The sequence below is a fragment of the Pleurodeles waltl genome, chromosome 1_1 (assembly GCF_031143425.1).
Source record: "Pleurodeles waltl isolate 20211129_DDA chromosome 1_1, aPleWal1.hap1.20221129, whole genome shotgun sequence".
Classification (NCBI taxonomy): domain Eukaryota; kingdom Metazoa; phylum Chordata; class Amphibia; order Caudata; family Salamandridae; genus Pleurodeles; species Pleurodeles waltl.
This window is the reverse complement of record NC_090436.1, coordinates 4,346,113-4,920,253: the sequence shown is the minus strand read 5'-3', so window position 1 is coordinate 4,920,253 and position 574,141 is coordinate 4,346,113. Positions and strand designations below refer to the sequence as shown.

At 51.2% G+C, this 574,141-nt stretch overlaps 3 protein-coding genes across 8 annotated transcripts; 1 reads left to right on the top strand and 2 right to left on the bottom strand.

The window, feature by feature from the left end:
• Positions 1-92,475: 92,475 nt before the first annotated feature.
• On the top strand, positions 92,476-164,489 carry HTRA2 (HtrA serine peptidase 2). Of its 2 annotated transcripts, none has more exons than XM_069203398.1 (8): positions 92,476-92,499; positions 98,085-98,289; positions 122,183-122,377; positions 123,229-123,261; positions 130,393-130,501; positions 143,039-143,105; positions 145,478-145,573; positions 161,880-164,489. In XM_069203398.1, coding segments are annotated over exons 1-8 (873 nt in total). In that variant the 5' UTR covers positions 92,476-92,497; the 3' UTR covers positions 162,046-164,489. The 2 variants fall into 2 exon arrangements, with proteins under 2 accessions (XP_069059499.1, XP_069059434.1); XM_069203333.1 differs by lacking the exon at positions 92,476-92,499 and adding an exon at positions 93,064-93,498.
• Positions 164,490-194,071: 29,582 nt separating this feature from the next.
• LOXL3 (lysyl oxidase like 3) lies at positions 194,072-524,144 on the bottom strand. Of its 5 annotated transcripts, XM_069203233.1 has the most exons (18): positions 523,784-524,144; positions 377,864-378,200; positions 368,075-368,238; positions 364,931-365,142; positions 293,809-293,865; positions 290,376-290,432; positions 286,006-286,062; positions 276,094-276,313; positions 246,174-246,351; positions 245,526-245,680; positions 234,729-234,902; positions 228,007-228,162; positions 224,946-225,108; positions 223,967-224,210; positions 214,813-214,928; positions 212,583-212,719; positions 199,950-200,061; positions 194,072-197,802 (listed from the first exon to the last, which is right to left on the bottom strand). In XM_069203233.1, exons 2-18 carry the CDS (start codon positions 378,177-378,179, stop codon positions 197,729-197,731), a joined length of 2,592 nt encoding a protein of 863 aa, XP_069059334.1. In that variant the 5' UTR covers positions 378,180-378,200; positions 523,784-524,144; the 3' UTR covers positions 194,072-197,728. The 5 variants fall into 5 exon arrangements, with proteins under 5 accessions (XP_069059334.1, XP_069059149.1, XP_069059251.1 ...); XM_069203048.1 differs by lacking the exon at positions 228,007-228,162 and having other exon boundaries at positions 246,174-246,354; XM_069203150.1 differs by lacking the exon at positions 234,729-234,902 and having other exon boundaries at positions 246,174-246,354.
• LOC138291671 (uncharacterized) lies at positions 429,820-430,761 on the bottom strand. Its single transcript, XM_069230326.1, has one exon. The coding sequence runs from the start codon at positions 430,759-430,761 to the stop codon at positions 429,820-429,822; it is 942 nt and encodes a 313-aa protein (XP_069086427.1).
• Positions 524,145-574,141: the final 49,997 nt, after the last annotated feature.

Genomic DNA, 574,141 nt, shown 5'->3' with positions numbered 1-574,141 from the left:
ACACCTTCCTCTGTGCGCTAAAGTAGGACAGCAAGGAGTAGCATAACTTGCCTCTAGAGTTTCTTGGAGGAATCCATGCTCTGCATACTGTTTACAGCGAATGCCGTCTCTATTAGACGTCCGGAAGCCAGTGTTCCCTGCGACGATGCCGCATCAGCTGCTCTTTTCCTGGACGTGGCTCATCATCAGCATAAAGCACTGATGCGGCAGCATCTCTGGCAGTGTCTTGCGCAATCATCTGAGACACAGAACCTCACCTGACAAGTGGTCAAGTGACATCCCTTAATGCTGCACCTTAGCTGAGATGGGAGTTTCTGACACACCCTGTGTGCATCAAGGTGTCTGTCTGGCACACGTTCTCATAAATGAATAAGGTAAAAACATGGCAACTCAGACTACACTGTTTCGGTTATTGTTCTTGTCTGACCTTAAAATAGAGATAGCAAGGCACTTGTCTCAGGCTGATGTTGCATCAGGTGTTCTCATCGATGTCATTGTCTGAGTGATTTGGCACTTTCCCAGGTACTTGGCAAGATAAGGACAGGCATTGTCTGTGTCAGAAGCAGACATGTCAATTATTCTGCAAAAAAAAAAAATGAGAAAATTGAGTCTCTGCCTGCCCAAGATGGAGTCAGGCCTTATGGACTTTACATTATCTCTAGCTTGTGCGTCTATACTGTGACATCATATGTGCGGAGATATGTAGAGCTATTTAACCTATCAGGAAATCCTTGCTCTTAGAACAGTAAGATAAAGAACTTTATATCTATAAATAACGTAATCAAATACATCATAAAATATATGTAACTAGCGTACATAACATATGATTACATAAAACAGCAAGAAATAATGCAGTAAGCTATGCATAAATGTTTTCCCAAGCTTTGCATGTTTCTAGCAACAAGATAAGTTTTTAATCCTCTTATGAGATCATCAACGTCATCAGGGTCACATGCAGCATGCATATGATCATGGAGAACACCAGTCAACACATGCTTGTTGTCGTTAGCCCACATATTAGATGGACCAGAAGCAGTCCCAATTCCAAAGTACTCAGTGATGGTGAGAGGAGTTCATTTGAAGGGTTAGATAACAATGACTCAAGCCAATCCTCAGGCAACTCGTCAGAGGGACTTTGGTGAAATTAATATATCATACTTAGCATCTTGCAATACTGATGCATTGCGTCTGGTGTGATTGCAACAGATACAGGAGCATTTGCATGTCGAGGAAAGCCATTGGGGGCTGCTCCAGATAGTTTATACACCTACACACAGATTTTGCTAGCATAGCGTCTATTTTAGGAAAATATAGCCTTTATTTTTTTTTTGTGTGCAAAATTCAGAATGCAAAAAAAGCCCGCGACAATGTGCTATGGTCTCCTGGCATCTCTGTTCATCTGGATACGTGAACTCCCATGTCAATGATTTCCTTGTCGGATATGGAGAAATATGACCATACCACAGTAGAGGAGTAGTAGAATGTCCAGAAATGCTGAAAGACTGGAAACAGTGAAACAATTATGGTATCAGTCCGAAAACTGCTGTAAATCAAGTTGCTAGACCAGAGCCATTGTATTTAGAAAGATGCACAATACCAGGTGTTGTCAAGGAATTAAATATCGAATGTACAATATTGCCAATGTGTGCGGTGTATCAATCAATTAATCAATCACAAGCTTTTAGAGCACACTACTCACCTATAGGGTCCCAAGGCGCTGAGGAATGACCTCAGAGATCAGTCGAAGAGCCAGGTCTTAAGGTCCTTACTGAACTGAGGCAGTGATGGCGACTCTCTGAGATGCGTGGTAAGGTGTTCCAGCCTTTTGCTCCAGGTAAGAAAGATTTTCCTCCAGCTAAGGACTTCTTTATGCGGGGTAAGTTGGCTAGTGACTGTTGGGATGAGCGGAGAGATCTGGTGGGGGGGGTTACCAGTTGATGTGGCTGTTGAGGTAGTTGGGTCTGTTGTCATGGAGGGCTCTGCAGGCGTGTAGGAGGAGTTTGAAGTTGATCCTCTTCTCAATGGTGAGCCGATGGAGGTTCTTCAGGTCTTCTCCGCAGATGATCTCCAGGACGAGTCTGACAGCGGCGTTCTGAATCTGTTGCAGCTTTTCAGGTTCTTCTTGGAGGTTCCAGCATAGAAGGCGTTCCTGTAGTCAAGTCTGCTTGTGATGATGGCATGTGTCTCGGTTTTCCAGCAGTCGGTTGGTATCCATCTGACGATCTCTCGGAGGATGTGGAAGCAGGTGGAGGCAACAGTTAACCTGCCTGGTCATGGTGAGCGTTGAGTCGAGGATGACGTCAAGGTTGCGGGTGGTGGGGTTTGCCGAGTGTTGAGGGCCACTGTAAGGAAATGGCTCCCTGTTGCAGTTACCCCCCACTTTTTGCCTGATACTGACTTGACTGAGAAGTGTGCTGGGAACCAGGCCCCAGCACCAGTGTTCTTTCCCTAACCTGTTCTTTTGTCTCCACAATTGGCACAACCCTGGCACCCAGGTAAGCCCCTTGTAACTGGTACCCCTGGTACCAAGGGCCCGGATGCCAGGGAAGGTCTCTAAGGGCTGCAGCATGTCTTATGCCACCCTAGGGACCCCTCACTCAGCACAGACACACTGCTTGCCAGCTTGTGTGTGCTGGTGGGGAGAAAATGACTAAGTCGACATGGCACTCCCCTCAGGGTGCCATGCCAACCTCACACTGCCTGTGGCATAGGTAAGTCACCCCTCTAGCAGGCCTTACAGCCCTAAGGCAGGGTGCACTATACCACAGGTGAGGGCATAGGTGCATGAGCACTATGCCTCTACAGTGTCTAAGCAAAACCTTAGACCTTGTAAGTACAGGGTAGCCGTAAGAGTATATGGTCTGGGAGTCTGTCATACACGAACTCCACAGCACCATAATGGCTACACTGAATACTGGGAAGTTTGGTATCGAACTTCTCAGAATAATAAACCCACACTGATGCCAGTGTTGGATTTATTAAAAAATGCACACAGAGGGCATCTTAGAGATGCCCCCTGTATTTTACCCAATTGTTCAGTGCAGGACTGACTGGTCTGTGCCACCCTGCTGTTGAGAGTTTCTGACCCCATGTGGTGAGGGCCTTTGTGCTCTCTGAGGACAGAAACAAAAGCCTGCTCTGGGTGGAGGTGCTTCACACCTCCCCCCTGCAGGAACTGTAACACCTAGCAGTGAGCCTCAAAGGCTCAGGCTTCGTGTTACAATGCCCCAGGGCATTCCAGCTATTGGAGATGCTTGCCCCCTGGACACAGCCCCCACTTTTGGTGGCTAGTCCAGGAGAGATAATGAGAAAAACAAGGAGGAGTCACTGGCCAGTCAGGACAGCCCCTAAGGTGTCCTGAGCTGAGGTGACTCTGACTTTTAGAAATCCTCCATCTTGCAGATGGAGGATTCCCCCAATAGGATTAGGGATGTGCCCCCCCCTCCCCTCAGGGAGGAGGCACAAAGAGGGTGTAGCCACCCTCAGGGATAGTAGCCATTGGCTACTAACCCCCCAGACCTAAACACACCCCTAAATCGAGTATTTAGGGGCTCCTAGAACCTAGCAAGATAGATTCCTGCAACCTAAGACGAAGAAGGACTGCTGAGCTGAAAAACCTGCAGAGAAGACGGAGACACCAAGGGCCATATTTATACTTTTTGACGCAAAACTGCGCTAACGCAGTTTTGCGTCAAACAAATTAGCGCCGGCTACGCCATTCTGAAGTGCCATGCGGGCGCCGTATTTAATCAATGACGTTAGCCGGCGTTAGCCGCCGGCGCTGCCTGGTGTGCGTGGAAAAAAACGACGTACACCAGGCAGCGCCGGCGTAGGGGGATATGGGGCTTGGGCGTCAAGAAATGGGGCAAGTCGGGTTGAGGCAATTTTTTTCGCCTCAACCCGATTTGCGCCATTTTTTTCGACTCCCAACCCCCATAGAAATGACTCCTGTCTTAGCAAAGACAGGAGTCATGCCCCCTTGCCCAATGGCCATGCCCAGGGGACTTATGTCCCCTGGGCATGGTCATTGGGCATAGTGGCATGTAGGGGGGCACAAATCAGGCCCCCCTATGCCACAAAAAAAAATGAAAAAATACACTTACCTTAATGTCCCTGGGATGGGTCCCTCCAGCCTTGGGTGTCCTCCTGGGGTGGGCAAGGGTGACAGGGGGTGTCCCTGGGGGCATGGGAGGGCACCTCTGGGCTCCTTCAGAGCCCACAGGTCCCTTAACGCCTGCCTTTTGCAGGCGCAAAAAAACGGCGCAAAAGCGGCCGTACGTCATTTTTTTTTTACCCGCCCACTCCCGGGCGTGAATTTTGCCCGGGAGTATAAATCCGACGCACATGCCTCGGAGACGATTTTTTTAGACGTGAACGCCTACCTTGCATCTCATTAACGCAAAGGAGGAGTCCACGCAAAAAAATGACGCAAACTCCATGGACTTTGGCGCTTCTAACGCCAAAGTATAAATATGGAGTTAGTTTTGCATCGAAATTGCGTAAAAAAAAAACGACGCAATTCCGGCGCAAACGGAGTATAAATATGCCCCCAACTGCTTTGGCCCCAGCTCTACCGGCCTGTCTCCCCACTTCAAAAGAACTGCTCCAGCGACGTGTTCCACAGGGTCCAGCGACCTCTGAAGCCTCAGAGGACTACCCTGCATCTAAAAGGACCAAGAACTCCTGAGGACAGCGGCCCTGTTCCACAAAGACTGCAACTTTGCAACAAAGAAGCAACTTTGAAAGAACACACGTTTCCTGCCGGAAGCGTGAGACTTTGCACTCTGCACCCGACACCCCCGGCTCAACTTGTGGAGAACAAATACTACAGGGAGGACTCCCCGGCCACTGCGAACCCGTGACCTGAAGGATCCGACCTCCAAGCAGGAGCGACCCCCAGGGGGCCCTCTCCCTTGCCCAGGTGGTGGCTACCCCGAGGAGCACCCCCCCCCTCCACCTCCACCTTGCCTGCCTGCACCGCTGAAGAGACCCCTGTTTGCACACTGCACCCGGCCGCCCCCGTGCCGCTGAGGGTGTACTTTTTGTGCTGACTTGGGTCCCCCCCGGTGCCCTACAAAACCCCCCTGGCCTGCCCTCCGAAGGCGCGGGTACTTACCTGCTGGCAGACTGGAACCGGGGCACCCCCTTCTCCATTGAAGCCTATGTGTTTTGGGCACCACTTTGACCTCTGCACCTGACCGGCCCTGAGCTGCTGGTGTGGTAACTTTGGGGTTGCCCTGAACCCCCAACGGTGGCCTACCTTCGACCCAACTTTGAACCCTGTAGGTGGTTTACTTACCTGCAAAACTAACAAACACTTACCTCCCCCAGGAACTGTTGAAAATTGCAATGTCTAGTTTAAAATAGCTTATTGCCATTTGTGTGAAAACTGTATATTTTGCTAATTCAAAGTTCCTAAGTGAAATACCTTTCATTTAAAGTATTGTTTGTAAATCTTGAACCTGTGGTTCTTAAAATAAACTAAGAAAATATATTTTTCTATATAAAAACCTATTGGCCTGGAGTAAGTCTTTGAGTGTGTGTTCCTCATTTATTGCCTGTGTGTGTACAACAAATGCTTAACACTACCCTCGGATAAGCCTACTGCTCGACCACACTACCACAAAATAGAGCATTAGAATTATCTCTTTTTGCCACTATCTTACCTCTAAGGGGAACCCTTGGACTCTGTGCATGCTATTTCTTACTTTGAAATAGTACATACAGAGCCAACTTCCTACAGCCGCCATTAGTTGTCCTAGGTTGACGGTGAGAGTCCCAGGATGAGGATCTTGGTTTTGTCGGAGTTCAGCTTGATGCAGCTTTCCCTCCTCCAGGTGGCTACAGCTTCCATCCCGTCTCTGAAATTCTTCCTGGCTGTTGATGGGTTCTTGGTCAGGGAGATGATTAGCTGGGTGTCATCTGGGTAGGAGACGATATTCATCCCATAGTTCCTGATGATGGAGGCAAGTGAGGTCATGATGTTGAACAATGTGGGGCTCAGCGACAATCTTTGGGGTACTCCACAGCTGGCGTTGGTGGGTTCTGACCGGTGAGGTGGAAGACTGACTTTCTGTGTTCTGCCTGTCAGGAAGGAGTTAATCCATTGAAGTTCCTTGCCTCGTAGGCCTGCTGCGTAGAGTCTTGTGCATAGTGTACGGTGAGATACTGTGTTGAAGGCAGCTGAGAGATGGAGAAGGATGAGGGCTGCTGTATGTCTTTAGTTGAGGAGGGAGCGAATGTAGTCTGTGGCTGGGAGCAGTGTGGTTTCGGTACTGTGGTTGAATATGAATCCTGATTGGGAGATGTCTAGGATGTTGTTGTCCTCAATGTTTTGGCATAGTTGAGTGTTGCTTGCTTTCTCTGCAACTTTAGCTGGGAGGGGTAGCAGTAAGATTGGGTGGTAGTTTTTTAGGTTGGTCGGGTCAGCTGTGGTTTTCTTTAGAAGTGGGCGAATCTCTGCGTGCTTCCAGTCTTCAGGGTAGGTTGCTGCTTCAAGGGAGCAGTTGATGGTCCTGCAGAGTTCTGGCCTGATGTCGGTGCAGCCCTTGTTGAAGATGTAGTGTGGGCAGTGGTCGGGCGGAGTTCCAGAGCAGATGCTGCTCATGATACAGATGGTGTCATCTGTCGTGAGGGGGGGTCCAAGTGTGCAGGAGTGTCAGGATCCTCCGGAGAATCCCTGATGACAAAACATTAATGGCCAGTGTAGTGTCAACCAAAATCAAAAGTAGGAATACAAACAAACAATCGGAAACAGAACTGGCAGTGCTGAAACTCAAGATGGCTGCAGATCAGTTTTCTCTCCAAGCACGAATGGAATGTGAAGCAGGCGCTAGCTAGGGGATGTGCACTTCACTGATGAATTTCCTCAGAGAACAGCCTTCTCCAGAGTCTCCGTCTGTGAAACTATTTAAGATACAGGCATCGTTATTTTAGCATTGTTTTAGTGTCTCTTGTAAGAAAATGTCTCCTTGGCATGGTTACCCCCTGACGTTTCGCCTTTTGCTGATGTCAGTTATGATTGAAAGTGTGCTGAGGCCTGCTAACCAGGCCCCATCACCAGTGTTCTTTCCCTAAACTGTACCTTTGCTTCCACAATTGGCACAGCCCTGGCACTCAGATAAGTCCCTTGTAAATGGTACCCCTGGTACCAAGGGCCCTGATGCCAGGGAAGGTCTCTAAGGACTGCAGCATGTCTTATGCCACCCCGGGGGCCCCTCACTCAGCAAATGCACACTGCCTCACAGCTTGTGTGTACTGGTGGGGAGAAAATGACTAAGTCGACATGGCACTCCCCTCAGACTGCCATGTCCACCTCACACTGCCTGTGGCATAGGTAAGTCACCCCTCTAGCAGGCCTTACAGCCCTACGGCAGGGTGCACTATACCACAGGCGAGGGCATATGTGCATGAGCACTATACCCCTACAGTGTCTAAGCAAAACCTTAGACATTGTAAGTGCAGGGTAGCCATAAAGAGTATATGGTCTGGGAGTTTGTGAAATACGAACTCCACAGGTCCATAATGGCTACACTGAAATCTGGGAAGTTTGGTATCAAACTTCTCAGCACAATAAATGCACACTGATGCCAGTGTGGAATGTATTGTAAAATACATGCAGAGGACATCTTAGATATGCCCCCCTGAATACCAGTCTGACTCCTAGTTCTAGGCTGACCAGTTTCTGTCAGCCTGCCACAACCAGACAAGTTGCTGGCCACATGGGTAGAGTGCATTTGTCACTCTGTGGCCAGGAACAAAGCCTGTACTGGGTGGAGGTGCTTCTCACCTCCCCCTGCAGGAACTGTAACACCTGGCGGTGAGCCTCAAAGGCTCATGCCTTTTGTTACAGCACCTCAGGGCATCCCAGCTAGTGGAGATGCCCGCCCCTCCGGCCACTGCCCCCACTTTTGGCGGCAAGGTTGGAGGAGATAATTAGGAAAACAAGGAGGAGTCACCCACCAGTCAGGACAGCCCCTAAGGTGTCCTGAGCTGAGGTGACCCCTGCCTTTAGAAATCCTCCATCTTGGTTTTGGAGGATTCCCCCAATAGGATTAAGGATGTGCCCCCTCCCCTCAGGGAGGAGGCACAACGAGGGTGTAGCCACCCTCCAGGACAGTAGCCAATGGCTACTGCCCCCCAGACCTAAACACACCCCTAAATGTAGTATTTAGGGGCACCCCATAACCCAGGAAATCAGATTCCTGCAACCTGAACCAAGAAGGACTGCTGACCCAAAAGCCCTGCAGAGACAACTGCTTTGGCCCCAGCCCTACCGGCCTGTCTCCTGACTCGAAGAAAACTGCAACAGCAACGCATCAGACAGGGACCAGTGACCTCTGAAGCCTCAGAGGACTGCCCTGAACCAAAGGACCAAGAAACTCCTGTGAGCAGCGGATCTGCTCAACAACAGAAACAACTTTTGCAACTTTTAAAGACTTCACTCTTCCCGCCGTAAGCGTGAGACTTCACCCTCTGCACCCGACGCCCCCGGCTCGAGCTCCAGAGAACCAACACCACAGGGAGGACTCCCAGGCGACTGCGACCTTGTGAGTAGCCCGAGATGACCCCACAGCGACGCATGCAGAGAGAATCCAGAGGCTCCCCCCTGACCGCGACTGCCTGTAACAAGGAACTTGACGCCTGGACCAAGCACTGCACCCGCAGCCCCCAGGCCAGAAGGAAGTGAACCTCAGTGCAGGAGTGACCCCCAGGCGACCCTCTGCCTAGCCCAGTCGGTGGGTGGCCCGAGAAGCCCCCCTGTGCCCTGCCTGCACCACTAGAGTAACCCCCGGGTCCCTCTATTGAATCCTATACAAAACTGGACGCCTGCTTTGCACACTGCACCTGGCTGCCCCTGTGCCGCTGAGGGTGTGTTTTGTGTCCCTACTTGTGTCCCCCACCCAGTGCTCTACAAAACCCCCTTGGTCTGCCCTCCGAGGACATGGGTACTTACCTGCTGGCAGACTGGAACCGGAGCACCCCTGTTCTCCATAGAAGCCTATGTGTTTTGGGCACCTCTTTGACCTCTGCACCTGCCCGGCTCTGAGCTGCTGGTGTGGTAACTTTGGGGTTGCCTTGAACCCCCAATGGTGGGCTACCCATGCCCAGGAACTGAGACTTGTAAGTGTTTTACTTACCTGGCAAACTAACCATTACTTACCTCCCCCAGGAACTGTTGATTTTTGCACTGTCTACTTTTAAAATAGCTTTTAAAACTGTGTATGCTATTGCTCTAATTCAAAGTTCCTAACTTAACTGTGTGGAGTACCTTGCATTTTATGTATTTACTTCAAATCTTGAACTTGTGGTTCTAAAAATAAATTAAGAAAATATATTTTTCTATATAAAAACTATTGGCCTGGAGTTAAGTCTTTGAGAGTGTTCCTCATTTATTGCCTGTGTGTGTACAACAAATGCTTAACACTACCCTCTGATAAGCCTACAGCTCGACCACACTACCACAAAATAGAGCATTCGAATTATATAATTTTGCCACTATAAGGTAAGAGATAGTTTATACAGAGCCAACTTCCTACATCTCTGGTTTAGAATCCCGGTGTCAGCAGCCTGGAGAAGGAAGGTAAACATTAAATTTTTTCATTCAGTCACAAAGGTCTTTCCACTGCTGTTTTTTTCAATGCCTTCCATTCTTTGTTTTTAGAAAAAATTTACCTTGAGTGGTTTAGTGATAGAGGGACTAAACCATAAATTCCCAGGAAACAAGACTTGTCTGTCTGTGTTTCTAATACACAGAACATTATTTCCTTCATGGGTTTTCGGTGAACTGGTTTGACCTTGAATGTAACAATTACTCTAGACTTAGCAGTGTGCTTTAAAGATTCAATTAATCGAAAGGTCAGCAGTTTTCAAGAAATGAGAAAAGGAAATTAAAACTACAGAATCTGTGAAGCTAAATCTTTTCCCTTGGGCCTTGTTCTTTCTGGAGGTGGCAAGTACCTCCTATAACAAAAAGAAAATTAATGAAAGCTCAATATATATTTATATATATTGAAAGGAAAAGAAAACCAGTTGATAAGTTGTGAACGATTCTGAGCAAAAAGCAAAGGAGTGGAACCAGAAGGTTGTTAATATAGACAGAAATACAATCATCAACTTTCCAGAAAGGACATCTAATTCTCATATGTAACGTCATGCACACATAGAAGAGGAGCAATATCCTTAGTCATAATGGGTATGTAAAAGTTTGTAGATTTTTGTTGTTGTTTTTTTTAAAAGTTTAATTAGAAAAATAGGTAATAAATGTGATAATGGTTGCTTTTCTTTTGCAAATCCTAAAACTCCACAAATAAAACAAATTAGCAGTATCACACGCTCTACAGATAGAAGTCTTCTTTGCTTCCCCATCCCCTTTTCTCCCTTGGAGCGCTTCTGTTGTTCAGTTTTATTTGAGAACAGGGAGTGGGCTGTGAAGGGAATTGGGAATAATCTTCACATCTGCTCCTATTCAAGCAATTGGTAAGAGCCTTCTGACAAGTAGTCGGGGTGGGGGGGGGGTTCTTTGTGGGTTCAGAGAGTCTTTGGGTCCGATGCTGTTGTAAATGTCTGATCTTCCTGTGGAAAAAGGTGACCAGTCTGTCTCAGCGTTCCTGAGATGGAGGAATGTCGGTGGTCTCGGCTTGTGCCTTGGCGAATTCTTTGACGTTGAGAAGTTCTTTAGTGTTGTGCGAGGTGGAGTTGATGCGGTCCTGCCGGGCATCCTTTCTGGTGGACCTGATCAGACTGTGGTGTAATCTTGTGGCAGTGTTGAAGGTTGCCAGGTCTTGCTGTTTCTCCACTTCTTCTCCAGCCTCCTGCATGAGCGCTTAGATTCCTGGAGTGTGAGGGTGAACCAGCTGGCCTTTTTTGGAGAAGTATTTCCCTGTGGTTGATCGGAGCAGGGCTAAGGTGTTGGTGCAGTTGGTTATCCATTTGCAGAGGTTCCAGGCTGACATGCTGGTGTCTTGTCAGGGGGGGGATAGGGGGAGAGTTGCTGAGGAAGCTGGTGAGTTGCTCCTCTGAGATCTGATTCTATCTTCTGTAGGCGGGACGCATTAAGTGAGTGTGCACTGTGGGTGTGGACATGGAAAAATGTATGCAGTGGTGGCCAGACCAGCGTAGCAGAGTCGAGTCGCTGATGGAGATGTTGCTGCTGGTGGAAAAAAAATGGGGTTGAGGGTGTGTCCTGTGGTGTGCGTTGGTGAAGTAACCAGTTGCTTGAGCCTGATTGTGTCCAGGTTCTAAGGATTAAGGTGTTGTGGTCACTCTAGTCGTTGAAATGGAATTTGAGGTTGCCAGCAGAAGATTGATGCTGGAGGCAAGTGCGTGGGGGTCTATGAGGTCAATGATGGTGTCACTGAAAGCGGGTTGTGGCCCGGATGGTCTGTAGATGAGGGTGCCACGGGTGGTGGTCTTCGGGGTGGTGTGCCATTGGAAGTGCAGGTGCTCAATGAGGGGGGGGTTGAGTTCCTGTGTGTTTGTTAGTCGAAGGGTGGACTTGTGGGCAATGGCTATGCTGCCTCCTGGTCTGGAAGGGTGGTCCTTGCATAGCAGCTTCTATTCTCTGGGGATGGTGTTTTCCGGACCTGATGTTGTGTTGGTCCAAGTCTCGGTGAAGAAGGCGATGTCCGGGCGACTGGTGTCTAGCAGGTCAGAAATTTCCACTGTGTTTTTGTGTAGGGACCAGACGTTCAGGAGGATACACTTGAGGTAACTAAGAGACTGTTCTGGCGCTGTGGGGGCTGGCGTTCGGTGTGCGCCGACAGTGAGGTGGCAGGAGAAAGGTCCATGGGTGTTCTGGGGGAGGCAGGGTGACAATTGCTCTGGCGTCCCGGGTTCACAGCGCGTAGGGTCCTGGTGTTGTGTCGATGGGTCATGCGGGATCCAAGGTCCGTGTCGCTAGGTGCGGACAGGAGCAGACGGGGTTGCCTTCAGCACGCCTTAGTGAGACTGCACAGCGGCAAACACTTAAGAAGGGGATGGGGGAATGGACAGGTGGGAGGGTGGTGCCGCAGGGGCTACAGCGGCAGGGAAAGCACAGGAGCGAGACCGTAGTAAAAGGAGAGTGAATCAGAAAAGAGAAAACAAGGAAAAAGAGGCAAAGTAAAGGGAAAAAAAAGGAGAAAAACAGACAGACCTGACGGATGCTTCAAACACCGAGCAGAGAGGCTCTGTGAGGAGACCAGCAGCAGCAGTGGCCATGCATGGGTAGCGTCAAACGCTGGCTAAAACGTCAGTTCAGTCTGTCTCTAACAGCCTCTGAATCTCCAGAGCAGTTCTGGCTGTCTGCAAGTTGAGTATAGGAAAGTACCCCCTTTCTTGGCATGGGTACCCCCCATTTTCTGCTTGATGTCAGTGTGTGTGACTGTGTATATTTGGATCCTGCTAACCCAGGACCCTAGTAGTTTTGCTCTCTCCTGTAAATTGCACCTTTTCTTCCCACAATTGGCATACTTGTCCCCCCATGTAAGTCCCTATTATATGGTACTGAGGTACCCAGGGCATTGGGGTTCCAGGGGATCCCTATGGGCTGCAGCAGTTATTCTGCGACCCCAGTAGGGAGCCCATGCAAAGGATTCTGTAGGCCTGCCATTGCGGTCTGCTTGAAACTGGTGCATACACCCGTTTTCACTACAGGTCACTGCACCAAGTCGCTGTAAATCACCCCTAAGGTAGGCCCTCCAGCCCAGAGGGCAGGGTGCAGGCACCTGTGTTTGAGTGCACCCCTGCACTAGCAGAGGTGCCCCCATAAACTCCAGACCCATTTTCCTGGACTTTGTGAGTGTGGGATGCCGTTTTACGCGCATTGGTCACTACCTATGTCCAGCTACATAATGTGAACTCCGAACCTGGGCATGTTTGGTATCAAATGTGTCGGAATCATAGCCCAATCCTGTTGCAAGTATTGGAAGTATGATTCCATGCACTCTGGGGCTCATTAGAGGTCCCCCAGCATTGCTACCACCAGTCTTACATAGTTTTCCGGGCAGCCCAGCTGCTGCCACCCCTTAGACCGGTTTCTGCCCTCCTGCTGCTTGATCTGATCAAGCCCAGGAAGGCAGAACAAAAGATTTCCTTTGGGAGAGGGAGGTAACACCCTCTCCCTTTGGAAATGGATGTGACTGGCTTGGGAGGGGTTTCCTCTCCATGCCATTGGTTTGCTTTGAAGGGCACATTTGGTGCCCTCTGTAGGAGGCTGGCCTGGTTTGTAGTGGGTACCTTGGGTACTTACACCTTATACCAGGTCCAGTTATCCCTTATTAGTGAAATGTAGTAGTGTTCTAGCAGCTTAGGCTGATAGAGGTAGCTATAGCAGAGCAGCTTAGGCTGAACTAGGAGACATGCAAAGCTCCTGCAATCCCACTTATAGTTACACAGTACTTATACACAGTAAAGACAATACTCAGTGTTACCAAAAATAAAGGTATTTATTTGAGTGACACAGTACCAAAAATATCTTAGAGACAATACTCCTTCTGGAGGTAAGTATTATACACAATATATACACTAGAAACCAAAATTAGACAAGTAAACAGTCATAGAACAAAGCAAACAATAGGAAATGCTAGAGATTGCAATGGGAGAAAATATGTCTAGGGGCAACACAAACCATATACTAAAAGTGGAATGCGAATCACTAATTCCCCCCTCCCCCCTTAGACAAGTATAGTGTGTGCAGAATCGCTGGGAGAGTAAGAATACAGTAAATGTAAGTAAATTACCCCACCCCAGAGCCCAGAAAAGCAGGAGTAAAGTACTGCAAGTTTCCTTAGGACACACTACACCTCGTAATTGGGATTTTGCAGCACCCAACCAAGTCTGCAAAGAACAACTGCTGGATTCCTGGACCTGAAGACCTGCAAAGGAAGGGGACCAAGTCCAGAAGTCGAAAGAAGTTCCAGGAAGGACAGGAGCCCCTGCCAAACCAGAAGAGGGTGCAAAAGAAGAGTTCCTGGTTAGTTGAAGACTGCAGAAATGCACCCTAGGAAGATGCCAGCAGGTTCCTGCGTAATGCAAAGGATGTCCCACAACGTGAAGATCGTTGCAGACCTGATTCCGTTTTGGAAGTCGCCAACAAGCCTTAGCTACGACAAAAGTGCACTTTGCGTCAAAATGTCGCTGGATGGACCCAGGAGAGACCCGGGGGCTTCAACTCTGTGTGAGGAGGAAGAGGGGGCTCTCAGCACTTCAGAGAGCCCTCGGGATGCCAGTCAGCACCCCCGGAGGTCCCAGGACACAGGGACAAAGGAGGTGCTAGATGCGGTTGATGCAGCTCAACAAAGGAAGGTCCCACGCTGCCGGAGAACAACTCAGCGAGTTGAGCGTCGCAGGATGGAGTGCTGGGGACCTGGCTCAGGCTGTGCACAAGGGAATTTTGCAAATAGTGCACATAGACCTCAGGAGGTGAAGAAGACACAGAACACAGGGGTACCATCGCACTCTGGGAAGGCAAGGTCTTACCTCCTCCAAATTGCGTCAGCAGTACCTCAGGACAGTCTGTGTCGATGATGGCCACCCTCTGTGTCCTTAGGAGCACGCTCGTCGCTGTGAGGAGTCGAAGGGTACCGGTTGTCATCTTGGAAGGTGCCTGCTTGGAGCAGGGGAGTGATTCCATCACCCCACTGGAGATTTCTTTGGTCCTTCTGGTGCAGGATGAAGACAGGGAGTCCCCAGAGTGTGCACACCATGGAAACTGTTGCAGTTGCTAACTTGGAGCTGAGGGTGCTGAAGAAAAGTATCTCTGGTGGATACTTAGTTGCAGTTACAGCGTTTCTTGGAGCAGGCTGCAGTTGATCTGAGGTCAGAGGATGCTGTCAGAGTCACCAGATCCTCAGGGTCTGTGCACGTTCCCAACATGTCCACCACTGAACAGCTCCAAGACTCTGATAGATACATCACAGAGACTGAGAGAGTTCAAGAAGGGAAGAGGGGATTAGGAAGGGAACAGCTGGGAAGGAGACCTGTAGTAAAAAAAAGGTTAGAACACACAATATGAAAATTATATCTCCTGAAATCAATACTAGACTATGATTCTAAGCTTAGTCACTCTGAAAACATGAACAATCTAAGAGTTAAGTTTAAAATGACTAAGTTTCAAGATGGCCAGATACCTGTAGGGGAATCAAGATGAATTAAATGAAACCTTTCTTATTCAAGTACTTTCCTTTACATGAGAATCAGAAAAACTTTCTGACTAAATTTTAAACCAGTCAAATAAATCCTGTTTTGAGAATGTATACTAGCACCATACAATATTGCATCTAGAAACTCTGGCCTTCTGTGTACTCTTAAAATGTTTCAACACAAATTGCACATATTGCAGATACATATATTTATATATGTTGGATGGCATGTGTAGCTGCAGATACACATGCTGTGCATTATCCTTCCATCTAGTGTTGGACTCGGAGTGTTACAAGTTGTTTTTGTTCAAAGAAGTCTTTTCGAGTAACAAGATCGAGGTACTCCTCCCTTTCGGCTCCATTGCGCATGGGTGTCGACTCCATCTTAGATTGTTTTCTTTCCGCCATCGGGTTCGGACGTGTTCCTCTTCGCTCCGTATTTCGGTTCGGAAAAGTTAGTTTAATATCGGAAAAGTCTACGGTATTGTTTGCGCTCGGTACCGGGTTCGTGCTAGCACATCAACACCGAAGAAAGAAGCATTCCGGCGGCCCTTCGGGGCTTCCACTCCTCGGGGGGGCCTGGTCGGCCTGACCGCGTCCCTCTTCAAACCTCATGGACCGGACCCCCTTCCGCTTCTGCCCCAACTGCCACGCAAAGTATTCTTATACAGACCAACACTTGGTCTGTAATCTGTGTTTGTCTCCCGAACACAAAGAGTATACTTGCGAGACTTGCCGGGCATTTCGATCCAAGAAAACACTGCGGGATCGAAGAGCTAGAGGGCTCCAGATGGCGTCGACACCGGCCGGACACATTGACGTCGAAGAAGAGGAGAAGTTCTCCATTCGAGATTCGGACTCGGACGAGTCCGAGAGTGAGCAGCCTAAAATGCAACAAACCGTGAGTAAACCAGCCTTGGGGAAAACTCACACCAAAATAATGAAGGCCAAGGGGACGCCACCGCCAACAGGCCATGGCTTAACCCGAAAACACGGTGACCAAACATCGGCACCGAAAAAGGCCTCGCAACAGCTGAAGACATCCGACTCAGGTCGAGATACCGGCTCCGAACAGACTCTGCACCGAGAGTTCGGCACCCCGAAACCCAAAAAGGTTTCCTCAGAGCCAAAAAAGACTGCTGAAAAGATTTTGGTGCCGAAACATGCAGCCTCGGAGCTGAAACACAGCTCCTATACAGAGGAACAAGGCCTTTCCACACAATTACAAGGCCACAGAACAAGAACTGGGCATGGGGGAGCCAGACCATACCCAGAGGAGGCTCCATATACAAAAAGAAACAGGGAAAATCAGAACTCTTCCTCCAATAAAGATGAAACAGAAGCTCGCATTCCAAGAAGCGGAAATGCAGCCAAAAGCGAAAGTGGCTAAAGAAGAAACACCACCATAGTTTTCGCCACAACAATCGCCAGCATACTCGCCACATCTGTCCCCAGTAGCAACACCCCCAATGATGCAGTCACCAACACACACAGGGATGAGCCAAGATGACCCGGATGCATGTGATTTGTATGATGCACCAGTCTCAGACAATAGTCCTGATTGCTACCCGGCTAGGCCATCACCACCTGAGGACAGTACTGCTTACATGCAGGTGGTTTCCAGGGCAGTTACATTTCATAATGTAGCATTGCATGCAGAATCCATAGAAGATGACTTCTTGTTCAACACCCTGTCATCTACGTACAGCCAATACCAAAGTTTGCCAATGCTGCCAGGCATGTTAAAACACGCCAAACAGGTGTTTCAGGACCCATTCAAAGGCAGAGCCATTACACCTATGGTGGAGAAGAAATATAAACCTCCCCTACGGACCCTGTATACATCACACAACAGTTAACTCCTGATTCAGTGGTAGTAGGAGCAGCCCGGAAAAGGGCAAACTCACAAACGTCTGGAGACGCACCACCGCCCGACAAGGAAAGTCGGAAATTTGATGCAGCAGGCAAGAGGGTGGCAGCACAAGCAGCCAATCAATGGCGAATTGCCAATTCGCAAGCGCTACTGGCAAGATACGACAGGGCACATTGGGATGAAATGCAACATCTCATTCAACACCTTCCCAAAGAGTTCCACAAACGTGCCCAACAGGTTGTCGAGGTGGGCCAAACTATCTCCAACAACCAAATAAGGTCGGCTATGGACTCAGCAGATACGGCGGCCAGGACAGTGAACACAGCAGTAACCATCCGTAGACACGCATGGTTACGAACCTCCGGATTTAAGCCAGAAATCCAGCAAGCTGTGCTGAATATGCCTTTCAATGAACAACAATTGTTTGGGCCGGAGGTGGATACTGCAATAGAAAAACTGAAGAAAGACACGGACACGGCCAAAGCCATGTGCGCGCTCTACTCCTCACAGAGCAGAGGCACTTTTAGGAAGCCGCACTTCAGAGGGGGGTTTCGGGCCCAAACCACAGAGCCTTCCACCTCACAAGTCAGACCCACATATCAGGGCCAATATCAGAGAGGAGGTTTTCGAGGACAATATAGGGGTGGACAGTTCCCTAAAACAAGAGTGAAATTCCAGAGCCCAAAAACCCCACAAAATGACTTCAATGTCACAAACCCCCACCACACAACACCAGTGGGGGGGGAGACTTGCAAATTATTACCACAACTGAGAACACATAACTACGGACGCATGGGACCTAGCCATTGTCCAACATGGCTATTGCATAGAATTCCTACATTTGCCACCAGATGTGCCTCCAAGAGCACACAACATGTCCAAACGACACTTAGATCTGTTACAACTAGAAGTCCAAGCATTGTTACAAAGAGAAGCAATAAAACTAGTACCCAACCAGCAAAAAGGAACAGGTGTTTACTCCCTGTATTTCCTAATTCCAAAAAAGGACAAAACACTGAGACCCATATTAGACCTCAGAACACTGAATCTTTACATCAAATCAGATCACTTTCACATGGTGACACTTCAAGACGTGATTCCCTTGCTCAAACAACAAGACTACATGTCAGCATTAGACCTCAAAGATGCTTACTTCCACATACCCAAACATCCGTCCCACAGGAAACACTTGAGGTTTGTAATCCAGGGCGTGCATTATCAATTCAAGGTGTTACCGTTCGGGATAACAACAGCACCAAGGGTATTCACAAAATGCCTTGCAGTAGTAGCTGCTCATATCAGGAGACAGCACATGCACGTATTCCCTTACTTAGGCGACTGGTTAATAAGCACTAGCACTCAGCAACAGTGTCTTCTACACACAAGATACGTCATAGAAACCCTTCACAAACTAGGGTTCTCTATAAACTACCAAAAATCACATCTACAACCGTGTCAAATACTTAGGAGCAACAATCAACACACAAAAGGGGATTGCCACTCCAAGTCCACAAAGGGTACAAGCCTTCCAAAATGTGATATCAAACATGTACCCAGACCAACACTATCAAGTGAGGTTTATAATGAAACTCCTAGGCATGATGTCTTCATGCATAGCCATTGTCCCAAACGCAAGACTACACATGCGGCCCTTACAACAGTGCCTAGCGACACAATGGACACAAGCACAGGGTCAACTTCAAGATCTAGTGTTGATAGACCACCAAACACACTCCTCGCTTCAATGGTGGAATCCTATAAATTTAAATCAAGGGCGGCCCTTCCAAGACCCAGTGCCTCAAGACGTGATCACAACAGATGCTTCCATGATTGGGTGGGGAGCACACCTCAAACAGCACAGTATACAGGGACAATGGGACGTTCAACAAAAGCAACTGCATATCAATCATTTAGAACTGTTAGCAGTGTTTCTAGCATTAAAAGCATTTCAACCGCTAATAGCCCACAAACACATTCTTGTCAAAACAGACAACATGACAACAATGTATTACCTAAACAAACAAGGCGGGACACACTCATCACAACTGTGTCTCTTAGCACAAAAGATTTGACATTGGGCGATTCACAATCACATTCGCCTAATAGCACAATACATACCAGGTATTCAGAACCAGTTAGCTGACAATCTCAGTCGAGATCACCAACAAACCCACGAATGGGAAATTCATCCCCAGATACTACAAACTTACTTTCGACGCTGGGGAACACCACAAATAGACCTATTCGCAACAAAAGAGAACGCAAAATGCCAAAACTTTGCGTCCAGGTATCCGCACCCTCACTCCAAGGGCAATGCGTTATGGATGAGTTGGTCAGGGATATTTGCTTATGCTTTTCCCCTTCTCCCACTCCTTCCTTATCTAATAAACAAATTGAGTCAAAACAAACTCAAACTAATACTAATAGCACCAACCTGGGCACGTCAGCCATGGTATACAACACTACTAGACCTGTCGGTAGTACCTCATATCAAACTACCAAACAGACCAAACCTGTTAACTCAACACAAACCACAGATCAGACACCCGAATCCAGCATCGCTCAATCTAGCAATCTGGCTCCTGAAGTCTTAGAATTTGGACATTTAAACCTTACACAAGAGTGTATGGAGGTCATTAAACAAGCTAGAAAACCTACTACAAGACATTGTTACGCAAACAAATGGAAAAGATTTGTTTATTACTGCCATAATAATCAAATTCAACCACTACATGCTTCCGCCAAAGACATTGTAAGTTACTTATTACAGTTACAAAAATCTAAACTCGCATTTTCTTCTATTAAAATACATCTCACAGCAATATCTGCCTACCTGCAAATTACACATTCAACATCACTATTTAGAATCCCAGTCATCAAAGCATTTATGGAGGGTTTAAAAAGAATTATACCCGAGAACACCACCAGTTCCCTCGTGGAACCTCAATATTATATTAACACAACTCATGGGTCCACCATTTGAACCCATGCACTCTTGTGAGATACAATACTTAACCTGGAAAGTAGCTTTCCTAATAGCTATCACATCTCTTAGAAGGGTAAGTGAAATACAAGCATTTACTATACAAGAACCCTTTATACAAATACATAAACATAAAGTGGTTCTCCGTACAAATCCAAAATTCTTACCAAAAGTTATATCACCGTTCCACCTAAACCAAACAGTGGAACTCCCAGTTTTTTTTTTCCACAACCAGACTCAGTAGCCGAAAGAGCCTTACATACGTTAGACATCAAAAGAGCACTAATGTATTACATTGATAGAACAAAACAATTTGTCAAGACAAAATAGTTGTTTGTAGCCTTCCCAAAACCTCATGCAGGAAATCCAATATCCAAACAAGGCATTGCCAGATGGATAGTGAAATGTATTCAGACCTGCTATATTAAAGCAAAAAGAGATCTACCTATTAGACCAAAGGCGCACTCCACTAGGAAGAAAGGCGCCACAATGGCCTTTCTAGGAAATATACCTATGACAGAAATCTGTAAGGCAGCCACATGGTCTACGCCTCACACATTCACAAAACATTACTGTGTAGATGTGTTAACAACACAACAAGCCGCAGTAGGACAGGCTGTATTACGAACGTTATTTCAGACTGCTTCCACTCCTACAGGCTGAGCCACCGCTTTTGGGGAGATAACTGCTTACTAGTCTATGCACAGCATGTGTATCTGCAGCTACACATGCCATCGAACGGAAAATGTCACTTACCCAGTGTACATCTGTTCGTGGCATGAGACACTGCAGATTCACATGCGCCCTCCCTCCTCCCCGGCAGCCTGTAGCCGTTATAAGTTGATGAAACTTGTACATTTCTAAATTTGTAAATATATACTATTCTTATACACATTATGGACATACATACTCACTCCATTTGTGAGCAAAACCAAGCAATAAAATGCACTTAAAGAGCTAAATATCAGTTATTACAAACTTTTGAGCAATAAAAAGCTCTAAAGATATCTTGAAACAAATGCAAAACTTCTGAAATGGAAGGTCGCTATCCTGCAGTCTCGTTCTAAGAGGACTGTATTGGAAAACAACTGTGCACCAACATTCGTCACAATTAAGACCGACTATGAGGAAGTTTGCAGGGGGCCTGTTGAGCCATATCTTTAGCCCGACAAGGCAATGATCATGGATCTACACTATTTAATAGGCACCCAGTAAGTTGTGGAGACCAGTGTCCCTCAAAATATACTGAAATGAAGAATAACTTTCATCTAGTTTTCATTATCATAGATTTAAAACTGGAGGATCAGCCTAGTAGGTTCATGCATATGTTGCAGTGTTGAGTGAACTTCAATGCAGAGAGAGTGCATAACTCACCTGACTGGTGGCGTGGCTAGCCAGCCGTAATGGTGGACGTGTGACTCGCTAACTCCACTCTGGCCCGTCATTACTCCTGAGCTTATCGCCCATACTGGACGCCATCTGACCTCGGCGAGGGTGACTGTGGAGCAAGGGATGATTGTGGTGCCCATTGGGGCCTGGATGCCACCCTCATTGGACTATGGGACTGTGGGACTGCGACTGCCCAGGAGTGTGTTGGAGCCACAGAGACTGGGCCTGGGCCTTCCTGCTCCTGCAGGCCCCTGGAGACCGCAGGAGTGGCCCGCCGATTGCTGTCCTTGCCTGGCTCTTGGGCGGCTTACGAACCCGACTAGGCCAGGGGGGCTGATGGTGAGCAGAGCAGCGGGAGGGGCCTTGAGCAGTCACAAGGCTGAGCGGCTAAGGTGCCCGGGAGGTGAGTGCAGGCCCTGCCCAGAGGCGGGCTTGCAGAGCTAGGCCCTGCGATGAGGGGAGTGCCTTCCTGGCTGCCACAATGGGTGGGGAACCCCTGCTGCACCACTGCACCAAGACCAGTAGTCTGCTGCTGTCACTGTGGGAGAAGGGCTCCAGGACCTAGATGCTGGCTGGAATTACTACATGAGTGGGACCTTATTGAGCGCAATAGGGGGAGAGCTGGGTGACTGCCTGCTGCATTCCCTCTACACAGTCTATCCCTGCTTATCCCTGCTCTTCCCTGACTGCCTGTCTGAATATAGCCTCTATGCCCACAACATCGGGGCTCTTGCAATGGGGAAGGGAGTGAGCCTAAGGAAGAGCAATAATCCCCAGGGTGGCATGGAGTGCGGTGCCCGGGCCACTCCCCTGGACCTAAGACTACCCAGCACAACTGCCACTTGAGGAGCAGATGGGCTCCCTGACAACACGTCAGAGCCCTGTACATAACGCACACCCCCAGTTGAGACCTGTTCCGAGGGCACCGCTGAGGAACTCGCGTTGTTTAAGTTGGGGGGGGTTAACATTGGTGGCAAGAGGTCACCCTCAAGTGAACGGACCTTCACTGGGCGCACCGGCACCGAGTGCTCCCTACAGGGGTAACCCAAACCACAAATAAACAGGCACTATATGATTGAATCCTGGGGGTGGACGGTCCCTGAGGGGTTCAGCCAGCACCCAAAGCAACCCGCAATATCATCCGCCGGGCGATAGCTAACTCTGGTGGCAAGAGGCTATCGTATTTGATGTGCCAAGAGTGCTGAAAGCTTATATGAACCGGGACACTAGCTGAGGGACCGGAGCAACCCTGAATGAGGACACTCACCGGGAAGCCTTGCAAATTACAAATGACTACCATGGGCAAGGCGAAAGCTAAAACCCAGGGACCACACCTGACGAACTCAGATCTGCAATTTGACTCCACAGACCAAGAGTCGCCCCTGAACTCCCCACCTGTGTCACTGCAAAACACATTAGACAAAATATTGGACGCCATACAGGACTCGAAGCCATACTTCAGCGTGAAATAGGCAAGGTGTCCGTTGAATTGAGTTTTCTCCGGGCAAACCACCAGAAACTGTCTGGAAGAGTACAGGTAGCTGAGAACTCACTGACCGACCTGAACCCATCACACCAAGCCATGAAAACTCATCTGGCGCAGTTAACAGACCGGGTACATAGGTTGGAATGCAAAGCAGAAGATGCAGAGGGCAACAGTAGGTGCAACAACATCCAAATCATTGGCCTCCCTGAGGGCAAGGAGGAGCAGGATATGGTGGCTTACCTGGAACTGTGGTTGAGGGAGGTTATGGCACCGGCTCTGCTCATGTCGTTCTTCACACTGGAGCGGGTGCACCGAGTACCTGCCAGAGCGCCAGCCCCTAGCCGCCTGTCTCAACCTGTGGTGGTTAAATTGCTGCACTATAAAAGACAGGGATGTGCTTCTGCAACAGGGGCTGGAAGTGGGCCTTTTCAGGGTTGGCAATGGACAGGTGACCCTGTTACAGACTTCACAGCTGAAGTACAGTTCCGGTGAGCCTTCTTCTTGGAGGTGAATCGAGCGCTCACCGACGAGGGTATCCAGTACTCCCTCATATTTCTGGCTAAACTGAAGGTGCTTGTGGATGGCTGGTCCCAGTTCTACCAGAGCCCAGACAAAGCCTGGACCTGGCTAGAAACATACAGATCTGGGGCAGACAAATTGTGCCCCACAAAGGAGAGAGCCCCTCCAAACCACTGGAAACACCGCAGCGTATGCCAAAACCTACCCAGGTGCAAACCGTAACGGATAAGATGGCAGCCTTGCTGGCAGCAGCAACAAGGACGAAAGCCAGAATTTCAGATAAGGACAATGACAGCAACTCCGAACACCAGGAACATACCTTTGACTCAGACTCCTTCCACACCGAGGGGGATGGGATCCCAGTGGTGACACCCCAAACAGCAAATGATTTCTAACCAGTGCCTCCACTACCACCAGTTTATACCAAGCTCAGCAGGTGAACCATGCCTTTAATATTGGGGCCATAGCGGAGACAGAAACATGTCCTTCCCCCCTTTTTCTTGCCTTTCTCTGTGGTTGAAGGTGAGAATGTTGAATTACTTACTTCCCCGGTTATGTATGATTTAGACAGTTTGGGCAACTGGGCGGGGAGGTGGGAGGGCATGTATGTTGCAGCTTAATTGTATAGTGCATAACATAGCTACCACACTGCATGAATATAAATTAATGACATGGAACAACCAGGGCCTATGCTCAGCGACTAAACGTCATAAAATTCTGACATATCTTAAAAGACGAGGGGTCTGCATAGCCCTGCTTCAAGAGACACACCTTACCTCAGCAGAAGCTGAAAGTCTCAGACGCAGATGTCACGGCAAGTTACACGCTACCACATACTCAGCATTTGCCAGGGGGGCCCTAATATGGGTGAGGGTTGGGGTCCACTTAGAGGCCGCCACAATGGACGTAGATACAGAGGGCCAGTTTGTCCTTGCAGTGGGACGGCTCCATGGCCAACATGTAATCTTGGGTAGTATGTATTTATGCACCCAATCAGGACCATATCTCATTCTTCAACCTCCTATCAGCTTGACCGACTCGCCTGACGGGGGCCATACCTGATAGGCAGGGGCTTTAATTGTGTTCTTGACATTGCTCTTTGACCACTCCACCCCCCACTCCCTGGGGCGGCAGCTCATAGAACAACGGCTGGGTTGACTGCCTGGACGGACCACTGGGACATGGGGGACCCTTGGTGTGCCCAACATCCAGCAGATAGAGACTACTCATATTACTCTGGACTATATCACATACATACTCGAATTGACCGGTTTTTATGCACTAAGTCACTTATCCCACACATTTCACACAATGAATAACTTGGACGTACTCTGTTGGACCATAACTCCTTACTATTGATCTGGCGCTACACAAATGTCCGACCCCCTAGACCCACATGGTGGTGCCAACCAGTAGCATTGGAAGATGCTACTTTTATGGAATCCCTTAGTACCTGACTTACGGACTACTTTGCCTCCAATGTAGATACAACATTGAGCCATGGTATAGAATGGGAAGCCTTTAAGGTGGTAGTGATGGGACACTGCCTACGGTGGACAGTGAGCATCTGATGTGACCTACAGCATGCCCTCAAGAAATTAGAGGACAAACTCCACAAGCAAGACAATGAACTAGGTAGTAGCCCTGGAGCCTGCACTCGATTATTAGAGGCACGCGAAGAGTGCAGCTTGGTTTTGGAATGTCTGAGGTGCCATGATTATAAACGTTATATGCACAGAGTGCATGAGGAAGATGGGAAATCCGGAAGGATGGTGGCTTGGTTGGTCCGCCTTGATACCAGGGGTACTCCTATCACAAGCCTATGCACAGCGGATGGGGCATTCCTTTTTTCTCCTCAAAGCATTAACACAGCATCTCTTTACTGTCCACCGGAGAAAGACCTTCCGCCGGTCCTGAGCCACCACCTAGAGGCCCTACCATTAAGGTCTCTCGCACCCGAGTAACGAGACCCACCGGGGTCACCTGTAACAGAGAAGTTAAACATGCTGTTAAAGAACTGGCAACCAGTAGGACACAGGACAAAGATGGCCTCCCCTCAGAGGTTCTACAAGAAATTTGCAGGAGTATTGACACCGAACCTAGTGGAATTATAAGCAGAAGCCTATGAGAAAGGAATACTCCCAGAGACGATGAGAGAGGCATTAGTGGTCCCACTGCCCAAATCCAACGCTAAAAACTTAACAGTAACTGACTTTAGACCCCTTTCTATGCTGAATTGCAAATTTAAGATACTAAGTAAGATATTAGCAAACCGCCTGCTACCTCATATTCAGAGGCAAATCCATGGTCACCAGAATGGCTTCATACCTACGCGGAGCATCTCCCATATTCTTTGCTGATTGTATTCGATCCTCTATGCTCAGGATGGCCCACATGATCCCACAGCCATGATTATGTCAGTTGACCCGGAGAAAGCTTTTGATGCTGTGCTACGGGACTTCTTGAGAGTGGTCATGACTCAAATGGGACTGAGCGTTAAATGGGTGAGGTGGGTTGATCTATTATATAGTCACCCCATGGCAAGGGTCAGAACTGAGGGACGATCTCCGAGATATGTGAAATATACCGGGGCCCTAGGTAGGGAAGCCCCCTGTAGTAAGCTGGGCTCTGGTTGCAGTTTTTTTTTGCCTGGTTTCAATATGTTTTGGACTGTAGTGCACTGGGATCCCGCTGACCAGGGACTCAGTGACAGTGCTCTCTTCCCTAAATTTGATTGCTTGGTAACTTTTTACACCCACAATTGACATACTGGTGCACCCATGTAAGTCCCTAGTATATGGTACTTAGGTACCCAGGGCTGCAGCATATATTCTGCCACCACAGGAGCCCATGCAAACTGTGTCTGCAGGCCTGCAATTGCAGCCTGCGAGAAATGGTGCATGCACCCTTTCACCACCTAACCTGGTCACTGCACTTCGAACACTATAAGTCACTTTCTGGTGACTCATCCCAAGGACAGGGTGCCCCTAGAGACCCCAGGCCATTTCCTGGGCTCTGTAAGTGTGGGGAAGCCATCTTAAGGTGTGTAGTGGACACTGTCAACATGAGTGGTCCAACCAACATAATAGCTTCTCTGAAACTAGGCATGTTTGGTATCAAACATGTTGGAATCATGCAACTACACTCCAACACAACTCCAGTGTTAGTTGCATGATACCATGTACTCTGAGGGTTCCTTAGAAACCCCCCACCCCCAGTTCTGCCTGTGCAGCCTTACAGGGTCCAGCTGCCAGCCCACGCTGCTGCTGACCCCAGACACTGTTCTGCCCTCCTGCTGGTGAGCCTGGCTCAGGCTGGAGAGGCAGAACAAAGGATTTCCTGCAAGGGAGAGGTGTGATTATCTCTCCCTGTGTGTTAAGTGTCTAAAGTCTGGGGTGGCCTCTGAGCACCAGACTGCTTTGAAGGGCACATTTGGTGCCCTCCTTTCATAATCTGGTTTGGAACAGTTCAGGAACCTTTGGTTCCCGCTCTAGCAAAAAACTACACAAAGGACAGGAGAGTGACCACCCCACTGTCCAGCTCCTCCCCTGGGGAGGTGCACAGAGCTCTGCCAGGTGGCCAATTGATTCTGCCATCTTGGAAACAAGATGGGCAGAGGCCCCTGGGAGCATCTGGTTGGTTAGGCCAGGTAGATGACGTCCCTGACCCCCTCTGATAGGTGGGTCACTTCAGAGAGTGCTCAACCCCTTTTTAGGGTTACTTAAGGGCTCCACCATGGGTGGGTCCTCAGATTTGTCGAGCAAGACTCTCCAAGGAACTCTCTGCAAGACATCCTCTGGAACCACTGCTGGTTTTTGCCCGGAACCGAACAGGTCTGCTTCTGGCGGGAAGGCTCCCACTGCAACATTGTTTCTCTGTATCCTGCAAGAATTCTGCAACATCAAAGGCTATGCATCCTCCAGGGTCACAAGGACTCTGCACCAGGAAGCATGAAGGAATCTCCCTTGGAGTGAAGGAGTCACTTCCCTGCAACAGCAGGCACCTCAAGGCAATGTTGACCCGCTGGTGGAGTCTGCTGTCCCATGGACATCCAACAACTCTGCAACACAGGTGGTGGGTCTGTGGCCTCCTCTGGGTCCTGCTTGTCTTCTAACCAACTTGGGAGACTGTGGGCCCCTGCTCCTGCCACAGGACTGGAACCCCCCGTGCACTGCGACTGTTGCATTTGCCAAGGCTTGTTGACTCTTCCTCATGGAGATCTTTAGGCGCCAAGGAGCCCCGGCCTCCAGCACTCTGCAACGCAAAGATCAGCCCATGTCCTGCAAATCCTGCGACTGGTACTTCTGTTTTGTTGTGCTGGTAAGGCATCCCTGTGACTTCCTGTGTCCATCGCCTGTGGGTCACTCGTGGGGGCTCCATCAACTTCTGCTCGCTTTCCTGCGTGCTGAGGGCCAGCCCTGACTCCCCCTCTTGGGTAGAGTCTCCTGGACCTTGCTGGTCCCCAAAACTTTGCAAACACTTCTTCAGCTCTAGTTTGCATTTCCCAGTGCTTGTTGGTGACCTGGCTTATCACTGACCCTCCTGCAATCCGATGACCATCGAGGGACAGCTCGTGGGTGACTCCTTGGATCTTCTGCAGTTCCTGGACCCCGCAACTGAACTTCTTGGTCCACCTACTTGCAGGAACTTCACCTTCAGGAAGGTGGGCATTGCCACACACACCACCTGGGCACCTCCAAGGGTGCTGTACTCTGTCCCTTTCCTATGCAGGTCCTCCAAGTCCGGAATCTGTCCCTGGGTTCCACTGGCCTGGTCCACGGGTCGTGACAGCAGCTGGACAATCCAAGGCTTCCACTGACTTCAGAGAGAGTCCCTTCTCCTCACTGCATCCAGGTCTCTGGTGTAGGTACTCCTGTCTTCTGGGTATCCTGGGGTAGGGGCACTCTCCATCCATCCTTTTGTCTTCTGGTTTCCTCAGGGTCCACTGGGAAGGGTCCTGAATTCCACGAACTCCAACCACTACTCTCTGTGTTAGCCTATGGGACAACTGGTGGGTAATTACCTTGCACCTGGTTGCTGGGGTCACTTACTGTACTTACCTCTGGTGTTTCTAACAGCCCCTAGCTAACCACCACACTTACCTTGGTCGCGGGCCATTATTTCACATTAAACTTTTTTAGTATATGGTTTGTCCCTCCCCTTGGTCCCTGTGTATTTTATGCTACTTCTGTTGGCTATTTTGTGTATATACTGTGTATAGATCTCTCCAAAGGGAGATATACCAATGCTAGCTTAGTATTCGTGCTCTAATAAAGTATCCTTTATTTTTGCAACACGTGTGTGGTCCTTTCTTGTGAGTGAGTTACTGTCTGACTACTGTGGTATTACAAGTGCTTTACATTCTTCCTTGATACGCTTTAGCTGCTCACCTCAGCTACCAATAAAGAACTTTTTCTATCTGGACACCTATTCAGTAACACTAAGGTGGTCATTATCACATTGGCAGTGACTGTTAAAGTGTCGATAATACCGCCAACAGGCTGGCGGTAATTACTGCCAAATTAAGACCATGGTGGTGATAACTCCCATAGACAGCCAATGTACCACACCATCCGCCAGACCGTTAACACCACTCACCACGGCGGTAGCCATCAACAGGCAGGCGGAACACAAGGTACCGCCCACCATATCATGACACAGCAAACCGCCAGGATTTCCGGGGTGGTACCAACGCCATCAAAAGCCTGGCAGAAACAGAACACAGAAGACCAAAGACTCACCAACAGAGACACAGAGAAGATCATCGCCGCCATGGAATCGGAACTTCAAGTCTTCCCCATGCTCTTCTACGCCATGCTCCACCTGGAACACCAACGACGACGACTGTGAGTACAGCCGCCTAGCACACAAGGGAGGGAGGAAGTAAAAGGAGAGTGACACACACATGCACAACACACACCATTCACACACACCATACACAGAACCAGCTGCACACGACGCATGGCATACCAATGCAAGGACTACAGGTCGGCAGTACTGATATTGTAATAGCATGCCAACACCCACCATATGTAACATATTGATAACATATATATGAACAATTGTCCAGAAAAGTCCAATGCCCAGTCCAAAGTACAAAAGGCCCACATGGCCACAGGGCACAGTCCAAGCCCCAACTTAATCCTGACAATGTACGCACCAAACTGTGCAGGGGCAACATGTTGGAAGTAGGCACCTCAGGGGGAAGGACGGTGGGGGGCACCACAGCTGTAGTCGGGAACTTGCCCACTGGTTCTGGATGGGACTCCATGCCAATTTCCCAATGCTGGGGAGTGCAAGGTCACAGTCTCTGAGGTGGGGAACCTGCCCACTGCTTCTGGGGGGGCTCCTTGTACAACAGTCCCTCGAGGATGGCCTACATGCCCTCTGCTGGAGGAGAGGGCTGCTGTGTCCCAGCTGGGGGAGGTGTCTCCTGGGCAGCCTCTGCAGGAGGTGAGGGCTGCTGTGTCTCAGCTGGAGGTGAGGGTTTCTTCCCTTTCCTGGCTGGTGGAGTGGGATCATTCCTTTTTCTGGCTGGTGAAGTGGTATCATTCCCTTTCCTGGCTGGTGGAGTGGGATCGTTCCTTTTCCTGGCTGGTGAAGTGGGATCCTTCACTTTTTTGCCTTCACAACTAGGAGGTGCATTCACTGTCCCCATGTACTGTTTAGCTGAGGTGCTGGGCTGGGTCATTGAGACCCTGCTCTTATGGGCAGGACAGGGGGTGGAGGAGTTGGGAAGAGGTCAAGTTGGGCAAGGAAAAGCTTCTTAGGGATGGTGGGGCTGGATGAGGGAGGAGGAATGGGAGTGGAGGTTGAGGGAGTGGTTGTTGGAGGTGTATGTCTGCTGGACTTGGGTGCAGGTGCATGAGCAGTGTGCTGATGTGAGGTGGATGGCTGTTGGGTGTCTGAGTGCCTGCGTTTGTGTCCTTTATGAAGGAGGGGACAGACAGGGTGGGAGAGGACACAGGGGACGCGGGGATGGATGTTGTGGAGGTGTCTGCTAGTGAGGTGTGTGTGCTGTTTAGTGTGGTGATGCTGGTGGTGGCTGTTGAAGCACTGCATGCAGGTGTGAGTGTGGATGTGACCGTGAGGGAGGTGGAGGAGGAGGAGGAGGTGGGGACAGTCGAGGCAGTGGATGTGGATGTGTGTGCAACTGTCTTTTTGTGTGAGTGCTTGTGGCCTGAAGTGTGGTGCCTGTGTTTGACTGTGCCACTCTTGTGTGATGTCTTATGTGCATGCTCGTCTGTATGTGTGCATGGGATGGGTTGGGGTTGAGGAGAATGGGACTGGGAAGTGGTAGTTGGAGGGGGTATGGTAGGAACAGGGACAATGTCTGCCATCAGAGAGGAGGCCAGAGCCTAAATCGATCTCTGTTGGGCCGCCAATCCACCGTGGATACCCTCCAGGAATGCATTGCATTGCTGCACCTGGGATGCCAGCCCCTGGATGTCATTCACAAAGTTGACTGCCCTACAGAGATAGATCTCAGGAGGTCAATAGCCTCCTCACTCAGGACATCAGGGCTGACTGGGGAAGGGCCTGAGGTGCCTGGGGTGAAGGAGATACCCACCCTCCTGGGTGAGCGGGCACGGACAACTTGGTGAGGGGCGGTGCTGGTATGGGGGTGGCGGCTGTACCTGGAGCTGGGGTAGTCACAGAGTTGTCTGCCACTACCAGGGAGCTACCATCGGAGGAGGAAATAGGAGTCAGTGTTGTTATCTCCTGTCTCTGCTGCGGTGCTCCCCTCACCCTCTGTCCCACTCGTCCCCTCGGCGTCGGTGGACTCTGCCTCCCGGGTCCTGTGCGATGCAGCTCCCTCTGTCGCCGATGCTCCTGCTCCCCTGCCGGATGATGCTATTGCACACATGGACAGGATGACAGAAGAAGACGGGGGGAGACGAAGAAAGGGAAAACTGGGTCAATTACTGCACCAACACCAAAGTTGGCTACATATTATCATCATACACAGGGATCAGGATTGAGCACTATGCACTGCACTGACAATCAATTGGCTAGGTGCCACAGCAAGATGAGGGCCAACCACCGCCAACTGCACCCCTCCTGGGACCCACTAAGCCCTGTCTGACATGGAATGCAACCGAGCTAGGTTATCTGATTCTGCTATACACCCATTACCCTTGAGCTGGATCACGCTGCAATGTCTGACCTGGCATTAAGGGGCACCCACTTACTCACACCCACCATCCGGATCCCATGCTACCTACCAATTATTTTAGTAACCCCTACTGTACTCACCCCCTTGATACCCTCAAGCACCCATCCAGCTCTGGGTAGGCCACCGCCAGTATGCGGGCCATTAGGGGGGGTCAGTTTCAGATGGGCACCCCTTCCTCATTGGGAGGCCATTCCCAGCTGGGCCTCTGCAGTCTTCCGGGCCCAGCATCTCAGGTCCTCCCACCTTTTCCTACAGTGGGTGCTCCGCCTGCTGTAGACCCCCAGGGTCTGCACTGCCTTGGCATGCCACAATCCCTTCTTTTGAAGGGCACTGACCTGCAGAGGTAATACAGAAAGGAGGACACCATTACACATACAATCCAACCTGTCACACATATGGCCCACAGATCCCGTTTCCATCTCCATTGGCACACACATCGCCCGGCGCCCACCATGTACACTACCATCAGACATACACACACACCTCCATGCAACCTTCCCACATGCATCGTGCCCAAGGTGTACTCACCTGTTGGTCTGGAGGCCCATACAGCAGTCCATACTGGGGTAGGACCCCATCCGCCAAGCGCTCCAACTCCACTAAAGTGAAGGCAGGGGCCCTGTAGGAAACTGGCTCAGTATATACTATATCAAAATGATATATAGTGTGCACAGAGTCCAGGGGTTCCCCAAGAGGCTTGACAGAGGCAATAATAGATAATACTAATGCTCTATTTGTGGTAGTGTGGTCGAGCAGTTAGGCTTATCAGAGGGTAGTGTTAAGCATTTGTTGCACACACACAAGCAATAAGTGAAAACACACACTCAGTGACTTAATTCCAGACCAATAGGTTTTTATATAGAAAAATATAATTTGTTAATTTATTTATAGAACCACAGGATTCAGTTTGCAGGTAAATACATTAAATGAAAGGTACTTTGCATAGGTAAGTTCAACACTTTGAATTAAATTGACAAAGCATACAGTTTTCTTTAAAATGGCAAAAAGCTATTATAAAAGTGGACACAGTGCAATTTTCAACAGTTCCCCAGGAAAAGAAAAGAAAGTACAGTTTTGGAGGTAAGTAACAAACTTACGGGTTCAGTCTTCAGGGCATAGGTAGCCCACCATTGGGGGTTGAGGTTAACCCCAAACACCCAGCACCAGCAACACTGAGCCGGTCAGGTGCAGAGGTCAAACAAGAGCCAAAATAACATGGGCGCCTATAGAGACAGGGGGTGCTCTGGTTCCGGTCTGCTTGCAGGTAAGTACCTGGGTTGTCGGAGGACAGACCAGGGGAGTTTGGAAGAGCACTGGAGGGGCCCCAAGTAGGCACAAAAACCACACCCTCAGCGGCAATGGGGCGGCCGGTTTAAAGTGTGCAAACAGGGCGTTGGGTTCTTAATAGAACTCAATAGAGGGACCCGGGGGTCACTTAGGCGCTGCAGGCAGGGTACAGGGCGGCTTCTCGGGTAAGCCACCAACTGGGCAAGGGAGAGGGCCGCCTACTGGTCATTGCTGCACCAGTGAGCAATTTCTCTCGGGCCTGGGGGCTGCGTGTGCAGTGCTTCTCTAGGCGATAGATATCTTTGTCCCGGGCAATCGCGGTCAGGGGTGTCCTCGGGATTCCCTCTGCAGGCGTTGTTGTGGGGGTCTAGAGAGGTTGGCCCAGGGTGGACACGTCATCGGAATTGCCTAGGGATCCTGGCTAGTTGGTTTCTCCATACACGGGCCAGGAGGGTCGGGTGCAGAGTAGTGGGGACTCACGCTTCCGGAGTGAGGTGGGAGTCCCTTTAAAGATGGATGTCTTTTCTTCTGGTTGGGCAGAGCCGCTGCCCACAGGAGTTCTTGGTCCTCGGTGATGCAGACAGTCCTCTGGAGGCTTTTCAGGGGTCGCTGGTCCTGTAGAACGCATTGCTTTTCTTCTTGCAGCTTTTTGAAGCAGGAGACAGGCCGGTAGGGCTGGGGCCAAGTCAGTTGTCGTCTCCTTTTTTTCTCTGCGGGGTTTTCAGCTCAGCAGCCCTTCTTCTTGTGAGGTTGTCAGGAATCTGACTAGCTTGGTTCAGGGAGCCCTTAAATACAAGATTTAAGGGTGCTTTAGGGGTCAGAGGGCAGTAGCCAATGGCTACTGTCCCTGAGGGTGGCTACACCCTGCTTGTGCTCACTCCCTTTGGGGAGAGGAGCACATTCCTATCCCTATTGGCCCTGATCCTCCAAAGCAAGATGGAGGATTTCTCAAGAAGGGGGTCACTTCAGCTCTGGACACCTTAGGGGTGGTCCTGGCTGGGGGGTGACTCCTCCTTGTTTTTCTCATTATCCCTCTGGACTTGCAGCCAAAAGTGGGGCTTTGTCCGGGGGCTGGACATCTCCACTAGCTGGAGTGCCCTGGGGCATTGTAACACGAAGCCTGAGCCTTTGAGGCTCACTGCTAGGTGTTACAGTTCCTGCAGGGGGAGGTGTGAAGGTCAGAAACTCGTCTCTCAGTGGCAGGCTGGCACAGACCAGACAGTCCTGTACTGAAGGGTTGGGGAAAATGCAGGGGGCATCTCTAAGATGCCCTCTGCGTGCATTTTGTAGTAAATCCAAAACTGGCATCAGTGTGGATTTATTATTCTGAGAAGTTTGATACCAAACTTCCCAGTATGCAGTGTAGCCATTATGGAACTGTGGAGTTCGTTTTGACAAACTCCCAGACCATATACTTAATATGGCCACACTGTACTTACAATGTCTAAGAATGGACTTAGACACTGTAGGGGCATATTGCTCATGCAGCTATGCCCTCACCTGTGGTATAGTGCACCCTGCCTTAGGGCTGTAAGGCCTGCTAGAGGGGTGACTTATCTATGCCACAGGCAGCATTTTGTGTGCATGACATCCTGAGGGGATGCCATGTCGACTTTGCCTTTTTCTCCCCACCAACACACACAATCTGCAATGACAGTGTGCATGTGTTAGGTGAGGGGTCCCTTAGGGTGGCACAACACATGCTGCAGCTCTTAGGGACCTTCCCTGGTCACAGCGCCCTTGGTACCACTGGTACCTTTTACAAGGGACTTATCTGTGTGCCAATTGTGGAAACAATGGTACCTTTTTAGTGAAAGAACACTGGTGCTGGGGCCTGGTTAGCAGGATCCCAGCACACTCTCAAGTCAAGTCAGCATCAATATCAAGCAAAAAGTGGAGGGGTAACTGCAACAAGGGCCATTTTCCTACAGGCCCTTTCCCCGGTCACATGGGCCATGGTAGGTTCCAGACACAGGTCACAGCAGCACACGCAGTGTAGGTTTTATCCTGTGGAGAGTCAGGAATCAAGTGAGGATTTAGATAGAAAATGGCGGTCACGTCCGCGGTGTTATACACGGTCACCACCAGCGCTGATCCCCATTGGCCGCTGTACTCCATAGGGCCCCATATTAGCCAATGAGGAATTGCACTGCGGTGCAAGACCGCCTTCCGCCAAGAGGCCCAATGTCATCGGAGTTGCCTCACTTCCACCTGTCCCTAGATACAGGACAGGCGGTCGCCATTTCATGGTGGTGGACAACATTCAGATTATCCATAACTGCGTCATTGTCGATAATTACACATATATATTGCCATTCCCACTGTCCCATCACATTAATGCTGTATGTACAATGAGGTGGTGGTTCCATTGTTGAAATTGTGACAGCCTACTCACTCTTGTGTCCCTTAGATTCCTACCACTGCGGATGACTAGGAGGAGGAGACAACCCCCGTGTACAGACCCCTTGTGGACTTGGCTACACTGGAGGACAGGCACATAATACTCACCTATAGACTGGACAGGGCCACAATCACAGAGCTGTGTGCCCAATTGGAGCCTGACCTGATATCAGCTATCCGTCATCCCACTGGGATCCCCCCTCTTGTGCAAGTTCTATCAGTGCTGCATTTCCTGGCAACTGGTTCTTTCCAAGTGACAGTGGGCTTGGCAGCAGGAATGTCACAGCCAATGTTCTCAATCGTGCTGGCAAGAGTCTTGTATGCCCTGGTAAAACACATGTGCAGCTACATTGCTTTCCCTCAGGTGGAAGATTTGGCCACTGTGAAGGCTGGATTCTACCAATATTATTGGGGCAATTGACGGTACACAAATTGCGTTTGTGTCCCCCCCCGGCCATAATGAACAGGTGTTCAGGAATCGAAAGAGTTTCCCACATCACTGCCAAGTATCCTGGGTCGGTGCATGACGCCTTTGTTCTGAGGAATAGCAGCATCCCACATTTGATGGCCCAACTGCAGAGGCACAGGTTGTGGCTAATAGGAGAGCCACAGTCCCCACCCACTGTATGTCAGTGTATGCCTTCAGGTGTTATCCCCATAGCATTGTGTAAGACTAATGTTTGTCCCTCTATACTTGCAGGTGACTCTGGCTACCCAAACCTATTGTGGATGCTGACCCCTGTGATGAATGCCAGGACAGGGGCAGAGAACCGTTATAATGATGCACATGAGAGAACCAGGAGAATAATCAAGATGAGCTTCGGCCTACTGAAGGCCAGGTTCAGATGCCTCCATCTGACAGGTGGCTCCCTCTGGTACTCCCCTGAGAAGCTTTGCCAAATAGTTGTAGCATGCTGCATGTTGCACGACCTACTCCTTAGACGACATGTGCCTTATCTGCAGGAGGAGGAGACTAGAGATGCCCCTGTGGCAGCAGTGGACCCTGAGGACAGTGAGGATGAGGAGGCAGAGGATGAGGATGTGGACAACAGAACATCAGTTATACGTTGTGAGAAAGTAGCCTCCTTCTAGCCTTGTTACCCCCACTTTTCGCCTGTTTGTGAGTGTATGTCAGGGTGTTTTCACTGTCTCACTGGGATCCTGCTAGCCAGGGCCCAGTGCTCATAGTGAAAACCCTATGTTTTCAGTATGTTTGTTATGTGTCACTGGGACCCTGCTAGTCAGGACCCCAGTGCTCATAAGTTTGTGGCCTATATGTATGTGTTCCCTGTGTGGTGCCTAACTGTCTCACTGAGGCTCTGCTAACCAGAACCTCAGTGGTTATGCTCTCTCATTTCTTTCCAAATTGTCACTAACAGGCTAGTGACCAATTTTACCAATTTACATTGGCTTACTGGAACACCCTTATAATTCCCTAGTATATGGTACTGAGGTACCCAGGGTATTGGGGTTCCAGGAGATCCCTATGGGCTGCAGCATTTCTTTTGCCACCCATAGGGAGCTCTGACAATTCTTACACAGGCCTGTCACTGCAGCCTGAGTGAAAGAACGTCCACGTTATTTCACAGCCATTTTACACTGCACTTAAGTAACTTATAAGTCACCTATATGTCTAACCTTTACCTGGTAAAGGTTAGGTGCAAAGTTACTTAGTGTGAGGGCAACCTGGCACTAGCCAAGGTGCCCCCACATTGTTCAGGGCCAATTCCCCGGACTTTGTGAGTGCGGGGACACCATTACACGCGTGCACTACATATAGGTCACTACCTATATGTAGCTTCACAATGGTAACTCCGAATATGGCCATGTAACATGTCTATGATCATGGAATTGCCCCCTCTATGCCATCCTGGCATAGTTGGCACAATCCCATGATCCCAGTGGTCTGTAGCACAGACCCTGGTACTGCCAAACTGCCTTTCCTGGGGTTTCACTGCAGCTGCTGCCAACCCCTCAGACAGGTTTCTGCCCCCCTGGGGTCAAGCCAGGCTTGTCCCAGGATGGCAGAACAAAGGACTTCCTCTGAGAGAGGGTGTTACACCCTCTCCCTTTGGAAAATGGTGTGAAGGCAGTGGAGGAGTAGCCTCCCCCAGCCTCTGGAAATGCTTTCATGGGCACATTTGGTGCCCATTTCTGCATAAGCCAGTCTACACCGGTTCAGGGGACCCCTTAGCCCTGCTCTGGTGCGAAACTGGACAAAGGAAAGGGGAGTGACCACTCCCCTGACCTGCACCTCCCCTGGGAGGTGTCCAGAGCTCCTCCAGTGTGCTCCAGACCTCTGCCATCTTGGAAACAGAGGTGCTGCTGGCACACTGGACTGCTCTGAGTGGCCAGTGCCACCAGGTGACGTCAGAGACTCCTTGTGATAGGCTCCTTCAGGTGTTGCTAGCCTATCCTCTCTCCTAGGTAGCCAAACCCTCTTTTCTGGCTATTTAGGGTCTCTGTCTCTGGGGAAACTTTAGATAACGAATGCAAGAGCTCATCCGAGTTCCTCTGCATCTCTCTCTTCACCTTCTGCCAAGGAATCGACTGCTGACCGCGCTGGAAGCCTGCCAAACTGCAACATAGTAGCTAAGACGACTACTGCAACTCTGTAACGCTGATCCTGCCGCCTTCTGGACTGTTTTCCTGGTGGTGCATGCTGTGGGGGTAGTCTGCCTCCTCTCTGCACTAGAAGCTCCGAAGAAATCTCCCGTGGGTCGACGGAATCTTCCCCCTGCAACCGCAGGCACCAAAAAGCTGCATTACCGGTCCCTTGGGTCTCCTCTCAGCACGACGAGCGAGGTCCCTCGAATCCAGCAACTCTGTCCAAGTGACTCCCACAGTCCAGTGACTCTTCAGTCCAAGTTTGGTGGAGGTAAGTCCTTGCCTCACCTCGCTAGACTGCATTGCTGGGAACCGTGACTTTTGCAGCTACTCCGGCCCCTGTGCACTTCCGCCGGAAATCCTTCGTGCACAGCCAAGCCTGGGTCCACGGCACTCTAACCTGCATTTCACGACTTTCTAAGTTGGTCTCCGGCGACGTGGGACTCCTTTGTGTAACTTCGGGTGAGCACCGTTTCACGCATCCTCGTAGTGCCTGTTTCTGGCACTTCTCCGGATGCTACCTGCTGCTGAGGGGGCTCCTTGTCTTGCTCGACGTCCCCTCTCTCTCCTGGTCCAATTTGCGACCTCCTGGTCTCTCCAGGGCCACAGCAGCGTCCAAAAACACTAACTGCACGATTTGCAGCTAGCAAGGCTTGTTGGCGTTCTTTCGGCGGGAAAACACTTCTGCACGACTCTCCACGGCGAGAGGGATCCGTCCACCAAAGGGGAAGTCTCTAGCCCTTTTCGTTCCTGCAGAAACCTCAGCTTCTTCTGTCCAGTAGAAGCTTCTTTGTATCCACAGCTGGCATTTCCTGGGCATATGCCCATCTCCGACTTGCTTGTGACTTTTGGACTTGGTCCCCTTGTTCCACAGGTACCCTAGATTGGAAATCCACAGTTGTTGCATTGTTGGTTTGTGTCTTTCCTGCATTATTCCTCTAACACGACTTCTTTGTCCTTAGGGGAACTTTAGTGCACTTTGCACTCACTTTTCAGGGTCTTGGGGAGGGTTATTTTTCTAACTCTCACTATTTTCTAATAGTCCCAGCGACCCTCTACAAGGTCACATAGGTTTGGGGTCCATTCGTGGTTCGCATTCCACTTTTGGAGTATATGGTTTGTGTTGCCCCTATCCCTATGTGTCCCCATTGCATCCTATTGTAACTATACATTGTTTGCACTGTTTTCTAAGACTATACTGCATATTTTTGCTATTGTGTATATATATCTTGTGTATATTTCCTATCCTCTCACTGAGGGTACAATCTAAGATACTTTGGCATATTGTCATAAAAATAAAGTACCTTTATTTTTAGTATAACTGTGTATTGTGTTTTCTTATGATATTGTGCAAGTGACACTTGTGGTACTGTAGTAGCTTCACACGTCTCCTAGTTCAGCCTAAGCTGCTCTGCTAAGCTACCATTATCTATCAGCCTAAGCTGCTAGACACCCTATACACTAATAAGGGATAACTGGGCCTGGTGCAAGGTGCAAGTACCCCTTGGTACTCACTACAAGCCAGTCCAGCCTCCTACATTGGTTGTGCAGCGACGGGATAAGTGCTTTGAGACTACTTACCACTCTTGTCATTGTACTTTTCATAAGAGAAAAATATACAAAACAAGTTCAGTGTATATACACATAGCCAAAATGTTTTGCATTTCCTCTTTTCACTCTTTTCTAAGTGCTGAAAAGTACTCCTAAACTTTCTAAAAGTTCTTAAAAGTTTAAAAAGTTTTTTTTCTGTCTTTCTAAAAAGTTCTGAAAGCTTTTTTTCTCTTTTTATATCACTTTAACTCTCTCTAAAAATGTCTGGCACAGGCCAAAATGTTGATCTGTCCAAACTTGCATATGACCACCTTAGCTGGAAAGGAGCAAGGAGTCTCTGTGTAGAGAGAGGTTTGAGTGTAGGGAAGAATCCTTCCTTGGAATTGTTACTTAACATGCTTAGAGAACAAGATAAGGCTAAAAGTGCCCCATCTGTTGAAAAAGTAGCTAATGGTTCCCAATCTGATCCAGGGACTCCCCCAGGAAAAGGTTCAGGAAAGAATCTTCTTAGCCTGCCCATCACAAGACAGTCTAGCATAGTTGGTAATGATGAAGAGCCACACCATACAAATAGTGTTGTCTCACATCATAGCAAGAGCATTTATTCTCACCACAGTGGAAGTGATGTTTCTGTTAGCCAAGCTGTTAGGGTGTCCTCTGTAAGGGACAGGTCTCCTTATGTTCATTCCCATCATACCTCGATATTTAGGAATGTCCCTCCCACCAACCCTGATGACAGATTGTTAGAGAGGGAACTCAATAAGTTGAGGGTGGAACAAACCAGACTGAAGCTTAAAAAGCAACAGCTGGATTTGGATAGACAGTCTCTAGAACTAGAGAAGGAAAGACAGAAGTTGGGTTTAGAAACCCATGGTGGCAGCAGCAGTATTCCCCATAGTCATCCTGCAAAAGAGCATGATTCCAGGAATCTGCATAAGATAGTTCCCCCTTATAAGGAGGGGGATGACATTACCAAGTGGTTTGCTGCACTTGAGAGGGCCTGTGTTGTACAGGATGTCCCTCAAAGGCAGTGGGCTGCTATCCTATGGCTATCATTTAGTGGAAAAGGTAGGGATAGGCTCCTTACTGTGAAAGAAAGTGATGCCAATAATTTTACAGTTCTTAAGAATGCACTCCTGGATGGTTATGGCTTAACCACTGAACAATACAGGATAAAGTTCAGAGAGACCAAAAAGGAGTCTTCACAAGACTGGGTTGATTTCATTGACCATTCAGTGAAGGCCTTGGAGGGGTGGTTACATGGCAGTAAAGTTACTGATTATGACAGCCTGTATAACTTGATCCTGAGAGAGCATATTCTTAATAATTGTGTGTCTGATTTGTTGCACCAGTACTTGGTGGACTTTGATCTGACCTCTCCCCAAGAATTGGGAAATAAGGCAGACAAATGGGTCAGAACAAGGGTGAACAGAAAAGTTCATACAGGGGGTGACAAAGAGAACACTAAGAAGAAAGATGGTGAAAAGTCTCAAGATAAGCATGGGGATAAGGGTAAAACCAAAGATCCCACTTCAAATCTTAAACACTCTTCAGGGGGTGGGGATAAAACAAATTCTTCCTCTTCTTCTCAACCTACACAATTTAAAAAGCCTTGGTGCTTTGTGTGTAAAAATAGAGGCCATAGGCCAGAGGATAAGTCCTGTCCAGGTAAACCCCCTGAGCCTACCACCACTAATACATCAAGCTCTAGTGCCCCTAGCAGTAGTGGTACTAGTGGTGGGACTGCTGGCAACAGTCAAGTTAAGGGTGTAGTTGGGTTCACTTATGGGTCCATAGTAGAAACTGGGGTAGTCAGTCCCAAGACAGTTTCTGTCACACCTAGTGGCATTGGCCTTGCCACTCTGGCTGCTTGTCCCCTTACAATGGATAAGTACAGGCAGACAGTTTCAATAAATGGTGTTGAGGCCTTGGCCTACAGGGACACAGGTGCCAGTATCACTTTGGTGACTGAAAACCTAGTGCACCCTGATCAACACATCATTGGACAACAGTATAAGATTATTGATGTCCATAACTCCACTAAGTTTCTTCCCTTAGCTATAATTCAGTTTAGTTGGGGTGGAGTTACTGGCCCTAAGCAGGTGGTGGTATCACCTAGCTTACCTGTAGACTGTCTCTTAGGTAATGACCTAGAGGCCTCAGGTTCGGCTGATGTAGAGTTTTATGCCCATGCAGCCATGCTGGGCATCCCAGAGGAATTGTTCCCTCTCATTTCTACTGAAATGAAAAAGCAAAGGAGAGAAGGCCTGAAAACTCAGGATCCCTCTCCAACAACAGGTAAAAGGGGTATCACAGTATCCCCTAACCACCCTACCATTCAGGATACCATTCCTGTGGTGGGAGAAACCTCTCCTGGGGTGGCACCTGTTCCAAGGGAATCATCAGTTGGCAAAACTGTACTCCCTGAGGTAAAAGTACCTCTCTGTGGGATAACTAACATTGGTGAGAAAAAGAGCACCATTTTAGTTAACATGGAGCATCCCTCCAACCCTCCCAGAGAAACTTTAGTGCAGAAACCCTGTACTGCCTCACAACACTTAGGACAGCATCCCTGCCCTAGTGTGGAGCTCATAGGACAGCATCCCTGCCCTGCTCCAACCCAAGAGAAACAGCATCCCTGTTCTCTCTTCCAGCCATATGGACAAAGTTTTTGCCCAGCTATAGCTTTTCTGAGACAGCATCCCTGTCTGGCATTTCCATCACTACAAATAGGTTCAGTGGACAATTCCCACTGCTCTAAACTAAAACTTACTGATAGAAACTCTGAAAATACATCTTCACATTGTTACTTAGCTAAAAAACTTCAAACAGGGTGGTTTACATCCCCATAGGGAAGTAACCATATAGTGGATGATAAAGGGAGTAACCAGTCTATTGCAGAGCTATTCTCTACTTATCACCACTTAGACAATAAAGTCTCAACTGGCCAAGGTTAGCCTTATTGTCCTTCGTTTGGGGGGGGTTGTGTGAGAAAGTAGCCTCTTTCTAGCCTTGTTACCCCCACTTTTGGCCTGTTTGTGAGTGTATGTCAGGGTGTTTTCACTGTCTCACTGGGATCCTGCTAGCCAGGGCCCAGTGCTCATAGTGAAAACCCTATGTTTTCAGTATGTTTGTTATGTGTCACTGGGACCCTGCTAGTCAGGACCCCAGTGCTCATAAGTTTGTGGCCTATATGTATGTGTTCCCTGTGTGGTGCCTAACTGTCTCACTGAGGCTCTGCTAACCAGAACCTCAGTGGTTATGCTCTCTCATTTCTTTCCAAATTGTCACTAACAGGCTAGTGACCAATTTTACCAATTTACATTGGCTTACTGGAACACCCTTATAATTCCCTAGTATATGGTACTGAGGTACCCAGTGTATTGGGGTTCCAGGAGATCCCTATGGGCTGCAGCATTTCTTTTGCCACCCATAGGGAGCTCTGACAATTCTTACACAGGCCTGCCACTGCAGCCTGAGTGAAATAACGTCCACGTTATTTCACAGCCATTTTACACTGCACTTAAGTAACTTATAAGTCACCTATATGTCTAACCTTTACCTGGTAAAGGTTAGGTGCAAAGTTACTTAGTGTGAGGGCACCCTGGCACTAGCCAAGGTGCCCCCACATTGTTCAGGGCCAATTCCCTGGACTTTGTGAGTGCGGGGACACCATTACATGCGTGCACTACATATAGGTCACTAACTATATGTAGCTTCACAATGGTAACTCCGAATATGGCCATGTAACATGTCTATGATCATGGAATTGCCCCCTCTATGCCATCCTGGCATAGTTGGCACAATCCCATGATCCCAGTGGTCTGTAGCACAGACCCTGGTACTGCCAAACTGCCTTTCCTGGGGTTTCACTGCAGCTGCTGCTGCTGCCAACCCCTCAGACAGGTTTCTGCCCCCCTGGGGTCAAGCCAGGCTTGTCCCAGGATGGCAGAACAAAGGACTTCCTCTGAGAGAGGGTGTTACACCCTCTCCCTTTGGAAAATGGTGTGAAGGCAGGGGAGGAGTAGCCTCCCCCAGCCTCTGAAAATGCTTTCATGGGCACATTTGGTGCCCATTTCTGCATAAGCCAGTCTACACCGGTTCAGGGGACCCCTTAGCCCTGCTCTGGCGCGAAACTGGACAAAGGAAAGGGGAGTTACCACTCCCCTGACCTGCACCTCCCCTGGGAGGTGTCCAGAGCTCCTCCAGTGTGCTTCAGACCTTGTCACGGTTTTCAATGGGCTTACCGTCGAAGTTGAGTGGCGTAGGGGAACGGCCCCGGTTCCGACAGGTTCTGCTCTGGCCGCGGTAGAGGCGACCCCTTCCGGTAGCCACAGTGCTGTTTGGTATGAGCAAACCACTACAGTCCGTGCCCTCCAGAAGGAGTCCCAGAGGAAAAACCCCAGTAGGGTAAAAAACCTCCACAGGAACTCCCTGAAACGAAAGGAGGACACCAGGGCGTTAGGACTGAAGATCAGGAAGACTGGAGAACAAGGCAGGTCAGGAACACACAGGATACGCAGGAAGAAATCGATCAGAGCGTGACTACCACCAAGGAGTGTTGCAACGCAATGGACAAGCAGCTGAATTCCCCTTATATACCCCTAGACAGGAAGTAGGAAACAGGAAGTAGAAATACCACCATCTTGGATTGGGGAAAAGAAAACAATAGTGAATCAGGTATGTGCGTCTAACAAAGAGAAAATAATGCATGCTGGGCAGAGAGGAAGTGATCAGCATGCTGGGATGGAAAAAGGCAAGTATAAAGTACACCATGTGCAAGGGTTCGGTTTTGTTCTGAGGATATCGGTAAGTAATGGGCAGGTAATGAACATGCAAGCAATAAGACGTAAAGCGCATAATGCGCTGTATGCGGCCAGGCCTGAAAACCCCCTCGGGGCTTCAGGCCCTGCCGCGTCTGCCTTTACGGCAGACCTTGAAATAAGGGAAGCGGCGAGTGCCGTGACCCTTAACCCAGCTCTTAGGAGCATCTACGGCTCTCGCTCGAGCTGCGGCGTCCCCCGCGACCCGAGCGTCGGCCGCGGCGTTTCCCGCGACCTGAGCGCCTGCTGCGGCGCTCCCCGCTACCCGGGCGCCGGCCGCGGTGAAACCGACGTGCCGCGCTGCGGCAACCTGAGCCCGCGGCCGCGGCGAGCGCCGCGGCATAACAGACCTCTGCCATCTTGGAAACAGAGGTGCTGCTGGCACACTGGACTGCTCTGAGTGGCCAGTGCCACCAGGTGACGTCAGAGACTCCTTGTGATAGGCTCCTTCAGGTGTTGCTAGCCTATCCTCTCTCCTAAGTAGCCAAACCCTCTTTTCTGGCTATTTAGGGTCTCTGTCTCTGGGGAAACTTTAGATAACGAATGCAAGAGCTCATCCGAGTTCCTCTGCATCTCTCTCTTCACCTTCTGCCAAGGAATCGACTGCTGACCGCGCTGGAAGCCTGCAAAACTGCAACATAGTAGCTAAGACGACTACTGCAACTCTGTAACGCTGATCCTGCCGCCTTCTCGACTGTTTTCCTGGTGGTGCATGCTGTGGGGGTAGTCTGCCTCCTCTCTGCACTAGAAGCTCCGAAGAAATCTCCCGTGGGTCGAAGGAATCTTCCCCCTGCAACCGCAGGCACCAAAAAGCTGCATTACCGGTCCCTTGGGTCTCCTCTCAGCACGACGAGCGAGGTCCCTCGAATCCAGCAACTCTGTCCAAGTGACTCCCACAGTCCAGTGACTCTTCAGTCCAAGTTTGGTGGAGGTAAGTCCTTGCCTCACCTCGCTAGACTGCATTGCTGGGAACCGCGACTTTTGCAGCTACTCCGGCCCCTGTGCACTTCCGGCGGAAATCCTTCGTGCACAGCCAAGCCTGGGTCCACGGCACTCTAACCTGCATTGCATGACTTTCTAAGTTGGTCTCCGGCGACGTGGGACTCCTTTGTGTAACTTCGGGTGAGCACCATTTCACGCATCCTCGTAGTGCCTGTTTCTGGCACTTCTCCGGGTGCTACCTGCTGCTGAGAGGGCTCCTTGTCTTGCTCGACGTCCCCTCTCTCTCCTGGTCCAATTTGCGACCTCCTGGTCCCTCCAGGGCCACAGCAGCGTCCAAAAACACTAACCGCATGATTTGCAGCTAGCAAGGTTTGTTGGCGTTCTTTCGGCGGGAAAACACTTCTGCACGACTCTCCACGGTGAGAGGGATCCGTCCACCAAAGGGGAAGTCTCTAGCCTCTTTCGTTCCTGCAGAAACCTCAGCTTCTTCTGTCCAGTAGAAGCTTCTTTGTATCCACAGCTGGCATTTCCTGGGCATATGCCCATCTCCGACTTGCTTGTGACTTTTGGACTTGGTCCCCTTGTTCCACAGGTACCCTAGATTGGAAATCCACAGTTGTTGCATTGTTGGTTTGTGTCTTTCCTGCATTATTCCTCTAACACGACTTCTTTGTCCTTAGGGGAACTTTAGTGCACTTTGCACTCACTTTTCAGGGTCTTGGGGAGGGTTATTTTTCTAACTCTCACTATTTTCTAATAGTCCCAGCGACCCTCTACAACGTCACATAGGGTTGGGGTCCATTCGTGGTTCGCATTCCACTTTTGGAGTATATGGTTTGTGTTGCCCCTATCCCTATGTTTCCCCATTGCATCCTATTGTAACTATACATTGTTTGCACTGTTTTCTAAGACTATACTGCATATTTTTGCTATTGTGTATATATATCTTGTGTATATTTCCTATCCTCTCACTGAGGGTACACTCTAAGATACTTTGGCATATTGTCATAAAAATAAAGTACCTTTATTTTTAGTATAACTGTGTATTGTGTTTTCTTATGATATTGTGCATATGACACTAAGTGGTACTGTAGTAGCTTCACACGTCTCCTAGTTCAGCCTAAGCTGCTCTGCTAAGCTACCATTATCTATCAGCCTAAGCTGCTAGACACCCTATACACTAATAAGGGATAACTGGGCCTGGTGCAAGGTGCAAGTACCCCTTGGTACTCACTACAAGCCAGTCCAGCCTCCTACAGTCAATACTTCCAATGACACACAGGTGAGACAGTGTGACTGACCATTCCTCTGACTATTGTTTAATCAGTGTGGCTGTAGCAGGATGGCATTCACTTCCTTTGTATCTCAACTGACTGTCACCTATGGCTTGTCATTGTACAGATGTTGGTGCTATGACAACAGTGTACTAGATGTGATTACTACAGACAGTCACAGGTCATTAATTGTATGCTATCACAGTCTCCATATCATTTGCACCAGATGTGACTGTTCCCCTGAATGCAGATTTTCAACACATAAAACACCATCAGTCAAGTTGTGTTCAAGGGTATTTATTGTAGTGCTATAAAATTGAGGGAAAAGTGCAATGATTGGGGTGATGGTAGAGGAAAGTCCAGGGCATGGTTCCATTCTGTTTGTAGCACAGGTCCAGTGTCCAAGGGGCCATAGGGATGGGAGGAAAGGCAGTTCAAAGTGGACAAGGTGACAGGGTGGGACACAAGTGGGATAATCAGGAGAGTCTCATTTCCTGGCGGTGGTCTTGGTCTTGGCAAGTGTCTCTGGCTTCTGTCTGAGTCGCAGGGAACATTTGTGGGGTGGTTCACCTTCTGCAGGGGAAGGAGTGCTGGTGGTCTGTGGGTCCGGTGGCAGGGCCTCCCGCCCACTAGCTGCAGCAGAGGTGGAGGGCTGGTCAATAGACTGGCTAGTGGTAGGGGCCCGCTGGTGTGCTGTCAATTCCCTCATGATGTTGGCCATGTCTGCCAGCAACCCTGCTATGGAGATCATGGTGGTGTTGAGGGTCTGCAAATCCTCCCTGATCTCCTGATGGTGTTCCTCCTGCAGCCGCTTGTTCTTCTGCATTTGGTAAGGATCTGGCCCATCGTGTCATGGATTGTTGGTAGGCTCCCAGGATCTCTTCGAGAGCCTCACTGAGAGTCGGTTCCCTGGGCCTGCCCACCCCCTGGCTCACAGCGGTCCTCCCAGTGCCCATGTTCCCTTGTGCCTGTGTCTCCTGAACGGTGTGCCCACTGCACACCCCTAGGTCCCTGATTGTCTTGGGGTGAGGTGTGGCCTGGGGTCCCTGTACAGGTGGGCACACTGCTGATTGACATGTCCTGGGGACAGAGGTGTGGGGATGCTGGGTAGGTGCTATGGTGCTGAATACTGATGGGGAGGCTCTTTGGTGGACTGGGAGTGGGCTGGGGTGGCCGACTGTCCAGTGGTCCCTGATGGGCCAGGAAGTCCATCCAGGTCCAGATGTCCAGAGTTACTGTCATTACTGGGGGCATCTTCTGTTGGGGGACTGGTTAGTCGTGGCACCTCCTCTCCGCTGGGATTGGCTGGGGCACCTATAGGGATGTAAGTGATGTATTATGCTTCATGTCTGTGACATATTGTACATCCCTGGCTTCCCCTCTATCGTTGCTGTTGCCCAGCCCCCTTTGTTTGTGTATGGTGATGTATTATGGGATTGTTAGTTCTCCATGCTGTACATGGATAAGTGCTGGGTGTTCATGTAGGGTTGGGAGGGCTGTCTATGCACTGGCATGGCATGCAAGGTTTGGCATGGGGGTTAGTCAGATGTGTCGGTGTAGTGTGTGGGATGGAGTGGAGTGATGGGAGTGAGGGTGGAGGGTGAGATGACATAAAGGTATGGGGGGTGATAAGTAGTAAATCTTGACTCACCAGTATCCAGTCCTCCGGCTACTCTGGTGAGTCCCTCAGGATGCAGTATTGCCAAGACTGACTTGCTCCTCCCATGCTGTGAGCTGTGGGGGAGGAGGTAGGGGTCCACCGCCAGTCCTCTGTATGGCGAGCTGGTGCCTTGCTGCCACGGAACGCACCTTCCCCTGTAGGTCGTTCCACTTCTTCCTGATGTTGTCCCTTGTTCTTGGGTGCTGCCCCATGGCGTTCACCCTGTCCACGATTCTCCGCCATAGCTCCATCTTCCTGGCAATGGATATTTGCTGGACCTGTGCTCCAAACAGCTGTGGCTCTACCCTGACTATTTCCTCCACCATGACCCTTAACTCCTCATCAGTGAAATGGGAGTGCCTTAGTGGGGACATGGGTGTTGTGTGGTGTGTTGGTGAGAGGGTGTTGAGTAATGTGGTGGGGTGTGGGATGTGGGGTGCATGACGGATGTATGAGTGGTTGTGGTGTGTGTGTGTAGTTATCTCTTTGATGTCGATAGCTAGATTTTGCAGTCTTTTGGTATTGGCAAAGGGTTGTGGGTAATGTGGGTGTGTGTTTTATAGTGCTGTGGGTGGATGTGGTGTGTGTATCAGTGTCAGGTGTGTGATTTTCGTTTAGGCCAATGTAGTGTTGCATTGTATTTGGGTGTCAAGTCTGAGAGCGCCGGTGTGTACCGCCAATGGTTTAGCGCCATTGAATGTCTGCTGTGGTGACTTGTGGGTCATAATGTGGTGGATGTTGTTTTGTTGGCGTAATGGTATGGGTGTTGGTACCGACACTTCAACACTGACATTTGGGCTGGAGGATTTGTGTATGTGGCAGTATTCTGTCGGATTGGTGTGTGTGTGTCATATTATGGCGAACAGATATTCGCCACAGCGGCGGTATGTTGGCGGCCGTCACCACGGCGGTATGCAGTATTTACCGCCATTGTCATAATGAGCACCTAAGTGTTCCCTGAACTCCGTATAGGGTGCCACACCATAGGTGCACACCATAAACTGAGCCAAAGATCCTTTCCTCAAAAGTGGTCAGGTGACCCTACTATTAAAGAAACACTCTGCTGATGTGAACGACTTAAACAACTTCCAACCTATCACCAACCTCCTTTTACTCGCCAAAATCATAGAAAGATGTGTAGCAGAGCAACTCACCAATCACATCAATCAGAACAACCTTCCAGACGATTTTCAATCCGGCTTCCATCAAGGATGCAGCACCGAAACAGCACTGTTATAGATAATTGGCAATGCTCTTCGAGTACTAGACTCCGGTAGCTCCTGCCTCCTAATACTCCTAGACCTCTCAGCAGCCTTTGAAACGGTAAACCATCACACACTACTTAACATTCTAAAACATAGAATGGGAATTGAAGGAGTAGTTCTTAAATGGTTTGAATCAAACCTCACAGGGAGATCTCAGTTAATTAAAATCGAAAACTGTCTCTCATCTCCAAAGGCAGTAAATCAAGGTGTCCCTCAGGGTTCTATCCCTGCTCCGACTCTATTTAATCTTTACATTGAACTGCTTGGGGCCCTATTAAAAGAAGCTCAGATCCTTGATCACCTCTATGCTGATGACACCCAACTCTACCTCAAGGTTCCTCTGCTCATGACATCCCACTTCTCACCATCACCCTCAACTCCATCCAAGAATGGATGACGTCTCATCAACTGAATCCCTCTAAAAAGGAATTCTTTCTTATCTCTTCCTCTATGGCCCACCTCCTGCTCAATCATGGATGGATAATTTAAACATGTTTAACAGTAAACCTAACATTGACAGTGGTAAATCACTAGGTGTCATCATGGACAAAAGCCTTCACCTCCAATCCCAAATCAGCACCATGGCTAAGAATGCACGCTTAGGCCTTCTCTGGGGGATTTGACGTTACATTCCTGAACAATACCTGAAACCTACTGTCCAATCCTTGGTTCTCTCCAGACTGGATTACTGCAGTTCTCTCCTTCTCCTCTTGCAGGCCTACCCATGACCCACCTTTCTCCTTTAAAATCTATCCTACATTCGGCTGCACGCTTTGTCTACAATACCAAAAAAAACAATCACATCACACCTCTGCTGCTAACAATTCGCTCGCTGGCTTCCTATAGAAGCCAGGATTATATTCAAGACTGCTCGTATCGCCCACAAATCCATTCACACAAACTCAAAATATCAGGTGGCTCTAGACCTTCACAAAATGCTGCAAATCTGCAGCTTGAACCTCCAACCTTCAAAAGGGAAAGATTCATGGCGCAGTCCTTCTCAGGCAACGCGAAGGGAATCTGGAATATGCAACCCTCAAATCTTTGCACCACTACTTCTTTTCATATCTTCAAAAAGGACCTTAAAACTCTTCTCTTCCAAAGAAATTTTTCTCATTAGCGCTCCATGTCATTGCCCCCTCATTATATAGCTTGCCCTTGTATATTGTGTGACACCTTGGAGAGCTTTAATGACCTTTAGCTATACGTTTGTAAATATGTAACTCTGAAATTTTTCCCTGTTTGTTTTATGCTTTACACTATCTAATTTTATTACAGGACCTGGAGGCTCCTATTATGCTCACTTTTCTTGCATTTATTACAATAGCAGCCAAGATAAACTACAACTCCCAGCATGCTTAATTAGTAGAACTACAAAATGCTGTCATAAAGATAAAAAAACAACCAATCATGTAAAGGTAATTCTATAAATACACTGACTGGGATCAACAAGTCCTCTTTTCTTGCCCAAGTAGGTAAGGGAATTCAAACAACGGTTCTATGATCATAACCATAGAACAGGCCAAAAGAAGAGTACACAAGTTCTTAAAGCAGTTCACAATCCAGAGAATGTGAGGGTTAAGGTACAAATCATTAAAAACAGCCATATGTTCCTTCTTGAAAAGATGTTGGAGAAAAGGGGAAAACTATGAATGAAAAATTTGCTAGCATTTGCGCCAAGAATTTTCTATTCTATTAAGGACACAGAGACGAAGATTATGCTTCTCTTTCTTTACTACTCAAAAGACAGCAGCCAATCAAAAACACGAACTACATTTCCCAAAAACCAACGCAATAAAATGTCCACCAATCAACAGACCTTTACTCATATTAGAGTCCATCAACGTCCAGGAACTTCCTCTTTCTTTGCTTCAAGAACTGGATATTAAGAAATCCTAAACACGAACTTGATGAACGCCTGAAAACATTAACAGCTGAAGATAACATTCCTCCAGCAGACCAAGCCAGCGAGCTTCCAGTGGAACTGTGTCCTACTCCCCTTTCTGCTCCAATCCTATATAGACAAGAAAGATCATAATAATAACGACAAAATGATAATATCAATCAAACTAGGAAAAAATATCTTTGGCATCAATAAGTGTATCTACATAACAGTAGGATAAATTTGGGAGGGAACATGAGGACACATCTCAACAGAAAACTGCATTTAACCAGAAAGTGATTGTTTAACCAACACAAACCTTGGGCGGGATAATCTTCGCCGCCGTGTCCTTAATAGAATTGAAAATTCTTGGCGCGAATGCTAGCAGATTTTTCATTCTATGTCAGGACCGGAGGCTCAGATTATGTGAGTTCAAAGCTGCCTGAAACACTATAGATGCAAAATCACCCACAGGTTTGTAATAAAACTGCTTGAACGTGGAATCTGAAGCCAATCTGCTGATTTCATAATGTCCAGCACGGACAGACCCAAACCTACAGCTTGTGAAGCCGTCGCGCCCCGAACCGAGTGCGCACCAAATACTTGCGTATCAATTCCTGCTTGAGCCATGACAAAACGCAACCATCTAGCAATGGTAGCCGCAGACACAGGTTTGAAAGGTTTGCAAAGAGAGATCAATAATTGGCCTGTCAGACTCTGTCTAAGGGATCTAGTACATTGTTCATATTCCTTTAGGCAAGCAAAAACACACAATTTCCTAGAAAAGGGAAAGGCAAAGTAGTCTACTGTATACAGGAAGACATTGTTTTTGTTCTTCTAGAAATGGAAAAAGAGACACCGTCCGGTGTAAAAACTCTACCTGCAAGATCCAAGGCTAGCACATCCGAAGAACGTCGACAAGCTGCCAGGCATAGCAACATGGCCAGTCTAGCCGAAAGCTGCTTTCTAGAAAGGTCAGGATTATCTGGCCATCTCTCGAACAGATGAAGAACCAGATTCACATCCCAAAGGGAAGCATACTTGGAGGAAGTAGGCTTAGAAACCCTGACTCCTTTTAATAACTTAACGACAAATGGATGCATACCTACCGAAACACCATCCACCTTAGCATGGCCAGCCGAAATAGCCGAACAAAAATTATTTACTGACCTGTAAGATAATCCATCATCGGCTTTCTGCGATAAAAAATTTACAATGTGGGCAAGCTCAGCTGCCACGGGATCCAAAGACCGTTCCAGGCACCAACTGCTCCATGCTCTCCAGGCGGAGAGATACTTCTTTCTAGTGGAAGGCGCCCAAGCCCCACTGATAAATTTCTTCTGAGCTGATTGCGAAATGCCTGGCAAGTGCCACTGTTGCCTGAAAGCCTCCAGGCCATCAGCTGCAACTGCCTGTCCAGGACTAGAGGGTGTCTCTCGCCCTGCGGCCCCAGAAGCATGTCCGGCGAGCAAGGCAAAAGAAGAGGATAGTCGCACACAAGTGCCAACAGCAGCGGGAACCATGGTTGTGCCTTCCAGGACAGAGTGATCAAAATCACCTCCGCTTTCTGGCGTTTGATTTGCGACGCCACCCTCGGAACCATGGCAAACGGAGTAAATGCATAGTTGAGGGATCTTCACCAGTCCTGAAGAAATGCATCTGTTGCCATCGCCAACGGATCCGGCCTCCAACTGAAAAACATCAGAAGCTGCTTGTTTAGGCGAGAGGCAAAAAGATCTACTCTGCTTTGACCCCACAGTTGCTGAGTCAACTGAAACAGCTGGGGCAGAAGCCTCCAGTCGCTGTAATCCGCGAGGTAGCGAGAGTGCCAATCCGCTACAACATTGATCTGACCCGGCAGATATTCTGCTTTCACTTGTAGGCGATGTTCCAGACAGTAATGCCAAAAATCTTTGCCTATCTCCGCTAGGAACGGCGAACGTGTGCCCCCCAGCTTGTTGATATATCTGACTTCCGCCACATTGTCCATCCGAAGGAGAATGGAACACGAAACTCTCTTGGGTGACAAGGTCTTTATTGCAAATGACCCCGCTAATAACTCCAGACAGTTGATATGCAACTGAAGTTCTTGCGAAGACCATCTCCCCCCCATCGAGATGTCCCCGCGTCTCGCGCCCCAGTCCCAAAGACTGGCATCTGACTCTATCACCGTCTCGGGTTGGGAGCTGAAGATGGCTCTGCCGTTCCAGGCGTCGACTTGGGACATCCACCAGCTGAGTTCCGCACTGACTTGTTCAGTCAGAGGGACCAAGTCTGAATATGTCAAACCCCATTGGAGATGGCCTATTTTGAGTCTCTGTAACGCTCTGTAGTGGAGGGGACCTAGAAAGATCGCCTGGACTGAGGATGCCAGGAGGCCCACAATCCGAGCGATCTTTCTCAGGGACAACGATGTCTTGGACAAGGCCACCTGAAGTTCTTTCTTGATGGCCCGAAGTTTGGCCTTGGGAAGGACCAAGAGAGATTTGTCAGAGTGTATCTGAAATCCTAAAAATTCTACAGTCTTGGAAGGAACCAGGACTGATTTCTTGGCGTTTATGACAAATCTGAGATCCTGAAGAAGAGCTACAGTTGTGAGCCCGTGTTGCCTCAGCAGATCCTGGGATTGAGCCATGATCAAGATATCGTCTAGATAGATGATCAAACGAATCCCTTTCTCCCTCAAAAATGCCACTACAGGTTTGAGCAACTTGGTAAAACACCAAAGCGCCGAAGAGAGCCCGAAGGGCAGGACCAAGTACTCCATCCAAGCATTCCTCCACCTGAACTGGAGGAAACGCCTGTGGGGATGCCAGATGGGGATCGTCAAATAGGCATCTTTGAGATCCAGTCGTATCAGCCAGTCTCCCGGCTGAAGGAGGTCTGGTAAGAGATGAAGACCCTCCATTTTGAAATGCCGGTAAACGACAAAAGCGTTGAAGTCTCGAAGATTTATGACTAAACGGTGATCCCCTCCCCTTTTCTGAACTAGGAAGATATTGCTGCAGAAACCCGAAGGATGAGGATCGCAAGGAGCAATGGTTTTTTTCCGGAGCAGCATTTGAATCTCGGTGTCTATGATGCTGGCGTCTTGTCGGGAAAAATGGAGAGGGGGAGGAACCCTCTCCTGCATCGGAGTCTGATAAAACTCCAGACGGAAACCTTGAACGGTTTGCAACACCCATGCATCCTGAGTCACACGAGACCAATTGTGAAGGAAAAACTGAACACAACCCCCCAACTGAATGAATGAATCGTCTAACATTCTCACCTGTGGACAAGTTTGATTGGGAGATGGATCTGGCACCGCCACGTTGACCACGCGGCCGGGTGAATCAGGAGCGTGAGGGGAAGAAAGCACCTCCTCTGCTATAATCCTGGCCCCGGAAGGAGCCACGTTGGGAGCCTTGGAAGGAGGGACGGCCTGACGAGCGGCCCCTACCTTGTCCGGCCCGGCCAAAAATACCAGAGTGAAAAACCTTTTTTAGGTTCACTTGTGCTTTATCCAGGGTTGTAAATGTAGTTACATACTTGGCAACATCTTTAACAAACTTGTCGCCAAAAAGACGATCACCTGCCAGGGGGCCTGCATCCGCCGCCGCCAGCTCCGTCAATGTCGGATCAATCCTCATGAGGAGGGACTTCCGGCGCTCAGAAGAGATAGCGCAGTTCGCATTCCCCAATAAACAGATCGCCCTCTGAGTCCACTCAGCTAGCGTATGGGGATCAATAGGCTCACCAGACTCCTTAGCCCTCAAGGCCATTTCCAAAATTTTTGCCAAGGGACCCGCGAGGTCCAAAAGTTTGTCCTGGCATGAGCGCCAGGCCCTGCCGATCCCTTTCTTGGGGTCCTTGGCGAATTTCTTAAGGAAGGTCAGCATGCTGGGGTCTATATCCGGCGTCTCCGCCACCTTATCCGGGATCTCCGGCCTGGGGCACTCAGCCCGCAATCTGTTTCGGACCTCCTTGTCAAAACCCTTTCTGAATTTGTCGTGGAGGTAATCTGCCACGGCCTGCGCTGGGGCCCAATCCGCAGAGCGAGGGTGAATAATATCCTCTGGGTTGAATTGGAAAGGGTTAGAGGGCGAGTGAGATCCTTCCTTGCCTTGAGAAGAGCTGGATTAACGAGCTCTCTTGCGCTTACGCAAGGGACTGCTGGAGTGAGAGGACTTGGAGGAGGATGAGCCAGAATCAGATGAATCTGCCGCTTCTAGAAGAGGGCCCTTGGATGTAGACAGCAAGGAACAATACACATGGTCAGCGGAAGCCTTAGCCAACGCTGACAAGGCACCATCATGCGGCCAAGAAGAGACCTGGGGAGTAATGGCTGTCTCAGGGCCTTCCCTCACCTTCTCCTCTGGCAAGGGGGCCAACCCTTGCTTTTTAACAAAGGAATCGAATTGCTGAGTGATGGGCTTGAGAGCTGCAGCTTGAGAGCTGCGAGGACAGCTTGGTTAATCCTCTGCGGTACAGACACGGCTAGTGCCCTGCTCAAAGACTGTTGCACTGAGGCATTAATTACCTCAGACAAACCTGCTCCCAACTGGGGACCGAGGGCGTCCTCAAAACCAAGCCCCAACTCCTCCTCCTCAAAGGGCAGCCACTCGGTCATGGTTACACCAGTTTGCCAACGCAACTTCACAATTTTCAGTCTGAACACTGAAGCCAGGTGGGGGGGGGAGCCAACCCCAAGTGCAAGGCTCCTTGGCACTGTTGTAAGCGGAGCAGCCGATGACAGACACGTTTGGGCTACATGCACCGTTCCACTCTCAGAATCGGGCTGCACAAGGGGAAGGCACTGATTAAGCGTGATGCGCTAACAATAATTGCAGGGGCAAAGCCTCGAAGGAAATGTACAGAGGGAAAGCGATGCGGGAGCGGAGGCTCCCGAAATGGGAGTCCGCTCCACCCGCGGTCAAGTGAAAGCTGTCGGGGGGGAAGCTCCGAAGGGAAACAACACTGGGGAAACCCAAAGCGTGAGCGGAGGGTCCCAAATTGGGGGCCCACTCCGCTTGGCACGCCGGAACTGCAAGGAAAAGGAAAAGCGCTGAAATGCTAAAAGAAAAGACACACACGCGCTCTTCACACCAGAACAGCAAAGAAAGCACTTATCTCAGTGAGGAGCAGCAAAGAAAGAGGAAGTTCCTGGACGTTGATGGACTCTAATATGAGTAAAGGACTGTTGATTGGTGGACATTTTATTGCGTTGGTTTTTGGGAAATGTAGTTCGTGTTTTTGATTGGCTGCTGACTTTTGAGTAGTAAAGAAAGAGAAGCATAATCTGAGCCTCCGGTCCTGACATAGAATTCTATGTCAGGACCGGAGGTTCAGATTATGCTTCTCTTTCTATGCTTTATTTTCACACAGCACCCAATAGGAGAAGATATTGTTAAAAGAAAAACATATCCCAGCATTCATAGTATGTACAACACAACCATAAAGAACAGCGTATATAAACCGAAGAGGCTAAAGAACTTCCTCTTTCTTTGCTGCTTCCGCAGCCAGTTAAGTGCTTTACCTCTTTACCATTTCTTCTTCTGAAAGTGTTGCTATTGGCGCTGTGTTTAGTCGCGCGGCATATTTTCTGTGGAGTGGGAGCGGGAGTGTGTCGAGTCATTCCTGACTCTGAGATATTCTCCGTTAGGTTGAGGCGGATTCGGCTGTTGTTTTTCTTGCGGCCTGACGCGCGCGTTCTCTCTCTCTCTCCTCACTTGCGCGCCCTCTTAAGACGCGCACCCGCGCTTGCTCGTTGCTCCTGGCGCCCGTTTTTGAATGAAACGCGCGATCAGAGAACGAGACGGTGCGAGTGCCTAGTTCTTCCCAGCGACGATTCCTGAAGCCTTTGCAAGGGTTGTCCAGCAATTTTGCCTATTGCTGCCTATAGTTTTTGCCTGAACGCCTCTTCCTCACTCCCTGACGCCCTGACATCACGTTGTGACCAGGGTTGGATAAATCAGATTAGGCGCTGCCTAGAGTGCTGCAGGCTGGCTCCTTCCACACTCTAAATTATTTTAAAGCAGTGTTTTTTATCCCTGCTGCTTTCAGTCTGCTGGGGTTTGCACTCCCCCTGATTGTAGCTTGTGCTACCCAGACTCCACGTGTTCCACGTGACAGAGATACTATGGCCCAGTCATATACTTATGAGGACGAGGAATATTTTGGGAGTGAGCCTCCCTTTCTTGATGATAGTTTGGTAGGCGCGCTAGACAATACCGTGCAGCTCTCGGTAAATAAGGCACTGGCGAAGGCTCTGGGGCCCCTCACCCATCATTTTGAACGCCAAAAAGGTTGGCTGACCCACATTGCGCCTTCGGATGAAGCGCTATCTGACCAGCCCTCTACCTCCAAAGGTAAGGCTAAAGCCAGGACTTGGGCCCACTCCGACATTTTCAGGAAATTGGCCTCCTCCATTCAAAAGGAGCACGGTTATAGCTCCTCTCAAGCGCAAGACGCTTATGGTTCAGATTCAGACCAGTCGTCCTCCAAATCGTCATCCGAGTCTGTTTCTGAGGAGGATCTCGGGGCCCGGCCGGGCTCGAGCAAACACAAAAAGTCAGAGACCACAAAAGCCCCGCCTCCCAAAGCCCCTCTTGTATTGACCTTCAGCCCGGAGGAGATCACCCACCCCCGCTCCTCAAGCTGGGTTCCTCCGCCCGAGGTGGCAGAATACCTCCAAAACCATATCAGGGCAGGTTTCGACAAGGATGTGAGGGCCAGGCTTCGCGCTGAGTGCCCTCGCCCAGACTTGGAGGGTAAGGTCACAGATACGCCAGATGTGGATCCTACAATGGTCACCTTCTTAAAGAAATGGGCTAAAGACCCCAAAAAGGGCTTCGACCGGGCTTGGCGCTCTTGCCAAGACAAGCTCCTTGACCTCTCTGGCCCTCTAGCAAAGATCTTGGAGATGGCTTACGTAGCCAAGGAGTCTCAGTCCCCTATTGATCCTGACATCCTGGTAGGGTGGGCTCAGCGAGCCATTTGCCATCTAGGCAATGCCAACGTGGCCTTATCGACAGAAAGGAGATGCTCTATCCTAATGAGAATCGACCCTCAGCTCACTGAACTCGCCACCTCTGAAGCGGGCCCTGTGGCCCAGGGACTCCTGTTCGGGGCCCCCTTCATTAAGGATTTGGCCAAATTTGCTGCGACCTTCAATACCATGGATAAAGCCCAACTGTCGCTCAAAAAAGTCTTCAGAGAGACTCTTTTTCGGAGAGACGGACGTCTGCGGGGTCACTCGTCTGCCCGCTCCTATTATCAAGGCCCCAGACGAGATGCCCTGTCCAGGGGCCGTGGATACTACAAAGAGCAACAAGCAAGCTCAAATCAAATCAAATCAAAAAACATTTATAAAGCGCGCTACTCACCCGTGAGGGTCTCAAGGCGCCAGGGGGAGGGGGTTACTGCTGCTTGAAGAGCCAGGGGTCTTGAGCTGCCTCCGGAATGCGAGGTGGTCCTGAGGTTGGTGGGGAGGGAATTCCATGTCTTGGCTGCCAGGTAGGAGAAGGATTTCCCACCTGCCGTGGTGCGGCGGATGCGAGGGACGGCGGCGAGTGCGAGGTTGGCGGAGCGAAGTTGACGGGTGGGCGTGTAGAAACTGAGGCGACGGTTGAGGTATTCGGGTCCCTTGTTGTGGAGGGCTTTGTGTGCGTGGGTGAGGAGCCGGAAGGTGATCCTTTTGTTGACGGGAAGCCAGTGCAGGTGTCTCAGGTGGGCGGAGATGTGGCTGTTGCGGGGTATGTCGAGGACGAGGCGGGCGGAGGCATTTTGTATTCGCTGCAGACGTTTCTGGAGTTTAACGGTGGTTCCTGCGTATAGGGTGTTTCCGTAGTCCAGGCGGCTTGTGACGAGGGCGTGGGTCACAGTCTTTCTGGTGTCGGCGGGGATCCAGCGGAAGATCTTTCGGAGCATGCGGAGGGTGAGGAAGCAGGAAGATGATACGGCGTTGACTTGTTTGGTCATGGTGAGAAGTGGGTCCAGGATGAATCCGAGGTTGCATGCGTGGTCTGAGGGGGTTGGTGCGGTGCCAAGGGCCGTGGGCCACCAAGAGTCGTCCCAGGCGGACGGGGTGTTTCCGAGGATGAGGACTTCCGTTTTGTCCGAGTTCAGTTTCAGACGGCTGAGTTTCATCCATTCTGCGACGTCTTTCATTCCATCTTGCAGGTTGGTCTTGGCGTCAGTGGGGTCCTTGGTGAGGGAAAGTATCAGCTGAGTGTCGTCGGCGTAGGAGGTGATGATGATGTTGTGTTTGCGTACGATGTCGGCGAGGGGGCTCATGTAGACATTGAAGAGAGTCGGGCTGAGCGAGGAGCCTTGTGGGACGCCGCAGATGATCTCGGTGGGGTCTGAGCGGAATGGAGGGAGGTAGACTCCTCGGGAGAGGTTGGAGAGGAAAGAGGTGATCAAGTCCAGGGCCAGTCCTTGGATACCGGTGGAGCGCATGCGGGATGTTAGGGTTCGGTGGCAGACGGTGTCGAAGGCAGCCGATAGGTCGAGGAGGATGAGGGCAACAGTTTCTCCGTTGTCCATCAGAGTTCTGATGTTGTCTGTGACTGAGATGACGGCGGTTTCTGTGCTGTGATTGGCTAGGAATCCGGACTGAGAGGGGTCGAGTAGGTTGTTGTCTTCAAGGAAGTTGGTAAGTTGCTTGTTGACGGTCTTCTCTATGACTTTGGCAGGGAAGGAGCGAAATGGGGCGGAAGTTCTTCAGGTCGCTGGGGTCCGCCGTAGGTTTCTTCAGTAGGGCGTTGACTTCTGCGTGTTTCCAGCTCTCGGGGAAGGTGGCAGAAGCAAACGAGCTGTTGATGATGGTCTGGAGATGCGGGGCGATAATGTCGTCGGCTTTGTTGAAGATGAAGTGTAGACAGGGGTTCGAGGGGGCACCGGAGTGGATGGAGTTCATGGTGGCTTTGGTCTCCTCCGTGTTGATGTGAGTCCAGGCGTTGAGGGTGATGGCTGGGGTTGTAGGTTCTGTGGTGGTTGGCTGGGTCTGTGTCCAAAGCTGTTGTGTAGGTCGGTGATCTTACGATGGAAGAAGGTGGCGAGGGAGTTGCAGAGGTCTTGTGAGGGTGTGATGGCGTTGGAGTTGGCGTTAGGATTGGAGAGCTCTTTGACAATGTTGAAGAGTTATTTTCTGTTGTGAGTGTTCTTGTCCAGTCTGTTTGTGAAGGAAGTTCTTTTGGTGGCGTGGATCAGTTGGTGGTGTTCGCGGGTGGCGTTTTTGAGGGCAGACATGTTTTCTGCGGTGTGGTCCTTGCGCCAGGCTTTCTCTAGGGTACGGCATTTTTTTTGGGATTCCTTGAGGGTGTCTGTGAACCATTGAGGTTTCCTGTTGCTGGTCTGTCTTGGGAGACGTCTGAGGGGTGCGAGGTTGTCCGCGCAGTTGGTGATCCAATGAGTGAGGCTGAGGGCTGTGTCGTTGGGGTCGGTGGAGAAGGTGGGTTGGTTGTCGCTGAGAGTGGAGAGAAGCTGTTCCGTGGGGATTTTGTTCCAATGTCTGCGTGGGATGGGTTGTGTGCAGAGGTGGAGAGTCTCGTGTCTGAAGGTGAAGTGGACACAACTGTGGTCGGTCCAGTGGATTACGGAGGAGAGGCTGAAGGATACGTGGTTGCTGGCGGAGAAGATGGGGTCAAACGTGTGTTCGGCGATGTGGGTGGGGGTGTTCACCAATTGCTTGAGACCGAGGTTGGCGAGGTTGTCGAGCAGGGCGGTGGTGTTGGGGTCGTTGTTCTGTTCCAGGTGGAAGTTGAGGTCGTCGAGGAGGATGTAGTCCAGCGAGGCAAGGGCATGCGGGGAGATGAAGTCAGCGATGGATTCGCTGAAGAGGGCGTGTGGTCCAGGAGGTCTGTAGATGAGAGTTCCTCTGAGGGTGGTCCTGGGGTCGGTGTGGATCTGGAAGTGCAAGTGTTTGGTGGCGAGGGGGGTGTCTTCGGTGGAGGTGGTGACGTTGATGGAGTCCTTGAAGACGATGGCGATTCCTCCACCGACTTGGTTGGTGCGGTCTCTCCTGGTGATCTTGTAGCCGTCGGGGATGGCTATGGCGATGTCTGGGGCAGAGGAGGCGTTCATCCAGGTCTCAGTGATGAAGGCGACGTCCGGTGCGGTGGAGTCCAGGAGGTTCCATAGTTCAATGGCGTGCTTGTGGACGGTGCGTGCGTTGATCAGGATGCATTTGAGGTGGTTGTTGGCATGAGGGCTGGCGGGCGGGGTGGAGTCGCTGTGGAAGGTGAGTTTGCAGGTGAGGCATGTGAAGGGTCCATGGGTGCATTTAGGGTTGGCTTGGAAGCAGGTTCTGGAGCGCCCCGGGTTGAGAGCGTGAAGGGAGTTGGGGACGTAGCGGTGTTGTGGGGTTTGGGAGTGCTGGGGGCCAGAGGTCGTGGCGCTGGGCGCGGTCCAGGCGCGGACGGGCGCAGATGGGCTTGCCTTTGGCGCGCCAGCGGCGCGGCCGCACAGCGGCCGCCATAAGAGGGAGGAGGGCTGGAGGAGGGGTCAGCTGGTGGCGGGAGGTGGGGCGACGAATGGGAGGGGGGGCGGGCCGAGCAGGAGGTGGCGACGGGAAAGCGGAGGGTGGGGGGGTCAGATAGAGGGGAAGGGAGAAAAGATAGGGAAGGGGGGATTACAGAGGAGGAGAGGAGTCGGGAAGAACAGAAGAGGAGGAGAGAGAAGAGTCAAGATAGAAGAGTCAAGAAGAAGAGTCAAGAAGAGGAGGAGAGAGAAGAGTCAAGAAGAAGAGTCAAGAAGAAGAGGAGAAGAGTCAAGCAGAAGAGGAGAGACCAGAGAAGCAGAGGAGGGAAGCGTCCAGAAGATGAGGAGAAGGCCACAGAGGAAGAAAAGGAACAAGCAGAGAAGGGTACAGAAGAAGAAAAGAACACGCAGGACGGGGTGCAGAGGAGAAAAGAGGAACACAGATGAAGAAAGAACACGCAGGACGGGGTGCAGAGGAGAAAAGAAGAACAGATGAAGAAAGAACACGCAGGTCAGGGTGCAGAGGAGAAAAGAGGAACACAGATGAAGAAAGAACACGCAGGACGGGGTGCAGAGGAGAAAAGAAAATCACAGATGAAGAGCAAAGCAGGAAGAGAATGCGGTGAGGAAGAGGAGAAAAGAAGAACACAGATGAAGAAAGAACACGCAGGACGGGGTGCAGAGGAGAAAAGAAGAACACAGATGAAGAGCAAGGCAGGAAGAGAACGCGGTGAGGAAGAGGAGAAAAGAAGAACACAGATGAAGAGCAAAGCAGGAAGAGAACGCGGTGAGGAAGAGGGGGAAAAGAAGAACACAGATGAAGAGCAAAGCAGGAAGAGAACGCGGTGAGGAAGAGGGGAAAAGAAGAACACAGATGAAGAGCAAAGCAGGAAGAGAACGCGGTGAGGAAGAGGGGAAAAGAAGAACACAGATGAAGAGCAAATCAGGAAGAGAACGCGGTGAGGAAGAGGAGCGGGGCACAGAGGAAGAGCAAAACATGCAGCAAGTGGGCTGCAGAAGAGGAGCAGAGAGCGGAGGAAGATGGCTACCAGAAGAAGGAGCAGAAAGCGAAGGGAAGTGGACAGCAGAGGTGCGGAGAAAGGTTGGAGGAGAGAGCGGAGGGCAGAAGACAGAAGTTCAGGGAAAGAGAGGTGAGTAGCACGGGGCTGGGCGAGGGGAGTACTTACGGTTTTTGCAGGTCTTGCTGGGAGGTGTCAGGAGCCTGGGCTGGTGGAGCTGCAGCGGCAGGGGGAGCGACCTACCCTCTATCCATCGCGTCCCTGAGGAGGTAGGGGCCGGTACCGCAAGAACTCATACAGAGCTCAGCAAGGAGATACCCAGGATCGCACCAATTCAGGTGAGAATAATCCACCCTTCCAAGGTGGTTCTTGGGGGCAGGGTTCAAACTTGTTTGACGGAGTGGAAAAAATTATCCAGGGACCCCTGGCTGTTACAGACGGTTCAAGGGTTCAGATTGGAATTTTTCCAGACCCCTTATCAACAATCCCCCCCTCCGCTTCCCCATTTTTCCCGTCCCGATATAGACATCATAGACTTGGAGGTTCAAGCGCTCGTCAAGAAGGGTGCTATTTGCCAAACTGTCCCCCATCCCAGGGGTTTCCTAAGCCCCATTTTTCTGGTAGACAAGAAAGGGGGAGGATCGTGTTTGGTCCTAAATCTCAAGGAATTCAACGCATGGCTGGTCTACCGACATTTCAAGATGGAAGGAATCCATCTCCTCAGAGATATACTGCAAGAAGCAGATTGGTTAGTGCGGCTAGACCTAAAGGACGCTTATCTAAGCGTTCCTATTTTCCCGCCTCACCGGCGTTTCCTTCAGTTTCTTTGGCAGGGCCAGTGCTTAGAGTTTCAAGTACCCCCTTTTGGGCTTTCCTCTGCTCCTTGGTTCTTCACCAAGGTAATGAGGCCTGTGGTGGAATCCCTTCGGGCAAGGGGTGTGCGTCTGATAGTTTACCTCAATGACCTTATCATTATGGCTCAGGACCCCCTTATCCTGCAGATCCACTTGTCTTGGACGATCCAGCTTCTTCATGATCTGGGTTTCATAATCAACCAACCCAAGTCTTGTCTCCGTCTGTAGGAGGCTGGGCTGGCTTGTAGTGGTTACCAAGGGGTACTTGCACCTTGCACCAGGCCCAGTTATCCCTTATTAGTGTATAGGGTGTCTAGCAGCTTAGGCTGATAGATAATGGTAGCTTAGCAGAGCAGCTTAGGCTCAACTAGGAGACGTGTGAAGCTACTACAGTACCACTTAGTGTCATATGCACAATATCATAAGAAAACACAATACACAGTTATACTAAAAATAAAGGTACTTTATTTTTATGACAATATGCCAAAGTATCTTAGAGTGTACCCTCAGTGAGAGGATAGGAAATATACACAAGATATATATACACAGTACTAAAAATATGCAGTATAGTCTTAGAAAACAGTGCAAACAATGTATAGTTACAATAGGATGCAATGGGGACACATAGGGATAGGGGCAACACAAACCATATACTCCAAAAGTGGAATGCGAACCACGAATGGACCCCAAACCTATGTGACCTTGTAGAGGGTCGCTGGGACTATTAGAAAATAGTGAGAGTTAGAAAATTAGACCTCCCCAAGACCCTGAAAAGTGAGTGCAAAGTGCACTAAAGTTCCCCAAAAGACAAAGAAGTCATGATAGAGGAATAATGCAGGAAAGACACAAACCAACAATGCAACAACTGTGAATTTCCAATCTAGGGTACCTGTGGAACAAGGGGACCAAGTCCAAAAGTCACAAGCAAGTCGGAGATGGGCATATGCCCAGGAAATGCCAGCTGTGGATGCAAGGAAGCTTCTACTGGACAGAAGAAGCTGAGGTTTCTGCAGGAACAAAAAGGGCTAGAGACTTCCCCTTTGGTGGACGGATCCCTCTCGCCGTGGAGAGTCGTGCAGAAGTGTTTTCCCGCCGAAAGAACGCCAACAAGCCTTGCTAGCTGCAAATCGTGCGGTTAGTGTTTTTGGACGCTGCTGTGGCCCAGGAGGGACCAGGAGGTCGCAAATTGGACCAGGAGAGAGAGGGGACGTCGAGCAAGACAAGGAGCCCTCTCTGAAGCAGGTAGCACCCGGAGAAGTGCCAGAAACAGGCACTACGAGGATGCGTGAAACGGTGCTCACCCGAAGTTACACAAAGGAGTTCCACTTCGCCGGAGACCAACTTAGAAAGTCGTGCAATGCAGGTTAGAGTGCCGTGGACCCAGGCTTGGCTGTGCACAAAGGATTTCCGCCGGAAGTGCACAGGGGCCGGAGTAGCTGCAAAAGTCGCGGTTCCCAGCAATGCAGTCTAGCGAGGTGAGGCAAGGACTTACCTCCACCAAACTTGGACTGAAGAGTCACTGGACTGTGGGGGTCACTTGGACAGAGTTGCTGGATTCGAGGGACCTTGCTCGTCATGCTGAGAGGAGACCCAAGGGACCGGTAATGCAGCTTTTTGGTGCCTGCGGTTGCAGGGGGAAGATTCCGTGGACCCACGGGAGATTTCTTCGGAGCTTCTGGTGCAGAGAGGAGGCAGACTACCCCCACAGCATGCACAAGCAGGAAAACAGTCGAGAAGGCGGCAGGATCAGCGTTACAGAGTTGCAGTAGTCGTCTTTGCTACTTTGTTGCAGTGTTGCAGGCTTCCAGCGCGGTCAGCAGTCGATTCCTTATCAGAAGGTGAAGAGAGAGATGCAGAGGAACTCGGATGAGCTCTTGCATTCGTTATCTAAAGTTTCCCCAGAGACAGAGACCCTAAATAGCCAGAAAAGAGGGTTTGGCTACCTAGGAGAGAGGATGGGCTACTAACACCTGAAGGAGCCTATCAGAAGGAGTCTCTGACGTCACCTGGTGGCACTGGCCACTCAGAGCAGTCCAGTGTGCCAGCAGCACCTCTGTTTCCAAGATGGCAGAGGTCTGAAGCACACTGGAGGAGCTCTGGACACCTCCCAGGGGAGGTGCAGGTCAGGGGAGTGGTCACTCCCCTTTCCTTTGTCCAGTTTCGTGCCAGAGCAGGGCTAAGGGGTCCCTGAACCGGTGTAGACTGGCTTATGCAGAATTGGGCACATCTGTGCCCAAGAAAGCATTTCCAGAGGCTGGGGGAGGCTACTCCTCCCCTGCCTTCACACCATTTTCCAAAGGGAGAGGGTGTAACACCCTCTCTCAGAGGAAGTCATTTGTTCTGCCATCCTGGGACAAGCCTGGCTTGACCCCAGGGGGGCAGAAACCTGTCTGAGGGGTTGGCAGCAGCAGCAGCTGCAGTGAAACCCCAGAAAAGGCAGTTTGGCAGTACCAGGGTCTATGCTACAGGCCACTGGGATCATGGAATTGTGCCAACAATGCCAGGATGGCATAGAGGGGGCAATATCATGATCTTAGACATGTTACATGGCCATATTCGGAGTTACCATTGTGAAGCTACATATAGGTAGTGACCTATATGTAGTGCACGCGTGTAAGGGTGTCCCCGCACTCACAAAGTTCAGGGAATTGGCCCTGAACAATGTGGGGGCACCTTGGCTAGTGCCAGGGTGTCCTCACACTAAGTAACTTTGCACCTAACCTTTACCAGGTAAAGGTTAGACATATAGGTGACTTATAAGTTACTTGAGTGCAGTGTAAAATGGCTGTGAAATAACGTGGACGTTATTTCACTCAGGCTGCAGTGGCAGGCCTGTGTAAGAATTGTCAGAGCTCCCTATTGGTGGCAAAAGAAATGCTGCAGCCCATAGGGATCTCCTGGAACCCCAATACCCTGGGTACCTCAGTACCATATACTAGGGAATTATAAGGGTGTTCCAGTAAGCCAATGTAAATTGGTAAAATTGGTCACTAGCCTGTTAGTGACAATTTGAAATAAATGAGAGAGCATAACCACTGAGGTTCTGGTTAGCAGAGCCTCAGTGAGACAGTTAGGCACCACACAGGGAACACATACATATAGGCCACAAATTTATGAGCACTGGGGTCCTGACTAGCAGGGTCCCAGTGACACATAACAAACATACTGAAAACATAGGGTTTTCACTATGAGCACTGGGCCCTGGCTAGCAGGATCCCAGTGAGATAGTTAAAACACCCTGACATACACTCACAAACAGGCCAAAAGTGGGGGTAACAAGGCTAGAAAGAGGCTACTTTCTCACACCGTCCGTCTCAACAGATCGAGTTTCTGGGCTTCAAGATAGACTCGGTGACAGCTCAGTTGATCCTCCCTCCTCTGAAGGTGCGAAATATCAAGAAGGAATTGCGCCTACTTTTGTCCAGACAGAAAGTGTCATTGAAGAGTTTAGCCCGGATGGTGGGTCTTTTATCCTCCTCGATCCAGGCTATTTTCCCGGGTCCCCTACATTACAGAGCCCTCCAACGGCTCAAGATTTCTCACCTCCAGAAGGGCTTGTCTTATACAGACTTAGTTCCTCTGAATCCAGAGGTCCGCTCGGAGATAACCTGGTGGTTAGAACACATGGAGGACTAGAATGGGCGAGCGATTTTCGGCACTTCCCCGGATGTTATTCTGGAATCGGATGCCATCAGATGGGGCTGAGGAGCCCGTTGCAGGGATGTGACCACTGGGGGCGTTGGTCGGAGGAGGAGCTCCGCCTCCACATCAACTGCCTGGAACTTTTAGCCGGATCCTTTGCAATCCGGAGTGTCTCTCCTCTGAAGGCAGATTGTTGCATTCTCTTGAGAATAGACATCTCCGCGGTCAGATATGTGAACAAACTGGGGGGCACGAGATCGCAGACCTTAGCTCGCATTGCCAGGGATTTCTGGCAATATTGCCTCCAACATCGCATCTCAGTGATTGCGGAGTACCTTCCGGGGACTCACAACACAGTGGCAGATTGGAATTCCAGATTCCTGCGGGATTCCAGTGATTGGATGCTGCTCCCAAAAGTGTTCGCCTCTCTCAACCAAAAATGGGTCCCTTTTTCGATAGATCTATTTGCCTCGAGATTGAATTGCCAGCTTCCTCTCTTCTTCAGCTGGAGACCAGATCCGGAAGCGATGGCCACCGATGCCTTTCTCCAGGACTGGTCACCCCATCAAGCTTATGCCTTTCCCCTGTTCAGCATGATTCCTCGTGTCATTTCCCAAGTCTGATGTCTGATAACGGAGATTGTGTTGATAACCCCTCTTTGGAGGGCTCAAGGCTGGTTCCCCTTAGCACTAGACCTTCTGTGCGACTTCCCTCTCCTAAACCCTCCTCTTCACAACGTTCTCTTGGACCCTCTGAGGTCCCCGCACCCCTTGATTGTTCAGGGCAAGTTACACCTGGTGGCCTGGAGAATTTCAGGCGACATTGGTTCCTGCCAGGCATTTCAGAACAAGCTTCCAGTTTCATCCTAGAAGACTGGTCCTCCAATACACACAAGCGGTATGCCTCTGCTTGGAAGCGATGGATTAATTGGTGTGAGGAACGGGATTCCGATCCCTTTAACGCTGATGTCAGTTTAGTGGTCAATTTTCTGGCTTCACTTGCAGCTGCAGGCCTGGCTTACAGATCGATCAATAATTATAGATCTGCCATTTCAGCATGTCATTTACCAGTTTTAGATAAACCTATTGGTGAGCACCTTATTGTCTGCAAATTAATGAGGGGTATTCGTCTCTCGAACCCCCCGCGTCCCAGATATTCTTCCCTTTGGGACGTCAACGTAGTTCTTACGTTCATTTCGTCTTGGCCGGACAACAGATTCCTTTCTCGCAAACAACTCTCGGCCAAATTGACCTTATTGCTATGCCTCATTTCATGCAAGAGGGTATCTGATGCACGTTCCCTTGATCTGCAGGGCAGGATTTTTTCTCCTACAGGAGTTTTCTTTTCGATCTCCAAACGTACTAAGACGGGCACCAATTCAGTGTTTTACCCTTCTTTCCCTCATAATCCCAAATTATGTGTAGTACAGTGTTTAAAGGCCTATGAATCGGCTACAGAAGAATTTCGTACAGACCCTAGAGGTCAATTGTTGATTGCACTGCAGAAGCCTTTCAAGCCAGTATCGTTGGCTACTTTAGCCAGATGGATCAGATGGCTTCTTTCTGAAGCAGGGATTAATGTCTCCATGTTTGGAGCTCACTCAGTCCGTGGAGCTATGGTTTCAAAGTCCTTTAGTTTAGGCATGAGGTTGGAGGATATTATGAGAGCGGCAGACTGGTCTTCGGAATCTACTTTTAAGACCTTCTATCATAAAACCATTGTAGACATTGCATTGATTGTGGTTGATCAGCTTTGAACTAGCATAATCTGAGCCTCCGGTCCTGACATAGAATAAAAAAAAATTCAAGCTTACGCGTTAAGAATTTTCAATTGTATTAAGGATACGGAGGCGAGGATTATCCCTCCCAGGACAATAAGACCTCTGCTTACGAGTTAAGTATTCTGTTTTCATTTAATGTCTCATTGTCTTGCCCACCCAGTGATGTTATCAGTGCATGTAAGTTGTGGACATTGGTTCTATGACATATACTATGATTAGTTCTCGTTTTATTCTCTTCACAGGTGTTGATTAGAGTTGAAACTCTTCGTTCCAGGGACTATCAGTTTGGATGTTGCATCATTCCTTATCCGGAGTGGCTGTGTTTCCCTGGATCTTTGGATTGTGTTTTTGTTCGATTCGATGTTGATACACTTTATTGTCTTTTACTGACTGAGATTTCGCAAAGAAAGAGGAAGTTCATTGGCCTCTATGGTTTATATACGCTGTTCTCTAAGTTGTGTTGTTCATACTATGAATGCTGGGATATGTTTTTCTTTTAACAATATCTTCTCCTATTGGCTGCTGTGTAAAATAAAGCATAGAAAGAGAAGCATAATCTGAGCCTCCGGTCCTGACATAGAATTGTTTTACTGTGCAGTCTCGGTGTCCGCTGGTTCTTTGAGGTCAGAATGTTGCCGCAGTCCTTCTTCTATGTCTGATCCAAGCTTCTCTTACGCGGCGGTTGACTCAGTCCTTCTTCTATGTCTGCCTGTGCTTTACTTCTTTGATGCCAGTGTTCTATCTTTAGCCGCTCCCCGTCCGAATCGGGTCGGCTCGGCTTTCTGCGCATGCGCATATCCGTGCGCAAGCGCATTCAGTATTTTGACAATTTCACTGTCTGAAAGCGCACCCCGTCGAGAGCACTTAGAAGCGCATGCGCTTTTCTTTTAGTAACTTCTCTCACGCATGCGCTTTTTATTTAGAAGGTGTTCTCAGTTACGGCGAACTGTCTCTTGACGCTCCGTGTCCAAATCACGAGGATTGCTGTGAGTTAATTACTCTCAAGGGACAGAGTCAGGCGGATTGCTGTCTTGCGCATGCGCTTTTTGTAAAAATAACGGTAATCTGTAGCAGCTCCCCTCAGAGCTCATAAGGACACGTGGATTGCAGTCGCAGATTGTTTATCGAACACAACCTTATTCGCATTGACTGATTGTGCTCTTCTGGGAGGTAAGGGTTTATGCCCATTATATCTTTAATAATATATATCATTTCGGACTTGCTTTGTTTAATTTTAATTTGTGTTGAGTTTCTGCCTGCCTTTTGTTTACCGGTTCCAAACTGCGTGTGGCACCTGGTTGGGCTGTTAAAAGCAGCTAGGGACTACGCACGCATTTTGGAACCAGTAATAAACGGCTGCCATTTCGGGTGACCACCTGGCATTGATGCAAATTCTGGACAGGACTGTAAAAATCATCCCTACAAAGGGTAAAAATTAGGGACAAATGGACAAAATTCAGGCCGCAAATTCTATAACAAACGTCAGTTTTACAGACACGCGCAAGGGAGGCTATGCCTCACTATGTTGTCAGTGATTTTATTTACTTTTTAACATAGCATTATTTATTGACTGTTCTTTTTGTGATTGTCTCATGGTATGCTACATTCAGCTGCACATTACATCCTTGTTCAGTAGTAAATTAATGCCCTTCAGTACTGCGGAAAGGCCATCACCCCTACCCAATCTGTCTTGAAGAGAAAGTAACAGTACATTTTTGAAAATATTTCTGAACATTTTAAAAGCTCTGGCTAACCATTTGTGAAACATTCAGGTAATTATTTTATGTAAGTTTAAACAGATAAAAAAAAATCCTCTGGCTTACCCCAACCACCCATGGACTTTCAACTTAAAAAAAATATAAAGAGGCATGGTAGATGGTGTGTCTGACAGTCTCACACCTAATGTCAGGATGTGAGTTAGCCACAACTTGTCTGCAGTCTCACAGCATTAGAGTGTATGCCTTGGTCTCTATATTTATCTCCTGAGTCTAATCTACACTGTGACACTGCACCACTCTGCATTACTGCACTCTCTGCCACTCTATTGTATGCCACTCCACTCTATGCTACACTACCCCATAGTACTCTATGCCAATGTACTCTAAACAACTGCACGCCGCTGCCCTTTACTCTTCACCGCTGTACTCTATGCCACTGCTCTCTGTGCCACTCTACTCCACTCTAAATCCCTGCACTGATTCTACTCTGCAACATTTCACTCTCCGCCACTGTACTCTACACCAATCTACTCTGTACTACTACACTCTGCTACTCTTCTCTGCTTCACTCCACTATATGCGACTGCACTCTACAGCACTATACTCCACTCTACACTGCATTACTCCACTCTCTGCCACATGAGTCTACTCTGCACTCTATGCCACTGCACCACTCTACACTACTGCACTCTCTGCCACTCTATTCTATGCCACTTTACTCCACTCCACTCTATGCAAATCTACTCTGTCCCATGCCACTCTAAACCTCGCCACTCTAAAAACTGCACTGTACCCTGTACCACTGGGCTCTACCCCACTGCTCCTATGCTGCTCTACTCCACTCCACAATGCCATAACTTTTAGCCTTGAACAGCAGCCACTCTGATGTATAATATGGCTAAAACACATTGGCAAAGCCAATAAAGCCTGCGCAGATCAGGCCTATTGGCTTTGGCAGTGTTTGTTAGTACTATGAGGTACTGAGGCCCCTGTAACAACTGTGAATGTGTAAGTCCTTATTTTAAACATGCATTCAACGCTTCGCCAGGGATAGTGAGTGCTATATAAATTACATCATAGGCTGCTACTAAATTTGCAAATACATTTTGGTTAAATATTAAAAAGTGCTTATCAAATACAGATTTGAATAATATACAGTTTATACCTAGCACTAACTTTTTTTATAACACTCCATTAAAAGCACACACTCCACAGCTCACCTTGGAACACCCTTAAGGTACCTCTTTGAAAGAAAAAATCTTTGCCATCAGAAAGCTTTAAGTGACTCCTTTGTTTAAAGTCAGTGCAGGTTTTCAAGCCCCTTTACATTTGCAGATTTACCATTTTGCACATTTGCATTTCTTTAGGGGACATACCCTGTCAAGAACCCCTATTCTTTTTTGTATGCCCCTCCCTCCGAGCACAGGAGACTCTTTGTCTTTCAATCCAGCTTGGGAAACTAATCTACCTGTAATTTCACCCTATCTTCGGTGTCCTTCTGGTGAAAGGCTAAAATTATGGACAAATGCCGTCTGTTACGGACGGATGGTCACCCTACAGGCAGAGCGATCACAATGATAAATGTTCAAGGGTGGCCAGGCGCGCAGTTGTACAGTGATGCACAAATGTTACTGCTAACTGTTTTGTTCATTATACAGGGCAGGCCATCGTCTTTATAAGTCTGTACTTTCAGACCTGCCCTGTTTAATTATCACGGTGGCAGCAAGACATTTGGTTTTTGTTGCTTTATGTGACGCTTGTATAATGTATTTATATGGATGACTTTTGAACTGTTACAGTTAATCTGTATTAAAATCCAGATATCTCAAATCTTGGCATCTATGTACGGTGTACCATAGGGCAACAGCCTGACAGACGCACGTTGTTGGTCATGCCGCAACCTATTTTCTCATCATTCAGCAACAGTAACTGAGGTTCTTGCTGTCTGGATCCTTAGGCAGGCCAGGCATGAAAGTACGCACCTGTAAAGAATTCTGTGTATTTATGACTGAATTTTTGGGGGAAGAAAAAATGGAACAATGAAACAAATTAAAAACATAGATTTTAAAAATTGTCATGACCGTATGAATGTGAAATTTTACTGTGGCTTTTTGTGAATTCACAACGTTACTGTTCATTTAAATATATGGGGTGTTTGAGGTGTTACACTCCCCTAAGAAATGTAAATGTTTTGTACAGGTGATTTCACCAGCACTTTTTGCACACCGGCAGCAATGCGCACACACTATTCCTCCTTGTTTTGAGAGTAGTCAAAACTATTTATTTTACAAAATATTGTTTTCTCTCCCCTTCCACTGCCACATACACCACTCTCATGCACCCTGCTTCTCCTATGATTAAATCTTATGGGCCTCATTCCAGCCTCGCTGTGGCATCCTTCCACACTGGATCTGCCACATTAAGAGTTGTGGGGCTTGGTAGATGCCTTATATGCCAGCCGGATTGTCATAGAAACTGTAGAACCCCCTCTAACCGACCAAGTTACGACCCTGTTTAAATTGTGTTTATTGAAGGAGCACAATATTGCTCAGCGCCATTGTTTGAACTGTTCTACGCAGTCCGTAAAGTGTCCTATGGGTGTAGTGGACTGTAGTATTTGAAATTGAATTAGTCAGAGACGCTGGTGTCCACTTCTGCCAGCAACACGAGTGATTTACACCAGTCGTTGTCACTAATTTCTTCACAATCTCGCACCCATCTGCCTTGTGCTTCCACCAAGGCTGCTGGTTGTTTCTAATTAATGTCCCGTATGTGAGGGAAATTAGTTTCTCCTCTACTGGGCCATCCATCAATCCCATCTCTGCAAAGAATTACTCTTGCATCTCTACATTTCTGAGGGTGCTCTGATGAAGATATGCCTTTAGTTTGTTCTTCTGTGTTCTTCCGGTCTTCTGTTCTTCCGGTCTTCTGTTCTTCTGGTCTTCTGTTCTTCTGGTCTTCTGTTCTTCCGGTCTTCTGTTCTTCCGGTCTTCTGTTCTTCCGGTCTTCTGTTCTTCCGGTCTTCTGTTCTTCCGGTCTTTTGTTCTTCCGGTCTTTTGATCTTCCGGTCTTTTGTTCTTCCGGTCTTTTGTTCTTCCGGTCTTCTGTTCTTCCGGTCTTCTGTTCTTCTGTTCTTCTGTTCTTCTGTTCTTCCGGTCTTCTGTTCTTCCGGTCTTCTGTTCTTCCGGTCTTCTGTTCTTCCGGTCTTTTGTTCTTCCGGTCTTTTGATCTTCCGGTCTTTTGTTCTTCCGGTCTTTTGTTCTTCCGGTCTTCTGTTCTTCCGGTCTTCTGTTCTTCTGTTCTTCTGTTCTTCTGTTCTTCCGGTCTTCTGTTCTTCTGTCTTCTGTCTTCTATCTTCTGCCTTCGGCTCTTCTGCCTTCTCCGTCTTCTTCTCCCCGCGCCTGCCCTCCTGCTCCTGCCTCACCCCCCTCACTCGCCTCCCCCTCTCTATCACCCCTATCTAACCCGTTCGCTATCTACCTCCCTCACTCCTCCTATCTACCTATCTCTCTATCTCACTATCTAACTCCCTCACTCTCCACCTCCTCCTATCTACCTATCTCTCTATCTATCTATTTCTCTATCTATCGATTTTTCTATCTATTTCTCTATCTCCCCCCCTCCCGCCACCCCCTCTATTACCTATCTTCCTATCCTCTCACTCTACCTCTCACCCTCACCCACCTCTACAACCCCCCTCCCCTATCTTCACAACCCTACTCCTATCTCTCTCCCTAATCTCCTAAACCTCCTAACACTCACCCCCTCCACCCTTAAACCCCCCTCCCCCAGCTCTTCTCACTCTACCTGTCCCCCTCCCTCGCGCTTTCCCGCCGCGACCTCGTGCACGCCCCCGCCCCCAGCTCCCATTCGCTCCCAGCTGACCCCTCCCCCCCTCCTACCTCATATAGCGGCCGCTGCGCGACCGCGCGCAGCGGGCATGCCGCTGGCGCGCCAGAGGCAAGCCCGTCTGCGCCCGTCCGCGCCTGGCCCGCCCCCAGCGCCACGACCCCTGGTCCCCAGCTCCCCCAAGCCCCGCTGATCCGCTACGACCCCACCACCCTCCACGCCCTCAACCCAGGACGCTCCAACACCTGCTTCCAAGCTCACCCCAAACGCACCCATGGACCCTTCGCCTGCAACTCCTGCAAACGAATCTTCCACCACGCAACTACCACGACCACGCGCCATGAACCACCTCAAGTGCATCCTGGTCAACGCTCGTTCCATCCACAAGCACGCCGTTGAACTCTGGGACCTCCTGGAGTCCACAGCCCCGGACGTCGCCTTCATCACGGAGACCTGGATGAACGCCTCCTCTGCTCCAGACATCGCCACCGCCATCCCCGAAGGCTACAAGATCTCCAGAAAAGACCGCACCAACCAAGTAGGAGGAGGTATCGACATCGTCTTCAAAGACTCCATCAGCGTCACCACCTCCACCGAAGACACCCCTCTCGCCGCTGAACACCTGCATTTTCAGATTCGCACCGACCCGAGGACCACCCTCAGAGGATCCCTTGTCTACCGTCCTCCCGGACCTCGCGCCCCTTTCAGCAACGCCATCGCCGACTTCATCTCCCCGCACGCGCTCGCCTCACTGGACTACATCCTCCTAGGCGACCTCAACTTCCATCTGGAACAAAACAACGACCCCAACACCACCACCGTGCTCGACAACCTCGCCAACCTCGGCCTCAAACAACTGGTGAACACCGCCACCCACATCGCCGGACACACGCTCGACCCTATCTTCTCCGCCAGCAAACACGTCTTCTTCAGCCACACCTCCGCCCTACACTGGACCAACTACAGCTGCGTCCACTTCACTTTCCGACGCGAGACCCGCCACCTCCGCACTCAACCCATCCCTCGTCGACAATGGAACAAGATCCCTGAAGAGCAACTCTTCTCCGCACTCGCCACCAACCAACCCACCCTCACCACCGACCCCAACGACGCAGCCCTCAACCTCACAAACTGGATCTCCAACTGCGCTGACAACCTTGCTCCCCTCAAACGCACACATCGACACACCAACACCAAAAAACCTCTCTGGTTCTCTGACACCCTCAAAGAATCAAAGAAAACCTGTCGCGCCCTTGAGAAGGCCTGGCGCAAGGACCACACCGCTGACAACATGACCGCCCTCAAGAACGCTACCCGCGAACACCACCACCTGATCCGCGCTGCCAAAAGGAACTTTTTCACCGACAGACTGGACAAAAACAGCCACAACAGCAGAGAACTCTTCAGCATCGTCAAGGAGTTCTCCAACCCCAGCGCCAACGCCAACGCCGTCACGCCCTCACAGGATTTGTGCGAATCCCTCGCCACTTTCTTCCATCGCAAGATCAGCGACCTCCACGACAGCTTTGGACACCAGACCCAACCAAACACCACCGAACCCGCATCCCCGGCCATCACCCTCAACAACTGGACCCACATCAACACGGAATAAACCAAATCCATCATGAACTCTATCCACTCCGGCGCCCCTTCGGACCCCTGCCCGCACTTCATCTTTAACAAAGCTGACGACATCATCGCCCCGCACCTCCAGACCGTCATCAACTCTTCTTTTTCTTCTGCTACCTTCCCCGAATGCTGGAAACACGCTGAAGTCAACGCCCTACTAAAGAAACCTACGGCTGACCCGAGCGACCTGAAAAACTTCCGCCCCATCTCTCTTCTGCCTTTCCCAACCAAGGTAATAGAAAAGACCGTCAACAAACAGTTGACCACCTTCCTGGAAGACAACAACCTGCTCGACCCTTCACAAACCGGATTCCGAACCAACCACAGCACAGAAACCGCCCTCATCTCAGTCACAGACGACATCAGAACCCTGATGGACAACGGTGAAACAGTCGCCCTCATTTTTCTCGACCTCTCGGCTGCCTTTGACACCGTCTGTCACCGCACCCTAATCACCCGCCTCCGCTCCACCGGGATCCAAGGCCAGGCCCTGGACTGGATCGCCTCCTTCCTTGCAAACCGTTCCCAAAGAGTTTACCTCCCTCCGTTTCGCTCAGAACCCACCGAGATCATCTGCGGCGTACCTCAAGGCTCATCACTCAGCCCGACACTCTTCAATGTCTACATGAGCCCCCTCGCCAACATCGTACGCAAGCACGACATCATCATCACCTCCTACGCCGACGACACCCAACTTATACTCTCCCTCACCAAGGACACCGCCAGCGCCAAGACCAAACTACAGCAGGGTATGAAGGACGTCGCAGATTGGATGAGGCTCAGCCGCCTAAAGCTGAACTCTGAAAAAACGGAAGTCCTCATCCTCGGCAACACCCCGTCCGCCTGGGACGACTCCTGGTGGCCCACGGCCCTCGGCACCGCACCGACCCCCACAGACCATGCCCGCAACCTCGGCTTCATCTTGGACCCTCTTCTCACCATGACCAAGCAAGTCAACGCCGTGTCCTCCGCCTGCTTCCTCACCCTCCGCATGCTCCGCAAGATCTTCCGCTGGATCCCCGCCGACACCAGAAAAACCGTGACCCACGCCCTCGTCACGAGCCGCCTGGACTACGGCAACACCCTCTACGTCGGGACCACAGCCAAACTCCAAAACCGCCTGCAACGCATTCAAAACGCCTCGGCCCGCCTCATCCTCAACATACCCCGCAACAGCCACATCTCCGCACACCTGAGACACCTGCATTGGCTCCCAGTCAGCAAAAGGATCACCTTCCGACTTCTCACCCACGCACACAAAGCCCTCCACAACAAGGGACCAGAATACCTCAACAGACGGCTCAGCTTCTACGTCCCCACCCGCCTCCTCCGCTCCTCTGGCCTCGCACTCGCTGCCGTCCCTCGCATCCGCCGCTCAACGGCGGGTGGGAGATCTTTCTCCTTCCTGGCGGCCAAGACCTGGAACTCCCTCCCCACCAGCCTCAGGACCACCCAGGACCACTCCGCTTTCCGGAGACTCCTAAAGACCTGGCTGTTCGAGCAGCGATAACCCCCCTTTTCCCCTAGCGCCTTGAGACCCGCACGGGTGAGTAGCGCGCTTTATAAATGTTAATGATTTGATTGCATGGCAGGTGATCCAATATTCCTTTTGTATGTGTGCAAAGGTGACTACTCCATTGTCATTCCAAACGTCTGCCAGAGATAAGATGCCTATGGTTCCAACCACAAAACCCCCTTCAGAGTCACCAACTTTGGGAGCCTAAAGCCCTCCTGTAACAGTGTTTCCCAGGATCCATCGGGTACACTTAGCTATATTTTTTTAATTGTTTATCTTCCTCCAAGTCCTATCCACCAATTCCTTGCCTAGAGAGAGAGTCAATTCCAGTTTACACCTGTATAGACAAAGTAGGATCGCTTTTTTACCCAGAAATGGTTGGTCATCCCAAAATGGTTTTCTTTCCACTTGGGCATATGCACTTTGAATAACTACACAAACCTGCCTAGCCTCATAATACTTGTGAAAGTTTTGTAACTCTATCCGCCTTTATATTTATACTCCTTCGAGAAAATATAGAGCCACACTTGGCTTCCTACCCGTCCATAACGAGGGTGTTCACCAGTGCTTCTATTTGTATAAAGAATGTGTCTGTTATTATATATATGTGTATGTGTATGTGTGTGTGTATATATATATATATATATATATATATATATATATATATCTTCAAATCTGCACATCCACCAATATCCAATCCATAACACTCTCTACCACAATCCCAACTATTATTGGCATCAAAGGGCAGCCCTGTACTGCTGGAACTCAGAAGGCGTGCCTATTAATTTTTATTCTTGCACAGGTTCTATTGTACACTAACCTACCATCTCTGTTACTTGGGGCCATAACACATTTTCTCTATGATTCCCAAATGAAATGGCCATTTTTAAGAGCATGTATATGATCTTGTATTGTCTTACATCTGTCCCATTAGAAGCAGCGACGGGGTTAAACATTGGCAGCGAAGGGGTTAAACACTGGCAGCGAAGGGGTTAAACACTGGCAGCGAAGGGGTTAAACACTGGCAGCGACGGGGTTAAACACTGGCAGCGACGGGGTTAAACATTGGCAGCGAAGGGGTTAAACATTGGCAGCGACGGGGTTAAACACTGGCAGCGAAGGGGTTAAACATTGGCAGCGAAGGGGTTAAACATTGGCAGCGAAGGGGTTAAACACTGGCAGCGAAGGGGTTAAACACTGGCAGCGAAGGGGTTAAACATTGGCAGCGAAGGGGTTAAACACTGGCAGCGACGGGGTTAAACATTGGCAGCGAAGGGGTGAAACATTGGCAGCGACGGGGTTAACATTGGCAGCGACGGGGTTAAACACTGGCAGCGACGGGGTTAAACACTGGCAGCGACGTGGTTAAACACTGGCAGCGACGGGGTTAAACACTGGCAGCGACGGGGTTAAACACTGGCAGCGACGGGGTTAAACATTGGCAGCGAAGGGGTGAAACATTGGCAGCGACGGGGTGAAACATTGGCAGCGACGGGGTGAAACATTGGCAGCGAAGGGGTTAACATTGGCAGCGACGGGGTTAAACACTGGCAGCGACGGGGTTAAACACTGGCAGCGACGGGGTTAAACATTGGCAGCGACGGGGTTAAACATTGGCAGCGAAGGGGTTAAACATTGGCAGCGAAGGGGTGAAACATTGGCAGCGACGGGGTGAAACATTGGCAGCGAAGGGGTTAAACACTGGCAGCGACGGGGTTAAACATTGGCAGCGACGGGGTTAAACATTGGCAGCGACGGGGTGAAACATTGGCAGCGAAGGGGTTAAACATTGGCAGCGACGGGGTGAAACATTGGCAGCGAAGGGGTGAAACATTGGCAGCGACGGGGTGAAACATTGGCAGCGAAGGGGTTAAACATTGGCAGCGACGGGGTTAAACATTGGCAGCGAAGGGGTTAAACATTGGCAGCGACGGGGTTAAACATTGGCAGCGACGGGGTTAAACATTGGCAGCGAAGGGGTTAAACACTGGCAGCGACGGGGTTAAACACTGGCAGCGACGGGGTTAAACATTGGCGGCGACGGGGTTAAACATTGGCGGCGACGGGGTTAAACATTGGCAGCGAAGGGGTTAAACACTGGCAGCGAAGGGGTTAAACATTGGCAGCGACGGGGTTAAACATTGGCAGCGAAGGGGTTAAACACTGGCAGCGACGGGGTTAAACACTGGCAGCGACGGGGTTAAACACTGGCAGCGACGGGGTTAAACACTGGCAGCGAAGGGGTTAAACATTGGCAGCGACGGGGTGAAACATTGGCACCGAAGGGGTTAAACACTGGCACCGAAGGGGTTAAACATTGGCAGCGAAGGGGTTAAACATTGGCAGCGAAGGGGTTAAACACTGGCAGCGAAGGGGTTAAACACTGGCAGCGACGGGGTTAAACATTGGCAGCGAAGGGGTTAAACATTGGCAGCGACGGGGTGAAACATTGGCAGCGACGGGGTTAAACACTGGCAGCGACGGGGTTAAACACTGGCAGCGACGGGGTGAGACATTGGCAGCGAAGGGGTTAAACACTGGCAGCGAAGGGGTTAAACACTGGCAGCGAAGGGGTTAAACACTGGCAGCGACGGGGTTAAACATTGGCAGCGAAGGGGTGAAACATTGGCAGCGAAGGGGTGAAACATTGGCAGCGAAGGGGTGAAACATTGGCAGCGACGGGGTTAAACATTGGCAGCGACGGGGTTAAACATTGGCAGCGACGGGGTTAAACACTGGCAGCGACGGGGTTAAACACTGGCAGCGACGGGGTTAAACATTGGCAGCGACGGGGTTAAACATTGGCAGCGACGGGGTTAAACATTGGCAGCGACGGGGTTAAACACTGGCAGCGACGGGGTTAAACATTGGCAGCGAAGGGGTTAAACACTGGCAGCGACGGGGTTAAACATTGGCAGCGACGGGGTTAAACATTGGCAGCGACGGGGTTAAACATTGGCAGCGAAGGGGTTAAACACTGGCAGCGACGGGGTGAAACACTGGCAGCGACGGGGTGAAACATTGTCAGCGACGGGGTTAAACATTGTCAGCGACGGGGTGAAACATTGTCAGCGACGGGGTTAAACATTGGCAGCGACGGGGTTAAACACTGGCAGCGAAGGGGTTAAACATTGGCAGCGAAGGGGTTAAACATTGGCAGCGACGGGGTTAAACATTGGCAGCGACGGGGTTAAACATTGGCAGCGACGGGGTTAAACACTGGCAGCGAAGGGGTTAAACATTGGCAGCGACGGGGTTAAACACTGGCAGCGACGGGGTTAAACACTGGCAGCGAAGGGGTGAAACACTGGCAGCGAAGGGGTTAAACATTGGCAGCGACGGGGTTAAACATTGGCAGCGAAGGGGTTAAACACTGGCAGCGACGGGGTTAAACATTGGCAGCGACGGGGTTAAACACTGGCAGCGAAGGGGTTAAACATTGGCAGCGACGGGGTTAAACATTGGCAGCGACGGGGTTAAACATTGGCAGCGACGGGGTTAAACACTGGCAGCGACGGGGTTAAACATTGGCAGCGACGGGGTTAAACACTGGCAGCGAAGGGGTTAAACATTGGCAGCGACGGGGTTAAACACTGGCAGCGACGGGGTTAAACATTGGCAGCGACGGGGTTAAACACTGGCAGCGAAGGGGTTAAACACTGGCAGCGACGGGGTTAAACATTGGCAGCGAAGGGGTGAAACACTGGCAGCGAAGGGGTTAAACATTGGCAGCGACGGGGTTAAACACTGGCAGCGAAGGGGTTAAACACTGGCAGCGACGGGGTTAAACATTGGCAGCGACGGGGTAAAACACTGGCAGCGAAGGGGTTAAACATTGGCAGCGACGGGGTTAAACATTGGCAGCGACGGGGTTAAACATTGGCAGCGACGGGGTGAAACATTGGCAGCGAAGGGGTTAAACACTGGCAGCGAAGGGGTTAAACATTGGCAGCGAAGGGGTTAAACACTGGCAGCGACGGGGTTAAACACTGGCAGCGAAGGGGTGAAACATTGGCAGCGACGGGGTTAAACACTGGCAGCGACGGAGTTAAACACTGGCAGCGACGGGGTGAAACACTGGCAGCGACGGGGTGAAACACTGGCAGCGAAGGGGTTAAACACTGGCAGCGACGGGGTTAAACACTGGCAGCGACGGGGTTAAACATTGGCAGCGAAGGGGTGAAACATTGGCAGCGACGGGGTTAAACATTGGCAGCGACGGGGTTAAACATTGGCAGCGACGGGGTTAAACATTGGCAGCGAAGGGGTTAAACATTGGCAGCGAAGGGGTTAAACATTGGCAGCGACGGGGTTAAACACTGGCAGCGAAGGGGTTAAAACACTGGCAGCGAAGGGGTTAAACATTGGCAGCGACGGGGTTAAACACTGGCAGCGAAGGGGTGAAACATTGGCAGCGACGGGGTGAAACATTGGCAGCGACGGGGTTAAACATTGGCAGCGACGGGGTTAAACACTGGCAGCGAAGGGGTTAAACACTGGCAGCGACGGGGTTAAACACTGGCAGCGACGGGGTTAAACATTGGCAGCGAAGGGGTTAAACATTGGCAGCGAAGGGGTTAAACATTGGCAGCGAAGGGGTTAAACATTGGCAGCGACGGGGTTAAACATTGGCAGCGACGGGGTTAACATTGGCAGCGACGGGGTGAAACATTGGCAGCGAAGGGGTTAAACATTGGCAGCGACGGGGTTAAACACTGGCAGCGACGGGGTTAAACACTGGCAGCGAAGGGGTTAAACATTGGCAGCGAAGGGGTTAAACATTGGCAGCGACGGGGTTAAACATTGGCAGCGAAGTGGTAAACATGGCAGCGACGGGGTTAAACATTGGCAGCGACGGGGTTAACATTGGCAGCGACGGGGTGAAACATTGGCAGCGAAGGGGTTAAACATTGGCAGCGACGGGGTTAAACACTGGCAGCGAAGGGGTTAAACACTGGCAGCGAAGGGGTTAAACATTGGCAGCGAAGGGGTTAAACATTGGCAGCGAAGGGGTGAAACATTGGCAGCGAAGGGGTTAAACATTGGCAGCGAAGGGGTTAAACATTGGCAGCGAAGGGGTTAAACATTGGCAGCGAAGGGGTTAAACATTGGCAGCGACGGGGTTAAACATTGGCAGCGACGGGGTTAAACACTGGCAGCGATGGGGTTAAACACTGGCAGCGAAGGGGTTAAACATTGGCAGCGACGGGGTTAAACACTGGCAGCGAAGGGGTTAAACATTGGCAGCGAAGGGGTTAAACATTGGCAGCGACGGGGTTAAACATTGGCAGCGACGGGGTTAAACATTGGCAGCGACGGGGTTAAACACTGGCAGCGACGGGGTTAAACATTGGCAGCGACGGGGTTAAACACTGGCAGCGAAGGGGTTAAACACTGGCAGCGAAGGGGTTAAACACTGGCAGCGACGGGGTTAAACACTGGCAGCGACGGGGTAAACACTGGCAGCGACGGGGTAAACACTGGCAGCGAAGGGGTTAAACACTGGCAGCGACGGGGTGAAACACTGGCAGCGACGGGGTTAAACACTGGCAGCGACGGGGTTAAACATTGGCAGCGACGGGGTTAAACATTGGCAGCGAAGGGGTTAAACATTGGCAGCGACGGGGTTAAACATTGGCAGCGAAGGGGTGAAACATTGGCAGCGAAGGGGTTAAACACTGGCAGCGAAGGGGTTAAACACTGGCAGCGAAGGGGTTAAACACTGGCAGCGAAGGGGTTAAACATTGGCAGCGACGGGGTTAAACATTGGCAGCGACGGGGTTAAACACTGGCAGCGAAGGGGTTAAACACTGGCAGCGAAGGGGTTAAACACTGGCAGCGACGGGGTTCAACACTGGCAGCGAAGGGGTTAAACATTGGCAGCGAAGGGGTTAAACATTGGCAGCGACGGGGTTAAACATTGGCAGCGACGGGGTTAAACACTGGCAGCGAAGGGGTTAAACATTGGCAGCGACGGGGTTAAACATTGGCAGCGACGGGGTTAAACACTGGCAGCGAAGGGGTTAAACACTGGCAGCGAAGGGGTTAAACATTGGCAGCGAAGGGTTAAACACTGGCAGCGACGGGGTAAACATTGGCAGCGACGGGGTTAAACATTGGCAGCGAAGGGGTTAAACACTGGCAGCGACGGGGTTAAACACTGGCAGCGAAGGGGTGAAACACTGGCAGCGACGGGGTTAAACACTGGCAGCGACTGGGTTAAACACTGGCAGCGACGGGGTTAAACATTGGCAGCGAAGGGGTTAAACATTGGCAGCGACGGGGTTAAACATTGGCAGCGAAGGGGTGAAACATTGGCAGCGAAGGGGTTAAACACTGGCAGCGAAGGGGTTAAACACTGGCAGGGAAGGGGTTAAACATTGGCAGCGACGGGGTTAAACACTGGCAGCGAAGGGGTTAAACACTGGCAGCGACGGGGTTAAACACTGGCAGCGAAGGGGTTAAACACTGGCAGCGAAGGGGTTAAACATTGGCAGCGACGGGGTTAAACACTGGCAGCGAAGGGGTTAAACATTGGCAGCGACGGGGTTAAACATTGGCAGCGAAGGGGTAAACATTGGCAGCGACGGGGTTAACATTGGCAGCGACGGGGTGAAACACTGGCAGCGAAGGGGTTAAACACTGGCAGCGAAGGGGTTAAACACTGGCAGCGAAGGGGTTAAACATTGGCAGCGAAGGGGTTAAACATTGGCAGCGAAGGGGTGAAACATTGGCAGCGAAGGGGTGAAACATTGGCAGCGAAGGGGTTAAACATTGGCAGCGAAGGGGTTAAACATTGGCAGCGACGGGGTTAAACATTGGCAGCGACGGGGTTAAACACTGGCAGCGATGGGGTTAAACACTGGCAGCGAAGGGCTTAAACACTGGCAGCGACGGGGGTTAAACACTGGCAGCGACGGGGTTAAACATTGGCAGCGAAGGGGTTAAACATTGGCAGCGAAGGGGTTAACATTGGCAGCGACGGGGTTAAACATTGGCAGCGACGGGGTTAACATTGGCAGCGACGGGGTTAACATTGGCAGCGACGGGGTGAAACACTGGCAGCGACGGGGTTAAACACTGGCAGCGACGGGGTTAAACACTGGCAGCGACGGGGTTAAACATTGGCAGCGAAGGGGTTAAACATTGGCAGCGACGGGGTTAAACACTGGCAGCGACGGGGTTAAACACTGGCAGCGACGGGGTTAAACATTGGCAGCGACGGGGTTAAACACTGGCAGCGAAGGGGTTAAACACTGGCAGCGAAGGGGTTAAACACTGGCAGCGAAGGGGTTAAACATTGGCAGCGAAGGGGTTAAACATTGGCAGCGACGGGGTTAAACACTGGCAGCGACGGGGTTAACACTGGCAGCGACGGGGTTAAACACTGGCAGCGAAGGGGTTAAACACTGGCAGCGAAGGGGTGAAACACTGGCAGCGACGGGGTTAAACACTGGCAGCGACGGGGTAAACACTGGCAGCGACGGGGTTAAACACTGGCAGCGACGGGGTTAAACACTGGCAGCGACGGGGTTAAACACTGGCAGCGACGGGGTTAAACATTGGCAGCGAAGGGGTTAAACATTGGCAGCGACGGGGTTAAACATTGGCAGCGAAGGGGTTAAACATTGGCAGCGAAGGGGTTAAACATTGGCAGCGACGGGGTTAAACACTGGCAGCGACGGGGTTAAACACTGGCAGCGAAGGGCTTAAACACTGGCAGTGACGGGGTTAAACACTGGCAGCGACGGGGTTAAACATTGGCAGCGAAGGGGTTAAACATTGGCAGCGAAGGGGTTAACATGGGCAGCGACGGGTTAAACATTGGCAGCGACGGGGTTAACATTGGCAGCGACGGGGTTAACATTGGCAGCGACGGGGTGAAACATTGGCAGCGACGGGGTGAAACATTGGCAGCGAAGGGGTTAAACATTGGCAGCGACGGGGTTAAACACTGGCAGCGACGGGGTTAAACACTGGCAGCGAAGGGGTTAAACATTGGCAGCGACGGGGTTAAACATTGGCAGCGACGGGGTTAAACATTGGCAGCGACGGGGTGAAACATTGGCAGCGAAGGGGTTAAACATTGGCAGCGACGGGGTTAAACACTGGCAGCGACGGGGTTAAACACTGGCAGCGAAGGGGTTAAACATTGGCAGCGACGGGGTGAAACATTGGCAGCGAAGGGGTGAAACATTGGCAGCGAAGGGGTGAAACATTGGCAGCGAAGGGGTTAAACATTGGCAGCGAAGGGGTTAAACACTGGCAGCGACGGGGTTAAACACTGGCAGCGAAGGGGTTAAACATTGGCAGCGACGGGGTTAAACACTGGCAGCGACGGGGTTAAACACTGGCAGCGAAGGGGTTAAACATTGGCAGCGACGGGGTTAAACATTGGCAGCGACGGGGTTAAACACTGGCAGCGACGGGGTTAAACACTGGCAGCGACGGGGTTAACACTGGCAGCGACGGGGTTAAACACTGGCAGCGACGGGGTTAAACACTGGCAGCGAAGGGGTGAAACACTGGCAGCGAAGGGGTTAAACACTGGCAGCGACGGGGTAAACACTGGCAGCGAAGGGGTTAAACACTGGCAGCGACGGGGTGAAACACTGGCAGCGACGGGGTTAAACACTGGCAGCGACGGGGTTAAACATTGGCAGCGACGGGGTTAAACATTGGCAGCGAAGGGGTGAAACATTGGCAGCGAAGGGGTGAAACATTGGCAGCGAAGGGGTTAAACATTGGCAGCGACGGGGTTAAACACTGGCAGCGACGGGGTTAAACACTGGCAGCGAAGGGGTTAAACACTGGCAGCGACGGGGTTAAACACTGGCAGCGAAGGGGTTAAACACTGGCAGCGACGGGGTTAAACACTGGCAGCGAAGGGGTTAAACACTGGCAGCGACGGGGTTAAACACTGGCAGCGACGGGGTTAAACATTGGCAGCGAAGGGGTTAAACATTGGCAGCGAAGGGGTTAAACACTGGCAGCGAAGGGGTTAAACATTGGCAGCGACGGGGTTAAACACTGGCAGCGAAGGGGTTAAACATTGGCAGCGACGGGGTTAAACACTGGCAGCGACGGGGTTAAACACTGGCAGCGACGGGGTTAAACACTGGCAGCGACGGGGTTAAACACTGGCAGCGAAGGGGTGAAACACTGGCAGCGACGGGGTGAAACACTGGCAGCGACGGGGTTAAACATTGGCAGCGAAGGGGTTAAACATTGGCAGCGACGGGGTTAAACATTGGCAGCGACGGGGTTAAACATTGGCAGCGAAGGGGTTAAACATTGGCAGCGACGGGGTTAAACATTGGCAGCGAAGGGGTTAAACACTGGCAGCGAAGGGGTTAAACACTGGCAGCGAAGGGGTTAAACATTGGCAGCGAAGGGGTTAAACACTGGCAGCGAAGGGGTTAAACACTGGCAGCGAAGGGGTTAAACATTGGCAGCGACGGGGTTAAACACTGGCAGCGAAGGGGTTAAACATTGGCAGCGAAGGGGTTAAACATTGGCAGCGACGGGGTTAAACACTGGCAGCGACGGGGTTAAACACTGGCAGCGAAGGGGTTAAACACTGGCAGCGAAGGGGTTAAACACTGGCAGCGACAGGGTTAAACACTGGCAGCGACGGGGTTAAACACTGGCAGCGAAGGGGTTAAACATTGGCAGCGAAGGGGTTAAACACTGGCAGCGAAGGGGTTAAACACTGGCAGCGACGGGGTTAAACACTGGCAGCGAAGGGGTTAAACACTGGCAGCGAAGGGGTTAAACATTGGCAGCGACGGGGTGAAACACTGGCAGGGAAGGGGTTAAACACTGGCAGCGAAGGGGTTAAACACTGGCAGCGACGGGGTTAAACACTGGCAGCGAAGGGGTTAAACACTGGCAGCGAAGGGGTTAAACATTGGCAGCGACGGGGTTAAACACTACACTGGCAGCGAAGGGGTTAAACACTGGCAGCGACGGGGTTAAACACTGGCAGCGACGGGGTTAAACACTGGCAGCGAAGGGGTTAAACACTGGCAGCGACGGGGTTAAACATTGGCAGCGACGGGGTTAAACACTGGCAGCGACGGGGTTAAACACTGGCAGCGACGGGGTTAAACACTGGCAGCGACGGGGTTAACATTGGCAGCGACGGGGTTAAACATTGGCAGCGAAGGGGTTAAACACTGGCAGCGAAGGGGTTAAACACTGGCAGCGAAGGGGTTAAACATTGGCAGCGAAGGGGTTAAACATTGGCAGCGACGGGGTTAAACACTGGCAGCGACGGGGTGAAACATTGGCAGCGACGGGGTTAAACACTGGCAGCGACGGGGTTAAACACTGGCAGCGAAGGGGTTAAACACTGGCAGCGAAGGGGTTAAACATTGGCAGCGACGGGGTTAAACACTGGCAGCGAAGGGGTTAAACATTGGCAGCGACGGGGTTAAACATTGGCAGCGACGGGGTTAAACACTGGCAGCGAAGGGGTTAAACACTGGCAGCGACGGGGTTAAACACTGGCAGCGACGGGGTTAAACACTGGCAGCGACGGGGTTAAACATTGGCAGCGAAGGGGTTAAACATTGGCAGCGAAGGGGTTAAACACTGGCAGCGAAGGGGTTAAACATTGGCAGCGACGGGGTTAAACACTGGCAGCGACGGGGTTAAACACTGGCAGCGAAGGGGTTAAACATTGGCAGCGAAGGGGTTAAACACTGGCAGCGAAGGGGTTAAACACTGGCAGCGAAGGGGTTAAACACTGGCAGCGACGGGGTAAACATTGGCAGCGACGGGGTTAAACATTGGCAGCGAAGGGGTTAAACACTGGCAGCGAAGGGGTGAAACACTGGCAGCGACGGGGTTAAACATTGGCAGCGACGGGGTTAAACACTGGCAGCGACGGGGTTAAACATTGGCAGCGACGGGGTTAAACATTGGCAGCGACGGGGTTAAACATTGGCAGCGAAGGGGTTAAACATTGGCAGCGACGGGGTTAAACATTGGCAGCGAAGGGGTGAAACACTGGCAGCGAAGGGGTTAAACACTGGCAGCGAAGGGGTTAAACACTGGCAGGGAAGGGGTTAAACACTCGCAGCGACGGGGTTAAACACTGGCAGCGAAGGGGTTAAACACTGGCAGCGACGGGGTTAAACACTGGCAGCGAAGGGGTTAAACACTGGCAGCGAAGGGGTTAAACATTGGCAGCGACGGGGTTAAACACTGGCAGCGAAGGGGTTAAACATTGGCAGCGAAGGGGTTAAACATTGGCAGCGACGGGGTTAAACACTGGCAGCGACGGGGTTAAACACTGGCAGCGACGGGGTTAAACACTGGCAGCGACGGGGTTAAACACTGGCAGCGAAGGGGTTAAACATTGGCAGCGAAGGGGTTAAACATTGGCAGCGAAGGGGTTAAACACTGGCAGCGACGGGGTTAAACACTGGCAGCGAAGGGGTTAAACACTGGCAGCGACGGGGTGAAACACTGGCAGGGAAGGGGTTAAACACTGGCAGCGAAGGGGTTAAACACTGGCAGCGACGGGGTTAAACACTGGCAGCGAAGGGGTTAAACACTGGCAGCGAAGGGGTTAAACATTGGCAGCGACGGGGTTAAACACTACACTGGCAGCGAAGGGGTTAAACACTGGCAGCGACGGGGTTAAACACTGGCAGCGACGGGGTTAAACACTGGCAGCGAAGGGGTTAAACACTGGCAGCGAAGGGGTTAAACACTGGCAGCGACGGGGTTAAACACTGGCAGCGAAGGGGTTAAACACTGGCAGCGAAGGGGTTAAACATTGGCAGCGACGGGGTTAAACACTACACTGGCAGCGAAGGGGTTAAACACTGGCAGCGACGGGGTTAAACACTGGCAGCGACGGGGTTAAACACTGGCAGCGACGGGGTTAAACACTGGCAGCGACGGGGTTAACATTGGCAGCGACGGGGTTAACATTGGCAGCGACGGGGTTAAACATTGGCAGCGAAGGGGTTAAACACTGGCAGCGAAGGGGTTAAACACTGGCAGCGAAGGGGTTAAACACTGGCAGCGAAGGGGTTAAACACTGGCAGCGACGGGGTTAAACACTGGCAGCGACGGGGTTAAACATTGGCAGCGACGGGGTTAAACATTGGCAGCGACGGGGTTAAACACTGGCAGCGAAGGGGTGAAACACTGGCAGCGAAGGGGTTAAACACTGGCAGCGACGGGGTTAAACACTGGCAGCGAAGGGGTTAAACATTGGCAGCGAAGGGGTTAAACACTGGCAGCGAAGGGGTTAAACACTGGCAGCGAAGGGGTTAAACATTGGCAGCGAAGGGGTTAAACACTGGCAGCGACGGGGTTAAACACTGGCAGCGACGGGGTTAAACATTGGCAGCGACGGGGTTAAACACTGGCAGCGACGGGGTTAAACACTGGCAGCGAAGGGGTTAAACATTGGCAGCGAAGGGGTTAAACACTGGCAGCGACGGGGTTAAACATTGGCAGCGACGGGGTTAAACATTGGCAGCGACGGGGTTAAACAGTGGCAGCGAAGGGGTTAAACATTGGCAGCGACGGGGTTAAACATTGGCAGCGACGGGGTTAAACACTGGCAGCGACGGGGTTAAACACTGGCTGCGACGGGGTTAAACACTGGCTGCGAAGGGGTTAAACACTGGCAGCGACGGGGTTAAACACTGGCAGCGACGGGGTTAAACATTGGCAGCGAAGGGGTTAAACATTGGCAGCGACGGGGTTAAACACTGGCTGCGAAGGGGTTAAACACTGGCAGCGACGGGGTTAAACACTGGCTGCGAAGGGGTTAAACACTGGCAGCGACGGGGTTAAACACTGGCAGCGAAGGGGTTAAACACTGGCAGCGACGGGGTTAAACATTGGCAGCGACGGGGTTAAACACTGGCAGCGACGGGGTTAAACATTGGCAGCGACGGGGTTAAACACTGGCAGCGACGGGGTTAAACATTGGCAGCGACGGGGTTAAACATTGGCAGCGAAGGGGTGAAACATTGGCAGCGAAGGGGTTAAACACTGGCAGCGAAGGGGTGAAACACTGGCAGCGACGGGGTGAAACATTGGCAGCGACGGGGTTAACATTGGCAGCGAAGGGGTTAAACATTGGCAGCGACGGGGTTAAACACTGGCAGCGAAGGGGTTAAACATTGGCAGCGAAGGGGTTAAACATTGGCAGCGAAGGGGTTAAACATTGGCAGCGACGGGGTGAAACATTGGCAGCGACGGGGTTAAACATTGGCAGCGACGGGGTTAAACACTGGCGGCGAAGGGGTTAAACATTGGCAGCGAAGGGGTGAAACACTGGCAGCGAAGGGGTTAAACACTGGCAGCGAAGGGGTGAAACACTGGCAGCGAAGGGGTGAAACATTGGCAGCGACGGGGTTAAACATTGGCAGCGAAGGGGTGAAACACTGGCAGCGAAGGGGTGAAACACTGGCAGCGACGGGGTTAACATTGGCAGCGACGGGGTGAAACACTGGCAGCGAAGGGGTGAAACACTGGCAGCGACGGGGTTAAACATTGGCAGCGACGGGGTTAAACATTGGCAGCGACGGGGTTAAACACTGGCAGCGAAGGGGTTAAACATTGGCAGCGACGGGGTTAAACACTGGCAGCGAAGGGGTTAAACACTGGCAGCGAAGGGGTTAAACATTGGCAGCGAAGGGGTTAAACACTGGCAGCGACGGGGTTAAACACTGGCAGCGACGGGGTTAAACACTGGCAGCGACGGGGTTAAACACTGGCAGCGAAGGGGTTAAACACTGGCAGCGAAGGGGTTAAACACTGGCAGCGACGGGGTTAAACACTGGCAGCGACGGGGTAAACACTGGCTGCGAAGGGGTTAAACACTGGCAGCGACGGGGTTAAACACTGGCAGCGAAGGGGTTAAACACTGGCAGCGACGGGGTTAAACATTGGCAGCGAAGGGGTTAAACATTGGCAGCGACGGGGTTAAACATTGGCAGCGAAGGGGTTAAACATTGGCAGCGACGGGGTTAAACACTGGCAGCGACGGGGTTAAACACTGGCAGCGACGGGGTTAAACACTGGCAGCGACGGGGTTAAACACTGGCAGCGAAGGGGTTAAACACTGGCAGCGACGGGGTTAACATTGGCAGCGAAGGGGTGAAACACTGGCAGCGACGGGGTTAAACATTGGCAGCGAAGGGGTGAAACATTGGCAGCGACGGGGTTAACATTGGCAGCGAAGGGGTGAAACACTGGCAGCGACGGGGTTAAACACTGGCAGCGACGGGGTTAAACACTGGCAGCGACGGGGTTAAACACTGGCAGCGACGGGGTTAAACACTGGCAGCGAAGGGGTTAAACACTGGCAGCGACGGGGTTAACATTGGCAGCGACGGGGTTAAACACTGGCAGCGAAGGGGTTAAACACTGGCAGCGAAGGGGTTAAACACTGGCAGCGAAGGGGTTAAACACCTCGCTTGGATCTGTGCTGCTGTGAGCGCTCGCGCATGCGCAACATCGCGCTGGGGGAGCGGAGACCGACGCACGAGCTGAAACATGCAGGAAGCAGCTGAATGAACGAGCCGCCTCTGACGTAGCTGGTGCAGATTCGGACGGGGGAGAACGTTGCCGTGGGTCTGAGCCCAGTGTCTCTCCCGCGAGGGTTGACGCCGTTACCATGGCAGCCGCAGTGACGCGGCAGCTCCCCCTCCTCTTGAGCGCCGCGCGCGGCGGCCATCTTGAGAAGAGGCCGATATCACCTTAGCGATGGGAAGGATTGGGAACAGCAGGGATAATACTAGATGTTTGTAGATGTGCGTAGAGAACAAACAACAATTCTGTTTTTTTAACACTTTTGTGAGGGGTGTGCTGTACTGCTTTAATTGCATTGTAAATGAGGAGTCACACGTCCTGGCCGTTCACCGGTGCTCGGTTGTAAGTTTAAAATCAAGCTGGTTCCGAAAAGCCCTCCCTGTTCATCCCGCGCCCTGGCCTCCCTCCCCGCTGCAAGATGGCGGCGGCGAGCCCGCTCTAGTCCGTGTTCTGTTCTTTACAGGGCCCGCTCGCTCTCCGTCCTCTCTCCGTGCTCCAAGATGGCGGCCATGGGTCCGCTCTTAGTCCGTGTTCTGTTCTTTACAGGGCCCGCTCGCTCTCCGTCCTCTCTCCCTGCTCCAAGATGGCAGCCGCGGGTCCGCTCTATTCCGTCTTTTGTGTCTCTCCCGTCCCTCCCTCAGTGCTCCAAGATGGCGGCGCCGGGCCCGCTTTAGTCCGTTTTTCGTGTCTCTCCCGTCCCTCCCTCCGCGCTCCAAGATGGCGGCCATGGGTCCGCTCCAGTCCGTCTTCTGTGTCTCTCCCGTCCCTTCCCTCCCTCCCCGCTCTAAGATGGCGGCGCCGGATCGGCTCTAGTCCGTCTTCTGTGTCTCCGGTGCCGTCGGTGCTGGGTGGATGGCGGGCTCCGTGGCGCGGGCGGCGCTCCGGTGCCGGGCGCTGCTGCGGGGGCCCCGCGCGGCCCGGGCCGTGCTGGGGGCCGGTGACAGCCGCGAGGGCGGGGGCTCCCGGGCCGGGCTCTGGGCCTCGCTCCTGGGCGGCGCCGCGGGCCTCGGGCTCCTGCTGCTGGGGGGGGACCGGAGGACGGGCCCCCGGGGGGGCGAGGGGCTCCTCCCGCTCCCCGAGGTCCGCGCCGCCAGGCCCGTCCCGGCCGAGCCCCCCTCCCCCGGGGAGCGTCCCCCCGGGCCCCGGCACAAGTACAACTTCATCGCCGACGTGGTGGAGCGCTCGGCGCCGGCCGTGGTCTACGTGGAGATCCTGGGCAGGTGCGGGGGGGCTCGGCCGCGATCCCTCCCCCCCCTTGTATCCCTCCTTGTCTACCCTCTGCCCCCCTCCTGCCCCCCCTTGTATCCCTCCTTGTCTACCTTCTGCCCCCCTCCTGCCCCCCTTTGTATCCCTCCTTGTCTACCCTCTGCATCCCTCATGTCCCTCCTTGTACCCCTCCTTGTCTACCCTCTGCCCCCTGCACCCCTCCCGCCCCTCCTTGTATCCCTCCTTGTCTACCCTCTGCCCCCTGCACCCCTTGTACCCCTCCTTGTCTACCCTCTGCCCCCCTGCACCCCTCCCGCCCCTCCTTGTATCCCTCCTTGTCTACCCTCTGCATCCCTCATGTCCCTCCTTGTCTACCCTCTGCCCCCCTGCACCCCTCCCGCCCCTCCTTGTATCCCTCCTTGTCTACCCTCTGCCCCCCTGCACCCCTCCTGCCCCTCCTTGTACCCCTCCTTGTCTACCCTCTGCCCCCTGCACCCCTTGTACCCCTCCTTGTCTACCCTCTGCCCCCCTGCACCCCTCCCGCCCCTCCTTGTATCCCTCCTTGTCTACCCTCTGCCCCCTGCACCCCTCCCGCCCCTCCTTGTATCCCTCCTTGTCTACCCTCTGCCCCCTGCACCCCTTGTACCCCTCCTTGTCTACCCTCTGCCCCCCTGCACCCCTCCCGCCCCTCCTTGTATCCCTCCTTGTCTACCCTCTGCATCCCTCATGTCCCTCCTTGTCTACCCTCTGCCCCCCTGCACCCCTCCCGCCCCTCCTTGTATCCCTCCTTGTCTACCCTCTGCCCCCCTGCACCCCTCCTGCCCCTCCTTGTACCCCTCCTTGTCTACCCTCTGCCCCCTGCACCCCTTGTACCCCTCCTTGTATCCCTCCTTGTCTACCCTCTGCCCCCTGCACCCCTTGTACCCCTCCTTGTCTACCCTCTGCCCCCCTGCACCCCTCCCGCCCCTCCTTGTATCCCTCCTTGTCTACCCTCTGCCCCCTGCACCCCTCCCGCCCCTCCTTGTATCCCTCCTTGTCTACCCTCTGCCCCCTGCACCCCTTGTACCCCTCCTTGTCTACCCTCTGCCCCCCTGCACCCCTCCCGCCCCTCCTTGTATCCCTCCTTGTCTACCCTCTGCATCCCTCATGTCCCTCCTTGTCTACCCTCTGCCCCCCTGCACCCCTCCCGCCCCTCCTTGTATCCCTCCTTGTCTACCCTCTGCCCCCCTGCACCCCTCCTGCCCCTCCTTGTACCCCTCCTTGTCTACCCTCTGCCCCCTGCACCCCTTGTACCCCTCCTTGTATCCCTCCTTGTCTACCCTCTGCCCCCTGCACCCCTTGTACCCCTCCTTGTCTACCCTCTGCCCCCCTGCACCCCTCCCGCCCCTCCTTGTATCCCTCCTTGTCTACCCTCTGCCCCCTGCACCCCTCCCGCCCCTCCTTGTATCCCTCCTTGTCTACCCTCTGCCCCCTGCACCCCTTGTACCCCTCCTTGTCTACCCTCTGCCCCCCTGCACCCCTCCCGCCCCTCCTTGTATCCGTCCTTGTCTACCCTCTGCATCCCTCATGTCCCTCCTTGTCTACCCTCTGCCCCCCTGCACCCCTCCTGTCCCTCCTTGTATCCCTCCTTGTCTACCCTCTGCCCCCCTGCACCCCTCCCGCCCCTCCTTGTATCCCTCCTTGTCTACCCTCTGCCCCCCTGCACCCCTCCTGCCCCTCCTTGTACCCCTCCTTGTCTACCCTCTGCCCCCTGCACCCCTTGTACCCCTCCTTGTATCCCTCCTTGTCTACCCTCTGCCCCCTGCACCCCTTGTACCCCTCCTTGTCTACCCTCTGCCCCCCTGCACCCCTCCCGCCCCTCCTTGTATCCCTCCTTGTCTACCCTCTGCCCCCTGCACCCCTCCCGCCCCTCCTTGTATCCCTCCTTGTCTACCCTCTGCCCCCTGCACCCCTTGTACCCCTCCTTGTCTACCCTCTGCCCCCCTGCACCCCTCCCGCCCCTCCTTGTATCCGTCCTTGTCTACCCTCTGCATCCCTCATGTCCCTCCTTGTCTACCCTCTGCCCCCCTGCACCCCTCCTGTCCCTCCTTGTATCCCTCCTTGTCTACCCTCTGCCCCCCTGCACCCCTCCCGCCCCTCCTTGTATCCCTCCTTGTCTACCCTCTGCCCCCCTGCACCCCTCCTGCCCCTCCTTGTACCCCTCCTTGTCTACCCTCTGCCCCCCTTGTACCCCTCCTTGTATCCCTCCTTGTCTACCCTCTGCCCCCTGCACCCCTTGTACCCCTCCTTGTCTACCCTCTGCCCCCCTGCATCCCTCCTTGTCTACCCTCTGCCCCCTGCATCCCTCCTGCCCCTCCTTGTATCCCTCCTTGTCTACCCTCTGCCCCCCTGCACCCCTCCTGCCCCTCCTCGTACCCCTCCTTGTCTACCCTCTGCCCCCCCTGCACCCCTCCTTGTCTACCCTCTGCCCCCCTCCTGTCCCTCCTTGTATCCCTCCGTGTCTACCCTCTGCCCCCTGCATCCCTCCCGCCCCTCCTTGTACCCCTCCTTGTCTACCCTCTGCCCCCCTGCATCCCTCCTTGTCTACCCTCTGCCCCCTGCATCCCTCCCGCCCCTCCTTGTATCCCTCCGTGTCTACCCTCTGCCCCCTGCATCCCTCCTGCCCCTCCTTGTATCCCTCCTTGTCTACCCTCTGCATCCCTCCTGCCCCTCCTTGTATCCCTCCTTGTGCCCCTCCTTGTCTACCCTCTGCATCCCTCTGTCTACCCTCTGCCTCCTGCCCCTCCTTGTATCCCTCCTTGTCTACCCTCTGCCCCCTGCATCCCTCCTGCCCCTCCTTGTATCCCTCCGTGTCTACCCTCTGCCCCCTGCATCCCTCCTGCCCCTCCTTGTATCCCTCCGTGTCTACCCTCTGCCCCCTGCATCCCGCCCGCCCCTCCTTGTGTCCCTCCTTGTCTACCCTCTGCCCCCCTCCATCCCGCCCCTCCTTGTATCCCTCCTTGTCTACCCTCTGCCCCCTGCATCCCTCCTGCCCCTCCTTGTATCCCTCCGTGTCTACCCTCTGCCCCCTGCATCCCTCCTGCCCCTCCTTGTATCCCTCCGTGTCTACCCTCTGCCCCCTGCATCCCGCCCGCCTTTCCTTGTGTCCCTCCTTGTCTACCCTCTGCCCCCCTCCATCCCGCCCCTCCTTGTATCCCTCCTTGTCTACCCTCTGCCCCTTGCATCCCTCCTTGTCTACCCTTTAGCCCCTTGCACCCCTCCTGGCCCTCCTTGTAGCCATCCTTGTCTACCCTTTAGCCCCCTGCATCCCTCCTGCCTAAATTGTGCCCCTCCTTGTCTACCCCTTGCACAGAAGTCTGGACATCTGAGAGAACCATAAGACCACAGAGCAAGGGCCCTCAGCAGGTGCCAGTGCAGGCAGAGGTCGCCCCAGCCCAGTGGGTCTGTTGGGAGGAATGTGCAGTGGTCTTCACAAGCCCCTGCAGACCAGCGCCTGTGGGTTGGTACCAGAGGTCTGCAGGGTGCGTGAGCTCCCCTAAGGTGACTGGTGTATCGTCTGGTTTGGGGTACAGAAACTTGAGGAACAGTGCAAGCCCTGAGACCTCCAACAGCAGAGGGGGCCCTGTATAGGTAACTACTGAGGCTGGAAACACAAAACCATGGGAGCTGAATTGCAAACGAGTAAAGCGTCAACAGTGGCCAAAATATCCGTCTGCGTCGACAGCTTCTTGGATGGAAGCAGACAGCAGATACACACGTTACTGAACATTGAAGCCTCAGGTCTACCGGTGGAGCGAGGCTCTTCTCTTCCAGGCGTGAAGAGAGGCGGTCCGGATGCTGCCACCTCTGGCTGAGGTTTCAACAGCTGCCTGTGCCTCTCATATAAAGAGTTAATTACATTTGGCAGATATGTGACCATTTCTGTGGGCGCTCTACAGAGCTCAAGGGTTGCATGGGATCTGAGCACCTGTATGTCCCAAGGTTCATCTTCTGTGGGCTGTGATCTAGATCCTCAATCCTTCGATTCAACCAAAAGACACTTCGTGTCTGAAACTCTTCAATCTACAGCTTTTATCAGACTTCAGTTCCACAGAACTAAAAGTGTCCATTGAATTAGGGAAGCGGGCTAATACTCTCTTCTAAATCCTGCTAATTCGTGGTTTGTACCGGTTCCCTGCATCAGTAATTCTGATTACATTTTCTTTTAATATGTCACCTGTGCATCAGAATCATTTAATCATTTATTGTGCCTTGGTGGCTGTGCAAAGAATACTACGTTCCCACATAAGCAGTATCTTAGAATAATCAAAGTACCTCGCAAAAGGAGCGCTTAGTACACGCCTTGAATCTACTGTGTGATACAGTAACTGCAATTATTCACAGCTACTCTGTTGTGCAAGCCTAAAGTACACGTTCACCCTCTGTATCGCAATGAAACCTCATTACACGTGTAGTAGCGATGTCCTACTCAACATCTAATGGTGCCTCTGATAGCTGTGTGGATGGGCGTGTGGCCTCCAAGGTAGCACAGAATGTAATGAAGGAGGGAGGCGTTGGTGTGTGGCCTTTAACTCACTCAATACTCTCCATTGTGTGGCAGGCACCCGTTCTCTGGACGTGAAGTACCCATCTCCAACGGTTCTGGGTTCGTGGTCTCCAAGGATGGACTCATTGTGACCAACGCACACGTGGTGGCCAACAAGAGGAGAGTGCGCGTGAAGCTGTCCAACGGGGAAATGTATGATGCTGTTGTACGCGACGTGGACCAGGTGGCAGACATCGCCACCATTAAAATCAACGCCAAGGTAAGCAGGAGTTGGCATTATCGACTGCGCTGACTCTCCAAAGTTTATGTGGAAGACTCTTATTGATGCACAATAGATCCCCCCCCCCCCCCCTCCCCAATACCACCACAACGGTCAAATCTTTCCACAAAGAGTATTGATGGAGGCAGTTTAATTTTATTTACAGGTAATTTGAGATGAGTGTGAAAGGAAATTACCGCTGAAGTTGGGTTTCATTTACAAAACCTGTTGCAATACCTCAGAGGTGAGGTGTGAAATATGCTAAACGTTAACGTGCGATTCCCAACTAAACATAAATAAAGCTTTCCAATAAATAAGAATTAGCAAAGCCAATAGGTTGAGCCTTTGGGATCTATTGGGTCTGGAATTGCTTTTGGATTTCCTTTTGCTGTTCAGCGTTGTTAAAATAAGAGACCTTATGGTGGGCACGTCATTCCACTGACGCGTCCATACACTAGAACTATTGTGCGCTTCAGCAGATGATGCGGCCACTATTTGCTTTAATTTTTTTATTTACTCATGCAAGATGGCTGGTACCACTAGCACTGGTAAATAAATAAAAATATATATATATTTTTTTTTTTACGCCAAAGCACCAATTTAAAAAAGAAAGGGAGGGATGTGGGTGTGTCTGGGGTGGGACACAGGGGACTAGCGGGGAGAGAACACTGCAGAAGTACACGGGGAACACAGATCATCCAGGAGTGTGGAGTGGAGGGAGACCACCACATGGATGTGAGAGAGCGCAATACAGAACCGAAGAAGAGAAACACAAGGAAGACAGCTAGAAAACACATGCACTCATGCTTCATCCAAGAGAAATGAAAGAGCAGCCCTGGGAGAATGCAGATGGAAGACTGAGCAACACAGAGGGAGAGTGAGAGAGGAAAGCACATGAGCGAGGCAGCTGGAAAACACATGCACTCTTGCGAACAGCTTAAACAAACATTAGACCAGCATTGTCAAAGCAAATAGGTATTGCTTTTGCTAATCGTTTTTAGTGATGCTATACAGCATTCTTGATTCTTTGCAGCATGGCTAAAAAGGAGAGGAAACTAGGCAAACGTGACTGCTTTATTTTGTTCTTTTTTTTTTCCCCCAGTCCGAGTTGGATCAGTAAATAAAAAAAAATTAAACAAGTGCAGAACTTTGTGTTTCTTCAGTAAGGACAGTGACATGGAGAGCACAGCGCGAGTGGTGGGGGTAGCAGTATGGAAGAAAAACGTAGTCCGGGCACGGGTGAGAGGAAGAAACATGGAGAGGGTGGGGGAAATGTACACGTGTGAGAGAGCAATGTGGAGTTTGCAATGTAGGCAACACTGGTGAGAAAGCTACTTGGTAGGAAAAGCACATGAGGGTGAGAGCAACACGGAAGTGGTAGCAGGAGAGAAGTACAGAAGTTTTGAGAGGGCAACACTGAGAGCTTGAGAAGAAGTACATGAGGGGGACTGCTGGAATACATGCACCGTCATGGAGAGCTTGACCAAAAAGAAAAAAGTAGTGCCTGAAAAGTAAGCAGTGGAAGGACAAAAGTATTGAGGCCATGCTCTAGGGTAGTGACTAACAGTAGTGAAAGGAAAGGCCACAGAAGCTAACGAATGAAAGGCAAGCAAATCGGTGACACAAATTCAACCAGTGGTAAGCAGTGGGGTGCTCTAAGCGCACAGTAAGCTGAATAATCAACCAGTGGTAAGCAGCGGGCGGGCTCTAATCCCACGGTAAGCTGAATAATTAACCAGTGGTAAGAAGTGGACGGGCTCTAATCCCACAGTAAGCTGAATAATTAACCAGTGGTAAGCAGTGGGCGGGCTCTAATCCCACAGTAAGCTGAATAATTAACCAGTGGTAAGCAGTGGGCGGGCTCTAAGCCCACGGTACGCTGAATAATTAACCAGTGGTAAGCAGTGGGCGGGCTCTAAGCCCACGGTACGCTGAATAATCAACCAGTGGTAAGCAGTGGGCGGGCTCTAAGTGCACAGTACGCTGAATAATCAACCAGTGGTAAGCAGTGGGCTGGCTCTAAGCCCGTGGTAAGTGGAATACCGGTGTTTTTGCAAACAGACGGCCTGTGCTGTCTAGTAGGTGACACCCAAAAAGCAGCATAGAGACCTCGTAGAGTAGTCCAATAGCCATTATAGTACGCAATGTCTTGCGCTTTTGGCCCTGCGGCCGGATGTCAGACAACACTGGCTGGAAGAGAAAAAACTATCAATCTTTTGGCAATTACTTCCTGAGCCTATATCAATCTGAAGTGCTGAAGTTTGTAGGTGGCTTAAGCATCATTCTTTTACTCCTGGCTAATATTTAGATCTTCATAATTTAGGTAAAATCCGAACTGCAGGCAAAATGTCTTTCAATTAAATTGTCGAAAAACTGTGGTAGAAAATTCACAACTTGAGTTACAAATAGCCCATGTGGAAAAAACAGAGCGAAGAAAATCTATGTTACATGACATTTACCGAAGTTTCACACCCACTACGTGATAAATATCAGACAGACCCACACTGTTCTGGTGGATTCAGGATGATGTGGCCCTGGTATTTTTGCAGATGTTGTCAGATGATGAGATATTTTATGTCGCCAGTTCGTTGAAAGCTGCTGCGTGTGTGAGGGACGCGATGATTAACGGATTTAACCTAATGTTCTGTATACAGTGTGGGTAATTTTAATATACGATTTACACATCTTTTCTCTTTTTAAAATTTTCTGTTTTTTTTTTAAATCTCACGATGATGTTTTTGTGATGTTTTTACAGTTGTTTTACTACCTCCGAATAAAGCTTGAATTGAGTGATTTAACCCATTTTAAAACCTTGGCTGTATAGAAGTTGGGTGAGGCACGTCCCACCTTCACCTCGTTTCGGTCAAGCTTGCATCTAATTTAGAATTAAAGAAACATCTGCCCGAGGCCTTTCTGGGGTAAGCAATGATTGCATCACGGCATGTCATTGATTGTCAAAAGACAGTTGTCTTCACTCGCTCGCTAGTTGCCAGCGAACCTGACTGACATTTATGGGAAGAGAACGCGCCTACCTGTAGCTTACAGTAGGCCGTGCTCATGTTTGAGAAACCAGTGTGTGGGGGCGTTTAATGTGTTGTGTTCCATGGATGCAAAGGAGTGAAGCGCTTACAGACATTACAGGGGGTGAAAAATGTATTTAAGGTAAAATAGAAACAACACACCGTCATGTCCATGGCTTCTGTGGCCTACATCAGTAGTTCATTACTGAAAGCTGGGACCTAATCTGTTCATATTTTTTAATTTTCTAAGCAGTCGCAGACCCCCTGAGAAGACATGCTGGAACCCTAGGGTTCCCGAACCACTGTCCTGCATCATAAATACATGCACTCGGCCTTCCTAGTTCTCTGTCCTGCAACACATGGGGAGCCAGGGACATAGCAGCTCTTAATAAAATGACCCTTTGTGCCCAGTCCTGCATTTCAGTTGTCTCTGCTAGTCCAAAGACAAGCAGTGCGGCTGAAAATGCCTTGTTAGCGTTGCATACTCTGGCCCAAGACAAGCTTTGGCAAAGTTAACAGGCTGCAGTTTAAGGACCTAAAGAAAGTGCAAAGCGTGAAGAGTGAACCAATGGCAGAGCGGGAGAAGTACATGGACGGGATGGAAATTTACAAAGTGGGGTAAAGACTTACGTGGGAGAGTGAAGTGTAAATGCAGGTGGTAGAACAGAACGCGGGAAAGACAGCAACTTCTAGAGCGGTGGATAAATAACCGCGCACTGTGCAATAAAGTGACAGGAACACGCAGAGGAGAATAATATCCAAGATTGACAGGTGTATAGTAAACACTCTCATGGATCGCTTCACAAAAAAAGACAAAAGAGTTCCTTGAAAGCAAGCACTAGTGGAAGACTAAATAGAGCAAATCGGAGGTGGTAAAAAGGCTGTGCTTCACGGGACGGACAAACACAAGCTGGACGAGCTAAAACAAATGGAGCCAGCGAATAGAAAGCAAGCAACTGTGAATGACAAAAGGCAAAGCCAATAGTAAGTAACAGGTGGAAAGCTTTCGTAAGTACATTTTCAGCCTGTACCTAGTACGTTTTTCGAAACCCAGCAGCTGTGCTGTCTGGTAGGCAGTGGCCTAAAAAGTAGCTACCTAAAAGTGAGCATTGAAAGGACCCAAGTAAAGTGTCTGTGCTCCAGGGGAGGAACAAGCACTTGATGGACAGGGCAAGCCATCGAATAAGAAGAAAGCAAATGTGACTGACATTAAAACCAGCCAAAGATGAGCCGTGGGTGGGCCTTAAGTCAGCTGTGATATCTTGCTAGGCTGACAGTAGGTGCCATGCAGTCATAGGGCTTAGGTAGGCTAAGCCTAAAAAGGGCTGAATTTGCTTGCAAGCACTTATTTCTCAATCGTCTCTTTGGACTTTTAAATTGTGCTATTGACTGGACAGTGTCTCCGAAAGCGCTTCAAAGCAGCCAGATAGATGGTAACAAAACACGATAAGAATCTGATTATTTGTTCTGAGGACTGCTGCCCTCATTGGGAAGGAAGAAAGCTAATCAGTTCCACCTGTTTTGTTGACAATTGAACCGTGGACTAAATCCAAACGAGGTTTCTCACTGGTGCTTCATGTGGCTGCTCTTCTGGGGTCTCCCTGGTGCTTCATGTGGCTGCTCTTCTGGGTTCTGACTGGTGCTTCATGTGGCTGCTCTTCTGGGTTCTGACTGGTGCTTCATGTGGCTGCTCCTCTGGGTTCTGACTGGTGGTTCATGTGGCTGCTCCTCTGGTTTCTGACTGGTGCTTCATGTGGCTGCTCTTCTGGGTTCTGACTGGTGCTTCATGTGGCTGCTCTTCTGGTTTCTGACTGGTGGTTCATGTGGCTGCTCATCTGGTTTCTGACTGGTGGTTCATGTGGCTGCTCATCTGGTTTCTGACTGGTGCTTCATGTGGCTGCTCTTCTGGTTTCTGACTGGTGCTTCATGTGGCTGCTCATCTGGTTTCTGACTGGTGCTTCATGTGGCTGCTCTTCTGGGTTCTGACTGGTGCTTCATGTGGCTGCTCTTCTGGGTTCTGACTGGTGCTTCATGTGGCTGCTCTTCTGGGTTCTGACTGGTGCTTCATGTGGCTGCTCTCCTGGGTTCTCATCGGTGCTTCATGTGGCTGCTCTTCTGGGTTCTGACTGGTGCTTCATGTGGCTGCTCTTCTGGTTTCTGACTGGTGCTTCATGTGGCTGCTCTTCTGGTTTCTGACTGGTGCTTCATGTGGCTGCTCCTCTGGGTTCTGACTGGTGCTTCATGTGGCTGCTCTTCTGGGTTCTGACTGGTGCTTCATGTGGCTGCTCTTCTGGGTTCTGACTGGTGCTTCATGTGGCTGCTCTTCTGGGTTCTGACTGGTGCTTCATGTGGCTGCTCTTCTGGGTTCTGACTGGTGCTTCATGTGGCTGCTTTTCTGGTTCCTGACTGGTGCTTCATGTCGCTGCTCTTCTGGGTTCTGACTGGTGCTTCATGTGGCTGCTCTTCTGGGTTCTGACTGATGCTTCATGTGGCTGCTCCTCTGGGTTCTGACTGGTGGTTCATGTGGCTGCTCATCTGGTTTCTGACTGGTGCTTCATGTGGCTGCTCTTCTGGTTTCTGACTGGTGCTTCATGTGGCTGCTCATCTGGTTTCTGACTGGTGCTTCATGTGGCTGCTCTTCTGGGTTCTGACTGGTGCTTCATGTGGCTGCTCTCCTGGGTTCTCATCGGTGCTTCATGTGGCTGCTCTTCTGGGTTCTCATCGGTGCTTCATGTGGCTGCTCTTCTGGGTTCTGACTGGTGCTTCATGTGGCTGCTCTTCTGGGTTCTCACTGGTGCTTCATGTGGCTGCTCTTCTGGGTTCTGACTGGTGCTTCATGTGGCTGCTCTTCTGGTTTCTGACTGGTGCTTCATGTGGCTGCTCTTCTGGGTTCTGACTGGTGCTTCATGTGGCTGCTCCTCTGGGTTCTGACTGGTGCTTCATGTGGCTGCTCCTCTGGGTTCTGACTGGTGCTTCATGTGGCTGCTCTTCTGGGTTCTGACTGATGCTTCATGTGGCTGCTCCTCTGGGTTCTGACTGATGCTTCATGTGGCTGCTCCTCTGGGTTCTGACTGGTGCTTCATGTGGCTGCTCATCTGGTTTCTGACTGGTGCTTCATGTGGCTGCTCTTCTGGGTTCTGACTGGTGCTTCATGTGGCTGCTCTTCTGGGTTCTGACTGGTGCTTCATGTGGCTGCTCTTCTGGGTTCTGACTGGTGCTTCATGTGGCTGCTCCTCTGGTTTCTGACTGGTGGTTCATGTGGCTGCTCATCTGGTTTCTCACTGGTGCTTCATGTGGCTGCTCTTCTGGTTTCTCACTGGTGCTTCATGTGGCTGCTCCTCTGGTTTCTGACTGGTGCTTCATGTGGCTGCTCCTCTGGTTTCTGACTGGTGCTTCATGTGGCTGCTCCTCTGGTTTCTGACTGGTGCTTCATGTGGCTGCTCTTCTGGTTTCTGACTGGTGCTTCATGTGGCTGCTCTTCTGGTTTCTGACTGGTGCTTCATGTGGCTGCTCCTCTGGGTTCTGACTGGTGGTTCATGTGGCTGCTCATCTGGTTTCTGACTGGTGCTTCATGTGGCTGCTCTTCTGGGTTCTGACTGGTGCTTCATGTGGCTGCTCTTCTGGTTTCTGACTGGTGCTTCATGTGGCTGCTCCTCTGGGTTCTGACTGGTGCTTCATGTGGCTGCTCTTCTGGGTTCTGACTGGTGCTTCATGTGGCTGCTCTTCTGGGTTCTGACTGGTGCTTCATGTGGCTGCTCTTCTGGGTTCTGACTGGTGCTTCATGTGGCTGCTCATCTGGTTTCTGACTGGTGCTTCATGTGGCTGCTCATCTGGTTTCTGACTGGTGCTTCATGTGGCTGCTCATCTGGTTTCTGACTGGTGCTTCATGTGGCTGCTCATCTGGTTTCTGACTGGTGCTTCATGTGGCTGCTCTCCTGGGTTCTCACTGGTGCTTCATGTGGCTGCTCCTCTGGTTTCTGACTGGTGCTTCATGTGGCTGCTCTCCTGGGTTCTCACTGGTGCTTCATGTGGCTGCTCCTCTGGTTTCTGACTGGTGCTTCATGTGGCTGCTCTTCTGGGTTCTGACTGGTGCTTCATGTGGCTGCTCCTCTGGTTTCTGACTGGTGCTTCATGTGGCTGCTCTTCTGGGTTCTGACTGGTGCTTCATGTGGCTGCTCCTCTGGGTTCTGACTGGTGCTTCATGTGGCTGCTCTTCTGGTTTCTGACTGGTGCTTCATGTGGCTGCTCTTCTGGTTTCTGACTGGTGCTTCATGTGGCTGCTCTTCTGGTTTCTGACTGGTGCTTCATGTGGCTGCTCTCCTGGGTTCTCACTGGTGCTTCATGTGGCTGCTCTTCTGGGTTCTGACTGGTGCTTCATGTGGCTGCTCTTCTGGGTTCTGACTGGTGCTTCACGTGGCTGCTCTCCTGGGTTCTCACTGGTGCTTCACGTGGCTGCTCTCCTGGGTTCTCACTGGTGCTTCACGTGGCTGCTCTTCTGGGTTCTGACTGATGCTTCACGTGGCTGCTCTGCTGGGTTCCCACTGGTGCTTCACGTGGCTGCTCTTCTGGGTTCTGACTGGTGCTTCATGTGGCTGCTCTTCTGGGTTCTGACTGGTGGTTCATGTGGCTGCTCATCTGGTTTCTGACTGGTGCTTCATGTGGCTGCTCTTCTGGGTTCTGACTGGTGGTTCATGTGGCTGCTCTTCTGGGTTCTGACTGATGCTTCATGTGGCTGCTCTTCTGGGTTCTGACTGGTGCTTCATGTGGCTGCTCTTCTGGGTTCTGACTGGTGCTTCATGTGGCTGCTCTTCTGGGTTCTGACTGGTGCTTCATGTGGCTGCTCTTCTGGGTTCTGACTGGTGCTTCATGTGGCTGCTCCTCTGGTTTCTGACTGGTGCTTCATGTGGCTGCTCCTCTGGTTTCTGACTGGTGCTTCATGTGGCTGCTCCTCTGGGTTCTGACTGGTGCTTCATATGGCTGCTCTTCTGGTTTCTGACTGGTGCTTCATGTGGCTGCTCTTCTGGTTCCTGACTGGTGCTTCATGTGGCTGCTCTTCTGGGTTCTCACTGATGCTTCATGTGGCTGCTCTTCTGGGTTCTGACTGGTGCTTCATGTGGCTGCTCTCCTGGGTTCTGACTGGTGCTTCATGTGGCTGCTCCTCTGGGTTCTGACTGGTGCTTCATATGGCTGCTCTTCTGGTTTCTGACTGGTGCTTCATGTGGCTGCTCTTCTGGTTCCTGACTGGTGCTTCATGTGGCTGCTCTTCTGGTTCCTGACTGGTGCTTCATGTGGCTGCTCTTCTGGTTCCTGACTGGTGCTTCATGTCGCTGCTCTTCTGGTTCCTGACTGGTGCTTCATGTGGCTGCTCTTCTGGGTTCTCACTGGTGCTTCATGTGGCTGCTCCTCTGGTTTCTGACTGGTGCTTCACGTGGCTGCTCTTCTGGGTTCTGACGATGCTTCATGTGGCTGCTCCTCTGGTTTCTGACTGGTGCTTCACGTGGCTGTTCTCCTGGGTTCTCACTGGTGCTTCATGTGGCTGCTCCTCTGGTTTCTGACTGGTGCTTCACGTGGCTGCTCTTCTGGGTTTGGGTTCTGACTGGTGCTTCATGTGGCTGCTCTTCTGGGTTCTGACTGGTGCTTCATGTGGCTGCTCTTCTGGGTTCTGTCTGGTGCTTCATGTGGCTGCTCTTCTGGGTTCTGACTGGTGCTTCATGTGGCTGCTCTTCTGGTTTCTGACTGGTGCTTCATGTGGCTGCTCTCTGGGTTCTGACTGGTGCTTCATGTGGCTGCTCTTCTGGGTTCTGACTGGTGCTTCATGTGGCTGCTCTTCTGGGTTCTGACTGGTGCTTCATGTGGCTGCTCTTCTGGGTTCTGACTGGTGCTTCATGTGGCTGCTCTTCTGGGTTCTGACTGGTGCTTCATGTGGCTGCTCTTCTGGGTTCTGACTGGTGCTTCATGTGGCTGCTCCTCTGGTTTCTGACTGGTGCTTCATGTGGCTGCTCCTCTGGTTTCTGACTGGTGCTTCATATGGCTGCTCTTCTGGTTTCTGACTGGTGCTTCATGTGGCTGCTCTTCTGGTTCCTGACTGGTGCTTCATGTGGCTGCTCTTCTGGGTTCTCACTGATGCTTCATGTGGCTGCTCTTCTGGGTTCTGACTGGTGCTTCATGTGGCTGCTCTCCTGGGTTCTGACTGGTGCTTCATGTGGCTGCTCCTCTGGGTTCTGACTGGTGCTTCATATGGCTGCTCTTCTGGTTTCTGACTGGTGCTTCATGTGGCTGCTCTTCTGGTTCCTGACTGGTGCTTCATGTGGCTGCTCTTCTGGTTCCTGACTGGTGCTTCATGTGGCTGCTCTTCTGGTTCCTGACTGGTGCTTCATGTGGCTGCTCTTCTGGGTTCTCACTGGTGCTTCATGTGGCTGCTCCTCTGGTTTCTGACTGGTGCTTCACGTGGCTGCTCTTCTGGGTTCTGACGATGCTTCATGTGGCTGCTCCTCTGGTTTCTGACTGGTGCTTCACGTGGCTGTTCTCCTGGGTTCTCACTGGTGCTTCATGTGGCTGCTCCTCTGGTTTCTGACTGGTGCTTCACGTGGCTGCTCTTCTGGGTTTGGGTTCTGACTGGTGCTTCATGTGGCTGCTCTTCTGGGTTCTGACTGGTGCTTCATGTGGCTGCTCTTCTGGGTTCTGACTGGTGCTTCATGTGGCTGCTCTTCTGGGTTCTGACTGGTGCTTCATGTGGCTGCTCTTCTGGGTTCTGACTGGTGCTTCATGTGGCTGCTCTTCTGGTTTCTGACTGGTGCTTCATGTGGCTGCTCTCTGGGTTCTGACTGGTGCTTCATGTGGCTGCTCTCTGGGTTCTGACTGGTGCTTCATGTGGCTGCTCTTCTGGGTTCTGACTGGTGCTTCATGTGGCTGCTCTTCTGGGTTCTGACTGGTGCTTCACGTGGCTGCTCTTCTGGGTTCTGACTGGTGCTTCACGTGGCTGCTCTTCTGGTTCTGACTGGTGCTTCATGTGGCTGCTCTTCTGGGTTCTGACTGGTGCTTCATGTGGCTGCTCTTCTGGGTTCTGACGATGCTTCATGTGGCTGCTCTTCTGGGTTCTGACGATGCTTCATGTGGCTGCTCTTCTGGGTTCTGACGATGCTTCATGTGGCTGCTCCTCTGGGTTCTGACTGGTGCTTCATGTGGCTGCTCCTCTGGGTTCTGACTGGTGCTTCATGTGGCTGCTCTTCTGGGTTCTGACTGATGCTTCATGTGGCTGCTCTTCTGGGTTCTGACTGGTGCTTCATGTGGCTGCTCCTCTGGTTTCTGACTGGTGCTTCATGTGGCTGCTCTTCTGGTTTCTCACTGGTGCTTCACGTGGCTGCTCTTCTGGGTTCTGACTGGTGCTTCACGTGGCTGCTCTTCTGGGTTCTGACTGGTGCTTCACGTGGCTGCTCTTCTGGGTTCTGACTGGTGCTTCACGTGGCTGCTCTTCTGGTTCTTACTGGTGCTTCATGTGGCTGCTCTTCTGGTTCTGACTGGTGCTTCACGTGGCTGCTCTTCTGGGTTTGGGTTCTGACTGGTGCTTCATGTGGCTGCTCTTCTGGGTTCTGACTGATGCTTCATGTGGCTGCTCTTCTGGGTCTGACTGGTGCTTCATGTGGCTGCTCTTCTGGTTTCTGACTGGTGCTTCATATGGCTCCTCTTCTAGGTTCTGACGATGCTTCATGTGGCTGCTCTTCTGACTGGTGGTTCATGTGGCTGCTCATCTGGTTTCTGACTGGTGCTTCATGTGGCTGCTCTCCTGGGTTCTCACTGGTGCTTCATGTGGCTGCTCCTCTGGTTTCTGACTGGTGCTTCATGTGGCTGCTCTTCTGGGTTCTCACTGGTGCTTCACGTGGCCGCTCCTCTGGTTTCTGACTGGTGCTTCACGTGGCTGCTCTCCTGGGTTCTCACTGGTGCTTCATGTGGCTGCTCCTCTGGTTTCTGACTGGTGCTTCACGTGGCTGCTCTTCTGGGTTCTGACTGGTGCTTCACGTGGCTGCTCTTCTGGGTTTGGGTTCTGACTGGTGCTTCATGTGGCTGCTCTTCTGGGTTCTGACTGGTGCTTCATGTGGCTGCTCTTCTGGTTTCTGACTGGTGCTTCATGTGGCTGCTCTTCTGGTTTCTGACTGGTGCTTCATATGGCTCCTCTTCTAGGTTCTGACGATGCTTCATGTGGCTGATCTTCTGACTGGTGGTTCATGTGGCTGCTCATCTGGTTTCTGACTGGTGCTTCATGTGGCTGCTCTCCTGGGTTCTCACTGGTGCTTCATGTGGCTGCTCCTCTGGTTTCTGACTGGTGCTTCATGTGGCTGCTCTTCTGGGTTCTCACTGGTGCTTCACGTGGCCGCTCCTCTGGTTTCTGACTGGTGCTTCATGTGGCTGCTCTTCTGAGTTCTGACTGGTGCTTCATGTGGCTGCTCTTCTGGGTTCTGACTGGTGCTTCATGTGGCTGCTTTTCTGGTTCCTGACTGGTGCTTCATGTGGCTGCTTTTCTGGTTCCTGACTGGTGCTTCATGTCGCTGCTCTTCTGGGTTCTGACTGGTGCTTCATGTGGCTGCTCTTCTGGGTTCTGACGATGCTTCATGTGGCTGCTCCTCTGGGTTCTGACTGGTGGTTCATGTGGCTGCTCATCTGGTTTCTGACTGGTGCTTCATGTGGCTGCTCTTCTGGTTTCTGACTGGTGCTTCATGTGGCTGCTCTTCTGGGTTCTGACTGGTGCTTCATGTGGCTGCTCTTCTGGGTTCTGACTGGTGCTTCATGTGGCTGCTCTCCTGGGTTCTCATCGGTGCTTCATGTGGCTGCTCTTCTGGGTTCTCATCGGTGCTTCATGTGGCTGCTCTTCTGGGTTCTGACTGGTGCTTCATGTGGCTGCTCTTCTGGGTTCTCACTGGTGCTTCATGTGGCTGCTCTTCTGGGTTCTGACTGGTGCTTCATGTGGCTGCTCTTCTGGTTTCTGACTGGTGCTTCATGTGGCTGCTCTTCTGGGTTCTGACTGGTGCTTCATGTGGCTGCTCTTCTGGGTTCTGATTGATGCTTCATGTGGCTGCTCCTCTGGGTTCTGACTGGTGGTTCATGTGGCTGCTCCTCTGGGTTCTGACTGGTGGTTCATGTGGCTGCTCATCTGGTTTCTGACTGGTGGTTCATGTGGCTGCTCTTCTGGGTTCTGACTGGTGGTTCATGTGGCTGCTCTTCTGCGTTCTGACTGGTGCTTCATGTGGCTGCTCTTCTGGGTTCTGACTGGTGCTTCATGTGGCTGCTCCTCTGGTTTCTGACTGGTGCTTCATGTGGCTGCTCATCTGGTTTCTCACTGGTGCTTCATGTGGCTGCTCTTCTGGTTTCTCACTGGTGCTTCATGTGGCTGCTCATCTGGTTTCTCACTGGTGCTTCATGTGGCTGCTCTTCTGGTTTCTCACTGGTGCTTCATGTGGCTGCTCCTCTGGTTTCTGACTGGTGCTTCATGTTTCTGCTCTTCTGGTTTCTGACTGGTGCTTCATGTGGCTGCTCTTCTGGGTTCTCACTGGTGCTTCATGTGGCTGCTCTTCTGGTTTCTGACTGGTGCTTCATGTGGCTGCTCTTCTGGGTTCTGACTGGTGCTTCATGTGGCTGCTCTTCTGGGTTCTGACTGGTGCTTCATGTGGCTGCTTTTCTGGTTCCTGACTGGTGCTTCATGTCGCTGCTCTTCTGGGTTCTGACTGGTGCTTCATGTGGCTGCTCTTCTGGGTTCTGACGATGCTTCATGTGGCTGCTCCTCTGGGTTCTGACTGGTGGTTCATGTGGCTGCTCATCTGGTTTCTGACTGGTGCTTCATGTGGCTGCTCTTCTGGTTTCTGACTGGTGCTTCATGTGGCTGCTCATCTGGGTTCTGACTGGTGCTTCATGTGGCTGCTCTTCTGGGTTCTGACTGGTGCTTCATGTGGCTGCTCTTCTGGGTTCTGACTGGTGCTTCATGTGGCTGCTCTCCTGGGTTCTCATCGGTGCTTCATGTGGCTGCTCTTCTGGGTTCTGACTGGTGCTTCATGTGGCTGCTCTTCTGGGTTCTCACTGGTGCTTCATGTGGCTGCTCTTCTGGGTTCTGACTGGTGCTTCATGTGGCTGCTCTTCTGGTTTCTGACTGGTGCTTCATGTGGCTGCTCTTCTGGGTTCTGACTGGTGGTTCATGTGGCTGCTCATCTGGTTTCTGACTGGTGGTTCATGTGGCTGCTCTTCTGGGTTCTGACTGGTGGTTCATGTGGCTGCTCTTCTGGGTTCTGACTGGTGCTTCATGTGGCTGCTCTTCTGGGTTCTGACTGGTGCTTCATGTGGCTGCTCCTCTGGTTTCTGACTGGTGCTTCATGTGGCTGCTCATCTGGTTCTCATCTGGTTTCTCACTGGTGCTTCATGTGGCTGCTCTTCTGGTTTCTCACTGGTGCTTCATGTGGCTGCTCCTCTGGTTTCTGACTGGTGCTTCATGTTTCTGCTCTTCTGGTTTCTGACTGGTGCTTCATGTGGCTGCTCTTCTGGTTTCTGACTGGTGCTTCATGTGGCTGCTCTTCTGGTTTCTGACTGGTGCTTCATGTGGCTGCTCCTCTGGTTTCTGACTGGTGCTTCATGTGGCTGCTCTTCTGGTTTCTGACTGGTGCTTCATGTGGCTGCTCCTCTGGGTTCTGACTGGTGGTTCATGTGGCTGCTCTTCTGGTTTCTGACTGGTGCTTCATGTGGCTGCTCTTCTGGGTTCTGACTGGTGCTTCATGTGGCTGCTCTTCTGGGTTCTGACTGGTGCTTCATGTGGCTGCTCCTCTGGGTTCTGACTGGTGCTTCATGTGGCTGCTCTTCTGGGTTCTGACTGGTGCTTCATGTGGCTGCTCTTCTGGGTTCTGACTGGTGCTTCATGTGGCTGCTCATCTGGTTTCTGACTGGTGCTTCATGTGGCTGCTCATCTGGTTTCTGACTGGTGCTTCATGTGGCTGCTCATCTGGTTTCTGACTGGTGCTTCATGTGGCTGCTCATCTGGTTTCTGACTGGTGCTTCATGTGGCTGCTCATCTGGTTTCTGACTGGTGCTTCATGTGGCTGCTCATCTGGTTTCTGACTGGTGCTTCATGTGGCTGCTCATCTGGTTTCTGACTGGTGCTTCATGTGGCTGCTCTCCTGGGTTCTCACTGGTGCTTCATGTGGCTGCTCCTCTGGTTTCTGACTGGTGCTTCATGTGGCTGCTCTCCTGGGTTCTCACTGGTGCTTCATGTGGCTGCTCCTCTGGTTTCTGACTGGTGCTTCATGTGGCTGCTCTTCTGGGTTCTGACTGATGCTTCATGTGGCTGCTCTTCTGGGTTCTGACTGATGCTTCATGTGGCTGCTCTTCTGGGTTCTGACTGGTGCTTCATGTGGCTGCTCTTCTGGGTTCTGACTGATGCTTCATGTGGCTGCTCTTCTGGTTTCTGACTGGTGCTTCATGTGGCTGCTCTTCTGGGTTCTGACTGGTGCTTCATGTGGCTGCTCTTCTGGGTTCTGACTGGTGCTTCATGTGGCTGCTCTTCTGGGTTCTGACTGGTGCTTCATGTGGCTGCTCTTCTGGGTTCTGACTGGTGCTTCATGTGGCTGCTCCTCTGGTTTCTGACTGGTGCTTCATGTGGCTGCTCCTCTGGTTTTTGACTGGTGCTTCATGTGGCTGCTCCTCTGGTTTCTGACTGGTGCTTCATGTGGCTGCTCTTCTGGTTTCTGACTGGTGCTTCATGTGGCTGCTCTTCTGGGTTGTCACTGATGCTTCATGTGGCTGCTCTTCTGGGTTCTCACTGATGCTTCATGTGGCTGCTCTTCTGGGTTCTGACTGGTGCTTCATGTGGCTGCTCTCCTGGGTTCTCACTGGTGCTTCATGTGGCTGCTCCTCTGGGTTCTGACTGGTGCTTCATATGGCTGCTCTTCTGGTTTCTGACTGGTGCTTCATGTGGCTGCTCTTCTGGTTCCTGACTGGTGCTTCATGTGGCTGCTCTTCTGGTTCCTGACTGGTGCTTCATGTCGCTGCTCTCCTGGGTTCTGACTGGTGCTTCATGTGGCTGCTCTTCTGGGTTCTCACTGGTGCTTCATGTGGCTGCTCTTCTGGTTTCTGACTGGTGCTTCATGTGGCTGCTCTTCTGGGTTCTGACTGGTGCTTCATGTGGCTGCTCTTCTGGGTTCTCACTGGTGCTTCATGTGGCTGCTCTTCTGGGTTCTGACGATGCTTCATGTGGCTGCTCTTCTGGTTTCTGACTGGTGCTTCATGTGGCTGCTCTTCTGGGTTCTGACTGGTACTTCATGTGGCTGCTCTTCTGGGTTCTGACTGATGCTTCATGTGGCTGCTCTTCTGGGTTCTGACTGGTGCTTCATCTGGCTGCTCCTCTGGTTTCTGACTGGTGCTTCATGTGGCTCTTCTTCTGGGTTCTGACTGGTGCTTCATGTGGCTGCTCTTCTGGTTTCTCACTGGTGCTTCATGTGGCTGCTCTTCTGGGTTCTGACGATGCTTCATCTGGCTGCTCCTCTGGTTTCTGACTGGTGCTTCATGTGGCTCTTCTTCTGGGTTCTGACTGGTGCTTCATGTGGCTGCTCTTCTGGTTTCTCACTGGTGCTTTATGTGGCTGCTCTTCTGGGTTCTGACGATGCTTCATGTGGCTGCTCCTCTGGGTTCTGACTGGTGCTTCATGTGGCTGCTCTTCTGGGTTCTGACTGGTGCTTCATGTGGCTGCTCTTCTGGGTTCTGACTGGTGCTTCATGTGGCTGCTCTTCTGGGTTCTGACTGGTGCTTCACGTGGCTGCTCTTCTGGTTTCTGACTGGTGCTTCACGTGCCTGCTCTTCTGGTTTCTGACTGGTGCTTCACGTGGCTGCTCTTCTGGGTTCTGACTGGTGCTTCAGGTGGCTGCTCTTCTGGGTTCTGACTGGTGCTTCAGGTGGCTGCTCTTCTGGGTTCTGACTGGTGCTTCAGGTGGCTGCTCTTCTGGGTTCTGACTGATGCTTCATCTGGCTGCTCTTCTGGGTTCTGACTGATGCTTCATGTGGCTGCTCTTCTGGTTTCTGACTGGTACTTCATGTGGCTGCTCTTCTGGGTTCTGACTGGTGCTTCATGTGGCTGCTCTCCTGGGTTCTCACTGGTGCTTCATGTGGCTGCTCTTCTGGGTTCTGATTGGTGCTTCATGTGGCTGCTCTTCTGGGTTCTGACTGGTGCTTCATGTGGCTGCTCTTCTGGTTTCTTACTGGTGCTTCATGTGGCTGCTCTTCTGGTTTCTTACTGGTGCTTCATGTGGCTGCTCTTCTGGTTTTTGACTGGTGCTTCATGTGGCTGCTCTTCTGGTTTTTGGTGCTTCATGTGGCTGCTCTTCTGGGTTCTGACTGGTGCTTCATGTGGCTGCTCTCCTGGGTTCTCACTGGTGCTTCATGTGGCTGCTCCTCTGGGTTCTGACTGGTGCTTCATATGGCTGCTCTTCTGGTTTCTGACTGGTGCTTCATGTGGCTGCTCTTCTGGTTCCTGACTGGTGCTTCATGTGGCTGCTCTTCTGGTTCCTGACTGGTGCTTCATGTCGCTGCTCTCCTGGGTTCTGACTGGTGCTTCATGTGGCTGCTCTTCTGGGTTCTCACTGGTGCTTCATGTGGCTGCTCTTCTGGTTTCTGACTGGTGCTTCATGTGGCTGCTCTTCTGGTTTCTGACTGGTGCTTCATGTGGCTGCTCTTCTGGGTTCTGACTGGTGCTTCATGTGGCTGCTCTTCTGGGTTCTCACTGGTGCTTCATGTGGCTGCTCTTCTGGGTTTTGACGATGCTTCATGTGGCTGCTCTTCTGGTTTCTGACTGGTGCTTCATGTGGCTGCTCTTCTGGGTTCTGACTGGTACTTCATGTGGCTGCTCTTCTGGGTTCTGACTGATGCTTCATGTGGCTGCTCTTCTGGGTTCTGACTGGTGCTTCATGTGGCTCTTCTTCTGGGTTCTGACTGGTGCTTCATGTGGCTGCTCTTCTGGTTTCTCACTGGTGCTTCATGTGGCTGCTCTTCTGGGTTCTGACGATGCTTCATCTGGCTGCTCCTCTGGTTTCTGACTGGTGCTTCATGTGGCTGCTCTTCTGGGTTCTGACTGGTGCTTCATGTGGCTGCTCTTCTGGGTTCTGACTGGTGCTTCATGTGGCTGCTCTTCTGGTTTCTGACTGGTGCTTCATGTGGCTGCTCTTCTGGGTTCTCACTGGTGCTTCATGTGGCTGCTCTTCTGGGTTCTCACTGGTGCTTCATGTGGCTGCTCCTCTGGTTTCTGACTGGTGCTTCATGTGGCTGCTCTTCTGGGTTCTCACTGGTGCTTCATGTGGCTGCTCCTCTGGTTTCTCACTGGTGCTTCATGTGGCTGCTCCTCTGGTTTCTGACTGGTGCTTCACGTGGCTGCTCTTCTGGTTTCTGACTGGTGCTTCACGTGGCTGCTCTTCTGGGTTCTGACTGGTGCTTCACGTGGCTGCTCTTCTGGGTTCTGACTGGTGCTTCACGTGGCTGCTCTTCTGGGTTCTGACTGGTGCTTCACGTGGCTGCTCTTCTGGGTTCTGACTGGTGCTTCACGTGGCTGCTCTTCTGGGTTCTGACTGGTGCTTCATGTGGCTGCTCCTCTGGGTTCTGACTGGTGCTTCATGTGGCTGCTCTTCTGGGTTCTGACTGGTGCTTCATGTGGCTGCTCCTCTGGTTTCTGACTGGTGCTTCATGTGGCTGCTCTTCTGGTTTCTCACTGGTGCTTCATGTGGCTGCTCTTCTGGGTTCTGACGATGCTTCATGTGGCTGCTCTTCTGGGTTCTGACTGGTGCTTCACGTGGCTGCTCTTCTGGGTTCTGACTGGTGCTTCACGTGGCTGCTCTTCTGGGTTCTGACTGGTGCTTCACGTGGCTGCTCTTCTGGGTTCTGACTGGTGCTTCACGTGGCTGCTCTTCTGGGTTCTGACTGGTGCTTCACGTGGCTGCTCTTCTGGGTTCTGACTGGTGCTTCACGTGGCTGCTCTTCTGGGTTCTGACTGGTGCTTCACGTGGCTGCTCTTCTGGGTTCTGACTGGTGCTTCACGTGGCTGCTCTTCTGGGTTCTGACTGGTGCTTCACGTGGCTGCTCTTCTGGGTTCTGACTGGTACTTCACGTGGCTGCTCTTCTGGGTTTTCACTGGTGCTTCACGTGGCTGCTCTTCTGGGTTCTGACTGGTGCTTCATGTGGCTGCTCTTCTGGTTTCTGACTGGTGCTTCATGTGGCTGCTCTTCTGGGTTCTGACTGGTGCTTCATGTGGCTGCTCTTCTGGGTTCTGACTGGTGCTTCATGTGGCTGCTCTTCTGGGTTCTGACTGGTGCTTCATGTGGCTGCTCTTCTGGGTTCTGACTGGTGCTTCATGTGGCTGCTCTTCTGGGTTCTGACTGGTGCTTCATGTGGCTGCTCTTCTGGTTTCTGACTGGTGCTTCACGTGGCTGCTCTTCTGGGTTCTTATTGGTGCTTCACGTGGCTGCTCTTCTGGTTTCTGACGATGCTTCATATGGCTGCTCTCCTGGTTTCTGACTGGTGCTTCATGTGGCTGCTCTTCTGGGTTCTGACTGGTGCTTCATGTGGCTGCTCTTCTGGGTTCTCACTGGTGCTTCATGTGGCTGCTCTTCTGGTTTCTCACTGGTGCTTCATGTGGCTGCTCTTCTGGGTTCTGACGATGCTTCATGTGGCTGCTCCTCTGGGTTCTGACGATGCTTCATGTGGCTGCTCCTCTGGGTTCTGACTGATGCTTCATGTGGCTGCTCTTCTGGGTTCTGACTGGTGCTTCATGTGGCTGCTCCTCTGGTTTCTCACTGGTGCTTCATGTGGCTGCTCTTCTGGGTTCTGACTGGTGCTTCATGTGGCTGCTCCTCTGGTTTCTCACTGGTGCTTCATGTGGCTGCTCTTCTGGGTTCTGACTGGTGCTTCATGTGGCTGCTCTTCTGGGTTCTGACTGGTGCTTCATGTGGCTGCTCTTCTGGGTTCTGACTGGTGCTTCATGTGGCTGCTCTTCTGGGTTCTGACTGGTGCTTCACGTGGCTGCTCTTCTGGTTCTGACTGGTGCTTCACGTGGCTGCTCTTCTGGGTTCTGACTGGTGCTTCATGTGGCTGCTCTTCTGGGTTCTGACTGGTGCTTCATGTGGCTGCTCTTCTGGGTTCTGACTGGTGCTTCGTGGCTGCTCTTCTGGGTTCTGACGATGCTTCATGTGGCTGCTCTTCTGGGTTCTGACGATGCTTCATGTGGCTGCTCCTCTGGGTTCTGACTGGTGCTTCATGTGGCTGCTCCTCTGGGTTCTGACTGGTGCTTCAGGTGGCTGCTCTTCTGGGTTCTGACTGGTGCTTCATGTGGCTGCTCCTCTGGGTTCTGACTGGTGCTTCATGTGGCTGCTCTTCTGGGTTCTGACTGATGCTTCATGTGGCTGCTCTTCTGGGTTCTGACTGGTGCTTCATGTGGCTGCTCCTCTGGTTTCTGACTGGTGCTTCATGTGGCTGCTCTTCTGGGTTCTGACTGGTGCTTCATGTGGCTGCTCTCCTGGGTTCTCACTGGTGCTTCATGTTGCTGCTCTTCTGGGTTCTGACTGGTGCTTCATGTGGCTGCTCTTCTGGGTTCTGACTGGTGCTTCATGTGGCTGCTCTTCTGGTTTCTTACTGGTGCTTCATGTGGCTGCTCTTCTGGTTTTTGACTGGTGCTTCATGTGGCTGCTCTTCTGGTTTTTGACTGGTGCTTCATGTGGCTGCTCTTATGGTTTTTGACTGGTGCTTCATGTGGCTGCTCTTCTGGGTTCTGACTGGTGCTTCATGTGGCTGCTCTTCTGGGTTCTGACGATGCTTCATGTGGCTGCTCCTCTGGGTTCTGACTGGTGCTTCATGTGGCTGCTCTTCTGGGTTCTGACTGGTGCTTCATGTGGCTGCTCTTCTGGGTTCTGACTGGTGCTTCATGTGGCTGCTCTTCTGGGTTCTGACTGGTGCTTCATGTGGCTGCTCTTCTTGGTTCTGACTGGTGCTTCATGTGGCTGCTCTTCTGGGTTCTGACGATGCTTTATGTGGCTGCTCTTCTGGGTCCTGACTGGTGCTTCATGTGGCTGCTCTTCTGGGTCCTGACTGGTGCTTCATGTGGCTGCTCTTCTGACTTCTGACTGGTGCTTCATGTGGCTGCTCTTCTGGGTTCTCACTGGTGCTTCATGTGGCTGCTCTTCTGGTTTCTGACTGGTGCTTCATGTGGCTGCTCTTCTGGGTTCTCACTGGTGCTTCATGTGGCTGCTCCTCTGGTTTCTGACTGGTGCTTCATGTGGCTGCTCTTCTGGGTTCTCACTGGTGCTTCATGTGGCTGCTCCTCTGGTTTCTGACTGGTGCTTCATGAGGCTGCTTTTCTGGGTTCTCACTGGTGCTTCATGTGGCTGCTCCTCTGGTTTCTGACTGGTGCTTCATGTGGCTGCTCCTCTGGTTTCTGACTGGTGCTTCATGTGGCTGCTCCTCTGGTTTCTGACTGGTGCTTCACGTGGCTGCTCTCCTGGGTTCTCACTGGTGCTTCATGTGGCTGCTCCTCTGGTTTCTGACTGGTGCTTCACGTGGCTGCTCTTCTGGTTTCTGACTGGTGCTTCACGTGGCTGCTCTTCTGGGTTCTGACTGGTGCTTCACGTGGCTGCTCTTCTGGGTTCTGACTGGTGCTTCACGTGGCTGCTCTTCTGGGTTCTGACTGGTGCTTCACGTGGCTGCTCTTCTGGGTTCTGACTGGTGCTTCACGTGGCTGCTCTTCTGGGTTCTGACTGGTGCTTCATGTGGCTGCTCCTCTGGTTTCTGACTGGTGCTTCATGTGGCTGCCCTTCTGGTTTCTCACTGGTGCTTCATGTGGCTGCTCTTCTGGGTTCTGACTGGTGCTTCACGTGGCTGCTCTTCTGGGTTCTGACTGGTGCTTCACGTGGCTGCTCTTCTGGGTTCTGACTGGTGCTTCACGTGGCTGCTCTTCTGGGTTCTGACTGGTGCTTCACGTGGCTGCTCTTCTGGGTTCTGACTGGTGCTTCACGTGGCTGCTCTTCTGGTTTCTGACTGGTGCTTCACGTGGCTGCTCTTCTGGGTTCTGACTGGTGCTTCACGTGGCTGCTCTTCTGGGTTCTGACTGGTGCTTCACGTGGCTGCTCTTCTGGGTTCTGACTGGTGCTTCACGTGGCTGCTCTTCTGGGTTCTGACTGGTGCTTCACGTGGCTGCTCTTCTGGGTTCTGACTGGTGCTTCATGTGGCTGCTCCTCTGGTTTCTGACTGGTGCTTCATGTGGCTGCCCTTCTGGTTTCTCACTGGTGCTTCATGTGGCTGCTCTTCTGGGTTCTGACTGGTGCTTCACGTGGCTGCTCTTCTGGGTTCTGACTGGTGCTTCACGTGGCTGCTCTTCTGGGTTCTGACTGGTGCTTCACGTGGCTGCTCTTCTGGGTTCTGACTGGTGCTTCACGTGGCTGCTCTTCTGGGTTCTGACTGGTGCTTCACGTGGCTGCTCTTCTGGGTTCTGACTGATGCTTCACGTGGCTGCTCTTCTGGGTTCTGACTGATGCTTCATGTGGCTGCTCTTCTGGTTTCTGACTGATGCTTCATGTGGCTGCTCTTCTGGGTTCTGACTGGTGCTTCATGTGGCTGCTCTTCTGGTTTCTGACTGGTGCTTCACGTGGCTGCTCTTCTGGGTTCTTATTGGTGCTTCATGTGGCTGCTCTTCTTGTTTCTGACTGGTGCTTCACGTGGCTGCTCTTCTGGGTTCTTATTGGTGCTTCATGTGGCTGCTCTTCTGGTTTCTGACGATGCTTCATATGGCTGCTCTCCTGGGTTCTCACTGGTGCTTCATGTGGCTGCTCTTCTGGGTTCTGACTGGTGCTTCACGTGGCTGCTCTTCTGGGTTCTGACTGGTGCTTCACGTGGCTGCTCTTCTGGGTTCTGACTGGTGCTTCACGTGGCTGCTCTTCTGGGTTCTGACTGGTGCTTCACGTGGCTGCTCTTCTGGGTTCTGACTGGTGCTTCATGTGGCTGCTCTTCTGGGTTCTGACTGGTGCTTCATGTGGCTGCTCTTCTGGTTTCTGACGATGCTTCATGTGGCTGCTCTTCTGGGTTCTGACTGGTGCTTCACGTGGCTGCTATTCTGGGTTTTCACTGGTGCTTCATCTGGCTGCTCTTCTGGGTTCTGCCGATGCTTCATGTGGCTGCTCTTCTGGGTCCTGACTGGTGCTTCACGTGGCTGCTCTTCTGGTTTCTGACTGGTGCTTCATGTGGCTGCTCTTCTGGGTTCTGACTGGTGCTTCATGTGGCTGCTCTTCTGGTTTCTGACTGGTGCTTCATGTGGCTGCTCTCCTGGGTTCTCACTGGTGCTTCATGTGGCTGCTCTCCTGGGTTCTCACTGGTGCTTCATGTGGCTGCTCTTCTGGGTTCTGACTGGTGCTTCATGTGGCTGCTCTCCTGGGTTCTGACTGGTGCTTCATGTGGCTGCTCTTCTGGTTTCTTACTGGTGCTTCATGTGGCTTCTCTTCTGGTTTCTGACTGGTGCTTCATGTGGCTGCTCTTCTGGGTTCTGACTGGTGCTTCATGTGGCTGCTCTTCTGGGTTCTGACTGGTGCTTCATGTGGCTGCTCTTCTGGGTTCTGACTGATGCTTCATCTGGCTGCTCTTCTGGGTTCTGACTGATGCTTCATGTGGCTGCTCTTCTGGGTTCTGACTGATGCTTCTTGTGGCTGCTCTTCTGGGTTCTGACTGGTGCTTCATGTGGCTGCTCTTCTGGTTTCTGACTGGTGCTTCACGTGGCTGCTCTTCTGGGTTCTTATTGGTGCTTCATGTGGCTGCTCTTCTGGTTTCTGACGATGCTTCATATGGCTGCTCTCCTGGGTTCTCACTGGTGCTTCATGTGGCTGCTCTTCTGGGTTCTGACTGATGCTTCACGTGGCTGCTCTTCTGGGTCCTGACTGGTGCTTCATGTGGCTGCTCTTCTGGGTTCTGAATGGTGCTTCATGTGGCTGCTCTTCTGGGTTCTGAATGGTGCTTCATGTGGCTGCTCTTCTGGGTTCTGACTGGTGCTTCATGTGGCTGCTCTTCTGGGTTCTGACTGGTGCTTCATGGGGCTGCTCTTCTGGGTTCTGACTGGTGCTTTATGTGGCTGCTCTTCTGGTTTCTGACGATGCTTCACGTGGCTGCTCTTCTGGGTTCTGACTGGTGCTTCACGTGGCTGCTCTTCTGGGTTTTCACTGGTGCTTCATGTGGCTGCTCTTCTGGGTTCTGAGGATGCTTCATGTGGCTGCTCTTCTGGGTTCTGATTGGTGCTTCATGTGGCTGCTCTTCTGGGTTCTGACTGGTGCTTCATGTGGCTGCTCTTCTCGGTTCTGACTGGTGCTTCATGTGGCTGCTCTTCTCGGTTCTGACTGGTGCTTCACGTGGCTGCTCTTCTGGGTTTTCACTGGTGCTTCATGTGGCTGCTCCTCTGGGTTCTGACTGGTGCTTCATGTGGCTGCTCCTCTGTGTTCTGACTGGTGCTTCATATGGCTGCTCCTCTGGGTTCTGACTGGTGCTTCATATGCCTTCTCTTCTGGTTTGCTAACATTTGCACTCCTGCTTGGGCCCGGTGTCTCTTCTGGTGATTTACTAAAACGGTCATTGATGCCCTTCTGAACCAAGAGATTTTTCTATCTGAGAACCAATATTTTCCCTGGGCTCAGTTCTGGTGACGACAGGTCCCTCTTTTCTTGTGCGCATTCACCTGTGCACTTGTTTGTCCCTGCTTCAGTTGGCACTTCGAATGGCGATCATGAATTCTTGGCCAATGCACTTCAATCCCTTTCCATGTAAAGTCTCCATAAGCTCCCCCAGCTGTGGTTCCACCCTGGGCATGTTGTAATCTCTCACTCCTGTTTTACACACAGCGTCCCCTTCCCACGTTGCCGCTGGGCCGCTCATCAGATGTGCGCCAGGGCGAGTTTGTCGTGGCCATGGGCAGCCCCTTCGCGCTACAGAACACCATCACCTCCGGGATTGTGAGCTCGACACAGCGCGGGAGCCAGGAGTTGGGTCTGTCCGGGTGTGACATCCAGTATATTCAGACGGATGCCGCGATTGATGTGAGTACATACTGCACTAGAGACTGGGCTTTAGTATCGTAATTTGCATCCCTTCTTGTTTTGGCTACATGGCTTTAAAGACTGAAAGCCTGGTCATCATCGCTGGCAAGGGAACGCGTGGCCGTGCAACCTGTGGCACTGTTAGGGTTTCCTTTCTTCTCAGTTATTGCATTGAATGTACTTTGAGATCAGTTTTGTCCAAACCTCTTCACCTAACGTAATCTTGTACTCAACATATAAACTGCAATTTATTGCAAAAATATCTGCCTGCTCCGCCAGGAACTGTTTATTTCCCTAGAAGAGAGTGTAGAGCAGTACTTGGGTCTAAAGTCTTTTCAAGTACCGTGTAGTTGGTCCACCACTCTCTCTACCTGCAACCACTTCCCCAGGTAAGCATTATTTGTGCCAGTTTTATTATGTTGTTTCCTTTCTAGACACCTAGCATTGCTTAGTGGGACCCGAAAGTTGAGTAATTGTCTACATTTATAAAGAGACAACGTTGTTTGTATTTTACACATAAGCATTGTTAGCAGTGTGTTTGTTCTGGTAGGAAGAAATGAATTGGGACCTTCTTTTGAGCGAGCAGTGGCTGAATGTAAGATAATATAGGTTTATTCCTTCCGGAATAGATAATTTTAAGTCAGCCTTAGATGATCCCTTCTGGAAGAGATGAACGTCTCTATCTCTGGTTAGAACTTCTGATGTGCTTGTGCCAGACGTGAGCTGGAAATGATCGCTATGTGTCTACTTTGACAAGTCTGTTCTGGTCCTTGTTTTTCAGAGAAACTGTTCTCAGATGTATTGTTAAGAGCCTAGGGGACTGTCATAACATTGTCTGTCTTTCTTTACAGTTCGGGAATTCAGGTGGACCCCTTGTCAACCTGGTAAGTATCAGCACATTTTGGAAGTACTTTGGTATTTTATAAGTGGAAACAAAAGGCCTGAGTGTTTCAGTAGAATTGGAGAAAGGGTTTGGTGGGATTCATGGTGTTTGGCCCAGTGTCTTCAGGCATGGAACAGCATACTTTGTTGTAACCGCATTAGGAGTGTGTCCTTGTTCTGTGACATGTTTTCCTTAGGGTATCGAGGTGAGAGATGTTTTAATGCCCTTTTAATCCACCTCTTAATTGGGTGTCCATCTCATTGTCATAACTTATTCCCAGCTCAACTGTGCAGCACAGTAGGAACAGTCCAGCCTGAGCTGCCGGACCCTCCTGGAACATAACACAAGCACCCGAAGGCCGGTTTCCTCCTGATTGCGTCTCTTCAGTCAGGTGTAGCTTGGTTCCGGTGGCACAGTGAACTCAGGGCCCACATCTGTACATACACTTCGCCACTTACGGTTTTACATCAAACACACACAAAGTGATGGGAGGAGTGCTTGCAGTAAGTCTAACCACTGGCAGTTGCTCCAGGTCGCTTTCTAGCCCATTGTTCTTTTGCCCACCTGTTGTCGCCTGTAAGGAAATGCCTCCTTGGCATGGTTCCCCCCTGACTCTTTGCCTTTGCTGATGCTAAGTTATGATTTGAAAGTGTGCTGGGACCCTCTAACCAGGCCCCAGCACCAGTGTTCTTTCCCTAAACTGTACCTTTGTCTCCACAATTGGCGCAGCCCTGGCACTCAGGTAAGTCCCTTCTAACTGGTACCCCTGGTACCAAGGGCCCTGATGCCAGGTAAGGTCTCTAAGGGCTGCAGCATGTCTTATGCCACCCTGGGGACCCCTCACTCAGCACAGGCGCACTACTTGCCAGCTTATCAGGTTGAACTCTTAAGCCCAGGGGGACCCACAAGGGAACAGTTGTGTAAGGGGCAAGAAACCTGTCCCTCTCTTGAAGGCCTTAGGCAGCAAGCTGCTGAAGAGATCAAAGGAAAAATCATTGGAACACATACAGTCTATTGGGAAGATGGGCTCCTCTACACTGAGGCAGGAGATCCCAAACCTGGTGCCACTAGGAGAGTGGTAGTGCCTCAGGAGTTTAGGGAGTTCATTTTAACCTTAGCTCATGACATTCTACTTGCTGGGCATTTGGGACAAACTAAGACTTGGGAAAGGTTAGTTAACCATTTCTATTGGCCCAACATGTCCCAGAAGGTAAAGGAGTTTTGTGTCTCCTGTGCCACCTGTCAAGCCAGTGGTAAGACAGGTGGACACCCAAAGGCCCCCCTCATTCCACTTCCAGTGGTGGGGGTCCCTTTTGAAAGAGTGGGTGTGGACATAGTGGGTCCACTTGAACCTCCCACAGCCTCAGGGAACCTCCCACAGCCTCAGGGAACCAGTATATCTTAGTGGTAGTGGATCATGCCACTAGGTACCCTGAAGCAATTCCCCTTAGGTCCACTACTGCCCCTGCAGTAGCAAAAGCACTCATTGGTATCTTTCCCAGAGTGGGATTTCCTAAGGAGGTGGTTTCTGACAGAGGTACCAACTTCATGTCAGCTTACCTGAAACATATGTGGAACGAGTGTGGGGTGATTTACAAATTCACCACACCATACCATCCACAAACCAATGGTCTTGTTGAGAGATTTAACAAGACATTGAAGGGCATGATCATGGGGCTCCCTGAAAAACTCAAAAGGAGATGGGATGTCCTCTTGCCATGTCGGCTTTTCGCCCTGGGGACCCCTCAGTCCCCTCACTCAGCATATGCACCCTGCCTCTCAGCTTGTGTGTGCTGGTGGGGAGAAAATGACTAAGTCGACATGGCACTCCCCTCAGAGTGCCATGCCAACCACACACTGCCTATGGCATAGATAAGTCACCCCTCTAGCAGGCCTTCAGCCCTAAGGCAAGGTGCACTATACCATAGGTGAGGGCATAGGTGCATGAGCACTATGCCCCTACAGTGTCTAAGCAAAACCTTAGACATTGTAAGTGCAAGGTAGCCATAAGAGTATATGGTCTGGGAGTCTGTCATACACGAACTCCACAGAACCATAATGGCTACACTGAAAACTGGGAAGTTTGGTATCAAAGTTCTCGGCACAATAAATGCACACTGATGCCAGTGTACATTTTATTGTGAAATACACCCCAGAGGGCATCTTAGAGATGCCCCCTGAAAACATACCCGACTTCAAGTGTGGGCTGACTAGTTTTGCCAGCCTGCCATACACTAGACATGTTGCTGGCCACATGGGGAGAGTGCCTTTCTCACTCTGTGGCTAGTAACAAAGCCTGTACTGGGTGGAGGTGCTTCTCACCTCCCCCTGCAGGAACTGTAACACCTGGCGGTGAGCCTCAAAGGCTCACACCCTTTGTTACAGCGCCACTGGGCATCCCAGCTAGTGGAGATGCCCGCCCCCTGCGGCTACGGCCCCACTTTTGGCGGCAAGGCCGGAGGAGATAATGAGAAAAACAAGGAGTTGTCACTGGCCAGTCAGGACCACCCCTAAGGTGTCCTGAGCTGAGGTGACTCTGAGTTTTAGAAATCCTCCATCTTGCAGATGGAGGATTCCCCCAATAGGATTAGGGATGTGCCCCCCCCACCCCTCAGGGAGGAGGCACAAAGAGGGTGTAGCCACCCTCGGGGCTAGTAGCCATTGGCTACTAACCCTTAAGACCTAAACACACCCCTAAATTGAGTATTTACGGGCCCCCAGAACCAAGCAAGATAGATTCCTGCAACCTGAAGACGAAGAAGGACTGCTGACCTGAAAGCCCTGCAGAGAAGACGGAGACACCAACTGCTTTGGCCCCAGCCCTACCGGCCTGTCTCCCCACTTCAAGAAAAACTCCAACAGCGACGCGTTCCCCAGGGTCCATCGACCTCTGAAGCCTCAGAGGACTACCCTGCATCTAAAAGGACCAAGAACTCCTGAGGACAGAGGCTCTGCTCCAAAGAAGAAACAACTTTGCAACAAAGAAACAAACTTTAAAGGACTGCACGTTTCCCGCCGGAAGCGTGAGACTTTCCACTCTGCATCCGACGCCCCCGGCTCGACCTGCGGAGAACCAACACTACAGGGAGGACTCCCCGGCGACTGCGACCCTGTGAGTAGCCAGAGTTGACCCCCCTGAGCCCCACCCAGCGACGCCTGCAGAGGGAATCCAGAGGCTCCCCCTGACCGCAACTGCCTGCTTCTAAGAACGCCTGGTAAAGACACTGCACCCGCAGCCCCCAGGAACTGAAGAATCCGACTTCCAGTGCAGGAACGACCCCCCCCAGGTGGCCCTCTCCCTTGCCCAGGGGTGGCTACCCCGAGGAGCCCACCCTTGCCTGTCTGCTTCGCTGAAGAGACCCCCAGGTCTCCCATTGAACTCCATTGCAAACCCGACGCCTGTTTGCACTCTGCACCCGGCCGCCCTCGTGCCACTGAGGGTGTACTTATTGGGCTGACTTCTGTCCCCCCCCCCCCCCCCCCCCCCCCCCCCCCCCCCCCCCCCCCGGCGCCCTACAAAACCCTCGTGGTCTGCCCTCCGAAGTCGCGGGTACTTACCTGCTGGCAGACTGGAACCGGGACACCCCTTTCTCCATTGAAGCCTATGTGTTTTGGGCACCACTTTGACCTCTGCACCTGACCGGCCCTGAGCTGCTGGTGTGGTAACTTTGGGGTTGCCCTGAATCCCCAATGGTGGGCTACCTTGGACCCAGCTTTGAACCCTGTAGGTGGTTTACTTACCTGCATATCTAACAAACACTTACACCCCCCAGGAACTGTTGAAACTTGCACTGTCTAGTTTTAAAATAGCTTATTGCCATTTTTGCCAAAACTGTATATGCTATTTTGCTGACTCAAAGTTCCTATGATACCTAAGTGAAGTGAAGTACCTTTCATTTGAAGTATTGATTGTAAATCTTGAACCTGTGGTTCTTTAAATAAACTAAGAAAATATATTTTTCTATACAAAAACCTATTGGCCTGGAGTAAGTCTTTGGGTGTGTGTTCCTCATTTATTGCCTGTGTGTGTACAACAAATGCTTAACACTACCCTCTGATAAGCCTACTGCTCGACCACACTACCACAAAATAGAGCATTAGAATTCTCTTTTTGCCACTATCTTACCTCTAAGGGGAACCCTTGGACTCTGTGCATACTATTCCTTACTTTGAAATAGTATATACAGAGCCAACGTCCTACATCACCTCACTCCTGTCCTGTGTGGTCCTGCCCCTCTGCCCCCCACGCCCCTCCCTCCAATTTGCTCTTTGTTATGTTTCTCCTGGTGCCACAGCGTACACTTAGTGTTATCAAGACATTGAGTTCAGTCCCCAGCTTTGCACAGATTTTTTGTCTGCCATCTCTATTGCTTGACTCCCAGAGAAGTGTTCTCTCCACCCCCCATGTTTCCTGTGGTGCTCATTGCATTCTTGCCTGTTTACTCCCCCCACCTCTCTCTTCCGTACTCTGCTTTACTTCCACTCCCTTTGGGCTCCACGTTGCTATCTTTTGCCCGTGTTTGTGTTTTTGCACTTGACTCCCAGAGAAGCGGAAGATACTCAGATCAGCTTTGCGTTAGAGCAAATGACGTTCACTACTTTTTGATCCAGGGAACAAATACTGCAGCTCCACTTCTAAAGTCGTGGTGGCACCAGAGCCCCAGGACCTACATTCACAGTCTGGGTGTTAGTGGACGGGGTCAGACCCTCTGCTTTCTTTCACCTAAGTGCACGACTCCAGCCTCTGACGATGAACACCAGCTGCGCCTCTGTCCTCCCAGAGGTGCTGCTGAGTGAGTGCGGCATTGGAGCAAAGATGTCGCTTCTTTTTTTCTGCTCCATAAGCTTCAGATTTAGATTTGACTCCAAGGATCCCCTCGGTTTTAAGTCGAATTTTTTAAGGCTGAGCCACGAAACAGCTTTTAGCTGTATTGATGCAAAAGCCTATTGTGCGCCCCCCCCACACCGTTGCAGTTTGTGCACCCCTCTACACCGTTGCAGTTTGTGCACCCCTCTACACCGTTGCAATTTGTGAAGCACCCCCCACACTGTTGCAGTTTTTGCATCCCCCCTCCCACACTGTTGCAGTTTGTGCACCCCCCCCACACTGTTGCAGTTTGTGCACCCCCCCCACACTGTTGCAGTTTGTGCACCCCCCACACTGTTGCAGTTTGTGCACCCCCCCACACTGTTGCAGTTTGTGCACCCCCCCACACTGTTGCAGTTTGTGCACCCCCCCACACTGTTGCAGTTTGTGGAGCCCCCGCACACTGTTGCAGTTTGTGCAGCCCCCGCACACTGTTGCAGTTTGTGCAGCCCCCGCACACTGTTGCAGTTTGTGCAGCCCCCGCACACTGTTGCAGTTTGTGCAGCCCCCGCACACTGTTGCAGTTTGTGCAGCCCCCGCACACTGTTGCAGTTTGTGCAGCCCCCGCACACTGTTGCAGTTTGTGCAGCCCCCCACACTGTTGCAGTTTGTGCAGCCCCCCACACTGTTGCAGTTTGTGCAGCCCCCCACACTGTTGCAGTTTGTGCACCCCCCCACACTGTTGCAGTTTGTGCACCCCCCCACACTGTTGCAGTTTGTGCAGCCCCCGCACACTGTTGCAGTTTGTGCAGCCCCCGCACACTGTTGCAGTTTGTGCAGCCCCCGCACACTGTTGCAGTTTGTGCAGCCCCCGCACACTGTTGCAGTTTGTGCAGCCCCCGCACACTGTTGCAGTTTGTGCAGCCCCCGCACACTGTTGCAGTTTGTGCAGCCCCCGCACACTGTTGCAGTTTGTGCAGCCCCCGCACACTGTTGCAGTTTGTGCAGCCCCCGCACACTGTTGCAGTTTGTGCAGCCCCCCTCCCGCACACTGTTGCAGTTTGTGCAGCCCCCCTCCCGCACTGTTGCAGTTTGTGCAGCCCCCCCTCCCGCACTGTTGCAGTTCGTGCAGCCCCCCCTCCCGCACTGTTGCAGTTTGTGCAGCCCCCCCTCCCGCACTGTTGCAGTTTGTGCAGCCCCCCCTCCCGCACTGTTGCAGTTTGTGCAGCCCCCCCTCCCGCACTGTTGCAGTTTGTGCAGCCCCCCTCCCGCACTGTTGCAGTTTGTGCAGCCCCCCCTCCCGCACTGTTGCAGTTTGTGCAGCCCCCCCTCCCGCACTGTTGCAGTTTGTGCAGCCCCCCCTCCCGCACTGTTGCAGTTTGTGCAGCCCCCCTCCCGCACTGTTGCAGTTTGTGCAGCCCCCCTCCCGCACTGTTGCAGTTTGTGCAGCGTGCCATATTGTACTGTGCATCTGCCGTGGCTCATATTGTTCTCACCTTGTAAAATTCCGTCAGTAAAAACTTACAACACAAAAACGTCTGTTGTGGACCCCAGTGCTTTAAGTGGGATGAAAAGCGGGGGGAGCTGTCAGAAGGGAGTCTGGCTCAAGCAACTAAGGGCGTGGTTTAAAACATGCACCTCAGGCCTGTGATTTACATGTTGCCAGACCACTGGAGAGAGGCCAAAGATTGGACGAATATGTAATCTGAACACATTATGGTCCACTGACTCACACTGCCTTCAGACGCCTCATTGTGAACAGCCACTCACAGCCAGAACTCACCTGGACACCTAAGTGCGACTCATGTCTCATGTACCTTAGAAGCATTGGCAAACTCATCCTTTTAGAGCTGATGCCTCCAGGCTTTACCAATACACAGTAAAGTCAATTCCAGTTAAATAACTAAATGTGCTAAAGCAAAAAGAGTTCACAGATGTTTAGAAATCCAAAGTCTTTACCTTCATACAATATGCAATATATACACCGCAGCATATTACTAAAACCATTGGCAAAGCCAGTAGGTCCCAATGGAGATAGCTATTGACTCTCAATTCTTGTTGTCCTCTGCTTTCCATTGTTTTTTTTTTTTTTGGTCCTGCACAAGTGTGTAGAAACGAGGTGACCGGTTATGTTTGCAATAGTTCGTTAGTTTAGCTCCCTCGTATATCTGCTAACTATTAAAGCTAGAGATGTGTTTGAGTTGCGCAGCTCGGCCATTAGGCATTTAGAAGTGTGCCTGGGATCTAGTGGGAGTTGTGGCTGTCCCTCTCACCTCTGGTTCTCTCAGGATCAGGGCTCATGCTGTGAAATCTCTCTCTGCACAGGATGGGGAAGTGATTGGTGTGAACACCATGAAGGTTACTACTGGGATCTCCTTCGCTATCCCTTCTGACCGACTCCGGGACTTCCTTGAGCGGGAAGAGCAGAGAAAAAGTAAGTTTGCCCCCTCTTTTCTTCCAGGTCCCATCATTTCATTTCCCACTTTATTCTGTTTGTGTTTTATTGCAGATTTGTCCTTCAATAAGAGGACAGTTGTAAACTGCCCCCTAGTGCTAATGTTCCCCATTCACTCATGCGTTCAGCATCAGTGCCAGGAAGCTGCCTGGCCACTAAACTGTGTAAAGCTCTGGAGCCAGCTCTGTCTTCAGCCCTCTCCGCCTGCCATTTCATGTTAAAAAAGCCCATTGAAACAGTCTGCAGCGTGATACGATTTGATGGCTTTGTGAAATTTCAAAATTATTTCAAATAAAAGATAAATGCTGAACTTGTGGTGCCCACCATTAATGAGACTACAGGCAGCGCCTTTCAGTTCCATGCTATTGGCCCTAGCACGATTGTGGCTTTCAGAAGAAGCCCCCATGGAAATGAATGTTCGATGGCATGTGTAGCTTTGCATAAGTCTGCCATCTAGTGTTGGGCTCGGAGTATTACAAGTTGTTTTTCTTCAAAGAATATTTTGGAGTCGCGAGATCGAGTGACTCCTCTTGGTGATAGTGTGCATGGGCACCACGTCCTTTGTTAGACTGTTTTACCACAGTCGGGTGAAGTAAAGAGTATATGTATGTGTGTGTGTGTATATGCGTGTATATATATGTTTCATGGCATGTGTAGCTGCAGATTCACATGCTTTGCATTAGTTTGCAATGTAGTGTTGGGCTCGGAGTGTTACAAGTTGTTTTTTCGAGTCTCAGGATTGAGTGACTCCTCCTCTCGGTGATAGTGCGCATAGACATCGACTCCTTTGTTAGATTGTTTTCCTGAGCTAGAACAGCTACCCAGTAGTGTTTAGTAAATGCGTGTGGTGTAGACCAAGTAGCAGCTTTACATGCCACGAACAGATGTCTACTGGGCAAGTAACATTTTCCATCTTAAAATCCAGAAAGAAAAAACAGAAAGGAGGAAGAAACCTTTGGAGTGAAATTTCTTATCGCAAAACCGCTTCATGTAGTGGATTTGGGCCTGGATGTGATGACAAGAAAGTCTACATGGAGTTGAAGTCTTCATGTTTGCAAATACTACACTGAAATCAGTGGATATACATCACCAGGACTGGAGCTTGTGACTCTGTAGTGGCTCCATATGCTTTAAGAATGATCCAGGAGTGAAGGACCAGATGACTGTCAGTAGAGCAGGACCTTGAGGTGCAGTTAATCAGAGCTAACAAAGAGGTCATATCCTTAGTACCAGAATCCCTCCACATGGAGTGGATCGAGATACTGACCACGTGAAAAGAAGGCAGCTGACATCTTCAGCAACTGTGTATCCCTCTCCCTTCTCAACACCAGTTCCCAAACCTGCAGGTGCCAGAAGGCCCCACGGGGGAGCTGAAGCTGTGGGCCTTGGTGCACCTTGTGGTTGTATACATGCAGTGTGCGTGGTCAGGCTACCTCTGTAAGCATTCAGTGTCTGTACGCGAGAGGCCAGAGCTGCAGCTGCACCAGCCACGGGCCTCTTGTGCTGGACATTCGAGTCCACCCTACATCGGAGAGTGATCATAGTCTTATAACACATCTGGATCTGCAAAGCTGCAATCAAACCTCCCAGCCCAGCCATAAGCATCCGGTATCCTCTTCAGAGCTAGTGGCAGAAGTCAACTATTGATAAAGTGGAAGCTGAAGGTCTTATAACCCCAGCGACGTTGCGCCTGGTCCAACTAGAATTTGGGGAAACTTTGAGGGCGGTTCCTCACCACCATTTTGTCCATTCATCTGAGAAACTGAAGAACTATATCTCCCAGCAGACTTTGTCCCAAGCAAACCAAAAAAACAAATGTGATCGTTTTTATGGTGAGTCTGGGTTTTAAAAAAGCGCAGCCAAAGGGCACAGAGGCAGTGATGACTGTTCACGGAGCGAACAGGTATTGAAGGCCCAGAAGGACGAGTGCAAGAAACCGCTGGAGCGGAAGAATGCAGTGAGACTTGTAGATGTAGTGACTCTGGAAGCCCAGACAAGGACAATGAATGATGGTGGAATATTGTCAACTGAGCCTTCATGAGAACACCATCCAAACTTAAAGGGGTGGGTCAAACATTTTAGTGCGCTGGTCATCTGGACAGATAACCGAGACTCGAGACAACTTTTTATCGCGGATTCCCGCACGGGCCAGACTTCAGCCACATTGGTGGCCAACTCCTGCTGATCGTTTTTGGGAAGGGGACAGCAGCAAGTGGAAGCTAAAAAGCAAACATGGCACCAGGACCTGATGAAATCCACGGTTCCGCTTTGCTTGATGGGTCCCTGGAGTGGGTAGATGCGGTAATGCTCGGAGCACAGGTAGGGTTTAGAAAGGTGGGTGTGACAGCAGATCAAACTACACAGGACTTGTTCCAAATACTGCCAGCTTGAACACAGCTTTATTCCTGAGGTTCACTGACTTGAAGTTTACATCCGTGCTCTTGAAAGCTCACCTCGTCTGGTTCTGATGTGGCAGCAAATACCAGAGCGATGGGCTTAGCGCTGCTGTTTCTTCATAAACCTGGCAAAGCAGAGGTTAGACTTGGGCACCTGTTCGAACGCGTGGAAATATGTTGTCTGGAACGAGGAGTCCAGCAGTATTGCATGTCAGCATCTCTACTGTTCAGGCTTCTCAGCATTGATGCCTGTAGATGTCTCAGAACTCCGAGCCTGGACCTTACCAGGATCCCACAAGCTCCTCTGTGGATGTTGTTCTCTTCTTAGTCAAGCTGTCAAGGCCCCACCTTATGAGGTTTCATTCTTTCTGCATGAAGGAACTATGGCGAATAGTATTAGTAAAACAAAATTCAGGATCATGACAGCAAAAAAAGCCCCTTGAAATGCTCCTTTTCTATAAGGGGGACTGAGCTCCAGAAGACTGACAGCGTGTCTTGGGGCTCCAAAAGGCCAAAGCTGTTGCCACGTTGAGCCAACCACTGGCGCGATCTTAGGATATACGTATACACTAGGTAGTGACTGACTGAGGGCTATTCTACAGGTCTGCAGAACAAAAACTGTACGCTGGGATATATTTTAAACTCACTGACATTCAGAGACACGTAAAGAGATTCCCGAGAGCTCTTCTGAGGAACCCACTAGCGACGGTGGAGCATGAATTGGGTTTCAGACGTAACCTCTACCTCCGACTGCTGGGTCAGGCTCCAGGCCTGCCCTTTGCAGGGACACAGGCAAAGGCCCTTGCGACTGTTGTGGGACTGGAGCACCATAAAGAATGCAAGTAGCTTGACCACGCAGAGAAAATACTGCAGAAGAAAGGGAACAGCGCACTTTGGGTTAACCCCAAACGTGTCTGCTGCTGGCTTGGTAAAGGACTGCTGTTGGTGCCGGAAGCTACATCTAATCACAAGGTGTCATTGCAGTCGAGCATCCCTGAAGTCAGGGTGTGCAAATCCTACTGATATGAGATCACTCCAAACGTTGTTGTACGTGCTGCGTCTGCTTCAGGAAAGGTACATTTACTCTGCACTCCGGTAGCAGCGCTCAGTAATGCATAAGGGCTCTTTGGCTGCTGATGTGGAGGGGGGGGGGGTAATGCACTTCATATTATACTGCTCAAATAACGGAGGGGATTGCCGTCGGGGTTCAAGCCATACAAGGTAAAACATCATTAAGCGTCCATGGCTCTCTGTTGAAGGGCTGATGCTCATTGAGAGAATAGCAGCTTTAGAACTGAGAGGCGCATCTCATGGCCAGGGCTGGCCGAGGTACACTGGACACATGGCTACAGACGAGGCACATCTCATGGCCAGGGCTGCCAAGGCAAAGTACACTGGACACATGGTACAAACAAGAGGCACATCTCATGGCCAGGGCTGGCAAGGTACACTGGACACATGGCACAAAACAAGAGGCACATCTCATGGCCAGGGCGGCCAAGGCAAGGTACACTGGACACATGGCTACAGACGAGGCACATCTCATGGCCAGGGCTGCCAAGGCAAAGTACACTGGACACATGGCACAAACAAGAGGCACATCTCATGGCCAGGGCGGCCAAGGCAAGGTACACTGGACACATGGCTACAGACGAGGCACATCTCATGGCCAGGGCTGGCAAGGTACACTGGACACATGGCTTCAGACATGAGGCACATCTCATGGCCAGGGCTGCCGTTGCAAAGTACACTGGACACACGGCTACAGACATGAGGCACGACTCATGGCCAGGGCTGGCAAGGTATACTGGACACATGGCACAAACAAGAGGCACATCTCATGGCCAGGGCTGCCGTTGCAAAGTACACTGGACACACGGCTACAGACATGAGGCACGACTCATGACCAGGGCTGGCAAGGTACACTGGACACATGGCACAAACAAGAGGCACATCTCATGGCCAGTGTAGGAAGCTGGACTGGCTTGTAGTGAGTACCAAGGGGTACTTGCACCTTGCACCAGGCCCAGTTATCCCTTATTAGTGTATAGGGTGTCTAGCAGCTTGGGCTGATAGATAATGGTAGCTTAGCAGAGCAGCTTAGGCTGAACTAGGAGACGTGTGAAGCTACTACAGTACCACTTAGTGTCATATGCACAATATCATAAGAAAGCACAATACACAGTTATACTAAAAATAAAGGTACTTTATTTTTATGACAATATGCCAAAGTATCTTAGAGTGTACCCTCAGTGAGAGGATAGGAAATATACACAAGATATATATACACAATAGCAAAAATATGCAGTATAGTCTTAGAAAACAGTGCAAACAATGTATAGTTACAATAGGATGCAATGGGGAAACATAGGGATAGGGGCAACACAAACCATATACTCCAGAAGTGGAATGCGAACCACGAATGGACCCCAAACCTATGTGACCTTGTAGAGGGTCGCTGGGACTATTAGAAAATAGTGAGAGTTAGAAAAATAACCCTCCCCAAGACCCTGAAAAGTGAGTGCAAAGTGCACTAAAGTTCCCCTAAGGACAAAATAGTCGTGTTAGAGGGAAAATGCAAGGAAAACACAAATCAGCAATGCAACAACGATGGATTCCTGACTGAGGGTACCTGTGGAACAAGGGGACCAAGTCCAAAAGTCACAAGCAACTCTGAGATGGGCAGATGCCCAAGAAATGCCAGCGGTTGGTGCAAAGAAGCTCTTAATAGGCTGAAGAACTGTGAATACTGCAGGAACGACAAGGGCTACAGACTTCCCCTTTGGAGGATGGATCCCCCACGCCTTGGAGAGTCGTGCAGAAGTGTTTTCCCGCCGGATGGACGCCAACAAGCCTTGCTACACGCAAATCGTGCGTTTGGCGTTTTTGGACGCTGCTGGGGCCCAGGAGGGACCAGGAGGTCGCAAATTGGACCTGCAGAGAGAGGGGACGTCGAGCAAGACAAAGAGCCCTCACTGAAGCAGGTAGCACCCGGAGAAGTGCCAGAAACAGGCACTACGAGGATGCGTGAAACGGTGCTCGCCGAAGTTGCACAAAGGAGTCCCACGTCGCCGGAGACCAACTTAGAAAGTCGTGCAATGCAGGTTAGAGTGCCGTGGACCCAGGCTTGGCTGTGCACGAAGGATTTCCGCCGGAAGTGCACAGGGGCCGGAGTAGCTTGCAAAGTCGCGGTTCCCAGCAATGCAGCCCAGCGAGGTGAGGCAAGGACTTACCTCCACCAAACTTGGGCTGAAGAGTCACTGGACTGTGGGGGTCACTTGGACGGTGTCGCTGGATTCGAGGGACCTCGCTCGTCGTGCTGAGAGGAGACCCAAGGGACCGGTAATGCAGCTTTTTGGTGCCTGCGGTTGCAGGGGGAAGATTCCGTCGACCCACAGGAGATTTCTTCGGAGCTTCTGGTGCAGAGAGGAGGCAGACTACCCCCACAGCATGCACAAGCAGGAAAACAGTCGAGAAGGCGGCAGGATCAGCGTTACAGAGTTGCAGTAGTCGTCTTTGCTACTATGTTGCAGGTTTGCAGGCTTCCAGCGCGGTCAGCGGTCGATTCCTTATCAAAAGGTGAAGAGGGAGATGCAGAGGAACTCGGCTGAGCTCATGCATTCGTTATCTAAAGTTTCCCCAGAGACAGAGACCCTAAATAGCCAGAAAAGAGGGTTTGGCTACCTAGGAGAGAGGAAAGGCTACTAACACCTGAAGGAGCCTATCAGCAGGAGTCTCTGACGTCACCTGGTGGCACTGGCCACTCAGAGCAGTCCAGTGTGCCAGCAGCACCTCTGTTTCCAAGATGGCAGAGGTCTGGAGCACACTGGAGGAGCTCTGGACACCTCCCAGGGGAGGTGCAGGTCATGGGAGTGGTCACTCCCCTTTCCTTTGTCCAGTTTCGCGCCAGAGCAGGGGCTAAGGGGTCCCTGAACCGGTGTAGACTGGCTTATGCAGAATTGGGCACATCTGTGCCCAACAAAGCATTTCCAGAGGCTGGGGGAGGCTACTCCTCCCCTGCCTTCACACCATTTTCCAAAGGGAGAGGGTGTCACACCCTCTCTCAGAGGAAGTTCTTTGTTCTGCCATCCTGGGCCAGGCCTGGCTGGACCCCAGGAGGGCAGCTGCCTGTCTGAGGGGTTGGCAGCAGCAGCAGCTGCAGTGAAACCCCAGGAAGGGCAGTCTGGCAGTACCAGGGTCTGTGCTACAGACCACTGGGATCATGGAATTGTACCAACAATGCCAGGATGGCATAGAGGGGGCAATTCCATGATCATAGACATGTTACATGGCCATATTCGGAGTTACCATGGTGAAGCTACATATAGGTAGTGACCTATATGTAGTGCACGCGTGTAATGGTGTCCCCGCACTCACAAAGTTCAGTGAATTGGCTCTGAACGATGTGGGGGCACCTTGGCTAGTGCCAGGGTGCCCTCACACTAAGTAACTTTGCACCTAACCTTTACCAGGTAAAGTTTAGACATATAGGTGACTTATAAGTTACTTAAGTGCAGTGTAAAATGGCTGTGAAATAACGTGGACGTTATTTCACTCAGGCTGCAGTGGCAGGCCTGTGTAAGAATTGTCAGAGCTCCCTATGGGTGGCAAAAGAAATGCTGCAGCCCATAGGGATCTCCTGGAACCCCAATACCCTGGGTACCTTAGTACCATATACTAGGGAATTATAAGGGTGTTCCAGTAAGCCAATGTAAATTGGTAAAAATGGTCACTAGCCTGTCAGTGACAATTTGAAAGTAATGAGAGAGCATAACCACTGAGGTTCTGGTTAGCAGAGCCTCAGTGAGACAGTTAGGCACCACACAGGGAACATATACATGCACACCTATGAGCACTGGGGCCCTGTGTGACAGGGTCCCAGTGACACATACATATAGGCCACAAACCTATGAGCACTGGGGTCCTGACTAGCAGGATCCCAGTGACACATAACAACCATACTGAAAACATGGTGTTTTCACTATGAGCACTGAGGCCTGGCCATCAGGATCCCAGTGAGACAGTGAAAACAGTGACAAACACCCTGACATACACTCACAAACAGGCCAAAAGTGGGGGTAACAAGGCTAGAAAGAGGCTACCTTCTCACAGCCAGGGCTGGCAAGGTACACTGGACACATGGCTACAGACGAGGCACATCTCATGGCCAGGGCTGGCAAGGTACACTGGACACATGGCTACAGACGAGGCACATCTCATGGCCAGGGCTGGCAAGGTACACTGGACACATGGCTTCAGACATGAGGCACATCTCATGGCCAGGGCTGCCGAGGCAAAGTACACTGGACACATGGCTACAGACATGAGGCACATCTCATGGCCAGGGCTACCGAGGCAAAGTACACTGGACACACGGCTACAGACATGAGGCACATCTCATGGCCAGGGCTGGCAAGGTACACTGGACACATGGTACAAACAAGAGGCACATCTCATGGCCAAGGCAAGGTACACTGGACACATGGCTACAGACGAGAGGCACATCTCATGGCCAGGGCTGGCAAGGTACAGTGGACACATGGCACAAACATGAGGCACATCTCATGGCCAGGGCTGCCAAGATAAGGTACACTGGGGACACGGCTACAGACGAAGTGGTGCATATGATAAATCATGTTTGAAGATCATTTAACCTTTTTATGTTTCTGATTAGTGTACGGCTTATTTAAACCAAAACAATTAAGAATGCGATACAGTAACAAACGTTTTTCAGAAGTTCACCTAACTGCACCTTTTCCCAGCTTCCAGATTGTCACCTTTGAATTCTTTGTAGCAGGACACTAAAAGATAAATTCATATCGTCTTGTGGTGGCAGCTAATTTCCCAATATTACAAAAGCAGATGTAACGTTTGTCGAAATTAACTCAATGCAATATTTATTTGTGGAGAATGAAGTCCACAGCCAGCAAACGGATGACACCTCGGCTGCCTTTGCGTCCCAGAATGGAAGTAAGGGTTCATCCCATGTAGATGAACATTCTTGGCAAATGCCCAATATCATTACGGGCTTCATGTCTGGGTAGAACTTCCCTCACAAGGGGTCCTCCAGACCCGCGGGTTCCAAGCTTCTCTTAGGCCCTTCCCACAGCTCTGCTTCAAACCCTGGTTCTCTTTGAAGTTCAGAGTGAGATTGTAGTGACCTGAAACAACCAAAGATGGATTTTGGTGAAAGTGATTTGTTCGAAATGTGAGTGTAAATTAACTTGGAGTTTGTTTAATGTTGGTGTGCAAGAGACTTGGAAAACTCACCAATAAAACCACTGCTTCTCCCTGTGTGGTATCCTGTTGTGGCTCAGTGAGTTGTGTCACTGCATTCTGTATACTGGAGAGCCACTTCTTGTGTGTGCCACAGGCCCTGTAGGTCGAGCTAGCCTCTCTGCTTGCGTCTGGGATCAGGGCAGTAATGTACCCTGGCTGCTGCTCTGCCCCGCGTGCCTGCTGTGTGGCCCCAATGCTTGGCGATGTGTGACTTGGTGTATGGGCGATCCAAGAGCTTAGAATCCTCACTACTATCATTTTGAGAACATACGTGTTGAATTTGGCTCGTCCCGTGGTGTATAGAGGCAAAGTGAGTCATTTGGGTTTGAGGGTTTCTTTCTGTTCTGCAGGAATATGTCTGCATAACCCCATTTTTGGATTTCACTGGTCTTTGGATGATTAAACTGAACAGCTTGAGAGCTTAGAGAATTTTCCTTTCACTGAAAGACTAGTGTAAAGTCTCAGCATCAGTGTGGTGTAAATAGGCCTGGGCAAGCACCGTACCCTGGAGCTCGTCTTCGCCACAAGCCATGTTTGGGGCCCAGTGCCCTTGTGTGTACTTAGTTTGCTTAACCTGCCAGTCCTGTGGACAGAGGTGTGGTAACACTCCGAAGCGAGACCTGAAGAAAGCGCCTAATATGACTGACAACCTTGCACTGAGCATCAGTCTCTGAGAGAATGGTCTGCTTTTTGAAGCGTTTGACTTTCATGAATGGAAGTCCAATTCAGACCCTGACGAACCCGTGTTAGGCAGTGCCTCTGACCCCATCCTTCTCCAGAGAAAGGAAGATGAGTAAAGATATCTTTGTTCATTGGCCCTCCCTCGCCATATTTATCTGAACATGTTAATTCAAACCCTTATTTTTCCCAGGGTCCTGCTAGAAAGTGCTTTCAGAGACCATTTATTTATTTTTCATTTTCCCAGCACACTTGCATTGAGTTGTATTTTAGTCTTTGTAATAGTTAATCAAGTTTTATGCACTAACTCCGCATGTCCACCCATTCTACCACTTCTGAGACATCAATGCCTTCTCCTTGGTGTAACTCTGAGGGGTCACCGGTGACCAGGCTGTGCTGGGAGTTTCTCTGTGGCAGGTGCCCTTGCAGACACCTCTTTATAAGATGTCAGGTAGATTTATACATCTCAGAATCTAGACACAAAGGATGCTCCCAGTTAAAAAATAATAATAATAATAATTAAAAAACCTATTGATTCTTACAGTGCTTTTCCAGTTTTGTGACTTTAGATTGTATTCTCTGCTCCTGGTACCTTCAGCAGAGATACTCTTACAACGTGATAAAGGCATGCAGCATCCTCCCAGCAGTAGTGCAGCAGAATTGACACCGCGTGACAAATGTCCTGCAACTGATGGTGTGGGCACGTGTGGGCAGGACAGAGTCTTAGGTTTAAGTAATGTCTGCAGTGTCACCGTGAGTAGGGAAGAGGCAGACTCTAGAGGTTCACTGTGTAATACTGTCCCCTGTCTCCTACCGCAGGCTCCTGGTTGTCTTAGATACAAGTAATGTCTGCAGTGTTACCGTGAGTAGGGGAGGGGCAGACTCTAGAGGTTCACTGTCCATGTGTAATACTGTCCCCTGTCTCCTACCGCAGGCTCCTGGTTGTCTTAGATACAAGTAATGTCTGCAGTGTTACCGTGAGTAGGGGAGGGGCAGACTCTTAAGGTTCACTGTCCATGTGTAATACTGTCCCCTGTCTCCTACCGCAGGCTCCTGGTTGTCTTAGATTTAAGTAATGTCTGCAGTGTTACCGTGAGTAGGGGAGGGGCAGACTCTAGAGGTTCACTGTCCATGTGTAATACTGTCCCCTGTCTCCTACCGCAGGCTCCTGGTTGTCTTAGATACAAGTAATGTCTGCAGTGTTACCGTGAGTAGGGGAGGGGCAGACTCTAGAGGTTCACTGTGTAATACTGTCCCCTGTCTCCTACCAGAGGCTCCTGGTTGTCTTAGATTTAAGTAATGTCTTCAGTGTTACCGTGAGTAGGGGAGGGGCAGACTCTAGAGGTTCACTGTGTAATACTGTCCCCTGTCTCCTACCGCAGGCTCCTGGTTGTCTTAGATTTAAGTAATGTCTGCAGTGTTACCGTGAGTAGGGGAGGGGCAGACTCTAGAGGTTCACTGTGTAATACTGTCCCCTGTCTCCTACCAGAGGCTCCTGGTTGTCTTAGATTTAAGTAATGTCTTCAGTGTTACCGTGAGTAGGGGAGGGGCAGACTCTAGAGGTTCACTGTGTAATACTGTCCCCTGTCTCCTACCGCAGGCTCCTGGTTGTCTTAGATTTAAGTAATGTCTGCAGTGTTACCGTGAGTAGGGGAGGGGCAGACTCTAGAGGTTCACTGTGTAATACTGTCCCCTGTCTCCTACCAGAGGCTCCTGGTTGTCTTAGATTTAAGTAATGTCTGCAGTGTTACCGTGAGTAGGGGAGGGGCAGACTCTAGAGGTTCACTGTCCATGTGTAATACTGTCCCCTGTCTCCTACCACAGGCTCCTGCTTGTCTTAGATTTAAGTAATGTCTGCAGTGTTACCGTGAGTAGGAAGGGGCAGACTCTAGAGGTTCACTGTCCATGTGTAATACTGTCCCCTGTCTCCTTCCGCAGGCTCCTGGTTGTCTTAGATTTAAGTAATGTCTGCAGTGTCACCGTGAGTAGGAAAGGGGCAGACTGTAGGTCTAGAGGTTCACTGTCCATGTGTAATACTGTCCCCTGTCTCCTTCCGCAGGCTCCTGGTTGTCTTAGATTTAAGTAATGTCTGCAGTGTTACCGTGAGTAGGGGAGGGGCAGACTCTAGAGGTTCACTGTGTAATACTGTCCCCTGTCTCCTTCCGCAGGCTCCTGGTTGTCTTAGATTTTAGTAATGTCTGCAGTGTTACCGTGAGTAGGGAAGGGGCAGACTGTAGAGGTTCACTGTCCATGTGTAATACTGTCCCCTGTCTCCTACAGCAGGCTCCTGGTTGTCTTAGATTTAAGTAATGTCTGCAGTGTTACCGTGAGTAGGGAAGGGGCAGACTCTAGAGGTTCACTGTCCATGTGTAATACTGTCCCCTCCCGCAGGCTCCTGGTTGTCTTAGATTTAAGTAATGTCCGTAGTGTTACCGTGAGTAGGGGACGGGCAGACTGTAGAGGTTCACTGTCCATGTGTAATACTGTCCCTTGTCTCCTACCGCAGGCTCCTGGTTGTCTTAGATTTAAGTAATGTCTGCAGTGTTACCGTGAGTAGGGGAGGGGCAGACTTTAGAGGTTCACTGTGTAATACTGTCCCCTGTCTCCTACCACAGGCTCCTGGTTGTCTTAGATTTAAGTAATGTCTGCAGTGTTACCGTGAGTAGGGCGGGGCAGACTCTAGAGGTTCACTGTGTAATACTGTCCCCTGTCTCCTTCCGCAGGCTCCTGGTTGTCTTAGATTTAAGTAATGTCTGCAGTGTTACCGTGAGTAGGGGAGGGGCAGACTCTAGAGGTTCACTGTGTAATACTGTCCCGTCTCCTACCGCAGGCTCCTGGTTGTCTTAGATACAAGTAATGTCTGCAGTGTTACCGTGAGTAGGGGAGGGGCAGACTCTAGAGGTTCACTGTGTAATACTGTCCCCTGTCTCCTTCCGCAGGCTCCTGGTTGTCTTAGATTTTAGTAATGTCTGCAGTGTTACCGTGAGTAGGGAAGGGGCAGACTCTAGAGGTTCACTGTGTAATACTGTCCCCTGTCTCCTACCGCAGGCTCCTGGTTGTCTTAGATACAAGTAATGTCTGCAGTGTTACCGTGAGTAGGGGAGGGGCAGACTCTAGAGGTTCACTGTCCATGTGTAATACTGTCCCCTGTCTCCTACCGCAGGCTCCTGGTTTGGCCCATCTGAGAAGCGGCGATACATCGGAGTGATGATGCTGACACTGAGTCCTAGGTTAGTAACTCTTCCTGATACCAAGAGATCTGCTTTAAGGGGTGAAAGGCGTGTTGTCCTGTCACATCTATGATTCCCGCCATGTTTTGGACAGCACTGGGATAGGCCAGGTATTGGGGTGCGTTCAGCAGGTAGTGTCGGGTCTTTCTGGGGATATCAGTTGCTTATAATGATGCACATACCATGCTTTCTCCATCCCCTCCTCCACCGTTGATGTATGTAATGTCTGAGGCTTTTCCGTGCTGTCGTGTGGTGGTGAACCGTCTCTCTTCCCCACTCCACTTCATGTACTGACACTCCTGCTGTCTCCTATCATATACTGCCTCTGCTGCACTCATGCGCACTCCCTTCTCACCCAGCCTCTGATGGCACCTCTGTGGAAAGACCAGGGTGATGGGGGGGGGGATGCTTGAATTAATGTCAGCCAATGGGAATTACTTAGGCTGCCCTCCAGTCCATTGTTTAATTTTTAGGCCACTTCAGAAAAAAGTCACAGGTATGCAAATCAGCGTTGGTCCTGCTCCAGTAGGAATAGTGATATGTGGAATGCTTGAATGTTTCTCAGCTATTGGTAGTTATACGGGGTCCGCGTTTGGGGATGCCACTTTAGACCAGCCATATGGAAATCCGGCGTGGTATGGCTCCGCTCCAGTCTGGGGTCGCTTATGTTCTGGGGGAGCTGGCGGTTCGTGCTGGACTGTCCTTATTGGAGCAGGTCTAAAGTGCATTTACATATGGCTGGTGCCTATATGAGGTGGCACGGTGGGCAAAAAAGTCATGGACTGGAATGCGGTCCTGAGTAATTACCAGTGGCTGAGAATAATTCAAGCATTCCACTCAATACTCTTTTTCACCATTATGCTGCAAACGTACCTTATGTGTAAGTGGCCCGAGAATCAGAGAGACCAAGATCTACAAACTTTATATGAGGGGTCTCGCAGCTCCCCCGCCTCCCTAACCCACCAAATTAACCCACCCCACCATCTATTCATGGGGAGCAGCATCAGATATAGGATGGACAAAGGTGTGCTTCAGCACCAAACTACGCCTGTGTTCTCTTGTAACAATGATCTCTTGATGGACAATTAACAACCCGACCACATGGAGGTGTCGCTCGTCAGTACTTTAAGGCATGAGACCTCCAATTAAATACTGCTGCTGCGACTTGATTCTGTGTTTTGTTCCTCTTCCAGTATTTTGTTACGCATGCCATTGCCTTGATTTTGTTTTGTTCCTCTTCCAGTATTTTATTACGCAAGCCATTGCCTTGATTTTTTTGTTCCTCTTCCAGTATGTTGTTACGCATGCCATTGCCTTGATTGTGTTTTGTTCCTCTTCCAGTATTTTATTACGCAAGCCATTGCCTTGATTTAGTTTTGTTCCTCTTCCAGTATTTTATTACGCATGCCATTGCCTTGATTGTGTTTTGTTCCTCTTCCAGTATTTTATTACGCATGCCATTGCCTTGATTTTGTTTCGTTCCTCTTCCAGTATTTTGTTACGTATGCCATTGCCTTGATTTTTTTTTTGTTCCTCTTCCAGTATGTTGTTACGCATGCCATTGCCGTGATTTTGTTTTGTTCCTTTTCCAGTATTTTGTTACGCATGCCATTGCCTTTATTTTGTTTTATACCTCTTCCAGTATTTTACTACGCAGGCCATTGCCTTGATTTTGTTTTGTTCCTTTTCCAGTATTTTGTTACGCATGCCATTGCCTTTATTTTGCTTTGTTCCTCTTCCAGTATGTTGTTACGCATGCCATTGCCTTGATTTTGTTTTGTTCCTCTTCCAGTATTTTGTTACGTATGCCTTGATTTTGTCTTTTGTTCCTCTTCCAGTATGTTGTTACGTATGCCATTGCCTTGATTTTGTTTTGTTCATCTTCCAGTATTTTACTACGCAGGCCATTGCCTTGATTTTGTTTTGTTCCTCTTCCAGTATGTTGTTACGCATGCCATTGTCTTGATTTTGTTTTGTTCCTCTTCCAGTATGTTGTTACGCATGCCATTGTCTTGATTTTGTTTTGTTCCTCTTCCAGTATGTTGTTACGTAAGCCATTGCCTTGATTGTGTTTTGTTCCTCTTCCAGTATGTTGTTACGGATGCCATTGTCTTGATTTTGTTTTGTTCCTCTTCCAGTATGTTGTTACGCATGCCATTGTCTTGATTTTGTTTTGTTCCTCTTCCAGTATGTTGTTACGTAAGCCATTGCCTTGATTGTGTTTTGTTCCTCTTCTAGTATTTTGTTATGCAGGCCATTGTCTTGATTTTTTTGTTCCTCTCCCGTATTTTATTACGTATGCAATTGTCTTGATTTTTTTTTGTTCCTCTCCCGTATTTTGTTACCTATGCCATTGTCTTGATTTTTTGCAGTATTTTGGCAGAGCTTCGGCTTCGTGACCCGTCTTTCCCAGAAGTGACTCATGGAGTTCTCATCCACAAGGTCATCCTGGGCTCACCCGCCCATCAGTAAGTCTTTAGTGTCCGCTTTCGTCTCTCGTCCTGCTTTCCGTCGGGTTGTGGAGAAGGTTTGTGTGTGTGTGAGTGAGTGTGTGAGTGAGTGTCACCAGGGACACAGAGAAGTATCCTAAAGCTCACACGAACTAGAGCACAACGAGCTTTCGTTCTCGTGAGTAACTACAGGGATGTGGTGAGGCAGAAGAAAAGTAGACACTGCTTGTCTCATTCAACCCACATCATCTTGATGCACCCACAGCAGAGCAAAGTCTATCAGGGATTGTTTAACGTCCTGGAGCGATAAGTCTCGGCAGACAATCATGTTTACAGCGACACTTCTACAAATAGAAACTTGTTTGATGTGCTGTTCTGTTCTGATGCATGGAAACTGTCTATTGTAGACATTGCTCCAAGCAGTAGCAGATGATGAAGTTTGAATCCCTTCCTCTCTGACCACAATGCTACGCACTTTTGCAAACATTTTGGTGTCCGGAAGCTCAGACCTCTGAAGGGGAGGTGAACGATGCAGCTGTAGTCCTCCGGTCTCTCCCCCAGGATCCCGTGTGCCAACAAATCTTTACTCAGACACTGTGTCCTAAGGAAGAGAATTCTGCATCTCACCATCCCTCATACCCTCCCCTTGTTATCGGTTGAGATCCTTCGACAAGACCCAGGGTTTCCATCATAATCCTTACTGGTGTCAGCGGCTTCTTCTGTGATGACTTCATCAGCCGTGAGACTTTGGTTTCCACAGTAGAAGATGTCTGTGACTCCTTAGAGCAGATCACACTTGTAGATGCGAGCCATGAGGTCTGATCATCCCTGGCACAAGAGGAGACCCTTACAGGCAGTTCGTCTCACAAGGAAACATTCACATAGGAAATCTCTTTAAACAAGAAGAACATCCGAATATTGTCCATCTCATGTGACTCTTCCACCTGCACTGGTGTCTGTAAATAATGAACGGTCTGATTCTGCAGACCTGGATGTGCCACTGACAGAGATGTAGGTGATCTCTCATCTTTCTCTGCTGCAGACCTCAAGATTTGCAAGCCACATGTGCCTGGCAGCTTGACTTCATTTGAAAAGTTCACTGTGAAGACTGCGTTACTTAACCCAGTTCCTTTGTTTACCCCTGTTTCAGCTTCTGTCGCCTTTGTGATAGCTGCAGAATGCCACAGCTCTTACACATCAATGACTATACTTCTTATGGCCTACTACGAGGGTCTTTCTCCTGCCACACTTCACCAGAGAGGGTCCACCACAACTGGTGCAGAGGTACAGTGTGTAGGAAGCTGGCTCTGTACATACTGTACCGAAGTAAGGTAGAGTGCTCACAGAGTCCAGGGGTTCCGCAGAGGTTTGACAGAGGCTAAAGTAGATAATACAAATGCTCTCTTGTGGTAGTGTGGTCGAGCAGTAGGCTTATCAGAGGGCAGTGCAAAGCATTTGCTGTACACACACAGACAATAAATAAGGCACACACTCTAATGACTAACTCCAGGCCTATTGTTTATATATCTAAAAATATATTTTACTTGATTTTTAGAATCAAAAGGATCTTTGTTACACTCTCAATTATCAAATGCACTTTGTTTGAAATTCACAGATAAAACATTTTTCAGGTAAGTAATACTTTTCAGTTTCAAAAGTGGACACGATGCAGTTTCTCATAGAAAGCAGTGCAGTCCTGTAGGAGGCTGGACTGGCTTGTAGTGAGTACCAAGGGGTACTTGCACCTTGCACCAGGCCCAGTTATCCCTTATTAGTGTATAGGGTGTCTAGCAGCTTAGGCTGATAGATAATGGTAGCTTAGCAGAGCAGCTTAGGCTGAACTAGGAGACGTGTGAAGCTACTACAGTACCACTTAGTGTCATATGCACAATATCATAAGAAAACACAATACACAGTTATACTAAAAATAAAGGTACTTTATTTTTATGACAATATGCCAAAGTATCTTAGATTGTACCCTCAGTGAGAGGATAGGAAATATACACAAGATATATATACACAATAGCAAAAATATGCAGTATAGTCTTAGAAAACAGTGCAAACAATATATAGTTACAATAGGATGCAATGGGGAAACATAGGGATAGGGGCAACACAATCCATATACTCCAAAAGTGGAATGCGAACCACGAATGGACCCCAAACCTATGTGACCTTGTAGAGGGTCGCTGGGACTATTAGAAAATAGTGAGAGTTAGAAAAATAACCCTCCCCAAGACCCTGAAAAGTGAGTGCAAAGTGCACTAAAGTTCCCCCAAGGACATAGAAGTCGTGATAGAGGAATAATGCAGGAAAGACACAAACCAACAATGCAACAACGATGGATTTCCAATCTTGGGTACCTGTGGAACAAGGGGACCAAGTCCAAAAGTTACAAGCAAGTCGGAGATGGGCAGATGCCCAGGAAATGCCAGCTGTGGGTGCAAAGAAGCTTCTACTGGACAGAAGAAGCTGAGGTTTCTGCAGGAACGAAAAGGGCTAGAGACTTCCCCTTTGGTGGACGGATCCCTCTCGCCGTGGAGAGTCGTGCAGAAGTGTTTTCCCGCCGAAAGAACGCCAACAAGCCTTGCTAGCTGCAAATCGTGCGGTTAGCGTTTTTGGATGCTGCTGTGGCCCAGGAGGGACCAGGAGGCCGCAAATTGGACCAGGAGGTAGAGGGGACGTCGAGCAAGACAAGGAGCCCTCTTAGCAGCAGGTAGCACCCGGAGAAGTGCCAGAAACAGGCACTACGAGGATGCGTGAAACGGTGCTCACCCGAAGTTACACAAAGGAGTCCCACGTCGCTGGAGACCAACTTAGAAAGTCGTGCAATGCAGGTTAGAGTGCCGTGGACCCAGGCTTGGCTGTGCACAAAGGATTTCCGCCGGAAGTGCACAGGGGCCGGAGTAGCTGCAAAAGTCGCGGTTCCCAGCAATGCAGTCTAGCGAGGTGAGGCAAGGACTTACCTCCACCAAACTTGGACTGAAGAGTCACTGGATTGTGGGAGTCACTTGGACAGAGTTGCTGGATTCGAGGGACCTCGCTCGTCGTGCTGAGAGGAGACCCAAGGGACCGGTAATGCAGCTTTTTGGTGCCTGCGGTTGCAGGGGGAAGATTCTGTCGACCCACAGGAGATTTCTTCGGAGCTTCTAGTGCAGAGAGGAGGCAGACTACCCCCACAGCATGCACCACCAGGAAAACAGTCGAGAAGGCGGCAGGATCAGCGTTACAGAGTTGCAGTAGTCGTCTTTGCTACTATGTTGCAGGTTTGCCGGCTTCCAGCGCGGTCAGCAGTCGATTCCTTGGCAGAAGGTGAAGAGAGAGATGCAGAGGAACTCGGATGAGCTCTTGCATTCGTTATCTAAAGTTTCCCCAGAGACAGAGACCCTAAATAGCCAGAAAAGAGGGTTTGGCTACCTAGAAGAGAGGATAGGCTACTAACACCTGAAGGAGCCTATCAGAAGGAGTCTCTGACGTCACCTGGTGGCACTGGCCACTCAGAGCAGTCCAGTGTGCCAGCAGCACCTCTGTTTCCAAGATGGCAGAGGTCTGGAGCACACTGGAGGAGCTCTGGACACCTCCCCGGGGAGGTGCAGGTCAGGGGAGTGGTCACTCCCCTTTCCTTTGTCCAGTTTCGCGCCAGAGCAGGGCTAAGGGGTCCCCTGAACCGGTGTAGACTGGCTTATGCAGAATTGGGCACATCTGTGCCCAAGAAAGCATTTCCAGAGGCTGGGGGAGGCTACTCCTCCCCTGCCTTCACACCATTTTCCAAAGGGAGAGGGTGTAACACCCTCTCTCAGAGGAAGTCCTTTGTTCTGCCATCCTGGGCCAGGCCTGGCTGGACCCCAGGAGGGCAGATGCCTGTCTGAGGGGTTGGCAGCAGCAGCAGCTGCAGTGAAACCCCAGGAAGGGCAGTTTGGCAGTACCAGGGTCTGTGCTACAGACCACTGGCATCATGGGATTGTGCCAACTATGCCAGGATGGCATAGAGGGGGCAATTCCATGATCATAGACATGTTACATAGCCATATTCGGAGTTACCATTGTGAAGCTACATATAGGTAGTGACCTATATGTAGTGCACGCGTGTAATGGTGTCCCCGCACTCACAAAATCCGGGGAATTGGCCCTGAACAATGTGGGGGCACCTTGGCTAGTGCCAGGGTGCCCTCACACTAAGTAACTTTGCACCTAACCTTTACCAGGTAAAGGTTAGACATATAGGTGACTTATAAGTTACTTAAGTGCAGTGTAAAATGGCTGTGAAATAACGTGGACGTTATTTCACTCAGGCTGCAGTGGCAGGCCTGTGTAAGAATTGTCAGAGCTCCCTATGGGTGGCAAAAGAAATGCTGCAGCCCATAGGGATCTCCTGGAACCCCAATACCCTGGGTACCTCAGTACCATATACTAGGGAATTATAAGGGTGTTCCAGTAAGCCAATGTAAATTGGTAAAACTGGTCACTAGCCTGTAAGTGACAATTTGAAAGAAATGAGAGAGCATAACCACTGAGGTTCTGATTAGCAGAGCCTCAGTGAGACAGTTAGTCACTACACAGGTAACACATTCAGGCACACTTATGAGCACTGGGGCCCTGGAGAACAGGGTCCTAGTGACACTTACAACTAAAACAACATATATACAGTGAAAAATGGGGGTAACATGCCAGGCAAGATGGTACTTTCCTACAAGTCCTAGGGGAGGAATAGTAACAACACAAATCGCAGGTGAGTACTTGACTTACAAACCCAGTTTTTGGGGGTTAAGGTGTACACAGGGTAGAGTTTATGAAGACACCGAGAGGGCACCACCAGCAACATTGGGCCAGTTGGGTGCAGAGGCCAAAGTTGGTTTCAGGCGCCCAATGGAATCTTATGGAGACAGGGGGCCCTCAGAAAGAAAAATTTTTCAGCTAAGTACCCGCGACTTAAGGACACAGACCTGGAGGGTTTCGATCAGCACAGGAGGTTGGTGGGGGCCACAGATCAGTACGAAACACACACACTCAGCAGCACAAGGGTGTAGGAAAGTACCATCTTGCCTGGCATGTTACCCCCATTTTTCACTGTATATATGTTGTTTTAGTTGTATGTGTCACTGGGACCCTGGTAACCCAGGGCCCCAGTGCTCATAAGTGTGCCTGAATGTGTTACCTGTGTAGTGACTAACTGTCTCACTGAGGCTCTGCTAATCAGAACCTCAGTGGTTATGCTCTCTCATTTTCTTTCCAAATTGTCACTGACAGGCTAGTGACCATTTTTACCAATTTACATTGGCTTACTGGAACACCCTTATAATTCCCTAGTATATGGTACTAAGGTACCCAGGGTATTGGGGTTCCAGGAGATCCCTATGGGCTGCAGCATTTCTTTTGCCACCCATAGGGAGCTCTGACAATTCTTACACAGGCCTGCCACTGCAGCCTGAGTGAAATAACGTCCACGTTATTTCACAGCCATTTTACACTGCACTTAAGTAACTTATAAGTCACCTATATGTCTAACCTTTACCTGGTAAAGGTTAGGTGCAAAGTTACTTAGTGTGAGGGCACCCTGGCACTAGCCAAGGTGCCCCCACATTGTTGAGAGCCAATTCACTGAACTTTGTGAGTGCGGGGACACCATTACACGCGTGCACTACATATAAGTCACTACCTATATGTAGCTTCACCATGGTAACTCCGAATATGGCCATGTAACATGTCTATGATCATGGAATTGCCCCCTCTATGCCATCCTGGCATTGTTGGTACAATTCCATGATCCCAGTGGTCTGTAGCACAGACCCTGGTACTGCCAGACTGCCCTTCCTGGGGTTTCACTGCAGCTGCTGCTACTGCCAACCCCTCAGACAGGCAGCTGCCCTCCTGGGGTCCAGCCAGGCCTGGCCCAGGATGGCAGAACAAAGAACTTCCTCTGAGAGAGGGTGTGACACCCTCTCCCTTTGGAAAATGGTGTGAAGGCAGGGGAGGAGTAGCCTCCCCCAGCCTCTGGAAATGCTTTGTTGGGCACAGATGTGCCCAATTCTGCATAAGCCAGTCTACACCGGTTCAGGGACCCCTTAGCCCCTGCTCTGGCGCGAAACTGGACAAAGGAAAGGGGAGTGACCACTCCCCTGACCTGCACCTCCCCTGGGAGGTGTCCAGAGCTCCTCCAGTGTGCTCCAGACCTCTGCCATCTTGGAAACAGAGGTGCTGCTGGCACACTGGACTGCTCTGAGTGGCCAGTGCCACCAGGTGACGTCAGAGACTCCTGCTGATAGGCTCCTTCAGGTGTTAGTAGCCTTTCCTCTCTCCTAGGTAGCCAAACCCTCTTTTCTGGCTATTTAGGGTCTCTGTCTCTGGGGAAACTTTAGATAACGAATGCATGAGCTCAGCCGAGTTCCTCTGCATCTCTCTCTTCACCTTCTGATAAGGAAACGACCGCTGACCGCGCTGGAAGCCTGCAAACCTGCAACATAGTAGCAAAGACGACTACTGCAACTCTGTAACGCTGATCCTGCCGCCTTCTCGACTGTTTTCCTGCTTGTGCATGCTGTGGGGGTAGCCTGCCTCCTCTCTGCACCAGAAGCTCCGAAGAAATCTCCCGTGGGTCGACGGAATCTTCCCCCTGCAACCGCATCCACCAAAAAGCTGCATTACCGGTCCCTTGGGTCTCCTCTCAGCACGACGAGCGAGGTCCCTCGAATCCAGCGACTCTGTCCAAGTGACCCCCACAGTCCAGTGACTCTTCAGCCCAAGTTTGGTGGAGGTAAGTCCTTGCCTCACCTCGCTGGGCTGCATTGCTGGGAACCGCGACTTTGCAGCTACTCCGGCCCCTGTGCACTTCCGGCGGAAATCCTTTGTGCACAGCCAAGCCTGGGTCCACGGCACTCTAACCTGCATTGCACGACTTTCTAAGTTGGTCTCCGGCGACGTGGGACTCCTTTGTGCAACTTCGGCGAGCACCGTTTCACGCATCCTCGTAGTGCCTGTTTCTGGCACTTCTCCGGGTGCTACCTGCTTCAGTGAGGGCTCTTTGTCTTGCTCGACGTCCCCTCTCTCTGCAGGCCCAATTTGCGACCTCCTGGTCCCTCCTGGGCCCCAGCAGCGTCCAAAAACGCCAAACGCACGATTTGCGTGTAGCAAGGCTTGTTGGCGTCCTTCCGGCGGGAAAACACTTCTGCACGACTCTCCAGGGCGAGAGGGATCCGTCCACCAAAGGGGAAGTCTCTAGCCCTTTTCGTTCCTGCAGAAACCTCAGCTTCTTCTGTCCAGTCGAAGCTTCTTTGCACCCGCAGCTGGCATTTCCTGGGCATCTGCCCATCTCCGACTTGCTTGTGACTTTTGGACTTGGTCCCCTTGTTCCACAGGTACCCTAGATTGGAAATCCACAGTTGTTGCATTGCTGGTTTGTGTCTTTCCTGCATTATTCCTCTAACACGACTCTTTTGTCCTTAGGGGAACTTTAGTGCACTTTGCACTCACTTTTCAGGGTCTTGGGGAGGGTTATTTGTCTAACTCTCACTATTTTCTAATAGTCCCAGCGACCCTCTACAAGGTCACATAGGTTTGGGGTCCATTCGTGGTTCGCATTCCACTTTTGGAGTATTTGGTTTGTGTTGCCCCTGTCCCTATGTTTCCCCATTGCATCCTATTGTACCTATACATTGTTTGCACTGTTTTCTAAGACTATACTGCATATTTTTGCTATTGTGTATATATATCTTGTGTATATTTCCTATCCTCTCACTGAGGGTACACTCTAAGATACTTTGGCATATTATTTTTATGACAAAGTACCTTTATTTTTAGTATAACTGTGTATTGTGTTTTCTTATGATATTGTGCATATGACACTAAGTGGTACTGTAGTAGCTTCACACGTCTCCTAGTTCAGCCTAAGCTGCTCTGCTAAGCTACCATTATCTATCAGCCTAAGCTGCTAGACACCCTATACACTAATAAGGGATAACTGGGCCTGGTGCAAGGTGCAAGTACCCCTTGGTACTCACTACAAGCCAGTCCAGCCTCCTACAAAGGGTGGCCGGGTTCAGGGTGCAGACATAGCGTCAGACGCCCACTGCTTTTCTATGAGGGAACCCCCGGGAGTCACAAAGATGCTACAGGTGTCGTCCAGGGAATCGACTGAAGAAAACAAACTGCTGGACAGGTAGGTAGAGAGCCCACCGGATGTTGCTGGACCGTCTGTTTGGTTCCCCAAGGCCAGGGGGCTGTGGGTGCAGGAGTACCTTAAAGCATTGGGGACTCTTCACCGGAGCCGGTCGTGGTCAGGGGGGTCCTATGGACTTAGGCTGCAGGCGTCGTCGTGTTGGTCTAGAGGGGTCAACCCAGGGTGAACACTAGTTCAGAATCCCTTGGAGACCTTCTCTGGAACAGTGGGCCACCTGGACATAGGCTGTGGGCATTGGGTGCACAGTGGGTGGGACTTGCTGATCCGGGGCGGCTCTGGAGACCTTCTTGGAGGTTTCTTTGTGGACAGGGCTGTCTTGTGGACAGGGAGATCTTGGTCCTTGGGTAGGTAGGCAGTCCCCTGGGGGGTCTGTAGAGGTCGCTGCACCTGCAGGACTCGTCGTCTTGCAGCAGGAATATTGAAGCTGCAGACAGGCCGGTAGGGCTGAGGCGAAGTCAGTTGTCGTCTGGAGTTGTCTCTGCTGGTGTGGCTCTTCAGTCCACAGGCAGTGGTTTGTGGGCATGGCACAACAAAGAGTGATTCCATGTCGACTTTACCCTTTTCTCCACATCAGCACACACATGCTGCAATAGCAGTGTGAATTTGTTTGGTGAGGGGTCCCTTAGGGTGGCATAATACATGCTGCAGCCCTTAGGGGACCCTACCTGGCCACATGGCCCTTGGTAGTACTGGTACCTTTTACAAGGGACTTAGCTGTGTGCCAGGAGTGTGCCGTTTGTGGCATGGAGTCCTTCTTGGAGGTTTCTTTGTCGACGGGGCCGCTGTTATCGGCAGATCTTCATCCTTAGGTAGGCAGTCCTCTAGGGGTTTGTAGAGGTCGCTGGTCCTGCAGGACGAGTCATCTTTTTGTAGCAGGAGTCTTGAAGCTGCGGGCAGGCCGGCAGGGCTGTGGCCAAGTCAGTTGTCTGGAGTCTTCACTGCTGGGGTCAGGTCTTCACTCCTTCTTTCTTGAGGTTGCCAGGAATCTGAAGAGCAAGGTTCAGGGGTGCTCCTGAAGACTAGATTTAGGGCGTTACTGGAGTCTAGGAGGGCAGTAGCCAATGGCTACTGTCCCTGAGGGTGGGTACACCCTTCCTGTGCCCACTCTGTGTGGGGAGGGCACACATGCCTAACTCTATTGGCTAATATCCTCTAAAGCAAGATGGACGATTTTGCCAGGAGGGGTTCACCTCAGCTCTGGGCACCACAGGGGTGGTCCTAGCTGGGGTGGGCACACCTCCTGGTGTTTACTAATTTTCCCCCCGGACCTGCTGCCAGAAGTGGTGCTTGGTTGGGGATGGGGGGGAGGGGCGGGCATCTTCCACTGGCTGGAGTGCCCTGGAGCAGTGTAACATGAGGCCTGAGCCTTTGAGGCTCTCTGCCAAGTGTTGCAGTTCCTGCAGGGGGGGGCGGGGACACGTGTGAAGCACCTCCACTCAGTGCAGGCTTTGTTCCTGACCCCAGAGAGCACAAAGGCCCTCACCACATGGGGTCAGAAACATGTCTGTTAGTGGCATGCTGGCACAGACTGGTCAGCCTTATACTAAAGGGTTGGGTGAAATACACGGTGCATCTGTATATTGCCCTATGTGTGAATTTTTCAATACATCCAACAATGACATCAGTGCGGGTTTGTTGAGCTGAGAAGTTTCCCAACCCATGTACTCAATACGGCCACACTGCATTTACAATGTCTAAGGTTTTGCTTAGACACTGTTGGGGCATATTGCTCATGCATTTATGCCCTCACCTATGGTATAGTGCACTCTGCCTTTGGGCTGTAAGGCCTGCTAGAGGGGTGACATACCTATGCCACAGGCAGTGGCTTGTGGGCATCACAACCTGAGGGTGATGCCATGTTGACTTTGCCTTTTTCTCCCCACCAGCACACACAAGCTGCAAAGGCAGTGTGCATGGGTTAGGTGAAGGGTCCCAGGGTGGCACAACACATGCTACAGCCCTTAGGGACCTTCCCTGGTCACAGGGCCCTTGGTACCACTGGTACCTTTTACAAGGGACTAATCTGTGTGCCAGAGGTGTGCCAAGTGTGGAAGCAATGGTACGGTTTAAGAAGAACACTGGTGCTGTGGCCTGGCTAGCAGGATCCCAGCACACACTCAGTCAAGTTGGTATTGGATAGCAGGCAAAAAGTGTGTTTGTGTATGGCAGTGGAGGGAGGATTATAACCATGCCAAAAAGGGCCCTTTCTTACACAGAGTTCCTCAAGAGGATCAACTGTTTCTTAGGGATCAAGCTTTGGTATCACTCAGTCATAGTTTTATGTGAAAAAGTGTAGATTGTGTTCCTCACAGGTGCTTCCCCGGCAGCACCAGAGAAGGACCGTAAGAAGATGGATCTAATTAGAAGAAGCAAAGCGGTCATCTGTGAGAAAATGCTTTGCTTTTACCTGGAAAGGATTTTGCATCTATTTCATTTTATTCAGGACATTAGAAGAGTCAGACCTGCCCCTTCGTGGACAGCCAGTGTTGCGTTCTGCTTCTTTATGTGCGTATCAAAAGATTGCTTCAGTCGAACCTTTACTTATAATGTTTTTCAACAAAAGAACTACAGACGTCACAGAGGCAGGCATATTGATTCATTACAAGGCTTTCATATCACTTGCCCCACCTGTCAGTATCTTACATTTATAAAAGAAGAAATTCAGTGTGTGTACAGCACTTGGGAGCACTTGACCTCCATAGTCTTTAAATTGCCAATACTCAAGTCTTATTAAATCATGAGATCAGTTGTCCTTCAACCAGTTATGACGCAGAAACATTTTGCTACCCAACATTAGCATCTCTGTGCAAATTAGTGTTTGGTTCAGTTTTAGGATCATTGAGATGTGCCCAAAAGAGGCCCTATATGACATGAACATGCATTTTCATAGGTTGTAAAGTTGAATATGTTTCAGCCGTGTTTAAAAAAACAAAAGGGTCAATTGTCCAGTTTTGCATATGTGGAAGCAGGCCGTCGGCTCTATTGCAGGGGTTTCCAACCTTTCCTGTAACGAGAGCTACTTCTGATAATTATAAACTGTTGTGAGCTACTGCACAATATAGGTATTCAATAAATGCATACAGAGGCCAAATAACTCAAACTCTACACCTAGAGTGCCCCAGTCCTACTGAAGGACGCTTACAGCATTAATGAAACAGGAGCTGTATTGCAAATAGTTTGCATTTGAGGTACCAAGGGATCGATTTCGTCCCTTTACTCTAGAGACAGCGTAAGGGAGAAAGAGAGACCGCAAACCTGCGAGAAAAAAGGAGAGGAAGAGACAAGAGACAAGAGAAAGGAATGAATGACAACATGAGCGAAAAAGGCAAGAAAAAAACAAGGAAAATTTGAAAAAAGCAGGGAAAGACGGAAAACTAACAAAAGAAAGGAGAAAGAATGAGGAAAAGTAAACAGAAAGGAGGCCAACAAAAAATTAAGAAAATTAAAAGGAATTAAAAGGAGAGGACGAAACAGAATGACAGACACAGGACTTACTTACCTTCAGGAGACACCTCAAGACTTGGCTGTTGGAGAAGCAGCCCCCCACCCCCTCGAGACCCTCACGGGTAAGTAGTGCGCTTTACAAATGCCTTGATTGATTGATTGAGTGACAGGAAGAAGAAAAATGAAGGCTTTGTCAGAACAGAAAAAGGAAAGAAAACAAGATAAAAAGAATGAGAAAAGGGTGTAAACTAAGGAAAGGAAACCATGAGGGAGTGCGTAGAAGAAACATCAAAATAAAGAAACAGGAAGGAAGAGACATGGAGAAAAGGACAGCAGAAGAGAAAAAAGGAGAAAAAGAATGGAAAGGGTACAATAATAATACAACAACGAAAAGAGAAAGAATAACAAGGGACATAGAAAGAAGATAAGACTAAAAAGTGAGGGAAAGAATGAAAGTGAAAAAAGCAGCAAAAGAAAGTGATAAAACAAAAGAAAGGAGGTGGAGAAGAAGCTAAATAAAGGTGAGGAAGGAAAAATAAAACGGAAAAAGAGAAGGAACATGGAGGAAAAAAAGAATGAAAAAACAAAGGAAAAGATTACTGAGAGAAAATGGTGAAGAAAGAATTAGAGAGAAAAAGAAAGAGAAAAAAATGAGGAGAAAGAAAAACAAAGGGGAAAATGTTGGAAAAGGAGAAAAGTGGTTGTAGGAATGAAGAAGTGTAAAAAAGATGGGAAGAAAGAGAAAAGCAGGAAGGCAAGAAAGACGGGATAAAAGAAATCCAAAAAGTAGAGAAACAAGAAAGCAAGAAAAAGGAAAGATAAACGACGAGAGACACAATAGAAAGAGAAAGTAAAACATTTTAAGAAGCTCGGCTGCATCATCCTGCACTGTCAGCTCGGAGCCCTTAGAGCAAGCAGGGCTTTAAATAGGCGCCTTATCTGGTATTAAATAGGTGCCTTATCTGGCTTTAAATAGGAACCTTATCTGGCTTTAAATAGGAACCTTATCTGGCTTTAAATAGGAACCTTATCTGGCTTTAAATAGGAACCTTATCTGGCTTTAAATAGGAACCTTATCTGGCTTTAAATAGGAGCCTTATCTGGTATTAAATAGGAGCCGTATCTGATTTTAAATAGGAACCTCATCTAGCCTTAAATAGGAGCCTCGTCTGGTATTAAATAGGAGCCTCGTCTGGTATTAAATAGGTGCCTCGTCTGGTATTAAATAGGTGCCTCGTCTGGTATTAAATAGGTGCCTCGTCTGGTATTAAATAGGTGCCTCGTCTGGTAGTAAATAGGTGCCTCGTCTGGTAGTAAATAGGTGCCTTGTCTGGTATTAAATAGGTGCCTTGTCTGGTATTAAATAGGTGCCTTGTCTGGTATTAAATAGGTGCCTTGTCTGGTATTACATAGGTGCCTTGTCTGGTATTACATAGGTGCCTTGTCTGGTATTAAATAGGTGCCTTGTCTGGTATTAAATAGGTGCCTTGTCTGGTATTAAATAGGTGCCTTGTCTGGTATTAAATAGGTGCCTTGTCTGGCATTCAATAGGTGCCTTGTCTGGCATTCAATAGGTGCCTTGTCTGGCATTCAATAGGTGCCTTGTCTGGCATTCAATAGGTGCCTTGTCTGGCATTCAATAGGTGCCTTGTCTGGCATTCAATAGGTGCCTTGTCTGGCATTCAATAGGTGCCTTGTCTGGTATTCAATAGGTGCCTTGTCTGGTATTAAAAAATAGACTAATCTGGTTGTAAATAGGAGACTAATCTGGTTGTAAATAGGAGACTAATCCGGTTCTAAATAGGAGCCTCATCTAATTTTAAATAGGAGCCGTATCTGATTTTAAATAGGAGCCTCATCTAGCCTTAAATAGGAGCCTCGTCTGGTATTAAATAGGAGCCTCGTCTGGTATTAAATAGGTGCCTCGTCTGGTATTAAATAGGGGCCTTGTCTGGTATTAAATAGGTGCCTTGTCTGGTAGTAAATAGGTGCCTTGTCTGGTATTAAATAGGTGCCTTGTCTGGTATTAAATAGGTGCCTTGTCTGGTAGTAAATAGGTGCCTTGTCTGGTAGTAAATAGGAGCCTTGTCTGGTAGTAAATAGGAGCCTTGTCTGGTAGTAAATAGGAGCCTTGTCTGGTAGTAAATAGGAGCCTTGTCTGGTAGTAAATAGGAGCCTTGTCTGGTAGTAAATAGGAGCCTTGTCTGGTAGTAAATAGGAGCCTTACCTGGAAGTAAATAGGAGCCTTACCTGGTAGTAAATAGGAGCCTTACCTGGTAGTAAATAGGAGCCTTACCTGGTAGTAAATAGGAGCCTTACCTGGTAGTAAATAGGAGCCTTACCTGGTAGTAAATAGGAGCCTTACCTGGTTGTAAATAGGTGCCTTATCCGGTGGGCAGCTGTATGTTCTCAAGCCTCCTGACTGGCTATTATTATGTGCAAGCCACTCAGTGACCACCTAAGAGGTACTAGTAACTCGCAGTCGACCTGTTAAAGACCCCGGCTCTTACAATAGCGAAGCGTAAGAGCGAGAAGGCACCCTGACGAATGCCCCTGCTAATGGTGAAAGATTCAAAGCGACGGTTATTGATACAGACTCACCACTGGGCCATCGTAGAGCAGCCGGATCATGTCTTGTAAACATCTGGCCAGTCCTTGCCTGTACAGTCCTGTCAGTAGGAAGGGCCAGTGCAGTGAATGAAACCACGGCCACCTCCCACTCACCCCCCCGCTGTCCCCAGAGAGCTGTTTGCTCTCATTCATGAGCTATGTGAAGTTGTCCTCTCAGAAAGAAATCCTGCCTGATGTCAAGGACCCGTTTGCCTATCAGGGGTTTAAGTTAGTTTGCAATAATCTAAGGAAGAATTTTGTTTTCTAAATGTAATCTCGGGAGTGAGCGATGAGACTGACAGATGTCCTCCTCCTCAGGTTTCACCAGGTCCATGGTGACCGCTTCTCTAGAAGTAGAAGCTCACTACTGTCCAATGCTTCAGTGTAAGCCTCACGAAGAGGTGCCTCTGTAAACTGTATAATGTCTTATAGAACTCAGGTTTTTGACGCCCTCACATCCCAGTGTCCTTCCACTAGCAAAGCTGTCAACGGTATCCCTGCTTTCACTGATGTTAAAGGGGCCTCTGTTTTTCATCAACTCAGGACAGCGCACTTGCCAACTATGAGCCAGGCTGACTAGAATTTGTCAAACTCCCTCAAGACTGCCCCACTGCTGCTAGCCAAATTATCACCCCGACCATGTCGCGTTGCCATGCTGCAGAAGAAGTCCAGGCAGTACTTTTATTGTGCTGCCCCCCATCACCATATTTACAAGACTTCATGGACTTGTCCAAATAGATCACTTCGCAATCTGCCGCTTCTCTGTAGGAAAATGAGGATTCCCTGATTTCAGCGATAGTTGTAGTCTTTTTGCTGTCCGTATACCACGTTTCCAGAGCTGACACTCAGCATAGTTGTGATGGATTAGAGGGCACCTGCTGCGTAGTAATGACACATTTTATGAAGTCCTTAAAGGTTTCCCATAAGCCAACGACCCTACGTATGTCTGAGGATTGTACAGTTAACGTATGTAGTTTCTCCCTAAATACTCCATATATAAGCGCTTCACAGAGGAATCTCCAAATTAGGTATTAAGAAGGGAGACCCAGGAACTTAATCATTAATTGTGCTGGGAAGTGGCGAGAGAGGGTGATGTCAGCAGGCCGTGTCCAAAGGCCCACGATGGGGAATGTCTGAATAATGAATGATGTACATGTGAATATGACTCCTGCACTGAGTAGTGAAGAGTAGATCCTCGGAGGATCCCTATGCACCCGTTGCTGTTGTCTAGTGCATAGGTGCCACGGCTTTAGAGGGGGTTTTCATGCAAGGATGACCTGGGGCCTAGTGTCAAGATGAAGTCTTCTCCCACCACCCTCTCCTCCAACCACCCCAGCATTGTATTAAAGGCATAAAGCCGTAATATCATCGAAAACCGATGCTGGGCCAATGTTTGGAGTGTAAAGTTATCCAGCGTGCGGGGATGACATAGAACGGTCCACGCGCCTGTAAAAGTCAACTGCTGGGTCTGTATTATCTATATGTCGATTTACTTAACTAAATATAGCACAAATATCTATATAAGCCCAGTTTGGAAGCAAGTGATGGGCTACGCGATCGATCAAAGTGTGTTTCCTGCACAAACATGTCTAAAACATATGTTGTGATACACAGTTAACAGTGGGTTTTCTTTACGCCATTTAGAACTCTTTCACTCCAGGACAGAAGGATAAGAATGAGTGTGAGATTGTTGTTAACCATATATTCTACTTATAGAAATAGTGTATGCAAGATTTGTGTGCTTTGAAAAGCTGTCAATGAACCATATTGTCTACCAGTAACACTACCTGAAAACTGACTGATCGTCCTTTCCCTGCACCTCAGCTGATACCCCAACTATCTGTGAGTAATTCAAGCCAGTTGAAACTTGTAAAGGCATTTTAATCAACCCTAGTATTGTGCATATATGAACCAGGGTGTGGTGCCAACTACCCACAGCCTCGTACTTACCAACATCTCCGTAGCTTGAGGCAGATATAGTAATTATGAACTGGGTTGTATCCCCAGTGTCCGTGTGTGGAGTGTTTTCTAATGTAATTGAATATTTCTTCAGAAGGCTCATGCAGTCATTGTGAATTTACCTGGTTCTTCGTTCAGGGCTGGTGTGAAAGCTGGAGACATTGTACTGGGGATCAATGGGCAGACGGTGAAGACGGCGGAGGACATCTACGACGCTGTGCGGACTCAGCAGAGCCTCACCATGACTGTGAAGCGGGGCCACGACACGCTGATGGTGAACGTCACACCAGAGTTTGTTGAGTAGGAGTGATGCAGGCCGCGTAAGGAGCCCTTGACGGCAGTGCATCAGTGTTCTCAGCATCACCTAGCGATTGCATCGCCTGGGTCTGGCTGTACATTGAGCTGCACAAGTCAGTGAGACCAGCTGACAGGGATCAACTGTGCTTTGGTTTCCTTAAAGGGGGTGCTGGGTTTGGACAGAGAATGTGTCAGTCTGTCAAAGAAAGAAGGGTTGTGCACATGACGCAACAGAAATTAGATGATTTACCTAGCCTGCACTTGTTGATGGAACTGTACAAGAATATTGTTTTTTCAGTAAATAAGAAAGAGAGCTGGGCTGTTTAGTGGTGTCCACAAGCCCGGCCCATGCATTATGATTTGAAGAGTGTTCAGTGATGGTTTAAGCGCTTGCAAGACGTTAGTTTTCAAAAACCAAAAGAGAGCATTAGTGAGTACGTTGAGCCCAGGAATGCCCTGTGATTTCAGCTGGGTGCATTTACGGATCAAGCCATCTCAAGCACTGCTCTTGAAGGATGACAGCAGTGTGGTTAGCTGGGGCCATGAGCTATGAGTCCGGTGAGGAGGCTGGAGTTACATGGACTGCTGGGTGACCACCTGTCCAAGGCCGATTTACTGTTCCGGGCTAGTGGGCCTGCCCAGAGAGGGCAGAGTGTGTGCTTTGCATTAGGGTTTTAAGGTCGGATTGCCACATACACTCTAGCACCCTTTAGTTTCCGTGTCTGCCTGCAGCGCCTGAGTTTGCCAATGACCCTTCCCAACGCTCCGTAACGTGCATATACTGCCACTTCCACCACGATGGAAGCTCAATCCAAGATGCCCTTTGCGTTCCATCCAGCACCTTAACCACAACATAGCGCTGCCGAGCACAGCGGTGTCTGTACAGAAGTGATTGAGTTGCAGCCATAGAAAGGGTAGGATGGAGACGAAAGGGGAGCTGCATGTGGTGCAAGAGGACGGGAAGTGGAGACACCCACAGGTCCAGTTTCATGGCTGATTAAAAATACATTTTCAGCACTTTACTATTCTGTGTAGTATTTACCTGCCGAGCGCGCCCCACTCGGGTGCTCTCTACTGTGCATTATAATGATAGGTTATGTGACTAATATAATTCAGCCCTTAGGAAAACTTACTAAATCATTAAAATGTTATCACCTGCATGGTGTGTGAAATATTCTGAAGCATGAGGGATGTTTACATCTTGCTTTACATGGTAGATTCAAGCTCAGCACCTCCACGACGCCCTTAAAGAAAGAAAAAACAAGGAGGGCCGCCCTCCAGGGAAAATAAAGAGTTTACCCCGCATCAGTTTTGTGTAAAGCAACAAATTACTGTTTCTGCAATGTAGTCCTAGACTTGAATTTGTGAGGCTTTTATTTTGGGTGACGCCAACAATAATTATTAGAGTGGAGCATAGTTCCTCAAGTTTAAAGCTGTCTCTGTTCTCAGATGAATCTTTACTGACATCTCTTGAAACGATGGAGGTAATTGAAGTGTACGTGGCCTTCCAAGCCTCTTTCGTCAAAGCAGATTGTACTTGCTATAGGTCAAATGCCGTGTGTTACCAAAGCAAACCAGTTGGTGTCCATGTGGATCAGAGAGTCTTGCAGTTCAGAAGCCATCAGCGCAGAGCTTTCAGCGGCAGCGTCTGCTGTGATGCGTCTGTGGACGAACAGCGTTGACCTGAGGGCTCTCAGTGCCTCATACAGTGGGACAGATGTTTGTGATCCATTTGACTCCTCTGATATCCCCTAGAGCGGCACTTTCCTTTATCTTTCCTTATTCTCAAGAATATCAGAAGCACCAGGTCTGGCGGCAGTTTTCCAGACTGAACTGTGTTTGTGTCTACATTTTTAACACCGTTGCTGCCTGTATGGCCTTTTCCAGGAGTCACTTGAGTCGGAGAGGTCATTGGCCTCACCAGTTTGCGTTTTGCTCCTCCTGGGCACAGTAGTTTTCATGTGGATTTGCCAAAGTCACATTTTTTCACAGGTTCTGGAAAGTGCAAGCCCATGGGGGTGTCGCAAGAAATTTGCAACGGATCCAAAATCCTTTGGACCAGTCTTGTAGGGAATTTGGAAAATATTTTGTTACAAGGTATGGCACTCTTCTGGAGTTTGCTAAAATTGCTCCATTTTATGTAATTTTGAGAAAACACTTGCAGGATGAATGTAGCATAAATTTTTGGGGCAAAAATGTGCTGCTGTTTTGCCGCAAAATAATGTGAAAAGTATTTCAAAGTTAACAATGATCTGTGACAGATGTTTTGTTTGGTAGAAGACTGTTTTACGGGACTGGTGAATGGGAGCCCTAAAGTAATACACTGAGCAATACAGCTTTTGACTGAGCCTCTGAATTTAGATTTGTTAATGAGCTACATGATCCCTCAATAGAGCATTTTTTTTTATTCTCTTGGAAAGTGGCATTATGTAATTAAATGTTTGCAATCGCTGTGGTTTTGTTTTGCACATTGCTTGGGTTCCTCGATGTTTCTGCTCTACTCGCTGAATGCATCAGATTATCGACGGTGAGTTGTCTGCAGGCAGGTATGGTACTTGGCTTTGAGTTTTCCTAAGTAAATGTAGGGCCTGTATTTTGCAGCTGAGTGACTGGGAAGTGTCTCTGGCAGAGAAGCGTCCGTGGTGCTGTTGCCTGGTCTTGGTTGCGGCAGGTCGAGGGCACAGACTACCTGGGAAGCATGAGAAGTCCTTATTCAGAGGCAGAGATACGAGGGTTGTAACTCTCTCTGCAAGGACCCTAATCCATTTAAAGTGAGTGTTAGAGGGTGTGTTAAAATTTCTGAGCTGTGAAAGACAATTTTTGTACTTCTATATGATGAGAAAAAATATTTTAGTATAATGAAGAAAAAAAATCAGAACACTAATTGATGTGCAAATGATAAATGTTTTCTGAAACCCAATTTATTATTGTTATTATTGTTAATACACTATATAGTTTTATCAGTAAAGCTGCAAGTTAGTGGGAAGGTTTTTGGACATTTACTGCCTGTAAATGACAGTGCACTACCACATCATGCTTTAGTCATATATTTATTAAAAGTGAGTGTTTAAACATAAACTGAGGAACACTCCTGCCCTGATGGCAAAGCTATTAGTAAACTAAGAGGCTAGATTTACCCTGTATGTGGGCTAGATTTATTATACATGGACCAAACATTCAGTGTATTTAATCAAACAAGGATTTTTCTTTTACAGCAGAAATGCTGAACTCACATATTTGAAGGTGCACTCATATGGGAGTATGAAGAAAAAGGCGACTGCAAAATACAGTATTTGCCTAGGATCACACCATTTGAGACCTGTTTCTGGGTCAAGTACATTGCAGTTAGGTCAAGTAGATTATTTAAGCAACTCGACCTGGAGGTCTAGTAACATTTTTATGATTTTTCGAGGCCTGCTTTCATAACCAGTTATGTCCCATACTCTAAGGATTGCAAAAATCCAAAATGTGGTGCAAAACCAAGAGGAAAAAGAGACGCTGGGATTTCTGAAATATAATGTTCGATGGCATATGTTGCTGCAGATACACATGTTTGGCACAGTCCGCTGCCTGGTGTTGGGCTCGGAGTATTACAAGTTGTTTTTCTTCGAAGAAGTGTTTTTTGGTCACGGGACCGAAGGACTCCTCCCTCTTTGGCTCCATTGCGCATGGGCGTCGACTCCATCTTAGATTGTTTTTTTCCGCTGTCGGGTTCGGACGTATTCCTTTTCGCTCCGTGTTTCGGTTCGGAAAGTTAGTCAGAATCTCGGAAGAAAGCGTCGGTATTGTTCCGTTCGGTATCGGGATAGTTAGGTACATCGACACCGATCATCGGAAGACTTTGGGGTAGCTTCGATTCCCCCATCGGGGCCTGGTCGGCCCGACCGCGTGCGACATCGAAGCCGATGGAACGGACCCCGTTCCGTTTCTGCCCAAAATGTCACAGTAAGTATCCTTATACAGATCAGCACTTGGTCTGTAACTTGTGCTTGTCCCCCGAGCACAAGGAGGATACCTGTGAGGCCTGTCGAGCCTTCCGGTCCAGAAAAACACTCCGGGACCGAAGAGCCAGGCGTCTACAAATGGCGTCCACGCCGACAAAACAACGTTTCGACGACGAAGAGGAAACATTCTCGGTTCCGGACTCAGAATCCAGAGACTCCGACGTCGAACAACAGCAACAAACTGTGAGTAAGACGTCGAAAAGTAAAACCATCGACAAAACGAAAGCCCAGGGGACGCCACTGCCAACAGGCCATGGCTCGACCCATAAAACAGGCGACCCGTCGAAGGCGCCGAAAAAGGGCACGCCCATAGCGAAGACACCCGACTCCGGTCGAGGGACCGCCATGGAGCAACCTCGGAGCCGAGATAGCGGCTCCGAGAGACAAAAACAAGATACCGGCACCGAAAAACATCGGCACCGAGAATCCATGCCGAAAGGAACAAAAATTCTGTCGGTGCCGAAACCGAAAAAAGATTCTCTCTCGGCGCCGAAAAATACCACACCTTCATCCTACTCAGAGGAACAAGGAATAAGTGGCCAGATGCACAGATTTGGACAAGAGCTCCAAAGTGTAGAATCAGACTACACACAAAAGAGACTGTACATCCAGCAAGACACAGGGAAGATATCAACCCTTCCCCCAATAATGAGGAAAAGAAGGATCAGTCTCCTCAAGGATGACGCACAACCACAAGCCAAAGTGGTTAAAAAAGTCACGCCTCCGCCCTCTCCACTACAACAGGCATCGCCGGCACAAACACCGCCACAAATGCACTCACCAGCGCAAACTACCATAAGTCAAGATAATCAGGATCAAGACGCTTGGGACCTATACGACACCCCAGTGCCGGACAATGATCCAGATTCATACCCCACAAAGCCGTCACCGCCAGAGGACAGTACCTCATACTCACAACTGGTGGCTAGGGCTGCAGAATTCCACAATGTCCAACTGCATTCCGATCCTATAGAGGATGATTTTTTATTTAACACCCTCTCGGCTACACATAGCCAATATCAATGTCTCCCAATGCTACCAGGGATGTTACGGCACGCAAAACAAATTTTTGAAGAGCCCGTAAAATCAAGAGCCATCACCCCAAGGGTGGATAAAAAATACAAACCACCACCCACAGATCCAGTGTTTATTACTTCGCAGTTACCACCTGACTCCGTAGTAGTAGGGGCAGCTCGCAAAAGAGCAAATTCCCATACATCTGGCGACGCCCCACCTCCGGACAAAGAAAGCAGAAAATTTGATGCGGCAGGAAAAAGAGTAGCATCACAGGCAGCCAACCAGTGGCGCATCGCAAATTCTCAAGCGCTGCTGGCCAGATGACCGCGCTCACTGGGATGAGATGCAACTTCTCGTAGACCATCTTCCCCAAGAATACCAAAAAAGGGCGCAGCAAATAGTTGAAGAGGGACAAACGATCTCAAACAATCAAATCCGCTCTTCACTGGACGCAGCCGATACTGCAGCGAGAACAGTCAACACTGCTGTCACCATAAGGAGACACGCTTGGCTCCGCACTTCAGGCTTCAAACCTGAAATCCAGCAGGCTGTCCTTAATATGCCCTTCAACGAAAAACAACTTTTTGGCCCTGAAGTGGACACAGCCATTGAAAAACTTAAAAAGGACACAGACACGGCCAAGGCCATGGGCGCACTCTACTCCCCGCAGAGCAGAGGCTCTTTTAGAAAAACTCCATTTAGAGGGGGGTTTCGTGGCCAACCCACAGACACCACCAGCCAACAAACAAGAACCACACCATATCAGGGTTCCTTCCAAAGGGGAGGTTTCAGGGGATATAGAGGGGGTCAATTCCCAAGGAGTAGGGGAAGATTCCAGACTCCAAAAACACCTCCACCTAAACAGTGACTTTCAAGTCACGCAACCCCTTCACTCAACACCAGTGGGGGGAAGACTAAGCCAATTCTACCAATCTTGGCAGCAGATTACAACAGACAATTGGGTATTAGCAATAATCCAACATGGCTATTGCATAGAATTCCACAAATTCCCACCAAACATCCCTCCCAAAACACGCAAAATGTCACCACAACATTTAGAACTTTTAGGACTAGAAGTTCAAGCACTACTGCAAAAGGATGCAATAGAGTTAGTACCAGTACAACAAAAAAACACAGGAGTTTACTCCCTGTACTTTCTAATTCCAAAAAAAGACAAAACATTAAGACCAATATTAGATCTCAGGACACTAAATACCTACATCATATCGGACCATTTTCACATGGTCACACTACAAGACATCATTCCACTGCTCAAACAGCAAGATTACATGACCACATTAGACCTAAAGGATGCGTACTTTCATATACCAATACACCCTTCTCACAGAAAGTACCTACGGTTCGTATTCAAAGGAATACATTACCAATTCAAAGTGTTGCCATTCGGAATAACAACTGCACCAAGAGTGTTCACAAAATGTCTAGCAGTAGTAGCAGCACACATCAGGAGACAACAGATACATGTATTCCCTTACCTAGACGATTGGCTAATCAAGACCAACACAGTAAAAAAATGCGCAAACGACACCACATGTGTCATACAAACCCTTCACAAACTGGGGTTTTCCATCAACTATACAAAATCACACCTAGAACCGTGTCAGACACAACAATATCTAGGAGCAACCATCAACACATCAAAGGGAATTGCCACTCCAAGTCCACAAAGAGTGCAGGCATTCCACAAGGTAATAAGTGCTATGTTTCCAAACCAAAAGATACAAGCAAAATTTGTGCTAAAACTTCTAGGCATGATGTCATCATGCATAGCCATTGTCCCAAACGCAAGACTACACATGCGACCCTTACAACAGTGCCTAGCATCACAATGGTCACAGGCACAGGGTCAACTTCAAGATCTGGTGTTGGTAGACCGCCAAACATACCTCTCGCTTCTATGGTGGAACAGCAAAAATGTAAACAAAGGGCGGACATTTCAGGACCCAGTGCCTCAATACGTTATAACAACAGATGCTTCCATGACAGGGTGGGGAGCACACCTCAATCACCACAGCATTCAAGGACAATGGGATATACACCAAACAAAATTTCATATCAATTACCTAGAACTGTTAGCAGTATTTCTAGCGTTAAAAGCCTTTCAACCCATAATAACACACAAATACATTCTTGTCAAAACAGACAACATGACAACAATGTATTATTTAAACAAACAAGGAGGAACACACTCGACACAATTGTGCCTCCTAACACAAAAAATTTGGCAGTGGGCGATTCACAACAACATTCGCCTAATAGCACAATTTATTCCAGGAATACAAAACCAACTAGCAGACAACCTTTCGCGAGACCACCACCAAGTCCACGAATGGGAAATTCACCCCCAAGTTCTGAACAAGTACTTTCAAATTTGGGGAACACCCCAGATAGATTTGTTCGCAACAAAAGAAAACTCAAAATGCCAAAACTTCGCATCCAGGTACCCACACCGCGAATCACAAGGCAATGCTCTATGGATGAGTTGGTCAGGGATATTTGCATACGCTTTTCCCCCTCTCCTTCCATATCTAGTAAACAAGTTGAGTCAAAACCAACTCAAACTCATACTGATAGCACCCACATGGGCAAGACAACCTTGGTATACAACTCTACTAGACCTTTCACTAGTACCGCATGTCAAACTACCCAACAGACCAGATCTGTTAACACAACACAAACAACAGATCAGGCATCCAAACCCAGCATCATTGTATCTGGCAATTTGGCTCCTGAAATCCTAGAATTCGGACACTTAGACCTCACACAAGAATGCATGGAGGTCATAAAACAAGCTAGAAAATCTTCCACTAGACACTGCTATGCATCTAAGTGGAAAAGATTTGTTTACTACTGCCATGCCAATCAAATACAACCATTACATGCCTCTACGAAAGACATAGTAGGATACTTACTACATTTGCAAAAAGCAAATCTCGCTTTTTCATCTATAAAAATACACCTCGCAGCAATATCTGCTTACCTACAAACTACTCATTCATCGTCTCTATTTAGAATACCAGTTATTAAAGCATTCATGGAAGGGCTAAAAAGAATTATACCACCAAGAACACCACCAGTTCCTTCATGGAATCTTAACATCGTCTTAACAAGACTCATGGGTCCACCTTTCGAACCCATGCATTCCTGTGAAATGCAATATCTAACCTGGAAAGTCGCATTTCTCATTGCAATCACATCCCTCAGAAGAGTAAGTGAAATACAGGCATTTACCATACAAGAACCATTTATTCAAATACACAACAATAAAATAGTTCTAAGAACAAATCCAAAATTTCTGCCAAAAGTAATCTCACCATTCCATTTAAATCAAACAGTAGAATTGCCAGTGTTCTTCCCACAACCAAATTCCGTGGCTGAAAGGGCACTACATACATTAGACATCAAAAGAGCACTAATGTACTACATTGACAGAACAAAGCTAATCAGGAAAACAAAACAACTGTTCATAGCTTTTCAAAAACCACACATAGGAAATCCAATCTCTAAACAAGGCATTGCTAGATGGATAGTCAGATGTATTCAAACATGCTATCTTAAAGCCAAAAGAGAATTGCCTATTACACCAAAGGCACACTCAATCAGAAAGAAAGGTGCTACAATGGCCTTTCTAGGAAACATTCCTATGAGCGAAATATGTAAGGCTGCAACCTGGTCTACGCCTCATACGTTTACTAAACACTACTGTGTAGACGTACTAAATGCACAACAAGCTACAGTGGGCCAAGCTGTACTAAGAACATTATTCCAAACTACTTCAACTCCTACAGGCTAAACCACCGCTTTTAGGGGAGGTAACTGCTTTATAGTCTATGCCAAACATGTGTATCTGCAGCAACATATGCCATCGAACTGAAAATGTCACTTACCCAGTGTACATCTGTTCGTGGCATTAGTCGCTGCAGATTCACATGTACCCTCCCACCTCCCCGGGAAGCCTGTAGCCGTTTAGAAGTAGATCATAAATCTTAAACATCTGTACATTTGTAAATAATTATTATAAACTCTTAACGTACATACATATTCACTCCATTGCATGGGCACTATTTATAGCAAACAACTCCATCCTCACCCTCTGCGGGGAAAACAATCTAAGATGGAGTCGACGCCCATGCGCAATGGAGCCAAAGAGGGACGAGTCCTTCGGTCCCGTGACCAAAAAACACTTCTTCGAAGAAAAACAACTTGTAATACTCCGAGCCCAACACCAGGCAGCGGACTGTGCCAAACATGTGAATCTGCAGCGACTAATGCCACGAACAGATGTACACTGGGTAAGTGACATTTTCACTCTGATGGCACACTGGAGACCCTGAACTAGCCGTAGAAACTATCAACGTGCGAATGTCGTTAATAGGACAAGTTGGAGTTGGTACCCTTTCCTAGCACCAAATGTCAGAAAGTAATCACTCAGCTAATTTTTTGCTTAGTAAACATGTGTTTGGATTCTTTTGTGACTGATGGCTTCTCCTGTGGAAGGTCCAGATAGGTTTGTAACTCGAAGGATACATTTAAACCCATCAGTTGAAGGAAGCTGTGGCGGATCTGGCCCAGGTCCTCCCTCTAAGGTGTGAGAAATGAATCTTCCCCCACCAAGCCAGCAGATCTGAGATTCTTGTGAGCTAAAGTGGAGTTGGTAAAACTCAATAGCAACTGAACCAGCTAATTGGAAATGTATGAAGCTTTGGGGTTGTTATTGGCATTGGTGAAATAAACGCAGAAATTCCAATCTAGTGCAAAGAAGTGACCTTTCCTCAGGAAGAGCGTGCACCTGCAGACCAAGAAGCATGATATAGAAGCTTTCAGTTGGATGCCACATGATCCCTCCAGTGTGGTCACTCATTACCAAAAGGCCTCAGCTTGTCAGATAAAAAAGCTCTGACTGCCTGTTCCCAGACTAGCTGGTTCTGCAGTTCCAACCCCTTCTATCCCACAGCAACTTCCAAGCCACCGCCCAAGCCCTGGTACTGTCTCACATAGATGTGGGTAACGCTGTCCTAGCCGGTCTCACAGGCTCCCCATTGGCCCACTGACTGCGGTTCTGCATGTGATCATAAAACAGATGGACAATATGCACGTTATTGCCAATCTAAACAATCACTGGTAATGACAGTCGCTCATGAGTGAAAATGCCTTTTGTGTCATTAATGGGTTTAAGCACTCAATAATTATTTATACATGCACTCTGTCTCTCATCTTTGCACTCCTGTATCCATTCAACCGTCCACTGACTCATGGCATTCACCCTCTGACACACCCACAATAAAACACACACAAACTCACCAGTATGTCCAAGATAAATAATTAAGAATACAAGTAGAAACAAGAAAATGTACTGCCTCTAAACACAGCGGGCATATGCTTGCAATAACAAAACTAAACACAGCAGCTGGTGTCCATTCCGCAGTGGTATTACACATAGTCCGTCACGACTTTAAAGGTAAAACATGGCCGCCACATTTTGAACCAACATGTTGCCATCTTGGAATAGTAAAATGGTGATCCACGATTGTAGGAAGTTGGCTCTGTATGCACTATTTCAAAGTAAGGAATAGTATGCACAGAGTCCAAGGGTTCCCCTTAGAGGTAAGATAGTGGCAAAAAGAGATAATACTAATGCTCTATTTTGTGGTAGTGTGGTCGAGCAGTAGGCTCATCAAAGGAGTTGTGTTAAGCATTTGTTGTACATACACACAGGCAATAAATGAGGAACACACACTCAAAGACAATTCCAGGCCAATAGGTTTTTGTATAGAAAAATATATTTTCTTAGTTTATTTTAAGAACCACAGGTTCAAATTTTACATGTAATATCTCAAATGAAAGGTATTGCAGGTAGGTACTTTAGGAACTTTGAATAATCACAATAGCATATATACTTTTCAAATAAAACACATATAGCTATTTTAAAACTAGACACTTAGTGCAATTTTCAACAGTTCCTGGGGGAGGTAAGTATTTATTAGTTTTTGTAGGTAAGTAAACCACCTACGGGATTCAAGTTTGGGTCCAAGGTAGCCCACCGTTGGGGGTTCAGAGCAACCCCAAAGTTACCACACCAGCAGCTCAGGGCCGGTCAGGTGCAGAGTTCAAAGTTGTGCCCAAAACGCATAGGCTTCAATGGAGAAGGGGGTGCCCCGGTTCCAGTCTGCCAGCAGTTAAGTACCTGCGTCTTCGGAGGGCAGACCAGGGGGGTTTTGTAGGGCACCGGGGGGGGGGACACAAGTTAGCACAGGAAGTACACCCTCAGCAGCACGGGGGCGGCCGGGTGCAGTGTGCAAACACACGTCGGGTTTGTAATAGGAATCAATGGGTGACCAAAGGGTCTCTTCAGCGATGCAGGCAGGCAAGGGGGGGGCTCCTCGGGGTAGCCACCACCTGGGCAAGGGGCAAGGGTCACTCCTGCACTGGAGTTCTGATCCTTCAGGTCCTGGGGGCTGCGGGTGCAGGGTCTTTTCCAGGCGTCGGGATCTTGGAGTCAGGCAGTCGCGGTCAGGGGGAGCCTCGGGATTGCCTCTGCAGGCGTCGCTGTGGGGGCTCAGGGGGGACAATTTTGGTTACTCAGTCTCTGAGTCGCCGGAGGGTCCTCCCTGAAGTGTTGTTTCTCCACCAGTCGAGTCGGGGTCGCCGGGTGCAGGGTTGCAAGTCTCACGCTTCTGGCGGGAAACGCTGTTGCCTTTAAGTTGCTCCTTTAGAAACAAAGTTGCAATCTTGGGTGATGCCAGGGAAGGTCTCTAAGGGCTGCAGCATGTCTTATGCCACACTGGGGACCCCTCACTCAGCACATGCACACTGCTTGCCAGCTTGTGTGTGCTGGTGGGGAGAAAATGACTAAGTCGACATGGCACTCCCCTCAGGGTGCCATGCCAACCTCACACTGCCTATGGCATAGATAAGTCACCCCTCTAGCAGGCCTTACAGCCCTAAGGCAGGGTGCACTATACCCTAGGTGAGGGCATAAGTGCATGAGCACTATGCCCCTACAGTGTCTAAGCCAAACCTTAGACATTGTAAGTGCAGGGTAGCCATAAGAATATATGGTCTGGGAGTCTGTCAAACACGAACTCCACAGCACCATAATGGCTACACTGAAAACTGGGAAGTTTGGTATCAAACTTCTCAGCACAATAAATTCACACTGATGCCAGTGTACATTTTATTGTAAAATACACCCCAGAGGGCATCTTAGAGATGCCCCCTGAAAACATACCCGACTTCCAGTGTGGGCTGACTAGTTTTTGCCAGCCTGCCACACACCAGACATGTTGCTGGCCACATGGGGAGAGTGCCTTTGTCACTCTGTGGCTAGTAACAAAGCCTGTACTGGGTGGAGGTGCTTCTCACCTCCCCCTGCAGGAACTGGAACACCTGGTGGTGAGCCTCAAAGGCTCACCCCCTTTGTTACAGCGCCACAGGGCATCCCAGCTAGTGGAGATGCCCGCCACCTCTGGCCACGGCCCCACTTCTGGCGGCAAGGCCGGAGGAGTTAATGAGAAAAACAAGGAGTCGTCACTGGCCAGTCAGGACAACCCCCCAAGGTGCCCTGAGCTGAGGTGACTCTGACTTTTAGAAATCCTCCATCTTGCAGATGGAGAATTCCCCCAATAGGATTAGGGATGTGCCCCACTCACCTCAGGGTGGAGGCACAAAAAGGGTGTAGCCACCCTCAGGGCTAGTAGCTATTGGCTACTAACCCCCCAGACCTAAACACACCCCTAAATTGAGTATTTAGGGGCCCCCAGAACCAAGCAAGATAGATTCCTGCAACCTGAAGACAAAGAAGGACTGCTGACCTGAAGCCCTGCAGAGAAGACGGAGACAACAACTGCTTTGGCCCCAGCCCTACCGGCCTGTCTCCCCACTTCGAGAAAAACTGCAACAGCAACGCGTCTCCCAGGGTCCAGCGATCTCTGAAGCCTCAGAGGACTACCCTGCATCTAAAAGGACCAAGAACTCCAGAGGACAGCGGCCCTGTTCCACAAAGACTGCAACTTTGCAACAAAGAAGCAACTAATTTTAAAGACCACACGTTTCTCGCCGGAAGCGTGAGACTTTCCACTCTGCACCCGACACCCCCGGCTCGACCTGCGGAGAACCAACACTACAGGGAGGACTCCCGGATGACTGCGACCCTGTGAGTAGCCAGAGTTGACCCACCTGAGCCCAACCAAGCGACGCCTGCAGAGGAAATCCAGAGGCTCCCCTGACCGTGACTGCCTGCTTCAAAGAACCCGACGCCTGGGAAACACACTGCACCCGCAGCCTCCAGGACCTGAAGGATCCGACCTCCAGTGCAGGAGCGACCCCCAAGTGGCCCTCTCCCTTGCCCAGGTGGTGGCTACCCCGAGGAGCCGCCCCCTTGCCTGCCTGCATCGCTGAAGAGACCCCTGGGTCTCCCATTGAAACCTATTGCAAACCAGAAGCCTGTTTGCACTCTGCACCTGGCCGCCTCTGTGCGCTGAGGGTGTACTTTTTGTTCTGACTTGTGCCCCCCCCGTGCCCTACAAAACCCCCCTGGTCTGCCCTCCGAAGTCGCGGGTATTTACCTGCTGGCAGACTGGAACCGGGGCACCCCCTTCTCCATTGAAGCCTATGCGTTTTGGGCACCACTTTGACCTCTGCACCTGACCGGCCCTGAGCTTCTGGTGTGGTAACTTTGGGGTTGCCCTGAACCCCCAACGGTGGGCTACCTTGGACCCAACTTTGAACCCTGTAAGTGGTTTACTTACCTGTGAAACTAACAAATACTTACCCCCCCCCCGGAACTGTTGCATTTTGCACTGTGTACAGTTTTAAAATAGCTTATTGCCATTTTGCCAAAACTGTACATGCTATTGTGATGATTCAAAGTTCCTAAGATACTTGAGTGAAATACCTTTCATTTAAAGTATTGTTTGTAAATCTTGAACCTGTGGTCCTTAAAATAAACTAAGAAAATATAGTTTTCTATATAAAAACCTATTGGCCTGGAATTGTCTTTGAGTGTGTGTTCCTCATTTATTGCCTGTGTGTGTACAGCAAATGCTTAACACTACCCTCTGATAAGCCTACTGCTCGACCACACTACCACAAAATAGAGCATTAGAATTATCTCTTTTTGCCACTATCTTACCTCTAAGGGGAACCCTTGGACTCTGTGCATGCTATTTCTTACTTTGAAATCGTACATACAGAGCCAAGTTCCTACACGTATTTAACTTTCTTTATCACAAGACTATGACAGATTGCTAATCCTATTATGCCTTCCCAAGAGATTCTAGCAAAAATTATTACAGTGGTAATGTTCTACTGCTAGGGTTCGCCGGAGGCAATTACAATACAAAATCCTCCCCTAAAAAGGTAATCTGTGGCATTTCAATCAACAAAATACCCATCTGCAGGTTTTAATACAGAAAAATACCAATCCACTCTTAAATGGCTATTGACTGTGACATAAGGTTTTTGCAATCAGTATGTCAGCCCTACCGCCTTTATCATAACTTTTCATAACGAACAGATTCAGCCTATGGAATCTGAAACCTATTCTCTCTCTCGGGAGCTCCTTTGATAATCATAAGCACTGAATAGTCCCGCCTACGTGCTTGGATCCCGGAGGAGCTCTTTACGGTATATCTTAAGTGTGGATGTTTGCCTTTCTTAAGGAATGTCTGGAGAAACACTTAGGACATGAATGTTTTGCAGCCTATAAGGAAGGCTACATTGACCAATTGCTTCAGATTGCATTAAACAATAAGGGTAATAAATATATAAAGAATTCAGGCAAACTCATTGGAATTGTGATATTTTTGCAAAGGAGAAAGATGGCGAGGACAGTACAGTCCCAGAGGATGCCATCATGTAGATGTGAAGAGTGTTTGCACCTTTCAGGGCTCACCGCCCACCAGTATCCCATTGCAGGCTGCGTGACCAGGTGTTCCCAAAACTGAAAACGCAACATGGCACACAGCCTGCGTGCCATGTCCCGAACGCTGCATGTAATATATGCAAGACACCCCTCTAGCTGCCTTACAACCCTAAGGCAGGGTGCATTATATTACAGGTGAGGACGTATCTGCACAAGCAGCTATGCCCCTGCTCTGTCTTTGTCAATTCTCAGACATAGTACCACAAAAGGAATTTTACATACATGTGCTGGACACTGGTCACTACGAGTTTCCCAGCTTCATGATGAACCCAAGGATGCTTGTAGCAAACATCTCAGATTAACGAACCCTCACTGATTCCAGTGAGGGATTTATAAATACATGCACCCAGAGGGCACCTTAGAGGTTCACCCCTGAAAACCTACCAGCTACTAGTGTGTTAAATGACTGGTCCAGACCAGTTCAGCCACCTTAGCCACACCTCTGACACCCTTAAGGTAAGAGCCAGCACTCGGCGCCCAGAGACAAAAGTCTGCACTGGCTAGGGGTGTTGTCACATACTCTAGCCAGGATGGCCATTCCAGACCAGGAAGCTTCATCGGCCCGGCTGCCTTTGAAATGGGACCCAGGACTCTCCTAATGGCGGAGATGACTGACTTCCCTGTCCTGATCTCCCTTTTGGCAGCAGAACAGGTGGGAAAATTAGGCGAATTAGGAGGTGTGCCCACTTCATGCCAGTCCCACCCCTAAGGTGGACGAGCTGAAGTGGATACCACTTTTTAAATTCCTCCATTTTTGGAAGGGATTAGGCCACTAGGGTTACGATTATGCCCACTTCCCAGCAGAAGTGGTCATAGGGTGTACACACCCTAAAGATGGTCAGCCCATCGGCTCCCACCTAGCACTCCCTGTAACACCCCTAAATGGATTATTTAGGAGTAACCCATAAACTCTAGAACTCAGATCCTTACAACCTAAGAAGCAAAGGACAAAGAAAAGTCGCACTTGCAGAAGAGGAAAAGATTAAGTAGCTCACTTGGTACCAGCCCCACCTGCCTGCTGACCTCGACGGACCCTGCCAAAAAAAGACTCGCCCTGCAACTGAGCCTTCAGGATACCCAAGAGGACTGCCTGCCTTCCATAAAGACTGCAACAAAGCGTCAAGAAAAGATTCTGAGCCTCCGGGAACAGCAAAGACCAGACACCCGAAGTGATCTCTGCACTTGATGTCCACGATCCGAGGTGAAGCCAAATAATGGTGCCAGCAGTTTCCCAGCTGTCCAGAGTCCGAGTCCACTCTGATTCCACTCATCTTGGACTCCACTTCCCCCTCCCAAGTTGCCTGCAGTCTCTGCACGCAGGCCCCCTCACCTGTGACCTTGTGGTGAGAGAGAACCCGACACCTCCAGAAACCATTGCACCTGTTGCCCTAGACCCCATCTAAGCTGGATCTCTGCTGCTAACTATGTCCCCTGGCTCCTCTGAGCTTGAGTCCACCCTGGGCCCACCCCTTTATCCGTCGCCCCTGGAGAAAAGGACCAGAGGTGCACCTACGTCCCTGACCACCCCAAGTCTACAAACTACCTGCTTGTTGTCCCGGACTGGGTTTCTAGCTAGAGCCTGCTGTAGGAAGCTGGCCTGGTGTGTGGTGAGTACCTATGGCATTATCACCTTATATCAGGTCCAGGTATCCCCTATTAGTGAGGTGCAGTCAGTGTCTAGATGCCAGGCTCTCTAGAAGTAGCTTTGGATGAGCAGCCAAGGCTTATCTAGGAGACATGCAAAGCTCACGCAATACCACTTGTAGTCACACAGCAACTTATCATACAAGAAAGAACCACACAGTGTTATAAAAGTAAAGTTACTTTATTTTAGTGACACAAATATTAAAATACTATATAGGCAATACTATATTAGCAGGTGAGTAAACACACTATTATGTACACTTTAGTTGTCAGGAATGAGCATAGAAAGTGATAGAAAACAGTGCAATAACAATAGACAATAGTGACCTTAGGGGGAGCCCAAACCATATACTAAAAAAATGGAATGCGAAAGAGGGACCCCCACCCAGGTAAGTGGAATCTGTAGAGGGGAGCTGGAGGAACTAGGAACCCCAAAAGGTAAGTACCAGAGTGACCCCCCCAGCAACCAGAAGAGACAAGGGAAGTACCTGTTTTTTCCCAAACCCACAGAGAAACTTTGGAAAAGGACTGTGCAAGACCCAATTAAGACTGGAAGAACCCCTGGAAGAGGGGGACCTGCAAAGGAAGGGGACCAAGTCCAGTTCTAGTTGGAGTGTCCGGTTAGGGCAGGAGCCACTACCCACCCTTCTGGAGTTGCAGGACCAGGTCGACGGTGAGTACCAGGCGTCGGCTATGCAGCACAGGCGCAGAGTTCCAAAAGTGATGCAGTCGATGTCCCACATCGGAAGAAGAGTTGCAGTCCGTCTCTTGTGTGGAAAAACCACCAACTGCTTTGGCAAAGGCAAAAGTTGCTGAAAATTTGCAGAGCTGCCGGGGACCAGGAAGGTCCAAGGGGACTCAACTCACAGAGGTGAGTCCCAGGCGTTCCCCAGCAGTTCAAGAAGTTGTGCATGCAGCCCCCACAGGCAACTCACAGGCACTGGAGTCGTAGTGAAGCCTACTCAGCGCACCTGAAAGGGAGTCCCACGTTGCTGGAGCAGCAGGCAGGACACCACGCATTGCAGGGGAGAGTGCTGGTGGCTGGATCTACACAGAGCCTGAAGGTCCCTCGGAAGAAGAGCCAACAAGCCTTGGTAGCTGCAAGTGTCGCGGTACACAGGGGTACCATCCTGCAAGGAGAGGCAAAGACTCACTACCTTGGACAGCTGGTAGAGGGGACCAAGAGGACCACTCAAGACCACCACCTGTGTTGCAGGATCCCGCAGAGTTGTTGGAAAGAGGACCCACGCAGCCGGTCGTCATTGCAGTTGGTGCCTGCAGATGCAGGGGAGTGACTCCACTCCAAGTGAGATTCCTTCTTGCTTCTTGTTGCAGACTGAAGACTTCCTGCCCTCAGAGGATGCACAGCTGGGGAAATGTTGCAGTTGCTGGAAGGAGCTGGAGAAACAATGTTGCAGGGTGAAGACATCGCTGGAGCTGCAGATTGTAAGTGCCTGTGAAGTCCATTAACGGTTCCAGTGGCCAGAAGTCAAAGTAAACAGTGCAGAGGAGTCCTGCTGGAATCTTGCATGTTGAATTTGAGGACCCACCCAAGAGGGAGTCCCTAAATAGCCCTGGAAGGGTGATTGGTCACCTAGCCAGGTGACCACCTTTCAGGAGAGGGCTGTGACATCACCTGCCTGACCTGGCCACTCAGATGCTCCCAGAGACCTCTGCCCACCTTGGATTCAAGATGGCAGACTCAATGGGCCATCTCAAGGAGCTCTGGGCACCACCCCTGGGGTGGTGATGGACAGGGGAGTGGTTACTCCAGTTTCGCGCCAGAGCAGCGACTGGAGGTACTTGAACTGGCGCAGACTGGTTTATGCTAGGAGGGCACCAAATGTGCCCTTCAAAGCAAACCAGTAGCTTGGGGAGGCTACCCCTCCCCAGCCATAACAGCTATTTCCAAGGGAGAGGTGTTACCTCCTCTCCCAGAGGAAATCAAATGTTCTGCAATCCTGGGCTTGAGCTGTTCGAGCACCAGGAGGGCAGAAACCCATCTCAGGGGTGGGAGCAGGGTGGACTACCCGGAAAACCCCAGAAAGCTGGTAGGAGCAATGCTGGAGGTCCTCTAAGGAGCCCCCAGAGTGCATGGAATCATACTGGCAACAGTATTGGGGTATGATTCCGACATGTTTGATACCAAACATGCCCAGATTTGGAGTTAGCGTTATGTAGCTGGACATAGGTAGTGACTTATGTCCAGTACATGCGTAAAATGGTGTCCCCGCACTCACGAAGTCCAGGAAAATGGAGCTGGAGTTTGTGGGGCACCTCTGCTCATGCAGGGGTACCCTCACGCACAGGTACCTGCACCCTGCCCTCTGGGCTAGAAGGCCTGCCCTAGAGTTGACTTACAGTGACCTGGTGCAGTGACCAGCAGTGAAAGGGTGCATGCACCTTTTTCACGCAGGCTGCAATGGCAGACCTACAGACACATTTAACATGGGCTCACACGGGTGGCATAATACATGCTGCATCCCATTGGGGATTCCTGGTTCCCCAGTGGCCTGGGTACCATATTCTAGGGACTTCTAAGGGGGCACCAGTATGCCAAATGTGGGGTGTTTGTGGTCCAAGTAACCAAGTTTAAAGGGAGAGAGCACAGTCACTGGGGTCCTGGTTAGCAGGATCCCAGTGCACACAGTCAAAACGTACTGACAGCAGGAAAAAAGTGGGGATAACCATGCCAAGAAGGAGGCTACTTTCCTATACCTGCAGCCTGTTTGTCCAGAGGACCAACTCCCAATATCTTTGGGCACCCAACACCTTACTGCACCCCTGCACCCAGCCGCCCAGTGCTGTCCAGAGTGACATGCTGGTGAGGTTCTGATCAGTGCCCAGTACTTACCTTAACTCTGAGATTGGCCTCGCAAGTCATTGTTAAGTCTGTGTTTGATGAACATTGTTCTCCTCCGTAGGTTAACATTGAAGAACTCTGAGAATTGCACTGTGTTGATTTCTGAATCTGAAAAGTATTTATCCTTGAAAAAGTACTTACCTGAAGTTCTTGGGTGTGAAAGATATATAAAAATATATGTTATTTTTCTAATTTGGTCTCAGATTTATTCTTGGAGTGTGTCTCATTACAACAAATGCTTAGCACTACCCTCTGAAAAGCCTAACTGCTCGCCCACACTACCACAAAATAGAGCATTAGTCCTATATACTTTGGCTCTGCCAACCAATTGGGGCTCCACTGAACTCTCTACACTGTGTATTTCTTTTTAGTGCGCCATGTAGAGAGCCAGCTTCCTACAGTCTCCGTGTAGCAGCTTTACATATTTCAGCAATTGGTATATTTCTCATTAAACTTACATAACAATATTTTATGTCACCCTCACCCCATCTGTCTTAAACCTCATGCTAGATATGCGTTAAGCTCACCTCAGCTTACACCTCACCTCAGTCTCGGAGTGCAGCTACAATACAGCTCTTCTCACTTTGACCTACCAGCATCAGCGTCTCCCAGGTCTTTACTTTGGTTCTAACAGGCCTGTCTGTCTCCTATTGCGCTGGCCCTTATTGCTGTGTATTTCACAGTTCATCTGACGCAATTTCTGCTTTCAAGACCCAAATCACTTTCCTGTTATAGTTCTTAATGTATAATGATGACATTTCTTATATTGTGCCTCATAGACCCTAGTAATAAAGTTTTTCTTTTTTAGGAACTCCTCAGAGAAGTGAGGTGGTACCATTGTGTGATCAATTAAACACTGTGGGCCATTTTTACGGGGGGGATTTGGCGTAGGGCAGTTCAGAAATCTTTTTATGTCCTTTCCCCCCCTGTGCTGGTGCACAATGGGCTGCCCAGTACCAACGCAGACACCCTTGCACTGTAGTGCAAGGGTGTCTGTGTTGTAGGCAGGGTTGATTTTTGCGCTTTAGGGGACCCCTTCCTGCACAAAAACAATCCTCAGAAGCATTTTCCTCTTTGTGTTTGTGCTGCAGACATGTAAAGAGGAAAAATTGAGCAGAAATAAAAATATTTCTCCTTGTTGCGCCTGCCTTGGGGATGCGTGAGGTTGTGGCACTTCCCCAGGTTTACAGGCTCTCGTAAATTTGGGGACAAAAACCACAAGTGTTTCATGGAAAAACCCACCCCAACTCCCATGGAACGCCTCCCTGGTGCAGAGTTAGGCGACGCAGTGACTTGCGATGCCTTACCCCAGATCTATGAGGCCACGAAAAGCTGCGCAATGTGGCTTTGCGTGGCCCCGTGGATAAGGTTCTGTAGTGACGCTTCGGCTGCGTAAGGCTCATAAATATGCCCGTGTGCAGTATCTCTTTTAAAAAGAGTCTACTTTGTATGGGATTTTTACCCCTGGTGCTCACTTACCTCCTATTGGAAACAGACATATTCAGTCAAAAGTGTGTTGTGGCGCTACTCTAACACGTGAACATAAAGATATTTCATGTGTATAACCGGGTCAGTGCCTATCTGACAGCCAGTGGCCTAAAGTCTGCACTTTCTAGTGGTGGAGCGGAGGGCCTGTGAGGTGCCTAGAAGCCTGTCTGCCTACTAGGAGAGAGAAAGAGTATACCTGACTCTGCAGGAGGAGAGACTGTTCATGTGGAGAAAACCAGTGTGTTCCAAGTGTGTGGAGCACCCAGAGAAAGCGATACCAGATCAGAGAGCTAAGCTAGGAGCGACCGTGTCCTGAGTGTGTTCCCCGTTCAGTCCCTACCTGAGACCTGCCCCCAAGACTCCACTGAATCAAGCAGGGCCTCCAGCTACTGTTGTGCATGAGCCAGACCTGCCGCCACTGATGCCAGAAGAACTTGAAGGCACTTAGCAGCTGTGAACCTGATTAGCTTGCAAAGCCACATTGCCGCTCTGTACCTGCTCAGCTTAAAGATGGCAACTGCTGGTGGATGATCCTTGCTGGGGTCCTGGACCAGCCATGCCACTGTAAGGACAGATTGTGGGGCTTGTGCAACCTCACAATCTCACCAGTGAGGTCCAGTGCAGACTTTGAGGCTTTGCTGTGACGGGAGCATTGAGAGGCACTCCAGTGGAGTCGAGCAAAGAGACGCAAGACTTTCTTCCCAAAGTAAACCAGTGGGGAGAACAGGTTGCTGAGTTGCATTGTAAGCCCTTCATGGATAATGGTTAAAATCTGCCGTGTGCACCAGATCGAGGTCAGAGTGGCCTTTAGGGCGATCAGGCAGTGCCTGATGGGCTGGTCTGACACGTCCATGTGTGGGCTGGTTTCTTGGCTGTTTGTGGGCCTGTTTTATGGTCTGCTGGGCCTTTTTACTGTTCATTTGTTTATATTAAAACATGCATTGCCTACAGCAAGCTCAAATCCATGTAGTTTTCCATAACCTGCAAAACACTTATACAATGTGGGGTTGTTCAAAACTGCCATGTGGCAATTTCTTTTTTGCTATTTGATTCACTAATTGGGACCACCTTTATTTTGGTTCCAGGGCCTATAATCTGCCCCAGTCGACCCTGCACTACATATGGGGGACTTTAGTTCCATGGGTTGCCCTGGTGAAGAGGGGATACTGACGTGGGAGGCTGTAGAATGCAATTAAGCATACAACCCTAAATTTGGTGGAGGGCTGCACAGCCTCCCTCATGGAGCAAAAAATGGCCCTCAGGACTGCCAGCCTCCCCCAGGGCTGGCTCCTGCTTTGACAACTCCCAAGAAGCAAAAGCAAACAAAATCACACACTTTGTTCCTGCTTGATGCTGTTGCTTTTGACCTGAGTGCACGGAGGCCGGCTAAGTAGACCTCAGTGCTCTTTCCTTTAAATTGTACTGTGGTTGGTAACCAAAATCGCCAAGGACTTTACCATCTCAGTATCACTCGTAACATTTATGGACTTAAGGGGTTGTAAAGGGGTCATCAGGGCTGCAGCACTGATTGTGACAACCTGTGTGACCAGAGTAAAAGCAAAGCCTGTATGAGCAGCTCGTCTGCTCGAGTTCGACTCTACCCACACCAAGTGCAGGCAGAATCCCCTCACTGCCCATAGCACAGTTGGTCAGCCCTAAGGCAGGCCTCCTATAACCCAGGTGGCAGGGTGCCCTGTGTTGTGAGTGTGGGCATACATGCACGAGCATATGTGACCCTGTGATAGCTCTTAAAACAATGCTACCCCCAGTGACTGGTCCACAGGATAGTATGGGCTGGCACTCTGGGAAAACCCCAGATGTCCAACTCCATGATGGCCCAACCAAGTCCCCCCATGTTCGGTGTCAAACACTGTGCTTTTTAACCCTGAACGTCATTGTCATGTCCATGATTACCTAGCGTGTACACTGGTGGTGTCTTTAGATGATGCTCACCAAGTTACCAGCTTTCTCCTGCCTTGGTGGGCTCCCTTGAGCCATTTGCTACCAAGACAAGAGTCTGTCTCTTTGCTGGGGAAGTGTTAGCACAACCAGCAGGAAGGTAAAGAACCTGGGCATGGAAGAAGTCACACCTCCACCCTCCCAGGATGGCTAGTGTTTACTGTGATCAAGGCGGTGATCCTCCAAGGCTGCCACCACCCTTGGTATGTAGTCTTTTGTCCCCCACTCGAGGACAAAGCCCTTCCCGCCCTGTCCAAGTCAACCAGCAGATGAATTAGTTATGCAGATGATGTACCCCTCCAAGAGGCTAGCCACACCTTTAGGGGGGGGTCTAGGAGGTCTGTACAGCTAAGGAAGGGTTCTGCCATTTTGCCAAACGCAGAATTAGTGGGTTGTGGGTAGAAAAGTGGCATACTCCCACAGGAAGTTGATACTTCAGGGGTGGACTAGCCACGGAGACCAATAGCCCATTGGTCACTGTCCCCCCCTCATCCATAACACCACTTAAACCAGGTTTTAAGGGGCTCCCCTGGCACCAAAACCTCAGGTTCGATGGCATCTGTCGCTGTAGATACGCATGTTCTGCAATAGCTCGCCATCTGGTGTTGGGCCGGAGTGTTACAAGTTGTTTTTCTTCGAAGAAGTCTTTCGAGTCACGGGACCGAGTGACTCCTCCTTTTGTCTCCATTGCGCATGGGCGTCGACTCCATCTTCGATTGTTTTTTTTCCGCCATCGGGTTCGGACGTGTTCCTGTCGCTCCGAGTTTCGGAACAGAAAAAATAGTTAATTTCGGAAGATTTTCGTCGGTATTGTTGCGTTCGGGATCGGCGTACTTACATTCAACACCGCATCGAAGATCGAAGAGCTCCGGTGCCCTTCGGGGTAGTTTTTCGATCCTCCGTCGGGGCCTGGTCGGCCCGACCGCGTGCTGAGGAACGCCGATGGAACGGACCCCTTTCCGTTTCTGCCCCAAATGCCACAATAAATACCCCTACACAGACCAACACTTGGTCTGCAACCTGTGCCTGTCACCTGAGCACAGCGAAGACACCTGCGAGGCCTGTCGTGCGTTCCGGTCCCGAAAAACACTCCGAGACCGTCGAGCCAGAAGACTTCAAATGGCGTCCGCACCGACAGCCCGACGGGAGTTCGAGGAACAGGAAGAGGAAGGTACCTTCTCGATCCAAGACTCAGACTCCGAAGGATTCGACGATACTCAAACCGTGAGTAAGACGTCGAAAACCACACAAAGAAACATTTACAAGGCCCAGGGGACGCCACTGCCACCAGGCCATGGCTCAACCCATAAAATCGGTGACCGACCGTCGGCACCGAAAAAGGCCCAAACGGTGCCGAGATCGTCCGACTCCGGTCGAGACACCGGCACGCAGCCTTCTCGGGACCGAGAAAGTGCTGGAGACAAGCCTCGACACCGAGATGCCGGTGTGGACACGGCTCGACGCCGAGACAGCGGCACCGAAACAGATCGACGCCGAGAGGTTTCGGCCCCGAAAAGGAAAAAAGTCACCTCGGAGCCGAAAAAACACGCAGACAAAGTCTCGATGCCGAAACAAACTGCAAGCGACCCAGCTTCAGGCTCTTATACAGAAGAGCACTCGCTAACCTCCCAAATGCAGAAGCATAGGTTTGAGGAAGAGCTACAAGCAACTGATGCGGACCATACGCAAAAGCGTATCTTCATTCAGCAGGGGACAGGGAAAATAAGCACCCTTCCCCCCATTAGGAGAAAGAGAAGGTTGGAGTTCCAGACGGAACAAGCACCACAACCAAAAGTGGTGAAAAGAGTTACACCACCACCCTCTCCTCCGCCCGTGATTAACGTTTCACCAGCACAAACGCCATCACACTCCCCAGCTCACACCACCATGAGCCAGGGTGACCAAGACCAGGACGCATGGGACCTATACGACGCCCCAGTGTCAGATAACAGCCCAGAGGCATACCCTACAAAACCATCTCCACCAGAAGACAGCACCGCGTACTCTCAGGTGGTGGCTAGAGCAGCACAATTTCACAACGTAAGCCTCCACTCAGAACAGGTCGAGGATGATTTCTTGTTCAACACACTCTCCTCCACCCACAGCTCCTACCAAAGCCTGCCTATGCTCCCTGGTATGCTCCGGCACGCAAAAGACATATTTAAGGACCCGGTCAAAAGTAGGGCAATCACACCAAGGGTGGAAAAAAAGTATAAGCCGCCTCCTACGGACCCGGCTTTCATCACAACACAGCTGCCACCAGACTCTGTTGTTGTAGGAGCAGCTAGAAAAAGGGCCAACTCTCACACATCTGGAGATGCACCACCCCCAGATAAAGAAAGCCGCAAGTTTGATGCAGCTGGTAAGAGAGTCGCAGCACAAGCTGCAAACCAGTGGCGCATCGCGAACTCCCAGGCACTACTTGCGCGCTATGACAGAGCCCACTGGGACGAGATGCAACATCTCATTGAACATCTGCCCAAAGACTTCCAAAATAGGGCAAAACAATTGGTTGAGGAGGGACAGGCCATCTCCAACAACCAGATCCGCTCCTCCATGGACGCTGCAGATACAGCTGCACGGACAATTAATACATCTATAACTATCAGAAGGCATGCATGGCTCCGAACGTCTGGATTTAAACCAGAGATTCAACAAGCAGTTCTCAATATGCCTTTTAATGAAAAAGAACTGTTCGGTCCAGAAGTGGACACAGCAATTGAGAAACTCAAAAAAGATACGGACACTGCCAAAGCCATGGGCGCACTCTACTCCCCGCAGAGCAGAGGGAATTACAGCTCATTCCGTAAAACGCCCTTTCGAGGGGGGTTTCGGGGTCAAAGCACACAAGCCAGCACCTCACAAGCCACACCGTCCAGTTACCAAGGACAGTATAGAGGAGGTTTTCGGGGACAATATAGAGGAGGGCAATTCCCTAGAAATAGAGGAAGATTCCAAAGCCCCAAAACCCCTACTACTAAACAGTGACTCACATGTCACTCACCCCCTCCACACAACACCAGTGGGGGGACGAATAGGTCATTATTACAGAGCATGGGAGAAAATCACTACAGACACTTGGGTTCTAGCAATTATCCAACATGGTTACTGCATAGAATTTCTACAGTTCCCTCCAAACATACCACCAAAAGCACAAAATTTAACAACACACCATTCCAATCTCCTAGAGATAGAAGTGCAGGCACTATTGCAAAAGAATGCAATCGAATTAGTGCCAAACACACAAATAAACACAGGAGTTTACTCACTGTACTTTCTGATACCAAAGAAGGACAAAACACTGAGACCAATCCTAGACCTCAGAGTAGTCAACACTTTCATCAAATCAGACCACTTCCACATGGTCACACTACAAGAAGTATTGCCATTGCTAAAGCTGCACGACTACATGGCAACTTTAGACCTCAAGGATGCTTATTTCCATATACCAATACACCCATCGCACAGGAAATACCTAAGGTTTGTATTCAAAGGAATACATTACCAATTCAAGGTACTGCCTTTCGGATTAACAACCGCACCAAGAGTCTTTACCAAATGTCTAGCGGTAGTCGCTGCACACATCAGAAGACAGCAAATACATGTGTTCCCATATCTAGACGACTGGCTAATCAAGGCCCATTCGTTAATAGAGTGCTCAAATCACACGAATCATATCATACAAACCCTCTTCAAACTAGGGTTCACCGTCAATTTCACAAAATCCAAAATTCTGCCACGCAAGGTACAACAATACCTGGGAGCCATAATAGACACATCAAAAGGAGTAGCCACTCCAAGTCCACAAAGAATTCAAAATTTCAACACCCTCATACAACGCATGTATCCAACACAAAAGATACAAGCAAAGATGGTATTACAACTCCTAGGCATGATGTCATCATGCATAGCCATTGTCCCAAACGCAAGACTGCACATGAGGCCCTTACAACAATGCCTAGCATCACAGTGGTCTCAAGCACAGGGTCACCTTCTAGATCTGGTGTTAATAGACCGCCAAACTTACCTCTCGCTTCTGTGGTGGAACAACATAAATTTAAACAAGGGGCGGCCTTTCCAAGACCCAGTGCCACAATACGTAATAACAACAGATGCTTCCATGACAGGGTGGGGAGCACACCTCGATCAACACAGCATACAAGGACAATGGAACGTACATCAAACAAAACTGCATATCAATCACCTAGAACTTCTTGCAGTTTTTCAAGCACTAAAAGCTTTCCAACCAATAATAGTTCACAAATACATTCTCGTCAAAACAGACAACATGACAACAATGTATTATCTAAACAAGCAGGGAGGGACGCACTCCACGCAGTTAAGCCTGTTAGCACAAAAAATTTGGCATTGGGCAATTCACAACCAAATTCGCCTAATTGCACAGTTTATACCAGGGATACAAAATCAACTCGCAGACAATCTCTCTCGAGATCACCAACAGGTCCACGAATGGGAAATTCACCCCCAAATACTGAACACTTATTTCAAACTCTGGGGAACACCTCAGATAGACTTGTTTGCGACAAGGGAGAACGCAAAATGCCAAAACTTCGCATCCAGATACCCACACAAACAATCCCAAGGCAATGCCCTATGGATGAACTGGTCAGGGATATTTGCTTACGCTTTTCCTCCTCTCCCTCTCCTTCCTTACCTGGTAAACAAACTCAGTCAAAGCAAACTCAAACTCATATTGATAGCACCAACTTGGGCAAGGCAACCCTGGTACACAACGCTGCTAGACCTATCAGTGGTACCCTGCATCAAATTGCCCAACAGGCCAGATCTGTTGACACAGCACAACCAAAAGATCAGACACCCAGATCCAGCATCGCTGAATCTAGCAATCTGGCTCCTGAAATCCTAGAATTCGGGCACTTACAACTTACCCAAGAATGTATGGAAGTCATAAAACAAGCAAGAAGGCCATCCACCAGGCACTGCTATGCAAGTAAATGGAAGAGGTTTGTTTGCTACTGCCATATTAATCAAATACAACCATTACACACAACTCCAGAACATGTAGTGGGTTACTTGCTTCACTTACAAAAATCTAACCTAGCTTTCTCTTCCATTAAGATTCACCTTGCAGCAATATCTGCATACCTGCAGACTACCTATTCAACTTCCCTATATAAAATACCAGTCATTAAAGCATTCATGGAGGGCCTTAGGAGAATTATACCACCAAGAACACTACCTGTTCCTTCATGGAACCTAAATGTTGTCCTAACTAGACTTATGGGTCCACCTTTTGAACCCATGCACTCCTGCGACATACAGTTCCTAACCTGGAAGGTGGCATTTCTCATCGCCATTACTTCCCTGAGAAGAGTAAGCGAGATTCAGGCGTTTACTATACAGGAACCTTTTATACAACTACACAAAAATAAAGTCGTCCTAAGGACCAATCCTAAATTTTTGCCAAAGGTTATTTCACCGTTCCATCTAAATCAAACAGTGGAACTTCCGGTGTTCTTTCCACAGCCAGATACCGTAGCTGAAAGGGCACTACATACATTAGATGTCAAAAGAGCATTAATGTATTACATTGACAGAACAAAGAACATCAGAAAGACTAAACAACTCTTTATTGCATTTCAAAAACCTCATGCAGGAAACCCAATTTCAAAACAAGGTATAGCCAGATGGATAGTTAAATGCATCCAAATCTGCTACCTTAAAGCTAAACGACAGCTGCCCATTACACCAAGGGCACACTCAACCAGAAAGAAAGGTGCTACCATGGCCTTTCTAGGAAACATCCCAATGCAAGAAATATGTAAGGCAGCCACATGGTCTACGCCTCACACATTCACCAAGCATTACTGTGTAGACGTGTTATCCGCACAACAAGCCACAGTAGGTCAAGCTGTATTAAGGACATTATTTCAGACTACTTCCACTCCTACAGGCTGATCCACCGCTTTTGGGGAAATAACTGCTTACTAGTCTATTGCAGAACATGCGTATCTACAGCGACAGATGCCATCGAACTGAAAATGTCACTTACCCAGTGTACATCTGTTCGTGGCATCAGTCGCAGTAGATTCGCATGTGCCCACCCGCCTCCCCGGGAGCCTGTAGCAGTTTGGAAGTTACCTTCAATTATTTATATATGTATCATCTCAACCTTAAATAAGTGCATACTTAGTCACTCCATTGCATGGGCACTATTACTACAATTCAACTCCTACCTCACCCTCTGCGGGGAAAAACAATCGAAGATGGAGTCGACGCCCATGCGCAATGGAGACAAAAGGAGGAGTCACTCGGTCCCGTGACTCGAAAGACTTCTTCGAAGAAAAACAACTTGTAACACTCCGGCCCAACACCAGATGGCGAGCTATTGCAGAACATGCGAATCTACTGCGACTGATGCCACGAACAGATGTACACTGGGTAAGTGACATTTTCATTCTGACTTTGAATTCAAGAAGAGGCACAGAGAAGACGCTGTCACCAACAACAGGACTTTGGACTCTGTCCTATCTTTGCGCTGCAGCACTTAAGTGCTCTGCCAAGACCATATACTGGAACTGTGTTGCAAAAGCCTGTTGCTCCCAGCAAGAGGGACACCAGTGGACACCAGACACTAAAGCAGACTCCCCTGAGTAGTGGAACTAGTCACCTGCAACCTGCAGAAGAATTGTTGCGCTGTGTCACAAGAAGTGCAACCCGAGAAACGGTGACCTGTACCCTGGGAGTAGTAGTGAGGCTCACACCAAATTTCAGGCTGCTACACCACTCATGTTGATCTTCAGCCAACGAAATAATGATGGACTTCTCTTGCTGCTATCAGGGCTTGTTGGTCGCCAGCCCAGTAACTGACCCGGTCTCGGACATCACCGATTCCAGAGTAGTTCCAAGCACAGTGACCGACATCAGCAACGATCCCACTCCTGAGATCCTGCATCTGGATGAAGGTGACTTTTGCGATGTGGCAAAGCATCTTTGGCGCAGCCCTCCCGTGATTGACAGCAGCAAGGCTACCACTGCATCTGGAGCCCCCGGACGTGATAGCGAAGTTCCTGCTGAGGAATCCAGGACCTGGGACCCAAAAGGCATCTACTGTCTGTGGGTAGGCAGTGGATCCACCTCCAAGTGCGGTTTTGTCGAGTGCTGCATCTTTGACCGCGGATCCTGTCAGCACCAAGGTCAGCCACAGCACCTCTGCATGAAGACTCCGTGGGCAAAGTAACGAGGTACTCTCTGTTGAGAGTTGGTCTACGGACCCACAAGACCTTAACTCCAACGTGGGTTCCACGGAACTCACCCCACATGTGATTGATTGCAGACTGCATTTTCCCATTGACTGTAACGATAACAGTTCTGTTAAGTGTTGATTAATTTAATCTTCTAAAGTCCATAACTCCGGATATCTGCAACGTGAGGACTTTGTTTTGGTGTCTAAATTATCATAGAAATCTGGTTTATTTTTGTAAATTGGTGTTGGATTTCTTTTGAATCGTGTCATTTACTTGTCGTCCATGTTTGGGCTGTGAAATGCTTTACACATGTTCCTCTAAGTAGCCTGACAGCTTAGTCCTGCTAGAGCGGCAAAGGGCAAAGGCTTACTAGAGTGAACCAGAGGTCCACTACTGGGTAATGTGCTAGTATTTCATGGTAAGAATCCCCAGTCATACCACATAATACGGCCACCTTGCTACATATGATGAAAATATTTTTTTCTAAATGGCGAACTTGGGGTGCAAGTTATCATCTGATTCCTTCTCGTGTTTCTGAGTCGGCACATATCTTTTGTCAAATCACAAACTTCAGCATTCTAAGCTTCAATGTCAAAATTCCAAAAAGAAGATTTAATAGGATAAAACAATGAGAGACCCCCTTAAGACTCCCTCATTGGATGAGCGGTGAAAGAAGGAGGCAGTGCTTAAGGTCACTCCACTCACGAGCTGAAGTGCAAAGCGCCTCAGTGATGTTGCTGGGCTACGGAGGTGACAGGATTCATGCACTGTGGGGCATATTTATGGAGCATTGGCGCAGGGCAGCACCACAAGTCTTCTTGCTGCACTGCCCTACGCCAATGTGATAGGGCAGGAATGCACTGTATTCACAAGATGCGGTCCATTTCTGTCCTACATCCATGTGCCGTCGCACAATCTGCTGCCTAGCGCCGACATAGGCACCCTTGCACCATGTTGCAAGGGTGCCTGTGTTGCATGCAGGATTGTTTTTGTGCAGGAAGGGGCACCTTACTGCACAGAAACAATCCATGGAGGTGTTTTCCTCTTTCTGCGTGTGCTGCAGAATGAGGCACACATGGAAAGAGGAAAAATACAAATATTTTTCCTTGTTGCGCTTCCCCTGGGGAGGCGTCAGGTTTTGGCACTGTCTCAGGTTTACTAAATTAAGTAAATCTTGGGCAGCATCAAAATCCATGGGTGTTGCGTAGGAAAACCCACCACAACGCCTATGGGACTTCCCCCTGGTGCACAGTAAGGCAACGCAACGACTTGTCTGCTTTGCCTTACTTCATATCTATGAGGCCATTCAAAGTCACGCAAACTGGCTTTGTGTGGTTTTATAGATATGGCTGAGACGCTTTCCCCGCTAGCGTGACGCAAGCCTCTCGTAAATATGCCCGTGTGTCTTTAACATCCTTAGCAATACCAGGCCGATGGCAGGGAGTAACTGTGCCTCTGCCACAGATCTCCTGCGGACAACCCTGTTCTTTCTGGCTGCTGGTTCTGGGGGATGTCTTAGTTGTCAAGTCACAGGACGGGGTGCAGAGAACCGTGGTCCTTGACGTTGTTTTTCCAGGTGTCTTACAAGTATCCTCCCTTTCCAATGTCCGGTACCCTTCGGTTGCAGAAGTTTGGACCTTGGGCAGGCGCTACCAATGACTTCTATTCCCATTTTTGTTTCCGAGTGAAGACCCTAAAACAAACCCTTGGTAGTTCTGGCCCATTTACCGCCTAGGTGTTCAGGTCACCTACATTTTTGCATTCACTCTCCACTTGGGAAAATGAGGGGCCTCCTCTTAGCGTTAAACCCTGAATCGGCAACAAGCGTGTCACTTCAACAACAATCTATGATGAATCAGTGGCCCCTGGAGTAAACAAAACATCACCAGATTTGATGACTTTATTGTGTCAAAAATATAAACATTGGTGTTTTTTAATGAAACGACATTCAATTTGTAAAATAATTTCTAAAATACCCTGGTGACAGCAACACAGTGGAGAGTTTCAAGGACAAACTGTCCGGTTTGTGCTTTGTCTACGAGTGTAGAACGTATTCTTTTCCCGGTTGTCCAAACTATCCGTAGATGCAGGCTCCCTCCCTCTCCGCGAAGCTTTTTGCAGAACTGTTGGGTATAAAGGGAGGAACCCAGCTGGGGAAGGGGATCTTGGCAGCGCTCCTGCAAATCTTTTAGACACTTCGGAGGAGGTTGAGCAGATTACCTCCAGGTTGAAGGATAAATGCTGCCATCTTCTTCCGCCATTCTTCCATTTAACATGACAAGCTTCTTTTTCTCCTCAGTGGTTGCAATTTGAGACAGGAGGTGGGTTTGGTTCCTTCTGCTAAGTCTGTTCAGCGAGCCAAAACCTTTACATATAGCACCATGAATATAGGGTCCAAGAAGTGAGTACCATTGTCTTGAGATCATTCAGAGAACTTTGGCCAAAGCATGAAGCAGGTAGTTGGTGTGGTTTAGACATATTGAGGCCATGTTTCAACCCAGGGGTGACTAAATACTTGAATATACCCGATGGCATTCACTTCCACAAGGAATAACCCCACAACACACTGCTTTCTTAGGCTTGTGTTCACTCAGCTTTAAGTACCTCCAGAGTTCTTGATCTTCAAAAAATTAATGCATTAACAATTCTGGCTGTGGCCATCCATGGCTTGGGAAACAAGAATATAAGCCCCTGATCTGAGGTAGCCATGACTGGAGGTGGAGCATGGCCTAGGGTGGTCTGGATGAGAGATGGAGCGTAGGTTTACTTAGGACGAGAGATCGAGCACTCACCCATGGATCTGGAGACGGAACCTGGGTGGTCTGGTTTAGAAATGGAACACGGGCTCAGGAGTTGTGATTAGAGCTGGAGCAAGAATTCATGTGATTGTGATTAGACAAAGAGCATGGGACCATGTGATCCAGATTAGAGCATGGTCTTGTGTGACCACAATTACAGAGAGCATGCATTCATCTGATCACAGATACAAACAGCATGGATTCATGGGAGGACAGCGTTAACTTGGGTGATCATGGTCAGATATACAGCATGGACTTGTGATATCACGATTAGAAAGACCATGGATTCATGTGATCATGATTAGAGAGAGAGAGTTAACTTATGTGATCATAATTAGGGATAGAGATTGGGGGATCTGATATTGACTAAATGTAGAGCATAGACTAGTGATATATTGATAAGAGATGGAACATGAATTAATTTGATCATGATTGGAGATAGAGCTTGGACTTGTGATATCACGATTAGAGATAGAGCATGGATTCATGTGATCACAATTAGGTAGAGAGTACGGATTCATGTGATCATGATTAGAGATAGAGCATGGATTTATGTGATCACAGTTAGAGAGTATAGATTCATGCGATCACGATTAGAGATAGCATGGATTCATGTGGTCATGATTAGAGATAAAGCATAGACTTTGTGATACAACGATTAGAGATAGAGCATGGATTCATGTGATCACAATTATGTAGAGAGTACGGATTCATGTGATCATGATTAGAGATAGAGCATGGATTTATGTGATCACAGTTAGAGAGTATGGACTCATGCGATCATGATTAGAGATAAAGCATAGACTTTGTGATACAACGATTAGAGATAGATCATGGATTCATGTGATCACAATTAGGTAGAGAGTACGGATTCATGTGATCATGACTAGAGATAGAGCATGGATTTATGTGATCACAGAGAGTATGGATTCATGCGATCACGATTAGAGATAGAGCAGAGACTTTGTGATACAAAGATTAGTGATAGATCATGGATTCATGTGATCAGAATTAGAGAGAGCATGGATTTGTGTGATCACAATTAGAGATATAGCATAGATTTGTGTGATCATGATTAGAGGTAGAGCATGGACTTGTAATGTCACAATTAGAGTGCATGAATTCATGTGATCACGATTAGAGATAAAGTATGGATTAGTGATGTCACGATTAGAGATACATCGTGGATTTATGTGATCACAATTAGAGAGTATGGATTCATGCGATCACGATTAGAGAAAGCATGGATTCATGTGATCATGATTAGAGATAAAGCATAGACTGTGATACAACGATTAGAGATAGAGCATTGATTCATGTGACCACAATTAGAGAAAGAGCACAGATTTGTGTGATCATGATTAGAGATAGAGCATGGACTTGTAGTGTCACAATTAGAGGGAGTGCATGAATTTATGTGATCACGATTAGAGATACAGCATGGATTCATGTGATCACAATTATAGATAGAGCACAGATTTGTGTGATCATGATTAGAGATAGAGCATGGACTTTGTGAGCCAACGATTAGAGATAGAGCATGGATTCATGTGATCACAATTTGTGATCACATGAATCCATGCTCTCTCTCTAATTGTGATCACATGAATCCATGCTCTATTACTAATCGTGATATCACAAGTCCATGCTTTGAGATACAGCATGGATTTTTTTATCACAATTAGAGAAAGCATGGATTTGTGATCACAATTAGAGAGTATGGATTCATGCAATCACGAGAGAGGGAGCATGGATTCATGTGATCATGATTAGAGATAAAGCATAGACTGTGATACAACGATTAGAGATAGAGAATGGATTCATGTGATCACAATTAGAGATAGAGCACAGATTTGTGTGATCATGATTAGAGATAAAGCATAGACTTTGTGATCCAACGATTAAAGATAGAGCATGGATTCATGTGATCACAATTATAGAGAGCATGGATTCATGTGATCACAATTAGAGATAGAGCACAGATTTGTGTGATCATGATTAGAGATAGAGCATGGACTTGTAGTGTCACAATTAGAAAGAGTGCATGAATTTATGTAATCACGATTAGAGATAGAGCATTGGTTCATGTGATCTTGATGAAGTGTACCTTGGCTTGGGTGGCCTGCACAAGAGACGGAACGGTGGCCGGGTCAGGAAATTTAGTGATGGAACTTGGACTGAGTTGGTTCAATCAAGAAATGGTTGGAGCACAGTTGTAAAGGTCTGGAGATAGAATAGTGCATTTGATGGTTAAGACGACATATTACTACAACCACAAGCAACGGCATAAAATCTAGAACACATATCAAATGAAGGGATAAGCGACGGATCAAGTTTTGACTTGTCAGGACAGAAGGCAGAACGTAGGCGCTAGAGACAGGGAACACAGTGGAACATGGGCCTTTGTGCAGTGCAAGAGGCTCCCTGAGAATGAGGAATCTAGGACCTGGAGTGGAACATGGGCTCAAGCAGCAGACACTAGAACCTTTCCACCCACTGCACGTGCTCCACACTTTGGCCTTTTGGTGAGGAGCAGCGACTGACTCAATGTGCCCTGACTGTGTGTTGACCTATAGATGGCAGGTGGCTGATGGCTGATTCCTGGTGGCAGATGGCTGGTGTATGAGGCCATCCTTTAGTGAGCAGGATAGAACCTGAGGAAGGAGTATGATGTGGGGAGCAGGCCGGTGTGCTCTGGAGCCAGGAGTCAGAGATGACTGCAGTAGATGAAAGTAGACAATCTTGTTATAATATCTGGTTATTGAGCTGTCCCGGGTACTGCTCGAATCGCTTGTTTGCTTCTTCGCTGAAGGCGTCACCTATGAAAGCAAATTGGAAAAGCAGAATCAGGTAGTGGTCACTAAAGCATGAGCCCCACCAACCTTTACCTGAGGTCACCTCCCAACCTAACATCTGCCAATGCACCTCAGCCCTGGCATGTACCATGAGGATACGTGCACAGCTCTGGAATGTACCATGAGGATACATGCACCGCTCTGCTAATGCACCTCAGCCCTAATAGGTACCATGAGGATACATGCACCGCTCTGCCAATGCACTTCAGCCCTGGCATGTACCATGAGAATACAGGCACTGCTCCGCAAATGCACCTCAGCCCTGATAGGTACCATGAGGAGACATGCACAGCTCTGCCAATACACCTCAGCCCAACATGTACCATGAGGATATGTGCACAGCTCTGCCAATGCACCTCAGCCCTGGCATGTACTGTGAGGATATGTGCACAGCTCTGCCAATGCACCTTAGCCCTGGCATGTACCATGAGGCTACATGCACAGCTCTGCCAATACACCTCAGCCCAACATGTACCATGAGGATACATGCACTGCTCCGCCAATGCACCTCAGCCCTGGCATGTACCATGAGCATACATGCACAGCTCTGCCAATGCAGCTCAGCCCTGACATGTTCTAAGAGTATACATGCACAGCTCTGCCAATGCACCTAAGCCCTGATAGGTACCATGAGGACACATGCACAGCTCTGCCAGTGCACCTAAGCCTGAGACATACCATGAGGATACGTGCATTGCCCTGTTGATGCACCTCACCCCTGGCATGTACCAGGAGGATACATGCACAGCTCTGCCAATGCACCTCAGCACTGACATGTACCACAGGCATATGCACTTCAGCCCTGACTTGTCGCACTCACCGCTAACCATCTTCCATACCTCAACCCTGACCTCTAACTCACCGCTGCTCATCTTCCGTACCTCAGCCCTGACCTCCCGTGCTCACCGCTGCTCATCTTCAGTACCCCAGCCCTGACCTCTAACACTCACCGCTGCTCATCTTCCGTACCTCAGCCCTGACCTCCCGTGCTCACCACTGTGAGAAGTCAGGGCGGATGAGCAGCAGTGAGAGTTAGAGGTCAGGAGTGAGGTACGGAAGATGAGCAGCGGTGAGGGCGAGAGGTCAGGGCTGAGGTACTGAAGATGAGCAGCGGTGAGTGTTAGAGGTCAGGGCTGAGGTCAGAAGATGAGCAGCAGTGAATATTAGAGGTCAGGGCTGAGGTCAGAAGATGAGCAGCGGTGAGTGTTAGAGGTCAGGACTGAGGTCGGAAGATGAGCAGTGGTGAGGGCGAGAGGTCAGGGCTGAGGTCGGAAGATGAGCAGTGGTGGGGGCGAGAGGTCAGGAGTGAGGTCGGAAAAAGATGAGCAGTGGTGGGGGCGAGAGGTCAGGAGTGAGGTCGGAAGATGAGCAGCGGTGAGTGTTAGAGGTCAGCACTGAGGTATGGCAGACGAGCTGCGGTGAGGGTGAGAGGTCAGGGCTGAGGTCAGAAGATGAGCAGCAGTGAATATTAGAGGTCAGGGCTGAGGTACGGCAGATGAGCAGCGGTGAGGGTGAGAGGTCAGGGTTGAGGTATGGCAGATGAGCAGCGGTGCGCTCACTATGGACTACGGTGCAAGGGCGCCTGCGTTGATGCTAGGCAGCCAAAGGCATCCAGTGCAGCGGGAGGGAACAGAAATGCATCGTATTTTGTAGATATGGCGCATTCCTTCCCTTGCCTTGCTGCGCAGGACAGGGCCGCAGGGTCCCTTGTGCACTGCTCTGCGCCACTTTATTGTACATATGTCCCAGAGTTTACCTGCTGCACCTTAAGGGATAACCATTTCCCACAGTTACACAACCCTCAGCTCATTCGGTATAGGCGTCCTTGCTCCCTGGAGTATGCCGACTAGACCAGGAGTGAACGTTTCTCCCTCCTTGGACTAAACCTGGGGACATTTTGCAGACACTGTTCGGCTCCTGTGTTCCCCCCAGGGCTACAGAAAGACCCTAAAACTCACTTATTCTCTAAAAGCTGCCCCTTCTTGGCCACTCACAGCTTTGGCACTTCTACACTTGCAGGATTGCAAGCTAAGGTGAGCTATACAAATGCACCAATCAGTGATGCACCAGGGTACCCTGGCCAGAGGTCACCGCACCTCGTGTCCACTTACCTATGTGGCAGTTGTGCACCCAGATGCGGTGCCCATCGTACTTGCAGTTGCACTTCATGGCGTTGTTGGTGAAGTCACTCTCGGCCACCTCGAAGTTGGGGTTGATGACAACCTGCGGAACAGAAGAGAATTTGTGAAGTATCAAGGACCGAGCTGTCAATCACAGGTGAGTTCAGGGGCTGCAGCATGATGGGCTGCTCCGGTGCAGCGCAGAGCCCAGGGTCGCTTTTATGTGTCTACAGGGCATTAACCTGATATTAGTGCTTTAAATTCAAACATTACAGCTCGGAAATAGTGTGCAGGGTCTGCCTCTTCTGTTCAGTGCTGTCTGGAAGGAGAGCAGTAACTGGGAGGAATACTCGGTTGAGTGAATTCACTTTATGCACTGTAGACGCATAAAACAGGCACTCGATTCTGCTTTGTATTAGCGCAGCCCATCATCCTATGGCCACAGGTGCATAAAACAGGCACTTGATTCTGCTCTGCGCTAGCATAGCCCATCATCTTGTGGCCCCACGTGCATAAAACAGGCACTTGTCTCTGCGCTAGTGCAGCCCATCATCCTATGGCCCCAGGTGCATAAAACAGGCACTCAGCTCTGCGCTAGCGCAGCCCATCATCCTATGACTCCAGGTCCATAAAACAGGCACTCGGCTCTGCGCTAGCGCAGCCCATCATCCTATGGCCCCAGGTGCATAAAACAGCCACTTGGCTCTGCGCTAGCGCAGCCCATCCTATGTCTTCAGGTGCATAAAACAGGCACTCAGCTCTGAGCTAGTGCAGCCCATCATGTTGTGGCCCCAGGTGCATAAAACAAGCACTCGGCTCTGCGCTAGCATAGAGCATCATCCTATGGCCTCATGTGCATAAAACAAGCACTCTGCCCTGCGCCAGCGCAGCCCATCATCCTGTGGCCTCAGATGCATAAAACAGGCACTCAGCTCTGCAATAGCGCAGCCCATCATCCTATGGCCACAGGTGCATAAAACAGGCACTTGGCTCTGCGCTAGCACAACCCATCATCCTATGGCTCCAGGTGCATAAAACAGACACTTGACTCTAAGTTAGTGCAGCCCATCATCCTATGGCCCCAGGTGCATAAAATAGGCACTCGGCTCTGCGCTAGCACAGCCCATCATCCTAAGGCCCCTGGTGCATAAAAAAGGCACTTGGCTTTGCCCTGTGCTACTGAAGCCCATCATCCTATGGCTCCAGGTGCATAAAACAGGTGCTCAGCTCTGCGCTACTAAAGCTCATCATCCTATGGCCCCAGGTGCATAAAAGAGGTGCTCAGCTCTGCGCTAGTGCAGCCCATCAACCGATGGACCCAGGTGCATAAAACGGGTGCTCTGATCTGTGCTAGCGCAGCCCATCATCCTACGGACCCAGGTGCATAAAACAGGTGCTCTGCGCTACTGAAGCCCATCATCCTATGGCCCCAGGTGCATTAAACAGGTGCTCAGCGCTGTGCTACTGAAGCCCATCATCCTATGGCCCCAGGTGCATAAAAGAGGTGCTCAGCTCTGCACTAGTGCAGCCCATCATCCTATGAACCCAGGTGCATAAAATGGGTGCTGTGCTCTGCGCTAGGGCAATCCATCATCCTATGGACCCAGATGCATAAAACGGGTGCTCTGCCCTGCGCTAGCGCAGCCCATCATCCTATGGCCCCAGGTGCATAAAAGAGGTGCTCAGCTCTGCGCTAGCGCAGCCCATCATCCTATGAACCCAGGTGCATAAAATGTGTGCTCTGCTCTGCGCTAGGGCAGTCCATCATCCTATGGGCCCAGATGCATAAAATGGGTGCTCTGCTCTGTGCTAGGGCAGTCCATCATCCTATGGGCCCAGATGCATAAAATGGGTGCTCTGCTCTGCGCTAGGGCAGTCCATCATCCTATGAACCCAGGTGCATAAAATGGGTGCTCTGCGCTGCGCTAAGGCAGTCCATCATCCTATGGACCCAGGTGCATAAAACGGGTGCTCTGCGCTACTGAAGCCCATCATCCTATGGCCCCAGGTGCATAAAACGGGTGCCCTGCTCTGCGCTAGCACAGCCATCATCCTATATCCCCAGGTGCATAAAACAGGTGCTCTGCAGTGGCGCAGTCCATCATCTTGTGGACCCAGGGGCATAAAGAATATGCTCCCGTGACCAGGACATAAGCAGTTTTTTGATCTAAGATGAAGTTAAACCAAAAAGCGTTCTGCCTTTGTAAATTATTTTGAACTTGGCGGGTTCTTGCAAATAAATGTTACAAACATAAAGGTACTTTATTTGAGTAGCACTGAACTAGATTACTTATAGACACCCCTCCCCCCCAAACGAAGGTAAGAACACACTATAGATATATACACAATAATATGTAGGAGTTAGCTTAGGAAACAACAAGCATTGGCATGAATTATAGAAAATAGCTAGGGCCCTAGAGGAGGGCCAAACCATATACTAAAATAGTGGACTGCGAAGTGAAGTCCCCCACCCAAGGGTATGGAGTAGCGAGAGGGGAGCTGGGAGAACTCGGGACCCCAAGAGGTGAGCACCTAAGTGACCCCCAGCGACCAGTAGAGCAGAGGTAAGTACCTGGTCTTCCCAAGGACTAACAAGAGGACTTAGAAAATGGATTGTGCAAGAACAGGATCAAACCAGAGGAACCCAAAGGTGGATAAAGAGGACCTGCAAAAGAAGGGGACAGAGTCCAGTCCACAATGAAGTGTCCAGGTGGGGCAGGAGCCACTACCCACCCTTCTGCGGATGAAGATCTGGGTCGACGGGGAAGGTGACCATCAGCTGTGGAGCCCAGGAGCTGCAGAGGAGTCCTTGGAGCGGTGTAGATGATGTCCCACGTTGGTCGCTGGATTGCAGATGGTCAGTGGTTAGGAGAAACACCAACAAGCTTGGAAAATGCAAGAGAAGGCAAAAGAAGAGTTTCAAGGCTAAGGTCCAGGGGACTCGACCCTTGGACGGGAGTCCGGGCTGACCCTCAGCAGTCGGGAGAGTCAGCAGAAGCAGTCGCAGCCCCTACAGGCAACCCACTGGCAGCAGGCACAGTAAGTTGCAGTGAGGTCCAATCAGCACACCTGGAGAGGAGTCCCACGCCACTGGAGCAGCAGAGGAGAGACTGTTGTTGCAAGGATGAAGTGCTGGAGGCCAGGGCTACTCGGAGCCTGAAGATCACCTAAAGCAAGAGACAACAAGCCTTGGTTGCTGCAAGAGTAGTGGTGCACAGGGGTACTGTCCTACTAAGAGAGGCAAAGGCTTACCATCACCCAGGATGGACAGTAGGCAGGGAGGACCAAGGGGACCACTCCAGAGCACCACCTATGAAACAGGATCCACGCAGTTCCAGAGAAGAGCAAATCCACACAGCTGGACGTTGTTGCTGTAGGTGCCTGCAGATGCCGGGAAGTGACTCCTTCACTCCAAGGGAGATTCCTTCTTGCTTCTTGATGCAGCTGAAGTCTTACCGACCCCAGAGGATGCACAGCAGGGGGAATGTTGTAGTTGCTGGAAGGAGCTGGGGAAACAATGTTGCATGGCAAGGTCTTCTCAGGAGTTGCAGTCTTGTCGGTTCCTGAGGTGTCCAGTTGTGGTTCTGGTGGCCAGGAGCAGAAGAGGGAGAGGCAGAGGCGTCCTGGTGGAGTCTTGCATGCTGAATCTGGGGACCCACCCACAAAGGACTGCTAAACAGTGAAAGGGAGTTTGGTCACTTTGCACAGTGACCACCTATCACAAGGGGTCACTGACGTTACCTGCCTTACCTGGCCACTCAGATGCTCCCAGGGACCTCTGCACATCTTGTTTTCAAGATGGCATAATCGAATGGACACCTGGAGGAGCTCTGGGCACCACCCATGGGGTGATGATGGGCAGGGGAGTGGTCACCCCACTTTCCTTTGTCCAGTTTCGCGCCAGAGCAGAAACCTGGGGTCCCTGGGCTGGTGCAAAATGGTTTATGCAAGGAGGACTCCAGATCAGCTCTGCAAAGCAAACTGGTGGTGAGACTACCCCTCCTAAACCTTGTAACACCTATTTCCCACAGCAAATCCTTTGTTCCTCCTTCCCCTGCTTGAGCAGGAGGGCTGAAACCTGTCTAGGGGCTGCAGCAGCTTGGCTGCCCGCAAACCTGGAAGACTGGTAGGAGAACTACTGGGGTGTCCTCTAAAGAGCCCCCGGAGTACATGGAATCATGACACCAATACTGGCATGAGAAATGGGGTATGATTCTGACATATTTGACATCCAATCATGCACAGGTTCGGAGTTACCATTATGTATCTGGACCACAGTTAGTGTCCAGTGCATTGGAACTGGAGTTCGTGGGGGCACCTCTGCTCATGCATGGGGTCCCTCACACTCAGGGACCTGTACCCTGCCCCTTTGGGCTGGAAGGGCCTACCATAGGGGTGACGTACAGTGACCTGGTGTGGTGACCTGTGGTGAAAGGGTGCATGCACCCTTTCACGCAGGCTGCAATAGCAGGCCTGCAGACACATTTTGCATGGGCTCCCATGGGTGGCACAGTACATGCTGCAGCCCATGGGTACCATATACTAGGGACTTATAAGGGGACATCAGTATGTCAATTGTGGAGTGCACAAAGGTCGTAGGTATCCAAATGTGGAGGGAGAGAGCACAATCACAGGATCCCAGTCTAAGTACACTGATAGCAGGCAAAAAGTGGGAGTAACCATGCCAAAAAGAGGGTACTTTCCTACATACATCTCCCTGTAAGATGATGATTGGCAGGCTTGTTGGGAAGCATGAGGTGACATCTTGTCTTTTCCAGTCATGTCCTTGATTAAACAAATCAACGTGCTCGACTGCCCGCTCTTCCTCCAGCCTTCCTGAGGGAGGTAAGCAAGTCCCGTGCCTGTGTGTGCCAGGAGCTATGAATCTGAAGGGGTTGTGGATGAAACGGGAGCAGGAGAAAGGTCATAAGCCTCAAATAATTCTTGAGGCGGGGGACATATGGTTATTTATTGACAGAGAGTAGAGTATTGGTAGGGAGTATTTTTAGAGATAAGATTTAGGTATAATCCCGTTGGACCTGGCGGTGAAGCAGGGAGACTTCTCTCCATACTCCTGAAAGTGATCCGCCTCCAACCACCATCTTGTCAGCATTAGCCTTGAATCTATCACAGCTCACAGGTATCCAGATATCTCAATTAAATGCCACAAAAACAGGGGGGCATATTTATACTCCGTTTGCGCCGAATTAGCGGCGTTTTTTTTTACGCAAATTCGGCGCAAAACTAACGCCATATTTATACTTTGGCGTTAGACGCGTCTAGCGCCAAAGTATGAGGAAAGAGCGTCATTTTTTTGCGTGAACGCCTTCCTTGCGTTAATGAGATGCAAGGTAGGCGTTCCCGTCCAAAAAAATGACTGCGACACAAATGCGTTGTATTTATACTCCCGGGCAAAAATCACGCCCGGGAGTGGGCGGGGCAAAAAACCCCGCATTTGCGCCTCTTTTTAACGCCTGGGTCAGGGCAGGCGTTAAGGGACCTGTGGGCTCAAAATGAGCCCACAGCTGCCCTCCCATGCCCCCAGGGACCCCCCTGCCACCCTTGCCCACCCCAGGAGGACACCCAAGGATGGAGGGACCCATCCCAGGGACATTCAGGTAAGTTCAGGTAAGTATACATTTTTATTTTTTTTATATTTTTTTGGGGCATAGGGGGGCCTGATTTGTGCCCCCCTACATGCCTCAATGCCCAATGACCATGCCCAGGGGACATAAGTCCCCTGGGCATGGCCATTGGGCAAGGGGGCATGACTCCTGTCTTTACTAAGACAGGCGTCATGTAAATGGCATCTGGGCGTCGTTAAAAATGGCGCAAATCGGGTGGAGGTGATTTTTTAGCGTCAACCTGACTTGCACCATTTTTAAGACGCCCTAACGCCATTTTCCCCAATGCCGGCGCTGCCTGGTGTACGTGGTTTTTTTCCACGCACACCAGGCAGCGCCGGTCTGCTAGCGCCGGCTAACGCCATTCAATAAATACGGCGCCCGCATGGCGCTTCAGAATGGCGTTAGCCGGCGCTAAACTTTTTGACGCTAAACTGCGTTAGCGCAGTTTAGCGTAAAAAAGTATAAATACGGGCCAGAATGTCTCCACATCACAACCGCTGCTCAGACTAAAGCAGTGACAGATGCAAGCATCCCTAAACCTTAAACCAAACCTTACGTTAAAGCAAACCTTAACTCTAAACACATCTTTTTTATTTCATTTATTTACCTTAACCGTAAACCAATAGCTATCCCAAACCTCCACTCTAACTGTGACCTGTATGTTAACCTAGCTGTACTGCAAACCTATCCTAACCCTTCAAACAACCATAGAGTAGCCGGACCCTCAACCCTACGATGCGTAAATCACTAATAATTGAAAAGGCATTTTTTATCCTTAGTTAAAGTAAAACTTTCTTTTTCTTTATTACTTTTTCTTTACGTGTGTTTTCATGATAGTTTCTTTTCCTCGCGTAATGCTGAATTTTAATCTTTGGTTTGACAAGAACGTTGTCCTTTCGTTTATGGGCTGGGAGAAACTGGCAGGCATATTTATACTTTTTAGTGCAAAACTGCACTAACGCAGTTTTGCATCATAATGTTTTGCACCGGCTTGCACCATTCCTGAGTGCCAGCCGGGCACCATATTTATGGAATGGTGCAATCCGGCGCAAAGGGTGGGCTAGCGTAAAAAAATGACGTTAGCCGGGTGGTGGTGGCAGTATGGGAGAAGGGGGTTTTGCAGCAAAAAATGACGTCAGGCAGGTTAGAGTAAAAAAAATGACTCAAACCAGCATAGCGTTATTTTCTGATGCAAAACCATCCATACCACATGACTCCTGTCTTAGAAAAGACGGGAGTCATGCCAACCCCCCCAATGGCCAGCACAGGGGACCACGGTCCCCTATGCATGGCCATTGCACGCAGTGCCATGTAGGGAGGCCCATTTCAGGGCCCCTAATGGCACTTTAAAAAATAAAATTAAATACTTACCTGTACTTACCTATACTTACCTGGGATGGGGTCCCCCATCCTCCGCTGTCCCTCTGGTGTGGATGGGGATGTGTCCCCCCACCATGGAAATAGGCCCAGAGGTCCCCTAGCGCCTGCCCTGACCCAGGCGTTAAATAATGGTGCAAAGCAAGCTTTGCACCATTATTTGACCCCTCCTCCCCCCCCGTGCGTGATTTTAGCATGGGGGGGATAAATATGGCGCTAAGGCCATAGAGTCATTTTTTTGCACGGGAACGCCTACCTTGCATCTTATTGTCGCAAGGTAGGTTTCCACGTCCAAAAAATGACTTTAACTCCATATTTATACTTTGGCTCTAGACCTGTCTAGCGCCAAAGTTATGGAGTTAGTTTTGCACCAAATTTGCGTCCAAACAAAATGAGACACATTTGGCGCAAAACACGTATAAATATGCCCCAGGGTTTTTGATTGAGGGGTGAAAACCCTTCACAAGCAATAACCACATTCCTTATCAGAATGAACCACTAAAGTCATTAAATTAACCTTTGCTTAACCCTCTAGTAGCTTGGGACAAAAGCAGCTAGGCTTAACTTAAAGCCAACGTGTAAAGTATTTCTGCAGCACACACACAGTAATAAAGTGAAAACACAACACAAGAGATCTACCACACCAATTTTGAAAAATAGAGTAAAAATAAAATAAGACCAAAACTTCAAAAATCCAATCAGTAGAACTGGGAATATGCAATTGTAAAGGTTTAAGTAAAAATAGTGCCAAGAAGCAGAACGCGCTGACTGTGGATATCTGGCTGTGATAGACCGGGACAAAGTCACAAGTTCAGGGCTGACTGTGATGGAGTGTGGGCTGGATACAGGGACCAGGTTAGTCCTCCTGAAAAAGTTACATTTTCAAAGTTCAGTGCGCAGAGTTCAAAACTTCAGGATTTCACAGGAGGAGCTCAACTGATGCCAGCCAAGGGTCCAGGACCTGGGGAGGCATCTCTTGGGGATCGGGAATTCACTCCAGCAGAGGCTAGCAGGGCTCACTCAGGTCCAGGTGCAAAATCATTTGAGTAAAAACATGACATTTCTATCTACTCCCAATCAAATGTTTGCACGTATTAAATGTAATAAGGTAACCCTGTGTAATCCTATGGGGGAGGTAGGCCTTACAGTAGTGGAAAACAAATTATGAGTTTGTCACTATCAGGGCATTTAAAACTTAAAAGTACTTGTCCAACTTTGTAATACACTGCACACTGCCCTATTGGGTGGTTAGGGCCTACTTTGGGATTGACATATGCAGGCCTGGCTGAAACTTGAAGAGTTTAACTCTGCGGTATTCTGCAGAGTTACATAAAAACTCTGTGAGATTCTGCAGAGTTCTGCTAATGGGTGGAAAATGCACGTTGCACTGCTCGTGCTCTGATTTTAGCGCTGGTAGAGCGTTTTGTGCTGAAAAAGCAGAGCAAATGGCACCACACTTTTTTGAGTTGGCTTTGCTGCCACTCGAGTCGAAAATGTACTCGGGAAGCAGCCCTATAACTGCGACCACTTGCGACTGCCCACATTTGTAAAACTATCGACTAATAATCATGCTTGGGGGTGACAAATCTTGCTTGCCCTCACCAGCTCCCATTCTGAAGCCTTACCTTGTTACTGTTGTCATCACGTTGCTGAAGCAGGAAAAAAAAAGCACCATGTGGCAAGTGGTGAAATTTGTCTGGAACTCCACATTACAAGAGTAACACGAAGCCGCCAAAGTTCTCCAATTCCTCTTGCCAAGTTGCAGTTCCGCCCAGGACTACTTATTTGTATCAAAAATTAAGGTTTAGGGCTGACAAAAGGTTTATTTTGTCAAATTGAAATGGCAGTTTAAAACTGCACACAGACCGCAATGGCAGATCTGAGACATCTTTTAAGGGCTACGTAAGTGGGCAGCATGAGCAGTGCTGCAGGCCCACTAGTAGCATTGATTTTACAGGCCCCGGGCACATGTAGTACCACTTTACTAGTGACTTATAAGTAAAAATGTTCCAATTGTGTGTAAGCCAATTTTACCATGTTTAAAGGAGAGAACACAAGTAACTTCGCAATGGTTAGCATTGGTAAAGTGCACAGTCTTAAAAGCCAAGAAAAACAGATTCAGCAAAATAGGAGTGGTCAAGGCAAAAGGTTTGGGGTGGCCCTGCGGAGAGGGGCAACTCCAGCATAGGCTTTACTCTGTAAATAGCAATTTAAAAAGATAAACGTGAATAAGTGAGCACCACTGATGTGGGAGCTACATCTCTAGACACTTCGTAGCTAGAGCAGATAGTGAGGATCCCATTTGGAGAAGTTGTTTTGCACAAACACAACATTTAACTAACTCTCTTCTTCTTGACAATGTATTAGTCCGAAGATAACATAGTGTGCTTTGAATGCTTGGATGTTTGACCTAGTGCTGACCTGTTTCTCGTTCTCTGTTGCACCCCATGAATAGTTTGCAGGCTTTATTTGACTGTAGAAATTGCTGTTCAAACTGGTTACTGTTTCCAGTGACTCTATGTTTGGTTTTCATTTGAAGTATACGTCTGTCTGACTTTCAGCACTTGTGCAAGGTGCCAACATTTGCAATGCAACAGGCCTTACATTTGCTTGAGTTAGAGCTCTTGGCATTGTAAATTCACAACTGGAGTTTTTTTGCCACATAAATTGGTCAACCCTGCCTCATAATTTCGTCTTTTCTTGCCATAAAATCCCAGTGGCCCAGCATTTAACTAAAGCACTTCCATTTACCTTCTTCCTCTATCTGCAGCAAGAAATGAAAACGTTGTCATTTAGCGTCCTAATTTAAATCTGCCATGCCAATAGAATACCACTTTCAGCACCCACCATGAGAGGTGCTGGCTGGCTAACGCAATTCCCAAAACAAGACTCTAGACAGCCACAGAGGAGAAGTAAACTAGAAGGATCACCCAAACGTATAAAGAGTGTTCAGACATTCATAGTGTAATAGCGATGTTAAGTTGGCCTGAATCATGGTCATAATTGTAATAAGGAGAGATTATTCAAACATATACAATTATCATATAAACCTTTATCAAAAAGATTTTTTTTGCATTAGACTGTAATGCTCAAAACAGCCCCTAGGGGGCACCATAACAAAAATATAATTTGTAAGAAACACAGTCACGAACCCATATTGTTAGCCCGTAGAGGGCATAACCCCATGAAACAACAGGAGAAAGTAACGCAGTGTAACCACATACTTAGCCCCTACAGGGCATTTTTAGGGCTAGCAGGCCTACTGCAATGATACAAACAAGGCCTTTAAAGCGCATCTTCTCCCAGCTGCAAAACAAGAGTAGTAGCCATGAGTAAGCTTAAAAGACCCTCAATGGTGAGAGGGGTTATTATTTTGGGGTCCGCACTCACCAAGTGTGGGGACCCAGAGATGATGTAGACAGAGGGGGTGATTCTGACCCCGGCGGTACTAGACCGCCGGGGCCAGGGTCGGCGGGAGCACCGCCAACAGGCTGGCGGTGCCCCGCAGGGCATTCTGACCGCAGCGGTTCAGCCGCAGTCAGAAGAGGAAAACCGGCGGTCTCCCGCCGGTTTTCCGCTGCCCTTCTGAATCCCCCATGGCAAGCTGCGCCGCCATGGGGATTCAGACACCCCATACCGCCATCCTGTTCCTGGCGGTTCGCCCGCCAGGAACAGGATGGCGGTATGGGGTGTCGTGGGGCCCCTGGCGGCCCCTGCAGTGCCCATGCCAATGGCATGGGCACTGCAGGGGCCCCCGTAAGCGGGCCCCACTTTGAATTTCACTGTCTGCATTGCAGACAGTGAAATTCGCGACGGGTGCAACTGCACCCGTCGCACCTTCCCACTCCGCCGGCTCCATTCGGAGCCGGCTTCCTCGTGGGAAGGGAGTTTCCCACTGGGCTGGCGGGCGGCCTTTTGGCTGTCGCCCGCCAGCCCAGTGGGAAACCCAGAATCACCGCAGCGGTCTAATGACCGCGGAGCGGTGTTCTGGAGGGGGGAACTCTGGCGGGCGGCCTCCGCCGCCCGTCAGAGTTAGAATGACCCCCACAATGAGCCCTTAGAGAGCATAACCACGTGAAGAAAGGATGGGAGAAAGTAACTCTGTGTAAATATGGGGCATATTTAAGAGCCCCTAGCACCACCGGAGAGTCACTTTATGGAGAGCTCCAGTGGTGCTATGCCCTGCGCTGTATTTACGGGGTGGCGTTAAGCTACTTTTTGTGGCTTAAGGCCACCTTGTAAAAACAGCCCCTTCACATGAGCACTTAGCGAGGAAGAGGCGTGCTATGGGTGTTGCTGTGGGTGTTCCACAGCAACACCCACTGCATTTTGACAATGCCCCAGATTTACGTGTTTTTGTATACTTGAGGCAGCGCCAAAATCTAATGCCACCCCAGAGTTGGCGTTAGCAAGGCGCAACAAAAAGGAATACTTTTATTCCTCCTCGTTTTTTGCTTTTTCTATATGTGCTGCATTCTGCATGATTATGTGCAGAAAGGCTTCCCTTCCTGCACATAAACAATCATTTCAAAATGATGCTTTGGTGCTTCTATGTGTGCTGCATTCGGCATTCATGACCATGTTTATTACAAATGCTATTTTCATTGTGATGCCCCCTAGGGGCTGTTCTATGCATTGCAGTCATATCAACATATTAAAATATTTGTGGTGCTGAAACTTGTCCCAAAATGCTTTGCAAGGCACAGTGGGAAAGCCAATACTACAATATTCACTGCACTTGAGAAAACTCAACCCATAATGCTTTGCAGGGCATTACTTTTACTAGATTTAGCCTCTGAATCTGTCTATAAGATTGTCCATGGATGACCATGGACTGTCTATCAAAGTCCATGGTCACCCATGGACAATTTGATAGACAGAGGCCATGGTCACCCATGGAGGGGGGCCGAAGAGCAACAAGAACTTATCGAAAGGCCAAACACATCGTTGACATGGAGTCAAGAACACAGCTTCAGTTTTAGAGATAATAAACCTTTGGCACTGTCCACCCCAGACGTCTGATCCCTGTTCTGTTGGAAGTGGTTACGAACTGAGCAAGTCTATGCAGGGGCCTCCATCACTTGCCTGGCAATCCTGGAGCGAGGTGAAGTGTTTATTTCACCAGAGTGGGCTGACAGGGAAAGCCTGGGTTAAACACTCTAGAAAATAGAGGACAAGTTACTTAAAAATATAATATTTAGTGACAAGCATCTTTGTTGATCAGAGCCTTTCTTCTGTTTTTAGAGAAGTGTTGGAGACCAGCAACAAAGGAGGCTGACATGCGGAGAAGCTGTGGGTAGACAAAGATGGGGTCCAAGGGCTCCCAGGCTAAAATGTCGTGAAGGAAAGAGTGTGTGTTCTGTAGTTCACAAACCATCTTTTCAAAAATAGCAAAACAAATAGGTAAGTAATGCAGAGGTGAAATAATCAGATGAAGGCCAACAAGCTGGGAAGGGGAGAAGAATAGACCACAGGAGACCGGGGTCTCGACAAGACCGCAATGGGTGTGATTTTTCAGTAAGAAGGTAAATGGAGTCTACAAATGTTGTCCACAAGGTAAGATGTAAAAAAGGAAAAGAGAAGACATGGGACCAGTGTGATCGCTTTGGACTCCCCTCACCTGCAAGATGTAGTTTCCAGGTTTTAGATCGGTGATGTCGATCCACTGGCAGTCAATGTCGTGCCGGTAGAGGTCCCAGCAGCCCACCGTGATGCCCTGCTCCCCGAAGTTGGCGCACTCGTACCGCTTGCTGACCACTGTGGAGAGAAGCGGAGGGTGAGTGGCTTCTGGGCAGACTGATGCCGACGCTCTTATGTCTCAGGATGGGGGGTCTTGGTTTAGGGCCATGGAAGAGGGCGATTGGGGCAGAATGTAGCTCTGAAGATGGACTCTCAGGTTTGGCCTGGAGGGTGGAGATGACCATCATGGGTCTCCCTAGGGTTTCAGTCAGGAGTAAAGAGGGTTGGTGCAGTCATGGTGGGTCTTGAAAGAAGGTTGGAACCTTGGAGTGAGACTGGGTCTTGGAGTCTGCATGTCCTGAGGGGTTTCCTCTCCCTTTTTTGCAGCTTTCCAGGCACAACTCACTCAGCATCTACTCTCTTAGCCATATCCCCTGCTGTGCCAAACTCCTCAGCCCTCCTCCTCGCTTTCCCACGAGTGGCCTTCTTTCTTTGCTACTCGTCAGCTCTTTGGCACGTATCTGCGGTTCTCCTCCTGTACTTCCCGCCTGCATCATCTCAGCTATTTAACACTCTGCCCTCCTTCTCTGCTCTCTCCCTCTCCACCCTGTTTTATCTCTCTCCTCTCGACTCTGCTTTTCACCCCTCTTCCACTTTTCTCTGAAATTTCCCTCTGCTCTTTTATCTTCATATGTTAGCGAGCAAGCTGTTTCCGAAGATCTTCCAAGGCCCTTGCTTTCAGTAACTCTTCCCTATCTGCCCAACCTATAGTCTGTAAGCTTATATCCTCCTTCCCGAACCGCTCAGTGATCTTCAGGTAGCGCACTGAAGGGCTCTCCCCTCCCCTCCACAGCGCCTCACTTGCACTTTACTCACTTAAGGAAGAATTTTGAAGCCTGGTATACTGAGCCTAAGGGGCATATTTAGACTTACTTTGCGCTGGATTAGCATCATTTTATTTACGCTAAACCAGCGCAAACTTAACCCCATATCTATACTTTGGTTCTAGACACGTCTAGCGCCAAAGTTATGGAGTTAACGTCATTTTCTGGACGTGAAAACGTACCTTGCGTAAATGAGATGCAATGTCAGAGTTCCCGTGCAGAAAATGACGATATGGCCTTAGCACCATATTTATCCCCCTGTGCTAAAAACAAGCACAAAGCTTGCTTAGCGCCATCATTTAACGCCTGGGCAGGCGTTAGGGGGCCTGGGGGCCATTTTCCATGGTCAGAGACCATCGAAAGAGCCCACTGGTGCCCATCCCTGGCCCCAGGTACACCCCCACCCACACCACAGGGACAGCAGAGGATGGGGGACCCCATTCCAGGTAAGTGAGGTAAGTACAGGTAAGTAATTCTTTTTTAATTACGAAGTGCCATGGGGGGGTCTAACTTGGGCCCCCCTACATGGCACTGTACCCGATGGCCATGCCTAGGGGACATAAGTCCCCTGGGCATGGCCATTGGGCTGGGGGGCATGACTGCTGTCTTCACTAAGACAGGAGTCATGTCCATGGGGTTTTAACGTCACAAAATGACGCTTGTATGATCAGAGGCATATTTATGCCTCTGCCTGTACTAGCGTCATTCTTTGACGTTAAACCCCCTGTTCCCCTTATGCCTCCCCCACCCGGCTAGCGTCCTTTTTAAAGACGCTATCCGGGCCTTACCACCGGCTAGCACCATTCCATAAATATGGCATCCGGCTGGCATCCAGGAATGGCGCTAGCCGACGGTAAACTTTTTGACACAAACCTGCGCAGGTTTGCGTCAAAAAGTATAAATATGCCCCTAAAGGTCAACCCCCAATCATACAAAGTTCAACTATCTCGTCCCCTTCGCCTCTGGTTTCATTGTCCATCCGCGGAACCCCCCCCCAGGGCGCCCTCTCCATCAGACACACGTCTCATTTTCCAGTTTATATTGCATCTCACATTTTTCCTAAACACTCCTTTAACCCCTCTTAGCAACTCACTGTGTCTGATTCCTGTTTCCGCGCATGCCACATGCCTTCAAGGACACTTCCAGCTGCACGGACTCCTCAGTAAATATTACTACGTAATTACAAGAGAACCCCAGCAGATAATTGAGGCGTGAGAGGTCCACTGACATTGGTGGAATCTGCATGCTCTAAAACCAAACCACCCAACACTTCGAGCATCAACCTACTTTCCTGGCATTCTGTGTCCTCCAGGCAGAAGCTGGCTTTGTGGCCCTCTGCCACCTTGGTGCCGTTGGGGGTCAGGATGTCATAGTGGGTGAATATGTCCATGCTGTGGTAATGCCTGCAAGACACACAACCAGAGAGACAACACAACACAGAGAGCACGGTCAAACCATTCTGGCAATTCTGTGCACTACCTTTGAGAAACAAAACAAAAGGAATGCGTGGAGATACAGATGTGGACCTTCTGGGAGAAACAGACTTGTGGGACACCGTATTATCTATCTTTCAAAGCACCCTCTAATTATGGTTTACAATCAAAGGGAGAAACACAACTTGGGGCTTGGAAAAGAGCAGCAGCGTGGCTTCGGCCTTCACATCTTACACGGTTTCGTGAGCAGTAGGTTTCACCGTAGGTTGGCCACACGTCCTCTTCACCCTCCACGTCACATGATGCTACCGAACACCCACAAGGTTTTAGCAGAAATGCAGGAGGAGTAGAAACACCAGTACAAAACCTTACCTGAAACCAAAGCTGCAGCACCTAGCTAGGAAGAATAAACACATCTCAGCCGCCTCCTGGGGCGGACGGAAGCCATGGAGTAATTAGAAGAGGCACCATGGCTCGTTGTGTGGACAACATGAGGTGGCAAAGACTCTGAAGAGGAATGTACTTTTAGGTATCCAGCAAGCTCCCAATGCCCTTCACTTCCCTTTATTGGGGCTTCAATCAAATTACTCCTACAAAAGTTATCTCTGAACAGCATGAGTAGGGATTAAAGGGGTGGAGCCACTATTTTGACCACTGCATAGGCAGTGTGGGGAGCAGTTTGTAAGGGGGGTGCAGCCAAGGAGAATGGAAAATTCACCCACTCTCAGCTGCAACCAAGTAATTGATGGTATCATGCGATGATCACCAGCTGCTGTTTTTGTACCCCTGACGGTCAGCTAAATACCCTGCAGCTCAGAAACATGAAGAATTTGCGAACAGAAACCACCCTTAACCAGAGATAATGTTGGCCGGCTGGAGTCATAGGTAGTGGGACCATTCATGGTGGCCCGCTGAAGGAGTGTTGACCCTAGTGGAAGAAAACACCTACTTAAGCCCTTCATTATCTTAAATTAGAGTCACTTCTGACTGCACTTGTGATGATCTTCTGGGGAACCGCCTCATATTGACGTGTCCTCAACATCTAAGGGTGTTTGCAGATATACATGAGATTGACGATGTTGGTAAATAGGTGATTATCTCTTTCAGATGATCCACTTGCCCAGCTATGTTCTGGGTACATCATCACCTGTCCATCATCTTCTTCCACTGTAGTAAGTGCACACTGCGTGCGCCTTGAAGCCAAAGTTAGGTTCCTGTTGGAAAGGCTTTACGTGGTCCTGCTTTCAAGTCAAAGCTCTAAGTTCTCTCCTCGCTGGGTTTCATCAAGCCCACTGCTGGAGTTTGTAATGCTTCAATGCTTGTAATGCTTCACAGATGTCACATAGGAGTTGCGTTACATTGGAAGGCATTGTGGGGGCAGTGAACACTCACTGCAATCCCTGGTCTATTGCACGGTTCAGTCTTTGTTTAAATATTCAACTCTATCAGGTTGTCTTGTGGCTGGGTGGGTGTAAGATGGATCCTGGTGGTACGTTATATCTTGGAGAACTTTAGTATCTATTGTTTAAAACCTTAGGGATGCTTAGGCCCTATCATGGTTTGGTGCAAGTGGTCATGGTTCTATCCTGTTGTTCTTGCAATGGTTTGGTGTAAGCTCCATTAACTTTTGGTGTAAGTTCTTCAATGGTTTAGTATAAGTTGAATAGTGGTTTGGTGTTTCGTCTACAGTGGATCGGTGTATGTTTTATAATGGTTTGGTATAAATCCTATCATGGTTCTTGTGAATTCCATAGGGGTTTGGTATAAATTCCATCATGGTTTGGAGGAATGTTCTGCAATGGTTCTTGTAAGCTTTACAGTGGTTCAGTGCAAGTTCTTTAGTGGTCCTGTGTTAATTTTACCATGGGTCTGAGGGATTACTTCCCACATTGGGATATGGGAACTGACTGACAAGAAGACCTGAAAACAAACTAGTTTCCCACCACAGAAGGAGCCCCTCCATCAAGGCTCCCATTGTTTTTTCTGGGTAAATCTAAGATGCCATATTCAATCAGCCCTGAATGGGCTTTCTGAGTGCTTGATTTCAGAGAAAGTTTGGTGTGACTTTGTTCAGGCCTCGCTTGTATAAAGAGTATTTTCAAGGACACCAAGACAGGCATACACGAACAGTAAAATGCACATAGAAGAAGGAAGTCAAGCTGCTTCTACATACATGATGACAGGCACATACAAGAACGCAGAAAGACCATATAAAATGGAAAGAGCTTTTACAAACAATAAGATAGTCCTATGAACACAAAGCCACCCATTCAAGTGTGAAAAGACAGATACCTACAGACATCAGCGCTACAGGCACAAGTAGGAAGCAAGACCCCAGCATCTGACAACAGGCACGCTTTTTAAACCAGATGTAAACATTTAAAACGAGACCCAGCACACATTGATGTGTGCAGGGTCTTGTTTTCAATGTTTTAAACCAGAATTCTGGCCATCTGAGGCCTAGGGGGTTGGTCCTCAAGACCTGTGCACCATCAGCATTACCAATTGCACATGTAACCAAATACAAGGTACGGCAATGTTCACTTCGACCCCCATCCTGTATTTACAGATGTAAACTTTTACAGCCCCCTTTGACCTTAATCTCAACTACTGCCGTTATTCGGTAGTGCACCCTAGTCCACTGTTTTCCATCCATCATGCAGCCACAGTCTGGACCAAGTAATATCAGCCTTAACCCTACTACCTGGTGAAGAGCCCATATTAATTAAGGGAGAGGTACACAACATTGTCACCAAACCTGATGCAGTGCCTGTAAAACATAAGTTTAGAAGAGTACCAAATGGTATCAGAGTGTGTGGGGGGGGGAGAGGGTTTACGAAAATACTTTGTGATATGATTCAGGAGGGAATTATAGAACAAATTAAAACCTCAAATTGTATTTCCCCAGTGGTGATCACAAAGAAGTCATATGGAAATCTTAGATTTTGTGTTGATCTTTGCACTATAAGTCAGAATATATTAGTTGATAACTATTCTTTACCTACTTTCAATGAGTTGGCATTGATATTGAAAGGCGATAAGTAATTCAATAGAATAGATCTTAGGCGTGCTTATCACCAGATCAAATTACACAAAGATTGGAAGCACCAGGCAGCTTTCAGAATGATGGAGGACACTTTCTGATTCAACAGGTTACTGTTTGGGCTGTCATTGGTGTTAAGTGTCTTCCAAAGGTAGAGGGAGATGTTCAAGGGAATGGATAATGTATTTACTTTCAGGGGGACATGCTGGTGTTTGCAGAAACTAATTAAATTCACATTGTTGCCCAGAAGCAAGTGTTGGACAGACTTGTAAAAGTGGGTCTGACTCTCAAAAAAGAAAAGCGTATATTCCTGATAGCGGAAATAGAAAATTCGGGATACATATTATCTGAAGCAGGCGTCAAACCAACGAAAGATGTATTGAAAACAATACATCTTGTTCCTGCTCCTCAGAAGAAGATCAGTTAAGGCCTTTTTTTAGATCCTGTTGAATATTATTCAAACTTTGTAAGGAGTTGTGCACACAACACTGAAAAATTGTAAGTGCTGAAGAAAGGGTGTGGTTTTGTTTGGCGGGAACTTCAATAAGAGTGGTTTCAGAATATAAAAAAAATACGTTTACACTGCTAATGAGTTTTTAACACTACATGGATAACGATCCTTACTGTTGTTGCCAGTGTTATTGATATAGGTGCTATATTATCTCACATGCATGTATGGGGGGGAAACTGTAGACTTTGTCTCTAGTTTACTGACCAACACAGAAATAAATTATTCTGTGATTGAGAGAGGCACCAGCTGCAATGTGGGGTGCGGAGTATTTTAAGGACCTACATCTGGGGTCTTCAGATTGTACTTTGCATGGGCCATAAATCAATAATGAAGATATTACCACCAGGAGGGGGTAACAAAGGATAAGCAAGCTTAGTCCATTTGGCAGCATGCCTTCAAGAATATTGATACTGCACTAAACATATTCCTATGTGGTATAACATCCAAGTGGAATTTTTATCATGTTTACTGTTACATTGGCAATTTCTAGATAAATATGTGGTTGAGGCATTTAAAAGAGATGGTCCAGTGGCATATTTATGTGATGTGACTCAATGGAGTCATGGAGCCATATCTAGAGCGGAGCTGTATTGAGCTATGGAAGGGGACTCTGTGTTGATAAATGTCTTGAATGTCAATTTGAAGGCAAGTAGAAGCGAGAGTACCATACCAAGGGGCACATTTACAAGGATTGGCGTAGGCTAGCGCCGCAAGTATTTCTGCTGCGCTGCCATATGCCAATTCCAAAGGGCAGAAATGCACCGTATTTACAAGATACAGTGCATTTCTGTCCTTTCCATCTGTGCTGGCGCAACTTTTGCTGCCTAGTGCCAACCAGGCACCCTTGCACCATGGTGCCAGGGTGTCTGCGTTGCATGCAGGATTGTTGTTTGTGCTGGAAGGGGCACCTTCGTGCATAAAAGCAATCCTCGGAGGCGGTTACCTATTTCTATGTGTGCTGCAGAATACAGCACACATAGAAAGAGAAAAAAATGAGGCGAAATAAAGATAGTTTGCCTCGTTGTGCCTCCTCTGGGGAGGCGTACAGTTTTGAAGCATTCCCGGGTTTACAGATCCTTGTAAATCTGAGAATGCGTCAAAACCCAGGGGTGTTGCATAGGAACGCCCCTGCAACGCCCATGGAACACCCTCCTGATGTAGGGAAAGGCAACATAGCGACTTGCACTGTCTTGCCTTACTCCATATCTACGAGGCCATGGCCTTCTAGATATGGGTCCGCACTATGCGCTATCGGGGTGCCAGGGGTTGTAAATCTGCTCCGAAGTGCTGTGTGACCTTATATCAAAGTAGTGGAAGTGTTATCTGTAGTTGGTGAGAACATCGTAAGAGAGGGGACAAATTTGTTCTTCTAGTGGGTCTAAAGATGAAGTTAACATGACACATGAGAGCCATTTCGGTCAAACCTTAACAAAAAAAAGGCTTAAAGAAAACTTCTGGAATGGTTGAACTTTGTGTTGATTGCACTATGACGAGAAGAGATTAAGGCCAATATCTATACTCGCTAATTCAGCGCAAACCTAATTCCATAATTATACTTTGGCACTAGACATGTCTAGCGCCAAAGTTATGGAGTTAACGTCGTTTTCTGGACATGAACACCTACCTTGCATCAATGAGGTGCAAGGTAGGCATTCCCATCCAGAAAAGGACGATATGGCCATTGCGCCATATTTATCCCCCTGTGCTAAAATCCAGCACGGGGGAATGGGGGCCTTAAGTAATGGTGCTAAGCTTGCTTAACGCCATTATTCAATGCCTGGGTCAGGGTAGGCGTAAGGGGACCTGTAGGCATATTTCCATGGTCAGAGACCATGGAAAGTGCCCACAGGTGCCCTTCCCTGGTCCCAGGGACACCCCCACCCACACCAGAGGGACATCCAGGTAAGTCCCGGTAAGTATATATATTTTTTTATTTTACCCCGCTCTGGGGCCCTGACTTGGGGCCCCCTGCACGGCACAGGCCCCAATGGCCATGCCCAGGGGACATTTGTCCCCTGGGCATGGCCACTGGAGTGGTGGGCATGGCTCCTGTCTTTACTAAGACCGGAGCCATGTCCATGTGGGTTGTGCACCAGAAAATGGCGCTACACTACTTAGAGGCCCTTAATATACTGAGGATCTGAAGGTGCAATACTTGCCCTTACTGGATCTTTAAAGATCTTCTCTGCATGCCTAGTGATCCCTTTTTGCATGGGTAAATACTGGCATGCCCTAGTGGTAGAAGAAAGTGCTTCAAATACAAGTAGAAAGTCATCCTCTATTGGGTCTTTGTGTAATGGGACCTGGTGGTATGCCGCTGTCCTGGCTATCAGCTCCTGGAATGATGTTACATCATCAGTGGTGAAGGCTTAGCTGGGTAGAAGTCCGAGTCGGTATCCCGGGTTGGAGGGGGTTGTCAATGTTATAGGTATCCCATGGGTCTATATCTGTCTAATGTATGCTATCTCCCTCTCCCTGATCCCCGTGTAAGACTGTGGGGAGCCTTCTGTGTCACCAAAGTCACTAAATGTGTAATGTGGTGAAGGAGGTGGTGAGAGAGGCTGAGGAGGTGGTGTTGAACCCGGAGAGGTGGATGTAGAGGAATAGTGGCAATGTCCTTCTTTTTCTTTTTAGGAGGTGTGGGTAACACAGTAGTCTCCTCAAAAGTAAGATGGCGCTTTGATGGTGTAGACGCTGAATACACTACTTTTGCCAAAATTCATCCAGGTTGAATGTGTATTTTCTTCTGTTTTGGGTTGATTTTTTTCTGCCATAGTCTCTAGTATGCTTTCTGGTGCCGAAATGGTATGTTTCGGAACCAACGGTGACCTGGTACCAAGTTGGTCAGAGCCAAGGTTGTGGAGGAGGATGCGCTCGGAGCCGATGAGGAAGATCTTTGGCTCGGCACCAAAACTGGTTGGCTCCGGACAGCAGAGGTATGTTTGGGCTTGGCTTTTGGTGCCTGAGCCCGAGGGTGGGACATCCTTAACAGATGGTTGGTGCCTACCATGGCCCGAAGGCAGTGGTGGCCCAGGAGCAGTAATTTTGGTCAAAACTGAGAGTCTTTTAGTAGGCTGGACAGAGGCATCAGTATTCACTGCGTGTTGTCCCTAAGGAACATCTTGGATCTGCACTTTGAACTGTACTTCCGAGTCGGAGTCCGAGATAGAAAGGGCCTCCTCTTCTGCTGTTGTGGTCTTGTGCAGCTCTTCCTCCTGTCAAGAGGACATAAGATATCAGGGTCTCCTCGAGGTCCTTACACTGCATCTCTTTTCGATGCGCTCTGCGATCCCTAAACGATCAACAGGCCTCACAGTTCTCCTTCTCATGGTCGGGAAACAGACACAGGCTGCAAACCTGATGGAGGTCATGTGAGGATACTTTGTGTGGCAGCTATGACCAAATCGAAATGGAGCCGTTCCATTAGCAGCTCATCTCAGTTTAAATCCGATGAGAAAAGAAGGCCCAGACAGGCAAAGCCCCGAAGGCTGCAAGTGAAGCACGTTGAACCGACGAGTGACGGTTTTCTTCGTTTTCGAAAGGTGAGATAGAGAACGCAATTGAGAACAATACCAATGGCAATCAAGGTGTAAATGTACCAAATGAAGCCTAAAAAAACGCTCTTGAGTGGGAGCACTGGAGAAGATGTCCGAATCCAATGGCGGAAAGAAAGCACTCTAACAATGGAGTTGATTGCCCAAGTGCACTATCACTGAGAGGAAGAGTCACTTTGCCTCGTGACTAGAGAGACTTCTTTGAAGAAAAACAACTTGCACACATCTGGACCCAACACTAGATGGCAGGAGTATGCGTATGTAAGTGTATCTACAGCCACACACGCCATCGAACGGAATGTTTTTTTGTTAATCCTGTGTTTGCTATGTTTGGCCTGACATGGGGATTCCAGCCTAGTCAGTGGTATGTTGGGGAGCTAGGGAGCACCATGCTCGGGTCGTTGGTCTCAATAAACACATAGAAATTATTTAATTGTGATTTCCTCCATACAAAATACGTCTATAACTATTGTCCTGCATGAGGGAATAATGGGGCTGCCATGCCTCTCCCTTTGTAATACCCATCTTCCTGCCACCCGCAGTAATGGAGCTGCCATAGCTGTATCTTTATACCAGAGCTCTCCTCCAGCATCAGGGTATAATGGGACCGGCATACTCATACCTTTCTAACAGACACGTCCCATGCATCAGAATTCATTGACATCGACACACTGTTTCATGCATGTTTTCCCACAAGCAAGGCCTTGTCATGCACATTCCCCACATACAGCTTTCCCGCATGCCAACTTATTGGCATACTCAGACCCACACGCATACACGACCACTGAATGCTGTACCTTCTGTGAATGAAAGAGGAGTTGCAAGTCTGTGAAGCCACGGTCAATACTGTCGAAGATTGTTATAAGGGTGAATGTTTCATATTCGTACAAACTATACATCACGGGGTGTCCTTGGTGGAAAGCCAATAAGGAGTCAGTCTCCAAACAAGGCTCTGCCAATCAGAACCTGGGATATGATGTAATAATGGATCAAACCTATAGAGTGGAGGGGTCAGATCTTAAAAGTCAATGACTTGTAACAACTTGGGGCAGATCCGTAGAGATCATGGAAGTTGGATAGGACGATGCCTGTGATAGGCTCCTAGAGGTGAAGAGTGGTGGGTTAGCCTGAGAAGTGACTACATCTGCACAGCACTTACGAGCCCATCCGTGCCAGCACACCTGTCCCAATTCCTAAAGTCTTTGTGGGTGAGTCCATCTTAGACACTGCTACTCAGAGGTCCCTATTTCTATTTGTGTCTTTTATACTGCCTTTATTCGCTTTTGTTTTGGTTCCTGTAGCTAATTTGACTTTCAGGCTAAGCTTTGTCTTTGAAGAGGTGGATGCTTTGTGATGTTAGACTAGTGATGGGTGGTGCCACGTCTCAATGTGGTAAACCTGGTCTGCACCTTGAGTATTGGTGCACTCCTGCCAATGAAGTACATTTTGGAGAAACCAAGTGAGCCACAAAAGTCCTCATGACCTACTCTGAGCAACGGTTGTGCAGTCCATAGAGAGAAGAGAGTCACCTGAGGGACTCAGGTGGACTCTCAAAAGCCACACTGTTTTATTCGGTGAAAATATTTTGTCTTTCATAGCGCTAGAGTTGACTTATTCTGCATCTTTGAGAACCTGATTCTGAACTCTATTAATGGGTACAATAGCTTAATGCAGGCAGTTCTAGATCTGACCGATCTTAGCTTGATGTCTTGACTATGCTTTGCAAATGCTGACATCATCGTGCATGTGCTGGTAGCAACCTAACCATAAGTCTGCTGAGCGGATCTGGTCTAAAATCATTGAGCAAGAAGTGAGTGAATACTTCTGGGACACCACCGCCATCCTCACAGCCACAAGACTCACATAGTCCCCCACGAACCATGGTGCACCCCCCATTTACCTATGGCATTCGTGCCACACCCAGGAGTGGCGGCCGGCCTTGGGGCGGAAGTCGGCCCGCCCGTTGTTGTGGATCTGGGAGGAGAAGCGCAGCAGTCTTCGGTGGCCGTATGGCCAGTTGGCGTGGCGGGCTGTGCTGGAGAGGCAGTTCTCCTCGGCGGCGCAGTAGAGCATGTGCAAGGGTCGGTCCTCAATGTAGGCCGTCTCCTGGACCAGGTTTGCATGGAGGAGGAGGTCAGAAGCAGCTGAGGAAAAGCAGAGACAGAGTGAATGGGTTGAATACAGGGTCTGACCAGTGGGTCCATCTCAACACGGTTATGACTGCATGTAGAAGCCCTGTGGTGACCACCCCATGTCAGTCCAGCATTAGAGAGCTACACGTGTGCATTATTGCAGTAAAGGGCTTCTTTTGTGGCAATAAATGAGCAGAGACTACTGTGTGGAATTTCACTGACGTCTGTGCACTGGAGCCCAGTTATGGGCCACACAGTGCAAGGGCAGACTGCGTCAGTATCCTTCTTTGCCATCCCCCCTTGTGTGAGGTGTCATAATCAGGTGTAGTGACTTATGCACCGTCTCAGTTTCGTTACGGACCCTAACCCCTCGTGTGCAGTGAAATATTCAGAGGTAGTGACTTGTAGATTGTCTCAACATCCTTACAGGCCCTCCCCCCTCGTGTGAGATGTCATTTTCAGGGATAGTGACTTGTGAGCTGTCTCACTAGTGTGAGATGCCATATTCCAGGGTAGTGACTTGTGAAATGTCTCAACATCCTTAAGGGCCCCTTCAGCCACATGTGAGGTGTCATATTCAGGGGTAATAACTTGTGAGCTGTCTCACTAGTGTGAGGTGTCATATTCAGAGGAAGTGACTTGTGAACTGTCTTAGCATCCCTACAGACCCCTCCCCCCTCGTGTGAAGGACCACTGGGACTCCATCACCCCAGTGAGCTCCTGCACATGGGGGACACCCAGCCTTACTTTCTGAGCAGATGACGCCGGCAGCGAAGCGGGAACCCGTCTTCTTGCAGTTCACGTTGGCGCCATGGCTATGGCAATGGCTGAGGGTCATCTCTGTCCCCGTGCACTTCACACCACTCAGAATCATGTCCGTCACGTTGCTTGCATCCCAGTACCACGTTTCCTTGGAAAAGTGAGCTTGGATTATCACAAGTCAAGGCACAGCAATGAGCAGAACAGCGCGCAGCACCACAGCGACACTCTGCTCTACGCGGCCTACCTCAATCCATGTCTACCCTTCTAGACACCTCTGGATCAATAAGAAACCCTCCTCGGGAATCTGGGGACAGGTTACACTTTATAGATCCTTCTGCAGATGACCTCATCTATGTTGGACAGCAATGTGTTTCATTTAAAAATGCTCACCAGCCAATCAGGTTACACCTTACAGATCCTTCTGCAGGTGACCTCATCTACGTTGGACAACAATGTGTTTCATTTAACAGTGCTCACCAGCCAATCAGGTTACACTTTACAGATCCTTCTGCAGATTACCTCATCTATGTTGGAAAACAATGTGTTTCATTTAAAAATGCTCACCAGCCAATCAGCTTACACCTTACAGAACCATCTGCAGATGACCTCATCTATGTTGGACAGCAATGTGTTTCATTTAACAGTGCTCACCAGCCAATCAGGTTACACTTTACAGATCCTTCTGCAGATTACCTCATCTATGTTGTTCAACAATGTGTTTCATTTAAAAATGCTTACCAGCCAATCAGGTTACACCTTACAGAACCATCTGCAGGTGACCTCATCTATGTTGGACAACAATGTGTTTCATTTAACAGTGCTCACCAGCCAATCAGGTTACACTTTACAGATCCTTCTGCAGGTGACCTCATCTACGTTGGACAACAATGTGTTTCATTTAACAGTGCTCACCAGCCAATCAGGTTACACTTTACAGATCCTTCTGCAGATTACCTCATCTATGTTGGAAAACAATGTGTTTCATTTAAAAATGCTCACCAGCCAATCAGGTTACACCTTACAGAACCATCTGCAGGTGACCTCATCTATGTTGGACAGCAATGTGTTTCATTTAACAGTGCTCACCAGCCAATCAGGTTACACTTTACAGATCCTTCTGCAGGTGACCTCATCTACGTTGGACAATAATGTGTTTCATTTAAAAATGCTCACCAGCCAATCAGGTTACACCTTACAGATCCTTCTGCAGATGACCTCATCAATTTGTTTCATCAACAATATTTAACAAGTACATTGGGCAAAGCCCCACAGTACAATTCAATTGGTGGCATTTCTAGAGCGCGCAGGGAAAAGAGACGCCTAAAGAGGGCCAGGTCCAATGATCCTACCAGGCAGGAGTCACCAAGCAAGGTCTTGAGTCTCTGGGCCTGACTTAGTTTGTCAGCGGACGGGTTACTCTATCACAACGGTGATGGATAGCCAGTCCGCCGAATCCTTTAGGATGTAATGGTACTTACCGTTCAGAAGACGGGCGATCCATCACTGCTGTGACGGAGTAACCCGTCTGGCGAAAACTAGATCAGGCCATTGGTCTAAAGCAGGATTCCGAAGGGCTGCACCGTAGACCAAAAGGCAGCGCATCCCGTACTTTGGGAGCCAGGTGTGAAAAGGAACTCAGACCTCTTCTTGCTTCGTAAACGCGAGGGACTTGCAACAGTTTCAGATTATGGGATCTTAAGGATCCAGCTTAGAATATGACTTCAGTCTTTTCCAGAGTTAACTTTGTGAGAAAAGGTAATTAAGAGCCTTAAATGTATTCCTCTTGAAAGGGAGCCAATGAAGATACTGGAAGTGATGAAGAACTGCCGAGAGAAGGGCAGTGTTCACGATTAGGCGCGCAGCGGAGTTTTTAATCATTTGGAGCGTTGGATTAGGAAAGCAGGCAGGCCTAAGTACATGCTATTGCTGGCAGCCCAGTCTGGATGTGACCAAGGCATGGACAATCGCTTCTTCCCGACAGTCCTCAGGAATCAGGTAGAGCTTCCTCCGGAGAGTCCTCAAGGTGGCAAAGCAAGTGGCGGATAGAAACTGAATTTGAGACTAAAATTGAGATTGGAATCCAATGTCATCCTAAGGTTCCTAGCACCAGAGCCGAGGAGGAGCAGCAAATTTTCCAATAAACTAATTGTTCATTTGATCACAAAACTCTTGTGTACACAGGGAGCCCTGGCCTGTGCTTTGTTCTGTGAATCACGCATTAGCTGCCAAACCTGCTTGACACAAGTATATATGTGTCTAGATTTCTTTTTAAAGCCCACCTTATTTCCATTGACTCTCACAAAAGGACCATCATAATTCAAACTATTATTCTCTAACATGCATTTGGTGGCTGTCCTTTTTAACATATTCCTAATCTTATTTCTCAAATTTTTTTTTAATTGTACACGCCACCACAAAAGGAATTTCACTGCGATCTTTTACAGTGCTACAATTATTGTCCCACGACCCTTTCATGAAGCTTAGGAAAACATCATTCTTTCATCGCTAGACTCCTTGAACCAAAAGAGGGTGAAATAAGCGTTCAGGCCATCCAGATGGTTGGGATTTGAGAGAGCAGCTTAGAGTGCACCTGGCACTACCCCCTGAAGTCCTTTCATGGTGGGCACCTAACTTTCTTCCCACTACATGTCCCATGCAGAGGGCCACCAATGTCCATCAGGGTGACTCCCTTTGGCGATTTGTGGAGGATCCTGTCCTAAGTGTCGGAGAAGTTAAATTGACACGTTTAGACATCACCTTCCACGTCACATTTAGAGGTCAAGACTGGTTGGTCAAGTTGGAACCTGGCACTGGTTAGATCCCTGGTGTTGTGCCCATCACTTACCGTTGTTCCCACTACACTTCCTGCGTTTAGGGCCACCAATGACCATCAAGACGACTCCCTTCGGCGATCCCTAGAGGATCCTGTCCTAAGTGTAGGAGAGGTTAAATTGACATATCAAGAGGTCACCCTCCAGGTCACGAGCAGAGGTCATGTTGGAACCTGGTGCTGGTCAGGTCCCTAGTGTGGTGTCTCATCACCTACCGTCACGGCATGCAGGGAGTATCCGAGACCGAGCTGGCGACATGCCACCATGGCTTCCTTGGTAGTCCAGCCTTCACTGCAGATTGTGCCCCATTTATTCCCTCGTTTAACCTCCACGCGGCCCTCGTTGGTGGTCCTTCCTCCTACTATTCGTATCTGTGGACAAGCCCTGAGGGGTGTCAGCAAAAAAGCAACCTACCTTTCTGCAACAGTTCTCACCACTTAATGGGGCTGGGGATTTAAGCATTCATCCATCTGCATCATACTTTGTACATTCAACACAGAGCAATACTGTCCTACAAGCAACCCCATTGTAACCTGGGAGGTTAAATTGACACATTCAGAGGTCGCCCTCCACGTCACGTGCAGAGGTCACAAGGGCACACATCACACGTAATGCTACACTCAGGTACATCATACGCCTGAGGTACAGATCATACAGTTCAGAAGAGGTACAGTCCTAAATCCATCAGGTAGCATACATCACGAATTACAGAACCATCTAGACCAGAAGACATCTCTAAAAGAACCCAGAGACACGCTTCGCACAGTGCAGTGCAGTGGCACCCATCAACTACTTGTCCAGGATGTGTGGTTCATAGTATAGGACAGTCTATTCCTTCTCCATCTACAGCATGCTCCAGAGACACAAATCACACAGTTCAATAGAGAAGTCACCCTCCATCCATCAGGCACCATAACCAGAGACACACGTCACACATTTCCATAGAGAAGTCATCCTCCATCCATCAGGCACCATACCCAGAGACACACGTCACACATTCAATAGAGATGTCACCCTCCATCCATCAGGCACCATAACCAGAGACACACGTCACGCATTTCCATAGAGAAGTCACCCTCCATCCATCAGGCACCATAACCGGAGACACACGTCACACATTTCAATAGAGAAGTCACCCTCCATCCATCAGGCACCATAACCCAAGACACACGTCACACATTTCAATAGAGAAGTCACCCTCCCTCCATCAGGCACCATAACCAGAGACACACGTCACACATTTCCATAGAGAAGTCACCCTCCATCCATCAGGCACCATAACCAGAGACACACGTCACACATTTCAATAGAGAAGTCACCCTCCATCCATCAGGCACCATAACCCGAGACACACATCACACATTTCAATAGAGAAGTCACCCTCCATCCATCAGGCACCATAACCCGAGACACACATCACACATTTGAATATAGAAGTCACCCTCCATCCATCAGGCACCATACCCCAGGACACACATCACACAGCACAGAGTAGACCAGTGGTTCTATGCACACCATTATAGGCAGGAACACACAACACCAGGCCTATACCCAGGGCAGAGGATGGCAACAGTGAGCACAGCGTCCCCTCATTCCACAGCCACCTGCCTGAACCCGGCACTGAGGTGCAAATGGCCAGTTAGAGAAAGACGCAGGAGGCCAACGAGGTGTGAAGTAAGGGATGACACGATGCCAGGTGTGAGGGAGGTTTGAGAGGTGGGACGGGGACACAAGTCCAGGTGCAGTGTATTTTAAAGTCAAGGGTTGGAAGTGGGATGCCATGTGCTTAGATGGTGTAACTGCCGGGCTGCCAGGTAGAGGGCACTGGACCGTCGTTCACCATTTTCAGGAAAAACCTCAAGATGTGGCTCTTTGGATGAGGCCCCTCCCCTCCCCAGCGCCTTGAGACCCTCACAGGTGAGTAGCCGCGCTTTACAAATACTGATTGATTGATTGATTGATTGATACATCTGCAGTTTACTTCGGGTCCACCCTGGGCCACCGTAGGTAATCACCACCCACCACCCAAAAACTCTAACTGCTTATCTACTGAATGAGTTTTTTTTTGTTTTTTATTAAACCATAGATTGTATAATTTTTACTTCTTTACTTTCACTTTCAAACGTTGTCTCTTCTTTATAGATTAGTAACGTTAATGCTTTTCCTAACACTAGATCTGCGGTGTTTGTAATTGAACTGCCTTTACTAAGATCATTGCCAATTAACTTTCTGGTAATATTTCCTAGTCAATGCAACAAAAACATTTGACACATCCAACCTTTACAGTTACAAAACCTGCCTATTTTTAAACAAAATTTAATGAAACATGACTAAGTGGAAAAGTGTGGCACAATGGTTAGAGCAGCAGACCCTGATGCAGAGATCTGGCCTGGGACCAGGGTTCAGTTCCCACCTCAGCAGGTCTTGGGCTCAATTCCCTTGGACCAGATAATTCTGGCCTCTGTGCCTAATCTAATTAATGGGTCTAACTCTGGGCGATAGCTTGCTTAATCTCCACAACGGCCCTCACAGGGCTTGGATGCCTGGCTTCACCCTGGGGCTGTCCAGGAGTGGGTGCCTCACAGGGAAAAGCCAGGAGGGGTTCCACAGCGGTATGTGTACAGTGCCTTGAGACCCTAATGGGTGAGTAGTGCGCTATACAAGTGCAAAGTTTACTAACATATGCTTATTTTGTTAACTAATTACATGAAATTCATTACTATTTCAAACTCCCTGCCTCTTGAGTGCTGCCACCAGTTTGGGAAAACTCAAAGTTCTTCACCCCAGTTTCTGACCGGTCATTATTAATTACCTGCATTGACCCTATTCATGCCCCCACCCTTCCATAACTTGTGTCCAGCTTTCACCTTCACTGAGGCTTTGATTATCTTTGAGCAGCACAGAAGGGTGGGTTGGGCAGCCCACTGGGGGGAAGGGGTCATAGTGTGGAGACTGTGTCCTTCCATTTAAATAAACCGCATTACCCGGGGAGTGTGAGGACAGCACTAGTCCTGACTCTGTACTTTAGAGCTTTGCGGGGGTGGATACAGGGGCGCCATTTGGAAAATGGGAAGGAAGGGAACCGGTTGTGTGGGATTTGGGAGTTTGGGGAAGTAGGATCCCAGGTAGAAGATGTAATTTGGAGGGATGACGCATCCTGAGCAGGTGACACACACATTTGCATTAAATTTGCCAAGGATCCCTCGCCTGGCCCAGCCTTGCAGATTATGGGTACCAGTGTTCAAGGCTGGATGGCAATTAATATCCTAAAAGTTTTAACACCAAACTCATAGTTCTTGTCAGGAAAGGCGGGCGCGAGACTAACCTCTGTTCCCATTTCTAAGGTTTTTGGCCAAATCCTCCCTCCCTGGTGAGATCAGAATCTGTGTTTCCTGTTCGGGGTGCCACTTCTTGAAATGTGCAGCAGTGAGCAGTGGTGAGCAGATGTTTTTGTGAGCTTCACACACTGAGACATACCGCTTGACACCGTTCGGGGGAGTACAGGGCTACGGTGGTGGGTGCTGAGAACATCGAGATACTGACGCCCTCATTTATGGGGATTTAGCGCAGGGCAGGGCTGCAGGTCACCTTGCTGTGCTGCCCATCACCAAAGTGAAAGGGCAGGAAAGACCATATGTATCCAATACGGTGCATTCCTGTCCTTTCCCCTGCGTGACGCCGTTTCAGCGCCTAGCGCCAACGCAGGCGCCCTCGCACCATGGAATAAGGGCGTCTGCATTGTAGGCAGGATTGCTGTTGTACAGGAAGGGGCACCTTCCTGCACTACAACAATACCGAGAGGCGTGTTCCTCTTTCTATGTGCGCTGCAAGATGCACCACACACGGAAAGAGGGAAAAACGAGGAGAAGTAAAGTAATTTCTCCTAGTTGCACCTCCCCTGGGGAAGCGTAAGGTTTTGGCGCATTTCCAGGTTTACATGGTTTTGTAAATCTGGGGAAGTGTCAAAATCCATGGGTGTTGCGTGTGAATCACCACCAGAGCACCCATGCAGGGCCTCCCTTGCGCAGAGTAACACAACGCAGTTACTTGCTCTGCCTCGCCTTACTCAATATCTAGGAGGCCATTCAAAGCCACGCACTCTGCGCGGCCACATAGGTATGATTTTGTAGTTTGAGCTACTGGAGCATCACAAAAAGAGACACTCCGGCAGCACAACGTGCTCGTAAATACGCCCAGAGTGCTGGACTCCCTTCCCCTCTGAATCTGAGGCATCAGAGTGCAGAACGGTAGGAGGCCGTAATAAAAGGCATCGCTGACGCCCAAAGGTCTCTGCAGTGGTTGAAACGCAGGAGCATATACACTTCAGGCTGTATCCATTTATGCATTCTCAGTCTTGCATAGGGGATGGTTACAAGCCCCTCGCGCCCCTTAGCGTCATGTTTTTTATGCTACGGGGGTGCTAACAGGCCATCACTCTGCACTGAGTTTATAAAGGTGAACAATGGTACCATTGTGCCACTTTGTGAACCCTCACGCCACATTATACCTGCGCCACGTACAATGTATTCAAAGGGGGTGCTCCCATGCAGGAAGCCCAAAAACAATTTGCAGCGAAGTTTACAAAATTTCACTGCACCATTCAGGGCAGGTGTTAAACTGACGCAAGTGCTATATCCTATGGGCCTCCCTGAGCTTCGCTGGGCTAGCGGCAACATTTTTGGCGCTAGTCCAGCAAAGTGCCACAATAGCCTCAAAAATGTTGACGCTATTGTGCTAACGTGTGCTACCATGGTGTCGTTAGGTGGGCACAGGGCGACACAGGGAAACTGGTGCATCGGAGCCGATGCACCAATTCCTTGTAAGTACACCACTGAATGTTTTCACCTATTCTCCCTCCAGGATTCTCAGGAAGCTGATCTTGACAAACCCTACTTCCAAGGACAGAAGAGCCTTTCCAAAACGGAGTCCCAGACTCTGGAACTTCAGTGGCCAGAATCATCCTCGACCTCCCTACGCGTGCCTACACCACCCCCCACCTCACGAAGTTACACTTGCTCCTCATTCAGAAGAGATGTCAATTCACGATGCTGATCCTACAAGGCCTTTCACAACCAGGGACCAACATACATCACCCACCGCATGAACTTGGCCTGACCCTCCAGACAACTATGCTCTGCCTCTCTCTCCCTTGCACCCCCAACCATCTGCCGAATCAACACCTGAGGATGCTCCTTATCCCAACTCTCAGCAAAGTCCTGGAGCGACCTCCCCCTTCACCTTCGGAGGAGGTTAGAAGGGGACTAACGACCTGGATGTTCATTTGAACATTCTGAAAGCAGCTGCACTCTCAGCACCTAGAGACCCTCATGGGTGATTAGCCGTGCTCTGCAATCCTGGACTGATTGACTGATAGGTTGTGTTACTTGAGCTCAGTCATTCCATCTTGTTGACTATCTTCAATAAGCCTCACAAGACATATCTATTCTAAGATAACTGACTACGATCTGCGTCTAAAGGCTTCCCTCAAGAGAATGTGTGCATTACGCCTGTGGAAGGTCATGGCAGCAGGCTGGGAGTGGGAGTATTTTAGGTAGTGGTGGAGGCAATGCACAATATAGGGTGAGTCTTCTTAGGTTGGGAGGGCTGGCGGCTATGTATGGTTTGTCGTGTGGAGCTTAGAACAGGTAGAATGCTAGAAGTGGTGTGTTTTGGATGGGTGGGGAAGTGGCAGGACACAAGGTTTGGGTTTCCTGCTGGAAGAGTGTGGATGGAGGTTAAACAGTTCACTGTGGCCATCCTAGCGGCTGGCGTATGGTAACCACCCTGCACATCACACATATGTCTGCATCATGACCTAAAACACACTCTCTGGCACCTATCGCATCAGAACCAGGTCCTCAACAGGCTGTCGGTGGCACCCATGCATGAGTTTCCGAAACCTTGGCCACGCCATGCTTTGCTGTTTAGAACTTTATGGTCGTGTCATATCCAGCCCTGGAAGGATAACTGCTTAGAAAAGCCAGAAGTAGATGAGAGGATTGGTCAACATTGTACTTTTTGGCCACACTCAGCTGCCAAGAGAGCTATCAAAGGGAGGTGTCACTTTGTGCCCAAGTTACAAAGGATCTTTGAGAGAAAGAAGTAGGAATGTAAACTCAAACATTAAGAACATTAAAAATACTAAGAAGGATACTTCAGCTCTAGTGAGTGCAGTAGCCACATTGTCTTCTTTAAACTTAAACTGGACAGCTTGCTGTTGCAAGCCCTCAGCGGATCCAGGGCCTGACTTACAGCTGGTGGACAGGTTATTCCACCACAAAAGTGACGGACATCACGTCCGCCATATTACGATTCCCATAGAATATAATGGGATCGTACTATGGTGGACGGAATATCCATCACGTGTGTGACAGTGTAACGCCATCCGCCAACTCTAAGTCAGGCCCTGCCAGAGTCCTCTCATTTCTTTTCTTGTCCCCTCTGTGGCTTGGTAGCTCATTCACTGATTCTGTCAGCCGTCAGACAGTTCAGTACCCCCATTGTTTGCATAAGCATGTCCCACCCTCTGATTTTGGCAGACTACGCATTTCTTTTAGTAGCCAACATATTCTTTTGGCAAGTTATTCTTTTCTTTTGCAGCTGAGTCTTTTAGTTGACAATGTTAAGCTTTTATTCACAGATTGGTTGGTTGTCCATTACTTTTTGTCACCCACTTTTGTACATTTGGTATTCCAGCCTTAGATGCTGGTAGCCAATCTCTAAGTGTTTGAAGCCTATCCTATCTCCTGATAGGTTCTGGAGGATACAACAGTGTTTCTCAAGGACACTTTGCTGCCCCTCTTGGTTTTGTCTGCTAACCTTAGGCTGTATACATTGGTAGCTGCTCTTGCTGCGTACATGACTCTGCCCCTACGTTCTTCTGACGCTGCTGGCCACAGGTGGGTAGGCCATGCATGTTGTTGCCATTGATACCTACTTGCAGTGCGCTGTTGGCGTATCCCAAGCCGAGCTGACGGCACACAACCGCGGCTTCTTTATTACCCCAGCCTTCTCCGCAGACCAGGCCCCATCTCAGAGCCTTGCTGCCATTCCCAGGGAGCTGCACTTCCACCCGGCCCTCCAGGCGGTTCCTTCCCCCACGCAGGCGTATCTGCGGGTTGGCGGAGAGAGGGGTTAGCATTGTGTGAACAGTATTTTAGTTAGCAGGGGACCAAGCCTGGACGTTCATCAGGGCTCATGGAGACTCACACAAGTGGAAAAGTGATCTCATTGTAGAAGCACTGAATTGTTAGTGGCTTATTTGCATATGATTCCAAGGACTGGCCTCTAAGCAGGCTTCCTAGGTTTTACTTAATGACATCACAATGACATCATAGTGCAGATGGCCTGAAAATCAGCTACCTCCAGTGAAGCAACTTTAATGAAGTTAATATGACAAGTACAGCCTGCGGATGGTCTTACTAACTCCACCCATGACCATAGCAGCACTTCGCACTAGGACTGAGCATGGAGGTCTCTCAGCAGATGCTGGGCTCAGCAGCCATGATTAAAGTCCAGGCTGGTGCTGACCAGGGGGCTCCTGATGAAGGACAAACTGGTGTCTTGTGTAGACACAGAAGAAACCATGGAGAGCAGACAAAGACACAGAAGGGAGCCAGTGAAGGGGGCTGCAGGCACTGAAGAGGGACATCGAGAGGTGACAACAGGGCGGCAGTGGAGGGGGTGCAGACACTGGAGAGGGGCATGGGGAGGTTTATGTACAGCAGGGTGGCAGTGGAGGGGGTGCAGACACTGAAGAGGGACATGGAGAGGTTTATGTACAGCAGGGTAGCAGTGGAGGGGGCAGACACTGAAGAGGGATATGGGGGTTACAATGGAGTAGCAGTGGAGGAGATGACTAGGAGATGAAGAGAAGATGATGAGGAGATGAAGAGGAGTTGACGAGGAGTTGCCGAGGAGATGAAGAGGAGATGACGAGGAGAAGTGAGTAGATGGATGGGTGGGAAGTAGAGAGGAGGAAGGAGATTGGTAAAGACAGAGGAGGGTGGTGTGGAGGGGGAGTAAAGAGAGTAGATGGATGGGTGGGAAGGAGAGAGGAGGAAGGAGATGGGTAAAGATAAAGGAGGGTGGTGTGGGGAGGAGTCAAGAGAGAAGAGAGTAGATGGACGGGTGGGAAGACACAGGAGGAAGGAGCTGAGCTATGTAACCACAGAAGGATGAGGGGGGTGGGAGATAAAAAAGGGGAGGAGGAGAGATAGCAACGAAGGGAAGGAGTTTGACAAGAGGTGCCCTAGAAGGATGGTATGACGAAGAGGGAAGAGGAAGGAGGGCGGGGAAGACAAAAAACTAGACATTTTGAGAAAGGGTTTGCCCACTTATCACCCCTACGTCCTTCGGGTACTTTTTCAAAGGCTGAAGTTGAAGAGGGACCTTATCACTTCTGCTAGTGCTTGTAACCAGACCAGCTGTTTCTCCCAAAGACCCCACCTCCCCACACTGGGACCTTCCACAGCAAGGGAGCAAAGAACAGCATTTTCACACCTCTTGATGAAGGCCTCCAGCTGGTAACTGGCACAAGAGTGGGAGATCCCAACATCTCCACTAACAGATGGGAAGTGCCTGGATGGAGAGAGTCTGGTTGCTTATTGTCAGGCATTCTGGATGGAAACTCTACCCCTGGGCAACATTCAGCCGCGGGTAGAACTAGGACAGAACTAGGGCGTGGTGGACGGGGAACAAAAGACAAGGGTGATTCTGCAACTAGAAGAGTCATCGAAGAACCCTGTCTAGAGGAAGCTCGCTGTCGATGAATCTGTCACCGAGCTCCTGAAACCTTCAAGCCTTGTCTAGTCTAATCTCAGGGATTTATAGTGAGCAAAGCTACCAGGAGGCTCCCCACCACTGAACCCCAAGGTAGTAGACGGCATTAACTGTCATTAATCAAACCGAACTGTTTTTAGCTTTTTCCTAAAATTGAGTTCAGATTCTCAGGACACAAGTATGGACCCTGGGCCATTGCAGGTGTCCTTAACCCATGCCAAGGGTGCAAGACCCTTCTGGGGTGACCACTGACGTTTAGTAGTACCCTCTCACTGTCCAGAACAGACTAGGTCTACAGTGGATAGTACTAGGACTTATGGTGGCACCTTAGTATTTTCCTAACGTACATTGGCGCCTTCTGGGATCACTAGGATACCCTTTAGATACCCTCTGGGGTGAGACATGTATCTTTCAGGCTCAACCTATGGTTTTAAGACGGCACCAGATGAAACATTCCCAATGGCACCTCTTGGTGTAAAATTCAGGCTCCCCAAGAGAAGCAAGTGAATCTCCTTCGTGGTAACCCATCAGACTCGGTGGTCAGTTGGTGGTCAGGTGATTCAGTGCCTTTCACTGAATGAGAAGTCCCTTTAGAGTCCCACCGCCTGCCCTATTTGTTGTCATGTTGCTGGATGGGGTGTCCCTAGACAAGCAATATTCATCATGCTTTATATCAGGATCAGTGGCCAAGAACAGCTTCTCTGTCAGTAGGAAGCCCTCAGTCTTGTACCACAGGAGGAGGAAGAGGGCCTGTGCCAGGGGAGCAGACCATCCATCAGCAGGCAACCCTCACTCTTGTACCAGAGGAGGAGGAGGAGGGCCTGTGCCACGGGAGCAAACCCTCCATCAGCAGGAAGCCCTCACTCTTGTACCAGAGGAGGAGGGCCTGTGACAGGTGAGCAGACCCTCCATCATCAGGCAACCCGCACTCTTGTACCAGAGGAGGAGGAGGAGGAGGGCCTGTGCCAGGGGAGCAGACCCTCCATCATCAGGCAACCCTCACTCTTGTACCAGAGGAGGAGGAGAAGGAGGGCCTGTGCCAGGGGAGCAGACCCTCCATCATCAGGCAACCCTCACTCTTGTACCACAGGAGGTAGAGGAGGAGGGCCTGTGACAGGGGAGCAGACCCTCCATCATCAGGCAACCCTCACTCTTGTACCACAGGAGGTAGAGGAGGAGGGCCTGTGACAGGGGAGCAGACCATCCATCAGCAGGCAACCCTCACTCTTGTACCAGAGGAGGAGGAGGAGGGCCTGTGCCAGGGGAGCAGACCCTCCATCAGCAGGAAGCCATCAATCTTCTACCAGAGGAGGAGGGACTGTGACAGGTGAGCAGACCCTCCATCATCAGGCAACCCTCACTCTTGTACCACAGGAGGTAGAGGAGGAGGGCCTGTGACAGGGGAGCAGACCCTCCATCAGCAGGAAGCCCTCACTCTTGTACCAGAGGAGGAGGGGGAGGGCCTGTGCCAGGGGAGCAGACCCTCCATCAGCAGGAAGCCATCAATCTTCTACCAGAGGAGGAGGGCCTGTGACAGGTGAGCAGACCCTCCATCATCAGGCAACCCTCACACTTGTACCACAGGAGGTAGAGGAGGAGGGCCTGTGACAGGGGAGCAGACCCTCCATCAGCAGGAAGCCCTCACTCTTGTACCACAGGAGGTAGAGGAGGAGGGCCTGTGCCAGGGGAGCAGACCCTCCATCAGCAGGAAGCCCTCACTCTTGTACCAGAGGAGGAGGGCCTGTGACAGGTGAGCAGACCCTCCATCATCAGGCAACCCTCACACTTGTACCACAGGAGGTAGAGGAGGAGGGCCTGTGCCAGGGGAGCAGACCCTCCATCATCAGGCAACCCTCACTCTTGTACCACAGGAGGTAGAGGAGGAAGGCCTGTGCCAGGGGAGCAGACCCTCCATCAGCAGGAAGCCCTCACTCTTGTACCAGAGGAGGAGGGCCTGTGACAGGTGAGCAGACCCTCCATCATCAGGCAACCCTCACTCTTGTACCACTTGTGGAGTACGTCAGGGTAACTGAAAGCACTATTGTCACCAAGGAGAGGCCTTCTCTCTTGTTTTGAAAGGAGAGGCCATGGGCACTGGAGATAGTCAAACCCACTCTGTAGTACAGAATGAGGCAATGGAGACAAGGGCAGCTTTTCTTTCAGCAGGAATTTTTATAATGTTGCTACTTCCTCTTTTTCTTAAAAAGGGTAATTTTTATTTTTTCCTCTAAAGGGCTTTCAAGGAGAAGTTTAATCCAGAACTAAAAAATACAAGTGTTCTGGGCACAGAGACGTGCAAAGCACAGTGACAGACGAGCACAAAAGAGGCAGAAACTCACTGGCGAAAACTGAGGTACAACGCAGACCGACAAATGTTGTGACAAAAAACACTCTGACACAAATATAGGCTAAAGCCCCCTGATGGTCATGTGAGCAACATTGTGACTGATCAATACAGTGACAGACACACAATAACACTGATACTCGAGCCCAGTGATGAATACACAAGCAAGGCAACAATTGGCCAATACAGCACACAAAAATACTGATGCACAATCTTAGGCATACACGCAGTGAAGGACATGCAACCAACACTGCAACTGATCAATACAGTGACAGACCACACAAAAACACTGATACGCAACCTTAGGCAAGAGTCTAGTGATAGATACACAAGCAAGGCAGCAAGTGGCCAATATAGCACACAATCTTAGGCATACGCGCAGTGAAGGGCATGCAAGCTACACAAGGACTGATCAAAACAGTGGTGGACAAACCAGTACAGAACGATGCTCCCTAATGGACACACAAGCAACACAGAGGTCAGACAGTGCACTCATGCACAGAGAGGAGCACACTGGTTGGCACAACACACACAGACATAAATTCACTATTCGACACACACAGAGCACAATACTGATCGCGACATATATACAGGCCACAGTCGATGCTGACACAGCTACACAACACAACCTCAGTGACAAAGATGCACACTAACTCAGGGGTTGAACTACACAACACAGAGAGGAGCATGCAGATACATGCATGGCCAGGGACAGACAGACAGACATGCACACACTGACATACTGAGTCTCAGGCAATGCAGGGACATCATTAATAAGTGGTGACAAAGGTAAACACATTGAATATTACATCACAAATTATCCTGGTCATCATCTGCCTCTCTACCTCTAGGGGCCTTCTTGAAAAGAAGAAGTGAGGTATGCGAGACAGAAACTGCTTATATACAGAACAACAACTGATCATACATGTGGACCTGGAAGTGCTTATACTAGGGCAGGAAGGGATTATGTGGATGTTTCAGTAAGTGCTCATACACTGGCAGTAAGTGATTATTTGGTTGGAATAGCAAGTGGTTATACACTGGGAGGAAGTGATGACATAAGTAGAACAGGAAGTGCTTATACACAAGCAGGAATTGATTATGTGGGTGTAAAGGAAGTGTTTGTACACTGGCAGGAAGTGATGACATGGGTGGTACAGGAAGTGATTAACCTGAAGACCAGAGGCACCTGTTATACTCCCTTCTTGTTCTCTACTTTGGATACCAGCCAGAATGTTACAAAAATAACAAATCCCATCAAGGCGAAGCAACTAATCAGTAACAGCCGTTGAGTATGTAGCCGCTGCCTGAGCACACGTGTCCTCCTGTTCCTCCTGTTTCCTGCTCAGCTGGGAGCGTACCTTAGAGGATTTCCTGTTCCATCTACACTGAGATTCTGATTTCACACAACGCACTGCACTTCTCGCCATCTCACCTGTCTTCTTTTTGGGGCTTCCTGGTGGACTACCAAGGGACACCTCCTCAGGCAGAACCGCCTTCGCGCGCCCTTCCCTCTGGCTCTGCGTGCGACTCCCCAACAGCCCTATCTGTGACCATACTTGGAGAGCGAACGTTTGTATGAGATCTGCCGGCCGTAGAAGCCTCCTTGAATGACCATATATCCTCATTTCTCCTCGTTAGATCACTCTTTCCTCCCAGCAGTGTCAGCAGGAGGTTGGCGCCGAAGAGTGAAGCTGTTCTTCATTCTTCTGCAGTTTACAAACTCCTGTACTCCGCCTTCGCTGCTCTTGATCTTGCAGCTGAGCTGCCACAAGGCTCTCCGCAGGACTCCTTTCCGCAGGAGTTGCATCTTTTGTGTAGAGAGCAGGAACTGCTTCACCGCAGAGCATCACACTTGATTTGAATACTTGTTTGAGAGACACTGGCCTCCCAACACCCACTTCACCTCTTGTGGGCAGTAGGAGGTCTACTCCTGAGCCCTCTAAAGAAACTCCTTCTATGACCAACGACGTCCAACCAAAGAAATTACAAATACAGTTACAGGAGGAGAAACACTGCATTGTGAATTCCGCCGCAGAGCCTGCTGGTGCCTCTGGCACTGGTGGATCCCTGATGGGCAGCTCCCTCCCACAGGATGATGCTGTATCCTCTCAGGTGACAGGCCCTCTGCTTGAGAGCTAAATAAACTGTCCCCCAAACACAAACTGATAATCCAGGGTCTAGATGCTGACTCTGTTGGCTCTTAAAAACCGTGGACAGTCCAACCAATCAAAATGATGATTTTCCCATTCACTTTATACGTTTTATCCATGGTTCCAGTTTGTATATCTCCTACATTTAAAACAAATTGAATTGAAGATTATCTAAATTTCTCTGGAATGACAAAAAGTCCAGAATTTCTCTTTCTTATATTTGGAAATTTAAACAAGAAGATGGGGGTTAATTGTCGGGTTCTTCATCTATACCATGAATCTTTCTGTTTAAAACAAGCTTCTAGATGGATTTCTCTGACACGATCTTCGCTTACTCATTTATGGTTGAATATTGAATATTATTTTCTTCTTCCATTTTCTCCTACTGAAGTATTGTCCTTTTCATCTAATATTTCCGTCACATCTTCTACACTTTTTAAACATACTTATGTCTTACTGAAATCTTATTTTCTATTGCAAACCGTTACTTGTAATTCTTTTCCGCACTCCCCTCTTTGGAATAATGATCTCATTACTATTGATAACAAGTCGTTATTTGGGAAATCCTGGGGACAAAAACGGATTATATGGGTCAAGGAATCTAACTTAAAAATATAGTCCTCTTTCTTTCTCACAATTCCAAGAAACGTTTAACTGTCCTTCCTCTTTTTTTACCTAAATATCTTATCCTTGTAAATATACTACTACATGTTCTATATTCCTTACCAACTCTTTCATCTTCCTCGCATTCACAATTCGCTTTTTGTTCTATTCATATTTCTATCCTGAAAGCATCACCTATCTACAACTTCTTCGTACTTCCACAGTGATTAGACCTAAATCTAAGGTAGAAGCTCAATGGGAATTGGATTTGGACTGTACTTGAACTACTCTTTTTTGGACCAAGATATGGGATAAGATACACAAGATTTCTAGAACAGCCTCTACTTCCTTAGCACAGACTTTACTTTACCCCCCCACTTTCCCATTATCGCTAAATTTTCCCGGACCTCGGCTACAAAATGCTGGTCATGCAATCACCCTAACACAGATCTCATGCATTTACTATTCCATTGCCCACCTACTGTCTCTTTTTGGGATAAGGTTTGGTCCCAACTCACCTCGATCTTTCATTTTGATCCCCAACTATCTCCTTTGATACTCTTTCTAGGAAGTGTGTCTGAAAATGTCAACTCAAACTTTGATAATTTGAAGTTGTTAGATCTCATGTTAGCTTCAGCCTTTCAGCAAATTACACTTCACTGGAAATGTTGATTCAGTATTTCCTATAAAGCATGGTGGTATAATGTCGGTCGTTATCATAGGTTAGTCACTGCTTGTGCTTCAATGCACTGTCCTGCTGTTAATAGAGATATTTTTTGTTTACCATTTACGTCCTTGTTAGATACTGCTGCTCATCATTGTACTAACTGTGACTCGTCTGAAAAGGTTAAATGGCCATAAGTTATTTTATTTCTCTGCTATTGTTTTTCAATGTTAATATTTATTACTTATCTTCCATATTATTAACTTAACCTTTTATCATATATTGCATTTTGATTATTTGTAATGCTCCTCTTTTTGATATTTCTAACTCTCCCTTTCCCTCCTTTCACTTTTCCCCAATTACTTTAAAAATGTTAAACAACTTTCTCTTCTTCTTTAACATTTACTTATTTAAGTTTATATTCGAATATACAATTAATTACTCACTGTATGTTTTTAAGTTGTTAATTCCAAATAACGCTGATTTACCTTACGAAAAGAAGACAGGGCTCATTGTTCACCACTGGTCTGGATGACAATACTACAGCAGTTTGCTATATAAACAGCTCCTGAGTGCAAGGTCCAAGGTTTTATCGGAAATACCAAAACAGTTGCAGTAGAGCAGTGAAAGTGGAATATCTTTGGGTAATCAGCAGATTGGCATTACCGCCACTTTGTGAATTACTGACATCTCCATGTTTCGCTCTGTCAGGTGCTACAAAACGTCTGCTGTTCCTTTTCTGGATCTTTTTAATTCCCAGCCCAACGTGCAACTGCCTCTGTGTTACAGCTGGAGAGCAGATCAGATGATTCTGGCTAAGGACGAACTACTCCAGGATTGGAGTCTTGGCCTCAGTGATGCAGTGTCTTCATTCAGTATTTAGTGAATTGTGTATCCCTCATCTAATGCCTCCAAGAATCGCTGGTTGTACTTATGCCCTTTTGACAATCCCGGGGGAGTTTCTAGACCTTCTGCAAATGGCGATAGACGACTAATGCCTGGCCTTCCGTGTCTTCTGTCCCTGGGCTGGCATCGTGTGATGATTCTGTCAGGGTCTTTAATCAGCAAAGCATAAGAGATTTTGGTCTCAATAGGATTTCCTAGTAGTTTCATCAGACACCATGAAGTACTAAAGCTAACAAGCCAGGGTCTCCCTAGTCCTCATGGATGCAAACACCAATCCTCTATTGACAGATGTCACCCAAGTTATCAATTACATGCCTTTCCCGGCTTCTGATGGCACCTCTTGTGTGCTGCAGGGGGAGGCTACATATCCAGCGCCTGCTACTGGCTCCTCCTCTTCAATGTTCCAGCCTTCCTGGGGGTATTAGTTCCATAATAATCTGGTAGTTTATCCAATTAAGTAGCAAAAAGAAAGATTAACACTATGGGGGTGATTCTAACTTCGGCGGGCGGTGGAGGCCGCCCGCCAAAGTTCCCCCACCAAAATACCGCTCCGCGGTCGAAAGACCGCTGAGGGTATTTTGGGATTTGCCCTGGGCTGGCGGGCGGCCGCCAAAAGGCCGCCCGCCAGCCCAGGGCAAATCAACCTTCCCACGAGGACGCGGGCTCAGAATTGAGCCGGCGTAGTGGGAAGGTGCGACGGGTGCAGTGGCACCCGTCGCGTATTTCAGTGTCTGCATAGCAGACACTGAAATACTTTGTGGGGCCCTCTTACGGGGGCCCCTGCAGTGCCCATGCCATTGGCATGGGCACTGCAGGGGCCCCCAGGGGCCCCGCGGCACCCCCTACCGCCATCCTGTTCCTGGCGGGAGACCCGCCAGGAACAGGATGGCGGTAGGGGGTGTCAGAATCCTCATGGCGGCGGAGCGCGCTCCGCCGCCATGGAGGATTCTGCAGGGCAGCGGGAAACCGGCGGGAGACCGCCGGTTTCCCGCATCTGACCGCGGCCGAACCGCCGCGGTCAGAATGCCCTGCGGGGCACCGCCGGTCTGTCGGCGGTGCTCCCGCCGACCCTGCCCCCGGCGGTCTGTCAGAATGACCCCCTATGTGTCTTTAATAAAATCAGCAGTTTCCAATTAAAATGAGGAACCCACTTTATATATCTACAGGAACTGGTTATACACAAGTGAAAGGAAGTGATTTTATACAGAACAGGAAGTGACTCACCAGGTAGAACAGGAAGTATTCTTATATAGAATAGGATGTGATTACAAGGGTGGAATGGCGACCACGAAGGGATTATAGTAGTTGGGTAAGAAGCGGCTGCCTTAGGAGAAGAATATGATGACACAGGCGGTAAGGAAATGTTTATATACAATACAGGACGTGATTACGCTTGTAGATTTGGTTCTACGCGTGGACTCGGTGTGCCTATAAATGTAGAATGGGATTTATGGATATACGTGGACTTGGTGCCTATGAACCTGCATGAGAATTGATAATAAAGATGAAAAATGAAGGGCGGTGGGTAATATGCGCAGTGTGTCTCAGGAGCCAAAGAACACCATTCATTGGCAGTGATAGACAATTGTGCACAAGAACACCCCAGGCTCTAAGATGGGGTGGGGGAGGTTGCTGTGGTGACAATATTTTCAACGCTGCCAGGTAGTACCTTATGAGCAATTTGTATTCAGCGCCAGACTTTTACCTGCAATCCCACCGCTTGAGGGTCTATTATGAACAGTGCATCTAAACTGCGACTTGAGTTGTGTTTACTGACACGCTCATAGTCTTGTGATCTCTTGTGCAACTGTATTGAGTGGGGTACAGCTTTACTGCCACTAGCAGAGCTGAGGGTCGCTGTGAGCAGTGTATCATATCAGGGTGTATGTAGAGTAGCGCTTACTGGCATTTTTAATACTTGGGGGTCTGTTGTGAACAGTGTATCAGATGGCGGAGGGGAGTAGAGTCTTTGGACTTCTTGTGAACAGTGCATCAGAAGCCTCTTGTGAACAGTGCATCAGAAGCCTCTTGTGAACAGTGCATCAGAAGCCTCTTGTGAACAGTGCATCAGAAGCCTCTTGTGAACAGTGCCTCAGAAGCCTCCTGTGAACAGTGTATCAGATGGGGGAGGGCAGTAGAGTCTGGGGGTCTCTGGTGAACAGTGCATCAGAAGCATCTTGTGAACAGTGTTTTAGAAGACTCTTGTGCCCTCGGTTTCTCATCCGGGGTGCCCTAAGATGCCTAGCCGCAGGTCTGACAAGGTTTCTGGGAAGGTTCACTCACCGTGCTCTCGAAGCCCATGTATGGTGTGTTACAGCGCACTGAAGCATCCTCCGAGTGTTCACAATCCTCTTCTGTGATGTTCTTGTACTGACAGCTCCACAGAGACTTCTCTGTGCCCACACACTGCACCTCGTTCATGTGAATGGGTCCCATCCCTGGAAGTAGGGGGGAGAGAGGAGGGCAGGGGTGGTGTCACTACCACAAGAACGCACACCCTTGCACGTTTACCTGCAACTTACACAACTACCTACACATTATAGATGCCCATTTCATAGCCATGCATCCACCTCAGTGCTTCCAGACAGTCACCCACTCATCCATCCATGCAGCTACCAGACCCTCAGCTCAGCCAGCAGCCTCCATTAACCCCTTCAACTATTCCCGATCCATGCCTGGAGCTCTTCAGGGCTGCACCCACCCACCTGTTTGCCCCCCTATTTCTCTCACCATTAGGCCAGCAGTCTGTCTGTCCCCCTAATGAGCAGAGGTCTGTCTGTCCATGAGCCATACCTTGCCCTCTGTGGCAGAGTAACACCGGGGGGGGGCTGGGTGTAGTAGATCCTCTGTGAGCCCCCTCTTGACCCTCAATAAGACTACAGCTCTCTGGGGTGACTTGGGGTCCCCCACCTGCCTCCCTCCCCCACTCACCTTGACCCATCCGGGCACCAGTGGGTGCCTCCTTGGCACTGCCGAAGCCCAGTTCACGGCACACCACGCTCGCCGCCGGCAGGTTCCACTTGTCATCGCACACCGTACCCCACACGCCCTTCCGCAGCACCTCCACACGTCCCTCGCCCACCTTGGCTCCGCCTTTCAGCCGGATGAGCTGCTGGGAAAGGAGAGAGGCCATGTTAGATGGTTACCTGCAGGCATGGAGGCTGGCATGTGGGTGAAGTAACACATGAGGGCATTGCCCATACATGGCTTCTAGGGTCAGGGTCCAAGTGTCACAGATGACACCTCATACATGACTTCTGGGGTCAGGGTCTGGGTGTCACAGGTAACGCCTCTTCTGGGGCGTCTGGGTTCAGAGTCCCTACGTCCCAGGTGACACCTCATACATGCCTTCTAGTGTCACCACCCCAAGTCCCAGGGGACACCTCATTTATGGCTTCTGGGGTCAGGATTCACATGTTTCAGGGTCAGGGTCCTCATGTCTTAGGTGACACTCATACAAGGCTTCTGGGGTCAGGGTCCGCGTCTCTCAGGTGACACCTTCTACATGGCTGCTGGGGCAGGGTCCCTATGGCCCAGGTGACACCTGTAAGGAAATGCCTCCTTGGCATGGTTACCCCCTGACTTTTTGCCTTTGCTGATGCTATGTTTTGAATTGAAAGTGTGCTGAGGCCTGCTAACCTGGCCCTAGCACCAGTGTTCTTTCCCTAACCTGTACTTTTGTTTTCACAATTGGCACACCCTGGCATCCAGGTAAGTCCCTTGTAACTGGTACCCCTGGTACCAAGGGCCCTGATTCCAGGGAAGGTCTCTAAGGGCTGCAGCATATCTTATGCCACCCTGGGGACCCCTCACTCAGCACAGACACACTGCTTGCCAGCTTGTGTGTGCTGGTGAGGACAAAACGAGTAAGTCGACATGGCACTCCCCTCAGGGTGCCATGCCAAACTCACACTGCCTATGCAGTATAGATAAGTCACCCCTCTAGCAGGCCTTACAGCCCTAAGGCAGGGTGCACTATACCATAGGTGAGGGCACCAGTGCATGAGCACTGTGCCCCTACAGTGTCTAAGCAAAACCTTAGACATTGTAAGTGCAGGGTAACCATAAGAGTATATGGTCTGGGAGTCTGTCAAACACGAACTCCACAGCACCATAATGGCTACACTGAAAACTGGGAAGTTTGGTATCAAACTTCTCAGCACAATAAATGCACACTGATGCCAGTGTACATTTTATTGTAAAATACACCCCAGAGGGCACCTTGGAGGTGCCCCCTGAAACCTTAACCGACTACCCGTGTAGGCTGACTGGTTTTAGCAGCCTGCCACACTCGAGACATGTTGCTGGCCACATGGGGAGAGTGCCTTTGTCACTCTGTGGCTAGTAACAAAGCCTGCACTGGGTGGAGATGCTATCACCTCCCCCAGGCAGGAGCTGTAACACCTGGCGGTGAGCCTCAAAGGCTCACCCCCTTTGTTCCAGCACCACAGGGCATTCCAGCTAGTGGAGTTGCCCGCCCCCTCCGGCCACGGCCCCACTTTTGGCGGCAAGGCCGGAGGAAATAATGAGAATAACAAGGAGGAGTCACTGGCCAGTCAGGACAGCCCCTAAGGTGTCCTGAGCTGAGGTGACTCTAACTTTTAGAAATCCTCCATCTTGCAGATGGAGGATTCCCCCAATAGGGATATGAATGTGACCCCCTCCCCTTGGGAGGAGGCACAAAGAGGGTGTACCCACCCTCAGGGCTAGTAGCCATTGGCTACTAACCCCCCAGACCTAAACACGCCCTTAAATTTAGTATTTAAGGGCTCCCCTGAACCTAGGAACTCAGATTCCTGCAACCTAAGAAGAAGAGGACTGCTGAGCTGAAAAACCCTGCAGAGAAGACGGAGACACCAACTGTCTTGGCCCCAGCTCTACCGGCCTGTCTCCCCCCTTCGGAAGAAAACTGCTCCAGCGACGCTTTCCCCCGGACCAGCGACCTCTGAATCCTCAGAGGACTGCCCTGCTCTAAAAGGACCTAGAAACTCCCGAGAACAGCGGCCCTGTTCACCCAAGACTGCAACTTTGTTTCCAAAGGAGCAACTTAAAGGCAACAGCGTTTCCCGCCAGAAGCGTGAGACTTGCAACCCTGCACCCGGCGACCCCGACTCGACTGGTGGAGAAACAACACTTCAGGGAGGACCCTCCGGCGACTCCGAGACTGTGAGTAAGCAAAGTTTTCCCCCCTGAGCTCCCACAGCGACGCCTGCAGAGGGAATCCCGAGGTTCCCCCTGACCGCGACTGCCTGACTCTCAGATCCCGACACCTGGACAAGACCCTGCACCCGCAGCCCCCAGGACCTGAAGGATCGGAACTCCAGTGCAGGAGTGACCGCCAGGAGGCCCTCTCCCTTGCCCAGGTGGTGGCTACCCCGAGGAGCCCCCCCCTTGCCTGCCTGCATCGCTGAAGGACCCCTTGGTCTCCCATTGAAACCTATTACAAACCCGACGTGTGTTTGCACACTGCATCCGGCCGCCCCCGTGCTGCTGAGGGTGTACTTTCTGTGCTAACTTGTGTCCCCCCCGGTGCCCTACAAAACCCCCCTGGTCTGCCCTCCGAAGACGCGGGTACTTACCTGCTGGCAGACTGGAACCGGGTCACCCCCTTCTCCATTGAAGCCTATGCGTTTTGGGCACCACTTTGAACTCTGCACCTGACCGGCCCTGAGCTGCTGGTGTGGTAACTTTGGGGCTGTTCTGAACCCCCAACGGTGGGCTACCTTCGACCCAAATCTGAACCCAGTAGGTGGTTTACTTACCTGCAAGAACTAACAATTACTTACCTCCCCTAGGAACTGTGAAAATTGCACTGTCTAGTTTTAAAATAGCTATATGTGTTTTATTTGAAAAGTATATATGCTATTGTGATTATTCAAAATTCCTAAAGTACTTACCTGCAATACCTTTCATGCAAAGTATTACATGTAGAATTTGAAGCTGTGGTTCTTAAAATAAACTAAGAATGAAAATGTCACTTACCCAGTGTACATCTGTTCGTGGCATTAGTCGCTGCAGATTCACATGTTTCGCACAGTCCGCTGCCTGGTGTTGGGCTCGGAGTATTACAAGTTGTTTTTCTTCGAAGAAGTCTTTTTTTGTCACGGGACCGAAGGACTCCTCCCTCTTCGGCTCCATTGCGCATGGGCGTCGACTCCATCTTAGATTGTTTTCCCCGCAGAGGGTGAGGATGGAGTTGTTTGCTATAAATAGTGCCCATGCAATGGAGTGAATACGTATGTACATAAAAAGTTTATAATAATTATTTACAAATGTACAAATGTTTAAGATTTAAGATGTACTTCTAAACGGCTACAGGCTTCCAGGGGAGGCGGGAGGGCACATGTGAATCTGCAGCGACTAATGCCACGAACAGATGTACACTGGGTAAGTGACATTTTCAGTTCGATGGCATATGTTGCTGCAGATACACATGTTTCGCATAGACTATAAAGCAGTTACCTCCCCTAAAAGCGGTGGTTTAGCCTGTAGGAGTTGAAGTAGTTTGGAATAATGTTCTTAGTACAGCTTGGCCCACTGTAGCTTGTTGTGCATTTAGTACGTCTACACAGTAGTGTTTAGTAAATGTATGAGGCGTAGACCAGGTTGCAGCCTTACATATTTCGCTCATAGGAATGTTTCCTAGAAAGGCCATTGTAGCACCTTTCTTTCTGGTTGAGTGTGCCTTTGGTGTAATAGGCAATTCTCTTTTGGCTTTAAGATAGCATGTTTGAATACATCTGACTATCCATCTAGCAATGCCTTGTTTAGAGATTGGATTTCCTATGTGTGGTTTTTGAAAAGCTATGAACAGTTGTTTTGTTTTCCTGATTAGCTTTGTTCTGTCAATGTAGTACATTAGTGCTCTTTTGATGTCTAATGTATGTAGTGCCCTTTCAGCCACGGAATCTGGTTGTGGGAAGAACACTGGCAATTCTACTGTTTGATTTAAATGGAATGGTGAGATTACTTTTGGTAGAAATTTTGGATTTGTTCTTAGAACTATTTTATTTTTGTGTATTTGAATAAATGGTTCTTGTATGGTAAATGCCTGTATTTCACTTACTCTTCTGAGGGATGTGATTGCAATGAGAAATGCGACTTTCCAGGTTAGATATTGCATTTCACAGGAATGCATGGGTTCGAAAGGTGGACCCATGAGTCTTGTTAAGACGATGTTAAGGTTCCATGAAGGAACTGGTGGTGTTCTTGGTGGTATAATTCTTTTTAGCCCTTCCATGAATGCTTTAATAACTGGTATTCTAAATAGAGACGATGAATGAGTAGTTTGTAGGTAAGCAGATATTGCTGCGAGGTGTATTTTTATAGATGAAAAAGCGAGATTCGCTTTTTGCAAATGTAGTAAGTATCCCACTATGTCCTTTGTAGAGGCATGCAATGGTTGGATTTGATTGGTATGGCAGTAGCAAACAAATCTTTTCCACTTAGATGCATAGCAGTGTCTAGTGGAAGCTTTTCTAGCTTGTTTTATGACCTCCATACATTCTTGTGTGAGGTCTAAGTGTCCGAATTCTAGGATTTCAGGAGCCAAATTGCCAGATTCAATGATGCTGGGTTTGGATGCCTGATCTGTTGTTTGTGTTGTGTTAACAGATCTGGTCTGTTGGGTAGTTTGACATGCGGTACTAGTGAAAGGTCTAGTAGAGTTGTATACCAAGGTTGTCTTGCCCATGTGGGTGCTATCAGTATGAGTTTGAGTTGGTTTTGACTCAACTTGTTTACTAGATATGGAAGGAGAGGGAGAGGGGGAAAAGCGTATGCAAATATCCCTGACCAACTCATCCATAGAGCATTGCCTTGTGATTCACGGTGTGGGTACCTGGATGCGAAGTTTTGGCATTTTGCGTTTTCTTTTGTTGCGAACAAATCTATCTGGGGTGTTCCCCAAATTTGAAAGTACTTGTTCAGAACTTGGGGGTGAATTTCCCATTCGTGGACTTGTTGGTGGTCTCGCGAAAGGTTGTCTGCTAGTTGGTTTTGGATCCCTGGAATAAATTGTGCTATTAGGCGAATGTTGTTGTGAGTCGCCCACTGCCATATTTTTTGTGTTAGGAGACACAATTGTGTCGAGTGTGTTCCTCCTTGTTTGTTTAAATAATACATTGTTGTCATGTTGTCTGTTTTGACAAGAATGTATTTGTGTGTTATTATGGGTTGAAAGGCTTTTAACGCTAGAAATACTGCTAACAGTTCTAGGTAATTGATATGAAATTTTGTTTGGTGTACATCCCATTGTCCTTGAATGCTGTGGTGATTGAGGTGTGCTCCCCACCCTGTCATGGAAGCATCTGTTGTTATAACGTATTGAGGCACTGGGTCCTGAAATGTCCGCCCTTTGTTTAAATTGTTGCTGTTCCACCATAGAAGCGAGAGGTATGTTTGGCGGTCTACCAACACCAGATCTTGAAGTTGACCCTGTGCCTGTGACCATTGTGATGCTAGGCACTGTTGTAAGGGTCGCATGTGTAGTCTTGCGTTTGGGACAATGGCTATGCATGATGACATCATGCCTAGAAGTTTTAGCACAAATTTTGCTTGTATCTTTTGGTTTGGAAACATAGCACTTATTACCTTGTGGAATGCTTGCACTCTTTGTGGACTTGGAGTGGCAATTCCTTTTGATGTGTTGATAGTTGCCCCTAGATATTGTTGTGTCTGACACGGTTCGAGGTGTGACTTTGTATAGTTGATGGAGAAACCCAGTTTGTGAAGGGTTTGTATGACATATGTGGTGTCGTTTGTGCACTTTTTTACTGTGTCGGTCTTGATTAGCCAATCGTCTAGGTAAGGAAACACATGTATCTGTTGTCTCCTGATATGTGCTGCTACTATTGCTAGACATTTTGTGAATACTCTTGGTGCAGTTGTTATTCCGAATGGCAACACTTTGAATTGGTAATGTATTCCTTTGAGTACGAACCTTAGGTACTTTCTGTGAGAAGGGTGTATCGGTATATGAAAGTACGCATCTTTTAGGTCTAATGTGGTCATGTAATCTTGCTGTTTGAGCAGTGGAATGATGTCTTGTAGTGTGACCATGTGAAAGTGGTCCGATATGATGTAGGTATTTAGTGTCCTGAGATCTAATATTGGTCTTAATGTTTTGTCTTTTTTTGGAATTAGAAAGTACAGGGAGTAAACTCCTGTGTTTTTTTGTTGTACTGGTACTAACTCTATTGCATCCTTTTGCAGTAGTGCTTGAACTTCTAGTCCTAAAAGTTCTAAATGTTGAGGTGACATTTTGCGTGTTTTTGGAGGGATGTTTGGTGGGAATTTGTGGAATTCTATGCAATAGCCACGTTGGATTATTGCTAATACCCAATTGTCTGTTGTAATCTGCTGCCAAGAGTGGTAGAATTGGCTTAGTCTTCCCCCCACTGGTGTTGAGTGAAGGGGTTGTGTGACTTGAAAGTCACTGTTTAGGTGGAGGTGTTTTTGGAGTCTGGAATCTTCCCCTACTCCTTGGGAATTGACCCCCTCTATATCCCCTGAAACCTCCTCTTTGGAATGAACCCTGATATGGTGTGGTTCTGGTTTGTTGGCTGGTGGTGTCTGTGGGTTGGCCACGAAACCCCCCTCTAAATGGAGTTTTTCTAAAAGAGCCTCTGCTCTGCGGGGAGTAGAGTGCGCCCATGGCTTTGGCCGTGTCTGTGTCCTTTTTAAGTTTTTCAATGGCTGTGTCCACTTCAGGGCCAAAAAGTTGTTTCTCGTTGAAGGGCATATTAAGGACAGCCTGCTGGATTTCCGGTTTGAAGCCTGAAGTGCGGAGCCAAGCGTGTCTCCTTATGGTGACAGCAGTGTTGACTGTTCTCGCTGCAGTATCCGCTGCGTCCATTGAAGAGCGGATTTGATTGTTTGATATCGTTTGTCCCTCTTCAACTATTTGCTGCGCCCTTTTTTGGTATTCCTGTGGAAGATGGTCTATGAGAAGTTGCATCTCATCCCAGTGTGCGCGGTCATATCGGGCCAGCAGCGCTTGAGAATTTGCGATGCGCCACTGGTTGGCTGCCTGTGATGCTACTCTTTTTCCTGCCGCATCAAATTTTCTGCTTTCTTTGTCCGGAGGTGGGGCGTCGCCAGATGTATGGGAATTTGCTCTTTTGCGAGCTGCCCCTACTACTACGGAGTCAGGTGGTAACTGCGAAGTAATAAACACTGGGTCTGTGGGTGGTGGTTTGTATTTCTTATCCACCCTTGGGGTGATGGCTCTTGATTTTACGGGCTCTTCAAAAATTTGTTTTGCGTGCCGTAACATCCCTGGTAGCATTGGGAGACATTGATATTGGCTATGTGTAGCCGAGAGGGTGTTAAATAAAAAATCATCCTCTATAGGATCGGAATGCAGTTGGACATTGTGGAATTCTGCTGCCCTAGCCACCAGTTGCGAGTATGAGGTACTGTCCTCTGGCGGTGACGGCTTTGTGGGGTATGAATCGGGATCATTGTCCGGCACTGGGGTGTCATATAGGTCCCAAGCGTCTTGATCCTGATTATCTTGACTTATGGTAGTTTGCGCTGGTGAGTGCATTTGTGGCGGTGTTTGTGCCGGCGATGCCTGTTGTGGTGGAGAGGGCGGAGGCGTGACTTTTTTAACCACTTTGGCTTGTGGTTGTGCGTCATCCTCGAGAAGTCTGATCCTTCTTTTTCTCATTATTGGGGGAAGGGTTGATATCTTCCCTGTGTCTTGCTGGATGTACAGTCTCTTTTGTGTGTAGTCTGATTCTACACTTTGGAGCTCTTGTCCAAATCTGTGCATCTGGCCACTTATTACTTGTTCCTCTGTGTAGGATGGAGGTGTGGAACTTTTCGGCGCCGAGAGAGAATCTTTTTTCGGCTTCGGCACCGACAGAATTTTTGTGGCTTTCGGTAGGGTGTCTCGGTGCCGATGTTTTTCGGTGCCGGCATCTTGTTTTTGCCTCTCGGAGCCGCTATCTCGGCTCCGAGGTTGCTCCATGGCGGTCCCTCGACCGGAGTCGGGTGTCTTCGCTATGGGCGTGCCCTTTTTCGGCGCCTTCGACGGCTCGCCGGTTTTATGGGTCGAGCCATGGCCTGTTGGCAGTGGCGTCCCCTGGGCTTTTGTCTTCTCGATGGTTTTAATTTTCGACGTCTTACTCACTGTTTGTTGCTGTTGTTCGACGTCGGAGTCTCCGGATTCTGATTCCGGAACCGAGAATGTTTCCTCTTCGTCGTCGAAACGTTGTTTTGTCGGCGTGGAAGCCATTTGTAGACGCCTGGCTCTTCGGTCCCGGAGTGTTTTTCTGGACCGGAAGGCTCGACAGGCCTCACAGGTATCCTCCTTGTGCTCGGGGGACAAGCACAAGTTACAGACCAAGTGCTGATCTGTATAAGGATACTTACTGTGACATTTTGGGCAGAAACGAAACGGGGTCCGTTCCATCGGCTTCGATGTCGCACGCGGTCGGGCCGACCAGGCCCCGACGGGGGATCGAAGCTACCCCAAAATCTTCCGATGATCGGTGTCGATGTACCTAACTATCCCGATACCGAACGGAACAATACCGATGCTTTCTTCCGAGATTCTGACTAACTTTCCGACCCGAAACACGGAGCGAAAAGGAATACGTCCGAACCCGACAGCGGAAAAAAACAATCTAAGATGGAGTCGACGCCCATGCGCAATGGAGCCGAAGAGGGAGGAGTCCTTCGGTCCCGTGACCAAAAAAGACTTCTTCGAAGAAAAACAACTTGTAATACTCCGAGCCCAACACCAGGCAGCGGACTGTGCGAAACATGTGTATCTGCAGCAACATATGCCATCGAACAATATATTTTTCTATTCAAAAACCTATTGGCCTGGAATTGTCTCTGAGTGTGTGTTCCTCATTTATTGCCTGTGTGTATGTACAACAAATGCTTAACACTACTCCTTTGATAAGCCTACTGCTCGACCACACTACCACAAAATAGAGCATTAGTATTATCTCTTTTTGCCACTATCTTACCTCTAAGGGGAACCCTTGGACTCTGTGCATGCTATTCCTTACTTTGAAATAGCACATACAGAGCCAACTTCCTACATTGGTGGATCAGCGGTGGGGTACAAGACTTTGCATTTGCTGGACTACTCAGCCAATACCTGATCACACGACAAATTCCAAAAATTGTCATTAGAAATTGATTTTTGCAATTTGATTTTTTTTTCGAAATTCTTAAAAGTCCTGCTAGGGCCTTGTGTTAGTCCCCGTTAGCATTTCTTTTAGAGTTTAAAAGTTTTGTGAAAGTTTGAATTAGATTCTAGAACTAGTTTTAGATTCTTAAAAAGTATTCCAACTTTTAGAAACATAATGCCTGGTGCAGATGTGAATGTGGAGGAACTCGACTTCACACCTTACCTCCATCTTAAGATGAGGGAGCTAAGGTCACTCTGCAAAATAAAGAAAATCACAATTGGCTTAAGACCCTCCAAACTACAGCTCCAGGAGCTTTTGGCAGAGTTTGAAAAAGCCAACCCCTCTGAGGATGACATCCCAGAGGATGATGTTAGTGACATGGAGGAGAATTCCCACCTTCCAGTCCTAACTAGGGAACCCAGGGACCCTCAATCCCTGATTCCAACTGTGATAGTCAGAGATGCTGCTTCCCTCACAGGAGGGACCAGCACCTCTGAAATCACTGAGGATAGCCTCAGTGAAGAGGACATCCAGTTAGCCAGGATGGCCAAAAGATTGGCTTTGGAAAGACAGATCCTAGACATAGAAAGGGAAAGACAAGAGATGGGCCTAGGACCCATCAATGGTGGCAGCAACATAAATAGGGTCAGAGATTCTCCTGACATGTTGAAAATCCCTAAAGGGATTGTAACTAAATATGAAGATGGTGATGACATCACCAAATGGTTCACAGCTTTTGAGAGGGCTTGTGTAACCAGAAAAGTAAGCAGATCTCACTGGGGTGCTCTCCTTTGGGAAATGTTCACTGGAAAGTGTAGGGATAGACTCCTCACACTCTCTGGAAAAGATGCAGAATCTTATGACCTCATGAAGGGAACCCTGATTGAGGGCTTTGGATTCTCCACTGAGGAGTATAGAATTAGATTCAGGGGGGCTCAAAAATCCTCGAGCCAGACCTGGGTTGATTTTGTGGACTACTCAGTAAAAACACTGGATGGTTGGATTCAAGGCAGTGGTGTAAGTAATTATGATGGGCTGTACAATTTATTTGTGAAAGAACACCTATTAGGTAATTGTTCAAATGATAAACTGCGTCAGCATCTGGTAGACCTAGGACCAATTTCTCCCCAAGAATTGGGAAAGAAGGCGGACCATTGGGTCAAGACTAGGGTGACCAAGACTTCCACAGGGGGTGACCAAAAGAAAGGGGTCACAAAGCCTCCCCAGGGGAAGAGTGTTGAGACATCCAAAAACAAAAATAGTAAAGAGTCTTCTACAGGCCCCCAAAAACCTGCACAGGAGGGTGGGCCCAGAGCCTCTTCACAAAACAATTTTGGGTACAAGGGTAAAAACTTTGATCCCAAAAAGGCCTGGTGTCGTAGCTGTAATCAGCCTGGACACCAAACTGGAGACAAGGCCTGTCCCAAGAAAAGTACCACTTCTAACTCCACTCCAGCTAACACTGGAATGGCCAGTCTCCAAGTGGGATCAACAATGTGCCCAGAGCAAATCAGGGTTCACACTGAAGCTACATTAGTCTCTGAGGGTGGGGTGGATTTAGCCACACTGGCTGACTGGCCTCCTAACATGCAAAAATACAGGCAGCAGCTCTTAATTAATGGGACAAGTGTAGAAGGCCTGAGGGATACAGGTGCCAGTGTCACCATGGTGACAGAGAAACTGGTTTCCCCTGGTCAATACCTGGCTGGACAAACTTATCCAGTCACCAATGCTGACAATCAAACTAAAGTACATCCCATGGCTATGGTAACTTTAGAGTGGGGAGGGGTCAATGGCCTGAAACAGGTGGTGGTCTTCTCAAATATCCCAGTAGACTGTTTGCTTGGAAATGACCTGGAGTCCTCAGCATGGGCTGAGGTAGAATTGAATACCCATGCAGCCATGCTGGGTATCCCTGAACTGGTGTGTGTCAAGACAAGGGCACAGTGCAAGGCTTAGGGTGAAAAAGTAGAGCTGGAGTCTGGAAAAAGGGCCCAGCCTACCAAGAGGAAAGGAAAGACAACTGGGAAACCAGCTGCAACACAACAACAAAAAGAGAACCTCTCTTCTCAGGAAGAAGTTCTACCCTCTGAGGGAACTGAGCCTATGGAGTTAGAACCTTATCAGGTTGAGCTCTTAGGCCCAGGGGGACCCTCAAGAGAGCAGTTGTGTAAGGGACAAGAAACCTGTCCCTCTCTTGAAGGCCTTAGGCAGCAAGCTGCTGAAGAGTCCAATGCAAGAAAACTGGAACACATAGGGTCTATTGGGAAGATGGACTCCTGTACACTGAGGCACGAGATCCCAAACCTGGTGCCACTAGGAGAGTGGTAGTGCCTCAGGAGTTCAGAGAGTTCATACTGACCTTAGCCCATAATATTCCCCTTGCTGGGCATTTGGGACAAACCAAGACGTGGGAGAGGCTAGTCAACCACTTCTACTGGCCCAACATGTCCCAGAAAGTTAAGGAGTTTTGTGTCTCCTGTACCACCTGTCAAGCCAGTGGTAAGACAGGTGGACATCCAAAGGCCCCCCTCATTCCACTTCCAGTGGTGGGGGTCCCCTTTGAAAGAGTGGGTGTGGACATAGTGGGTCCACTTGAACCTCCCACAGCCTCAGGGAATATGTACATACTAGTAGTAGTAGATCATGCTACTAGATACCCTGAAGCTATTCCCCTTAGGTCGACTACTGCCCCTGCAGTAGCCAAGGCCCTCATTGGTATCTTTACCAGAGTGGGCTTCCCTAAGGAGGTGGTATCTGACAGAGGTACCAACTTCATGCCAGCATACCTGAAACACATGTGGAGTAACTTATAAATTCACTACACCCTATCATCCACAAACTAATGGCCTTGTTGAGAGATTCAACAAGACATTAAAAGGCATGATCATGGGGCTCCCAGAAAAACTCAAAAGGAGATGGGATGCCCTCTTGCCATGTCTGCTTTTCGCTTACAGAGAGGTGCATCAGAAGGGAGTAGGGTTCTCACCCTTTGATCTTCTGTTTGGCCACCCTGTAAGGGGACCACTAGCTCTTGTGAAAGAAGGCTGGGAGAGACCTCTTCATGAGCCTAAACAAGACATAGTGGACTATGTACTTGGCTTCGTTCAAGGATGGCAGAGTACATGGAAAAGGCAAGTTAAAACCTTGAGGCCAGCCAACAGCTCCAGAAGTTTTGGTATGACCAAAAGGCTGCAATGGTTGAATTTCAACCAGGGCAGAAAGTCTGGGTTTTGGAGCCTGTGGCTCCCAGGGCACTTCAGGACAAATGGAGTGGCCCTTACCCAGTGCTAGAGAAGAAGAGTCAGGTCACCTACCTGGTGGACCTAGGCACTAGCAGGAGCCCCAAGAGGGTGATCCATGTGAACCGCCTTAAGCTCTTCCATGACAGGGCTGATGTGAATCTGTTGATGGTAACAGATGAGGACCAGGAAGCTGAGAGTGAACCTCTCCCTGATCTCCTCTCATCAAACCCTAAAGATGGCTCAGTGGATGGAGTGATCTACTCAGACACCCTCTCTGGCCAACAGACTATCCAGACTATTCTGGACTGGGCAGCTCCAAAAACCCAGACTCAAGTCAGGGCATTCCTTGGCTTGACTGGGTACTACAGGAGGTTTGTGAAGGGATATGGATCCATAGTGACAGCCCTCACAGAACTTACCTCCAAGAAAATGGCCAAGAAGGTAAACTGGACTGTAGAATGCCAACAGGCCTTTGACACCCTGAAACAAGCAATGTGCACAGCACCAGTTCTAAAAGCTCCAGATTACTCCAAGCAGTTCATTGTGCAGACAGATGCCTCTGAACATGGGATAGGGGCAGTATTGTCCCAAACAAATGAAGATGGCCTTGACCAGCCTGTTGCTTTCATTAGCAGGAGGTTACTCCCCAGGGAGCAGCGTTGGAGTGCCATTGAGAGGGAGGCCTTTGCTGTGGTTTGGTCCCTAAAGAAGCTGAGACCATACCTCTTTGGTACTCACTTTGTAGTTCAAACTGACCACAGACCTCTCAGATGGCTGATGCAAATGAAAGGTGAAAATCCAAAACTGTTGAGGTGGTCCATCTTCCTACAGGGAATGGACTTTATAGTGGAACACAGACCTGGGACTGCCCATGCCAATGCAGATGGCCTTTCCAGGTTCTTCCACTTAGAAAATGAAGACTCCCTTGGGAAAGGTTAGTCTCATCCTCTTTCGTTGGGGGGGGGGGGTTGTGTAAGGAAATGCCTCCTTGGCATGGTTACCCCCTGACTTTTTGCCTTTGCTGATGCTATGTTTTGAATTGAAAGTGTGCTGAGGCCTGCTAACCAGGCCCCAGCACCAGTGTTCTTTCCCTAACCTGTACTTTTGTTTTCACAATTGGCACACCCTGGCATCCAGGTAAGTCCCTTGTAACTGGTACCCCTGGTACCAAGGACCCTGATGCCAGGGAAGGTCTCTAAGGGCTGCAGCATATCTTATGCCACCCTGGGGACCCCTCACTCAGCACAGACACACTGCTTGCCAGCTTGTGTGTGCTGGTGAGGACAAAACGAGTAAGTCGACATGGCACTCCCCTCAGGGTGCCATGCCAACCTCACACTGCCTATGCAGTATAGGTAAGTCACCCCTCTAGCAGGCCTTACAGCCCTAAGGCAGGGTGCACATACCATAGGTGAGGGCATAAGTGCATGAGCACTATGCCCCTACAGTGTCTAAGCAAAACCTTAGACATTGTAAGTGCAGGGTAGCCATAAGAGTATATGGTATGGGAGTCTGTCAAACATGAACTCCACAGCACCATAATGGCTACACTGAAAACTGGGAAGTTTGGTATCAAACTTCTCAGCACAATAAATGCACACTGATGCCAGTGTACATTTTATTGTAAAATACACCCCAGAGGGCACCTTAGAGGTGCCCCCTGAAACCTTAACCGAGTACCCGTGTAGGCTGACTGGTTTTAGCAGTCTGCCACACTCGAGACATGTTGCTGGCCACATGGGGAGAGTGCCTTTGTCACTCTGTGGCTAGTAACAAAGCCTGCACTGGGTGGAGATGCTATCACCTCCCCCAGGCAGGACCTGTAACACCTGGCGGTGAGCCTCAAAGGCTCACCCCCTTTGTTCCAGCACCACAGGGCATTCCAGCTAGTGGAGTTGCCCGCCCCCTCCGGCCACGGCCCCACTTTTGGCGGCAAGGCCGGAGGAAATAATGAGAATAACAAGGAGGAGTCACGGGCCAGTCAGGACAGCCCCTAAGGTGTCCTGAGCTGAGGTGACTCTAACTTTTAGAAATCCTAGGGATAGGAATGTGACCCCCTCCCCTTGGGAGGAGGCACAAAGAGGGTGTACCAACCCTCAGGGCTAGTAGCCATTGGCTACTAACCCCCCAGACCTAAACACGCCCTTAAATTTAGTATTTAAGGGCTCCCCTGAACCTAGGAACTCAGATTCCTGCAACCTAAGAAGAAGAGGACTGCTGAGCTGAAAAACCCTGCAGAGAAGACGGAGACACCAAGGGCCATATTTATACTTTTTGACGCAAAACTGCGCTAACGCAGTTTTGCTTCAAAAAAATTAGCGCCGGCTAACGCCATTCTGAAGCACCATGCGGGCGCCGTATTTATTCAATGACGTTAGCCGGCGTTAGCCGCCGGCGCTGCCTGATGTGCGTGAAAAAAAATGACGTACACCAGGCAGCGCCGGCGTAGGGGAATATGGAGCTTGGGCGCCAAAAGATGGGGCAAGTCAGGCTGAGGCAAATTTTTTGCCTCAACCCGATTTGCGCCATTTTTTTCGACTCCCAACCCCCATTGAAATGACTCCTGTCTTAGCAAAGACAGGAGTCATGCCCCCATGCCCAATGGCCATGCCCAGGGGACTTCTGTCCCCTGGGCATGGTCATTGGGCATAGTGGCATGTAGGGGGGCACAAATCAGGCCCCCCTGTGCCACAAAATGAAAATGTCACTTACCCAGTGTACATCTGTTCGTGGCATCAGTCGCTGAGATTCACATGTTCTGCAATAGCTCGCCATCTGGTGTTGGGTCGGAGTGTTACAAGTTGTTTTTCTTCGAAGAAGTGTTTTCGAGTCACGGGACCGAGTGACTCCTCCTTCTTTGCTCATTGCGCATGGGCGTCGACTCCATCTTCGATTGTTTTCCCCGCAGAGGGTGAGGTAGGAGTTGTACTATAGTAATAGTGCCCGCGCAATGAAATGTGTAAGTATGTACCTATTAAAGGTTTAAATAATATATATACAAATGTACAAAATTGAAGGTAACTTCTGAACTGCTACAGGCTTCCGGGGAGGTGGGTGGGCCCATGTGAATCTCAGCGACTGATGCCACGAACAGATGTACACTGGGTAAGTGACATTTTCAGTTCGATGGCATCTGTCGCTGTAGATACACATGTTCTGCATAGACTAGTAAGCAGTTATTTCCCCATAAGCGGTGGTTTAGCCTGTAGGAGTAGAAGTTGTCTGAAATAGAGTTCTTAATACAGCTTGACCTACTGTAGCTTGTTGTGCGGATAGCACATCTATACAGTAGTGTTTGGTGAATGTGTGAGGCGTAGACCATGTGGCTGCCTTACATATTTCATGCATTGGGATGTTTCCTAAAAAGGCCATTGAAGCACCTTTTTTCCTGGTTGAATGTGCCCTGGGAGTAATGGGCAGTTGTCTTTTTGCTTTAAGGTAGCAGATTTGGATGCATTTAACTATCCATCTGGCTATACCTTGTTTTGATATTGGGTTACCTGCATGAGGTTTTTGGAATGCAATAAATAGCTGTTTAGTCTTTCTGATGTTCTTTGTTCTGTCAATGTAGTACATTAATGCTCTTTTGACATCTAATGTATGTAGTGCTCTTTCAGCCACAGAATCTGGCTGTGGGAAAAAAACTGGTAGTTCTACCGTTTGATTTAGATGGAACGGTGAAATAACTTTTGGTAAAAATTTTGGATTAGGTCGTAGGACGACCTTATTTTTATGTATTTGTATAAAAGGTTCTTGTGTTGTGAACGCTTGAATTTCACTTACTCTTCTTAGAGATGTAATGGCGATGAGAAAGGCAACTTTCCAGGTTAGGAATTGTATTCCGCAAGAGTGCATGGGTTCGAAAGGTGGGCCCATGAGTCTTGTTAGGACCACGTTTAGGTTCCATGAAGGAACAGGTGGTGTTCTTGGTGGTATAATTCTTTTAAGACCTTCTATGAATGCTTTGATGACTGGTATCCTATACAAGGAAGTTGAATAGGTAGTCTGCAGGTATGCAGATATTGCTGCAAGGTGTATTTTAATAGAAGAGAAGGCTAGCTTTGCTTTTTGTAAATGGAGCAAGTAATTTACTATATGTTTTGGAGTTGCGTCTAGTGGTTGTATCTGATTATGATGGCAGTAACAAACAAATCTTTTCCACTTACTTGCGTAGCAGTGTCTAGTGGATGGCCTTCTGGCCTGCTTTATGACTTCCATACACTCTTGGCTAAGTTGTAAGTGTCCGAATTCTAGGATTTCAGGAGCCAGATTGCTAGATTCAGCGATGCTGGATCTGGGTGTCTGATCTGTTGGTTGTGTTGCGTTAACAGATCTGGTTTGTTGGGCAGTTTGATGTGGGGTACTACAGAAAGATCTAGCAGTGTTGTGTACCAGGGTTGTCTTGCCCACGTTGGTGCTATTAAAATGAGTTTGAGTTTGTTTTGACTCAATTTGTTTACTAGATAAGGAAGGAGAGGGAGAGGAGGAAAAGCGTAAGCAAATATTCCTGACCAGTTCATCCATAGGGCATTGCCTTGGGATTGCTTGTGTGGGTATCTGGACGCGAAGTTTTGGCATTTTGCGTTCTCTTTTGTTGCAAATAAGTCTATTTGAGGTGTTCCCCAGAGTGTGAAGTAGGTGTTCAGAATTTGTGGGTGGATTTCCCATTCGTGGACTTGCTGGTGATCTCGAGAGAGATTGTCTGCCAGTTGATTCTGTATCCCTGGAATAAACTGTGCTATTAGGCGAATTTGATGGTGGATTGCCCACTTCCATATGTTTTGAGCTAATAAGCTTAACTGCGTTGAATGTGTTCCTCCTTGTTTGTTTAGATAATACATCGTTGTCATGTTGTCTGTTTTGACAAGGATGTATTTGTGGGTTATGATTGGTTGGAAAGATTTTAGTGCTTGAAAAACTGCTAATAATTCTAGATGATTTATATGCAGTTTTGTTTGATGTATGTTCCATTGTCCTCTTATGTTGTGTTGATTGAGATGTGCTCCCCACCCTGTCATGGAAGCATCTGTTGTTATTACGTACTGTGGCACTGGGTCTTGGAAAGGCCGCCCTTTGTTTAAATTTATACTGTTCCACCATAGAAGCGAGAGGTAAGTTTGGCGGTCTATTAACACCAGATCTAGAAGGTGACCCTGTGCTTGAGACCACTGTGAGGCTAGGCATTGTTGTAAGGGCCTCATGTGCAGTCTTGCGTTTGGGACAATGGCTATGCATGAGGACATCATGCCTAGGAGCTGTAGTATTGTTCTTGCTTGTATTGTTTGACTTGGAGACATGTGTTGAATGACTCTGTTGAAATTGTGAATTCTTTGTGGAGTTGGCGTTGCTACTCCTTTTGTCGTGTCTATTATGGCCCCTAGATATTGCTGTACTTTGCTTGGCTGAATGTTGGATTTTGCAAAGTTGACGGTGAACCCTAGTTTGTAGAGGGTTTGTATGACTTGATTTGTGTGGTTTGAGCATTGTGTGAGCGAACTGGTTTTGATTAGCCAGTCGTCTAGATACGGGAATACATGTATTTGCTGCCTTCTGATGTGTGCAGCGACTACTGCTAGGCCTTTTGTGAATACTCTTGGAGCGGTTGTTAAACCAAAAGGCAATACTTTGAATTGGTAATGTATTCCTTTGAATACAAACCTTAGATATTTTCTGTGTGATTGATGTATTGGTATATGGAAATATGCGTCTTTGAGGTCTAGGGTTGTCATGTAGTTGTGTTTTTTGAGCAATGGTAACACTTCTTGTAGTGTGACCATGTGAAAGTGGTCTGATTTGATGAAAGTGTTTACTACTCTGAGGTCTAGAATTGGTCTCAGTGTTTTGTCCTTTTTTGGTATCAAGAAGTACAGTGAATAAACTCCTGTGTTTATTTGTGTGCTTGGTACTAATTCTATTGCATTTTTTTGCAGTAGTGCTTGAACTTCTATCTCTAGAAGCTGTGAATGGTGTTTTGATAAATTCTGTGATTTTGGTGGTATGTCTGGAGGGAATTGCAGGAATTCTATGCAATAACCATGTTGGATAATTGCTAGGACCCAAGTGTCTGTAGTTATTTCCTCCCATGCTTTGTAATAATGACGTATCCTCCCCCCCACTGGTGTTGTGTGGGGGGGGTGAGTGACGTGTGAGTCACTGCTTGTTGGTAGTGGTTTTGGGGCTTTGAAATCTTCCTCTATTCCTAGGGAATTGCCCTCCTCTATACTGGCCCCGAAAGCCTCCCCTGTACTGTCCCTGGTAGGTGGACGGTGCGGACTGTGAGGTACTGGCTTGTGTGGCCTGACCCCGAAACCCTCCTCTAAAAGGTGTTTTGCGGAAGGTGGTATAAGATCCTCTGCTCTGCGGGGAGTAGAGTGCGCCCATGGCCTTGGCAGTGTCAGTGTCCTTTTTGAGCTTTTCTATGGCTGTGTCGACCTCCGGACCGAACAGAAGTTTTTCGTTTACTGGCATGTTAAGTACTGCCTGCTGAATTTCTGGCTTGAATCCAGACGTTCTGAGCCATGCGTGCCTACGGATGGTAACCGACGTATTAATGGTCCTTGCGGCTGTGTCTGCTGCATCCATAGAGGAGCGTATTTGATTGTTGGAAATGTTTTGACCCTCCTCAACAACCTGTTTTGCTCTTTTTTGTAGATCTTTTGGGAGATGTTCAATGAGATGCTGCATCTCATCCCAGTGGGCTCTGTCGTATCGCGCTAGCAGCGCTTGTGAGTTTGCGATGCGCCACTGGTTTGCTGCTTGGACAGCGACCCTCTTCCCGGCTGCATCGAACTTTCTGCTTTCTTTATCTGGGGGAGGTGCATCCCCAGAAGTGTGTGAATTTGCCCGTTTTCTGGCAGCCCCTACCACCACAGAATCTGGTGGCAGCTGAGAGGTGATGAATACAGGGTCCGTAGGAGGCGCCTTATACTTTTTGTCCACTCTAGGCGTTACTGCCCTACTTTTAACTGGCTCCTTGAAGATCTCCTTTGCATGGCGTAGCATGCCTGGGAGCATAGGCAGGCTTTGGTAGGAGCTGTGGGTGGAGGAGAGGGTGTTAAATAAAAAGTCATCCTCTACTTGTTCAGAGTGTAGTTCCACATTATGGAACTGTGCTGCTCTAGCCACCACTTGTGAATAGGCTGTGCTGTCCTCAGGTGGTGATGGCCTAGTTGGGTATGTGTCTGGGCTGTTATCAGACACTGGTGCATCGTACAAGTCCCACGCGTCTTGATCTTGGTCATCGTGGCTCATGGCGGTATGAGCTGGCGAATGTGACGGGGTGTAAGTTGGCGAAGCCGGAGTTAAAGGTGGAGGCGAGGGAGGAGGTGTTACCTTCTTTGCTGTTTGTTGCTGAGGAGCCTCTAGTGCTGTAAACTGAAGTGTTCTCTTTCTTTTGACAGGTGGAAGGGTACTGATCTTCCCTGTCCCCTGCTGAATAAAGATACGCTTTTGCGTGTGATCCACTTCAGTGGATTGCAGTTCCTGTTCGAATCTGTGTTTTTTCATTTGTGAAGACATAGAATGTTCTTCAGTATAGGAGCCTCAAACTGGGTCTGTTGGTGCTTTTTTCGGCTCCGAAAACCCTGTTGTTTGTCTTTTCGGCTCCGAGGTAACCTTCCTCTTCTTTTGTGCCGAAAAATCTTGGCCTCTATGATCTTCGGCGCCACTGTCTCGGCGTCGATCCGTGTCGACACCGAACTCTCGGTGTCGATGCTTCTCTTTAGCACTCTCTCGGTCCCGAGGAGGCTGCGTGCCGGTGTCTCGACCGGAGTCGGACGATCTCGACACTGAATGGGCCTTTTTCGGTGCCGATTGTTGGTCACCGGGAATTTGGGTTGAGCCATGGCCGGTTGGCAGTGGCGTCCCCTGGGCCTTTTTGCCTTTTTTAAGTTCTGATCTCGACGTCTTACTCACAGTTTTTGTATTGTCGAGTTCGTCGGAGTCTGAATCCTGGATGGAAAAGGATTCCTCCTGTTCCTCTTCTGTCTCGAACTGTCGATGCTCCTTTGGCGTGGACGCCATCTGCAGTCTTCTCGCTCGACGGTCGCGCAGAGTTTTTCGGGACCGGAACGCCCGACAGGCCTCACAGGATTCTTCGCTGTGCTCGGGTGACAGGCACAGGTTACAGACCGAGTGTTGGTCCGTATAAGGATATTTGTTGTGGCATTCAGGGCAGAATCGAAACGGGGTCCGTTCCATCGGCGTTGTTCTCCACGCGGTCAGGCCGACTAGGCCCCGACGGTGTGCCGAAATCTACCCCGAAGGGCACCGAAGCGCTTCGATGTTCAATGCGTCGTCGTGTGTGTTTATCTCGAACCGGATCGCAACGATACCGTCGAAAATCTTCCGTTTTCAGCTATCTTTCCGTTCCGAAACTCGGAGCGACAGGAACACGTCCGAACCCGATGGCGGAAAGAAAACAATCGAAGATGGAGTCGACGCCCATGCGCAATGAGCACAGAAGGAGGAGTCACTCGGTCCCGTGACTCGAAAACACTTCTTCGAAGAAAAACAACTTGTAACACTCCGACCCAACACCAGATGGCGAGCTATTGCAGAACATGTGTATCTACAGCGACAGATGCCATCGAACAAAATATATATATATACTTACCTGAACTTACCTTAATGTCCCTGGGATGGGTCCCTCCAGCCTTGGGTGTCCTCCTGGGGTGGGCAAGGGTGGCAGGGGGTGTCCCTGGGGGCATGGGAGGGCACCTCTGGGCTCCTTCCGAGCCCACAGGTCCCTTAACGCCTGCCCTGACCAGGCGCTAAAAAACGGCGCAAAAGCGGCTGGACGTCATTTTTTTTGACCCGCCCACTCCCGGGCGTGAATTTTGCCCGGGAGTGTAAATACGGCGCACATGCCTCGGAGTCACTTTTTTAGACGGGAACGCCTACCTTGCATATCATTAACGTAAAGTAGGTGTCCACGCTAAAAAACGACGCAAACTCCATGGACTTTGGCGCTAGACGCGTCTAACGCCAAAGTATAAATATGGAGTTAGTTTTGCATCGGAATTGCGTAAAAAAAAACGACGCAATTCCGGCGCAAACAGAGTATAAATATGCCCCCAACTGCCTTGGCCCCAGCTCTACCGGCCTGTCTCCCCCCTTCGGAAGAAAACTGCTCCAGCGACGCTTTCCCCAGGACCAACGGCCTCTGAATCCTCAGAGGACTGACCTGCTCTAAAAGTACCAAGAAACTCCCGAGAACAGCGGCCCTGTTCACCCAAGACTGCAACTTTGTTTCCAAAGGAGCAACTTAAAGGCAACAGCGTTTCCCGCCAGAAGCGTGAGACTTGCAACCCTGCACCCGGCGACCCCGACTCGACTGGTGGAGAAACAACACTTCAGGGAGGACCCTCCGGCGACTCCGAGACTGTGAGTAACCAAAGTTGTCCCCCCAGAGCTCCCACAGCGACGCCTGCAGAGGGAATCCCGAGGCTCCCCCTGACCGCGACTGCCTGACTCTCAGATCCCGACGCCTGGACAAGACCCTGCACCCGCAGCCCCAGGACCTGAAGGATCGGAACTCCAGTGCAGGAGTGACCCCCAGGAGGCCCTCTCCCTTGCCCAGGTGGTGGCTACCCCGAGGAGCCCCCCCCTTGCCTGCCTGCATCGCTGAAGAGACCCCTTGGTCTCCCATTGAAACCTATTACAAACCCGACGTGTGTTTGCACACTGCACCCGGCCGCCCCTGTGCTGCTGAGGGTGTACTTTCTGTGCTAACTTGTGTCCCCCCTGGTGCCCTACAAAACCCCCCTGGTCTGCCCTCCGAAGACGCGGGTACTTACCTGCTGGCAGACTGGAACCGGGGCACCCCCTTCTCCATTGAAGCCTATGCGTTTTGGGCACCACTTTGAACTCTGCACCTGACCAGCCCTGAGCTGCTGGTGTGGTAACTTTGGGGTTGCTCTGAACCCCCAACGGTGGGCTACCTTGGACCCAAATCTGAACCCCGTAGGTGGTTTACTTACCTGCAAGAACTAACAATTACTTACCTCCCCTAGGAACTGTGAAAATTGCACAGTGTCTTGTTTTAAAATAGCTATATGTGTTTTATTTGAAAAGTATATATGCTATTGTGATTATTCAAAGTTCCTAAAGTACTTACCTGCAATACCTTTCATGCAAAGTATTACATGTAGAATTTGAACCTGTGGTTCTTAAAATAAACTAAGAAAATATATTTTTCTATACAAAAACCTATTGGCCTGGAATTGTCTCTGAGTGTGTGTTCCTCATTTATTGCCTGTGTGTATGTACAACAAATGCTTAACACTACTCCTTTGATAAGCCTACTGCTCGACCACACTACCACAAAATAGAGCATTAGTGTTATCTCTTTTTGCCACTATCTTACCTCTAAGGGGAACCCTTGGACTCTGTGCATACTATTCCTTACTTTGAAATAGTGCATACAGAGCCAACTTCCTACAACACCTCATACATGGCCTCTGGGTCAAGGTCCCCATGTCTCAGGTGGCATTTCATACATGGCTTCTGGCATCAGGGTCCCCATGTCCAAGGTGGCTCCTCATACATGGCATCTGGGTCAGGGTCCACATGTCTCAGGTGACACTCATAGTTGGCTTCTGGGCTCAGGGTCCTTGTATCACAGGTAAAACCTCAGTTGACACTTTATACATGGCTTCTGAGGTCAGGGCCCTGTGTCCCAGGTGACTACCCATAAATGGCTTCTGAGGTCATGGTCCTCATGTCTCAGGTGACACCTCACACATGGATCTGTGGTCAGGGTCCCAGTGGCTCAGATGAATCCTCATTCATAGCTTCTGGGATCATGGTCCGTGTCCCAGGTGACATCTCATACATGGCGTTTGGGGTCAGGATCTGTGTGTCACAGCTGACACCTCATACATGGCTTCTGTGGTCAGTGTCCCCATGTCTCAGGTGACATCTCATACATGACTTCTGGAGTCAGAGTCCACATATCACAGGTGACGTCTCATACATAGCTTCTGGGGCAGGGTAACCATGTCCCAGGTGACACCTCATACATGGCTTCTGAGGTCAGGGTCCCCATGAACCAGGTGACACCTCATACATGGCTTCTGGGGTCAGAGTCCCCATGAACCAGGTGACACCTCATACATGGCTTCTGAGGTCAGGGTCCCCATGAATCAAGTGACACCTCATACATCCTTCTGAGGTCAGGGTCCCCATGAATCAAGTGACACCTCAATCATTGCTCCCGGGGTCAGGGTCCCCATTCTCAGTGACATCTCATACATGGCTTTGGAAGTCAGGGTCCATCTCTCGGGTGAGACCTCATACATGGCTTCTGTGGTCAAGGTCCCCGGGTCTCAGATGACACCTCATACATAGCTTCTGGGGTCAGGGTCCATGTCCCAGGTGACATCTCATACATGGCGTTTGGGGTCAGGGTTTGTGTATCACAGGTGATACCTGATACATGGCTTCGGTGGTCTGTGTGCCCATGTGTCAGGTGACATGTGCACCCTGACTCCAGAAGTCATGTATTAGATATCACAGGTGAAGTCTCATACATAGCTTCTGGGGCAGGGCAACCATGTCCCAGGTAACACCTCATACATGACTTCTGGGATCATGGTCCCTGCATCCCAGGTGACACCTCATACATAAAAGCGTGTTGAATTGGACTTAAGAGACTTAGCTGGTGTATTCCCTTCCTTTGAAATACTACAACCAACGAAATTATATCTTAATTGTGGGATCTTACCAATCAGTTAGTAGCGTTCCTCGTCATAGGAGGACTAGGGCCCATGTCCTCCGGCTTAAGCTCCCACAGCTCAGGTAAATAGGCATTCCACACAGGAAGTTAACCCGTTTAGACCCTTCTTTCTCTTTGGATGTGACACCTCATACATGGCACCTGCGGTCAGGGTCCCCATGCCCCAGGTGACACCTCATACATGGCTTCTAGGGTCACAGTAACCATGTTCCAAGTGACACCTCGTACACGGCTTCCGGGGTCGGGGTCCGTGTGTCCCAGGTGACACCTCGTACACGGCTTCCGGTGTCGGGGTCCATGTGTCCCAGGTGACACCTCATACATAGCTTCTGGGGCCATGGTCCGTGTCTCAGGTGACATGTCACACATGGCTTGTGCGGTCAGGGTCCCTGTGTCTCAGGTGACACCTCGTACACGGCTTCCGGTGTCGGGGTCCATGTGTCACAGGCAGGCTCCCAGGTACAGAGAGTGATGTACATTTATTTATCCACATAGTGGTTTGCAAAGCGCCTACACAGCTGGAGTATCTACCTCTGGCCTGATTTAGATCTCGGAGGACAGGCTACTCCCCCTCAACGATGACGGATATCCAGCCGCTGGAATAGTAGTCCCATTATATCCTATGTGACTCAGATTTCTGCGGACAGAATATCCGTCACCTTTGTGACCGAGTACCCCTCGGCCGAAATGTAAATCAGGCCCTTTGTTTCTTACAAATCACCCTGAGTTTCGTTATTCACAGAGTTTGTCTGCAGCAACCTAATGGCAAACTGCGAACTGGCGACCAGCCTCTGACCGGAGATCCCTGTCCTGTCCCTGGACTGCCTCTGACTGGAGATCACTGTCCTGTCCCTGGACAGCCCCTGACCGGAGATCACTGTCCTGTCCCTGGACAGCCTCTGACCGGAGATCCCTGTCCTGTCCCTGACCTGCCTCTGACTGGAGATCACTGTCCTGTCCCTGACCTGCCTCTGACTGGAGATCACTGTCCCAAGACTGCATCTGACCGGAGATCACTGTCCTATCCCTGATCTGCCTCTGACCGGAGATCACTGTCCTGTCCCTGGACAGCCTCTGACCGGAGATCCTTGTCCTGTCCCTGACCTGCCTCTGACCGGAGGTCACTGTCCTGTCCCTGACCTGCCTCTGACCGGAGGTCACTGTCCTGTCCCTGACCTGCCTCTGACCGGAGATCCCTGTCCTGTCCCTGGACTGCCTCTGACCGGAGATCACTGTCCTGTCCCTGACCTGCCTCTGACCGGAGATCACTGTCCTGTCCCTGACCTGCCTCTGACCGGAGATCACTGTCCTGTCCCTGACCTGCCTCTGACCGGAGATCACTGTCCTGTCCTTGACCTGCCTCTGACTGGAGATCACTGTCCTGTCCCTGACCTGCCTCTGACTGGAGATCACTGTCCTGTCCCTGGACAGCCTCTGACCGGAGATCCCTATCCTGTCCCTGACCTGCCTCTGACCGGAGATCACTGTCCTGTCCCTGACCTGCCTCTGACCGGAGATCCCTGTCCTGTCCCTGACCTGCCTCTGTCCGGAGATCACTGTCCTGTCCCTGACCTGCCTCTGACCGGAGATCCCTGTCCTGTCCCTGGACAGCCTCTGACCGGAGATCCCTGTCCTGTCCCTGACCTGCCTCTGACCGGAGATCACTGTCCTGTCCCTGACCTGCCTCTGACCGGAGATCACTGTCCTGTCCTTGACCTGCCTCTGACCGGAGATCACTGTCCTGTCCCTGACCTGCCTCTGACTGGAGATCACTGTCCTGTCCCTGGACAGCCTCTGACCGGAGATCCCTGTCCTGTCCCTGACCTGCCTCTGACCGGAGATCCCTGTCCTGTCCCTGACCTGCCTCTGACCGGAGATCCCTGTCCTGTCCCTGACCTGCCTCTGACCGGAGATCCCTGTCCTGTCCCTGACCTGCCTCTGTCCGGAGATCACTGTCCTGTCCCTGACCTGCCTCTGACCGGAGATCCCTGTCCTGTCCCTGGACAGCCTCTGACCGGAGATCACTGTCCTGTCCCTGACCTGCCTCTAACCGGAGATCACTGTCCTGTCCCTGACCCGCCTCTGACCGGAGATCACTGTCCTGTCCCTGACCTGCCTCTGACTGGAGATCACTGTCCTGTCCCTGACCTGCCTCTGACCGGAGATCCCTGTCCTGTCCCTGACCTGCCTCTGACCGGAGATCCCTGTCCTGTCCCTGGACTGCTTCTGACCGGAGATCACTGTCCTGTCCCTGGACAGCCTCTGACCGGAGATCACTGTCCTGTCCCTGACCTGCCTCTGACTGGAGATCACTGTCCTGTCCCTGACCTGCCTCTGACCGGAGATCACTGTCCTGTCCCTGACCTGCCTCTGACTGGAGATCACTGTCCTGTCCCTGACCTACCTCTGACTGGAGATCACTGTCCTGTCCCTGGACAGCCTCTGACCGGAGATCACTGTCCTGTCCCTGACCTGCCTCTGACCGGAGATCACTGTCCTGTCCCTGACCTGCCTCTGACCGGAGATCACTGTCCTGTCCCTGACCTGCCTCTGACCGGAGATCACTGTCCTGTCCCTGACCTGCCTCTGACCGGAGATCACTGTCCTGTCCCTGGACTGCCTCTGTCCGGAGATCACTGTCCTGTCCCTGACCTGCCTCTGACCGGAGATCCCTGTCCTGTCCCTGACCTGCCTCTGACTGGAGATCACTGTCCTGTCCCTGACCTGCCTCTGACTGGAGATCACTGTCCTGTCCCTGACCTGCCTCTGACCGGAGATCACTGTCCTGTCCCTGGACTGCCTCTGTCCGGAGATCACTGTCCTGTCCCTGACCTGCCTCTGACCGGAGATCACTGTCCTGTCCCTGACCTGCCTCTGACTGGAGATCACTGTCCTGTCCCTGACCTGCCTCTGACCGGAGATCACTGTCCTGTCCCTGGACTGCCTCTGTCCGGAGATCACTGTCCTGTCCCTGACCTGCCTCTGACCGGAGATCCCTGTCCTGTCCCTGACCTGCCTCTGACTGGAGATCACTGTCCTGTCCCTGACCTGCCTCTGACCGGAGATCCCTGTCCCAAGACTGCCTCTGACCAGAGATCACTGTCCTGTCCCTGACCTGCCTCTGACCGGAGATCACTGTCCTGTCCCTGACCTGCCTCTGACTGGAGATCACTGTCCTGTCCCTGACCTGCCTCTGACCGGAGATCACTGTCCTGTCCCTGACCTGCCTCTGACTGGAGATCACTGTCCTGTCCCTGACCTGCCTCTGACCGGAGATCACTGTCCTGTCCCTGACCTGCCTCTGACCGGAGATCACTGTCCTGTCCCTGGACTGCCTCTGTCTGGAGATCACTGTCCTGTTCCTGGACTGCTTCTGACCGGAGATCACTGTCCTGTCCCTGACCTGCCTCTGACCGGAGATCACTGTCCTGTCCCTGACGAGCCTCTGACCGGAGATCACTGTCCTGTCCCTGACCAGCCTCTGACCGGAGATCACTGTCCTGTCCCTGACCTGCCTCTGACTGGAGGTCACTGTCCCAAAACTGCCTCTGACTGGAGGTCACTGTCCTGTCCCTGGACTGCTTCTGACCGGAGATCACTGTCCCAGGACTGCCTCTGAGTGGAGGTCACTATCCATGGACTGCTTCTGATCAGAGGTCACTGTCTCATCCCTGCCATGCCTCTGACAGAGGCAGTCCTGGGACAGTGATCTCCAGAGTGGAGGTTACTGTCCCTGGACATCCTCTGACTAGAGGTCAGTGTCCTGTCCCTTGACTGCCTCTGAGTGGAGGTCACTGTCCTATCTCTGGACTGCGTCTGACTGGAGGTCACTGTCCCTGGACAGCCTCTGAGTGGAGGTCACTATCTGTGGGCTGCCTCTGACCAGAGGTCATTGTCCTGTCCATGTTCTGCCTCTGACTGGAGATCCCTGTCCCAGGACTGCCTCTGAGTGTAGGTCACTGTCTGTGGACAGCCTCTGAGTGGAGGTCACTGTGGCAGGACTTCCTCTGACTGGAGGTCCCTGCCCCTGGACTTCCTCTGTCTGGAGGTCACTATCCCTGGACTGCCTCTGAGTGGAGGTCAGTCCTGTCCCTGGGCTGTCTCTGATTGGAGGTCACAGTCCTGTCCCTGGACTGCGCCACCCACAGCATTGGCAAAGCCACTCGTCCTCACCTATGGGTGACCTATAGACTTTGGTTATCTGGTAATGGTGCAGAAAGGCAGTGGGGGAAGGATAGTCATGGGTACTGTAGAAATGTTAAAAGTGCTATGACGCGGCCAGCACTAGCCGCCGCGTAGCACTTGTTTCCCTTATAGAAGATGGAAGGGGAGGGAGCAACCTGTTCGTGGGTAGGAGGGGTGAAACCACACAGGCGTGGGTGGGGAAGAAGCCACGTGGACGGGTGTAGGCGAGGGTGGGCGAGGAAGAAGCAACATAGACAGGGCGGTGGGAGGGAAAGAAGCAAGAAATAAAAAAACTGTACCTCAATCACAGAGCCAGCAGCGGAAGGACCCTAACCGAGATGAAGTAATCAGTACTTGGTCTGTGCTCCAGCTAAAAGAAGAGGAAGTGAAGCCAGCTGGTGCTGCCCAATTAGAAAGCAGCAAATGAGAATGACAATAAAGCCCATGAATAGTAAGCAATAGGCGGGCTCCAAGCCCCTTGAAGAACACAATGGGGTTCATTCCGACCCCGGCGGGCGGCGGGCGCCGCCCGCCGGGCGGAAACCGCACAAACACCGCCCCGCGGTCAAATGACCGCGGGGAGCATTCCAACTTTCCCGCTGGGCCGGCGGGCGATCTTCAAAAGATCGCCCACTGACCCAGCGGGAAAGCCCCAGCAAAGCTGAAGCCGGCTCCGAATGGAGCCGGCGGATTTGCTGGGGTGCGACGGGTGCAGTTGCACCCGTCGCGATTTTCAGTGTCTGCCAAGCAGACACTGAAAATCTTAATGGGGCCCTGTTAGGGGGCCCCTGCAGTGCCCATGCCTGTGGCATGGGCACTGCAGGGGCCCCCAGGGGCCCCACAACACCCGTTCCCGCCAGCCTCTTCCTGGCGGTGTAAACCGCCAGGAACAGGCTGGCGGGAAGGGGGTCGGAATCCCCATGGCGGCGCTGCATGCAGCGCCGCCATGGAGGATTCCCTGGGGCAGGGGAAAACCGGCGGGAAACCGCCGGTTCCCCTTTTCAGAATTGCCCCGGAAGCACCACCAGCCTGTTGGCGGTGCTTCCTCTGCCCTCTGCCCTGGCGGTTAGAAACCGCCAGGGTCAGAATGAGGGCCAATATCCCTTGCAAGTGAAAGCTCATGTGCCTGCGTATGCTCAAGCAGGTGAGACCTAAAAACACTCAGATCAAAAGTGTGAGTCGTAGGACAAACTGGCAATCTCTGATGAGTTTCTGACTTTAAAAAAGTCTCTGCACTCTCTGCCACCCACCCCAAACAGTCCAAGAAAAAGGCACCAAAGCTGCCCCAGAGAAGGGCCCTGACCCAAAGAAACAGGAAGGGGCCCCCAAGACCACCTGGAAGAACACGACTGTAGGAGCCCAGAATGTGCCATGGCTGTGGGTCTTGGAAAGATGCCAGCACCAGATGACCCACAGCCACACAAATCCCAGAGACTGTCCTATTGGGGGGGAGGATGACTATCCCTAGTCATTTCACAATGGTGTGCTCCTCAGTGAGGGACTGACCAGAGGACACTCCGGAGGCTTCTTACCTGGCTTGGGGTCTGCTGTGCCTGCTTCTTCTTCAGGCCAATGCTGTTGGCAAAGAGCGAACCGGCCAGGCAGCTGGCCACCGCTGGCATCCCCCCTTGGCAGGCACTGGTTATGTTCCCCTTGTAGAACTCAAAGGGGCAGACTGAGATGTGCACCTCGATCCCTGTGCATGCCACTGAGTGCAGGCGGTAGTTGAGCTGCTGCCGTTCCGTGTACAACCTGTCAGGAGAAACAAAAGGGGGCATGAAACATGGCATGATGACCCCAAAAACAAGCCTACTCAATGGTTCCTGTGGTCCAGGTAGAAGAAAGGGCAAGATGACCCCAAAAGAAACCTTCCCAGGGGTCCCTGTGATCCAGGTGGAAGAAAGGCCAAGATGACCCCAAACAAAACCTTCTCAGGGGTCCCTGTGGTCCAGGTGGAAGAAAGGGCAAGATGACCCCAAAAGAAACCTTCTCAGGGGTCCTTGTGGTCCAGGTGGAAGGAAGGCCAAGATGACCCCAAACGGAAGCCTACTCAATGGTCCCTGTGGTCCAGGTGGAAGAAAGGGCAAGATGACCCCCAAAGAAACCTTCTCAGGGGTCCCTGTGGTCCAGGTGGAAGAAAGGGCAAGATGACCCCAAAAAAAGCCATCTCAGGGGTCCCTGGGGTCCAGGAAGAAGAAAGAGGGGCATTTGTAAGAAGTGCTGTCATTGGTTGAGATCCCACAGAGGACCTGGAGAGGAGGAGCCTCCTGAAGAAGAGGGTTGTCTGAGGAGGCCAGAAGAGAGGGACACATAGTCCCAGTGAGGAGCTGGGAGACCAAAGAAGGACATGAGAGCAAAGGAGATTTTATTTAGGAAGAGGTCCAGCATTCTGAGGAGAGTAAAAGAGGGGTGAACATACAAGATACATATCAGTATAAACATATGCATGACGTCCATAGGCATTGTTTGAGTCCGTGAAGTACCTTCCTGCAGTAAATCTGTCTTCTTTGAAGGTTGATGCTGCAAATACCATTCAGTGAAAGCTCCCAAGGTGCAGCTCCAACTCAGGGCCTTGTTTCTGCAGTAGCTTTCATCTGCCTGAGTTCAGATGCCTGATTTTAAAGGTGATTCTGTCACTCTTTCAATCTCTGTCTTGTCCTGAAGCGGTGGCCACCTCATGTTAGATACCTGTGGATTCTTAGGGGCATATTTACTAGAAATTGGCACACAGCAGCACCGCAAGTGCTTTTGCTGCCCTGCCCTACGCCAATTCAAGAGGGCATAATTGCACCATATTTAAGAGATGTGGTGCATTCCTGTCCTTTCCCTCGGAGCTGGTATGTAAAGCAGACACCCTTGCACCGTGGTGCCTGTGTTGTTGGCAGGAAGGGACACCTTCTTGCACAAAAACAATCCATGGAGGCTTGTTCCTCCTCCTCAGAATGCAGCACACGTAGAAATATGAAACAGCAAGGAGAAATAAAGATATTTCTCCTTGTTGCGCCTCCCCTGAAGTTTTGACGCATTCCCAGGTTCACAGATTATTGTAAATCTGGGAATGCATCAAAACCCATGGATGTTGCTTGGGAAAACCCACCGCAACGCCCATAAAACGCCTCCCAGACGCAGAGTAAGGCAACGCAACGACTTGCGCTGCTTTGTCTTACTCCATATTTACTAGGCCATGAAAAGTCACGCAAAGTAGCCTTGTAGATATGGGTCTGCACTGTGCGCCGCCAGGACGTCACAAAACGTGACGCACCCATGGCGCACAGGGCTTGTAAATATGCCCCAAAGCATCTCTCGCTTTTCTGTAGAGACACTTCCCTTAGAGCCTTGGACACTACTCTCACATTCCCTGTGATACTAGGGTCCTCCGCTCTCAAGAAAAGACCCTCACGCTGATCCCTAGACATGATCTTTCAAAGCTCAGTCCCTACTCCCAAGCACGTGTTGCTCTTATCGTCTCACAGGCGGATGCCCGCTACTCCCAAAGATCTTCTATCGCTCTTCAGAGGAGACCTCTCTTAGGGGGCCGGGCCCTCTACTCTTGAGTAGCCTCTCTCTGAGTGTCCTCCCTCCCCAGCCTCAGATCCTTCTAGAAGCCCTGCAGATCTGTCTCTACTGCTGCAGGCATGTCCCCGTTCAGTGAAGCGATTGGTGATCTAGGCCCATATTTATACTTTTTGACGCTAAACTGCGCTAACGCAGTTTAGCGTCAAAAAGTTTTGCGCCGTCTAACGCCATTCTGAAGCGCCATGCGGGCGCCGTATTTATGGAATGGCGTTAGACGGCGCAATCAGACCGGCGCTGCCTGGTTTGCGTGGGAAAAAACCACGTAGACCAGACAGCGCCGGCGTAGGGGGAAAATGGCGCATGGGCGTCTTAAAATGGGGCAAGTCAGGTTACGTCGAAAAAATCGTCTTAACCCGACTTGCGCCATTTTTTAACGACGCCCATCCCCCATCAACATGACTCCTATCATTGTAAAGATAGGAGTCATGCCCCCTTGCCCAATGGCCATGCCCAGGGGACTTCTGTCCCCTGGGCATGGTCATTGGGCATAGTGGCATGTAGGGGGGCACAAATAAGGCCCCCCTATGCCACCAAAACAAAATATAAAAAAAAAAAAATTATACTTACCTGAACTTACCTGAATGTCCCTGGGGTGGGTCCCTCCATCCTTGGGGGTCCTCCTGGGGTGGGCAAGGGTGGCAGGGGGGGTCCCTGGGGGCATGGGAGGGCACCTGTGGGCTCATTTTGAGCCCACAGGCCCCTTAACGCCTGCCCTGAGCAGGCGTTAAAAAGTGGCGCAAATGCGCCGTTTTTAGCCACGCCAACTCCCGGGCGTCTCTTTTGCCCGGGAGTATAAATACCACGTAAAGTCCTGGGAGTCATTTTTTAGACGGGAACGCCTCCCCTGCATATCATTAACGCAAGGAAGGGGTTCACGCTAAAAAATGACGCACATTCCGGGAACTTTGGCGCTATTCGCCTCTAACGCCATAGTATAAATATGGCGTTAGTTGGCGTTAGTTTTGCGTCGAAATTTGCGTCAAAAAAAAGGACGCAATTTCGGCGCAAACGGAGTATAAATATGGCCCCTAGTGCTGCAGAGACGACCAGTCAAGAGGTTGACCCTTGCTACAAACAGTGCGTAGAGTGAAAGCTGTGGTTGCCCAGCACCCGCACCAGGCGTGGCCGGCAGCGATGAAGGCCTGGAGCATTGCCATGCTGAGGAGGTCAGGATCACGACTAAGGTTGTCACCTGTCTTGCTTTTTGTGGGAAAGGCCCTTTTTTGTGGACGTTATACCATGAGATGATGGCATCTCACCCACATCATTCTTCGAATGCCTCAGCTTCTGCCCAACCTTTCCCCTCAAGGAAGCTGCTGGCAGGGCCCCCCAGTCTCACAATGCGCTCTCGCCCCAGTTACCTCTTCGTGGGCTTCAAGTCTTCTTTCTGCCTATATTTGGGAGAAGATTTGGGCAACATCTTGTGAAACAGAAATACTCGGATGCTCACCGAGACAGGTTGACGGCTATGGGGTGACGGGCCAGAGGCAGGGACGTAGCTTAGTCAGCGAGATTCATGGGGTGTCACTCTCAAATTACCCACCTAAGAACAGTGGGCTGCACAGTGGGGGGTTGAGATGACCAAGGCTCGGGAGGGACTGTTTTCATGAGGAACAGGTCGGTACTGATTTGCTTCACATGGGCCCTCTCCAGAGTGGCACAGAGGGTGAAGAACAGTGGGTTGGCTCGCTACCTGAGAGATTGCCTCTGGTTAGACTATGTGCGAGCTCTCGTCCCATCTCCTTGTGGGCGTACAACTTGAAACTTGAGACCGGTGCAGCTCTCCACGCCTACTACTGTGAATTCCAAAAATGTAGAAATCTGCACCCTTTCAAGGAGCACTTCAATTGGTGCAGATCTAATACTTTCTAGGCAAACCAGTCACTATATATATATACATATGTAAGATCCCAAAACCCAACAATTATCAAGTTGAAGTCTCTTAGGGAAATGGGAACAACGAAAACAACTGAGACAGACATAGCAGACCCAACTCAGGGCCCCAGACTCAACTACCAACCCAAGAATGCATGTGAGGAGGCGTCACACCCCAAACACACCTGCTGAAGATGCGCCCCTGCCTGTCCCACCTGGGCCTGGTTCTTCTCCCTGGGAACTCATGACCACAGCCTGAAGTTCCCGTCCTGGGATCATTCATTTTAAATGTATTTTTCTGCATGCACCCTGTTCGTCTCTGCTAAAAGAAGCCTTGACGGTAGAGTTGTCATGTGCAAGTGAGCAGCATCCATGTTTCTAGTCCTCGCCTTTTACAAATCATTTTTGGAGTGACTGACAGCCCCATGTACTAAGCCTGGTTGCAAACAGAGGAGGGTGTGTCGGCAAATTAAAAAGGCGAGTCGAGCTATAGCCGAGCCCTGGACGTGGTTTGACGCAGGAGCCGAGCCATGAAAAAGTGTAATATGTATGTCATATAACAAACATAATGTAAAAATATGATACAATCTCTTCAAAACTCCAAAAAGTTTATTTCTTTAACATGCAGAAGTTTCACCTTAGCACATCATATTATACCACTGCACAGACAGACGTTTATTAAAAGTGATAGAGACTTATTTACAAGCCCCCTGTACCACTGGTGCGTCACCCACAGCAGCGGCGCGTTGTGCAGGCCCATATCTACAAGGCCGCGTAAAGACACTTTACAGTGCAAGTCGCTGCGTTGCCTTACACTGTCAGGGAGGTGTCCCATGGGCATTACGGTGTTCCCACGCAACACCCACGAGTTTTGACGCATTACCAGATTTACAGAGAATGGGTAAAAATCTTGCGCCTCCCCAGGGGAGGTGCAGCGAGGAGAAATCTCTTTATTTGACCTTGTTTTTCCTTTTCTATGTATCCTGCATCCTGCAGCACACATGGAAAGAGGAAAAGGCCTTCCTGGATTATTTTTGCGCAGGAAGGTGCCCCTTCTTGCAGAGAAATAATCCTGTCTGTGACGCAGGCACCCTTCCACCATAGTGCATGGGTCCCTGCGTCGGCGCTAGGCAGCCAGTTTTCTGAGAGGACAGAAATGAGCAACATCTTGTAGATACAGCGCATTTCTGCCCTTTCCCGTGGCGCGCGGCAGCGCTGGGAGATCACGTTGCTGCGCTGCGCCACGATGCTTGAAAATGAGCCCCGTAGTTTTTGGACATATTCACGGCTCACCCCTCCAACGACAATGCCATGAGTGAACTAGGAGGCAAGTCAGTAGTCATAAACTCTAAACGTTTTAGATTCTTATTATAGATGGAGCAACATTACAGTGTAATAAACAAACTTAAGAGGCACTTATACAGCGCAGACCATGAACTCAAGGATTTAAAAGTGCTCCCATGTGTGATAATAATGAAAAAAGGAGGCACTGTGAAATCAAATCTGTGCCTAGGATCAAAACATTTGGACAAGAAGGGAAGCTGGGATTGATTCCAGGTTATCTGGTTTCACATTTTGAAATCTAACTACCAAACGAGTACCTCTGTCATTCTCTCTGTCTCTCTGTCTCTGTCTCTCTCGTTAACATTCAACACAGAGATAGCAGACCCGACTGAGGGCCCCAGAAACAACTACCAAGCCAAGAATGCATGTATTTGGGGTCTTACACCCCAAACACCTCTCTGAAGCTACCCCCCGGCCAGAGGTGGAGCTGAATTTGGGGTGAAAACATGAGGTTTTATGGCAGTCTGTCACCGCTGAAAGACCAGGGTGACTATGTACCATCCGACAGGCCACTACGGCCACGCCAGGGGTAGCCACATGCCAGGCGTTGCTCTCCACATGACTGATCTGGGCCCAACTCTACCAGCTTTCCAGAGAAGCAGCTAGAGCTTCTAAGCCGCTTTAGCTCAGGTGACTCCCACATCTCCCCACCCCATGGATGCTTCAGGCCACAGGGCTGTGACGCAGAGTTGTGAGCGTCCCTGTGATGTCAGCAGTGCACACAGACTCTTCATCACTTTTATGTGGTCATTTCAGAGAAGGACATTTACAGTGAGTATTAGAAGGGTCCTTGTTTCTTACTCCAGCGCGTTCATTGGCCCAGGTGCATATTTCAAGACGCTCCCTATGGTGCAGCGATGTGTGGGGTGAGCGCCCTCTGGAGGGTATAACAGGGTGCTACTGTCTGAGGCGTCCCGGAGGTTGTGAATAACAATCTTAAGGGGCGAGCTCCCTCTGGTGGCTATAAAGTGATATCACTGTGATGTTATGTAGAGGAGCGCCCTCTGGTGGATATAACAGGGTGTTTCTGCCTTAGGCGTCCTGGAGGCTATGAATAACATACTGAAGGGGCGGGCTCCCTCTGGTGGCTATAAAGTGATATCACTGTGATGTTATGTAGAGGAGCGCCCTCTGGTGGATATAACAGGGTGCTTCTGCCTTAGGCGTCCCGGAGGCTATGAATAACATACTGAAGGGGCGCGCTCCCTCTGGTGGCTATAAAGTGATATCACTGTGATGTTATGTAGAGGAGCGCCCTCTGGTGGATATAACAGGGTGCTTCTGCCTTAGGCGTCCCGGAGGCTATGAATAACATACTGAAGGGGCGCGCTCCCTCTGGTGGCTATAAAGTGATATCACTGTGATGCTATGTAGAGGAGCGCCCTCTGGTGGATATAACAGGGTGCTTCTGCCTTAGGCATCCTGGAGGCTATGAATAACATACTGAAGGGGCGGGCTCCCTCTGGTGGCTATAAAGTGATATCACTGTGATGCTATGTAGAGGAGCACCCTCTGGTGGGTATAACAGGGTGCTACTGTCTTAGGCGTCCTGGAAGTTGTGAATAACATACTGAACGGGCAGGCTCCCTCTAGTGGCTATAAAGTGATATCACTGTGATGTTATGTAGAGGAGCGCCCTCTGGTGGGTATAACAGGGTGCTACTGTCTTAGGCGTCCTGGAAGTTGTGAATAACATACTGAACGGGCAGGCTCCCTCTAGTGGCTATAAAGTGATATCACTGTGATGTTATGTAGAGGAGCACCCTCTGGTGGGTACAACAAGGTGTTACTGTGTTTACTTCACAGAGGCTGTGAATAGCACTTGGAGAGGAGGGCTGCCTCTAGTGGCTGGAAAGATATTAATGTTTTGAGCCCCTTCCACTGACTGTAGCGGCTGTGATTAGACATTAGTGCTGATGAACTCTTTCTATGATGGGGATAGCTCCATGTAGAGGATGACTTCCTTAAAGTCACTGCCACTAGTGCTCTGAAGTGATCATGATGCAAAATTGAAATAATGCACATCCTCCAGTGGTTGTTGTGTAACATTAGCGTGAATCGTTCCCTGTTGTGGCACAATAATGTTTTACAATGTTTAGGATACTTACATGGCTGGTATGTGATGATACCGTGTGCCTCTCTCCACCTAGTGGCTCTGGTAGTTACTGAGCTCATCCTAGTGGCTGTTTTAGGGTACTGAGCTTGCTCTAGTAGCGGTGATAGGGTACTGAGCTCACCCTAGTATGGTGGTAGGTAATGAGCTCGCCCTGGGAGCAGTGGTAGGTTCTGGGCTCGCTCTAGTGGCTGTGGTAGGTATTCAGCTTGCTCTAGGAGCAGTAGTTGGTACTGATCTTGTCCTAGTAGAGGTGGTAGGTACTGAGCTTGCCCTAGATGCTGTGGTAGGTACTGAGCTCACCCCAGTGGCTGCGGTAGGTACTGAGCTCACCCTAGTGTCTGCAGTAGGTACTGAGTTCGCCCTAGTGGAGGTGGTATGGTACCGAGCTCGCCAGAGTGGCTGTGGTAGGTACTGATCTCACCCTAGTGGAAGTGGTAGGGTTCTGAGCTCGCCCTAGTAGCTGAGGTAGGTACTGAGCTCACCCCAGTGGCTGTGGTAGGTCCTGAGCTTGCTCTAGTGGAAGTGGTAGGTACTGAGCTGAGCTCTGAGCTCACCCTAGTATAGTGGTAGGTACTGAGCTCACCCTAGGAGCAGTGGTAGGTACTGAGCTCGCCTTAGTGGATGTGGTAGGTACTGAGCTTGCCCTAGTGGCTGTGGTATGTAGTTAGCTCACTCTAGTGGGGGCGGTAGGGTACTGAGCTCGCCCTATAGGCTGTGGTTGGTCCTGAGCTTGCCCTAGAGGAGGTGGTAGGTACTGAGCTGAGCTCTGATCTCACCCTAGTGGCTGTGGTAGGTACTGGGCTCGGTCTAGTGGCTGTGGTAGGTACAGAGCTTGCCCTACTGGCTGCAGCAGGTTCTGAGCTCACTCTAATGACTCTGGTAGGTACTGAACTCATCCTAGCGGCTGTGGTGGGTACTGAGCTCACCTTAGTGGCTGTGGTAGGTAGTGAACTCATCCTAGCGGCTGTGGTGGGTACTGAGCTCACCTTAGTGGCTGTGGTAGGTACTGAACTCACCCTAGTAGCTCTGGTGGGTACTGAGCTCACCTTAGTGGCTCTGGTAGGTACTGAGCTCACCCTAGTGTCTCTGGTAGGCATTGATTGGCCACCTCTTGTCTCTGCAATAGAATTTAGTGAGTATGTACGTCCCACTTGTCACCAGAACAACATATTACTGGGTACAAAAAGTTCTCGCAAGTGGTTGAAAGATATGCGTTAAGTGCGAATTCATTATACTCTCTGGTCTGAATTAGAATAATGATGTTATAAGTGCAAGTTCCCCATAATCATAAGAATATGTGTTCTATCTAATGGCTGGAATAAAGTGTCAGTATACAGAGTGCGCCCTCTACTGGTCAGAAAAGAACAGCAGTTCCTTCTAACGCCTGGAATACAACATTGGTGTGCATAGACCTTCCTCTGGTGGTTAGAAAAAGAACGGCAGGGATTTTTATTCCTGGAATATATCAGTGTGCATAGACCTCCCTCTGGTGGTTAGAAAAAGAACGGCAGGGACTTTTATTCCTGGAACATATCAGTGTGCCTGAAACATCCCTCTGTTGGATGGAAAAAGAACAGCAGGGATTTTCATTCCTGGAATATATCAATGTGGGCTGACACTTATTTTCTGCATCAGGCATTTACTGCGAGCAAAAGACACATGGGAAAGACGGAGGAAGAGAAAGACGGAAAGGGCAAAAGCAGAAAGCTGCAAGAGTGAGCTGAAGGGGCAAGGAGTGGCTATAGATGGATTAAAGAGGCCCAAGATGGCTTTAGGATTACGTGGCCTCAGTATTCGGTGCTCGCACATTTAAATGTAGAAGCTGCGTGTTTCAGAGGAGCGTTTTAGGGACAGTGACATTTTTATTTACAAATCAGTGATGAAGGGTGATTGCAGGGAGATTGCTCCCTGTATTAGTATAATAGCTGAAAACAAATAATTATTCTTTCTAATGGCTGGAACAGAATAACAGTGTGCAGGGCATGCCCTCTAGTAGTTTGAAAACAAGTCTAGGTGTTCCTAATCACTGAAATATGGTGCTGCAAAAACAATAGGGTGATGGAAGGAATTCATCTCAGCCACTGACGATCACTCAGTGCGGCATTATGTTTTCGCTCACTGTGCCACACTGGACAGAGACCATCCTTATGCAAATCAGTCTTGATCCTGCTCCAATAGGAAGATTCCAGCCTGAGCTGCTGACCCAGGCCCCCTCCAAATGTGAACACAAGCAATTTCCGACCGGTTTTGACGTGTTTAAGACTCATTAGTGAGGCATAGCTCGAGTCGTATGGCACAGTGAGCACGGGACCTCCCTCTGGGCATACTCATCACGCGCAGTGTCTGCCAAGCTCTCAGCATACCTTGACACTCCTCTCATAAGCCACGAGGTGCTGTCTACCACTGTGTACCACCTGCACAAAATAACTGAAACCCACCCATAGCCATTTATTTCAACTTTCCTTTGTGGGGTGAACCAAAAATCGAAAGTTGGCAATAAAAGCAGATGCAATGGCCAGTCATCTGTGGTTACCTGCCCTTGGTCGCCACGGTCTTGGCTGTCGCCTTGGCGGCCTGAGCTTTCACACTTCTGTAAAGGATGAAAAGGACAAAAGTACAGAGCGGGGTCACTGGAGAAATCACGTTTTAGTGGAGATTGTCCCTATGTAGAGACGCAAGATAAATGGAGGAGAAACGTCTGACTTACCTGGACATGGCTTACCAGAGCGTAGCTAGACACGGCTTACTGCGACTTACCTGGACATGGCACAACACAGCCTACAATGGCTTACCAGATCTCGCCTTACATGGACATCGCTTACCTCCCTCCCACAGAAATTCTACCTAACCCTGGGTGAAAAGGTCTGGTGCCCATGATGCCCAAGAGACCCTGTGTGCCATGCACTCTGGTAGCCTCACTGCAGCAGAATGCCCCTGAAGTAGAACAGACACCCCTAAAGTACAACTGAAAGCCAAGGAAGGACAACAGAAATTCCCTGGAGTAAACTTGAAAGCCCTTAGAGTACAACTGGACGCCTCTGGAGTACAACAGAATGTATCTGAAGTAGAACAACAACCCACTAAAGTACAACAGAACCCCCTAGAGTTCAACTGAAATCCCATGGAGTACAACTGAAATCCCATGGAGTTCAACTGAAATCCCATGGAATTCAACTGATATCCGATGGAGTACCACAGAACTTTCCAGGAGTAAACAAAATAGGCATTGATGTATAACAGAAAACCCCTAGAGTACATCAAACAGCCTCTGGATGGAACTGAAAGACTCTGGAGTACAACAGAAAGCCCCTGGAATGGAACTGAAAGTTCCTAGTATACAACAGAGAGATCCTGGAGTACACCTGAGAGCCCCTGGAGTGGAACTGAAAACCCCTGGAGTACAACAGAAAGCCCCTGGAATGGAACTGAAAGCCCCTGGAATGGAACTGAAAGACCCTGGAGTACATCAGAAAGCCCCTGGAATGGAACTGAAAGACCCTGGAGTACATCAGAAAGCCCCAGGAATGGAACTGAAAGCCCCTAGAACAGAACACTAAGCCCTGGAGTTCATCAGAAGGCCCCTGGAATGGAACTGAAAGACTCTGGAGCAGGCGTGTTGACCACTGGTTGACAGACGCTACAGTGACCCAAGTCCAGTTTGATGCTTCGTGCACTGGCACGGGTCACGTCATGACCCAAGATCCTCCCATGGTCTTCCTTTTTATGTATGTGATGTTTCTGGAAGTAACAGCCTTGAGGTCTCCAATATCCCCCCCAGGTTTCGCCCCAAATTCCCCCATGGTCTTCCTGTTGATGTATAAGATGTGTCCTAAGGTGACAGCCTTGAGACCCCTCTGATTACTGTCAGAGGGGGTGCTGGTCAGGCCTGTCAGGAGAGTTTAGCCGCAGTGTGTGGCCTGTGGACATGAAGTTGTTGGCAATGGCTTTAGGCGGGCAGATGTCCTTAAGTAAGAAGGTGCTGGCCTTGAAAGCATCTCCTCTAGATCTGTGTGTGGCTGATGGAGGGCCAATGATTTCACAGCGGTGAGGACGGCTGCAGGGCGTGACTATCTTGCGGGTGAAGACTGTGCGAATATGAAGATGCAGTGGTTGAGGGGGTGACAGAAAGATGGGTGAAAGGTTGTGGGAGGTCATAAAGTGGAGCACCTGTGGGCAATCAGGCACTGGGCAGTTGTAGCCCTGACCAGGGTATGTGGGAAAGGGGACAGGCTTAGGAGTGCAGAAGCGGAGAGAGGGTGACATTGAAGCAGGCTTGAGCAGACAGTCTAGATGGGTGAGATGTAAAAAATAAAGATATTTCTATTTGTTACACCTCCCAGGGGAGGCGTAAGGTTTTGGCTCATACCCAGGTTTCAAGCTCTTGTAAATCTGGGATGCGTCAAAATTCATGTGTATTCTGTGGGAAAACCAACTGCAACGGCCATGGAACGCCTTTTTGACGCAGAGTAAGGCGAAACAGTGATTTCCGCTGCCTTGCCTTACATATCTAAGAGGCCATTCAAAGCCACGCAGAGCGGCTTTGCGTGGTTTCATGGATTTGGCTGAAAGGCTTGCGCTTCTCTTGCATCACAAAAAGTAATGCAACTGCAGCGCAAGGAGCTCATGAATGTGCCCCTCAATGGTTCCCGCTCTCTGGTGTATCTTTATAACTTACAATGAAAAAGGAAGGGAGTTGATGTAAGTGCTGGTGTGGAGCTGGCACTGACTGCGGGTTGAGACTGACGTCTAAGCTTTGGCTTCGCAGGTGGACTGGTCGTGCACAAAGCCTGGGTGCTCTGGATTCACTCAGTGCCACAAGGGACAATCCACAAGCTTCTGGATTTCACGCCTGAAGCTCACCAGTACTGTGACCCATCTATGTCAAGCATCCCTCTCAAGAGGTGGGTGAAATCTCATCCCAGTGACAAGTTGTGTTGTGTGGAGGTGGCGCCAACTGGCTGTTGTTTACTCAGAGGAGTGAACCCTGCGTGGAGTGTCCAATATCTCCAGAATCTTGAAATATCTTGACCTGTAGAGAACTTTAGCTCTAGGCAAGTACCAAGACCAGCAGAACAAGCTTCTGAACAGGAGAACCGCGTCTCACAGCTGAAGACTCAAGACCACCAGACGGGGGCATCTGTACCCCCCAGCCAAATCCCTGGGCACTGACAGAGAGTCATCACTTCAGCCAGTTGGAGGCAGATAACCTCTGAGATCGCGGCCCATTCTAGATTCTTCTCCAGCTCTTCTAGCTCCGCCTTCTTGACCTTGCTTGCGGCCAACCAGTTCAAGCATTGTGCAGAACGAAAGGCAACTCAACCTGGACCAGATCCTTGATCTTCAATTGACAAGGAGGTTTACAATAATTTTCTACTTAAAGTTTCATGGATTCTTCAAATTCAGTAAAAGGGGCAAACTTGCCATGACATCAATCTATTAATCAATTAAAATAAACAGGTGATTAAAGAGAAGAACATGAAAAGGTGTTATGGACTTTTATGAATCTAAGATACTGTAAGATTAACTCTGTTTCACTTAGAATTGAAGGATTGAGTACGCCTGATGGAGACGGTGTCGGGGGTTGGAGCACCTGGTTCTGTTACAAAAACCTTTTTCTTCTGGAAAGGATCCTTATTCAAAATGATGGATCAAGATGATTCAAAGAGAGAAATGTCCACATAAAACATAACTAGAGCTGAGAGAAAGGGGGAGCACAGAGGCACGCAGGAGTGGAGGGCTGAATGTTGATGTTGCTGCCAGAGTTTACAAAGGACATTTTAATTTGGTAATGCCACCTCCAGGTACGTCTTAGCCGCCTCTGGAGGCAAGAACACTGAACCTTTCTTGCTGGATCACCTGCCCTCATGCAGAACCCTGGTTATCAGGCAGCCCTCCCTCACACAGGCACCATCTTTCCAGCTCTGAGCTTCCTCTTCAGAAACCTTTTGTAATCCGGAGCCTTATGAAGATGACCAACAAGGAGCAAAGTTTTTAAAAGAAAGCTCAGTGATGGAGCAAGTGGTGCTGGTGACATCTGGTAATCCTACCCTGATGAGGGTGGCAATTGTGTCATATGGTCAAGTTATCTGTCCTCCTTGGACCTAAACTAGCGCCCCCTTTGGACTATCTGATCTTTAGGTGACTTGTCACTTCACCTGCAGGTCAAGAGTTACCATGAAAGCAAGAGATTGTCACCCATGCTGGTGGTGTAGCCTCAAATCCTTCCACAGTCACAATCTCAACAAATCCTTCATTATATTGGATGAAACTAGCAACACACCCAGCACCCAAAGCACAAAGTACATGGATCATTGCTTATCCAATAAATCCCGCAAGGCATGCAGACAGCCATTGGAAGGACGAGCGATTTGGTAACCAAACCGGACTGCTTTGTCCCTCCAACTACCAGAGGAACCTTATCACTTAGAACTCAAAGAGTGTTGTGGGCCTTCTAAGCATCCATACCAGAGGGTTAAGTATCTGAGTCTCAACTCTGTGTGTTGTATGAATTTAGGCACTTGATGGATTGCATCAAATGTCTCTTCTGTGACAGCATCACTGATGGTCATGTTCAAGTCTTTCTTTGAGGACAATCCCTTTGAAATCTTCTCCAAGCCTGGCCCCTGAGGCTCATTGAAAGGCTCTCCTTGGATCTTCCATACGTAGAAGCCCCCCTGCACCCAGATTCAAGGCCCTGCAGTCTTTGAGTTCTAAAGATGATGTTCCCAGCCCAGGGCTTGGAAGCCATCCTGTTCCAGAGGAGTCTCTGAGTTCAGAGGCTCAGAGCCATGCAGTATGACCCACCTGGACCACTAACTTGCGCTTTCCTTTTGGCATCGACCAAAATGTGAAAGCGATTCAAGTTAAGCAGATGCAGAGGCTACCTCCCGTACATCAAGTTACCTGTCTTTTGATCCCAGACTTGCACCTTTTGCCTTGGCTGCTCGCTTTTTTATACGTCTGTAAAACAAAAATGAGAAGAAAGCTGTGTACATCAGCAGATGAGCCCCCCTCACATCTAGGTCCTGGGTGTGTCTAAGGTGATATTGAGTAGGGCAAGTATTGGTACACTTGTCTCTCTCCTGAACCGTCACTAGACATCAAGCACAGGGCCCCCCTCTGATCACTACCCCACAAGGCCTTCGATGGATACATGACTGCCATAACTAGTGAACTGTCCTCCAAGAGACAAGGGAGGCTGTCACAGTGAATATATGCCTTGTGAAAAGTGAGGACTACTTTGACATATGACCCAATACTTGTCCTCTAAATGTATCACCCCCAATAGATCGATCATGCACCCATGAATAGAAGGTCATGTTTTGGTCATGTGTATGTTGTGGTCTGGTCACTGATAACCAATTAGAATATCTCTTAATGCAAGATTACTAATGGGAGCGGCTTGGCTTTGCTGAAGCTTCTTTCATGCTTCTGAGCCGCACAGATATCTGGGGGCCTTGAGGCTTTTTTCATCTCGCCTGTGGACATTTTCAGGGGGCTGTGTAAGAAGTGCTATAACCATTGAGACGTGGAGATGCCAAGTGGTGACATCAAAAGTCCACCTTTGAAGGCCTTGATGTGGATCCCTGGTCTGAAATCCTGGTCTGGAAGACTTCTTCTGGATCCCTGGTCTGGATGTCTTCTTCGTGATTCCTGATCTGGGTGTCTTCTCCTGGATCCCTATTCTGGAGGACTCCTTCTGGATCTTTAGTCTTGATGTCTTCTTCTGGATCCCTGGTCTGAAAAACTTCTTCTGGATCCCTGTCCCGGAAGACATCTTCTGGATACCTGGTCTGGAAGACTTCTTCTGGACCCCTGGTCTGGATGTCTTCTTCTCGATCCCTGGTCTGGATGTCTTCATATAATTCCCTGGTCTGGAGGACCTTTTCTAGATCCCTGGTCTGGAGGACTTCCTCTGGGTCCCTGGTCTGGAAGACTTCTTCTGGGTCCCTGGTCTGTAAAATGTCTTCTGGATCCCTGGTCTGTAAAACGTCTTCTGGATCCCTGGTCTGGAGGACTTCTTCTGGATCCATTTTCTGGAGGACCTTTTCTGGATCCCTGGTCTGGGGAACTTCTTCTGGATCCTTGGTCTGGAGGACCCTTCCTGGATCCCTGGTCTGGGACACTTCTTCTGGATCCCTAGCCTGGAAGATATTTTCTGGATCCCTGGTCTAGATGTCTTCTTCTGGATCCCTGGTCTGGAGGACTTCTTCTGGATCCCTGATCTGGAAGACCTTTTCATGATCCCTGGTGTGGAGGACTTCCTCTGGGTCCCTGTCCTGGAAGACATCTTCTGAATGCCTGGCCCGCAGGACTGCTTCTGGATTCCTGGTCTGGAGGACTTCTTCTGGATCCCTGGTCAGGATGTCTTCTTCTGGACCCCTGGTCTGGATGTCTTCTTCTCGATCCTTGGTCTGGATGTCTTCATCTAATTCCCTGGTCTGGATGACCTTTTCTAGATCCCTGGTCTGGAGGACGTCCTCTGGCTCCATGATCTGGAAGACTTCTTCTGGATCCCTAGCCTGGAAGACATTTTCTGGATCCCTGGTCTGGATTTCTTCTTGTGGATCTCTGGTCTGGAGGACTTCTTGTGGATCCCTGGTCTGGAAGACCTCTTCTGGATCCCTGGTCTGGAAGACCTCTTCTGGATCCCTGGTCTGGAAGACATTTTCTGGATCCCTGGTCTGGATTTCTTCTTCTGGATCCCTGGTCTGGAGGATTTCTTCTGGATCCCTGGTCTGGAAGATCTCTTCTGGATCCCTGGTGTTTAGGACTTCCTCTGGATCCCTGGTCTGGAAGACTTCTTCTGGATTCCAGGTGTGTAAGACTTCTTTTGGATCTCTGGTCTGGATGTCTTCGTCTGGATCCCTGGTCTGGATGTCTTCTTCTGGATCCCTGGTCTGGAAGACTTCTTCTGGATTCCAGGTGTGGAAGACTTCTTCTGGATGTCTTCGTCTGGATCCCTGGTCTTGTGGACCTTTTCTGGATCCCTGGTCTGGAGGACGTCCTCTGGATCCCTGGTCTGTAAAACGTCTTCTGGATCCCTGGTCTGTATGCCTTCTTCTGGATCCCTGGTCTGTAAAACGTCTTCTGGATCCCTGGTCTGTATGCCTTCTTCTGGATCCCTGCTCTGGAGGACTTCTACTGGAACCCTGCTCTGGAAGACTTCTTCTGGATCCCTATTCTGGAAGACTTCTTTCCTGATGTGGAAGACTTCTTATGGATCCTTGGTCTGGACCACTTCTTCTGTATCCCTGGTCAGTTTGAGTGGAAGCACCATGACCCACTTGAGTAGAAGCACCACCACACAGAGAACCTTGAGTAGAAGCACTATCACCCAGAGGACCTTGAGTACAAGCACTATCACCCTGAGGACCTTGAGTACAAGCATTATTTCCCAGAGCACATTTGAATAGAAGCACTATTACCCAGAGGACCTTTGAGGAGAACTCCCATCACCCAGAGCACCTTGAGCAGAAAGTCCCTCACTCAGAGCACTCTGGAGTAGAAGAACCATCACCCAGAGCACTTTGGATAGATGCACCGTCACCCATAGTAGAAGGTCCATCACCCAGAGCACCATGAGTATAAGCACCATCACCCAGAGCAACTTGAGTTTAAGCACCAGAGCACCTTGAGTGGAAGCCTTAGCACCCACTTGAGTAAAATCACCATCACCCAGAGAACCTTGAGAAGAAGGCCTATCACTCAGAAACCCTTGAGTAGAAGCACCATCACCCAGAAGACCTTGAGTGCAAGCACCATCACCCACAGCACCTTTGAGTAGAAACACCATCACCCATAGGACCTTTGAGTAGAAGCACCATCACCTAGAGCACCTTTGAGTAGAAGCAGCATCACCCAGAGCACCTTGAGTAAAAACACCATCAACCAGAGAACCTTGAGTAGAAGCTCCATCACGAGGACTTTGAGTAGAAGATCCATCGTGCAGAGCTCCTTGAGTGGAAGGTTCATGACACTGGAAGACAAGAGATGTTTGAGCTCCAAGGATCAACAGGTGCTTGGTCCGCATTCCACCTCTGAGTGGTGAAGGTAATGACCATGAGTAGAAGCAGCACCAGGTGCAGGGTGCACCGCACCAGCAGGTGAAACACATCCAACACTCCGCTTCATTTGAGCACAGCGTATATAGTACTTTGCTTCTGACTGAGCAAGTACCGAGAGCCCAAAGACACTTTGGGTTCTGGAGTCATGTTCCCAAGAAGAGAACCTTGACTGGAACATGTATTGGTGCTTTCTTTTTTGGCACAAACCAAAAACAAAAAGCTCCCAATAGAAGCAGGTGTAGCAGCCAGTGTGCTACCGAAAGGGTTACCTGTCCTTGGACCTCAAGCTCCTGCCCCGGCCCCTGGTGGCGCGCTTTTTTACGCTTCTGTAAACAAGAGAAGAGCAATGGATGAAATGAGAAGGAACCACAATTTGCACAGCATAGGTACTTGATAACTTTCCTACCTTGTGGTATTTGGCTACTCTCCTGTCCCTGGCACTCTCTGTGACCTGCTGGTACAATATTGGCTCATTCAGCTTACACCCTGCTTGTTGACTGTTGGTCCTCTCATGACACCCACTGGACAATACTGGCGTACACCATCTACCTCTCGAAGGGAGAGTATTTGTTCCTCCTGGCTAGCTAGTATTGCTAGGCTGTTAGCCCAGACCTGCTTCCCATTTGTTGAGTGTTGACCTTCCTCCTATTTCCCACTGACAGATGAATGACCCACCTTCTATTTCCCATTGGTAAAGTGTCAGCTCACCTCCCATTTCCACTGGCAGAGTGTTGGCCCACTCCCTACTTCCCATTGGTAGGGTGTTGGCTTACCTCCTATTTCTCATTGGAAGAGAGTTCACCCACCTCCTATTTCCCGTTGGTGCAGTGTTGGCCCACCTCCTATTTCCCATTAGCAGAGTGTTGACCCATCTCCTATTCCCATTGGTTGAGAGTTGACCCACCTCCTATTTCTCATTGGTGGAGAGTTTACCTATGGGAAATAATCGGTGGGTGGAGTGTTGGCCCGTGCATGTCTGTAATTGGCAAACTGTTGGTCCACCTTCTATTCATTTGGTGGGAATGTTGGCCCAGTCATTTCTCCCATTGGCAGATTGTGGGTGTGCGCTCATTTCTCCACTGGGAGAGTGCGGGTGGATGCCTACCTCTATTTTGTAGAATTTTTGCTTATTCCATTTAACTCCCAGTGTTAGAGCACTGCTGACCATGCTCATCTCTCACTGGTGAAGACCTGGCCCATCTTTTTTCTCCTACTGGTGAATGTTGGTCTATTCCATTCTCTCATTGGTGGAGAGATGGCCTATCCGCAAGCTTCCAACAGAAGAATGTTGCTTCCCTCATCTGCCATTGGGAGAGCTGGCTGAACCCTCTATTTCTCATTGGTAGGATGCTAGCCCACCCCCTTTGTCCCATTGGTGAACGTAGGTCTATTCCTATATCTCACTGGTAGAGGACAGAACATTCACTCGCTTCCAAACACAGGATGTTGCTGCTCTATCTGCAATTGGGAGTGCTGGCTGATCTCTCTATTTTTCATTGGTAGGAGTTGGCCCACCCCCTTTCTCCCATTGGTGAACGTAGGTCTATGACATGCAGTGAACTATCAGATAGTAGAGTGAGCGTCGCACTCTCAGGGCTGAGACCAATCATATAACTAGTTAATACAGTGAGTCACTAAAGAGACATCCAGTGAACTATCAGACAGTAGAGTGAGCGCCGCACTCACAGCTGAAGCCAATGATACTAGTAATTAGTCCTGTGTGTCACTAAAGAGACAGCCGCAGATGTTTCACACTGTAGCAGTCAGTCACTGTCGAGGTTAGACACTATGGCCCAGATTTACAAGAATCTGGTGGATGAGTACTGATGCACCAGATTTCTTGCGCCCCCGCCAGCTAATGACAGCATGGCTGCTTTGTATTTACAATACAGCGCACCATGGCGCACTTTAGGCCAGTAGTGCCAACATTTTGACGCTGGTGCAGCAAAGTGCAGGGAGGCCCATTGATTATCACAGGTGCGTCACTGTAACACCTGCTCTGAGCAGGCGTTAAAAATGACGCCAAAAATGGCAGAGTGAAATCTTATAGATCTCATTGCACCATTTTTGCGGGCCTCTTTACGCCGGAACGCCCCCTTGCATACATTAGGCCTGGTGCAGGCATATTGTGGCGCAAAGGGGTCGCAAAATGGGGCAATGAATGCATTGCGCAATTTGAAAATACGGTGCAGAGGTTTTTGCCTCGTTGAGCCACATTAGCGTAGACAAATGATGCTAATGTGGCGCACGGAGGCACCAGGGCCTCGTAAATCTGGCCCTCAGTATGAATTTGGCCCACAAGTCTGTAGGGAGTTGAATCAAGTATTTTTCCAAAATTGTTCCGAAAAGGCCCCTACGTCATGTCACAGAAAAATCAAGGTGGCGAGCACGTGGCCCAAGACCCCAGGATTGTGAAACTCATGACTTTCCAAAGAAAGAATCACAGGAAACCAGCCCCCAGGAAAATAGCTGAGCAGAAAAGTGGAAAAATATCATTGAGATTGAAGCTTTAATCGGGAGATGGTAGGAGTAGAGATAACAGGGGAGAGGGTGAGATAGCAGCAAAGGAGAGCGCTACAAGTACTGGTGTGTATCGGGGTAGAGGCACTGGGGTATTGGCAGGGTTAGGGGTATAAAGGTATAGGGAGAAGAAGACACTAGGATATTGGTAGGGGTAGGATTATGAAGGTATAGGGAGAAGAAGATACCTGAGTATTCACAGGGTTAGGGGTATAAAGGTATTGGAAGAAGAAGATACCTGAGTATTGGCAGGCATTAGGGGTATAAAGGTATTGGAAGAAGAAGATACTAGGGTACTGGCAGGGGGTACAGGTGTAATGGTATAGGGAGAATAAAATACTAGGGTACTGGAAGGGGCAGTGGTATAAAGGTATAGGGAGAAGAAGACACTAGGGTATTGGCAGACGTTAGGGGTATGATGGTATAGGAAGAAGAAGATACTAGGGTACTGGCAGGGGGTAGGGCCATAATGGTATAGGAAGAAGAAGATACTAGGGTATTAGAAGGAGGTAAGGGTATAAAGGGATAGGGAGAAGAAGATACTACGGTATTGGGAGGGGAAGGGGTACAAAGGTATATGGAAAAAAGACACTAGGGCTGAGGTCTTCACACTTTTTGATGCCGGGACCCCATCTCAAAGATTTTTAGGTGTAAGGACCCCCTCCTGACAAAAGTTTCAAGAATCTGGTACTCCTCATCATCGACAATAATAACTGCCCCATTTCCCACAGCAAATAATTTTTACGGTGATTAAATAATATCAATATTAAACAAGGGTCAGTGAGTGTGGGTGCGTGGCCAAAGGTCAGTGAGTGTGGGGGCGTGGTCAAGGGTCAATGAGTGTGGGTGCGTGGCCAAAGGTCAGTGAGTGTGGGTGCGTGGCCAAAGGTCAGTGAGTGTGGGGGCGTGGTCAAGGTTCAGTGAGTGTGAGGGCGTGGCTAAAGGTCAGTGAGTGTGGGTGCATGGCCAAAGGTCAGTGAGTGTGGGTGCGTGGCCAAAGGTCAGTGAGTGTGGGGGCGTGGTCAAGGTTCAGTGAGTGTGAGGGCGTGGCTAAAGGTCAGTGAGTGTGGGTGCATGGCCAAAGGTCAGTGAGTGTGGGGGCGTGGTCAAGGGTCAGTGAGTGTGAGGGCGTGGTCAGGGGTGTGGCTAAAAACAAAGATCCTCATTTATGAGGGTTCGGCGTAGGACAGTGCCACAGATCTTCTTGCTACGCTGCCCTAGACCAATGCAAAAGGGCAGGAATGGACTGTATTTATGAAATACACTGCATTGCTGCCCTTTCCCCCTGTGCTGGAGCACAAATTGATGCCTAGCGCCAACGTAGGCAGGATTGTTTTTGTGCAGAAAGGGGCTGCTTCCTGCACAAAAACAATCCAGAGAGGCGTTGTACCTCTTTCTATATGTGCGGCAGAACGCAACACACATGGAATAAGGAAAAACAAGGAGAAATTAAAAATGTTTTCCTCATTACGCCTGCTCTGGGGAAGCGTAAGGTTTTGGCACTGCTCCAGTTTACGCGATTTTGTAAATCTGGGGCAGCGTCAAAGCCCATGGGTGTTGCGTGGGAACACCCACCACAAAGCCCATGGAACCCCTCCTTGACGCACAGTAAGGCAATGCAGACGCTTGTGCTGCCTTACTCCATTATCTATGAGGCCATTCAAAGCCACGCAAGCTGGCTGTGCGTCACCTCATGCGTATGATTGAGAGGCTTGTGACGCTGGAGCGTAAAAAAAGTCATGCTCCAGCAGCACAAGCTTCTCATAAATAAACACCAAAATATTCTAAGTTGTTTTTAAGTCTTTCACCGTCAGGTAGCTACATATAAAATAAAAGCCAGCTTAAATAAAAAATAAATAAAAGGAAGTTGTTCCTCAGTGGGAAATGCACTGTAGTGCATTAGGAAACCTCCGTTAGTTAATGCACTGCAGAGGTCTGTGTGTAACCGGAGAGTGACAGAATTAAATCCTGGTTGGTGCAGTGGAGAATAGTGACGTGTATGTTTAGTGCCATGAGGACACAGCCTGTGACAGAAAGCACTGTGAATACGTAAGGCATTATTTTATACTTGTGTTACACACAGTATAAGAAAAGCCACTACAAAAAGGTTTAAGATAAAACTGTGCTTCCAAACTGTAGATTTAAGTAATACTAGAGCATATGCAATACCTGTTTTTAAATAGCTGTCCCTTCAACACCTCCAGGTGAAGTAGGCGCTATGTAAGTACAATTAAAAGCACACACACTTCTTAACTCTTACAGTACCCCTAGAAAAGAATGCATGTTTGTCATCACAAAGCTTTGAGAGATTCCATCAGCTCCCAAGCATCCTTTGCATTTCATTCTGGAAGCGGGCGCCCTGGTGTTTAGGCCTCCTTGGCTGTCTGTGCGGCTTTCACTGCACAGGAGACTCAATAAACCAAAGTTCACCTGAGCATTTTAACAATGGGCTGGGGAAATGTGTGACTCCCTTTCCAGAACTCTGCAGCCCCTCGGGGGTTGCGACCCCCAGATTGAAGACCTCTGCACTAGGGTAAGGGCATAGGCAGAGGTACTAGGGTAAAGGCAGGGGTAGGGGTATAATGGTATAGGGATAAGAAGCTACTAGGGTATTGGCAGGGATTTAAAGGTATAGGGAGAAGAAGATACCTGAGTATTCACAGGGTTAGGGGTTTAAAGGTATAGGGAGAAGAAGATACCTGAGTATTGGCAGGCGTTAGGGGTATAAAGGTATTGGGAGAAAAAGATACTAGAGTATTGGCAGGGGGTATGGGTATAATGGTATAGGAAGAAGAGGATACTAGGGTACATGCGGGGGTACGGGCATAATGGTATAGGGCGAAGAAGATACTAGGGTGCTGGAAGGGGTAGCGGTATAAAGGTATAGGGAGAAGAAGATACTAGGGTATTGCCAGCGGTATAAAAGTATAGGGAGAAGAAGATACTACGGTATTTGCAGGGGTATAAAGGTATAGGGAGAAGAAGATACTAGGGTATTGACAGGGGTGGGGGTATAAATGTATAGGGAGATGACACTAGCGTATTGGCAGAGATGAGAGTATGGTCTAGGTACAGGAGGCGCTAGGGGCAGAGATACAGGTATAAATGTAAAGGTAGAGGGTGAGTATGGTAAAGGTAGGATAGGAGTATTAACATATGGGTAGAGGGAGCCGCTATGGTACAGGGAGACGGCTGGTGTAAAGAAATAAAGACTCAAAGGGGAAAGTGCTGAAACCCAAGTTTGGTGCAGGGAGAGGGATCAATACAGGGAGAGGTGAAAACAATATGATAACAAGCATTGGCAATGCCAATATGTTTGTCATTGGCAAGCTGTCATTATTTATTTACAAATGGTTTTTCTGCAAGGATGTGCCAGAAATACAAAAAGAGTAAACCTTAAATGTGACTGCCACATGCCTGCAGTAATAACTTTACATTTAAAACAAACTTTCACTGATGTAGCTGTTTTATTAGTGATGTTTTAAAAAAAAGAAGCCCCTTTAAACCAATGTGTCACTGAAGAGAAAGTAAGGCCCAGATTTAAGAGGGCCTAGTGCCTCCTTGCTCTACATTAGCGTAATTGTTTACGCTAATGTGGACCAACAAGGCCAAAATGGCAGCACCAGCTTTACAAAGTGGCGCAATGCATGCATTGCACCACTTCGCACCTCCTTGTGCTACATTATGCCTGCGCCAGGCATAATGTATGCAAGGGGAGGCATTCCCCCATGAGAGGGGCCGAAAAATGGCGTAAAGCATTTAAAAGATTTATTTGCGCCATTTTTTGCCGCTGTTTTAACGCCTGCTCAGAGCAGACGTTAAAAGGGGGCACGCCATTGGTTACAATGGGCCCCTACGCAGGCGCTAACCCTACATCAATTGCATCAAAAATGTTGGTGCTATTGCCCTCTACCCTGCGCCATGGTGGATAGTATTTGTTTTTTATAAACAAGTTTTTATTGTTTTTAGAAAGGCAGAATTTCAAACAGTTTGTGCAGACAGTACGCCATACTTCAATTCCATGCATTGTTGACCTTAGACCATATAACATTTCGGAGGATAGATGTATTACTCCAGCAAGGTCCGACCACGAGGGGCCTTCCCTTTCCATTCTATCTTATAACAGCATCCCCAGCCAGGCACCCCATATCTTTTCATGCTTTCGGGGGCATCCTCTCGACTCGTACACTCGCTTCTCCTGATTTGCGCACCAATCCACACCTCTCCTCCATTTTTGCAGGGACGAACCAGATGGTGAGCTCCAGGCCGCAGCAATATCTCTTTTTCCAATCAGTAGAGCCGTGCCTATAAGAGCACAGTTTGCCCGGGATCTCACCATTTCCTCCATCACCCCTAACAACACCGATTTGGTAGCGAATCGTATCTCCATCTCCAGTACCGCAGTTAGCTCAGTTTGTACCTTTCCCCAGTATATTTGCAGATTCGGACAGGACCAGACCATCTGGAAGAAATCCGCGGGCTCTCCAGCACAGCATCGGCATTGACTGTTAGGTCGTAGCCCAGCCCGACTCAGTCTGGCAGGTGTTAGACATGCTCTAGATAGATAGTAGAACTGCACCGCGCAGAGTCTTGCCGATATGGCCAGTGTCCTGGGGGCCCTAAGCGCCTCCGGCCACTCTGTGTCATCTGCCCACCCATGCCTCCCAGCCCGCCCTGATCGAGTACAGGCCCTCTGGTGTATTGTTCATCAACATCTGATAGATTTGTGAGACCCCTTTCCCGTCCAGTCTCCCCATAAGTAACTTAGCTTCAAGTGGGCTAAATTCCGGCAGTGGACCTGTTCTCGGGAGGTGTGTCCCCAGAGCGTGTCTAAGTTGAAGGTATCTGAAGAACTGTTTTTGGGATAGTTGAAAGTCTGTCTGTAGTTCTTGGAAGGTCTTTAGTGTCTCCCCTCTCCACACATCCCCCACTAATGAAATACCCAATAGGTCCCATTCCGCAAACCCCTCCAGCGCAGCCGTAGCGCTCAACCACTTCCCTCTCCACAATGGAGCCTGTAGAGTGACCACAGCATTCCAGTGGGTGTGTCGCAGCGCCGCCCGCCATGCCAGGAAGACCGCCTTAGTGATCGCTTCCATGTTTTGAGGAAGGGTACCATATAACATATCAAGGATGCGTGGGAACCGCAGAGTTTCCAATTCCACCCGGTATTCCGGATCTGACCAGCCTCCAGCGAAGCAGGCGTGAATCACGAGCAGCTGGGTCGCCAGATAGTATAAGTAGGGATCCGAGGCACCCAGGACACCGTCATATGTTCCTTTCTGGCAATATCGCGCTGCCACTCGGTGTCTGGCTCCCCTCCAAAGGAACAGTGCTGTGGCTGCCTCCAAAACACGGAACCATGAACGAGCTATTGGAAAGGGAAAGTTCTGGAAAGCATAGAGTAGTCTAGGCAGAACCATCATCTTATACAGTGCAACACGGCCTATTACATTCAGTGGCAAAGTCTGCCATCTTGACACGCGCCAAAAGTGAGTCTAGGTTCTTAGCCCATGTCAGCTCCGGTAGGAGAGTCACCCAGACGCTGAGATATTTAAAGCTTAATCTACGGAGGGGTATTGTGTCTTGCCAATCGAAACAATCTTGGGTGTTCGCTAAGGGAACTAGCATTGATTTGGTAGGGTTCATTTTCAAGCCCGATGCCAATGCATAACTGTTTAAAAGAAGAAGACTGCGCAGGCCTGAGACACTTGTGAACCCATATATAGCAGGACATCATCCGCATAAAGGGCTATTCTGTCCTCCGGGGCATGTCCCCACCTCCATCCATAATACTCTGGATCGGCCCGGAACATCTGGGCCAGAGGTTCAATAACCAGGGTAAAAAGGAGGGGAGACAGCGGGCAGCCCTGTCTCGTGCCTCGTCTGACTTCAAAGGTCGACGACATGGTCCCATTAACCTGTGCCTGGGCTGAGGGGCTGGACCAGGCGGCAGAATCTTGGTCCAATGCCTGCCCTCTGGAGCACCAAGAAGAGAAAGCCCCAATCCACCGGGTCAAAGGCCTTCTCAAAATCAATGAATAGAAGGGCTAGGGCTCAGGGCAACGGTGACGTTCAGCAAGGGCCACGTGTAGACGACGGATACAGTGGCGAATGCTCCAAGTAGCCATAAATTCACATTGATCGGGGTGGATCAGCTGCGGCAGGACCCTGCCGCTTGAGGCGTGTTGCTAGAATGCTAGCGAGAATTTTAACCTCACAGTTAATCAGGGATATCAGCCTATAGTCCGCGCAGTACAGCGATGGGGGCTGAGTTTTGGGGAGGACCACAATGGTGGCGGCGTCCAGCTCTTTCGGGAAGGACCCCCGCTGTTCCACCTCCACAAAGAGAGCTGTCAAACGGGGTACTAAGTCTTTCTTATAGGTGCATTGTATTTTAAATACGGCACACACATGGTGGTCGTAGGGGTTGGTGTTAGAAAAGTAGCACTGCACCGAAAGGACGCGCAAAGCAGAATTTTTATAATCTGAAACTGAGTTTTACAGAGGCGAGCAGTGAGGCTTTAAAGACTGGTGAGTGCTTGCGAGGTTTCCAGGAAGGCTTGTGCTTCAGAGGGACGAGGAGCCGTGTGATGTTTGCACCGACTGGTGTGTGAATGGTAGTGCAGTTTTCACTGTGACCTGTGTTCTAATGGGTAGCACTGCAAATAGTACATTTTCGGAGGGGGTCGCAAAGTGGCCCGTCTCAAGTACCCCCTCCATCATGGGCTGCCAGTATGGGGATGGAGGCCTGCATGTTATAGCAGACCTCCATACATGCATTTGCGGAAAACTTTTTTTTTTTTAAAGCCATCTCTGGTTTTTAAAGGAACTGGTGCTGTGTTTTTTTTAACCAATTACCGTCATCTTTGAGGCGCTGGTAACTGATCAATGGTTTCTGACTCACAATTAGTAGAGGAAACCCTTTTCACCCCCCTCCTAATTATTAATCGAAAAGGGTCACAAACCCATTTTGCAACTTGGAAAAGCTTTTCTGACTCACAAAATTGGCTTATTGAGTAGAAGAAAAGCCATTTTGCAGCCTGAAACCCTGCAGTTTTGCCAGTTGCATGGTTTGCAATCACAAAATGGCTTTCTACGTCCGGCCCAGGTTTTTTTCTTTGTACCTAGGTACTTTGTAGAAATGTTTATTCCATTATACACTCAGGGTCCTGCATTGTCTTGTATTGCATTCCTTTGCCTTGTCTTGTATAATATTGTATTGTAATTTATTGTCTTGTATTGTGTTACATTGTCTTGTGTTGTATTCCATTGTCTTGTATTGCATTATATTGCATTGTCTTGTATTGCATTCCAATGCATTGTACTGTATTGTATTATATTGTACTGTATTGTACTGTACTGTATTGTACTGTACAGTATTGTACTGTACTGTATTACTGTATTGTATTGTAGTGTACTGTACTATGTTGTACTGTATTGTACTGTATTGTACTATACTGTATTGAACTGTACTGTATTGTATTGTACTGTACTGTTTTTACTTGCCCGAATCCAGCGCAAGACCTGCGGCGGCAGATCCTTCTCCTTCCTCGCGCCAAGACCTGGAACTCTCTCCCCACATCTCTACGCCAGACCCAGGACCTCCTCGCCTTCAGGAGACTCCTCAAGACCTAGCTCTTCGACCGCTAACTGCAGCGCACCCCCCCCCCCCAGCGCCTCGAAACCCTGACGGGTACATAGTGCGCTTTATAAATATCGTGATTGATTGATTGATTGACTGTATTGCATTGCATTGTACTGTATTGTATTCTTTTGAACTGTACTACGTTGTACTGTATTGTATTTTATTGTACTGTATTGTACTGTACTGTACATTATACTGTATTATATTGCACTGTATTGTACTGTCTTGTACTATACTTTATTATATTGAACTGTATTGTATTGTATTGCACTGTGTTCTATTATATTATATTATATTGCACTATTGTATCGTATTGTACTGTATTGTACTGTATTGTACTGTACTTTATTATATAGTACTGTATTATATCGCACTGTATTTTATTGTATTATACTGTATTGTATTGTACTGTATTATATTGTACTGTATTATAGTGCACTGTATTTTATTGTATTATACTGTATTGTATTGTACCTTATTGTACTGTACTTTATTATATTGTACTGTACTTTATTATATTGTACTGTATTGTATTGTACTGTATTGTATTGTACTGTATTTTATTGTATTGTACTGCATTGTACTGTACTGTACATTATACTGTATTATATTGCACTGTATTATAGTGCACTGTATTGTACTGTATTGTACTATACTTTATTATATTGTACTGTATTGTATTGTATTGCACTGTGTTCTATTATATTATATTATATTGCACTGTATTGTATCGTATTGTACTGTATTGTACTGTACTTTATTATATTGTACTGTATTATATTGCACTGTATTTTATTGTATTATACTGTATTGTATTGTACTGTATTATATTGTAATGTATTATATTGCACTGTATTTTATTGTATTATACTGTATTGTATTGTACCTTATTGTACTGTACTTTATTATATTGTACTGTACTTTATTATATTGTACTGTATTGTATTGTACTGTATTGCACTGTATTGTATTGTATTGTACTGTATTGTACTGTACTTTATTATATTGTACTGTATTGTATTACTGTATTGTATTGTATTGTATTGTATTATACTGTATTGTATGTATTGTATTGTACTGTATTGTACTGCACTGTATTGTATTGTATTGTATGGTACTGTATTGTGTTGTATTATACTGTATTGTACTGTATTATATTGTATTGTACTGTATTGTATCTCATTGTTTTGTATTGTGCTCTATTGTCTTGTATTGCAACAGCTTGTATTCTATTGTATTGTATTGAAGTATCTTGGATTGCACTGCTTTATATTGCATTGTGTTGTGTTGTATTCTATTGTATTGGATCATATTGTCTTGTATAATGTTGTATTGAGTTGTCTTATTTTGTATTGTATTGCATGGACTTGTATTGCATAGCGTTGTCTTGTAGTATATTGTCATGCATTGTACTGCATTGACTTGTATTGCGTAGCACTGTCTTCTAGTATATTGTCAGGTATTGTATTGCATTGACTTGTATTGCGTAGCACTGTCTTGTATTCTGTTGTCAGGTATAGTATTGCATTGACTTGTATTGCGTAGCACTGTCTTGTAGTATATTGTCATGCATTGTATTGCATTGACTTGTATTGCATAGCACTGTCTTGTAGTATATTGTGAGGTATTGTATTGCATTGACTTGTATTGCATAGCACTATGTTGTAGTATATTGTCAGGTATTGTATTGCATTGACTTATATTGTATAGGACGGCCTTGTAGTCTATTGTCATGTATTGTATTGCATTGTCTTGCATTTCATTATGTTGCATTGCATCGTATCCAAAAACACACCTAATTGCCAGCACACATTCAAACAATAGGTTTTATTATTCCCCTTAAATAATTGTTACCTCCAATACATTATTAATCGCAGAGGAATCCTCTGATCTCTGGGTTCTCAACCTACGGAGCTCTCTTACCGTGCACAGACCATATCAAACCTACATAGCGCTTAGAGACAAAAACCCTTCTGCTCTAGTTCCATTTCCAGTACACCCACTGGACTCTGACGTGGCCTGGAGAACCGTGGATGAATAATGTAGGACCATGGCAGCTGCACCCAGGCACTTTGGGCCCAGATTTAACAGCCACATCTGTGTGGATGTGCTTCTGTGCGCTACATGTGCAACGCAGGCACCGGATGGGACCTCTGACAGTTAATCATACATACAAAGGCAGCTGAAGACATCTTTGGCACCAGAACCAGGGACAGAGCCAGGCTTTCTGCCAGCAGGAGACACAAGCTCTGGAACAACCAACCCTGGAGGACGCAACTTAACTGCGCCCAAGGACTGCGCTGCGACCAAAAGACAGAGACCTAATGGTAGAGACGTGTTGTGTTCTTTGTGTTGGTAAAGTGGACACACTTGTGGTTGGTCCAATGGTGTTCGGAGGGACGAGTGATGGGGATGTTATCCCCTGCTGAGAAAACGGGGTCGAGAATGTGTCTGGCTTTGTGGGTGGGGACGTTGACGAGGTGACTGAGGGCCAGAGTGGTGAGGTTGTTAGGTTTGTGGTGTTGGGGTCATCGTGGGTATCAAGGTGGAAGTTGAGGTCGCCGAGCAGGATGTAGTCGGAGGAGGTGAGTGTATGTGGGGGGCGATGAGGTCAGCAATGTCTTTGCAGAACTGGGATCAGGGTCCGGGCGGCCTGTAGATGAGGGTGTAGATGAGGGTGCCCCAGAGGGAGGTGTTTGGGTTGGTCTGAATCTGGAAGTGTAGGCGCTCATGGGTTGACTGAGACTGCGACTCATTGGTGGTTGTCAGGTGGAGGTTGTTCTTGTAGACTATGGCAATGCCTCCTCCAGGCCGGTCGGCTGTGTCCTTGTGGATGATTTTGTAGTTGTCCGGGATGGCCGTGGCGGTGTCTAGGGTAGCGGTGGGGGTGATCCATGTCTCCGTGAAGAAGGCGACGTCCGGGGCTGTTGAGTCGAGGAGGTCCCAGACTTCTACCACATGCTCTAAGAGGAAGTGTGGGTTGAGGAGTATGCACGTGAAGTGGCCGTCCATGCTTGGTGCAGGATCACGAGGAGTTCCTTGGGGGGTGCTGGAGCATGCGTGGCAAGAAAAAGGTCCATGAGTGTTCCTAGGGTGGGCTTGGTGGCAGGCTGGGGATCTTCCCAGGTTGAGGGACCCTAGAGTGCTGGCGTAGAACCGGCGGATGGTGCAAGAACCAGGGTTTTGTGACGCTGGGTGCGGTCCAGGCGTGGATGGGTGCAGAGGGGCTTGCCTTTGGCCCACCTTTGATGCGCCAGTGACGCACACGCAGCGCGCGCCCTCATGGCGGCTGCCATTAAGAAGGGGAGAGAGGCGGAGGATCCAGTCAGCTGGGAGGCGGGAGGGCAGGAAAAGCGCTTCGGTAGGTCCTCACTGCCCATACACCATGTCCTCATTACCCAGACACCCCATCCTCACTACCCAGACAGCCCGTCCTCACTACCCAGACACCCCGTCCTCGCTACCCAGACACCCCGTCCTCGCTACCCAGACACCCCGTCCTCACTACCCAAACACCCCGTCCTCACTACCCAGGCACCCCATCCTCACTACCCAGACACCCCGTCCTCGCTACCCAGACACCCCATCCTCACCACCCAGACACCCCGTCCTCCCTACCCAGACACCCCGTCCTCGCTACCCAGACACCCCGTCCTCGCCACCCAGACACCCCATCCTCGCTACCCAGACACCCCGTCCTCGCTACCCAGACACCCCGTCCTCACTACCCAAACACCCCGTCCTCACTACCCAGACACCCCGTCCTCACTACCCAAACACCCCGTCCTCACTACCCAGGCACCCCATCCTCACTACCCAGACACCCCGTCCTCGCTACCCAGACACCCCGTCCTCGCTACCCAGACACCCCATCCTCACCACCCAGACACCCCGTCCTCACTACCCAGACACCCCGTCCTCACTACCTAGACACCCGGTCCTCGCCACCCAGACACCCCGTCCTCGCCACCCAGACACCCCATCCTCGCTACCCAGACACCCCGTCCTCGCTACCCAGACACCCCGTCCTCGCTACCCAGGCAGCCCGTCCTCACTACCCAGACACCCCGTCCTCGCTACCCAGACACCCCGTCCTCGCTACCCAGGCACCCCGTCCTCACTACCCAGGCACCCCGTCCTCGCTACCCAGACACCCCATGCTCACTACCCAGACAGCCCATCCTCGCTACCCAGACACCCGGTCCTCACTACCCAGACACCCCGTCCTCGCTACCCAGACACCCCGTCCTCGCTACCCAAACACCCCGTCCTCGCTACCCAGACACCCCGTCCTCGCTACCCAGACACCCCGTCCTCACCACCCAGACACCCCGTCCTCGCTACCCAGACACCCCATCCTCACCACCCAGACACCCCGTCCTCACTACCCAGACACCCCGTCCTCACTACCTAGACACCCGGTCCTCGCCACCCAGACACCCCGTCCTCGCCACCCAGACACCCCGTCCTCGCTACCCAGACACCCCGTCCTCGCTACCCAGGCAGCCCGTCCTCGCTACCCAGGCAGCCCGTCCTCACTACCCAGACACCCCGTCCTCACCACCCAGACACCCCGTCCTCGCTACCCAGACACCCCGTCCTCGCTACCCAGACACCCCATCCTCGCCACCCAGACACCCCGTCCTCACTACCCAGACACCCCGTCCTCACTACTAAGACATGCGGTCCTCGCCACCCAGACACCCCGTCCTCGCCACCCAGACACCCCATCCTCGCTACCCAGACACCCCGTCCTCGCTACCCAGACACCCCGTCCTCACTACCCAGGCACCCCATCCTCACTACCCAGACACCCCGTCATCGCTACCCAGACACCCCGTCCTCGCTACCCAGACATCCAATCCTCACCACCCAGACACCCCGTCCTCACTACCCAGACATCCCGTCCTCGCTACCCAGACATCCCGTCCTCCCAGGGATCAGCAAGGAGCAGAGCGTTCTCCGGGGCGCGGCTGTTGCGGTCGGGGGGAGATCCTGGACGGCAGAGAGATACAACATAAGGTATATGGTGCTCGTTTCCCTGGGCCCTGTAAGACAGTGAGTTACCCTCAGCTCAGATCTGATGCTGAGACAACTTGTTTCAAGCAATAGGGATGTGGTTAGCATGGTTGGGGGTCAACGCAGCAAGAAAATGCACGAGCAGCCACATGGGGTGCTTAAACCCAAATAAAAAAGGAACTCCCCAAACAAGAGCAGTGGATGGACACAAGTGCTGGGTCCTTGCTCCAGGGGAGGGTCAAACACAAGACGAGGCATGACACATGCATGTCATGGACCAGTCCTAACTTTGTAAATAAAAGCATCCCAGTGCCCAAAGCTCTCCTCTGCAACACGCAGCTGCTGCAATTACATTTTCGAGCAAAGAATGCTTTGGCAGTATAATCTTAAAGCCATCTTGGGCCTCTTTAATTCATGTACAGCCACTTCCTGCCCCTTCACCTCACTCCTGCAGCTTTCCACTTTCTCCCTTTGTGACGCTTTTCTGTTTTTCTCTTCTTCCGTCTTTCTGATTTGTGTCTTTTTCTCACAATAAATGCCTGATGCAAAAAAATACGTGTCAGCCTCCAAAAATAAGTACCGCCCCCCACCCCACTGGCAACCACCAGCTCAAATTAAATACTACCATGGACAAATGGGAACGAAGGATATGAGCATGTCGTTGAAGCAAACAAATGGTAAGCTTATGGGCGGGCTGTAAGTCCACTGATTGTAAACAACATGACTTGAAGAGACAGCACGTGCACTGCCTAGCCCAGACCTAAAAATAAACAAGAATAGGGAAGGCAAAATGAAATGAAATGTGAAATGCAAAAGGCAAAGGGTTTTCAGAGACATTGTTGAGAAATCGATCACTCTTTTTGCTCATAGGTTTCTCCGTAGGTTAAGAAGTGTCCATTAACTCACTAATGCATTATGGGAGTTGTAGTCCGTGGTTTCAATTGGCCACGAAGGTGCAGGTGCAGCACGGGACGTGTTTCCCCACCTGTAAAGGGGTCATTTGTGGGGCTGGAATAGGTAATAACGAGATGCAGAGTTTCACACCAGAACGGAAACAGATCCTGGGCTTTCTAAGTGCAAAGTGTGTTCAAATCTTGCCTAGAAAACTCAAAGTATTGGCCTAAATATCCCAGCATGCATAGTGTGTGTTTGCATCAAGAGCACTGTGTGTCTCGAGATGTCACATATGATGTGGGTGACTTATCAGCTCAACAGGTTCGAACTTAGGGTGTCAGCAGCCACGATGAAAAGTCACCCCGCCAGGGGGTAAATCTGCAAGTACCATCCCTCTACTCCCTGCTAGAGCGTTTAGAAGCCTCCAGCGCCGTCTTTGTTTTCACACTAGAATCAGTCACGTGTCCCTCCAGGGCCAGTGATATTTGTGAGTGACTGTGGCATAAAACTGGTGCAGGCCTCAGGGACCAGACCCACAGTCAGAGGGGCTAAAGGCCACAAGGAATTATAATTACATAGCGCCTAGTACCTGTGAAGGCCCCAGGGAGGGAGGCCCACAGTCAGAGGGGCTAAAGCCCACAAGGAATTATAATTTTATAGCGCTTAGTACCCGTGAAGGCCTCGGGGAGCGAGGCCCACAGTCAGAGGGGCTAAAGTCCACAAGGAATTATAATTACATAGCGCCTAGTACCCGTGAAGGCCTCAGGGAGCGAGGCCCACAGTCAGAGGGACTAAAGTCCACAAGGAATTATAATTTTATAGCGTTTAGTACCCGTGAAGGCCTCGGGGAGCGAGGCCCACAGTCAGCGGGGCTAAAGCCCACAAGGAATTATAATTATATAGCGTTTAGTACTCGTGAAGGCCTCAGGGAGCGAGGCCCACAGTCAGGGGGGCTAAAGTCTACTAGTAGTTGTAATTATAGCGCCCAGTACCCGAGCCGACCGCAGGGAGCGAGACCCACAGTCAGAGGGGCTAAAGCCCACAAGGAATTATAATTATAGTGCCTAGTACCTGTGAGGAGGTGAAAGAGGCGGAAAGAAACAAGGGCCTGGGAGAAGAAGCGAAAGGGCGTAGTGCCTGCTGGGACCCAAGTGCCAGGGGCCGGGGCCAGGGCCAGTGATGTGTGGCCAGTGACACACTTCACTCGCCACACAAGATGAGGGATGGAGTGCTGAAAGTTTTCACTCAACCCTAGTCACAGATCTGTGCTTAATCCATCGTTCTTTTGCTCACCATGCCACCCCAGTTCGGACCCAGCCATATGCAAATCAGTCTTGACCCTGTTCCCCATGGGACCAGTCCAGCCCGAACTGCCAGGCCAGGACTTCCCTGGACCAGAAACAAGCATCCTGGGACCGGTTCCGGGGTATCACCCTTCATCAGCCAGGGTAGCTTGAATCCAGTGGAGCAGCGAGCAAGGGACCCACGTCTGGGCACACCTGGCACACTAAGGGCAAACACAGCAACACAACAAGACTGATTTGCATCTGGCTGGGTCCAGACTGGGGTGGCATCAAAAACACTGATGGATTAAACGCAGATCTGTGACTGGGGTGCATATTTGATTTGTTCTGCATTCCGTCCATCATCTGTTGTTTTTGTACTCTTCACCCCCCAGCCACCGGGCCCACTCCTTCCCAAACATAAACAACCGGTGTTCACACTCAATGGAAGTCACCTTCACGAGGATGAAAGGCTGAGCTGTCCCCGCTGGCATACAGAGCTAACCTCTGCAGGTTTGGAAGGTTACAACCCACTGAGGTACCTTAGCAGGGCCAGGCTGGGGTTCTCCTGGGGGGGAGGGGGGCAGCAGAGATAGGGGAGGCCTGAAACAGCAACACCTCCGGCTAGGAGGAATGGAAAGCAGATGTGGCCTGCAGCAGAAAACCGTTCACATCTGGCAGGAACTGGGATCAGTGCAGGAAAAAAGGAAACTAAACTGAGAACAGAAGATACTTCAGACAAGACAGACTGTGAATGAGGGTTCAAAGGGAGGACCTCAGTGGGGGATCTCCAGTGCAGGAAGGGCAAAGCTGCCCCCACACGAGGGGGGGTCTCTGCACAGCCTGAAGAAACCAAGGGGCATATTTATGAGAGGCTTGCACTGGAGGGGCAAACCTTTCAACCATATCTATGAGGCCACCAAAGCCACGGTGCCGTCCTTGGGGGTATATTTATGGGGCGTTGGCACAGGTCAGCGCCACAAGTCTTCATGCAGCGCTGCCCTACGGCGAAGTGAACGGGCAGGAATGTACCATATTTATGAAATACGGCGGTTTCCTGTCCTTCCATCCTGCACACCATGTGCTGCCCAGCGCCAACACATGCACCTCGCGCCACGCTGCAAGGACGTCTGCGCCGCATGCAGGACTGTTTTTGTGCAGGAAGGGACACTGAGGTGTACAAAACAATCTTGGGTGGCTTTTTCCTCCTTCCATGTGTGCTGCAGGATGCAGCACCCCTAGAGAGAAGAAGCAACAGGGAGTAATAGTCATATTTCTATGCGCTGCACCCCCCGTGGGCGGTGTACGGCTTTGGCACAGTCCCAAGCTTACGTGATTAAGTAAATCCTGGGGCAGTGTCAAAATCCATGGGCGTTGCTTGGAGAACACCCACCGCAACGCCCATGGAGCGCCCCCTGGTGCAGAGTAAGGCGAGGCAGGGACTTGTGCGGCGTTGCCTTACTCCATATCTACCAGGCCGTGAAAACCCACGTAAAGTGGACTCAGAGAGATGGTTGAGACTTGAGAGGTGGTGCAAGCCTCTCATGTATGCGCCTTATGTAGCGCTAATCTAGCTACAAAGCAACGAAGCGCTGTAAAGCGGGTGATGCAGAAGAGAAGGGGGAGCGAAGGGAGGAGCTAGCGCCAAGGGCAGGGGGTAGAGCAGGTCCGTATAGGGGTCCGGGCTTCGGCTTCCAAGGAGGGTTGCGTTGGCACGGAAGAGCCGCGGGTGGTGGACGGGGTGGGAGGGGGCAGTGATCTGAACTCGCCACCAGTGGTCTGGTATCAGGGTGGGTCAGGAGATGGGGTTTCAGCTCCTTGGGAAGTGGTGAAGGGGTGAGCCGCAGATCTGGGCTGAGGCGGGTTGCGGGTCACTGTGTGAGTACAGCCGGGTGCTACCGCGCCCTCCACGCACTTCACACTCCGAGGCTGCTGTATGGGGTGCCTGCTCCCCCAGAATGCTGCTGACAGGAGCAGAGTCCTGGAACTGGACATGAATACCGCCCCTTGGAGCACCAGATGCAGACCTTCCTAAGTCAGCAACAGGTTGAAACGTGTATGCAATTGACATTATCCTGCATATCTATGACTTGTGAACATAACTCATTTGTTATCTGGACCTTAAGCCATTTGTTTTTATACACACACACACGCACATAGACAGAAACACACACAAACACACACAGACACACAGATACACACACCCGCAAACACACACACACATACAAACATGCACACAGACACATGTGCGCACAGACACACACATAAGCACACACACCCACACACACAAACACACACACGCGCACACACACACACACAAACACAGACACGTGTGCACACACACACACACACGCAGTTGTGCGTCAAAATGTTTACCGTCGGCAAACGCCATTCCAACGCGCCATGCGGGCGCCTTATTAATGGAATGACGTTAGCCGGCGATGCGGACTGGTGTGCGTTTAAAAAAATGACTCACACCAGGCAGCGCCGGCGTATGGGAAAATGGGGGTTGTGCGTCAAAAAATGGTGCAAGTCAGGTTTGAGGCAAAATTCAGGCCTCAAACCGGATTTGCGCCATTTATTTTGACACACAACCCCCATTGACATGACCTTGCCCAATGGCCATGCCCAGGGGACTTATGTCCCCTCGGCATGGTCATTGGGCATAGTGGCATGTAGGGGGGCCTAAATCAGGCCCCCCCTATGCCACAAAAAAAATCAGAAAAAAATACTTCCCCGAACTTACCTTTACTTCCCTGGGATGGGTCCCTCCATCCTTGGGTGTCCTCCTAGGGTGGGCAAGGGTGGCAGGGGGTGTCCCTGGGGGCAGGGGAGGGCACCTCTGGGCTCCTTCTGAGCCCACAGGTCCCTTAACGCCTGCCCTGACCCAGGCGTTAAAAAACGGCGCACATCAGGCTGTGCGCCGTTTTTTAAGGCCCACCCCCTCCTGTGCGTCAAAATGACATCAGAGTATAAATAAGGGGCACAGGCCTTAAAGTCATTTTTTGGAAGGGAACGCCTACCTTGCATATAATTAACGCAAGGCTGGTTCCCCCTTCCAAAAAATGACGCACATGGTGGAATTTCGACGCCCGCGGGGTCGGGCGTCAAAGTATAAATATGGGGTAGGGTTTGCGCCGATTGTGCGTCAAAAATGTTGACGCACATTCGGCGCAAACAGAGTATAAATATGCCCCCAAACGTTTTAAGTGGGTGGATTTACTCCTTCTCGGTACTTCCAAGAGGGTACCAAGCAGGAGTAAATCTCCTGTGTGGTTGTACAACGCGTTACCTCCCTTGTCCATCGCCTGTACCTGCCCTCACGAGCCTTCCAGCTCCAGCGATACAGAGTTCACCTATTTACAAAGAAGCATTGGCAAAGCCAATAGGTCGTATCACCACAGGGTTTAGTGTTGTTTGGCATCAAGTGGGCTTGAATTAGCAGGAAAATGGTAATAAAATTCAAATGTCTGCCATTCAAGGGCCCCCAAAATATGTCTTGCCAAGGCCCACATAATACTTAAGATGATTCGGTAAATAAGTGGTTTTACCCAGGGAACTCGCTTTATTGGCTTATGAAGGATGAAAGGCTGCATCCTACCCACAAGCCTTGACCTGCAGGTAACACACAGTGGGTAGTTTACCAGCAACATCACCAACTGCACTGTGGATGGTATGGACTCTGCTCTTGTGAAACGTACGCATCCAGGGGCACATTTATGACATTTGGGGTGCAGGGCAGCGCAGCAAGTCACCTGTATACATACTGGACTCCCCTCAGTCCAGTGATGTCAGCCCTGTGGGGGTGTTTAGTAAACCCCCAGCCCAACATTAGGGTGTAGATTGTGGGCACATCCTATTGCACGGGAACCCTGATCACACAAAGGATTGTCCTTGCACAAACCAAAGCGCACAAGGACCCCTCCTTTTCAGGCAGGGGTACGAGGACTCACAAGTGTGCACAGGCAGGGGCACAAGGACTCACAAGTGTGCACAGGCAGGTGCACGAGGACTCACAAGTGTTCTGAGGCAGGGGCATGGGGACTCACAAGTGTGCACAATCAGATGCACGAGGACTCACAAGTGTGCACAATCAGATGCACGAGGACTCACAAGTGTGCACAGGCAGGGGCATGAGGACTCACAAGTGTGCACAATCAGAGGCACGAGGACTCACAACTGCGCACAGGCAGGGGCAAGGGAATTCACAAGTGTGCACAGGACGGGGCATGAGGACTCACAAGTGTGCACAGGCAGGGGCACGGGGACTCACAAGTGTGCACGGGCAGGTGCACGAGGACTCAAAAGTATGTAAAATCAGATGCACGAGGACTCAGAAGTGTGCTCCGGCAGGGGCACGGGGACTCACAAGTGTACACAGGCCTCACAAGTGTGCACAATCAGATGCACAAGGACTCACAAGTGTGCACAGGCAGGGGCACAAGGACTCACAAGTGTGCACAGGCAGGGGCATGAGGACTCACAAGTGTGCACAGACAGATGCACGAGGACTCACAAGTGTGCACAGGCAGGGGCATGGGGACTCACAAGTGTGCACAGGCAGGGGCATGAGGACTCACAAGTGTGCACAGGCAGGGGCACGGGGACTCACAAGTGTGCACAGGCAGGGGCACGTAAAAAGAGGACATAATGCCACCACCTGCAGCCCCCAACCTTCAGGGCCCCCCTAACTTTCAGGGCCCCCAGATCTCCAGGGTACTCCCCAGCCTTCAAGGGGGGCATTTCACCCAGGGCCAATGCACATCTGTGATATAGAGGAGACTCAGGGCCTCTTCACATTCCGCATGGGGACCCCATCATTTAGGCACCCCCAGCACCAGACCCATGCTGAAGCCGCCATTTCCTGGGGGATTTTAAAAGATCCCTTTCACTACTCAGGCACTAAATATTTCAGAAATCGAATTAAGGAGCGTTGATGTAATTCAGGGGCACATTTGCCGAAAAAGTGGTGCAGGGCAGCTCAGCAAATGACCCTGTGCCACAAGGAAAGGGTTGGAATGTACGATCTAAGGAATACGGCGCATTCCTGTCCTTTCCCCCTGCGCTGGCGCTGTTTTGCTGCCTAGCACCAATGCAGACACCCTTGCCCCATGGTGCAACTGTGCCCTTGTTGCATGCAGGGTTGTTTTGTGCACAGAAACAATTCATGGAGTCGTTAGCGCACACGGAAAGAGGAAAAACAAGGAGAAATAAACATATTTCTCCTGAGGCACTCCCAGGTTTACAAGCCCTTGTAATTCTGGGGCAGGTCAAAATCCGTGGCTGTAGCGTGGGAACACCCACCGCAACGCACAGGGAACGCCTCCCTGACGCAGTGCAAGGCAACGCAGCGATTTGCGCTGTCTTGCGTTACTGAAGATTTGTGAGGCCACTCAGGGCCATGCGTGGCCTCATAAATCCGAGTAACAAAAAAATCTCACAATCAACAACAAATGCACTGTATTGGAGAGACCTAAAAAGAACACGACTGCCACTGAACTTCCTGTCCTGTGACCCAGGAAGGAGGAGCCTAAACACATGCACATCCTGTTTTTATCCAAGATTACAGGAATTGTGTCTAGATTAAGATAAATATGGCATAATTGTGCTTTCTTTTTTTAAATGTTACTTTTTTACATTTGATTTTTTCTTTGCAGTTTAGCAGGTAGGCCTGCTCTAGCTACCATCCGTGACTAATCCATTCTTTCGTTTAGAATTATTTCGCAGTTTTGCTTGTAGAAGGAATATATTTGTGAATCCAGTTTGTGATGATTAGGGGGCTTTGCACAAGACTAAAAATGAAATCAGATTTAGTCGGTGTGGGAGACTCTCAATTTTTAAATAAAAAAATGGCTGTAAATTACCTATTTTTTAATGTTAGTTAGAGGGGAAAATAAATTCCTCTGTTTTTTTCACTATCTCTCTCTTTCCTGTTTCGAAATGTTAAATCCTGCCTCCCTGAAAAACCTGTGGTAAGTCGCTGTCTCCAAATCCATGTAACATAACCCGAGTAACAGATCTCTGTGTACTAACTCTCACAGTGCCCCCGTGTGTCACACGTTATCGGGTCCCTTCACTCCGTCACCCAGTGAGGAGCCAACATCACAAGGTGCCATCGTGCGTCACGTGACATCAGCTCCCTTCACACGGCCACCCAGTGAGGAGCCAACATGACACACTGCCACTGTGCGTTACACAATATCAGCTCCCTTCACACGGTCACCCAGTGAGAAGCCAACATCACACACTGCCACTGTGCGTTACACAATATCAGCTCCCTTCACTCCGTCACCCAGTGAGAAGCCAACATGACACACTGCCACTGTGCGTTACACAATATCAGCTCCCTTCACACGGTCACCCAGTGAGGAGCCAACATGACACACTGCCACTGTGCGTTACACAATATCAGCTCCCTTCACACGGTCACCCAGTGAGGAGCCAACATCACACACTGCCACTGTGCGTTACACAATATCAGCTCCCTTCACACGGTCACCCAGTGAGGAGCCAATATCACAAGGTGCCATCGTGCGTCACGTGATATCAGCTCCCTTCACACGGTCACCCTGTGAGGAGCCAACATCACAAGGTGCCATCGTGCGTCACGTGATATCAGCTCCCTTCACACGGTCACCCAGTGAGGAGCCAACATCGCACTGTGGAGGGAAAGGTGAGCTGTAGACCACTACACTGAGAGGTTTCCAGCTCGTGTTTGGAGGGTTTGAGCAGCCAATGTCCTTTAAGGGGTTTGAACACAAACCAGGACACTTGCTGGGGACCCATTAGGCTTTGGTTCTTTTTGGGGCTGCGTGAAGGTTACTGGGGCGAGGGGGCGGAAGGGCCCCTCAGTCAGTTCTCAGCATGGAGCCCGCCCCTTCCTCATATATACTTTACATACTTGAACTCTGATGCTGCTGAATGTCAAACTGGGGAACGAGGTTCAAATCCTGGTGTGAGGTCAACTGTGAGAAAGGACCTCTTTTGAAATGGTAGCCCCCAGTTTTTGCCTGGAAAATTATGTGGTTTAAACTGTGAGTGCCCAGGGCCAGATCTCCTCCTCAAAACTGTACTATAGATTGGCACTTCAGCCACCCTTGTAAGTCCCTAGTACATGGTACCCCTGGTACCTAGGGCATAGGTACTGAAGAGGGCCCTCCAGAGCTGCAGCACCTATTGTGCCACTCTGAGAGGCCCCACACTAGCCTCATGCAGACTGCCACTGCAAGTGCTTGGCAAGGTGTATTCAGAAGTTGCAAACTCTGCATGGCACTCACCAAGAGTGCCCCCCTAACACTGCATGCACTAGAGGTAAGTCACCCCTCTGGCAGGCCTCACAGCCCTAAGGCAAGGTGCACTATAATGCATGTGAGGGCATATGTTTGCATGAGTAAATATGCCCCTACTGTGTCTTTACAAAACCTTAACACATAGTAAGTGTACAGGGGAGTCATGGCAAATACATGTGCTGGACACTGGTCATTACAGGTTCCCCAGCTACATGATGGACTGTCTGACTACTGGGTTGTTTGGTATAAACCACTCAGAATAATATCCCCACACTGATGCCAGTGTTGGTTCCGTTATAACATGTATCCAGAGAACACCATCAGAGGTGCCCCCTGTTATCAGCCGGCCACCGCCAGACACAGATCTGGACTCTTGGAGTGACAGCCTCTGCTCTCAGGAGCCAGAACACAAAGACTTTCCTGGGTGGAGGTGTTACGCCTCCCCCCCCCCCCCCCCCCCCCCCAGGCAGGCACCGCGCCCAGCGGTCAGCTTCAAGGGCTTTACCGCCTTTGAAATCTGACCTCTGACCCTGCTGCGGGCACCAGATGGCTGCCCAACATTTTTCCCCAACTTTGAGCGGGAAAACTAAAAAGCCAGAACAGGGGGAGTGGCCACCCCCAGCCTGCACCACCCCTCAGGTGTGGCAGGCGAGGTGACCACTCCATTTCATTTTCTTCCATCTTGGATGGCCAATTATGGTTAGGGATGTGACCCCTTCCCACAAGAAGTGGTCACATACTGGGTTCAGCCACCCCAAGGTAAGGGGCCCATTGGCCACTACCAGGAACTCCACCTAACGGCCCCTAAATATAGTATCTCCTGGGCATCCCTAGACCTACAGATCAAATTTGATGACCACAAGAAGACCAACAACAAAGAAGACCCAAGGCTCGAGAACAGAAGTCCTGCTGCCAGAAGAAAAAGGCGCCAAACCCTGCCTGCTGCACCCAGGACTCGACAATCACCACCGAGGGGTCAACTGGACATCAGACAGACTCTAAGAAACCCCAGAGGACCTCCAACCGTCTAAAAATCGCCAAGAACCTCCTTCTGAGTGAAGGCATCACTCCCTGCACCCTGCAGGCAGGAAACCAGTGAAGTCCAGTTCACTGACTGGCCACTGACCAATGAACTGGACATAGCAGCCTGAACAAATTCCACTTGACAGACGCGGAAGACAAACCCTGCCAGTGTGCCAAGTTTGGTGGCACTGCGGCCTCTGGTGGCGGAGATGTACCATAGCCCACAGTACTGAACCCCCAATGTCAGACACCCAGAAGACACTTGTAAGAACATTGCCTGATTTTATATGCATTTTAAAAGTTTTCTCCCATTGATTCCTATGGTGCAGAAACAGAACATTTTCTAAAACTTGAAAAATCATAACAAAAACGTCCTTACCTGATTTTGATGATCTTGGTCTTGAAAATGTTATAGAAATCTGAAGTTAAGTGGATCTCGAGTTATTCTTCCGAGTGTGTGTCCACATTTATTGATACTGTGAGTACAATTAATGCTGGGCACATCTGCTGGATTGGCCTCGCTGCTCGCCCACACGACCACAAAAACAGAGCATTGGGGGGTCTGCTTTTTACCTCTGGATACCAAGGTGGGGTCGCTTGGACTGTCTGCACAGCGCACGTCACTTTTTTACACTGTGTGGAGTGCCGCCTCCGACATCCACATCCTGTGATTCTGCACCAGAAGCGCTATATCTAAAGTCACTAAAGGTTTAAGCACTTAGTTAAATTTTCTGTTTTATTTGTACTTTTTTCTAGTGTGATCCGGCTCCTGTTTCCTCGCAGACACCCCCCGGATCTGTCGATCCAACAGCGGAGTTCGCTCCCTCTCCCACCTACTGGTCAAAGCCTGGAACACCTCCTCCTGCACCTCGGGAACCCCGCATCACTCCGGGAATTCAGGAAAGGACTCAAGACCTGGCTGTTCAAATGAGACAGAGCGCCGCAAAGCAGCTAGCAACTCCAGCGCCTTGAGACCCTCACGGATGATTTGCCACACTTTATAAATCCTGATTGATTGATTGAACCAAGGTCACATGGGAGTGTCAAGGCGCTGTACATGGTGTGAGCACAGTGTTGATGGTACTCGTTCCGCGAGGCACAGTGTTTGTTGTGTTGGGGCCCTAGGCCCTCATGCTACTAAAAATGAGACACACGGACTCGCTTTCTTAGTGGGTGAAACTGGCCCTGGGCACGTGCGCCCGGCCCCTTTTATTGCCAGGGTCACCTGACCGGTGACGCCTGTGCTGGGTGGGTGTGGGGTGTATGTGGGAGGCCAACCCTCAGCAGAGAGGCTGGCCAAAACACTAGAACGTGTCCAGCAGGACACTACAGTGTTCTGCGGAATACTGCCCGCGGGGTGCGAACTAACCGACGGGGTGTGACGGGGGCTCGCTCTGCCCCTTGTGGTGGAGGTGAGTGGTGATGCATTAACATTGGATGTTTTTTCTGATCCGGGGAGTGCATCTCGGGATAGTGCAGTTTTCCGCCGTGCACATCCCACCAGGGTTTACCTAGTGAGGTTGTGCAGACCCCTGTTTAATCCTGGATTCAGGGCAACAGGAGAAGGGGTCACAAGGCTTCTGAAGTCAGACCCAGGCAAGAACTGGGGGAAGGAGCCTAGAGACGGAGTTTCAGCTTTCTATGACTGGGGGTTCAAGAGGTCAGACCCCACACAACAGGTGCAACTCCACACAAGAAGTCTGACCTCACACAAGAGGTCCAACCCCACGTAAGCGGTCTGACCCCACAGAAGAGGAAACAAGAGGTCTGACCCCACCCAAGAGGTCTGACATCACGCAAGAGGTCACAAGAGGTCTGACCCCACACAAGAGGTGCAACCCCACATGAGGTCTGACCCAACAGAAGAGAAAACAAGAGGTCTGATCCCACACAAGAGGTCTGACCTCACACAAGAAGTCTAACCCCACACAAGAGGACGCAAGAGGTCTGACCCCACCCAAGAGGTGCAACCCCACACAAGAGGTCTGACCCAACAGAAGAGGAAACAAGAGGTCTGATCCCACACAAGAGGTCTGACCCCACACAAGAAGTCACATGAGGTCTGACCCTACAGGAGAGGAAACAAGAGGTCTGATCCCACACAAGAGGTTTGACCTCACACAAGAGGTCCAACCCCGCATAAAAGGTCTGATGCCACAAGAAAGGACACAGGAGGTTTGACCCCACACAAGAGGTCTGATGCCACACAAGAGGTCTGACACCGCACAAGAGGTCTGACCCCACACAAGAGGTCTGACCCCACACAAGAAGACACAAGAGGTCTGACCACCACACAAGAAGTAGGACCCAACACAAGAGGTCCAACCCCACGTAATCGGTCTGACCCCACAAAAGAGGAAACAAGAGGTCTGACCCCACACAAGAGGTCTGACCACACACGAGAGGTCACAAGAGGTCTGACCCCACACAAGAGGTGCAACCCCACATGAGGTCTGACCCAACAGAAGAGAAAACAAGAGGTCTGATCCCACACAAGAGGTCTGACCTCACACAAGAAGTCTAACCCCACACAAGAGGACGCAAGAGGTCTGACCCCACACAAGAGGTCTGATACCACACAAGAGGTGCAACCCCACACAAGAGGTCTGACCCAACAGAAGAGGAAATAAGAGGTCTAATCCCACACAAGAGGTCTGATATCACACAGGAGGTCTGACCCCACACAAGAAGTCACATGAGGTCTGACCCTACAGAAGAGGAAATAAGAGGTCTGATCCCACACAAGAGGTTCGACCTCACACAAGAGGTCTGACCCCACATAAGAGGTCTGATCCCACAAGAGAGGACACAGGAGGTTTGACCCCACACAAGAGGTCCGACACCGCACAAGAGGTCTGACCCCACACAAGAGGTCTGACCCCACACAAGAAGACACAAGAGGTCTGACCACCACACAAGAAGTCCGACCCAACACAAGAGGTTTCACCCCACACAAGTGTACACATGAGGTCTGACCACACAAGAGGTGTGACCCCCACATAGGACATCTGGCCCAACACAAAAGGTCTGTCACCACAAAAGAGGTCTGACCACACATAAGACATCTGACTCCACACAAGAGGTCTGTCACCACACAGGAGGTCTGACCCACATAAGAGGTCTGACCCAAACAAGACGTCTGACCCCGCAGGAGTTATGGTACCACACAAGTGTACACATGAGGTCTGACAACACAAGAGGTGTGATCCCCATATGGGACATCTGACCCAACACAAGAGGTCTGTCACCTCAAAAGAGGTCTGACCCCACATAAGAGATCTGACCCCACACAAGAGGTCTGTCACCACACAGGAGGTCTGACCCACACAAGAGGTCTGATGTCACACAAGAGGTCACAAGATGTCTGACCCCACACAAGAGGTGCAACCCCACACACGAGGTCTGACCGCACACAAGAGGTCTAACCCCACACAAGAGGACACAAATGGTCTGACCCCACACAAGAAGACACAAGAGGTCTTGGCCCATACAAGAGGTGCAGCCCCACACAAGAGGTCTGATCCCACACAAGAGGTTTGACCTCACACAAGAGGTCCAACCCCGCATAAAAGGTCTGATGCCACAAGAAAGGACACAGGAGGTTTGACCCCACACAAGAGGTCTGATGCCACACAAGAGGTCTGACACCGCACAAGAGGTCTGACCCCACACAAGAGGTCTGACCCCACACAAGAAGACACAAGAGGTCTGACCACCACACAAGAAGTAGGACCCAACACAAGAGGTCCAACCCCACGTAATCGGTCTGACCCCACAAAAGAGGAAACAAGAGGTCTGACCCCACACAAGAGGTCTGACCACACACGAGAGGTCACAAGAGGTCTGACCCCACACAAGAGGTGCAACCCCACATGAGGTCTGACCCAACAGAAGAGAAAACAAGAGGTCTGATCCCACACAAGAGGTCTGACCTCACACAAGAAGTCTAACCCCACACAAGAGGACGCAAGAGGTCTGACCCCACACAAGAGGTCTGATACCACACAAGAGGTGCAACCCCACACAAGAGGTCTGACCCAACAGAAGAGGAAATAAGAGGTCTAATCCCACACAAGAGGTCTGATATCACACAGGAGGTCTGACCCCACACAAGAAGTCACATGAGGTCTGACCCTACAGAAGAGGAAATAAGAGGTCTGATCCCACACAAGAGGTTCGACCTCACACAAGAGGTCTGACCCCACATAAGAGGTCTGATCCCACAAGAGAGGACACAGGAGGTTTGACCCCACACAAGAGGTCCGACACCGCACAAGAGGTCTGACCCCACACAAGAGGTCTGACCCCACACAAGAAGACACAAGAGGTCTGACCACCACACAAGAAGTCCGACCCAACACAAGAGGTTTCACCCCACACAAGTGTACACATGAGGTCTGACCACACAAGAGGTGTGACCCCCACATAGGACATCTGGCCCAACACAAAAGGTCTGTCACCACAAAAGAGGTCTGACCACACATAAGACATCTGACTCCACACAAGAGGTCTGTCACCACACAGGAGGTCTGACCCACATAAGAGGTCTGACCCAAACAAGACGTCTGACCCCGCAGGAGTTATGGTACCACACAAGTGTACACATGAGGTCTGACAACACAAGAGGTGTGATCCCCATATGGGACATCTGACCCAACACAAGAGGTCTGTCACCTCAAAAGAGGTCTGACCCCACATAAGAGATCTGACCCCACACAAGAGGTCTGTCACCACACAGGAGGTCTGACCCACACAAGAGGTCTGATGTCACACAAGAGGTCACAAGATGTCTGACCCCACACAAGAGGTGCAACCCCACACACGAGGTCTGACCGCACACAAGAGGTCTAACCCCACACAAGAGGACACAAATGGTCTGACCCCACACAAGAAGACACAAGAGGTCTTGGCCCATACAAGAGGTGCAGCCCCACACAAGAGGTCTGACTCTACACAAGAGGCCTGACCCCACATAAGACATTTGACTCACACAAGAGGTCTGACCCCACACAAGAGGTCTGACCACCCACAAGTGGACACAAGAGGTCTGACCACACACAAGAGCACATAAGAGGTCTGACCCCACATAAGACATGTGACCCCAAACAAGACGTCTGTCACCACACAAGAGGTCTCACCCAAACAAGAGGTCTGACCACACACAAGAGGTATGGTGCCACACAAGAGGTCTGACCTACACAAGAAGACTGACCCCACACAAGAGGACACAAGAGGTCTGACCCAAACAAGAGGTCTGACCACACACAAGAGGTATGGTGCCACACAAGAGGTCTGACCCACACAAGAGGTCACGAGATGTCTGACCCCACAAAAGAGGTGCAACCCCGCACAAGAGGTCTGACCCCATCCAAGAGTTCTGAAGCCACACAAGAATAGAGGTGCAGCTCCACACAAGAGGTCAGACTCCACACAAGAGCCCTGACCCCTCATAAGACATTTGACCCTCACAAGAGGTCTGACCCCAAACAAGAGGTCTGACCCACACACAAGAAGACACAAGAGATCTGACAGCACACAAGAGGTCTGACCCTCACAAGAGGCCTGACTTCACAGAAAAGGACACAAGAGGTTTGATCCCAGGGTCAGGAGCAGTGAACAGAGGCGATGAAAGGACAGATAGAAGACTTGTATCAGGTTATAAGTCCTCAAGATGCCCTGATACAGGGGAGCAGCATCAATGGTGCAGCAGGTGCAGTGGCACTGGGGCCTAGGGCTGTCAGGGGCCCTCTGAACTCCAATAATGTATGTTTTACTACCCAACAATGTGCAAGATGGAGAGGTCTCTTTACCAGGCTTGCATTAGACCATGACACCCTTGCTATGCCACCATGCCTAGGCCCCATCCTGGACTCACTGGGCAGCACACCCACCCGCCATGCCAGGGGTCTGGAATGTTGAATAAATACTGTAAGAGTAATGATGTGTTTCCTCCATTCCATATCCTCTGCCTGGGATCCTCCTGCTCCTGCCAGGGACAGGCTGGTCTGGCCTGGTGCCCAGCACTTTCCTTGGCAGAGGGTGCAGGGTGTTGGCATCTCAGCCTTCCCACCCAGGCTACCAACAGCTGCTCCGGGGGTCATCTGGACTGCCAAAGAGGGAAAATGTGGAAACGACTGGCGAGACGGGACACCTGTGTCATCATTCACACAGAGGAAGGCTTCTTGGGCAGTGCCAAGGCAGGCATTCATCCATGACTCTACATCAAGGCACTAGCCTTCCAAAAGGTGCAATCGCGGCTACACCCATGGGACATGGTGCAAAATGTGCTCCGGAGGCGGACTAGGGCGTGCCATCTCCTGCTGAGGCCTCCAGGGTGGGCTGTGTGCCAGGGTGTCGCGAGCACCATAGGGGCATGAGGGGCATGGAGGCCTGCTGTGAGGGGCATGGGGCCCTGCTGTGAGGGGCATGGAGCCCTGCTGTGAGGGCATGGGTCCCTGCTGTGAGGGGCATGGAGCCCTGCTGTGAGGGCATGGGACCCTGCTGTGAGGGGCATGGGGCCCTGTTGTGAGGGGCATGGATCCCTGCTGTGAGGGCATGGAGCTTTGAGGGGCATGGATCCCTGCTGTGAGGGGCATGGGGCCCTGCTGTGAGGGCATGGAGGCCTGCTGTGAGGGCATGGGGTCCAGCTGCCCTCGCTCAGCACTGTGTGCTCCACGGTGGGATGTGTGGCAGGGTGCCTTATGGTGGTGGGTGACCGGAGGGTGAAGGAGGGCAATGGGGCCCTGCTGTGAGGGGCATCGGGTCCTCCTGCACTCACTCAGCATTGCATCCTGCGGGGTGGAATGTGTGAGGGATGAGGAGTGTGAGGGTCTTTGGCATCAGTGGAGTCTAGGCTGTACACTCAACAATCCTTGCTTGCGGGAACTGCTCTAAGGTACTGGTACTGAGAGGCTGTTGAAGTGCTGCGCAGGCCTCCACGTGCCGGAGAGGATGCACAGCGTTTGCATGATATGGTCGGTGCAATTCTCGAGGTTCCACTGCACTGCACGGTTTAGGGTAAGTCCTCAGCTCTTGCGGTGACTGCACCTCTTTGTACCTATTATTAAACTCCCCTTTTTCTACATATAAGTCACCCCTAAGGTAGGCCGTATGTAACCCAAAGGGCAGGGCGCTGTGTAAGTAAATCGCAGGACATGTACTTATGTGTTTTACATGTCCTGGCAGTGAAAAACTCACAAATTCATTTCCCACTACGGTGAGGCCTGCTCCTTCCATTGGCTAACATTAGAACTGCCCTCATAAACGTTTAAGTGGTAGATTCGGGTCTGGAAGGAGTGGCCCGGTCACGTTTAGTATGGCCAGAATGGTAATAGAAATTCCTGCTGACTGATGAAGCTGGATTTAATATTACTATTTTAGAAATGCCACTTTTAGAACGTGGGGATTTTCTCTACACTTACTGCCGTCTGTGCCTTACAGCCTGTCTCCAATCTATGTCTGGTCTGTGCATTCTACCCAGACGGCCATAAACACAGGACACTCAGTCACATCTGCATTATTCTCCATACTGAATGAGTTCCCCTGGGCAGGAAGGGTGGAGGGGCTCTTTCTTACATGTCAAAGGCCAGTGGCCTGCCCTCACACAAAAGACTGATAACCCCCACAGGGACACCTCTAGACAGGATTGGGCTGAAAGGGGAACATGTGCCCTTCAAAACCACTCTTTAAGGTTTCCTCCACTTCAAAGGCATTTTTGGGTATATATACTGGGTCTCTGACCACACCAAATCAGACACTTCTGGATCTACCCCTGGACTCTGTCAGAGGGACTGCCTGGCTGCCCAAAGGGCTCATCCGGACTGCTTTGCTGAGAAGAACCACTTCCCTGTTTGTTGCCCTGCTGCCTGCTGGCCTCTGACGCTACTGGAAGACTCTGCCTTCCCCACAAGTGCTCTCCAAGGGACTGGATTGAGCTTGCCTCCTGTTCTGAAGTCTCAGGGCCACAAAGACTTCACCCAAGAGCAGTACAGTGGACTGGAAAATTGATGCAACGCCTGCCTCGTGGATGAAAATTTGCTGCATCACCTACCAGATCGACGCAGCACCTTCTCCTTCTACGAGCGTGTTAAGGATTTTCAACACATCATCCCTGGGCATCAAAATATCCCCACATCGAAGTGAGGAACCAAGGGTGCGCTCCTGGAAATCAACACATCACCTTGCATCGGGGAAAGAAACAACACCTTGCATGTGCTGTGCCAGAAAATGTGATGCAGCGCCTTATTTTTCAACACATCTCCTCCTGTGCGACCCCCGTGGGTTGTTATGTTTGATGCATTTCAGGTAATGTGTGTTACAAGGATACAACCACTGATTCTTAAGGATTAAGACTCACTTAAACCTTTAAAAAGCGATATGTCAACTTGTGCATATTGGATTTTGGTCATTTTTATCTTATTTTATTCAGATAAATATTATCTATTTTTCTAAACGGATCTTTTCACTCTGTTACTGTATGAGTTATTGCACACATACTTTTACACATTGCCTGCTCTCTGCCAAGCTCCCAGAGGGTGAGCACAGGATAATTTGGATTGTGTTGTGACTTACCCTGCCTAGGATTGTGGTCCCCACTTGGATAAGGGTGTCTACCTCTGCCAACTAGAGACCTGATTTCTAACACTACCCCTGGGGTGACTACACCCCCTATATGACCACTTTGTGTGGCAAGTGGGCAAATTCCTGACCCAGAATTCCTAGTTTCACCAAAAACAAAATGGTGAGCCCCCCTTCAGGTGACCCACCTTAGGGGTGTGACTAGCCTAGAAGTGCAACATGTCTCCTGATATCTAATCTCCCACCTGCTCTGGTGCCAAATGGGCCTCAGTGCAGGGGGGGGTGTTCCCTAGGTCTGGGGGAAGCCAGGGTTGCATATCAAAGGCAGCCGGGACTTTGGATAAAAGGAATTACCTGTGCCAGGAACCCCTCTCCCTGGCCGACAGCTCAGGCATCAACTCCGTTTCCCCGGTCCCATCAACCCTGTCAGCATCGAGGGCGGTGTCTGGCCCTCTCCTCTTCAATGTCTAATGAGCCCTCTAGTAGGGAGTGAACACGGACCCCAGCCTCTCCCTGGTTTCCCAAATAACGCATCACAGGGAGCATCTTGTACACCGTGTGTGCCCAAGGCCAGGTCTTCTCACGTGCAGGATTCCCGCAGGTGCTGCAGGTGGCTCCCTACCTTGTTATCTCACGTCTTCAATATGTAACCAGTGTTTTTTCCCCTATTTTTGAGTACCTTCTCCTTGCTTTTCCCTCATTTTCACTGCTTTCTCGATGGTCCCCATCCCATTTTTTGTGTGCCTTCTCCTCACCGCCTTCTCACTGCTTTCCCCTGGCGCTTCCCCTGATTTTTGTGTGCTGTCTTCTTGCTTTTCCCTCATTCCTGCTGCTCCCTCCTTGCTTTTCCCTCGTTTTCACTGCTTTCTCCGGAAACTGCACGCATCTGGATACCCTGTTGGGTGATTACCCGCGCTTTACAAATCCTGATTTATTGATTGAATCATTCTAAGGATCAGTTGCTTAAAAAGGAATCCGTTTAGGCCTCAGATGATTGACACATGTCCTTGAACTGCCCTTGGTACTGTAAAGACTCATGGATTGTGGTACTGCTGATAGCGTCAGGTGCTTCAGAGGACCTCCCTGCCAATCTCTGCCACTCTTTGCCACTCTCTGCCACTCCCTTCCGTTCTCTGCCACTCTCTGCCACTCTTTGCCACTCCCTTTCATTCTCTGCCACTCCCTTCCATTCTCTGCCACTCTCTGCCACTCCCTTCCATTCTCTGCCACTCCCTTCCATTCTCTGACACTCTCTGCCACTCCCTTCCATTCTCTGCCACTCCCTTCCATTCTCTGCCACTCTTTGCCACTCCCTTTCATTCTCTGCCACTCTCTGCCAATCATCTGGCAATGCTCGCCTAGCTAACCTGGAGGGATCCATAGCACAACTTTGCTATAGGTCAACCCATGTCCTACCTGTGTCTTCCTCGTCTGCCTGCGCTGTGTGAAGAGCACCACTGATGCAAACAATCTGCAGGGCTAATGTTCCTACAGGTAATCAGAAGCACACCCCTGGATTACCTGTGTGTTGGTGAACAGCAGCACCGGTGTGAGGGGAGCCTGCCGTCAGGGCGGCCTTTAACATGGGTGAGCTGGGCCTAGGCTCTGGGTGCCATCTTCTGAGGGGCGCGTGGGGCTGTGTGCATTAAGGTTACGCCAACAGCAGCGCCCTTCTCATCTTGCTCCAGCCTTGTTGCTGTCCCTGCGTGTTTATTTCTGTCTGATTTGCCAGTTAAAGTGGTTTTAGTCCTTCATTATCCTACCCCGGGTGATGTTTTTAACACCCTTTTAGCCCCCTCCCTTCGCACTGTGACCCCTGCTTGATGCACATCAACAAAACCATCATCTGCGTGGGGCAGCAGAGCTATCAGTGATTTAGGTGAGCTGGGGGGGTCGGCGGGGTTTGTGTCCAGGGGCCAGTCACTGCGCATCCAGGGACTGACCGGTGAACCCAAAAGGGACACCCTTGTGCCTCATTTAATACACCACCATCAGCAAGGGAGCCACATTTCTCTCCGCCCATGCCCAGGGTGCTATCTTAGCAGAGGCCGGCTCTGCCTGCAGTACTGGCACGAGTACAAGACCCCCTCAGAACCCGGAAGCCAAGAGCCCTTGGGTGGTGTGAGGAAGAGCCCAGGGTACAAGACAATCTGCAGCCACAAACCTGGCAATTCGCAAAATCCCAGGGTTTGCAACCACAGCAGAGTATTTTGAAAGGTATTTTTAATGCATGGAAAAGTCTTTCCAACTCCTGAAATGGGGTTTGTGACACATTATGAATTGCAAACAGGAGGGAAACGAAGGAGAGACTCGTCTCCAACCTGGGAGTCGCAGTGGGATGTATCAATGGTTTGCAACCACAACTGAAGAATGAAGACATTGGTCTGGGTACCAACCTCTCCTAGTGGTGGGATCTGATTCTCAACGGGGACGATGGATAAAAGGTTGGTGGTTTGCTGTCCCCTGCTGGCCACGTTCCTGCATTCACAGCCCCTCACAGGGCATCGCAGGTTGGGACTAATTCATCTTCCTTGGGAGGGCTGTGAGAAGGTAGCCTCTTTCTAGCCTTGTTACCCCCACTTTTGGCCTGTTTGTGAGTGTATGTCAGGGTGTTTGTCACTGTTTTCACTGTCTCACTGGGATCCTGATAGCCAGGTGTGAGAAGGTAGCCTCTTTCTAGCCTTGTTACCCCCACTTTTGGCCTGTTTGTGAGTGTATGTCAGGGTGTTTGTCACTGTTTTCACTGTCTCACTGGGATCCTGATAGCCAGGCCTCAGTGCTCATAGTGAAAACACCATGTTTTCAGTATGGTTGTTATGTGTTACTGGGATCCTGCTGGTCAGGACCCCAGTGCTCATAGGTTTGTGGCCTATATGTATGTGTCACTGGGACCCTGTCACACAGGGCCCCAGTGCTCATAGGTGTGCATGTATATGTTCCCTGTGTGGTGCCTAACTGTCTCACTGAGGCTCTGCTAACCAGAACCTCAGTGGTTATGCTCTCTCATTACTTTCAAATTGTCACTAACAGGCTAGTGACCAATTTTACCAATTTACATTGGCTTACTGGAACACCCTTATAATTCCCTAGTATATGGTACTGAGGTACCCAGGGTATTGGGGTTCCAGGAGATCCCTATGGGCTGCAGCATTTCTTTTGCCACCCATAGGGAGCTCTGACAATTCTTACACAGGCCTGCCACTGCAGCCTGAGTGAAATAACGTCCACGTTATTTCACAGCCATTTTACACTGCACTTAAGTAACTTATAAGTCACCTATATGTCTAACCTTTACCTGGTAAAGGTTAGGTGCAAAGTTACTTAGTGTGAGGGCACCCTGGCACTAGCCAAGGTGCCCCCACATTGTTCAGAGCCAATTCACTGAACTTTGTGAGTGCGGGGACACCATTACACGCGTGCACTACATATAGGTCACTACCTATATGTAGCTTCACCATGGTAACTCCGAATATGGCCATGTAACATGTCTATGATCATGGAATTGACCCCTCTAGGCCATCCTGGCATTGTTGGTACAATTCCATGATCCCAGTGGTCTGTAGCACAGACCCTGGTACTGCCAGACTGCCCTTCCTGGGGTTTCACTGCAGCTGCTGCTGCTACCAACCCCTCAGACAGGCAGCTGCCCTCCTGGGGTCCAGCCAGGCCTGGCCCAGGATGGCAGAACAAAGAACTTCCTCTGAGAGAGGGTGTGACACCCTCTCCCTTTGGAAAATGGTGTGAAGGCAGGGGAGGAGTAGCCTCCCCCAGCCTCTGGAAATGCTTTGTTGGGCACAGATGTGCCCAATTCTGCATAAGCCAGTCTACACCGGTTCAGGGACCCCTTAGCCCCTGCTCTGGCGCGAAACTGGACAAAGGAAAGGGGAGTGACCACTCCCCTGACCTGCACCTCCCCTGGGAGGTGTCCAGAGCTCCTCCAGTGTGCTCCAGACCTCTGCCATCTTGGAAACAGAGGTGCTGCTGGCACACTGGACTGCTCTGAGTGGCCAGTGCCACCAGGTGACGTCAGAGACTCCTTGTGATAGGCTCCTTCAGGTGTTAGTAGCCTTTCCTCTCTCCTAGGTAGCCAAACCCTCTTTTCTGGCTATTTAGGGTCTCTGTCTCTGGGGAAACTTTAGATAACGAATGCATGAGCTCAGCCGAGTTCCTCTGCATCTCCCTCTTCACCTTCTGATAAGGAATCGACCGCTGACCGCGCTGGAAGCCTGCAAACCTGCAACATAGTAGCAAAGACGACTACTGCAACTCTGTAACGCTGATCCTGCCGCCTTCTCGACTGTTTTCCTGCTTGTGCATGCTGTGGGGGTAGTCTGCCTCCTCTCTGCACCAGAAGCTCCGAAGAAATCTCCCGTGGGTCGACGGAATCTTCCCCCTGCAACCGCAGGCACCAAAAAGCTGCATTTCCGGTCCCTTGGGTCTCCTCTCAGCACGACGAGCGAGGGCCCTCGAATCCAGCGACACCGTCCAAGTGACCCCCACAGTCCAGTGACTCTTCAGCCCAAGTTTGGTGGAGTTAAGTCCTTGCCTCACCTCGCTGGGCTGCATTGCTGGGAACCGCGACTTTGCAAGCTACTCCGGCCCCTGTGCACTTCCGGCGGAAATCCTTCGTGCACAGCCAAGCCTGGGTCCACGGCACTCTAACCTGCATTGCACGACTTTCTAAGTTGGTCTCCGGCGACGTGGGACTCCTTTGTGCAACTTCGGCGAGCACCATTTCACGCATCCTCGTAGTGCCTGTTTCTGGCACTTCTCCGGGTGCTACCTGCTTCAGTGAGGGCTCTTTGTCTTGCTCGACGTCCCCTCTCTCTGCAGGTCCAATTTGCGACCTCCTGGTTCCTCCTGGGCCCCAGCAGCCTCCAAAAACGCCAAACGCACGATTTGCGTGTAGCAAGGCTTGTTGGCGTCCATCCGGCGGGAAAACACTTTTGCACGACTCTCCAAGGCGTGTGGGATCCATCCTCCAAAGGGGAAGTCTCTAACCCTTGTCGTTCCTGCAGTATTCACAGTTCTTCAGCCTAGTAAGAGCTTCTTTGCACCAACCGCTGGCATTTCTTGGGCATCTGCCCATCTCCGAGCTGCTTGTGACTTTTGGACTTGGTCCCCTTGTTCCACAGGTACCCTCAGTCAGGAATCCATCGTTGTTGCATTGCTGATTTGTGTTTTCTTTGCATTTTCCCTCTAACACGACTATTTTGTCCTTAGGGGAACTTTAGTGCACTTTGCACTCACTTTTCAGGGTCTTGGGGAGGGTTATTTTTCTAACTCTCACTATTTTCTAATAGTCCCAGCGACCCTCTATAAGGTCACATAGGTTTGGGGTCCATTCGTGGTTCGCATTCCACTTCTGGAGTATATGGTTTGTGTTGCCCCTATCCCTATGTTTCCCCATTGCATCCTATTGTAACTATACATTGTTTGCACTGTTTTCTAAGACTATACTGCATATTTTTGCTATTGTGTATATATATCTTGTGTATATTTCCTATCCTCTCACTGAGGGTACACTCTAAGATACTTTGGCATATTGTCATAAAAATAAAGTACCTTTATTTTTAGTATAACTGTGTATTGTGTTTTCTTATGATATTGTGCATATGACACTAAGTGGTACTGTAGTAGCTTCACACGTCTCCTAGTTCAGCCTAAGCTGCTCTGCTAAGCTACCATTATCTATCAGCCTAAGCTGCTAGACACCCTATACACTAATAAGGGATAACTGGGCCTGGTGCAAGGTGCAAGTACCCCTTGGTACTCACTACAAGCCAGTCCAGCCTCCTACATTGGTTGTGCAGTGGTGGGATAAGTGCTTGAGACTACTTACCACTCTTGTCATTGTACTTTTCATAAGAGAAAAATATACAAAACAAGGTCAGTGTATATACACATAGCCAAAAAGTTTTGCATTTCCTCTTTTCACTCTTTTCTAAGTGCTGAAAAGTACTTCTAAACTTTCAAAAAGTTCTTAAAAGTTTAAAAAGTTTTTTCTGTCTTTCCAAAAAGTTCTGAAAACTTTTTTCGGTTGTGTGAGAAGGTAGCCTCTTTCTAGCCTTGTTACCCCCACTTTTGGCCTGTTTGTGAGTGTATGTCAGGGTGTTTGTCACTGTTTTCACTGTCTCACTGGGATCCTGATAGCCAGGCCTCAGTGCTCATAGTGAAAACACCATGTTTTCAGTATGGTTGTTATGTGTTACTGGGATCCTGCTGGTCAGGACCCCAGTGCTCATAGGTTTGTGGCCTATATGTATGTGTCACTGGGACCCTGTCACACAGGGCCCCAGTGCTCATAGGTGTGCATGTATATGTTCCCTGTGTGGTGCCTAACTGTCTCACTGAGGCTCTGCTAACCAGAACCTCAGTGGTTATGCTCTCTCATTACTTTCAAATTGTCACTAACAGGCTAGTGACCAATTTTACCAATTTACATTGGCTTACTGGAACACCCTTATAATTCCCTAGTATATGGTACTGAGGTACCCAGGGTATTGGGGTTCCAGGAGATCCCTATGGGCTGCAGCATTTCTTTTGCCACCCATAGGGAGCTCTGACAATTCTTACACAGGCCTGCCACTGCAGCCTGAGTGAAATAACGTCCACGTTATTTCACAGCCATTTTACACTGCACTTAAGTAACTTATAAGTCACCTATATGTCTAACCTTTACCTGGTAAAGGTTAGGTGCAAAGTTACTTAGTGTGAGGGCACCCTGGCACTAGCCAAGGTGCCCCCACATTGTTCAGAGCCAATTCACTGAACTTTGTGAGTGCGGGGACACCATTACACGCGTGCACTACATATAGGTCACTACCTATATGTAGCTTCACCATGGTAACTCCGAATATGGCCATGTAACATGTCTATGATCATGGAATTGACCCCTCTAGGCCATCCTGGCATTGTTGGTACAATTCCATGATCCCAGTGGTCTGTAGCACAGACCCTGGTACTGCCAGACTGCCCTTCCTGGGGTTTCACTGCAGCTGCTGCTGCTACCAACCCCTCAGACAGGCAGCTGCCCTCCTGGGGTCCAGCCAGGCCTGGCCCAGGATGGCAGAACAAAGAACTTCCTCTGAGAGAGGGTGTGACACCCTCTCCCTTTGGAAAATGGTGTGAAGGCAGGGGAGGAGTAGCCTCCCCCAGCCTCTGGAAATGCTTTGTTGGGCACAGATGTGCCCAATTCTGCATAAGCCAGTCTACACCGGTTCAGGGACCCCTTAGCCCCTGCTCTGGCGCGAAACTGGACAAAGGAAAGGGGAGTGACCACTCCCCTGACCTGCACCTCCCCTGGGAGGTGTCCAGAGCTCCTCCAGTGTGCTCCAGACCTCTGCCATCTTGGAAACAGAGGTGCTGCTGGCACACTGGACTGCTCTGAGTGGCCAGTGCCACCAGGTGACGTCAGAGACTCCTTGTGATAGGCTCCTTCAGGTGTTAGTAGCCTTTCCTCTCTCCTAGGTAGCCAAACCCTCTTTTCTGGCTATTTAGGGTCTCTGTCTCTGGGGAAACTTTAGATAACGAATGCATGAGCTCAGCCGAGTTCCTCTGCATCTCCCTCTTCACCTTCTGATAAGGAATCGACCGCTGACCGCGCTGGAAGCCTGCAAACCTGCAACATAGTAGCAAAGACGACTACTGCAACTCTGTAACGCTGATCCTGCCGCCTTCTCGACTGTTTTCCTGCTTGTGCATGCTGTGGGGGTAGTCTGCCTCCTCTCTGCACCAGAAGCTCCGAAGAAATCTCCCGTGGGTCGACGGAATCTTCCCCCTGCAACCGCAGGCACCAAAAAGCTGCATTTCCGGTCCCTTGGGTCTCCTCTCAGCACGACGAGCGAGGGCCCTCGAATCCAGCGACACCGTCCAAGTGACCCCCACAGTCCAGTGACTCTTCAGCCCAAGTTTGGTGGAGGTAAGTCCTTGCCTCACCTCGCTGGGCTGCATTGCTGGGAACCGCGACTTTGCAAGCTACTCCGGCCCCTGTGCACTTCCGGCGGAAATCCTTCGTGCACAGCCAAGCCTGGGTCCACGGCACTCTAACCTGCATTGCACGACTTTCTAAGTTGGTCTCCGGCGACGTGGGACTCCTTTGTGCAACTTCGGCGAGCACCATTTCACGCATCCTCGTAGTGCCTGTTTCTGGCACTTCTCCGGGTGCTACCTGCTTCAGTGAGGGCTCTTTGTCTTGCTCGACGTCCCCTCTCTCTGCAGGTCCAATTTGCGACCTCCTGGTTCCTCCTGGGCCCCAGCAGCCTCCAAAAACGCCAAACGCACGATTTGCGTGTAGCAAGGCTTGTTGGCGTCCATCCGGCGGGAAAACACTTTTGCACGACTCTCCAAGGCGTGTGGGATCCATCCTCCAAAGGGGAAGTCTCTAACCCTTGTCGTTCCTGCAGTATTCACAGTTCTTCAGCCTAGTAAGAGCTTCTTTGCACCAACCGCTGGCATTTCTTGGGCATCTGCCCATCTCCGAGCTGCTTGTGACTTTTGGACTTGGTCCCCTTGTTCCACAGGTACCCTCAGTCAGGAATCCATCGTTGTTGCATTGCTGATTTGTGTTTTCTTTGCATTTTCCCTCTAACACGACTATTTTGTCCTTAGGGGAACTTTAGTGCACTTTGCACTCACTTTTCAGGGTCTTGGGGAGGGTTATTTTTCTAACTCTCACTATTTTCTAATAGTCCCAGCGACCCTCTATAAGGTCACATAGGTTTGGGGTCCATTCGTGGTTCGCATTCCACTTCTGGAGTATATGGTTTGTGTTGCCCCTATCCCTATGTTTCCCCATTGCATCCTATTGTAACTATACATTGTTTGCACTGTTTTCTAAGACTATACTGCATATTTTTGCTATTGTGTATATATATCTTGTGTATATTTCCTATCCTCTCACTGAGGGTACACTCTAAGATACTTTGGCATATTGTCATAAAAATAAAGTACCTTTATTTTTAGTATAACTGTGTATTGTGTTTTCTTATGATATTGTGCATATGACACTAAGTGGTACTGTAGTAGCTTCACACGTCTCCTAGTTCAGCCTAAGCTGCTCTGCTAAGCTACCATTATCTATCAGCCTAAGCTGCTAGACACCCTATACACTAATAAGGGATAACTGGGCCTGGTGCAAGGTGCAAGTACCCCTTGGTACTCACTACAAGCCAGTCCAGCCTCCTACACCAGGCCTCAGTGCTCATAGTGAAAACACTATGTTTTCAGTATGTTTGTTATGTGTCACTGGGATCCTGCTGGTCAGGACCCCAGTGCTCATAAGTTTGTGGCCTATATGTATGTGTCACTGGGACCCTGTCACACAGGGCCCCAGTGCTCATAGGTGTGCATGTATATGTTCCCTGTGTGGTGCCTAACTGTCTCACTGAGGCTCTGCTAACCAGAACCTCAGTGGTTATGCTCTCTCATTACTTCCAAATTGTCACTGACAGGCTAGTGACCATTTTTACCAATTTACATTGGCTTACTGGAACACCCTTATAATTCCCTAGTATATGGTACTGAGGTACCCAGGGTATTGGGGTTCCAGGAGATCCCTATGGGCTGCAGCATTTCTTTTGCCACCCATAGGGAGCTCTGACAATTCTTACACAGGCCTGCCACTGCAGCCTGAGTGGAATAACGTCCACGTTATTTCACAGCCATTTTACACTGCACTTAAGTAACTTATAAGTCACCTATATGTCTAACCTTTACCTGGTAAAGGTTAGGTGCAAAGTTACTTAGTGTGAGGGCACCCTGGCACTAGCCAAGGTGCCCCCACATTGTTCAGAGCCAATTCCCTGAACTTTGTGAGTGCGGGGACACCATTACACGCGTGCACTACATATAGGTCACTACCTATATGTAGCTTCACCATGGTAACTCCGAATATGGCCATGTAACATGTCTATGATCATGGAATTGCCCCCTCTATGCCATCCTGGCATTGTTGGTACAATTCCATGATCCCAGTGGTCTGTAGCACAGACCCTGGTACTGCCAAACTGCCCTTCCTGGGGTTTCACTGCAGCTGCTGCTGCTGCCAACCCCTCAGACAGGCATCTGCCCTCCTGGGGTCCAGCCAGACCTGGCCCAGGATGGCAGAACAAAGAACTTCCTCTGAGAGAGGGTGTAACACCCTCTCCCTTTGGAAAATGGTGTGAAGGCAGGGGAGGAGTAGCCTCCCCCAGCCTCTGGAAATGCTTTGTTGGGCACAGATGTGCCCAATTCTGCATAAGCCAGTCTACACCGGTTCAGGGACCCCTTAGCCCCTGCTCTGGCGCGAAACTGGACAAAGGAAAGGGGAGTGACCACTCACCTGACCTGCACCTCCCCTGGGAGGTGTCCAGAGCTCCTCCAGTGTGCTCCAGACCTCTGCCATCTTGGAAACAGAGGTGCTGCTGGCACACTGGACTGCTCTGAGTGGCCAGTGCCACCAGGTGACGTCAGAGACTCCTTGTGATAGGCTCCTTCAGGTGTTAGTAGCCTTTCCTCTCTCCTAGGTAGCCAAACCCTCTTTTCTGGCTATTTAGGGTCTCTGTCTCTGGGGAAACTGCAGATAACGAATGCATGAGCTCAGCCGAGTTCCTCTGCATCTCCCTCTTCACCTTCTGATAAGGAATCGACCGCTGACCGCGCTGGAAGCCTGCAAACCTGCAACATAGTAGCAAAGACGACTACTGCAACTCTGTAACGCTGATCCTGCCGCCTTCTCGACTGTTTTCCTGCTTGTGCACGCTGTGGGGGTAGCCTGCCTCCTCTCTGCACCAGAAGCTCCGAAGAAATCTCTCGTGGGTCGACGGAATCTTCCCCCTGCAACCGCAGGCACCAAAAAGCTGCATTACCGGTCCCTTGGGTCTCCTCTCAGCACGACGAGCGAGGTCCCTCGAATCCAGCGACACCGTCCAAGTGACCCCCACAGTCCAGTGACTCTTCAGCCCAAGTTTGGTGGAGGTAAGTCCTTGCCTCACCTCGCTGGGCTGCATTGCTGGGAACCGCGACTTTGCAAGCTACTCCGGCCCCTGTGCACTTCCGGCGGAAATCCTTCGTGCACAGCCAAGCCTGGGTCCACAGCACTCTAACCTGCATTGCACGACTTTCTAAGTTGGTCTCCGGCGACGTGGGACTCCTTTGTGCAACTTCGGCGAGCACCGTTTCACGCATCCTCGTAGTGCCTGTTTCTGGCACTTCCCCGGGTGCTACCTGCTTCAATGAGGGCTCTTTGTCTTGCTCGACGTCCCCTCTCTCTGCAGGTCCAATTTGCGACCTCCTGGTCCCTCCTGGGCCCCAGCAGCGTCCAAAAACGCCAAACGCACGATTTGCGTGTAGCAAGGCTTGTTGGCGTCCATCCGGCGGGAAAACACTTCTGCACGACTCTCCAAGGCGTGGGGGATCCATCCTCCAAAGGGGAAGTCTCTAGCCCTTGTCGTTCCTGCAGTATTCACAGTTCTTCAGCCTAGTAAGAGCTTCTTTGCACCAACCGCTGGCATTTCTTGGGCATCTGCCCATCTCCGAGCTGCTTGTGACTTTTGGACTTGGTCCCCTTGTTCCACAGGTACCCTCAGTCAGGAATCCATCGTTGTTACATTGCTGATTTGTGTTTTCCTTGCATTTTCCCTCTAACACGACTATTTTGTCCTTAGGGGAACTTTAGTGCATTTTGCACTCACTTTTCAGGGTCTTGGGGAGGGTTATTTTTCTAACTCTCACTATTTTCTAATAGTCCCAGCGACCCTCTACAAGGTCACATAGGTTTGGGGTCCATTCGTGGTTCGCATTCCACTTCTGGAGTATATGGTTTGTGTTGCCCCTATCCCTATGTTTCCCCATTGCATCCTATTGTAACTATACATTGTTTGCACTGTTTTCTAAGACTATACTGCATATTTTTGCTATTGTGTATATATGTCTTGTGTATATTTCCTATCCTCTCACTGAGGGTACACTCTAAGATACTTTGGCATATTGTCATAAAAATAAAGTACCTTTATTTTTAGTATAACTGTGTATTGTGTTTTCTTATGATATTGTGCATATGACACTAAGTGGTACTGTAGTAGCTTCACACGTCTCCTAGTTCAGCCTAAGCTGCTCTGCTAAGCTACCATTATCTATCAGCCTAAGCTGCTAGACACCCTATACACTAATAAGGGATAACTGGGCCTGGTGCAAGGTGCAAGTACCCCTTGGTACTCACTACAAGCCAGTCCAGCCTCCTACATTGGTTGTGCAGTGGTGGGATAAGTGCTTGAGACTACTTACCACTCTTGTCATTGTACTTTTCATAAGAGAAAAATATACAAAACAAGGTCAGTGTATATACACATAGCCAAAAAGTTTTGCATTTCCTCTTTTCACTCTTTTCTAAGTGCTGAAAAGTACTTCTAAACTTTCAAAAAGTTCTTAAAAGTTTAAAAAGTTTTTTTCTGTCTTTCCAAAAAGTTCTGAAAACTTTTTTCTCTTTTCCTATCACTTTAACTCTCTCTAAAAATGTCTGGCACAGGCCAAAATGTTGAACTGTCCAAACTTGCATATGATCACCTTAGCTGGAAAGGAGCAAGGAGTCTCTGCATAGAGAGAGGTTTGAGTGTAGGGAAGAATCCTTCCTTAGAACTGTTAATTAACATGCTTAGAGTACAGGATAAGGCCATAAGTGCCCAATGTGGTGAAAAAGCAGCTAATGGTTCACAATCTGATCCAGGGACTCCCCCAGGAAAAGGTTCAGGAAAGAAACTTCTCAGCCTGCCCATTACTAGACAGTCTAGCATAGTTGGTACAGAGGTTGAATCACACCATACTGATGGTGTGCTCTCACATTATAATGTTAACCAAGCTGTTAGGGTGCCCTCTGTAAGGGACAGGTCTCCTTCTGTTCATTCCCATCATACCTCTGTATCTAGAAATGTCCCTCCCACCCACCCTGATGACAGATTGTTAGAAAGGGAACTCAATAGATTGAGAGTGGAACAAACCAGACTGAAGCTCAAGAAGCAACAGCTGGATTTGGATAGACAGTCTTTAGAAATAGAGAGGGAAAGACAGAAGTTGGGTTTAGAAACCCATGGTGGCAGCAGCAGTATTCCCCATAGTCATCCTGCAAAACAGCATGATTCCAGGAATCTGCACAAGATAGTTCCCCCTTACAAGGAGGGGGATGACATTAACAAGTGGTTTGCTGCACTTGAGAGGGCCTGTGCTGTACAGGATGTCCCTCAAAAGCAGTGGGCTGCTATCCTATGGCTATCATTTACTGGAAAAGGTAGGGATAGGCTCCTTACTGTAAAAGAAAATGATGCTAACAATTTCCAAGTTCTTAAGAATGCACTCCTGGATGGTTATGGCTTAACCACTGAACAGTACAGGATAAAGTTCAGAGATACCAAAAAGGAGTCTTCACAAGACTGGGTTGATTTCATTGACCATTCAGTGAAGGCCTTGGAGGGGTGGTTACATGGCAGTAAAGTTACTGATTATGAAAGCCTGTATAACACAATCCTGAGAGAGCATATACTTAATAATTGTGTGTCTGATTTGTTGCACCAGTACCTGGTAGACTCTGATCTGACCTCTCCCCAAGAATTGGGAAAGAAGGCAGACAAATGGGTCAGAACAAGGGTGAACAGAAAAGTTCATACAGGGGGTGACAAAGATGGCAATAAGAAGAAAGATGGTGAAAAATCTCAAGATAAGCATGGGGATAAGGGTAAAACCAAAGATCCCACTTCAAATCTTAAACACTCTTCAGGGGGTGGGGATAAAACAACTTCTTCCTCTTCTTCCCAACCTGCACACATTAAAAAGCCTTGGTGCTTTGTGTGTAAAAATAGAGGCCATAGGCCAGGGGATAAGTCCTGTCCAGGTAAACCCCCTGAGCCTACCACCACTAATACATCAAGCTCTAGTGCCCCTAGCAGTAGTGGTACTAGTGGTGGGACTGCTGGCAACAGTCAAGCAAAGGGTGTAGTTGGGTTCACTTATGGGTCCATAGTGGAAACTGATGTCATCAGTCCCAAGACAGTTTCTGTCACACCTAGTGGCATTGGCCTTGCCACACTGGCTGCTTGTCCCCTTACAATGGATAAGTACAGGCAGACAGTTTCAATAAATGGTGTTGAGGCCTTGGCCTACAGGGACACAGGTGCCAGCTTCACTTTGGTGACTGAAAACCTAGTGCCTCCTGAACAACACATCATTGGACAACAGTATAAGATTATTGATGTCCATAACTCCACTAAGTTTCTTCCCTTAGCTATAATTCAGTTTAGTTGGGGTGGAGTTACTGGCCCTAAGCAGGTGGTGGTATCACCTAGCTTACCTGTAGACTGTCTCTTAGGTAATGACCTAGAGGCCTCAGGTTGGGCTGATGTAGAGTTTTATGCCCATGCAGCCATGCTGGGCATCCCTGAGGAATTGTTCCCTCTCATTTCAAGTGAAATGAAAAAGCAAAGGAGAGAAGGCCTGAAAACTCAGGATCCCTCTCCATCAACAGGTAAAAAGGGTATCACAGTATCCCCTAACCACCCTACCATTCAGGATACTATTCCTGTGGTGGGAGAAACCTCTCCTGGGGTGGCACCTGTTCCAAGGGAATCATCAGCTGGCAAAGCTGGACTCCCTGAGGTGGAAGTACCTCTCTGTGGGATAACTAACATTGGTGAGAAAAACAGCACCATTTTAGTTAACATGGAGCATCCCTCCAACCCTCCCAGAGTAACTTTAGTGCAGAAACCCTGCACTACCTCACAACACTTAGGACAGCATTCCTGCCCTAGTGTGGAGCTCATAGGACAGCATCCCTGCCCTGCTCCAACTCAAGAGAAACAGCATCCCTGTTCTCTCTTCCAGCCAGATGGACAAAGTTTTTGCCCAGCTATGGCTTTTCTGAGACAGCATCCCTGTCTGGCATTTCCATCACTACAAATAGGTTCAGTGGACAATTCCCACTGCTCTAAACTAAAACTTACTGATAGAAACTCTGAAAATACATCTTCACATTGTTGCTTAGCTAAAAAAACTTCAAACAGGGTGGTTTACATCCCCACAGGGAAGTAACCATATAGTGGATGATAAAGGGAGTAACCTGTCTATTGCAGAGCTACTCTCTACTTATCACCACTTAGACAATAAAGTCTCAACTGGCCAAGGTTAGACTTATTGTCCTTCGTTTGGGGGGGGGTTGTGTGAGAAGGTAGCCTCTTTCTAGCCTTGTTACCCCCACTTTTGGCCTGTTTGTGAGTGTATGTCAGGGTGTTTGTCACTGTTTTCACTGTCTCACTGGGATCCTGATAGCCAGGCCTCAGTGCTCATAGTGAAAACACTATGGCGGTCATTCTGACCCTGGCGGTCAAAGACCGCCAGGGCGGAGGACCGCGGGAGCACCGCCGACAGGCCGGCGGTGCTCCAATGGGGATTCCGACCGCGGCGGTAAAGCCGCGGTCGGACCGGCACCACTGGCGGGCTCCCGCCAGTGTACCGCCGCCCCATTGAATCCTCCACGGCGGCGCAGCTTGCTGCACCGCCGCGGGGATTCCGACCCCCCCTACCGCCATCCAGATCCCGGCGGTCCGACCGCCGGGATCCGGATGGCGGTAGGGGGGGTCGCGGGGCCCCTGGGGGCCCCTGCAGTGCCCATGCCACTGGCATGGGCATTGCAGGGGCCCCCGTAAGAGGGCCCCTACATGTATTTCACTGTCTGCTGCGCAGACAGTGAAATACGCGACGGGTGCAACTGCACCCGTCGCACAGCTTCCACTCCGCCGGCTCGATTCCGAGCCGGCTTCATCGTGGAAGCCTCTTTCCCGCTGGGCTGGCGGGCGGTCTGAAGGCGACCGCCCGCCAGCCCAGCGGGAAAGTCAGAATTACCGCCGCGGTCTTTCGACCGTGGAACGGTAACCTGACGGCGGGACTTTGGCGGGCGGCCTCCGCCGCCCGCCAAGGTCAGAATGACCGCCTATGTTTTCAGTATGTTTGTTATGTGTCACTGGGATCCTGCTGGTCAGGACCCCAGTGCTCATAGGTTTGTGGCCTATATATATGTGTCACTGGGACCCTGTCACACAGGGCCCCAGTGCTCATAGGTGTGCATGTATATGTTCCCTGTGTGGTGCCTAACTGTCTCACTAAGGCTCTGCTAACCAGAACCTCAGTGGTTATGCTCTCTCATTACTTCCAAATTGTCACTGACAGGCTAGTGACCATTTTTACCAATTTACATTGGCTTACTGGAACACCCTTATAATTCCCTAGTATATGGTACTGAGGTACCCAGGGTATTGGGGTTCCAGGAGATCCCTATGGGCTGCAGCATTTCTTTTGCCACCCATAGGGAGCTCTGACAATTCTTACACAGGCCTGCCACTGCAGCCTGAGTGGAATAACGTCCACGTTATTTCACAGCCATTTTACACTGCACTTAAGTAACTTATAAGTCACCTATATGTCTAACCTTTACCTGGTAAAGGTTAGGTGCAAAGTTACTTAGTGTGAGGGCACCCTGGCACTAGCCAAGGTGCCCCCACATTGTTCAGAGCCAATTCCCTGAACTTTGTGAGTGCGGGGACACCATTACACGCGTGCACTACATATAGGTCACTACCTATATGTAGCTTCACCATGGTAACTCCGAATATGGCCATGTAACATGTCTATGATCATGGAATTGCCCCCTCTATGCCATCCTGGCATTGTTGGTACAATTCCATGATCCCAGTGGTCTGTAGCACAGACCCTGGTACTGCCAAACTGCCCTTCCTGGGGTTTCACTGCAGCTGCTGCTGCTGCCAACCCCTCAGACAGGCATCTGCCCTCCTGGGGTCCAGCCAGGCCTGGCCCAGGATGGCAGAACAAAGAACTTCCTCTGAGAGAGGGTGTAACACCCTCTCCATTTGGAAAATGGTGTGAAGGCAGGGGAGGAGTAGCCTCCCCCAGCCTCTGGAAATGCTTTGTTGGGCACAGATGTGCCCAATTCTGCATAAGCCAGTCTACACCGGTTCAGGGACCCCTTAGCCCCTGCTCTGGCGCGAAACTGGACAAAGGAAAGGGGAGTGACCACTCCCCTGACCTGCACCTCCCCTGGGAGGTGTCCAGAGCTCCTCCAGTGTGCTCCAGACCTCTGCCATCTTGGAAACAGAGGTGCTGCTGGCACACTGGACTGCTCTGAGTGGCCAGTGCCACCAGGTGACGTCAGAGACTCCTTGTGATAGGCTCCTTCAGGTGTTAGTAGCCTTTCCTCTCTCCTAGGTAGCCAAACCCTCTTTTCTGGCTATTTAGGGTCTCTGTCTCTGGGGAAACTGCAGATAACGAATGCATGAGCTCAGCCGAGTTCCTCTGCATCTCCCTCTTCACCTTCTGATAAGGAATCGACCGCTGACCGCGCTGGAAGCCTGCAAACCTGCAACATAGTAGCAAAGACGACTACTGCAACTCTGTAACGCTGATCCTGCCGCCTTCTCGACTGTTTTCCTGCTTGTGCACGCTGTGGGGGTAGCCTGCCTCCTCTCTGCACCAGAAGCTCCGAAGAAATCTCCCGTGGGTCGACGGAATCTTCCCCCTGCAACCGCAGGCACCAAAAAGCTGCATTACCGGTCCCTTGGGTCTCCTCTCAGCACGACGAGCGAGGTCCCTCGAATCCAGCGACACCGTCCAAGTGACCCCCACAGTCCAGTGACTCTTCAGCCCAAGTTTGGTGGAGGTAAGTCCTTGCCTCACCTCGCTGGGCTGCATTGCTGGGAACCGTGACTTTGCAAGCTACTCCGGCCCCTGTGCACTTCCGGCGGAAATCCTTCGTGCACAGCCAAGCCTGGGTCCACGGCACTCTAACCTGCATTGCACGACTTTCTAAATTGGTCTCCGGCGACGTGGGACTCCTTTGTGCAACTTCGGCGAGCACCGTTTCACGCATCCTCGTAGTGCCTGTTTCTGGCACTTCCCCGGGTGCTACCTGCTTCAGTGAGGGCTCTTTGTCTTGCTCGACGTCCCCTCTCTCTGCAGGTCCAATTTGCGACCTCCTGGTCCCTCCTGGGCCCCAGCAGCGTCCAAAAACGCCAAACGCACGATTTGCGTGTAGCAAGGCTTGTTGGCGTCCATCCGGCGGGAAAACACTTCTGCACGACTCTCCAAGGCGTGGGGGATCCATCCTCCAAAGGGGAAGTCTCTAGCCCTTGTCGTTCCTGCAGTATTCACAGTTCTTCAGCCTAGTAAGAGCTTCTTTGCACCAACCGCTGGCATTTCTTGGGCATCTGCCCATCTCCGAGCTGCTTGTGACTTTTGGACTTGGTCCCCTTGTTCCACAGGTACCCTCAGTCAGGAATCCATCGTTGTTACATTGCTGATTTGTGTTTTCCTTGCATTTTCCCTCTAACACGACTATTTTGTCCTTAGGGGAACTTTAGTGCACTTTGCACTCACTTTTCAGGGTCTTGGGGAGGGTTATTTTTCTAACTCTCACTATTTTCTAATAGTCCCAGCGACCCTCTACAAGGTCACATAGGTTTGGGGTCCATTCGTGGTTCGCATTCCACTTCTGGAGTATATGGTTTGTGTTGCCCCTATCCCTATGTTTCCCCATTGCATCCTATTGTAACTATACATTGTTTGCACTGTTTTCTAAGACTATACTGCATATTTTTGCTATTGTGTATATATATCTTGTGTATATTTCATATCCTCTCACTGAGGGTACACTCTAAGATACTTTGGCATATTGTCATAAAAATAAAGTACCTTTATTTTTAGTATAACTGTGTATTGTGTTTTCTTATGATATTGTGCATATGACACTAGGTGGTACTGTAGTAGCTTCACACGTCTCCTAGTTCAGCCTAAGCTGCTCTGCTAAGCTACCATTATCTATCAGCCTAAGCTGCTAGACACCCTATACACTAATAAGGGATAACTGGGCCTGGTGCAAGGTGCAAGTACCCCTTGGTACTCACTACAAGCCAGTCCAGCCTCCTACAAGGGCCTTTTTGCAACCGCCACAGCAAATGTATAATATGTGATGTGACCTGTTAGTACATAGTTTGCACGCAGATTGCATTCCCAGTTCCAGACCAGACGGTGTAGACACTGCCCATCTTGGTTTACGAACAGGTCTGTGTACATTGGGCCCTGGTGACACAGACGTGCCTGATGTGAATGCCACGGCTGGACTGCCTGTTCCTACAGGTCAATCTGTGCCATTCCTAGGAGATGTTACTGAGACATATAACCTGTGAGGGTCACCCCACGACAGACCCCTCAAAGCACGTACGAAGGAGGATTATGTAGCGCTACGACCTCGTCATTCACTCGTATGCACTATGGCCCTCATTCGGACCTTGGCGGGCGGCGGAGGCCGCCCGCCAAAGTCCCGCCGTCAAAATACCGTACCGCGGTCGCAAGACCGCGGCGGGTATTTTGACTTTTCCCCTGGGCTGGCGGGCGGCCGCCGAAAGGCCGCCCGCCAGCCCAGGGGAAAACGACCTTCCCACCATGAAGCCGGCTCGTAATCGAGCCGGCGGAGTGGGAAGGTGCGACGGGTGCTACTGCACCCGTCGCGTATTTCACTGTCTGCTATGCAGACAGTGAAATACTAGCGGGGCCCTCTTACGGGGGCCCCTGCAGTGCCCATGCCATTGGCATGGGCACTGCAGGGGCCCCCAGGGGCCCCGCGACACCCCCTACCGCCATCCTGTTCCTGGCGGGCGAACCGCCAGGAACAGGATGGCGGTAGGGGGTGTCAGAATCCCGCATGGCGGCGCAGCGAGCTGCGCCGCCATGGGGGATTCAAATGGGCAACGGAAAACCGGCGGGAGACCGCCGGTTTTCCATTTCTGACCGCGGCCAAAGCGCCGCGGTCAGAATGCCCAAGGGAGCACCGCCGGCCTGTCGGCGGTGCTCCCGCCCCCGTTGGCCCTGGCGGTGCAACACCGCCAGGGTCATAATGAGGGCCTATATGTCTCAGACTCCTCCCCAGAGGGTAGGTGCATGCATGTAGGATTACATCTATTCCCACACTTCGCTCGACACCCAGGGGTAAGTACAGCTATATGTTTGATGAGGCATGCGCAGAACGGACTCTGCCGGACACGCACAACACCAAAACACTTCCCACGCCGGCTACAGCGCACTGACGCACCTCCTGCTTCCACACACCACATCTTAATACACCCTATACCTCACTCCTTTTCACTTGTAGCTCACACGTGTGCAAAGCGACAAGTACACTCTGCTGCTTACACTGCGCAACGTACTACCTGACCTCACACGCACCTCAGAGTCTTGTCGAGCTACAAAGCGCTACATAAATGCAGTTAGAATACAGCACTATGGGCCATATTTATGGCCTTGGGCCTGATTTATTTTGGTGAAGGGGTTACTCTGCCACAAGCGTGATGGATATCCCATCCCCTATATTACGATTCCCATAGGATAGAATGGACTTGTAATACGCCAGACGGGATAGTCGTGATGTTTGTGAGGGAGTAAACCCTTCACCAAAGTTTAAATCAGGCCCTTAGTTTGCGTCGCTCTTCACCACACAACGTTTGTGCATTGATTATGCTAAGTAGATACCCCTGTAAGTCAGGGACAGCCTAAGAGCTCAGGGGCTGCTCTCCTACGTAGTGATCGCCTCTCAGGGTACAGCTGTCCTTATCACTGTGCCCTGTTTGTGCGTATCACTGTGCCCTGTACGTTTTGAGTATAGTACGGAGCCCTCTGGTGGACAATAGCTTATAGAGTCTTGGTTCACTTTACTGAGGTTTGAGTCTCTGACCCTCGCCCCCTCCCCGAGTGAGCCGTGGACCACCCAACTTTGACTTCCTGAGGGTTGTGTGCTGAAGGAGTGTACTTGGTGCCCAGTCTTGGGCTCAACAATAAGGTGAAGTGCCCCAGGACACCTGCTATGAAAGGTCCTGATTGTGACACTTTGGGTCCAGTAACCCCTTCTTGCCCTGAGACGTCTGAGAACGTTGTGACACCCAAGATCCAATCCTTCGACCGCAGGATCTCAGGCCTGTCCTCTTTAGTGCACAGGAAGATCCTCTGGTCCTGGCAGCGCCCAAGCATGTCGTGATAGAGGAGGGTTACCTGGGAGATGTCTCGCCAGAAGTGGACAAGTGTGCTCCAGCGTATCTGTAATATGTTTATTGGCTGAGCAGTTGGGCTGAGGGGGTGAGCTGAACAACTGGTAAGAGAATTTGAAAGAACATCACTTTGGTGTTATGTGTGTGAACTTTGCTTTGCTTGTGGGAATAGGAAGCTAGTACGGCTGCTCACACTGCTATAGCTGTCTGTGTGTGAAGCCTCCATGGTCTTGTCTGTGCTGTACCTGCTCTACATGCAAGTGAAGCTCCGATGGTCTGTGCTGTATCTATCCTGCATGATAGTGAAGCTTGCACCGCTGCTTACATGGCTGTACATGTTCTGTGTGTGCTGTACATGTTCTGTGTGAGTGAAGCTTGCACCGCTGCTTACAGGGCTGTACATGTTCTGTGTGTGAGTGAAGCTTGCACCGCTGCTTACAGGGCTGTACATGTGCTGTGTGTGAGTGAAGCTCCCATGGTCTGTGCTGTATCTGCTCTCTGTGTGTGTGAAGCTTGCACCGCTGCTTACAGTGCTGTAAATGTTCTGCTTGTGAATGAAGCTTGCACCACTGCTTACAGTGCTGTACATGTTCTGTGTGTGCTGCACATGTTCGGTGTATGCTGTGCCTGATTCTATCTGTGTGAAGCTTGCACCCTGCTTACAGTGCTGCACATGTTCTGTGTGTGCTGCACATGTTCGGTCTGTGCTGTGCCTGTTCTATGTGTGTGAAGCTTACATCGCTACATACAGTGCTGTACATGTTCTGTGTGTGAATAAAGCTTGCACCACTGCTTACAGTGCTGTACATGTGTGTGTGAGTGAAGCTTGCACCCCTCCTTCCAGTGCTGTACATGTTCTGTGTGTGCTGCACATGTTCGGTGTGTGTTGTGCCTGTTCTATGTGTGTGAAGCTTGCATCGCTACATACAGTGCTGTACATGTTCTGTGTGTGCTGTACATGTTCTCTGTGAGTGAAGCTTCCACCGCTGCTTACAGTGCTGTACTTGTTCTGTGTGTGCTGTACATGTCCTGTGTGTGAGTGAAGCTTGCACCTCTGCTTACAGGGCTGTACATGTTCTGTGTGTGCTGTACATGTTCTGTGTGTGTGAAGCTTGCACCACTGCTTACAGTGCTGTACATGTTCTGTGTATGCTCCACATGTTCGGTGTGTGCTGTGCCTGTCCTTTATGTGTGAAGCTTGCATCACTACGTACAGTGCTGCACATGTTCTGTGTTTGCTGTACATGTTCTGTGTGTGAATGAAGCTTGCACCACTGCTTACAGTGCTGTACATGTTCTGTGTGTGAGTGAAGCTCCCATGGTCTGTGCTGTATCTGCTCTCCATGTGAGTGAACCTTACACTGCTGCTTACAGTGCTGCACATGTTCTGTGTTTGCTGTAAATGTTCTGCTTGTGAATGAAGCTTGCACCTCTGCTTACAGGGCTGTACATGTTCTGTGTGTGCTGTACATGTTCTGTGTGAGTGAAGCTTGCACCTCTGCTTACAGGGCTGTACATGTTCTATATGAGCTGTACATGTTCTGTGTGTGAGTGAAGCTCCCATGGTCTGTGTTGTATCTGCTCTCCATGTGAGTGAAGCTTACACTGCTGCTTACAGTGCTGTAAATGTTCTGCTTGTGAATGAAGCTTGCACCTGCTGCTTACAGTGCTGTACTTGTTCTGTGTGCTGTACATGTTATATGTGTGAATGAAGCTTGCATCGCTACATACAGTGCTGCAGTGTGTGCTGTACATGTCCTGTGTGTGAGTGAAGCTTGCACCTCTGCTTACAAGGCTGTACATGTTCTGTGTGTGTGAAGCTTGCACCTCTGCTTACAGTGCTGCACATGTTCTGTGAGTGCTGTATATGTTCTGTGTGTGAATGAAGCTTGCATCGCTACATACAGTGCTGTACATGTTCTGTGTGTGAATGAAGCTTGCACCACTGCTTACAGTGCTGTACATGTTCTGTGTGTGAATGAAGCTTGCACCACTGCTTACAGTGCTGTACATGTTCTGTGTGTGACTGAAGCTCCCATGGTCTGTGTTGTATCTGCTCTCCATGTGAGTGAAGCTTGCACCGCTGCTTACAGTGATGTAAATGTTCATTCACAAGCAGAACATTTACAGCACTGTAAGCAACAGTGTAAGCTTCACTCACATGGAGAGCAGATACAGCACAGACCATGGGAGCTTCACTCACACACAGAACATGTACAGCACACATAGAACATATGCAGCACACACAGAACATGTACAGCCCTGTAAGCAGTGGTGCAAGCTTCACACACACAGAACATGTGCAGCTCACAAAACATGTACAGCCCTGTAAGCAGAGGTGCAAGCTTCATTCACAAGCAGAACATTTACAGCACTGTAAGCAGCAGTGTAAGGTTCACTCACATGGAGAGCAGATACAGCACAGACCATGGGAACTTCACTCACACACAGAACATGTACTGCACTGTAAGCAGTGGTGCAAGCTTCATTCACACACAGAACATGTACAGCAAACACAGAACATGTGCAGCACTGTACGTAGCGATGCAAGCGTCACACACATAGAACAGGCACAGCATACACTGAGCATGTGCAGCATACACAGAACATGTACAGCACTGTAAGCAGTGGTGCAAGCTTCACACACACAGAACATGTACAGCACTGTAAGCAGTGGTGCAAGCTTCACACACACACATGTACAATATTGTAAGCAGTGGTTCAAGCTTCACACACACACAGAACATGTAAAGCACTGTAAGCAGCGGTGCAAGCTTCACTCACACACAGAACATGTACAGCACACACAGAACATGTACAGCACTGTAAGCAGAGGTGTAAGCTTCACTCACACACAGAAAATGTACAGCACTGAAAGCAGCTGTGCAAGCTTGACTCACACACAGAACATGTACAGCACACATAGAACATGTACAGCCCTGTAAGCAGAGGTGCAAGCTTCCCTCACACAGAACATATACAGCCTTGTAAGCAGAGGTGCAAGCTTCACTCACACACAGAACATGTACATCACACACAGAACATGTGCAGCACTGTAAGCAGCGGTGCAAGCTTCACTCACACAGAACATGTGCAGCACACACAGAACATGTGCAGCACACACAGAACATGTACAGCACTGTAAGCAGGGTGCAAGCTTCACTCACACACAGAACATGTACAGCACTGTAAGCAGATGTGCAAGCTTCGCACACACATAACATGTACAGCACTGTAAGCAGTAGTGTAAGCTTCACTCACACACAGAACATGTACAGCACACACAGAACATGTCAAGCCCCTTAAGCAGAGGTGCAAGCTTCACACACACAGAACATGTGCAGCACACAAAACATGTACAGCCCTGTAAGCAGCGGTGCAAGCTTCACACACACAGAACATGTACAGCACTGTAAGGAGGGGTGCAAGCTTCACACACACAGAACATGTACAGCACACACAAAACATGTACAGCACTGTAAGCAGCGGTGGAAGCTTCACACACACACAGAACATGTACAGCACACACAGAACATGTACAGCACTGTATGTAGCGATGCAAGCTTCACACACATAGAACAGGCACAGCACACACCGAACATGTACAGCACTGTAAGCAGTGGCACAACCTTCACACACACAGAACATGTACAGCACTGTAAGGAGGGGTGCAAGCTTCACACACACAGAACATGTACAGCACTGTAAGGAGGGGTGCAAGCTTCACTCACACACAAATGTACAGCACTGTATGTAGCGATGCAAGCTTCACACACATAGAACAGGCACAGCACAGACCGAACATGTGCAGCACACACAGAACATGTGCAGCACTGTAAGCAGGGTGCAAGCTTCACACACATAGAACAGGCACAGCATACACCGAACATGTGCAGCACTGTAAGCAGTGGTGCAAGCGTCATTCACAAGCAGAACATTTACAGCACTGTAAGCAGCGGTGCAAGCTTCACACACACAGAACATGTACAGCACACACAGAACATGTACAGCCCTGTAAGCAGCGGTGCAAGCTTCACTCACACAGAACATGTGCAGCACACACAGAACATGTACAGCACACACAGAACATGTGCAGCACTGTAAGCAGCGGTGGAAGCTTCATTCACACGGAACATGTACAGCCCTGTAAGCAGCGGTGCAAGCTTCACACACACAGAACATGTACAGCACACACAGAACATGTACAGCTCTGTAAGCAGCGGTGCAAGCTTCACTCACACAGAACATGTACAGCACACACAGAACATGTACAGCACACACAGAACATGTACAGCACTGTAAGCAGCGGTGCAAGCTTCACACACACACAGAACATGTACAGCAAACACAGAACATGTACAGCCCTGTAAGCAGCGGTGCAAGCTTCACTCACAGAGAACATGTACAGCACACACAGAACATGTACAGCACTGTAAGCAGGGGTGCAAGCTTCACTCACACACAACATGTGTGCTGTACATGTTCTGTGTGTGAGTGAAGCTTACACCCCTGCTTACAGGGCTGTACATGTTCTGTGTGTGCTGTACATGTTATGTGTGTGAGTGAAGCTTACACCCCTGCTTACAGGGCTGTACATGTTCTGTGTGTGTTGTACATGTTCTATGTGAGTGAAGCTTACACTGCTGCTTACAGTGCTGCACATGTTTTGTGTGTGATGTACATGTTCTGTGTGTGAGTGAAGCTTACACCGCTGCTTACAGGGCTGTACATGTTCTGTGTGTGCTGTACATGTTCTGTGTGTGTGTGTGAAGCTTGCACCGCTGCTTACAGTGCTGTACATGTTCTGTGTGTGCTGTACATGTTCTGTGTATGCTGTGCCTGTTCTATGTGTGTGAAGCTTGCATCGCTACGTACAGTGCTGCACATGTTCTGTGTGTGAATGAACCTTACACTGCTGCTTACAGTGCTGTAAATGTTCTGCTTGTGAATGAAGCTTGTACCTCTGCTTACAGGTTTGTACATGTTCTGTGTGTGCTGTACATGTTCTGTGTGTGTGAAGCTTGCACCACTGCTTACAGTGCTGTACATGTTCTGTGAGCTGCACATGTTCTGTGTGTGAATGAAGCTTGCATCGCTACATACAGTGCTGTACATGTTCTGTGTATGCTGCACATGTTCTGTGTGTGAATGAAGCTTGCATCGCTACATACAGTGCTGTACATGTTCTGTGTATGCCGCACATGTTCGGTGTGTGTTGTGCCTGTTCTATATGTGTGAAGCTTGCATCACTACGTACAGTGCTGCACATGTTCTGTGTTTGCTGTACATGTTCTGTGTGTGAATGAAGCTTGCATCGCTACATACAGTGCTGTACATGTTCTGTGTATGCTGTACATGTTCGGTGTGTACTGTGCCTGTTCTATATGTGTGAAGCTTGCATCACTACGTACAGTGCTGCACATGTTCTGTGTTTGCTGTATATGTTCTGTGTGTGAATGAAGCTTGCACCACTGCTTCCAGTGCTGTACATGTTCTGTGTGTGAGTGAAGCTCCCATGGTCTGTGTTGTATCTGCTCTCCATGTGAGTGAACCTTACACTGCTGCTTACAGTGCTGTACATGTTCTGCTTGTGAATGAAGCTTGCACCTCTGCTTACAGGGCTGTACATGTTTTGTGAGCTGCACATGTTCTCTGTGTGTGTGAAGCTTACACCCCTGCTTACAGGGCTGTACATGTTCTATGTGTGCTGCACATGTTCTGTGTGTGAGTGAAGCTTACACATCTGCTTACAGTGCTGTACATGTTCTGTGTGTGAGTGAAGCTTGCACCCCTGCTTACAGTACTGTACATGTTGTGTGTGCGAGTGAAGCTTGCACCCTGCTTACAGTGCTGTACATGTTCTGTGTGTGCTGCACATGTTCTGTGTGTGATGTACATGTTCTGTGTGTGAGTGAAGCTTGCACCCTGCTTACAGTGCTGTACATGTTCTGTGTGTGCTGCACATGTTCTGTGTGAGTGAAGCTTGCACCGCTGCTTACAGGGCTGTACATGTTCTATGTGTGCTGTACATGTTCTGTGTGTGTGTGTGAAGCTTGCACCGCTGCTTACAAGGCTGTACATGTTCTGTGTGAGGGAAGCTTGCACCTCTGCTTACAGGGCTGTACATGTTCTATGTGTGCTGTACATGTTCTGTGTGTGAGTGAAGCTTGCACAGCTGCTTACAGTGCTGTACATTTTCTGTGTGTGAGTGAAGCTTGCACCTCTGCTTACAGTGCTGTACATGTTGTGTGTATGAGTGAAGCTTGCACCACTGCTTACAGTGCTGTACATGTTCTGTGTGTGCTGTACATGTTCTGTGTGTGTGAAGCTTGAACCGCTGCTTACAGTGCTGTACATGTTGTGTGTGTGTGAAGCTTGCACCACTGCTTACAGTGCTGTACATGTTGTGTGTATGAGTGAAGCTTGCACCACTGCTTACAGTGCTGTACATGTTCTGTGTGTGCTGTACATGTTCTGTGTGTGAGTGAAGCTTGCACCTCTGCTTACAGTGCTTTACATGTTCTGTGTGTGTGAAGCTTGAACCGCTGCTTACAGTGCTGTACATGTTGTGTGTGTGTGAAGCTTGCACCCCTCCTTACAGTGCTGTATATGTTCTGTGTGTGCTGTACATGTTCTGTGTGTGTGAAGCTTGCACCACTGCTTACAGTGCTGTACATGTTCTGTGTGTGCTGCACATGCTCGGTGTAAGCTGTGCCTCTTCTATGTGTGTGACGCTTGCATCGCTACATACAGTGCTGCACATGTTCTGTGTTTGCTGTACATGTTCTGTGTGTGAATGAAGCTTACACCGCTGCTTACAGTGCTGTACATGTTCTGTGTGAGGGAAGCTTGCACCTCTGCTTACAGGGCTGTACATGTTCTATGTGTGTTGCACATGTTCTTTGCGTGAGTGAAGCTTGCACATCTGCTTACAGTGCTGTGCATGTTCTGTGTGTGCTGTACATGTTCCGTGTGTGCTGTACATGTTGTGTGTGTGAAGTTTGCACCACTCCTTACAGTGCTGTACATGTTCGGTGTGTACTGTGCCTGTTCTATATGTGTGAAGCTTGCATCACTACGTACAGTGCTGCACATGTTCTGTGTTTGGTGTACATGTTCTGTGTGTGAATGAAGCTTGCACCACTGCTTACAGTGCTGTACATGTTCTGTGTGTGTGAAGCTTGCACCATTGCTCACAGTGCTGTACATGTTCTGTGTGTGCTGCACATGTTCTATGTGTGTGAAGATTGCACCCCTGCTTACAGGGCTGTTCATGTTCTGTAAGTGCTGCACATGTTCTGTGTGAGTGAAGCTTGCACAGCTGCTCACAGTGCTGCACATGTTCTGTGTGTGCTGTACATGTTCTGTGTGTGCTGTACATGTTCTATGTGTGCTGCACATGTTCTGTGTGAGTGAAGCTTGCACAGCTGCTCACAGTGCTGCACATGTTCTGTATGTGCTGCACATGTTCTGTGTGTGTGAAGCTTGCACAGCTGCTCACAGTGCTGCACATGTTCTGTGTGTGTTGCACATGTTCTGTGTGTGCTGCACATGTTCTGTGTGTGCTGCACATGTTCTGTGTGTGTGTGAAGCTTGCACAGCTGCTCACAGTGCTGCACATGTTCTGTGTGTGTTGCACATGTTCTGTGTGTGCTGCACATGTTCTGTGTGTGCTGCACATGTTCTGTGTGTGTGTGAAGCTTGCACAGCTGCTCACAGTGCTGCACATGTTCTGTGTGTGTTGCACATGTTCTGTGTGTGTTGCACATGTTCTGTGTGTGCTGCACATGTTCTGTGTGTGTGTGAAGCTTGCACCCCTCCTTACAGTGTTGTATATGTTCTGTGTGTTGCACATGTTCTGTGTGTGCTGCACATGTTCTGTGTGTGCTGCACATGTTCTGTGTGAGTGAAGCTTGCACAGCTGATCACAGTGCTGCACATGTTCTGTGTGTGAGTGAAGCTTGCACATCTGCCCACAGTGCTGTACATGTTCTGTGTGTGCTGCACATGTTCTGTGTGAGTGAAGCTTGCACAGCTGCCCACAGTGCTGTACCTGCTCTTTCGACAGTGATGAGGTGGCCGGAAGGGCGGGTTTTGTTTTAGATAAAGGCTCTTCTAGGTGTTGTGTGTAGAGCCCTGGGGGGCGCCGGGGACATGGAAGCCACTTCCTATGAGTCCAGATCGGAGGGGTCAGCAGACACGAGGCGGATCTCATTTCTCGCTCCTGCGCCCTGTGTGATCTTGGGCTGATGTCTCGAGCCCCCCCTTCTCTGGCTCACGAGGCAGAGTCCGGATCTTTACGGGAGGCTCGGGGCTCCGTGAATGGATGACACCCCCGGGATGGGGTGAGGTGGGCAGACCCCGGGCATCAGGGGGTGTCTGAAGCACCACTGGGGGCTGAGGGGTGGCTGACATTACACTGTCAGAATCAACATCCCTTGAGCTGTGAGTTCATCCCAGGACATCCCCCCTGGTGGGGGGCAGCTCCTGGGGGTCTGTCTGTTTACTGAGCAGAGAGGGCAGGCCTGGGCTCCCTCTCCAAGGCAAACACCAGACAAGCCGCACCCCTTGTCTGTGTGTGTGTGTGTGTGTGTGGAGGGTGTATGTGTGTGTGGGAGGGTGTCTGTATGCGTGGAGGAGTGTGTGTTATGTGTGGAGAGGGATATGTGTGTGTGTATGTGTGTGTGGGTGTATGTGTGTGTATGTGTGGAGAGTGTATGTGGGTGTATGTGTGTATGTGTGTGTGTGTGGAGGGTGTATGTGTGTATGTGTGTGTGTGTGGAGGGTGTATGTGTGTATGGGTGTATGTGTGTGTGTGTGGAGGGTGTATGTGTGTGTGGGTGTATGTGTGTGGAGGGTGTCTGTATGCGTGGAGGAGTGTGTGTTATGTTGTGGAGGGGGATAAGTGTGTGTGGGGGGTGTTGGTCTGGCAGAGATTTTCACATGCCCAACATTCATTACTCCGAGTCCACCCTCCTCGCCTCGCCTGGGACTTTGTACTGACAACTGAAGCAGACGCAGCCTTAGGTGTGAACCCAAGACACACGGACACCACGGTCCATCCCCCCCCCGCCTCTTGTGTTGTGTGCAGGGTCAGCCCCTCCCAGGGCCCCTCGGTGGAGCATCCAAGATGGGGGCAGGGCCATCACATACCAGGGTCATCACAGACCAGGGCCCAGGGTCATCACAGACCAGGGTCATCACAGACCAGGGCCCATCACAGACCAGGGCCCATCACAGACCAGGCCCAGGGTCATCCCAGACCAGGGTCATCCCAGACCAGGGTCATCACAGACCAGGGTCATCACAGACCCGGCCCCAACCCATTCTGCCCCCTCGGTGCCCCTAGGATCAGCCCCTCCCAGTGCCCCTCGGTGGAGCATCCAACATGGAACGCCAGGGTCATCACAGACCAGGGTCATCACAGACCAGGGCCCAGGGTCATCACAGACCAGGGTCATCACGGACCAGGGCCCAGGGTCATCACAGACCAGGCCCAGTATCATCCCAGACCAGGGCCCATCACCGACCAGGCCCAGGGTCATCCCAGACCAGGGTCCTCACAGACCAGAGTCATCACAGACCAGGGCCCATCACAGACCAGTGTCATCACAGACCAGGGCCCATCACAGACCAGGGTCATCACAGACGAGGCCCAGGGTCATCACAGACCAAGGCCCAGGGTCATCACAGACCAGGGCCCAGGGTCATCACAGACCAGGGTCATCACAGACCAGGGCCCAGGGTCATCACAGACCAGGGCCCAGGGTCATCACAGACCAGGCCCCATCACAGACCAGGCCCTAGTCCCCTGTATCACGCGCAGCATCAACCTGCAAAAAACACTGAGTCCTGGGTCCTTGAGTGCCCTCCAAGAGCCCAGAACACTCCTCACCGCCTCTTCCCGATGCTCCCCTAAAAACCTCAAATCTCGTTATCTGCGCTCCCCAGACTGAGCCCACCAGCGCCTACCTGGAGGTGTTCCCTGTGTGACCCTGGGCACAACTGCTGCATGAACAGGGGCAGGCACCCGCAGTTGTCCAGCTGTGGCGTCGGAGCCACGTTCCCTGAACATGTGCTCATTATCTCAGAAGGTGACATTTATGAGAGCAGGTTTATTACTGCAGGGCCAGGGCTCATTGCCAGACAGCGGGTTCTCTCTGCAGGTCACCCCACATTCAGAGCCCCTGCTACCTCCCAAAGAGTCACCTTCAACTTCTCAAACTATATATTACAATCAGTTCCTGGCTGCAAACTAAAGACAACTCTGAGCTCCAAGAACCTCAGCATTCAGCCTCATTTTGAGCTCCAGCCACAGCTTCTACAAGTCTGTAGACAAAAAAAACCGCTTATGGACAATAACAAGAACTTAGGGTGTACTTAGCGCCTGCCCCTTGCTTACCATTGACTGGCTTTCTTGTCACTCGCATTTGCTTGCTTGTTATTGCACGGCCTGGATCTCTCTTCATATGGTTGTCCCACCCATGGAGCAGAGACTCTTCACCATCCTCTTCTGATGGATACTTCTAACCACAGATTCCTCACCTTGTGAGGGTTCCCCAGGTGCCAGACTAGATCTGGAAATAAGCAGTCCTCCTGCCTGCCAGTAGGTGGCACTGTGCTGCTCGGGAAGCGACAAGCAGAGCCACATATAAGCACCACCCATGTGCGCCCGTGCACCTTCGGATGCACATCTGGAGCTACTCCTGTCTCTTTTGATGAGACTTTTCTCGAAACAATTTGTATTTTACCAGTGTGCAAGGGAAATAGGTCACCTCCCAAAATGACAAGGTTTAAACCTTGCAGGGACTGTCACAAAGAGATGTCTGTGCCAGACCTCCACAAAGTATGCCTGTGGTGCGTGGGGTCAGGACATGACTGCAGGGCCTGTGACGACTGTTCCTAGATGGATCTGAAAGCCATACGGCACCGCAAGGCAAAACTCTACGTCGCCAAATATCCGAAGACTCCACGCTGCAACCAGTCGAGGTCGAAAGGAAGGTCCCGGTCCCTGAAGTCGGTCCCACGGCACATCTTTGTCACAGTCAAATTCTTGGACACATTGAAGAAAAAGCACAACAAATCTAAGCGGGAATCGGCCCCTTCCCACCTCTCACGAGTGTCCAGGCATGCCTGATGGACATCCATTTAAGGACCTCACCTTTTCAGCGAGAAAGCAGATTTGGCCCTGGAATGGTTTGAAGACAGTCACGCCACAACACGTTGCTTGGGGTTGTCGGCTCCTACCAGGCAGTACTGCCACCAGCTTTTCCCTTTCCGGAGATATGCCGGGGGTTTCAGTGTCGTCAATGTCAGACCCTGATGACGGCACAACTATCTTCTCAGCGTAAAACCACTTTAGTGTGTCCCTCCCAGTACACACCCGCCAAGTAGGAGGCAAATCCTCACATCAGACAGATGGGTCCTCCAAACTGTACTCCCGATCCCTCCTTGTGCCAAGGACTGATGGAGGACTTAGATCTTTGCGCTACAAATTCAAGATGCTCACGCTGGCCCAGGTACTGTCTGTCCTGGACCCAGAGAGTGGATGATAGCATTGGACATGCAAGACGCTTATTTCCTCATCCCTTTCAGGCCCGCAGGCGTTATATGCGGTTCAGGACCATTTCAGTTCATTTTCAAATTCAGGACCTGAATTTGGTTGTTACCTTTTTAACGTGGAAGTCTTTTCAAATCAAAATCAAATCATTAGCATTTATAAAGCGCGCTACTCACCCGTGCGGGTCTCAAGGCGCTAGGGACAAAGGGGGTGGTTATCGCTGCTCGAACAGCCAGGTCTTTAGGAGTCTCCGGAAAGCGGAGTGGTCCTGGGTGGTCCTGAGGCTGGTGGGGAGGGAGTTCCAGGTCTTGGCCGCCAGGAAGGAGAAAGATCTCCCACCCGCTGTGGAGCGTCGGATGCGAGGGACGGCGGCGAGTGCGAGGCCAGAGGAGCGGAGGGGGCGGGTGGGGACGTAGAAGTTGAGGCGTCTGTTGAGGTATTCCGGTCCCTTGTCGTGGAGGGCTTTGTGTGCGTGGGTGAGAAGTCGGAAGGTGATCCTTTTGCTGACTGGGAGCCAATGCAGGTGTCTCAGGTGTGCGGAGATGTGGCTGTTGCGGGGTACGTCGAGGATGAGGCGGGCTGAGGCGTTTTGAATGCGTTGCAGGCGATTTTGGAGTTTGGCTGTGGTCCCGGCGTAGAGGGTGTTGCCGTAGTCCAGGCGGCTCGTGATGAGGGCGTGGGTCACGGTTTTTCTGGTGTCGGCGGGGATCCAGCGGAAGATCTTGCGGAGCTTGCGGAGGGTGAGGAAGCAGGCGGAGGACACGGCGTTGACTTGCTTGGTCATGGTGAGAAGGGGGTCCAAGATGAAGCCGAGGTTGCGGGCGTGGTCTGCGGGGGTCGGTGCGGTGCCGAGGGCCGTGGGCCACCAGGAGTCGTCCCAGGCGGACGGGGTGTTGCCAAGGATGAGGACTTCAGTTTTTTCAGAGTTCAGCTTTAGGCGGCTGAGCCTCATCCAATCTGCGACGTCCTTCATACCCTCTTGTAGGTTGGTCTTGGCGCTGGCGGGGTCCTTGGTGAGGGAGAGTATAAGTTGGGTGTCGTCGGCGTAGGAGGTGATGATGATGTCGTGCTTGCGTACGATGTTAGCGAGGGGGCTCATGTAGACATTGAAGAGTGTCGGGCTGAGTGATGAGCCTTGAGGTACGCCGCAGATGATCTCAGTGGGTTCTGAGCGAAACGGAGGGAGGTAAACTCTTTGGGAACGGTTTGAGAGGAAGGAGGCGATCCAGTCCAGGGCCTGGTCTTGGATCCCGGTGGAGCGGAGGCGGGTGATTAGGGTGCGGTGACAGACGGTGTCGAAGGCCGCCGAGAGGTCGAGGAGGATGAGGGCGACTGTTTCACCGTTGTCCATCAGGGTTCTGATGTCGTCTGTGACTGAGATAAGGGTGGTTTCCGTGCTGTGGTTGGTTCGGAATCCGGTCTGTGAGGGGTCGAGCAGGTTGTTGTCTTCCAGGAAGGTGGTCAGCTGTTTGTTGACGGTCTTCTCTATTACCTTGGCTGGGAAGGGGAGGAGCGAGATGGGGCGGACGTTCTTCAGGTCGCTCTTTTGAGCCAATCACAGTTCTCCATTGCACCTGTTGACCTTGAACAGAGTCTCTCTGAGGCCATAACGTCAGCTCGGTGTGTGTGAGCTTCAGGCTCGTGTGTACACCCGCCCCGTACAACCTTCGTCCCAGTGGAGCTGGCGTTGAGGGCCCGAGCTTCCTTGGTACTGAAAGTGGTAACAGCTATTCATGCCAGGCAGGCTGCCACCATATGGCATTCTCTGCACCACCTCGTGCCTTGAAAGAGAAGGGCAAACCCCATCCCAGGCATCCCAAGGAAAAACTCTGCTTTTACATCGACCGCACCAAGGAACCTCGGGTGGTTGATCAGCTCTTTGTGGGATTCACAATGTCTGTGGCATCACCAAGGATGCTCTCCGCAGCATGATGTGCAGTGGAGGAGCATCGGGCGAAGGGCTTAGGAGCATCAGCAAGACCACCAGCCTCCACCGGGTGGTCACTGAGGAGCGTCAGGAGGGGAGAGAATGGGTGAGCCATGCGGGCTACAGTGAAGAATGCCAGCACGCTCTGAAAACCAAGACATGCACCACCAGGGAGCGCCAAACAAATAAAGAAATGAAAAAAAACTGAAAAATATGTTCCATGACATCAGCAGAGGAGGGCGAGACCCTGGCCAATCAAAAGCAGAGTTAAACAAGCTCTCCTTCAGGAAAGAGACTAACACAGAACAGGGAGGAAAGCCACCAATAACGAGCAAGGAACTGAGATTGACAAGAAAGCCATCCAATCATGAGCAAGGGTTGTCTGTGTGTTGCACTGTATGCAACGCTGCCTGTGACAGGCTATCTGTAGCGGGACCACATGAAGGACTGCCACAGCACGTCTGTCTGCATCCACAAACCACTTTCCTGCTTTTGGTGAAATATTTGTTCTTATATTTTTGTAATTCTATAGCTTGTGTTTTACAAAATATGTTTTCATTTTTCAGGCCCATAATTCTATCAGTAACCCGAGCAAGTTTGTTGATGGAAATCTTAAAATTGTTGTGGAAAGGAATTATCCTTAATTAAGGAATTCTCTAAAACGTTGTTCATGAGAATGGGGTTGTCAGTCTGAAGGATTCTTTTATGGATTTTCCTGAAAAGTATGGAGTTGCATTTACCACCCAGGTACCTGGGGCACAGAACACACTCAGAGGAGTGTAGCTTCAGGGGGGCTGTTTGGGGACTTACCCCCCTCAATAAATGTATTTTCTGATACGTAGTGAGGTATAAGTGCTTTCAGTTGGGTGTGGTGAGGTGTCTGTTGAGTTTCACCAGAGATGTTTACACACACACAGACACCACAAACGCACGCACAGACACACACAGACACCGCAAACGCACGTACACACACAAAAATCCCACTAGAGGCCTGATTTAGATATTGGCGGAGGGAATACTGTCACAAACGTAAACATTTTTCTATCCGCTGTATTACAATTTCCATAGGAAATAATGAATCAAACAGAGTAACCCCTCTCACTTCAGCCCTCCGGGTCTGCGTTCCTCTCTCTTTCCACTGCCAGTAAGTCCCCCTCGTGTGCCCTGCTGTTATATATTTTATTTTAACAAGATATTTCAACGTGTTTCTTGGAAAGTCTGAAGCTCACGCCCTCCCAATCTCACTGACCAAGCTACACCCCTGAATGCACATTCCCAACAATTTAAACAACAAGAAAGACTGTTTAAAAAATCAAGCCCTGCAGCCTTCCTGAAACATTTTGCAGATTTCAACCATCAACAAGAATAATGTTAAACCTAGTTGACACTATCAGCTCTCCAATGGGCCAGAGGTGCAGACTTTGGAATTGAGGAACCAGGTTTGAGTCTCGGCGTCGGCTCAACATCCTGTGATTTTGAGCAAAAGACTTCAGCTCCGATATATGAAGCTCAGGCGTTGCCATTGCATGGCACAAGGCAACGCAGGGCTTCAGTGAGATTCACTAAAGCCATGTAAAGCCACCTTGCCTAGTGCATCTGGAGTAACGCAGGGCAGCACAAGTCACTTGTGTTACTCTGCCCCAGGAAGTAGTTCCATGGGCATTGCAAGGGTGTTCCCACTCATCCACCCCTGGGTTTTGACGTGCTTCCAGATTTACTAGCACCAGTATACCTGTGAATGCATCGAAAGGCTACGCCTCCCCAGGGGAGGAGAAATAAGGAGAAATATGTTTATTTTGGGGCGTTTTCTCTCTTTCTGTGTGTGTTCCATTCTGCAGCACACATCGAAGGAGGAAAACGCCTCAGAGGATTGTTTTTGTGCAGGAAGGGGCCCCTTCTGGCACAAAAACAATCTTACCTTTAACGCAGGCATCCTTGCTCTATAGTGCAATGGTGCCTGCATTAGCACTCGGTGGCCAAAATGGAGCCAGTGGAGGGGGAGAGCTCGAATTGGTCTTATGTCAGTAGATATGGCACATTCCTGCGAAGTCGCTGTCACACAAACAAGGACATGAATTTGTCTTCCTGCGGTACGTGACTTGTTAATAAATCTGCCCCTTAATCTTGTTTTGTATAAAAAAATTAACGTGTCCTTGTGTAATGTAACTGGTGCTCAACTAAAGCGCTTAAATGTCTTCAGTTCAAGTTTGCGCTACAGAAATCTGAAAAAAAGTTGCATTAGGGAAGTGAGGTTTGCACCCACGAGCAATAAAAGGGCAAAGAGAGTGGGGCACAGACCCAACAGAAACTCTGTGCCTACAGGTCTGCAGACACATGCCCAAGACCACAATCACAGCCCAAACCACACCGCAACTTGACACAAACCACACCACAACTTGACACAAACTACACCACAAGCTGAAACACACCAGAACTTGGCACAAACCAGACCACAACTTGACACAAACCACACCACAACTTGATAAGAACCACACCACAACTTGACAAGAACCACACCACAGCTTGATACAAACCACACCACAGCTTGGTACAAACCCCGCCCACAGCAGACCTTCCTCTTACTTGTAGAAGTTCTTGTTGACCTTCCTCTCGGAGGGGAATCCCATCATGCCACAGATCACACGGCTGTTCTTGTGGTTCCAGCCCTCATCGCAGATCTGCGCCCAGCCATCTTTGTAGCGGACCTCCACGATGCCCTCTGTGACGGGTAGCCTCTTCTTGGCGCTAGCAACCACTGGCCGAAGCCGCACCTCCTCCACCTGGTTGACTTCAGTCTGCAAGAAGAAGGGGGCGAGCATGAGCAGTATTTGGGCGACCTTTTCGCCATCATCCCTTCACGTCCCGCCACTGATATTTGACCAGTGGAAGACCCACTGAGTGTGGTCAGTATTCGCGGAGAGAGGTTTCCTCTCCCTGACGCTGCCCTTGTGTCCCAGGAGCCCCCTTCCACCCTAGGGCAGGATCACAGACCCTTCACTGAGGCAGCTCCACCAACAGTGAAGACCCCAACACCACGAGGGATAGTGTTTCGATTTTATGAGAGATTTTCTAAAAAAATATATTTTGGGTGTTTTGTGTGAGATGTCTGAACCTCCTCGTTGGGATCCAGATACTGAGTTCAAGAGAAAACGTCTAATAATGGACTGGACGTAGGGCATTTGCATTCACATCTGCTCTTCTCACACCCAGTAGTGGGCTTGTAAGTGGTATAAGCTCTAGGGCAAAAGAAATCCACTTCCCCACAGATCAGTGAGTCTGAGCTGCCATGTTTAAGTTGCAGATGGTGTTTTATTGTAAAATTGAGCAGCACCCATCAGTTCTGCACCTCGGGCAAGGGCAATAGCTGCATTGTGACCAGCTGAGGCCCAAACCTGGTTCTTCAGGCCCTACTCGAGTGGGCTGGTGGCTAAACATGGAACATTGCCTAGTCCTTGACCAGCTGTGACCTACTGGCGCTCTTGGGATCCTACTCATGGCATGACCAGATGTGACCATGACCAGATGTGACCTACTGATGCTCCTTGGGATCCAACTCATGGCTCGACCAGATGTGACCTACTGACGCTCCTTGGGATCCTACTCATGAGACAGGACCTACTGGCGCTCTTGGGATCCTACTCATGGCATGACCAGATGTGACCATGACCAGATGTGACCTACTGACGCTCCTTGGGATCCTACTCATGAGACAGGACCTACTGACACTCCTTTGGATCCTACTCATGGCTCGACCAGATGTGACCTACTGACGCTCCTTGGGATCCTACTAATGAGACAGGCCCTTCTGGTGCTCTTGGGATGCTACTCATGGGCCGACCAGATGTGACCTACTCACACTCCTTGGGAGCCTACTCATGAGACAGGATCTAGCTGCTTGACCAGCTGTGACTTCCTTGTGCTCCTTGGGATCCGACCCATGAGACAGAACCCACTGGCGCTCTTGGGATCCTACTCATGGGACGACCAGATGTGACCTACTCACGCTCCTTGGGCTCCTACTCATGAGATGGGATCTAGCTGCTTGACCAGCTGTGACTTCCTTGCGCTCCTTGGAATATGACTTATGGGACGACCAGATGTGACCTCTTTCCATTCTTTGGGATCCTACTCATGAGACAAGACCTACTAGCGCTCTTGGGATCCTATTCATGGGACAACCAGATGCAACCTACTCACACTCCTTGGGATCCTACTCATGAGATGGGATCTAGCTGCTTGACCAGCTGCGACTTACTAATGCTCCTTGGGATCCTACTCATGGGACGACCAAATGTGACCTACTTGCGCTCCTTGGGATCCTCCTCATGAGATGGGATCTAGCTGCTTGACCAGCGGTGACCTACTGGCACTCCTTGGGATCCTACACATGAGATGGGATCTAGCTGCTTGACCAGCTGTGACTTCCTTGCGCTCCTTGGTATCCTACTCATGGGCCGACCGGATGTGACCTACTCAAGCTCCTTAGGATCCTACTCATGAGATGGGACCTACTCGCACTCCTTGGGAGCCTACTCATGAGACGGGATCTGGACGCTTGACCAGCTGTGACCTACTCACGCTCCTTAGGATCCTACTCATGGGACGACCAGATGTGACCTACTCGCGCTCTTTGGGATCCGACTCATGGGATGGGATCTAGCTGCTTGACCAGCGGTGACCTACTGGCACTCTTTGGGATCCTACTCATGAGATGGGATCTAGCTGCTTGACCAGCTGTGACTTCTTTGCGCTCCGTGGGACCCATACCTACTGGCACTCCTTGGGATCCTACTCATGAGACGGGATCTAGCTGCTTGACCAGCGGTGACCTACTCATGCTCCCTGGGATCCTATTTATGGGCCGACCAGATGTGACCTACTCACGCTCCTTGGGATCCTACTAATGGGCTGACCAGATGTGACCTACTTGCATTCTTTGGGATCCTACTTGTGGGACAACCAGATGTGACCTATTTGCACTCCTTGGGATCCTACTCATGAGACTGGGTCTAGCTGCTTGACCAGCTGTGACCTACTCACACTCCTTGGGATCCTACTCATGGGCCGACCAGATGTGACCTACTTGCACTCCTTGGGATCCGACTCATGGGACAACAAGAAGTGACCTATTCACACTCCTTGGGGGCCTACTCATGAGATGGGATCTGGCTGCTTGACCAGCTGTGATCTATTCACACTCCTTGGGATCATACTCATGGGCCAACCAGATGTGACCTACTTGCACTCCTCGGGATCCGACTCATGGGCCAACCAGATGTGACCTACTCACACTCTTTGGGAGCCTACTCATGAGACGGGATCTGGCTGCTTGACCAGATGGGACTTCCTCGCGCTCCTTGGGATCCGACTCATTGGGACGACCGGATGTGACGTACTCGCGCACATTGGGATCCTATTCATAGGACAACCAGATGTGACCTACTCACGCTCCTTGGGATCCTACTCATGAGATGGGATCTAGCTTCTTGACCAGCTGTGACTTCCTGGTGTCCCTGGGATCCGACTCATGGGACGACCAGATGCGACCTACTCGTGCTCCTGGGGATTCTACTCAAGGGGTTGGGATCTGGCTGCTTGACCAACTGTGACCTACTAATGCTCCTTGGGATCCTACTCATGGGACAGGACCTGTCTGCTTGACCAGTTGCGTCCTTGAACTGCTCCCATTGAATCAAGTGAAGCCAAGCACAGTTGAGGGCTCCTTACCTCGATGGTGTTTGGCTCCACAAAGCCTGGGATCCGCTCGTCCTTGCAGACCACCCCAGCGTCCTCCTCATGCGTGCAGTCGCTGTTGCCCCAACCGCGGGAGTTGCAGTCCGTAATGCTCTTCTCGCTGCCACCACAGATGACGTTGTCCAACCAGATCCTTCCTGGAGACAAGAGAGAAAGGGTAAGCAGGCAGGAGGTCTCAAGCAGGAGATGGTACAAGTTAAGCACCTCTGGGCATCCACCTTCTGGGGCTCCTGTGGGACAGAGGACCACCAAAGTACAAGCAGATGTTGTTCTGGACAGAAAGGCAGATGCAAGGAATGTGCTTGAAGTGCAAGAGAAGAGGGGCTCAAAGTGCCATTGGAGCAAAGTTTTTGTGTTTATAAATTGTAATGATGCTCTGACTTTAACTCAAGTGAGGTGTCAGCACCCTGCAGAAGGCGGGGGACCCTCAACGTGGAGCTTAGGTGGGGGTGTACGAGTGAGGGGAGAGAATGAAAGAAGAAGGGCATGAATAGGAGGGCACATGGCACCAGGCGCACCACAGCCAGCCTGCTTGAGGCTCGATGCCGCCGTACCCTGAAGAGGCGCCAGCAGCCTCAAGAGAGTGGGCCTGGCAGAAGAGTGGACAGAGGCAGGGAGAGTGGTGGAGTGTAAGTACCACGTGGCCAGAGAGTACGTCCCCTCCTTGGTACCCTTTATGTGGATTGATGGCATGGAGTGTGTGCACTATTACAGTTAAAACCTGCGCTGGAGGGCCTGAGGAAATCCTGCTAGAGCGGCGGGACAGGTTATATATGCAAGAGTTGAGCCCTGGACATAGCGACTCAGAAACCATAGCTGAAGACACGCGTGTGAGCAGCACATGTGTAGTTATCATAGATGCTGCAGCTCTGTGGCCCCGTATCCCAGGGTCCTGAGCGGCTGTCTGTCACTACACAACCTGGTGGTGGACTGCAACCCATTGTGCATGCGCTTCGCCGCTGTGTTTACATTAATATCCATGGCACCCTTGCTACGCCACTGTGTTTGCATTAATATCCATGGCACCCTTGCTACGCCGCTGTGTTTGCATTGATATCCAGGGCACCCTTAATACGGAGCTGTGTTTGCATTGATATCCACGGCACCCTTGCTACGCCGCTGTGTTTGCATTGATATCCATGGCACCCTTGCTACGCCGCTGTGTTTGCATTAATATCCATGGCACCCTTGCTACGCCGCTGTGTTTGCATTAATATCCACGGCACCCTTAATACGCTGCTGTGTTTGCATTGATATCCACAGCACCCTTGCTACGCCGCTGTGTTTGCATTAATATCCAGGGCACCCTTGCTACGCCGCTGTGTTTGCATTAATATCCACGGCACCCTTAATACGCTGCTGTGTTTGCATTGATATCCCTGTCACCCTTGCTACGCCGCTGTGTTTGCATTAATATCCAGGGCACCCTTGCTACGCCGCTGTGTTTGCATTAGGACTCATTGTGTGTTTGCTACGCTGCTGTGCTTGCATTAGGAATCATGGCTCGGTCACTACGCTGCTGTGTTTGCATTAGGACTCATGGCGCTGTTGCTACTCTGCTGTGTTTGCATTAGGACCCATGGCGCGGTTGCTACGCTGCTGTGTTTGCATTAGGACCCATGGCACCCTTGCTACGCTACTGTGTTTGCATTGGGACCCATGGCGCGGTTGCTACGCTGCTGTGTTTGCATTAGGACTCATTGTGTGTTTGCTACGCTGCTGTGTTTGCATTAGGACCCATGGCGCGGTTGCTACGCTGCTGTGTTTGCATTAGGACTCATGGCGCGGTCGCTACGCGCTGTGTTTGCATTAGGACCCATAGCGCGGTTGCTACACTACTGTGTTTGCATTAGGACCCATGGCGCGGTTGCTACACTACTGTGTTTGCATTAGGACTCATGGCGCGGTTGCTACTCTGCTGTGTTTGCATTAGGACCCATGGCGCGGTTGCTACGCTGCTGTGTTTGCATTAGGACTCATGGCGCGGTTGCTACTCTGCTGTGTTTGCATTAGGACCCATGGCGCGGTTGCTACACTGCTGTGTTTGCATTAGGACCCATGGCACCCGTGCTACGCTACTGTGTTTGCATTGGGACCCATGGCTCGGTTGCTACACTACTGTGTTTGCATTAGGACTCATGGCTCGGTCACTATGCTGCTGTGTTTGCATTAGGACTCATGGCGCGGTCGCTACGCTGCTGTGCTTGCATTAGGACTGATGGCGCGGTTGTTACGCTGCTGTGTTTGCATTAGGAGCCATGGCGCGGTTGCTACGCTGCTGTGTTTGCATTAGGACCCATGGCACGGTCGCTACGCTGCTGTGTTTGGATTAGGACCCCTGGCGCGGTCGCTACGCTGCTGTGTTTGCATTAGGACCCCTGGCACGGTCGCTACGCTGCTGTGTTTGCATTAGGACCCATGACGCGTTTGCTACGCTGCTGTGTTTGCATTAGGACTCATGGCGCGTTTGCTACGCTGCTGTGTTTGCAATAGGACTCATGGCGCGGTCGCTACGCTGCCGTGTTTGCATTAGGACCCATTGTGCGTTTGCTACGCTGCTGTGTTTGCATTAGGACTCATGACGCGGTCGCTATGCTGCTGTGTTTGCATCAGGACTCATGGCTCGGTCGCTACGCTGCTGTGTTTGCATTAGGACTCATGGCGCGGTCGCTACGCTGCTGTGTTTGCATTAGGAGCCATGACGCGGTCGCTACGCTGCTGTGTTTGCATTAGGACCAATGACGCGGTCGCTACGCTGCTGTGTTTGCATTAGGACTCATGGCACGGTCGCTACGCTGCTGTGTTTGCATTAGGACCCATGACGCGGTCGCTACGTGCTGTGTTTGCATTAGGACCCATGGCGCGGTTGCTACGCTGCTGTGTTTGCATTAGGACTCATGGCGCGGTTGCTACTCTGCTGTGTTTGCATTAGGACCCATGGCGCGGTTGCTACGCTGCTGTGTTTGCATTAGGACCCATGGCACCCTTGCTACGCTACTGTGTTTGCATTGGGACCCATGGCGCGGTTGCTACACTACTGTGTTTGCATTAGGACTCATGGCTTGGTCACTATGCTGCTGTGTTTGCATTAGGACTCATGGCACGGTCGCTACGCTGCTGTGCTTGCATTAGGACTGATGGCGCGGTTGTTACGCTGCTGTGTTTGCATTAGGAGCCATGGCGCGGTTGCTACGCTGCTGTGTTTGCATTAGGACCCCTGGCGCGGTCGCTACGCTGCTGTGTTTGCATTAGGACCCCTGGCGCGGTCGCTACGCTGCTGTGTTTGCATTAGGACCCATGACGCGTTTGCTACGCTGCTGTGTTTGCATTAGGACTCATGGCGCGTTTGCTACGCTGCTGCGTTTGCAATAGGACTCATGGCGCGGTCGCTACGCTGTTGTGTTTGCATTAGGACCCATTGTGCGTTTGCTACGCTGCTGTGTTTGCATTAGGACTCATGACGCGGTCGCTACGCTGCTGTGTTTGCATTAGGACTCATGGCTCGGTCGCTACGCTGCTGTGTTTGCATTGATATCCAGGGCACTCTTAATACGCTGCTGTGTTTGCATTGATATCCACAGCACCCTTGCTACGCCGCTGTGTTTGCATTAATATCCAGGGCACCCTTGCTACGCTGCTGTGTTTGCATTAATATCCACGGCACCCTTAATACGCTGCTGTGTTTGCATTGATATCCCTGTCACCCTTGCTACGCCGCTGTGTTTGCATTAATATCCAGGGCACCCTTGCTACGCCGCTGTGTTTGCATTAGGACTCATTGTGTGTTTGCTACGCTGCTGTGCTTGCATTAGGAATCATGGCTCGGTCACTACGCTGCTGTGTTTGCATTAGGACTCATGGCGCTGTTGCTACTCTGCTGTGTTTGCATTAGGACCCATGGCGCGGTTGCTACGCTGCTGTGTTTGCATTAGGACCCAGTGCACCCTTGCTACGCTACTGTGTTTGCATTGGGACCCATGGCGCGGTTGCTACGCTGCTGTGTTTGCATTAGGACTCATTGTGTGTTTGCTACGCTGCTGTGTTTGCATTAGGACCCATGGCGCGGTTGCTACGCTGCTGTGTTTGCATTAGGACTCATGGCGCGGTCGCTACGCGCTGTGTTTGCATTAGGACCCATAGCGCGGTTGCTACACTACTGTGTTTGCATTAGGACCCATGGCGCGGTTGCTACACTACTGTGTTTGCATTAGGACTCATGGCGCGGTTGCTACTCTGCTGTGTTTGCATTAGGACCCATGGCGCGGTTGCTACGCTGCTGTGTTTGCATTAGGACCCATGGCGCGGTTGCTACACTGCTGTGTTTGCATTAGGACCCATGGCACCCGTGCTACGCTACTGTGTTTGCATTGGGACCCATGGCTCGGTTGCTACACTACTGTGTTTGCATTAGGACTCATGGCTCGGTCACTATGCTGCTGTGTTTGCATTAAGACTCATGGCGCGGTCGCTACGCTGCTGTGCTTGCATTAGGACTGATGGCGCGGTTGTTACGCTGCTGTGTTTGCATTAGGAGCCATGGCGCGGTTGCTACGCTGCTGTGTTTGCATTAGGACCCATGGCACGGTCGCTACGCTGCTGTGTTTGGATTAGGACCCATGGCACGGTCGCTACGCTGCTGTGTTTGCATTAGGACCCCTGGCACGGTCGCTACGCTGCTGTGTTTGCATTAGGACCCATGACGCGTTTGCTACGCTGCTGTGTTTGCATTAGGACTCATGGCGCGTTTGCTACGCTGCTGTGTTTGCAATAGGACTCATGGCGCGGTCGCTACGCTGCCGTGTTTGCATTAGGACCCATTGTGCGTTTGCTACGCTGCTGTGTTTGCATTAGGACTCATGACGCGGTCGCTATGCTGCTGTGTTTGCATCAGGACTCATGGCTCGGTCGCTACGCTGCTGTGTTTGCATTAGGACTCATGGCGCGGTCGCTACGCTGCTGTGTTTGCATTAGGAGCCATGACGCGGTCGCTACGCTGCTGTGTTTGCATTAGGACCCATGACGCGGTCGCTACGCTGCTGTGTTTGCATTAGGACTCATGGCACGGTCGCTACGCTGCTGTGTTTGCATTAGGACCCATGACGCGGTCGCTACGTGCTGTGTTTGCATTAGGACCCATGGCGCGGTTGCTACGCTGCTGTGTTTGCATTAGGACTCATGGCGCGGTTGCTACTCTGCTGTGTTTGCATTAGGACCCATGGCGCGGTTGCTACGCTGCTGTGTTTGCATTAGGACCCATGGCACCCTTGCTACGCTACTGTGTTTGCATTGGGACCCATGGCGCGGTTGCTACACTACTGTGTTTGCATTAGGACTCATGGCTTGGTCACTATGCTGCTGTGTTTGCATTAGGACTCATGGCACGGTCGCTACGCTGCTGTGCTTGCATTAGGACTGATGGCGCGGTTGTTACGCTGCTGTGTTTGCATTAGGAGCCATGGCGCGGTTGCTACGCTGCTGTGTTTGCATTAGGACCCCTGGCGCGGTCGCTACGCTGCTGTGTTTGCATTAGGACCCCTGGCGCGGTCGCTACGCTGCTGTGTTTGCATTAGGACCCCTGGCGCGGTCGCTACGCTGCTGTGTTTGCATTAGGACCCATGACGCGTTTGCTACGCTGCTGTGTTTGCATTAGGACTCATGGCGCGTTTGCTACGCTGCTGCGTTTGCAATAGGACTCATGGCGCGGTCGCTACGCTGTTGTGTTTGCATTAGGACTCATTGTGCGTTTGCTACGCTGCTGTGTTTGCATTAGGACTCATGACGCGGTCGCTACGCTGCTGTGTTTGCATTAGGACTCATGGCTCGGTCGCTACGCTGCTGTGTTTGCATTAGGACTCATGGCGCGGTCGCTACGCTGCTGTGTTTGCATTAGGAGCCATGGCGCGGTCGCTACGCTGCTGTGTTTGCATTAGGACCCATGACGGGGTCGCTACGTGCTGTGTTTGCATTAGGACTCATGGCGCGGTCGCTACGTGCTGTGTTTGCATTAGGACTCATGGCGCGGTCGCTACGCTGCTGTGTTTGCATTAGGACTCATGACGCGGTCGCTACGTGCTGTGTTTGCATTAGGACCCATGGCACGGTCGCTACGCTGCTGTGTTTGCATTAGGACCCATGACGCGGTCGCTACGTGCTGTGTTTGCATTAGGACCCATGGCGCGGTCGCTACGCTGCTGTGTTTGCATTAGGACCCATGACGCGGTCGCTACGCTGCTGTGTTTGCATTAGGACCCATGACGCGGTCGCTACGTGCTGTGTTTGCATTAGGACCCATGGCGCGGTCGCTACGCTGCTGTGTTTGCATTAGGACCCATGACGCGGTCGCTATGTGCTGTGTTTGCATTAGGACCCATGGCGCGGTTGCTACGTGCTGTGTTTGCATTAGGACCCATGGCGCGGTCGCTACGCTGCTGTGTTTGCATTAGGACTCATGGCGCGGTTGCTACGCTGCTGTGTTTGCATTAGGACCCATGGCACGGTCGCTACGCTGCTGTGTTTGCATTAGGACCCATGACGCGGTCGCTACGTGCTGTGTTTGCATTAGGACTCATGGCGCGGTCGCTACGCTGCTGTGTTTGCATTAGGACTCATGGCGCGGTCGCTACGCTGCTGTGTTTGCATTAGGACTCATGGCGCGGTCGCTACGCTGCTGTGTTTGCATTAGGACTCATGGCGCGGTCGCTACGCTGCTGTGTTTGCATTAGGACTCATGGCGCGGTCGCTACGCTGCTGTGTTTGCATTAGGACTCATGGCGCGGTCGCTACGTGCTGTGTTTGCATTAGGACTCATGGCGCGGTCGCTACGCTGCTGTGTTTGCATTAGGACCCATGGCGCGGTCGCTACGCTGCTGTGTTTGCATTAGGAGACTTGGCGCGGTTGCTACGTGCTGTGTTTGCATTAGGACCATGGCACGGTCGCTACGCTGCTGTGTTTGCATTAGGACCCATGACGCGGTCGCTACGTGCTGTGTTTGCATTAGGACTCATGGCGCGGTCGCTACGCTGCTGTGTTTGCATTAGGACTCATGGCGCGGTCGCTACGCTGCTGTGTTTGCATTAGGACTCATGGCGCGGTCGCTACGCTGCTGTGTTTGCATTAGGACTGATGGCGCGGTTGTTACGCTGCTGTGTTTGCATTAGGACTCATGGCGCGGTCGCTACGCTGCTGTGTTTGCATTAGGACTCATGGCGCGGTCGCTACGCTGCTGTGAGGAGGGCAGGAACCCTACACACTACTATTTGTTTGGTTTTGAAACATCCAGGAGCACGGACAATAAACGCCAGGAGTTCAGTGTGATGTTGGAAGCCACTGAAGTCTTTGTTCGGCCCAGCTTGGGAAGCGTCCAACACAAGTCACCAGAAGCTCAAGCTGGCTTCCAGCAAGGCCTGGGTAGAGTGGATCAAAGCTTCCCCTACACATGATTTCAATGAAGCACCATCTGTGCTTTACAACACACCCAGAGCCACCTCTGATGCACCAAACAGACAAATATTGGATCAATTATGGAACATCTTGGAATAGACAGGTTTGTTCTATTATATGATGAGGTTTCATTCCTCAAATATTGAAAGGGCGAAGAGAGGAGAAAACAGACCCCATTCCCTCAATGATGTTCCCGCCACAATGCAGCGCGTCAGCAGCCACGTACACGCCCCCTTTTACTTAAAGGGCCGGGCAGTGAATGATGTCCCAATGTGTCTTGATGCCTTCGCCTTTATCACCAAACATGTAATAATATAGACCTTCCATCGCTGGTGACTGCTGAGGACGCGGGCTGAGTAAAGAGAACCGTGTCTCGCTTCCCTGGATGACCCCTTCAATGTTTCATTGAACTGAGTAAACTCACCCCTCCAACTAGCGGCATTGGACGCGCTCAAAGGAGGCGGAAAAGGTTTCTGAGCCTCTTCTGTGTAGACGACAAGCTTGACGAGGTGCTCCCATCACTGGTAGTAGGAGGCTTAGTGAGTCAAAACATCCAACATTACGAAGGTTTGTAGAGCGCCCTATCCCTCCGAGGGTATCCTGGCGCTGAGGTGTAGACCTAGCAAGCTTAGGTCCTACTGGGACGGCTCTAGAAGCCAGCTCTTCAGAATCTTGCAGAATTCAAGAAGTGTGGGGGAGGCTCTTATGCGTAAATGCAGGTCGTTCCATGCTCTGAGCGATATAGGATACGGCTTGGCTGCCGGATCTGTTCTTTCATATGCGCGGGACGTGTGCAAGTTGGTAGCCCAGACAAGGGCAATGTCTGGAAGCTTTGTGGAAGGAGATGTGATTGTTGAGGTATGCTGGGCCAGTGTTATGGACAGTGCAGTTTGCGCTCATTGGTGTGTCGGGGGCCAGTGGAGCTCAGGCAGATGTGAGTGATGTTGACAGTGATTTGCGCCGACAAGTTCTGAATGGTCTTGGGTGAGGTTTTTTTATCCCCGCATAGGATGTTCTCGGAGCCCAGCTTGCTTGTGACAAGGATGTGCGTAACTTTTTTTGGTTCTGATTGGGAGGCATTTGAAAATCTTCCTCAGCATCTTCAGGGTGCGGATAAATTACACTTCAATGAAAACAATGCACCACTCCTCATCTAAGGAGTGTCGATGTGTGCCTTACTTTTTATCTTGTTCTCCCTGCGATACAAGGAGACACGATCTATCAGAGAACGCAGCCAATGTGTAACCCTGAAGAGTGAAATGATCATATCTTGATTGCTGAAACATGTCGACATCTTTAAGCATTCGGGGGCAGACAGGGAAATTGTGGGAGAAGTAAACATTACAGTTGTATAAACTTGTTTTTAAAAGTTTTCATGTGTGTTATTCTGTTTTACTTGATGGACATTCATTGTCCTCAACAATAAACGTGTGAATGCCCATTAAGAAATTATAAATAAACCCAAATAATACAAAGTATAGTAGGCTTTGTGCTGCTCTAGGTGTGTGCATTGGCTAACAATAGTAAATAATGTTGATAATGGAAAAGGGATTTGATTCTCTCATTCATTCATTGCATTGTTCCCGTAGGGACTAAAAGGGGGGCAGGACATTGGGGCTTCCTCTTCTCTTCAGAAGTTGGGGAGTCAAAGATCAGGAGAGGCAGAGATTGATCTGTACCCGGTAGGGTGCCTGGGATTTCTTAGTCAATGCTTGGGTTAACCTTGCAAGGAGAGAACAGGGCCCACACCCACCTGCATTGGGGTATCCTTGAAGCCACAAAGCACCATGGAGGTAGAAACAGTTGAGTACTTATACTCTCAGAGAATCACAGATTGTACTTATAATAATGGCATTAACAAACCGTCCACTCTTTGGAGCTGCCTCAGTCACACCTTCATGTGGATACAACCCAACTGAATGGAGCCCAGACCCCCCCACAAAAAGACCCCCTCAAAAAGTGGCAGAGTCCACTGCCTTGATGAGGTCCCTCAACCACTGCATGTGAGTACCTCGTCAGCACCATTGGACTGTTATGTGGCCATCATCTGAGTGGCACGGCCAGATGTCTCTGCTAGGACTGACATCCCCACTAGGACGGGCACCTCCGGTGCACACTCCTTGTCCAGACTACCCTACAGGAAGGTCCTTGGCACCAGCACCAACTGAGCCACAGGTGACCATCGCCTCAACGGCATGGCCAGATGTCTTCACTAGAGCTGCAATCTCCACTAGGACTGGCATCTTCCTAAGGACTGGCATCTCAGGTGCCCACTCCTCGTCCACCCAACCCTACAGGATGGTCATTGGCCTCAGACTTACCGACTCCCTTGCCATACTTGGCGCTATGTGCCCAGCCGGTGGCAGACACGAAGCCTAGGTGCCGGCACAGCACATTGGCGTTCTCCAGGGTGAAGTCGTCATCACAGATGGTGCCCCACTCCTCCTTGTAGAAGACCTCAATCCGCCCCTCGTTGTGCTTCCGGGGGTATCCGGCAAGGCGGAACTTCAGCTTGCTGGCCGGGCTCTGCCCTGTAGAGGGCGATGGGGTGGTCTGCTGGGCCTGGCCCACCGCGAGGCAGAGTCCGCAGATGAGGGACAGGACCTCCGTCCAGCCGGAGGAGCAGCACAGCTTCATGGTGCCGGAGGGCTGAAGAGCCTGTGAGGGCAAGAAATGATCGGGTGAGTGAAAAAGAAAAGAGGGGTTGAGGGACAGACAAATGGGGCCACAGTGAAGAAACATGCAGTAGCAATCACAGCTTACAACCCTTCAAACAGGTGTGAGCTTCCTAGTACAGGACAGGCAATGTCGTGAGGTGAGAGGCATGGAGGAAAGAGAGGCAGAGGGAGGGGCCTGAGTTAGGGCAATGAGGTAGTATTACTCCTGATAGCGTATCATCCACTTTAATACTTCTGATGGCGTATCATCCATGTCAATGCCCCTGATGGCGTATCACCAAACATTACCCCTGATGGTGTATCATCCACACATTACCCCTGATGGCGTATCACCACACATTACCCCTGATGGCGTATCACCACACATTACCCCTGATGGCGAATCACCACACATTACCCCTGATGGCGTATCACCACACATTACTCCTGATGGTGTATCACCACACATTACCCCTGATGGCTTATCACCACACATTACCCCTGATGGCGTATCACCAAACATTACTCCTGATGGTGTATCATCCACACATTACTCCTGATGGTGTATCACCACACATTACCCCTGATGGCGTATCATCACACATTACTCCTGATGGTGTATCATCCACACATTACCCCTGATGGCGTATCACCACACATTACTCCTGATGGTGTATCATCCACACATTACCCCTGATGGAGTATCATCACACATTACCCCTGATGGCGTATCACCACACATTACCCCTGATGGCGTATCACCAAACATTACCCCTGATGGTGTATCACCACACATTACCCCTGATGGTGTATCACCACACATTACCCCTGATGGCGTATCACCACACATTACCCCTGATGGCGTATCACCAAACATTACTCCTGATGGTGTATCATCCACACATTACTCCTGATGGTGTATCACCACACATTACCCCTGATGGCGTATCATCACACATTACTCCTGATGGTGTATCATCCACACATTACCCCTGATGGCGTATCACCACACATTACTCCTGATGGTGTATCATCCACACATTACCCCTGATGGAGTATCATCACACATTACCCCTGATGGCGTATCACCACACATTACCCCTGATGGCGTATCATCACACATTACCCCTGATGGTGTATCATCCATACATTACCCCTGATGGCGTATCACCACACATTACCCCTGATGGCGTATCACCACACATTACCCCTGATGGCGAATCACCACACATTACCCCTGATGGCGTATCACCACACATTACTCCTGATGGTGTATCACCACACATTACCCCTGATGGCGTATCATCACACATTACTCCTGATGGTGTATCACCACACATTACTCCTGATGGTGTATCACCACACATTACCCCTGATGGTGTATCATCACACATTACCCCTGATGGAGTATCATCACACATTACCCCTGATGGTGTCTCATCCACACATTACCCCTGATGGCGTATCACCACACATTACTCCTGATGGTGTATCACCACACATTACCCCTGATGGTGTATCATCACACATTACCCCTGATGGAGTATCATCACACATTACCCCTGATGGTGTATCATCCACACATTACCCCTGATGGCGTATCATCACACATTACTCCTGATGGTGTATCATCCACACATTACCCCTGATGGAGTATCATCACACATTACCCCTGATGGTGTATCATCACACATTACCCCTGATGGTGTATCATCCACACATTACCCCTGATGGAGTATCATCACACATTACCCCTGATGGTGTATCATCACACATTACCCCTGATGGTGTATCACCACACATTACCCCTGATGGTGTATCATCACACATTACTCCTGATGGTGTATCACCACACATTACTCCTGATGGTGTATCACCACACATTACCCCTGATGGTGTATCATCACACATTACCCCTGATGGAGTATCATCACACATTACCCCTGATGGTGTATCAACCACACATTACCCCTGATGGCGTATCACCACACATTACTCCTGATGGTGTATCACCACACATTACCCCTGATAGCGTATCACCACACATTACCCCTGATGGCGTATCACCACACATTACTCCTGATGGTGTATCACCACACATTACCCCTGATAGTGTATCACCACACATTACCCCTGATGGTGTATCATCACACATTACTCCTGATGGAGTATCACCACACATTACTGTAGATGGTGTATCACCACACATTACTCCTGATGGTGTATCACCACACATTACTCCTCATGGAGTATCACCACACATTACTCCTGATGGCGTATCACCACACATTACTCCTGATGGTGTATCACCACACATTACCCCTGATGGCGTATCACCAAATATTACCCCTGATGGTGTATCATCACACATTACCCCTGATGGCGAATCACCACACATTACCCCTGATGGCGTATCACCAAACATTACTCCTGATGGTGTATCACCACACATTACCCCTGATGGCGTATCATCACACATTACTCCTGATGGTGTATCATCCACACATTACCCCTGATGGAGTATCATCACACATTACCCCTGATGGAGTATCATCACACATTACCCCTGATGGTGTATCATCCACACATTACCCCTGATGGAGTATCATCACACATTACCCCTGATGGTGTATCATCCACACATTACCCCTGATGGAGTATCATCACACATTACCCCTGATGGTGTATCATCACACATTACCCCTGATGGTGTATCACCACACATTACCCCTGATGGTGTATCATCACACATTACTCCTGATGTTGTATCACCACACATTACTCCTGATGGTGTATCACCACACATTACCCCTGATGGTGTATCATCACACATTACCCCTGATGGAGTATCATCACACATTACCCCTGATGGTGTATCATCCACACATTACCCCTGATGGCGTATCACCACACATTACTCCTGATGGTGTATCACCACACATTACCCCTGATAGTGTATCACCACACATTACCCCTGATGGCGTATCACCACACATTACTCCTGATGGTGTGTCACCACACATTACCCCTGATAGTGTATCACCACACATTACCCCTGATGGTGTATCATCACACATTACTCCTGATGGAGTATCACCACACATTACTGCAGATGGTGTATCACCACACATTACTCCTGATGGTGTATCACCACACATTACTCCTCATGGAGTATCACCACACATTACTCCTGATGGCGTATCACCACACATTACCCCTGATGGCGTATCACCAAATATTACCCCTGATGGTATATCATCACACATTACCCCTGATGGCGTATCACCACACATTACCCCTGATGGCGAATCACCACACATTACCCCTGATGGCGTATCACCACACATTACTCCTGATGGTGTATCACCACACATTACCCCTGATGGTGTATCATCACACATTACTCCTCATGGAGTATCACCACACATTACTGCTGATGGTGTATCACCACACATTACTCCTGATGGTGTATCATCACACATTACCCCTGATGGCGTATCACCAAACATTACCCCTGATGGTGTATCATCACACATTACCCCTGATGGCGTATCACCACACATTACTCCTGATGGAGTATCACCACACATTACCCCTGATGGTGTATCACCACACATTACTCCTGATGGTGTGTCAGTGTGTCTACAGTGTGGCGTGTCAGTGTCTGTACATTGAGGGGAGTCAGTGTCTGTGAGTAGTGTCAGTGTCTCTACATTGAGGGGTGTCAGTCAAGGAGTGAGGTGTCAGTGTCTGTACATTGAGAGGTGTCAGTGTCTCTACAGTGAAGGCTGTCAGTGTCTGTACATTGAGGGCCGTCAGTGTCTCTGAGGGGTGTCAGTGACTCTTCTGTGAGGGGTGTCAGTGTCTGTGAGGGGAGTCAGTGTCTCTACAGTGAAGGGTGTCAGTGTCTCTACATTGAGGGGTGTCAGTCAAGGAATGAGGTGTCAGTGCCCCCACCCCCACAGCGCTCTCACGCCCCTCACCACAGACTGGGGGGGCACGCACCGTGGAGAGGGGGCATGACTCTGACCGAGGGTGGGGCCGGGACTGACCATGTTTATTTGTGGGAGCACTGCGCCGGGGCTGGGAGAAACCGCCTGAGAATAGGAAGAATGAGCTCCTGTGTGATCCTGGCCCTGCTCCAGGGAGGGGAGGGCGAGAGGGGGAGGAGTCAATCAGTGCACTTCCACTCAGGCCTGACAGGGGCTTCCTGTCGGAGCTGGAGGGCTGGGGGCGCGGGGGGGGGAGAGACGGACAGACAGACAGAACACGAGAGAATGAGTGCAAAGCTCCTCTCCTGACCTGTGCTCAGTGGCCTAACAAGATGAGGCCCCCCAGCCCCCATAACTCTCAGATATTCATTCACCTTGGGCAGAACGGAACCCCCTTGAAGAGTTGGGGTCCTCTGTGCCCCTTACACCGCGGTAGATTACTCTCACCACATACTCCATGCCCATCAGATCATGTTACATGTCACATGTCACATTAGTGTTAGGGAACATGCATGTTGTAAGGGGGGAGTTTCTTCAAACAATGTTCCAAGACAAAACTCCTCTTAACTAGGGAGAGGCGTAGCTCGCGTAATTCTGTGTAGTGTAATCACGTGAACGTACGTAAGAATGCCGCAAGATTATACGAGAAGAGCAGTTCTGCATTTAGCGCTATTTCTTAGCGCAAAAATGCCCCCTCGTGTCAAAAAGTGACGCAAAGATCCATTGTGCTCTAAGAAATAGCGCTAAATGCAGCGGAACACAAACAGCGGCAACGAGCAGCCGCCAGCGCTCGCCACGGAGACACGCGTAGTGCACACGGGGGGCTGAGGGTCCCCCAAAATGGGTAATCCAGGGGACCCCCACACTCCTGAGGGTGGCTGGGGCCTGCGTTATGCCCCATGTTTCTGGGCCGTATGTAATGTGGAAGGTGGCTACGGGGTTTGTCTTTCACTTGTCCACCTGGAGTAGACCCCGAAGAAAGTGGCCCAGAGGTGCACAAAGATAACTTTACCCACAAGTTACGAAACAAACTTCACTTCACCCCTTCTTTACCCTTTGGTGGAACCACCCTTCTCTCTCTCCGCGTCCACTGCTCCCAAAGTGTCCCCCTCTTTATCAGTAGTTAGTTTGAGGCTTCACTGCCTCTGTGACGTACTAGTGCAGTGGCACTGAGGGGGTCATTCTGACCCTGGCGGCCGGTGGCCGCCAGGGCCACCGACCACGGGAGCACCGCCAACAGGCTGGCGGTGCTCCCACGAGCATTCTGACCGCGGCGGTTCAGCCGCGGTCAGAAGCGGAAAGTCGGCGGTCTCCCGCCGACTTTCCGCTGCTCGGGGGAATCCTCCATGGCTGCGGAGCGCGCTCCGCAGCCATGGGGATTCTGACACCCCCTACCGCCATCCTGTTCCTGGCGGGTCTCCCGCCAGGAACAGGATGGCGGTAGGGGGTGCCGCGGGGCCCCCGTAAGAGGGCCCCGCAAAGTATTTCAGTGTCTGCCATGCAATACGCACCAGTCGCACCCCTGCAACTACGCCAGCTCAATTCTGAGCCGGCGTCCTCGTTGCAGGGGCATTTCCTCTGGGCCGGCGGGCGCTCTTTTGGAGAGCGCCCGCCGGCCCAGAGGAAATGTTAGAATGGCCGGTGCGGTCATTTGGCGGCGGAACCTTGGCGGACGGCCTCCGCCGTCCGCCAAGGTTAAAATCAGGCCCTGAGTCAGCAACACTGCATCACGGCAACAGTGCAGTACTGCATCACTGCACGACTTCAAAACTACAACACTGCATCACTGCGGAACTTCATCACCTCACTGCAACACTTCAAAACTACAGCGCTGCAACACTACATCTGTGCAATACTGCAAGACTGCAACACTGCATCACAGCAACAGTGCATTACTGCATCACTGCAATACTTCAAAACTACAACACTGCCTCACTGCAGCACTGCATCACTGCGGAACTTCATCACCTCACTGCAACACTTCAAAACTACAGCGATGCAACACTACATCTGTGCAACACTGCAAGACTGCAACACTGCATCACAGCAACAGTGCAGTACTGCATCACTGCAATACTTCAAAACTACAACACTGCCTCACTGCAACACTGCAACACTGCATCACTGCGGAACTTCATCACCTCACTGCAACACTTCAAAACTACAGCGCTGCAATACTGCAAGACTGCAACACTGCATCACAGCAACAGTGCAGTACTGCATCACTGCAATACTTCAAAACTACAACACTGCCTCACTGCGGAACTTCATCAGCTCACTGCAACACTTCAAAACTACAGCGCTGCAACACTACATCTGTGAAATACTGCAAGACTGCAACACTGCATCACAGCAACAGTGCAGTACTGCATCACTGCAATACTTCAAAACTACAACACTGCCTCACTGCAACACTGCATCACTGCATCACTGCGGAACTTCATCACCTCACTGCAACACTTCAAAACTACAGCGCTGCAATACTGCAAGACTGCAACACTGCATCACAGCAACAGTGCAGTACTGCATCACTGCAATACTTCAAAACTACAACACTGCCTCACTGCGGAACTTCATCAGCTCACTGCAACACTTCAAAACTACAGCGCTGCAACACTACATCTGTGCAATACTGCAAGACTGCAACACTGCATCACAGCAACAGTGCAGTACTGCATCACTGCAATACTTCAAAACTACAACACTGCTTCACTGCAGCACTGCATCACTGCGGAACTTCATCACCTCACTGCAACACTTCAAAACTACAGCGCTGCAACACTACATCTGTGCAATACTGCAACACTGCAACACTGCATCACAGCAACAGTGCAGTACTGCATCACTGCAATACTTCAAAACTACAACACTGCCTCACTGCAACACTGCATCACTGCGGAACTTCATCACCTCACTGCAACACTTCAAAACTACAGCGCTGCAATACTGCAAGACTGCAACACTGCATCACAGCAACAGTGCAGTACTGCATCACTGCAATACTTCAAAACTACAACACTGCCTCACTGCGGAACTTCATCAGCTCACTGCAACACTTCAAAACTACAGCGCTGCAACACTACATCTGTGCAATACTGCAAGACTGCAACACTGCATCACAGCAACAGTGCAGTACTGCATCACTGCAATACTTCAAAACTACAACACTGCCTCACTGCAACACTGCAACACTGCATCACTGCGGAACTTCATCACCTCACTGCAACACTTCAAAACTAAAGCGCTGCAACACTACATCTGTGCAATACTGCAAGACTGCAACACTGCAACAGTGCAGTACTGCATCACTGCAATACTTCAAAACTACAACACTGCCTCACTGCAGCACTGCATCACTGCGGAACTTCATCACCTCACTGCAACACTTCAAAACTACAGCGCTGCAACACTACATCTGTGCAATACTGCAAGACTGCAACACTGCATCACAGCAACAGTGCAGTACTGCATCACTGCAATACTTCAAAACTACAACACTGCCTCACTGCAACACTGCATCACTGCAGAACTTCATCACCTCACTGCAACACTTCAAAACTACAGTGCTGCAACACTACATCTGTGCAATACTGCAAGACTGCAACACTGCATCACAGCAACAGTGCAGTACTGCATCACTGCAATACTTCGAAACTACAACACTGCCTCACTGCAGCACTGCATCACTCCGGAACTTCATCACCTCACTGCAACACTTCAAAACTACAGCGCTGCAACACTACATCTGTGTAATACTGTGAGAAAGTAGCCTCTTTCTAGCCTTGTTACCCCCACTTTTGGCCTGTTTGTGAGTGTATGTCAGGGTGTTTTCACTGTCTCACTGGGATCCTGCCAGCCAGGGCCCAGTGCTCATAGTGAAAACCCTATGTTTTCAGTATGTTTGTTATGTGTCACTGGGACCCTGCTAGTCAGGACCCCAGTGCTCATAAGTTTGTGGCCTATATGTATGTGTTCCCTGTGTAGTGCCTAACTGTCTCACTGAGGCTCTGCTAACCAGAACCTCAGTGGTTATGCTCTCTCATTTCTTTCAAATTGTCACTAACACGCTAGTGACCAATTTTACCAATTTACATTGGCTTACTGGAACACCCTTATAATTCCCTAGTATATGGTACTGAGGTACCCAGGGTATTGGGGTTCCAGGAGATCCCTATGGGCTGCAGCATTTCTTTTGCCACCCATAGGGAGCTCTAACAATTCTTACACAGGCCTGCCACTGCAGCCTGAGTGAAATAACGTCCACGTTATTTCACAGCCATTTTACACTGCACTTAAGTAACTTATAAGTCACCTATATGTCTAACCTTTACCTGGTAAAGGTTAGGTGCAAAGTTACTTAGTGTGAGGGCACCCTGGCACTAGCCAAGGTGCCCCCACATTGTTCAGGGCCAATTCCCTGAACTTTGTGAGTGCGGGGACACCATTACACGCGTGCACTACATATAGGTCACTACCTATATGTAGCTTCACAATGGTAACTCCGAATATGGCCATGTAACATGTCTAAGATCATGGAAATGCCCCCTCTATGCCATCCTGGCATTGTTGGCACAATTCCATGATCCCAGTGGTCTGTAGCACAGACCCTGGTACTGCCAAACTGCCTTTCCTGGGGTTTCACTGCAGCTGCTGCTGCTGCCAACCCCTCAGACAGGTTTCTGCCCCCCTGGGGTCAAGCCAGGCTTCTCCCAGGATGGCAGAACAAAGGACTTCCTCTGAGAGAGGGTGTTACACCCTCTCCCTTTGGAAAATGGTGTGAAGGCAGGGGAGGAGTAGCCTCCCCCAGCCTCTGGAAATGCTTTCTTGGGCACATATGTGCCCAATTCTGCATAAGCCAGTCTACACCGGTTCAGGGACCCCTTAGCCCCTGCTCTGGCGGGAAACTGGACAAAGGAAAGGGGAGTGACCACTCCCCTGACCTGCACCTCCCCTGGGAGGTGTCCAGAGCTCCTCCAGTGTGCTCCAGACCTCTGCCATCTTGGAAACAGAGGTGCTGCCAGCACACTGGACTGCTCTGAGTGGCCAGTGCCACCAGGTGACGTCAGAGACTCCTTCTGATAGGCTCCTTCAGGTGTTAGTAGCCTATCCTCTCTCCTAGGTAGCCAAACCCTCTTTTCTGGCTATTTAGGGTCTCTGTCTCTGGGGAAACTTTAGATAACGAATGCAAGAGCTCATCAGAGTTCCTCTGCATCTCTCTCTTCACCTTCTGCCAAGGAATCGACTGCTGACCGCGCTGGAAGCCTGCAAAACTGCAACATAGTAGCTAAGACGACTACTGCAACTCTGTAACGCTGATCCTGCCGCCTTCTCGACTGTTTTCCTGCTTGTGCATGCTGTGGGGGTAGTCTGCCTCCTCTCTGCACCAGAAGCTCCGAAGAAATCTCCCGTGGGTCGACGGAATCTTCCCCCTGCAACCGCAGGCACCAAAAAGCTGCATTACCGGTCCCTTGGGTCTCCTCTCAGCACGACGAGCGAGGTCCCTCGAATCCAGCAACTCTGTCCAAGTGACCCCCACAGTCCAGTGACTCTTCAGTCCAAGTTTGGTGGAGGTAAGTCCTTGCCTCACCTTGCTGGGCTGCATTGCTGGGAACCGCGACTTTTGCAGCTACTCCGGCCTCCGTGCACTTCAGGCGGAAATCCTTTGTGCACAGTCCAGCCTGGGTCCACGGCACTCTAACCTGCATTGCACGACCTCCTAAGTTGTTCTCCGGCGACGTGGGACTTCTTTGTGCGACTTTCGGGTGAGCACCGTTTCACGCACCCTCGTAGTGCCTGTTTCTGGCACTTCTCCGGGTGCTACCTGCTTCAGAGAGGGCTCCTTGTCTTGCTCGACGTCCCCTCTCTCTGCTGGTCCAATTTGCGACCTCCTGGTCCCTCCTGGGCCTCAGCAGTGTCCCAAAGGGGAAGTCTCTAGCCCTTTTCGTTCCTGCAGAAACCTCAGCTTCTTCTGTCCAGTAGAAGCTTCTTTGTACCCGCAGCTGGCATTTCCTGGGCATCTGCCCATCTCCGACTTGCTTGTGACTTTTGGACTTGGTCCCCTTGTTCCACAGGTACCCTAGATTGGAAATCCACAGTTGTTGCATTGTTGGTTTGTGTCTTTCCTGCATTATTCCTCTAACACGACTTCTTTGTCCTTAGGGGAACTTTAGTGCACTTTGCACTCACTTTTCAGGGTCTTGGGGAGGGTTATTTTTCTAACTCTCACTATTTTCTAATAGTCCCAGCGACCCTCTACAAGGTCACATAGGTTTGGGGTCCATTCGTGGTTCGCATTCCACTTTTGGAGTATATGGTTTGTGTTGCCCCTATCCCTATGTTTCCCCATTGCATCCTATTGTAACTATACATTGTTTGCACTGTTTTCTAAGACTATACTGCATATTTTTGCTATTGTGTATATATATCTTGTGTATATTTCCTATCCTCTCACTGAGGGTACACTCTAAGATACTTTGGCATATTGTCATAAAAATAAAGTACCTTTATTTTTAGTATAACTGTGTATTGTGTTTTCTTGTGATATTGTGCATATGACACTAAGTGGTACTGTAGTAGCTTCACACGTCTCCTAGTTCAGCCTAAGCTGCTCTGCTAAGCTACCATTATCTATCAGCCTAAGCTGCTAGACACCCTATACACTAATAAGGGATAACTGGGCCTGGTGCAAGGTGCAAGTACCCCTTGGTACTCACTACAAGCCAGTCCAGCCTCCTACATTGGTTGTGCAGCGGTGGGATAAGTGCTTTGAGACTACTTACCACTCTTGTCATTGTACTTTTCATAAGAGAAAAATATACAAAACAAGGTCAGTGTATATACACATAGCCAAAAAGTTTTGCATTTCCTCTTTTCACTCTATTCTAAGTGCTGAAAAGTACTTCTAAACTTTCTAAAAAGTTCTAAAAAGTTAAAAAAGTTTTTTTCTCTGTCTTTCTAAAAGCTCTGACAAACTTTTTTTCTCTTTTTCTATCACTTTAACTCTCTCTAAAATGTCTGGCACAGGCAAAAATGTTGACCTGTCTAAGATTGCATATGATCACCTTAGCTGGAAAGGAGCAAGGAGTCTCTGCATAGAGAGAGGTTTGAGTGTAGGGAAGAATCCTTCCTTGGAACTGTTACTTAATATGCTTAGAGAACAGGATAAGGCTAAAAGTGCCCCATCTGTTGAAAAAGTAGCTAATGGTTCTCAATCTGATCCAGGGACTCCCCCAGGTAAAGGTTCAGGAAAGAAACTTCTTAGCCTTCCCATTACAAGACAGTCTAGCATAGTTGGTACTGAGGTGGAGTCACATCATCCAGATGATGTGTTCTCACATTACACTGTCAGCCAAGCTGTTAGGGTGCCCTCTGTAAGGGACAGGTCTCCTTCTGTTCATTCCCATCATACCTCTGTATCTAGAAATGTCCCTCCCACCAACCCTGATGACAGATTGTTAGAAAGGGAACTCAATAAGTTGAGGGTGGAACAAACCAGACTGAAGCTTAAAAAGCAACAGCTGGATTTGGATAGACAGTCTTTAGAATTAGAGAAGGAAAGACAGAAGTTGGGTTTAGAAACCCATGGTGGCAGCAGCAGTATTCCCCATAGTCATCCTGCAAAAGAGCATGATTCCAGGAATCTGCATAAGATAGTTCCCCCTTATAAGGAGGGGGATGACATTAACAAGTGGTTTGCTGCACTTGAGAGGGCCTGTGTTTTACAGGATGTCCCTCAAAGGCAGTGGGCTGCTATCCTATGGCTATCATTTAGTGGAAAAGGTAGGGATAGGCTCCTTACTGTGAAAGAAAGTGATGCCAATAATTTTACAGTTCTTAAGAATGCACTCCTGGATGGTTATGGCTTAACCACTGAACAATACAGGATAAAGTTCAGAGAGACCAAAAAGGAGTCTTCACAAGACTGGGTTGATTTCATTGACCATTCAGTGAAGGCCTTGGAGGGGTGGTTACATGGCAGTAAAGTTACTGATTATGACAGCCTGTATAACTTGATCCTGAGAGAGCATATTCTTAATAATTGTGTGTCTGATTTGTTGCACCAGTACTTGGTGGACTCTGACCTGACCTCTCCCCAAGAATTGGGAAAGAAGGCAGACAAATGGGTCAGAACAAGGGTGAACAGAAAAGTTCATACAGGGGGTGACAAAGAGAACACTAAGAAGAAAGATGGTGAAAAATCTCAAGATAAGCATGGGGACAAGGGTAAAACCAAAGATCCCACTTCAAATCTTAAACACTCTTCAGGGGGTGGAGATAAAACTAATTCTTCCTCTTCTTCTCAACCCACACAATTTAAAAAGCCTTGGTGCTTTGTGTGTAAAAATAGAGGCCATAGTCCTGTCCAGGTAAACCCCCTGAGCCTACCACCACTAATACATCAAGCTCTAGTGCCCCTAGCAGTAGTGGTACTAGTGGTGGGACTGCTGGCAACAGTCAAGCAAAGGGTGTAGTTGGGTTCACTTATGGGTCCATCATAGAAACTGGGGTAGTCAGTCCCAAGACAGTTTCTGTCACACCTAGTGGCATTGGCCTTGCCACACTGGCTGCTTGTCCCCTTACAATGGATAAGTACAGGCAGACAGTTTCAATAAATGGTGTTGAGGCCTTGGCCTACAGGGACACAGGTGCCAGTATCACTTTGGTGACTGAAAACCTAGTGCACCCTGATCAACACATCATTGGACAACAGTATAAGATTATTGATGTCCATAACTCCACTAAGTTTCTTCCCTTAGCTATAATTCAGTTTAGTTGGGGTGGAGTTACTGGCCCTAAGCAGGTGGTGGTATCACCTAGCTTACCTGTAGACTGTCTCTTAGGTAATGACCTAGAGGCCTCAGGTTGGGCTGATGTAGAGTTTTATGCCCATGCAGCCATGCTGGGCATCCCTGAGGAATTGTTCCCTCTCATTTCTACTGAAATGAAAAAGCAAAGGAGAGAAGGCCTGAAAACTCAGGATCCCTCTCCATCAACAGGTAAAAAGGGTATCACAGTATCCCCTAACCACCCTACCATTCAGGATACCATTCCTGTGGTGGGAGAAACCTCTCCTGGGGTGGCACCTGTCCCAAGGGAATCATCAGTTGGCAAAACTACTCCCTGAGGTGGAAGTACCTCTCTGTGGGATAACTAACATTGGTGACAATAAGAGCACCATTTTAGTTAACATGGAGCATCCCTCCAACCCTCCCAGAGAAACTTTAGTGCAGAAACTCTGCACTGCCTCACAACACTTAGGACAGCATCCCTGCCCTAGTGTGGAGCTCATAGGACAGCATCCCTGCCCTGCTCCAACTCAAGAGAAACAGCATCCCTGTTCTCTCTTCCAGCCATATGGACAAAGTTTTTGCCCAGCTATGGCTTTACTGAGACAGCATCCCTGTCTGGCATTTCCATCATTACAAATAGGTTCAGTGGATAATTCCCACTGCTCTAAACTAAAACTTACTGATAGAAACTCTGAAAATACATCTTCACATTGTTGCTTAGCTAAAAAACTTCAAACAGGGTGGTTTACATCCCCACAGGGAAGTAACCATATAGGGGATGATAAAGGGAGTAACCAGTCTATTGCAGAGCTACTCTCTACTTATCACCACTTAGACAATAAAGTCTCAACTGGCCAAGGTTAGCCTTATTGTCCTTCGTTTGGGGGGGGGGGTTGTGTGAGAAAGTAGCCTCTTTCTAGCCTTGTTACCCCCACTTTGGGCCTGTTTGTTAGTGTATGTCAGGGTGTTTTCACTGTCTCACTGGGATCCTGCCAGCCAGGGCCCAGTGCTCATAGTGAAAACCCTATGTTTTCAGTATGTTTGTTATGTGTCACTGGGACCCTGCTAGTCAGGACCCCAGTGCTCATAAGTTTGTGGCCTATATGTATGTGTTCCCTGTGTAGTGCCTAACTGTCTCACTGAGGCTCTGCTAACCAGAACCTCAGTGGTTATGCTCTCTCATTTCTTTCAAATTGTCACTAACAGGCTAGTGACCAATTTTACCAATTTACATTGGCTTACTGGAACACCCTTATAATTCCCTAGTATATGGTACTGAGGTACCCAGGGTATTGGGGTTCCAGGAGATCCCTATGGGCTGCAGCATTTATTTTGCCACCCATAGGGAGCTCTGACAATTCTTACACAGGCCTGCCACTGCAGCCTGAGTGAAATAACGTCCACGTTATTTCACAGCCATTTTACACTGCACTTAAGTAACTTATAAGTCACCTATATGTCTAACCTTTACCTGGTAAAGGTTAGGTGCAAAGTTACTTAGTGTGAGGGCACCCTGGCACTAGCCAAGGTGCCCCCACATTGTTCAGGGCCAATTCCCCGGACTTTGTGAGTGCGGGGACACCATTACACGCGTGCACTACATATAGGTCACTACCTATATGTAGCTTCACAATGGTAAATCCGAATATGGCCATGTAACATGTCTATGATCATGGAATTGCCCCCTCTATGCCATCCTGGCATAGTTGGCACAATCCCATGATCCCAGTGGTCTGTAGCACAGACCCTGGTACTGCCAAACTGCCCTTCCTGGGGTTTCACTGCAGCTGCTGCTGCTGCCAACCCCTCAGACAGGCATCTGCCCTCCTGGGGTCCAGCCAGGCCTGGCCCAGGATGGCAGAACAAAGAACTTCCTCTGAGAGAGGGTGTGACACCCTCTCCCTTTGGAAAATGGTGTGAAGGCAGGGGAGGAGTAGCCTCCCCCAGCCTCTGGAAATGCTTTGTTGGGCACAGATGTGCCCAATTCTGCATAAGCTAGTCTACACCGGTTCAGGGGACCCCTTAGCCCTGCTCTGGCGCGAAACTGGACAAAGGAAAGGGGAGTGACCACTCCCCTGACCTGCACCTCCCCTGGGAGGTGTCCAGAGCTCCTCCAGTGTGCTCCAGACCTCTGCCATCTTGGAAACAGAGGTGCTGCTGGCACACTGGACTGCTCTGAGTGGCCAGTGCCACCAGGTGACGTCAGAGACTCCTTGTGATAGGCTCCTTCAGGTGTTGCTAGCCTATCCTCTCTCCTAGGTAGCCAAACCCTCTTTTCTGGCTATTTAGGGTCTCTGTCTCTGGGGAAACTTTAGATAACGAATGCATGAGCTCAGCCGAGTTCCTCTGCATCTCTCTCTTCACCTTCTGATAAGGAATCGACTGCTGACCGCGCTGGAAGCCTGCAAACCTGCAACATAGTAGCAAAGACGACTACTGCAACTCTGTAACGCTGATCCTGCCGCCTTCTCAACTGTTTTCCTGTCTGTGCATGCTGTGGGGGTAGTGCGCCTCCTCTCTGCACCAGAAGCTCCGAAGAAATCTCCCGTGGGTCGACGGAATCTTCCCCCTGCAACCGCAGGCACCAAAAAGCTGCATTACCGGTCCCTTGGGTCTCCTCTCAGCACGACGAGCGAGGTCCCTCAAATCCAGCGACTCTGTCCAAGTGACCCCCACAGTCCAGTGACTCTTCAGTCCAAGTTTGGTGGAGGTAAGTCCTTGCCTCACCTCGCTGGGCTGCATTGCTGGGAACCGCGACTTTTGCAGCTACTCCGGCCTCCGTGCACTTCCGGCGGAAATCCTTTGTGCACAGTCCAGCCTGGGGCCACGGCACTCTAACCTGCATTGCACGACCTCCTAAGTTGTTCTCCGGCGACGTGGGACTTCTTTGTGTGACTTCGGGTGAGCACCGTTTCACGCATCCTCGTAGTGCCTGTTTCTGGCACTTCTCCGGGTGCTACCTGCTTCAGAGAGGGCTCCTTGTCTTGCTCGACGTCCCCTCTCTCTGCCGGTCCAATTTGCGACCTCCTGGTACCTCCTGGGCCTCAGCAGCGTCCAAAAACGCTAACCGCACGATTTGCAGCTAGCAAGGCTTGTTGGCGTTCTTTCGGCGGGAAAACACTTCTGCACGACTCTCCGCGGCGAGAGGGATCCGTCCACCAAAGGGGAAGTCTCTAGCCCTTTTCGTTCCTGCAGAAACCTCAGCTTCTTCTGTCCAGTAGAAGCTTCTTTGCACCCGCAGCTGGCATTTCCTGGGCATCTGCCCATCTCCGACTTGCTTGTGACTTTTGGACTTGGTCCCCTTGTTCCACAGGTACCCTAGATTGGAAATCCACAGTTGTTGCATTGTTGGTTTGTGTCTTTCCTGCATTATTCCTCTAACACGACTTCTTTGTCCTTAGGGGAACTTTAGTGCACTTTGCACTCACTTTTCAGGGTCTTGGGGAGGGTTATTTTTCTAACTCTCACTATTTTCTAATAGTCCCAGCGACCCTCTACAAGGTCACATAGGTTTGGGGTCCATTCGTGGTTAGCATTCCACTTTTGGAGTATATGGTTTGTGTTGCCCCTATCCCTATGTTTCCCCATTGCATCCTATTGTAACTATACATTGTTTGCACTGTTTTCTAAGACTATACTGCATATTTTTGGTATTGTGTATATATATCTTGTGTATATTTCCTATCCTCTCACTGAGGGTACACTCTAAGATACTTTGGCATATTGTCATAAAAATAAAGTACCTTTATTTTTAGTATAACTGTGTATTGTGTTTTCTTATGGCATTGTGCAAGTGACACTAGTGGTACTGTAGGAGCTTCACTCGTCTCCTAGTTCAGCCTAAGCTGCTCTGCTAAGCCACCATTATCTATCAGCCTAAGCTGCTAGACACCCTATACACTAATAAGGGATAACTGGGCCTGGTGCAAGGTGCAAGTACCCCTTGGTACTCACTACAAGCCAGTCCAGCCTCCTACAAATACTGCAAGACTGCAACACTGCATCACAGCAACAGTGCAGTACTGCGTCACTGCAATACTTCAAAACTACAACACTGCCTCACTGCAACACTGCATCACTGCGGAACTTCATCACCTCACTGCAACACTTCAAAACTACAGCGCTGCAACACTGCATCAGTGCAACACTGCAAGATTGCAACACTGCATCACAGCAACAGTGCAGTACTGCGTCACTACATCAGTGCAACACTTAAAACTACAACACTGCAACTCTACATCAGTGCAACACTGCATCACAGTAACAGTGCAGTACTGCATCACTACATCACTGCAACACTTCAAAACTACAACTCTGCAACACTGCATCACTGCATCACTTAAAAACTACTTCACTGCATCACTACATCACAGCAACACAGCAACATTACATTATTGCAACACCCCAACACTGCGTCACTGCAGCAGTGCAACACTGCAGCACTGCATCACTACAGCAACACAAAAGGATAATGGACGGAGTGTTGAAACTTTTCAAATACTCACCCCAGTCACAGATCTGCGTTTAATCCATTATTCTTTTGCTCACCATGCCACCCCAGTGTGGACCCAGCCATACACAAATCAGTCTTGACCCTGTTCCCCATGGGAACAGTCCAGGCCGAACTGCCAGGCCAGGTCCTCCCTGGCCTGGCATCATGATGGATTAAACCCAGATCTGTGACGGGGGTGAGTGTTTGAAAAGTTTCACCACTCTGTCCATCATTTTATTTTGTGATGTTGCCTTGTGCACCCTAAGTGGCAGGGGTATTCCTAGACGTGGGTCCATTGTTTGCTGCGCCACTGGATTCAAGCTAGCCTGGCTGATAAGGGTGATACCCTGAAACCGGTCCTAGGATGCTTGAATCCTGTCCAGGGAGGACCTGGCCTCGCAGTTCGGACTAAACTGCTCCCATATGGATCAGGGTCAAGACTGATTTGAATATGGTTGGGTCCGAACTGGGGTGAAATGTCAAGCAAAATAAGGATGGATTAAACCCAGATCTGTGACTGGGGGTGAGTGTTTGAAAAGTTTCAACACTCCGTCCATCATTTTATTTTGTGATGTTGCATTGCATCACTGCAACACTGCAATTCTGCAACATGGTATCACTGCATCACTCCATCACTGCAACACTGCAATACTGCAACATTGTAACACAACATCACTCCAACACTGCAACACTGCGTCAGTGCTTCACCCCAAATCTGCAACCCTGGAACATTGCATCACTGGAAAATTGCAACACTCCAACAGTGCAATACTGCAACATTGTAACACTGCATCACTCCAACACTGCAACACTGTGTCAGTGCTTCACCGCAACTCTGCAACACTGGAACATTGCAACATTGCATCCCTCCATCACTGGAAAACTGCAACACTCCAACAGTGCAATACTGCAACATTGTAACACAACATCACTCCAACACCTCAACACTGCGTCAGTGCTTCACCGCAACTCTGCAACACTGGAACATTGCATCACTCCATCACTGGAAAACTGCAACACTCCAACAGTGCAATACTGCAACATTGTAACACAACATCACTCCAACACTGCAACACTGCGTCAGTGCTTCACCGCAACTCTGCAACACTGGAACATTGCATCCCTGGAAAACTGCAACACTCCAACAGTGCAATACTGCAACATTGTAACACTGCATCACTCCAACACTGCAACACTGTGTCAGTGCTTCACCGCAACTCTGCAACACTGGAACATTGCATCCCTCCATCACTGGAAAACTGCAACACTCCAACAGTGCAATACTGCAACATTGTAACACTGCATCACTCCAACACTGCAACACTGTGCCAGTGCTTCACTGCAACTCTGCAACACTGGAACATTGCAACATTGCATCACTCCAGCACTCGGAATCTGCAACACTCCAACAGTGCAATACTGCAACATTGTAACACTGCATTACTCCAACACTGCAACAGCTTGCCAGTGCTTCACTGCAACACTGGAACATTAAAACATTGCCTCACTCCATCACTGGAAAACTGCAACACTCCAACGCTGCAATACTGCAACATCGTAACACTGCATCACTCCAACACTGCAACACCGTGTTAGTGCTTCAGTGCAACTCTGCAACACTGGAACATTACAACATTGCATCACTCCATCACTGGAAAACTGCAACACTCCAACAGTGCAATACTGCAACATTGTAACACTGCATCACTCCAACACTGCAACACTGTGTCAGTGCTTCACCGCAACTCTGCAACACTGGAACATTGCATCCCTGGAAAACTGCAACACTCCAACAGTGCAATACTGCAACATTGTGACACTGCATCACTCCAACTCTGCAACACTGGAACATTGAAACATTGCATCACTATATCACTGGAACCCTGCAACACTGCAATACTGCAACATTGTAACACTGCATCACTCCAACACTACAACACTGTGCCAGTGCTTCACCGCAACTCTGCAATACTGGAACATTGTAACATTGCATCACTCCATCACTGGAAAACTGGAACTCTCCAACAGTGTATTACTGCAACATTGTAACACTGCATCACTCCAACACTGCAACACTGTGTCAGTGCTTCACCGCAACTCGCAACACTGGAACATTGCATCACTCCATCACTGGAAAACTGCAACACTCCAACAGTGCAGTACTGTAACATTGCAACACTGCCTCACTCCAACACTGCAACACTGTGCCAGTGCTTCACTGCAACTCTTTAATACTGGAACATTGCATCATTCCATCACTGGAAAACTGGAACACTCCAACAGTGCAATACTGCCACATTGTAACACTGCATCACTCCAACACTGCAACACTGTGTCAGTGCTATAGTGCAACTCTGCAACACGGGAACATTGCAACACTGCAACACTCCATCACTGGAAAACTGCAGCACTCCAACAGTGCAACACTGTGTCAGTGCTTCACCACAACTCTGCAACACTGGGACATTGCAACATTGCATCACTCCATCACTGGAAAACCGCAACACTCCAACAGTGCAATACTGCAACAATGTAACACTGCATCACTCCAACACTGCAACACTGTGCCAGTGCTTCACCGCAACTCTGCAACACTGGAACATTGCAACATTGCATCACTTCATCACTGGAAAACCGCAACACTCCAACAGTGCAATAATGCAACATTGTAACACTGCATCACTCCAACACTGCAACAATGTGTCAGTGCTTCACCGCAACTCTGCAACACTGGAACATTGCAACACTGCATCACTCCGTCACTGGAAAACCGCAACACTCCAACAGTGCAATACTGCAACATTGTAACACTGCATCACTCCAACACTGCAACACTGTGTCAGTGCTTCACCGCAACTCTGCAACACTGGAACATTGCAACATTGCATCACTCCATCACTGGAAAACTGCAACACTCCAACAGTGCAATACTGCAACATTGTAACACAACATCACTCCAACACTGCAACACTGCGTCAGTGCTTCACCGCAACTCTGCAACACTGGAACATTGCAACACTGCATCACTCCGTCACTGGAAAACCGCAACACTCCAACAGTGCAATACTGCAACATTGTAACACTGCATCACTCCAACACTGCAACACTGTGTCAGTGCTTCACCGCAACTCTGCAACACTGGAACATTGCAACATTGCATCACTTCATCACTGGAAAACCGCAACACTCCAACAGTGCAATAATGCAACATTGTAACACTGCATCACTCCAACACTGCAACACTGTGTCAGTGCTTCACCGCAACTCTGCAACACTGGAACATTGCAACACTGCATCACTCCGTCACTGGAAAACCGCAACACTCCAACTCTGCAACACTGGAACATTGCAACATTGCATCACTCCAGCACTCGAAATCTGCAACACTACAAGTAAACAGGAGCTGTGCAAAATTAGGAGCCCTAACAAGGGCTGTTACACAGGAGAAAAGTGATGTTTACCAACTCTCCCCCTGCCCAAAACAATGAGAGAAGTTTACATTCTGTGACTACGGACGGCAGCCCAGATGACAAAACCATATCTATGAGGCCACGCAGAGCCACGTGGCTTTTCGTGGCCTCGTAGATATGGAGTAAGAGAAAGCAGTGCGAGTCGCTGCATTGCCTTTCTCTGCACGAGGGGGGCATTCAACAGGCGTTGTGGTGGGTCTTCCCATGCAACCCCCATGGATTTGTGCGCATTCACAGCTTTACAAACCCATGTAAACTTGAGGATGTCTCAAAACCTTACGCCTCCCCGGGGGAGGAGTAACAAGGAAAACTATCTTCATTTGTCCTAGTTTCTTCCTCTTTCGATGTGCGCTGCATTCTGCAGGACACATAGAAAGCAGGAAACGCCCTCAGGATTGTTTTTGAGCAGGAAGGTGCCCCCTTGTCAAAGTGAGAGGACAGAAATGCCCCACATCTTTGGCACATAGTTACACGCCTGTCCTTTCCCCTGCACTGGTGCTGTTTTGGCTGCCTAGCACCAATGCACAGTGCAAGTGTGCCGCATTGCATGAGGATTGTTTTTGTGCAGGAAGGGAAACTTTCTTGCACAAAAAGAATCCTTAGGGGCGTTTTCTGCAGCACACAGACAAATTGGAAGAAGTGAAGAGAAATAAATAGATTTCTCCTCCCTGCGCCTCCCCTGGGGAGGTGTGAGTTTGAGGCACATCGCCAAGTTTACAAGGTCTTGTAAATCTGGAAATGAGTCACAATCCATGGGAGTTGCCCAGGAAACCTACTGCAACACCCATGGACCACGTCTTTGGTGCAGAGTAAGGCAACGCAGCGATTTGCACAGCTTTTTGTTACTCCAGATCTACGAGCCCACTCAAAGCCATCCAAGGGGGCTTCACATGGCCTCATAGATTTGGTTGAAAGGTTTGCGCTGCTGTTGTGTCACTAAAGTGATGCAACAGCAGCACAAGGGGCTCATAAACATGCCCCTGAGGATTGATCAGTGTGCGCTTCTAGCTCTGAGATGCATAGAAGTGGAAAGGGAGCTGCGAGGCTACTCGGGCACACAGATGGCACATAGACTGGTGTGGTTCGGGGGGTTCAGTGATCTGTAGGCTCAGAGGTCAGAGCAGGGGAGAGAAGGGGGGCAGTAGAGTGAGTAAGGGGAGGACGATGGGCAGGAGTGATCCGTTGGTTAATGGAGCCTCCCGCGGACTAGATTCCTTTACGCAAACCCCCGCCCTCATACCGTGAGTTGGTCGCCATTGCTTGTGAGATCATTTTCACTCTGAACAATTTTACACAGAATTTCTATCTGCAACTTGCCCGTTTACTGCTGTTTGAACGTGCAGTGACATTACTTAGGTGAGGAGCATTAATGGCCTGATTACTTACCTGTAATTTTCATTACTCCTAGTCCTAAAAGTACTCATATCATTTATTACTATGAGGTGGACGTGCCACAGAAGTAATGACTGGTATGAGGGCAAGACAAGTAGAGGTCATTCTCTCATTCTGGCTTGGAGGAATTACCGAGCATCAATACCAAATGGGGAAATACCAGTACAGGACCCTGTGTCTTTATCAAGGTTGCGAGGGTGACCGATTCCAGGGGCTTCAGGTGGAACGAGCGACAACCCACGGAACCAGAGTTACACCGCGTGCTAGCCACACATCTTCAGGTTTTCCAACCTTCTTTTCTCAATGGAAATATCACCAAGTATCACCTGGCCAAAGGGGAACGAGGAACAAGGAGGGAGGGAATGATATTACCACACAATTCAAAAGTAAAAACTAAGACGCAAGCGGGGTTTGCACCTGATGTGGTATTTGTGGTGAAGAAAGGACTGACTGCTTTCTGTGAGTGACATCAAATACTCGCGTCACACAAGGTGATGTAAAGTCAACACTTTCACACAGAAGTGGCAAAGCAAACAGAGGAGAAAGAACAAGGCATAAGAGAGAAATGTGAAAACAGAGGAGGAAGAACAATGCACCAAAGAGAGAAATGTGAAAACAGAGGAGGAAGAACAATGCACCAAAGAGAGAAATGTGAAAACAGAGGAGAAAGAACAATGCACAAGAGAGAAATGTGAAAAAGGAGGAGGAAGAACAATGCACCAAAGAGAAATGTGAAAAAAGAGGAGAAAGAACAATGCACAAAAGAGAAATGTGAAAAAAAAGGAGGAAGAACAATGCACCAAAGAGAGGAATGTGAAAACAGAGGAGGAAGAACAATGCACAAGAGAGAAATGTGAAAACAGAGAAGAAAGAACAATGCACCAAAGGGAAATGTGAAAACAGAGGAGGAAGAACAATGCATCAGAGAGAAATGTGAAAACAAAGGAGAAAGAACAGTGCACCAAAGAGAAATGTGAAAACAGAGGAGGAAGAACAATGCACAAGAGAGAAATGTGAAAACAGAGAAGAAAGAACAATGCACCAAAGGGAAATGTGAAAACAGAGGAGAAAGAACAATGCACCAGAGAGAAATGTGAAAACAGAGGAGAAAGAACAATGCACCAAAGAGAAATGTGAAAAAAGAGGAGAAAGAACAATGCACAAAAGAGAAATGTGAAAACAGAGGAGGAAGAACAATGCACCAAATAGAGAAATGTGAAAACAGAGGAGGAAGAACAATGCACAAAAGAGAGAAATGTGAAAACAAAGGAGAAAGAACAATGCACCAAAGAGAGAAATGTGAAAACAGAGGAGGAAGAACAATGCACCAAAGAGAAATGTGAAAACAGAGGAGGAAGAACAATACACCAAAGAGAGGAATGTGAAAACAGACTGGAAAGAACAATGCACCAAAGAGAAATGTGAAAAAAGAGGAGAAAGAAAAATGCACAAAAGAGAGAAATGTGAAAACAAAGGAGAAAGAACAATGCACCAAAGAGAGAAATGTGAAAACAGAGGAGAAAGAACAATGCACCAAAGAAAAATGTGAAAACAGAGGAGGAAGAACAATGCACCAAAGAGAGAAATGTGAAAACAGAGGAGAAAGAACAATGCACCAAAGAGAAATGTGAAAACAGAGGAGGAAGAACAATGCACAAGAGAGAAATGTGAAAACAGAGAAGAAAGAACAATGCGCCAAAGGGAAATGTGAAAACAGAGGAGAAAGAACAATGCACCCAAGAGAAATGTGAAAACAGAGGAGAAAGAACAATGCCCAAAAGAGAAATGTGAAAACAAAGGAGGAAGAACAATGCACCAAAGAGAGGAATGTGAAAACAGAGGAGAAAGAACAATGCACCAAAGAGAAATGTGAAAAAAGAGGAGAAAGAACAATGCACAAAAGAGAAATGTGAAAACAGAAGAGGAAGAGCAATGCACCAAAGAGAGAAATGTGAAAACAGAGGAGGAAGAACAATGCACAAAAGAGAGAAATGTGAAAACAAAGGAGAAAGAACAATGCACCAAAGAGAGAAATGTGAAAACACAGGAGAAAGAACAATGCACCAAAGAAAATGTGAAAACAGAGGAGAAAGAACAATGCACCAGAGAGAAATGTGAAAACAGAGGATAAAGAACAACGCACCAAAGAGAGAAATGTGAAAACAGAGGAGAAAGAACAATGCACCAAAGAGAAATGTGAAAACAGAGGAGGAAGAACAATGCACCAGAGAGAAATGTGAAAACAGAGGAGGAAGAACAATGCACCAAAGAGAAATGTGAAAACAGAGGAGGAAGAAAAATGCACCAAAGAGAAATGTGAAAACAGAGGAGGAAGAACAATACACAAAAGAGAGAAATGTGAAAACAGAGGAGAAAGAACAATGCACCAAAGAGAGAAATGTGAAAACAAAGGAGGAAGAACAATGCACCAAAGAGAAATGTGAAAACAGAGGAGGAAGAACAATGCACCAAAGAGAGGAATGTGAAAACAGAGGAGAAAGAACAATGCACCAAAGAGAAATGTGAAAAAAGAGGAGAAAGAACAATGCACAAAAGAGAGAAATGTGAAAACAAAGGAAAAAGAACAATGCACCAAAGAGACAAATGTGAAAACAGAGGAGAAAGAACAATGCACCAAAGAAAAATGTGAAAACAGAGGAGGAAGAACAATGCACCAAAGAGAGAAATGTGAAAACAGAGGAGAAAGAACAATGCACCAAAGAGAAATGTGAAAACAGAGGAGGAAGAACAATGCACAAGAGAGAAATGTTAAAAAAAAAAAGAGAAGAAAGAACAATGCACCAAAGGGAAATGTGAAAACAGAGGAGAAAGAACAATGCACCAGAGAGAAATGTGAAAACAGAGGAGGAAGAACAATGCACCAAAGAGAAATGTGAAAACAGAGGAGGAAGAACAATGCACCAAAGAGAAATGTGAAAACAGAGGAGGAAGAACAATGCACAAAAGAGAGAAATGTGAAAACAGAGGAGAAAGAACAATGCACAAAAGAGAAATGTGAAAACAGAGGAGGAAGAACAATGCACCAAATAGAGAAATGTGAAAACAGAGGAGAAAGAACAATGCACCAAAGAGAGAAATGTGAAAACAGAGGAGAAAGAACAATGCACCAAAGAAAAATGTGAAAACAGAGGAGAAAGAACAATGCACCAAAGAGAAATGTGGAAAAAGACGAGAAAGAACAATGCACAAAAGAGAAATGTGAAAACAAAGGAGGAAGAACAATGCACCAAAGAGGGGAATGTGAAAACAGAGGAGAAAGAACAATGCACCAAAGAGAAATGTGAAAAAAGAGGAGAAAGAACAATGCACAAAAGAGAAATGTGAAAACAGAAGAGGAAGAACAATGCACCAAAGAGAGAAATGTGAAAACAAAGGAGGAAGAACAATGCACCAAAGAGAAATGTGAAAACAGAGGAGGAAGAACAATGCACCAAAGAGAAATGTGAAAACAGAGGAGGAAGAACAATGCACCAAAGAGAAATGTGAAAACAGAGGAGGAAGAACAATGCACAAAAGAGAGAAATGTGAAAACAGAGGAGAAAGAACAATGCACCAAAGAGAGAAATGTGAAAACAAAGGAGAAAGAACAATGCACCAAAGAGAGAAATGTGAAAACAAAGGACGAAGAACAATGCACCAAAGAGAAATGTGAAAACAGAGGAGGAAGAACAATGCACCAAAGAGAAATGTGAAAACAGAGGAGGAAGAACAATGCACCAAAGAGAAATGTAAAAACAGAGGAGGAAGAACAATGCACCAAAGAAAAATGTGAAAACAGAGGAGAAAGAACAATGCACCAAAGAGAAATGTGGAAAAAGACGAGAAAGAACAATGCACAAAAGAGAAATGTGAAAACAAAGGAGGAAGAACAATGCACCAAAGAGGGGAATGTGAAAACAGAGGAGAAAGAACAATGCACCAAAGAGAAATGTGAAAAAAGAGGAGAAAGAACAATGCACAAAAGAGAAATGTGAAAACAGAAGAGGAAGAACAATGCACCAAAGAGAGAAATGTGAAAACAAAGGAGGAAGAACAATGCACCAAAGAGAAATGTGAAAACAGAGGAGGAAGAACAATGCACCAAAGAGAAATGTGAAAACAGAGGAGGAAGAACAATGCACCAAAGAGAAATGTGAAAACAGAGGAGGAAGAACAATGCACAAAAGAGAGAAATGTGAAAACAGAGGAGAAAGAACAATGCACCAAAGAGAGAAATGTGAAAACAAAGGAGAAAGAACAATGCACCAAAGAGAGAAATGTGAAAACAAAGGACGAAGAACAATGCACCAAAGAGAAATGTGAAAACAGAGGAGGAAGAACAATGCACCAAAGAGAAATGTGAAAACAGTGGAGGAAGAACAATGCACCAAAGAGAAATGTAAAAACAGAGGAGGAAGAACAATGCACCAAAGAGAGAAATGTGAAAACAGAGGAGAAAGAACAATGCACCAAAGAGAGAAATGTGAAAACAGAGGAGGAAGAACAATGCACAAGAGAGAAATGTGAAAACAGAGGAGAAAGAACAATGCACAAGAGAGAAATGTGAAAACAGAGGAGAAAGAACAATGAACCAGAGAGAAATGTGAAAACAGAGGAGGAAAAACAATGCACCAAAGAGAGAAATGTGAAAACAGAGGAGGAAGAACAATGCACAAGAGAGAAATGTGAAAACAGAGGAGGAAGAACAATGCACCAAAGAGAGAAATGTGAAAACAGAGGAGGAAGAACAATGCACAAAAGAGAAATGTGAAAACAGAGGAGAAAGAACAATGCACAAGAGATAAATGTGAGAACAGAGGAGGAAGAACAATGCACAAAAGAGAAATGTGAAAACAGAGGAGAAAGAACAATGAACCAGAGAGAAATGTGAAAACAGAGGAGAAAGAACAATGCACAAAAGAGAAATGTGAAAACAGAGGAGAAAGAACAATGAACCCGAGAGAAATGTGAAAACAGAGGAGAAAGAACAATGAACCAGAGAGAAATGTGAAAACAGAGGAGTAAGAACAATGCACCAAAGAGAGAAATGTGAAAACAGAGGAGGAAGAACAATGCACCAAAGAGAGAAATGTGAAAACAAAGGAGAAAGAACAATGCACAAGAGAGAAATGTGAAAACAGAGGAGGAAGAACAATGCACCAAAGAGAGAAATGTGAAAACAAAGGAGGACGAACAATGCACAAGAGAGAAATGTGAAAACAGTAGAATGAACAAGGAATAAGATAGAAATGGAGTAACGCCCACCTTCAGCGACTTGAGACCCTGTGAGCTGCGCTCTACAAATCCATGATTGATTGAGGGTTTGAGAAACAACAATAAAACCCATAAAGTAAAAAACAATAGAAAATAAACATAAATGGAAACGCAACAGGAAGGACAGAAAGGGACGAGACAATAGTGAATACAGGAACCAATCAATCAATCAATCCGGATTTATAAAGCAGGCCAATCACCCGATAGGGTATCCAGGCGGACACACACACAAGTCCTCAGTAAAACATTCAAACAGCTGCTGCAGTGGAAAGAAGTGAGCCTAGAAGGTACTTTGTGCTTACTGAGCACAAACAAGGAAGAGCCTCAATCTGGGATCATTCACTGCAGTTTTACGATAGAAAGTAGTCCCTCGTGCGTCACAATGCAAGCACCCGTAGGAGGCGGAGGGATACACCAAACAGTTTTTAATAGTCACGAGGGCGGGGCCAAGGGTCCCTCGGAGAATGTTTTAAACTTGTGTAACAATAGGTCGCAGCCAGAGGCGCCCTCAAGCCAGACCTAACAAGGAGACTCAAACGTGTCCAGAGACCTTCACAAAAGTTGTAAAAACTCTTCCTAAACTTGTAAAACTTACGAAAATAAACTTCAGCCGTTGCGAGGGGGTCCTGCCCTTTAACCTGGTTAAATGATCCCAGGAGGCACTGAGTGCTGAGGTCTGACACGTACCCCACCTCCCCCAAAAACAAGTGCCTGGACACACATCGTAAACATTAACTAGGAGGGTCGCCTCTTCCAGGTTTACTGGGGTTAAAACAGAACCGCGGTGAGTCCACGAGGAGCCGTGTCTGGTCTCACTCTAGTTCCCGGTGCCACTGCGCCTGCTGCACCACAGGAAGCTACGACCCTTCCAGGTTTACCGGGGTTAAAACATCAGCTACGCACTGGTGAGCTCACGAGGGGCCGTGTACGGCCTCACTCTGGTCCCGGTGCCACTGCACCTGCTGCGTAGTGGAAGCTGTGACCCATCGAGGTCAGCTGTGCCCCGGTGAGTCCACGAGGAGGAGGCGTGTCCGGCCTCACTCTAGTTCCCGGTGCCACTGCACCTGTTGCACAGTGGAAGCTACCTCCCTCGTGAGGCTTACTGGGGTTAAAACAGCAGCTGCACCCTGGTGAGTCCACGAGGGGCTGTGTCTGGTCTTACTCTGGTCCCGGTGCCACTGCACCTGCTGCACAGTGGAAGCCACGCCCCATCCAGAGGCTAAAGAAAAGGTTACAACCAGCACATCTGGTCTGGGTGCGGAAATGAGGGGGCAGCAGTCACTGGACTGGGTGGGACAGAGAAGTCAGGGACACCTCTGGTTTGTACAACATCACACATAGGACTGAGTCCAAGAGCTCTACTGAGTCCTAGAGCCCTACAAGAGGTGTGTGTACAACATCACACACAGGACTGAGTCCTAGAGCTCTACCAGAGGTGTGTGTACAATATCACACACAGGACTGAGTCCAAGAGCTCTTCAAGAGGTGTGTGTACAATATCACACACAGGACTGAGTCCTAGAGCTCTACAAGAGGTGTGTGTACAATATCACACACAGGACTGAGTCCTAGAGCTCTACAAGAGGTGTGTGTACAATATCACACACAGGACTGAGTCCTAGAGCTCTACAAGAGGTGTGTGTACAATGTCACACACAGAACTGAGTTCTAGAGCTCTACAAGAGGTGTGTGTACAATGTCACACACAGGACTGAGTCCAAGAGCTCTTCAAAAGGTAATCTCAGTATTAGAAAATAGCATTTAAATATTGTCCCCAAGGTCCTCAAAGGTTCCATGAGGGGCTGCCTAATTATCGGGAACTGTCACGACAGAAGAAAGCTTCCCATAGCTTCGGAGTCCCTGAGGGCATGGGTGGGGTGGGGGGTGTGGGGGGGGCAGAGACGTCTACAGGCCCCGCCCTCCTGCTGAGTGTGAGTGACGCCACTAGTGGGGCTCCGCCCCTGGGCACCAGTGCCCTCTCTAGCAGCAAAGTCACAGCCTCAGGCTCTGCTCCAGAAAGCATCAGATGGCAGAGTACCATGCCTGGGCACCCGTGCCCTCTCTAGCAGCAAAGTCACAGCCTCAGACTGTGCTCCAGAAAGCATCAGATGGCAGAGTACCATGCTAGGGTACCCGTGCCCTGTCTCTGGCAGCAAGGCCACACACCCTTAGGGTTTGCTTCAGAAGGCGTCAGAAGGCACAGGGCACAGTACTCTGCCTGGGTATACATGCCCCTTCTCTAGCAGCAAGGCCACACCCCCAGGCTCTGCTCTAGAAAGCATCAGATGGCAGAGTACCATGCCTGGGCACCCGTGCCCTCTCTAGCAGCAAGGCCACAGCCTCAGACTGTGCTCCAGAAAGCATCAGATGGCAGAGTACCATGCTAGGGTACCCGTGCCCTGTCTCTGGCAGCAAGGCCACACACCCTAAGGGTTTGCTTCAGAAGGCGTCAGATGGCACAGGGCACAGTACTCTGCCTGGGTATACATGCCCCTTCTCTAGCAGCAAGGCCACACCCCCAGGCTCTGCTCTAGAAAGCATCAGATGGCAGAGTACCATGCCTGGGCACCCGTGCCCTCTCTAGCAGCAAGGCCACAGCCTCAGACTGTGCTCCAGAAAGCATCAGATGGCAGAGTACCATGCTAGGGTACCCGTGCCCTGTCTCTGGCAGCAAGGCCACACACCCTAAGGGTTTGCTTCAGAAGGCGTCAGATGGCACAGGGCACAGTACTCTGCCTGGGTATACATGCCCCTTCTCTAGCAGCAAGGCCACACCCCCAGGCTCTGCTCTAGAAAGCATCAGATGGCAGAGTACCATGCCTGGGCACCCGTGCCCTCTCTAGCAGCAAGGCCACAGCCTCAGACTGTGCTCCAGAAAGCATCAGATGGCAGAGTACCATGCTAGGGTACCCGTGCCCTGTCTCTGGCAGCAAGGCCACACACCCTAAGGGTTTGCTTCAGAAGGCGTCAGATGGCACAGGGCACAGTACTCTGCCTGGGTATACATGCCCCTTCTCTAGCAGCAAGGCCACACCCCCAGGCTCTGCTCTAGAAAGCATCAGATGGCAGAGTACCATGCCTGGGCACCCGTGCCCTCTCTAGCAGCAAGGCCACAGCCTCAGACTGTGCTCCAGAAAGCATCAGATGGCAGAGTACCATGCTAGGGTACCCGTGCCCTGTCTCTGGCAGCAAGGCCACACACCCTTAGGGTTTGCTTCAGAAGGCGTCAGATGGCACAGCAACCAGTACTCTGCCTGGGCACCAGTGCCCTCTCTAGCAGCAAGGCCACACCCCCAGGCTCTGCTTCAGAAAGTATCAGATAGCACAGTGCCATGCCTGGGTACCCATGCCCCCTCGGCGGCAGGAAGTCCACATATAGCCAACCACTGATACTGCAGCACAAATAGAACCCTTAGGACATAAGGTTAAAATAAATATATTTACTTAAACCGTTTAAACATAAAATACATTTTACTTAATAACAAAAAAGTGTCAACATATTTATTAATTTATTCTAAAATATTTTATTAACCTTTTCTAAATGTAACAAATAATATAACATTAGTATTTGTAAAAAAATAATGAACATACTGGTAACCAATTCTTCATTTTTCTAGGTGGGAAATTTGTTTAATGAAACGTCATAAAAATAAGTGAATTTTAATGTAATATATTCAAAATAACTATAGTTGTATTAGGTTATTCATGCTAAGGCATAATTATATTATTCTAAATTTAGGATTAAGATATAACATGAATTACCATTGATAGTGAACTTAAAAATATTTAACTTTGTTATTTAAGAAGTTTAATAAACTTTAAAACTTTTTCCTATACGCTGCCGCACGGACACCGGCCGGTTGCCCAGAGTGCGGGACGTAAAACGCGGTTGTAAAGTCGCTACCGGTGGTAAGTTTGCGCTTGTGTTTCATGTTTTCATTGGTTCCGCCCCCTAGCTCAGTGGGCGGGGACATGTAAGTCTACACCTTTGAGTAACTTTACTCTCAGAAATGAATACCCAAAAGTAGTGAAGTTACTTGAAAGTAACTCACGAGTGTAGATTCGTTCTCGTGTAAATTCACTTTGTGAAGAGGCCCCTCTGTCTTCAGAAGTAAATGGTTCACCTCAGTGCGGGGTTTGGAGCTCAAACCCAAGGAGTGAGACTGAGCTCCAAGGGGTGAGATGTACCTGAAGAGTGAGACTCACTCCAAGGGGTGAGATGTACCCGAAGAGTGAGACTCACACCCAATGAGTGAGACTGAGCTCCAAGGGGTGAGATGTACCCGAAGAGTGAGTCTCACTCCGAATGAGTGAGACTGCGCTCCAAGGGGTGAGATGTACCCGAAGAGTGAGACTCACACCCAATGAGTGAGACTGAGCTCGAAGGGGAGAGATGTACCCGAAGAGTGAGACTCACTCCCAATAAGTGAGACTGTGCTCCAAGGGGTGAGATGTACCCCAAGAGTGAGACTCACACCCAATGAGTCAGACTGCGCTCCAAGGGGTGAGATGTACCTGAAGAGTGAGACTCACTCCCAATGAGTGAGACTGCGCTCCAAGGGGTGAGATGTACCTGAAGAGTGAGACTCACTCCCAATGAGTGAGACTGCGCTCCAAGGGGTGAGACGTACCCGAAGAGTGAGACTCACACCCAATGAGTGAGACTGAGCTCCAAGGGGTGAGATGTACCCGAAGAGTGAGTCTCACTCCGAATGAGTGAGACTGCGCTCCAAGGGGTGAGATGTACCCCAAGAGTGAGACTCACACCCAATGAGTCAGACTGCGCTCCAAGGGGTGAGATGTACCTGAAGAGTGAGACTCACTCCCAATGAGTGAGACTGCGCTCCAAGGGGTGAGATGTACCTGAAGAGTGAGACTCACTCCCAATGAGTGAGACTGCGCTCCAAGGGGTGAGACGTACCCGAAGAGTGAGACTCACTCCCAATGAGTGAGACTGAGCTCCAAAGTGTGAGATGTACCTGAAGAGTGAGACTCACTCCAAGGGGTGAGATGTACCCGAAGAGTGAGACTCACACCCAATGAGTGAGACTGCGCTCCAAGACATGAGATGTACCCGAAGAGTGAGACTCACACCCAGCGAGTGAGACTGTGCTCCAAGGGGTGAGACGTACCCGAAGAGTGAGACTCACTCCCAATGAGTGAGACTGTGCTCCAAGGGGTGAGACGTACCCGAAGAGTGAGACTCACTCCCAATGAGTGAGACTGCGCTCCAAGGGGTGACATGTACCCGAAGAGTGAGACCTACACCCAATGAGTGAGACTGCGCTCCAAGGGGTGAGACGTACCCGAAGAGTGAGACTCACTCCCAATGAGTGAGACTGAGCTCCAAGGGGTGAGATGTACCCAAAGAGTGAGACTCACACCCAGTAAGTCAGACTGAGCTCCAAGACCTGAGATGTACCTGAAGAGTGAGACTCACACCCAAAGAGTGAGACTGTGCTCCAAGGGGTGAGACGTACCCGAAGAGTGAGACTCACTCCCAATGAGTGAGACTGCGCTCCAAGGGGTGACATGTACCCGAAAAGTGAGACTCACACCCAATGAGTGAGACTGAGCTCCAAGGGGTGAGATGTACCCCAAGAGTGAGACACACACCAGTGAGTGAGACTGCGCTCCATGGGGTGAGATGGACCTGAAGAGTGAGACTCACACCGAATGAGTGAGACTGAGCTCCAAGGGGTGAGATGTACCGAAGAGTGAGACTCACACCCAGTGAGTGAGACTGAGCTCCAAAGTGTGAGATGTACCCAAAGAGTGAGACTCACACCCAATGAGTGAGACTGCGCTCCAAGGGGTGATATGTACCAGAAGTGAGACTCACACCCAATAAGTGAGACTGAGCTTCAAGACGTGAGATGTACCGAAGAGTGAGACTCACTCCCAATGAGTGAGACTGAGCTCCAAGACGTGAGATGTACCCAAAGAGTGAGACTCACACCCAGTGAGTGAGACTGAGCTCCAAGACGTTAGATGTACCTGAAGAGTGAGACTTACACCGAATGAGTGAGACTGAGCTCCAAAGTGTGAGATGTGCCTGAAGAGTGAGACTCACTCCCAATGAGTGAGACTGAGCTCCAAGACGTGAGATGTACCGAAGAGTGAGACTCACACCCAGTGAGTGAGACTGAGCTCCAAGGGGTGAGATGTGCTCAAAGAGTGAGACTGACACCCACTGAGTAAAATTGTGCTCCAATGAACGGAACTCATATCCAAAAAGTGAGACTGTGTTTCAAGGTGTGAGATGTACCCGAAGAGTGAGACTCACTCCAAGGGGTGAGATGTACTCGAAGAGTGAGACTCACACCCAATGAGTGAGACTGAGCACCAGAACGTGAGATGTACCCGAAGACTGAGACTCACACCCATTGAGTGAGACTGAGCTCCAAGGGGTGAGATGTGCTCAAAGAGTGAGACTGACACCCACTGAGTAAGATTGTGCTCCAACTGTGTTTCAAGGTGTGAGATGTACCTGAAAAGTAAGACTCATACCCTATGAGACTGTGCTCCAAGCAGAACTCCTACCAGAAGAGTGAGACTCACACCCACTGAGTGAGGCTGAGCTCCAAGGTGTGAGATGTACCCCAAGAGTGAGACTCACACCCAATGAGTAAGACTGCGCTCCAAGGGGTGAGATGTACCGAACAGTGAGACTCACACCCACTGAGTGAGGCTGAGCTCCAAGGTGTGAGATGTACTCAAAGAGTGAAACTCACACCCAATGAGTGAGATTGTGCACCAATGAGTGGGACTCCTATCCAAAGAGTGAGACTGTGCTCCAAGGTGTGAGATGTACCCGAAGAGTGAGACTCACACCCACTGAGTGAGACTGTGCTCCAAGGTGTGAGATGTACTCAAAGAGTGAGACTCACACCCAATGAGTGAGACTGTGCTCCAAAGAGTGGGACTCCTATCCAAAGAGTGGGACAGTGCGGCAAGGTGTGAGACGTGCATGTCGTGAGTGGGGCTCATGGTGTTGGTAGTTTTAGGTGAAAGGCTTGTGTCTCAGGGAGCTTTTCAGGCACTCAGCGGGGAGAGGCCAGACCCAGAAGCCACATTCCTCAAAGGCAGGAAACACCTTGATTTCATTATCCCACAGAACAAAAGTCTATAAAAGAATCACTGCTCATCACGCACATGAAAGAGTGCACGTAGGACACGTACTGAACATACGTGAACATACGTGCAGACACGGGCGAAGCTGTGCGCATGTCACTGAACTTACATGCGCGCCTGCAGCCCATACACCAGCTTGGAAACTCTTAGGCCCTCCCGGACAGTCCCCAGATCCCACATAGAGGGAGACAAAATAATGCTTGAACTCATCTCTCACCCTATCAGCTCCAGGCCCGGTGCCCTGCTGCACAACTTCAACACTTTTGGAAAACTATGTGAACATCAATGCCCCACATAAAACACACAAGTGCAGGCCTGGTCCTCTGACGCAGGAGGTTCTGGGAGCCTAAAGCAGCCTTGGGCAAGAGGCCCCAACCAGCCCCTATCCCTTCCTCCCCTTGTGCAAACACTCTCTCTCCACCCATCCATCCTGTGTCTCCCTCTCTCTCTCTCTGTCTCTCTCTGTCTCCCTCTCTCTCTGTGTCTCCCTCCCCCTCTCTCTCTGTCTCTCTCTTTCCCCCTCTGTCTCCCGCTCTCTCACTCCACCCATACATCCTGTGTCTCCCTCTCTCTCTGTCTCCCTCTCTCTCTCTCCCTCTCTGTCTTCCGCTCTCTCACTCCACCCATACATCCTGTGTCTCCCTCTCGCTCTCTCTCTGTCTCCCTCTCTGACTCCCTCTCTCTCCCTCCACCCATACATCCTGTCTCTCTCTCTCTCTCTCTCCGTGTCTCTCTCTCTGTCTCCCTCTCTCTCTCTGTCTCCCTCTCTCTCTCTGTCTCTCTCTCTCTCTGTCTCCTTCTCTCGCTCCACTCATACATCCTGTGTCTCCCTCTCTCGCTCTCTCTCTCTCTGTCTCCCTCTCTCTCTCTCTGTCTCCCTCTCTCTCTCTCTGTCTCCCTCTCTCTCTCTCTGTCTCCCTCTCTCTTTCTCTCTCTCCACCCATACATCCTGTGTCTCCCTCTCTCTCTGTCTCCCTCTCTGTATCCCTCTCTCTCTCTGTCTACCCATATATCATGTGTCTCCCTCTCTATCTCTCTGTCTCCCTCTCTCTCTCCCCGTCTCTCTCTCTCTGTCCACCCATGCATCCTCTCTTGCACCTTCTCACCCCTCTCTCTCATCCTCTCTCTCTCTCTCTGTCTCTCTCTCCCTCCCCCTTCCTGTCTCCCTCTCTCTGTCTCTCTCAACCTCTCTCTCTCTTTCCACGCATGCCCAACCTCTGCTGCTCTCTCTCTGTCTCCCTCTCTGTCTCTCTCTCTGTGTCTCTATCTCACTGTCTCTCTCTGTCTCTCTCTGTCTCACTCTCACTGTCTCTCTCTGTCTCACTCTCACTGTCTCTCTCTGTCTCTCTCTCTCGTCTCTCTGTCTGTCTCTCCTTCTCACCCCTTTCTGTCCCTCTCTCCCTCTCGCTCCTGAAGCCCCGGCTGCGCCTTATGCAAGCTGTGGAAAGTCACCAAGGCACCAGCAGGGGCCCTGGGCTTTCAAACCCGTCCTCCAATCGCAGCAGACAACCAGGGACAGATGGAGGGAGTCCAGCTCTAAACAAACGATCCATCCGCAGACAGGAAAGAAAATGGGAAAAAGATCTCCCCATGACCTCATGATGCTGCAGTGCTTCCGTGGAACCGCAGACAGCTCATCACATCAGTCAAAGCACAGTACTGTACCAACTCATGGTGAGGTCACCCTCAGAAGCAGAGCGATGTTCAGGTGTTGCATCAACCACCCGCCGGACCCACCATTGCATCAACCACCCGCCGGACCCACCATTGCATCAACCACCCGCCGGACCCTCCATTGCATCAACCACCCGCCGGACCCTCCATTGCATCAACCACCCGCCGGACCCACCATTGCATCAACCACCCGCCGGACCAATCACTGCATCAACCACCCGCCGGACCCACCATTCCATCAACCACCCGCCGGACCCACCATTGCATCAACCACCCGCCGGACCAATTACTGCATCAACCACCCGCCGGACCCACCATTGCATCAACCACCCGCCGGACCCACCATTGCATCAACCACCCGCCGGACCAATCACTGCATCAACCACCCGCCGGACCCACCATTGCATCAACCACCCGCCGGACCCACCATTGCATCAACCACCCGCCGGACCAATCACTGCATCAACCACCCACCGGACCCACCATTGCATCAACCACCCGCCGGACCAATCACTGCATCAACCACCCGCCGGACCCACCATTGATTCAACCACCCGCCGGACCCACCATTGATTCAACCACCCGCCGGACCCTCCATTGCATCAACCGCCCGCCGGACCCACCATTGCATCAACCATCCGCCGGACCCACCATTGCATCAACCACCCGCCGGACCCACCATTGTATCAACCACCCGCCGGACCCACCATTGTATCAACCACCCGCCGGACCCACCATTGCATCAACCACCCGCCGGACCAATCACTGCATCAACCACCCGCCGGACCCACCATTGATTCAACCACCCGCCGGACCCTCCATTGCATCAACCACCCGCCGGACCCACCATTGCATCAACCACCCTCCGGACCAATCACTGCATCAACCACCTGCCGGACCCACCATTGATTCAACCACCCGCCGGACCAATCACTGCATCAACCACGCGCCGGACCCACCATTGCATCAACCACCCGCCGGACCCACCATTGCATCAACCACCTGCCGGACCCACCATTGCATCAACCACCCGCCGGACCAATCACTGCATCAACCACCTGCCGGACCCACCATTGCATCAACCACCCGCCGGACCAATCACTGCATCAACCACGCGCCGCACCCACCATTGCATCAACCACCCGCCGGACCAATCACTGCATCAACCACCCGCCGGACCAATCACTGCATCAACCACCTGCCGGACCCACCATTGATTCAACCACCCGCCGGACCCTCCATTGCATCAACCGCCCGCCGGACCAACCATTGCATCAACCGCCCGCCGGACCAATCACTGCATCAACCACCTGCCGGACCCACCATTGATTCAACCACCCGCCGGACCCACCATTGCATCAACCGCCCGCCGGACCAATCACTGCATCAACCACCCGCCGGACCCTCCATTGCATCAACCACCCGCCGGACCCACCATTGCATCAACCACCCGCCGGACCAATCACTGCATCAACCACCCGCCGGACCCACCATTGATTCAACCACCCGCCGGACCCACCATTGCATCAACCACCCGCCGGACCAATCACTGCATCAACCACCCGCCGGACCCACCATTGCATCAACCACCCGCCGGACCAATCACTGCATCAACCACCCGCCGGACCAATCACTGCATCAACCACCCGCCGGACCCACCATTGCATCAACCACCCGCCGGACCCACCATTGCATCAACCACCCGCCGGACCCACCATTGTATCAACCACCCGCCGGACCCACCATTGTATCAACCACCCGCCGGACCAATCACTGCATCAACCACCCGCCGGACCCACCATTGCATCAACCACCCGCCGGACCAATCACTGCATCAACCACCCGCCGGACCCACCATTGTATCAACCACCCGCCGGACCAATCACTACATCAACCACCCGCCGGACCAACCATTGCATCAACCACCCGCCGGACCCACCATTGCATCAACCACCCGCCGGACCCACCATTGCATCAACCACCCGCCGGACCCACCATTGCATCAACCACCCGCCGGACCCACCATTGCATCAACCACCCGCCGGACCCACCATTGCATCAACCACCCGCTGGACCAATCACTGCATCAACCACCCGCCGGACCCACCATTGCATCAACCACCCGCCGGACCAATCACTGCATCAACCACCCGCCGGACCCACCATTGCATCAACCGCCCGCCGGACCCACCATTGCATCAACCACCCGCCGGACCAATCACTGCATCAACCACCCGCCGGACCCACCATTGCATCAACCACCCGCCGGACCCACCATTGCATCAACCACCCACCGGACCCACCATTGCATCAACCGCCCGCTGGACCAATCACTGCATCAACCACCCGCCGGACCCACCATTGCATCAACCACCCGCCGGACCAATCACTGCATCAACCACCCGCCGGACCCACCATTGCATCAACCACCCGCCGGACCCACCATTGCATCAACCACCCGCCGGACCAATCACTGCATCAACCACCCGCCGGACCCACCATTGCATCAACCACCCGCCGGACCCACCATTGCATCAACCACCCGCCGGACCAATCACTGCATCAACCACCCACCGGACCCACCATTGCATCAACCACCCGCCGGACCAATCACTGCATCAACCACCCGCCGGACCCACCATTGATTCAACCACCCGCCGGACCCACCATTGATTCAACCACCCGCCGGACCCTCCATTGCATCAACCGCCCGCCGGACCCACCATTGCATCAACCATCCGCCGGACCCACCATTGCATCAACCACCCGCCGGACCCACCATTGTATCAACCACCCGCCGGACCCACCATTGTATCAACCACCCGCCGGACCCACCATTGCATCAACCACCCGCCGGACCAATCACTGCATCAACCACCCGCCGGACCCACCATTGATTCAACCACCCGCCGGACCCTCCATTGCATCAACCACCCGCCGGACCCACCATTGCATCAACCACCCTCCGGACCAATCACTGCATCAACCACCTGCCGGACCCACCATTGATTCAACCACCCGCCGGACCAATCACTGCATCAACCACGCGCCGGACCCACCATTGCATCAACCACCCGCCGGACCCACCATTGCATCAACCACCTGCCGGACCCACCATTGCATCAACCACCCGCCGGACCAATCACTGCATCAACCACCTGCCGGACCCACCATTGCATCAACCACCCGCCGGACCAATCACTGCATCAACCACGCGCCGCACCCACCATTGCATCAACCACCCACCGGACCAATCACTGCATCAACCACCCGCCGGACCAATCACTGCATCAACCACCTGCCGGACCCACCATTGATTCAACCACCCGCCGGACCCTCCATTGCATCAACCGCCCGCCGGACCAACCATTGCATCAACCGCCCGCCGGACCAATCACTGCATCAACCACCTGCCGGACCCACCATTGATTCAACCACCCGCCGGACCCACCATTGCATCAACCGCCCGCCGGACCAATCACTGCATCAACCACCCGCCGGACCCTCCATTGCATCAACCACCCGCCGGACCCACCATTGCATCAACCACCCGCCGGACCAATCACTGCATCAACCACCCGCCGGACCCACCATTGATTCAACCACCCGCCGGACCCACCATTGCATCAACCACCCGCCGGACCAATCACTGCATCAACCACCCGCCGGACCCACCATTGCATCAACCACCCGCCGGACCAATCACTGCATCAACCACCCGCCGGACCAATCACTGCATCAACCACCCGCCGGACCCACCATTGCATCAACCACCCGCCGGACCCACCATTGCATCAACCACCCGCCGGACCCACCATTGTATCAACCACCCGCCGGACCCACCATTGTATCAACCACCCGCCGGACCAATCACTGCATCAACCACCCGCCGGACCCACCATTGCATCAACCACCCGCCGGACCAATCACTGCATCAACCACCCGCCGGACCCACCATTGTATCAACCACCCGCCGGACCAATCACTGCATCAACCACCCGCCGGACCAACCATTGCATCAACCACCCGCCGGACCCACCATTGCATCAACCACCCGCCGGACCCACCATTGCATCAACCACCCGCCGGACCCACCATTGCATCAACCACCCGCCGGACCCACCATTGCATCAACCACCCGCCGGACCCACCATTGCATCAACCACCCGCTGGACCAATCACTGCATCAACCACCCGCCGGACCCACCATTGCATCAACCACCCGCCGGACCAATCACTGCATCAACCACCCGCCGGACCCACCATTGCATCAACCGCCCGCCGGACCCACCATTGCATCAACCACCCGCCGGACCAATCACTGCATCAACCACCCGCCGGACCCACCATTGCATCAACCACCCGCCGGACCCACCATTGCATCAACCACCCACCGGACCCACCATTGCATCAACCGCCCGCTGGACCAATCACTGCATCAACCACCCGCCGGACCCACCATTGCATCAACCACCCGCCGGACCAATCACTGCATCAACCACCCGCCGGACCAATCACTGCATCAACCACCCGCCGGACCAATCACTGCATCAACCACGCGCCAGACCCACCATTGCATCAACCACCCGCCGGACCCACCATTGCATCAACCACCCGCCGGACCAATCACTGCATCAACCACCCGCCGGACCCACCATTGATTCAACCACCCGCCGGACCCACCATTGCATCAACCACCCGCCGGACCAATCACTGCATCAACCACCCGCCGGACCCACCATTGCATCAACCACCCGCCGGACCCACCATTGCATCAACCACCCGCTGGACCAATCACTGCATCAACCACCCGCCGGACCCACCATTGCATCAACCACCCGCCGGACCCACCATTGCATCAACCACCCGCCGGACCAATCACTGCATCAACCACCCGCCGGACCCACCATTGCATCAACCACCCGCCGGACCCACCATTGCATCAACCACCCGCCGGACCAATCACTGCATCAACCACCCGCCGGACCCACCATTGCATCAACCACCCGCCGGACCCACCATTGCATCAACCACCCGCCGGACCAATCACTGCATCAACCACCCGCCGGACCCACCATTGCATCAACCACCCGCCGGACCCACCTTTGCATCAACCACCCGCCGGACCAATCACTGCATCAACCACCCACCGGACCCACCATTGCATCAACCACCCGCCGGACCAATCACTGCATCAACCACCCGCCGGACCCACCATTGATTCAACCACCCGCCGGACCCACCATTGATTCAACCACCCGCCGGACCCTCCATTGCATCAACCGCCCGCCGGACCCACCATTGCATCAACCACCCGCCGGACCCACCATTGCATCAACCACCCGCCGGACCCACCATTGTATCAACCACCCGCCGGACCCACCATTGTATCGACCACCCGCCGGACCCACCATTGCATCAACCACCCGCCGGACCAATCACTGCATCAACCACCCGCCGGACCCACCATTGATTCAACCACCCGCCGGACCCTCCATTGCATCAACCACATGCCGGACCCACCATTGCATCAACCACCCGCTGGACCCACCATTGCATCAACCACCTGCCGGACCCACCATTGCATCAACCACCCGCCGGACCAATCACTGCATCAACCACCTGCCGGACCCACCATTGATTCAACCACCCGCCGGACCAATCACTGCATCAACCACCTGCCGGACCCACCATTGCATCAACCGCCCGCCGGACCAATCACTGCATCAACCACGCGCCGCACCCACCATTGCATCAACCACCCGCCGGACCAATCACTGCATCAACCACCCGCCGGACCAATCACTGCATCAACCACCCGCCGGACCCTCCATTGATTCAACCACCCGCCGGACCCACCATTGCATCAACCGCCCGCCGGACCAACCATTGCATCAACCGCCCGTCGGACCAATCACTGCATCAACCACCTGCCGGACCCACCATTGATTCAACCACCCGCCGGACCCACCATTGCATCAACCACCCGCCGGACCCTCCATTGCATCAACCACCCGCCGGACCCACCATTGCATCAACCACCCGCCGGACCAATCACTGCATCAACCACCCGCCGGACCCACCATTGATTCAACCACCCGCCGGACCCACCATTGCATCAACCACCCGCCGGACCCACCATTGTATCAACCACCCGCCGGACCCACCATTGTATCGACCACCCGCCGGACCCACCATTGCATCAACCACCCGCCGGACCAATCACTGCATCAACCACCCGCCGGACCCACCATTGATTCAACCACCCGCCGGACCCTCCATTGCATCAACCACACGCCGGACCCACCATTGCATCAACCACCCGCCGGACCCACCATTGCATCAACCACCTGCCGGACCCACCATTGCATCAACCACCCGCCGGACCAATCACTGCATTAACCACCTGCCGGACCCACCATTGATTCAACCACCCGCCGGACCAATCACTGCATCAACCACCTGCCGGACCCACCATTGCATCAACCGCCCGCCGGACCAATCACTGCATCAACCACGCGCCGCACCCACCATTGCATCAACCACCCGCCGGACCAATCACTGCATCAACCACCCGCCGGACCCACCATTGCATCAACCACCCGCCGGACCAATCACTGCATCAACCACCTGCCGGACCCACCATTGCATCAACCACCCGCCGGACCAACCATTGCATCAACCGCCCGCCGGACCAATCACTGCATCAACCACCTGCCGGACCCACCATTGATTCAACCACCCGCCGGACCCACCATTGCATCAACCACCCACCGGACCCTCCATTGCATCAACCACCCGCCTGACCCACCATTGCATCAACCACCCGCCGGACCAATCACTGCATCAACCACCCGCCGGACCCACCATTGATTCAACCACCCGCCGGACCCCCCATTGCATCAACCACCCGCCGGACCAATCACTGCATCAACCACCCGCCGGACCCACCAATGCATCAACCACCCGCCGGACCAATCACTGCATCAACCACCCGCCGGACCCACCATTGCATCAACCACCCGCCGGACCCACCATTGCATCAACCACCCGCCGGACCCACCATTGTATCAACCACCCGCCGGACCCACCATTGTATCAACCACCCGCCGGACCAATCACTGCATCAACCACCCGCCGGACCCACCATTGCATCAACCACCCGCCGGACCAATCACTGCATCAACCACCCGCCGGACCCACCATTGCATCAACCACCCGCCGGACCAATCACTGCATCAACCACCCGCCGGACCCACCATTGCATCAACCACCCGCCGGACCCACCATTGCATCAACCACCCGCCGGACCCACCATTGCATCAACCACCCGCCGGACCAATCACTGCATCAACCACCCGCCGGACCCACCATTGCATCAACCACCCGCCGGACCCACCATTGCATCAACCACCCGCCGGACCCACCATTGCATCAACCACCCGCCGGACCCACCATTGCATCAACCACCCGCCGGACCAATCACTGCATCAACCACCCGCCGGACCCACCATTGCATCAACCACCCGCCGGACCAATCACTGCATCAACCACCCGCCGGACCCACCATTGCATCAACCGCCCGCCGGACCCACCATTGCATCAACCACCCGCCGGACCAATCACTGCATCAACCACCCGCCGGACCCACCATTGCATCAACCACCCGCCGGACCCACCATTGCATCAACCACCCGCCGGACCCACCATTGCATCAACCGCCCGCCGGACCAACCATTGCATCAACCGCCCGCCGGACCAATCACTGCATCAACCACCCGCCGGACCCACCATTGCATCAACCACCCGCCGGACCAATCACTGCATCAACCACCCGCCGGACCAATCACTGCATCAGCCACGCGCCAGACCCACCATTGCATCAACCACCCGCCGGACCCACCATTGCATCAACCACCCGCCGGACCAATCACTGCATCAACCACCCGCCGGACCCACCATTGATTCAACCACCCGTCGGACCAATCACTGCATCAACCACCCGCCGGACCAATCACTGCATCAACCACCCGCCGGACCCACCATTGCATCAACCGCCCGCCGGACCCACCATTGCATCAACCACCCGCCGGACCAATCACTGCATCAACCACCCGCCGGACCCACCATTGATTCAACCACCCGTCGGACCAATCACTGCATCAACCACCCGCCGGACCAATCACTGCATCAACCACCCGCCGGACCCACCATTGCATCAACCGCCCGCCGGACCCACCATTGCATCAACCACCCGCCGGACCAATCACTGCATCAACCACCCGCCAGACCCACCATTGCATCAACCACCCGCCGGACCAATCACTGCATCAACCACCCGCCGGACCAATCACTGCATCAACCACCCGCCGGACCCACCATTGCATCAACCGCCCGCCGGACCCACCATTGCATCAACCACCCGCCGGACTAATCACTGCATCAACCACCTGCCGGACCCACCATTGATTCAACCACCCGCCGGACCAATCACTGCATCAACCACCTGCCGGACCAATCACTGCATCAACCACGCGCCGCACCCACCATTGCATCAACCACACGCCGGACCAATCACTGCATCAACCACCCGCCGGACCCACCATTGCATCAACCACACGCCGGACCAATCACTGCATCAACCACCCGCCAGACCCACCATTGCATCAACCACCCACTGGACCTACCATTGAATCAACCACCCACCGGACCGTCCATTGCATCAACCACCCGCCGGACCCACCATTGCATCAACCACCCGCCGGACCCACCATTGTATCAACCACCCGCCGGACCCACCATTGTATCAACCACCCGCCGGACCCACCATTGCATCAACCACCCGCCGGACCAATCACTGCATCAACCACCCGCCGGACCCACCATTGCATCAACCACCCGCCGGACCCACCATTGCATCAACCACCCGCCGGACCCACCATTGCATCAACCTCCCGCCGGACCAATCACTGCATCAACCACCCGCCGGACCCACCATTGCATCAACCACCCGCCGGACCCACCATTGCATCAACCACCCGCCGGACCCACCATTGCATCAACCACCCGCCGGACCCACCATTGCATCAACCACCCGCCGGACCAATCACTGCATCAACCACCCGCCGGACCCACCATTGCATCAACCACCCGCCGGACCAATCACTGCATCAACCACCCGCCGGACCCACCATTGCATCAACCGCCCGCCGGACCCACCATTGCATCAACCACCCGCCGGACCAATCACTGCATCAACCACCCGCCGGACCCACCATTGCATCAACCACCCGCCGGACCCACCATTGCATCAACCACCCGCCGGACCCACCATTGCATCAACCGCCCGCCGGACCAATCACTGCATTAACCACCCGCCGGACCCACCATTGCATCAACCACCCGCCGGACCAATCACTGCATCAACCGCCCGCCGGACCCACCATTGCATCAACCACCCGCCGGACCCACCATTGCATCAACCACCCGCCGGACCAATCACTGCATCAACCACCCGCCGGTCCCACCATTGATTCAACCACCCATCGGACCAATCACTGCATCAACCACCCGCCAGACCCACCATTGCATGAACCACCCGCCGGACCAATCACTGCATGAACCACCCGCCGGACCAATCACTGCATCAACCACCCGCCGGACCCACCATTGCATCAACCGCCCGCCGGACCCACCATTGCATCAACCACCCGCCGGACCAATCACTGCATCAACCACCTGCCGGACCAATCACTGCATCAACCACGCGCCGCACCCACCATTGCATCAACCACACGCCGGACCAATCACTGCATCAACCACCCGCCAGACCCACCATTGCATCAACCAACCACTGGACCTACCATTGAATCAACCACCCACCGGACCTTCCATTGAATCAAACACCCGCCGGACCCACCATTGAATCAAACACCCGCCGGACCCACCATTGCATCAACCACCCGCCGGACCCACCATTGCATCAACCACCCGCCGGACCAATCACTGCATCAACCACCCGCCAGACCCACCATTGCATCAACCGCCCGCCGGACCCACCATTGCATTAACCACCCGCCAGACCCACCATTGCAACAACCATCTTCCGAACCCTCCCTTGCATCAACCACCCGCCGGACCCACCATTGCATCAACCACCCTGCCGGACCCACCATTGCATCAACCACCCGCCGGACCCACCATTGCATCAACCACCCGCCGGACCCACCATTGCATCAACCACCCGCCGGACCAATCACTGCATCAACCACCTGCCGGACCAATCACTGCATCAACCACGCGCCGGACCAATCACTGCATCAACCACGCGCCGCACCCACCATTGCATCAACCACACGCCGGACCAATCACTGCATCAACCACCCGCCGGACCCACCATTGCATCAACCACACGCCGGACCAATCACTGCATCAACCACCCGCCAGACCCACCATTGATTCAACCACCCGCCGGACCCACCATTGCATCAACCACCCACTGGACCTACCATTGAATCAACCACCCACCGGACCTTCCATTGCATCAACCACCCGCCGGACCCACCATTGAATCAAACACCTGCCGGACCCACCATTGCACCAACCACCCGCCAGACTCTCCATTACATCAACCACCCGCCGGACCCACCATTGCACCAACCACCCGCCGGACCCTCCATTGCATCAACCACCCTCCAGACCCACCATTGCAACAACCACCCGCCGGACCCACCATTGCATCAACCACCTGCCGGACCCACCATTGCATCAACCACCCGCCGGACCCTCCATTGCATCAACCACCCGCAGGACCCACCATTGCACCAACCACCCGCCGGACCAATCACTGCACCAACCACCCGCCGGACCCACCATTGCATCAACCACCCCAGTTTGGACCCAGCCATATGCAAATCAGTCTTGACCCTGTTCCCCATGGGAACAGTCCAGCACGACTGCCAGGCCAGGTCCTCCCTGGACTGGAAACAAGCATCCTGGGACCGGTTTCAGGGTTTCACCCTACATCAGCCAGGCTGGCTTGAGTCCAGTGGCAGTTCGGGCTGGACTGTTCCCCTGGGGAACAGGGTCTAGACTAATCTTCACATGGCTGGGTCCAAACTGGGGTGGGTGATGAGGAAAAGAATTGATGGATTAAATCCAGATCTGTGACTGAGGTTGAATGTTTGATTCGCTCTGCATTCCATCCATCATCTGTTGTTTTTGAAACCAGTGGGCCTGCAGCACTCATTGTGCCACCTACAGGAGTAGTACTATAAAGTAATGTCTCACACCTGCCACAGCAGCCTTTTGCCAGGCCTAAGCCTTCCTTTTTATGGGCGAGCGCAAAGCGTTCCATCCGATGTTGTAATCTCTCTTTGGGCTTCAAACCACGCCCATGTCACGTCAGTCACTTTGATTGGTTCGTGGGCTTGCCTTTTAAAATCCGCTTGCTTTCATTTGTGAAAGGCATGCATACTTCATGCCTTTTCCGGTGTTTACCACACCTACACAGCACCGGTAAACTACTAGAAACCCACGAGGCTCGATGTTTTCAGCATGGTTTCCGGACTACTTTATCTTTTTATTTTCCACGCAGGGTGATCGCGCCGCATTGTTTTTTTTCTTTACAACGCTAATAGCTCTGACTCGAGCAAATGCAAGACCCGTTGCATTGAAAATGCTTGTTAACACTTGGGAGAGGATGTGCTGTATCGTCCAGAGCTGCTGATTTTGGAACTGAGGAAGCAGTTTTGCGTTTCGGCGTCTGCTCAATATCCTGCAATTCTGGGCAAATCATTTAATCTCCATGTGTCTACCAGAAATGAATGTGTCCTTGTTCATGTAAAGCGCTCCAATACCGTCAGTCACGTTTTCACTATGTAAAGCTGCAAAAACACATACTTCTGTCCCCCTAAGGTAAGCACCTAAAGGGTCAAAGGGCAGAGTGCCTTGTATTTAAAAAGTAGGACATGAGTGATTAAGTTTTGCATGCCCTAGCAGTGAAAAACTCCTAAAGTTATTTTTGACTGTTGTAAAGCCTATCTCGCCTATTACCTGATTACATTTAATAAGTGCTAACTTTAGATTGGGAACAGATAGAGATATCAACACCATTTTGTTCACTTGGGCACCACTGGGTCACCTTCGGTCTTTACACGGAGACACCTGGGGGTCTATTCACAGATAACAGCATCGCTAATATGCCGCTGATACCCAGCTGTACCTGAAAGCCTCCTCTACGTCAGACATCCAACGCCTCAAACGCTGCCCGCACATCATCCAGACCTGGGTGTCCGGCGCCTGCCTGAAGCTCCGCCCTCCCAAGACAGAACTTCTGTCATTTGCTAAGAATAAAAACAAGGCTCAGGACAAGCCTGGCTCATTCAGTGACCTTGATGGCTTTGAACCCCGGCTCTCATGGAATGCCGAGTCACTCGGATTCGCCCCAGAAACCCACCTCGCCCTCAAAGACCACTGTGCCAACAAACAGAGAGGCTGACACCAGCTCTCTCCTCAAAAGAAAGTCAAACCGTTTGTTCCAGAAAGTGATCATAGAACTGGTGTTCAAGTCCTCACCTCTCATCAGGACGGTGGTAATGACTGACAGACTCCGCACTGGCACCGCCCATCTTCGAAAGCAGCTGCGTCATCTACAAAGCCAGCACGACCAGCACCTCGTCTCATCTTTTGGACAAGCTCACCCTCTCTAGTGATTCTCGGCACACCTGCAGTCAGGACACCATCAGACTGCAGAATAAGAAGTGTAAACAAGCACTGACAAAGACAATATGTCTCCCATGCCCAAGCTTAGAAGCCAAGCCCGTCACCTCACTTCTCCTGCAGACAAGCTCACTGTCTCTGGTGATTCTCGGCACCCCTGCGGCCAGGACACCATCAGACTGCAGGATAAGAAGTGTAAACAAGCACTGACAAATATGTCTTCCCATCCCAAGCTCACAAGCCAAGCCCTTCACCTCACTTATCCTGCAGACAAGCTCACTGTCTCTGGTGATTCTTGGCACACCCGCAGCCAGGACACCATCAGACTACAGAATAAGAAGTGTAAACAAGCACTGACAAAGACAATGTCTCCCCTGCCCAAGCTCACAAGCCAAGCCCTTCACCTCACTTATCCTGCAGACAAGCTCACTGTCTCTGGTGGTTCGTGACACACCTGCAGCCAGGACACCATCAGACTGCAGGATAAGAAGTGTAAACAAGGAAAAACAAGACAACAGGCCTTTTCCATCTATACGCCCAGAATCAGGACAGTAACCTGTGCACCACATGCATAGAGACTGATTTCATTCAAACAGTTGCATCAACCCTGCTAGATCCAGGATTCTGGGTCTTGGAGGGCCTCGGAGGTGCAAGGAGGTGCAGGCACAAATCAACACGTGGTTCAGGTTTGTTACAGAGCCTGACAACATCTGCTTGATTTTAAAATGCCTGAGAAGCAAAGTTGCGCATGCTTGATTCACATATATTTTTATAAAGTGCCCTGTTACCCAGTAACCATACTCTGGCGCTGAGCTGATGATAAGGCAGATGTTTTATACTGAGAAGACCTGCTTGTTGACTGTTTCCTGCCCTGTTGGCCAGATGTGTGGAGATGTGGTAGGGCTGGGGCTGGGGCAGAGAGGCCTAAGCCCTGGTGGTTAGGCAAGCGGAGGATCTGCACATGCCTCCAGCGCCTTGAGCGCCTCTAGCGCCCAATGCTAAAGATTTGCATTGAAGAGAGTAGAGTAAGGAGGGTAGAATCTGGTAAGGGCGGGGCCACGGTATTGATTGGTTAGATTACAGACGCAGAAGATCTTGAACACACGGTCCCTCATTTACGGGGTTTTGGCGTCGAGCAGCGCAGTAAGTCACCGTGCTGCAGTGCCTGACGCCACAGTGAAAAAGGGGAGAATGCACCATAGTTATCCAATGCGGTGCACTCCTGTCCTTCCCCCTGCGCTGGCGGCGTTTCAGCAGCCTAGCGCCAATGCAGGCGTCCTTGCTCCATGGTACAAGGGTGGCTGCGTTGCATAGAGGATTGTTGTTGTGCAGGAAGGGCCACCTTCCTGCACAGAAACAATCCTGGGAGGCATTTTCCTTTTTCGATTTGTGCTGCAGAATGCACTGACTGGCAAAAATTAAGAGGGAGAAAAGTTAGCACCGGAAGTATCCCCAGAGAAGGAACGAGGTTGAGGTAATTTTATAAATCTGTTCTTTAAAAGTTAGTGGGGAGTCCAAGATAGCGCCAATGTTGCGTGCAGAAGATGCAGGTAAGTCATTCAGTCAGTCAATCATTAGAGTCTCGATTTACTAAGCTTTTGTGTCGCCCTTGTGTCACGCAGGACAATCCAGAATATTACTTGAAATTTCCAAAGACACGCGAGGCCTGATTTGTGTCGCCTTGTGCAGCTCTGTAAACAAAGGCAATGCTACGCATCTGCTTGCGCTGCGTTACGTTACATTTCGATTTGGGAGGCTTTGGATGGGTGGAGCGTGGGCGTCCCCTACATCCGTCCATGGGACTGGGCGCATTCCAGTGGCGGCCCGTCCTTTAGGGCGGAGGGGCCACGCCCCCACACCCCATGAAGAGTGTCTGTCAGGCTGAACAAAGGCCAGCCTGACAGACACTCTCTGTGTTCAGGTCAGGCAGCCAGGAGCAGACATGCGTGATTTGCGCAGACTCCGGGCTGCCTGAGCTGAACTTTGCTGGGCTGAGGCATTCACAGCTCCTATGGGCGTGACCTCCTCGGCTCAGCAAAGGTGCCTCGAGGCCCTCCCCTGGGTGACAAGGAAAGCGTCACCCATTGACTTCCACCTGGGCGCTTCAGTTTAAGCCCTGAAGCGCCCAGGGCGAGTGTCAATCAGTGACACCTCGTCACAGAGTGGGGTGGGGTGGGGTCAGCAGTCTCACTGACCCCAACCCACTCTGTGAAGAGGCTGGGACTGTTGCCTTCCCTCTCTGGCTGACCAAAGGTCAGCCGATGAGGGAAGGCAGCAGTCCCAACCCTCCTGGGACCTGGAGGCTAAAGGTAAGTGTGTGTGTGTTTGTGTGTATGTATGTTATGTTTTACATTGAATGTTTGGTGCGCGCGTGCATGTTTGAATGGAATGAGTGTTGTTAATGGATGAGCGTGCGTGCGTGTCTGTGTGTGAAAGAATGAGTCTGTGTGTGTGTGTGTGCCCCGCCCACCCCCCTCCCAAAGCTGCCGGTCGCCACTGGCGCATTCTCAAACTTTATATTGTTAATAAACCTGGAAATGCATCAAAATGCTACGCCTCCCTCCCCCAGGTGTAGGAGAAATATCTGTATTTCTCTTTGTTAGTTCCTGTTTTCACATGGAAAATGGAAAGGTCCCGCTTCCTGCACAAAAACTATCCTGCCTGTAATGCAGGCACGCTTGCACTATGGCACAAGGGTGCCTGCGTTGGCACTAAGCGGTGGGTATGAGATCTCACTGCTGGGAGGGCGGTGGGCATGGGATCTCGCTTCAGAAGGGGCGGTGGGTATGAGATCTCGCTGCTGGAGGGGCGGTGGGTATGAGATCTCGCTGCTGGAGGGGCGGAAGGTATGAGATCTTGCTGCTGGAGGGGCGGTGGGCATGGGATCTTGCTTCAGGAGGGGCGGTGGGTATGAGATCTCGCTGCTGGAGGGGCGGTGGGTACGAGATCTCGCTGCTGGAGGGGCGGTGGGCATGGGATCTCGCTTCCGGAGGGGCGGTGGGTATGAGATCTCGCTGCTGGAGGGGCGGTGGGTATGAGATCTCGCTGCTGGAGGGGCGGTGGGTATGAGATCTCGCTGCTGGAGGGGCGGTGGGTATGAGATCTCGCTGCTGGAGGGGCGGTGGGCATGGGATCTCGCTTCTGGAGGGGTGGTGGGCATGGGATCTCGCTCCTGGGGGGAGAGGGGGCATGGGATCTTGCTGCTGGGAGGGCGGTGGGTATGAGATCTCGCTTCCGGAGGGGCGGTGGGTATGAGATCTCGCTGCTGGAGGGGCGGTGGGTATGAGATCTCGCTGCTGGAGGGGCGGTGGGCATGGGATCTCGCTTCTGGAGGGGTGGTGGGCATGGGATCTCGCTCCTGGGGGGAGAGGGGGCATGGGATCTCGCTGCTGGGAGGGCGGTGGGTATGAGATCTCGCTGCTGGAGGGGCGGTGGGTATGAGATCTCGCTGCTGGAGGGGCGGTGGGTATGAGATCTCGCTGCTGGAGGGGCGGTGGGTATGAGATCTCGCTGCTGGAGGGGCGGTGGGTATGAGATCTCGCTGCTGGAGGGGCGGTGGGTATGAGATCTCGCTGCTGGAGGGGCGGTGGGCATGGGATCTCGCTTCTGGAGGGGTGGTGGGCATGGGATCTCGCTCCTGGGGGGAGAGGGGGCATGGGATCTTGCTGCTGGGAGGGCGGTGGGTATGAGATCTTGCTGCAGGAGGGGCAGAAGGGAATGAGATCCTCTGCTCTCTCCGGTGGGATCCACATCCATTTTTTTGGTCACAATTCTATACTAAAAGTTTTCAAAAGTACATAAACATTGAATAACTTTCACAAATCATTCCGAAAAAATAAAAATGTTACCTTCATGAATAAAGTATGCAATGAAATAAAATATGAAGAAGATAGAGAAAGGCAAAAAAAGACATCAAAGAGCAAAAAACTAAATTTAGTACCTTAATCCCTGTTTCAAACATTGATAAAGTGAATAATACACCAAGAATAACAAATGTATATTCACAAAAATAAAGAAATATATACATTCAAGACTAAAATCTCCAGTTTAAACCCATGGACATCAAGAGTGTAAAACTGAGCAAATTATCATTCAATTTATAAATCATTTTCTCAGAATTAGCCACATTAGCGAATCTTCAAGCCGAGGATGAAGAGTGGGTAACATTGGACCCCAGAGAGGGAGAAGGTTCATTTCTGCTAAACTGAGAGGCCTAGAGAGGCCCTGGAAGGAATGAGCGACATGGACGGTAACACTGAGATAAAAGTCACAAACGGTTTGAAAGAGGGACATTAATAAAAGAATGTCTGAAGCCAAAACGTACAAATGTTGGGAGGTTCCGACAAGATATGAACAATATCACAACCTGAAGTCCCCATCGCCAGGAAAGAGTCCGGAGTTAGATCAGCTGAACCTACCTTCGAGGGGGGCAATGCCAACGATGTAGTAACTGAATTTAAGGCGAGAGTTTGTAACAACGGACTGAGGGAAAATGAAGAATAAATAGGAATGCCGTAGAGACCGAGGCGCTACCCTTAAAAGACTTCCAAGTGTGAATATATCGTGCAATTAGAGAGTGAGACCTTATATCACAACTTTGCGTCAAACTTTGGCCCATATTTATACTTTTTGACGCACAACTGCGCCAACGCAGTTGTGCGTCAAAATTTTTAACGCCGGCTAACGCCAGTCCAAAGCACCATGCAGGCGCCTTATTTATTGGATGACGTTAGCCGGCGCTGCGGACTGGTGTGCGTCAAAAAAAATGACTCACACCAGGCAGCGAAAATGGAGCTTGGGCGTCAAAAAATGGGGCAAGTCAGGTCTGAGGCAAAATTTTGGCCTCAACCCGATTTGCGCCATTGTTTTTGACTCCCAACCCCCATTGAAATGACTCCTGTCTTAGCAAAGACAGGAGTCATGCCCCCTTGCCCAATGGCCATGCCCAGGGGACGTATATCCCCTGGACATGGTCATTGGGCATAGTGGCATGTAGGGGGCCACAAATCAGGCCCCCTATGCCACAAAAAAAATACGAAAAAAAATACTTACCTGAACTTACCTTAACTTCCCTGGGATGGGTCCCTCCATCCTTGGGTGTCCTCCTGGGGTGGGCAAGGGTGGCAGGGGGTGTCCCTGGGGGCATGGGAGGGCACCTCTGGGCTCCTTCTGAGCCCACAGGTCCCTTACCGCCTGCCCTGACCCAGGCGTTAAAAAACGGCGCCCATCAGGCTGGGCGCCGTTTTTTAAGGCCTGCCCCCTCCTGTGTGTCAAAATGACGTCACAGTATAAATATGGGGCACAGGCCTTAAAGTCATTTTTTGGAAGGGAACACCTACCTTGCATATAATTAAGGCAAGGCTGGTTCCCCCTTCTAAAAAATGACGCACATGGTGGAACTTTGACGCCCGCGGGGTCGGACGTCAAAGTATAAATATGGGGCAGTGTTTGCGCCAAATGTGCGTCAAAATTTTTGACGCACATTCGGCGCAAACAGAGTATAAATATGCCCCCCTGTGTTTAATCCAGAGAGGCCAGTTCAGTTCAGATCCCTTATGCAGAAAGTCAGCATTATCCAATAATGGAGCTTCATAAAGGAGACAAGGATGAGTTCCACTTCCGCCCACTCCCGGAAGGATGAGTTCCACTTCCGCCCGCTCCCGGAAGGATGAGTTCCACTTCCGCCCACTCCCGGAAGGATGAGTTCCACTTCCGCCCGCTCCCGGGAGGATGAGTTCCACTTCCACCCGCTCCCGGGAGGATGAGTTCCACTTCCACCCACTCCCGGAAGGATGAGTTCCATTTCCTCCTGCTCCCGGAAAGGATGAGTTCCACTTCCGCCCGCTCCCAGAAAGGATGAGTTCCACTTCTGCCCACTACCGGAAGGATGAGTTCCACTTCCGCCCGCTCCCGGGAGGATGAGTTCCACTTCTGCCCACTACCGGAAGGATAAGTTCCACTTCCGCCCGCTCCCGGGAGGATGAGTTCCACTTCCACCCACTCCCAGAAGGATGAGTTCCACTTCCTCCTGCTCCCAGAAGGATGGGTTCCACTTCCGCCCGCTCCCGGAAGGATGAGTTCCACTTCCTCCTGCTCCCAGAAGGATGAGTTCCACTTCTGCCCACTCCCGGAAGGATGAGTTCCACTTCCGCCCGCTCCCGGGAGGATGAGTTCCACTTCCACCCACTCCCAGAAGGATGAGTTCCACTTCCTCCTGCTCCCAGAAGGATGGGTTCCACTTCCGCCCGCTCCCGGAAGGATGAGTTCCACTTCCTCCTGCTCCCAGAAGGATGAGTTCCACTTCTGCCCACTCCCGGAAGGATGAGTTCCACTTCCGCCCGCTCCCGGGAGGATGAGTTCCACTTCCACCCACTCCCAGAAGGATGAGTTCCACTTCCGCCCCCTCCCTGAAGGATGAATTCCACTTCCGCCCATGCCCGCTCCCTGAAGGATGAGTTCCACTTCCACCCACTCCTTGAAGGATGAGTTCCACTTCCGCCTGGTCCCGGAAGGATGAGTTTCAACTCTGCCTGCTCCCGGAAGGATGAGTTCCACTTCCGCCTTCTCCCGGAGGGATGAGTTCCACTTCCGCCCGCTCCTGGAAGGATGAGTTCCACTTTGGCCTGCTCATGGAAGGATTAGTTCCACTTCTGCCCGATCCCGGAAGGATGAGTTCCACTTCCGCCCGCTCCCGGAAGGATGAGTTCCACTTCCGCCCGCTCCTGGAAGGATGAGTTCCACTTTGGCCTGCTCATGGAAGGATTAGTTCCACTTCTGCCCGCTTCCGGAAGGATGAGTTCCACTTCCGTCTGTTCCCAGAAGGATGAGTTCCACTTCCGCCCGCTCCATGAAGGAGGAGTTCCACTTCGGTCTACTCCTGAAAGGATGAGTTCCACTTCCCCCTGCTTCCGGAAGGATGAGTTCCACTTCGGCCCGCTCCCTGAAGCATGAGTTCCACTTCGGCCTGCTCCTGAAAGGATGAGTTCCACTTCTGCCCGGTCCCTGAAGGATGAGTTCCACTTCCGTCCGCTCCCGGAGGGATGGGTTACGCGCAGCAGGTTCAAGGGAAGGGCAGGGAACGTCTCACCCTGGTGGGATGTCCTGCACTGAGGCTATTCTCAGCCCTACAGCTCTTCCCAGGTCTGTGTGAAGGTGCAGCCAGGGGACCTCCCATGACCCCCAGCAGAGGGTCCTGACCTCTGGTGTTTCCTCAACCCCTAAACCAGCAGCTGTGGAGAGAGCCCTGCACCCTGGTGAGAACTAGCAGACACATGCTGCTCAAACCTGCAGGGTCAAAGGTCAGAGCCTTTGAAAGCTGACATCTGGGGCCATATTTATGCAGAGTAAGGCACTGCAGTGGAAGGGCAGGAAGTCAGTCTGTGAAAGATTACAGCACATTCCTGTCCTGTCCCCCGGCTGGTGCCTTCTGGCTGCCCAGCGCCAAGGCAGACACCCTTGCACCATGGCACAGTGCGACTGTGTTGCAGACAGGATTGTTTTTGTGCAGGAAGGGGCAGAATGCAGCACACGTGGAAGAGGAAAAATTGAGGAGAAATAAAGTTCTCTTTGTGACCCCTCTCCTGGCGGCGGATCTTTTTTTGCGCATTTACAAGTTTACCTGTTCTTGTAAACCTGGGAGTCCATCAAAGCCCATGGATGTTGTGTGTTGCGATTTGCGCTGCCTTACATTACTCGATACTTATGAAGCCACGGAGGTCCACGGAGGGCCACTCCAGGGGGGCCTTGCGTGGCCTCATAAAAGTCCTTTTCCATTTGCGTCACTCACGCACCACGCTAAGTGGTGCTAGAGCGACGCAAAGGGAGTCATAAACATGTCCCCTGAGGTCTGAGCTTGGGGCGGGATGCGTGTAGGAGGCTGGACTGGCTTGTAGTGAGTACCAAGGGGTACTTGCACCTTGCACCAGGCCCAGTTATCCCTTATTAGTGTATAGGGTGTCTAGCAGCTTAGGCTGATAGATAATGGTAGCTTAGCAGAGCAGCTTAGGCTGAACTAGGAGACGTGTGAAGCTACTACAGTACCACTTAGTGTCATATGCACAATATCATAAGAAAACACAATACACAGTTATACTAAAAATAAAGGTACTTTATTTTTATGACAATATGCCAAAGTATCTTAGAGTGTACCCTCAGTGAGAGGATAGGAAATATACACAAGATATATATACACAATAGCAAAAATATGCAGTATAGTCTTAGAAAACAGTGCAAACAATGTATAGTTACAATAGGATGCAATGGGGAAACATAGGGATAGGGGCAACACAAACCATATACTCCAGAAGTGGAATGCGAACCACGAATGGACCCCAAACCTATGTGACCTTGTAGAGGGTCGCTGGGACTATTAGAAAATAGTGAGAGTTAGCAAAATAACCCTCCCCAAGACCCTGAAAAGTGAGTGCAAAGTGCACCAAAGTTCCCCTAAGGACAAAATAGTCGTGTTAGAGGGAAAATGCAAGGAAAACACAAATCAGCAATGCAACAACGATGGATTCCAGACTGAGGGTACCTGTGGAACAAGGGGACCAAGTCCAAAAGTCACAAGCAGCTCGGAGATGGGCAGATGCCCAAGAAATGCCAGCGGTTGGTGCAAAGAAGCTCTTACTAGGCTGAAGAACTGTGAATACTGCAGGAACGACAAGGGCTAGAGACTTCCCCTTTGGAGGATGGATCCCCCACGCCTTGGAGAGTCGTGCAGAAGTGTTTTCCCGCCGGATGGACGCCAACAAGCCTTGCTACACGCAAATCGTGCGTTTGGCGTTTTTGGACGCTGCTGGGGCCCAGGAGGGACCAGAAGGTCGCAAATTGGACCTGCAGAGAGAGGGGACGTCGAGCAAGACAAGGAGCCCTCACTGAAGCAGGTAGCACCCGGAGAAGTGCCAGAAACAGGCACTACGAGGATGCGTGAAACGGTGCTCGCCGAAGTTGCACAAAGGAGTCCCACGTCGCCGGAGACCAACTTAGAAAGTCGTGCAATGCAGGTTAGAGTGCCGTGGACCCAGGCTTGGCTGTGCACGAAGGATTTCCGCCGGAAGTGCACAGGGGCCGGAGAAGCTTGCAAAGTCGCGGTTCCCAGCAATGCAGCCCAGCGAGGTGAGGCAAGGACTTACCTCCACCAAACTTGGGCTGAAGAGTCACTGGACTGTGGGGGTCACTTGGACGGTGTCGCTGGATTCGAGGGACCTCGCTCGTTGTGCTGAGAGGAGACCCAAGGGACCGGTAATGCAGCTTTTTTGGTGCCTGCGGTTGCAGGGGGAAGATTCCGTCGACCCACGGGAGATTTCTTCGGAGCTTCTGGTGCAGAGAGGAGGCAGACTACCCCCACAGCATGCACAAGCAGGAAAACAGTCGAGAAGGCGGCAGGATCAGCGTTACAGAGTTGCAGTAGTCGTCTTTGCTACTATGTTGCAGGTTTGCAGGCTTCCAGCGCGGTCAGAGGTCGATTCCTTATCAGAAGGTGAAGAGGGAGATGCAGAGGAACTCGGCTGAGCTCATGCATTCGTTATCTAAAGTTTCCCCAGAGACAGAGACCCTAAATAGCCAGAAAAGAGGGTTTGGCTACCTAGGAGAGAGGAAAGGCTACTAACACCTGAAGGAGCCTATCAGCAGGAGTCTCTGACGTCACCTGGTGGCACTGGCCACTCAGAGCAGTCCAGTGTGCCAGCAGCACCTCTGTTTCCAAGATGGCAGAGGTCTGGAGCACACTGGAGGAGCTCTGGACACCTCCCAGGGGAGGTGCAGGTCAGGGGAGTGGTCACTCCCCTTTCCTTTGTCCAGTTTCACGCCAGAGCAGGGGCTAAGGGGTCCCTGAACCGGTGTAGACTGGCTTATGCAGAATTGGGCACCTCTGTGCCCAACAAAGCATTTCCAGAGGCTGGGGGAGGCTACTCCTCCCCTGCCTTCACACCATTTTCCAAAGGGAGAGGGTGTCACACCCTCTCTCAGAGGAAGTTCTTTGTTCTGCCATCCTGGGCCAGGCCTGGCTGGACCCCCGGAGGGCAGATGCCTGTCTGAGGGGTTGGCAGCAGCAGCAGCTGCAGTGAAACCCCAGGAAGGGCAGTCTGGCAGTACCAGGGTCTGTGCTACAGACCACTGGGATCATGGGATTGTGCCAACTATGCCAGGATGGTATAGAGGGGTCAATTCCATGATCATAGACATGTTACATGGCCATATTCGGAGTTACCATGGTGAAGCTACATATAGGTAGTGACCTATATGTAGTGCACGCGTGTAATGGTGTCCCCGCACTCACAAAGTTCAGTGAATTGGCTCTGAACAATGTGGGGGCACCTTGGCTAGTGCCAGGGTGCCCACACACTAAGTAACTTTGCACCTAACCTTTACCAGGTAAAGGTTAGACATATAGGTGACTTATAAGTTACTTAAGTGCAGTGTAAAATGGCTGTGAAATAACGTGGACGTTATTTCACTCAGGCTGCCGTGGCAGGCCTGTGTAAGAATTGTCAGAGCTCCCTATGGGTGGCAAAAGAAATGCTGCAGCCCATAGGGATCTCCTGGAACCCCAATACCCTGGGTACCTCAGTACCATATACTAGGGAATTATAAGGGTGTTCCAGTAAGCCAATGTAAATTGGTAAAATTGGTCACTAGCCTGTTAGTGACAATTTGAAAGTAATGAGAGAGCATAACCACTGAGGTTCTGGTTAGCAGAGCCTCAGTGAGACAGTTAGGCACCACACAGGGAACATATACATGCACACCTCTGAGCACTGGGGCCCTGTGTGACAGGGTCCCAGTGACACATACATATAGGCCACAAACCTATGAGCACTGGGGTCCTGACCAGCAGGATCCCAGTGACACATAACAAACATACTGAAAACATAGTGTTTTCACTATGAGCACTGAGGCCTGGTTATCAGGATCCCAGTGAGACAGTGAAAACAGTGACAAACACCCTGACATACACTCACAAACAGGCCAAAAGTGGGGGTAACAAGGCTAGAAAGAGGCTACTTTCTCACACAACCCCCCCCCCAAACGAAGGACAATAAGGCTAACCTTGGCCAGTTGAGACTTTATTGTCTAAGTGGTGATAAGTAGAGAGTAGCTCTGCAATAGACTGGTTACTCCCTTTATCATCCACTATATGGTTACTTCCCTGTGGGGATGTAAACCACCCTGTTTGAAGTTTTTTAGCTAAGTAACAATGTGGAGATGTATTTTCAGAGTTTCTATCAGTAAGTTTTAGTTTAGAGCAGTGGGAATTGTCCACTGAACCTATTTGTAGTGATGGAAATGCCAGACATGGATGCTGTCTCAGAAAAGCCATAGCTGGGCAAAAACTTTGTCCATATGGCTGGAAGAGAGAACAGGGATGCTGTTTCTCTTGGGTTGGAGCAGGGCAGGGATGCTGTCCTATCAGCTCCACACTAGGGCAGGGATGCTGTCCTAAGTGTTGTGAGGCAGTGCAGAGTTTCTGCACTAAAGTTTCTCTGGGAGGGTTGGAGGGATGCTCCATGTTAACTAAAATGGTGCTCTTTTTCTCACCAATGTTAGTTATCCCACAGAGAGGTACTTCCACCTCAGGGAGTCCTGCTTTGCTAGCTGATGATTCCCTTGGAACAGGTGCCACCCCAGGAGAGGTTTCTCCCACCACAGGAATAGTATCCTGAATGGTAGGGTGGTTAGGGGATACTGTGATACCCTTTTTACCTGTTGATGGAGAGGGATCCTGAGTTTTCAGGCCTTCTCTCCTTTGCTTTTTCATTTCACTTGAAATGAGAGGGAACAATTCCTCAGGGATGCCCAGCATGGCTGCATGGGCATAAAACTCTACATCAGCCCAACCTGAGGCCTCTAGGTCATTACCTAAGAGACAGTCTACAGGTAAGCTAGGTGATACCACCACCTGCTTAGGGCCAGTAACTCCACCCCAACTAAACTGAATTATAGCTAAGGGAAGAAACTTAGTGGAGTTATGGACATCAATAATCTTATACTGTTGTCCAATGATGTGTTGATCAGGGTGCACTAGGTTTTCAGTCACCAAAGTGAAACTGGCACCTGTGTCCCTGTAGGCCAAGGCCTCAACACCATTTATTGAAACTGTCTGCCTGTACTTATCCATTGTAAGGGGACAAGCAGCCAGTGTGGCAAGGCCAGTGCCACTAGGTGTGACAGAAACTGTCTTGGGACTGATTACATCAGTTTCCACTATGGACCCATAAGTGAACCCAACTACACCCTTTGCTTGACTGTTGCCAGCAGTCCCACCACTAGTATCACTACTGCTAGGGGCACTAGAGCTTGATGTATTAGTGGTGGTAGGCTCAGGGGGTTTACCTGGACAGGACTTATCCCCTGGCCTATGGCCTCTGTTTTTACACACAAAGCACCAAGGCTTTTTAATGTGTGCAGGTTGGGAAGAAGAGGAAGAATTTGTTTTATCCCCACCCTCTGAAGAGTGTTTAAGATTTGAAGTGGGATCTTTGGTTTTACCCTTATCCCCATGCTTATCTTGAGATTTTTCACCATCTTTCTTCTTATTGCCATCTTTGTCACCCCCTGTATGAACTTTTCTGTTCACCCTTGTTCTGACCCATTTGTCTGCCTTCTTTCCCAATTCTTGGGGAGAGGTCAGATCAGAGTCTACCAGGTACTGGTGCAACAAATCAGACACACAATTATTAAGTATATGCTCTCTCAGGATTGTGTTATACAGGCTTTCATAATCAGTAACTTTACTGCCATGTAACCACCCCTCCAAGGCCTTCACTGAATGGTCAATGAAATCAACCCAGTCTTGTGAAGACTCCTTTTTGGTCTCTCTGAACTTTATCCTGTACTGTTCAGTGGTTAAGCCATAACCATCCAGGAGTGCATTCTTAAGAACTGTAAAATTATTGGCATCACTTTCTTTCACAGTAAGGAGTCTATCCCTACCCTTTCCACTAAATGATAGCCATAGGATAGTAGCCCACTGCCTTTGAGGGACATCCTGTACAGCACAGGCCCTCTCAAGTGCAGCAAACCACTTGTTAATGTCATCCCCCTCCTTATAAGGGGGAACTATCTTGTGCAGATTCCTGGAATCATGCTCTTTTGCAGGATGACTATGGGGAATACTGCTGCTGCCACCATGGGTATCTAAACCCAACTTCTGTCTTTCCCTCTCTATTTCTAAAGACTGTCTATCCAAATCCAGCTGTTGCTTCTTGAGCTTCAGTCTGGTTTGTTCCACTCTCAATCTATTGAGCTCCCTTTCCAACAATCTGTCATCAGGGTGGGTGGGAGGGACATTTCTAGATACAGAGGTATGATGGGAATGAACAGAAGGAGACCTGTCCCTTACAGAGGGCACCCTAACAGCTTGGCTACCAGTATAATGTGAGAGCACATCATCAGTATGATGTGATTCAACCTCTGTACCAACTATGCTAGACTGTCTAGTAATGGGCAGGCTGAGAAGTTTCTTTCCTGAACCTTTTCCTGGGGGAGTCCCTGGATCAGATTGAGAACCATTAGCTACTTTTTCTACAGATTGGGCACTTATGGCCTTATCCTGTACTCTAAGCATATTAATTAACAGTTCTAAGGAAGGATTCTTCCCTACACTCAAACCTCTCTCTATGCAGAGACTCCTTGCTCCTTTCCAGCTAAGGTGATCATATGCAAGTTTGGACAGTTCAACTTTTTGGCCTGTGCCAGACATTTTTAGAGAGAGTTAAAGTGATAGACAAAGAGAAAAAAGTTTTCAGAACTTTTTGGAAAGACAGAAAAAAAACTTTTTAAACTTTTAAGAACTTTTTGAAAGTTTAGAAGTACTTTTCAGCACTTAGAAAAGAGTGAAAAGAGGAAATGCAAAACTTTTTGGCTATGTGTATATACACTGACCTTGTTTTGTATATTTTTCTCTTATGAAAAGTACAATGACAAGAGTGGTAAGTAGTCTCAAGCACTTATCCCACCACTGCACAACCAATGTAGGAGGCTGGACTGGCTTGTAGTGAGTACCAAGGGGTACTTGCACCTTGCACCAGGCCCAGTTATCCCTTATTAGTGTATAGGGTGTCTAGCAGCTTAGGCTGATAGATAATGGTAGCTTAGCAGAGCAGCTTAGGCTGAACTAGGAGACGTGTGAAGCTACTACAGTACCACTTAGTGTCATATGCACAATATCATAAGAAAACACAATACACAGTTATACTAAAAATAAAGGTACTTTATTTTTATGACAATATGCCAAAGTATCTTAGAGTGTACCCTCAGTGAGAGGATAGGAAATATACACAAGATATATATACACAATAGCAAAAATATGCAGTATAGTCTTAGAAAACAGTGCAAACAATGTATAGTTACAATAGGATGCAATGGGGAAACATAGGGATAGGGGCAACACAAACCATATACTCCAGAAGTGGAATGCGAACCACGAATGGACCCCAAACCTATGTGACCTTGTAGAGGGTCGCTGGGACTATTAGAAAATAGTGAGAGTTAGCAAAATAACCCTCCCCAAGACCCTGAAAAGTGAGTGCAAAGTGCACCAAAGTTCCCCTAAGGACAAAATAGTCGTGTTAGAGGGAAAATGCAAGGAAAACACAAATCAGCAATGCAACAACGATGGATTCCAGACTGAGGGTACCTGTGGAACAAGGGGACCAAGTCCAAAAGTCACAAGCAGCTCGGAGATGGGCAGATGCCCAAGAAATGCCAGCGGTTGGTGCAAAGAAGCTCTTACTAGGCTGAAGAACTGTGAATACTGCAGGAACGACAAGGGCTAGAGACTTCCCCTTTGGAGGATGGATCCCCCACGCCTTGGAGAGTCGTGCAGAAGTGTTTTCCCGCCGGATGGACGCCAACAAGCCTTGCTACACGCAAATCGTGCGTTTGGCGTTTTTGGACGCTGCTGGGGCCCAGGAGGGACCAGAAGGTCGCAAATTGGACCTGCAGAGAGAGGGGACGTCGAGCAAGACAAGGAGCCCTCACTGAAGCAGGTAGCACCCGGAGAAGTGCCAGAAACAGGCACTACGAGGATGCGTGAAACGGTGCTCGCCGAAGTTGCACAAAGGAGTCCCACGTCGCCGGAGACCAACTTAGAAAGTCGTGCAATGCAGGTTAGAGTGCCGTGGACCCAGGCTTGGCTGTGCACGAAGGATTTCCGCCGGAAGTGCACAGGGGCCGGAGAAGCTTGCAAAGTCGCGGTTCCCAGCAATGCAGCCCAGCGAGGTGAGGCAAGGACTTACCTCCACCAAACTTGGGCTGAAGAGTCACTGGACTGTGGGGGTCACTTGGACGGTGTCGCTGGATTCGAGGGACCTCGCTCGTTGTGCTGAGAGGAGACCCAAGGGACCGGTAATGCAGCTTTTTTGGTGCCTGCGGTTGCAGGGGGAAGATTCCGTCGACCCACGGGAGATTTCTTCGGAGCTTCTGGTGCAGAGAGGAGGCAGACTACCCCCACAGCATGCACAAGCAGGAAAACAGTCGAGAAGGCGGCAGGATCAGCGTTACAGAGTTGCAGTAGTCGTCTTTGCTACTATGTTGCAGGTTTGCAGGCTTCCAGCGCGGTCAGAGGTCGATTCCTTATCAGAAGGTGAAGAGGGAGATGCAGAGGAACTCGGCTGAGCTCATGCATTCGTTATCTAAAGTTTCCCCAGAGACAGAGACCCTAAATAGCCAGAAAAGAGGGTTTGGCTACCTAGGAGAGAGGAAAGGCTACTAACACCTGAAGGAGCCTATCAGCAGGAGTCTCTGACGTCACCTGGTGGCACTGGCCACTCAGAGCAGTCCAGTGTGCCAGCAGCACCTCTGTTTCCAAGATGGCAGAGGTCTGGAGCACACTGGAGGAGCTCTGGACACCTCCCAGGGGAGGTGCAGGTCAGGGGAGTGGTCACTCCCCTTTCCTTTGTCCAGTTTCACGCCAGAGCAGGGGCTAAGGGGTCCCTGAACCGGTGTAGACTGGCTTATGCAGAATTGGGCACCTCTGTGCCCAACAAAGCATTTCCAGAGGCTGGGGGAGGCTACTCCTCCCCTGCCTTCACACCATTTTCCAAAGGGAGAGGGTGTCACACCCTCTCTCAGAGGAAGTTCTTTGTTCTGCCATCCTGGGCCAGGCCTGGCTGGACCCCCGGAGGGCAGATGCCTGTCTGAGGGGTTGGCAGCAGCATCAGCTGCAGTGAAACCCCAGGAAGGGCAGTCTGGCAGTACCAGGGTCTGTGCTACAGACCACTGGGATCATGGGATTGTGATAACTATGCCAGGATGGTATAGAGGGGTCAATTCCATGATCATAGACATGTTACATGGCCATATTCGGAGTTACCATGGTGAAGCTACATATAGGTAGTGACCTATATGTAGTGCACGCGTGTAATGGTGTCCCCGCACTCACAAAGTTCAGTGAATTGGCTCTGAACAATGTGGGGGCACCTTGGCTAGTGCCAGGGTGCCCACACACTAAGTAACTTTGCACCTAACCTTTACCAGGTAAAGGTTAGACATATAGGTGACTTATAAGTTACTTAAGTGCAGTGTAAAATGGCTGTGAAATAACGTGGACGTTATTTCACTCAGGCTGCCGTGGCAGGCCTGTGTAAGAATTGTCAGAGCTCCCTATGGGTGGCAAAAGAAATGCTGCAGCCCATAGGGATCTCCTGGAACCCCAATACCCTGGGTACCTCAGTACCATATACTAGGGAATTATAAGGGTGTTCCAGTAAGCCAATGTAAATTGGTAAAATTGGTCACTAGCCTGTTAGTGACAATTTGAAAGTAATGAGAGAGCATAACCACTGAGGTTCTGGTTAGCAGAGCCTCAGTGAGACAGTTAGGCACCACACAGGGAACATATACATGCACACCTCTGAGCACTGGGGCCCTGTGTGACAGGGTCCCAGTGACACATACATATAGGCCACAAACCTATGAGCACTGGGGTCCTGACCATCAGGATCCCAGTGACACATAACAAACATACTGAAAACATAGTGTTTTCACTATGAGCACTGAGGCCTGGTTATCAGGATCCCAGTGAGACAGTGAAAACAGTGACAAACACCCTGACATACACTCACAAACAGGCCAAAAGTGGGGGTAACAAGGCTAGAAAGAGGCTACTTTCTCACAATGCGGGAATGTCAAAAACCAATGAAAGGGTTCACTGTCTACACAGAATATCACTAGTCCTCCCCCCTCAGAGATTAGGCTCATTAGAAACTGCGGGCCTCATTTACAAAGATTTAACGTAGGGCAGCGCTGTAAATCTTTTTGCAGCCCTACCCTACGCCGAATCAAAAGGGCAAGAATGCACCGTATTTCCGGGATACAATGCATTGATATCTTTTCAGCCGGTGCACAATGAGCTGCCTAGTGCCAGCAATTTTGTAAATCTGGGGGAGCATCAAAATCCAGGGGTGTTGTGTGGAAAAAACCCATTGCAACGCTGATGGAATACCTCCTTGATGCAGAGTAAGGCAACACTTCACTTTGCGCTGCCTTGCCCTACTACATATCTACAAGGCCATGAAAAGCCACGCAGGGTGGCTTTGCGTCACCTCAGGGTGGCATTGTGTCACCTCAGGGTGGCATTGCGTCGTCTCAGGGTGGCTTTGCGTCACCTCAGGGTGGCATTGCGTCGCCTCAGGGTGGCTTTGCGTCACCTCAGGGTGGCTTTGCGTCACCTCAGGGTGGCATTGCGTCGCCTCAGGATGGCTTTGCGTCGCCTCATAGACATGATTTAGAGGCCTGCGCCAGGAGCCATGGACACCTGGCTGAGAGACTAGCCACCTGTGATGGACTGCGGATGAAGGGTCAGCCATGCACACCTGGCTGAGAGACTAGCCACCTGTGATGGACAGGGGGCGAAGGGTCAGCCATGCACACCTGGGTGAGAGACTAGCCACCTGTGATGGACAGGGGGCGAAGGGTCAGCCATGCACACCTGGCTGAGAGACTAGCCACCTGTGATGGACAGCAGCACCGGGAGCCATACACACCTGGCTGAGAGACTAGCCACCTGTGATGGACAGAGGGCGAAGGGTCAGCCATGCACACCTGGCTGAGTAACTAGGCACCTGTGATGGACAGGGGGTGAAGGGTCAGCCATGCACACCTGGCTGAGAGACTAGCCACCTGTGATGGACAGGGGGCGAAGGGTCAGCCATGCACACCTGGCTGAGAGACTAGCCACCTGTGATGGACAGGGGGGAAAGGGGCAGAGGCGCACACCTGGCTGAGTAACTAGCCACCTGTGATGGACAGTGGTAGAAGGGTCAGCCATGCACACCTGGCGGAGAGACTAGCCACATGTGGTGGACAGGGGGCGAAGGGTCAGCCATGCACACCTGGCTGAGAGACTAGCCACCTGTGATGGACAGGGGGCGAAGGGTCAGCCATGCACACTTGGCTGGGAGACTAGCCACCTGTGATGGACAGGGAGCGAAGGGTCAGCCATGCACACCTGGCTGAGTAACTAGGCACCTGTGATGGACAGGGGACAAAGGGTCAGCCATGCGCACCTGGCTGAGTAACTAGCCACCTGTGATGGACAGCGTCACCAGGAGCCATGCACACCTGGCTGAGAGACTAGCCACCTGTGATGGACAGCGGCAGAATGGTCAGCCATGCACACCTGGCTGAGTAACTAGGCACCTGTGATGGACAGGGGGTGAAGGGTCAGCCATGCACACCTGGCTGAGAGACTAGCCACCTGTGATGGACAGGGGGCGAAGGGTCAGCCATGCACACCTGGCTGAGAGACTAGCCACCTGTGATGGACAGGGGGGAAAGGGGCAGCGGCGCACACCTGGCTGAGTAACTAGCCACCTGTGATGGACAGTGGTAGAAGGGTCAGCCATGCACACCTGGCTGAGAGACTAGCCACATGTGGTGGACAGGGGGCGAAGGGTCAGCCATGCACACCTGGCTGAGAGACTAGCCACCTGTGATGGACAGGGGGCGAAGGGTCAGCCATGCACACTTGGCTGGGAGACTAGCCACCTGTGATGGACAGGGGGCGAAGGGTCAGCCATGCACACCTGGCTGAGTAACTAGGCACCTGTGATGGACAGGGGACAAAGGGTCAGCCATGCGCACCTGGCTGAGTAACTAGCCACCTGTGATGGACAGCGTCACCAGGAGCCATGCACACCTGGCTGAGAGACTAGCCACCTGTGATGGACAGCGGCAGAAGGGTCAGCCATGCACACCTGGCTGAGTAACTAGGCACCTGTGATGGACAGGGGGTGAAGGGTCAGCCATGCACACCTGGCTGAGAGACTAGCCACCTGTGATGGACAGGGGGCGAAGGGTCAGCCATGCACACCTGGCTGAGAGACTAGCCACCTGTGATGGACAGGGGGAGAAGGGTCAGCCATGCACACCTGGCTGAGTAACTAGCCACCTGTGGTGGACAGGGGGGAAAGGGGCAGCGGCGCACACCTGGCTAAGTAACTAGCCACCTGTGATGGACAGTGGTAGAAGGGTCAGCCATGCACACCTGGCTGAGAGACTAGCCACATGTGGTGGACAGGGGGCGAAGGGTCAACCATGCACACCTGGCTGAGAGACTAGCCACCCGTGATGGACAGTGGCAGAAGGGTCAGCCATGCACACCTGTCTCTGAAACAAGCCACCTGTGATGGACAGGGGGCGAAGGGTCAGCCATGCATACCTGACTCTGAAACAAGCCACCTGTGATGGACAGGGGGCGAAGGGTCAGCCATGTACACCTGGCTGAGAGACTAGCCACCTGTGATGGACAGGGGCGAAGGGTCAGCCATGCACACCTGGCTGAGAGACTAGCCACCTGTGGTGGACTGCGGATGAAGGGTCAGCCATGCACACCTGGCTGAGAGACTAGCCACCTGTGGTGGACAGGGGGCGAAGGGTCAGCCATGCACACCTGGCTGGGAGACTAGCCACCTGTGATGGACAGAGGGCGAAGGGTCAGTCATGCACACCTGGCTGAGAGACTAGCCACCTGTGGTGGACTGAGGATGAAGGGTCAGCCATGCACACCTGGCTGAGTCACTAGACACCTGTGGTGGACAGGGGTCGAAGGGTCAGCCATGCACACCTGGCTGAGAGACTAGCCACCTGTGATGGACAGTGGCACTGGGAGCCATGGACACCTGGCTGAGTAACTAGCCACCTGTAATGGACAGTGGCAGAAGGGTCAGCCATGCACACCTGGCTGAGAGACTAGCCGCCTGTGGTGAACAGGGGGCGAAGGGTCAGCCATGCACACCTGACTGAAAGACTAGCCACCTGTGATGGACAGCGGCTGAAGGGTCAGCCATGCACACCTGGCTTGGAGACTAGCCACATGTGTTGGACAGTCAGCCATGCACACCGGGCTGAGAGACTAGCCACCTGTGTTGGACAGTCAGCCATGCACACCTGGCTGAGAGACTAGCCACCAGTGGTGGACAGGGGGCGAAGGGTCAGCCATAGACACCTGGCTGAGAGACTAGCCACCTGTGATGGACAGGAGCCACCTGTGGTGGACAGGGGGCGAAGGGTAAGCCATGCACACCTGGCTGAGAGAGTAGCCACCTGTGGTGGACTGCGGATGAAGGGTCAGCCATGCACACCTGGCTGAGAGAGTAGCCACCTGTGGTGGACCGGTCAGCCATGCACACCTGGCTGAGAGAGTAGCCACCTGTGGTGGACAGGTCAGCCATGCACACCTGGCTGAGAGAGTAGCCACCTATGGTGGACAGCGGATGAAGGGTCAGCCATGGACACCTGGCTCTGAAAGAAGCCACCTGTGCCCAGGAGCCAGGACATCGCCAGACTAGAGACGATGAAGAGACACAGGGGGTCATTCTGACCTTGGCGGTCTTTTCGCAAGACCGCCGAGTTACCGCCGCGGTGAAGACCGCCGACCGCGGCGGTATGCCGCTGTGCGCATTCTGACCGCTGGGAGCGTTCCGCCGGAAAACCGCCAGCAGCCACACTGGCGGTCGGCGGAAAAGTGGAGACTGGTCAACCTCCACCGCCACGCCAGCAGAACACCGCCCACAGAATTACGACCCACATTTCTGTGTGGCGGTCTTCTGTTGGCGGTCTTCTGTTGGCGGTCACCTCCCCATGGCTCCTGTCACCTCCCGGAGGACCAACGCACAAGGTAAGTTGATCGTCCGTGAGGGGAGGGGGTGGGGGGGGTGTTGTGTGATGTGTGCGTGCATGGGGGTGTGCGTGTGAGTGTGTAGAGGGGGTGTGTGAGTGCGTGCATGCGGGCGGGGAGTGCTGCTGTGCCTATGGGCAATGTGTGTAGTTCGGCGGGTGCGCATGTCGGCATGTATGTGTGCGGGTATGTGTCCCCGTTGTGTATGTGTGTGTGTAGGGGGAGTGTATATGTGCATGTTGGGGGTGTGTGCATGTCGGGGTGCGTGTATGTGCATGTCGGGGTGGGGGTGGGGAGGGGGTTCGTACCACCTCTGGGGGGTGGCAGGGGGGTGGAGGGTGTGGGGGGAGGACTCGGGGGGGCAGTGGAGGGTGGGGGAGACCCCTATCAGTGCCAGGGAAGGAATTCCCTGGCTCCGATAGTGCCTACCGCCATGGTTCGCATGGCGGTTCCCGACCGCCAGAAACCGCGGCGGTAAGCAGGGTCATGATACCGTTGGCGGTCTTGGGTCGACCGCCGGACCGGAGTGCGCAGACTCCAGCCCGTCGGTCATGACCGCCGTGGCTGTCGGAGTGGGGAAGTGGCGGTCGGTCGCGGCGGTGACCGCCGCGGTCAGAATGCCATTTTTTATACCGCCGGTCTGTTCGCGGTCCGACCGCCGCCTCTCCGCCGACCGCCAAGGTCAGAATGAGGGCCACAGACTTCTTCCTTCCAGACACCCAGGATGTAAGTGATATTCTAGGTCTGTGGAAAGTTTACATCATGAAGGAGTAATGTGCGAAACTTCACAATACACTCGTGTGACATTCCTGGGATTGCACTGCCCTGCACACCACACAGTGACGCGCCGCTCCTTGCCAAGGAGGCTCTGGACAGCAGGACACGAGCAGCTGTTCTTTGCGCTTTCATGTTTTTTGCCTTTTTTTAAAGAAATGCGCCTTCGTGTCAAAAATGCAAACAAGGACGCATTTAAACACAGCATGAGATGCCGGATGTGACGTAGTTATATGTTATGTCTAAGAACTGTGTCTACATTTCATGCAATTACTCAAAAGCAAATTGCTACAGTTTGGCACCGCTCTACCTGTGGGGCACCTGGGGTTGTATCCTCAGGGTGTGGCCCAGGGCATTGCTGCACACCTGTCTGCACAAGCAGCAGCATCACACACTCACACAACACAATCTAACACAACCCCAGGTCTGGTTACAGGAAACATCTCCTCCCACCTTAAGTTGTATCCTCAGGGTGTGGAAACATCTCTTCCCACCTTGAGTTGTATCCTCAGGGTGTGGCCCAGGGCATTGCTGCACACCTGTCTGCACAAGCATCATCATCACACACTCACACAACACAATCTAACCCTGGAACAACACAATCTAACCCTGGACGCAACACAACCCCAGGTCTGGTTACAGGAATCATCTCCTCCCACCTGGAGTTGTATCCTGAGGGTGTGGCCCAGAGCAAGCTGTGTACACAAGCAGCAGCATCACACACTCACACAACACAATCTAACCCTGGAACAACACAATCTAACCCTGGAAGCAACACAACCCGAGGTCTGGTTACAGGAAACATCTCTTCCCATCTGGAGTTGTATCCTCAGGGTGTAGTCCAAGGCTCTGATTCACAGCTGTGTGTACAGGCAGCATCACACACAACACAATCTAACCCTGGAAGCAACCCAACCCCAGGTCTGGTGTGAGAAAGTAGCCTCTTTCTAGCCTTGTTACCCCCACTTTTGGCCTGTTTGTGAGAGTATGTCAGGGTGTTTTCACTATCTCACTGGGATCCTGCTAGCCATGGCCCAGTGCTCATAGTGAAAACCCTATGTTTTCAGTATGTTTGTTATGTATCGCTGGGACCCTGCTAGTCAGGACCCCAGTGCTCATAAGTTTGTGGCCTATATGTATGTGTTCCCTGTGTGGTGCCTAACTGTCTCACTGAGGCTCTGATAACCAGAACCTCAGTGGTTATGCTCTCTCTTTACAAATTGTCAATAACAGGCTAGTGACCAATTTCACCAATTCACATTGGCATACTGGAACACCCTTATAATTCCCTAGTATATGGTACTGAGGTACCCAGGGTATTGGGGTTCCAAGAGATCCCTATTGTAGGAGGCTGGACTGGCTTGTAGTGAGTACCAAGGGGTACTTACACCTTGCACCAGGCCCAGTTATCCCTTATTAGTGTATAGGGTGTCTAGCAGCTTAGGCTGATAGAAAAGGTAGCTTAGCAGAGCAGCTTAGGCTGAACTAGGAGACGAGTGAAGCTCCTACAGTACCACTTAGTGTCATATGCACAATATCATAAGAAAACACAATACACAGATATACTAAAAATAAAGGTACTTTATTTTTATGACAATATGCCAAAAGTATCTCAGTGAGTACCCTCAGTATGAGGATAGCAAATATACACAAGATATATGTACACAATACCAAAATATGCAGTAATAGTATTAGAAAACAGTGCAAACAATGTATAGTTACAATAGGATGCAATGGGGACACATAGGGATAGGGGCAACACAAACCATATACTCCAAAAGTGGAATGCGAACCACGAATGGACCCCAAACCTATGTGACCTTGTAGAGGGTCGCTGGGACTATAAGAAAACAGTTAGGGTTAGAAAAATAGCCCACCCCAAGACCCTGAAAAGTGAGTGCAAAGTGCACTAAAGTTCCCCATAGGACATAGAATTTGTGATAGGGGAATTCTGCAGGAAAGACACAAACCAGCAATGCAACAACAATGGATTTCCAGTCGAGGGTACCTGTGGAACAAGGGGACCAAGTCCAAAAGTCACAAGCAAGTCGGAGATGGGCAGTTGCCCAGGAAATGCCAACTGTGGGTGCAAAGAAGCTGCTACTGGACAGTAGAAGCTGAAGGTTCTGCAGGAACGACAAGGGCTAGGAACTTCCTCTTTCGAGGACGGATCCCTCACGCTGTGGAGAGTTGTGCAGAAGTTTTTTCCTGAAGAAAGACTGCAAACAAGCCTTGCTAGCTGCAAGTCGTGCGGTTAGGATTTTTGGATGCTGCTGTGGCCCAGGAGGTACCAGGATGTCGCCAATTGCGTCTGGGGACAGAGGGGGCATAGAGCAAGACAAGGAGCCCTCTCAGAAGCAGGCAGCACCCGCAGAAGTGCCGGAACAGGCACTACGAAGTGGAGTGAAACTGTGCTCACCCGAAGTTGCACAAAGGAGTCCCACGCCGCCGGAGGACAACTTAGGAGGTCGTGCAATGCAGGTTAGAGTGCCGTGGACCGAGGCTGGACTGTGCACAAAGGATTTCCGCCGGAAATGCACAGAGGCCGGAGTAGCTGCAAAAGTCGCGGTTCCCAGCAATGCAGTCTGGCATGGGGAGGCAAGGACTTACCTCCACCAAACTTGGACTGAAGAGTCACTGGACTGTGGGAGTCACTTGGACAGAGTTGCTGGATTCAAGAGACCTCGCTTGTCGTGCTGAGAGGAGACCAAGGGTACCGGTGATGCAGTTCTTTGGTGCCTGCGGTTGCAGGGGGACGATTCCGTCGACCCACAGGAGATTTCTTCGGAGCTTCTAGTGCAGAGAGGAGGCAGACTACCCCCACAGCGTGCACCACCAGGAAAGCAGTCGAGAAGGCGGCAGGATCAGCGTGACAGAGTTGCAGTAGTCGTCTTTGCTACTTTGTTGCAGTTTTGCAGGCTTCCAGCGCGGTCAGCAGTCAATTCCTTGGCAGAAGGTGAAGAGAGAGATGCAGAGGAACTCGGATGAGCTCTTGCATTCGTTATCTAAGGAAATCCCCAAAGCAGAGACCCTAAATAGCCAGAAAAGAGGGTTTGGCTACTTAGGAGAGAAGATAGGCTAGCAACACCTGAAGGAGCCTATCAGAAGGAGTCTCTGACGTCACCTGCTGGCCCTGGCCACTCAGAGCAGTCCAGTGTGCCAGCAGCACCTCTGTTTCCAAGATGGCAGAGGTCTGGAGCACACTGGAGGAGCTCTGGGCACCTCCCAGGGGAGGTGCAGGTCAGGGGAGTGGTCCCTCCCCTTTCCTTTGTCCAGTTTCGCGCCAGAGCAGGGCTGAGGGGTCCCTGAACCGGTGTACATTGGCTTATGCAGAAATGGGCACCATCTGTGCCCATGAAAGCATTTCCAGAGGCTGGGGGAGGCTACTCTTCCCCAGCCCTAATACCATTTTCCAAAGGGAGAGGGTGTAACACCCTCTCTCTGAGGAAGTCCTTTGTTCTGCCTTCCTGGGCCAAGCCTGGCTGGACCCCAGGAGGGCAGAAACCTGTCTGAGGGGTTGGCAGCAGCAGCAGCTGCAGTGAAACCCCGGGAAAGGCAGTTTGGCAGTACCCAGGTCTGAGCTACAGACCTGTGGGATCATGGGATTGTGCCAACTATGCCAGGATGGCATAGAGGGGGCAATTCCATGAACATAGACATGTTACATGGCCATATTCGGAGTTACCATTGTGAAGCTATATATAGGTAGTGACCTATATGTAGTGCACGCGTGTAATGGTGTCCCCGCACTCACAAAGTCCGGGGAAGTGGCCCTGAACAATGTGGGGGCACCTTGGCTAGTGCCAGGGTGCCCACACACTAAGTAACTTAGCACCCAACCTTTACCAGGTAAAGGTTAGACATATAGGTGACTTATAAGTTACTTAAGTGCAGTGTAAAATGGCTGTGAAATAACGTGGACGTTATTTCACTCAGGCTGCAGTGGCAGGCCTGTGTAAGAATTGTCAGAGCTCCCTATGGGTGGCAAAAGAAATGCTGCAGCCCATAGGGATCTCCTGGAACCCCAATACCCTGGGTACCTCAGTACCATATACTAGGGAATTATAAGGGTGTTCCAGTATGCCAATGTAAATTGGTAAAATTGGTCACTAGCCTGTTAGTGACAATTTGAAAGAAATGAGAGAGCATAACCACTGAGGTTCTGATTAGCAGAGCCTCAGTGAGACAGTTAGTCATAACACAGGTAACACATACAGGCACACTTATGAGCACTGGGGCCCTGGCTGGCAGGGTCCCAGTGACACATACAACTAAAACAACATATATACAGTGAAAAATGGGGGTAACATGCCAGGCAAGATGGTACTTTCCTACACAAACCCCCCAAAACGAAGGACAATAAGACTAGTCATTACCTGATGGGTCTTCATTGTCTAAGTGGAAATATCTGGAGAGTCCATCTGCATTGGAGTGGCTACTCCCAGGTCTATGTTCCACTGTATAGTCCATTCCCTGTAGGGATATGGACCACCTCAACAATTTAGGATTTTCACCTTTCATTTGTTTTAGCCAAAGTAGAGGTTTGTGGTCTGTCTGAACAATGAAGAGAGTGCCAAACAGGTATGGCCTCAACTTCTTCAGTGCCCAGACCACAGCAAAGGCCTCCCTCTCAATGGCAGACCAACGCTTTTCTCTAGGGGTCAACCTCCTACTAATAAAAGCAACAGGTTGATCCTGGCCCTCAGAATTAAGTTGTGATAGGACTGCCCCTACTCCTAATTCAGATGCATCAGTTTGGACATAGAATTTTTTAGAGTAACAAGGGCTTTTCAGGACAGGTGCAGAGCACATGGCCTGCTTCAGCTCCTCAAAAGCTTTCTGACAGTTTGCTGTCCATAATACATTTTTAGGCATTTTCTTGGATGTGAGGTCATTAAGAGGGGCTGCAATGGAGCCATAGTTCTTAATGAACCTCCTGTAATACCCAGTGAGGCCTAGGAAGGCTCTTACCTGAGTCTGAGTAGTAGGGGGAACCCAATCTATAATAGTTTGGATTTTCCCCTGAAGTGGTGCAATCTGTTCCCCACCAACAAGGTGTCCCAGATAAACCACCTTCCCCTGCCCTATCTGGCAAGTTGAAGCCTTGATAGTGAGGCCTGCCTTTTGCAGGGCCTCTAAAACTTTCCATAGGTGGACCAGGTGATCATCCCAGCTGGAGCTAAAGACAGCTATATCGTCCAGATATGCTGCACTAAAAGCCTCCAGCCCTTGCAGGACTGTGTTCACCAACCTCTGAAAAGTGGCAGGTGCATTTTTCAATCCAAAAGGCATTACTGTGAATTGGTAATGGCCTCCAATGGTTGAAAATGCAGTTTTTGCTTTTGCATCTTCTGATAATTTGATATGCCAATACCCTGCAGTCAAGTCAAAAGTGCTTAGATACTTGGCAGATGCCAGTGTATCTATGAGCTCATCTGCCCTAGGTATAGGGTGAGCATCAGTTTTAGTTACTTGGTTGAGACCTCTATAGTCTACACAAAACCGCATTTCTTTCTTTCCATCCTTGGAATGAGGTTTTGGTACAAGTACCACAGGAGAGGCCCATGGACTTTCAGAGTGCTCAACCACTCCCAGTTCTAACATTTTCTGCACTTCTTGTTTTATGCAGTCTCTGACATGGTCAGGCTGCCTATAGATCTTACTTTTGACAGGCAAGCTGTCTCCAGTATCTATAGTGTGCTCACACCAAGAAGTGGTGCCTGGCACAGTAGAGAAGAGTTCAGAAAACTTACCCAGGAGATTTATGCAGTGGTCTTTCTGCTCAGCAGTAAGACAATTTGCCAGTACAACCCCTTCCACCAGAACATCTTGTTCTGTGGAAGAGAAGAGATCAGGGAGAGGGTCACTCTCTTCTTCCTGTCCCTCATCTGTTGCCATGAGCAGGGTGAGATCAGCCCTGTCATAGTAGGGTTTCAGGCGATTGACATGGAGCACCCTAAGGGGACTCCTGGCAGTGCCTAAGTCAACTAAGTAGGTGACTTCACCCTTTTTCTCAACAATTGTGTGGGGTCCACTCCATTTATCTTGGAGTGCTCTTGGGGCCACAGGCTCCAAGACCCACACTTTCTGCCCTGGTTGGTACTGAACCAAAACAGCCTTCTGGTCATGCCATTGCTTTTGGAGCTCTTGGCTGGCCTGAAGGTTTTTACTGGCCTTTTTCATGTACTCAGCCTTCCGTGATCTGAGGCCAAGTACATAGTCCACTATGTCTTGCTTTGGAGCTTTTAAAGGTTGTTCCCAACCCTCCTTAACAAATGTTAGAGGACCTCTCACAGGGTGTCCAAAGAGGAGTTCAAAGGGGCTGAAGCCCACTCCTTTCTGGGGTACCTCCCTGTAAGCAAAAAGGAGGCATGGTAAAAGGATATCCCATCTCCTGCGGAGTTTTTCAGGGAGTCCCATAATCATGTCTTTGAGAGTTTTGTTAAATCTCTCCACCAGTCCATTTGTTTGTGGATGATAGGGTGTAGTGAACTTGTATGTAACACCACACTCCTTCCACATGGCCTTTAAGTAAGCAGACATGAAATTGGTTCCCCTGTCTGATACCACCTCTTTTGGGAAGCCCACCCTGGAAAAGATTCCCAGGAGGGCCTTTGCCACTGCAGGAGCTGTAGTGGTCCTTAGAGGAATTGCACAGGATATCTGGTGGCATGGTCCACTACCACCAAGATAAACCTATTGCCTGAAGCAGTAGGAGGGTCAAGGGGGCCAACTATGTCAACCCCTACCCTTTCAAAGGGAACCCCAACCACAGGCAGTGGAATAAGGGGTGCCTTTGGAGTGCCACCTGTCTTGCCACTGGCTTGACAGGTTTCACAGGACTTACAAAATTCTTTTGTGTCCTCTGACATTCTAGGCCAATGAAACAAGGGAACAAGCCTGTCCCAAGTTTTCATTTGCCCCAAATGTTCAGCTAAGGGAATGTCGTGGGTTAGAGTTAGGAGGAACTTTCTGTACTCCTGAGGAATCACTAATCTCCTGGCAGTTCCAGGTTTAGGATCCCTTGCTTCAGTGTACAAGAGGTTGTCCTCCCAGTAAACTCTGTGAGAGTCACTGACATCCCCATTTGCTTGTTTGACAGCTTGCTGTCTTAGACCCTCTAGTGTGGGACAGGTCTGCTGTGCCACACTCAGCTCCTCCCTGGCAGGCCCCCCTTCACCCAAAAGCTCATCAGTGTCTGCTTCCAGCTCCTCTGGTGTAGGTTCTGCACAGGGTGGGAATTCTTCTTCCTCAGAAGTAGAATCCACTGTAGAGGGAGGTATAGTAGGTACTGATTTACCTTTGCTACCCCTGGCTTTAGGGAGCACTTGGTCCATTCTTCCAGGATCCAAGTCACCCTGTCCTTTTTGCTTTTTGGCCTGAGCCCTTGTCAAAGCAAAAATATGCCCTGGAATGCCCAGCATTGCTGCATGGGCCTCCAACTCCACATCTGACCAAGCTGATGTCTCTAAATCATTTCCAAGTAGACAGTCTACAGGTAAATCTGAGGCAACCACAACTTTCTTTGGACCAGTAACCCCCCCCAGTTGAGATTTACAACAGCCATGGGGTGGCTAAGTGTGTTGTTGTGAGCATCAGTTACTTGGTACTGGTGACCAAGTAGGTGTTGTTCAGGGTGGACCAGTTTCTCTATTACCATTGTAACACTGGCACCAGTGTCCCTGTAGGCCTGAACCTCAACACCATTTATTAGGGGTAGTTGCTTGTACTTATCCATGTTAAGGGGACAAGCAACTAAGGTGGCTAAATCAATAGCCCCCTCAGAGACTAACACAGCCTCTGTGGTCTCCCTAACAAGACCAACCCCAACTAAGTTATCAAAAGTGAGCCCAGCTACTCCCTTGGATTGGCTATTAGTAGGTTTGCTCCCACCACCACTGCTATTAGTAGGGACACTAGGTGTAGCAGTAGGGGTTGTAGTGGTAGGAGGCCTGGTGCTTTTCTTTGGACAACTGGGATCTGTTGTCCAATGGCCTTTTATTTTACATAAATAGCACCATGGTTTCTTTTCTTTGTTTTGATTTGAAGAGGATTTGGACCCACCACCCCCACCAGAGTGTTTTTGTGGGCCTGATGAAGACTCATTTTTAGATTTGTCCCCACCCTTGTCAGAAGACTTACCATCCTTCTTCTTATTGCCATCTTTGTCACCCCCTGTATGAACTTTTCTGTTCACCCTTGTTCTGACCCATTTGTCTGCCTTCTTTCCCAATTCTTGGGGAGAGGTCAGATCAGAGTCCACCAGGTACTGGTGCAACAAATCAGACACACAGTTATTAAGTATATGCTCTCTCAGGATTAAGTTATACAGGCTTTCATAATCAGTAACTTTACTGCCATGTAACCACCCCTCCAAGGCCTTCACTGAATGGTCAACAAAATCAACCCAGTCTTGTGAAGACTCCTTTTTGGTCTCTCTGAACTTCATCCTGTACTGTTCAGTGGTTAGGCCATAACCATCCATGACTGCATTCTTAAGAACTGCAAAATTATTGTCATCACTTTATTTTACAGTAAGGAGCCTATCCCTACCCTTTCCACTAAATGATAGCCATAGGATAGCAGCCCACTGCCTTTGAGGGACATCCTGTACAACACAGGCCCTCTCAAGTGCAGCAAACCACTTGTTAATGTCATCCCCCTCCTTATAAGGGGGAACTATCTTGTGCAGATTCCTGGAATCATGCTCTTTTGCAGGATGACTATGGGGAATACTGCTGCTGCCACCATGGGTTTCTAAACCCAATTTCTGTCTTTCCCTTTCCACCTCTAAAGACTGCCTATCAAAATCCAGCTGTTGCTTCTTGAGCTTCAGTCTGGTTTGTTCCACTCTCAATCTATTGAGCCCCCTTTCTAACACTCTGTCATCAGGGTGGGTGGGTGAGGCATGTCTAGAGACAGAAGTATGATGAGATAGAACAGAAGGAGACCTGGCCCTAACAGATGGCACCCTAACAGCTTGGCTAACAGAAACAGCACTTCTACTATGATGAGAAGGGATACTCTTACTGTGATGTGAGACCACACTATCTGTATGATGTGACTCAACATCAGTACCAACTATGCTAGGTTGTCTGCTAGGGGGCAGGCTTGGAAGTTTCCCTCCCACCTCTTTTGCTAGGGGTGCCCCAGAATCAGAGTGGGAACCATCAGCTAACTTTTCAACAGGAGTGCCAGCTCTGGCCTTATCCTGTTCAACAAGCATATTCACTAACGGTTCTCTAGGGGGATTCTTCCCTACACTTAAACCTCTATCTATGCAGAGACTCCTTGCTTCTTTCCAGCTAAGGTTATCATAAGCAAGTTTGGACAGATCAACAGTTTGGCCTGTGCCAGACATTTTAGACAGTGTTTAAGTGATAGAAAAAGTGAGAAAAAAGTTTTTCAGAACTTTTAGAAAGACAGAAAAAAACTTTTAAAACTTTTTAAGAACTTTTTAGAAAGTTAGAGGTACTTTTCAGCACTTTAGAAAATAAGTGAGAAAAGAAATGCAAAACTTTTTGGTTAGGTGTACATACACTGAACTTGTTTTGTATATTTTTCTCTTATGAAAAGTACAATGACAAAAGTGGTAAGTAGTCTCAAAGCACTTATCCCGTCACTGCCCAACCAATGTAGGAGGCTGGACTGGCTTGTAGTGAGTACCAAGGGGTACTTGCACCTTGCACCAGGCCCAGTTATCCCTTATTAGTGTATAGGGTGTCTAGCAGCTTAGGCTGATAGATAATGGTAGCTTAGCAGAGCAGCTTAGGCTGAACTAGGAGACGTGTGAAGCTACTACAGTACCACTTAGTGTCATATGCACAATATCATAAGAAAACACAATACACAGTTATACTAAAAATAAAGGTACTTTATTTTTATGACAATATGCCAAAAGTATCTCAGTGAGTACCCTCAGTATGAGGATAGCAAATATACACAAGATATATGTACACAATACCAAAATATGCAGTAATAGTATTAGAAAACAGTGCAAACAATGTATAGTTACAATAGGATGCAATGGGGACACATAGGGATAGGGGCAACACAAACCATATACTCCAAAAGTGGAATGCGAACCACGAATGGACCCCAAACCTATGTGACCTTGTAGAGGGTCGCTGGGACTGTAAGAAAACAGTTAGGGTTAGAAAAATAGCCCACCCCAAGACCCTGAAAAGGGAGTGCAAAGTGCACTAAAGTTCCCCATAGGACATAGAATTTGTGATAGGGGAATTCTGCAGGAAAGACACAAACCAGCAATGCAACAACAATGGATTTCCAGTCGAGGGTACCTGTGGAACAAGGGGACCAAGTCCAAAAGTCACAAGCAAGTCGGAGATGGGCAGATGCCCAGGAAATGCCAGCTGTGGATGCAAAGAAGCTGCTACTGGACAGTAGAAGCTGGAGGTTCTGCAGGAACAACAAGGGCTAGGAACTTCCCCTTTGGAGGACGGATCCCTCACGCTGCGGAGAGTCGTGCAGAAGTGTTTTCCTGAAGAAAGACCGCAAACAAGCCTTGCTAGCTGCAAGTCGTGCGGTTAGGGTTTTTGGATGCTGCTGTGGCCCAGGAGGGACCAGGATGTCGCCAATTGCGTCTGGGGACAGAGGGGGCGTCGAGCAAGACAAAGAGCCCTCTCAGAAGCAGGCAGCACCCGCAGAAGTGCCGGAACAGGCACTATGAAGTGGAGTGAAACGGTGCTCACCCGAAGTTGCACAAAGGAGTCCCACGCCGCCGGAGGACAACTTAGAAGGTCGTGCAATGCAGGTTAGAGTGCCGTGGACCCAGGCTGGACTGTGCACAAAGGATTTCCGCCGGAAGTGCACGGAGGCCGGAGTAGCTGCAAAAGTCGCGGTTCCCAGCAATGCAGTCTGGCGTGGGGAGGCAAGGACTTACCTCCACCAAACTTGGACTGAAGAGTCACTGGACTGTGGGAGTCACTTGGACAGAGTTGCTGGATTCAAGGGACCTCGCTCGTTGTGCTGAGAGGAGACCCAGGGTACCGGTGATGTAGTTCTTTGGTGCCTGCGGTTGCAGGGGGACGATTCCGTCGACCCACGGGAGATTTCTTCGGAGCTTCTAGTGCAGAGAGGAGGCAGACTACCCCCACAGCATGCACCACCAGGAAAGCAGTCGAGAAGGCGGCAGGATCAGCGTGACAGAGTTGCAGTAGTCGTCTTTGCTACTTTGTTGCAGTTTTGCAGGCTTCCAGCGCGGTCAGCAGTCGATTCCTTGGCAGAAGGTGAAGAGAGAGATGCAGAGGAACTCGGATGAGCTCTTGAATTCGTTATCTAAGGAAATCCCCAAAGCAGAGACCCTAAATAGCCAGAAAAGAGGGTTTGGCTACTTAGGAGAGAAGATAGGCTAGCAACACCTGAAGGAGCCTATCAGAAGGAGTCTCTGACGTCACCTGCTGGCCCTGGCCACTCAGAGCAGTCCAGTGTGCCAGCAGCACCTCTGTTTCCAAGATGGCAGAGGTCTGGAGCACACTGGAGGAGCTCTGGGCACCTCCCAGGGGAGGTGCAGGTCAGGGGAGTGGTCACTCCCCTTTCCTTTGTCCAGTTTCGCGCCAGAGCAGGGCTGAGGGGTCCCTGAACCGGTGTACACTGGCTTATGCAGAAATGGGCACCATCTGTGCCCATGAAAGCATTTCCAGAGGCTGGGGGAGGCTACTCCTCCCCAGCCCTAACACCATTTTCCAAAGGGAGAGGGTGTAACACCCTCTCTCTGAGGAAGTCCTTTGTTCTGCCTTCCTGGGCCAAGCCTGGCTGGACCACAGGAGGGCAGAAACCTGTCTGAGGGGTTGGCAGCAGCAGCAGCTGCAGTGAAACCCCGGGAAAGGCAGTTTGGCAGTACCCAGGTCTGAGCTACAGACCTGTGGGATCATGGGATTGTGCCAACTATGCCAGGATGGCATAGAGGGGGCAATTCCATGATCATAGACATGTTACATGGCCATATTCGGAGTTACCATTGTGAAGCTACATATAGGTAGTGACCTATATGTAGTGCACGTGTGTAATGGTGTCCCCGCACTCACAAAGTCCGGGGAATTGGCCCTGAACAATGTGGGGGCACCTTGGCTAGTGCCAGGGTGCCCACACACTAAGTAACTTAGCACCCAACCTTTACCAGGTAAAGGTTAGACATATAGGTGACTTATAAGTTACTTAAGTGCACTCCCTATGGGTGGCAAAAGAAATGCTGCAGCCCATATGGATCTCCTGGAACCCCAATACCCTGGGTTCCTCAGTACCATATACTAGGGAATTATAAGGGTGTTCCAGTATGCCAATGTAAATTGGTAAAATTGGTCACTAGCCTGTTAGTGACAATTTGAAAGAAATGAGAGAGCATAACCACTGAGGTTCTGATTAGCAGAGCCTCAGTGAGACAGTTAGTCATAACACAGGTAACACATACAGGCACACTTATGAGCACTGGGGCCCTGGCTGGCAGGGTCCCAGTGACACATACAACTAAAACAACATATATACAGTGAAAAATGGGGGTAACATGCCAGGCAAGATGGTACTTTCCTACACCTATGGGCTGCAGCATTTCTTTTGCCACCCATAGGGAGCTCTGACAATTCTTACACAGGCCTGCCACTGCAGCCTGAGTGAAATAACGTCCACGTTATTTCACAGCCATTTTACACTGCACTTAAGTAACTTATAAGTCACCTATATGTCTAACCTTTACCTGGTAAAGGTTGGGTGCTAAGTTACTTAGTGTGTGGGCACCCTGGCACTAGCCAAGGTGCCCCCACATCGTTCAGGGCAAATTCCCCGGACTTTGTGAGGGCGGGGACACCATTAGAACAACGAAGCCAGCAGCAACCAGCACAAACCACCTGCACTGCATCCTCCTCAACACACGCTCCGCACGAAAACACGCCATCGAACTCTGGGACTTGCTCGACACCACCGCCCCAGACGTGGCCTTCCTGACCGAAACCTGGTGGAACGACTCTTCGGCCCCTGACATCGCCATCGCCATACCGGACGGATACAAGATCACCAGAAGAGATCGAACCAACGGAGGAATAGCCATCGCCCACAAGTCTACCCTCAAGATTCACACCCACACGGACGACGCTCTCACGACAGCCGAACACCTCCACTTCCAGATCCACATGGACCCCAACACGACCCTCAGAGGAACCCTCATATACCGCCCTCCAGGACCAAGAGCCCCCTTCAGCGACACCATCTCCGACCTCGTAAGCACCCACACCCTCGCATCTCCAGACTACATCCTCCTGGGAGACCTAAACTTCCACCTGGAAAACAACAACGACGCCAACACCGTTTCGCTGACCACCAACCTCCTCAACTTCGGACTCCGCCAACTGGTCAACACTCCCACCCACATCGCCGGTCACATGCTTGACCCCCTCTTCACCTCAAGCAACCACATCTCCTTCAGCCACACCTCCGAACTCCACTGGACCGACCATCACTGCGTCCACTTTTCCTTCAAGAGAAACACCGAACACCACCTCATCCCTCTACCGCCTCACCGCCGCTGGAGAAAAGTCACCGAAGACCAACTAACCAGCTCCCTCGCCAAAAACCCTCCACTCGACTCCTCCGACCCGAGCGCCGCCGCCACCAACCTCCATCAATGGATCCTCGACTGCGCCAACACCTTAGCTCCACTCATGAAACCCACCATCAACCAAGGAAAGAAAAAACCAGGCTGGTTCACAGAAGAACTGACCACCTCCAAACGCACCTGCCAGAAGCTCAAGAAGAAATGGATCCTCGAGCGCACACCCGACAACCTCGCCACCCTCAAAGACGCCAACCGTGATCACCACCAACCGATCCGACTTGCCAAGCGCGCTCACTTCACTGAACGCCTCAACAACAACGCCCACGATTGCAAAGAACTCTTCAGCATCGTGAAGGAACTCTCCAACCCGAACGCCAACATCAACGACGTCCCACCCTCCCAGAAACTCTGCGACGACCTCTCCACCTTCTTCCACCAGAAAATCGCAGCCATCCACGACAGCTTCAACACCGCACCTCCGCCAGACCCCACCCCTGACGACTCCGCCCACGACCGCCGCCTCACCACCTGGACCCAAGTGGACGACGCCGAAACCCTAACAACCATGAATTCCATCCACTCAGGCTCTCCCACGGACCCATGCCCACATCACGTTTTCAACAAAGCCAACGCCACCATCGCCCCCAAACTCCGCAAGATCATCAACCTCTCCTTCAACACAGCCACCTTTCCGAACAGCTGGAAGCACGCAGAAATCCAACCCCTCCTCAAGAAACCCAAGGCTGACCCCAACGATCTCAAAAACTTCCGACCAATCTCTCTCCTCGCTTTCCCAGCGAAAGTCATCGAGAAGATCGTCAACACCCAGCTCGCCCACTACCTAGAAGACAACTCCATCCTAGACCCCTCCCAATCTGGATTCAGACGAAACCACAGCACCGAGACCGCACTCCTCGCCGCCACTGATGACATCAGACAACAAATGGACAACGGCGAAACCTCAGCCCTCATCCTCCTCGACCTTTCAGCCGCTTTCGACACAGTCTGCCACCGCACCCTACTGACCCGCCTCCACGAAGCCGGCATCCAAGACAAAGCCCTCAACTGGATCTCATCCTTCCTCTCCGACAGAACCCAGAGAGTCCGGCTCTCCCCTTTCCGCTCCAAAGCCACCAACCTCATCTGCGGCGTCCCCCAAGGCTCCTCTCTCAGCCCAATGTTGTTCAACGTCTACATGGCCCCCCTCGCAAAAGTGGCCCGTCAACACAACCTCAGCATCATCTCCTACGCCGACGACACCCAGCTCGTCCTCTCCCTGACCAAAGACCCTCTCACCGCCAAAACCAACCTCCACGAGGGACTAAAAGCCATCGCCGAGTGGATGAACAACAGCCGATTGAAGCTCAACTCCGACAAGACGGAAGTCCTCATCCTCGGACGCACCCCCTCGGCCTGGAACGACTCCTGGTGGCCCACTGCCCTCGGACCACCACCCACCCCAGCCAACCACGCAAGAAACCTCGGATTCATCCTCGACTCCGCTCTCACCATGTCCAAACAGGTCAACGCCGTCTCCTCTTCCTGTTTCATCACCCTCCGAATGCTCCGTAGAATCTTCAAGTGGATTCCAACAGGAACCAGAAAGACGGTAACCCAAGCCCTCGTCAGTAGCAGACTTGACTACGGCAACGCACTCTACACAGGCATCCCAACAAAAGACATCAAACGACTCCAGCGCATCCAGAACGCATCCGCCCGCCTGATCCTCGACATACCCCGCCGATGCCACATCTCCCCGCACCTGAAGGACCTCCACTGGCTCCCCGTGGAAAAAAGGATCACCTTCAAAGTCCTCACCCACGCTCACAGGGCTCTACACGACACCGGGCCCACCTACCTCAACAACAGACTTAGCTTCTACGTCCCCACACGTCAACTCCGCTCTGCCCACCTAGCACTCGCCATCGTCCCCCGAATCCAGCGCAAGACCTCAGATCCTTCTCCTTCCTCGCCGCCAAGACCTGGAACTCTCTCCCCACCTCGCTACGTCAGACCCAGGACCTCCTCACCTTCAGGAGACTCCTCAAGACTTGGCTCTACGAACGCTAGCAGCACCTCTCCTTCCCCCCCCCCCCCAGCGCCTCGAAACCCTGACGGGTACATAGTGCGCTTTATAAATGTTATGATTGATTGATTGATTGATTACACACGTGCACTATACATAGGTCACTACCTATGTATAGCGTCACAATGGTAACTCCGAACATGGCCATGTAACATGTCTAAAATCATGGAATTGTCACCCCAATGCCATTCTGCCATTGGGGAGACAATTCCATGATCCCCCGAGTATCTAGCACAGACCCGGGTACTGCCAAACTGCCTTTCCCAGGGTTTCACTGCAGCTGCTGCTGCTGCCAACCCCTCAGCCAGGTTTCTGCCCTCCTGGGGTCCAGGCAGCCCTGGCCCAGGAAGGCAGAACAAAGGACTTCCTCAGAGAGGGGGTGTAACTCCCTCTCCCTTTGGAAATAGGTATGAAGGCTGGGGAGGAGTAGCCTCCCCCAGCCTCTGGAAATGCTTTGATGGGCACAGATGGTGCCCATCCCTGCATAAGCCAGTACACACCGGTTCAGGGATCCCCCAGCCCTGCTCTGGCGCGAAACTGGACAAAGGAAAGGGGAGTGACCACTCCCCTGACCTGCACCTCCCAGGGGAGGTGCCCAGAGCTCCTCCAGTGTGCTCCAGACCTCTGCCATCTTGGAAACAGAGGTGCTGCTGGCACACTGGACTGCTCTGAGTGGCCAGGGCCAGCAGGTGACGTCAGAGACTCCTTCTGATAGGCTCTTACCTGTGTTGCTAGCCTATCCTCCTTCCTAGGTAGCCAAACCGCCATTTCTGGCTATTTAGGGTCTCTGCTTTGGGGAATTCTTTAGATAACGAATGCAAGAGCTCATCAGAGTTCCTCTGCATCTCTCTCTTCACCTTCTGCCAAGGAATTGACCGCTGACTGCTCAGGACGCCTGCAAAACCGCCACAAAGTAGCAAAGACGACTACTGCAACCTTGTATCGCTGATCCGGCCGCCTTCTCGACTGCTTTCCTGGTGGTGCATGCTGTGGGGGTAGTCTGCCTCCTCTCTGCACTAGAAGCTCAGAAGAAATCTCCCGTGGGTCGACGGAATCTTCCCCCTGCAACCGCAGGCACCAAAAGAACTGCATCACCGGTCCTCTGGGTCCCCTCTCAGCACGACGAGCCTGGTCCCTGGAACTCAGCAACTCTGTCCAAGTGACTCCCACAGTCCAGTGACTCTTCAGTCCAAGTTTGGTGGAGGTAAGTCTTTGCCTCCCCACGCTAGACTGCATTGCTGGGTACCGCGTGATTTGCAGCTGCTCCCTCCGGCTCCTGTGCACTCTTCCAGGATATCCTTTGTACACAGCCAAGCCTGGGTCCCCGACACTCTAACCTGCAGTGCACAACCTCCTGAGTTGTCCTCCGGCGTCATGGGATCTCCTTTTGTGACTTTGGTTGAGCTCCGGTTCACTCCTCTTCGTAGTGCCTGTTCCGGCACTTCTGCGGGTGCTGCCTGCTTCTGTGAGGGTTCCTTGTCTTGCTGGGTGCCCCTCTGTCTCCTCACGCAATTGGTGACATCCTGGTCCCTCCTGGGCTACAGCAGCATCCAAAAACCCTAACCGCAATCCTTGCAGCTAGCAAGGCTTGTTTGCGGTCTTTCTGCGTGGGAACACCTCTGCAAGCTTCTTCACGACGTGTGACATCCATCCTCCAAAGGGGAAGTTCCTAGTCCTCTTCGTTCTTGCAGAAACCACAGCTTCTACCATCCGGTGGCAGCTTCTTTGCACCCTCAGTTGGCATTTCCTGGGCATCTGCCCAATCTCGACTTTGTCGCGACTCTTGGACTTGGTCCCCTTGTTCCACAGGTACTCTCGTCCGGAAATCCACTGTTGTTGCTTTGCTGGTGTTGGTCTTCCTTGCAGAATTCCCCTATCACGACTTCTGTGCTCTCTGGGGGTTGTAGGTTCACTTTACACCTACCTTACAGGGTCTTGGGGTGGGCTATTTTTCTAACCCTCACTGTTTTCTTACAGCCCCAGCGACCCTCTACAAGCTCACATAGGTTTGGGGTCCATTCGTGGTTCGCATTCCACTTTTGGAGTATATGGTTTGTGTTGCCCCTATACCTATGTGCTCCTATTGCAATCTATTGTGACTGTACATTGCTTGCATTTCTTCCTTTTGCTATTACTGCATATTTTTGGTATTGTGTACATATATCTTGTGTATACTTGCTATCCTCATACTGAGGGTACTCACTGAGATACTTTTGGCACATTGTCATAAAAATAAAGTACCTTTATTTTTAGTATAACTGTGTATTGTGTTTTCTTATGATATTGTGCATATGACACTAAGTGGTACTGTAGTAGCTTCACACGTCTCCTAGTTCAGCCTAAGCTGCTCTGCTAAGCTACCATTATCTATCAGCCTATGCTGCTAGACACCCTATACACTAATAAGGGATAACTGGACCTGGTACAGAGTGTAAGTACCTCTGGTACCCACTACAAGCCAGGCCAGCCTCCTACAACTGGTTACAGGAAACACCTCTTCCCACCGTGAGTTGTATCCTCAGGGTGTGGTCCAGGGCATTGCTTCACAACTGTGTGTACACAAGCAGAAGCATCACACACTCACAACACAATCTAACACAACCCCAGGTCTGGTTACAGGAAACATCTCTCCCCACCTGGAGTTGTATCCTCAGGGTGTGGCCCAGAGCAAGCTGTGTACACAAGCAGCAGCATCACACACTCACACAACACAATCTAACCCTGGAAGCAACACAATCTAACCCTGGAAGCAACACAACCCCAGGCCTGGTTACAGGAAACATCTCTTCCCACCTTGAGTTGTATCCTTAGGGTGTTGCCCAGGGCATTGCTGCACAGCTGTGTGTACACAAGCAGAAGCATCACACACTCACAACACAATCTAACACAACCCCAGGTCTGGTTACAGGAAACCTCCTCTGATCAAGAATTCACCACTTCTCTCCCACCCTGCTTCCTTCTCAGAAACATTCATCTGGGATTCTTCTGCCACTCCTCAGCCATTCCTCAGCCATTCCTCTGCCACTCCTCAGCCATTCCTTTGCCATTCCACTGGTAAGTGATTAACTAACCTACCCTAGGCGCACACACCTGCTAGTGCCAGGATACCCTCACAGGTGATTAACCAACCTTCCCTAGGCAGGGTAAGGCACAGACACCTGCTCAGTGCCAGGATACCCTCAGGGTGATTAACCAACCTTCCCTAGGCACTGCTAAGTGCACACACCTGCCCAGTGCCAGGATACTCTCAGGGGTGATTAACCAGCCTACCCTAGGCACTGCTAGGTGCACACACCTGTTCAGTGCCAGGATACCCTCAGGGTGATTAACCAACCTACCCTAGGCACTGCTAGGTGCACACACCTGCTCAGCGCCAGGATACCCTAGTGGGCGATTAACCAAATTACCCTAGGCACTGCTAGGCGCACACACCTGCTAGTGCCAGGATACCCTCACAGGTGATTAACCAACCTACCCTAGGCACTGCTAGGCGCACACACCTGCTCAGTGCCAGGATGCCCTCACAGGTGAGAGTGGGCTTTAGAAACACAAATAACAATAACACCTGTGCCAGTCTGTGCCAGCCCCCTCTGTCGCTGCCAGAAGGTCAGAAGAGGGCAGGAGGCGCCCACTGATGTGGACACTGTGTCCCCCTGGGGTACAGCTGTAATCTCCTTCGCGCCATAAATAGGGCTTTGTGTAGTGCTTAAAAGAGGTTAGCGTCTCCAGGGCGGGGATAGGGTCACACTGAGGGACAGGCCGAGGATAGGGTCACACTGAGGGAAGAGACACTGAGGGACAGGCTGGGGATAGGGTCACAACGAGGGAGGAGACACTGAGTGGACAGGCTGGGGATAGGGTCACACCGAGGGGAGAGACACTGAGGGACAGGCTGCGGATAGGGTCACAACGAGGGAGGAGACACTGAGTGGACAGGCTGCGGGTAGGGTCACACCGAGGGGAGGGACACTGAGGGACAGGCTGGGGATAGGGTCACACCAAGGTAAGAGACACTGAGGGACAGGCTGGGGATAGGGTCACACCGAGGGGAGAGACACTGAGGGACAGACTGCGGATAGGGTCACACCGAGGGGAGAGACACTGAGGGACAGACTGCGGATAGGGTCACACCGAGGGGAGAGACACTGGGGGACAGGCCGGGGATAGGGTCACACCGAGGGAAGAGACACTGAGGGACAGGCGGGGATAGGGTCACACCGAGGTAAGAGACACTGAGGGACAGGCGGGGATAGGGTCACACCGAGGTAAGAGACACTGAGGGACAGGCCGGGGATAGGGTCACACCGAGGTGAGAGACACTGAGGGACAGGCCGGGGATAAGGTCACACCGAGGTGAGAGACACTGAGGGACAGGCCGGGGATAGGGTCACACCGAGGGGAGAGACACTGACGGACAGGCCGGGGATAGGGTCACACCGAGGGGAGAGACACTGAGGGACAGGCCGGGGATAGGGTCACACCGAGGGGAGAGACACTGAGGGACAGGCCGGGGATAGGGTCACACCGAGGGGAGAGACACTGAGGGACAGGCCGGGGATAGGGTCACACCGAGGGGCGAGACACTGAGGGACAGGCCGGGGATAGGATCACACCGAGGGAAGAGACCCTGAGGGACAGGCTGTGGATAGGGTCACACTGAGAGAAGAGACACTGAGGGACAGGCTGAGGATAGGGTTACACCGAGGGAAGAGACACGGAGGGACAGGCCGGGGGTAGGGTGACACTGAGGGACAGGCTGGGGATAGGGTCACAGCGAGGGAAGAGACACTGAGGGACAGACTGTGGATAGGGTCACACCGAGGGGAGAGACTCTGAGGGACAGGCAGGGGATAGGGTCACACCGAGGGGAGAGACATTGAGGGACAGGCTGAGGATAGGGTTACACCGAGGGAAGAGACACTGAGGGACAGGCCGGGGATAGGGTGACACTGAGGGACAGGCTGGGGATAGGGTCACACAGAGGGAAGAGACACTGAGGGACAGACTGTGGATAGGGTCACACTGAGGGGAGAGACACTGAGGGACAGGCTGGGGATAGGGTCACACCGTGGGAAGAGACACTGAGGGACAGGCTGGGGATAGGGTCACACCGAGGGAAGATACCCTGAGGGACAGGCTGGGGATAGGGTCACATCGAGGGAAGAGACACTGAGGGACAGGCCGGGGATAGAGTCTCACCGAGGGGAGAGACACTGAGGGACAGGCTGAGGATAGGGTTACACTGAGGGAAGAGACACTGAGGGACAGGCCGGGGATAGGCTGACACTGAGGGACAGGCTGGGGATAGGGTCACACAGAGGGAAGAGACATTGAGGGACAGGCTGGGGATAGGGTCACACCGAGGGGACAGACCCTGAGGGAGAGGCCAGGGATAGGGTCACACCGAGGGGAGAGACCCTGAGGGAGAGGCCGGGGATAGGGTCACACCGAGGGAAGAGACACTGAGGGACAGGCCGGGGATAGGGTCACACCGTGGGAAGATACACTGAGGGACAGGCTGGGGATAGGGTCACATCGAGGGAAGAGACCCCGAGGGACAGGCTGGGGATAGGGTCACATCGAGGGAAGAGACACTGGGGGACAGGCCGGGGATAGAGTCACACCGAGGGGAGAGACATTGAGGGACAGGCTGAGGATAGGGTTACACCGAGGGAAGAGACACTGAGGGACAGGCCGGGGATAGGGTGACACTGAGGGACAGGCTGGGGATAGGGTCACACCGAGGGGAGAGACACTGAGGGACAGACTGCGGATAGGGTCACAACGAGGGGAGAGACACTGAGGGACAGACTGCGGATAGGGTCACACCGAGGGTAGAGACACTGAGGGACAGGCCGGGGATAGGGTCACATCGAGGGAAGAGACACTGGGGGACAGGCCGGGGATAGGGTGACACTGAGGGACAGGCCGGGGATAGGGTTACACTGAGGGAAGAGACACTGAGGGACAGGCGGGGATAGGGTGACACTGAGGGACAGGCCGGGATAGGGTCACACAGAGGGAAGAGACACTGAGGGACAGCCTGGGATAGGTCACACCGAGGGGAGAGACCCTGAGGGAGAGGCCGGGGATAGGGTCACACTGAGGGAAGAGACACTGAGGGACAGGCGGGGATAGGGTCACACCGAGGGGAGAGACACTGAGGGACAGGCCGGGGATAGGGACACACCGAAGGAAGAGACACTAAGGGACAGGCTAAGGATGGAGTCACACCGAGGGAAGAGACACTGAGGGACAGGCTGCGGATAGGGACACACCGAGGGGAGAGACACTGAGGGACAGGCCGGGGATAGGGTCACACCGAGGGGAGAGACACTGAGGGACAGGCGGGGATAGGATCACACTGAGGGAAGAGACACTGAGGGACAGGCAGGGATAGGGTCACACCGAGGGGAGAGACCCTGAGGGACAGGCTGGGGATGGGGTCACATCGAGGGAAGAGACACTGAGGGACACGCTGGGGATAGGGTCACACCGAGGAAGAGACACTGAGGGACAGGCTGGGGATGGGGTCACACCGAGGGAAGAGACACTGAGGGACAGGCTGGGAAAGGGTCACACTGAGGGAAGAGACACTGAGGGACAGGCCGGGGATAGGGTGACACTGAGGGACAGGCTGCGGATAGGGTCACACCGAGGGGAGAGACACTGAGGGACAGGCTGGGGATAGAGTCACACCGAGGGGAGAGACACTGAGGGACAGGCGGGGATAGGATCACACTGAGGGAAGAGACACTGAGGGACAGGCAGGGATAGGGTCACACCGAGGGGAGAGACCCTGAGGGACAGGCTGGGGATGGGGTCACATCGAGGGAAGAGACACTGAGGGACACGCTGGGGATAGGGTCACACCGAGGAAGAGACACTGAGGGACAGGCTGGGGATGGGGTCACATCGAGGGGAGAGACACTGAGGGACAGGCTGGGAAAGGGTCACACTGAGGGAAGAGACACTGAGGGACAGGCAGGGATAGGGACACACCGAGGGAAGAGACACTGAGAGACAGGCTGGGGATGGGGTCACACCGAGGAAGAGACACTGAGGGACAGGCTGGGGATGGGGTCACACCGAGGGAAGAGACACTGAGGGACAGGCTGGGAAAGGGTCACACTGAGGGAAGAGACACTGAGGGACAGGCCGGGGATAGGGTGACACTGAGGGACAGGCTGCGGATAGGGTCACACCGAGGGGAGAGACACTGAGGGACAAGCTGGGGATAGAGTCACACCGAGGGGAGAGACACTGAGGGACAGGCGGGGATAGGATCACACTGAGGGAAGAGACACTGAGGGACAGGCAGGGATAGGGTCACACCGAGGGGAGAGACCCTGAGGGACAGGCTGGGGATGGGGTCACATCGAGGGAAGAGACACTGAGGGACACGCTGGGGATAGGGTCACACCGAGGAAGAGACACTGAGGGACAGGCTGGGGATGGGGTCACATCGAGGGGAGAGACACTGAGGGACAGGCTGGGAAAGGGTCACACTGAGGGAAGAGACACTGAGGGACAGGCAGGGATAGGGACACACCGAGGGAAGAGACACTGAGAGACAGGCTGGGGATGGGGTCACACCGAGGAAGAGACACTGAGGGACAGGCTGGGGATGGGGTCACACCGAGGGAAGAGACACTGAGGGACAGGCTGGGAAAGGGTCACACTGAGGGAAGAGACACTGAGGGACAGGCCGGGGATAGGGTGACACCGAGGGACAGGCTGCGGATAGGGTCACACCGAGGGGAGAGACACTGAGGGACAGGCTGGGGATAGAGTCACACCGAGGGGAGAGACACTGAGGGACAGGCGGGGATAGGATCACACTGAGGGAAGAGACACTGAGGGACAGGCAGGGATAGGGTCACACCGAGGGGAGAGACCCTGAGGGACAGGCTGGGGATGGGGTCACATCGAGGGAAGAGACACTGAGGGACACGCTGGGGATAGGGTCACACCGAGGAAGAGACACTGAGGGACAGGCTGGGGATGGGGTCACATCGAGGGGAGAGACACTGAGGGACAGGCTGGGAAAGGGTCACACTGAGGGAAGAGACACTGAGGGACAGGCAGGGATAGGGACGCACCGAGGGAAGAGACACTGAGAGACAGGCTGGGGATGGGGTCACATCGAGGGAATAGACACTGAGGGACATGCAGGGATAGGGTCACACCGAGGGGAGAGACCCTGAGGGACAGGCTGGGGATGGGGTCACATCGAGGGAATAGACACTGAGGGACAGGCTGGGGATAGGGTCACATCGAGGGAAGAGACACTGAGGGACAGGCTGGGGATAGGGTGACACTGAGGAAGAGACACTGAGGGACAGGCTGGGGATGGGGTCACATCGAGGGGAGAGACACTGAGGGACAGGCTGGGAAAGGGTCACACTGAGGGAAGAGACACTGAGGGACAGGCAGGGATAGGGACGCACCGAGGGAAGAGACACTGAGAGACAGGCTGGGGATGGGGTCACATCGAGGGAATAGACACTGAGGGACATGCAGGGATAGGGTCACACCGAGGGGAGAGACCCTGAGGGACAGGCTGGGGATGGGGTCACATCGAGGGAATAGACACTGAGGGACAGGCTGGGGATGGGGTCACATCGAGGGAAGAGACACTGAGGGACAGGCTGGGAAAGGGTCACACTGAGGGAAGAGACACTGAGGGACAGGCGGGGATAGGGTCACACCGAGGGGACAGGAGATGGGGGATCTCGGAGGTCCCCCGGGGGTCCCCACAGCTCACAGCTAGAAGGTTTGAGGGCACCGGGGGTCCCCACACCCCACACCAAGCCAATGGGGGGCCCACACTTTACACCCAGCAGGTCTGGGGCCCGGGTCAGCACAAGAGCCCTCACAAGACATATTTTCTTTTCCTTGAATGAAATATTCCAGCGCCTCTGACACGTCCTGGAGTATTTCGGTCATAAAGAGGCCTCTATTGGGAGGTGGTGAATAGAAGCCCTTTCTGCCGGTGCCAGCCCGACGGGGCAGGAATGTGCCCGCTGGCGCCGCCCCGGTGCCAGCCTCAGACGTCTCAGCATTATGTAGATGTCTGTCCTGCCCCGGTGCAGGCTGGGCCGGGCTGGGGTCCCTCTGCTCCCCATTAATAACTCTGCACCCCATCAATGCTCCTGCACCCCCATCAATAACTCTGCACCCTATCGATAACACTGCACCCCCATCAATAACCCTGCACCCCCATCACTAACTCTGCACCCCATCAATAACACTGCACCCCCATCACTAACTCTGGACCCCATCAATAACACTGCACCCCCATCAATAACTCTGCACCCCATCGATAACACTGCACCCCCATCGATAACCCTGCACCCCCATCACTAACTCTGCACCCCATCAATAACACTGCACCCCCATCAATAACACTGCACCCCATCAATAACACTGCACCCCCATCACTAACTCTGCACCCCATCAATAACACTGCACCCCCATCACTAACTCTGCACCCCATCAATAACACTGCGCCCCCATCAATAACACTGCACCCCATCAATAACACTGCACCCCATCAATAACCCTGCACCCCCATCAATAACTCTGCACCCCATCAATAACACTGCACCCCCATCAATAACTCTGCACCCCATCAATAACACTGCACCCTCATCAATAACTCTGCACCCCATCAATAACACTGCACCCCCATCAATAACACTGCACCCCATCAATAACTCTGCACCCCATCAATAACACTGCACCCCCATGAATAACTCTGCACCCCATCAATAACACTGCACCCCCATCAATAACACTGCAGCCACATCAATAACTCTGCACCCCATCAATAACACTGCGCCCCCATCAATAACACTGCACCCCATCAATAACACTGCAGCCCCATCAATAACACTGCACCCCATCAATAACCCTGCACCCCCATCAATAACTCTGCACCCCATCAATAACACTGCACCCCCATCAATAACTCTGCACCCCATCAATAACACTGCACCCCCATCAATAACTCTGCACCCCATCAATAACCCTGCACCCCAATTAATACCTCTGCACCCTATCAATAACCCTGCACCCCATCAATAACCCTGCACCCCATCAGTAACCCCAGGGCTCCCCTCTGTAACCCTGCAATATGTCCTAGGCTCCCCTCTGCACCCCGACAGCGCCCTTCTGGATCCCTTCAGTATCTCCTGCCCCGGTGCAGGCTGGGCCGGGCTGGGGTTCCTCTGCACCCCATCAATAACCCTGCAGCTCATCAATAACCCTGCAGCCCATCAGTAACCCCGAGGCTACCCTCTGCACCCCTTCAGTATCTCCTGAGCTCCCCTCTGCACCCCTTCAGTATCTGCTGGGCTCCCCTCTGCACCCCTTCAGTATCTCCTGAGCCCCCCTCTGCACCCCTTCAGTATCTCCTGAGCTCCCCTCTGTACCCCTTCAGTATTTCCTGGGCTCCCCTCTGCACCCCTACAGCTCCCCTCTGCACCCCTTTAGTATCTCCTGAGCTCCCCTCTATACCCTTCAGTATCTGTTGAGCTCCCCTCTGTACCCTTCAGTATCTCATGAGCTCCCCACTGCACCCCTTCAGAATCGCCTGAGCTCCCATCTGTACCCCTTCAGTATCTCATGAGCTCCCCTCTGCACCCCTTCAGTATCTGCTGAGCTCCCCTCTGGACCCTTCAGTATCTCCTGAGCCCCCCTCTGCACCCCTTCAGTATCCCCTGAGCTCCCATCTGTACCCCTTCAGTATCTGCTGAGCTCCCCTCTGTACCCTTCAGTATCTGCTGAGTTCCCATCTGTACCCCTTCAGTATCTCCTGAGCTCCTCTCTGTACCCCTTCAGTATCTCCTGGGCTCCCCTCTGCACCCCTACAGCTCCCCACTGCACCCCGTCAGTATCTCCTGGGCTCCTCTCGGTACCCCTTCAGTATCTCCTGAGCTCCCCTCTGCACCCCTTGAGTATCTCCTGAGCTCCCCTCTGGCCCTTCAGTATCTCCTGAGCTCCCCTCTGGACCCCTTCAGTATCTGCTGAGCTCATCTCTGGACCCCTTCAGTATCTCCTGAGCTCCCCTCTGTACCCCTTCAGTATCTCCTGAGCTCCCCTCTGTACCCTTCAGTATGTGCTGAGCTCCCCTCTGTACCCCTTCAGTATCTCCTGAGCTCCCCTCTGTACCCCTTCAGAATCTCCTGAGCTCCCCTCTGCACCCTTTCATTATCTCCTGAGCTCCCCTCTGTACCCCGCCAGTATCTCCTGAGCTCCCCTCTGCACCCTTCAGTATCTCCTGAGCTTCCCTCTTCACCCCTTCAGTATCTCCTGAGCTCCCCTCTGCACACCTTCAGTATCTCGTGAGCTCCCCTCTGTACCCTTCAGTATCTCCTGAGCTCCCTTCTGTACCCCTTCAGTATCTCCTGAGCTCCCTTCTGTACCCCTTCAGTATCTGCTGGGCTCCCCTCTGTACCCCTTCAGTATCTCCTGAGCTCCCCTCTGTACCCCTTCAGTATCTCCTGAGCTCCCTTCTGTACCCCTTAAGTATCTCCTGAGCTCCCCTCTGTACTCTTCCGTATCTGCTGGGCTCCCCTCTGTACCCCTTCAGTATCTCCTGAGCTCCCCTCTGTACCCCTTCAGTATCTCCTGAGCTCCCTTCTGTACCCCTTCAGTATCTCCTGAGCTCCCCTCTGTACCCTTCAGTATCTGCTGGGCTCCCCTCTGTACCCCTTCAGTATCTTCTGAGCTCCCCTCTGTACCCCTTCAGTATCTCCTGAGCTCCCCTATGCACCCCTTCAGTATCTCCTGAGCTCCCCTCTGGACCCTTCAGTATCTCCTGAGCTCCCCTATGCACCCCTTCAGTATCTCCTGAGCTCCCCTCTGGACCCCTTCAGTATCTCCTGAGCTCCCCTCTGCACCCCTTCAGTATCTTCTGAGCTCCCCTCTGGACCCCTTCAGTATCTCCTGAGCTCCCCTCTGCACCCCTTCAGTATCTCCTGAGCTCCCCTCTGTACCCCTTCAGTATTTCCTGGGCTCCCCTCTGCACCCCTACAGCTCCCCTCTGCACCCCTTTAGTATCTCCTGAGCTCCCCTCTGTACCCTTCAGTATCTCCTGAGCTCCCTTCTGTACTCTTCAGTATCCCCTGAGCTCCCCTCTGTACCCCACAGTATCTCCATCCCCTGAGGGGGTTTAACCCTAGATGGTGTCCTAGGGAGAGACACGTGGAGGGAGAGCGCTTGGGCGAGCAGGGCTGACCCTGATGAAGAGATGTGAGATAAACATCTCCCTTCAGACACCCAGTGGGATTGGCTCTCAGACCTGTCAGACAATATCTAGAATGCTCCCATCTCCTGAGCCACCTCCACTCAAAGCTGCAAGAGAGGCAGCAGTAGCTGCACCCAGGCCAAATCCGCAACGAGTAACCACATCTCTGGAGCCAGAGGGAGTTCCAGGAGTAACAGAGGCCTGCGCTGCTGCTGAGGACTGCCCTGCTGCTGAGGCCTACGCTGCTGATGCTCGAGGCCCGCCCTGCTGCTGAGGCCTGCGCTGCTGATGCTCGAGGCCCGCCCTGCTGCTGAGGACTGCCCTGCTGCTGAGGCCTGCCCTGCTGCTGAGGCCTGCGCTGCTGCTGAGGCCTGCGCTGCTGATGCTCGAGGCCCGCCCTGCTGCTGAGGCCTGCGCTGCTGCTGAGGACTGCCCTGCTGCTGAGGCCTGCGCTGCTGATGCTCGAGGCCCGCCCTGCTGCTGAGGCCTGCGCTGCTGATGCTCGAGGCCCGCCCTGCTGCTGAGGACTGCCCTGCTGCTGAGGCCTGCCCTGCTGCTGAGGCCTGCGCTGCTGATGCTCGAGGCCCGCCCTGCTGCTTGAACGAGAGAGGATCAGCTCTGTGAACCCAGGACTACTGGAGTGACTGCAGTGGTCAGCTTGCTGACCTCCTATTCTGAGCTACAGGGGCCCAGCAAGCTCCAAAGGCCTCCCTGCAACTGCCCAGCTGAGCTGCTGCAATAACCCTGCCTGGACCCGCGACTGGTCCTGCCTGAGCCCTTCCGGCCTGTGCTTGAGTGAGTCCCTGATCCCACAAGGTGCCTTCCAAGGTACTGACCCTTTGCTGGCATCGGTTGAGCTCCTGTGAAATCCCGAAGTTTTGAACTCTGCGCTGGACTTTCAGAGAGTAACCTGGTCTCTATCTCCACCGCTAGCGCTTTCTGCTCCTTGGCACTATCTTACTTAAACTGTTCAAAGTGCGTATTTCTGGTTCCACTGATTGGATTTTGTTGTTTTGGTCTCATTTTATTTATCAAATTTTACTCTATTTTTCTAAATTGGTGTGGAATATTTATTGTGTTATGTTTCACTTTATTACTGTTTGAGTGCTGCATAAATACTTTACACTTTGCCTGTAAGTTACGCGTGACTGCTTTTGTGCCAAGCTACCAGAGGGTTAAGCCCCGTTTCTTACAGCCGAAAGCCAACTTAAAGCTTCAAGGAGTGACCATGACTCTAGAGCCATGTGTAGTTTAAAGCTTTAAGGTGTAGCCGTACCTCTAGAGCTATATCGAGTTCATGCAGCACTGGTAGTGGGGCCCCCTGCTGGGTGCGCAGAGCGGCCATATTGGCACTGGTGCCAGCGGCGAGTGACGTGGGCAGGAGTTGTACTCCGGTGAGTGGAGAGGCCCAACAACATGAGGCGGAGCCATTCCCTGCTCAGAAGGCCTCACCAGAGTGCGTGGTGTCGGTGAGCGGGCAGCGGATGGGAAGCATAGACAGCGAGAGAGGACTGGACCTCGGCAGTAGGCCCGGAAGCCCAATGAAAGGTGCCAAGATGTGTGAGTGGCAGAGAGTCTGCAAGAAAAGGCTGAGGGAAAGGGAGTGCCGCCAAACATCTGAAGATGGACACAGGAGACGGGCAAACCACAGGGAAGGGCATTAACGAGTTCATGGAAGGATGAGCCGGGGTAGCAGAGGAGGGGATGGGGGACTAGCACAAGACAGGAGGTGCCTGATGGAGGTTAGGATGGTGGGGGTTGGAAAAAGATGAGGGAAAGAAGTGGTGAAGCAGGGAGTGGTGGCCAGGTGGAGATCTTGGAAGAGCAGACAGGGCCAGCATCGCGGAGCATGGGCAGGAGATCGGAGGAGAGGGCACAGTTCTGGGTGGCCAGCCCAGGGATGGCAGGGGACCAAGCAGGAGTCAACCGGGCAAGGTCTAGTGAGGTCTAGGGAACCCCCTTTACACAACACACGGACTATGGGAAGCACAGGTTTGGCAGTGGTGTTGCAGGTGATGGTGGAAAGCTGAGTAGGAGGGGTGTAGAGTGAGCGGTGAAGGGGAAGTGGAAGGCGAGGAGCGGGTGGATGGTGGTGCGCGGGATGATGAAGGGAAGAGGGTGGGATCAGCAGGAGAAGGCTTCGGTGGGGTAAGCAGAGTTGAGTGGGGACAAGTGAGGGTAGGGGGTGTGGTGGGGCAGGAGCATTTGGGGAAGGGCTCGTACACTAAGAGCTACGTCTCATGACAAAAGTGAGGAGAACCTGTTGCTGTTGGAAGGTTTTGCATTTAGTTTCAGGTGAGATTATAAGTGGTCTCAGTAGACACCATGGGCAGAGAATTGATGTTCAGTTAATCAACATAAAAATGCGGTGGGGAAAGAAATATTGAAGGAGGTGGTGGAAGGGAGGATGGCAGACACATTTACTGACTGACCATTGGACAGAATGATCATCTCACAAACAGGAGTGGTGCCCAAAAAATAATTTGTGGAGTTTCGCCTAATTGAGCATTTATCATGGCCAGAAGGATGAATGATTACTTCAGATAAGGTGTCCACAGCAGTGCCTGTCCTAATGGGCTTGGGGGCCATGCCCCCTGACCTTTTGGCCATCATAAAGGGCGTCTGTCAGGCGGAGCAAAGGCCAGACTGACACACTCTTTATTTTCAGGTCAGGCAGAGAGTCTCTATTGATGAGGCGTTGCCAATGGACTGCTTGATTTCCTGTGCCTGGTTTAAAAAATTCAGCTCCTTTTTGCAAGGTTTGCTTCGGGAGCTGAGTCTGTGCTTCGCTACCTGAACGAAGCCTTTTTCGTTGGGCCTGCAGAGAGGTGCAGTTGTCAGGACCAGTCGGAAGGTTTTTGTCACTTGATGGAGGATACGGGAGTCTCTCTGGCCTGGCTTCGGTCTTGACATTCTTAGGAACTGAGATGGGAGTAGTTACTCTGGAGGTGCAGTAACGTGCATAAGAAGATGAAGATACCAGAGTAACTTCAGGAGACGATGGGTAAAGGGAAGGTGTGAGGGCAAGAGATGCAAGTGTTGCTGGGACACTTAAACGTCATGTGTAGGGTGGTCGGAGCAGGGCCGACACTGCGGGTGGTTTGATCTCACCTTAGCAGGGATGTCACCTTCGCACCACAGGGTGCATCTGCCTGCAGGAGTTGAGGATGGTCTGAGGATATCGACAGCCTTCCTGACCAGTTCCAAGGGTGTTCACTGCATGGACTGAGGGAGGAAGCAGGACGATCGGTACGGATATTTTCGCACGCTGCTGCAGTTGTGGTTTGGGACTGTGTTGGCAGGGGAGAGGGTGTGCTGAACAGTGGCCAGCATCTTGGAAGTCCGAAGGAAGGAGCATTGCATTCCTGGAATTTTTTCCACTAGTGGTTGCGGGAGACTTTTCAAGAACAAGAAGGGATCTTTCAATGTAGAAATCATGAGAGTTACTAACCTCGTCGACAGGCAATTGGCCAGGAATGTGGAAGTGCAGACACTGCTGAGAGTGTGTGTGTTGGGCTGTTTGAAGCACAACATAGATTTTAGAACTAGACATGTTCCAGAGGTGGCAATGACAGTGCGGATGTGTTGTCTCGTTCGCAGTGGAGGAGACTGCGTGGGTTGTATCGGGAGTAGAGGAAGATGGAGATGCCAGAAGATTTGTGGCAAATAGGTGTCGGAAAGTACCCTCTTTTTGCCATGGTTACCCTCACTTTTTGTCTGATGTCAGTGTGCTTAGACTGTTTTCACTGGATCCTGCTAACTAGGACCCCAGTGATTGTGCTTTCTCCTCCAAATGTAGTTGCTTTTGTACTTCTGACACCCCACAATTGGTGTACTGGTGTAAGCCCTGTAAGTCCCTAGTATATGGTACCTAGGTACTCAGGGCATTGGTACACCAGGGGTCCCCCAGGGGCTGCAGCATGTATTATGCCACCCCGGGGAGCCCCTGCAAACTGTGTCTGCAGGCCTGCCATTGCAGCCTGCGTGAAAAGGTGCATGCACCCTTTCACTGCTGGTCACTGCACTGTAAGTTACCCCTATGGTAGGCCCTTCCAGCCCAAAGGGCAGGGTGCCGGTCCCTGTGCACCCCTGCAGAGGTGCCCCTATGAACTCCGGCTCCAATCCCCTGGACTTCCTAAGTGCTGGGAAACAATTTTAGATATGCACTGACCACAGGTCACTACCTATGTCCAGCTACATAACGGTAACACTGAACCTAGGCATGTTTGGTATCAAACATGTCAGAATCATAGCCCAATACTAACCCAGTACTAGTGGCATGATTCCATGCACTCTGGGGGCTCCTTAGAGGACCCCCCAGCACTACAATTTATTGTTTAGAAGTGGATTTGTACAGCGAGGCATAATGTTAGTCTGGAAGGCACAGCGATGTGACACCATGGTGTTAAGTTAGAACAAGGTTTATTCAGTAGAAGAACACACAAAGTTGAACCACCCCAGGCAGCTCACAGGCACCTTATACAACCATCCCTACTCCCATCACAATCGAACCTCTCCCAACATTTTCCAGAATGTCATCACCTCATGACTCTAACAAAGAACCCTTGTCCAGGGCACTGCAGGAGTTTCCCCCTTTTTTAGATATATATAAATATATTTTGCAAAAACAAAGGACACTGTAACATAACCTTGTTGAATAACTCTACAAAACAAACTACTTATAAACTGCAGTACTAACATAAATATACAGATACCTATGCAAGGCAGATAGTCAGACATTTAAGGAAAAAAACAAATTGCAGAAAAAGCAAAAACAAAAAAACAAAAACTGATTCAGAGGCACTCGGACAAAAGTAACCACTTTCTGAGGAACATGTAACCCTATCTATATCTCAAATGCACCCTGTGACTTGTTTCACTCACACACAACCGTTGAGGCTCTTGCAGGCTCTTGCAGTTCCGGGGAGTGAGCCCTTTCCCTCTGATTTTCGAAAGGATGGACACCCTTCCTCTTGCCCACCCTCTCTTGAACTGAGACTTGGTTAGGAGGATCTTTAACCACTTTTGTGACATTCCACCAATGGCGTTCACTAACCCGTACGGCACTGCCTCAAACTTTGTCGAACCTCAAATGGTTGTGAGAATTTGGCTTCATTTGGCTTCATCCTTCTTGTCAAACACCACTTTCTTTATGCGTACAAGAACTTCCACAGCAGTCGGTTTCACACATATGTTCTTCTTTACATCATAATACTCTTTTTGCTCATGCTGGGCTGAAAAAATGTTTGATCGCACAACTGAATCCAACTTATCAATCAATCAATCAATCAATCAGGATTTGTAGAGTGCACTTGTCACCAGCGAGGGGATCCAGACACCCACTCTTTAACAACCATGCCATCCAAGCAGGTCTTAACTGAGTCGCCGGTTTTCTGCCTCTAAGGTGAGACACCAGTTGATGGATGTGGCTTGGTCCTGTAAAACCACAACATTTTCTGGACAGCTGTGCTCATAACACATTTATTCCAAAAAGCCCATTGTACACACTCCCTCAGAACCTGATTAAACAGCTCAACTACTGTAGGAGGCTGGACTGGCTTGTAGTGAGTACCTAGGGGTACTTGCACCTTGCACCAGGCCCAGTTATCCCTTATTAGTGTATAGGGTGTCTAGCAGCATAGGCTGATAGAAAAGGTAGCTTAGCAGAGCAGCTTAGGCTGAACTAGGAGACGAGTGAAGCTCCTACAGTACCACTTAGTGTCATATGCACAATATCATAAGAAAACACAATACACAGATATACTAAAAATAAAGGTACTTTATTTTTATGACAATATGCCAAAGTATCTCAGAGTGTACCCTCAGTGAGAGGATAGGAAATATACACAAGATATATATACACAATACCAAAATATGCAGTAATAGTATTAGAAAACAGTGCAAACAATGTATAGTTACAATAGGATGCAATGGGGACACATAGGGATAGGGGCAACACAAACCATATACTCCAAAAGTGGAATGCGAACCACGAATGGACCCCAAACCTATGTGACCTTGTAGAGGGTCGCTGGGACTATTAGAAAATAGTGAGGGTTAGAAAAATAGCCCACCCCAAGACCCTGAAAAGTGAGTGCAAAGTGCACTAAAGTTCCCCAAAGGACAAAGAAGTCGTGATAGGGGAATACTGCAGGAAAGACACAAACCAGCAATGCAACAACGATGGATTTCCAGTTGAGGGTACCTGTGGAACAAGGGAACCAAGTCCAAAAGTCACAAGCAAGTCGGAGATGGGCAGATGCCCAGGAAATGCCAACCGGCGGGTGCAGAGAAGCTGCTACTGGACTGTAGAAGCTTAGGTTTCTGCAGGAACGACAAGGGCTAGAGACTTCCCCTTTGGAGGACGGATCCCTCACACCATGGAGAGTCGTGCAGAAGTGTTTTCCCGCCGAAAGACCACCAACTAGCCTTGCTAGCTGCAAATCGTGCGGTAAGCGTTTTTGGATGCTGCTGTGGCCCAGGAGGGACCAGGATGTCGCAAATTGCGTCAGGAGAGAGAGGGGATGTCGAGCAAGACAAGGAGCCCTCTCAGCAGCAGGTAGCACCCAGAGAAGTGCCAGAAACAGGCACTACGAGGATGCGTGAAACGGTGCTCACCCGAAGTCGCACAAAGGAGTCCCAGTGTCCAAGTGACTCCCACAGTCCAGTGACTCTTCAGTCCAAGTTTGGTGGAGGTAAGTCCTTGCCTCCCCACGCCAGACTGCATTGCTGGGAACCGCGACTTTTGCAGCTACTCCGGCCTCCGTGCACTTCCGGCGGAAATCCTTTGTGCACAGTCCAGCCTGGGTCCACAGCACTCTAACCTGCATTGTACGACCTCCTAAGTTGTTCTCCGGCGACGTGGGACTCCTTTGTGCAACTTCGGGTGAACACTGTTTCACGCATCCTCATAGTGCCTGTTTCTGGCACTTCTGCGGGTGCTGCCTGCTGCTGAGAGGGCTCCTTTTCTTGCTCGACGCCCCCTCTGTCCCCTGGCGCAATTGGCGACATCCTGGTCCCTCCTGGGCCACAGCAGCATCCAAAAACACTAACCGCACGATTTGCAGCTAGCAAGGCTTGTTGGCAGTCTCTCGGCAGGAAAATACTTCTGCACGACTCTCCACGGCGTGTGGGATCCGTCCTCCAAAGGGGAAGTCTCTAGCCCTTGCCGTTCTTGCAGAAAACCTACGCTTCTACTGTCCAGTAGCAGCATCTTTGCACCCACAGCTGGCATTTCCTGGGCATCTGCCCATCTCCGACTTGCTTGTGATTTTTGGACTTGGTCCCCTTGTTCCACAGGTACCCTCGACTGGAAATCCATCGTTGTTGCATTGTTAGTTTGTGTCTTTCCTGCAGAATTCCCCTATCACGACTTCTATGTCCTTTGGGGAACTTTAGTGCATTTTGCACTCACTTTTGAGGGTCTTGGGGTGGGCTATTTTTCTAACCCTTACTATTTTCTAATAGTCCCAGCGACCCTCTACAAGGTCACATAGGTTTGGGGTCCATTCGTGGTTCGCATTCCACTTTTGGAGTATATGGTTTGTGTTGCCCCTATCCCTATGTGTCTCCATTGCATCCTATTGTAACTATACATTGTTTGCACTGTTTTCTAATACTATTACTGCACATTTTGGTATTGTGTACATATATCTTGTGTATATTTGCTATCCTCATACTGAGGGTACTCACTGGCATATTGTCATAAAAATAAAGTACCTTTATTTTTAGTATATCTGTGTATTGTGTTTTCTTATGATATTGTGCATATGACACCAAGTGGTACTGTAGGAGCTTCACTCGTCTTCTAGTTCAGCCTAAGCTGCTCTGCTAAGCTACCATTATCTGTCAGCCTATGCTGCTAGACACCCTATACACTAATAAGGGATAACTGGGCCTGGTGCAAGGTGCAAGTACCCATAGGTACTCACTACAAGCCAGTCCAGCCTCCTACACTTAGGGATTGGGGTGAGTTCAGGATGGGTGTAATTTAGAAGTAGTAAGAGCTGTGAGAGTTGGGTGGAGTTTTGGGGGTCAGAGATGGGTGTAATTTAGGGGTAGTGATAGGTTTTTGGGGAGCAGAGATTGTTGGTTTTAAGGGGTTTTGAGGGGGTCTGTGATGAATGGTGTTTAGGGCTTGTGAGAGGGTAGTGAATTAAAATCATTTAACGTAATAGTTTGACAATGTAAATATTGTCCCAAGAGAGAAACTGTGGGAAGTCCTAAACAAAATTGGTGTCCCGGGGAATCTGGTGTACCTAATTCAAAGGTTGCATGAGAACACCTATGCTCGAGTAAGATGGGGCAGTCAGGGGGAACTCACCGACCGTATAGACATCAGTACGCCAGGGCTGTGTCCTTGTACCCACTCTTTTTTCCTTGTTCATTAATGAGGTGGTGCAAGTTGTAACCGACTGCCAAAATGATGCCCCTTCCCTGAACAGTTCAAAATTTCCAATGTTTTGTGCTGATCATGGACTGGAGCTTAACCAAATTTATGATTTTTGGTCGTGGTCGCACCAAACGGTGCACCATTTTACACAATCAGGTCCCTCTGAGTAAGGTATGCTCCATTGATTACCTAGGGGTGAGAATTAGTAATAACATGAATTGGCAGGCCCAGGTGGAAAAAAGCTCACCTCTTTTAGCACATAGATCAGGGGTAATTCTGCGGCTCCAAAAGTCCACTACTGTGAAAGTTGTTTCCCCAGCCATTAAAATTTACCTAGCGAAGGCTCAGAGCGCAGCGGTCTATGGCGCAGAGATTTGGGGCTGCATTAAAACTAGTAAATTATCTGTGGGGGAAAGTAACTTTGTAACATCGCTCTTGGCATGCCCTCGCAGCACTCCCTTGGTTCCAGTGTTTCTAGACATAGGGTTCTCCCACATCTCTGACGTAAGAGCTCTAAGGCCTCTAACCTTTTGGGTTCGCATCTGGACCACCCCTGAATTAGTTGTATACAAGGACTCTCTACAAGATCTACCGGATAGACCGAATGCACGCTCTATCCCTTGGATCAAGTATATTTCGGATTGGTTCCATACTTTGGGACTTAGGGCCATATTTATACTCCGTTTGCGCCGAAATTGCGTCGTTTTTTTTGACGCAATTTCGACGCAAAACTAACGCCAACTAACGCCATATTTATACTATGGCGTTAGAGGCGAATAGCGCCAAAGTTCCCGGAATGTGCGTCATTTTTTAGCGTGAACCCCTTCCTTGCGTTAATGATATGCAAGGGAGGCGTTCCCGTCTAAAAAATGACTCCCAGGCCTTTACGTGGTATTTATACTCCCGGGCAAAAGAGACGCCCGGGAGTTGGCGTGGCTAAAAACGGCGCATTTGCGCCACTTTTTAACGCCTGCTCAGGGCAGGCGTTAAGGGGCCTGTGGGCTCAAAATGAGCCCACAGGTGCCCTCCCATGCCCCCAGGGACCCCCCCTGCCACCCTTGCCCACCCCAGGAGGACCCCCAAGGCTGGAGGGACCCACCCCAGGGACATTCAGGTAAGTTCAGGTAAGTATTTTTTTTTTTTTTTTTAATAATATTTTGTGGCATAGGGGGGCCTGATTTGTGCCCCCCTACATGCCACTATGCCCAATGACCATGCCCAGGGGACAGAAGTCCCCTGGGCATGGCCATTGGGCAAGGGGGCATGACTCCTATCTTTACAATGATAGGAGTCATGTTGATGGGGGATGGGCGTCGTTAAAAAATGGCGCAAGTCGGGTTAAGACGATTTTTTCGACGTAACCTGACTTGCCCCATTTTAAGACACCCATGCGCCATTTTCCCCCTACGCCGGCGCTGTCTGGTCTACGTGGTTTTTTCCCACGCAAACCAGGCAGCGCCGGTCTGATTGCACCGTCTAACGCCATTCCATAAATACGGCGCACGCATGGCGCTTCAGAATGGCGTTAGACGGCGCAAAACTTTTTGACGCTAAACTGCGTTAGCGCAGTTTAGCGTCAAAAAGTATAAATATGGGCCTTAGTGACTTCTGGAGCCGGCCCCACAATTTAAGCAGGGCTCACAAGGAACATCTGAAATAAGTTTACTGGTCCCATGTTAGGAACAATTATCTGTTATGCACTTCATATGGTAGGTTGGCATCCCAATTTCTTGATTTCAAGTGGTACCCTCACTTTGAACCCTTTCTAGATTTAATTTCTGATCAACTAAGCAAAACATTTTATGTCGGGTTCAGGTATGGATGTCTACCTCTGAAGTCTTTTATTAGCCCATGGTGTTCTACTTCGCTAACCGATCAATGCCCAAGTTGCAACGGCCCTGCAGAAACTGTAGTGCACTTTATGTTTATTTGCCCCGCTTATGGGTTTGCTCGGCAGAAATGGCTCCGCCCCGTCTGCAGGAATATGGGGTTGAGAACGTGTAAAGATGCCCTAAGATTGACGATGAGAGATTGTTCCTCCTTTTTAACTCGTGCGGTCAGCAAGTTCCTTGCGTCCGCCTGGCACATACGCACGCACCTTTAAAAAAATCGCAGTGATTTGTTTTTAATTGAACATCGATCTTAATTTATTTAATTTAACTTTTGTTTTATATAATAGTTTTAAGTCTAATGAGATTTTTATTTAATTAATAATGAGGAAGCTAAGATCGATGATTCTTCCTCATATATAGGAGGGGAGATACATGTGAGACCTACATCAATATTTTATTGTACAATTGTTGATTTTTTAATTTTTTAATCTTTGATATTATATTTATTAAGCACAGATCGTGGTTTCATTGATGTAAGTTACTGCTTTGATGGTTAAATTAGACCGAATAAAGCTTGTGTGAACTGAACAGTGTAAAATATATAAATTCAAAGTAGTGTCATCTAAAGTAAAGCACTGAAATAAATACTGTTTCTGAAAGACCTGCAACCATTGCATTTACACCTTTAAAAATAAGCATTTACAAGCAATGAAACAAGCATTGGCAAATCCAATAGGTCTCGCCTGTCCTAGAGCTAGTGGCTTTACCTATGTGTTTTAGCCATGTTGTACAGCAGCGTGGCTGCTGTCTATCATGGCTAAAAGTCAGTGGCGTAGAGGAGAGTGGCGTACAGGAGAGTGGCATGGGGTGTCATAGAGTGGCATGGTGAAGAGTGGAGTTTTGTAGAGTGGAGTGGAAGTGAGTGTCGTGCTTTGGAGCGGCACAGAGTGGAGTGGAGTAGAGTAGAACGGACTGTTGTAGAGTGCAGTGGACAAGAGTGCAGAGGCATAGGATTCAGCCATGTACAATGCAGTATCGTAGAATGCAGTGGTGCAGAGTGCAGTGGTGTAGAGTAGGGTGTCATAGAGTGCAGTGGTGTAAAGTGGGGCAGAGTGCAGTGGCATAGGGTGGAGAGTAGAGTAGAGTGGCATAGAGTGCAGTGGTGTAGAGTGGGGCAGAGTAGAGTGGCATTGAGCACTGCAGATTAGAGTATGGTGCTGCAGAGTGCATTCGCATAGAGTGCAGCGGCAGAGGGTGCAGAGTAGAGGTGAGTGGCATAGAGTGCAGTGGCACAGAGTAGATTGTTTCAGAGTAGAGTGAAGTGACATAGAGTGGAGTGGTGCAGGATAGAGTGCATTGATGTAGAGTGCATTGGCAGAGACTGCATTGGTGTACAGTGGCATAGAGTGCAGTGGCATACAATAGATTGTTTCATAGTAGAGTGAAGTGACATAGAGTGGAGTGGTGCAGGATTGGGTGTATTGACGCAGAGTGCATTGGTGTAGAGTGCATTGGTGTAGAGTGCATTGGCGTAGAGCGCATTGGCGCAGACTGCATTGGTGTAGAGTGCAGTGGCATAGACTGCAGTGGCATAGAGTAGATTTTTTCAGAGTAGAGTGAAGTGTAATGAAGTGGAGTGGTGCAGGATAGAGTACATTGGTGTAGAGTGCAGTGGCATAGAGTGCAGTGGCATAGAATAGATTGTTTCAGAGTCGAGTGAAGTGACATAGAGTGGAGTGGTGCAGGATAGAGTGCATTGGTGTAGAGTGCATTGGTGCAGACTGCATAGGTGTAGAGTGCATTGGTGTAGAGTGCAGTGGCATAGAGTAGATTGTTACAGAATAGAGTGATGTGCCATGGAGTGGAGTGGTGCAGGATAGAGTGCATTGGTGTAGAGTGCATTGGCCCAGACTGCATTGGTGTACAGTGCAGTGCCATAGAGTAGAATAATATGCCATGGAGTGGAGTGCTGCAGGCTAGAGTAGAGTGGTGCAGGATATAGTACATTGGTGTAGAGTGCAGTGGCATAGAGTGCAGTGGCATAGAGTAGATTGTTTCAGAGTAGAATGAAGTGCCATGGAGTGGAGTGGTGCAGGATAGAGTGCAGTGGCATAGAGTGCAGTAGCATAGAGTAGTGGTGTGGAGCACAGTGGTGTAAAGAGGACTGGAGTAGAGTGGCGTAGAGTGCAGTGGCATAGAGTATATTGTTTCAGAGTAGAATGAAATGCCATGGAGTGGAGTGCTGCAGGCTAGAGTAGAGTGGTGCAGGATAGAGTGCATTGGTGTAGAGTGCATTGGTGCAGACTGCATTGGTGTAGAGAGCAGTGGCATAGAGTGCAGTGACATAGAGTAGATTGTTTCAGAGTAGAGTGATGTGCCATGGAGTGGAGTGCTGCAGGCTAGAGTAGAGTGGTGCAGGATTGGGTGCATTGGCACAGAGTGCATTGGTGTAGAGTGCAGTGGAGAAGAGTGCAGTGGGGAAAGAGTGCAGAGGTGTAGAGAAGAGTGGTACAGGGTAGAATAGAGAGGCATGGAATGAGGTGGTATAGAGTGCAGTGGTGTAGAGCTGAGTAGAGTGTAGTGGTTCAGAGAAGAGTGCAGTGGTGTCGAGCGGCGTGGTGCAGTAGTGTGGAGTGGTGCAGAGTAGAGTGCAGTGGTGTGGAGTGGTGCAGGTTAGAGTGCAGTGGTGTGGAGAGGTGCAGGTTAGAGTGCAGTGGCGTTGAGCGGTGTGGTGAAGTAGTGTAAAGTGAGGTGGTGCAGATTAGGGTTCAGTGGTGTGGAGTGGTGCAGAGTAGAGTGCAGTGGCGTCGAGTGGTGTGCTGCAGTGGTGTGGAGTGGAGCAGAGTAGGGTGCAGTGGTGTTGAGTGGTGTGATGTGGAGTGGTGCAGACTAGAGTGCAGTGGTGTGGAGTGGTGCAGAGTATAGTGCAGTGGTGTAAAGTGGTGCAGAGTAGAGTGCAGTGGTGTTGAGTGGCGTGGTGTGAAGTGGTGCAGACTAGAATGCAGTGGTGTGGAGTGGTGCAGAGTAGAGTGCAGTGGTGTGGAGTGGTGCCGAGTGGAGTGCAGTGGCGTTGAGTGGCGTGGTGTGGAGTGGTGCAGACTACAGTGCTGTGATGTGGAGCGGTGCATTATGGAGTGCAGTGGTGTGGAGTGGTGCAGAGTGGAGTGCAGTGACTTAGAGTGGAGTAGTGCAGAATGCAGTGGTGTGGAGTGGTGCAGATTAGAGTGCAGTGGTGTGGAGTGGTGCAGAGTAGAGTGCAGTGGTGTTGAGTGGTGTGGTGTGGAGTGTTGCAGACTAGAGTGCAGTGGCGTAGAGTGGAGTAGTGCAGAGTGCAGTGGTGAGGAGTGGTGCAGGGTACAGTGGCGTGGTGTGGAGTGGTGCAGACTAGAGTGCAGTGGTGTAGAGTGGTGCAGAGTAGAGTGCAGTGGTGTGGAGTGGTGCAGATTAGAGTGCAGTGGGGTTGAGTAGCGTGGTGTGGAGTGGTGCAGACTAGAGTGCAGTGGTGTGGAGTGGTGCAGACTAGAATGCAGTGGTGTGGAGTGGTGCAAAGTAGAGTGCAGTGGCATCGAGTGGCGAGGTTTGGAGTGGTGCAGAGTATAGTGCAGTGGTGTGGAGTGGTGCAGAGTAGAGTGCAGTGGTGTGAAGTGGTGCAGAGTGGAGTGCAGTGGCATTGAGTGGTGTGGTGTGGAGTGGTGCAGACTAGAATGCAGTGGTGTGCAGTGGTGCAGAGTATAGTGCAGTGGTGTAGAGTGGTGCAGAGTAGAGTGCAGTGGCGTTGAGTGGTGCAGAGTACAGTGTAGTGGTGTGGAGCGGTGCAGAGCAGAGTGCAGTGGTGTGGAGTGGTGCAGAGTAGAGTGCAGTGATGTGGAGTGGTGTAAAGTGGAGCGGTGCAGAGTAGAGTGCAGTGGCAAAGAGTGGCGTGGTGTGGAGTGGTGCAGACTAGAGTGCAGTGGCAAAGAGTGGAGTAGTGCAGAGTGCAGTGGTGTGGAGTGGTGCAGACTAGAATGCAGTGGTGTGGAGTGGTGCAGAGTAGAGTGCAGTGGTGTGGAGTGGTGCCGAGTAGAGTGCAGTGGCGTTGAGTGGCGTGGTGTGGAGTGGTGCAGACTACAGTGCAGTGATGTGGAGCGGTGCATTATAGAGTGCAGTGGTGTGGAGTGGTGCAGAGTGGAGTGCAGTGACTTAGAGTGGAGTAGTGCAGAATGCAGTGGTCTGGAGTGGTGCAGATTAGAGTGCAGTGATGTGGAGTGGTGCAGAGTAGAGTGCAGTGGTGTTGAGTGGCGTGGTGTGGAGTGGTGCAGACTAGAGTGCAGTGGCGTAGAGTGGAGGAGTGCAGTGGTGAGGAGTGGTGCAGGGTAGAGTGGTGTGGAGTGGTGCAGACTAGAGTGCAGTGGTGTAGATTGGTGCAGAGTAGAGTGCAGTGGTGTGGAGTGGTGCAGAGTAGAGTGCAGTGGTGTTGAGTAGCGTGGTGTGGAGTGGTGCAGACTAGAATGCAGTGGTGTGGAGTGGTGCAAAGTAGAGTGCAGTGACATCGAGTGGCGAGGTTTGGAGTGGTGCAGAGTATAGTGCAGTGGTGTGGAGTGGTGCAGAGTAGAGTGCAGTGGTGTGAAGTGGTGCAGAGTGGAGTGCAGTGGCATTGAGTGGTGTGGTGTGGAGTGGTGCAGACTAGAATGCAGTGGTGTGGAGTGGTGTAGAGTAGAGTGGAGTGGTGTCGAGTGGAGTGGTGCAGAGTAGAGTGCAGTGGCGTAGAGTGGCGTGTTGTGGAGTGGTGCAGAGTATAGTGCAGTGGTGTGGAGTGGAGTGGAGCAGAGTAGAGTGCAGTGGTGTGGAGTGGTGCAGAGTAGAGTGCAGTGGTGTAGAGGGGTGTAAAGTGGATTGGTGCAGACTAGAGTGCAGTGGCGTAGAGTGGAGTAGTGCAGAGTGCACTGGTGAGGAGTGGTGCAGGGTAGAGTGGCATGGTGTGGAGTGGTGCAGAGTAGAGTGCAGTGGTGTGGAGTGGTGCAGAGTAGAGTGCAGTGGTGTGGAGTGGTGCAGTGTAGAGTGCAGTGGTGTTGAGTAGCGTGGTGTGGAGTGGTGCAGAGTAGAGTGCAGTGGCATCGAGTGGCGTGGTTTGGAGTGGTGCAGAATATAGTGCAGTGGTGTGGAGTGGTGCAGAGTAGAGTGAAGTGGTGTGAAGTGGTGCAGAGTGGAGTGCAGTGGCATTGAGTGGTGTGGAGTGGTGCAGACTAGAATGCAGTGGTGTGGAGTGGTGCAGAGTATAGTGCAGTGGCGTTGAGTGGTGCAGAGTAGAGTGCAGTGGTGTGAAGTGGTGCAGAGTGGAGTGCAGTGGCATTGAGTGGCGTGCTGTGGAGTGGTGCAGAGTAGAGTGCAGTGGTGTGGTGTGGTGCAGACTAGAGTGCAGTGGTGTGGAGTGGTGCAGAGGAGAGTGCAGTGGTGCAGAGTACAGTGCAATGGTGTGGAGTGGCGTGGTGTGGAGTGGTGCAGACTAGAGTGCAGTGGCGTCGAGTGGCGTGGTGTGGAGTGATGCAGACTAGAGTGCAGTGGTGTAGAGTAGAGTAGTGCAGAGTGCAGTGGTGAGGAATGGTGCAGAGTATAGTGCAGTGGTGAGGAGTGGTGCAGAGTAGAGTGCAGTGGCGTGGTGCAGAGTAGAGTGCAGTGGTGAGGAGTGGTGCAGAGTATAGTGCAGTGGTGTGGAGTGGTGCAGAGTAGGGTGCAGTGGCGTGGTGCAGAGTAGAGTGCAGTGGTGAGGAGTGGTGCAGAGTAGGGTGCAGTGGCGTGGTGCAGAGTAGAGTGCAGTGGTGTGGAGTGGTGCAGAGTAGGGTGCAGAGTAGAGTGCCGTGGTATGGAGTGTAGTAGTGCAGAGTGCTGTGGTATGGAGTGGTGCAGAGTAGAGTGCAGTGGCGTGGAGAGGTGCAGAGTAGAGTGCAGTGGCGTGGAGTGGTGTAAAGTGGAATTGTGCCGAGTAGAGTGCAGTGGTTCGGAGTGGTGCAGAGTAGAGTGCAGTGGTTCGGAGTGGTGCAGAGTAGAGTGCAGTGGCGTGGAGCGGTGCAGAATAGAGTGCAGTGGAGTGGGGTGGTGCAGAGTAGAGTGCCGTGGTGTAGAGTGGAGTAGTGCAGAGTGCTGTGGTATGGAGTGGTGCAGAGTAGAGTGCAGTGGCGTAGAGTGGAGTAGTGCAGAGTGCTGTGGTGTGGAGTGGTGCAGAGTAGGGTGCAGTGGCGTAGAGTGGAATAGTGCAGAGTGCAGAGTGCAGTGGCGTGGTGCAGAGTAGAGTGCTGTGGTGTGGAGTGGTGCAGAGTAGGGTGCAGTGGCGTAGAGTGGAATAGTGCAGAGTGCAGTGGCGTGTGGCAGAGTAGAGTGCTGTGGTATGGAGTGGTGCAGAGTAGGGTGCAGTGGCGTAGAGTGGAATAGTGCAGAGTGCAGTGGCGTGGTGCAGAGTAGAGTGCTGTGGTGTGGAGTGGTGCAGAGTAGGGTGCAGTGGCGTAGAGTGGAATAGTGCAGAGTGCAGTGGCGTGGTGCAGAGTAGAGTGCTGTGGTGTGGAGTGGTGCAGAGTAGGGTGCAGTGGCGTAGAGTGGAATAGTGCAGAGTAGAGTGCTGTGGTATGGAGTGGTGCAGAGTAGGGTGCAGTGGCGTAGAGTGGAATAGTGCAGAGTGCAGTGGCGTGGTGCAGAGTAGAGTGCTGTGGTGTGGAGTGGTGCAGAGTAGGGTGCAGTGGCGTAGAGTGGAATAGTGCAGAGTGCAGTGGCGTGGTGCAGAGTAGAGTGCTGTGGTATGGAGTGGTGCAGAGTAGAGTGCAGTGGCGTAGAGTGGAGTAGTGCAGAGTGCAGTGGCGTGGTGCAGAGTAGAGTGCCGTGGTGTGGAGTGGTGCAGAGTAGGGTGCAGTGGCGTCGAGTGGAGTATTCGTGGTGTGGAAGCACACTGCCATTAAACAGAACACATTTTCAATTGAAATGAGCATTACATTTGCACAGACACACAGTTTTACTAATAAAACGATACAGTTCACAAACGATAATGTGTGGAAATGTCATCACCTAGTGTATTGATATGTTATGGTCATATTAAAGTATTTCGTTTTCAAGACACTTCAGAATTAACAAAAAATGTGTTTCATTTGAGTTTTGGTAATTCTGATATATTCTGAAATATTTGCACAGTTCATTTAAATGATGTGGTGTGCTAGAAAAACAACCCTTTCCTACCCCCAGCATCCATCAAGATTGTCACATAAATCCTCTCACTTTGAATGCACAGCAAATGTGAGAAGATAAAAACAAGATTTATAGGCCTGTTTACCAAAAGTAAGTACTGGTGGGAGAATACAAGGGGAGTTGGCGTGAAAAGGATTTCCTCCTTGGGAGGGACAAACTCACCCTGGACAGCCTGAAACAAATAAAGCCAGAAAATAAACCAGAAACTAAGGGTAAGCCACAGCGGAACGCATTCCTAGGTCAGCTTTCAGAATGGCCACAAGGAGTGGTAAGCAGGTCTTTGTCATTCATCCCGACCAATTTCCATTAAACTGTTTAGGTGAAATGGTTTCTCAGTAATGGTGCTCCATGAAATCGCTTTTCTATGAAATCACATACAAGGTGGGAAGGCGGGAGAAGAGTGAATGCTCAGAGCACATGATCCCGCGAGACCCTCAACGCCCCCACCCAGACAGCTCCTACCACCCCCCTCTTACCAGGCCATGTAATGACTCTGCCCTCTCCCAGCACCATCTGTCAGGAGGTCTCCAGATCCCCCAGAGCCTGGGTACCCCCAAACATTGTCCCAGGGGACAAAAGGTTTAGTCTGTGGTATGATGAAGGGCGGCACTGATGCCAGCAGGGTGGATGTCGGGCGAGGGGGAACGATGAGTGTAGGAGAGGGGCGAGAGGGAACGATGAGTGTAGGGGCGAAGGGGAGCGATGAGTGTAGGAGAGGGACGAGGGGGAGCGATGAGTGTAGGAGAGGGGCGAGGGGAAGCGATGAGTGTAGGAGAGGGGCGAGGGGGAACGATGAGTGTAGGGGAGAGGGGCGAGGGGGAACAATGAGTGTAGGAGAGGGGAAACAATGAGTGTAAGGGAGAGGGGCGAGGGGGAGCGATGAGTGTAGGGGAGAGGGGCGAGGGGGAGCGATGAGTGTAGGAGAGGGGCGAGGGGGAACGATGAGTGTAGGGGAGGGGTGAGAGGGAACGATGAGTGTAGGAGAGGGGCGAGGGGGAACGATGAGTGTAGGAGAGGGGCGAGGGGGAACGATGAGTGTAGGGGAGGGGTGAGAGGGAACGATGAGTGTAGGAGAGGGGTGAGAGGAAACGATGAGTGTAGGCGAGGGGGAACGATGAGTGTAGGGCAGAGGGGCGAGGGGGAACGATGAGTGTAGGGGAGAGGGGCGAGGGGGAACGATGAGTGTAGGAGAGGGGCGAGGAGGAACAATGAGTGTAGGGGGAGAGGGGTGAGGGGGAACGATGAGTGTAGGGGAGGGGTGAGAGGGAACGATGAGTGTAGGGGAGGGGTGAGAGGAAACGATGAGTGTAGTCGAGGGGGAACGATGAGTGTAGGGGAGGGGCGAGGGGGAGCGATGAGTGTAGGAGAGGGGCGAGGGGGAACAATGAGTGTAAGGGAGAGGGGCGAGGGGGAACGATGAGTGTAGGGGCGAGGGGGAGCGATGAGTGTAGGGGAGGGGCAAGGGGGAGCGATGAGTGTAGGGGCGAGGGGCGAGGGGGGACGATGAGTGTAGGAGAGGGACGAGGGGGAGCGATGAGTGTAGGAGAGGGACGAGGGGGAGCGATGAGTGTAGGAGAGGGGCGAGGGGGAACGATGAGTGTAGGAGAGGGGCGAGGGGGAGCGATGAGTGTAGGAGAGGGACGAGGGGGAGCGATGAGTGTAGGAGAGGGACGAGGGGGAGCGATGAGTGTAGGAGAGGGGTGAGGGGGAATGATGAGTGTAGGAGAGGGGCGAGGGGGAATGATGAGTGTAGGAGAGGGGCGAGGGGGAGCGATGAGTGTAGGAGAGGGACGAGGGGGAGCGATGAGTGTAGGAGAGGGCCGAGGGGGAGCGATGAGTGTAGGAGAGGGGTGAGGGGGAATGATGAGTGTAGGAGAGGGGCGAGGGGGAGCGATGAGTGTAGGGGAGAGGGGCGAGGGGGAGCGATGAGTGTAGGGGAGAGGGGCGAGGGGGAATGATGAGTGTAAGGGAGAGGGGAGAGGGGGAACGATGAGTGTAGGAGAGGGGCGAGGGGGAGCGATGAGTGTACGAGAGGGGTGAGGGGGGGCGATGAGTGTAGAAGAGGGGTGAGGGGGAACGATGAGTGTAGGAGAGGGGTGAGGGGAAACGATGAGTGTAGGCGAGGGGGAATGATGAATGTAGGAGAGGGGCGAGGGGGAACGATGAGTGTAGGGGAGGGGTGAGGGGGAACGATGAGTGTAGGGGAGGGGCGAGGGGGAACGATGAGTGTAAGGGAGAGAGGCGAGGGGGAACGATGAGTGTAGGGGAGAGGGGAGAGGGAGAGGGGCGAGGGAGAACGATGAGTGTAGGAGGGGGGTGAGGGGGAACGTTGAGTGTAGGAGAGGGACGAGGGGGAACAATGAGTGTAGGAGAGGGGCGAGGGGGAACGATGAGTGTAGGGGAGGGGCGAGGGGGAACGATGAGTGTAGGGGAGGGGCGAGGGGGAACGATGAGTGTAAGGGAGAGAGGCGAGGGGGAACGATGAGGGCAGGGGAGAGGGGCGAGGGGGGAGAGAGGCGAGGGGGAACGATGAGTGTAGGGGAGAGGGGCAAGGGGGGAGAGGGGAGAGGGAGGAGAGGGGAAGGGGGAACAATGAGTGTAGGGGAGAGGGGCGAGGGAGAGGGTCAAGGGGGAACGATGAGTGTAGGCGAGGGGGAACGATGAGTGTAGGAGAGGGGTAAGGGGGACCGATGAGTGTAGGGGAGGGGCGAGAGGGAACGATGAGTGTAGGCGAGGGGGAACGATGAGTGTAGGGGGAGAGGGGCGAGGGGGAATGATGAGTGTAGGGGGAGAGGGGCGAGGGGGAATGATGAGTGTAGGGGAGAGGGGCGAGGGGGAACGATGAGTGTAGGAGAGGGCCGAGGGGGAACGATGAGTGTAGGGGAGGGGCGGGGAGGAACGATGAGTGTGGGGGAGAGGGGCGAGGGGGAACGATGAGTGTAGGGAAGGGGCGAGGGGGAACGATGAGTGTAGGAGAGGGGCGAGGGGGAACGATGAGTGTAGGAGAGGGCCGAGGGGGAACGATGAGTGTAGGAGAGGGGCGAGGGGGAACGATGAGTGTAGGGGAGGGGCGAGGGGGAACGATGAGTGTAGGGGAGAGGGGCGAGGGGGAGCGATGAGTGTAGGGGAGGGGCGAGAGGGAACGATGAGTGTAGGAGAGGGCCGAGGGGGAGCGATGAGTGTAGGGGAGAGGGGTGAGGGGGAACGATGAGTGTAGGGGAGGGGCGAGAGGGAACGATGAGTGTAGGAGAGGGCTGAGGGGGAGCGATGAGTGTAGGAGAGGGGCAAGGGGGAGCGATGAGTGTAGGAGAGGGGGAACGATGAGTGTAGGGGAGAGGGGCGAGGGGGAGCGATGAGTGTAGGGGAGAGGGGCGAGGGGGAACGATGAGTGTAGGGAAGGGGTGAGGGGAAACGATGAGTGTAGGAGAGGGGCGAGAGGGAACGATGAGTGTAGGAGAGGGCCGAGGGGGAGCGATGAGTGTAGGAGAGGGGTGAGGGGAAATGATGAGTGTAGGCGAGGGGGAACAATGAGTGTAGGGGGAGAGGGGCGAGGGGGAACGATGAGTGTAGGAGAGGGGCGAGGAGGAACGATAAGTGTAGGGGGAGAGGGGCAAGGGGGAACGATGAGTGTAGGGAGAGGGGCGAGGGGGAACGATGACTGTAGGAGAGGGGCGAGGGGGAACAATGAGTGTAGGAGAGGGGCGAGGGGGAGCGATGAGTGTAGGAGAGGGGTGAGAGGAAACGATGAGTGTAGGCGAGGGGGAACGATGAGTGTAGGAGAGGGACGAGGGGGAACGATGAGTGTAGGAGAGGGGCGAGGGGGAGCAATGAGTGTAGGAGAGAGGGCCGAGGGGGAGCGATGAGTGTAGGAGAGAGGGGCGAGGGGGAACGATGAGTGTAGGGGAGGGGCAAGAGGGAACGATGAGTGTAGGAGAGGGCCGAGGGGGAGCGATGAGTGTAGGAGAGGGGTGAGGGGAAACGATGAGTGTAGGCGAGGGGGAACGATGAGTGTAGGGGGAGAGGGACGAGGAGGAACAATGAGTGTAGGGGGAGAGGGGCGAGGGGGAACGATGAGTGTAGGAGAGGGGCGAGGGGGAACGATGAGTGTAGGGGGAGAGGGGTGAGGGGGAACGATGAGTGTAGGGGAGGGGCGAGGGGGAACGATGACTGTAGGAGAGGGGCGAGGGGGAGAGATGAGTGTAGGAGAGGGGTGAGGGGAAACGATGAGTGTAGGCGAGAGGGAACGATGAGTGTAGGAGAGGGACAAGGGGGAACGATGAGTGTAGGAGAGGGGCGAGGGGGAACGATGAATGTAGGAGGGGGTGAGGGGGAACGATGAGTGTACGGGAGAGGAGCGAGGGGGAACGATGATTGTAGGAGGGGTGTGAGGGGGAACGATGAGTGTAGGAGGGGGGTGAGGGGGAACGATGAGTGTAGGAGGGGGTGAGGGGGGGCGATGAGTGTAGAAGAGGGGCGAGGGGGAACGATGAGTGTAGGAGAGGGGCGAGGGGGAATGATGAGTGTAGGAGAGGGGCGAGGGGGAACGATGAGTGTAGGAGAGGGCCGAGGGGGAGCGATGAGTGTAGGGGAGAGGGGCGAGGGGGAACGATGAGTGTAGGGGAGGGGCGAGAGGGAACGATGAGTGTAGGAGAGGGCCGAGGGGGAGCGATGAGTGTAGGAGAGGGGCAAGGGGGAGCGATGAGTGTAGGGAAGAGGGGTGAGGGGGAACGATGAGCGTAGGGGAGAGGGGTGAGGGGGAACGATGAGCGTAGGGGAGTGGGGCGAGGGGGAACGATGAGTGTAGGAGAGAGGGCCGAGGGGGAGCGATGAGTGTAGGGGAGAGGGGCGAGGGGGAACGATGAGTGTAGGGGAGGGGCGAGAGGGAACGATGAGTGTAGGAGAGGGCCGAGGGGGAGCGATGAGTGTAGGAGAGAGGGCCGAGGGGGAGCGATGAGTGTAGGGGAGAGGGGCGAGGGGGAACGATGAGTGTAGGGGAGGGGCGAGAGGGAACGATGAGTGTAGGAGAGGGCCGAGGGGGAGCGATGAGTGTAGGAGAGGGGCGAGGGGGAGCGATGAGTGTAGGAGAGGGGTGAGGGGGAACGATGAGTGTAGGGGAGAGGGGCGAGGGGGAGCGATGAGTGTAGGGGAGAGGGGCGAGGGGGAGCGATGAGTGTAGGAGAGGGGTGAGGGGAAACGATGAGTGTAGGCGAGAGGGAACGATGAGTGTAGGAGAGGGCCGAGGGGGAGCGATGAGTGTAGGAGAGGGCCGAGGGGGAGCGATGAGTGTAGGAGAGGGGTGAGGGGAAACGATGAGTGTAGACGAGGGGGAACGATGAGTGTAGGGGGAGAGGGGCGAGGGGAACGATGAGTGTAGGAGAGGGGCGAGGAGGAACGATGAGTGTAGGGGGAGAGGGGCGAGGGGGAACGATGAGTGTAGGAGAGGGGCAAGGGGGAGCGATGAGTGTAGGAGAGAGGGCCGAGGGGGAGCGATGAGTGTAGGAGAGAGGGGCGAGGGGGAACGATGAGTGTAGGGGAGGGGTGAGAGGGAACGATGAGTGTAGGGGGAGAGGGGCAAGGGGGAACGATGAGTGTAGGGGAGGGGCGAGGGGGAACGATGACTGTAGGAGAGGGGCGAGGGGGAACAATGAGTGTAGGAGAGGGGCGAGGGGGAGCGATGAGTGTAGGAGAGGGGGAATGATGAATGTAGGAGAGGGACGAGGGGTAACGATGAGTGTAGGAGAGGGGTGAGGGGGAGCGATGAGTGTAGGAGAGAGGGCCGAGGGGGAGCTATGAGTGTAGGAGAGAGGGGTGAGGGAGAACGATGAGTGTAGGGGAGGGGCGAGAGGGAACGATGAGTGTAGGAGAGGGCCGAGGGGGAGCGATGAGTGTAGGAGAGGGGTGAGGGGAAACAATGAGTGTAGGCGAGGGGGAACGATGAGTGTAGGGGGAGAGGGGCGAGGGGGAACGATGAGTGTAGGAGAGGGGCGAGGAGGAACGATGAGTGTAGGGGGAGAGGGGCGAGGGGGAACGATGAGTGTAGGGGAGGGGCGAGGGGGAACGATGACTGTAGGAGAGGGGCGAGGGGGAGCGATGAGTGTAGGAGAGGGGTGAGGGGAAACGATGAGTGTAGGCGAGGGGGAACGATGAGTGTAGGAGAGGGACGAGGGGGAATGATGAGTGTAGGAGAGGGGCGAGGGGGAACGATGAGTGTAGGAGGGGGGCGAGGGGGAACAATGAGTGTACGGGAGAGGAGCGAGGGGGAACGATGAGTGTAGGAGGGGGGTGAGGGAGAACGATGAGTGTAGGAGGGGGGTGAGGGGGAACGATGAGTTTAGGAGGGGGTGAGGGGGGGCGATGAGTGTAGAAGAGGGGCGAGGGGGAACGATGAGTGTAGGAGAGGGGCGAGGGGGAACGATGAGTGTAGGAGAGGGGCGAGGGGTAACGATGAGTGTAGGAGCGGGGCGAGAAGGAACGATGAGTGTAGGGAAGAGGGGTGAGGGGGAACGATGAGCGTAGGGGAGAGGGGTGAGGGGAAACGATGAGCGTAGGGGAGTGGGGCGAGGGGGAACGATGAGTGTAGGAGAGGGCCGAGGGGTAGCGATGAGTGTAGGAGAGGGGCAAGGGGGAGCGATGAGTGTAGGAGAGGGGCGAGGGGGAACGATGAGTGTAGGGGAGGGGCGAGGGGGAACGATGACTGTAGGAGAGGGGCGAGGGGGAACAATGAGTGTAGGAGAGGGGGAGCGATGAGTGTAGGAGAGGGGTGAGGGGAAACGATGAGTGTAGGTGAGGGGGAACGATGAGTGTAGGAGAGGGACGAGGGGGAACGATGAGTGTAGGAGAGGGACGAGGGGGAGCGATGAGTGTAGGAGAGAGGGCCGAGGGGGAGCGATGAGTGTAGGAGAGAGGGGCGAGGGGGAACGATGAGTGTAGGGGAGGGGCGAGAGGGAACGATGAGTGTAGGAGAGGGCCGAGGGGGAGCGATGAGTGTAGGAGAGGGGTGAGGGGAAACAATGAGTGTAGGCGAGGGGGAACGATGAGTGTAGGGGGAGAGGGGCGAGGGGGAACGATGAGTGTAGGAGAGGGGTGAGGAGGAACGATGAGTGTAGGGGGAGAGGGGCGAGGGGGAACGATGAGTGTAGGGGAGGGGCGAGGGGGAACGATGACTGTAGGAGAGGGGTGAGGGGGAGCGATGAGTGTAGGAGAGGGGTGAGGGGAAACGATGAGTGTAGGAGAGGGGGAGCGATGAGTGTAGGAGAGGGGTGAGGGGAAACGATGAGTGTAGGCGAGGGGGAACGATGAGTGTAGGAGAGGGACGAGGGGGAACGATGAGTGTAGGAGAGGGGCGAGGGGGAGCGATGAGTGTAGGAGAGAGGGCCGAGGGGGAGCGATGAGTGTTGGAGAGGGGTGAGGGGAAACGATGAGTGTAGGCGAGGGGGAACGATGAGTGTAGGGGGAGAGGGGCGAGGGGGAACGATGAGTGTAGGAGAGGGGCGAGGAGGAACGATGAGTGTAGGGGGAGAGGGGCGAAGGGGAACGATGAGTGTAGGGGAGGGGCGAGGGGGAGCGATGAGTGTAGGAGAGGGGTGAGGGGGAACGATGAGTGTAGGAGGGGGGTGAGGGGGAATGATGAGTGTAGGAGGGGGTGAGGAGGGGCGATGAGTGTAGAAGAGGGGCGAGGGGAAACGATGAGTGTAGGCGAGGGGGAACGATGAGTGTAGGAGAGGGACGAGGGGGAACGATGAGTGTAGGAGAGGGGCGAGGGGGAACGATGAGTGTAGGAGGGGGGCGAGGGGGAACAATGAGTGTACGGGAGAGGAGCGAGGGGGAACGATGAGTGTAGGAGGGGGTGAGGGGGAACGATGAGTGTAGGAGGGGGGTGAGGGGGAATGATGAGTGTAGGAGGGGGTGAGGAGGGGCGATGAGTGTAGAAGAGGGGCGAGGGGGAACGATGAGTGTAGGAGAGGGGCGAGGGGGAATGATGAGTGTAGGAGAGGGGCGAGGGGGAACGATGAGTGTAGGAGAGGGGCGAGAAGGAACGATGAGTGTAGGGAAGAGGGGTGAGGGGGAACGATGAGCGTAGGGGAGAGGGGTGAGGGGGAACGATGAGCGTAGGGGAGTGGGGCGAGGGGGAACGATGAGTGTAGGAGAGGGCCGAGGGGGAGCGATGAGTGTAGGGGAGAGGGGCGAGGGGGAACGATGAGTGTAGGGGAGGGGCAAGAGGGAACGATGAGTGTAGGAGAGGGCCGAGGGGGAGCGATGAGTGTAGGAGAGGGGCAAGGGGAGCGATGAGTGTAGGAGAGGGGCGAGGGGGAGCGATGAGTGTAGGGGAGAGGGGTGAGGGGGAGCGATGAGTGTAGGGGAGAGGGGCGAGAGGGAGCGATGAGTGTAGGGGAGGGGCGAGGGGGAGCGATGAGTGTAGGAGAGGGGCGAGAGGGAGCGATGTGTGTAGGGGAGAGGGGCGAGGGGGAGCGATGAGTGTAGGAGAGGGGCGAGAAGGACGATGAGTGTAGGGGAGAGGGGCGAGAGGGAACGATGAGTGTAGGGGAGGGGCGAGGGGAAACGATGAGTGTAGGAGAGGGGCGAGAGGGAACGATGAGTGTAGGAGAGGGCCGAGGGGGAGCAATGAGTGTAGGAGAGGGGTGAGGGGAAACGATGAGTGTAGGCGAGGGGGAACGATGAGTGTAGGAGAGGGGCGAGGGGGAACGATGAGTGTAGGAGAGGGGCGAGGAGGAACGATGAGTGTAGGGGAGAGGGGCGAGGGGGAACGATGAGTGTAGGGGAGGGGCGAGGGGGAACGATGACTGTAGGAGAGGGGCGAGGGGGAACAATGAGTGTAGGAGAGGGGCGAGGGGGAGCGATGAGTGTAGGAGTGGGGTGAGGGGAAACGATGAGTGTAGGCGAGGGGGAACGATGAGTGTAGGAGAGGGGCGAGGAGGAACGATGAGTGTAGGGGGAGAGGGGCGAGGGGGAACGATGAGTGTAGGTGAGGGGGAACGATGAGTGTAGGAGAGGGACGAGGGGGAACGATGAGTGTAGGAGAGGGGCGAGGGAGAACAATGAGTGTTAAGAGAGGGGAAGCGATGAGTGTAGGAGAGTGGTGAGGGGAAACGATGAGTGTAGGTGAGGGGGAACGATGAGTGTAGGAGAGGGACGAGGGGGAACGATGAGTGTAGGAGAGGGGCGAGGGGGAGCGATGAGTGTAGGAGAGGGGCGAGGGAGAACAATGAGTGTAGGAGAGGGGAAGCGATGAGTGTAGGAGAGGGGTGAGGGGAAACGATGAGTGTAGGTGAGGGGGAACGATGAGTGTAGGAGAGGGACGAGGGGGAACGATGAGTGTAGGAGAGGGGCGAGGGGGAGCGATGAGTGTAGGGGCGAGGGGCGAGGGGGAACGATGAGTGTAGGGGAGGGGCGAGAGGGAACAATTAGTGTAGGAGAGGGCCGAGGGGGAGCGATGAGTGTAGGAGAGGGGTGAGGGGAAACGATGAGTGTAGGCGAGGGGGAACGATGAGTGTAGGAGAGGGACGAGGGGGAACGATGAGTGTAGGAGAGGGGCGAGGGGGAACGATGAGTGTAGGAGGGGGGCGAGGGGGAACAATGAGTGTACGGGAGAGGAGCGAGGGGGAACGATGAGTGTAGGAGGGGGGTGAGGGGGAACGATGAGTGTAGGAGGGGGGTGAGGGGGAATGATGACTGTAGGAGGGGGTGGGGGGGGCGATGAGTGTAGAAGAGGGGCGAGGGGGAACGATGAGTGTAGGAGAGGGGCGAGGGGGAACGATGAGTGTAGGGAAGAGGGGTGAGGGGGAACGATGAGCATAGGGGAGTGGGGCGAGGGGGAACGATGAGTGTAGGAGAGGGCCGAGGGGGAGCGATGAGTGTAGGGGAGGGGCGAGAGGGAACGATGAGTGTAGGAGAGGGCCGAAGGGGAGCGATGAGTGTAGGAGAGAGGGCCGAGGGGGAGCGATGAGTGTAGGAGAGAGGGGCGAGGGGGAACGATGAGTGTAGGGGAGGGGCGAGAGGGAACGATGAGTGTAGGAGAGGGCCGAAGGGGAGCGATGAGTGTAGGAGAGGGGTGAGGGGAAACGATGAGTGTAGGCGAGGGGGAACGATGAGTGTAGGGGGAGAGGGGCGAGGGGGAACGATGAGTGTAGGGGAGGGGCGAGGGGGAACGATGAGTGTAGGAGAGGGCCGAGGGGGAGCGATGAGTGTAGTAGAGGGGTGAGGGGAAACGATGAGTGTAGGCGAGGGGGAACGATGAGTGTAGGAGAGGGACGAGGGGGAACGATGAGTGTAGGAGAGGGGCGAGGGGGAACGATGAGTGTAGGAGGGGCGAGGGGGAACAATGAGTGTACGGGAGAGGAGCGAGGGGGAACGATGAGTGTAGGAGGGGGGTGAGGGGGAACGATGAGTTTAGGAGGGGGTGAGGGGGAACGATGAGTGTAGGAGGGGGTGAAGGGGGGGCGATGAGTGTAGAAGAGAGGCGAGGGGGAACGATGAGTGTAGGAGAGGGGCGAGGGGGAACGATGAGTGTAGGAGAGGGGCGAAGGGGAACGATGAGTGTAGGAGAGGGGCGAGAAGGACGATGAGTGTAGGGGAGAGGGGTGAGGGGGAACGATGAGCGTAGGGGAGAGGGGTGAGGGGGAACGATGAGCGTGGGGGAGTGGGGCGAGGGGGAACGATGAGTGTAGGAGAGAGGGGCGAGGGGGAACGATGAGTGTAGGGGAGAGGGGCGAGGGGGAACGGGCGAGGGGGAACGATGAATGTAAGGGGAGAGGGGCGAGGGGGAACAATGAGTGTAGGAGGAGAGGGGTGAGGGGGAACGATGAGTGTAGGGAAGAGGGGCGAGGGAGAGGGGCGAGGGAGAACGATGAGTGTAGGGGAGAGGGGCAAGGGGGATAAGGCTGAGGGGGAAAGGGGCGAAGGGGAACAATGAGTGTAGGGGCGAGGGGAAACAATGAGTGTAGGGGAGAGGGGTGAGGGGGAACGATGAGTGTAGGGCAGGGGCGAGGGGGAACGATGACTGTAGGAGAGGGGCGAGGGGGAACAATGAGTGTAGGCGAGGGGGAACAATGAGTGTAGGAGTGGGACGAGGGGGAACGATGAGTGTAGGAGAGGGGCGAGGGGAAGCGATGAGTGTAGGAGAGAGGGCCGAGGGGGAGCGATGAGTGTAGGAGAGAGGGCCGAGGGGGAGCGATGAGTGTAGGGGAGGGGCGAGAGGGAACGATGAGTGTAGGAGAGGGCCGAGGGGGAGCGATGAGTGTAGTAGAGGGGTGAGGGGAAACGAGGAGTGTAGGCGAGGGGGAACAATGAGTGTAGGGGGAGAGGGGCGAGGGGGAACGATGAGTGTAGGAGAGGGGCGAGGAGGAACGATGAGTGTAGGGGGAGAGGGGTGAGGGGGAACGATGAGTGTAGGAGAGGGGCGAGGGGGAGCGATGAGTGTAGGAGAGGGGTGAGGGGAAACGATGAGTGTAGGCGAGGGGGAACGATGAGTGTAGGAGAGGGACGAGGGGGAACGATGAGTGTAGGAGAGGGGCGAGGGGGAACGATGAGTGTAGGAGGGGGCGAGGGGGAACAATGAGTGTACGGGAGAGGAGCGAGGGGGAACGATGAGTGTAGGAGGGGGGTGAGGGGGAACGATGAGTGTAGTAGGGGGTGAGGGGGAACGATGAGTGTAGGAGGGGGGTGAGGGGGGGCGATGAGTGTAGAAGAGGGGCGAGGGGGAACGATGAGTGTAGGAGAGGGGCGAGGGGGAACGATGAGTGTAGGAGAGGGGCGAGGGGGAACGATGAGTGTAGGAGAGGGGCGAGAAGGAACGATGAGTGTAGGAGAGGGGCGAGGGGTAACGATGAGTGTAGGAGCGGGGCGAGAAGGAACGATGAGTGTAGGGAAGAGGGGTGAGGGGGAACGATGAGCGTAGGGGAGAGGGGTGAGGGGGAACGATGAGTGTAAGGGGAGAGGGGCGAGGGGGAACGATGAGTGTAGGAGGAGAGGGGTGAGGGGGAACGATGAGTGTAGGGAAGAGGGGCGAGGGAGAACGATGAGTGTAGGGGAGAGGGGCAAGGGGGAGAAGGCTGAGGGGGAAAGGGGCGAGGGGAAACAATGAGTGTAGGGGCGAGGGGAAACGATGAGTGTAGGGGAGAGGGGCGAGGGAGAGGGACAAGGGGGAATGATGAGTGTAGGGGCGAGGGGGAGGGGGAACGATGAGTGTAGGGGTGAGGGGGAGGGGGAACGATGAGTGTAGGGGAGAGGGGTGAGGGGGAACGATAAGTGTAGGGGAGAGGGGTGAGGGGGAACGATGAGTGTAAGAGAGGGGCGAGGGGGAGCGATGAGTGTAGGAGAGGGGCGAGGGGGAACGATGAGTGTAGGGGAGGGGAGGGGAGAGGGAGAGGGGGAGAGGGGCGAGGGGGAATGATGAGTGTAGGGGAGAGGGGGAACGATGAGTGTAGGAGAGGGACGAGGGGGGGAGAGGGGCGAGGGGGGATGATGAGTGTAGGGGGAGATGGGCGAGGGGGAACGATGAGTGTAGGGGGAGGCTGGGAGGCGGGGAGAGGGGCGAGGGGGAGCGATGAGTGTAGGGGGGAGGGGTGAGGGGGAACGATGAGTGTAGGGGAGGGGTGAGGGGGAACGATGACTGTAGGAGAGGGGCGAGGGGGAACAATGAGTGTAGGAGAGGGGCGAGGGGGAGCGATGAGTGTAGGAGTGGGGTGAGGGGAAACGATGAGTGTAGGCGAGGGGGAACAATGAGTGTATGAGTGGGACGAGGGGGAACGATGAGTGTAGGAGAGGGGCGAGGGGAAGCGATGAATGTAGGAGAGAGGGCCGAGGGGGAGCGATGAGTGTAGGAGAGAGGGCCGAGGGGGAGCGATGAGTGTAGGGGAGGGGCGAGAGGGAACGATGAGTGTAGGAGAGGGCCGAGTGGGAGCGATGAGTGTAGTAGAGGGGTGAGGGGAAACGATGAGTGTAGGCGAGGGGGAACAATGAGTGTAGGGGGAGAGGGGCGAGGGGGAACGATGAGTGTAGGAGAGGGGCGAGGGGGAACGATGACTGTAGGAGAGGGGCGAGGGGGAGCGATGAGTGTAGGAGAGGGGTGAGGGGAAACGATGAGTGTAGGCGAGGGGGAACGATGAGTGTAGGAGAGGGACGAGGGGGAACGATGAGTGTAGGAGAGGGGCGAGGGGGAACGATGAGTGTAGGAGGGGGCGAGGGGGAACAATGAGTGTACGGGAGAGGAGCGAGGAGGAACGATGAGTGTAGGAGGGGGGTGAGGGGGAACGATGAGTGTAGGAGGGGGTGAGGGGGAACGATGAGTGTAGGAGGGGGGTGAGGGGGGGCGATGAGTGTAGAAGAGGGGCGAGGGGGAACGATGAGTGTAGGAGAGGGGCGAGGGGGAACGATGAGTGTAGGAGAGGGGCGAGGGGGAACGATGAGTGTAGGAGAGGGGCGAGAAGGAACAATGAGTGTAGGAGAGGGGCGAGAAGGAACGATGAGTGTAGGGAAAAGGGGTGAGGGGGAACGATGAGCATAGGGGAGAGGGGTGAGGGGGAACGATGAGCGTAGGGGAGTGGGGCGAGGGGGAACGATGAGTGTAGGAGAGAGGGGTGAGGGGGAACGATGAGTGTAGGGGAGAGGGGTGAGGGGAACGGGCGAGGGGGAACGGGCGAGGGGGAACGATGAGTGTAAGGGGAGAGGGGCGAGGGGGAACGATGAGTGTAGGAGGAGAGGGGTGAGGGGGAACGATGAGTGTAGGGAAGAGGGGCGAGGGAGAACGATGAGTGTAGGGGAGAGGGGCAAGGGGGAGAAGGCTGAGGGGGAAAGGGGCGAGGGGAAACAATGAGTGTAGGGGCGAGGGGAAACGATGAGGGTAGGGGAGAGGGGCGAGGGAGAGGGACAAGGGGGAACGATGAGTGTAGGGGCGAGGGGGAGGGGGAACGATGAATGTAGGGGCGAGGGGGAGGGGGAACGATGAGTGTAGGGGAGAGGGGTGAGGGGGAACGATGAGTGTAAGAGAGGGGCGAGGGGGAACGATGAGTGTAGGGGAGGGGAGGGGAGAGGGAGAGGGGGGGAGAGGGGCGAGGGGGAATGATGAGTGTAGGGGAGAGGGGCGAGGGGGAACAATGAGTGTAGGAGAGGGGTGAGGGGAAACGATGAGTGTAGGCGAGGGGGAACGATGAGTGTAGGAGAGGGACGAGGGGGAACGATGAGTGTAGGAGAGGGGTGAGGGGGAACGATGAGTGTAGGAGGGGGTGAGGGGGAACAATGAGTGTACGGGAGAGGAGCGAGGGGGAACGATGAGTGTAGGAGGGGGTTGAGGGGGAACGATGAGTTTAGGAGGGGGTGAGGGGGAACGATGAGTGTAGGAGGGGGTGAGGGGGGGCGATGAGTGTAGAAGAGGGGCGAGGTGGAACGATGAGTGTAGGAGAGGGGCGAGGGGGAACGATGAGTGTAGGAGAGGGGCGAGGGGGAATGATGAGTGTAGGAGGGGGGCGAGGGGGAACAATGAGTGTACGGGGGAGGAGCGAGGGGGAAAGATGAGTGTAGGAGGGGGGTGAGGGGGAACGATGAGTGTAGGAGGGGGGTGAGGGGGAATGATGAGTGTAGGAGAGGGGCGAGGGGGAACGATGAGTGTAGGAGAGGGGCGAGGGGGAACGATGAGTGTAGGGAAGAGGGGTGAGGGGGAACGATGAGCGTAGGGGAGTGGGGCGAGGGGGAACGATGAGTGTAGGAGAGGGCCGAGGGGGAGCGATGGGTGTAGGGGAGAGGGGCGAGGGGGAACGATGAGTCTAGGGGAGGGGCGAGAGGGAACGATGAGTGTAGGAGAGGGCCGAGGGGGAGCGATGAGTGTAGGAGAGGGGCGAGGGGGAGCGATGAGTGTAGGGGAGGGGCGAGGGGGAGCGCTGAGTGTAGGAGAGGGGCGAGGGGCGAGGGGGAACGATGAGTGTAGGGGAGAGGGGCGAGGGGGAGCGATGAGTGTAGGGGAGAGGGGCGAGGGGGAGCGATGAGTGTAGGGGAGAGGGGCGAGGGGGAGCGATGAGTGTAGGGGAGAGGGGCGAGGGGGAACGATGAGTGTAGGGGAGGGGTGAGGGGAAACGATGAGTGTAGGAGAGGGGCGAGAGGGAACGATGAGTGTAGGAGAGGGCCGAGGGGGAGCGATGAGTGTAGGAGAGGGGTGAGGGGAAACGATGAGTATAGGCGAGGGGGAACGATGAGTGTAGGGGAGAGGGGCGAGGGGGAACGATGAGTGTAGGAGAGGGGCGAGGAGGAACGATGAGTGTAGGGGGAGAGGGGCGAGGGGGAACGATGAGTGTAGGGGAGGGGCGAGGGGGAACGATGACTGTAGGAGAGGGGCGAGGGGGAACAATGAGTGTAGGAGAGGGGCGAGGGGGAGCGATGAGTGTAGGAGTGGGGTGAGGGGAACGATGAGTGTAGGCGAGGGGGAACGATGAGTGTAGGAGAGGGACGAGGGGGAACGATGAGTGTAGGAGAGGGGCGAGGGGGAGTGATGAGTGTAGGAGAGAGGGCCGAGGGGGAGCGATGAGTGTAGGAGAGAGGGGCGAGGGGGAACGATGAGTGTAGGGGAGGGGCGAGAGGGAACGATGAGTGTAGGAGAGGGCCGAAGGGTAGCGATGAGTGTAGGAGAGGGGTGAGGGGAAACGATGAGTGTAGGCGAGGGGGAACGATGAGTGTAGGGGGAGAGGGGCGAGGGGGAACGATGAGTGTAGGAGAGGGGCGAGGAGGAACGATGAGTGTAGGGGGAGAGGGGCGAGGGGGAACGATGAGTGTAGGGGAGGGGCGAGGGGGAACGATGAGTGTAGGAGAGGGCCGAGGGGGAGCGATGAGTGTAGGAGAGGGGCGAGGAGGAACGATGAGTGTAGGGGGAGAGGGGCGAGGGGGAACGATGAGTGTAGGAGAGGGACGAGGGGGAACGATGAGTGTAGGAGAGGGGCGAGGGGGAACGATGAGTGTAGGAGGGGCGAGGGGGAACAATGAGTGTACGGGAGAGGAGCGAGGGGGAACGATGAGTGTAGGAGGGGGGTGAGGGGGAACGATGAGTTTAGGAGGGGGTGAGGGGGAACGATGAGTGTAGGAGGGGGTGAGGGGGGGGCGATGAGTGTAGAAGAGAGGCGAGGGGGAACGATGAGTGTAGGAGAGGGGCGAGGGGGAACGATGAGTGTAGGAGAGGGGCGAGGGGGAACGATGAGTGTAGGAGAGGGGCGAGAAGGACGATGAGTGTAGGGGAGAGGGGTGAGGGGGAACGATGAGCGTAGGGGAGAGGGGTGAGGGGGAACGATGAGCGTGGGGGAGTGGGGCGAGGGGGAACGATGAGTGTAGGAGAGAGGGGCGAGGTGGAACGATGAGTGTAGGGGAGAGGGGCGAGGGGGAACGGGCGAGGGGGAACGATGAATGTAAGGGGAGAGGGGCGAGGGGGAACAATGAGTGTAGGAGGAGAGGGGTGAGGGGGAACGATGAGTGTAGGGAAGAGGGGCGAGGGAGAGGGGCGAGGGAGAACGATGAGTGTAGGGGAGAGGGGCAAGGGGGATAAGGCTGAGGGGGAAAGGGGCGAAGGGGAACAATGAGTGTAGGGGCGAGGGGAAACGATGAGTGTAGGGGAGAGGGGTGAGGGGGAACGATGAGTGTAGGGGAGGGGCGAGGGGGAACGATGACTGTAGGAGAGGGGCGAGGGGGAACAATGAGTGTAGGCGAGGGGGAACAATGAGTGTAGGAGTGGGACGAGGGGGAACGATGAGTGTAGGAGAGGGGCGAGGGGAAGCGATGAGTGTAGGAGAGAGGGCCGAGGGGGAGCGATGAGTGTAGGAGAGAGGGCCGAGGGGGAGCGATGAGTGTAGGGGAGGGGCGAGAGGGAACGATGAGTGTAGGAGAGGGCCGAGGGGGAGCGATGAGTGTAGTAGAGGGGTGAGGGGAAACGATGAGTGTAGGCGAGGGGGAACAATGAGTGTAGGGGGAGAGGGGCGAGGGGGAACGATGAGTGTAGGAGAGGGGCGAGGAGGAACGATGAGTGTAGGGGGAGAGGGGTGAGGGGGAACGATGAGTGTAGGAGAGGGGCGAGGGGGAGCGATGAGTGTAGGAGAGGGGTGAGGGGAAACGATGAGTGTAGGCGAGGGGGAACGATGAGTGTAGGAGAGGGACGAGGGGGAACGATGAGTGTAGGAGAGGGGCGAGGGGGAACGATGAGTGTAGGAGGGGGCGAGGGGGAACAATGAGTGTACGGGAGAGGAGCGAGGGGGAACGATGAGTGTAGGAGGGGGGTGAGGGGGAACGATGAGTGTAGGAGGGGGTGAGGGGGAACGATGAGTGTAGGAGGGGGGTGAGGGGGGGTGATGAGTGTAGAAGAGGGGCGAGGGGGAACGATGAGTGTAGGAGAGGGGCGAGGGGGAACGATGAGTGTAGGAGAGGGGCGAGAAGGAACGATGAGTGTAGGAGAGGGGCGAGGGGTAACGATGAGTGTAGGAGCGGGGCGAGAAGGAACGATGAGTGTAGGGAAGAGGGGTGAGGGGGAACGATGAGCGTAGGGGAGAGGGTTGAGGGGGAACGATGAGCGTAGGGGAGTGGGGCGAGGGGGAACGATGAGTGTAGGAGAGAGGGGCGAGGGGGAACGATGAGTGTAGGGGAGAGGGGTGAGGGGGAACGGGCGAGGGGGAACGATGAGTGTAAGGGGAGAGGGGCGAGGGGGAACGATGAGTGTAGGAGGAGAGGGGTGAGGGGGAACGATGAGTGTAGGGAAGAGGGGCGAGGGGGAACGATGAGTGTAGGGGAGAGGGGTGAGGGGGAACGATGAGTGTAAGAAAGGGGCGAGGGGGAGCGATGAGTGTAGGAGAGGGGCGAGGGGGAACGATGAGTGTAGGGGAGGGGAGGGGAGAGGGAGAGGGGGGAGAGGGGCGAGGGGGAATGATGAGTGTAGGGGAGAGGGGCGAGGGGGAACGATGAGTGTAGGAGAGGGACGAGGGGGGGAGAGGGGCGAGGGGGGATGATGAGTGTAGGGGGAGATGGGCGAGGGGGAACGATGAGTGTAGGGGGAGGCGGGGAGAGGGGCGAGGGGGAGCGATGAGTGTAGGGCGGAGGGCTGAGGGGGAACGATGAGTGTAGGGGAGGGGTGAGGGGGAACGATGACTGTAGGAGAGGGGCGAGGGGGAACAATGAGTGTAGGAGAGGGGCGAGGGGGAGCGATGAGTGTAGGAGTGGGGTGAGGGGAAACGATGAGTGTAGGGGGAGAGGGGCGAGGGGGAACAATGAGTGTAGGAGGAGAGGGGTGAGGGGGAACGATGAGTGTAGGGAAGAGGGGCGAGGGAGAGGGGCGAGGGAGAACGATGAGTGTAGGGGAGAGGGGCAAGGGGGATAAGGCTGAGGGGGAAAGGGGCGAAGGGGAACAATGAGTGTAGGGGCGAGGGGAAACGATGAGTGTAGGGGAGAGGGGTGAGGGGGAACGATGAGTGTAGGGGAGGGGCGAGGGGGAACGATGACTGTAGGAGAGGGGCGAGGGGGAACAATGAGTGTAGGCGAGGGGGAACAATGAGTGTAGGAGTGGGACGAGGGGGAACGATGAGTGTAGGAGAGGGGCGAGGGGAAGCGATGAGTGTAGGAGAGAGGGCCGAGGGGGAGCGATGAGTGTAGGAGAGAGGGCCGAGGGGGAGCGATGAGTGTAGGGGAGGGGCGAGAGGGAACGATGAGTGTAGGAGAGGGCCGAGGGGGAGCGATGAGTGTAGTAGAGGGGTGAGGGGAAACGATGAGTGTAGGCGAGGGGGAACAATGAGTGTAGGGGGAGAGGGGCGAGGGGGAACGATGAGTGTAGGAGAGGGGCGAGGAGGAACGATGAGTGTAGGGGGAGAGGGGTGAGGGGGAACGATGAGTGTAGGAGAGGGGCGAGGGGGAGCGATGAGTGTAGGAGAGGGGTGAGGGGAAACGATGAGTGTAGGCGAGGGACGAGGGGGAACGATGAGTGTAGGAGAGGGGCGAGGGGGAACGATGAGTGTAGGAGGGGGGTGAGGGGGGGTGATGAGTGTAGAAGAGGGGCGAGGGGGAACGATGAGTGTAGGAGAGGGGCGAGGGGGAACGATGAGTGTAGGAGAGGGGCGAGAAGGAACGATGAGTGTAGGAGAGGGGCGAGGGGTAACGATGAGTGTAGGAGCGGGGCGAGAAGGAACGATGAGTGTAGGGAAGAGGGGTGAGGGGGAACGATGAGCGTAGGGGAGAGGGTTGAGGGGGAACGATGAGCGTAGGGGAGTGGGGCGAGGGGGAACGATGAGTGTAGGAGAGAGGGGCGAGGGGGAACGATGAGTGTAGGGGAGAGGGGTGAGGGGGAACGGGCGAGGGGGAACGATGAGTGTAAGGGGAGAGGGGCGAGGGGGAACGATGAGTGTAGGAGGAGAGGGGTGAGGGGGAACGATGAGTGTAGGGAAGAGGGGCGAGGGAGAACGATGAGTGTAGGGGAGAGGGGCAAGGGGGAGAAGGCTGAGGGGGAAGGGGCGAGGGGAAACGATGAGTGTAGGGGTGAGGGGAAATGATGAGTGTAGGGGAGAGGGGCGAGGGAGAGGGACAAGGGGGAACGATGAGTGTAGGGGCGAGGGGGAGGGGGAACGATGAGTGTAGGGGTGAGGGGGAGGGGGAACGATGAGTGTAGGGGAGAGGGGTGAGGGGGAACGATGAGTGTAGGGGAGAGGGGTGAGGGGGAACGATGAGTGTAAGAAAGGGGCGAGGGGGAGCGATGAGTGTAGGAGAGGGGCGAGGGGGAACGATGAGTGTAGGGGAGGGGAGGGGAGAGGGAGAGGGGGGAGAGGGGCGAGGGGGAATGATGAGTGTAGGGGAGAGGGGCGAGGGGGAACGATGAGTGTAGGAGAGGGACGAGGGGGGGAGAGGGGCGAGGGGGGATGATGAGTGTAGGGGGAGATGGGCGAGGGGGAACGATGAGTGTAGGGGGAGGCGGGGAGAGGGGCGAGGGGGAGCGATGAGTGTAGGGCGGAGGGCTGAGGGGGAACGATGAGTGTAGGGGAGGGGTGAGGGGGAACGATGACTGTAGGAGAGGGGCGAGGGGGAACAATGAGTGTAGGAGAGGGGCGAGGGGGAGCGATGAGTGTAGGAGTGGGGTGAGGGGAAACGATGAGTGTAGGCGAGGGGGAACAATGAGTGTATGAGTGGGACGAGGGGGAACGATGAGTGTAGGAGAGGGGCGAGGGGAAGCGATGAGTGTAGGAGAGAGGGCCGAGGGGGAGCGATGAGTGTAGGAGAGAGGCCGAGGGGGAGCGATGAGTGTAGGGGAGGGGCGAGAGGGAACGATGAGTGTAGGAGAGGGCCGAGGGGGAGCGATGAGTGTAGTAGAGGGGTGAGGGGAAACGATGAGTGTAGGCGAGGGGGAACAATGAGTGTAGGGGGAGAGGGGCGAGGGGGAACGATGAGTGTAGGAGAGGGGCGAGGGAGAGGGACAAGGGGGAACGATGAGTGTAGGGGCGAGGGGGAGGGGGAACGATGAGTGTAGGGGTGAGGGGGAGGGGGAACGATGAGTGTAGGGGAGAGGGGTGAGGGGGAACGATGAGTGTAGGGGAGAGGGGTGAGGGGGAACGATGAGTGTAAGAGAGGGGCGAGGGGGAGCGATGAGTGTAGGAGAGGGGCGAGGGGGAACAATGAGTGTAGGGGAGGGGAGGGGAGAGGGAGAGGGGGGAGAGGGGCGAGGGGGAATGATGAGTGTAGGGGAGAGGGGCGAGGGGGAACGATGAGTGTAGGAGAGGGACGAGGGGGGGAGAGGGGCGAGGGGGGATGATGAGTGTAGGGGGAGATGGGCGAGGGGGAACGATGAGTGTAGGGGGAGGCGGGGAGAGGGGCGAGGGGGAGCGATGAGTGTAGGGCGGAGGGGTGAGGGGGAACGATGAGTGTAGGGGAGGGGTGAGGGGGAACGATGACTGTAGGAGAGGGGCGAGGGGGAACAATGAGTGTAGGAGAGGGGCGAGGGGGAGCGATGAGTGTAGGAGTGGGGTGAGGGGAAACGATGAGTGTAGGCGAGGGGGAACAATGAGTGTATGAGTGGGACGAGGGGGAACGATGAGTGTAGGAGAGGGGCGAGGGGAAGCGATGAGTGTAGGAGAGAGGGCCGAGGGGGAGCGATGAGTGTAGGAGAGAGGGCCGAGGGGGAGCGATGAGTGTAAGGGAGGGGCGAGAGGGAACGATGAGTGTAGGAGAGGGCCGAGGGGGAGCGATGAGTGTAGTAGAGGGGTGAGGGGAAACGATGAGTGTAGGCGAGGGGGAACAATGAGTGTAGGGGGAGAGGGGCGAGGGGGGAACGATGAGTGTAGGAGAGGGGCGAGGGGGAACGATGAGTGTAGGGGGAGAGGGGTGAGGGGGAACGATGAGTGTAGGGGAGGGGCGAGGGGGAACGATGACTGTAGGAGAGGGGCGAGGGGGAGCGATGAGTGTAGGAGAGGGGTGAGGGGAAACGATGAGTGTAGGCGAGGGGGAACGATGAGTGTAGGAGAGGGACGAGGGGGAACGAGGAGTGTAGGAGAGGGGCGAGGGGGAACGATGAGTGTAGGAGGGGGCGAGGGGGAACAATGAGTGTACGGGAGAGGAGCGAGGAGGAACGATGAGTGTAGGAGGGGGGTGAGGGGGAACGATGAGTGTAGGAGGGGGTGAGGGGGAACGATGAGTGTAGGAGGGGGGTGAGGGGGGGCGATGAGTGTAGAAGAGGGGCGAGGGGGAACGATGAGTGTAGGAGAGGGGCGAGGGGGAACGATGAGTGTAGGAGAGGGGCGAGGGGGAACGATGAGTGTAGGAGAGGGGCGAGAAGGAACGATGAGTGTAGGAGAGGGGCGAGAAGGAACGATGAGTGTAGGGAAAAGGGGTGAGGGGGAACGATGAGCATAGGGGAGAGGGGTGAGGGGGAACGATGAGTGTAGGGGAGTGGGGCGAGGGGGAACAATGAGTGTAGGAGAGAGGGGCGAGGGGGAACGATGAGTGTAGGGGAGAGGGGTGAGGGGGAACGGGCGAGGGGGAACGATGAGTGTAAGGGGAGAGGGGCGAGGGGGAACGATGAGTGTAGGAGGAGAGGGGTGAGGGGGAACGATGAGTGTAGGGAAGAGGGGCGAGGGAGAACGATGAGTGTAGGGGAGAGGGGCAAGGGGGAGAAGGCTGAGGGGGAAAGGGGCGAGGGGAAACAATGAGTGTAGGGGCGAGGGGAAACGATGAGTGTAGGGGAGAGGGGCGAGGGAGAGGGACAAGGGGGAACGATGAGTGTAGGGGCGAGGGGGAGGGGGGAACGATGAATGTAGGGGCGAGGGGGAGGGGGAACGATGAGTGTAGGGGAGAGGGGTGAGGGGGAACGATGAGTGTAAGAGAGGGGCGAGGGGGAACGATGAGTGTAGGGGAGGGGAGGGGAGAGGGAGAGGGGGGAGAGGGGCGAGGGGGAATGATGAGTGTAGGGGAGAGGGGCGAGGGGGAACGATGAGTGTAGGAGAGGGACGAGGGGGGGAGAGGGGCGAGGGGGTTGATGAGTGTAGGGGGAGATGGGCGAGGGGGAACGATGAGTGTAGGGGAGGGGAGGGGAGAGGGAGAGGGGGGAGAGGGGCGAGGGGGAATGATGAGTGTAGGGGAGAGGGGCGAGGGGGGAACGATGAGTGTAGGAGAGGGACGAGGGGGGAGAGGGGCGAGGGGGGATGATGAGTGTAGGGGGAGATGGGCGAGGGGGAACGATGAGTGTAGGGGCAAGGGGGAGGGGGAACGATGAGTGTAGGGGAGAGGGGTGAGGGGGAACGATGAGTGTAAGAGAGGGGCGAGGGGGAACGATGAGTGTAGGGGAGGGGAGGGGAGAGGGAGAGGGGGGAGAGGGGCGAGGGGGAACGATGAGTGTAGGGGCGAGGGGGAGGGGGAACGATGAGTGTAGGAGGAGGCGGGGAGAGGGGCAAGGAGGGAGAGGGGTGAGGGGGAGAGGGGAAAGGAGGGAGAGGGGCGAGGGGGAGCGATGAGTGTAGGGGGGAGACGCAGGTACATCTCGTGGCTGAACTGCACAATGTGAAACCAGAAAATCTGGTCTCAGTCCCAGCTTGACTACTTGCCCTACTTGTGTGATCCTGGGCAATTCATTTATTCACTTTCGCTCCTTTTCTTCATTATCACATAATAGAGGGCCTAGAAAAGATGACTCCCGGATGTGCGCTGTAGCACACGCCCTAAGTTGAATTCATTAAACTATAATGTTCTTCACGTGCACCAGCAGCCCAAAGGTGCCCATATCAAGCGCCTACCGACCGGTTCTCTCCTGCGTTGGTGTCTGGGTGGAGATCCAGCAATCTTCTAAGTCCATGTTTGAAATCTACCACTTTAAAAATACTCCTCGGTGCAGTGGTTGATGCTCGAAATGAAAGGATTCTTCATGTTCATGAAATACACTTTTTGAACTTTGAAGAGACGTCATATTCTTACGTCAGTTGCAAGATGTCTTTGAAGATGAAATTGTTCCTGAAGGTAAGTTGTGCCGGACCCCCAGTTACTTCCTTTCTTTATCCACAACTAACCATTTGATAGATGACTGCCCCTTTATTCAATGCATTTTAATGTTAGTGCTGAGGCCGGGAAACAGCTGCCCAGGGGCCCATGTAGGGGCCAGGAGGGCCACGTGTTGCCCCCGTGCCGGACTATGAGTATCTCTGCCCTAGAGGGACCCAAAGCTGCAGCCAGGGCACCTGGCCTCTGATGACAAGGCGTGCAGACCTCAAACTAGCGCCTGGCGCTGCGGGCGAGGCGCTGGGACCTGTGTGGGACCTGAGAGTGACACATAGCTCACACTCACGATATATCGGCGATATCTCCCCTGGTTCACTCACTGGAAAGGCCACAGCAGTGCGAGGCGCTAGGACTTGTGTATAACCGAGAGTGACACATGCCGCAGCTCACACTCACGAGATATCGGCGATATCTCCCCTGGTTCACTCGCTGGAAAGGCCACAGCACTGCGAGGCGCTAGGACTTGTGTGTGACCTGAGAGTGACACATGCCGCAGCTCACACTCACGATATGTCGGTGCTATCTCCACCTCATTCACTCACTGAAAAGGCCACAGCACTGCGAGGCACTAGGACTTGAGTATGACCGAGAGTGACACATGTTGCAGCTCACACTCACGATATATCGGCGCTATCTCCCCTTGTTCACTCACTAGCTCACGATATATATCTATCTCCCCTGGTTCACTCACTGGAAAGGCCACACACAGCACTGCGAGGCGCTAGGACTTGAGTGTGACCGAGAGCGACACATGCGGCAGCTCACACTCACGATATGTCGGCGCTATCTCCCCCTCATTCACTCGCTGGAAAGGCAACAGCACTGCGAGGCGCTAGGACTTGTGTGTGACCTGAGAGTGACACATGCCGCAGCTCACACTCACGATATATCGGCGATATCTCCCCTGGTTCACTCGCTGGAAAGGCAACAGCACTGCGAGGCGCTAGGACTTGTGTGTGACCTGAGAGTGGCACATGCCGCAGCTCACACTCACGATATATCGGCGATATCATCCCCTGGCTCACTCACTGGGCCTCCATGACGAGGGCTTACACACCCTATGACGTCGCTTGTTCGAGGGGGCGTAACAAGGGCCCCTGCGGCGCAGGGGACGGGGGGGGGGGGGGGGCACTCTCCGGGGCCCTCCACCTCTTCAAGGGGGCCCCATCCAGCCAAGTGTCTATGAGGTGTCGGAGATTCAAGGGCCCATCATCACATTCTGCGGGGCCCCATAATTACACCAGGGACCCTATCAAAGGTGCAGGTAGGAGAGGTCCCCCCACACTCTCTCTCCCTCTCTTTCTCTCCTTTTCTAGGTCTCCCCTCTCTCTCTTCTCTCTCTCTCTCTCTTCCCCTCCCTCTCTCACCCTCTCGCTTCCTCTCTCTCTTCTCTCTTCCCCTTTCTATCTCCCCCTCTCTCTCCCCCTCTCCCACTCTTTCTTCTCCCTTCCCCTCTCTCTCTTCCTCTCCTTCTCTCTGTCTCTCTCTCTCCCTCTCTCTCTTCTTTCTTTCCTTTTCCCCTCACTCTCTTCTCTCCTCATATTCTCTCGCTCTCTCTCCCTCTCTCCTCTTTCTCTCCTTGTCTCTCTCTCTGTCTCTCCCCAGTCTCTCTGTTTCTCGCTCTCTCTTCCTCCCACTCCCTCTCTCTGTCTCTCTCTCTTTTCTCTCTCCCCCCCCCTCTCTCTCTCCCTGTCTCTCTCCCCACTGGGATCTGCACTGAACTCTGCAGATCCGGGGGTGAGGGAAGTGGGGGGAGTAGTCGGTCCCCGGGCATCTTTCACCTACCGCAGGCTTGAGCCAGGCGAGCGTTTAAACGTGACGTAAACACCAAGAAACACTGAGAGGGCTTTGCAGGCCATTAGTGAGGCGCCTTGAAGCCCTCTGAGCCTACTTACAGGCCAGCAGTGAGGCGCCTTGAAGCCCTCTGAGTCTACATACAGGCCAGCAGTGAGGCGCCTTGAAGCCCTCTGAGTCTACTTACAGGCTAGCAGTGAGGTGCCATGAAGCCCTCCGAGTCTACTTACAGGCCAGCAGTGAGGCGCCTTGAAGCCATCTGAGTCTACTTACAGGCCAGCAGTGAGGCGCCATGAAGCCCTCCGAGTCTACTTACAGGCCAGCAGTGAGGCGCCTTGAAGCCCTCTGAGTCTACTTACAGGCTAGCAGTGAAGCGCCATGAAGCCCTCTGAGTCTACTTACAGGCTACCAGTGAGGCGCCATGAAGCCTTCAATACCTACTTACAGGCCAGCAGTGAGGCGCCTTGAAGCCCCCTGAGCCTACTTGCAGGCCAGCAGTGAGGTGTCTTGAAGCCCTCTGATTCCACTTACAGGCCAGCAGTGAGGCGCCATGAAGCCTTCAGTACCTATTTACAGGCTTCTGAGCCTACCTGTAAGCGGACAGTGAGGCGCCTTGAAGCCCTCTGAGCCTACTTACAGGCCTGCAGTGAGGCGCCTTGAAGCCCCCTGAGCCTACTTGCAGGCCAGCAGTGAGGTGTCTTGAAGCCCTCTGATTCTACTTACAGGCTAGCAGTGAGGCGCCATGAAGCCTTCAGTACCTATTTACAGGCCAGCAGTGAGGCGCCTTGAAGCCTTCTGAGCCTACCTGTAAGCGGACAGTGAGGCGCCTTGAAGCCCTCTGAGCCTACTTACAGGCCTGCAGTGAGGCGCCTTGAAGTCCCCTGAGCCTACTTACAGGCCAGCAGTGACGCACCTTGAAGCCTACTGACCCTACTTTTAAGCCAGCAGTGAAGCGCCTTGAAGCCTTCAGTACCTACTTACAGGCCAGCAGTGAGGCGCCTTGAAGCTTCTGTACCTACTTGTAAGCGGACAGTAGGCGCCTTGAAGCCCTCTGAGCCTACTTGCAGACCAGGACTAAGGCTCATGGCAGTCAGTGGTGCTGACGGCAGAGGAGAGGAGGGGGCCCAGGGGTGGGGGTAGGAGAGAGTGGCCCCCTCACTGGGAGCAAACACTGGACAGTAATGCAGGTGCGGGGGAGGGGGGTTGTCACCAACATCCACCTGAGAAATGGGTGGAATTTAGGAAGCTTTTCGTGTCACAGCCAACACCCCCCCCCCCCCCCATTCTGGAATTCCTACCCCCCCCCCCCCCAAACTACAGCAGACTGAAAAGAATAATGCATTGTGCATCTGACCCTTTCCCAGCCCTCCCAGCCTTGGAGAGGCACCGGCCTGACATGTGACTGACCCTTCCCTGCCCTCCTAGACTTGTAGAGGCTCCGGCCTGACATGTGACTGACCCTCCCAGCCCTCCCAGCCTTGGAGAGGCCCCGGCCTGACATGTGACTGACCCTCCCAGCCCTCCCAGCTTTGGAGAGGCACCGGCCTGACATGTCACTGACCCTCCCAGCCTTCGAGAGACACCGGCCTGACATGTGACTGACCCTCCCAGCCCTCCCAGCCTTGGAGAGCCACCGGCCTGAAATGTGACTGACCCTCAACAGCCCTCCCAGCCTTGGAGAGGCCCCGGCCTGACATGTCATTGACCCTGCCCCAGCCCTCCCTCCCTTCCAGAGGCACCGGCCTGACTTGTGACTGACCCTCCCAGGCCTCCCAGCCTTGGAGAGGCCTCGGCCTGACATGTGACTGACCCTCCCTCCCAGCCTTGGAGAGGCCCCGGCCTGACATTTCACTGACCCTCCCAGTCCTCCCAGCCTTGGAGAGGCACCGGCTTGACATGCCACTGACCCTTCCCAGCCCTCCCAGCCTTGGAGAGGCACCAGCCTGACATGTGACTGACCCTTCTCAGCCCTCCCAGCCTTGTAGAGGCACCGACCTGACATGTGACTGACCCTCCACAGCCCTTCCTCCCTTCCAGAGGCACCGGCCTGACGTGACTGACCCTCACCAACCCTCCCATCCTTGCAGAGGCACCGGCCTGACATGTGACTGACCCTTCCCCAGCCCTCTCAGCCATGGAGAGGCACCGGCCTGACATGCGACTGACCCTTCCCAACCCTCCCTCCCTTCCAGAGGCACCGGCCTGACATGTGACTGACCCTTCTCTAGCCTCTTTCCTTTGGAGAGGCACCGGCCTGATATGACCCTTCCCCATCCCTCCCAGCCTTGGAGAGGCCCCCGACTGACATGGCTCCGGCCTGACATGTGACTGACCCTTCCCAGCCCTCCCAGCCTTGGAGAGGCACCGGCCTGATACGTGACTGACCCTGCCCCAGCCCTCCCTCCTTTCCAGAGGCACCAGCCTGATATGTGACTGACCCTTTCCAGGCCTCCCAGCCTTGTAGAGGCACCGGCCTGACATGTGACTGACCCTTCCCAAGCCTCCCTCCCTTCAAGAGGCACCAGCTTGACATGTGACTGATCCTGCCCCAGCCCTCCCAGCCTTGTAGAGGCCTCGGCCTGACATGTGACTGACCCTTCCCAGCCCTCCCAGCCTTGGGGAGGCACCGGCCTGACATGTGTCTGACCCTCCACAGCCCTCCCAGCCTTGGGGAGGCACCGGCCTGACATGTGTCTGACCCTCCACAGCCCTCCTAGCCTTGTAGAGGCCCCGGCCTGACATGTGACTGACCCTGCCCCAGCCCTCCCAGCCTTGGAGAGGCCCCGGCCTGACATGTGATTGACCCTGCCCCAGCCCTCCCTCCCAGAGACCCCGACCTGACATGTGACTGACCCTTCCCCAGCCTTGGAAAGGCCCCGGCCTCACATTTGACTGACCCTGTCCCAGCCCTCCCAGCCTTGGAGAGGCACCGGCCTGAAATGTGACTGACCCTCCCCAGCCCTCCCAGCCTTGGAGAGACACCGGCCTGACATGTGAGTGACCCTGCCCCAGCCCTCCCTCCCAGAGACCCCGGCCTGACATGTGACTGACCCTTCCCCAGCACCCCCAGCCTTGGAGAGGCCCCGGCCTGACATTTGACTGACCCTGTCCCAGCCCTCCCAGCCTTGGAGAGGCACCGGCCTGAAATGTGACTGACCCTCCCAGCCTTCGAGAGACACCGGCCTGACATGTGACTGACCCTGTCCCAGCCCTCCCTCCCAGAGACCCCGGCCTGACATGTGACTGACCCTTCCCCAGCACCCCCAGCCTTGGAGAGGCCCCGGCCTGACATTTGACTGACCCTGTCCCAGCCCTCCCAGCCTTGGAGAGGCCCCGGCCTGAAATGTGACTGACCCTCCCAGCCCTGGAGAGGCCCCGCCCTGACATGTGACTGACCCTGTTCCAACCCTCCTAGCCTTGGAGAGGCCCCGGCCTGACATTTGACTGACCCTGTTCCAGCCCTCCCAGCCTTGGAGAGGCCCCGGCCTGAAATGTGACTGACCCCCCAGCCCTCCCAGCCTTGGAGAGGCCCCGGCCTGACATGTGACTGACCCTCCCAGCCTTGGAGAGGCCCCGGCCTGAAATGTGACTGACCCTTCTCAGCCCTCCCAGCCTTGTAGAGGCATCGACCTGACATGTGACTGACCCTCCACAGCCCTTCCTCCCTTCCAGAGGCACCGGCCTGACGTGACTGACCCTCACTAGCCCTCCCATCCTTGCAGAGGCACCGGCCTGACGTGTGACTGACCCTTCCCCAGCACTCCCAGCCTTGGAGAGGCACCGGCCTGACATGTGACTGACCCTCCCCCAGCACCCCCAGCCTTGGAGAGGCCCCGGCCTGACATGTGGCTGACCCTGTCCCAGCCCTCCTAGCCTTGGAGAGGCCCCGGCCTGACATGTGACTGACCCTGCCCCAGCCCTCCCTCCCAGAGACCCAGGCCTGACATGTGACTGACCCTTCCCCAGCACCCGCAGCCTTGGAGAGGCCCTGGCCTCACATTTGACTGACCCTGTCCCAGCCCTCCCAGCCTTGGAGAGACACCGGCTTGACATGTGACTGACCCTGTCCCAGCCCTCCCAAGATGCCCCGTCTTCCCCATAAGGTCAGTCCCTCTCCCCTTCTTACCTTCCTTCTGGAGTCCCCGATGTTCCGCCTCCTCCCCTGCTGAGATCTCGAGGTGCACTTGTGGAACTGAGGGGTTCAGTGGGCCCCTAGGTCCGGCGCTGCCTCTGGGGTCACCCCTGGCATGGGACCCCCTCCAGGGATGGGGAAACTGGTACCTGGGCGAGGAAGGAGGGTCGTGAATGTCCGGAGATTTCGGGGTTCCCTGGACGATCAAACGTATCAGGAGATGGGACCCTGGAACTTGAGGTAGTGGGGAGCCGGGCTCGGATGTTGTCGGGGTGCAAGCCTCCCGAGCTCTGCCCTGCTGGTGCCAGGAGCAGCTGGGCAGTGTGTACACCCTCCTTCATCCGTGCACTCCTCCCCCTCATCCTCTGACCCCCCCCCCCTCATCCGTGCACTCCTCCCCCTCATCCTCTGAACCCCCCTTCATCCATGCACTCCTCCCCCTCATCCTCTGAACCCCCCTTCATCCATGTACTCCTCCCTCTCATCCTCTGAACAGCCCTTCATCCATGCACGCCTCCCCCCATCCTCTGAACCCCCCCTTCATCCATGCACTCCTCCCCCTCATCCTCCGCCCTCCCTGCATCCATGTACTCCTCCTCCTCCCCCCCTCCGCCCCCACCATCCCCAAATATTTGAGCCTCTGCTCAGCCCTGAGCGCGAGCCCAGATGTGCAGCCTGTGGTAGGGACCCAAGCATGAGCTCACAGGGTGGGAAGTGATGAGAGGGCACATTCCATCCCAGGGGTGGGGGCAGAGGTGGAGGGCAGGGGAGAGATGGCACGGAGGGCAAAGAGAGAAAGGAGGGTGGCAGAGAGAGGGAGAGGTCAGAGAGAGAGAGGGGAGGGCAGGAAGGTGGCAGAGAGAGAGGGCACACAGGGAGGGCAGGAGGTGGCAGAGAGAGAGAGAGAGAGGGCACCCAGGGAGGGCAGAGAGAGAGAGAGAGGAGGGTGACAGAGAGAAGGAGAGGGCAGAGAGAGAGAGAACGCACCCAGGGAGGGCAGGCAGAAACAGGGCAGGAGAAGGGTGGCAGAGAGGGAGGGCACACAGGGAGGGCAGTGAGAGAAACGAGGGTGGCAGAGAGAGGGAAAGGGCAGAGAGAGAAAGGCTTGCAGGAAAAGGGTGGCAGAGAGAGAGGGCACACAGGGAGGGCAGGCAGAAACAGGGCAGGAGAGGTGGCAGAGAGAGAAAGGACACTGGAGGAGGGCACGAGAAGGGAGTGGGAGAGAGAGTGCACTCAGATTTTATCTTCCAACCACAAAAGTTTCTTAACCCTCTGGTAGGTTGGCACACAAGTAGGGGTAAGTAAGAGACAATGGGCAAAGTATTTACGCAGCGCTTAAACAGTAATAAAGTGAGACACAAGACAAGTCCTGCACCAATTTAGGAATACTGAGTAACATTGAATAAATTATTTGCCTTAAATGTTTTAAGTATTTAGTCAAAACTAGTGCCTAAAAGATCAAAGCAACAACTGCGGACATCTAGTGACTCAAGATAAAAAGTTATGCTCACTGGGATGGAGAGGGGTTCAGATACAGGATGGGTTGGGCCCTGTCTCCGCTTACCTGCGGACTGAGAAGAAAATTCACTAAGAGAAAAATGTCTGAGAAGGTAAAGTGCTTTTTGGGTTGGATGTTTCTCCAATTTCTTTACGGCATCTAGCGCTTTGAGGATGCATTTCTGCACTCAGTAATAGCATTACATGCAACAGAAAATAAATAGTGAGCGCAAGTGGCCGCTTGTCCTCTCTAAATGTGCTCTTGGGGTAGTATTTTTCCCCCCAAATTACACGAGGCGTGATCTTGTATAATTATCCTGAAATTACCTGTCAAAGGGAAATGCAGAATTACTGAATTTACACCCATTGCTCCAGGGTAATTGAAATTCCACCCAGGCTTAGTGGGCACCACTTGGAGGGTAGCACTCACTTCAGGGAGGGTACAGGTGTAGGATTCAACTTGGAGCTTTTTGTGTCCCAATAGTTCAGAACAGGAAGCCAGCGAGCTAGCCCTTGGAGTCACTCTGGTAGTTCTAGGATCAAGCAACAAGGCAGCCCTCGAACAACAGAGCAGTCCTCTAAGGGTTCGAGGCAGGCCTCATACAGCAGGGCAGTCCTCTGAAGTACAAAGCAGGCGTCATGCAGCAGGGCTGCTGAATGTCCTCTGCAAGTCTAGGAGCACACTGAAGAGTGAGTTTGAGGGTCTTCAATTTATACCTGGTGCCAGCTTTGAAGTGGAGGAAACTTCTGAAGTTTTCCCACCACAAATGGTTCTGAAACTTTCTTTCTTCCTGCTCAGGCTCCAAGGGGTGAGGGGTGACAAAAGGCTAGTGTGAAGCTCTTTGTGAGTGTGCTGAAGCAGCTTCTTTGAAATGTAAGTGGGGCAGCAACAGCTGCGCCCCCCACACATCCTGGCAGGATGGCCCATCTTGCCAACACCTATTCCCCCTTTGTCCCACTGTCTGAGGGGAATACGCAAAGGCTAACCGCTATGCTACTCACAGTCATGTGACCAAGGATATAGGGTGCAGGCACCAAATGGTTAGGAGAAGAACACGCCAACTCTCTAAAAGTAGCATTTTTAGAATTGTGAATTTAGGAGTTTAAATTACAATTCATTAAAGACCAAACATGACATTTCTACTTGTTCCCAAACAGATGTTATAACTTACTAAATGTAATAAGGTAACCAAATGTTATCCACTGGGAGAGGTAGGCCTCACAGTAGTGAAAAACACATTTAGGAGTTTTTCTGTACCAGGACATGTAAAACTTAAAAGTGCATGTCCAACTCTTTAAATACAATGCACCATGCACTATGGGCTGTTTAAGGCCTACCTTACAGATGACCTACATATATGAACAAGCATTTGCAATGCAATGGGTCTCGCATTTGCTTGAGTTAGAGCTATTGACTTAAATTCATAACTGGACTTTTCTTGCAACAAATTAGTCAACCCTGCCTCATAATTTGGTCTTTTCCTGCCACATAATTCCAGTGGCCCTGCATGTAACTAAAGGACTTCCATTTACCTCCTTCCTCCATCTGCAGCCAAAAATGAAAATGTTGCTATTTAGCATCCTAATTTAAATCTACCATGCTAATTACAATAGAATGCCGCTTTCACCACCCCACCATCAGAGTTGCTGGCCGGCAATCACAATTTCTAAAACAAGACAGCCATGGAGGAGTAACGAGAGAAATAAACTAGAAGGGTCACCCAAACATATCAAGTGTTCAAACAGTAATAGTATAAGACGGATGTTAGGCTGGCCTGAATCATGGTTATATATGCAATAAGGAGGGATTAATAAAACATATACAATTATCATATAAACCCAATAAAAACCTTTATCAGAAAATAACATTTGGCATTAGAGTGTAATGCTCAGAACAGCTCTCGAGGACACCACAATGAAAATAGCATTTGTAAGAAACATGATCATGTAACCGTATAGTTACCCCTAGAGGACATCACCACATGAAAAGAATAACTAATGTAGTAATGCAGTGTAACCATATGTTTAGCCCCTAGAGGGCGTAGTGCATTACACTTTTTCAGGCCTACTGCAATGAAATTACAAACAAGGTCTTTGAAACACAAACTACTCCCAGCTGTAAAAAATAAGTTCCATCCTTAAGAGAGCTTATAAAGGGACTGAATGGTGGGAGGGGTATTATTTTGGGGTTCCCTCTAACCTAGTGTGGAGACCCAGAGTTGTGGGCAAAAATGTTTTAAAAAAGAATGCTTGCAAAGCATTATGGGGCCACTTTTCCAAGTGCAGTGAATATTGTATTATCGGCTCTGGTGCTGTGCTGGGAGAGCCGCATCGCAGATTTCCGTGGTTTTTTAGTAAAACATTTATCAATTATAAGTGTTTTGGCAAAAGCTACGGAGCGTGAAGGGGAGAGCAAAAAAAAATGACTCTGATTAGGTAACAGTGTGAACAATGTGACCAGCGTTCCAATACCCCGATGGAGTTTGCGCTGTTGGCGCTGTGAGGGCCATGGCTGCCATGGAGCACAAAGGGGAGAGACAAAAGAAAAAGTAGTTCACCCACACTGAAGTATTTCGGCAATCGTGCAATTATCCACGTAACACGGTGAGTCTGCAACGCGGTAACAAAACTGCCCCAAGGTGGGACAAACGTACATCAATTACCAATGACATCAAGGAATTTTTGAAAGGCAGGTCCACAAAGGAGAGACAGTGATGGGCAGGAGGTGGGCGTGGTTACAAACCCACAGAATACTTACAACAGGTCAAAGAGGTTGCACGCTCGACCTAAAAAGGGAAGGGTACACCTGGCAAAGGGGTTAATTTTGCCAGGTCGAATTGACCGTATAAAACTTTACACAGACTGCAATGGCGGGCCTGAGCCGGTGTCCCATGAGATCCTGGCTGGATTGCTTCATACCTGGTCTTCCCTCCTTTCTGATCCTCTCCTAAGTTAGTCACCACCTTGTACCACAAGGATGCTCTTTCAGCCAAACTTTGTTCGATGTGTATAGCCCTCCCGCCCCCTCCCCTTGGCCAGTCTCACTCAGGCCTTCAGTTTCCCTTTGTGACCTTTGCTGACAGCTCTCAGCTCTGTATCCATCTCAGTTCTGCACTAAACTGTCTCTGGCACAAAGGGTATCTCCTGCCTTCGGAGTGGTCTGCTGGATTTGACTTCATTCACTCATAATTGACACAGATAAATGGAATATTCTCACCATCGGCACATTTCCAACAATTTAGTCCTATGAGTCTCCTGCAAACTTGACCCCTGCCCTTTCTCTGGGGCCCTCTCATGAGTTTTAGGGCAAATTTGGCAAATGTTCCTGCAATGCTGCAAGTCACCTTGCTGTGCTGCCCTGTGTGAAAGGGAAGGAGTGCCCTGTATTTAACAGCCACTGGCACAAGGTGCCAGCTAGTGCCCGCACAGGTCCCTTGCACCATGCTGCAGGACTGTTATTGTGCAGGAAGGGACCCCTCAGAGGCGTTTTCCGCTTTTGATATGTGCTGCAGAATGCAGCACACATAGAAAGAGGAGGAGACATAAAGATGTTCTCCTCATTATGCCTCCCTGGGGAGGCTCAGCATTTTGACGCATTCCCAAGTCTCCCACTTTTGGTAAATCTGGGCATGCGCCAAAGTCCATGGGTGACTGCGTGGGCAGACCGAAGCTGCAGCCATGGAACGCCTCCCTGGGGTAGTTGAACACAAGGCGGTGACTTGGCTGCCTTGCCTTACTCCAGATTACCAAACCAACCAGGGCCGTGCAAGGTGGCTTTATGTGGCTTGGTAAATAGCGTTCCAGGTTTTGCGCAAGGGTGACGCAAACCTGTGACAAGTGTGGGCCATGATTTCTATTTTGATCAGTCACTCTATAGTCCCAGATCAGTTGAACCTCTTCTTTTGGTTTCCGCCATGTCTCTCTTCTCTGACCCTGCTCCAGGCGCTATCAGCCGACAAACCGTGGCCAAAGCTATTACCCCTTCACTCATGGGACTACCTGACTTCAGTCCCCGGGGGTCTGCGCCATCTTTCAGTGTCCTCGCCCCGCCATCTCGCCCCGCCCCCTGCATCCCTGCCTAGTCGTACCAAGGATTAAAGCTCTATGCTGAGTCCACCTTCTGTCCACTCTGAGGTTTGGTCATCATGTTAGTTCTCGAACCGCAAGATCTTCCTCCAGGCGTCTCCTTCCGCTCCTTACCAAACACCACATCCATTCAGAGGGTCCATCTTTCTCTTGCATGGACCCCAAAGTTAGGAATGAATCCCCTCCCCCATCTGTGTATGATTGGCAACCTCTTGGTTTTTCAAAAGCATTAATGACACCTTTTAATATCTGTCCACCAGATCCCGCCTCTCTTCTCAGCTGCAGTTACCAATCCCACCACCAGGAGGCCCTTGTCTGGGTGACAGTGCACTTCATATGTATGTTAACAATACCATCATTCAGAGTACCTTTCAGATGTAAAATAGTCCCTTATGCTTTGCAATGCAAGCACTCTACAAGAGGCGGAAAGATACACCAAGCAGCCTATACCATGAGAGGGTAATACTCTTCTGCGTGGAACAGAAGCTAAAGAGTTGGTAACAATACGTAAAGCAATAGTTCCAGGTCTCTCTTGGCAGAACAGTCACAGGGGCACAGGTAGTTCTCTCTGGGCAGAGAGCAGGCATGGGGGACAGGCAGTTCTCTCTGGCAGAGAGCAGGCATGGGGGACAGGCAGTCCTCTCTGGCAGAGCAGTCATGGTGGGACAGGCAGTTCTGTCTGGACAGAGCAGGCATGAGGGGGACAGGCAGTTCTCTCTGGGCAGAGCAGTCATGGGGAGGACAGGCAGTTCTCTCTGGGCAAAGAGCAGGCACAGGGACCAGGCAGGTCTATCGGGACAGAGCAGGCATGGGGAGACAGGGAGTTCTTTCTAGACAGATCAGGCATGAGTGGGACAGGCAGTTCTCTCTGGGCAGAGCAGTCCTGGGGGGACAGGCAGTTCTCTCTGGGCAGAGAGCAGGCATGAGGGACAGGCAGTTCTTTCTGGACAGAATAGTCATGGTGGGACAGGCTGTTGTGTCTGGACAGAGCAGGCATGAGGGACAGGCAGTTCTCTCTGGACAGAGCAGGCATGGGGATGGGGACAGGCAGTTCTCTCTGGACAGAGCAGACATGGGGACAGGCAGTTCTCTCTGGACAGAGCAGTCATGGTGGGACAGGCAGTTCTCTCTGGACAGAGCAGGCATGGAGGACAGGCAGTTCTCTCTGGGCAGAGCAGGCATTGGGGGACAGGCAGTTCTCTCTGGACATGAGCAGTCATGGTGGGACAGGCAGTTCTCTCTGGACAGAGCAGGCATGGAGGACAGGCAGTTCTCTCTGGGCAGAGCAGGCATTGGGGGACAGGCAGTTCTCTCTGGACATGAGCAGTCATGGTGGGACAGGCAGTTCTCTCTGGACAGAGCAGGCATTGGGGGACAGGCAGTTGTGTCTGGACAGAGCAGGCATGAGGGACAGGCAGTTGTGTCTGGACAGTGCAGTCATGGTGGGACAGGCAGTTCTCTCTGGACAGAGCAGTCATGGTGGGACAGGCAGTTCTCTCTGGACAGAGCAGGCATTGGGGGACAGGCAGATCTCTCCGGACAGAGCAGGCATGGGGGACAGGCAGTCCTCTCTGGCAGAGCAGTCATGGTGGGACAGGCAGTTCTGTCTGGACAGAGCAGGCATGAGGGGGACAGGCAGTTCTCTCGGGGCAGAGCAGTCATGGGGAGGACAGGCAGTTCTCTCTGGGCAAAGAGCAGGCACAGGGACCAGGCAGGTCTATCGGGACAGAGCAGGCATGGGGAGACAGGGAGTTCTTTCTAGACAGATCAGGCATGAGTGGGACAGGCAGTTCTCTCTGGGCAGAGCAGTCCTGGGGGGACAGGCAGTTCTCTCTGGGCAGAGAGCAGGCATGAGGGACAGGCAGTTCTTTCTGGACAGAATAGTCATGGTGGGACAGGCTGTTGTGTCTGGACAGAGCAGGCATGAGGGACAGGCAGTTCTCTCTGGACAGAGCAGGCATGGGGATGGGGACAGGCAGTTCTCTCTGGACAGAGCAGACATGGGGACAGGCAGTTCTCTCTGGACAGGGCAGTCATGGTGGGACAGGCAGTTCTCTCTGGAAAGAGCAGGCATGGAGGACAGGCAGTTCTCTCTGGGCAGAGCAGGCATTGGGGGACAGGCAGTTCTCTCTGGACAGAGCAGTCATGGTGGGACAGGCAGTTCTCTCTGGACAGAGCAGGCATGGAGGACAGGCAGTTCTCTCTGGGCAGAGCAGGCATTGGGGACAGGCAGTTCTCTCTGGACATGAGCAGTCATGGTGGGACAGGCAGTTCTCTCTGGACAGAGCAGGCATGGAGGACAGGCAGTTCTCTCTGGGCAGAGCAGGCATTGGGGGACAGGCAGTTCTCTCTGGACATGAGCAGTCATGGTGGGACAGGCAGTTCTCTCTGGACAGAGCAGGCATTGGGGGACAGGCAGTTGTGTCTGGACAGAGCAGGCATGAGGGACAGGCAGTTGTGTCTGGACAGTGCAGTCATGGTGGGACAGGCAGTTCTCTCTGGACAGAGCAGTCATGGTGGGACAGGCAGTTCTCTCTGGACAGAGCAGGCATTGGGGGACAGGCAGATCTCTCCGGACAGAGCAGGCATGGGGACAGGCAGTTCTCTCTGGACATGAGCAGTCATGGTGGGACAGGCAGTTCTCATTGGACAGAGCAGGCATTGTTGGGAGACAGGCAGTTCTTTCTGGACAGAGCAGTCATGGTGGGACAGGCAGTTCTTTCTGGACAGAGCAGTCATAGTGGGACAGGCAGTAATCTCCGGACAGAGCAGTCATGGTGGGACAGGCAGTTGTTTCTGCACAGAGCAGGCATGAGGGTAGTGAGCTCTCTCTGGGCAGAGCAGGTATGGGGGCAGGGGGAGCAGGTGCCTCTCCAGAGCCAGGAGGACCCCTTCGTAGGGTGACCAGCTGGGATGGAGGCAAAGTCAGGGAAGTGACTGCAGAAATTAAGGCCAAGAATTCAGGACAAAAATACATTTTAGGAAGACATTAGAGTAGGTCAAAGGAAGATAAAAGTAAGTAAACAGACATCAGACAGAAGAACAACTGGTCATGGCTTTGTGTGTTTGGTTTGTCTATTACAACTCATGTAGGTTTCAGCCAAGCACTTCTGCATCCATCAGCCTAGACTCAGACTTGGGTGACAGCTTCATGTACAAGCATTGGCAAAGCCAAGATTTTCACGTCCACACGTGAGTGCTGACAAAAGCACTAAACATGACTGCTGCAGTCCAGAGCAGGTAAAGGTCTACTCTGTGCATACTTGCGGGGATGAGATACCTGAAGGGGCTTCTTTGCAAGCCCTGTGCGCCGCTGCTTGTTTGATGGTGCGCAGTGCAGACCCATACCTACAAGACCACGCAACGCCACCTGACACGGCTTTTCCTAGCCTCGTAGACATGGTGTAAGGCAACGCAGCACAAGTCGCTGCGTTGCCTTACACTGCCTCAGGGAGGCACTGTATGCGCGCTGCAGTGGCTCTTTCCACGCAACGGCCATGGGTTATGATGCATTCACAGATTTACAAGGCTCCGTAAACCCAGGGATGCGGCACAACCTTGTGTCTCCCAGGGGACGCGCAACGATGAGAACTATCTTCAGTTTTTTCCTCTTCCATGTGTGCTGGATTCTGCAGCACACACAGAAAGAGGAAAACGCCTCCATGGATTGTTTTTGTGCAGGAAGGTGCCCTGTCCGCAACGCAGGCACACTTGGCGCTACGCAGCAAATTGTGCACTTTGTAAATATGCACCTAAATTAACAGTGATAGTTGTAAGGAAATGCCTCCTTGCCATGGTTACCCCCTGACTTTTTGCCTTTGCTGATGCTAAGTTATGATTGAAAGTGTGCTGGGACCCTGCTAACCAGGCCCCAGCACCAGTGTTCTTTCCCTAAACTGTACCTTTGCTTCCACAATTGGCACAGCCTTGGCACTCAGATAAGTCCCTTGTAACTGGTACCCCTGGTGCCAAGGGCACTGATGCCAGGGAAGGTCTCTAAGGGCTGCAGCATGTCTTATGCCACCCTAGGGACCCCTCACTCACCACATGCATACTGCCTCACAGCTTGTGTGTGCTGGTGGGGAGAAAATGACTAAGTCGACATGGCACTCCCCTCAGAGTGCCATGCCAACCTCACACTGCTTGTGGCATAGGTAAGTCACCCGTCTAGCAGGCCTTACAGCCCTAAGGCAGGGTGCACTATACCACAGGTGAGGGCATATGTGCATGAGCACTATGCCCCTACAGTGTCTAAGCAAAACCTTAGACATTGTAAGTGCAGGGTAGCCATAAGAGTATATGGTCTGGGAGTTTGTCAAACACAAACTCCACAGTTCCATAATGGCTACACTGAAAACTGGGAAGTTTGGTATCAAACTTCTCAGCACAATAAATGCACACTGATGCCAGTGTGCAATTTATTGTAACATACACCCCAGAGGGCACCTTAGAGGTGCCCCCTGAAACCTTAACCGACTATCCGTGTAGGCTGACTAGTTTTAACAGCCTGCCACACACCAGACATGTTGCTGGCCACATGGGGAGAGTGCCTTTGTCACTCTGTGGCCAGGAACAAAGCCTGTACTGGGTGGAGGTGCTTCTCACCTCCCTCTGCAGGAGCTGTAACACCTGGCGGTGAGCCTCAAAGGCTCACACCTTTTGTTACAGCGCCACGGGGCATCCCAGCTAGTGGAGATGCCCACTGCCCCCACTTTTGGCGGCAAGGCTGAAAGAGATAATTAGAAAAACAAGGAGTCACCACCAGTCAGGACAGCCCCTAAGGTGTCCTGAGCTGAGGTGACCCCTGACTGAGAAATCCTCCATCTTAGTTTTGGAGGATTCCCCCAATAGGATTAGGGATGTACCCCACTCCCCTCAGGGAGGAGGCACAAAGAGGATGTAGCCACCCTCCAGGACAGTAGCCATTGGCTACTGCCCTCCCAGACCTAAACACACCCCTAAATTTAGTATTTAGGGGCTTCCAAGAACCCAGGAAATCAGATTCCTGCAACCTGAACTAAGAAGAAGGACTGCTGACCTGAAAGCCCTGTAGAGACGACAGAAGAAGACAACTGCTTTGGCCCCAGCCCTACCGGCCTGTCTCCTGACTCGAAAAACTGCAACAGCGACACATCCAACAGGGACCAGCGACCTCTGAAGCCTCAGAGGACTGCCCTGGACTAAAGGACCAAGAAACTCTCGTGACCAGCGGCTCTGCTCAACAAGCAGCAACAATATTGCAACTTCTTGCAACTTTTAAAGGATTTCACTCTTTTCCCTCTTCACCCAACGCCCCAGGATCGGGATCCAGAGAACCAACACCACAGGGAGGACTCCCAGGCGACTGCGAACACGTGAGTAGCCCAAGACAACCCACTGAGCCTTCACAGCGATGCTTGCAGAGAGAATCCAGAGGCTCCCCCTGACCGCAACTGCCTGTAACAAGGGACCTGACGCCTGGAACCAACACTGCACCCGCAGCCCCCAGGACCTGAAGGAACCGAACCTCAGTGCAGGACTGACCCCCAGCTGACCCTCTGTCTAGCCCAGTCGGTGGTTGGCCCAAGAAGCCCCTCTGTACCCTGCCTGCACCACTAGAGTGACCCCTGGGTCCCTCCACTGAATCCAATACAAAACCCAACGCCTGCTTTGCACACTGCACCTGGCCACCCCTGTACCGCTGAGGGTGTGTTTTGTGTGCCTATTTGTGTCCCCCCCAGTGCTCTACAAAACCCCCCTGGTTTGCCCCCCGAGGACACAGGTACTTACCTGCTGGCAGACTGGAACCGGAGCACCCTTATTCTCCAAAGGCACCTATGTGTTTTGGGCACCTCTTTGACCTCTGCACCTCACCGGCCCTGAACTGCTGGTGTGGTAACTTTGGGGTTGCCTTGAACCCCCAACGGTGGGCTGCCTATGCCCCAGAACTGAGACTTGTAAATGTGTTACTTACCTCCTAATCTAAACTTTACTTACCTCCCCCAGGAACTGTTGATTTTTGCACTGTGTCCACTTTCAAAATAGCTTGTTGCCATTTTAACAAAAACTGTATATGTTATTGCTCTAATTCAAAGTTCCTAACTTAGTTGGAGTACCTTGCATTTTATGTATTTACTTCAAATCTTTAACTTGTGGTTCTAAAAATAAATCAAGAAAATATATTTTTCTATATAAAAACCTATTGGCCTGGAGTAAGTCTTTGAGTGTGTGTTCCTCATTTATTGCCTGTGTGTGTACAACAAATGCTTAACACTACCCTCTGATAAGCCTACTGCTCGACCACACTACCACAAAAAGAGCATTAGAATTATCTACTTTTGCCACTATCTTACCTCTAAGGGGAACCCTTGGACTCTGTGCACACTATTTCTTACTTTGAGATCGTATATACAGAGCCGAGTTCCTACAAGAGCATATACTTTGGAGATGTAAAATAGTCCCTGGTGCATTCCAAAGGAAGCAACGGCATACACCCAACCAGCCAATGAAAAGCAAGTGAGACCACAGTACTCCTGTGGTCCAACTGACAGTGTTTGAAGGTTCCTGAGGAGAAGCCAATGGCTGAACAAGGTGGAACCAATGTCAGGCCAAACCTAAAAACATGACTGGGATCCAGAAAAGGAGCACATACATGTTTCACAAAATCCTACACATACCTCAATCAGCACACCAGGAATGTGCGTAGCAGCACACAGCTATGTGCTTCACAGCGCACTATTACCCACTAGAGTGTGACCCTCAACCAGTGACATATTGCACCAGTCCACATAGCACACGGCCATCCACTGCGTAGTGTAACCACACTAGTGACACAGTGCACCACCCATCACACACAGCACAGGGCACTACCATCCACTGCATAGTGTAACCACACTAGTGACATAGAGCACAAACCATCACACACAGCACAGGACACTACCATCCACTGCATAGTGCAATCACACTGGTGACACAGTGCACCAACCATCACGCACAGCACAGGGCACTACCATCCACTGCACAGTGTCACCTCACTAGTGACACAGTGCACACACCATCACACACAGCACAGGGGACTAACATCCACTGCATAGGGTAACGACACTAGTGACACAGTGCACCACCCATCACACACAACACAGGGCACTAGCATCCACTGCATAGTGTAACCACACTGGTGGCATAGTGCACCAATCATCACATACAGCACAGGGCACTACCATCCACTGCATAGTGTAACCACACTATTGACATAGAGCACAAACCATCACACATAGCACAGGGCACTAGCATGCACTGCATATTGTAACCTCACCAGTGACATAGTGCACCGAGTGGAGGTGTCGAGCGCCTTGTTGTCTTCCAGGAAGCGAGATAGTTGGCCGTTCACGATTTTCTCGATGACCTTTGTTGGGAAGGGGAGGAGGGAGATGGGCCGGTAGTTCTTGGGGTCATCTGGGTCCGCCTTGGGTTTCTTCAACAGGGGGCATTGACATTAGTGTGTTTCCAGCTCTCCGGGAAGGTGGCTGTCTCGAAGGAGCTGTTGATGATGGCGTGGAGGTGTGGGGCAATGATATTGCTGGCTTTACTGAAGATATGGTGTGGGCAGGGGTCCGAAGGGGAGCCGGAGTGGATGGAGGCCATGGTGTTGACCTTGTCTTCATTGTTGACGTGGGTCCATGCGCACAGGAGGTTGGTGTCGCTTGGTGCATTGGGGTCGTGGGTCTCTGTGGTTGGCTGGTGGGTCTGGGGGTTGAAGCTGTTGTAGATGTTTTCGATCTTTCGATGGAGATAGGTGGAGAGGGAGTTGCAGAGCTCCTGTGATGGCGGGGGTTCGTTGGAGCAGGGCCTGGGGTTAGAGAGCTCTTTGATGATGCCGAAGAGATCTTTGGTGTTGTGAGCGTTGGTGTCTATGCAGCTTTTGTAGTAGTTTCTTTTGGTGGTGCGGATCAGCTGGTGATGTTTGCGGATGGCAGTCTTGAGCGCGATGTGGTTGGATTTGGTAGGTTCATGGCGCCAGGTTTTCTCGATTCTTCTGCATTCCCGTTTGGAGGCCTGGGTGAACCAGCTCGCCTTGGCTCTGTAGTGGAGGTCCGAGGGTTGTTTGAGTGGCACGAGGGTGTTGGCGCAGTCGTCTATCCATTGATGCAGGTTGGTGGTGGCTGTGTTGGGGTCTGGGATCCTAGGAGGTGGGGCCTGGGCCAGGGTGGAGACCAGCTGTTCTGATGAGATTTTGCTCCATCAGCAGCGGGGGATGAGTGACTGGCTTCTGGAAGGGAAAATAGATGCAGCGATGGTCGGTCCAGTGGAGTTTGGTGGTGTGGCTGAAGGAGACGTGGCTGCTGGCTGAGAAGATGGGGTCAAGCGTGTGTCCTGCAGTGTGGGTGAGCGATGTAACGAGTTGCTTAAGGCCGAGGGTGTACAAGGTTGTCGAGCAGGTTGGTGGTGTTGATATCGTTGTTGTTTGCTAAGTGAAAGTTCAGGTTGCTGAGGAGGATGTAGTCTGTTGAGGCGAGGGCTTGGGCACTGATGATGTTGGCGATGGCATCGCAGAAGTGTGGTCGGGGGCTGGGGGTCTGTAGACCAGTGTTCCTCTGAGGGTGGTGTTGGCGTTGACGGGAATTTTGAAATGGAGGTGCTCGGCTGGGTTGAGGGTGTTGTGGGTGCAGGTTGAGACTGATGGTGCTTTTGTGGACTATGGCGATTCCTCCTCCTGCTTTGTTGGTGCGGTCTCTTCTTGTGATTTTGTAGCCTTCAGGGATGGCTCTGGCTATGTCTGGTTCCGAGGCCGAGTTCATCCAGGTTTCGGTGAGGAAAGCGACATCAGGTGATGATGAGGTCAGTAGGTCCCAGAGTTTGATTGCGTGTTTGTGGACGGAGCGGGTGTTGAGGAGAATGCAGCTGAGGTGGTTGTCGGCGGGTCTGTTGCGGTGCTCGGTAGTTAGGGTGCAGGTGAAGCTGCAGGCTCAGCAGGCGAAGGGTCCTTTGGTGTGCTTCGGAGTGGACTGGAAGCAGACGGAGGAGCGTCCTGGATTGAGGGCGTGGAGGTCACTGGCTGTGTAGTGGCCTTAGGTGGTGCGGGCCGCAGTGGGCAAGGGGAACTGGCGCTGGCCCTGGCCCAGGCTCGGACTGGTGCAGATGGGCTTGCCTCTGGTGCGCCTCCGGCGAGCCAGCGACTGCCATTAGGAAGGGGAGGTGGGAGGGAGGAGCAGCTGGGAGGTGAGAGGGAAGAACGAGTGGGGGCGCGAGTGGGGCAGGGCTGCAGGGACGCAGCGGCGGGAGGCAGAAACGGCTCAGGAGAGCCGAAAACGGAGCGCAAGGGGCACAGGGCACAAAGGGGCAAAGAGGTACAAGCAAGAATAAAAGGCACAATAAAGTAAAAACCACAGAAAATAAGGCACAATACTAGGAATGCTTACCAGAGCAGCCCACTAGACCCCAGGGATGAGGCGCAGGCAGGTGCCTGCGGGTGGTGGAGGGCCTCGAACACGCAACAGGAACGTGGGCAGGGTGAAGGACACGGGCACAACTTGGTGGAGCTGTGCGCGTGGAGAGCGAGCTCTAGACCCAAAAAGCAGGTCAGAGGTCACACCAACCACTGCATAGTGTAACCACACTAGTGACACAGTGCACCAACCATCACATACAGCACAGGGCACTAGCATCCACTGCATAGTGTAACCTCACTAGTGACGCAGTGCACCAACCATCACACACAGCACAGGGCACTAGCATCCGCTGCATAGTGTAACCACACTGGTGACACAGTGCACCAACCATCACGCATAGCACAAACTATCTTCAGTATACTACGACACCCCCTCAGAACAGTGAACCACAGTCGGTGTCCCACTGCAGCACACAGCCAAGCCTTTGTGACCCTTTGACACGGGAAACACTTCCTTCCACACCTCCAATCGGTGCAGAGTTCTGAAGCAAGGGCTCATTTAACACACTTGAAAAGCTCAACTTCATGCACAGATTTCACTTTTGCAGGACATGCAACTTTTGCTAAAACATGTCAAGGACTTTCTGCTGGGAATTGTATGTATATTTTGTCGTTGACTATATCTCTAAGACTTGCTAAAGGCGGCCATCACTAACTCTGACAGACAACAGCAGCACATGTCTGAACACGTCACCATCTATACACCCTGGAAAGGTCTCCACCATTTCAGCCGTTACCAGCATCCCTTGTGCTGTGCCCTTCACTGTGTGGTACTCAGGCATGGAGGGGGGGGAGCATCCTTGTGATGTCTCCTCCACTGTGTGGCACTCAGGCATGGAGGAGGGGGGGCATCCCTTGTGATGTGTCCTTCACTGTGTGAAACTCAAGCATGGGGGGGGCATCCTGTGTGATGTGCCCTTCACTGTGTGACATTCAGGCATGGGGGGGAGCATCCCTTGTGATGTGCCCTTCACTGTGTGGCACTCAGGCATGGGGGGGGGAGCATCCCTTGTATTGTGTCCTTCACTGTGTGGACTCAGGCATGGGGGGGAGCATCCCTTGTATTGTGTCCTTCACTGTGTGGCACTCAGGCATGGAGGGGGGGGGGCGTCCCTTGTATTGTGTCCTTGTAAGGAAATACTTCCTTGGCATGGTTACCCCCTGACTTTTTGCCTTTGCAGATGCCAAGTTATGATTTGAAAGTGTGCTGAGCCCTGCTAACCAGGCCCCAGCACCAGTGTTCTTTCCCTAAAACTGTACCTTTGTCCCCACAATTGGCACACCCTGGCATCCAGGTAAGTCCCTTGTAACTGGTACCCCTGGTACCAAGGGCCCTGATGCCAGGGAAGGTCTCTAAGGGCTGCAGCATGTCTTATGCCACCCTGGGGACCCCTCACTCAGCACACACACTGCTTGCCAGCTTGTGTGTGTTGGTGGGGAGAAAATGACTAAGTCGACATGGCACTCCCCTCAGGGTGCCATGCCAACCTCACACTGCCCATTGCATAGATAAGTCACCCCTCTAGCAGGCCTTACAGCCCTAAGCCACGGTGCACTATACCATAGGTGAGGGCATAGGTGCATGAGCACTATGCCCCTACAGTGTCTAAGCAAAACCTTAGACATTGTAAGTGCAGGGTAGCCATAAGAGTAGAGTATATGGTCTGGGAGTCTGTCATACACGAACTCCACAGCACCATAATGGCTACACTGAAAACTGAGGAGACAATGAGAAAAACAAGGAGGAGTCACTGGCCAGTCAGGACAACCCCTAAGGTGTCCTGAGCTGAGGTGACTCTGACTTTTAGAAATCCTCCATCTTGCAGATGGGGGATTCCCCCAATAGGATTAGGGATGTGCCCTCCTCCCCTCAGGGAGGAGGCACAAAGAGGGTGTAGCCACCCTCAGGGCTAGTAGCCATTGGCTACTAACCCCCCAGACCTAAACACACCCCTAAATTGAGTATTTAGGGCCCCCCAGAACCTAGGAAAAGAGATTCCTGCAACTTGAAGACGAAGAAGGACTGCTGACCTGAAGCCCTGCAGAGAAGATGGAGACACCAACTGCTTTGGCCCCAGCCCTACCGGTCTGTCTCCCCACTTCAAGAAAAACTGCAACAGCGACGCGTCCCCCAGGGTCTAGCGACCTCTGAAGCCTCAGAGGACTACCCTGCATCTAAAAGGACCAAGAACTCCAGAGGACAGCGGCCCTGTTCCAAAGAAACTACAACTTTGCAACAAAGAAACAACTTTTAAAGACCACACGTTTCCCGCCAGAACCGTGAGACTTTCCACTCTGCACCCGACGCCTCGGGCTCGACCTGCGGAGAAACAACACTACAGGGAGGACTCCCCGGTGACTGCGAGCCCGTGAGTAGCCAGAGTTGACTCCCCTGAGCCCCCACAGCGACGCCTACAGAGGGAATCCAGAGGCTCCCCCTGACCGCGACTGCCTGCTTCAAAGAACCCGACGCCTGGTAAAGACACTGCAGCCTCAGCCCCCAAGACCTGAAGGATCCAACTTCCAGTGCAGAAGCAATCCCCAGGTGGCCCTCTCCCTTGCCCAGGTGGTGGCTACCCCGAGTAGCCCCCCCTTGCCTGCCTGCTTCGCTGAAGAGACCCCTGGGTCTCCCATTGAAACCTATTGCAAACCCGACGCCTGTTTGCACACTGCACCTGGCCGCCCCTGTGCCGCTGAGGGTGTACTTTTTGTGCTGAGTTGTGTCCCCCCCGGTGCCCTACAAAACCCCCTTGGTCTGCCCTCCAAAGTCGCGGCAGACCAAGAGGGCAGACTGGAACCGTGGCACCCCCTTCTCCATTGAAGCCTATCCGTTTTGGGCACCACTTTGACCTCTGCACCTGACCGGCCCTGAGCTACTGGTGTGGTAACTTTGGGGTTGCCCTGAACCCCCAACGGTGGGCTACCTTGGATCCAACTTTGAACCCTGTAGGTGTTTTTCTTACCTGCAAAACTAACCAATATTTACTTCCCCCAGGAACTGTTGAAAATTGCACGGTGTCTAGTTTTAAAATAGCTTATTGCCATTTTTGCTAAAACTGTACATGATATTGTGTTGATTCAAAGTTCCTAAGATACCTGAGTGAAATACCTTTCATTTGAAGTATTACTTGTAAATCGTGAACCTGTGGTACTTAAAATAAACTAAGAAAATATATTTTTCTATATAAAAACCTATTGGCCTGGAATTGCCTTTGAGTGTGTGTTGCTCATGTATTGCCTGTGGGTGTACAACAAATGCTTAACACTACTCCTTTAATAAGCCTACTGCTCGACCACACTACCACAAAATAGAGCATTAGAATTATCTCTTTTTGCCACTATCTTACCTCTAAGGAGAACCCTTGGACTCTGTGCATGCTATTTCTTACTTTGAAATATTACATACAGAGCCAACTTCCTACATTGGTGGATCAGCGGTGGGGTACAAGACTTTGCATTTGCTGGACTACTCAGCCAATACTTGATCACACGACTAAATTCCAAAAATTGTCATTAGAAACTGATTTTTGAAAATTTAGCTATTTTTCTAAATGTTTAAAAGTCCCACTAGGGCCTTGTGTTAGTCCCTGTTAGCATTTCTTTTAGAGTTTAAACTTTTTGTAAAAGTTTGAATTAATTTCTAGAGATAGTTTTAGATTCTTAAAAAGTATTCCAACTTTTAGAAACATAGGTGGTCATTACAACCCTGGCGGACGGTGTTAAAGCGGCAGTAATACCGCAAACAGGCCGGCGGGAAAAAAATGGGAATTATGACCGTGGCGGAAACCGCCAACAAAGACAGCCACTTTAACACTCCGACCGCCACGGCGGTACAGACAAGCAGCGCGGCGGTCACCGCCAACAGACAGGCGGGAGACAAAGTACCACCCACAGTATCACAGCCTACCAATCCGCCACCCTTTCCGGGGCAGATTCACTGCAGATAAAAACACAGCGGAAACAGGAATTTCAAAAGGAAAACACTCACCTCTACACACTCCACGAGGAACAACGACACCATGGAGCCGGAACTCCATATTCTTCCTGCACTAGTCTTCCTGCTCCTATACGACGATCATCAACGCTGGTGGCGAAGACAACGGTGAGTACTGCACCTACGACATAGGGGAGGGGGAAGCAAAAGACAGGGACACACACACGCAACACCCCCACCCCCAACCCCGACCTTCACCCACTACAACACACACACCAATGCATATCCAAACATTACAGTAACAACCCTCAACCCCCCCGGAAGAATGCAAAGACAAAAGGAAATGAGTGGAACCATTGTAATATAGCAAAATACAGTAACCAAATAAATACATATATATATATATATATAAACATTAAACAAAATATACACCACGATTAGTAGTGCAGGTAATGTACCATTCATTGTCCGTGGACCACTGGGCCCAAAATGCATGGGCGAGGCCCACACTAGATACCTGATCAAAACGGAGAGAACACTGCCGGGGCATCAATAGAAATACAACAGGCACCTCAGGGGGATGAGTGCACCACGCCAGATCCACGAGGGGGCTCCATGCCCACTGTATCATCCTGGGGAATGCAAAGCCACAGTCTCTCAAGTCTCTACAGTGGGTGGGTTGCCCACCTTATCATCCTGGGGAGTGCAAAGCCACGGTTTCTCAAGTCTCTACAGTGGGTGGGTTGCCCACTGTACCATCCTGGGGAGTGCAAAGCCACAGTCTCTCAAGTCTCTACAGTGGGTGGGTTGCCCACTGTACCATCCTTGGGAGTGCAAAGCCACAGTCTCTCAAGTCTCTACAGTGGGTGGTTTGCCCACTGTACCATCCTGGGGAGTGCAAAGCCACAGTCTCTCAAGTCTCTACAGTGGGTGGGTTGCCCACTGTACCATCCTGGGGAGTGCAAAGCCACAGTCTCTCAAGTGGATAACAGTCTCCACAGGTTCTGGAGGGGACTGGTGCCCAGAGTGCTTCATCCTGTGAAGGACAGAGGTAGTGGATGCATGTCTCCACTGGTTCTGGAGGGGGACTGGTGCCCAGAGTGCATCATTCACCCCGTCACGGTCCCAGTTGCGTCACTGCCCCTGCCGCCCAGGGGGTAGCGGGGCTTGAGTTGCCGGTCTTTGCCCTGTTCAGCCGAGCTTGCCATGGCGGTCTTTGCCCTGTTCAGCGGTGCTTGAGTTTGCAGTTCCTAATCTGTTCAGCGGTGCTTGCCCTGTTCAGCGGTGCTTGCCATGGCGGTCTTTGCCCTGTTCAGCGGTGCTTGAGTTTGCAGTTCCTGACCTGTTCAGCGGTGCTTGCCCTGTTCAGCGGTGCTTGCCATGGCGGTCTTTGCCCTGTTCAGCGGTGCTTGAGTTTGCAGTTTCTGACCTGTTCAGCGGTGCTTGCCATGTTCAGCAGTGCTTGCCCTGTTCAGCGGAGCTTGCCATAGCGGTCCTTCATTGGGCAGCTGGGCTGGGGCTGGCGGTCCTTCATTGGGCAGCTGGGCTGTGGCTGCCGGGGCCCTCCTGGGCAGCAGCGCTGTGGCTGGCAGTGGCCTCCTGTGCACTGACTCTGGCGGTGGCCTCCTGGCCAGTGACGATCGGGCTGCCCTCCTGGGCACTGACTCTGGCGGTTGCCTCCTGGCCAGTGACGATTGGGCTGGCGGTAGCCTCCTGGGCAGCGGGGATGATGGCGGTCTTCTCCGCAGTGCTGCTCCTCCCAGACTTTGGTGATTTCTTCTGCCCCTTTCCCACCTTGGGAGGAGTCACAGCTGAGTGGACACTCCCCCCGGGACCCTTGTGAGCGGCTTTGCTGACTGGAGTCTTCACCCTCTCCCGCCGGGCACTGTCCAACTTCTGGTGCTTCACAGGGGGGGGGACTGGCTGTGCTTTGGCTCCGTGTCACACTGGCTGCCCTGGTGCCCGGTGCACTCCATATACCTGTAACAACAGGCACCACTGGTCCCGGAGATTTTTTGGCTTAGGTGCTAGTACGGGACCTATGAATTGGAGGGGGGGTGGTGGTGGGAAAGAGGTCAAGCTTGGTCAGGAAAAGTTTCTTAGGGAACACTGGAACGGGTAACTGGAGGGGGTTTGGGAGTGGAGGAAGAGGTAGTGGTTGTAGGAGGTGTACGTTTGGTGACTTTGGGTGAAGGTGCATGCGCTGGAGGCTGTCGTGAGGTGGATGGCTGTTGGGTGGGTGTGTGCCTGCCTTTGTGTACTTTGGGAGGGGGCGTCACAGACACACTGGGAGAGGACACAGGGGACGTGTAAATGGTAGTGGGGTGGTGAGTGCACGTGAGCAGGGTGTGGTGGTGGGTGTGCTGGTGCGGGACGTAGTGGCTGTAGTGGTAGTGCATGCAGGTGAGAGTGTAGACGAGACCGGAAGGGAGGAGGGAGACGACGAGGAGGGGGACACAGTGGAGGCAGTGGATGTTGCTGTGTCTGTATGTTGGTGATGCTTGTGTGAGTGCCTGTGGGATGTGTGGTGCTTATGTTTGCCTGAGCTTCCCTTGTGTGGTGAGGTGTGTGCATGCTGGTTTGATGGTGTGCTTGGGATAGGCTGGGGTACAGGGGATTGGGTCTGGGTGGAGGAAGTTGGAGGGGGGAGGCTAGACACAGGGACAATGGCTGCCATCAGTGCTGAGGCCAGAGTTTGCAGGGTTCGATGAAGGGCAGCCTGACCAGAATGAATGCCCTCCAGGAATGCATTTGTGTGTTGCAATTCCCTTTCTACACCCTGGATGGCATTCAAAATGGTAGACTGCCCAACACTGAGTGACCTGAGGAGGTCAATGGCCTCCTCACTGAGGGCAGCAGAGATGACAGGGGCAGGGGTGGAGGTGCCTGGGGCGAAGGTGATGCCCACCCTCCTGAGTGAGCGGGCACGGGGCGAAGGCTGAGGGGCTGCTGGGAGGGCGGTGCTGGTAGGGGGGGTGGCGGCTGTACCTGTAGAAGTGGAGGGCACAGACTTTGCCTCCACCACAAGGGAGCTCCCATCGGAGGACGAGTCCGTGTCGCTGGTTGCAGATCCTGTGACCGCCGTGAAGCTCACCTCGCCCTCCGTCCCACTGGTGTATACCGATTCCGTGGTGTGGCCCTCCATGGCCATGTGGGATGCAGCTCCCTCGTGCTCCGGTGCCACTGTACCTCCGCCTGATGATGCTGATGCACACAAGAACAGGGAGACCACAAAAAGGGGGGGGACAACAGAAGAAAGACAGGTTGAGTGCATGGCTTACCGCTACAGTTGGCGGACAATACAGACACAGCAGCCCCCTGCACTAAGCCGCGCTGTTGGGCTCTACAGATGCAATTCCTGGGATATGGCCTACATGGCTATGGTCGACATCTGCACACATAGATGACACAGGGGCATGTATACCTGTACTTGCCACTCTACAGAGGTGGGGTGGGGTGCCACATGGCCTGCATTACGGAGGGGCCTAGCCTACGGAACTCGCCCTAGCCTAGGGAAACCCACAGCCCTCCTCCCCCACTCAGACACCTTCACTGCACGCAAAGTCCGCTGAATGATATTGTACTCACCCCCTTGTGTCTTCTGTGATGCCCTCAAGCACCCATCCAACTCAGGGTAGGCCAACGCCAGGATCTGGAACATCAGGGGGGTCATGGTGGGACGGGCACCCCTCCCACGTTGGGAGGCCATCCCCAGCTGAGCCTCCGCCGTCTTCTTGCTCCAGCGGCGAATGTCCTCCCATCTTTTACGGCAGTGTGTGCTCCGTCTGTGGTGGAACCCCAGGGTCCGGACGTCCTTGGCGATGGCACGCCAAGTATCCTTCTTCTGGTGGGCGCTGACCTACATGAAATGTACAGGGGAGGAAGAGAAGTCATTAGCAACTGCACCGTCGAAGTGAGTGGCCCATATCCCTAGCCTTGCCATGTGGCACATGCATTCACAGTCCTTCATGCACGCAGAACTGTGCCCCCTTCCTTCTTACAACCAGCCCTCTCCACCCAGGCATAGACCATACAATGTGCTCCCTGTGTACTTACCTGTTGGTCTGGAGGACTGTAGAGTAGCGTGTAGTGGGGGAGGACCCCGTCCACAAGCTTCTCCAACTCCTCTGCAGTGAAGGCAGGGGCCCTTTCCCCAGACGCACGAGCCATTGTCTCTTCCAGACTGAGGTCACAGCAGCACTTGCTGTGTAGGTCCTCTCCTGTTGAAAATCAGGTATCGAGTGATTGAACAGCTAGAAAATGGCGGTCACGTCCGTGGCGGTCACGTCCGCGGCGGTGCGTAGCATCACCGCCGGCGTACATCATCATTGGCTCCTGGGACCCATAGGGTCCAATGTTAACCAATGCAGCATTGTGCTGCGGTCTTCGACCGCCTACCGCGACGGTGTACAACGCCAGCGCAGTTACCTCACATCCCAGTGTTCCACTTTAGAGGTCAGGCAGCCGCCATTTCAGGGGCCCACATGGCCTAATTACCAACTGCGTCACACAGACCTAGGCCTTGTCGCACAACACAAAAACAGGCCAGATTCTGTGTATGAATGGTGTTCTGTGTAGACTGTGGGTACATACCTCTGAGTTGTTTGACTCTGTGGTCGCTGTTGTCCTTCCTAGGCACCGTCCGCTGGGACATGTGAGGAGATGGCGGAATCCTCCGGTGTACCGACCGCTGGTGGACCTGTCGACAATGGAGGAGCGACATTTGATCATCACCTACAGGTTTGACCGTGCCACAATCCAGGAACTGTGTACCCAGTTGGAGCCAGATCTGATGTGAGCAATCCGCCATCCCACAGGGATCCCCACTCAAGTGCAGGTGCTATCAGTGCTCCATTTCCTTGCAAGTGGGTCATTTCAAATAACAGTGGTCATGGCATCAGGGATGTCCCAGACTATGTTTTCCAGCGTGTTGTCCAGAGTGTTGTCTGCCCTGCTGAAACACATGCAGAGCTACATCGTTTTCCCTCAGGTGGAGGATTTGCCTACAGTGAAAAGTGACTTCTATGCCCTTGGACATATCCCCAACATCATCGGTGCCATTGATGGGACCCATGTAGCTATGGTCTCCTCCAACAGGAGTGAACAGGTGTACAGGAACCGGAAGAGTTATCATTCGATGAATGTACAGATGGTATGTTTGGCAGACCAGTACATCTCCCAGGTAAATGCTATGTTCCCTGGCTCTGTGCATGACGCCTACATCCTGCGGAATAGCAGCATCCCTTATGTGATGGGTCAACTCCAGAGGCACCGGGTGTGGCTATTAGGGGACTCTGGTTACCCCAACCTGTCATGGCTACTGACCCCAGTGAGGAATCCCAGGACCAGGGCAGAGGAACGCTACAATGAGCACCATGGGCGGACTAGGAGGGTGATCGAACGCACCTTCGGCCTCCTGAAGGCCAGGTTCAGGTGCCTCCATTTGACAGGTGGTTCCCTATTCTACTCACCAAGAAAGGTGTGCCAGATTATCGTGGCCTGCTGTATGCTTCACAATTTGGCTTTGCGACGACAGGTGCCTTTTCTGCAGGATGATGGTCCAGATGACGGTGTTGTGGCAGCTGTGGAGCCTGTGGACAGTGATGAGGAGGAAGCAGAGGAAGAAGACATTGACAACAGGGACTCAGTTATCCAGCAATATTTCCAGTGACACACAGGTGAGAATACATTCCTGCCTACTACAAGTACTTTCACACTTCTACCTCTATCCGTCTGTCGATTTCAACCAGTATATGGTAACTGAGTTGTACATTTCCCTTACAGTTTCACAGGTGTGGTTTCCAACGTGTGTTATCTGCTTAGATTCCTCATGGACTTGAGATGTGTGACATAGATATGTTGACATTACATTTGAGAACGCATTTTGTCACTGTCATTGCTAATTTGTTTTGTGCTTCAAGGGTGTTTATTGCAGTGCTAAATATTGGAGGGGGGTTGTAAAATGGTGAGGGGTGATCGTGGAGGAATGTCCATGGCAGAGTCCAGAGTCCAGTCTATTAGTCTCACAGGTGGAGCTGGGGCAGTTTAATTATGGACAGGGTTACAAAGTGGGACAGTAGGATGACAATCAGGGTGGTCTCATTTCTTGGCGGGGGTCTTGGCATCGTGCTCTGTCTTGTTCCTGGATCTCAGGGACCGTTTGCAGGGTGGTTCTCTGTCTGCAGGGGGTGGGGTGCTGGTGTGGTGGTCCTGTGGCGGTGCCTCCTGTCCACTAGCGCCAGCGGAGGTGGTGGGTAGTTCTTCGTCCATGCTAGTGTCAGGGGCCCCTTGGAGTGCCACCGTGTCCCTCCTGGTGTTAAGTATCTCCTTCAGCACCCCTACGATGGTGCCCGGGCGGTGCTGATGGTTCTGAGTTCCTCCCTGAAGCCCAAATACTGTTCCTCCTGCAGGCGCTGGGTCTCCTGAAACTTGGCCAGTACCGTTGCCATCGTCTCCTGGGAGTGGTGGTAGGCTCCCATGATGTTGGAGAGGGCCTCGTGGAGAGTGGGTTCCCTAGGCCTGTCCGCCCCCTGTCGCACAGCAGCCCTCCCAGTTCCTCTGTGTTCCTGGGCCTCCGTTCCCAGGACCGTGTGCCCACTACCACTGCCCCCAGGTCCCTGTTGTTGTTGGGGTGGTGGGTTATCCTGGGTTCCCTGTAGTGGTGGACACACAGCGGATTGACGTGTCCTGGGTACAGAGGAATGGGCCCGCTGGGTGGGTGCTGTGCTGGTGTTACCAGAGGGTGGAAGGTCTGTGGTGGCCTGTGACTGGGTGTGGAGAACCGACTGTCCCGAGGCCCACGATGGTCCGGGCTGGTCATCTGGATACAGTTGGACAGAGCGGCTGTCATCACGGTGGGCCTCTTCTGTGGTTGGGGTGGAGATGTCTGGACCCTTCTGTCTGGTGACATTGGGTAGTGGTCCTGCAGGGGTGTAAAGGCATGATTATTGCATGTGTGTGTGTCATGGTGTGCAATGGGTGGGTGAGCGTGTACCCCAGTGCTAGCATTCCTGTGTGGGGGCTTGTGTGATGATGGTTGATGGGGGTGTTATGGGTATGTGCAGTGGGCATGCTTTAGTGATGGGTGTCCATGCTTTGTTGTGTCATGCAGGGATTGGTGTTGGGATGGGTGGTTTGTGTTATTAGTACATTAGTGAGGTGTTGGAGTGATAGGGGAGGGGGCGAGGGTGGGGGTCTGTGATAGCATGCAGGTAGGGTGGGGATGATAGTTAAGATTTGACTTACCAGAGTCCATTCCTCCACCGACTCCTGCGAGGCCCTCAGGATGCAGAATAGTCAAGACCTGCTCCTCCCATGTTGTTAGTTGTGGGGGAGGAGGTGGGGGTCCGCCGCCAGTCCGCTGTACCGCGATGATGTGTCTGGAGACCACGGAACACACCTTCCCACGTAGGTCGTTCCACCTCTTCCTGATGTCGTCCCTATTTCTTGGGTGCTGTCCCACTGCGTTGACCCTTTCGACTATTCTTCGCCATAGCTCCATCTTCCTAGCTATGGAAGTGTGCTGCACCTGTGATCCAAATAGCTGTGGCTCTACCGTACGATTTCCTCCACCATGACCCTGAGCTCCTCCTCCGAGAACCTGGTGTGTCTTTGCCGTGCCATGGGGTGGTGTAGGTGATGTGTGGGGTGGTGTATGTGTTGATAAGTGTGGTGATATGTAGTAGTGTGTGGTGTTTTGTGCGTGGAAGTTGTGTGGGTGATAGCGTTGAGTGCCTGTGGCTGCTAGTTTGTGGATGGTGGTGTCTCTCTCTGGCCTTCTTTCAGATTTTTTTGTCGTAGGGGTTTGTGGGTGATGTGGGTGTGTGTTTTATATAGTATTGAGTGTGTGGGAGTGGTGTGTGTATGTGTATCAGGTGTGTGTCTTTCGAATTGTCCAATGTGGTGGTGTTTTGGAGATGTGTGTGTATTTTGGGCGCGGCAGTGTGTACCGCCAATGGAATACCGCGGTTGAAAGACCGCCGCGTGGATTCGGGGGTCATGATAGCATGGGCGTATTTCTGTTGGCGTGACGGTGTCGATTTTGTTTTCGCCAGTTTATCACTGACCTTTGGTGTGGCGGACTTGTGTGGGTGTCTGAATTTTGTCGGATTTTGGGATGTGGGTCATAATAGCTGTGGCGGATTTCCGCGGCCACGGCGGTGTGTTGGCGGTCTTCTGCACGGCGGTAAGCGGCTTATACCGCCAATGTTGTAATGACCCCCATAATGTCTACTACAGAAGAGAATGTGATGGAACTCAACCTCACCCTTACCTGCATCTTATGATGTCAGAGTTAAGGTCTCTCTGTAAAATCAAAAAGATAAAGACTGGTTCAAACCCTACCAAAGTACAGCTCCAGGAGCTCTTGGCAGAGTTTGCTAAAAACAACCCCTCTGATGATGGCCTCACAGAGGGGGACACTAGTGAGTTGGAGGAACTCTCACCTCCAACCATAGATAGGGAGACCAGGGTTCCTCCAACCCTGACTCCACATGTGATAGTTAGAGATGCTGCTTCTCTCACAGGGGAGTCCAACAGCTCTGGAAACATTGAGGATAGTCTCAATGAAGATGACCTCCTGCTAGCCAGGTTGGCCAAGATATTGGCTTTAGAGAGACAGCTCCTAGTCATAGAAAGGGAAAGACAAGAGATGGGCTTAGGTCCCATCAATGGTGGCAGCAACATAAATAGGGTCAGAGATTCCCCTGACATGCTAAAAATCCCTAAAGGGATTGTAACTAAATATGAAGATGGTGATGACATCACCAAATGGTTCACAGCTTTTGAGAGGGCTTCTGCAACCAGAAAAGTAAACACATCTCACTGGGGTGCTCTCCTTTGGGAAATGTTCACTGGAAAGTGTAGGGATAGACTCCTCACACTCTCTGGAAAAGATGCAGAATCCTATGACCTCATGAAGGCTACCCTGATTGAGGGCTTTGGATTCTCAACTGAGGAGTACAGGATTAGGTTCAGGGGGGCTCAAAAATCCTTGAGCCAGACCTGGGTTGATTTTGTTGACTTCTCAGTCAAAACACTGAATGGTTGGATTCAAGGCAGTGGTGTAAGTGATTATGATGGGCTGTACAATCTGTTTATGAAAGAACACCTGTTGAGTAATTGTTTCAATAATAAACTGCATCAGCATCTGGTAGACCTAGGACCAATTTCTCCCCAAGAATTGGGAAAGAAGGCGGACCATTGGGTCAAGACTAGGGTGACTAAGACTTCCACAGGGGGTGACCAAAAGAAAGGGGTCACAAAGACTCCCCAGGGGAAGAGTGTTGAGACATCCAAGGGAAAAAGTAAAGAGTCTTCTACAGGGCCCCAAAAACCTGCTCAGGAGGGAGGGTCCAAAGCCTCTTCACAAACCAATTCTGGGTACAAGGGTAAAAACTTTGATCCCAAGAAGGCCTGGTGTCGTAGCTGTAATCAGCAGGGACACCAAACTGGAGACAAGGCCTGTCCCAAGAAAGGTTCACTTCAAACTCTATTCCAGTTAGCACTGGAATAGCCAGTCTCCAGGTGGGATCAACAGTGTGCCCAGAGCAAATCAGGGATCACACTGAAGCTACATTAGTCTCTGAGGGTGGGGTGGACTTAGCCACACTGGCTGCCTGGCCCCCTAATATGCAAACATACAGGCAGCAACTCTTAATTAATGGGATTAGTGTAGAAGGCCTGAGGGATACAGGTGCCAGTGTCACCATGGTGACAGAGAAACTGGTTTCCCCTGGTCAATACCTGGCTGGACAAACTTATCCATTCACCAACGCTGACAATCAGACTAAAGTCCATCCCATGGCTATGGTAACTTTAGAATGGGGAGGGGTCACTGGCCTGAAACAGGTGGTAGTCTCCTCAAATATCCCTGTAGACTGTTTGCTTGGAAATGACCTGGAGTCCTCAGCATGGGCTGAGGTAGAACTCAAAACCCATGCAGCCATGCTGGGTATCCCTGAACTGGTGTGTGTCAAGACAAGGGCACAGTGCAAGGCTCAGGGTGAAAAAGTGGTGTTGGAGCCTGGGATAATGGCCCAACCCTCCAAGAGGAAAGGAAAGAAGACTGGGGAACCAGCTTCAACACAACAAAAGAAAGGGAACCTCTCTTCCCAGGAAGAAGTTCTGCCCTCTGAGGGAACTGAGCCCATGGAGTTGGAACCTTCTCAGGTTGAGCTCTTGGGCCCAGGGGGACCCACAAGGGAACAGTTGTGTAAGGGGCAAGAAACATGTCCCTCTCTTGAAGGCCTTAGGCAGCAAGCTGCTGAAGAGTCCAAAGGGCAAATCACTGGAACACATAGGGGGTCATTCTGACCCCGGCGGGTGGCGGGAGCCGCCCGCCTGGAGGGAACCGCCAGAATACCGCTGCGCGGTCAAAAGACTGCCGCGGGTATTCTGGGTTTCCCACTGGGCTGACGGGCGACCGCCAAAAGGCCGCCCGCCAGCCCAGTGGGAAACACCCCTCCATGAGGATGCCGGCTCCGAATGGAGCCGGCGGAGTGGAGGATGTGCGACGGGTGCAGTAGCACCCGTCGCGAATTTCAGTGTCTGCTGAGCAGACACTGAAATTCAAAGTGGGGCCCTCTTACGGGGGCCCCTGCAGTGCCCATGCCATTGGCATGGGCACTGCAGGGGCCCCCAGGGGCCCCACGACACCCCTCACCGCCATCCTGTTCCTGGCGGGCGGAAGCGCCAGGAACAGGATGGCGGTGAGGGGGTCGGAATCCCCATGTGAACCGCCTCAAGCTCTTCCATGACAGGGCAGATGTGAATCTGTTGATGGTGACAGATGAGGACCAGGAAGCTGAGAGTGAACCTCTCCCTGATCTCCTCTCCACTGACCCTAAAGATGGCTCAGTAGATGGAGTGATCTATTCAGACACCCTCTCTGGCCAACAGCAATCTGACTGTAGGAAAGTCTTACAGCAGTTTGCTGAGCTCTTTTTCCCTAACCCTTGGTCTGACATACCTGTATACCCATGATGTGGACACAGGAGACAGCATGCCTGTCAAAAAAAAATTTTCAGACAGTCTGACCAAGTTAAGGTAAGCATCAAAGTGGAAGTCCAGAAGATGCTGGAATTGGGAGTCATTGAGCACTCTGACAGTCCCTGGGCTAGCGCAGTGGTCTTAGTCCCCAAACCTCACACCAAGGATGGTAAGAGAGAGATGAGGTTTTGTGTGGACTACAGAGGACTTAATTCTGTCACCAAGACAGATGCCCATCCTATTCCAAGGGCGGATAAATTAATTGACAAACTAGGTGCTGCCAGATAATTAAGTACCTTTGACTTGACATCCGGGTACTGGCAAATCAAAATGGCACCAGGAGCAAAAGGAAAGACAGCTTTCTCCACACCTGATGGGCATTATCAGTTTACTGTTATGCCCTTTGGCTTAAAGAATGCCCCTGCCACCTTCCAAAGGTTGGTGAATCAAGTCCTTGCTGTCTTGGAGTCCTTTAGTGTAGCTTATCTTGACGATATTGCTGTCTTTCATTGTGCAGACTGATGCCTCTGAACATGGGATAGGGGCAGTTTTGTCACAAACAAATGATGATGGCCTTGACCAGCCTGTTGCTTTCATTAGCGGGAGGTTACTCCCCACGGAGCAGGATTGGAATGCCATTGAGAGGGAGGCCTTTGCTGTGGTTTGGTCCCTGAAGAAGCTGAGACCATACCTCTTTGGTACTCACTTTGTAGTTCAAACTGACCACAGACTTCTCAGATGGCTAATGCAAATGAAAGGTGAAAATCCAAAACTGTTGAGGTGGTCTATCTCCCTGCAGGGAATGGACTTTATAGTGGAACACAGACCTGGGACTGCCCATGCCAATGCAGATGGCCTTTCCAGGTTCTTCCACTTAGAAAATGAAGACTCTCTTGGGAAAGGTTAGTCTCATCCTCTTTCATTTGGGGGGGGGGAGGTTGTGTAAGGAAATGCCTCCTTGGCATGGTTAGCCCCTGACTTTTTGCCTTTGCTGATGCCAAGTTATCATTTGAAAGTGTGCTGAGGCCTGCTAACCAGGCCCCAACACCAGTGTTGTTTCCCTAAAACTATACCTTTGTCTCTACAATTGGCACACCCTGGCATCCAGATAAGTCCCTTGTAACTGGTACCCTTGGTACTAAGGGCTTTGATGCCAGGGAAGGTCTCTAAGGGCTGCAGCATTTCTTATGCCACCCTGGGGACCCCTCACTCAGCACAGACACTGCTTGCCAGCTTGTGTGTGTTGGTGGGGAGAAAATGACTAAGTCGACATGGCACTCCCCTCAGGGTGCCATGCCAACCTCACACTGCCCATGGCATAGATAAGTCACCCCTCTAGCAGGCCTTACAGCCCCAAGGCAGGGTGCACTATACCATAGGTGAGGGCATAGGTGCATGAGCACTATGCCCCTACAGTGTCTAAGCAAAACCTTAGACATTGTAAGTGCAGGGTAGCCATAAGAGTATATGGTCTGGGAGTCTGTCATACACGAACTCCACAGCACCATAATGGCTACACTGAAAACTGGGAAGTTTGGTATCAAACTTCTCAGCACCATAAATGCACATGGATGCCAGTGTACATTTTATTGTGAAATACACACCAGAGGGCATCTTAGAGAGCCCTCTGAAAACATACCCGACTTCCAGTGTGGGCTGACTAGTTTTGCCAGCCTGCCACACACCAGACATGTTGCTGGCCACATGGGGAGAGTGCCTTTGTCACTCTGTGGCCAGGAACAAAGCCTGTACTGGGTGAAGATGCTTCTCACCTCCCCCTGCAGGAACTGTAACACCTGGCGGTGAGCCTCAAAGGCTCACCCCTTTTGTTACAGCGCCACAGGGCATCCCAGCTAGTGAAGATGCCCGCCCCCTGCGGCCACGGCCCCACTTTTGGCGGCAAGGCCGGAGGAGATAATGAGAAAAACAAGGAGGAGTCACTGGCCAGTCAGGACAACCCCTAAGGTGTCCTGAGCTGAGGTGACTCTGACTTTTAGAAATCCTCCATCTTGCAGATGGAGGATTCCCCCAATAGGATTAGGGCTGTGCCCCCTCCCCTCAGGGAGGAGGCACAAAGAGGGTGTAGCCACCCTCAGGGCTAGTAGCCATTGGCTACTAACCCCCCAGACCTAAACACACCCCTAAATTGAGTATTTAGGGGCCCCCAGAACCTAGGAAAAGAGATTCCTGCAACCTGAAGACGAAGAAGGACTGCTGACCTGAAGCCTTGCAGAGAAGACGGAGACACCAACTACTTTGGCCGCAGCCCAACCGGCCTGTCTCCCCACTTCAAGAAAAACTGCAACAGCGACGCGTCCCCCAGGGTCCAGCGACCTCTGAAGCCTCAGAGGACTACCCTGCATCTAAAAGGACCAAAAATTCCAGAGGACAGCGGCCCTGTTCCAAAGAAACTATAACTTTGCAACAAAGAAACAACTTTTAAAGACCACACGTTTCCCGCCGGAAACGTGAGACTTTCCACTCTGCACCCGACGCCTCCGGCTCAACCTGCGGAGAAACAACACTACAGGGAGGACTCCCCGGTGACTGCGAGCCCGTGAGTAGCCAGAGTTGACCCCCCTGAGCCCCCACAGCGACGCCTACAGAGAGAATCCAGAGGTTCCCCCTGACCGCGAATGCCTGCTTCAAAGAACCCGACGGCTGGTAAAGACACTTCACCCGCAGCCCCCAGGACCTGAAGGATCCGACTTCCAGTGCAGAAGCAACCCCCAGGTGGCCCTCTCCCTTGCCCAGGTGGTGGCTACCCCGAGGAGCCCCCCCTTGCCTGCCTGCTTCGCTGAAGAGACCCCTGGGTCTCCCATTGAAACCTATTGCAAACCCGACGCCTGTTTGCACACTGCACCTGGCCGCCCCTGTGCTGCTGAGGGTGTACTTTTTGTGTTGACTTGTGTCCCCCCTGGTGCCCTACAAAACTCCCCTGGTCTGTCCTCCGAACTTGCGGGTACTTACCTGCTGGCAGACTGGAACCGGGGCACCCCCTTCTCCATTGAAGCCTATCCGTTTTGGGCACCACTTTGACCTCTGCACCTGACCGGCCCTGAGCTGCTGGTGTGGTAACTTTGGGGTTGCCCTGAACCCCCAACGGTGGGCTACCTTGGATCCAACTTTGAACCCTGTAGGTGTTTTACTTACCTGCAAAACTAACCAATATTTACTTCCCCCAGGAACTGTTAAAAATTGCACGGTGTCTAGTTTTAAAACAGCTTATTGCCATTTTTGCTAAAACTGTACATTATATTGTGTTGATTCAATGTTCCTAAGATACCTGAGTGAAATACCTTGTGACCCTGTGGTTCTTAAAATAAACTAGTAAAATATATTTTTCTATATAAAAACCTATTGGCCTGGAATTGTCTTTGAGTGTGTTTTCCTCATGTATTGCCTGTGGGTGCACAACAAATGCTTAACACTACCCTCTGATAAGCCTACTGCTCGACCACACTACCACAAAATAGAGCATTAGAATTATCTCTTTTTGCCACTATCTTACCTCTAAGGGAACCCTTGGACTCTGTGCATGCTATTTCTTACTTTGAAATAGTACATACAGAGCCAACTTCCTCCAGTTCTTCACTGTGTGGCACTCAGGCATGGGGGGGGAGCATAAATTGTGATGTGCCCTTCACTGTGTGGCACTCAGGCATGGATCAGGGGGGAGCATCCCTTGTGATGTGCCCTTCACTGTGTGGCACTCGGGCATGGAGGGGGGGATCATCCCTTGTATTGTGTCCTTCACTGTGTGGCACTCAAGCATGGGGGGGCACCCCGTGTGATATGCCCTTCACTGTGTGACATCTTGCCTGGCATGTTACCCCCAAATTTCACTGTATGTATGTTGTGTTAGTCCATGTGTCACTGGGACCCTGCCAGACAGGGCCCCAGTGCTCATAGTATGTGCCCTGTATGTGTTCCCTGTGTGATGCCTAACTGTCTCACTGAGGCTCTTCTAACCGGAACCTCAGTGGTTATGCTCTCTCTGCTTTCCAAATTTGTCACTAACAGGCTAGTGACTAAATTTACCAATTCACATTGGCATACTGGTACACCCATATAATTCCCTTGTATATGGTACTAAGGTACCCAGGGTATTGGGGTTCCAGGAGATCCCTATGGGCTGCAGCATTTCTTTTGCCACCCATAGGGAGCTCTGACAATTCTTACACAGGCCTGCCACTGCAGCCTGAGTGAAATAACGTCCACGTTATTTCACAGCCATTTACCACTGCACTTAAGTAACTTATAAGTCACCTATATGTCTAACCTTCACCTGGTGAAGGTTGGGTGCAAAGTTACGTAGTGTGTGGGCACCCTGGCACTAGCCAAGGTGCCCCCACATCGTTCAGGGCAAATTCCCCAGATTTTGTGAGTGCGGGGACACCATTACACGCGTGCACTATACATAGGTCACTACAGATTTATAGCGTCACAATGGTAACTCCGAACATGGCCATGTAACATGTCTAAGATCATGGAATTGTCACCCCAATACCATTCTGATATTGGGGGGACAATTCCATGATCCCCCGGGTCTCTAGCACAGAACCCGGGTACTGACAAACTGCCTTTCTGGGGTCTCCACTGCAGCTGCTGCTGCCAACCCCTCAGACAGGTTTCTGCCCTCCTGGGGTCCAGGCAGCCCTGGCCCAGGAAGGCAGAACAAAGGATTTCCTCTGAGAGAGGGTGTTACACCCTCTACTTTTGGAAATAGGTGTGAAGGGCTGGGGAGGAGTAGCCTCCCTCAGCCTCTGGAAACCCTTTGATGGGCACAGATGGTGCCCATCTCTGCATAAGCCAGTCTACACCGGTTCAGGGATCCCCCAGCCCTGCTCTGGCGCGAAACTGGACAAAGGAAAGGGGAGTGACCACTCCCCTGACCTGCACCTCCCAGGGGAGGTGCCCAGAGCTCCTCCAGTGTGTCCCAGACCTCTGCCATCTTGGAAACAGAGGTGTTGGGAGCACACTGGACTGCTCTGAGTGGCCAGTGCCAGCAGGTGACATCAGAGGCTCCTTCTGATAGGCTCTTACCTCTCTTGGTAGCCAATCCTCCTAACTTGGTAGCCAAACCTCCTTTTCTGGCTATTTAGGGTCTCTGTTTTGGGGAATTCTTCAGATAACGAATGCAAGAGCTCACCAGAGTTACTGTGCATCTCCCTCTTCACCTTCTACCAAAGGATCGACCGCTGACTGCTCCAGGACGCCAGCAAAACCGCAACAAAGTAGCAAGACGACTGCTAGCAACCTTGTATCGCCTCATCCTGCCGGCTTTCTCGACTGTTTCCTGGTGGTGCATGCTCTGGGGGTAGCCTGCCTTCACCCTGCACCAGAAGCTCCGAAGAAATCTCCTGTGGGTCGACGGAATCTTCCCCCTGCTAACGCAGGAACCAAAAGACTGCATCACCGGTCCTCTGGGTCCCCTCTCAGCACGACGAGCGAGGTCCCTTGAACTCAGCAACTCTGTCCAAGTGACTCCCACAGTCCAGTGACTCTTCAGTCCAAGTTTGGTGGAGGTAAGTCCTTGCCTCCCCACGCTAGACTGCAAAGCTGTGTACCGCGTGATTTGCAGCTGCTCCGGCTTCTGTGCACTCTTCAGGATTTCCTTTATGCACAGCCTAGCCTAGATCCCCAGCACTCCGTCCTGCAGTGCACAACCTTCTGCGTTGTCCTCCGACGTCGTGGGACCCCCTTTTGTAACTTTGCATGGACTCCGGTTCACTCTTCTTCCAAGTGCCTGTTGGGGTACTTCTGCGGGTGCTGCCTGCTTCTGTGAGGGCTCTCCAAGTTGCTGAGTGCCCCCTCTGTCTCCTCCTCCAAAAGGCGACATCCTGGTCCTGCCTGGTTCTCAGCAGCACCCAAAAACGTCTACCGCGACCCTTGCAGCTAGCAAGGCTTGTTTGCGGTATTTCTGCATGGGAACACTTCTGCAACCTTCATCGCGACGTGGGACATCTTCCTGCCAAAGAAGAAGTTCCTAGTCCTCTTTGTTCTTGCAGAACTCCAAGCTTCTTCCAACCGGAGGCAGCTTCTTTGCACCTTCATCCGGGGTTTCCTGGGCTCCTGCCCCCTCTCGACACTGTTGCGACTATTGGACTTGGTCCCCTTATCTTACAGGTACTCAGGTCTGGAAATCCGTTGTCAGTGCACTGCTGGTGTTTGTTCTTCCTACAGAATCCCCCTATCACGACTTCTGTGCTCTCTGGGGGTAGTAGGTGTACTTTACTCCTACTTTTCAGGGTCTTGGGGTGGGGTACTTTTCTAACCCTCACTGTTTTCTTACAGTCCCAGCGACCCTCTACAAGCTCATATAGGTGTATATGGTTTGTGTTGCCCCTATACCTATGCTAGCCTATTGCAACCTATTGTAATTCTACACTGTTTGCATTACTTTTCTTGCTCTTACTTACCTAATTTTGGTTTGTGTACATATAACTTGTGTATATTACTTACCTTCTTACTGAGGGTACTCACTGAGATACTTTTGGCATACTGTCATAAAAATAAAGTGTGTTTTCTTATGATATGGTGCATATGATCTAAGTGGTATAGTAGGAGCTTTGCATGTCTCCTAGTTCAGCCTAAGCTGCTTTGCCACAGCTACCTTCTATCAGTCTAAGCTGCTAGAAACACCTCTTCTACACTAATAAGGGATAACTGGACCTGGCGCAAGGTGTAAGTACCTTTGGTGCCCACTACAAGCCAGGCCAGCCTCCTACAAGCATCCCTTGTAATGTGTCCTTCACTGTGCGGCATTCAGGCATGGGGGGGGGGGCACCCCTTGTGATGTGTCCTTCACTGTGTGACACTCAGGCATGGAGCGGGGAGCATCCCTTGTAATGTGCCCTTCACTGTGTGACAATCAGGCATGGAGCGGGGCAGCATCCCTTGTGATGTGTCCTTCACTGTGTTGCACTCAGGCATGGGGGGGCATCCCTTCTGATGTGCATGGGGGGGTATCCCTTCTGATGTGTCCTTCACTGTGTGGCACTCAGGCATGGAGGGGGGAGGCATCCCTTGTGATGTGTCCTTCACTGTGTGGCACTCAGTCATGGAGGGGGGGAGCATCACTTGTGATGTGTCCTTCATTGTGTAGCACTCAGGCATGGGAGGGGCATCCCTTGTAATGTGCCCTTCATTGTTTGGCACTCAGGCATGGAGGGGGGAGCATCCCTTGAGATGTGTCCTTCACTTTGTGGCACTCAGGCAGGCATGGAGGGGGGCAGCATCCCTTGTGATGTGTCCTTCACTGTGCTGCACTCAGGCATGGAGGGGGGGAGCACCCCTTGTGATGTGTCCTTCACTGTGTGAAACTCAGGCATGGAGCGGGGAGCATCCCTTGTAATGTGCCCTTCACTGTGTGACAATCAGGCATGGAGCAGAGCAGCATCCCTTGTGATGTGTCCTTCACTGTGTGGCACTCAGGCATGGGGGGGCATCCCTTCTGATGTGCATGGGGTGGCATCCCTTGTGATGTGTCCTTCACTTTGTGGCACTCAGGCATGGAGGGGGGAGCCACCCTTGTGATGTGTCCTTCACTGTGTAGCACTCAGGCATGGGAGGGTCATCCCTTGTAATGTGCCCTTCATTGTTTGGCACTCAGGCATGGAGGGGGGAGCATCCCTTGTGATGTGTTCTTCACTTTGTGGCACTCAGGCATAGAGGGGGGCGGCATCCCTTGTGATGTGTCCTTCACTGTGTGGCACTCAGGCATGGGGGGGCATCCCTTGTGATGTGTCCTTCACTGTGTGGCACTCAGGCATGGAGGGGGGAGCACCCCTTGTGGTATGTCCTTCACTGTGTGGCACTCAGGCAAGGAGGGGGCATCTCTTGTGATGTGTCCTTCACTGTGTGGCACTCAGGCATAGAGGGGGGGAGGCATCCCTTGTGATGTGTCCTTCACTGTGTGGCACTCAGTCATGGGGGGGGGAGCATCCCTTCTGACGTCTCCTTCACTGGGTGGCACTCAGGCACGGAGGGGGGGAGGCATCCCTTGTGATGTGCCCTTCACTGTGTGGCACTCAGGCATGGAGGGGGGCGGCATCCCTTGTGATGTTCCCTTCAATGTGTGGCACTCAGGCATGGGGGGCATCCCTTGTGATGTGTCTTTCACTGTGTAGCACTCAGGCATGGGGGGGCATTCCTTGTGATGTGTCCTTCACTGTGTGGCACGCAGACATGGAGGGGGCATCCCTTGTGATGTGTCCTTCACTGTGTGGCACTCGGGCATGGAGGGGGGCATCCCTTGTGATGTGCCCTTCACTGTGTGGCACTCAGGCATGGAGGGGGGGCATCCCTTGTGATGTGTCCTTCACTGTGTGGCACTCAGGCATGGAGGGGGGAGCATCCCTTGTGATGTATCCTTCACTGTGTGGCACTCAGGCCTGGGGGGGCATCCCTTGTGATGTGTCCTTCACTGTGTGGCACAAAAGGCATGGAGGGGGGGAGCATCCCTTGTGATGTGTCCATCACTGTGTGGCACTCAGGCATGGAGGGGGGCATCCCTTGTGATGTACCCTTCACTGTGTGGCACTCAGGCATGGAGCGGGGGATCACCCTTTGTGATGTGTCCTTCACTATGTGTCACTCAGGCATGGAGTGGGGGGAGCACCCCTTCTGATGTGTCCTTCACTGTGTGACACTCAGGCATGGAGGGGGGAGCATCCCTTGTAATGTGCCCTTCACTGTGTGGCACTCAGGCATGGAGCAGGGCGGCATCCCTTGTGATGTGTCCTTCACTGTGTGGCACTCAGGCATGGAGGGGGGGGAGGCATCCCTTGTGACGTGCCCTTCACTGTGTGGCACTCAGGCATGGAGGGGGGGCATCCCTTGTGATGTGCCCTTCACTGTGTGGCACTCAGGCATGGAGGGGGGAGCATCCCTTGTGATGTCCTTCACTGTGTGGCACTCAGGCATGGAGGGGGGAGCATCCCTTGTGATGTCCTTCACTGTGTGGCACTCAGGCATGGAGGGGGGCATCCCTTGTGATGTGTCCTTCACTATGTGGCACTCAGGCATGGAGGGGGGGAGCACCCCTTGTGATGTGTCCTTCACTGTGTGACACTCAGGCATTGAGTGGGGGGAGCATCCCTTGTGATGTGTCCTTCACTGTGTGACACTCAGGCATGGAGGGGAGGAGCATCCCTTGTGATGTGTCTTTCACTGTGTGGCACTCAGGCATGGAGGGGGGAGCACCCCTTGTGATGTCTCCTCCACTGTGTGGCACTCAGGCATGGAGGGGGGGAACACCCCTTGTGATGTGCCCTTCACTGTGTGGCACTCAGGCATGGGTTGCATCCCTTGTGATATATCCTTCAATATACGGCACTCAGGCATGGAGGGGGGAGCACCCCTTGTGATATGTCTTTCACTGTGCAGCATTCAGGCATGGGGGGGCATCCCTTGTAATGTGTCCTTCATTGTGTGACACTCAGGCATGGAGGGGGAGCATCCCTTGGGATGTATCCTTCACTATGTGGCACTCAGGCATGGGGGGCATCCCTTGTGATGTATCCTTCAATATGTGGCACTCAGGCATGGGGGGGCATCCCTTGTGATGTGTCCTTCACTGTGCGGCACTCAGGCATGGAGGGGGGAGCACCCCTTGTGATGTGTCCTTCACTGTGCGGCCCTCAGGCATGGAGGGGGGAGCATCCCTTGGGATGTATCCTTCACTATGTGGCACTCAGGCATGGGGGGCATCCCTTGTGATGTGTCCTTCACTGTGTGGCACTCAGGCATGGAGGGGGGGAGGGGGATAGCTCGGACAGGTCTGTAAGTCTTCGCTCCATGCACAAGCCTGCAGGTGCTGAAACTCAGACACCATTGTGCACCAGTGTCGGTGCCTTAAGTTATCCCCTTGTGAGCCGGAAGCCAGTGCCTGGCACGCAGGACAGCTGAGACGGGCTCTTTCCTCAGCCCCAGCAACTGGCCTCGCTGTGAAACTTTGAAGCATCTGTAACTTCTGAAGATCATCTCCTGTCAGTGAAAAGGTGCTATTGGGCACCTGGAGAGAGGTCTCAGCAGGGTCTGGGTGAGTGGCACACCCTGGCAAACTCTGCTGGTGCACTGTGGGTGGTGCCCACTGGTCTGGCCATGGTAGGCCCAGGCTGGGCCCATATTCACCCCCTGCCCCACAGGTCAGTTGGCTCCTGAAAGAACAAGAGCGTTTTACAGAAGGGGGGGTCGTGGCCTTCACATCCATCCGTCTATGTATCCATCCATACCCCCATATCTGCCTATCTGTCCATACATCCAGCCACCAAGATTCCTCCATTGACACAGATCCATCTATCCAAGCACCAGATCCATCCATCCATCCACCCATCACACCATCCATTCATCCATCCACTCATACATCCACCACACCATCCGTCTGTCCATCCATGCCCCACGTTTATCTACCTATCTGTCCATATGTCCAGCCAGCCATCCGTCCACCACACCATCCATTCATCCATCCACTCATACATCCACGACACCATTCATCTATCCATCCAAGCAGCCACCCATCCATCTTTCTGCCTGTCCATCCATGCCCCACTTTTATCTACCTATCTGTCCATACATCCAGCCACTCATCCATGCACCACACCATCCATTCATCCATCCACTCATACATCCATCACACCATCCACTCATCCATCCATCCACCCATCCATCCTTCTGTCTGTCCATCCATACACACACTCGTATCCACCTATCGGTCCTTACATCCAGCCACCAAGATTGCTCCATTGACACAGATCCATCTATCCAAGGACAGATCCATCCATCTATCCATCCATTCATGCACCCACTCATTCATCCACCACACCATCCATCCATCCATCCATCCATCCAAGCGGCCACCCATCCATCCTTCTGTGTATCCATCTGTAGGAGGCTGGCCTGGCTTGTAGTGGGTACCAAGGGGTACTTACACTCTGTACCAGGTCCAGTTATCCCTTATTAATGTACAAGAGGTGTTTCTAGCAGCTTAGGCTGGTAGAAGGTAGCTATAGCAGAGCAGCTTAGGCTGAACTAGGAGACATGCAAAGCTCCTACTATACCACTGGTGTCATATACACAATATCATAAGAAAACACAATACACAGATATACTAAAAATAAAGGTACTTTATTTTTATGACAATATGCCAAAAGTATCTCAGTGAGCACCCTCAGTATGAGGATAGCAAATATACACAAGATATATGTACACAATACCAAAAATATGCAGTAATAGCAAAAGGAAGTAATTCAAGCAATGTAGAATTACAGTAGATTGCAATAGGAGCACATAGGTATAGGGGCAACACGAACCATATACTCCAAAAGTGGAATGCGAACCACGAATGGACCCCAAACCTATGTGAGCTTGTAGAGGGTCGCTGAGACTATAAGAAAACAGTGAGGGTTAGAAAAATAGCCCATCCCAAGACCCTGAAAAGTAGGTGTAAAGTGCACCTATGTTCCCCAGAGAGCACAGAAGTTGTGATAGGGGAGTTCTGCAAGGAAGACCAACACCAGCAATGCAACCAAAGTGGATTTCTGGACGAGAGTACCTGTGGAACAAGGGGACCAAGTCCAAGAGTCGCGACAAAGTCGAGAGTGGGCAGATGCCCAGGAAATGCCAGCTGAGGGTGCAAAGAAGCTGCCACTGGATGGTAGAAGCTTTGGATTCTGCAAGAACGAAGAGGGCTAGAAACTTCCCCTTTGGAGGATGGATGTCCCACGTCGTGAAGAAGCTTGCAGAGGTGTTCCCACGCAGAAAGACCGCAAACAAGCCTTGCTAGCTGCAAGGGTCGCGGTTAGGGTTTTTGGATGCTGCTGTGGCCCAGGAGGGACCAGGATGTCGCCACTTGGATGAGGAGACAGAAGGGGCGCCCAGCAAGTCAGGGAGCCCTCACAGAAGCAGGCAGCACCCGCAGAAGTACCGGAACAGGCACTTGGAAGAGGAGTGAACCGGAGTCCACCCGAAGACACAAAAGGGAGTCCCACGACGCCGGAGGACAACTCAGAAGGTTGTGCACTGCAGGTTAGAGTGTCGGGGACCCAGGCTTGGCTGTGCATGAAGGAAATCCTGGAAGAGTGCACAGGAGCCGGAGCAGCTGCAAATCACGCGGTACCCAGCAATGCAGGCTAGCGAGGGGAGGCAAGGACTTACGTCCACCAAACTTGGACTGAAGAGTCACTGGACTGTGAAAGTCACTTGGACAGAGTTGCTGAGTTCCAGGGACCACGCTCGTCGTGCTGAGAGGAGACCCAGAGGACCGGTGATGCAGTCTTTTGTTGCCTGCGGTTGCAGGGGGAAGATTCCGTCGTCCCACAGGAGATTTCTTCAGAGCTCCTGGTGCAAGAAGGAGGCAGGCTACCCCCAGAGCATGCACCACCAGGAAACAGTCGAGAAAGCCAGCAGGATGAAGCGATACAAGGTTGCAGTAGTCGTCTTTGCTACTTTGTTGCGGTTTTGCAGGCGTCCTGAGCAGTCAGTGGTCGATCCTTTGGCAGAAGGTGAAGAGAGAGATGCAGAGGAACTCGGATGAGCACTTACATTCGTTATCTAAAGAATTCCCCAAAGCAGAGACCCTAAATAGCCAGAAAAGGAGGTTTGGCTACCTAGGAAGGAGGATAGACTAGTAACACAGGTAAGAGCCTATCAGAAAGAGTTTCTGACGTCACCTGCTGGCACTGGCCACTCAGAGCAGTCCAGTGTGCCAGCAACACCTCAGATGGCAGAGGTCTGGAGCACACTGGAGGAACTCCCCTTTCCTTTGTCCAGTTACGCGCCAGAGCAGGGCTGGGGGATCCCTGAACCGGTGTAGACTGGCTTATGCAGAGATGGGCACCATCTGTGCCCATCAAAGCATTTCCAGAGGCTGGGGGCAGAGGCTACTCCTCCCCAGCCCTGACACCTTTTTCCAAAGGGAGAGGGTGTAACACCCTCTCTCTGAGGAAGACCTTTGTTCCAACGCTGGACCCTAGGAGGGCAGAAACCTGTCGGAGGGGTTGGCAGCAGCAGCAGCTGCAGTGAAACCCCGGGAAAGGCAGTTTGGCAGTACCCGGGTCTGTGCTAGAGACTCGGGGATCATGGAATTGTCTCCCCAATGCCAGAATGGCATTGGGGTGACAATTCCATGATCTTAGACATGTTACCTGGCCATGTTCGGAGTTACCATTGTGACGCTATACATAGGTAGTGACCTATGTATAGTGCACGCGTGAAATGGTGTCCCAGCACTCACAAAGTCCGGGGAATTTGCCCTGAACGATGTGGGGGCACCTTGGCTAGTGCCAGGGTGCCCACACACTAAGTAACTTAGAACCCAACTTTCACCAGGTGAAGGTTAGACATATAGGTGAATTATAAGTTACTTAAGTGCAGTGGTAAATGGCTGTGAAATAAGGTGGACGTTATTTCACTCAGGCTACAGTGGCAGGCCTGTGTAAGAATTGTCAGAGCTCCCTATGGGTGGCAAAAGAAATGCTGCAGCCCATAGGGATCTCCTGGAACCCCAATACCCTGGGTACCTCAGTACCATATACTAGGGAATTATAAGGGTGTTCCAGTATGCCAATGTGAATTGGTGAAATTGGTCACTAGCCTGTTAGTGACAATTTAGAAAGCAGAGAGAGCATAACCACTGAGGTTCTGGTTAGCAGAGCCTCAGTGAGACAGTTAGGCACCACACAGGGAACACATACATATAGGCCACAACTTATGAGCACTGGGGTCCTGACTAGCAGGGTCCCAGTGACACATAACAAACATACTGAAAACATAGGGTTTTTACTATGAGCACTAGGCCCTGGCTAGCAGGATCCCAGTGAGACAGTGAAAACACCCTGACATATACTCACAAACAGGCAAAAAGTGGGGGTAACAAGGCTAGAAAGAGGCTACTTTCTCACACCATCCATACATGCACTCTTATCCACCTATCTGTCCATACACCCAACCACTAAGATCAACCCATTTACACACATTCATCCAAGCAGCGATTCATCCACCTATTCATTGAAATTTATATACCCGTCCTCCAAGCGCAAGATCTATTCATCGATCCACCAAAGCACCCATCGAATCCATCCATCTGTCACATCCATCCATTGTATGTCTGTCCATCCATTCATCCACACACGTACCCATCTCTGATCCATTACTCTATCTACCTACCTATCTATAAACATCCATCAACCTATCCATCCTCCCAAATATCCATCTATTCAGCCATCCTCCCATTTACACCCTCTCCATTCAGACCCAGTCTGTATCTGTTCATCTGTCCCGTCCATCGATTAATCGAGCCATCTGCTTATCCATCTGCCCTTCTAGTCATCCATTCACTCATCAAATCTATCCCCCTTTTTATCTATCAGACCCTCTAGTCTTCCATCCATTCATCAATCCATCCATCTAACTATCTATATGTTCTTCTAGTCATCCTTCCATCAACCCATCCGTCTACTTATTCATCTCTCCCTCTAATCATCCATTGATCAATTCATCCATCTACTTATTCATCTGTCCTTCTAGTCATCCATTGATCAATCCATCCATCTACTTTTTCATCTGTCCTTCTAGTCATCCATCCATTCATCAATCCATCCATCTACATATCCATGTGTCCCTCTAGTCATCCATCCATTCATCCACATGTACATCTATCTACTTAACACAATAGTCATCAAAACATCAACGAAAATCTATGTAGGTTTTCCTTAATTTGCACTGCTTTCTCCCTCATTGTCGCTTCCACATGCTGCCCATTATTTCCCACCTCCTGCTTAGCCCCGCCCACCACCTCCCAGTGCCCCGCCCTCCTCCCAGGGCCTACTGAATGGAGGCCACAGCGACCCCGTTGAGCGGGTGCATCTGTGCCCGCTCTTGTTCCTGTCGTCTCCTTGCTTTCTAGCCCATTTTTATGTGCCTTCTCCCTGCTTTTCCCTCGTGGTCACTGCTTTCTCCAGGTTTTTTACCCTCGTTGTGCTCCGCTTGCTGACCGCCTCCCAGCACCCCACCCAGGATCTACTTGATGCTGCATTGCTCTTGCTCTGTCTTATGCTGGCTTTCCCTCTTTTTCTGAGCCTTCTCCGTGCTTTTCCCTCGTTATCACTGCTTTCTCCTTTTTAGGTCGAGCCAAGGCAGCGCACATGCGCAGTCTCTCGACATGTTGCAATCTACTTCTGTGGGCTTTAGCCACGCCCATCACTTTCATTCGTTCATTGGCGTGCCTTTCAAAATTTGCATTTGTCCCCCCTTTAAGCTGCTTTGTTACCACCTTGGAGACTGATCTTATTACAGGGATTATTGTACGATCGCCCGTATACCTTAGTGTGGCGCACTCATTTTTTCTTTTGCCTCTCCGCTCCGCGCTCCGTGGCCGTATGTTGGTTCTTCGTCTTCCTTGCTTTTGGGCATGCTGCTGATTCTTTGTGGTGTCTGCGCCCAAAGGCTGCAAGCTGGAGTTTTTTTTGTTTTGTTTTTGGAAGTTTAAAATAGCGCAACCTCAATCAGAGGAGCACTTTACATGAGTGCCACTTACCTACAAGTTTAACAGTTTAAAAATATACAAACTGGTGCATTTTAAACAGAAACAAATAGAAATCCTCAAGGCTCTCTTGGCACAGCAGGAGAGCCGATACTGCAATATTCACTGCACCTGGGACACTCGCCTCATAATGCTTTGCAGGGCGTTACTTCTAAAAAACATTGTTGCCCATAACTCACCGTGTGGTGGGCCTAGGACAATGGGACCACCATCACCATGTTCAGCATGATGTGTTTCTTCTGCCTATGTCATCTCTGTGCCCCCACGTTAGGTTGGGGGGGAATAATAATATAAATACATATAATAAATAATGGCAATATTTTCAGTTTTTGCAGCAGATAGAGGAAGAAGGTAATGGAAATGCTTTTGCTGTATGCATGAGCAAAGAGAACAGATGATGGGCGGAATGCTGAAGAATGTCAAACACTCCCCCCAGTACAGAGATCTGGGTTGAATCCATTGTTCTTTGCTCACCACGCCACCCCAATTTGGACCCAGCAATATGCAAATAAGTCTTGACCCTGCCCCCCATGAGAACAGTCCAGCACGATGTGCCAGGCCAGGTCCTCCCTGGACCGGAAACAAGCAGCCTGGGACCGGTTTCGGGGTCTCCTGCCTTATCAGCCATGGATGGATTAAACCCAGATCTGTGTGACTGGGGGTGAATGTTTGCACTGTTCAGCAGTCCGTCCATCATCCTTTTCTGTTGTTGAAGTTGCCCTAAGTGGGCTGGGTAGGCCCAGGCCTGGGTCCGGTGCTCAGTGGATTCACGCTCGCCCGGCTGATGAAAACAAGAAAGAAAACTAATTGGAAACCACATTAATAAAATACAGCAAAGGCCCTACAGGTAGAATGCCAGAGCTTTTCTAATGTCTTGGGATGCGTATCATTCATTTCAGTGCTGGATAACCTTTGACCCTGTTGTGTAACCAGTTCTGATATCTGTTCTGAAGCAAGTTACTGCATGGTACCATAAACATAGCAGGGGCTCCCCCTAGTGGAGAGTGGGGTAAACTGCCTGTCCCTGGTAAAGACAACAGACCTGTCATCACCAGAGAACACCACCAGTGATACTACTTACCGAACGGAAGGGAAAGGGGCCTGCACCAGCTGTGAGGAAGGGAAGGAGCCTGCACCAGCTGTGAGGAAGGGGAAGGAGCCTGCACCAGCTGTGAGGAAGGGAAGGAGCCAGCACCAGCTGGGAGGAAGGGGAAGGAGCCTGCACCAGCTGTGAGGAAGGGAAGGAGCCTGCACCAGCTGTGAGGAAGGGAAGGAGCCAGCACCAGCTGTGAGGAAGGGAAGGAGCCAGCACCAGCTGTCAGGAAGGGGAGGGAGCATGCACCAGCTGTGAGGAAGGGGAAGGAGCCTGCACCAGCTGTGAGGAAGGGAAGGAGCCTGCACCAGCTGTGAGGGAGGGGAAGGAGCCTGCACCAGCTGTGAGGGAGGGGAAGGAGCCAGCACCAGCTGTGAGGAAGGGGAAGGAGCCAGCACCAGCTGTGAGGAAGGGGAAGGAGCCAGCACCAGCTGTGAGGAAGGGGAAGGGGCCAGCACCAGCTGTGAGGAAGGGGAGGAGCCTGCACCAGCTGTGAGGACGGGGAAGGAGCCAGCACCAGCTGTGAGGAAGGGGAAGGAGCCAGCACCAGCTGTGAGGAAGGGGAAGGAGCCAGCACCAGCTGTGAGGAAGGGGAAGGGGCCTGCACCAGCTGTGAGGAAGGGAAGGAGCCAGCACCAGCTGTGAGGAAGGGAAGGAGCCAGCACCAGCTGTGAGGAAGGGGAAGGAGCCAGCACCAGCTGTGAGGAAGGGAAGGAGCCTGCACCAGCTGTGAGGAAGGGAAGAAGCCTGCACCAGCTGTGAGGAAGGGGAAGGAGCCTGCACCAGCTGTGAGGAAGGGAAGGAGCCAGCACCAGCTGTGAGGAAGGGGGAGGAGCCAGCACCAGCTGTGAGGAAGGGAAGGAGCCTGCACCAGCTGTGAGGAAGGGGAAGGAGCCAGTACCAGCTGTGAGGAAGGGAAGGAGCCAGCACCAGCTGTGAGGAAGGGGAGGAGCCAGCACCAGCTGTGAGGAAGGGGAAGGAGCCTGCACCAGCTGTGAGGAAGGGGAAGGAGCCTGCACCAGCTGTGAGGAAGGGGAAGGAGCCAGCACCAGCTGTGAGGAAGGGAAGGAGCCTGCACCATCTGTGAGGAAGGGGAAGGAGCCTGCACCATCTGTGAGGAAGGGGAAGGAGCCTGCACCATCTGTGAGGAAGGGGAAGGAGCCTGCACCAGCTGTGACGAAGGGGAAGGAGCCTGCACCAGCTGTGAGGAAGGGAAGGAGCCAGCACCAGCTGTGAGGAAGGGGAAGGAACCAGCACCAGCTGTGAGGAAGGGGGAGAAGCCTGCAGCAGCTGTGAGGAAGGGGAAGGAGCCAGCACCAGCTGTGAGGAAGGGAAGGAGCCAGCACCAGCTGTGAGGAAGGGAAGGAGCCAGCACCAGCTGTGAGGAAAGGAAGGAGCCAGCACCAGCTGTAAGGAAGGGGAAGGGGCCTGCACCAGCTGTGAGGAAGGGAAGGAGCCAGCACCAGCTGTGAGGAAGGGGAAGAGTCCTGCACCAGCTGTAAGGAAGGGGAAGGAGCCTGGACCAACTGTGAGGAAGGGGAAGGAGCAAGCACCAGCTGTGAGGAAGGGGAAGGAGCCTGCACCAGCTGTGAGGAAGGGGAAGGAGCCAGCACCAGCTGTGAGGAAGGGGAAGAGTTCTGCACCAGCTGTGAGGAAGGGGAAGGAGCCTGCACCAGCTGTGAGGAAGGGAAGGAGCCAGCACCAGCTGTGAGGAAGGGTAAGGAGCCAGCACCAGCTGTGAGGAAGGAGCCAGCACCAGCTGTGAGGAAGGGGAAGAGTTCTGCACCAGCTGTGAGGAAGGGGAAGGGGCCTGCACCAGCTGTGAGGAAGGGGAAGAGTCCTGCACCAGCTGTGAGGAAGGGGACGGAGCCAGCACCAGCTGTGAGGAAGGGGAAGAGGCAGCACCAGCTGTGAGGAAGGGGAAGGAGCCAGCACCAGCTGTGAGGAAGGGGAAGGAGCCAGCACCAGCTGTGAGGAAGGGAAGGAGCCAGCACCAGCTGTGAGGAAGGGGAAGGAGCCTGCACCAGCTGTGAGGAAGGCACCAGCTGTGAGGAAGGGGAAGAGGCAGCACCAGCTGTGAGGAAGGGGAAGGAGCCAGCACCAGCTGTGAGGAAGGGGAAGGAGCCAGCACCAGCTGTGAGGAAGGGGGAGGAGCCTGCACCAGCTGTGAGGAAGGGGAGGAGCCAGCACCAGCTGTGAGGAAGGGGAAGGAGCCAGCACCAGCTGTGAGGAAGGGGAAGGAGCCAGCACCAGCTGTGAGGAAGGGGAAGGAGCCTGCACCAGCTGTGACGAAGGGGAAGGAGCCAGCACCAGCTGTGAGGAAGGGGAAGGAGCCAGCACCAGCTGTGAGGAAGGGGGAGGAGCCTGCACCAGCTGTGAGGAAGGGGAAGGAGCCAGCACCAGCTGTGAGGAAGGGGAAGGAGCCTGCACCAGCTGTGAGGAAGGGGAAGAGTTCTGCACCAGCTGTGAGGAAGGCACCAGCTGTGAGGAAGGGTAGGAGCCTTCACCAGCTGTGAGGAAGGGAAGGAGCCTGCACCAGCTGTGAGGAAGGCACCAGCTGTGAGGAAGGGGAAGGAGCCTGCACCAGCTGTGAGGAAGGGGAGGAGCCTGCACCAGCTGTGAGGAAGGGGACGGAGCCAGCACCAGCTGTGAGGAAGGGAAGGAGCCTGCACCAGCTGTGAGGAAGGGGACGGAGCCAGCACCAGCTTTGAGGAAGGGAAGGAGCCTGCACCAGCTGTGTGGAACGGAAGGAGCCTGCACCAGCTGTGAGGAAGGGGAGGAGCCAGCACCAGCTGTGAGGAAGGGGACGGAGCCAGCACCAGCTGTGAGGAAGGGAAGGAGCCTGCACCAGCTGTGAGGAACGGAAGGAGCCTGCACCAGCTGTGAGGAAGGGACGGAGCCAGCACCAGCTGTGAGGAAGGGGAAGGAGCCTGCACCAGCTGTGAGGAAGGGGAAGGAGCCAGCACCAGCTGTGAGGAAGGAGCCAGCACCAGCTGTGAGGAAGGGGAAGGAGCCAGCACCAGCAGGCAGAGAGGGGAAGAGCCCATCCACCCCTGCCAGGAAGGGTAAGAGATCCCCGAGCCTTGGAAAGGAGGAGACGGGGCACTCTCCGCCTGCGGAAGCTGTCAGGCTAACACCGCCAACACCACCAGCTGTCACGGGGCCCCCACCGCCAGCTGAGGAAGTGCAGCCATTAGAAAGTGCAGAGGCTGCCCAGGAGCCTCCTCCATCCACCACCACAGTGCAGCCATCACCACCAGTGGACGCCATGTAGGCCACACTCCAGGGGCTGATGTGCGAGTTGCCCCCTCCACAACCAGTGGGGAAGGTTCTGTGTTCGGCTGAGGAGACCCCCCCACCCCATCCCACTTGCAAAATGATGCCCCTGCAGTGTTCTCTCCGGATGTGTCAGGATACAGGTTGGGCCTTGGACTGTGCCCTTATGACTTTGGACTGGGCATTGGCCTTTTTTGAAGATCAGCATATATTTGGTTTGTGCGGTGGGTTTTGCTATGCTAATACAATGTCAGTACTTCAGCAATCTGGTCCGTGTTTTATTATGCCGTGTGTCGTGTGCTATTGTTTTACGTGTGCAGCTGGTTGTGTGTTGGTGTGTGTGTGTGTCACTCTGGTTTTCCTCTGACCCTCCCTTGTGTGCTACGCGGCTGTACTCACTGTCGTTGTCTTCGTCCACGTTGGTGTTCCAGGTGGAGCATAACGTAGAAGCTCATCGGGACAACTTGCAGTTCGGGTTCCATGGCGGCGTGGTTCTTCCCTGTGTC

Bases quoted from the DNA above. Each gene is read 5' to 3' on its own strand.
- HTRA2 (XM_069203333.1), top strand. From the start codon at position 93,131: ATGGCGGGCTCCGTGGCGCGGGCGGCGCTCCGGTGCCGGGCGCTGCTG. The intron at 130,502-143,038 runs GTAAGTTTGCCC...CTCCTACCGCAG, and splicing joins GCGGGAAGAGCAGAGAAAAA to GCTCCTGGTTTGGCCCATCT. The intron at 145,574-161,879 runs GTAAGTCTTTAG...TTCTTCGTTCAG, and splicing joins CTGGGCTCACCCGCCCATCA to GGCTGGTGTGAAAGCTGGAG.
- LOXL3 (XM_069203233.1), bottom strand. From the start codon at position 378,179: ATGAAGCTGTGCTGCTCCTCCGGCTGGACGGAGGTCCTGTCCCTCATC. The intron at 368,239-377,863 runs GTAAGTCTGAGG...TCTTGTCTCCAG, and splicing joins CAAGTATGGCAAGGGAGTCG to GAAGGATCTGGTTGGACAAC. The intron at 276,314-286,005 runs GTAACCACAGAT...TTCTCCTGACAG, and splicing joins ACCGTGGCGACCAAGGGCAG to GTTGTACACGGAACGGCAGC.
- LOC138291671 (XM_069230326.1), bottom strand. From the start codon at position 430,761: ATGCCCACCACCCCTCCAGAAGCGAGATCCCATGCCCACCGCCCCTCC.